This window comes from Manis pentadactyla, chromosome 1 (assembly GCF_030020395.1).
Source record: "Manis pentadactyla isolate mManPen7 chromosome 1, mManPen7.hap1, whole genome shotgun sequence".
NCBI lineage: Eukaryota > Metazoa > Chordata > Mammalia > Pholidota > Manidae > Manis > Manis pentadactyla.
Window position 1 is genome coordinate 182,088,478 of NC_080019.1, and position 470,301 is coordinate 182,558,778.

A 470,301-nucleotide genomic window follows, 5' to 3' on the forward strand; every position below is an offset into this window, starting at 1 on the left:
GAATAAATGAGCCTATTCACTGCGAGCCCTGTAGGGGGCAACAGAGAGCAGACAGCAGGCAGCTCCCCACCCTTGCCTTCCCCATCCCTGCTCCCCACGGAGGGAGTGCGGACACCCTCCAAAGAAGACAATGGAGGACAGAGCAGGAAAGTTTGGATAGACAGAGAATCTGTGGTCCCTCTGTCTTTATAGCTGCCTCTGCTGCTTTCTGGAGGCTCTGAAAAGTCCCATCTCCAAAAGACATTATTATCACGGAATCGATATATAGGGTATTTCTTCCCGCTGTCTGTGAGCTGTCCAAGGACAAGGACTTATTCCTTATCTTTGTGTCTCCAGCCCCAGACGCAATTCCAAGCACAGAAAACTTGCTCAATAAAGTTTTGTGGAATGAAAAGAAGGATGAACACATTGGTAACCCATTTGTGTTTGCACAGTATTTCTCCATTATTCATGATTAAAAACTCTTTCAAATATCTGAGGTATATCGTAGTTATATTGGATAGAAGGAATAAAAATGACCAACTCTGGATATCCTAAAAACATGTGAGTTAGACCTGAGCATTTCAGGGCCCTGCTGCCTCTAGGCAATTAGTATAGTACTCTGTAATACTATTGAGCGGAAGAGGCTTCAGTGTGGAAAATGGGATGAAGTTATAATACTACTAGCTCATAACTTTGCTAGCCTATGTTCTTATGATATTGGTGATAATTGGTCTGCACATTTAAAACACCGGGCATCTGATATATCCATGTTATAAGGGTTGTCTGTAAAGCCACCCCTCCCACTGTTCCTTACGGAGAGGAGCAGAAGGAACAAATGGGATGATTACTGACCCAATGCAGAATTTCACATATGAGGATGTATCACTGGCAAATATGGCAAAGTATTCTGTTGCAAAGAAGGCTTGAAAATGCATATAGCGGAAGCTTTTGTGGGGACAGACAGTAAGAAAACCATCAACTACATCTCGAGGTAAACTTCACATGCCTTCCGACCACCACAAATCTTCTATTGTTTTCTCTCTGTGGAAGAAACACTGCATTTTGAGGGGAGAGTGGGAACAGGTTGTTTGAAGTATTCTGTGTGTCCAGGATAACATTAACCAGTATCCTATCTTTTGCACACTACCCAATTTTAATTTTCATTAAATTATCAGCATTTCTTCTATGACAATAAATTCTTTGGTTCTTCATTGTGCATAAAAATATGTGGCTCTCGGTTTTAAACTTTTCTTGTTTTCCTCTTGTTTTCTTTTCCTGAGAACATCTATTGGCCAGAAATATCTTCCTTTGCACCTGTCATTTCCGATCATCTTCCTGCACCCATTTACCTCATTAACTCTGCATTTCATTTGAGAACTTAGATTCAGATTATATTTCCCTTTCTTATCTCACACCAGGTCATTTTTCTCTGACCCCTATTATTTATTTAACCTAGTGTCCTATTTTTAGATGCATTTTGGAGGCAAGGTGCTATACTAGACAAAAACATATACTATTACATTTAAAAAATCACAGACAAGTAACTGTAGGTGATGGGTGGAACCCGAGCACCCAGAAGTGGGAAGGATTTTGTTTTGGACTCAATGTTTGGTGATGCTAGAACCTTCTATGATCCTTTTGACTTGATGTACTCAAAGCAGAAAATAGTGGATATGTTATACAATGCAGTCATTTTTATTAAGTGATGGTGAAAGCAAAATTAAAGATTATATTCTTAATGCCTTCCAACGATGCTGGAGACTTGGGCATTTCCCAAGCTGTTACCATATCTTGCCTTTACGCTTTCTTCATTAGTCATTTACAGTGTCTATTTATATAGATCTTTTATTTTCTTTCTGCTTTGTAATTCAACAACTGGAACTGCCAAAGATTCTGTTCTTAAGAACACCAGCTGGGTTTCTTTTCTACTTTTCTACTAAAGGGGCATAGTGTTCTGGGAGATAAGGCTTCTAGCATGGAAATGTGCCTCTTTCTTTGTAGAAACTGTCCACACTTGAAAAGAACTGTTTCCAAGTAATAATTTGTCATTGCAGGCATAGAGGTTCTCTATTGCTTTTTGGGGATTAGAACTGGGGAAAAGTGTGGGGTGTTACTTTCTCAAGAGATGGAAAGATGGTAAACGTTCTTGAAGATTTGCCATGCTCTTCGTCTCTTTCGTTTTCAAAGGAGGAAGGCGGTTTTGTTTGGTGAATGAGGGACCACAATGGTGTCACTCTTGAAACTTGGGTGTATCTCACACTTTCCAGCAATCGCTTCTGATTTTCTCCTCCTCAATGAGGAAATTGAGAAGTGAAAAGACCGAGAGCGACTTTAATTGGTAGGGTTGTAAAACATGTCCTTTTCAGTGGGCAATCCATGCTGACAATATTCTGCATGTGACCAGAGGATAGTATATTTTATACAGCTTGAAGGTCGAAGAACCCTTCAACCATCCCAGACAACTGCACCTTATATTTCAAGATTAAGACCAAGTAAATGTCACAGTGGGTTGCCCAGGGAGGAAAGAATGTTATTTTAAGATTTTAGGCAGAGAACTGCCTTTTTAAGGTGGAGGTTGCTAGCATTTCCAGATTTCTTCAGGAAAAAACCTTCGATCCCTCAGAGTTGAAAATCTCTTTTGGGGGAACATCCTAGGATGGGCTACTTAGTTCTGCAAATGGGACACTAGTAACCATCTACGATTCTTGGTGAAAGTGTGGAAGTTTACACTTATTTCTATCCAAACTTTGCTGTGTGCTTATGTGAATTGGGTATTTTTATCTTGTTTATGTTGTAGGGGAGACTTTTAATAGTTTTCTCACAAAGCAAATTAACTTATTTTTTTATTGCCTCCCATGTGGAATGTGGGTGTTAGAACAACCATGTATTTTTTGTGGGGTTCACAGAATGAAATTTTGGTATAGGAAATAAAGTGTATTTCATGAATGGTTGAATGTAGGCACTGAGATTGAGCTATTTAAGGGAGGTAATACACTGGGAATTCCTTAGGTTGCATCTCTGAGCCTTGTCTCACTCTTCTAGAGAGTTAGGAGAGAGAACAGTGTGTAAACTTGGAAAAAAAAGAGTGGGAAGGATTTGGTTTTGGACTCAAAGTTTGCTGATGCTAGAACCTTCTATGACCCAGCACCATTGACTATGAAATGTACTGAATCTGGGTGACACTGTGTGTGTATGTGTGTTTCTTGCGGGTGTCCGTGTGTGTTTGGAGAGAGCATTTATAGGTTGTAATCAGCAGGATATAATGGGGATTTGGGAAACTGCTGACTCTTTCTAGTAATATTAGCCCAAACGGCCCCACTGGATTAGGTCAGCCAATGTGAGTGTTCCTCAGAAACATCTGGGGAGGAGCAGCTTCCTGACATTCACCAAATGGTGATTCAGGATCAAAACTGTCTGGGGTCATGGCTATAATTATGCCACAGGACTGTGCACACAGCAGCAGTAGGAATTTAAAAAATTGGCTTTTGGCTGCTTTTGGCTACAGAAATAAACTGTAATGAGATTTAGACTGACAGGCTCAAAATCTACAGCCCTAAATCCCTGGCAGATAGAGTACACTCAGCAAAATAGAACAAGTTTCCTTTCTTTGCTTGTTTTTCCTCCAGGTATTTCATCTTTTACTTTCCATTCCTTGTAAGCCAATCGGATAGTTGACTGAAACTATTGCCTGAGGGTAGAGAAGGAAAAGTAAATGTTGCGAAAGTCTAATACCTTAGAGAAATTTTCAGAGATTTGAAGCAAAATATTATGGAAAACCCTCAGTTAGCCTTTGCTGCATGACAAACTGCTCCAAAATTTAGTGACTAACACAAAATCCTTTTGTTGTTCTGCTGATCTGAGCCAGGCTTGGCTGCCTGTGGCTCGGCTCACTCATGGGCCTGTGGTCAGCAGGCAGTGGGTGGCTGTCGTTGGCTGGGGGTTGGGAGAACTTGGCTCTTGGTCTCCCATCATCCAGCAGGCTAGTCTCGGCTGCTTCATGTGAAGGAAGTAGGGTACTGAGAGAGGACAGGTGTGTGCAAGGCCTGCTTAGGTCTGAGGCCGAGCTAGCACAACAACACCTCTGCTACGTTCTTGGCCAAAGCAAGCCACAGGGGTGTCCCAGACTCGAGGAGTGGAGACCGAGCCTTCGCTGTTGATGGGAGGAACCGCAAAGAAATGGAGAGGGGTGCAAATGGAAGCCATATTTGCAATTTGCCAGACATACAATGATGGATTGGGGAACACTTCACTATGCCACTCATATGACAAAATACTGGCTTTACTTTTCCCATTCTGGGAAAGATGGTAGTATTTAGAACAGTGTTTCTGGGGCAGAGTCCTAGGAATTTGCATGACCCCAGCTGGGTTTGTGGGACCAGAGAGAGAAAGGTGCCCTGGAGAAAGAGAAGGTCCTAGAGGGGACAACTAAAATGTGAAGCTGGGCTGAGGGGTCACAGATACCTAACAGAGATTCCTAGCTCCTGGCCAGCCACACAAAGCAATGGAGTGAGGCCAGTACCTGCAGGTGTGCCAGGGAGTCGCTGCTGAGTCACTGAGCCTGAATGAGGCCACGTGGACAGGAATGGAAACCATCTCGGCAGCTCCTGGATGGCCTCGCTACTGAGGCCAGAGACTTCTTGTCCATTCCCGACACTTTAGCACTAAGTAATCCATCCCCCTCAACATGAACATCCACAGGCAAAAGAGAAGAGATGTCCTGAGATTACATTTCTGCCATTCCCAATAAAATAGGGGCTCCAAAAAATTAAGATGAAGTATAGAAAAAATAACTTTTAAGCACACATAATTTTTTCAACAGTTGAATTTGGAGAATGAGATTCAGCTCATTTCTTGTACAGGAGATGAGAGAATGCACATGCAATTTCCTAAGAGTTTTTAATGACTCTCTTATTCCCCTTAAGATATTAGGAAAGGGCAGTACGTATAAAGTCCCCCATCTGGAGCTCTGGAGAATAGGAGCAGAAGTTCTGATATGAGCAGATTCCTCCGCCATAAGAAAAGCCTCATGGCCCCAAGTCTGATCATTCTTCGATAAGTTAACATACTGTGGCCAGCTGTGTCGACAGCTTTCCATCTTATAGTGGAAATAATGAGGGGTGTCAATGGTAAATTTTACATGACTTGACTAGACGAAGGGATGCCTAGATAGTTTGTAACACATTCTTTCTGGGTGTGCCTGTGAAGGTGCTTCCAGAAGAGACTGGCATTTGAATTGGTAACTGTGCAGAGAAAATCTACTCTCACCAGTGTAGGTGGGCATCATCCACTCTGTTTGGGCTCCAAATGCAACAAAATTGGAAGGAAGGGTAAATTCTCTTCTCTCTTCTTAAGCTGGGATGTCCATCTTCTGCCCTCTGACATGATAACTCCTGGTTCTTGGATCTCCAGACACTGGGATTTGTATCACCAGCACCTCTGGTTCTCCAGCTTTCAGATGGCATAGACTGGCATATTTCAGCCTCCGTAACTGCATGAGCCAAGTCCGTAAGAAATCCCCCCTTGGTTCTTTATTCTCTGGAAGCCCTGATTAACATTGTGTACAACAATGAACTTGTGCACAGTTACAGTTCTAGGATTATTATTCCAGCTTTAAAAAGAGGTCTTTGAATCATGGCTGAGGCCAGCTGTCACTATGGGGCAGGAATGGCAAGTTCCAAATGGAAACGGAGAAGGTTGTGATGAAGTCTCAGAGGTACCATGTTTGAAGTGATTTGTACTCTCCAGGCGGACAATGCTTCCGAAACTGAGCTGGCCAAGGATTTGTAGAATGTGAAACCACCACTGGGAATGTCAAGAATTTCTTGCATTTTTCACTGACTGGGAGCCATACAGGGCACTCATGTTATTTGATTACTCAGTTTTCGATGCCTCTTATGGTTGATGCCTGAGGAGAGTGCCTCACTTTCCTCTCCCTCCTCCTGTCTGTGTTTGGGTCAGGGCTAGAGACAGCGTCTGAATATGGGAGAATATGCAGCAGGAGATCAAGGAACATGATCACACTCCTTACAGCAAGCGAAAGGTGGGGACATGCTAAGAGATATGCTTTTGTTAAGGAAATACTTTTCCTAGATCCTTCCAGTTACTGAGTCTAATAAAGGGAGGTGGTGGCTTGAATTAATGAGAAGGGGTTCCTGAGTTGAAAGCAAGGGCTTTGGGCACAGTAGAAATTAAGAGTTTGGTGAAAAATGGAATGCCTTAACAGGGCCCTGCAGGAATTGATGAGAAAGCCAGACCCCCTGACAAGGAGGATGAGTGGGAAAAAGGCCAAAATAAGCATTCTTAGAGATGTGGGGCAAGTGGGCACATGGGAGGAGGGTGCAGACACAGAGCAAAATTGGCATGAGCATTTCATTGTCTAGCTGTGAATTTTTCAAATTCTTTAGGTTTCATTTTCATTATCTGTATAATGGGGATAATGATAGTACCAACCTCTCAGAGTTTTGGATTAATGTATAGCATCTAACATTGTGCATGGTGTTCAGTGAATGTTACTGCTCATCACTAGTACTTGTCACACTGAAGAATATCGGAAAATTGCGAACGAGATGGCAATTCAGGTTATCTTTCCTCTTTCCTTATGGTCTCAGTTGAAAAGCATATAATGAGTTTAAGGATCTAGTCCCTAGGATGGATAGTATAGGGCAGAGGAAGAGAACAGAGGGGATCTGGTGCTCAGTGGTGCTAGACAGAGAATTAAAGTCCCCATTATAAAAATGGGCTCATTTCATTAGAGAAGTCTGTTCTTATCTCTGTTAGGTGACGATAGGTGAGATTTCTTGAACAGACTGGTAGAGGTCTCAGAAGAAGTAGGTAATAATAAGAGCTAAAATTGGTTGCAGTATTTGGTAGGTGCCAGGCACTGTTTCTAAGTACTTAGTGTGGGTTTGGGTGAATTAATACTAAAATTAATACAAAAAGTCCATGAAGAACAACAGAACAAAATTTTAATAACGACAGGATCACAGCACTGAAAGTGCTGTGCTGAGCCATGTTGGAGCCTGAGGCAAAAGGGAAAATCACTAATATGGGTCCTGTCTTTATTTAACCTTTTGCTATTTTGTTTACCAAGGATTTTTTTTTTCATTAACTGTGATTTTTTTAACATACAGGGCACTCATGTTATTTGATTACTCAGTTTTCGATGCCTCTTATGGTTGATGCCTGAGGAGAGTGCCTCACTTTCCTCTCCCTCCTCCTGCTGTCCCTGTGTTCAAGGATTTATTTAACCCATCTCAAACCTGGTGTGGCGGGTCCGGTTTTTAGCCACACTTTTACATATGCAGAAACCCTGAATCATAGGGATGGTATGTATTGGTTTCCTGCAGCTGCTCTGACATATCATCACGTACTTGGTGGCTTAAGACAGCACACGTCTATTCCCTTACACTGCTGGAGGCCCGAGGTCCCACATTGATGTCACAGAGCTCACATCCAGGGGGTGGCAGGGGCCTCTGGAGCCTTGAAGGGAGAGGCCCTTTCCTTGCTGTCTGGCTTCTAGAGCTGCACTCTTCGTGTTCCTTGGCTCAGTGCTCCTTCTTTGAGCTTCAAAGCCAAGGGCATAGCATCTTGCCTCAGCTGACACATGGTCTTCTTCTGTAGTCAAATCTCTCTGACTGTCTCTGATGAGGACATCTGTGGTTACATTTAGGACCCGCCCAGATAATCCAGGATACTCTCCACTGTCTCAAGGTCTGTTCCCTTAACCACATCTGCAAAACTCCTTTTGCCATGTAATATGACATTCGCAGTTTCCAGTGATTAGGACATGGACCTCTTTGAGGGCCATTAATCAGCTTCCCTGATTAATGGAGGGCAAGTGGCAGTGTTCAGATCAGAGGGCGGCAGGCTAGCTTCTGTGCACCTTTGCTGGAAGGCCCGGGGGGTAGGCAAGGAGGAGGCAGCATGATGAGCAGCCGTTTCCATCTCTCTAGGAGCCTGCGCTGTCCTGGAGTCGCCATCCGGGGCAGGAGAGTGGGAGCCCTCTTCCTCCTTGTCCTACACACAGGATCCAACTTGGAAGACAGACAGGGTTTGGAGTCATATTTATTTAACTCTTCTGGTTAATGAGATCTCATTTGACTCCTTGAGCTGGAAAGGCAGACGGTTTAGTAACAGAGAGAAAAATGGATGCCCAGCCTTATGTCATCCCAATGTTTAACTTTTTTCCTACCTGTTAGGAAATTCTTCTCTTGATGTGTCCTAAATCTTGACTGACATGAGTTTTGTTTTCTTTGGTTCTCTTGTTGGGAAGATGGAAAACAATTATCCCCTACGATCTGGATGACAGCATTATGATTTCAGTAACTGGTGAAATTTTTCCCACTTTTATCTTACTGTTCACAAAGTAAAAAGTAGTGGATGTGTGGGGAAGACACTGTAATTTACTTGCTGATGGATCTCAACATACATGGTGAAGATTATCTTATTTTCTTTCTGCAACTCTAAGTTGGGCATGGATACCCGAGGACTCAGCCATTTAGGGCAGGGCTGGGTAAACTTCTTCCATAAAGGGTGAGGTGGTAAATATTTTAGGCTTTGCTGGCCTGAACAGTCTCAGTTACAACTGCTCAGCTCTCCTGTTGTGTCACATGGCAGCTATAAACAAAATGTAAAGAAAGCCGTGTGGCTGTATTCCAATAAAACTTTATTTATGGACACTGAACTTGGGAATTTCATATAGTTTCTGTGTCATGAAATACTGTTTTGCTGTTTCTCACCATTTACAAACCATTCTCAGCACCTGTGCCATACAAAGACTGGTGGTGGACTGTAGTTAGCTGGTCCTAGATCTGGCGAGCCTCAAATTTTCTAGCTATTTTTGGATGATATCTCGATGATAAAGTATAGTAGGCTAGCATGAGGTTATCCTACTTGGAGGGCCAGGTACATATAGTGTCTCACTCTCAATCTTTTCTAATCTTCTATTCCTAAAATCTGTCCTTGACTCTAACAGAAGCTGCTGAGATGAGATTTTAAAATAGCATTTCTTCCATCTAGTTTGTCCTTCGGCCTCCAGATCCTGGTTAGGCTCTGACATCCCCTGTGCTCCTGGGCTCTTCCCTTTCTTCTCTCCTTATTTTCATGGACCTCTATTATCTATGTGTAGCTCTGTCTCTTCCATCTTCCCCACCAGAAAGTAAACTCCCTGAAAGGTGAGAGATTAATCATCTTTGCATCTCAAGTGCGCTTATCACAGTGGTAGCTGGAGATGCATAAATGCTCCTTACTTATCCTCTCAACTCCAGAATGACATGTTGAAGTTGAGAGCCATTGGAAAACAAAGAGAGGTAACATGTTCTCTGTTGTGTTTGCATGCATCACACACACTTCTGATCCAATAATGATAAAAGGCAACAGTGGGAATGTCTGAATTTGAAGACACTCCTTTTGGGAAATGAGTCTTCCTTCTCTCAGCCCTGAATCATCCATCATGCTGGCTCTACAATCTGCTAATCTGAACATAAAGAAAAAATGGAACAGCTGGTCTGGAGACAAACCAGAGTATGAAAGAACACACAATCAGATGGTAAAGGAAAGGTTAGCCGCACTCAAGCTGATTCATGCAGTGGTAAATTAATGGTGCCATTGCATTCTGATTGCAAAGATCTACTTCCAAAGTAATTTTTCTGGATGATAAAAGATCGCCAGTTCACTGAAAGGAAAAAGAAGTCTCTGAATACTTAAAATGACTTCCTTATTATTTGGAAAACATTTTCCTGCAATGTTGAGTCCTGGCATCAGCAAAGAAAGGATTTATTCAGAAGTGTAAAAAGGATTTACAATTTAACCCTTGCTCCTTTCATTCTGTTTAAGATGTAGGCCATGCCTTTAAAGAATTGTTGTCTATAGGTTGTCGTGGGGTGGCTAACACAATGTAAGGGCAGTTGCTACAGTACTGCGGGATCCAGATGTCATCAGATTTTGGTTTGGATGGATGTAGTAATAGGACATGTACACAAAATATTGTGTTGATGTTCGGCCACTGATATCAATGACCAATTTTAAAATTCGGCTGCTGTGCTCAGGGCAGTCACCCTGCTGTGTGAGCAGCAGCGCATGAGGGCCAGGAAATTAAAAGGCTTAACCACATGCCCCAAACCATCCAAGCCACTTTATTGTTCAAGTGAAGTGAAATACAAACACAAATAGCCAGGAGGGTGATATTTAAATTAAACTTCAAAATCATTTTGTGTTTTAACAATTTATGATGTTTTCAGCACTGCAAATAAGTCTGCTTTCTTTGGTAGCCTAGAAAAATAATCCAACACCAAAACCTCCCCTGGCTCTATCTTCTTTTACATGCTCTGCACACGTTCCCTTTGAAACACAAGTTTGACCTTGATCCAAAGGAACCCGAGGTCACTACCTAGGAGGAGTTTCTAAGCTACAAGGACCTTTGCTGATGGCCTTTTCCAAAATGAGATCTGGTTAGTAGCAGGTTTTCAGGCCGAGACTGCTGTGCCTGCCCATGTTGGGTGGCTGCGTTGGGAACTACCTTGGAAAATTGACATGGGCAAGGGAATCTTTAGGAATCCTCCTCACTGCTTTCTGACTTTGTGTGTTGGATAAACATTTCTGTAGACTGTCTTTTCCTTGGCACTGCTGAGCTACTGATTTCCAGTCTGGAGATGGGTGTGAATGGGCAGGATATTTCTCTGAACAGTCGAGCTTCTGTCCTTTGAACCAGAGCCCACCTGCAGAAATTTCTTTTTTTATGGAGGGAAGCTAGGACCTGAACTGGGGCCAGGGAAGAGGTTAACCAGATTGCTAATTCCATGCTTTCTGTGAGGTCAAGAATCTTTCCATCTTCTGAAAGGTTTGGGGTCATTTTCCAAGGGAAAATTCAATTGCTAAGAGTCTGAAATGAAGGTAGTGAGCTGAATGTAAAATGCTGAATGGAATAAGTTAAATCAATTTTTCATGGGGAGAAATAACCAGCTCATAAATGCCATGGGCTGTGAAGTAAAGGTCTCAAGTCTCTCTTCCCCAATAATCTGTGTAAAAACAAGTATTTTCTTGCAAAAACAAGTATCATATTTGATATAGAGATACTATTTCTATAAGAAAATTGATGGCATCTAAGAAAGGTACTCATACAAGATTTTATACACAGAGTTTGGAGTAGGAGGAAAAAAAACAGGAAAAAGGATAAAAGGCAATCTAGTCTGCAGGATTTACGAGCAGATGTGGTTCCTTCAGGCAAATCTGGTGAAAGGGGGTAGGGAGACTTCCTGGGGTCTCCGGGCTGCTTCACCCACACCAGGCAGCCATGCTAAGTCACCCAAATAAAGCTTTTCCTTAGGCCAAGAAAACTTTCTGTGTTTGAGCCTAGACTTTGAATTTTTGCCTTGAAAGAAGGATTCTTGGCATTTATTTCTTTTGACTTCAAAGTACTTCCTCCTTAGGCTGAGGCAAAAAGAAAATTCTTATTACTAGTCAGGAGAGACAGGAAAACTTACCCTGTGACTTTGCAGCTGAGTGGTTTAAAATCTATAAATGCTTTGATATTCCTTCCATCATGAGGTGGAGGCTATGTCCCAACTCCTTGAACATGGGCAGGCCTCCATAGTTGACTTGGTGAGGAGAATGATGCAGAGTTATGCTGTGTGACTTCCAAGCCTAGGTTAGATAATGCTGCGTGGTTTCTCTTTGGGACAGTTGCTGTGGGAATCTTCAGTTGCCATATTTAAACTCTGGCTATTCTGAGACAATGTGGAGAGACACTGTGCATTATAGGACTAACTCAGCAGATCCAGGTTGTCCAAACTCTGCACATTTGAAAGAAAGGTCTGGCCTTTGCTTAGCAACTGGGAGGTAACCTCTAAGTTCTTGGGAAGACCTACTTGTTAAGAGTGTCTGTTTACTTTGGGCATGCTCAATTGTTAATGTGAATAATGTGATTTTGTGTGGGAGCTTTGGTCTACAGCATCAGCCTGAACTCTGGAGAGCTAAGGTCAGCCATGTGGATGGCTAGTTGTGCCCACATGTGAGTAAAGTTGCAATATTTCCAGAATCTCACGCCTGGCCTTAGTGCATCTCCATATCAATAGGTGTTTCCAAGGGATGGAGAGTGGAAATCCATCTCCATATCAACAGGTAATTACAACGGTGAGGGAGGGTGTATCTGGACTGGAGAGGTTAGGTGGGGCTTCTTCTGTAGCAGGGTTGTGAGAGACACGGGAGAGCAGAAGCAGACGACTGTTTGTAACAAATAAATGGGTTTCTCCCACTTTATTTCTCCCTTTGATTGATTTCAATTTCAAAGGTATTTTGTCCCGGAATTTTCCCCCCAGAAATACAATATGTGTGTGTGTGTGTGTGTGTGTGTGTGTGTGTGTGTGTGTGTGTGTACACACTTTGTGTATATTGCCAAACATCGTTTCTGATACTGAATGCTGTCTATATGACTTTCCCAGGAGAGGACAACTTCCTCTCCTCCGAGAGGGGAAGCCTGTGTCTAGTGTCTCCTAGATTCTTTCATATATGCCTTTTTTCCTTGCTGATTTTCATCTGTATCCTTTTGCTGTAATATACCATAATTGTAGGAATAATAGCTTTGTTAAATTCTGTGAGTGGATCCTTGACCCCTACATGATATGAAGTTTGGCCATGACTTCTGAAATTAGTTGGTCCAAACACCTTCCAGGAAATTGGTTTAAGTCCAATAACACATTCAGTAGATGGGGAAACTGAGACTTGAAGAAATTAGGAGACACTTTCAAACTCATATAGCGACTGTCTCATCTTAGGACTGTATTTGAACCTCTCCAGAAAGTCCTATACAACCCTATTCTGATGGAACATTCATGGGCTTGTCACTTCATTTGACACCATGTTCAAGCGATTTTGCTAATAATGAAGCCAATTATGTTTTCAGATTTTCAGCATAGCTTTGAGGCCATATTCTGTGGCTTTGTGATGTCAGCAAGTGCAATAGTAATATGCTTTAACTTTTCATCCTGCCATGATGGTCAGGCATGCCATTCATTCATTTTATGCATGCATTTATTTACTCAATTGTGTTTTTGATAAAATACAATGCAAAAACTTTGTTTTGTTCTGTTTTTCTAAAGTACAAAGACTGTGTGTGTCCCATTCTGGACACTGAGGCCAGTCTTTTTGTCACTGTTTCTCTTTCTGCTGCTGACCCATCAAATTGTCTACCTCACAAGGGGATGACTCACAAATCTTGAAGGGCAGTTGTGGCTCTACAAAGGACAATTCATATATATTTTTAAGTAGTTAGAACTACTTTGGATAGTGTCTCCAGTTGTCAGAGAAGGGGGAAGTTTTGTTGTTGACTGGATAAATGCATAGGGAGGAATTTCAGAGGCTGGCAGTTTTCCCCAACTCCCCTTCTCCCTTTATATAAAGTATAAAGCCTCCCATATAAATTAGGAATCTAATCAGAATGGTGTGCTCCACTCAACTGGGACAGGCTTAATTGGGAAATCCGCTTAATCAGGACATCTCCCAGGGAACTGATTTAAGCCCGATGATACATAATGGCTATGATTGCTGCTTAAAGGGGGTGGTAATTCTCCTTAATTGAAACACTTTCAGGTAATTTAGTGCTGCTTGAGACTAGGTGTGTGTGAATGTGTATGTGCTTATGGCCTTTCTGAACTGGTTTGCTTTTTTCTACAGTAAGGTGTGCAGGATTGATTCAGTCAAGAACATACAACAGTTCAGCGCTGCCCCAGGTACTCATCCCTATTTACAAGGCAAAGAGAGTTAGACTTCTTAGGCAAAGAACTGCCATGCTTCTTTTCAGCAACTCAGAACTGGTAGTTCAATCCCTTTCAGGGAGCTCTTGTATGCTAATTATCATTTCCTTTGTAACTAGTTTCAGGGGAGTTTGTGCAGAGAGCAGAAGAGATTTCCTTTCCACTCTTTGTTTCTTGTTACTCCTTCACTCCTGAATGGCCTTCATGCTGGTATTCCTGGTATTCCAGGAATGTTATACAAATTCCCGTAGATTGATCTAACTTCTGTGGGGCTGAGCAACATTCTAGAATAATTAATTGCAGGATGCTACGGACTCAATATGTCACCCAAACATTATTCACTGAGGCCTTAATGTGACAGCATTTGGAGATGGGCCCTAGGAGGTGATGAGGTTTAGATAAGGACATGAGGTGGAGCCCACATGATAGAAGTAGTGCCCTGCATAAGAAGAGACACCAAGGGTGACATCAGCATTGTCACTCATATTTTGCCATCAGAAAGCATCACTCATTTTTGTCTCGTCTTTGAAAACAATAATTCAGTATCTGTCCACAGACAAAATCATCTTGGTGGGAGCTGTGGGATCACATGACCTGCCAAGGGACCTGGGAGGAGTCTCACCCTCTCATGTGGCTGGTAATAGGCATACAGACCTTGGTCCCTGCTGAAGACCCTGCTGTAGCCCATGAACTGGCTTCAGTACCTCTTGACTGTGGTCCAGGAACCCTGGGAAACACTGTTTTAGATAGTCATCCTCAGGTGAGAGAGTCCTTGTAGAATACCAGGTTTCAGTAAACTGTTGGAGCAAAAAAAAATGCAAGTTTGGGTTCACTGGAGTCTTTAGTAAAGACTGAAGGAGGTGACTGCTGCTTCAGATGTGAGCAGAGCAACACAAAACTTCAAGGGACATGAAAAATCAAGAATATATGATGCTACTAAATGATCACAATGATCTAGTAACTGATGCCAATGGCATGTATATCTTTGATTAAGCTAATAAAGACTGCAAGATAGCTGTTTTAAGGAAACTCAGCTACAACATAGGAAGACAATTCAACAAAATCAGGAAAATAGTACATAAACAAAATAAGAAATTTAATAAAGAGATATAAATGATAAAAAGGATCAAACAGAAATTCTGGAGCTGAAGAACACAATAAACAAAATGAAAAATGTAACAGAGAGTATCTACAGCAGAATGGATCAAGCAAATGAAGGAATTTGTGAGTTAGAAGAGAGAACATTTGTAATTGTCCATTAAGAAGAAAAAAGGAATAAAAAAGAGTAAAGAAAGCCTATGTAATCTATAGGATACTGTAAAAAGAACCAATTTACAAATTATTTGAGTTCCAGAAGAAGGAAAGAGGAGGAAGGGGGGAAGAAAGCTTATTTAAAGAAATAATGACTGAGAAATCACCAAATTTGGAGAAAAATTGGGATATCCAAGTTCATGAAGCTCAGAGGTCACCAAACAAAATCAACTTAAAGATCCTCTCTAAGACACACCGTAATAAAACTGTCAGAAATCAGAGACAAAGAGAAAATCTTAACAGCAAGGGAAAATTTCCCTTGTAACTTACAAGGGAATCCAGTAAGGCTATCAATGAATTTCTCAGCAGAAACGTTATAGGCCAGAATAGAATGAGATGATGTATCAAAGTGCTGAAAGAAAATACCTATCAACCGAGAATGTTCTACCTGGTAAAACTATCCTTCAGAAATGACTGAGATAAATACTTGCCCAGAAAAACAAACTCTGAGGGAATTCATCCCCACTAGACTTGCCTTACATGCTAAAAGGAGTTCTTCAAGTTGAAATGAAAATGCTAATTAGCAACATGAAAACATGAAAATATGCAACACAATGGTAAAGAGAAATACATAGTCAAATTCAGAATACTTTAATACTTTAATATGGTGGTGTGTCAACCACTTAACACTGTTATAAATGTTAAATGTCAAGAGTATTAAAAAATTATAGCTGCAATAATGTGTTAACTAATACACAGTATAAAAGAGATAAATTGTGACATCAAAAATATAAAAGGAATGAGTAAAAGAGTACAGTATTTTATGTGATTGAATTTGCTGTCCCTGTAAAATAGACTGTTATATCTATAAGATGTCTTCTGAAAGATTTATGGTAACCACAAAGAAAAAACCTATAGTAAATTCACAAAAACTAAAAAGAAAGGAATCAAAGCAGACCACTATGGAAAATCATCACAAAGACAGTAAGAGAGGAAAAAAGGAGCAAAGAAACAAAATAACCAGAAAAGAATAATGACATTAATAAGTCCTTAACTATCAATAATTACTCTAAATGATAAAAAAACAAAATCTAACTATATGCTGCCTACCAGAGACTCATTTCAGCTTTAAGGACACATATAGGCTCAAAGTGAAGGCTGGAAAAAGATATTCCCCATAAGTGGAAACCAAAAGAAAGCAAGAATAGCTCTCTTTATATCAGACAAAATAGACTTTAAACCCAGTGGTAACAGGAGATAAAGAAGGCTGTAATGTAATGATAAAGGGAAAAATTTATCAAGAGGATATAATAATCATAACAACTCAATAGCAAAAAAACAAATACTCCAATTAAAAAATGGGCAAGAGAACTGAACAGACATTTTTTCAAAGAAGGCATACAAATGATCTAAAAGTACATGAAAAAGTGTTCAACATCATTAATAATCAGGAAAATGCAAATCAAAACCACAATGAGATATCATCCCATACCTGTTAGAATGGCTGTTATCAAAATGACAAGAGATTACAAATGTTGGAGAGGCTGTGGAGAAAAGGAACCTTTGTGCCCTTTTATGGAAAACTCGGTTGGTGTAGCCACTATGGAAAACTGTATGGAGGTTCTTCAAAAAATTAAAAATAGAAATACCATAATGATTGGTTATGGATCATTTGGATATATACTTCTGGGTAATATATCCAAAGGAAATAAAATGACTATCTTGAAGAGGGTAGCGGCACTCCCATGTTCATTGAGGCATTATCCTCAACAGCCAAGATATGAAAACAACCTAAGTGTTAATATTGGATGAATAAAGAAACATGTGGTATATATGTATTATGGAATATTATTCAGCCTAGAGAAAAAAGAAAATCCTGCCATTTGCAACAATACAAATGGGCCTTGAAGGCATTATGCTAAGTGAAGCAAGTTGGACAAAAACAAATGCTGCATGATCTCACTTATACGTGGAATATTATAAGGTCAAATTCAAGAAACAGAGCATAGACTGGTGGTTACCAGGGGCTTGGAAGTGGGGGAAATGGGGAGATGTTGGTCAAAGGTATAAACTTTCAGTAACGTACAGCAAGGTGATTAGTTAACAATATTGTATTATGTATCTGAAAGTTGCTGGAAGAATACATCCTAAACGTTCTTACCACAAAAAAGAAATGAGAACTATGTGAGGTGGTGTAAGTATATGTAAGTGTATCAAATAAGCAGGCTGTACACCTTACACAATCATATTCAATTACAGCTCAATAAAGCTGGGGATTAAAAAAAAAGAGATAGCAGAAAGCTAGCTTTCTCTCTGTGTCCCCACGATGTAAGGAAACAGGAAAAAAACAGCCATCTGCAAGCCAGAAACAGATCCCCTACCAGAAATCAACCATGCCAGGCCCCTAATCTTGACTTCCCGACTCCAGAATTGTGAGAAATAAATACTGTTGTTTAAGCCCTTGGCCTATGGTATTTTGTTACTGCAGCTTGGTCTGACTAAGACAAGGGCAGTGGCAAAGACATCGCCTTCTTCCGTTGAGACGCCTGAACAAGAGATGGAGATGGCGGTAAGGAAGCTGAGAATGGCTGTGGTTATCAACATTGATCAGACTCTTCTTTAGTTCTTTTTATTCTCTTAGGAACTGGGTATTGATCATAGTCCTCACTTCATGTTTGTGGGGAAAATGGAAGTTCTTGTGGCCAGGATCCTCACCTGACTTGATGATGCAATTGGCCTAGTGCTAGGCTGATGCTTCCACACCCATAGGCAATGAGCTGTATTGACTGAGTCACACTATAAAGAGCTCCACCCAGTGCTCTGGGCTCAGGCAGAGACAGAGGTGGATTCCTGACCTTCAGACTGCTGGATGCAGACATTATTCTAGTGCCTGACCTACTGCCATGAGAATAAAACTGGGCATAAACCCTTTTACCCCAACAACATTCCGTTGTCATTTCTCGGTCTCATAGTGAGTCCATAGTGAAACCCTCAGGCAAGACAATGTTACACCATTACTAGCATCTCTGCATGACCCTCCCTAAATGTATTCATTTACTTATTCAGTCACACATCTATTTACTCCCTTTTGTCCCATACACATGCTCATTCTTCTGCTCTTTTTCCTTCTACAGGACTACATTATAACATGTTTAATGTGTAATGTTCCTGGTTCATAGAGAGCCCTCTTCTCACTATGTCCTCAGATGGCAGAAGGGGTGTGGGAGTTCTCTGGGATCTCTTTTATAAGGGCATTAATCCCATTCAGGAGGGGTGTGCCCTCATGACCTAGTCACCTGCCAAAGCTCCCACCTACAAATACCACCACGTTGGGGATTAGGTTTCAACACATGAATTTTGGGTGACACACACATTAAGTTTATTGCTTACTCAATGGTGTGTATCTACCACATTTTATCTATTACATTAGTTATGGTAACACTACAATATCACTGGTAAACACTTCCAATTTCAGGGGATTAAAAAAGCATCACATTAGTTAATCAAGTTGAAACTAACATCTTATAGTTGGTGCTCCTAGTTAGGTGGTTTTCCTTCAAGGAGTGATTCAGGGACCCAGGCTCCTTCCATCCTGTGGCTCCATAATCACCAACACATGGATTCCATCCTGCTCTAGGGATTATCTGCACCCACACCAGCTGGAAGGAGAAGGAGCAGAGAGATTTGCCCTGGGGATGTATTCATGGCCAGGTCTGCAAATGATCTGTTGAACTCAGGCCAAACATTGCTTTTTCTGGAATGTAGCCACATCTAATTTCAAAGGGATGCTAAGAAATGTGCTTCCTCCTGGAAGATGAGAAAAAAGACTTGGTGATAAGCCAGCGGTTTCCTGTAAATGCATAGCCTTTCTCAGGGATGGACCGCTGAATTGCATCTAGTTCCCTGGCACCAAAAACAATGCTGCTGTTAACATTCTCTTTCTTATGTGCTGTGGACCTGTGTAAAAATGTCTTTAGTTCATAAATTCAGGTATGGATTTCTTGGTCATAGGACATACACATGTCCATTTTGGCCAAGCAGTGTCAGTGTTACTCTGGATCGGCAACACCAGTGTGGTCCTACCAGCTGTGCGTAGGGATATCTCTATCTCCACGCCTCCATTTATGCTTTTTGCTTCAGCTTTCCTGTTTTGGTAGATTAATACATATACAGAATTATATTATTGTAGTTTTAATTTCCATTTTTCCAATGGCTAATGATTTTGGACATCTCTTCAGAAATTCATTAAGCCTTGGGTTTCCACCTCTATAAATTGCCTAGTTGTATTCTTTGCTCATTTCTTTTATTGTGGTTCTTGTCCTTTACTTGATTTGGAGAATATCTTAGAAATTGAATTTATGTATTTATTCCTTTTTTGTAAATACTTACTAAAGAGTCTTTCCTGACCCCAAGGGTACACCTTTCGTGTTTAGAGCCTGCCCTTGAAGTGTTGCTGGGTGGGGATTCACTTTTATTTTCTCCATATAATGAATCATTTTTGACTACATCATCTATTGAACAATCTGTCTTTTATTTACCCATTAACTTATGGTTCCAGCTTTATCATATATTAACCTCCCACATATATGTGCATCTATCTCTGAGTTCTATTCTGCTCTATTGGTCATTTGTCTCTTTGTGTGCAAATAAAATTCCAGTTTTTCTTACTGTTACTCTGAGGTATGTCAATATCAGATACATTAAGTTCCCTCTTTCCTCCTCTTTTCAAAGACTGACTTAGCTACATGTGGGTTTTTATTCTTATATATAAATATTAGAACATATTTATTGAATTCTTCAAAGAAATTTAATTTGTAATGTTATTATATTTGTAGATTAACATAGGGACCATAAGCATCTTTATAATATTAAGTTTTCCCACTAAGGAGCTTGGACTGTCTCTCCATCTATTTAACTCATCATTTATGTTCTTTGTCAGCATTTACAAATTTTTTAATTGTGTTCATGTGAATTGTTGGTTAACTCATTTCAATATATTTTATAGTTTTTATTGTTATTAAGAAAAAAGATCTCACTTGTAGTACATGTTCTAAGTAGTTATTGCTGGTATAGAACGATGGTATTGATTTTTGTAGTTTGGCCACATATCTGGAAGCCGTGATGAATTCACTCTATTAATAGTTTGTTGAGACTTATGTCTTTTCTAGGTAGAAGGTTGCAACCTTTACAAATAACATTTTACCTCTCTGCATAATACTTATACAACCTCTCTCTCCCTCTTTCTATAATTTCTGCTGTCTAGTAGTAGCTTGAAGGGCAATTCTACTAGTGAATATCCTTGTTTTATTCTCATTGTTATGGGAAATAACACCTAAAGTTTCTTATTAAGCATAATGTTTGATGTGTTTAGTTTTGGTGCTTATTAAAAAGAGAGTTTCCTTCTATTTCTCTCATGTAAGAGGCTTTTAAAAAATACCATGCCAGAAATAGAATCTTATTCAATGATTTTATTTTGCATTACTTGAGATGATAATATATCATTTTTTCATTAGGCTACTAATGTGGTAAGGTGTATTGATTTATTTTGTGTTTGAAAACTCCTTGCATTCCTGAGATAAATCCAACTTGTTATGATATACCATGAACTTCAAAGATAAAACTGGTGTTAGTGCTGCTGGGCGTAGGACTACTGAAAATCAGGGGACCAAAAGAAGGCCCCAGTTCATCCCAATCTTTTGTTTTATCCTTCATCCCTCTTTCTCCACAAAGTTGAGTTTTTTCTTTCTAGGCACTCACATGAACAGTTTTGACGTTTAGGAACTTTTAAAAACATGAGGGCTCAGTTTAAAAGGCATAATTTTACTTTTTCATTCCTATTAGCAATTTTGGAAGATATTAGAGAAGGGGGAGGAGACACAGTCATTCACACCACTGTCATCCAGAGATAACCTCTCCTAATGTCTGAACTCAGGGAGCTGCTGCATGAGAGCTTTGCCAGAACTGCATTCAGACAGGAGGTTGAATAAACAGGGCAAAACAGACAGACCCTAATGCTCGCTGCATCGAGGGCCACTGAGGGGAGAGGCTGCTTGCTGAAATCTTGCAGAGACTCTGGAAATTAGTTTTCTTTTTAAAAATCAGTTTTTTTAAAATTGTACTTATGAGTATTGCCTGTGCTATCCAATATTTATAAAACTCAAAGAATTATAAGTGACCAAGAAAGGCACTGACTAATAATGACTTTTTATACCTTTGTAGTAGTCTATACTTTCATGTGTATTTTCTTATTCAGTCCTAAACAGCCTGAAAATAAGACAGAAATAATTTTCTCCATTTTACAGAATAACTTGATCATCAGGTTAATAAATGATCTGTCCAACATATACATGTTGGAGTAGGTTTTGAAGTTAGGACCTGAATCCAGATTTTCTGTCTCTAAATTCTTTTTTTTTGTTGAGGTATGATTGACATGTAACATTATATTACTTTCAGGGGTACAACTTAATATATTTGTATATACTGTGAAATGAACATCCCATAGTCTAGTTACCATCCATCATCAAATAAAGTTATGATATTTTTTTTTCTTACGATGAGAAGTTTTAAAATTTACTCTCTTGGCAACTTTCAAATATGCACTACAATACTATCGACTATGGTCACCATCATGTCCATTACATCCTGTGAGCATTACTTTTGTGTCTACTACCTGATGTAAGCAGCAAACTGTCCTAGTTATGGTGCCAAATGGCTAGAGAGGGCTTGGGTTCAATTTTAAGTCATGTATCTCTCAAGTACTTTAGCAGGGAATAAAAAAGACATGGACCAGCTGGTGAGGCTCTGGAATGGGCATTGAAGCCAGGCCCAGAATATTTTGAAATATCTGTTAAAGAAGCAGAATATTATAAAGTCCTTTCTGGTGCTTGGCCATGTACTTCAACCAGCTCTGTTAGGACATGTTGGGTACTTTGATTTCTTTGTGTTCTCAGAAGAACGGGAAATAATGTCTGTGTTTGAATGTGGCTTCCATCTGTTCTTATGGCTGGTTTTGCACCTGGTCTTAGTTTTAATTCGCTTTCACAGAATCTGTGCTGGCTACTCTCCATCAGCCTGAGAGATCTATCCTGCACACTTTTGTTCCTTGCTCTGTGTGCTGGAAGGAGGCTGACCTCTCAACTGCACCACTCACTCCGGCTCCCTAGTTATGTGGCTTCTAGGTGGGTCTGTCCAAAGGAGACCCTGTTGCATAAGATTTCATAAAACCCCACTGCCCCACTCACAGTGACCTATGGTGTCAACACAGGCTGTGCACTTTTTCCTACAGCCTCAGCTCCTTTTAGGTGGTTTCTGTCCTATGGTGAAAGCCTTCACTGGGCTCTGGCAGCCTCATTCATCCCTGCTGCCCCTTCTGACTGAAGGATGAAAATGCCAACCCCTTATTGGTTTTCCTCATCTTGATTTCAGCTCTATAAACAGTCCCTTCGATAAAACCTCTTTCATTAATTCCTTAAGTGTGCCATCTGTTTCATGCCGGGCCGCTGACTGAGACATTTGTTGAAAGGCCCAGCCATGTCCCACATTTTGGAGTTCTGGGCCACTCTAGGTTTAGGAAAACGCCTTCCTGTTCTTCGGAGCCAGGTTACAGCTTATCTGGCTATGATGTGCCCCAGAAATGAATGCTGCACTTTAAAGATGACAGTGGGCCTGAGGCGTCCCCAGGTGGGCTGTGTGGCACCACTTTATGATTCTGGAGGCTTGCGGGTCTTTTAGTCCCTGAGCTCCGCAGTTTGACTGTGAGCCTCATGTGGAACGTCTGGTGCCCTATGTATTTCTCTGTAATTTTGTTTTGAAACCAGGAAGAGACTCTCTGTAGAGTTTTACTCTCTCCACATTAACTTCAGATTTAATTGTAACAACAAGAATACTAATAATGTAATCATAATACTCTATGTCAGGCATGCTGTACATGCTCTTAATGTGCACAGTCTCATTGTTGATGTGAGGAAACTGAGGTCTGGAGAGAAGAGGAGTAACTTACTCAAGTTCTTACATACAGTAAGCAGCCGAGAAGACACTTGGCTCAGCTTTACTGAAGTCCGCATCCTGAGCCCTGAACGTAGGTGTTCCCTTCCACTCCTACAATTCCTTATATTTATCTTACTCCATTCTTTTTTTGTCTCCCAAAGCAACTTATCACACCAGGTCTCCACATGAGTGAGAGTGATTTTAGGAGACATATTGGATTTCACTTTGAAATGCCTAATGATAATACTTTGGCTTTGAGCAATACTTATTGATCCACATAAATCCTAATATAAAGAAAAATATTGTGCTGGGTAGTCTTGGTTTGCACCTCCACATCCATTTTCCAATTCGTTCTCTAGTCTAGGGGAGTTACCTTTAGAGTCAGAATCACCAGACCCTCTTGACCAGTGGGTCACATTTTGATCACGGGCTGGTTCCTCCTTCCCCCTGTTCTCACTAAAACTCTCCCGTGTGTTAATTATACTGTCAGTAAAAGAAAGGGTTCATTTAATTTAAAAAGATCACCACCTTTTCATGATTCACAGCTACATAAATAATTCTTAACTATAAAAGCTACGTGATTTGGAATGAAATTTTAGAAGAGTTCAGAAGTGGCAACCCCATTGTCTTAGGGCCACACTCTAGCCCTAGAACAAATGTGAGGTAGAAAAAAAACCACTGGAGTCTATTGATGCTGTGATTAAAGGTAAGAAAATGTCCTTTGAAAGAGCTGAAGTGAAGAAAAATATTGTAAAAATGAGACTTTTCAGAGCATACACTCATGATGAGCTCCAACTAGGTGTGACTAAGCTGTTCATCCTGTGTGTGTTGCGAAATGGTCTGCCATGTCCCGGTGTGGAAGAGTGGCAAGTTCAAAGTTCATCCCCTCTGTAATCTCCTTCACCTGCTTAGATGGACACGGGGTCATCTCAGCTAGTCACCTGCAGAAGTTCTGGCAGAGAAGTGAAATGCCTGTCTCTCCTGCTCGAAGGCTTTCCAGCCTCTCCCATGGGTTTGCTGGGAGCCCCATTCATGGGATTGGTGACGGCAGGGAACACATCTCTCCCTCAAAGACAGAAAGGCACTATTTTCCAAGGTGGATAATCTGAAGAGTCCTGCATGCTTTGTCCTTTTTAACCTCTTTCATGGGTTGGGGAGTAGGAAAGAGCAGGGAGAGCGTGACTGGAGTCATGGTTAAGAAGACCTGAAAGATGCAGCCAGCTGCTGCTTTTGTGGCACTGGTTAGCAAGTGGGCTGCTTGGTGCTTCTCTGTTCTGTTCGCAGTCCTACTTGGTAATTCAAGGGTAAATGGAACAATTATATTTGATAAATTTTAAATGGCTTTCAATGGCATTTATATTTGATTATATTGTCAGTTAAAGAGCAACAAAACTGGCTGGGTGTTTGGTATATTTGATAGCCCATCTTTCAACTTCAAAGAAGCATGTCTCAACCATTTGAGACGAACTGGAACCCCTGTAACCACTTTCAAGGGCCAGCATTCATATACTTTGATAAATGATGTTAGCATTTTATCACAACTATTAGAGGTATCCAATGTACCTATGTTAGGTTACAGCATAAGCTTCTCTCTTTTCCTCAGTGGAGGAATAGAACCATCCATTTCCATATCCTAGCTTCATAAATGTGAACGTAGTTGCTCTTTAATTGAACCTAGGGACTCTCTCCTCTCCCTCCCTCCCTACTTTCCTCCCTCCCTCCCTCCCTCCCTCCCTTCCTTCCTTCCTTCCTTCTTTCCTTCCTTCCTTCCTTCCTTCCTCTTAGTCTATTAATTTTACTTTAATCCTACTAAAGTTTTAAGTAAATACAGTTTGTGGGTGTACTGTCATCTTTGCTAACATGTTACATAATTTTAGAGTCTGGGTTATATTTGTGTCTTTTTATTGAACAAATAATTTCAGAGATTGCCAAGGTAAATGAAACTATTTTCACCCAGGAAAAATTGCCTCAACATGTCTGATATGCTTTCTGAGTTTCTGGGGACTTGGAATATTTGTTATGTCTTTGTAGAGAAAAATAAGATCTGGGAAACATAAAGAGAGAAGCAAGGAGGGAAAATATAAATCCAAGTTCTTAGTAGGAGAGTTTTAGAATGGAGGAAAGCAATAAAGTTTTACATTTTGAGAGGTAATTTAATGGCCTTGGTTAGTTCTTTCGTACATTTAATAGGTGCACCTCCTGCATTGTGTGAGCCAGCCCTCGGGAGTACTGGCAGAGGCTGATTATAAAGTGTGAAAAAAAAATGCTACACAAGTTACCAACATGGACCAAATAACTTTAAGCTAAAACTGCTTAAATGAAGATAAAAGTCACTGTAGAAAGATGGGAAGGAATCATGGAAAATTCATGTATCAGTGGCATTTGAACTGAGTCTTTAAGTCAAGTTCATACAGGCAGAGATGGAAGAGGGGAGAAAGAAGAGCAAAGGAAAATGTTCCACATGAATGGGAAAACGTGAGCCAGGTCCAAGTTGTGGATGTTGCGTGTTTCTGGTTCAATGAAATTAACCTGGTGTGACGCTTCTAATAGCATCCTTTTCTGGAGGAAGTCAGAAGGAAATCAGCTAGGAAATCTGTGATGAGATCATTAAACATTTCAGTGAAAGATACCCCTGCAATTAATTTCATTTGCAACATGCATGCTTATGACTCATTATATTTGTTGAGATGTTATGAAAAGGTCAAAACTAATTGTATATTTGTTATGATGAGCTTAAAATTCTAGCTGTCATTTGTTATCTTGGTTCCCTTGAGACAATGTAGACTCAATTCCATCCCTACATTGGAGTTTTGAGTGTCATTTTTTGAAGCTTTAATGAAAATGTTTCTTTCATCACTATAATTTGGTTTATTATGCTTAATGCCACCAGATTACTTTTAAATCTTCACATGGCTTTATTAAAAATGGTCTCAATCTAATTTGCTGCTCTAGGCACAGAATTCATCATGAAGACAAGGAAAAGCAGCCTGACTCTTTAGAGATGCTTTGGAAGCAGCTTAATGATAGGTCTATACATACTGAAGACATTATCAATGTGTTTAAAATTCTTTCTGATGTTGGCTACTTGAAAATCTTTATCCTGTATTTGTATGTATTTCCTCAAATTGATTTATATCTCGGTCTCTTACTGAAGAATTTGCCAGCCTATGTTCCTTGTGGGTGGGTGGGAATGCAAATCCTAGAAAACTCAATGGCATTTGTAGTTGTAGTCTCTAAAAATCAAATGTCCCCACAAAATTTCACCTTTGGAATCGACCTGTTCAAATATAATATTCTCAAAGGTAAAGATTGTATCTTCAAAATTTGTGGCAGATGTCTACAAGGCATATGCTCAAATGCTTGTCATTCATTATTCAGGAGGTCTTTGTTTATTATCCAGTACATGCAAGAAGCTAAACAACTCTTATAGAGTGATTGATATTCAAAAGAAATATTCTGATTCACCCTCCTAGAAGGTTATAATCGGCTAGGAGTTTACAATCTAATAGTCTCCTGTGAGACTGCTGGAAACATGAGGAGACTTGAGACGTTTACAGGAACTATCACATCTTGCCATTCATGTGTTTAATTATGCTTTGAATGACTTGACTCAGAATGAGAAATATTCAAAGAGTAATATCAAGTCAATAATATAACTAGTCTGCTGACTTGGTAGAAGGTTCATTTTATTAAATATTAAGGGTTAGAAATGACATTTTAGTATTTAAGGGCCTTGCCAAGGCATTGGTATGCTTAAATAATGCTTCTAGGAAACATCGATAACTCTCTATTCTATTAAATGATGGTGGGAGATGAGTAATTGCCGTACGGCTATTACTTTAAAAATTGAGTCACAATTTGCCTTAAAGGAATAATAAGATAAGAGTGTATTAGTGTCATGGTTAAGAGCCTCTGGTCTCCAACAGATTGAAGTTCAGAATCTTGATTCTTTAACCACAGGCAGTCTGACTTAAGGGAGCTACTTAACTTTTTTTCTTGCAGATTCCTTTTCTGTAATGCAAACGGTAATACAGAAGACCAACTTTGCAAGGCTGCTGAGAGGATAAATGAGCTCATATATGCTTGGAGCAAAGCCTGAGTTGGGCCATCAGTACTTAGTCTCTAAGAGTTAGGAGGAACCTGGGTGTAGTTGTGATGGTGTGCAGCAGGGGTGAGGGGGTTGTGTTGTATCATTTGCCAGTTTATAGTTAAGTGACATTGGGCAATCTATTTAACCGATCCAAACCATAATTTTTAACTCTGTAAAAAATAATATTTACTTTAGAGTTGCTGTGACTATTACATGAGCAAATGTTGTGAAGTACATATAATGCACCTGAATTTAGTACATCCTTGTTAAATGATAGGTGGTATTACAATTATTGACATCTAATGACATGACCTTGATATTTATTGAGAACACAGCCCAGGTCAGACTAAGAAAATGAGATCCACTTCTCTCTCTCTCTCTATCTATAACTATATCTATATCTGTATAATCTTTCTTATAATGTCCAAATGAAATGTCAAAGTCAGTTTGGCTCCTTCTGGGTTTTCCTGGATTGTATCGATACTGCGTGGGGGGCTCTTGCCTTCCATTGATTCCTTTGGATGAGGTTCCTCTTTTATCATCAGCACAAGTTTGAACTTTATTAGAGGAACTACATGTCTGTCAAGAAGAGGAAGTTTGAAGACCAATGAGCAAAACATCCTATGACTTATTGTCCAAGTCACTATACTTTTGTGAGCAGGAGTGGGTACTTAACTTATAGAACTTTGCAACTTCAGGCTTAAAGCTGAATCGCTCAGGATAAGGTAGGACACCTGGGTACTCTACAGTGAAGAAAAGGTAGGGAGAAAGGAAGAAGGATATACAAACCAGACAAAACATGCTCACATAGCCATTTTGGAGTATCAGATAACTGTCTAGGCTGTGTAAAAATGAAGTAACTTCTCAACGGGTGAAGCTGAAAAGCAGGTCTGTCTGGTGTGCCCATGACATACCACGAGGACACTCATCTGCAAAGCCAGCCGACGTGTTTCTGAATTTCAAAACATCAACATGTCAGAATGGTTCAACATTGGCCATTTCATGGCCAAGGCTTCTGGGACTTTGAATTTCTACTTGTAAATATAGTATATATGTCTCCACTCTGATGGATTTACTGTTCCTATTTTGTCTTGCTTCTTTCCTCCACATGGCCATTTTTAAAGAAATGTAACTGGAAAGTTTCCCTTCCTATATGGGCCTGGACTTGAACAAAACTGAGAACTGGGTGTGCCTTTGAAGTCCCTGCTTCACTTTTTATTACCTCTTCCTCACTCCAGTAGGCTCCCTCTCCAATCACTCATTGCCTTAGGTGGAACGCTTGCTTGTCCCGGCCCTGTACACTTGTGACTCTCCTTTGGACATCCTTGATCAGCTGATGTCTGCCCTCCTCTTCTTACTCTAAGCTGGAGGAGTCAACTAATAATGCTTTGAGCAAGTCCATTGTAACCTGGGCCTCTTTTAGACGGTGCTCCAGTTTGTTACCCAAGGCACTGGCCTCTCTGATGTTGGAAAGAATCTGGTGGGCCATGCATTTGGGCACTGGCAGATTTTATGTTGCTTTAAAAATCACACTACAAAAATAGTCCCTAGAAATGCCTTTCCCAGAGCAGATACTCTTACATTATTCCTCTGCGAAACAACAATCACAGTAGCTTCAGAGGTCATGCAAAGTGTTAAATTAAAGTAGTAGCTACTGAGATAGAGGAAAAACAATGTTGGCCAATTATATTTTCACCTAGTTTTCTTTACCTCACTTCCTCCTTATTTGTCTTTCTCCAGCTTCTTCTAGGCTAACAATTGAAAACTCTGAGCCTCTAGATATGTCAGGAACTCCATGAGGTCAATGCAAGAAGGGAATTGTATGTCTTCCCTTTTCTCTACACTAAAGGCAAGAAAGACTCAGGTTTGAAACTTCAAAGGAAAATAAATTTTAACTGTGAACATTGTCTTTCAATCAACACTGACCTCCCACTCTCTTCCTGAATATTTCACCTGAGCTTTTCCTATGAACATCAAGAAATTGCTGAAGGAAGAAATGTTGGATCTAGTTTTTAATTAACTTTGCCATTGATTTCTACATAACTGTGTATGAGTCACTGCTTTTTAGTGAAAGGGATGAAAATCTCAAAGACTAATGCTTGTTCTCAGGAATTTTTCTGGACGGGCTTCTAGATAGTCTGCTATTCCCTCTTTTTCTTTCCCCTGAACTCATTAGCTTACTCTGTTCTTCACCTTAATACACCAAGAAACACACAGAAACATAACGCACATGTGTACACACCAGGCCTGCTTTTCAGAATGAAAATATTGGGGAGAAAGGCAGGTTATTTGCGTTATATTTAGCATTTAACATGAAAAAGTCCTCTTATGCAATTTTTCTTGTGGCAGTATAATTTTTAGCAAAGTACCTCCTAGCAAGTGCTATATGCCTTAAATGAAAATTCAGTTATCAAGTGAAAAGGAAAGGGATTAGTGGTCATAAAATATCTATAAACCAGAGTGACACACAATATATTTTAGACATTAGAAGCTGATATATTTTTTACTACAATTTGCTATAACAATATGTGAAAAGATACAATATTTTCTGAAATGAGAGAAAAATATCATACTGTTATATCAGAAAATGCAAAATGGAATGCCTTTGGTATAATTTTTCATGACCTGAATAAATTGCATATTCCACCTCTAGTATGTTTTCATTCTAGTCCATCTTCAGTTAGTTGGATTCATATTTCAATATTTTAAATGTAAGTATCTTAATGTGTTTAATGTAAGCATCTGACTGCCCTTTTATAAACTACATTGTCTTTGTTGTTAATGAAAATCTGATCGATCCAAAATGTGAGTGGTGATTATAAAAATAGAAAAATATCTGTTCCATGTTTGTTATGGCTGTTTTAAAGGTGATTTTTTTTTCACGTCTGGAAATATTTTGCACTTAAAACCTAAAGGGACTAGATTTTAAAAGTTTCTTGTAGTCATAGAATAATTCTACAGGAACCAATGGGGCTTAATGATACAAACTATTGGTCCAATGCTTGCTCTGGATCAGTATTTGCCAACACAATGAATGCTGCCTGAACTCCCAGGCTAGGCCTCCCGCCCCCTTCTCGTCACCAACCCTGGCGTTTTCCTTGGCCCTGCCAGGTACCTCTGTCAGCCAGTGCTCTGTCTGCGCCTCCTCTGGCCCAGGCTACACTATCCTTCCTCTGGGTTACAGGAGGCTCCAAACTTCCTTTTTCTCTACCAGTCTGGCCCCATTCTCTCTTATTTCAGTGCCTTTGATTATGCTGCTTCCTCAGGTTGTAATGTTGCCTCCTTCTTATTCTTCCCTCCCTGCACCTCACCTCCCATCCCTTGGGGCTTAGCTTAGTTGTATCTTCCTCCTAGAAGACTTCCATGCTTCATTTCCTGGTCAAATACTTCCCCCTCATGTTCTTCCCGCTTCTGACTTCCACTGAGGACATGCTCATCCTGCTTCGAATACTAGAAGGTTTGTCTTTTTAGTTTTGCTGTAACTACATGAGGACTGGGCCCCTACCTGTCCTCACCATGATATCCCCAGAAGCCAGAAGGATGCCCAGAGTGTGGTGGACTCTTACATTTTTCAAATGAATTTTCCATATTTAGTATTGTTTTATCTTATACTCACTGATGTTCCAAGTACCATTTAAACTATTTATAAAATAAGATTTTAAAACATGAAAATGAATGGTTTCACTGCATTGTAATAACTGGGTATTTAGTATTTTTTTTTAACTGAGCCCAAATTGATGCTGTCTGTCTGAACAGGTGAGAAGAGTCAGCAAACTAGCAAACGCCACAGCTGATGACACTCAGTGACCACACACTGTGACCGGCGCGAGTGAGGTGGACAGACCCACACTCCAACTTGTTCTGGAAAAAAAAATACCTGTGGTTTTATTATTATTTAGAAAGCACACACAGCAATTTATTGGGATGAAAGAGAAAAGGCAAAACAGAGTAGGCATACAAATTCATTTCAAGAGGACCTGTGCCACTTCCCAAGGCATGTCTGTTTATGGGAACTTTTTAAACTTGTGTAGGTCTTATATCTATATAGATAACCAGAGTTATGTATATAGATATATGGAAACACATCACACACTTTTCAGAAATCCCTTCTCCCTAAACCTGCAATGAGTATATCCTGACTCTTCCAGAAAGCTTCCTGCAGCTGTTTTCTCGGATCATGCCACCGTCTCTTTTCTCTGAGTTCGTCTCTGATGACAAGTAAGGATACTTGTAAAGGAAGATTTCCCCTTAGTTCTTGACTTTTTCTTTAACTTTTTCTGATTTTTGAGTGAGATTCCCAGTTCTTCCATGATGGCATTGAAAGAGAGACACTAGAGAACATGAAATAATAGAGCATCAGTTGAATCAAACTCTCTCCATCCTCCATTGGTTTGTCTCTTGCCTAGATTTTTATGAATACAAGATATTGGTCTAAGGCCACTCTGCCACAGAGTAAATTCCGGGCCAGTTCCCATACCTCCTCCTCCACCCATTGGCCACCCGCCTTTTCTACTTGGGGATACTGAGGCAGCGAGTTATTTGGGCAAACTTTGGGGTTTCATTCACAAATGCAGTAGTTTAATACTACCCAGTTAGACTCTCAAAATAGACAACTTACCTTTGCCGAGACACCAAAATAGTTAAATTAAGTCATTTCCCCCACTGAGAAGATCCAAACACAGGTTTATCAAGGCATACGGACACTTCAGTAATGCTATAGAAAGTGAACAAACCTTCTCTACACCAAGGCTTTGTTTTTTTCTCCCATGAAACCTTACTTTGTTCCTAAAATAAAATCTAATTCTTGATGACTTTCCTTTCTGATAAAAAAAAAGAAAAAAAAAACAATTTTAAATTGTATATTTTCTCCAAAAAAAACCAGAGATCTGGCAGCAGCAATGATGCAGCTGGGGTTGAAATGAAAATAATATGGTACTGAACTGCACAGCAAAGATGATGGCATAAAACAAAAAGAAAATGGAATTATGATTATAAAATCTTATACATATGCAGACGGCATATATATGTCTATATGTCTATTACAATTACACTATATTCACATGCACAATATATAAATGCCATCATAAAACATAATTTGCTGTCATTTCTTCCTGCCAAGAAAAGATCTTTGAGTGATAAATTCCTGCTTCTAAGGATTTCTATAAAGTAATGTTTTGGATGCTATTACTCATAAAATAGCCTATAAAACCCAGAGCCTTTGGTAGTGTATGGAAGTGCAAGCATTATTCCTTTGCCATTAACTCACAAAGTGGATATAGTTGAAAGTCAAATGACAACATACCACTAGATGATTTCTCTAGTTTGTGAGTGCCTGATAGGAAGAAATTGGTGTCCTTTTGCATGCAAAGTATAGAATGTCTTATGCGGTCCTTGCATATCAATGTGCAACAGTAGTTTGAAAATTTACACTCCATTTTGTTCCAGAAAAGCGATGTATTTTAACTAACTAGTATTTAAAATTTTTCTACATGACTTGAAAACCAGACATATGAATTTAGATCCTAGATGTAAATTATTGACTTATCAGACATACCCCGGTAAAAAATCTAGTTGTTTACATATTACTTCTTGTCTCTTTTATGTGTGTTTAGAGGGTTTGAATTTCATTTTCATTTTCCTAGGGTACTAAAAATTGAAAATTCAGGTCATGCATGTTAATTTTCTTTCAAATGGTAAGTGTAGCTTCAGTGAATTGAAAGGGGTGTCATGCCACACAAAGAAAAAAATTCAGAAATGTTTTCTATGAATGATACCTCAAAATATGTTACAGCAAGTATGTTATAAACAAAATATAATTATTTTTGTAACATTATGTAATATGAAGTTTATGTGTTGCTATTAAAAGGAAATGAATGTGTTATAGTGTCACTGTGGTAGATAGTGTAGTTTGCAATCTTTGCTCATAAATTTATTTCAATGGAAGGTTTCTTTGCACAGGACATTTCCGGTTTTAGAAAAATCATTAAAATGGAAGGGAGAGAAAGAAAGGAGTGCCAAGGATTTTTATCTTCACTCTTACACATCAACCTTACAACAGCCTTCGGAGGGAGGGGTTATTATGCCCATTATATTGATGGGGAAATTTATTAATGGAGACATTGAATAATTTGTCTAAGAAATGTGGTTTAGTCCATCTGACTCCTCAAATTCAGTTGCTTTCACTTGAAGTCTACTCCTTGATTAATTTTTAAATTAAATCACTACAAAGCACTTTTTGTGGGTTTGTTTCTCATAAAGTGTACGTTAAAAAATTCTGATCTTTCTGTTTTATTTGAATTCTCAACATTTGATTTTAGACATTTCACTTTATTTTCTATTGAAAAAACCAAAGAGAGTCTACAAGCATGGCTCACACAGAACATACCACCAGGAAGGGACTTGATAAAATTCTCCCTTTCCTTTTTTGGGTAGAAGGCCAGTCCTAGATCTTATCTTGACAATATATTTCAATTAACTTTTTTTTTAAAAACGAAATCCTCCTCCAAATCTTATATTGCCTTAAATACAATGAACATATTTAGTCTTTTGATTAACCACAAGCATTTATTTCTTTCTGCCAGTGTGAGAGTGAGCATAAATATAGCTTTACCAGGGGTCTGGTTTCTCTGTCTTTGGTCACAAGCAATGATTTCTTTTTGATTCTCACTTTGTCTCCAACTGTCAAAAAGAAAATGGCAAGATATTGTGGCTGACCTTTCTGTTTCCAAGTTTTTGCTGTCGTCACAAGAAAAAATGACCTTTAAGGCTCCTACCAACCCTGAGCTCAAGTAAACCACATACTCTTCGTATCCACAGGAAATGAAACTGTGAAGGTCATGTCAGCAGAGTAGCATGGAAGGGTCTCATATTTATTAATCAATTTGCCTTTTATGATCTCAGAATTAAAGATACATTTAGCATATAAAAATTGAGCTTCTGAATTAGGATCAAAATTTTAGTAGCTTTCCAAAGCTTCTATTTCTGAGCTTGGTTTTCACAAACTCCCTCACGCTTCATAGAGCCATAGACAAATTATGTTTAAGGATGAACATTTAAATTCCTAAAGTAATGTCATCAGAAAGTAGCAGACATTTATGATGTCACCTAGTTATGTTGCCCTAAAAGCAGGAAAATTAGAGTAGGTTACCCCAGCAGTATCCTCCCATGCATTGCAGACTGGAAATTTCCCTGGTAGCATGGATCCTACTGCCTCCATTTTTCTTTGGTGGATAGAGTTCCCTTTTTTAATGGACCTACATACATGACCAGGAATTACAGTCAGCTGGTCCTGGTGTCAGAATGCTGGAGTTTAAATTTCAGCTATGCTACTTAGTGGCTGGGTTACCCTGGGCAGGGTGTTTATTTTCTTTTTCACTCAGTTTTCCCCTCTGTAAAATGGAAGTAATAGTAGAATCCTTTTCTTAGTGCTATTATGAGAATCATTGAGCTGATATATATAAAGCACTTAGCACAATGCCTGACATGATTAAGCACTCTATTTCTTTAAAATACAATTTTATATATCACTGAAAATATTTAAGTCTACAGCACATATCTATATCTATATCTATATCTATATCTATATCTATATCTATATCTATATCTATATCTATATCTATATCTATATCTATATATCTATAATCTATATCTATCTATCTATCTATCTATCTATCTATCTATCTATCTATCTATCTATCTATCTACCTATATCTATCTCTATCTATCTATCTATCTATCTATCTATCTATCTATCTATCTATCTATCTATCTATCATCTATCTATCTTTCTGTCTATTGATGGAAGGCAGGGCAGTGAAAACCTTGATGCTGCTTTAATCTTAGCCATTATCTGCCCTTCTAGTACCAGTTCTTTTGGATTGTTTATACCAGTATTTTAGTTAAAGTAGGTCTGTACATGTCTAATGCACAGGATTTTCAGTGCCCGCTGTTACCTGTTTTATCCAGTCCACAAGTGTTTATGTAGTACTAGGCTTTAGGACAGCTTGTGTCTTGCCCATGAGGGACAGCTGTTCAAACATAAGGAAACAAAAACTAACCATGGTTCCATGCCATTTAAAAAATTATCATCTCCATGCTTATGAACACATTTAAAACGAAACCCTATGAAGATGAGTTTGATGAGAAAATTCACTTATAAATGGATTATAGTAATAAACTATGCTTAGTGTCATTTGATACTATCCAAAGATAAAGTGTGTGTGTGTGTGTGTGTGCGTGTGTGTGTGTGTGTGTGTGTGTGTGTGACTTCTCTTAAGAGGGAAGGAAATCGAGGCACAAGTGCTCTGGTTTCTCTGTCTTTGGTCACTTTGATTAGAAAAGAAATTCATTAGAACCATCTATTAGAAAGTCAGCCCAACCTTCACCTAGAACTGTAGCTCTCCTGGTTTTAAAAGGAGAAGGATTTGCTTTGTTTATTTTGCAGAAAGCATTCTCTTCTCCACTTCTTTGGTTCCTGGGTATGTCCCTTGCCAGCCACCTTCTCCTTCCCTTCCCTTCCTCCTTGGTGTGTTTCTCCTGCTAACTGCCGGCTGCAGGGCACCTCTGGGGGGTCAACACCAAGTATTGAGTTTCTTGGTACTGGTGTGAACTTGAACATATGTTATTCTCTCCTGACATCTTTATCCTAATATTGCAGCTATATACCTTTGAGGGGTAGGAGGCGCTAATCAAGTTCTTGGTTTGTATATAAAATAAATTATCTCAGAAAAAATAGTCTAGGGGTGGATTGTGATTTCTTTTTTAAGTTGTAGGAAAAGCATTGTGCTAGAATTTGATTTGAGTTCATAATATTGAAAGAACGGAGGTGAGGCTGTCTGGGATTAGCCTTCATACTGGTTGCCAATTTGGCATCAGACTGTGAGTATTGAAATGACTTCTCCTTGTACATTTAATATTTACGTATTCAACGCCCTCATTCATTGGTACATCTAGGAGAACTGCGTTGGATACATACCTTTAAGTGTTTTTTTCTGACAAAGTATTTTTTAGAAACTCTGGCCTAGCCAAGAATATAATACAAATCTTTAATTTTGTATAGGTTTTTTCTTCCTTTGCTTTATTTGGCTCCTTATTTGAACTGTTCTGTTACATTTTCTAATAACTGTTCATGCTATGGGTGGAAGAAGGATACAGACAATACCATTGTCATTTTATAGATGTAAAATCTTTCATTTTTGTCATAGACCTGTTATAACCTGAAGGTAAGCTATGATTTGAAGTCTTTCTGTAAACACCATTTTCAGTAAAATATAGACTATCAAGAGATTGGTTACTGAGAAATAATGGGATTATTATTACTATTATTATTTTCTTTTTTTGGTCAAATTTCTACCATAGTTCTGTGGTGACAACATCTCAATGAACATTTTTTTTTAATTTATTTTTTTAACAAGAAGGTCTAAGCATTCACATCCTTAACATTTTAAAATTTAATATTCTTAACTTCGGGAGCAAATATAGAATGTTCAAAATAGTTTTGGGGCCTAGAGTCAGTAAACTTTTTAAGGAATAAGGACAGAAGAATCTTATTCGTGCATTTGCTGCCTTAAGACTCTGGGACGTCTGGTCATCTATCTGCAAGTGTGGTTTATGTTTTCACAGGATAATTGATGATCTAAGACAGAGATCAGGCTTCAGTGAGCTCCTGTGATCATGTGAGGGAAGGGGAAGGGAGATTCTTGGAGTAGCTTTGTGTATGCCATCTTTCTGTGAAGTTTTGCATTTCAAAACTCAGGATTTGGGTACCATTTACTCTGGTTTCTATCAGGTTTCTGGGCTCATGCAGAACCCCTGGGTCATCTTTCATGTAACCATCCTTGGAACTAAAAAAAAATGCACCTGAGAGGTTGAGAGTCAGCTATCACAGTAGCTTCCAGAATGGTGGTTATGATGAACTGTGCCTGGAAGCTAACAAGGAGCTGATCCTTATCTGCTGAGTCTGTGCCAAATATCTCAGGGTGGACGAAACTAGACACTGCACTGAAACTTCAAAGTGTGGGCTCCTCCCTCATGTGACCCAGAAGCAACTCGTTGTCCAGCCCATTCACTGACCTTCGATGCTCTAAACTGGCTCTGACTCTCTACAGCCTGTCTTCCACTTGAGCATAGCTTGGGAGTACAGCCCTGAGCAGCCATACCAGGTAAAAAATTTCTTTAATAATTCTTTAAAAAAGTAAATATATGTTTATATATATATGTACATACACACATGCGTGTACTCCACTAATTCTTTTCTCTCCTTTTCCAGTCATGTTTTCCCCATGTCTATGGCCTTTCACCTCTCTTCTCTATTGCCTTTTTGCTCCCACCCTGGGGCCTCATGCCGACAGCTCTGCCTCTCATATCCTAGATTTAAGTTTCTAATTCTTTGCATGACTGCATGCCCTAGAATTCCCTGTTGTCTATCTGAGCTCCTTCAAACCATAGAAAGACACCTATGAAGGCATAGGGTCAGTCCGTGACACTTGGATACACAAACATCATCTTTCTTGGGTTCATCTTTTTTTTTTTTTCACAAAGTATGATTTTTATTGTAAGTCATATTATAAACAATTATTCAGAAGATATACCTATTATGCCTATAATATATTAAACACTTAATGATGACTTATAGCAATGTATGCAATCAAAGTGATGCAGTTTCTTCTCCATTTCCCACTTTCATGCATTCACTTCAAGGCCCACTTCAGAACTTCTTATCCAATGTATTGATTAGTACAAGTGCAATGATCTAGGCTACAACTGACCTAGTGTTTCTTTTGTATTTCCTGTGTGGGACTACTTCTAGACTAATCCACTTCATTCTCCATTGTAATTGATCACTCAGAAATGTTTATTTAAAAAACATGTCAATCAATAAAAACTGAAACAATAAGGCTATGGGAAATAATTCATATATGACAAATAAATGATGCTCTGATAAATAAATGATGATGACAAATAAATGAAGTCTGATGGTAAAGAGACTTCTGTATTTGAAGAATTCAGATCTTTTCTGACACTCCTTCTTGGTCTTATTCTCAGGAGATCCAAAGACCATTTCAAAGCGAATCTCTCCAGAGCCACATGGGCAGGTCCCATGTGTATTATGTGCAACTGTGCTTCCATGTCCAAAAAGAGGACAGGGGAGCCAAAATGAAATCCAACAGTGTTTTTCCATTTTTGACTTTAGTATGCATTATTCTAATGGAAATCATCCAGATTGTTAGCTCAGTTACATGAGTCATTCCAAAATCTCATGTTTATTACAATCTAGCAGGATGATTGAGGCATAAGAGGAACTTGAGTGTCTCCAAGTAAAAGGTGACTTCTCCTCCTACACTGCAAATGCTTAAAGCAGAATTCATGATCCCAATCTCCCCTACAAATGTTCCTGAGAATGTATTACAAAAAAATCTTCAGTGTGGCATCAGATCATGAATAACACTTGTACCATAAGTGGGTTTTTAGCAGGGAAGTTTTTCTGAGCTAAGGTCCCCCAACAGTCATCTAACAAGTGAAAGGCCACCTGATCTCGACAAAATATTTCCTTTATTAGTTAAGAGTTGTTTCTGACTGTTGGGTTCATCTTTATTTAAGTATTTCATTTAGAAAACTTTTTCTTCCATTAAAATAATTGTAAATATATTGTGGAATTGCATAATACATATATTTTATATATGTATATATAAAATATATGAATATATTATATATAGTATCATGTAACACATACACACATCTATTTATCTATCTATCTCTCTCTATATAAATATATATATAAATGTTAATTAATTTTTTTAAAGAATTCTTAAAGAAATTTTTTACCTGGTATGACCGCTCAGGGCTATACCCCCAAACTCTATACACTCTTGGGGTATAGGTATATGTAAGTTCATTCTCCTCTAACAGTAGGGATAATTTCATGGAAAACTTTGCCAAGTGAAGTTAACATTGAAGCAAGGTAACATTTTGATATTAATCCATGTGCTTTTTCCAATTCTTCTGAATCTCAACCCTTTTCCCCCACTTCTAAAGTTATACTAAGAGTCTTTATATGCATTGCCCTCAGGGTAGGGATGACACAGAAAGAAAAAAAAGAGTCAAATTTGCAGCTTTGAGTACTTAAATAGACTTTTGTGGATCTTTAGAAGCCACTGCAATCTTTGAAGCTATTAATTACAACAGCCTGGTGTTTGAAAGAAGAAAAAAGAAAGCACTTTGAATTGTAGAAGTTTGCCTTCAAGGACCTCATCTATAGGCTCAGGGATGCCGAGCGAAGATAGGATGCTCTGTATCTGCTTTCAAGCAGAAATACCCGTCTGGCCAGGTGGGTAGGAGAGCTGGCACCTAAGTGATACCTGAGACAGCGCCCCTCCCTTGCCTCCTCTGGGCTTAAATTCCCAATGGGGTGGGATAAGGCTAAGAGGCGTGGAGACAGCCTAATAGTGGTGGGGACCTGAGAACACAGGGAAAGTGTGCTCACTCTGCCCCAGACTCTCAGAGGCAGCAGTCACTAGAGGGGAGAAATGTCATCAAAGCCTATCATCAGACCATCTGTCTGGACACTGTCCTCTGCATCTTCAGTGGCCTATCAAAAGCAGCTGAAACTTTTCCCTGTCCAGTAAAGGGCACAACACGGCTGATGGATATGACAAAGGGGCTGCAAAGTGGCTCACCCAAGCCTTGTGACCAGAGGGTGGAGAGCAGTTTCAGCAGCATGGATAAGCTTCAGGTGGGCCTCACATACGCAGAGGCAGTAGAAGAGGCAGAAGGTGGCTTTGCATGCCAATTCAAATACCCATTGTTCTTTGTCTTCTCTGGAGTCACCACAGTCAGAGGCCAATGTGACTTTCTTCTCTGGCCTTCCGAGTTCTCTTTGGTTTCCCTATATTTCTTGAGCCTGCATCAGTCCCACTTGTAAGATCAGGCCCACACACTTTGTCAGGATATTGTTTTCATATGTGTGTGACCTGGCCTCCATGCTGAAGGTCTAAGATGATGCTATGAGAACTGGTTTTCCGTGACCTTATGGAGAAAAATGGTCGGTTTAGCAACTCAGAGGCTGAGTTACGGCCATAAAAAACAACTTTGGAGAGACTCTTTGCATTTCTATTCTTAAGGCTATTCCCCTGGCCTTGAGGTTCAGTGACCTTGATGTAGGGTCCTAGCTAACCACAGTGCATGTGTGCACTACATGTAGAGACCTTGGGGTACCCGCTTACAACCACATGTAGTAGGTATACATTTCTCAAGCTACAGATTTGGGTGTGCAATAAGTCTATGTGATGCTGTTAAAAAAAAATAACAGATCTCACCCTAGCTTAGAGGTCCTGGTCTGCTAGTGGTTCTTGTCAGCTCAAGGTAATTCACTTTGGGTTTGAAACTAAGTTCTCTTTTGGTTAATGGCTGTTTATTGTGGGCCTGTCCCTGACTCCCTTCTTCCCTTCTTTCTCAGGGGCATCTGGCCTTAGGAGAGGTTTATGGAGGGCCTTGATATTGGTGATAAGGGGAGCAGCTGCTCCTTTGGCTTCCACTGGGACGTGGCATCCTACTAAGCCTACTAAGGCATGGCCACTGCTCTTTCTGTCTGCTGTGTCCTCTGAGATGCCTGTGGTCCCACATGCAGACAACGTGTGTGGACAGCGCCTGCATGTCCACACACTGAATCTTTTCTACTCCAACCTTAAGTCTTCCAGCCCACTGGTTCTTTCAGCCCTTCCACAAGGCGCTTTGTTGGGAAGAGCTGTGAATTTTTGGATGCCCTCCCTGGGTGCTCTGGGACTGAACATCTGTGAAGCTGGTCAAAGGCTCAGTGCCTAGACATTGTCATTCTACCATTCAGGAGACCATTGGATGTAAGATTTACTACAAGTTTTGCCATCTCCTGTACTACCTCCCGTGAACCAAACAACAGCATTTTCTGTTCAGGAACGCTCCCCATTCCCTGAACTTGTCTTGAGTTTCTGTTTTCCTGTCCCTTTAAAGTTGGGACTCAGGGTTTCTCATGGGGCTTCCTCTCAGGGATTCCGGCAGACTCTAAGCCTTAGTGATTTCCCTCTAATTCTTTTCTTCTTTCCTAGTGTTCAAAAGCTGGTCAGGAATAAGAAAATGAGGTAGGAAAACATCCTTATATGTATTTCCCCAAACTTGGTGCTCTGTGTTTTGACTCTTGCTAATCAGAGATAAACTTTAAAAATAAAAACAACTAAGTTATTCAACAAAATACTTGAATCTTGAGATTGAAAGCCATGGTTTTCAAGATTTTTGTCTGTTATAAATCTGTAAAGTCTGCTTGAGGCTCAAAACCTAGGAGTCTGACTTACCTCTAGCTTAGAAGCAGTACATGTAAAAACCTTGAGGTTTGATAGTGGAGGAAAAGCAATGAAAAATAAAAGCACATCATCCTTTTCCTTTATTTCTCTTTGTCCCTTTTTAGCAGAATTGCTCAAGTTCTATAGCTTCGAATAGCAGCCTAGGTACATGTCTTGTTTTTTGTTTTTGTTTTTTTTACCTAGTCTGTAGGCTCACCAAAGTCAAGAATGACTCTATTTCTGTAACTTCCTATGTGTCTGTAATGATTTGCTTATGATTAGTTGGATGGAACCCTTTGACTCTGATGCCATGATGGCTGGTTATCTCAATATCCGGAGCAGGCCATTCTGCCCAGAACTTCTGCATAATACAAATGCAAGCAATCCTGCTAATTGCAATAAGAATTTAATGTGTTCAAGATAACCACACAACCTTATTTTCTGAAGTCTGAGCATTTGGGTTGAAAATTGGGCAGAAAGAAAATTCAAGCTAAATTAAGCATTTTTAATTGATAGGGGAACTACAGTAACTTCATTACATCACTCAAGTCTTATTAACTTTAAAGGAGAATCCCATTTTCTGTGCTATCAGTCTCTATGGAGAGGATTTTGAAAGCAAAAATGATTGTAATATGCTTGTGCATCTGGACATAAAATTCCTTAACTGGGGGAAGCATAATGAGATGGTTCCTAAAGGCAAGTTAAAACTGCAGCATTGAGCAGAAATTTCTCATTATCTATAAGAGCTAATTAATGTCATTTGGCACAGTTAGATGTGCAAAAATAGTACAAGAAGTAAGAATGTGTTGCTTTCCTTTTGGTTTTCAAGGCAGTTGAGGATACCTTTAAATTGCTTACTTGGAATAGACCTTATAGTAGAAGAATCATGGGCTTGGAAATTAATTGGGTTTCATTGTTTTGCTGCTTTGCCCACAGATGGCTCATATAGAACATAATATATTATTAGTCAAATGCAGTGAGGTATTTGGAAATAATCTTCCTTGGATAGGTTTATAATCATATGATCCGGCTGATTTTCCTAAGGGCATAATCTCTATCCACCATGTATTCCTTAGGTAGTTTTAATTTTGCTGGTGAAACTCTAAAATAAGTCAGCTTATAATTTTAAGTCTGAAACAAAATAAGCTCTATTATTTTTTCCTTATTGTATTAGGTTGTAGACAAGAGTGTTAGGGAACAAAGTACACAACACTATGTGTTCTGTAGTTGCTAATATACTTGCTCAATCTTTTCATAACTTTCTGCTCTCTTCTTAACTTTAAACAATAATTCTCAAAGTACAATACACAGATAACCTGCCAGTGTTAATAAAAACTCACACCTACTACCTAATTTGAAGTCAAATTGCTGTATTCAATCTAATTTTAAAGAAAACTCATGCTTACCTGCTACTTTTAAGTAAAACAACTGTATTTAGGATGATTGGGAAAAAACTCATGTAAGAAAAGCTATGTAAAAAATTTTTATTGTGTTCAAATACTCTTGTATTGAAGATTGTTTTAGTGAAAACTCATGTGCATGACCTAATTTTGGAGAAAACTGCTATATTTAAACTAATTTTTGTGAAGGCTGATGTACACAACTAGTTTTAAGCATTCATCTGCGGGTTTTGTTAAAAATGCCAATTCCTGGACTCTACTCACTGAAGGGGACTCTCTGGAGCTAGAGCCAATAATCTGTAATTTTAAGTAATTTTCCCAGGTTATTCTGACGCACACTGCAGTCTGAGAACTAATGACATTAAAATAGAGTCTGAAGATTTTTCTTTCATCTTGAAGCCATTTTTTTCTAAATATTTCACTTAAAATGCCATGGCCCTTGGTCGGGTCACTATGGTCTTAGAGGTCATTTGCCTGGTGGCAGTAGTGGTTGTCTGAGAGCATGTACCTAAGCAGGAAGACAAAAGTGTAAGGAACCTAGGTGTCTGAAATGAGTGGTGGTCCCTCAAGGGAGGAAGGGGACACAGGAGCAGTGAACTGCCCACTTGACGATTCTGAGCGGGCCTGTCACTTATAACTAAACATGAAGAGTATCAACTGCATGTGATGAGATTTCTGTCTCAAAGATGTGCAGTTTCTTCTTGAATTCTCCCTAGAAGGGAGTCTATTGAATATTGAAGGCCAATATGTGCTGTGTATCTTGCTTGGAATTAGTGGTCCTATTTCTAGAATCAATCAACAAATAGTAACAACATATTGAGTGTCAATTATACATGCACGATTATGCTTTAGGTCACTATTGCACACTAGAATCAAAACTACTATTATCCTCCCCCAACTCCAGGCTAATTAAATTAGATTTTCTAGAGATGAAGTTCATAACTTCTACTATAGACCTTCATGTATTGCCAGTTGGGGTCCTTCTCTCTTGGGTGCCTCTGCCATTGAGTTTCAATGCCTGTGTGAGTGGTCTTACAGATGTTTTGAACCTCTAAATTAGAAAACCTGTTTTCCAAACCCACTGTTTTAAGATGCATGATAAATCATATTTACTTTCCATGAGACCAAAGAGCAATATTTAATTTCTTTGTAAGGAGCGAACATCTTTTAACTAATATTTATTAGAAGACTCCTATAAATGATTTAATTCTCTGTGCTATTGTATTATTTCATTAATTTTCATAGCAACTATAAGTCAATATATTATCTTCATTTTACAATGAGGAAACTGGGGCTCAGAGAAGTTAAAAAATTTCCCCCAACAATAAATACCATTGTTTATTGAATGGCCACTATGTTCCAGGCATGTTATCAAATGTTTTGCATATTATCACTGGATGAGATATACATTATACCAGTGTTCCCTGGGGTATGATCTTTAGAACAGTGGTCTTTCAAGATGCTTTGGGGAGAAAAAGATGCTGTGGTGTAAGTTTGGGAAGTGCTGGGTACTTTTTCATCTTGTTAAAATTCTCAAAGCATCATAACATATTAAACACACTGACACATCATGCAGTAAAGGGATGTTTGGAGTGGGGTGCCCTGGGTTACCTGACCATTCTTACTGGAGTAACACTTGCCAATAGAACCCATTTTGAAAACTACTCCTTCAATATAACCTTAAGAGCCTAGAAATTATATCTTAGTATCACGTAGTATGAAACCAAGGTTCTGAGAAATTCAGTCACGTGTCTACAGTCATTTAGCACATGGCTGTACTAGAACTTGAGCCTGAATTTGGCTGATGTAGAAACATTCTATTTTGATTCTAAAGTCTAGGACTTCAGGTTTCTGACTCTGGCATCTATTTCTCTGTTAGTAGAGCTGAGATAAAATTGTTGAAATGATTAAATGTAATGCTGTATGTGAAAACATTTTGAAAATCATAATATATAGACATCAGAATTAAATGGTATACAGTTTAAAGCAGTACACAGACATTAATCTTATCCAAACTTTTAATTATACTTTTAAAAGATAGTCTCTATAGAAAGGCAAGTTTTGTTATTGTTAACCCTGATCATCTATACTCATCAATCACCTTTGAACATTTTTTTTGTAGCATTTTGGTTTAATAAATCTTCCATGGGAATATAAACTTGTGGTATCTGTGGTTTCTATATACAGAATCAATGGATTATAAATAATATAATATGTATCCCAATATTTGTCCTGTGTATTGATGATAAAGATGTGAACTCTGACTAGGGCAAACAGCATGTTTCTTTCACTTCAATTATAGTAAATAAATGTTAGTGTAATTTACAGATTATCTTCTTAAAAGTACATTTATTTAAAGAAGAATGCAAGAATGAGAAGCAAATCCAGGGCAAGAGTCCACTTTCCCAAACATGCTTTACTGGAGAAATATAGAGTTGATTTGGAGAGACTTGTATTAAAAAATTGGAACTCATTTAAAGCTAAGCAAAGAGAGGCAAATGATACATGATTGCAGAGATGGCATATCTCTACTTCTGGGAAATACAGTTTAGGGGATCACTTCAAAAGGTGATCCCATTAAGGAGAACAAAGACCAACTGATCCCATATTGAGGGAAGATGAAAGGCATCTTCAATTCCCTTCTCACTGTGAAGAGGTAACAAACTTAGAGAGAGAGCAGCCATCCACCATCACAAAAAATTAGGTCTGTAGCTGGCTTTTTTTTTCACCAAGCTGAGCTAGAGTGAGAATTATTTACCGCATTTTGAATGCAGGTGGAAAATAAATCTACAGAGATCTGTTGCTAATGTGTATGGAAATACTTCCCTCTGTTTATTTTCTCCTCCTTCCCCATCTCCAGAATATACTTGGAATGAACTGATAATGGCAAAGGATCCAGGGGAATGAGTGTGAAAGTGGCGATACTCAGAAAAGATTGCTACAGGAAAAACCACTCTATCCTGGGTGAGTGGGAAGGGAATAAAATAACATCTTGTGAAAACACGTTCGTCAATGCAGAGGAAGGATGGGTGAGTGGAAAATAGAAGATGCTATTCATTAGTTCCTAGCTTAGGACTTTGCTTGGAGCTTACAAGAAATAATATATAGCTTGAAAAAGAAAACCAGGTTTTAAGAGACTCTGAGCCTACAGTCTATCTGAACCCATAGAAGATTGTTAAGCTCTACAAGGAGATACTACTTGAGAACGTGATGTTAATGAATTTCTAACCAGGGATCTTCTTGACTACATTGTGCCTTCCTGAGTGATGTTCACCTTAGCAAATGCTCATCTGTGACACTAGAGATTTTGAATTTAGTTTTCATTTTCTAGTTCACATTTCTGAATTTTTAAAATTGAAGACATCTTTGAGACTTCATGTACATAATACATGTTAAATAGTGGAATCAATGTGAATTAAAAATTAACACTGTTATGGAGTTATTACAAAAAGACAAGGCTTCAGGTAATTTGAAAGTGTGGCTCTTTAGAACGAATGGGACAGGAAGAAGGAAGATGAAAAGAATTCCAGAAAATTACCTTTTCGTTTTCATGCTTTGCACTATTGAAAGTCTGAATCTACTTTTCCATGAGGAAAGAGCTGTTTATTTTTAATGCATGAAGACAGGACTAAGATCATTCTCATGATGGTAGCAAATTCCTATATCTACACTTAACTTGCAGTGTGTATACCCTGAATATACCTCTTTTTTAACACATGATGCACATCTGCTCCCAGGGCATTGAATTCAATGTTTAGAATACATGAGTTTATCTTAAAGGGATAGGGAGTTATGGCTATGTATGCTTAGTAGATACAGATATCATCAACAACACTGATTAGCAGAAAACAATTTCTACTGGGTACACTTTAAAAAAAAAAACTGATTATACAGTATGAACTGAGGACTGTGTCCAAATCTCTCTTTCCTCTTGAATTAATTTGACACATTCTAAATCCATAGATAAAGTGATTCCAGAAGTGGAGTTGGTTGGATGGGTTTGCTTACACTGCAGTCCATAAAGGAAACAAAAAGCCTTGCGTGCAAAAGAAATGAGAAAAAAAATATAGAAAAATGAGTAAACCAGAAGTGAAAATGAATGTTTAAATGAAAAAAATGAAAATCTAAATCAAATGAAGCTGGCAATTATGAGAAGCACATTAAAGCATAACATATACAAGCTTTTATTTTTCAAATTAGTTGCATCAAACAAGATACCTCAAGAGCAAATTGAAAGTTAAAACAAAACAGATCAGTCCATTCTCCCTTTTAATTAAAGATAGTTTTTTTCTAACGAAGTCTAGGAAAGGGGTGCTTAATATTCTCACAATTGCCTTATAATCCTGGGGACATGTTCATGATGAAATCAGGTTATAACCAATCATCCCTAGCTTTGGGAGCTTAAGGAGAGTTCCCACTGAAAGGAAGAGCTACTAGCAAGATATTATTAATCAGATCTGGCTACATAATTTGCAAGGCCTAGTGCAAAATGAAAATGTGGAACCCCGTGTTCAAAATTTATTAAGAATTTGAAGACTCTGACAGCTGAGCTTTAAACTAGACCTGTTATTAATAGTTCATAGTTTCAAAATTCTAACAATATCTTTAAATTGAGTGGGTGGTCTAATGCACTAGAATGGGTATGAGTTTTGTATTTTGTTTATTTCAGTATGCTTATGAAGGAATTATCTTCAATCCCAGTCATTTTATTCAAAATAGTGAAAGTTCCTGGTGGGATTTCCATCAAAAATCACAGGCAAAAATGGTTGATTGTTGAAATCAACCATAATCCTAAATACAGTTTGGAAAAATAAAGTCCCTAACACATTTTATTGTCATTCTGTATTGTTTATCATATTCAGGCCAAAAAAAAATTTGGTGAGTTATCCTTCTACAAACTGTATTTTGATAGAGGCAAATGCTCAGTTTCAAAATACTAGTTATATCTTTGCATAAATTGTTTTGCATTAGTACGTGGGCTTGGCATCTACCCTTAAGGGATGGGAGCATTTCTCTCAAAGATCTTTTTATATCTTATCCAATTTTGGATTTATTTTTTTCCTTGCCCTGTGGAGGGTTTCTATCTTAAGAGCAAATAAGTGTTCAAGAAATCAGCTGAGTTTGGAATTTCTGCACTGTCATTCCAAATAGCACTAATTGGATTTAGTGTGTAAGGCTTTTCTTTCTTCTTATTAAATAAATGATAGGGCTGCAGTGCCAGCCGTACCTGGCAGGGAGTCCATAGCTCTTTGCTCTGACTCAAAAAGGGCTTTTCTGGGCATCTAATTCAATAGACTGTTGCAAAAAAAAGGCAAGCATCCTTAAAAACCCCAAACTTAAGACAGATAACACAAATCCAAACTACCCATTCCTAAAAAGAGATGACTCACCTGTTCAAGATCATTGCTCTTCCGTGATTTGTATATAAATTCTCCAATGGCTACAAATACAGAAAGGACCAGTCCAGCAGCCAGAACAATGAAGATGCCCCCGATATTTTCTACCCCCAGAGCGCTGGCCTCTTTGCTGTCTTCCTCAGGGCAGCCGTTTCCCCGCCACCACTTCTCTTTCATCATATGCAGCTTCCCCTCTTCTTGTAGCTGAAGAATTGCAATAGTGATTTTATCCCGGTAAGGAGAGCCTGTAAGTAAGGTCATTTGGTTATTGGTTACCAAAAAGTCCAAGAAGATGTCAGAAGGGATTATGGACTTCAAGGTAACTACTTTATGGCTGCTGGGAAACCCCAATCCACAGATTGACTGGCAAAGGGCAAGAAAGTTGAGTCCTGTATTTTGAAGGCTCTAAATAATTGGAAAAGGGATAACTGACATGTTGAGATGAACTCTTGCCCCAAATGTCTGTTCTTTTTAAATAAGGAAAGTTGATCTGGGAATTCTGTGACATATCTCTGCTTCTGGTGAGTTTCTTGTGAATCTTTTCCCATGTTAGGGGATTTGGTTGTTTATATTTTACTTGAAGAAGGTGGGGTCCCAGAATGACTGCATGGAGCACAGTCTTTCTTTTAATCCATACGGGACCATGACAAGGTCAAGAAATAAACATTTACTGTGTAAGCCATTGGAAATAGGCAGATGCTGGTTATAGTAATTAGTCCATACTGACTAATACATCTATTAATATACAACTAAGAGTAGGTTTTGAATAACTCAAAGGTCCTACAAAATTCAGTTAGATTTGGAAACTTTAAAAGGATTTTATTGATATTATTTATACTCTATCTTCTAGTAATACCATTGAACTTTTAATTCTGTTAGGCTAATAGATATCTGCAGGTAGCCACAGCTTGCCCAGTACTGGACTCCTGTGTTAATTAAAGCAAAGGAAGGGACACAAAGGTGTGGTAACATTCTTTTACTCAATTTCTCCTCAGATGCTAAGAACGCTTGTTAGTATTTCTTTTACTCAATGGGAAAGTACTGCATCCTGGCTCTTTCTGTTTGCAGACTTTAAAATTCTTGGTAGAAATAGAAAAATGCAAAAAAAAAAATACAGTAAACAGAAAGACATGGCATCTTAGAACCAGAAAAGATCTTAGGACTCAAATAAACCTGTCCACTTATTTTGGAATTGAAAGAATTCTGGATGTGAAAGTAATAGCTACTGGCAGAGAAGAATTTAACTCAATTATTTTTACTTCTTGCCTGGTGTTATTTCCATAAAAGCTGACTCCTCCACCCCCTACACAGCTCCGCATAACCAGCCTCCACTTAGGTCTTATGTTAAATTGGAAAAGCAGAGGGCTAACACTGTGGCACTTGTCATTGTTGTGTTTTGTTTTTTCTTTTCTTCCAAGGCTTCCCAAAGTCATTGTCAATACTCACGATCAACTAAAAGAAGAGTAAAATGTTTTGAAATTAGATTGTGGCTTCTCAGTGAAGAGTATAGATTTTTGGTGAGAAAATTGGCTCTTCAAAGTCAAATTAAAAGATACTGGCTGCTTGCTTAAACACCCCCAGAGTAACACTTAGTGTCAAAATTAGCCCCATTGACATACTCATAGCATGTGAGCCATTAAATGAAGCAGGAGAGCTTTGCTTTAATGTACAATGAAGTGTTTTGAAGAGTATAAGAATGATTCTTTGGTAGGGGTTGCAGCAGTAATCATAGCAGTATACACAGTGGGCACTCAATAAGTGTTGGCTGACTCTCTCCTTCTGCCTTTAGGCTGAACGATACCTAAAACACTTCAGACAGATGGGGAATGGGTCTCTATTTAAACTTGTTCTCTAAGGAAGGTAATTTCCAGCCTTCTGGTAACCTGCCTAAGCCTTAACTGTTCTCATTCTCTTAAGTTTTATTTTAAGTCCCTCTGGAAATACATTTCCAGAACTTCTATCCTGAGAATCTCTAAGAAACAATATTGTGTTGTGCCTCCACTGACTTTGCCAATCTTTGACCACGGGAATTGGAGCCCTAAATGAATCAGTCAGGGCAAGACAAGAAGGGTACAGAGACATTTCTTATATCTGAATATATTTTAGCTTCAATGTTAGTTGTTGTTACTTAAATGGACTGAATGACATCAGAAGTGACTTATTACAAGTCACTTGAAAAAATATATATGCATACACACAGATCTTCTTGAATAGCAACTGATCTTTCTTAAAGAGTCAATTCATCATAGAAGAAACTTCTCACAAATTTATCCAACAGCTGTATTCCTATCAATGTATTCTCTCTGAGGTCTGCCATCTGTTCCAATTATTCCTTCATTGTTTTTGGTTTAAAAGTATGACAGGTTTATAAACAGTATGAAAAATTCCTGGAGTGTATTTCTTTTCATCTAGGGAGGGGGAAAGATTCTTCAGCTTGGAATTTGTATGTCAGAGTATGGTTGAGGTTGGCAAAAAGTAGAGTGAACTGGAACATTCTAACCTCTATCATATTGTATAAAATAGAGTGATACTCTTTAGAGGGTCAGCCACACTCACAGGAAGGCAGAGTAATTTTCAAAGTGCTGCATTAATCTGGGAGTGTTGCAGAAAGGAACCCCCTTTTCTTCGCCTATCCCACCCCCCGTCTAAAACTACAGTTTTAGAGTTATATTCCATTCAGTAGAAGAAATGCCCATTAAAAGTCTCATATTAAGGTAGAAATACTTGGTCAAAGTGGGATTATGAGGTGGAAGATGGAATGATAAAAGTGCATTTTAAACTTTATAATTTAGTTGAAAGATAGTTCCATTATGAAACTACAGTTGCTCTTCTGAGATGATGCAAGATATAATCATTCTTAAGGTCTTGATTCTGAAGAGATTCAGGCAAAAATACTGGTGTTCTTGTCTGACTTGTGGCCCATTTAACTAATATCAGCATTTATGGGATATTAAAAAATAGCATTGGTCTATAGCTCCCTGAGCACTACAATCTAAAATGAGATGACAAAGCTTGATTTGAGAGAGGACATTGTTTTTCAAATAAAAAAGAGACAGTATCCTTTTAGTTAGTGTTAAACAATCCCACAGAGCCCACTGCAAAACACACTGACTTAATTATAGGAGAGATTACCATTTGGGAAAAAAAAAAATATTTTACTAGCAATATTGGTATTTTTATCAGGAAAAGTTATTGGAAATAAAAGGACAAGAAAGTAGTTGTAGTTTCCCCAGTTCAATGATTCTTCAGAAGAATTATTTAGAGGACATGCATGATAACAATAATAATAATGGACTTAATTTATCTGTAACTTGTATTTCTAATACCAGATAGACAGCTGGAACTCAAATTAGTTTTGTATTCATGGTAAAAGGTTAAGAGAGTTGACTTTTACCTGGTTAATCATATTAGTACTGATCAAAAGTTGTATATGGGATACATAGCTTTTTTTAAAAAATTAATTCACTGACAAATTAAAACATCAACGACAGTCCACCTAAAATATGAATTTTTTTCATGAAAAATGGAGTATCTAACGACCTTGTGCCCAAATTCCCACATGTATAATTGACTGGCCTGAAAGATAGCTGCCTGTTTTAGATGAGTCATGTGCTCTAATTCTCCATACTTGACTATAACTAAGATTTCTGCTTATTGGACTAGCCCAGTGGTCTAAGATGGGCCCTGATTCCTCTCTTTGTAATGCTTATAAGAAAATTATCAATGATTCACATATATGAGAAGAGCAGATTGCCAACATACCAGGACATCACATGATGTAGTTTTCTATGTAGAGGGAAATAAAGAATTTTCTATAGAGAGGAAGTCAGTGTTGTCCCTTGAATATAGACCTTACTGTATTGGTCTGTATCCTTGCAAGGCAATAATATCCCTAGGGAAAGCATTAGTACAAAATCAAGGAATAAGAATATTTGAGGTTTTAGATAGTTATCATTCATTGAATCTGGCATATTGCCTGAACAAATTATTATGTAATTTTTATCCTTTTTCTGTTACAGATATAGTTTTGCTTTTATATCTGATGATATGAAATCATAGACCTCTTACTTTTATTATCTATATGTGTAATTAATTTTGTTATGTTCCAGTATAATTTAAGGTAGAAAACTATATGGGCATCGAAGAAAATAATGTCGAGAGGATTAATTAGGAAGATATTCTTTTTAAAATATATGTTCAGGTTAAAATACAAAACCTATGCACTCAAATGGATATCTAGTGGTAGAACCCGAAAGAAATAGTAGGTTGAATATTTATTAGGTTAAGAATCTGGGAAATTGCCAATTCATGGCATGTCTGTGATCTGTATGGGCATTTCCCTTATATAATAGTCCATGAAAGGCATGTAGACCTCAGAATGTGGAGTTGACATCTCTGAGTCTATTCCTTTCCTTCTTTCCTTCATAGTTGACAGTGCACATCAGTCTTGGCTAATTAGCCTTGCCTCTCTTACCGATAGGCGTTCCCACTCCATAACCTTTGGAGTCAATGAGGCCCCCGATCTGCGTGAGGTTGCAGTTTCTCTGTGTCACATATTCAATGCTGGTGGACTCCATCAGCAGGGCATAGTCCGTGGTGAGCGCTCGTCGGATCCCTTCGTCCCCGTTCTGCACGAAGGCCGTCTGCTGCCTGCTGCTCATGAAAGCCCACATCTTCTCGTAGGTGGATATCTTTGATTTCTACAGGGAAAGGAAGCATACCCACCAGCAGAAGAGTGCTGAAAAAATACGTCCTAAAGTTATTCAGATTCTCAGTGGTTCAAATAGTACAGGGGAAGATTCTTTCTTCCTTTCAGACAGAAAAACAACACCGATGCTCCTGGGCTTTCAGGCCAGTGGCCAGAGGGAGCCCAGGCCACTACAGTACAGGGAGACATCTGGAGGCCTTTGGGCAGCTACTGAGAAACAGGAGATCCTGCCGGATTGATGTAAGACATTGACTCAAGGTCCTTTTGTTGATTTCACTTAGGGACAGCATTTGCCTAATGAACTGTGGCCGCTTATGAACAAGTCTTCAAGGCCCACTGGGCCACGGAGTCTGGCTCACTCCAGGACTCTGCTCGTTTACTCCATCTCCCTTCCATGACTTAACTTCAGCAGGCACTGCTTTACTCTTTACTGGGTATGCAGGTGTCAACACCTGATCCAGCATTCCTTTGCTGGGGACAGCCCTGGGATAAATCATGTGCTTTCTCTGATTTGTTTATGATGGAATTATCTTTCACTCTTATTTTTTCTAGAAAACTTAGAATACAAATGCTCTTTTCAAATTAAAATTACATCAGAAAATGCTTTGTTTTTATATGTTTTTTATGTAGATATTCAATTTTTAATTGCAATTATATTTTAGATAATGAGGACTGAATATTCAGTGTCCTATGATTTTGTCTTTTGCCTTATGCTTCAACTTTTTGATAGATTCAATAGTAAACCATATTTATGATAAATATTATATATGTACCTGTACCATACATTAGCTCATCTTTCTTTGTTAAAATATATTGCCTAAGTTTTCATATTGCTTAGATATGAATTTTCTATTCTTTTGAAGAATGATCTGTGATTACACATTTTACATTTTACCCTGTAATATCCATATTGTTCCCTTTTTTTTCCGTGAATTTGTCTTAATTTAAATCAACATTCCTTTTAATTTATTTGGAAGATGAAAGACATTATGGGAATTGCTGATAATTCTGAGCTAATTATTATTACTGATGATTCCAGCTCTCACACATGTATATAGTGTCCACACACACAAGCCAGTTTCCTTGGCAGGCACAGGGTGTTTCATCTCAGGAGGGTAGAGAAGCTTAAAATATGATTTAGGTCCATAAGCAATAAATGGAATACCTGTGGAATAAACTCTAGCATGGTTATTTATGCTCAAGGGTTCCTGAGGACTCACTCAATTCCTAAATCTATTTAAGACCTGGGTTAATGCTGTAGGCTTTATGAGTTAGGAGAGGACAGATGGCTTTATTTTGGATTGTTAGGCATTTGAAGAGCCCCTTGAGAAAGGCCTTGTGAGACAAACAACAATTCAATAAATAGTACCTTATAGGCACTGGTATTTTATGGAAGCTGTTCTGTCATGATTAGACCACTATGAATTATCCTTACACCCAGTGATATCTGCAAATTGGAACTCATGTCTCCCTGACAAAGGCGTATTTGGGGGGTCAGGGTCAATGCCTAATTTGTTGTGTGATTTTAGCCTCAAAGAGTCTGATAATGCTAAATTTATAATAAAGAGCTGCTCATACAAGTGCAGGGGGTAAGTCTGTGGCAGTGAATGGAGAGCTGGAGAAATTATTCCTCCATCAGGAAACTACCTTAAGGAAAATTAATTTTCTTGGAAGTATGAAATTTTAAAGTTGTCAGAGACTTTGGAAGTAGGCTCATTCAAACTGCTGTTTTCATGGAGGAGGAAATTTTGGTGAAGAAGGTTTGGAGACTTCATGAAAGTCACAAAACCAGTTAATATAAGAGCTAACACTAGACCCCAGGACTGCTCACATCTAATTCAATGCTCTTTCCACTGTACCATGGTGATAATGGGTAAGTGGATGTCCATATTGCCACAATCTAAGAGTTATTTTAATTTTATTTGATCTACCTGTGACAACATAGCTTATATTCATGGAACTCATTTTATTCCCTGAGGCAGTTTGCTATTGAAATCATGTTAATACAAACTAGGAGTCAGCCTCCATATAAAAAAATTCCATTGAACATCTACTTTTTGTCAGCATATTTAAATTTTATTAAAAATGAATGTCATAAATTATTAGAAAACTGGATTTTTAGTCTTTGGAAGTCAAAGACAAAACAAAGTGAATAATCAGTTCATTGATTGTAAATGGAAAAAGTGTGGGGATCTGTTAGGGCATCCAAGAACTGAAGGAGATGGAAAGATTCAATTCAAAACCTACACACCTGTTACTGAGCCCTATCAGATGTGGTTCTCAAATTATCTGCAATGAAGGACTGTCAATTTTTCAATTCATGGCAGACCTATCTATAGTATTAATACATATGACTAGTTCGTAGCATGTCCCACACTTGAGCACTGAACAGTATTCAAATTCATCTACACTCAAGAAGAAGTATCCACTGATCAGGTACATGGTGCCACCACAATATTAAAAAGCTGAAAACCTTCTAAACTCTTACTCTCAATTTCTTTATCTGATCCCAATAAGTAACACAGTGTTTCCTTGTCACTATGTTCCTCACATCCCAATTTGAGTAGCATTGCTTTTTGGAGATGGAAGTAATGGATTTAATTCAACCACGTCTATGTCTTTCTTGGAGTAAAAGTTTGTTGGCCTGAATTCCCTGAGGTGCTGGAGGGAAAAATCTAACTGGCATGGAATCCTTTGGAGCATGAAAGGCAGATCTTTTCTCATTAAGAATAGTATCACTTGTGGAGGACTTGGTCAAAGATAAGAAACATTCTAAATTCTCTTGACTCGCTCCTGCTTTATGTATTCCAGCCTAGTGATGGTAAACATAGTGGGACAGAGAATAACATCCTTCTGCTTTCATTGAAAGATCTCTTTCATCATTTAGAAAGTTTGCTGTTGTGGGGCTCCCACATAATCCACACTTAGAATTATAGACTATTTGAGAGGCTGGGGAGCTTAGAAATACAGAAAGACACAAAATGTGGCTAAGGAATCAACTTTTTAACAGAAATATCTGTAGATAGCTCAGAGACCTTATGATATAGTCACTTTACACCACTGGAAACCTACAAGGGGAACCTCATGACTGAAAGGGATTTGCTTGAGAGATGGGAAAAAGATGGCAGGGTGAGAAGTGAGGTAAAAACTTCCTTCCAAAACCACATATAACATGGAAAATACAACAAATACAACTAATCCTGAAAGAGCGACCTGAAGACTGCAGAATAAACTGCCTATACCTGAGGGAAAGAGAATACCTCACAGAAAAGGGTAAAGTAGCAAAGCTGTGATCTGGCAGGACCCAAGCCCTCCCTCAACCCCAGCTCACAAGTGGGAGGAAGGAAAATGGAGCTGGGATGGAGAAGAAGCCCAGGACTGCTAAACACCCAGCCTGGAGATCTGCTCCAGGAGCATGAACCCACATTATATGGTGCTCTGGAGATTAGTGGGGTTGGAAAGCACAGACAAGCAGACTACTTGGAGAGACTGAGATTCCAGTTGCTTGAGGAGACCAGGTAAGCACAAATGGTCCCCAAGGACAAAGAAGGCAGGCACTTTGAAAGATTTCCTAAAAGCCAGAGGGGTACTAAAGGGGTAAAGATTACACAGAGCTCATTGCTCAAGAGAAAGGGCAGGTGGACAAAATCATCCTGGCACACTTAGCCCAGCATGTTGGGAACTCTCATGATCTCCAGGCGCTCCAACCCCCTGGCTGGCAATGCAGCCCCAAGGCCCTCCACTGCAATACACAGCCTGTCATTCCTTTGTCCCTGTTCACAGGATTCACTAATAAAATGAAACTGAAAAAAAAATTTGTACAAAAATACAGAAGAAGATGCCAGAAAGAGGGCTAAGTGAAGCTGAAATCACCAATCTTCTTGATAAAGATTTCAAAATAAAAATTATAAATATGCTCATGGAGCTACAGAAAAATATTCAAAATGTTAGGGAGGACTTAAAGAAAGAGATAGAAATTCTGAAAAATACATCTGAGAAGAAACATACAATGGAGGGATTTAAAAGTAGATTAGATGAGATAGAGGGGACCATAAATGAAATAGAAATTAGAGAACAGGAAAACAAACATGCTGAGGCACAGAGAGATAAAAGGATCTCTAAGAATGAAAGAATAATAACAGAACTGTGCAACTAATACAGAAGAAGAAGAGAGAGAAAAAGGGACACAAAGTGTCTTTGAAGAAATAATTGCTGAAAACTTCCCCAATCAGGGGAAGGAAATAGTCTCTCAGGTCATGGGAGTGCAGAGATCGCCCAACAAAAGGGACCCTAGGAAGACAACGCCAAGACAGATAATAATTAAAATGGCCAAGATCAAGCAAAAGGAGAGAGCATTAAAAGCAGCCGGAGAGAGAAAAAAGATCACATATAAAGGAAAGCCCATCAGGCTATCATCAGACTTTTCAGCAGAAACGTTACAAGCCAGAAGGCAGTGCCATGATAATATTTAATGCAATGAAATGGAAGGGCCTCCAACCAAGAATACTCTTAGTGGCAAGATTATCACTTAAGTTTGAATCAGGGATTAAACAGTTCCCAGATAAGCAAAAGTTGAGGGAATTTACCTCCCACAAACCATCTCTACAGTGTATTTTAAAGGGACTGTTATAGATGAAAGTGCTCCTAAGGCTAAATAACTGTTACCAGAGAAAATAAAATCACAGTAAAGGAAGTAGACCAATGAATTACTGAGTAAATGCAAAATTAAATCAACTACCCACAAAGTCAGTCAAGGGATACACAAACAGTACAGAATATGACACCTAATATATAAAGAGTGGATGAGGAAGAACAAGAAGGGAGAAAAAAGAAAAGAACCTTTAGATTGTGTTTGAAATAGCATAATAAGTGAGTTAACTTAGTTAGTAAGGAAGCTGTCCTTGAACCTTTGGTAACCATAAATCCAAAGCCTGCAATGTCAATAAGTACATATTGATAATCACCCTAAATGTAAATGGACTGAAAGCACCAATCAGAAGACATAGAGTTACAGAATGGATAAAAAAGTGAGACCCATCTATATGCTGCCTACAAGAGACTCATTTCAAACCCAAAGACATACACAGATGAAAAGTGAAGGGATGGAAAAAGATATTTCATATAAATAACAGGGAGGAAAAAGCACCACAGAAATACAAAGAATTATTAGAGAATACTATGAAAAATTATGTGCTAACAAATTGGATAACCTAGAAAAAATAGACAGCTTTCTAGAAAAATACAACCTTCCCAAACTGATCCAGGAAGAAACAGAAAATCTAAACAGATCAAGTACCAGCAATGAAATTGAACTGGTAATCAAAAAACTATGTAAAGACAAAAGGCCTAGTCCAGATGGCTTCATGGCTGAATTTTATCAAACATTTAGAGAAGACCTAATACCCATACTCCTTAAAGTTTTCAAAAAAGTAGAAGAGGAGGGAATACTTCCAAACCATTCGATGAGGCCAGCATCACTCTAATACCAAAACCATGCAAAGACACCACATAAAAAGAAAATTACAGACCAATATCCCTGATGAAAATATTCAACAAAATATTAGCAAACTGAATTCAAAAATACATCAAAAAGATCATCCATCATGATCAAGTGAAATTTATTCCAGGGATACAAGGATGATACAATATTTGAAAATCCATCAACATCATGCACCATATCAACAAAAAGAAAGACAAAAATCACATGATCATCTCCAAAGATGCTGAGAAAGCATTTGACAACATTCAACATCCATTCATGATAAAAACTCTCAACAAAATGGGTATAGAGAGCAAGTACCTCAACATAATAAATGCCAAATATGACAAACCCACAGCCAACATCATACTTAACAGTAAAAGCTGACAGCTTTTCCTTTAAGATTGGGAACAAGACAAGGATGCCCACTCTCCCCAATTTTATTCAACATAGTACTGGAGGTCCTTGCCAAGGCAATCAGACAACACAAAGAAATAAAAGGCATCCAGATTGGTAAGGAAGAAGTTAAACTGTCACTGCAGATGATATGATATTGTACATAAAAAAACAGAGAAGAGGATTAATGACTCTATAGCATCTTACTATGCTGATGGACATTGACTACAATGGGGTTGGGGGGAGGACTGGTGAATGTTGAAACCACAATGTTGCTCATATGAAACCCTCATTAAGATTGCTTATTAATGATACATTAATAAATAAATAGTTTTTTTAAAAAAGAGATATTTTCCTATTCAAAGACCACAAAAAAAAAAAAAGGAAGAAAGAAAGGGATTTACTTAAGGACCTTTCGACTCCCAGGTTCTGCTCTCTAGACCAACCCCTTCATATTACTTATGCAGGTCCTGACTTTAGGCACAATTAAGTGACACACAAAAGGTCACATTTGGTCAGTAAAAAGCCAGTACAGAATTAAGGTCTTTTTCCTCCTTATTCTTGAGTTCTGTCTACTGTTGTGCCCTGTGCTGTAATGTTTACTTTTCTTAGGTCAAAAAGTACTATTTGGGGGGTAAATTAGATTTATTCCTCTTTAAAAGACTTTCCATTTTTAAGACACAAATCTTAATAATTCTTAAAAATAAGAGCATACTTCATGAAAAATTACCATAAATATTAAAAGTCCAAGCAGACTGTTTGAATAATAGCCTGGATGTTTTTGCACTTCTAAGTCTTCAATAGTCATAGCCTGCCAAATTGCTCTAAATAATATATATTTAAAGAGCAGTGATTGCCTCTTGTTCCACTGAATATGGCAAAGGTTAATTAGAATATTTGTAAAGTACTCCAAGCTTCTTAGCGAAAGTCACTAAAACTAAAAAGGCCTCATTTATTAAATCTGAAATCATCCAGTTTTTCTTAAGTCCTGGAAGAGTATCGGGTTTAGATAAATTCATTTTGTCTGGTTAAAGCTGATTATGTGGCTATTCTGATGCTGATGAAACATTGTTCACAAAGAATAAGCATTTTTTCATCTAATATCTGCTTTAAGGGACTGTTATTATATCACCATTTGATGACCATCATTTATTTCTCTTTTTTCCCCTATAATGTGTGAAAGGTGAAGCCAAGATTTGGTTTTAGAAATCTGGCCCCAGGATCTGTGCACTCAACCAATGGGGAGTCAACTATGTGTTTTAATACACAGAACATTAAAGTAACGTTACAGAAGCATTAACAAATTTTCTAAAGAAATAATTGCTCTAAGTAGTTTTGGCATCTTCCTATTATAAACAGAGCTGTTGTAATTCTTATAGTGAACGTACAATGTATGGGAATTATTTGCATGAATTTAGACAGCTCATATTTCTTTAGGAAAACATTAGATGGTGTTTTAGGAAGTACAACAGTTGCAACCTAAAAGACAATGTGTGTATTGTTTCTATTTTTTCCTTTAATTTTAAGGATTTGTATTCCCTGTAGTTCCATTGTCTTCAGTTGCCGCATTTCTGCTGTGACGTGTAAAATATGTCAATTTTGTAGTATATTACAATCTTAAGACTGATAGAACCTCCACTTTACAGACATATCCCTACAATATTTCATTTTGTACTGAGATAACATTATTTATCCCATTTTTTATTCCAACCAGGTTATAGGGCTTCTACATGGAATACGTATAATTCTATTATTCAGTAGAATAAATAACTGTGCAATTCTACTTCAGACCAATATGTCTGAAGATTTTAAAGGTAGAGATCCATGTTTATATATGTCTATTTTTACATATATCCATAACCCTACACACATTACATACATGTTGGGATAAATCAGTAATATTTGATCTTTATCAAAAGTGATCATATAAATGTGGTGAATGTATGCATATTGAACACATGAAAAAGCAAAAACAATTTGCACTTTAAAATCCCCAATTTACTTTACTTTAGATAAATCCTGATTTCTGAAAAAAACTTAAAAATCAATCAAAGACAAAGAAATCAGCTATGTAGAAATATCAACTATGAAGCAGATATATCACAGGTGAATTGTTGCCTTAAAAACAACCGTTTCCTAGAACCCATCAAATAATAAATTCCCACGGTGTTTCAAAAATATGACTCAATTAAAAAAATTCCTTTGAAGGAAGGCTCTCAAAAGAAAGCATCTGTACTTATATAGCAAGGAACTTCTGTATTTCAAATGTATGTAAGGTGATCATTGGGGCTCATTATGCTCTTAATTTGAATGGATAAAAAGTTATGACATTTGCAGAATCTCCAAGGTTTTAAAAATTTATGTGTTCCCTTTTGAAAATTTCTTCAGTGGGATTTGAACACCTTTGCTTTAAACCGTTTTTCAGGTTTTTCTCCTGTCTAAAAATTGGTCCATTACAGACAATATATCAGAATTTGAGAAAAAATTTAACTTTAATTGAACTCAAGGATTTCTTCCCAAACAAATACATTTTGAACCTACGAGGACTTAACATTTTGGAAACTGATGGTAAAATTAGCTGGCTCTTTCAAACACGAGCTAAGAGCTCTAATGTGAAGAGTATTTTCCTATGCAGAGAAGTTTGAGAAATGTATTTCATTTTGCGCTACCTGACTATTTCTGTCTGACACCTGTCTCCATAATGGCTCATCGCCTCAATTCTCCTGGTGCGGTGTTCAGGAACTTTCTTGAAATGGCTTTTGGGTTGACGACAGTACCTACTGCTCCTTGGAAAGAGATTATAAAGGTTAGAGAGTCCCTTAGTCCCTCAGCTGGCCCGAAGTCCCTAGACCATGAAATCCAGAAATGACAAGTCTGTTATGATTTTTTTAAACCTATTTTATCCAAGTCATTTTAGACTGAATGATGATCTAATCTGTATAATCCTCTGGCTTGAGTCAGAGAGGATGGTGATTTGTTACAAGGTGAGTTTCTAGTGAGAAGCAGTTCTTACATCAGTATTTTCTATCATTCTGGTTTGCAAGGACTTTTTCTGATGGACACATGACTTTCTGTCTGCACAAGCCCTGGCTCTTAATCACTTGTTGCATTGTATTTAGCAGATCTGTGTGTGTCTTGTCTCTCTATCACTACTCAGGTCTTCAAGCCCCACACACAATGTTAACACCTTTCTCCCTTCTGTCTCTTACAGTGCCAACCTCAAGTGCTGGTCATAGTGGAAATCCTGGGGAAAGTATAAATTGAGCTGAATTAAGTTGAACCGCCTCACTGCTTCTCAGCTGTATTCTAATGTCAATGTCTCCATCTGTTGCTTACCTACCACCTGGGAGGGGTTCTTCGGCAAATGTCATTTATGTCCTCAGGAAGGCTTCCAAGGACTAAGATCTTCATCTGGTCTGGCCTCTGAAATTGGGCATTGACACTCCCTCTGGACTTTTCTGTCCACCATAAGAAGGCGTACCTTCCAGAGATCACAGATACTAAGGATGCTGAACAAAGACCTAACTGCAGTGTATTAAACCTAGAGGGATCAAAAAAGTAGGACTAATAGCTAGGAGTAAGGGCTGGATGCTAACAGTGATGATGTTGGTGGTGATAGTTATAGTAGTATCTAAATTTTTTATTGTTTACAATCTGCTAGGCACTATCATAAGCACATATTTTCCTTAAAATAATTTTATGAGCTAGATATCTTCAATTTACAGAGAAAAATTAAGGCACAGAGCATTTAAAAAACTTGCTAAGGTCTACATAACAAATGAGCAGTGAAGTCAGAATTTGAACTGAGCCAGGCAGTCTGGCTCCAGACATGCAATCTGAATCACTTCACGACTAGTTTTTATTTATAACCCAGCATTTGATGCTAGTAACATCTCATGAGAAGACTGGTTGGTATCCTGTATCTCTGAATAATGGACTAGACTGTATTCCACTTGGATGATGGTTTGCAAGGGGCACTGAGAAACCCTTTCTTTCAGGCCTTACCTAGTTCTTAGACTTTTTCAATGCAATCTTTTCATCATCTAAAAAAAATATGACTTGCTAAACTGTCACTGAGAGATCAAAGTTTGGTCTATTCCATTCATCCCAAAAGGTAATGAATAGAATGACAACAAGAGAAAGAATGGAATACGTGTATATTCCCTACCTTTGATAAGAGATGGAGAAACCTCATATCTTTGTGCTCCATTAGGAGAGGAAAAGTGTAGCTAGATGTCATTGCTGTCAATTTTCTTGGGTATAAAACAGGAACTGGGTGGGCTTTAGGGAAGCTGTATCCAAATTGTGTCCACTGAGCTTGGCCATGAAATGTATGCTCTTTGTATCTCCCAAGATGTTTGTAGTGGTGTCATGGAGTTAGAAGGGCAGGGAAAGCCTTTATTTTTCAGGCTTTTGAAAGGACCAAGCAATTCAGCAGCAGAGAGCTGTGCAACCAATATAGTTAATATAATATTGTTAATTAGTATTATCCTGAGTAGAGAATAAAAGGAGGTTGAAAAATTCTCTTAAATGAAGTCTCTTGAAGTTCTCCATTACTAATGCACTGCTTTATAAAAGGGGTTATTTATTAATTGATGGCCTGTCAAAGTAGAAATGAATAGTCCCCCAATATTTGGAGAATTTCCTAAAATGTCTTTAATAGTCCCTGAACAGTTGATAAAATATTGGGCCTCTCCTAACCTTGTCCTGGTAATCACCTAGTGGTGACTAACACCCTTTTGCCAAATAGGTGTTATATCATCCACAGCAGTTAATACTTGAAGACTCAGAGCACTGATGATCTTGAGAAGATGTAGTGTTTAATAAGCATCATAACTGGGTGACCTTTGCCAGAAAACTTAGAGTTGTTCTTTACTTTATAGACAACATCAGCTAGAATCTCAAGGTGTCCATCTAAAGCTTTGTGAATGTATGTGGAATTGAATTTACAATTTAATCTTAGTTGTCCGTGTAAATACAGTCCCTGATGATGAATGTGGTTGTTCAACATCCAAATAACTCAGTGATGGAAAACTGCCTCAGCCTCCTCTGTCTCAGTCATGCAGTACCTTGACCAGCACTTGCTTAATAAATGTCCATTCACTCCCTCAGTGTTACCTGAATTCAGATGGTGGGTAGTGGAATCTCACTTGAGTTATTTAAAAAAGCGTAATTTTGGTTTTGCTCATGTTGAAAATCAAATATCCCAATTATGAAATATAAGGTCATACCGTCTGCAAGAATAGAAAAGTCTAGGAAAAGCCAATGGATTTTGAGTGAAATATGAGCAAGCAACCTCTGGCCACATGTTGCAAAAAGAAACTCTACGGAAAACATCCCTTGCTTGTGGCCCAAAGACCAATGGTGAAGGATAAGTCTGTTTTGTTCATGGATTTTGGTAATTTCTACAGTCCTTTCCATTTTGCAACTGCCTATTCTTTAGCTGTAAAACAATTTAAAATCAACTTGAAAGCAAAGACAGATTTCTACCATTTGGATGCTGCCAAAGGGATATATATATATATATATATATATATATATATATATATATATATATTTTTTTTTTTTTTTTCTGGGAACAAAAACACTCTATGTTACACTGTATGTGATGAGAAAATGCTTTGTATTAGAAGTTTCTTTGTAATTGAGATGAAATTGGGTCTATTTGAACAAATGACTTATGATCCAACAACTGATCAGGATGTGCTCGGTTAGGCTAGGCACAGGGGGCCCTCCTCATTCATTCAAGAGTGCCAAAGAAGATACCATCTTTGATTAAGAGAGAAAGGAGGAAGGGACAGAGGCCCTGATAGCAGCAGAGGTAAAACATTAATGCAAAGCCAGGTTAGGTGTGGTTGTTTGTGACCATAACTTCCTTCACTCAAGACTTAAGGTGGAATTGCTCTGAGAACTAAAAGCCTGGAATGTTTCTCTCCCTTGTGGAATAACGCAGTTTAAGAACTCTGAGTGTGTATCCTTTCTGAGGCTTACCAACAGCTTGCCACCCTCAAGGGGAAAACTAAAGCGGATTTAGTTCTTGTTCTCTTTTAGCAAATAAATTCCTTCTTGATAAATAGGGTTGCTGGGTTATAAGCTAACTTGTAAATTGAGGAACACGGCAACTGCATCTCTCCCTGTGTGGGTCTCTATGTATCCCTTCTGCTGTGGTCTGAATGTATCCCTCCAAAATTCACGTGTTGAAATCCTAACTCTCAAAGATGGTGGTATTAGGAGGCAAGGCCTTGGGGAGGTGTAAGTCCTGACATGGTAGTGGGGGCACCTTATGAATGGGACTAGTGCCTTATGAAAGAGGCTCCAGACAGCCCCCTAGCCCCTTCCATCATGTGAGGACAGAATGACGTCCGTGACCTGGAAGAGGGCCCTCATCTGTCCATTCTGGGACCCTGATCTTGGACCTGCCAGCTTACAGAACTGTAAGAAATGCATTCCTGTTGTTTGTAAGGCATCCGGCTCGTGGTAGTTTGTGACATTCCCTGGACGGACTGTGACACTCCTCCCCCTCGGTCCCCCACCCTCCCTTCTCTGGTAGAATCCCATTTTTCTTAGAATTCATTAGGGCATATGTTCATTTATCAAAAATGTATTTTCTGCATGCCTGCTATGTGCCAAGCAGAGAGTTAGGTTTGGGGGATATAATGGCAAACAAAACAGACCAATTCTCTACCCTCCAGGAACACACCTTCTTGAACTCTCTGAAGTGTGACTGAGCCCTGGCTCTTCCACTGATACTTTGTAAATTTGGGCAAGTTATTTAACCAAGGTGTGCCTCATTATCCTTATCACGTAACAGGGTGATAGTAGCTATCTCAACTGGCTTTTTATAAGGAAAAATGAGATAACATGTGTAAGGCATTTGTAATCAGAGTGTGAGGCTGTGAGTTAGTGTGAAATGCATGCTATTCTCCTTGTCATTGTCGGTACTAACATCACTTCTTCCTCCCTGAGATGCTTATTGCCTCCTGTTTGCCTGATGACCTGAGAGACCGCTTCCCTTTTGTGCTTCATTTTCAGGACCAGGGAGCAAGTAGGAACCCTCTCCAAAAATGCCCAGGGAACAGCAGGTATGAGAGCAGTGCATGATTGCTGTGGGGAAACACACTATCCAAGCACTATGTGGTCACCCCAGGGTCCTGCCAGAAAAATGGGAACCAGCATCCTTTATATTCAAAGAGATATGTGAGCAGAAAGAAATCAAATGAGGTTAAGGGATGTTTCGTGAATACATCGTGGCCAAGTCCGCTATTGCATTGTCAAAGGGCAGCCTCTCCCTTTTCTGTATTTGTGGTGTACAGTCAGAAGGTAGTAGAATCTTCTTTGCCTCTACTCATCCATCTCCTGATGCTTTAAAACTCTGATATTGGAGAAAGAGGTGAATCATTTTCAGGTATTTTCTGACATACTCAGTTCTACTTTGGCCATGTCCCTCCTTCCTAAATACCTTGTGGGTGACTTTCCTGGTTTCTGACAAATATCATGATGAGTCACTAGCTTGGGATAAATTATGTCCCTTCATACTATTGATTTTAGGATAATCCAAGCTTTCAGAAGCTTGGGAAGCCATATATTTAATGTCGGTCATCCTTAAAACAACACTTGTCCGGGGAAGAAATAATCACCACACTTAACGTATTCACTAAATCAATGACATATTTCTTAAAATGAAAAGTTTGTTTAAAAGTCATCTTTTTTTGACATAGAGGGAAAGAAAATCCTAACTTTTTACATTGATCTATTTTTTGGTAAACCTCTGGGTATAGTTTACTCTGAAAATGATTTTTTTTTTTTTTTTGCTAATTGTTAAACTAAATTTGATGCATAGTAATACCTACTTTGGTGAACCAATATTGTTATATAAACAAGTGTCCACTTTTTCTTGTCCTTAGTTTCTTGTTTCTAAATTAATATTCTTCACATGTCATTGCCGACTCAATCCTGGGGTGAGAACTTCATTTTTGGTAACCCGGGTGTGAAACCTTGATGAAGGTGTTTTAGAGTTCATTTTGGTTATGCTGTTTTCCCTTTATTCACATGTACAATTACCTTTTGAAAGAAGGTTCTAGCTCATCTCTGTCATAGACCAAGTATATGACTGAACACATAATTTCACTTCTTGAGGTTTTGTCCTCTTTTCAAGTAAATTGAAGGCTGAGCTCCATGATCTCCAAGACGTTTTTGCTATTTCTAAGCCTCCCTGTATCTGTTAAAATCCTTTTTTTTTTCTTTCCCTGTGGGAGGTGTAGTATCTGAAATTTGATATGCACTAAAGTTTAATCCATAAGCAAGGCAGAATGCGGTTTCATTACTCTGGGTAAGTAATTAAAAAGACTTGAACAATGACATGTGCTTGACATTAAAGCTCTGTCTACTCTAATTTAATTGTCCTTTGGTGCACGGAAGGCACTCCAGGCCATCTGAAAGCTACAGGCCACCCTGGGAGCACCTAGTTGGTGCAGATGTAGTATTAGGTCGATGTCTTCTGAGATTTTTTTTTGGTTTTAATTCTCCAAAGAAATTCCAGCATCAACACATTTACTTGTCATCTGCTTTTATCGCATCAAGTACAGAACAAAAAGAGCAAAACAATGATATTAAAGTATTCTGGTGGTCAGAATTTCAGATTAAGGAATCCTTATTTTGTGGGTTCCATACATGAGTGATTAATTAATGGGTGGTTAGATGGTATTCAGAAAAGAGCAGTTTTTTTTTTCTGATATAAAGGCAGGAGAGGATTTGATGATACAGATTTGTGGATTCGAGTGTAGTAAATTGGACCAAAGAAATTGCTTTATGGTGGTTGCTGAGGGCACACAGTTCCTTCTAATAAGATTATGTCATTATAAATTTTCTTTTATAAAAAATATTGCCCACCTGTATTTATTTTTATTTCTTTTTTGAGAGACTCTTTTATTCCACATTCCCCTCCTCTCAGCAGGAGGCAAGCATTGGGAATATACACTGTCAGTTTCTTACCTTGAAGAAGGTCATTGTTGATCCATCTCTGACAGCCCCATATTCTATCTTGGTTTGCTTTGCCAGATCATCTGCTGAATCTATGGGGGATTCCATTCTCTCTACTGTTAAGAAGGCAGCCAGATTGGCAGTGTAGGATGAAATGATGATTAGGGTGAAAAACCACCATATTCCTCCAACTATTCTGGTCGATAGAGCTTTGGGCATCAGCTCTGATCCTGCGATGATATATCATCAGAGTCAGAGTGTTAGACACAGTCAGAAGAGGGAAGACTTAGGATTCAACACTAGTCAAGGGAAGTAATGCATTTGTGTGATACAAACATTATAAATCCATCAAGGATTTACTCTCTTGTGTGTAGGTGAAATAGATGCATTTTTAAGAAAAGAGAGCAAGCTCTAAACGATTTTGTGTCATTAATCATTGCTGCTGCTTAAAATGTAATTTATTAACATTTGAATGGTATTAAATGGTTTTGACCCTAAGATAGTCTATGTCTACAATTTATAGAGCTAGTTTAGTTGCTTAGATTTGCGTTTGTTTTTGTTGAGCGTCAATCTCCAGACTTCTGTTTTTTTTTTACTATTGTCTAATATGATGCATCTTTTTGTGTGAAATAAAGTGTTCTAGGTCTTTGTACAACTATGAAAGCTTTGAAACGGTAACCTACTCTTATTTAAACTTAAAGAATGGGAGAAGTTTCCAAAAGATTAACATCTGCCATTTATCACATGTATGTTAGTAAAACATTGGGATTTTACAAATCAAATGAAATAGGATACAGCTATACTTGACAAGTAGATCAATCATTTTTTATTTTTTTTTCTTTTGAAGTCAGAATGACTTTTTTCTAAAGAAGATTCTTATTTGATTGAAAAGATTATATTCACCGAAAAGCATTTTTGTTCTTAAATAAAACAAAAGTGAAAGGCAATTTTCTTCTTAAATAAAATACTCTTTCTTAATTACAGTTCAAAGACTGGATGCTTCTCCGATGAAAAGGAGTAAAAATATACATTTTAGATATCATCAGATGATTCCTGATTGTTAAAGAAAACATGGAAGCACTTAATGTGTTTACCAAGAAAACATTCTTCTCTAAAAGAAAGGGTATACGGAGCAAGTTTACTTCACACAGGACAATTATCTGTGAATACTTTCTAGCTCAAAACTTTTGGTCAAAAAGCCTGTAAATCCACCAATAGAATCAAAAGGGGTAGAAGGGTTTATGCAAGCTCACTCCAATTGTACTAATTCATGAATAGGTTTTGGCTAATCTGCTTGCTTCAAATTCAGCGCTGGTTCTGTACTTAGCATCTCCTCCATAAAATTGGAGGCATGACAAAGTTCATTGGACTAGTTACAAAGTGGAAGGAAAACACCCTAAGTTTAAAAATTCAAAGGGTGAAGTACAGCAGGTGCAATATCTAGTTTAAAGGATTCTTTCACGAATTCTGATGGGGTGTTTTGAAATTTTGTATTTAATGGCTTAAGATGGAAGGGAAATTGGAGTTTACTGATCTATAAATAAATGAGTTTATGCTTAAGTTTAATCTATAAACAGACACATATTGCTGATAAAGTCAAAGCCAGCTCAAAGCTCATGATAAGCAGACCAAGGTTGGCAGAGTTTCTGGGCTTTGAATTAACAGACACATTCTCCTAATGCTATCTTTGAACTTCATTTTCTTTTAATGAGGTCAGTTGTTTAATTGTGGTTTGTATTTCTTTCTTCTTTTTGTTTGAATTTTGGTGTGTAATATTACACAGATTTATAATGATTTCCTCTAAATTGCCTCCAAGGATTTAGTGGTATAATTTGTTGTTTTAATCTTGTGGTTTGATGGGATTGATATGCCTCTGGGTGTGTCTGTGTGTTTAATGCCCAAGGTAGTTTCATACCTTTATATTTAATTGTTCTAGCAGCCTTGTGCCTGTATGATATTATGTTAGCTTTTTAGTTGGTTATTAAAATACCATTCACTTAATAAAATAGCTAGGGGGAATAAGTAATACAATTAATAGGTTTATTTTTATAGTTTATAGGTATAGATTTTCTGCTATAGGTTTATCCTTATGTTATTTGGTTGTATTTATGAAAAGATAAAGTTTTAATTTGTTATTTGTGCATTTTCATAATTACGTATTACATGGCAGTGAAACTGGACAGACAGATGGATAACCAACTATTGACATGTAATAAATAATATAGACTCATATCTATCACACTTTACATATTTATACTTTTGGTGAAGTTATCTTGGAAATTAAAAAATAATTAGTAGAAAGCTAGTCAGAGTACATTTTAAACCTTGGTAGATGGTATGAATTATATTTTATGACATTTCATTGTGGTTTTTATTTTCACTCAATCTTGTAACTTTTCATGACTCTCAGTGTTGATTGATATACTTTGAAATGGCTTCCCTCAAGTAGAGATGGTTTATCTAAGTTCCAGCTCTAGAGGATGAAGTTATGGAAGCAATGAAAGTAGAGTTAAACATTATTAGAAAATATTTGGGATGAGAGACAATACTTGCTGAAGTCTCTTTAGTGCCTTTTACGGCAGACATGACAGCCAATCCTGATCCAGACTTTGCTCACGCTCTGTAGAAAAGAGAAAGTCTGATCATCACATTAAAAAAGAAATTAAACACAATGGTTTCCAATTGAGTACAGTGACAAGCTTCTGCTAACAAGAGAGCACAACAGTCAATACAGATGTTAGCTACCTGGTCCAATGTCACATGCTAAGGACAGATGCACAGTCACCAGTATCACAAATTTACATATGGCCACATTTATTTCACCTGACAAATATTTTTAAGCCTGTTGAAAAACAAGCAGAGTCTGGTTGGGGCTGACTGTCATGTACCCAAGGTAGTGGTAACTAGCACACACTGCACCCCACGATTTGCTGTGGATGATGGTAAACTCCAAACAGGTAGAATATGAAAGAGAAGTTTGGGGGCAGGTGCATTCACATGACAGAAGGCAGACACAGTCATGTGTACCTGCCCAGACAGTCTGCATGCTCTGTGACATCCAAGTCTGTATTTTTCTATTCTAATGGTATGGGAAGACAAGCTTTAGGGAAGGAAGGGGGTCTCCTTTACTCCTTGAAAGTAATTGCTCATAAGATAAATGTCCTAAAAATTAAATGCACCAGTAAAGCAGTGTATGGCTTTTAATGGGTTTTCATGAAAGATTTATCTGTGCTATGCTCTAAACACATGCATGTGATTTCTAGTAAATCAGGGGCTGTGTCTAAATCTATTTAACAGTGCCTGCATAAACTATGCTTAATTGCATGATGAGAGGATTTACCCACCCTCCTCAATTGTTTGGTGTTTTCACAGTAGAGACACTTGTTCCCTTCTTTTAGTTCATAGACACAAAATACAACCATTTCAAGTAGTATGATATCCACTTCCTCATGAGAAGTCTTAGGGGTTCACCCCCAAGTAATAAACAGGTTTAATATATGTCTCAATTGAATTTTCTTTTGCCAATTTATTTTTGCAGCTTATTGCCAAATGAGCAGATACTCCAAACACAACAGCATCTGTGACTTATGATTTTCTTAAATTAATGCATTCAATCTTAAGGAATATTTTCTAGACCCTACACCTGGAATCAAAGCTGAGGAAAAACTACAAAAGAGCTGTATTTCTTCCAGAAGTTAAGACAACTCACTCTTCCCTTCCCAGCAAAATCAAAATCCCCCTAATTATAGAAAAATGTATGAAGTATGCTATTCTTCTATGGTTTGAATTTTATTTCCCCAATCCCTAGAGTTTATCATTGCTATGGTTGCCAATTAAGGGAGATTGTAAAAGTTACTGGGAAGCTACGATGAATCCCAGTAGGGTCTCAGAGTGGTATTTAGGTGACAGTTTTAGGTACTGCCAGCTATTGGAAGAACGTTCAGTCAACTTAATTTTCAAAGGATTCAAATTTCACTCCTTGAGAACCTCTGACTTGCAGAGAAGGAAGAATAAAAGACTGATCCCTCCATCTATGCAAATTTGTAAAAAAAATTTAAGGTACTTTATCCTTTACTCCCCTCCAGGAAAATTGGTATTCACTGCTTGTTACAGGTCTTATTTTAGATACATAGCAAAGGACTTCCATTTAGGTCATATTTTTGTCTCTGTTATTTTTAGAACTGGCTGGGAAGTCAGGTTCTAGGTTTTTAACTCCTGAGATGGTTTTTGAGCCTACCCTCCAGTTCCTTGGTGGAGTTTACCAGCACAAAAGCCTGTCAGCAGACTGTGGGGTGCCTGTGACAAAGACGGGCAACCGGTGTACCTTGCTGCATGAGAGCTCCAACTCCAAACCAGAAACTGTTTAGTAAAGTGAAATTGTTTTCCACCACGTCTGAGTCGGGGTTGCATGGGTGGGGGTTATACCACTCGTAGGGTGTAAACCTGTGGCAGTTAACAGAAACAGTCTGTGAACATCAGATGAACCCAAGCAGCACCATAAAACCTGCTGAGCAATGCAGAAAACCCAACAATCAACGGTGAGAAAAGCATCAAACCAAAACTGTACAGGCTGGTTTCACAAACTTACAGCTGTGGGGGGCAGAGTGCACAGGAGCCTTGAGACATTCTATTTACCAGACTTACTTCTAAGCCAAAGACGTTGGTCAGCTGGAGTTGTACTCCTTGGATCTAAATGTACTGAGTTGTGAATTTTCCATTCATTTCCCTTTTACTGAGCAAGTAGATGAACTGTAAAGCATGGTTCACTCATCCCAAGGAGTTATCCCACCAAGTTAGTGATGACCGCTACGCACACTTGCTATGTACCAGCTACAATGTCAAGATACTGGTTTGCTTACTGCTGTGGGAGATGCCGAGATGAGGCCTGGTGGGCCTCCTAGGGGCTCTGTGGTCAGATGCTTACAAGAAGTTTGTGATTTAGTGATTTCATAATGCATTAAAGGGGCTGCAAAACTTAAAAAAAAGTAGTGAACAAAAAGGTCTGGATTTGGGTGTATCTGTTTTTTTTTTTTTCTTTAGGATAGTACATATATGGAAACAAAAATCACAATTCTTAAATGAAGAGATGAAGTTAAAACTTAGAAGTGTTCTGTCCTAGGCATAGGGGGTTCATTAGTGTTAACTCTAAAGCATGTCCACTGCAGTTTTGGATTCATAATTCCCTTTTTATTTGTTTTTCATGGTTTCCAGAATTACGGGCTATAGTCACTTGATCTCCAGCCCTAGTTAGTCTGGAAGTTGACCTTGAACCAGTCATTCACTTCACCTCTCTTGCCTTAGTTTCCTTATTTGTAAAGAAGAGGGAATGCAGACATTTTCAGGGTGTATTAAAATAAAAATTCAGGGAACAGAACAGAATTTTGGTTCCTTCTCTGTTTTCTAAACATCTGTCTGACCTTTACAGACCAAGGAGGCCCCGGCTCTGTGGTTATTTTTTAGGGCTGTCTTGCCAAGGGACACATTTTTCCAGAGAGACATTAGCAGATGCTCTGCAAAGTGATCAGGAAATGATTTAAAACGCAGTAGTTCTTAGCACCGGAAGCTTTGCCATTTGCCACTGGTTCTTTCAATGCAAGCAGGAGTGTTAGAGTAATGTTAAAATGCCATAAAACCGATGAGAACATATGGAATGCTCTGCAGCCATAAGGTTTCAGCAGTAAACAATAGCAGGTTGCTGACACATTGGGGAGAGCCGGGATTAAGGTGCATACATTATGTATAGCAAAAAGCAAGGCACACTGTGAATCATGCACAGGGAACTGGGCAGACAGCTCCTTTTAATGAAATACCATTCCCTAAATCCCCTGTATGCCTTCTGGAAAGCATACAGTGTCCCCTCATCAGGTCTTAGGGGGACTGGGATAACAGCCTTGGGGTTCATCCCACAGTAATGGTATACAATTCATTACAGTGCCTTCTCCACAGCTCCAGGGCACACAGTGTGGGCTCCTGTGAAGGTTATGAATATAGCTTTAATTGACAATGCCATGCCAATATGTTTTATTTAACTGTTTCAACAATATAATTAAGCTTTGAATTTCTATACTCTTCTAACCGTCGTAGGTTGCCTAGCTAAAGAAATGAATGGCAATATTAATGAACTTGCTAATTGAAACCGTGTGCAGAGTAAAGATTCTGTTACTTAAGCAATATCATTGTCACTTGTACAATAATTTAAAAATACTGATTGTAATAAATCAGCAGGCTTATGCATTGCTAAGTTTTTCTAAACAGACCATAAAACTTGCAATGCCTAAGCACCACTGATATTCAGGTACTTCTCCCCCATATATGTGCTGATCAATGAGCTCACCACTTCCTTTGGAATGCTGCTTTGAACTTGGTCTTGTTTCAGGGTTTCATACTTGCAGTTATAAGTGAACAAGTAATCTAATTTCCTATGGTAAAAAGGAAAACTGTCTAAATAGTAATGTGATTCTGCCCCTCTGAAGAGATATTTTAGACTCTCTCCAGAATTCTGAGTGACTTGTTGCACGTGTGGACTGAAGAAGACTGTCATGCTGCTGAGCTTCAAGACACTGGCTTTCAGAGTGACCCAGACCTACCTGTGGCCTGCACGTAGTGATTTCAATTTGAAATTCCTATGCCTGCTTAAAGAAAGCCAGGGTGACAGCAGTGTCAGCAGCAGGAAGTCTGTGGGAAAATCAATATGTGACCTGCACCAGTGGTACTCTGAAGCTGCTGTCCCCAGTTGATGCTGATCTTTAGTAGAACGACAGAGAAAGGGACAAATGTGCTTAGAATCTGTGTCAAAATTTGCATATGAAAGAGTAGCATTATGTGGAAATGTAGAGGTTCATTTGGGGGTTATGTTCATATATGCCAGGCTTTTTCTTGAATGGAAGATATGGAAGATATAAAATGATCTTCATATTGAAGATCACTAATTAAAGTACTCTTTTTATGGCTGAGAATGGATATTGGGCTGCACTGAGGAGAGGGAGATCATAAAGGAGAAAGCTCTATTTGAACTTGAACTTGTAGAAACTGCTGGGCTTGTGTCACAATCTTAGAGTTCCAGTCAAATGTTTCCTTGATTTTTTTTTTTTGCTAATTGCGAACTTAAGAAAACAAACATAAATCATAAAATGTAAGCCGACATTGTATTTTGGATATTTGGTCTATCTAAATTGTGTGTTCATGATGAACATAAAATACTTGAGGTTATTTAAAAAAAAAAGCCAACCATGAAACAAAAACACTGATGTGCACTTTTGTAACAAGTCACATTAACTAAAATTTTTAAATCCTTTTCCTTCGTTTTTCTCACTATATAAATTCAATTCAGGTCAGCAAATGATTTCGAAGAATCTGTCTAGTGAGAGCATTAGCCTAAATGCAGTGATGGGCTTTATTTTTCCCTTTTAATTGAACATAAAAGGATATACTTCAAAATGTAAATTCAAAATCCTCTCTAGAGCTAAAGATGATTATGAGATTAACTTTTTCTTTTCTACTTCACTGACTTTGAATGCAAACTACTAAGGTAGTAACAGAAAGATTTTACATCTTAGCTTTTTGGTATGGGGTGACCAAGTTCACGGTCTCAAGCTACGGTGGTGGGGAGTAAAAGGGATCCGGCAAGCCTCTTCAACAAGGATTTTGTCTTTGGGAATCACCTCCACAATATGGTTAGCAGTTTTATGAAGTAGAGGCAGGAATGGATTGAAAGTGTGGAGAGGATGAGCATGGTTGAGAGTACGACCCTCATGACAGGGCACCTTCGGACGGCAGGGAGATATTTTCCACGCTTCACCACCAAGCCGTTCTCAAGTCTGCGTTTGATACCTGGTGACTCCACTTCCCCAAGACCCAGGGCAAGAGGAAAGACAGCATGAAGGGGACAGTAAGGAGGACAAGCTAAATAAAGGGCTGGCTTATAAATGGTATTATCAGTGAGTGGGAATGTTGAATAGATAGTATTGATTGAGGGGGGGATATTTTCTTAATAGAATAGAATGAAGTCAGAAAGTATAGGGCTCTGGGTCAACAAGAGCTTATAGAGGAACAGACAGAATAAGGAAGGGGAAAACCTGTACCGAATGTTCCACTACTCAGACATATTCTGATGACAAAAATAAGGGAATTTAAAGGCACTTTGCGGTCAAGTGTAAAAGGGTACTTTGAACCTGCATGCTTGTGAGAACTTCTGGATGCTTCTGTGGTTTTTCTCTCACTGCCTTTGATCAAGTCAGTTGTGTCAAACAGTGTGGTTGCTCATCAGCACGGCCTTGCCACTTCTGCTCATAGAGCAGCAGACTTGGGGCATGGAAACTCACTTCTCTGCTGTCCTCTGCTGCTGGGATTGCTCTTGTGTTCCTAATATCACCCAACAGATGTGGGCCCCAGAGCAGAGGAATGAAGCAACGAGCCAACACAAGATATTTTACACATTGTTGGAGGGTATATTACCTTACTGTAGTCATTTTATTAAGTGGCCTGCTAGGGCAGTATTAATTTCACTTGGGAGCAGTAATGAGAAATACACCTCCAAAGGCAAATGACTTATCTTTTAAAATGTGACATCCAAAGCAATGTCTTTAATTATTTAGAGCATGGTCATTCAAACTTGGTGCTATTGACATTTGGGGGTGATTCTTTGTTGTGGGGGACTGTCCTTCAAACTGTAGGATGTGTAGCAGAATTTCTGGACTCTACCCATTTAATACCAGTAGCATCCTCCACCTTTAACTGACAACCAAAAAATATTACAGAACATTGCTAAATGTCCTCTGGGGTACAACATCTCTTCTACTTCAGAACCACTGATTTAGGACATAAAGGATAATATCACTATACATAATGTCAATATATTATACTCTGTTGTAAGACATATGGAGAAAGATCTTTGGTCATTAATTAAAAGTAGTCTATTTGGCCAAAACTTGAAAAATGATTTAGGATTTGGTAATGGTACATTTTATAAGGTATGGAGAAAACATTTATTTCATAGTGAATGTATAAATACCCATATGTGAGATCATATATTAATTTAATTTGACTATGTCTGCTTTATGGATCTTTAAAATCTTTCCAACCTGGGTTATTTTCCCAAGTTTTCTTTATAATTTTGCCAGGGAAAGAGTTACCTGGTATTAATCAAAACCAGGCAGTGGACAATGACAAGAGCTAGCATGAAGAAATATTTCTCTTAGAAATTCCTGGAGGGAAAACAAAAATTGATTAGGGAAAAAGTTGACTGAGTTTGGTTTAAAGATGAAAAATTTTAAAATGAGTATGGGATATAGAAAAGTAGTTACATTGTTGCATCATCTTTCTAGGGATATCAAATGCATAAGCCAATAGAGAGATAAATAGCTGTGTTTCAAATTCAGCATCAAAGGTGTTTAGAAAATAAAATCTAGTGAAAGGTATAAAAATCCTTTGAAGAACTGTGTAGAGTGATATGGTTAAACATAGAGCTATCTTGGAAAATAAAACCTAACCTGAATAATTTCATGCCTCCAACTCTATGTGTAAATTATCTTTGCTTTCACAGTTATTTCTAGAATTTTCTTGTTAACTCTAATATTTTTAAATAAAAATTTCAAAGTATTTTTCTGAAGGTTTCACAGTCTTGTGTTCCAGTATGTATTTGTTACAACAATTTCTAGCTAACTTTTTTCTGTTTTGCTTAACCAAGTATTTCAGAGGTCTGGTATCTGGACACCATTTTACTTTTCCTTTTGAAATATTTCAGATTTATTAGCAGAGCCACTGCTTTTGTTATAAGATGATTCAGGGGAAATGGGTAAATAACCATTTTGTGTTGCATGAAATACTGATACAATTAAATGATAAAAAATTTATCTTCTTGCTGCATTTTAAAAGTACCTTGTTAATAATTAGAAGGTATTCATTTATAGAGTGGCTTTTAGGAGGGAGAACTTGACAGAATACAACAGGAGGCAAAACTAAAAGAACATTTTAAAGTTCTTAACTGATGTGTACCTCTTGAGCATACAGGTCAAACAGAAGTTGACCTAGATCTGTTTTAAGTTCAGTAGTTCTCGAGCTTACCTTGCAATCACGAAGAGTACACAACTGACGCCCAAGCAGGCTAAAAGCACATACATCCAAATGTCAGGAGACAGGGGATTGAGGAAGGAGAAGACTCCTGGATTGGTGCCGTTGGGCTTCCGGTAGAGAATGCTGATGCCCAGGGTCATGAAGGGCTTAGAGAAGTCGATGGCTTTCTCTCGCACGTAAGTGATGGTGAGAGGGGCCACTGCCAGATCAGCCCTCTGCAAAAGCAAGTTTGAAACCATCAGCTTACTTGTCCAGCTTCCCAGAGAATGTCTGGACTTTACCTGGGTACTCCTGATCCCTGGTCTCAACTCCAAACGTTTCTGACTCAAGAAGCTTCTTTGGTGATTGGCTTGGGTAGTTGATTTACCCAGTTATGCTTATTAAATTGTATTTATTAGCAGAGAAACCAGAAGGTACGAAATGCACACAGACAGGCATATATGCATTCTGGAACTAAATGGAGGAAAAAATTGCAGGGGGATGTCTTTCGAAAGGGCATGTGAGAAAAGCAAGGAATGAGCAACTTGATCATAAAATTAGCTGACAAGCTGAGATTTTGCTCTGAAATGCAAACTGTAGAATTCTTTATCTAATTTAAGAATCACTGTGGTTTATTCTTTAGAATGAAGGATAGACCTGTACATTTTTATCCTAAATTTTTATCCCTACTTGCCCCTCCAAGGAAGCAAACTCCATTTCTAGGTTGTTTTCTCTTACTTTTTAAACCACTGGATTCAAAAAGTGAAACATTTCTTCTGATCTGGACATAACCATTTTTTCTCTTTTCTTTTACTTCTTTTCAGTCTGAATTTTTCTAGACACTTAAAACCCACATATAGGAGACGTATGTTTGCTTACGTGATCTATAAGTTCTCTGATCATTCCATTCCACTCTCCTTTGTCATTTTGGGCTCCATATTTACCATCAGGGACGAGCTGAACATCATAAATGAAACCCAAGATGTTTGACAATTCCTTCAACAGATCCAGACAATATCCTTCAAATCTGTCATTTCCATATAGGGGCTTATCAGATTTCCTGTACATCACGTAGGGTTCTTCCTACAGGAAACCCACCAAATGTGAAAACCGTGTTATGACAGAAGGCAGAAATTACTCACACAAGCTCCATCAACAGTGAGAAGCTTTAAAATATTTGAAAGATTTTCAAGATATGAATAGATTTTAAGGACTTGAAGATTTAAAAAAGTTTACAATTTGAGAGTCCTGAAATGAGTCCCTCCCCTTCCTGCCTTTGCTAATCTCATCCTTCCTGTTTCCTCTACAAATAAGGAACACTTCCTGGATTACTTTTGCCCCCTTTCTGAATGAGCGTGGTTTCCTCCACTGCTGAGGGCAAGGCTGTGAGTGGATGTGTGATAGAGATACAGGCACCTTTAAGCTTTGGGTCTAAGTGGAAAGGGCAGTAGAGGACCAGATGGCTGGATTTCTGGCTTCCAGGTGTGCCCACACCCACACTGTCTTTGCATGAGCTGCCTCCCTTCTGGCTTTTATCAAAGGACTTCACCAACTAACAAAATGGACACCCAAATCAGCAAATATATCCTCTTGTTCTTCAAACTCTCTATGTACTGAATATTCTCATTTCCTCATCTCTCAGCTACATTTCATCTCAGTTTCACTATTCATTTATTCTCCACATATTTTGGTTGGTTTTCTTCAGGGTATCTATTCAAAGACTATTTCTATATCTTCTTTTATCATCAGTTTCATTTTCTTACTTGAACTCACCTCAAATCTTACATTTGGTAATTCTTTCCATACATGATAAATCCCCTATTCTATGAATATGGACATTTCTTTACTACCATTTATCTATAACCGTATTAATTTTTATTTGACTAAATGAAAATTAATTTTATTTTATGAAAGCATAATAGTTGCTATAAGACTGATATACTTTTACTTCTTCTCATTATGCATTTTTTTCCCAGACATTTAAGTCCTGTTTAGGCTTATCTTAAAAGAAACTGATAGAAATAGAAAACTGCATTTCCAAGAGATAGTTGCAGAGAAAATAATCACCAGAAAAACAAAACAGTTTTTATTTTGGGTGAACAAATCTCAGAAGTTAATGGTTTCAGAAAGCAATTGGTCTGACATTATGGATGGAATCAAATAACGCAAGAATGTCTGACAGTGAGGATTTTAGAGGTAGCCAGTCCTGCCCTTTATCCCTTGGGTTAGGGTGGGGAAGGGGGAGAATGAACAACCTGTGGATGTGCAGTGGCTGGAAGGGGGCATGATGATTGTTCCCATAGGAAGTAGGGAGTACCTATGCCCGGGTCTTTGAAGAGTAGCTAATAAAGAGGCTTTTTACAGAGGAGTGAGCAGGGCAAAAGGATCCAAGGATGGAAGTGAGAGCAAGGGCAGTGTAGACACCCAGGGACCAACATAATCAGGATGCTGGTGCCAGTCAGGACTGAGACGGGCAGGAGGAAACGGTGCTCCTGGAGTCCAGTACAGCCAGAGTGCGGAAGCAGGATCATTGATGGGACAGGAGTGGTGGTTGTGAAGGACAGAAGTTCTAAAAAAATCACTGGGGGGCAGGGGAAGAAATGACCTTACTTTCTTTGCGCACTCCCTGGTCTCTAGCCAGAGTCTCCTGGGGGTTGAAACCTCCCCGCAGCCAGAGAGCAATGAGACCAGCTGGCTGGGGCCGGACAGTGGGGCAGAGCAGAGCTGAGGATGGCTTGAAGGAGGCAGATCTTTAGAACACTGGTGGAAGCTTAAAATTCAATCCAAATACAGGTATATATTAACATATGCTTTTAATGTGCCAATTAAAAATAGACATTTGCAGACAAGAGTGGTCAGCATGATAAAGAGAGATGAAGAATCCTTCAATGCTTAGGACAAGAGTCTGGGTATGGCAGTCTGAATTCTAGAATCAACTTACCAGAATGGTGGTGACGATGAGGGTTCGATTGGCCAGTGAATCGGTGATATTGTTGGACCTGTCTTTGTTGCCATCTGTCATGTTAAGCCCACTGTTGGAGTTCCAAATCCCAATCTACACAGAGCACAGTACATCAGAGGCTGCTGGCTGTCAGTGATGGCATTTATACTAGAGAGAGGCCCCTTCTACACCAGGAATGGACCCAAAAGCTCATTGTCTGGGAAGAGGATGCTGGGACATCACAGTGGTAACTACTAATTGTGGGAAAACAAAACAATGGAGCAATGAGTATGTTGGTGGAACAGGGGAAATTTGTGCTATTTGGGGTGGATGGGGGGAAGTCCTTTTGTTTTTAATTTGTTGAGTTCATTGCTCTTTTTTAAATAAAGAATTCTTAAAGGGGGATCAGATATATCTTCTAATATGTACTTGTTGAGCACCTACTTATATGCCAGGCACTGTTCTAGGCATTAGAGAACATAGCAATGAACAAAACACACAGAACATCTCCCTTGCAGAGGTTACATTCTTTTGATACAAACCCTACATTGCCAAAGTGGTACCATTGGTGCTCTAAACATTTATAAGGAATGGGATGGAGGGAGCAGGGTGTATGATGGAACCTCCTAATGAAAACTTGACTTAGGCACTTGGGAGAATGGGCATCTAAAAGGAAAAGATAAATGGGAGAAAAGGTGTGGATGAGCAGTAGACTAAGTTCTGGCCTGTCTTCCTTGAGGGGCCAGTATTGGGTAGGGGTGCCTCCTGTGTACCCCTGTAGGATTCTGCCTGTACCTCTGTTCTGGGCTTATCTCTGTTATTCATTCGTTTGCCTGTCTTGTCCATCCATTTGACTATGAACTCTTCAATGAGGGTTTTCACTTGTATTGCTCACTGAGCTTTATATCACAGACCTACAGTGATTGACAGTCAGCAAAACCCATTGCTTTTTTAAAAAGTAACGGCCCACAATTTTCTCCAGTGGCCAAGTCACTCCTGGGTTATTAGGCTCTATAGAAATATATTGATTGGTTTAGTCTTTGTAGGCACTCAGGAGAAGCACTTCAGGGACTTGTGCTATTTATCTGAAATGTTCTCTAGGCATTTACTTCCAGGCTGGTGAGACTGAAGGCAGATGTGATTCAGAGCGGGGCAAACCTAACTGATGTGTGACCTTGGACAGGATGCTAACCCTTCTGAGCTTTGGTTCTCTAATTGCAAAGTATGTTATAGGGACAGTGAGAAGATCAAATGAGAAGATGCATATGAAATGTTGGTATATATTCAGAACTACACAAATGTTAATAATAAAAGGACAGCTAAATGAATGCTCTGGTAATTTCTTTAAGCTTGTCCTGTTGTGGATTAACTTGGAATTATTAGTGAAATTCTTTTATTTATTTATAATATAGGAGCAGATAAAATAAGGAGCTATGAAAAACAGGGGTAGTATAAGAACACTTAACACTTGGACAGACTCTGGGTTGGACAGGGTAGACCTATGCCTGATCCCTGAATATATTCCGCCAACGGGAGCACATTTGGCTAGCTGGACAGAAGACAAGCTTTACAGACAGATCCTAAGCTTTGCAATTTACCAACAGTGTGACCTGGGCAAGTTAATTAACCCTGTTGGGCCTCAGTTTCCTCACCAGCAAAATGGAGATAAGAGGGCTTTTCTGATGATTAAATAACATACCACCCATGGGAATCCTAGGCCTCTCCTTTCCTTTTCTATTTCTTTACTTTGATTTGCTACCTAAATACAGTAGCTGGGAATTCATTTAGATTGACAAATGTCCTTTTTAGACATGTAAAGTCTTTGAGGAAGTTTCAAAGAATATCACACATTCACACAATAGTGTGACATGTCTCAATTTTCCTGTTTTTCTTTCTTTCTCTATTTAATAGTTGATTGGTGAATAAGGAGACAGGTCTAGGTCAGTGGGGCTCAGGGACTCAGTTTTTGCATTTGAAAATATTTTGATCCTGTTTCTAGAAGCAGGGCCTGGGATGGAGGACAGCACCTTTAATAACCAGTTTTTCCAGGATCAAGTGTGACACTCTAGCTCAAAATGTGCAAAACATCGTGCCTGTTAGTTGAAGAATCTTCGGTTTTCTTGACTGGTTTTAAACCCAGGAAAGGGTGACAATTTTTCTTCTCTCTCTCTTCAACCTCCCCCTACCATTCTCCCACTTTTTTGAGGCAGGGACCCTTGCTTTTAGGAAACATAAGTCAGAGCTAAACACACCTGGAATCTACTGGGTGTCATGCAAAGCCATGCTTAGGTTGTGAATAACTGATTTCTAGCTCTATGAAGGCTGTGTATTAATTGGGCCCTGGCTGTCCTCCTAATGAAACCTTGACTTAGGCACTTGGGAGAATGGAACCTAGTTTTTAATTAAGTATTGAAAGGTGGAGAAACTAACTGTGTTTGGAGCTTATTTTTTAAGTAATGGAGTGTGTTTCTATTAATGTCAAGTGTGTGTTTAAAGGAGCTATACTAATAATTGAAAATGGCAGTGCTGAACGGCCTCACAACATCCTTCTCTTTTGAAATACAGACTTGAAACAGCTGATGAAAAGCACTCACAGCTTTAAGTCTGGCTTTTATTTCCTTTATGAGCCCCACAAAGAGTGGGGTCAGATATCTTTGCAGCTCATTTCCAATCAACTAAGACCCAGCATCCTATTCAGTGTGAACTTTCTTCCATAAAATGAGAAAAAGGAGAGGTATTTTTTTTTTACTGTGTTAAAAAAGTTCCTTCAAATCTAGACTAAAAGAGTATCAAAATGTAGTCAAGGTCAGGCTATTCCTGAGAAGTGGACAGTATATATGAGTTTGAATGACCTTAGCCTTTTGTTTTCAAATCTTTAAATGAGTAAAACAAGTGTGTGTGTATGTGTGTGTGTGTGTGTGTGTGTGTGTGTGTTTTATTTTTTATTTTATTTACTTATTTTTTAGATTTTGGTATCATTAATATACAATCACATGAGCAACATTGTGGTTACTAGATTCTCCCCATTATCAAGTCCCCACCATATACCCCATTACAGTCACTGTCCATAAGCTATAGAGTCACTACTTCTCTTCTCTGTGCTATACTGCCTTCCCCGTGAACCCCTCATATTAGGTGTGCTAATTGTATGCCCCTTATTCCCCTTCTCCCTCCCTTCCCCCCCATCCTCCTCAGTCCTTTTCCCTTTGGCAACTGTTAGTCCATTCTTGGGTTCTGTGAGTCTGCTGCTGTTTTGTTCCTTCAGTTTTTGCTTTGTTCTTATGCTCCACAGATGAGTGAAATCATTTGGTACTTGTCTTTCTCTGCCTGGCTTATTTTACCGAGCATAATACCCTCTAGCTCCATCCATGTTGTTGCAAATGGTAGGTTTTATTTTCTTTTTATAGCTGAATAATATTCCATTGTGTATATGTACCACATCTTCTTTATCCATTCATCTACTGGTGAACACTTAGGTTGCTTCCATATCTTGGCTATTGTAAATTGTGCTGAGATAAACATAGGGGTGCATATGTCTTTTTGAAACTGGGAAACTGCACTCTTAGGGTAAATTCCTAGGAGTGGAATTCCTGGGTCATATGGTATTTCTATTTTTAGGTTTTTGAGGAACCTCCATACTGCTTTCCATAATGGTTGAACTGGTTTACATTCCCACCAACAGTGTAGGAGGGTTCCCCTTTCTCCATACCCTCGCCAGCATTTGTTGTTCCTAGTCTTTTCTATGTTGGCCATCCTAACTGGTGTGAGGCGATATCTCACTGTGGTTTTAATTTGCATTTCCCTGATAATTAGGATGTGGAGCATCTTTTCATGTGCCTGTTGGCCATCTGAATTTCTTCTTTGGGGAATTATCTGTTCATATCCTCGGCCCATTTTTTAATAGGTTTATTTGTTTTTTGGGTATTGAGGCGTGTGAGTTCTTTATATATTTTGGATGTTAACCCTTTGTGTGTGTACTTTAAATCTAAGTAGTCAACTGGTTTTTCCTGTTAACTGAAGTAAATGGACACCTCAGCACATGAACATCTCTGTCCAGGAAGCACATCTCTGGAGGCATTTGTGCTGGGGAAGGATACAGTAACCAGATGCCTGGACATTTAGCATCAGTTCTCTTCTCTGACCTTGGAGGAGGGCCTCCAGGAAACAGAACTACAATTTTCAAACTGTATAGCAAAAGCATACAGCAGTAATCCACCAGTGAGAAGTAGTAGAGAGTGGATCCATTCTCTGTGGGGAGGATCACTCAGAAGCCTAATTGTCTGGTCTTGCTTTCTCTCACTCCATAAAGGGACATTGTGGCAGCAGCCAATCATTATCTAGGACAGCCAAGGGAAGCATTTGAAAATGAGTGAGCAAATGACACTAAGAACTTTTTTTTAAAAAAAGGGACACAACAAAAGGGTGCTCAGAGAGTGACTAGTATCTTTCTTCCAAACCTACAGAGTGACTTGCATAAGGTCAGAAATCCAATATTGCTGAGTGAAATATCAAGTATTTATGAAAAAATAAAAGGCATAGCTGTTTCTTGTATCATGGAATGCATGGACACATTATTTTAGTGGTGGGATTTGTAAAGATTGCTACATCCCTCTTTTGGGAAGAATTTCAGGTGGATTATTCTATTAAAAAAGGTTGGAGAGGAAAGAGCTTCTGGAATATGAGTGCATTGAGGGTGCATTCTTCTCTTTTATGTGGAGTCTTGTTGGGAAAGGACGATGTGTTGGGTTTGAATATCAGGAGTGTGCTAGCACTCAGAGCACTGTAAATTTTTTGTGAGTAGTCATTACACAAAACAGCACACCACAGTATGTACAACTTACACAACACAAAGGGCAGCAGGAAGGGAGAAGCACAAAGGCATGCAGGGAGTGCAAAGCCAAGATATTGCATCCCTGGGAAGTGGGGTGATGATTGCAGTTTAGTAACAAATAAAGGACAGTCCACTTCCCGGTGTATAATTTCAGAGCTTAGATTCCATTCCCTAGGGTATCTGGTTGAATTAATTCAGTATTGCATGGAGTGCCCGGAGCCTCAAGCTGATCGAATAATAAGCTTCGTTCTGGGTGCCACGGAGGTTCATTTATTTATCAGCAGCGAGGAATTGGGATTGACTCCTACATGCCTTTGGTAGCCTAATACATTGAAGATTAATCAAGGCTATAAAACCTGTGTTTTTTTAAACTTAAAAGGAGGACATTTTTGAGCTATCTACTGAGCACTATTAAGAAGGAGACAAGATTTTGACCACAGGAAGTAACTGTTTACTCCTTCCATGACTTAACTCATGATTCAAAAGATGAACTTGAACATGACAAAATGTTTCAAGTTGAACCAGAAGTCATTTAAAGGCCATCCATCAATCAAAAGATGTTTCAGCAAGTAGTTTTACAGAGAATGAAAGGCAATGTTGGCATGTCACTGGGACATTTTCCTGATCCAAATGTTTTTAGCATCTAACATTTGCTAATATAATAAATCTGTGCACATTCATTGACAACATGATACTGTACAATAAATGATGAAATAGTGGTTGTTATAATATACAAGATAATCTCATTTGCCTTCCAATGTCTCTAACGCTTTTGTCCTCTGGCAACTGGTTCTAAAACAAATTGTGAGATAATATGCACTGATAAAAATGCCATGTGAAACAAACATAGCTCATAAGAAAAGGGAATTTCTGGAAATGGCTTATATTTTGTGGTGGTGACATTGAAGGAGATGTCCTGGTCTTCTGAGCGTTAGCCTATCTGACTAGTCTGATGGATCAAATCTATTGTTTCCATGTCCCTTAGGGAAAATAATTGGTGAATTGAGAAGGAATATAAACGGACCAGCATCTGCTTCTGCCGCAGTTACCTGCTCTCCATCCTAACAGGGACTGATCCTGCCCAGGAGAAACAAAAATAATCTAGGGGGACATTTTTAATCTATTATTACTTAATCCATCTGAAGCCTGTTTCTGATTCACAGTAATGCTGTTCAGAGGCACCATATTCGTCAGCCCCATTCTGCCTTTACATAGAATATCACCTCTAAACTACAATTGAAGATCTACTGGTCTGGCAAAACTGTCAGGATGCAGTCTTTTCCTTCGACATTCCCCACCCCACCCCCACATTTCCTCCAGTTTCTGTCCGAGTACAAACCTTCTTCCACACTTTATATAAGTGTTTAGATACTTCGCCAGCATCCTTGGTTTCCAGAGGGAAAAATAAAAATAGCACTTAATTAAAATGGAGCATGGAACCCAAAAAGTATCATGGTGTGTGACTGCTCGGTGTCACACCCCCCACCCAGTGTTTGGAAGCTTGCATCTTAATTCAATATGAAGCTTGCAAATAGGTACAGCAGAGAGATGAACCAAGTCCTCGGGTTCCACAGAGTTTACTTCTGTTTGGTGTTACAACCTGAATTCCACTTTCTTTCATACACCAAAAAAAAAGATGACTTAACATTCTTTTGGATATGCACAGATCTCCTGCAGGCTTAATGGGACTTCACCATTCCTTAAGAGGACATGTTCAAGGCATTTGTAACCAAAATCAGTCAGTCAACACACAGACACTCCCCCCACAACCCCAACACACACACACATGAATCCTAACTGAGAAGAAAGCATGCTTAATGACTTATTCCTTGATTGTGGGCTTTCAGGCAACAGAGACTTGAGTGAAAGTGAAAAAAAATGTGTTTTTTTTAATGGTTTTCGAACAGTTTTCCCTGTGGACCTGTAAGAGGCTGACACGAACAGATGGGCATTTCCTCCCTGGGATCCTGAGGGATGGGTTAGCTTCCCCCCATTGCCTGGAGACCCAACCCAGAGACTGAGCCCAAGTCACCTGAAGAAAGAATTATGCAAACGATGAAGAGATAAGAAACAAATAGAGAAAACACTATCACCTAATTTGATTTTTGCCTTTGATGGAAAAACCCCGATAAAGTGTGCGCCACCTTGCAGTGTATAAAAATAGCTGTGAGAGCATTACCATAGCTCCATCTACCTCATCACACATCTCAGCCAAAAAGACGTTTCCTTAACAGCTTTTCTTCCCCTTTCGATTCTGTGCATTGAGAGGAGCGGAGATGGAGAGAAAGGCATGTATAGAGAAATAGACATTTTCTTTAAAAAAATCATGATAGGCTTTTAGCCAGTAACAAGTATTTTTTCTCTTCTTTGTTCCCACATCCCACCACGGAGGCAAGGTGCACGCATGTGCTCTGTCAGAACTTGTTAAACTACACACAAGCAGACCAGAGTGACGATGCTCTGGAGGCCGAGAGGCAGGGAGAGGAAGAGAGAGGGCATTTTCACTTAGGGAAACCTGCAACTCTCATGCGCAGTCTCAAAGCTGCAAACATTATTTTCTGCAAACATTTCAATACCAGTGCTCACCATCTATGACATGCAGCCTAATTAATCTTTGTTTTAATTAAGCTATTTGGAGATGGGGCAGAAAATAAATGCGTCTCAGTTAATAAAAGCAGCAACACAGAAATGGCAACCTTAACTCCTTTTAAAAATCAACCCAAATATTTCAATTAAGTCAGTAACTGATTATTCTCAAAGTCACTCTTGCACCTTCTTGTCCACGACAGTGAAAAAATGTTGGATTATAGAGTTCTGATGTTCAAACCATTGTTTGTGGGTTTTGAAATCTTTTTTTCCTTAAGGTCCTAAAAGGCAAATCTTCACACTGTGTTGACTAATTCCAATGTATAGCTGTGACTACTTACATTGCTATAATGAAATACACTGAGGAGCCACATTCTTTTATCATTATTATTCATTGAACTAAAATGGAACTTGAAATTCTAAGAGCTTGAGAATTACAACTAAAATAATCCTGAAATCAGAACCCAACACTGAAATATAGTTTTTGGCATATTTTCTTCTAAAATTAAGGATGTAAAGTCAGTTTGCTCCACGAAGCCTTTTCTATTCTACTTTATTCTGTCCCTCCATCACCGATCTTAAAATGGAGTGAAATGAAAATTTATTTCTGAGTAACTCTTGGGGGTAATTACAAAGATAAACCATTGACAGCTTCTGATATTCTGAGTATAAACTCAAGTTCTTAAAGCCTTTGAAAAATGGGACTACTGACACCCATACAGTTATATATATGAAATAATAGAATCATGCTTGCTACATAAGCCAAGCACTGTATAAACATTTGCCTTGCTATTAATAACACATACAATTTAAGAATCTAGCCCATCAACCTCTACCTGAAGATCAGCAAGACAGAGAGAGATCTAGAAAACTGGATGTAAATTAACATGCTGGGAGAATCATCTTACTATGTCCCTACTTGTATGTGTAATTAAAATGCTTGAGCAGTGTCCTTTATTTTATTTTTTAATTTATTACTGAGAAGCTTACCTTTTCAGTTCCTTCTTCTTTGAGACTAATAATGTCCAGATCAAAATCTTTCCTCAAGCCATCGGTTTTATTGAAGGTGATACGCCCAGTCAAGCCATCCCATCGAGCCTGTGGACAAAGGGAACATGGTCTCACCGCCTAACACTTCTCATAATCTTAACACCATCAAAACTGGGATTCCTGAAATTCATCACAGTATCCAATTATTCGGTTTCATCACGGTCTTATAAAAACCACTTCACTGGTTCAGTAACTCAACAGCAGAACACTTCACTGTTTTATTAGCACTCATTTATTTTGTCAGTTCTAACGTCTTAACATCAGTCAAGTCTGCAGTAGTGGCAGTCTACATGGGCAGTCGGGGAGGGATGGCTGTAAAAGAGTCTGCATGTGGAGTAAACAAAGTCTGGGAAGTCATGATATTCTTGTCTTCCAAGGTCAACCCAAATCACCCATAAAACACTGCCAGGAAGAAGAATTCCCCACCCTCTGCAACAGTTTTCTTTGTGAAAAGGGTATAATCCAGTGATGTGTTATTGAGATTTTAGGGTGTTTGTGATTTTAGGCCTTCCAATGTCTTTTGGCCATTATACTAGTTGCCTGTGGCTGCTACAGCAAATTATCCCAAACTTGGTGGTTTGAAACAACAGAAATGTATTCTCTCACAGTTCTGCAGGCCAGAAGCAGAAGTCCAAAGTCAGTATCACTGGACAAAATCCAAGTGTCAGCAGGGCCACACTCCCTCGGGAGGCCCGAGGCAGGCTGGCTGTATCTGGTGGCTGCCAGCAGTCCTTGTGCTGGGTAGGCATCTCTCTGTGGTCTCATTGCCTTCTCTTCTGGGCAGCCTCCCTCTGCTCTCCTCTAAGGATGCTGGAGATTGCCTGTAGGGCCCACGTAGGTCATCCAGGATAATATCCCCATCTCAAATCTTTAATTTAATCACACATGCAAAGTCTTTTTGTTTTTGGCCATTTACAGGTTCCAGGGATTAGGACATGCGTATCTTTTGGGGAACGCACTATTCAGACTACCCCATTTATCAGCATCATTTTAGGAACTCAAAGTCATAGTAGTTTGCCCTTCACAGAACTCACGCTGAACATCTTTGGTGGTTTCATTAAATTAAAAATAGTGGCTCTTGAGTTTCAATTTTTAGGTGATATTTGGTAACCTTGTCTAATTTAGGTTGATTTACAAATGAGGATAAAGGAGATAGCAGTCCTTTGCATACACCTCATTGTTTTTCTTTCTCCTGACTTAACCAAATTCATCAAACATTTGTAAGATGTGAAGAAGGCCCTGAGAGTCATACTATATCCACAGGATTTTACACCAGGTGTGTTTGTTGAATGTATTTACCCACTTGGCCAAGAGGTAGAGCAGTGCAGTGGAAGGAGTAAGGGTTTATCACAGAGAATGGCACTGAATCTCTGAAGCATGACTTCAGGCAAGTTGCTAAACCTGAACTGGAATTACCCCAGACTTCAGTGTTTGCTCTATTCAGTTTGTGTGAGATTTAAATGGTACTTAACAATTTTTGACCCAGTGAAAGCATTGAAAACTTTAACAACTATTTTTATAGCTACCTCTTACTTTCCTTCCCCCCATTCATAACTCTAGAGTTTGGCCCTTTATGACCTCACGTGTCAGGCCTTACATGTGTAGTCTTTTCTGGTTTCTTCTGTGTTTCCTTTTACAATTTGATATCAGATTCATTGTCCTCAAATAAAATTTTCATATTCAGGCAATTTCCCCTAGCACACAAAGTGCCTTGGAATCATACCACTTACAAATTAGTCTAAACCTTGACTTAACATTTGAGGTTGTGATGATTTGTTTTATGTGTCAACTTGACTGGGCCATGGATTCTTAGTTATTAGGTTAAACATTATCTCTGGATGTGTCTGAGAGAGTGTTTCCATTTGAATAAATTCAAATGGATACTTTTGAATTTGAATTTTATTCAGCAGACTGAATAAAGAAAATTGCCCTCCCCAGTGTGAGTGGGCATTATCTAATCCACTGAAAACCTGAATAGAACAAAGAGACAGAGGAAGGAAAATATGCTTTCTCTGCCTGACTGGTTGAGCTGAGACATTGGTCTTTTCCTGTCCTTGGACAGAGACACCACCGTCCTGCTGGTTCACTGCCAGAAACTAAGAATGTAGCCCCTAGAAGTTTACAGTTTAGTAGGAACAAACACACTGACCTATTTCAATGAAGCACCATAAATGTGATGATAAGAATTTGCACACAATAATTGAAGAAAGGAGTATGGAGAAGAAGTACTTATACCATCTGCAGTCGAAAAGAATTAGCGAAAGAGTCCATGAAGAAAGAATGAGCTCTTAAAGGATGAGAAGTTAACCAAGCAAAGATTCACAGCCTGAGTAAATGCATGAAACACAGAATAAACTATGTCTGCTGTGGATCCATAATACAAGGTAAGGAAAAATGAGAAATGAGTCTAGGAAGGCAAGGAGACACCTGTCCATAAAGGTGTTATGAGTTACGTTAGTCTGCTTGGACTTTGCTCTGTAGACATTTGGGAATCCCTGGAGTGTTTTAGGTCTAGGAGTGTCATGGGGAGATGTGCACTTTATTGAGGTCATTTTGGCAGAATTGAGGGCATGACTCAGAGAAGATCAAGAATGTAAACATGGGGTTGGTTAGCAGGTAGTTCTCATAGAAAAAAATGAAACATATTCACATGCTCCCTTATGAATATAGGGACAGCATAATTCCTTCATCTCCCAGTCCCACCATCTTGCACACCATTAAATATTAATATAAATAGTTCTGCAACAGTGTGGATAGTTTCTTGAGGAAAGCATTGCCATTGAAATTCTTACAGAAGGAGTATGCTATGGAATCAACAATTGTCAGGAACCAACACAATTAACCAAAACACATTTGCTGGCTGCCATTCAGATGGAATGGATATCATGACAGAAGTACATTTTATCACTTGATAAAGCTAGAAGTTAAATCAAATTCATGTCAGGAAGTGACATGTGGACTAGAAAAGCCTATACCTCACATTTAAGCTGTCTATATGGCCAGGCTAGATGAGAATTACTTAAATGCTATATATAACACATAAATGCGTCTTCAAATTCTAGAACTTCACCTTCAGAGTTTATTGCCAAGAGAGACCATAATGTCAAACACCAGCAAAAGCTTTAAAAAAAGATGACTTATTTTTACTGTCAACAGTAACACCTGTTGTTACACTTGCTGAGTACAAGAAATCACATTCTCTGCACTGGGACAAAAAAAAAAATCAACATTGAATGCAAGTATGGAGCACTCTCCTGAATATATTTAGGTACACCTTCTGGCACTGTGATCTCCTTTCCTCCCCATTGCATCCCTGTCCTACTTTTGGTACTCTGGTGATTCCGTATTTTGCAAGTGAAAGGTTGACTTCATGGATTGATGGGTTAAACGAGACACTAAATAAGTGACTGCATTACAGTTATAGAATCTGCCTGAGAACAGTTTGTCTAAGACTTCAGCAGAGATCTCTATTGTGTTAGGGGTTTGGACTAAATTAGTTTTCAGGCCCTTTGTCATTCTTCTAAGAATGTGCAGTTCTAACCTCCTGATCTGTTTGGAAAGAATTAGTTTCATTTGGAAAGAGCTTATCTTCATTAAGTTCTATAGGTTTTCAGAAAGGCTTTTCCTAAAAGCAACTTTTCCCTCATGGAGGTCATGCTGTGAGTCAATTCAATACATTGTCCAGAGTTTATGGAGCTCTGAAAAGGTACAGGATTGGAAGCACTTATCTCTTGATGTATCATATAGCTCATAGCAGGGTCTTAAAACCCGGTTCAGAAACCCAATTCCTTTCTCCTAAGTGTGTCCATTGTATCCTTTTGCTTGGATTCTGTTGTGTTTGTTTTATTCTTGAATTTAGTGTTCTAGTTGCTGGCGCAGAGTAATTCCCACTTCTTGCTTCTCCTCCCTGCCCATCCAAGGGCAAAAAAGTTCCCTTTTCATGCCCTGACAATGTTTCCTTCCCTGTTTCAAATATCCACAAAGACTCCCTGCCTTGTTCTGTTATGGAACTGAAATATCTTTGGACCTTCAAAGTCAAGTTTCTTTTACTGACTCAATTGCCTGTGTTTCCCTGCTTCCCATCCTCAGATGAGCATTTCTATATATGTTCTTCTTTTTTTTTCACTCCTGCAAACTAATTGTTGATAAGCATTTCTTAATCACCAATGTATTATTGATTAGGGTGAATGCCTAATTCCTGGATGTGATGAATAAGGAATCCATTTTCTGGGCCTAGGCTGAAGTATATACAATTTAGATAATGATATATAATTATATTAGTCATAATTACAATTTGCTTGCCTTATGTAGAAGCATTTTCACAGGGAACAATTATAGCATACTTAACTGAAAACAATACTTAAACTATTGTCCCTATTTTAGGAAATAGCTTTAATTTCTACCCTGCTTTAAGATCGCTTGAAAACAACTGCCTAATAGCAAGTGAACCAATGGTGCGACTTTTTTCTTTGCTCTTACCAGACATATTATCTAATGGCCAAGAGGCAGAAATCAAGAAAGAAAATAAGAAAAGCAAGAGTTTTCATTAATGTCTCATTTGTATGCTCTTTCTCAAGATATTTTTTTGTCCAAATCAATTATGTATTTTAGAATTGAGGAAGTAAGTGACTAACACTTTATGCTCTAATAGTCAACTTTGAACTCATTTGGTTAAAATGATTGCTTTTATTCATTTTTTCCTAAATGGCTTAAATATGTAAAAGAACATAAAGCCTCCTTTCTTAGAATTTTCCCTGACACAGCCATTCTTGTTTGCCATAGGGAATTAATTCTTCCACAGTGAGAAAAATTTCCTTGAGAATAGGAAAGAATATTCTTTTTGTAGACAGGATATTTTATAATAATAGTTTCTAGCATTTTTAACTTATGTATTAGAAGTTATGCTTTCTTATAAGAATATTGTAAATAGAAGGTTCATGGCAAACCCAAAGGTTAGCTTTCTTGAGATCAGATCAAGATGAAGGAAAGAAATTTTTAACTGACAGTTTACATCTTATTAAAACCTAGCAAAACTTAATAAAGAAAAATAATTAAAAGACTGCATGGCTTTTCTTTGTCATGGTGAGCATTGTCTAATAGACTTGCCCAAGAATGATTTGACTCTCTAGTGAAATGTAGCATAATTTTTCACCTTGCTATTGTTTGGGACCCTTACTCTGTAAAATGTAAGTCTGTTAGATGCAAATGATTTCTGTCTAAGAGAAGAATCCCCAAATGAAAATTTTATTGCTCAGTGGTACATTAATGACTTAGCGGGCGACCTGTAGAACCACTGTTTCTCTAGATCTCTTAGAAAAGCTTAACCATCTTGTCATGTTCCTCAAAATTAAATACATCCTTGATATTTCCTCACTTCATATTTGTATTAGTCATGTTTATAACTATTTTAAAATTGTACTTTGAATATTTTAAAGATGGTCCTTCCAAGATACCCAAATAGATTTACTTTCCAGAGGTCACTTTATGGGCCAATTAAGCTCAGATACTTCTTTTTCTTATCCAGGCCTGGAGTAAATCCCAAGCAATCATGTAATTTACCTTTGCTGACTCACTGTTTTTGACTTCTTTTTTCCATTTCTTTTTTTTTAGATTCTATGTTCTGATTCTCCCCTAAGACTGTCAATTTGAAAGTATCTTGCCCAACTCATAGTTTTAGCTATTGCTCTTCCAAAACTGGGTGCAGGGACTAGTAAGTCCATGTCTGGGCTCAGACCACTGGCTCATCTCCACTTCATAGACAAGGAAGTACTTTGTGTTCAGAATCTCCTGGTTTTGGCCACAGGCAGGTCTCAGGACTGGAAATGATTAGTTTAGTGATGAAGGCATGTCAAAAGCTAAGATAGGCCCCAAACTAGGCATCTTGTGCCAAACACTTAACCAAGTTATGAATGCAAAGGAGAATTCTTGAAGGAAATTGCTATTTCCTAGCAATTAACTAAAAGCTAAAATAGCTAAATAGCTAAAAGTGCCTTGAATGATAAAAACATGTAACAGCCTTACTGCTGATATGGACAACACTTTAGTGGTCTGGGGAAATCAAACCTGCTACAACATTCCCTTAAACCAAAGCCTAATGCAAAGCAAGGCCCTAACTCTCTTTAATTCTCTGAAGATTGAGAGAGGTGAGGAAACTGCAGAAGAAAAGCAGAGGTTGGTTCATGAGGTTAAGGAAAGAAGCCATCTCTGTAACATAAAAGTGCCAGGTGAAGCAGCAAGTGCTGATGGAGAAGCTGCAGCAAGTTATTCAGAAGACCTAGCTAAGGTAATTTCTGAAAGTGGCCATGATAAACAACAGATTTTCAGTGTAGATGAAACAGCTTTCTCCTGGGAGAAGATGCCATCTGGGACTTTCATAGGTAGAGAGGAGAAGTCAATACTTGGCTTCAAAGTTTTGAAGGACAGGCTGACTCTTTTGTTAGGAGCTAATGCAGCTGCTGATTTTAAGTTGAAAAACCAGTCTTCACTGACTATTCTGAAAATCCATGGGCCCTTAAGAATTATGCTAAATTGTCTCTGCCTGTGTTCTCTAAGGGAATAACAAACCCTGGATGAAGGCACATGTGTTTAGAACATGGTTTACTAAATATTGTAAGCCCATGGTTGAGACCTACTGTTCAGAAAAGAAGAGTCCTTTCAAAATATTACTGCTCACTGATAATGCTCCTGGTCACCCAAGAGCTCTGGTGGAGATGTACTGCAAGATGCTTGTTGCTTACTAACACAACATCCTTTCTGCAGCCCATGGATCAAGAAGTAATTTTGACTTTCAAGTCTTATTTAAGAAATACATTTTATAAGGTTATATCTGCCATAGACAGTGATTTTTTTTAATGGATCTGGGCAAAGTAAATTGAAAACCTTCTGGAAAGGATTCACCATTCTAGATGCCATTAAGAACATTCATAATTCATGGGAAAAGGTCAAAATAGGAACATTAACAGGAGTTTGGAAGAAGTTGATTCCAATCTTCACAGGTGACTTTGAGGGGTTCAAGATTTCAGTGGAGGCAGTCACTACAAATGTGGTGGTGAATTACTGCAATTTCATGATAAAACTGGATAAAAGAATGGATGAAGAGTTGCTTCTGATGAATGAGCAAAGAAAATAGATTTTGGGATGGGGTCTACTCCTGATGAAGATGCTATAAGATTGTTGGAATGAAAACAAAGGATTTAGGATACTATATAAACTTAGTTGATAAAGCAATGGCAGAGTTTGAGAGGATTGATTCCAATTTTGAAAGAACTACTGTGGGTAAAATGTTATCAAACAGCATCTCATGCTACAGAGAAATTGTTCATGAAAGAGTCAATTGATACAGCAAACTTTATTGTCTTACTTTAAGAAATTGCCACAGCCACCCCAAACTTCAGCAACTACCATCCTGATCAATCAAAAGCCATCAATATTGAGGCAAGACCCTCCACAAGCAACAAGACTATGATTTTCTGGAAGCTCAGAGGATAGTTAGCACTTTTTAGCAATAACGGTTTTTAAATTAAGGCATGTACATTGTTTTTTTAGACATAATGTTATCACACACTTAATAAACTATAGTATACTTCAAGCATAACTTTTATATGCACTGGGAAACCAGAAATTTCATTTGATTCACTTTATTGCAATATGTAACATCTCTGAGGTATGCCTATACAGTATAGAAGGTTTAAGGGAACTGAATTTTATTTGCCTTGGGGATAATATCTGCATATGCTAAGTCTGAATAAAAGCAAAGAAATGTGTTACAATTTTGGCAAAGTTTTCTCGGTTTTGATAGGTTTATTAATAAGATATATATTTTAAGTTTTATGAATCTTTTTTATCCCAAGGGCTATATGACTGTAAAACCAGAGTCTTCCTCTCTCTCTTAAAATGACAATTGGTTTTGGAGTACTTAGTCTGCTCTTAAGGTGACTTAAAAGTTAGAATTTACTTTCCGTATAATATGATCAGATAACCTTTTGTCCCCAGCATCAACAAGTGGCTTCTGCTTTCTCTTCACATTTGTCTGAAGTCTTTGCTCCAAGCTATAGGCTCAGAGCTGGGCATAAGAATGCCAGTCTCAGAGTCTCATGGAAAGTTGGTGCCAGAGACTCCTATGAATTGGTGCTTTAAGAAATAGTCATTGGTATAGACTTTGGTGTTTAATGTGACATCACTTAGACCGCTGTGACTGTACCAGAGTACTGAGTCAGGACCCGTGCTGGTAGGTCTGGAGTAGAAGACCTCATGAAAGCAGAGTGCTTACCCCAACACCCAGGTGTACAAGACTTTAGGGTTAAGGAACAGTGGAGGGAAATCTAACTGTGGTTATTTGGTATTACTGCTGTGGTTTTAAAGTTCTATTAGGAAAGAAAAGGTGTTCTTTCTGTACATTTAACCCTCAATGTAGTAGCCTATAAATGGTACATTCTTTACATGGTAACTTATTTTCCCTAACCCCTCAGGATTTAATTATGTTTTTATGACAGTTTTTTTTAATGTTTTTATTTACATAACATCAACAAAAAAATCTGTCTTCTGCTTTTACCAGGATATAGTTGGACACGTTGGTTGTGTAAATAAGGACATCCTAGGATTGTCCGTATCTGAGAACAAATCTTGTTTAATCGGGAATAGCAAACCCATCATTATGGAATAAGGGTTGTCCTTCCTATGGAGAAGCAAGGTCCAGAAAGCTCTCTCACGAAACTGGTCTGTTATGTATGGTTGATAGAATCTCAGACTTACAGGTGATAAGGAAGGTCATTTCCCAGTAGGTCAAGAAATCTATCAGATGTTGGGTTCCTCAAAAAAAGAGAAATTCACCAGAATGTATAGGTACTGTAGGAATACTGTGCAGAAAAATTTCTTGGATTAAGTTTCTTAAACCTTTGTGTGGTAGGGTGAATAATACCACTCGACCCCCAAGAGTCCATGTCCTAATCCACAAAACCTAGGATGTGGCAAAAGGGACTTTGCAGATATGGTCAAGTTAGGGATCTTAAAATGGGGAGATCATTCTGAATTGTCTGGGTGAGCTCAACGTAATTAGAAGGGTCTTCATAAGGGGGACCCAGAAGAAGTCACACAGACAAAAGCAGAGGGACGGAGAGAAAGAGATTGGAAGGTCTAAAGCCATTGCTGGCTTTGAAAGTGGAGGAGAGGGTCCAGGCAGGGATTACAGGAGGCCCCGAGAAACTGGAAGGGGCAGAGAAGCTGATTTCCCTTTAAAGCCCTGGAGGGAAGCAGCCCTGCTGACACCTTGACTTTAGCCCACTGAGACCTGAGTTAGACCTCAGTATTAGAATTCCAAGATAATCTGTGTTGTTTTAAATCACCAAGATTGCAGTCATTCCTTTAAGCAGGAATAGGAATCTAAGAAACCTTGGGATAAAAGGGCCAATAAGTGCAACAAAAACATTTCTTGAACAAGAAAAGCTTTTGAAAATGCATTCAGAGATCCCTTTTGAAATTTCCACATAGTAGTTAATTATCTGGCCTTAGTAGCTGCTTACAACAGTAGCTCTAAATTTGCTGACCATACTCAAAGATGGTTGATTTACATTTCTTACTGTACTCATGTAAACCGATCAGGTCCAAATACAGTGACCCCAGACGTTTTGTAATATGAGTAATCTTCAGAGATTATTTATGATACAAGAGTGGACTGTTGAGCAAATTATTTGAAACTTGGGAAATAAAACAAAAGGATGACTATATATCCCTTTAAGGTCAAATGGGATCATTGTCTAAGAGGCCCACCCAAGGATGATTTAATTCTCTAGGTGGTTGCATTTTGTCAAGACTATGAAATTGTGCTTTCGTTTGTAGATTTGTGTCCAGTAGAGATGCAAACAAGTCATGTTTGGTAGAAAAGATAACCTCAAAGGTTATGGTTTTATCACTTTGCAGGACAATAATCGGGTATGTCTCTAACTGAGTGTACGTATTTCAGTTGGCCTCTCTCACTGGATGATGTAATCAGCATTCCTCTAATTTTTCTCTGCACTAGCTTTACCACCCTGATGGTTCCATTGTTCAGGACTTAACTGTATTTTTGGAACAGACTTACTTTCCATTTGCATGAGAGTCATATCAATAACTTTATAAAGTTATATTTTGACAAATGCTAAGTGGTATGCATGTGTTCTTTCATTTGACCCTTACAGCAGCCAGATAGGTAAAAAAGGATTGTCCCCATTTTACTGATGAGAAAAGAGATCCTACAGTTACTAAGTTGCACTAGCGGTGGTGGTGGTGGTGGGGGGTCAGAACGAGCTCTGCACATTTTTTCTCCTTCACCACACTGTATCCCCATGGATAAGGTCATGAGAAAGGGATGAGGAGGTATGGGCTAAATTCTCCCATGGTAGAGCCTCACACGGGGCTTGGCAAGAAAAGGGCATTCTCATGCCAAAGCAGTGAAAAATAAAAATGGAAAGGTAAATGAAATTAAAAAATCAGCACTAAAATGCTGACTTCCCACTAACTTAGTGGCCTGTTTGAAACCCGACTTGCCCAGACTGACCCAATTTGGATCTGCAGGGTTCGATTACAAAGACAGAAGCCTCTGCCTTAGCTTCCATGATCCTATTGTGCCATTTCTTCATCTCGCACAGAGCAGCCTCTCCTGAAAGCCAGGCTTCAGTGGCAGGAAGGTGCTGTCATCCAGAGTAAAAACAAAGAAAGCCGTCAGCCCTTTCCGTGCAGTTGCCTCCATCAGGGGTCCCGGGGCAACTGGAATTCACGCAGAGGGTTCCAGGGCACCCCCATCAGGGCCCAGAGCATGGTCACCGCCTGCAGCGTCAGGACTCTTGGCATTACGCTCGTTTGGCTGAAATACTTCAAATTTTCCCACGATTACTTTCCTTTCCAGCCCTTCAGCATCCCCTTCTGCTTGACCACCCATGCATTACATGGCTCCCCGATGGTCTGCCTTTCTAGAATTTCCGTTTGGATTCACCTGTGTGTGGCTGTTCACTGACTTTTTACCATAAACGTTGGTGACTGTTGCTGACATTGGTTTACCTGTGACTGTGGATCGTGTTTTAAAGTGCTTTATTTCCAGCCAAACAAATCTTCTCCTTTCAAGCCTTCTTGGATATCCCCAGATTCCCTTCTCTCCACGACATTTCTTCCTCATTCTTCAACAAGCTGAAAATCTCTCCCCTTCTGTTATTCTGAGATATCAATGATGCCTCAACTTTTACAAGGTGTATCACATGACATGTGACAGAACCAATATGTAATTAAATGACAAATTGATATGCTTTTATGAGCCTAACTAAAAAAAAGAAATCACTTTTTACATTTAAAACTTAAAGAAATACTACTAGTAGGCACTTCATTGGTTTTCACACTACTGTTCACAAACAAATTTTAGTCATAAGTCTGACATTGTAAACAAGATGACTTTCAACATAATGATAGTTAATTTTAATTGTCACTGAGTTTAACATCTGAGCATGGTGTATTAGGAAAAGCTTGGCTGGAGTCAAATGACATGGGTTTGAATGTTGGCTTATCTTTGATTACTATGTGACTCTGGACAAGTTACAAGTAACTTGTAACTTCCTCAGACTCCACAGGCAAAAGCTGATACTGTCTTCACTTGTAAAGATTAAAAGAGATAATGCTTCAAAGCATCTAGCAGAGTACAGTTAGATGAAAGCTCAATTAAAATTCAATTCCATTATTATCTTGACCTAGTTAAGAATTCCTTAACTCTCCTCACAGACATGTGATTATTCAGAAACCACTTGGCAATGAACCTTTCTCCATCTCAGAGCTTTCTTTATGCTGCTTGTCAGAGAAAAACCAACTGTCTTCCTACATTGTCAATTATATTAATGTGTTGACTATCAAATTTTAATGAGCACAAAATCACCGGATATTAGGGGGAAGCTAGGGATCTGCCTTTTTGTACATGCACTCCACTTGGTTTTGATGAAGATGGTCCTCACACTGTACTTTAGGAATCACTGAAATAGGGCTCAGAGCTTGTCAATTCCATAGATTCTGTATTACTTGTGTTTGCCCAACAACCCCACCAATCATCAGTCAGCTATCAAGCACCGAGTCTGTTCCAGTTCTGAAGGAGCTTGCATTATAATGTTTAAGGTATCTCTATTTATGTATCTATCTATCTATCATCTATCTATCTATCTATCTATCTATCTATCTATCTATCTATCCATCCATCTGTCTATCTATCATCTATCTATCTATCCATCCATCCATCATCTATCTGTCTGTCTGTCCATCTCTCTCTCTCTCTCTCTCTCTCATCTGTCTATCTATCTATCTATCTATCTATCTATCTATCTATCTATCTATCTATCTGTCTATCTATCCATCCTTCCATCTATATGTCTATCTGCTATCTATCTATCTATCATCTATTTATCTATCAACTCTAAATATTATCTATCATTAATCCATCTACAGGGAATATGTTAGTAAAAAGTAAATAAGTGACACTGATAAAACTTTTACAGAATTGAGAAAAGTGAGCTGTGGCTAGTATGGTCAAGTGGTTTTTATGAGAAGATGGAGATTGAAGTTATTGAAGATAAGCAGAATTTGAAAAGAACTGCACACTCTTCAGTATCTCAGTAAATTGGTCTAGCAAAACAGTGTCATGTGGCCAAGTATATACTGATTGGATCCCATGCCCTTCTATTCTAGGACATTTTTAGAAATAAGGTCTATCTATCTATCTATCTATCTATCTATCTATCTATCTATCTATCTATCTATCCATCCATCCATCCATCCATCTAATAATATAGACTGCTCTGGGAGGATGCTTTTTGATGTCTCATATATGAAGGAGATCTGTTGAGTCTTTTCAAAGCCTGTGCTTGCCCTGAAAAAACAGATTTGCCTCCAAAGATCCTGGTTGCTATAAGTATTCTTGGGGTCACACTGACCTCACAGATCCTCTTTTGGGATGCAGGCATCCATCCCTATCATAACCTCAAGCTAAGATTTTTATTTGTTTATTTTATGCTAGTATTGCCCTATCCAGTGCAGCACTACCCTGGTGATAGACTAGATTCCATGGCATGGCCATAGCAGTCCAAAGCTCACGCATTAGTGTAGATCTAAATGAAGCCTGAAACTGCCCGGGTCCAAGGAGCCCTGTGTGTCACCAGCCCTGGGCAGGCTACACCCATCCCCAGGCATTTTCCAGTGCTACTGTACAACAACAGTTATAACATAAGGTACACTGGTGTTTCAGATTCCTCATCAGAGTACTTCATGGAGCGATGTTTTCAGTTATTTAGAGAATAAAACCCCATCTCCTAACCTACTGTTTACAGCTGTTCCCTACTGCTCTGCTGTCCCCACCTATTGCCATTAAAGGGGAACAGAGGTTTGTCATCCCCAAATATGCCCCTTTGGCAGAAGGGTTATTTTAGGCTGACAACAGAGAAGCTATGGAAACCAAGTAGAAATTACCCTTTTATAAGAGCAATTTACTTTTATAAGGGAAGTCTCCATTTGTCATGGTGTCTCCCTCTCTGTACCAGCAAGAGGAGGATAACTATATCTGTAGAAACTATTATCAGTGGAGAAGGTATGGTTTAAATCTGCATAACAACCATACCCTTGTTTGTTGTGCTTTGCCTGAGAACCTGGCTCTCTCTGGCAACCAGAGTTACTCAGTTTTCTTGGGTATTTCCCATGAACACAGGAGTTATACATTATTAAGTTCTGTTTGTTTTTTCTCCTGTTAATTGGTTTTTTTTTTTATCACTTGCAGGTCTTAATCAAGAATTCAGAAGGGTGAAGGGAAAATGAACTCTCCTCCTTTATACCAGGCTTTACCCCAAAGGCTACACGCAAACCTTGTGTTCCAACAATGTGCATGTCTCTCCCTACTTTGTGCATATTTGTAATTCATAAATTCGTTCCTGCCACTCCCTTAACCTGGAATTATCTCCCCTGACATGTTCTTAGACAAACTAAGCTTCCCCAGGGCAGGGGTGGATGTCTATTCCATTCACTGTTGTATCCCAATCACCAGAGATAGTGCCTGACACCTAGAAAGGGCTCACTAAATACTCACTGATGAACAGAAGGTCCTGTAAAGGTCAGTTCAAATGTCACCTCCTCCCTGAAGCCATTCCCAACCCCTTCAGTTAGAATGTATAGCTTTTCCTCTGGGATTTAACAGTATTATATTTATACCCTACTGTAGCCCACATCACAGAGGTCATGTATTACAATGAGTTGTGTGTATTTCCCTCACATTTTGGCTCCCTTAAAGTCAGGGGCAATGCCATATTCATCATTCATTTTCACAGCCCATCACTCTGCTTGCACCTAATAATGCCACAGGCACAGGAGATACTCAGTACATGCCAGTTAAGTTGATTTCTGGGTAACATCTTCCATAAAAACTTACATTTAGTCCTACAACCTTAGAAGATGCAAAAAATGACACACTTTAATCAGAAATTATTTTGAAATAACATGGGCCATTCTCTGTTAGACTTTCCAGTGTCAGAATTTTGTGGTTCTCCCTGGATCACACTGGAACAGCCCTATGTTTCCCAACCACAGTCCCTTGTAAGTTTGGATTTCCTGCAGGGAGCAAGGCTTCTGACATTCTGGGAAAATCACTTCGTCTTTTCCCTTAAACCTATACCTTCTCCACTGATAATAGTTTCTACAGATATAGTCATCCTCCTTTTGCTGGTACAGAGAGGGAGACAACATGACAAATGGAGACTTCCCTTATAAAAGTAAATTGCTCTTATAAAAGGGCTTCCATGCCTTTTCTATGCATGAAGATGTTGAGCAGAGCAACGAACAGTCCACTGTTCTGTTCTTTCTTCCACCTGGTTTGGAAAGTTGCCCAGATTCTCAGCATGTATTGACACAGGGTCTGCTGCCTGAGCGCAGAGCCTGCTGTCTTAAGAACTCATCTTGGGCTTCTTTTGAAAACTAACACTGCACTTTTGAAAGTTAAACCAGATATGGCCAGTCTAAGGAGGCATGTCCCATTCTTTAATGACTCAATCAGAATGTGACGCTTGGAAATCCTAACGTGGAATCAAGTCCCCTCTTTCATCTCTGACCTCGCTCTCCTGCACTACTCGGCTCCAGGATACTTGCTGGACTCATTTTTTGAGAGACATATTATACTCTTGTCCATCAAGCAAAGAAACTTAGCTTTTTAAAATATTATTTTATTTTAGCTCTAGGGGTCTTTTTTATCCTTTGACAAGTTCTTAAGCTTTAAATTCCAAGTGTCATTCTACCTACAACTTCTTAACTAATCCTGCAGCTATGTCCATCAGAGCCCGAGGTGAATGGGACCCGCCTACAGCAATATCGCGATATTTTGGGAGAATTGCTGCATATGTTTTTTTTTTTTTTAACGTCACTATAAGTGATGCTTTTTCAGCCCAAGTACTTTGCCGCATTTATTTCCTCAGGATGAAGACTCGGGGGTTTAGATTCATTCAGCCTTATAAGAACTTTCAGTCAAGTGAAGAAATGAGTCAAATATATCCCGTGGCATTTTATGACATCTCCTCAAAACTACAAAAGGCTTAATTAGGCTATGGTTATTTGACTTTATGATGTTTTAAAACAATATTCACAAATTGTGGATGAAGAAAAAAGTCGCTTGGTGCCATATTTCAAAGATGTTGCTTTCAAAATTGCTCTAAGCAAGAAGCAACATGCATTACTCTGCCTATTGTAGAGTAATTAAGTTGGAATGGTAAAAGTCAATTGTTTTGATACTATTACAGTTCATTTGAATCATATTAATTAGAATAGGTTGGGCTTGTTCTCATTTGGATCAGCTTAGTTTCATTCTCTCTTAGTATGGAGCAAAATTTACTGTCATCCATCATCGAATAAAGACTTTTAAAAAAACAATTATAAAAGATGGGCTTTCCAGATCCTAAGTAGCAAACTACTTTGAAAGCATATAATTGAAGTAATGTCTGGTTTAATTTTTAGTTAATATTATCCCTGCTGCATTAAAAAGACATAAAACACCTTTCTGAGAAGGGAACTCAACAACATAGGAGCCGTGGAGGTGTGGCTGCCGCTTAGCACCAAGAATTAGCAAGTGAATTTCGTTCTTTTACAGTGTGAAGCCTCCTCCTTCAATAATACACCTGCCAGAAGTCAGTTTCTTTGTCTTGTCTGACATTGGGGCACCAATATCGGCTCTCTTTATGTTCTTGCTAGATCATACCCCTAGGCAGACTTGAGCATCTGATACTGAATCTGACTGATTTTGGAAGAGAAGTGACAGTCACACAATCAAATGGTTAATAAAAAGATGCTCTTAAAAGATGTGCGCCAGGTGCTGATGCTCTCACCTCCACCCCCCTTCTGCCCAATCTCTACCCACTGCACAGATGCCCTGGGGCAGCGGCTTTACAAGTGTTCCTGGACAGGCATGTTGCTGCAAGCTGTTTGCAAAGGGGTCACACTCCAGTATTACTAAGACAGGCTGCTTATTTCCATTTAATGTAAATTCACTTAGCATAGGGAATAGATCACTTTACGACTGCCATCAGTATTTTGCTTAGAGTTTAAAAAATTACTAATGGGCAAAGGCCTATAGGGCATCAGATTTGTGTATTTCCCCCTGTATCCTTAACGTGTTCAAGCCAAAGTGCCTTCAGAGGGCCTTTCAGAGTGGTATTGTGTAGCCTAGTGTTTGAGGATTTGTGGCAGCTTATTTGATTTAGAATATGTTTATTCAAGATCTTTTTCTTCTTTATTGCTTCATGATGATTAGCATTTGCATTTCCTTTTCATCGTATGAAGGTCTTTGGCTTGATTCCACATGTATTCATTAACCCTTTTGTTCCAGTTTACTACATTTACCCACTCTAGAAGGCTTGGGGTAACCTAGTACCCCAATGTCAACTTGACAATCAATAACTGCCCTTCAGATTTCATCTTTGATGTCCCTTCCTCCGAGAAGCCCTAGTCCTCAGAGACTGGGTTAAGCATTCTTTTGAAGGTTCCCACAGTACTCTGTTGTTTTCCCTCTGAAAGCATGCATTTTTCAGTATTGGATTGATTGCTTATCATCTGCCTCTTCCATTTAACTATTGGTTCACTGAGAGCAGGGTTTTTGTGCTTCATAAAACTGATAGGAAATGTTCTTCCTGTGCCACTTGTGAGTCTTCCAGTTAATATTGAAAAGAAATTTCTTTAATGGAGGCAGTTTTGTTCTAACAGCATGGATTTTGGCATCCCAGAATCCCAAAGTCCAGTCCTCTTAGGACCTTATCCGTTGGACAAGTTGATCAAACACATTAAGCTCCATTTTCCTCATTTGCCAAATGGGAATACAAAAATCTGCCTTGCAGAGATGTTGTGAGGAAGACAGATGAAACATCCTCCACCTCTCATCATCAAAGGATGACCAGAGATGGTCACAGTTCATTTTCTTTCTCAGATGTTTCCATTAAGAGCAGGGATTGAATTCAGTCTCTGTCGTTGGAGATGCCATGTTGTCTAGAGTAAATCTCCTTATAAAGACATGTGTGCATGAAGCAAGGCATATGATGTTAACAAGTTATTTGCCAATTAGTTTGGAATTAAATTGGATGGTGCCACTTGCAAGCATGCTAGTATGAATGTGAATAGGGACCCTGGCAACACAGAGCAGACCAGCAGGTAGCTCTGTAGTTTTCAAGTGTTAGATATTAACTGAGATGTGGCAGGTATTTCTGATTTTGCAGCAAATCACGAGGTGATCTCGTGCAAGGTTTACAGCAGCTTTAATGGGATGAGGGCATCAAATGTGAAAGTGTTACAAAGCAAGAATAAAACTGGAACTGGAACCCAATCAAGCAATTTGTTGAAAGAGATGGCTTCCTTTCACCATGGCCTTTCTTTAAGCTCCCTCGAAATAGAGGACACGCTCTAGCCTTTGAGAGCAAGAACTTTGTCAGATTTGCTCCAGAGAGATCATCACCTATTTCATTCTCTTGGGGCTAGTCTGGCCTTCCCTGAACTTAAATCTTACCTGTGCTTTACTTTTAGTCCAGAGGGTAGGGAGCTATTTGCTGTGGATTAGAAAAAGCTGTGAAACAGGAAGCTCACAGCAGGACCCAGGCCCTAGTTTGAGGCCAGAAATTGGCAATGTTCTGGGGAAAGACACTGATGGGACATAAAACCAGCTGTGTTTTTACCTTTTTTAGGCTAAGCATAAGTTATTTAAGTGGTATGAAACTTAGCACATCATTTAAAACTCTTAAGTATTTTCTCTTGGCACCACATGACTACAAGTTTTGTGTACACAGACTAAATCCAACTACAAATTGATTTAGTCAAAATGTGCCTTCCTAAAATTTAGAATAGCAGAAAGCCAGCTTTTAGATTGAGAGAGAACAAAATTTTAATCTCCTGATGGCCAAAACCAAGAAAATAACAGGAATAAATACAAAATCACTTCTGAATCAAGATAACGCTTTGTTCAGATACCTGCTGAGAGAAATTAGGGATGACCTATCGAAACTGGTAAGAATTTCCAGTTTCTTCCTAAGAACTATCAAGTAATTAGGAATGTTATATAAAAATAACTTTTCAAGGATTGGGCATGGGTTGGGGGTGGAGGACTGTGAGGAAAATCTTTTATTTTCAACTTAAAATGGGGAGAGGGTGAATTATGTTCTTATATAATCCACAACTAAAGAGCCAAATACACTGATTTCTTAATTCTTAGGCATAGGAACCTTCTTGCTATAAATTCCAGGTAGGGTGGCTAACCAGGCTTGATTTGCCCAGAATTGTCTGGGTTTTAAAATGGAAAGTCTCATGTCCAGGGATACTTAGTCGCAGGCAAATCAGGGACTAATTCACCTAATTCACCCTAATTCCTGCAAGATTCCAGTATTGAGTGATTCTTTTTTCCAATAATGGTGACTCATGGTATCAGTCAAGGAGTCCTAATTGTTTTTTGAAAATCACAAAATATTCTGTACTTACAAGTAAAAATAGTCTCTCTGGGGCATGTGTTTCAATGTATTTTGTTAATTTTTAGAGTTTTATTGAAATACAATGGCAATTAAAAATTGTATATATTTAAGTGTACAACTTGATGATTTGATATATGTATACATAAAGTGTCTTAATTTCTGAATCAGTAAAATATAGCTGCAACATTCCTTTTATACCTTCAATGGATTTACAGGATCAAAGCTCTAGGTAGGAGCTCAGTGATAATCTAATTCCTAAAATTCGTATGCAAATCAAATATATGTAAATCAAGTTCAATGTGAGATGTTCTGGGAATGCTGCCTGTTCAAAGAATCCTATAGTAAATCTTTCTTAAAAGTAAGTAATTATTCTCACATTTGGTTTTGAAAAGCTGAATTGTCATACTACTCATGTTTAAACTGGGAGCACTCTATGTTAGACTGCATAATTTAGGATGAAATCAGTCTTTCTCTTCTTACCCGTGACAGTTATGGTTGGTGCTCCACCCGATTCCCCTTTCCCAGCTCAGTACAGGTGGGGAGTGGTGGGTGCCCTTGGCCTATAGGACCCTGCTGGCTTGGAGATGGGTGCCTGGGAGGCTATGCCCGACTCCTAAGGGAGTGGTGTCCTGCAGGAAATGAATAATCCTAGGGTGTGTTAACCTTCTAGTAAAACACATCTTCCCAAACTCCCCTGGTGGATAAGGCTGAGGCTAGACTTCTCCTCCTCTTTTTCTCTGTTCTACACCATTTCCTTCACTCCATTACTGGTTCCTCTCACATTCTCAATAAATCACTTGAATGAGAGTCTTCTTTCATGGAAGTACTTTTATGGAAGCTGATCCTATACTACATCGTATGATTTATAAATACATAATTTACTAAAATTTTATTAAAAACCGGCAAGTTTGCTACTATTTATTTGGCCATTCATATGAATAATGAGCATATCTTCAAGACAATGTGGAAACTTCCCAAGAGGTCATGGAGGGGTAGGAAGATGGGAAACTAGCATATTTACTGCCAAGTATGTTATAGATGATCTCATTTAATCATGATAAAATCCCTTCTAGACAGGTATTTCTACCTCCTTTTTTAATCAGTAGAATGCTAAGCCTCATTTAGGACACATAGGACCACCAGTTAATGGGGAACCTAAGTTTAACTTAGGTTGTCTCATTCCAAAGACTTTGTTATTTTTGTTTTTGCTTTTACTCTTCTGTCTTCCTTTACTTCTTCTTCCTTATATCTTTAATTCTTCAATTCATAATCCCAATGTAAAAATGATTAAAATACCTTTATTTCACCGATAACTAATAATCTCATTAAAAGTCAAAGTGAAAATTGTTGGATTTGGACTTTTCAGAAGCTGGATTCATATTTAAAGTTTGAATCTGAAATAACAATAGAATGAATAAAAAGCGCTTGTAAAATTTAGTTGGTAAATTTGGCCTTTGGACTTATGTAACAGGTTAATATACACATCAAAATCTAAAATATGAATTGTATCAAGAATATGCAGAATAATTGTCTAATGCTCAGGTAACCGCTCACAGAGAAAATTTCACTTGTCTTTATTTTCAAAGTGTTTTGTTGACAAATCTTGTTGATAAAATGGGAAGGCTGTGAGAGTAATTGTGATTCTTGGCTAGATGTGTTGCATTGTGGAAAGATGCTCTGGTTCCATTTCTAATAATAGTAAAATGAAAAGAAAATGTGTAACTCACTGAATGGAGAAAATTTAGTTGAGATTTGAAGTTAGGTCAATGGCTTTACAAATCACATTTACAAATCTTTGTCATTTCTTTAAAACTAAATCCCTTGCAACTGTTGGAATTTCAATCCCTTGCAATTATTAAAGTGTTTGATGGTGAGACGCTATAGTAATTCAGAAAAATGTTTGTTTCTCAATCCCTTGCTCAGAAGAATTTTCATCATAAATATTATCACTCCCTGATTTAAAGATACCTTTTTTCTTGGTCATAAATCATGACTAGCTTGTTTGAGGAAGTCTAGATTATTTAGGTAATTAGATATTATTACCATCTTATTTGCCACTGGCCGCCTTACTTTACAAGGGTATAGGATATTTAGAAGGGGAAAAAAATGATGCTCCCTTAAAAGACATTGTCTTTATTCTATTTATCATGCTACATAAACTTTGAAGCTGTATTTATCATGGAATCAATTAAAGGAAGGAAAGAAGAGAAAATCTCTAACATTTATACCCAAAAGGTCAGCTCAAATTATTAGTGTCAAAACCTGACTTTCCAAGACAAACCTCAGGATCACTGATTTACATAAAAACCAACAGTGAACCATTTCATCCTTTTCTCTGAGTGTTCCTTCATAGGCTGCACAGAAAGGGAGTCAGTATTCAAATATTACTTTCAACTTATAATTGGCTTGATGTTCAAATCACAGGTTTATAATTTCAATAATTTCAGTAATGTAGACAATGAAGCCCTGGCAGGGGGCTGAACTTGCTGTTGGGCCCTTGTAGGACCAAGAAGGAAAGGCGGGAGGGTCTGTGGCGAGGCCTGCCCTCCTTCTCTGCAGTGCCCACTCCTTCTGCATATCCCCAACCCTCCTGCTATTCTGACAATTAGGGAAAGAGAAAGGTTTGATCTACGCCTTTCTTCTTCCCTTCTGACTACTTCCTATTCCTCTGCATGAGATCATTGCTGCTCTGTGTTGCTCAGCTAAATCTTTACTTAGATCTGACATCTTGAGGGCAAGAGGCCATGCTTATTTTAGCTCAAGTCGACTAATGTCTCTGTTGGAATATTGTGAACACTGATGAAAGCTTACTTATGAATAGCGGTGCAATATAACCCATGAATATACCTCACATCATTGCTTAGTGGTGAATTATACTATACACGGGGGATAGAGGATGGGCTACATAATTTAATTTCATCTTGAGACCTAAAAGGCAATCTTTCTCAAACTAGAGTAAGAATTATCTAAGTTTCCAGAGGTTGAATGTGTGAATTCTTTTTTTTTTCCTAGCATTGTCTTTAGGTAATAGGTGCATACTACAGTTTGAGACTCTGTGGCTACAGAATTGTTCCAAATCATTAGCACAACATAGAAGGTCCTTCACGAACTGGCCTCTGCTCATCTTCTACCATTTTACCTCCCACCACAGTTCATTCTCAGCCACCAAAGAGTCCCCAAGTTTGGAATGCCCTTCTGCAGCATGCTGTCTGCCATACTCTAAATCATTCTCTATAGCTGTGGCCAACCCTCATTTCCTCTGAGAAGGCTTTGAAAGCAACTCAGATGGAAGAACACTATTGCCCTGTGATCCACTGTGTGCCTTAAAGATACCTCTGGCCAACAACTTAGCCCAGAAGGAGGCATATATTTGCTTTAATGCCTGTCTTCATATTTAATCTGTTTTCAAGTCAGGGACCATGTCTCACCTGTCTTATGGGTACAGTTCTTGCCACAATCCCCAGCACCTAGTATACTGACCATAGAATAGATATTTCAGAGTAATCTTGATGAATGGTATGTATGAGTATTTGTTCCTTCAGTAAATGGTTCTACTCTGGAAGAATTATCAAATAAAGGTGATGTGGCTGACACCCACTTTTTTCCTCACTATAAGGAATCCTCGTTGCTCATCCTAACTTGCAGCTGATGATATTGTTTCCTATCTTACTGAGAAAACAGAAGCAAGTTTCCACCACTGAGTTTACTCACCTAATTATCAGCATCTCTGCTTGTATTTTCGTTTCCCTCATGTTATTAGAAATGAACTGACCATGCTCCTATCCATGGATGCACCCAACTCCCTCTCCTCTCTCCTTTCTCTCCTGTCTTGAGGTAGGAATCATTAGCCTTGTCTTTGAAATGAGGGAGTGAGGTGATAGAGCTAATAAGGAACAAGCCATGGCTCAGATTCCATTTTCTGACTCGAGAGGCAGCCTATTACAGTACAATCCACAGACAAACTCACTTCCAGTGCACGAGCACCCTCACCCGCTTTGATTCTCATGGACTGTTATGCCTATTCCTTGATCTCAGTTTCCCTGACTGTATTATGAGGGAATTGGGGAATTTTCCATGTTTCCATTAAATGTTAACATTCTACCCTTCCATGATGCCATTTAAGGAGTAAAATATCATTCTGTCAGTTAGGTAAAGCTGCTGAATAACTGAACCTCAGAGAAGTTATGGGTTACTATATTTTTAGTCTGAAGCTTTTTGATTCTTTTAGTGTTCTACAAGCACAAATGAGGGCAGTAGGAAGTATAGTGGACACAATCATATTTTGCATTCAGGAAGTTTGAATACTCACTGGCCAAAGAGAGCCAGATGCAGAAAAACCCCTGATCACTTAATACTGCAGGGCAGAACAAAACCTGGGGCCACTGACATCTGTGCCATTCCAGGACATCATGGAGTAGGAAGCACAGGTATACCACAGAGGACTCTGAGGAATTTTGTGAATGTTTTGCATTCTGCCAAGTTATTACACTTATTTTCAAAATAAATAAAAACACATACATAAAGAAGTATAATCAAGTGTTTTGGGGCATGCTAGTTGGATACAATTGCATAGAGATTAAAGCTCTGTCAAGCCATCTTAAAATTCTGGAATCTTTGATTAAAGAGGCCATGGAGTACAGTGATTGAGACTGTTGGCTTCATGGTGTAAGCTTTGCTCCAGGACCCAACTCTAGCTTGCGACTTGGGCCACTTATCCAACCATGCTAAGCCTCGGTTTCCTCATGTAAATGAAGATAAGACTCACAGGGTCGTTGTGAGGATCAAGGGAGCAAATTAATATAAAGCACCTAAAACATTGTTATGTTCCTAATTGTTCTTGTCCAATAATATTTCTCTGTTAAGCCCCAGAATTCTTTCTAACAACTTGTCTCCAGAGCCACTAAAAAAGGTCTGCACCTCCTCCCAGCGCTCAGCTTGGGGATAGTTTCCTTTGCCTGATCCGTCCATTAGCTCTTGTAGAAAAGTCAGCCTTTGGCACTGGAAGGATTAACCCTACATCCCACCTGCCCTTTAGATAAGCAGGTAAGTGAGGAGGATTCTCTGCCCATGGGCAATAAAAAGACCCCTGGCTCATGTCAGGACCCCTCCACTAGTTACCCCTCCCACGAAGACCCCTTCTTTCTTCTCCATATTTTCTTCCAATTTCATTTCTTTGATTTTTTTTTCTCCTGATCACGAATTTAACACAGTTTGGGTGGACAAGAAGCTCCCAATGTGATTGGCTTTCTATCCTCAAAGATGTCCTTGCCTCCACTTCTAGGCCCTCATGAAATATTCAAGGGGGTCCCCGGCTACATCCACCTCCCAGGCAGGAGTCGCAGGAATCTTTGCATCCTCTGCAAGACAAGCACATGAAGCTACTCAGTTAATAGAGAAGAGAAACTTTATATTCTAGTCCACACAACCGTGAGATAGGAGCAAAAAGGGCAATTCTTGCAATGGCATGGGTAATTACTCAGGGTAAATCTGACCACCAGCTTCTGTAGATTTGATCCCAGTGGGCTCCCTGCAGAGTGTGAGCCCATATCTCTGTATATTGTTCCTGGGTTGTGGGACCTGAGGTCCAGAGCAAGGCTCCCAGGTATGGTGAGATTATGACGATGGAAAATCAGTTGATCAGCCTCTCTTTCACTTTTTAGAACATTTACTACTAAGGACACAAACTCATAGAATTTTGAAGTCACTGAGACAAAGAATTGATGTGACTTGCCCAAAGTCACATGGCTCATAAATGATAGGGCCAAATGGGCTTTTCTTGAATTCCAAGACACGTGTGTGCGCATGCACACATACATGTATTAGAAGCACGGGACCTTAGCACATTATGAGAAACTGTTAGTGAAAGTTGTTACACACCAACGTTAGTACTATTAAACTTTCCTTCTTTAAACAGACTGGTTTGCCCCCAAGTCATGGAAAGCAATTGACTTGCTGAGCCAAGAACACAAACCTAACAAAGGAAAAGATGGTCCAGACTTCTGATTATCTGTGTTAAAAAATATCTGAATTTAAGTTTTATTGTCAGAACGTTCTAGCTTTCAACTGTGGCTCCTTTAGACTGATTGGTGAATTGTATGTGTCAATACTCAACAGGCCTGAACACAACTTGAAAACGTCATCTCTCTTTTTATTTGTATTTCAAACAGGATTTTTATTAGTAGGGCAGTGTTTGACAACTCTCTCTAGTTATTGTTAATTGATTTATGTACTCTGGTCATAACTTAATAGATTGATATCAATATTTAGCACCATTAATTTTTGTGTGCATTGGTAAGCACGCTATTTCTGCTCTGGAAACTCTGAAGAACAATCAATTATGCTAAATGAATCACCCAACATCTTTTCAATATGAATCTTTGGCCAGAAGTCTTCCTTGTCTCCCTGAGTGCCTGAAAAATGGGTTCCATTAACAGTGCAGTGCTTGAAAACAAATGCTGCATACTGAAATGGCTATGCAGTCACATTTCAGAAGTTTTGCAGCAAGAAGAGGGGTTATTCCAAAAATCCCTGCTCAATTTGAAAAGAGGAAAATTGGAGTTACTGGATGCAAACATTTTAAGGAGAAAATGTGGTCTCTGTGTTTTTGTAGGGGCCTATTTGTTAACTCTCTGGCATACTTCTTGAGGTCTTGTATTATGTTAACTATGTAAACTACTAGTTTAACTATTTGTGTTATGTCAACTACGTATTTGTACATAATAACTGTGTATTATGTTAACTATTTGAGTTAGATATTTCTTCTCCAATTGATTGTTAATTCCTTGATGGCAGGAAATGTATTACTTATTTTTGAATTCAGTCAACTGCATTTGATAGATGTCCAAAATATTTGTAGAAGGTACGGTTGAATAAAGTAGCACTTCCCAGTTACTCACTTTTAAGTAGTAGAAGAAAGGTAGAGGGAAGGTAATAAGACCTGGGAATTAGTATCTTCTTGCTGGCCACACCTAAAAAAAGGCTACAGGATTACAGTGAGGAGAAACAAATGTCTGCCCCACCCCATTCTCCTTTCCTCCCAGAAAATCTGGACAAGTAGATGGTACAACTTGCCAATCAAAGAGGTAATATCATTTGGCCTCCCCCAGGCCATGGTGCCTATGGTGGTGAGATTGGAAGGGCAGTCAGATTTAGCACATCTGCACCCCCAAAACCAGCTCTTATACTTCATTTCACCTCTAAGGAGGTTTTTCTTTGAATTTTTAAAGTTCTCTAAGTTAAAGAATTCCCTTTTGGCCTGTGAATGTGTGTGAAAGGAATGAAGCCTTTAAGCATTTGTTGACTCTTTAATTAATACAGTCATTTATTCATTTACCTAACTTTCAATTTACTAATACTGCATCATGAAATTATTAATAATAAGAATAAGAGATGAAGGTACCTTGAGGGGGATAGCAGAGAAAAGAGAAGAACGATTTTGCGCATTTCAAAAATTTGTCTATACTTGGTCAATCTCCTGAATAGAAGAGGTAACAAGTGCAATTCATCATGGTGTTATTTGATTTGTTTTTAATTAAGGGAGGTGTACTCTGTTCTCTATTGTATGAACATAGCCATGATGGACTAACTGTGCAATTACTGTCTTACTCAGGTCCTTAGAGTATGATACAATGACAAATATCTGAAATTCACCCTCCATCTAAGCAATGTTATCTCTGTCCAGTCACCCACAATTTTTAAGCCAGTTCTCAGAAAAGCTACTTAGAAACAAATCTGAAGTATACATAATAATGGTGATGAAAATAAACATTAAGCAAGGGAGAAATGATAAACATAACCTTTAGGCCACATAACTTCCTTGGATGTCAGCTATTTCAGGAACTGAAATGATGCATTTATCATATTCTCATCTGTTCAATATATAATTATTTTAACTATTATGTGTGGTGTTTATAACCCATTATCTTGCAATAACAGCTTTCATGGATCACTGCATAATTTAAAAATATAATGGCCTTTCTTGCCAATATTTGATTTCCAACTCTAAATCTGCTAACTTTAACTATATCTCTCCCATGCACTCTGGGGAAACTGGTTTTTATTGCCTAAGGATTTATCTTAGAACATGCACCTGGCTTTTCTGTTTTCATAGTCTAGTTTTTTGTGGCTCTGTTTCATGTGGAGACTTGTTTTCTGAAATGGAATAAACTGGCTTCTGTACATGTAAATCAACTAAATGGGAAGGAACACAAATCTGAAACCCAGTGGGCATGAGTGGGTGGAAATAGGGCACTTGACTAATTATCTAGATAATGTGATCAATAAAACCTGGAAATCAAATCATTCCATCTTGAATTACTCCAATTACGCTGGTCATATTAATCAGATTATTATCTTTGTTGGGTAGATAATTATTACTATAGCTAACCAATAAATACTTTGCCTATGAAGATAAAAAGGTGGGTCTCACATGAATTGACTTTGTATCATTCCCTAGTTGGCCTAGTTGGGTGGGATATTGTATTAAGAAAATACTTATTTAGTCCCCATGAGTTATCGAGCACTTAAAAGGTGGCTAGCCCAAACTGAGCATTGTGAGTTTAAATGCAAATTGGGTAGGGAAGACTTAATAATGTCTTAAAATCATGTTTATATGGATCACATGTTGAAGTGACAATATTTTGGCTATACTGGCTAAAATAAATATATTATTAAAATTAATTCCATCTGTTTTAGTTTTTTAATGTGGTTACTAGAAAATCTAGTATCTGTGTGACCCACACAGTACTGGACAGTGCGGCTCTGTAGAAAGTCTTACATTTGCACAGAAGAGACTTTTACCTAGATATTCATCACAGCATTGCTTAGATGTTCCAAAAAAGAAGAAAAGAAAAAAGAGGTCTCCAAAGTCTCCATTCACAGGGGCCTGGGTAAGTGGCCTGAAGAATATTCAATGCACAGGTTGTTCCTCTGCTTGGATTCTTTACTCTCTTAGTATTTGCATGTCCTGCTCTCTCTTCTCGTTCAGGTTTTTACTCAAGCTTCACATTATCTATGTGAGGTTTCTAGCTGCCCTGTATAATACATCTATTATATGTTTTTTTTATTTTGAGGCAATGAAGATGATAAATTTGAATATATCAGCAAGATATAGATATCTCTCTTCAAGGACATCTGCACACCCTATCCTCTTCTGAACTTAGCTTTTTTGATAATCCCTGTCATTAGCTGATGTACTTCCTTTTATATATGGCTAATTCCCCCACTGGAGTATCAGTTTCACAAGAGTGAGGACTCTGTTTTGCTCACTATTGCTTTCTTGGTGTCTGCCTCATACTAGGTAGGAAGTAGATATTTGTTGAAGGAATGAATGATGGAATACTAGATTGCAATGAAAATGAATGAACTGGGTAAGTAATAAATATGCATCTACATAGATATTGTTCAAAATGAAATAACTTTGAAAAGCAAATTGCTGAATGAAATTTATGTACATACAAAAGTATATAAATGCACAAATACATATGTACCCACATAAACATATATACACTGTACATTCCCATATACATATACATAAACATACATACATATACATTCATTTAAGTAAATTAAACACATGTTTGTGCACATGCACACATACACAGGCACACACATAAGAGACTGTGGTATTGAACGCAATACTTCAATCAGTATGGTGCAGGTGCAGAACCAGGATATCAGTAACTGAATGGGTGGAGGAGGAAAACTGACATGAATCTCTGAATGCTTTCTTATAAATACAAATGTTATTTGGATCATATAAACCAAGGGGAGTTTCGCAGAACCTCCCATGTGATGCCAACACCCACTTTCAGCATTTCTGACAGGTGATTGTTCCACTAGCCACGGACCAGTGATTTCAGAGACAGGTATGTTAGCACCTTAGTTATATGTAAGACAATGTGTAAAATTGGTACAAACCACAGACTATGAACATTTAGGAACTGATCTCATTTCTCTGTACAGAGTTGTACAGGGAATTTAGGGTAGGACCTGAGACAGCCACTCTTTCTTAGGTCTAAGGGTCCTAAGTGTGAGCCAGTGCAGGGAGGAATCATTTTCATTTACACAGTACATGAGGTGGTGATGCTAAAGAATGAGGAGTCAGAACACAGGCATTTTCAATAGGTGCTGAATGAGAGCTACAAATGGAAGCTTTTGCAACGAGAAAAAATTTGACCGAGTGTGCTGCCAGATCCAGTGCCATCTAATTAATCCAAGGGACCGCTTGTCCTGACAATCAAAATCCAATGGCATGCAATAATGGGAAGTGCTACTCAGTGGGGCCACTGGAGGATATAAACATGTCAGAGCTTAAGTTTCTCCAGGGACTTTAATTTTTGTCATCTTTGTACTTTTTTCATCTGGATCCCACATAAAACAAATAAAGCAACCACTCAATACTGACTTATTAAGTGAAAGTCTCAATAAATATCAAGGCAAATATAGGGACCTCAGTGGAGAATTTTATCTTTTACTCTTTTAACTTGAAAAGCGAGAATTTAAATATCTTGTGTATATATTCAAACTTACCCTCTTCATTCCATCAGAATAGAACAAATAAATTACAATTTCATAGCAAAACAGTGCAGAAATCTGTGCATATTTTATATAGCTCTCAGTGATATACCATACACATTGGCATTTGGAAATACTTTTTCACTCCTATATAGTACATTTATTTTAGACCAGATCAATTGGGAACTATTTATATAATTAAAAATTAAGTATTAGTTTGTTAAAATTTATTAAGAGTTTGCTAGGTTTTTACTTCCTGGGTTCAGTTCAGTAAACATGTTTTAAATGCCTGCCATGTCTAGGCACAGTACTCTGATCTCACAGATACTCTGACTTCGTCCTTGTCCAAGGGAAAAATCTTATAGTGACTGAATGGAGCATGTTAGGTGCCACCATAGAGATGTAAAGGAACTATAGGGTCCAGTCCCCAAACACGTCAGGAGAGATCACTAGAGAAAATGAATTCCAAGTAAGAGTTAGCCCAAGTGAAAATTGGGAGGCCGTGCTTTCCAGGTTGAAAGGAGCAGGAGATAGGGGGTATTGCAAGGTAGATTTTCATCAGGAAAAGGGAAACCTATGTTTCTCCACTGAATGAGAACAGCATGGTGGATGCAGGAAGCTACAAACAAGTTTTTAGAGAGGAGAATACCTACCGTGCGGTTAGGAACATCTCTCTGCTTGTATGTGGGCAATGGTTATAAAAGGGCTGAGCCTCAAGCTTTGGGGTCTGGTTATAGGCTATTCTAATGGACCAGGTGAGAAATGATGAGGGCAGTGGGCAAGGAAGTTTGCTAAAGAATATTTAGGATGGAGAGTTGACAGGACTTAATTAGATGGGTGTGCTGAGGTGGATGGCGAAGTTTAGATCATCTGTAGAGGTCTGGTTTGAGTGACAAGTACTACTTTACTGTAATATTTCAACCCAGATACTAATATGATAGATATCAATATGCTAGATATATTGATAGACACTCTATCAATATAGATACACACTCCCAAATTCCCTATGCATATGAGCAAAGGAAGTGCCCCTCAGAGACTGTTCTAGATCTCTTGGACCTGAACATGAGATCAAGGATTTAGGAAAGGGGTCACGTGTGTGGTAGAGGTAGTTGCTGAAGAGTTTTCTGTGGAGACAACTGTTGCCTTGATGTGAGTCCACTTCCCTCTGCCTCTGGGTACCATTCCTGGTGAGTGGAGCTTCCCAGGGGCCATTCAGAGATATCTCAAACAGTTTGGCTGCAGAGGACCAATGGCTAAGGATGGACTATGGACTGTGGCAGGAGTCCCAAGGGACAAAAGAGAACCACACAAAGCTGACCAACTCAGCGGGGGCCAACTGCTGCATCTCCATTAGAGGCACTCCTAGAGTTTCCAAGGAAGGAATGAGTGGGCATTTCCTGTGTACTGAATTTGGGTCCCGAGTGCCTGGGGTGGGATTGTCCTGGGTTGTAGTTCATAGGACCATCTAGAGGGATGAGTAGATCTCAAAAGAAAGAGCAGAGGGTGCACTGCTGGGTGTTCTGGGGCCAAAGAAGCACAATATGCTTCTGTCTGATGAGAGACCCTTTAGTTGGGTCAAAGAAATAGGAAAGACCACCCAATGGGAACTGATAAAGAGTAAAAGAAAGTGCTTCAGGAAGAAGGGTTAGCTTTAAAAATCTCCCGAGCCCACTGGGGACACCAGCTTCCCAGAGAGCACAGAGCAGCAGGGTCAAATAAGAAGTGTCCTAACTCTTTTTGAGCCTGGTAGAAGGCACAATAGCTAAGGATGTGGTGAGGAAGTAAGCAAGGAAAGGAGAAAGGGGAGAAGCCTAGCTTGCCCCTCAAGTTCCTAGAGTTTTCTAGCAGACAAGCTCAGAGATCAGAGAAATATGATGGTAAATCAAGCTGGACTTCTGATTAGTATCTTAGAATAGAAATTCTAATTACTAAGCTGAAGTTCAACTTAAAGGGTCGATACTTTAAGTAAACCGCAACTAAAAAAGTCATGGACTCTGCCCATATTTTAACTGAGTAATTATAAATGGGCAGTAGGAGCAAAAATAAATTGCTTTTTACTCTCCTACCAGTTGTATTTGTTTGACATCCCAGTTACATTGTTATTTATTGACATAGGGCTTAATGTAGCAGTAATAGATTTAATGGATAAGATGATGGATTCTATTTGGGAATTTGTTGATATGGGGGTGGCTGCAGGACATCCAAGTTGATTTTTCCAACAGGAAAGGAACTGGAGGAATTTAGGCCTAAGGGAGAAGTCAGGCTTGTACTCAAGAAAAATACTTGTATGTTTCTCTTAAACAAATTCCTTTCCCTTTGAGTTCTTTAGGAGACATGATCATTTCCAAACCAAGATGTCTACAATTCCTCAATAATCTTTGTGGGTTTGTCTGCTTTAATCAAACCTATACATAGCTACCAAGATGAGCTATCTGAAATATCATTTTGTGTCTGCCTCAAGAACAGTGATTTCCTTCCTGCCACTTAACAGTCAAATGTGAATTTCTCAACTCAGCAGGCAATTTCCACTAATTGTCTCTCCATATTTACTTAAACTCATTTCTCACCACCTCCACCTGGAACCACTCACTCCATCTGAGCCTATCGGGACTCCCTATGTTTCACGTTTACTTCATATTTTTGCCATTCGCCATAATGGAATGCCCTTTCAACCAAACTCTGATTTTCAATAACCAATTCAGACCCTCTTAATGAGTTTCAGGGAACCCAAGGTATTTGTAAAGTCACTGAGACTGCAGAAAAATTTGTATGCTTTTTGTGGTAACAATGGATCCATGGTTTAAATAAGTTTTAAATAGGGTCTCAGAAAATAGTTAAGATTCTCTGACATGACCTACAATCTCTGATTCACTTTGCTGCACCCATGGTTCACTGCCCTTCCCAGAAGCTATGGTTATAGACCCTCTTTTACTCAGATGCCTCAGTGTGCTCCATCTCTCAGAGCTGTGCCCACTGATGCCCCAGTGGCCAGCTGCAATGTACTCTACATCCAGAGGAACTCTGATCTTAAGTATTTCAGCCTCCTCACTCCGCATTCAGTTCTCATTTCCTAGACTGGCCTTAACGTGGTTTGCCAGATTTCCTGGTAGCTCAGCTTGGCTAATGATTACTTAACGTTCTGGGTCCCTCCAGTACCACCGTGTGTATGCTCTAGGATTAGAAGTTGCTTCAGGCCCTGGCATCATTATAGTTGGCCTCCTGTAGGCTAATGCCTGTTTCCACAGAACTCCTGATTTTTCACAGCGAGGTCCTGCCCTCCTTTTTGCCCATACTGCTATTTCATCTTTTGGCTCTAATAATAATAATCATGATGCCCGTAATAGCAATAGCAAGCATGCACCGCCTACATATGTTTGGCAATACACTTAACATTGTATATGCATTGCCTCAGTCTTTCCCAACATCCACTTTACAAAATTTTTTTAGCAGAACATTCCATTTAATGGCAGCTACTCTTTATTGAGCAGCCACTGTATGCCAGGCTGTACATATAACACATGTAATCACCACAAACATATGGAGTAGGTACTTTTATTCCCATTTTATAGAAAAGAGAACTGAGAAATGAAGAACCTAAATGAGTAAGTTCACACAGATAGCAAACAGATTAAATCTCAGGGTCTGTGCTCCCAGTGCCAAAGTTAAACAGGCTGGCCTATTCCTGAGACCCCTGCCTCACTCTCCCACCAGAACGTATGGCTCTGGTAAACAAGTCTAGTTCAGACACTGGTTTTTGCCTTATTGAGTGGTTTCTGGATATGATATTCATATACTAAGTATATTCTACAGTGCTTGATTCTAGGTGCTGTTATTCATTTGTTAGTTCATTCACTTGCTTGGTGTGTACTTTGTGGGTGCTCATTCTATGCCCAGTGTTGTGCAAGAACTAGGGAATCAAAACTGGAAAAGCACAGCTTAGAGATAGTCATGCAAATAAGTATGATGGTCTAACAACAATGGTAATGAAGGTAAGGAGCCAAAACTTGTGAGTCAGGGCCAGCAGAGAAGAGCCAGTGCTTGAGTTGAGACACAGGAGATGACCCAGAGGAGGTATTCTAATCCGAGGCAAGAGAATTTGGTAGGAGCCTATGGCAAGTTTGGGGAGCCACATTAGGTTCAGCAAGTGCCAGGACAGGGCAGGAGTTGAGAGAGAGGTGTATAGGGGAGCAGGCACTGGATCACTGGAGATTCCACGTATCCTGCTAATGAGTATAGATTTTATCCTGAGGCTTAGGAAAGCTTCAAATGAAGCCTATCATTCTCCCAATAGGTAAATTCATATTAATAGAAGAAACATTTCTTAATTTGGGGGGCGGTATTTCCCTATAGTGGCAAGTTCCTGTTGCTTATGCAATGGATGGAGTCCCAGTAATGGTTGTTAATTGGGAATTTACAATCTCCTAATATGCATTTGTTTAGCAAATGCCGAGAGACAACACTATAGCACATTCTATCATGTTTAAAATATTGTTTAATTCTTCTCCTCTGTCTAGTCAGCCTAAGACACTGGAATGTAGTTAACTGGAGAGACCTGTCCGAAAGGCTTATTGATTCTCAATGATGTGCGGAGTTATCAGGGATTCTTGCACAGGCAACTACCTCTCTGCTCGGGAAGTTTACCTCCTGTGACGAATGTGATCTTCGCCCCATAAATTCAATCTGCTGACTTGCTCCTTTATATTATTTCTGATAGTTTTGGAAATCCTCTGGAAAGTGACAGTTACTAAAAGAAAGGACTTGGGGAAGTTTTAGAACTAAGTGCCTTATCTCATGTTTCTTAATAAAACCCAATGCCTGCAAACTTTTGTTGAATTATGTCCTCCTTGAAAGAAACATCTGCATTTTCTCACTTTCACATATTTTAGTTTGTCTCAGAATTCCCTCAGTGCCAGTCCTTCACCAGGCTGGGGTATTGCTTCTGGTTACCCACCTTCCCATCTGCTCTTCATATACCTACCCCCTGCCAAAGGTAGCACATAGGGTCATGACTCAGGAGACAACAGGGAGAAGGGTGCAATGGTGATCAAGGTTTCTAATGCGCTCCCCCAACCCCATTTCTCTTCCACTCCCAGCTGTGGAGCCTGAGAATAGGGAATTTGCTCTTTGGAGTTACTGGATGTCAAATGCTTTCTTGCTTTCAATGTGGCCCCTCATCTTGGAGCTCATTATTTCTTTAAATATGTCTCACCATGGATGGTGTGGTAAATCCACTTTCTTATGCAACTTCAGGACAAGCAAAAAGGTGCTGGGGGTGCTTTTTGAGTGTTTGATCCCAAGCTTTCATGTGGCCACATGACTCTCCTTGCACTGGTATGAGATAAAAGGAAGCCAGCTGTTTCCTTGTTAAAGATCAAGGTGATCATGGCAACTTGGGACACAGCCATGATTGCTGCAGGGAGAGCAGAGGCTCTGTGATGTTTTTCTATTAGGCACAGTCCATCAGATTTATGTAGCTGTCAGAAGAGGGTATCTCATTTCATGCCTTTTTGTGATTTCTGTGTTGTCATTGCCAGGTTTAAATTCCTGGCATCACCCTCAGTAAACTGAATGAAGCTCTTATTAGTGGTCCATTCCAATGGCAAGAGAACAGCTAGTATTTCAGATTCTTACTCACTATGTTCTTCATAAGTACTAACCTTGCTCTTTATCCTCACAATAACTGTGAAACAGAAGGTGTTGACCTCCTTGTACAGATGAGAAAACTGAGACAAAAGGAGTTTAAGTAATTTTTTCCAGGTTATATTGCTCATAAATGTTAGTGGAGCTGGGATTTAAACCCAAGTAACCATGCTAGGACTAGGACAAGTTAAGAGAGGTGCTCAGGGCACAAAATTTAGGGAAGCACCCCCTTTTAGTTTCTTGTAAGTGCAGGGTTCAAACCTGAGAGTGAGTGGTTCCTTAAACCATGTGCCTTTGAATCAGCACCTTCTTGCTACTTGCCACACCGTAGTCCTAGCCTTTCACATAACCTTGCTTTGGGTCTGGGCTGTGGTTAACACCGTCACATGTCCTGCCTTTCTGGTTCTCACCCTATGGATCAAAGTCAGCTTTCAATGGGGAAGTAGATTGTACAGCCTGAGAAGGGGTTTGTAGGTGCTAAAGAGACCAGCAGAGATAGAACACACAGTAGGTATCTTTTTTTAGGAGTTGTCCCTCACTCTTGGCTGGGCATTCTTCTCTTGCACTCTGTTCTCTCCCTTTCTTCTTTTCTATGGCTTTGTCCCACTCCAGTAGAGAGAGGAATACATACACTCTTCATTTGAAGGTAAATGTCTGCGTCCCATAGAGAAAACATAGAGAAAAAGCCTTCTCAGCTTCACAGAGTAGGGTATATACTCAGGTCTGGCTGCTCCCAAGTGCCTTATTTCATCTTGTCAAGTCCAGACACACCCTGAGGTCCATGCTGAGGTTAAGGATTATCCAAGGAAAACATGTTTCAGAACAAGGTCTGGTGAAGGGAGGTCAAATTGTCTCAGAGAAAAATGAAAGGTTGGGCGAATAGTCCATGATCCCAGGGCAATAGTGAAGAACTCTCTTCCCCCAAATATCCTGTATTCTTGGAAATCCTTTAGTGCCCTGGGTAGGTTTTGAATGCCACTGGACCTTTCTGGTGTGCTCACAAATGGCAACATAATAAATATATCATTAGGACAAAGAGGCCCATTCAGTTCTGCACAACTTGAGATTTAGGAAACCACTGGGATGATGGGTTGACAATGTGGGAACTATCTATGGTACCACTCAATGATGGACCAACATACTCTGTGACTCAGTGGGCCATGGAATAAGCACCTATGAGCTCTTATGAACATGTGGGGCCAGCAGCAGCTGGGGCAGTGCTGAAGGCAAGTGTTTGTTATGACCTGGTAGCTTCTTTGAACATCTCAACATCGCACTGAAAAACTCCTGCATAGTTCTTTTAGACACACTTTTACCAGTGAGATCCCAGCTGACTGGCTAATGACATCTTCTTCTCCTTTACAGACATCATGCCCACAGAGCCATGTGGGTAGACCACACTAAATGAACAAGTCAGACAGTGCTAAGCCAAAGACAGAATTAGTCTGTGAAGGAATATCACTTGCCTCTTTGATCAGGTTCATAAATCTGGGTCCAAGGCGCCATGGCTTGTGTCGATGGCACTGTAGGGAGCTGACAGTCAGCTGGGAAGCCCGGTGGGAGGCAATGGCCACCATGTACACGGCATCATACATCAGAGCTGCCTCCGTCTGTAGAGGGAAACACACCGTATCTTCAGTTCCACCTTTGCTTACCTCCCTTTGCCTGCATAATCATTCTGCCTGCTTCCTTATCTCCTGTTTGTCTGATCTCAACAGCCACTTATTCTCCACCTGAACAGTTTTCATTTTCCAATAGCTATTTTTCTCCCAAATAATACCTCATACTCCAGAGTAAATTGGAGTCATAGCTCTGTTCTGTTTTGAGGTCTTTAAAAAAACAACCCAACAACTCAGATCAGGCACAGATGAAATATTTTTCAGGGAAGAAACATTTTTAGAGTGTTGAAGTATGGTGTTAAGGATTGACCACATTGAGTTCCAAGCCAGTAAGGCTCAATTATTTCAATACCAGATTTTGAAATGGATACTGAAGTTCCCCAATATTTGTATCTCTTTCTATATCTATTTACTTGTTTCTATTTGGTAGAAAGAAACTGCTGCAAGTAAAACTAAAGTAATTTCCAGATAAGGATACTTGTGCTCACTTCCATTTACCCAAGTCAACGAGACTATAGACATGGAATCGAATTCAACAGCAAGTTGAAAGAGATCCTTTGAAGAGTAGACCTGTGTAACTTGCTCAGAATATGCCTGCTCTTGTCAGCATTTGCTTTCCTGAGAGAGAGTGTAAAGTAGTCATTCCTTTCTGGGCCAGAGCATCTTATTTTTAACTTCCTCATGAAATTTTACTCATTTACAAAATTTCACATAAAACTTGCAGCACTTTATGAAGTATACTACTTTGAGGTTTTAAGGATAAAATGCTATAATACTTACACATTTTACTGGATGGTTTTCATTGCAGCTTCGTTTGAAATTCTCAACAACCTCCCCAAATTGGCAGAACAGATAGGTAAAACTATTACATAGGAAAACTGACCTCCAGATAGGATATTGGGTTTTGTGGGATCATGCATATCACTGATAATTGGTAGAGTTAAGTCTAGAATCTGGGTCATAGAATGACGCTTATCATGTGGTTTTCCAAAATCTGTTGATTTGCTATGCATTTGTCGAGCATGTCTTGAGGAAGGCAGAAGGAGGATAAAGGTTATTACATCTTGCATTATATCCATCTTTGAGTCCATAGAATGTCTCTACTTGGAATCTTTATTATCTTGTGCAATCTCTATTATTGCATTTTTCCATGTGTATATATAGTCACATCTGTTCTCATTAAGAATGTGGGGTTCTTGAAGGCAGAAACTGCTGGACTTCATTCTTTAGTGGTTAGCACAGTTATTGACATATAAAAGTTGTTCAATAAGTGCTTGCTGAAGAAATTAATGTTATTTCATCCCTTCAAATAAAATACATTTTTGCAAGAATTGCATAATACCAAGACTTTAAGAATATTTCTAAGATAAATTGTTTCACTCATATTTATATGATTGATATATAGATGTTAGGTTGGTGATGGTGGTAGTGGTGATTGCTAAAGCTTAAAGATGCTTTGATCATTTCAGATCAAAACCGATACAATCCATTTTATAGAAGAGCGGAGATTCAGGGAAATTAAGTGACCAGTCCAAGGTCACTCTGCTAATCAGCTACATGGACAGAGGTTTAAATCAGGACTGCCTGACTCTAAAACCCACATTCTTCATTGCTCTGCTGTATTAATTGGGCGTATTTGAAGGAGAGTAATCAATTGGCGTAATGAGATTTTTGAAACCCAATCAATGAAATTGGTGACTTTTTTGAACTCTTATCATGTGTCAGGTACTCTTCTAAATATTTTGTAAACCCTGGATCTCCACCATAACCTTTAACTCCTTTGTGGATAAAGAACAAGGTTAAATGGCATCTCAAGACTAATGGTGGGAAAGCCAATATTCAAAGATGGAAAGTTAGTGCTGGGATTCAGTCTCTCAACCACAAAGCTGAGCTGCCTCTGAAGCAAGTATTTGTCTGATGATGCCAATTAATTACAATCATACCTCAATAATGGTTAATATTCATTGACAGTTTATTACATCCCAGACACTATATACAGTTTACACATGCCATCTTCTTTAATCATTGAAATAAAGCCTTTAAAATAGATGTTGTCTACATTTTACAGACAGGGAAACTAAGGCTTGGAGTAATAACTAGGAAGTAACTTTAATAACTTGCTTAAAATTACGTAGCCACCAAGGAAAGAAGTGAGGATTTCAACTCAAGATCATAAACTAGGATTTCAGTTCTCATACACTTAGCCACCATGCTACTGGGACTTGGATTTTTTAGCAGTGGAATATACTCTTTTTACAAAATCTTGTGTATATTCACTAACTGATCTGATAGAGAAGTGTGAGGAGAGGAATTCCAATGATCAAACTTTTCCATAAAGTCAGGAAAGATTTTGGCTTTCTTTGACAAGCTGGGTAATAACAAGGTTCAAACTATTGGCCTGATCAGTGCATTTTAAATTCAAAGAAGAAAACCATTTATTCTAAAACTATGCCTCCTCTTGACATACAATGTTTTCTTAGATGGAGGAGACATTTATTCTGTTTTATAGCACTAATAAACTAGTGCTGAATTTCCTCCCCATTTCAGTTTTGTGCTGGAGGCCTGCTTACCTAACAACAACTCTCAAGTCATTTTAGATAAATGTAAAATAAATTGGCCTGTGTTTCAAATTTTATTCTTCTCAATGTGTTTATGTTCACATTTCATTTATATCTAAAGCCTGAGTGAAACCACATTACTCAAGGCCCCTAAGAGAATCTTTTTACCACACCATGGATCATGAAACAAGCATATAGAAAGCAGGCTTCTCTCCAGTACACAATGTTTTGGTCATTACAACAATGTGCCCTAAAGGGGTAACTCAGTGGGTCTGGGATGCTCCAACTCTGCATCTTTCCAAGAAAGGAGAGGTCTTTGGACCCTGGGAGATAACCTCTGAATCTTTGGAATGTCCACTTGGTCAGAGTGCTTTTTGAATCCCTTTGGTCTTGGGTAATGCTATACAGTTCATGTGTTTATCTGGAGTTCATTGTTTATCTGGAGTCATGAACCATGCTGCCTCAGTTTGACCGCTGGAATGGCTGGAGACTGAGTAATGAGATCAGCAATATGGGTGCTCCATGCCTATGTGACTGATTCCCAATAAAAATCTTGGACACCAAGGCTTGGGTGCGTTCTTTTTATTGGCAACACTTCACACCTGTTGCTGCAAGTCATTGCCGAGAGAAAGGAGTACTGTCAGTGCGACTCTTCTGGGAGATGACCTCCAGAAGCTTTCTCCTGATCAATTGTATCTCTGAATATAACAGCTCTTTGGACTTCTGTGAGTCCTTCTACCAAATCATCAAACCTGAATGTGGTCTTGGGGACCCCATGCAATCCAGTGAGAGGTTGTCCCACCTTAGGGAAGAGGACTAGCAACATGATACGGCCTTATAGCATTCCCACATTTTACTACAGTATGGAACTGTTGTGGGAAAAAGCTAGAAGATATTGGGGTGCTGAAGGGAGATGTAATCTTTGGGGAGCAAATGGGAAAAAAGCACAGATTTATCATCATCTCTGCAAATTCAGAAATGTTGACTAATCTGTTATGGACGCACCAGGCAGTTTTCTAGGAGGGAAGTACTTCCCAAATAACACCTCCTCCTCCTCTCCTCATTTCCTGAACTTCCTCTTTCAGTTGCTGCAAAGAGCTTCCTCTATGATGATCCAAATATCTCACCCACAGCATAGAGTTAAGAGGACTTTGCCTCTTGGTATGATGTAGCTAGTTTCTCCTGTGGGGGTGGGTGCTGCTGAGGGAGCCACAGTGGAAGGAGGGATGGTGAGTGTCTCCCCAGGATGCTGGGAAGAGCAGCCCACAGCGAACTGGGGTCTGGAAGTGCGCTGAGGAAGGTCCAAAGATATCACCACATACAATCTAGAAATTCAGTAATTAGGACAGCAGCTTCAGGAGGTTCAGTGAAGACTGGCACAGAGGTTGGCGTTTTGAGAATATCAATGAATTTTTTCCAGCTTTTGAGAGAGATGATGAGGAGTTGGGAAAAGAGGACCCTCTGTGGAGTTGGAGAGCATGTCTGGGGGATTGCACTGGTCACACAGAGTCACATGGGTCCCAGGTAAGGGGCCATTTTGGCAGCATGTGAAAGCCAAAGAATGTATCTCTTGTGAACAAATGGATTCTGGTTTGGTATTTCAGAATGTCTTTTGTTCTTCTTTTATTGACCACAAATTGGCAAAACATCAGGTACCATCAAGTTAATTCAATTCTATGTCCTAGAGGCTTTGTATTTGTTATCTCACCTCATCTGTAGAATAATACTGTAAAGTACTGTTCTACAGATGAGCAAGCAGGCTCAGAGAGACTAAATAACTTGGGTCCTTTAGCTATTCAGGGACATAGGTAGGACTTCAATCTTGGTTTTCCTCATCTGGAAAGATCTTGATTTTTCCACTGAGTCCAGCTGCCTAGTATCCTTAGTCACTGGAGAATCAGTGGACAGTCAAGGTGGGCACTCAAAGTTCTCTCTGTGGATCATGATTATAGGAAGTGCTTACATGTAAGATAAAACTACTGACTTCATATCATGAATGCATTTGAATAGCTGGGAAGGCAAATGACAGATCAATATTGTGTTGTTTCCATGACTCCTATGCAGTATTCAATCATATACAATTAATTTCAACTGTCAGAGGAGAATCTTAGAATGGGCCACCCTATTACTCCAGTCTATCTGAAAGCGAATAGATTGAATCAGCCCAAGTACTAAGGGAAAATAAAACGTAGTGAAAAGGAATGAAGTAGATTTTAGAAAATCACTCCAAACTTCTTTTGAGTTAATTAACACTTTGGTTGATAAAATTCTTACTTTTTATAAATTTCAAGATGTTTTTAAATAATGAGTTTCAATATTTTTGAACTCTACTGACCCAGTAAATTTTCTTAATTAACTCAGTTTTAACCCTATTTTTAAAGTCAATATTTTTTTCTTTAATTAAATCTATGGCTTTTAAGTCTGGAGTCAAATTTTTGGGCTTGGACATGACTTGCTTCTTTCCAGTTTTGGATGTGTTTTGAAATATATAATAATATTATATATTATATAATATATATGTATAATATGCATATATTATACATATATATTATACTACAGTAATGGCATTACCTAAATATTAGTAGTGGTTAGCCTGGCTAATTTTTGAAATTATATTATTACTTTAGAATAATCTCCATCTTTGCTAATCATGCCCATTTCTTGTTTACAGGAGTTCTCTTTGGATTTTTACAGAACTATTTCAGGGCTATATGAATATTTTTCATTTAACATCTTGAGTCTGAGTAGAAGCGCAATTCATATTTATTTAGCACACTGATTTCTTTATTGAGTGCGTATCTTTTGAAAGCCTGCTTTGCAGGAGGCCTTTTCTATTGCTGGGGATAAAGCAGATCACAAAAAGATAAGGTGTCTGCCCTCATGGAGTTTATGTTCTTATAGGAAAGCCACTGAACAAACAAATCAAAATGTAACATATTAAGTCATAGGGCTACCTTGGAGAAAAGCAAAGCAGCCTAGGAGAGAGAATAATGGGGAAGGGCCCTCTATATCAGATAGGGGTTCGCAGACAACCTCTCTGTGGTAAAGCGGCATCTGAACAAACTGCAATAAGGGAGGGTTCTAGGCAGTGGGTGCAAAATATGGTAACGAGGCATGGGGATCCAAGATAGGAGACCCAGTGGAATGGAAACCACAGGGCTCTCTATCCACAAGGTGGAGAAGAAAGAGTTTGAATACCAAGGCCACTTGAGAACAAAGATTTGTTAGCACTGGCCTGGGGCTAGGGACATGGGTGTGCTCTCTTGAATCAATAATTAGTCCACTGGATTCCCTTATACTTGCCCTTTAACATTCTTGTGACTCAGTTTCTACTTTCCCAAATTAGCCACCTTTACTAGAAACAAAAAGGAAATAGCTACAAAACAGAGTCTTTGGATAAATGAACACCAATTTTATGCTTCATGGGATCAATTTCAAAGCTCCATTTAAAATTATTTTTCTTTTTATTGTATCTAAATGAGATGAGGGATGCTAATTAGCCTTATTGTGGTAATCATTTTATAGTATGGTAAGCCAAACCATTATACTGTACACCTTAAATTTATGCAGTGAAGGATGTCAATGATATTCAATAAAACTGGAAAACAAACTATATCTGCATGTTTATGGACCCAGCTTCTGGTGGATGCTGCATTCTACCACTCTTTTGGACTAGCATTGACATTACCTGACATACTTACTCTGCCCACTTTTAGCACCCTGGTGAGCCACCCTCTTCTGTTCTGTTAGTAACAATACTAACAGAGCTTTAGAAACCCTTCTCATAGGCGAAATGACAAACTCTAGGCAGAACAGGACCTCGTCCATTCCTGAGCACTTGGCTCTGCAGTGCCCCCTGCCCGCGGGAGAGCCGCTTGCCCAGGCCAGCAGTCTGGAAGGGCCTTGGAGCCCCATGCCTGGCCTGGTGTGGTGGGGATGGCACGGCTCTGTCTCTCTTCAGTGGTTTTCCTCATCTCAGTCAATGTGCACAAACTGTTCTGTCAGCTCAGTATAACTGAACACAAGATGCTTATTTTGGTAAAGTGAGTGAGCCATACTTGTGACGAGTATTTAATATTGGGGGTGAATCCACAATGGGTGTTGGCATAGTTCCAAATTGTAACTTTTTTACTGGTACATACCAAGCAACAGGTAACAATTATTTGACATCTCATCCTGTGATAGAAACCTCGTGGGGAGGCAGGGTAGGTGGGCACAAGGTTTTGAATCATATTTGAGCTCACTGGAGTTATAAATCCAAGAGGAAAAAGAGGAAAACCAACATATTAGCACACCTCTCCTCCCTCTCTTTGCTTGCCTCCTGCCCTTCCAGAAATCTAGCATTTCCCTGGATAGTCTCTACTTGCTCTTATTCAAAGCAATGTTTCAAATCATCCCAAGGCTCATTTATACCAAAATGTTTTCCATTATTATCTCTTAGATGATTTTTGTATAGTCCAAGAGTTATTTCAGGTTTGAAAAACAGTCAGAGACCTCGAACAATGGAATCACCCAGAACCATGTCATTCATTCATTTCTCCTATTCATTTATTCCTCATAAAGAAAAGGTAGAAAAAGGAAAGAAATCCCAAGTTCATTTCTCTGAGAGATGGTACCTTTCAGTTATCGGTAAATTGCATCTTAACAGCAAGAGTGCTTCTCTCCATGAAGGAACAGAGAATGAAATACTCTGCCAATTTACGATGCTATTACCTGCCCACATTCCCAATATCTTTCCCCTTGGATGACACTGTTCTTACACAGAAAGCCTTTTTAAAAAAAATTTCCTGCTATTTTCTTCATCATACAGGGAGCTTCATTAGTGAAATAGAACAAGGGTAGGTGCATTTGACAACAAAAGACAAATGATGTTAGTGAGAGGCTCTTTGAGGAGGCACTTTGCAATTTATCTGTTCAGCAGAATACCTCTCGCTTGTCAGGAGGCAGGCTTGGCATCTGTTTCAAGAGCAACATGTGGCTGGGGTGAAGCACTGTCAATGTCTGCAAAGGTGCGCCGTACATAGCCGGGACAGAAAGAGCAGGAACGCACTGAGTGTATGTAAATCTGCCAGTTTTTCACATGTGCCTCTGCTTGCTGAGGTGTGGTAGAAGCAAGGAAGGCAGACTGGTTCTGCATGCATGTTATAAGCAGCTTTTCCTCCCTTCGTCCTGAGGCCACATTCCCAGGGGTAAAACTTTCCATTTGCCCTTGCCTTGGTTTTTGCTTTGTCTCCATTTAGCTGCCAGCCATGGCTACTCTTCTTCACTTTTTTACCTGGAGCAAGTCGGAAAACTGGATATAGAAGTTTTTGATAGTAGCCATGCACAGGCTTTCAAAATACCTAAAAGGTCTACTTCGTCTTCTCTCATATAAGACAAGACACAGCTAATAACACTTTTTCCTTGCACTATAGAAGGCATATGAGATTCTTCACCTAGCCTCTAAGGAATTCAAACATTATCCCAAATACTTTTATTTTAAAACTACTCACTGTCATCATGCCATCCAAAAGGCCAGTCTCGGGCCTGGGAGGGGCCTGCAATCTCTCCATGGACCACTTCTCAATGATGGATGATACATGAGGGTTGTCTATATTAAGCAGCCGAAACCCAGTCATATTTACGCCACTGTACCTATAGAGTTCCAGATCTAAAGCAAATAAGTCCTGTGCAGTTAAAAATGATAAAAATAGAAAGTGTTAACATTTTCCTTGCCCTTCATGCAAAAGAGAATTAATGATTGCAGAAGACTCAAATAGATTAAAACAAAAATGGCAACCATCATCACGCTTTTTACTTCTATAAGAGAACATTTCACATTGTTTCCATTTGCAACCTTCCCCAGAAACTCTATGGCAGTATGCAGTTTTCATTTTTATCCAGTTTTTGCAATACTGTTAAAGTTTGGATAAGCCCAGAAGAGGAATTTGGCTGCTAGTAATTAGTATGCCCTTGAGCATGGGATGTGATATACTGAGAAGCTAGAGAATTCTGTTTCTAGGATACTGTCTTTGGGGAGTTGGAAGGGATCTTTGTGTCCATTTGGCTCAATGCTTTTATTTTATAGATGAGGAAACTGAGGTTCTGAGTGGTGATGTGACCGGCCGTAGAATGACCCACTTCTCAGGGGCAGCACCACCCTTCCCCAGCACGTCGTGTTGTGCCAAGGCTTGCAGAGGAGGCAAAATTTGGAACTTGCACCTGAATTTGTCAGACAGATCACTCTCAGCAGGAAAAAATACAATTGTCTGGTTCAAAGATGTCCCACACAACAAGGGTGAGAAGAACACTCACTGGACACAAACTCAAAGCAAGAACGAAAGGGTTCTCTTCAGAGAATAAACTGGAGTACATGGTTGTCCGGACGTGAGTATCTTAACAGTAGAATTTGTTCCCTTTCAGACAATGTTTGAGGAAAAGCAGTTTAAGCCACTCCAGTATTTTCCATTATGGATGAAACTCAGCGTAAACCTGAAGTTTATATTGCTTCACATTTAAAAGTTGATCATTTTAACTTTTTTTCCTATAAAGAAAGGTGAGACTCCAAAATATGTCATGAAAAATACCCCACATTTAAGAATAAAGGAAACTTTCAAAATAACACTTAACAGGAATAAAAAAACTTTCATAAATTTCCTAACAATGTAAGTATTTTATAAAAGTACAATACAAGATTGCACATTGTCTGCTATGATAATGGTTACTCAAGAGAAGCAGTTTCAGAAACACTCCAGGATTTGTATTTGCAGAAGATGCATATAAATCTATCCTTTTGAATGACTCTTCTGTAACATTGCTATCCCTTCCCAGGATAATTTTGAATAAGACTGTAGAACTAACTGTAAGAGCATACTCAGTGTCCTTAGCTCAGCATCAGAAAAAGTGCACTGCTTTTTAAAATGTTATCTTTTTTTCCCTTTGCATTATGTAACTCATTTTTGTTCTTCTTTAAGTTTTATTAATACTCATGGGCAAGAATGGTAAGAATATAATAGCAAAGCATAGCAGAATGCAGGTAAAACCAAAGGAAAATGCTTAAAGAAGCAAATTGAAGAATAAGACCCAATAAAGAATGATTCTTTTAGCACAGCCAATGAATAGAAGGAAAGTGACTCAAGCTACAGAAGGTCAGACAGAAACTTCCAAGATGTATATTGAATCCCTCATGGATTCAACAGTGCAGAAATGCCATGTACTAAAAATGAATACATTAAACATGTGCAAAATTAGGTTGGCTTCCAAATTGAGGTTTTTATCTAACAACAAAACAACACGGAAAATCCAAGGTCTGATAGTCAACATGCCCTTGTTAGTGAAGGATGAGGAAAGCAAGGGAGTGAGGGCCACGAGGGCATCTCTCAAGGGTCTTCACTGAAGATCAGCCTTTTTCGTTTCCATTGTCCATATTCTTTCTGCACTTCAATAAAACCAGCCCTTAGTGCTGTGTATGGATGGGGAAGATAGGATGTTCTGAGGCTGATGGCCATCTCACCTTGAGTAAAATTCAGATGTTTTTGGTGATGGGGGAAGGATTGTATTTACTGCAAACAGAGTAAGACACTTTCCGGCTCCCAAGGTTTCCCTTGACTGCTCCAACAGAGGAACCAATCAAGATGTCAGCCAGGAAGGGAAGGCCATGGAAACTTTAGTTCTTGTACTTCTGCCCTGCTTCCCACTCCCTTGTCCCAAACTCAGGAGCAGGGAGGGTCTTGACAACTGCCCCAGAGCATTTGTCTCCCAGTGTCCTCTGTGCCCCTTCATGCTCTCAGAGACACTTGTGTCAGGAATGCGATTCACTACTTCTATCAGTAGTGTGTGTATGACGGCTGCCTGGGCCTTGTTCCAAATTCTTTGATTTCCCAGCCTACCTTGCTAGTTTTATCTGGTACTCTTACTGAATTTTCCAGAATCTAGGCAGACTGTAATAGGCATACTTTTAAAGATTAGAAGTGGAAGTTGGTTCTGTGTTTCCTTCTCATGTAAGAAAGTGGAATGTGTGTGTGTGTGTGTGTGTGTGTGTGTGGCAGGGAGGGGGGCGTTGCATTGTGTTGGGGTGTGTGGGGCTGATCATGAAACTGATTGAATGAGAGTCATCACATCATTTTGATGTATTAAGTGATCCAAATCGTTTTCCTTTGGTCTGATAATCTCTAAAAATGTAAAGCATTATAGTTTCTTTTGAATTTCTGAAGCTTTAAGCCATGACTTTTCTTATGGCAAAAAAAGTTCACTGTGCAAAGCATATCTCAAGCTCCTTTCCTTGATGGACTTCAAAACACCTGACAGGTGACCCCTGGCTAACCCTGCTATCTACTAGACACAGGCAGGTAAATCATATCAGATCAAAGAATGCCGAGATACACTTCGCTGTGCCTTCTAATGTATATAGGAAAGGTAGATGACTCTTCTTTATGAACAGTTTGCACTTTGACAGTTTCTATTTAATGAAAGTTTCATTTTAATCTCTTTCTGGATGCACATGCATTGATGCTATTTAAAAAAAAAAAGAAAGAAAACTGGTGTTCAGTATTTCTGGATTTAGAGGATTCTCAGGAAAGTAAGAAAAATCCCCATGACAATATCCTGCCTTTGGCACTGGTAGGGCTGATTCTGAAATAAGTGGAGATGGTTTCCTATTGAACTTTTACTGGGAAAATCCCTTTGGTTTTCCTGTTGGATTTTTTGCTTACCAGGGTTGTAAAAAAGTAGTGATAGTACTCTGTCATCATGCCCACAAACAGAATCTGCAAAAGAGAAATAAGGACAAAGAATCAAAAACAGAATTATAGCAGCAGATTTGTATGGTGACGTAGAGAACAGGAAAGGGCTTTGGAAATACACAGACTTAGCCCATCGGAAGCCTGAGAAGAATCAGCGGCGGATGTGGGGCTGGGACCCAGGCCACTCACCTCCATCCGACGCTCTTTCATTATATTTGTGTTTGACTTTCATCGAAGTAATTATTCTGATGATCAAATTTAAAAATAGCTTATGCTCCACAGATTTTATATGTGGGGCTGTCCATTAATGAGGTAGGGTTTTGCCTTCCCCACTGACTAGGCTTCTGAGTAATTCCATGCTTAGATGTATATTTTATGGGTTGCTTTAGCTTTAGAACTTATCGTTGTTCTTCAGAATAGAATTCATTAAGTGTTGAATTGGCAAAACTGATATGTAGACTTGTCTAGTAGTAGCATATTTTATAAATAAAAGTATTGAATTCACACTATGGTTTTCTCTCGGCATGTTGGTATTTCAACTAAAAGACATTAAGGGATTAAGAAAATGTCACATCAAGATAAATGTCAGTTTTTCAAATAAGAAGTATAATCATGATATGCGGAGTTTTCTAATGGTTCTTTGCAAAGCTGACTTTCCTAAGAAGCTCTACCTTCTTTGAATTTTGATACTGTACTTCTCTGCTGGCCTGGCCAGGGGGCGCTGACCTGGGCTGTTAGTCTAGGCAATGGTACTAGACATGTTAGCAAGGCAGTACTGCTAGGAACCGTTTCTGGTTCTATTTGAATCAATTTTAATGGCACAAACACATCACATCACACACACTAATAATTAAATGCGGCTGTTAATACAATGTGTATTGATGACACATACCTCTGAATTGCTTCCTCTAATATATTCTTTTAATAATGGTTGTTTCCTAGCAGAATTATTCTTATTAAACAGCCCTTTGACATCATATCATTGACTTAGGTCGATAGACAATAAAACAACATTGTATTGTATATAATTTCAATAACATTATATACCTATAATAGCGAATGTATTGAGTATCTACTACTTTTCTTGATTTTGGAACTCAGTGTGGATGTCATTGGTGCCATTGCTAATCTCCCAACTTAAAGTGCATGTAATGAAACTGCATTTCCTGGCCTCTTGTGCTTGGGTGGTGTGGTGTGCTGATTTTAGCCAAGGAGGTGGGAAAGATACTGCAGTATAGTGAGTCATAAGAAATATATATTTGGTCATACATATGACCAAATATATATTTCCAGGTATATTTAGTCTTCATCCACAGTTCCTGAAAACACGGCAGAGTCTTAAAGGTGAAATGGGTGTTTGTCATGTTAATGAGAGACTTTTGGACCCCACCCAAGGGCAAGGCTGGAGGCTGAATCAGCCAATGGCCAATAACTCAGTCAATCATGACTGTGCAATGAAGCCCCCAAGAAAACCCCTGAGAAGAGCTGATCACCCTCTGCTCTGCTCTGCTCGGTGGATCCTGCTCCTCAGTCGGAGAGAGCTTCTATGCCTGGGGAACCAGACTGCCTCCACATGCCACCAAGCCAGGTGTCAAGCTCCACGAGGACAGAAGCTCCTTTTTTTAGGAAATTTGCCCTATATCCCTCTTCATCTGGCTGTTAACTTGTATCCCTCATGGTGTCCTTTATTAAACTGGTAAACATGTTTTCCTGAGTTTTGTGAGCCGCTCTAGCAAATCAATCGAACCTAACTGGGGGTTTGTGGGAACCTTCAGTCTGTAGCTGGTAGGTCAGAAGCACAGGTAAAACTGCCTGGGGCTTGCAAACCAGTGTCAGGAGTTGAAGGTGGAGGGCAGTCTCGTAGGGCTGCGCCCTTAACCTGGGGTATCTGGTGCTGCCTCTGGGAGGATGGCTTCAGAATTGAGTTGAGCTCTTGGACACCCTGCTGGTGTTCAGGAATTGCTTTGTGTTAGTATGTGTGGGAAGACTCTCTCCCACATACACACGTGGGAATCAGATGGAGTTATACAGGAACCCAATGGAGTTACACTACTGTCACTGCTTTGTATAATATTATTGTTGTATATGTATAGGAAAAGATTATACCATTTCAGATACTGATATATGTCACCCCCCAGAGATCTCACTCACCCTGGCAGGTGACTAGCATGGTATCAGTGCCAGAACAAGCTGTTTTTCTTCTGAGTAAGTATGCTTTTCTGTTTCATGAATCTGGCAAAGTATTTAAATGCTCTTGTTAATGACTTTGTTTTGGTTGCTAGGGAGTTTTAAGGTTGAAATTGTGGGTCTTCCATTAGCAACTAAATAGGAACATAGAGTATATATTCTATATGTGTTAGCATCATTCAGCTTCATATTTTTCTTACCTCATTTCCACTTTTGTCCAACTCCTTTTCCTTTTAAAAAAATACTTATCACTGTTTCCAATGTATTTTTCTGTACTGCTTCAATTCTTTGTATAATAAAACTATATAACACATGATAAATAACATGGTTGCGAGAAGCTGAATGATTTTGTTCCATAAAGAGAGATGAACTATTCAGATCTGACATAGCTGGATTGGGTTGGAGAAACAAAAGAGGCCTCCAACAAAAATACCATTTGTAGTTAATCATACCCTATGGACCTGCAGAATCAATTATAAGAACTCAAAAGAGACTCTGATGGTTAGTTTTATTGTCATCTTGGTTGGGCCAAGTGGAACCCAGATTAAACATTATTACTGGGTGTATCTTTGAGAGTGTTTCTGATGAGATAAGCTTTTGAATTGGTGACTTAAAAGACAGATGACCCTCCCCAGTGTGTGGGCATCATTCAATCCACTGAGGGCCTGAACAGAAAAAAAGGCAGAGGATGGAGGAATTCTTCCCTTTTGCTTCTGGGCTGACTGCCTAAACCGGGACATTTGTTTTCTTCTGTCCATGGGCTGAGATCTTCACCACTGGCTCTTTTGTCTCAGGCCTTCAGACGTGGAATTACACCATAGCTTTCCTGGGGCTCCAGCTTACAGATGGCAGACTTGTGGGCCTTCTAAGCCTCCAGGGTCCTGTGAACCAATTCCTCATAATAAATCTCTTCATACATTTCTCCAGTTGTGTCTATGTCTTTGGAGAAACCTGACTAATACAGAGAACAGTACCCAAAGACTAAAAGTCCTGCATGCTCTGCATACTTATGACATCCCATTCTATCTATGTAGCATAATCATTGAACTAGTGAGGGGAAGGCTTTTTTCTGTATTTGAAGGCCTTTCTTGTATGATGTGATTATGGAAGTGTCACCTGATTATTCTGTTGTTTCAGTGGCTAGAAAAGAATTACTGTTTTCTTTTCTTTTTTTTTTTTGTAGTTAAAATGAATCTTCAGAAGGCAGGAGAAAACTCACTGGCAGGTAACCCTTGAAAAGACAATTCTAATGGTCTCACTGTTACCAGTATGCTCTGGAACATGATTATTGCTCATTACCAATGGTGGCCCCACCTTGGCCCAGCTGCATTCTGTAGTTATTCCAACAGGACTCCCATGACCTTGCTCACAGCAGCCTTGACTCTTCTTGGCCTAGCTCTGTTGTTCTTGGCAATGACTGTCTCTTGGATTTAGATGGGTGAAGTCACCACATACAGCCTGAGCAGCACAAAGACCATATTTCAGTGTCTTGAAAGCCCTCATTCAGGTCTAGATGAAGGTGACCAAGATCCCTGTGGTTGGTGGTAGAGCTGCCCTAAGATACCTGGAGAGCAAATGTCTTTCAAGAACATCTGCTGGTATTTAAGCAGCTCACACCATATTTCAACCTGATCACTTTCCAGAAGGCAATGCAGTACTAGAGAGACAGCAACAAAAGATTCTCCACAAATTCTCAGCATCCACAGCTAAGGGCAAACCATCTGTCACCAATAACTGGCATAATTCTATCATCACAGCAGAATCTTAAAGCAACACAGAGTGCTCCTAAGCAATTTTGATGTATTCTTGTAATATTTATAACAGTTTTTACTATTGCTTCTTTCCATTGAAAAATAGGCAACTTAGAAGTTTATGTTGACTCACCTGAAGTATACTGCGCTTTTTAAAGCATTCTCAAAATCAGGATACATTTTAAACCATCAGACATGGTTTCTAGTCAATAATTTCAAGTGAACAACTTCAAGCATGTGACATGCAATGTGGCTAAAATAATGGTTTTACTTCAAGATTGAAATAAGTTATTTTAGCGTAGGAATCATCTCCAGGAAACCAGATGAATGATATCTAGTCTCAGAGCAGCAATGTTAAGAAGGTTTGAGCTCCTTCTCCCCTGCCAACTGCTATACTTTAGGCTGCCTCCACTTACCCTCTGAGCAGGATGCTCCTTTGACAACACAAGGTTTAGTGTTGGTCACCAGTAGAACAAGCTAGGTATGAGCAGGTTTTTAGATCATTCTTTATTGTCATAAGAAAAAACACATGTGTCGCTGAATGACTATAACTTATATCTACAAAAGTAACAGTGGAATGTATGGAAGATAGCACTGGATCCCAGAAAACCCTCACATGTAAGAAAATACTCATCTTCTTATGGAGTTGGCTCAATAATGGCCTCCTACAAACATCCACATCCTAATCTCCAGACTCTATTAATATGTTACTTTACATGGAAAAAGGAACTTTGCAGGTGTAGCTAAGCTAATGATCTTAATTTATGGGGAGATTACTCTGGGTTATCCAGGTGGGCCACAAGATTCCTTAAAAGATGAAAGCAGAAGGGGCAGAAAGCAGAGAAGGTGATGTGGAAATGGAAGCAGAAAGAAAAAAGGCAATGTGATGGGCCACAAGCCAAGGAATGTGGACAGCCTGTAGAAGCTGGAAAAGGCAAGGGATGGGATTCCCTCATGAAGCCTTCAGAAGGAATGCAGCCCTGTCAATACCTGACTTCATTGAGACTTCTGACCTCCAGAAGTGTCCGAGAATACATTTGTACTGTTTTAAGCCACCGCATTTCTGATAATCTGCTACAGTTGCAATCGTAAACCAAAACATTTCATTTGCTCATCCGTCCCTGACTATGGCATGTGTATTAATATTAAGTGCATGTATCAAAAGGAAAAATGACTTGTTTGAAGTTGAAAACATTCTCAATTTCTCTGTGCCTCTCCATTCACAAACACACAGTAACCAAGTGCATGTACACGGACACAAGCTCCCCACAGAGTCTAGGGCTTTTCCTTCCACAGGAAGATGGTGCTATGCCATTTACAAACCCAGGCCTCTTTCCTCCTGCCTCCAGGTGAAATCAAACAAAGGCAAAAGATATTCCACAAAGCCCTGAAGAATAGAATAGCTGTACCATTTGGGAGTATCTTTCTGCCTTATTTTCTTCATGAGCTTCTCTCTCCAGCGGTGTGGTCAGAGTAGGCAAGCTGATACTAATAGATATTAATAAACAGAGTGGAAGCTAAGGGGGTTTAGTTTAGCTTCAGAAGGTAATCCTACTAGAAGAGCCAGATTGTATCACCCAGGTGCACAACAGAAGAGATTATGCTATTTAAGGAGCACAGGCTGCTGAAAACAGAGCAGGGGAAAATAAGACTTCCCCTGGCAGGATGAACTAGACAACCTGGCAGATAGGAGAGAGCAGAGCTTTTAAAGGATTACATGAGACTAAAGAATAAACTCTCTGTAACCTCCAGGGAAAATTGGTGGAAAGATGATGTGTAAGAAAGAATACAGTGGAAGGAAAGTTTAACAGCAAAGTATTGAACAGATTTGGAAGCTGGAAAGTTAGCAGAGAATATATTGAGTACCTTGTGATCTTGTTTGCAATAAGCTTCTTTCATAATGTTGGTAATAAAAACTATACCTCAGATTTGCCTGAGGGTAACTTTTGAGGGAGAGATGGGCAAGCAGGCATTAAATGGTGGTCCTGCTGGTCTCCATAGCCTAGCAAAGTCATCATGAGTCTGGGCTGTGGATGACTTTACATTGTCAATTAATCTGATAACTATCAGGCTCAGAAAATAATTATTTATATCAGTGTTTGTCAGTGCATTATAATCTCCAAAGAATTTAAATTAAGAAATACCAAGGCCTATACCTTATCCCTAAATATTCTAATTTTTTGGTCTGGGGTATGTTATAGGCATTGGTATCTGTTGAAAGCTCTCCAGCTGATACTTCTATATAGCCAGAACTGAGAACCACTGATACATATTAACCAAACTCATATTTTTAGACTGTAATAACAGCAACCATAGTTATTGTTTGCTGAGTGCCACATATCCACTGATGTACTTAGGTTCTTTACATGCCACTGGGGAGAAAGGATTACCCTTAATTTATGGATTTGAAGGTTAGAACATAGTTATCATATTTGAACCCTGGTATGTTCAATCCTGGCGTCTTTGTGCTATATTAACTTATTAATTGATAGTAAGAGGTATGCATAGCAGGAAAGTCAGTAATTTGCCCAAAGTCCTCTGGACTTTGGGAATCCAGATAAAAGCATACGATTATTTGGTGAGATCAAAAGAGCCACAGGAGTTGAAGCTTTACCTTAATTAACAAACCCATCAACCCAAGAGAGCTTGCAAGGTTGTCCATCTAGTTTTGAGGGAGCCTCCTGCCCTGTGAGAGGACTCAGCTGTCAAATGTTGTGTCTTGGATGATGGTGCAGGTACTGTGAGGACCCTCACTCACTCTTCCTCCTTCTGTCAGGAAGTCGAATCTACATGGTTCTTCTATTATGACATCTCTTTGGATATTAAAATTAGTTAGATCCTAATTTTAAATCCTTTCAGTGACATTTGGGAAGACTGTTAATCTCCTTGATGGAGTCACCTTTCATCAAGAAAGGACAGTTGGTTAAAAAAAAACTACATTTTTTTTTTGCTAAAATTGTGTAATAGCTATTTTGGTGGCCAGATGTTATAATGGCAGTGGGCACAAGGTGGGGAGGGTTTGGCATGGCCTGGTAGAAGTGTCCTGTATACTTAAGGCAATGTGGGGGCCACAGGGAAGGCACTCCGGAATTCCAAATATGGGAAGGATAAGGTCAGATATTTTATTTAGAATGAACAGTTTTTGAGGTTACCTAGAGGCTGGGTGGAGAAAAAGGGGTGTGGGGGCTTGTGGCAGAGAGGTCAATTGTCCTATAGGAGGAAGATGATAAGAGAGATGGCAAAAAGGAGGTTGAACACAAAAACATATTCAGGAGGCAGAATCTACAATATTTGGCAACTATCGAATAGGAAAGGTGAGAGAGAGTCAAGTGCATTCCTAGGTTTCTGGCTTGAGCAATTGGATGGTATTTTTAGCCAACAAGACAGGGACAGGAAAAGAAACTGGCTGGAGGAAGGAAAAGGAGGACAACGTGATGCATGAAGTCTGACATGGAGACTGAATGACACCAGGCAGTGTCTTCATAAAATAGGGAGACTTGGTCAGGCAGGTTGAGAGGAGCTTGGGGAATCCCTGCTGCAGTATAACGCAGGAGGTGGTGCAGTGATGGAGGTGGAACTGCGAAGGCTGCACCACTCTTCTAGTTTTGCCTTGACACAATACCAATAATATTGAGGACGATAATCCAACATGTGGATTATTTCATGCCCTTGTAGTGGGCTTAAGTCACATTTAACTTCTCAAAACAATGTGAGGTATACACTATGATATTCCTATGTTACAGATGCAGCAAAGAACAAATCACTAGGTCTTCTATTATATGACTTCATCCAGTACCTCAAGAGTTTTTCCCACTATTCTATTCTCTTTTAATCTTGCACAGTTTTTAGCACATAGAAAACATTCAATACATATTAGCTGAATAAATGATGAAATGTACATCTTACAGGATCACCCTTATGACAGAAAGGATTTGGCTGACAGCCATGGGGAAAGAAGGATGGAGAGACCCTTTTGGTAAAATCTTGCATTGATGAAGGATTGAAGAAGCAGGTGTGGTTAACATAGCAAAGTGATTTTTAACCTACTTCAGTCTTCAGGCTTCTTTAGGGAGTCTGATAGAAGCTATGGATCTTTCCTCTGGAAAAAGACATATTGAGGGGCATAAACAGTCCCTAAATTTTGAATAAAGCTGAAGTTCACTGATCCTGCTAGAGGCTTAAGACATGCTTTGATATACACGTCTTCAAATTCTTTACATGATTCCTTCTAAATTACCTCCACTTCTATTGCAAGGATAATTTCTCTTATTGCTTATTACAAAGTTTTGAGGTAGCTGGAATTAAGCATTATAGAATTTATGAAGCATATATGTGATTTTTATTACCTCCCTATTAACATTGAAACAATTCTAAGTCCTTTTACAAATCTATAGTTGGGGGTTTTCGAAAATCCTCAAGTGGGCATCCTGTACACTAAGAAGATGGACAAATTGCAGACCCCTTCAGTAAATCATTGGTCTTCCATAGAGGTCAATTAATTTTTATGTATATTCAATAACATACTCATGTGTCTATGAATCGCTCCTTATAACCAAAACTAACTCTGTGCTCTCAGGAAATATAAATAGATTTTAATATCAGCCTGTGAGAAACATAATTAGGATGAGGATGTTCTGCCAAAATAATTATATAATATATTGCAAATGATTATCTAGTTAGTATAAATTGAGATTCATCATCATTACATTGTCAGGATTTATCCAAAGTAATGAACTTATCATCAGTTAACTATCTTGAAGACTACCAAAGGACTTAGGAACTTTTTAAGAGAATGAACTGCTTAGTTATTTCCCCATTTCTTGGAAAGCCTACTATGTATAAGGCAATGTGCAAGTTCTTTATGTCTAGACATTAGGAAGAGGACGCTTTATTATTTGTATGCATAGAAACTCAGAGCTGAGGGAACCTTGGCAAGGTTAGAATCCAACAATCGAATTTTAAAGATGAGGTGACTGGGCTGAAGAAGAATCAGTGGACTTCCTCGAAGGAGCATATTTACAGGGGCCAAGAAACTCAGGGCATAGACACATCAGACTTGGTTTGAAATGCCAGCCTTGCTATTGAGTGTGTGACCTGGAACCTCACTTTTCTTACCTTTAATGTGGGGTATTTTGAAAGGATAAGAAGGTACCATTCCAGGCTGTATAGTATATTCTGGCCCATAGTGAGGACCCAATAAGTGGTAATTATTTTATTTATTAGGTAAAGAGCAGAATTTGCAAATGGATCTTCCAACTCCTAAAGATTCTAGTCACAGTCTTTTACTGCTTTAGAAACTAGCTTCATGATCACCCGCCAGTTTGTAGACACTGGACAGCGATACTCTTGTGACATTCATTTTCAAGGTCTCTTTTTGCCTTCAGGGGCAGATCTGGGTTTTTGTTGTTTAAATGGTTGTGTCTTTAATTACCTTCAATTAGTGCTCAAACAAATATGTGTTGAATGAAAGAGTGAATTTACCAGTTTTCTGTGCCCCTGCCTCACGGTCTCATTGCATTCAAGACATGCAAAGCTTAACTCAAATGTGTTCCAGGTTCCGTTACTGGGAGAATCAGCTGACATCTTGGGATACATAACAGTGGCAAAATAGGGTATTTTATTTTCCTTTTAATCCTCAGATAAGGTCCAAATCCCAGCCTAGCACTTGCAGGGTCTGTGACCTTGGGCAAGTTACAAAATATTTCTGAGCCCTGTCAGTTTTTTGCCCTCAGAATTTTCTCATAAAAATTAAGTGAGTGATGCATTTCACCTACTTATCACAGTGCCTGGCACACAGTGAGCATTCCTTAAAAGGTAGCTTCTGAGGTCTTTGGCCTATTCTATGTGTGCATGATTTTTTTGTTGTTGTTGTTTTTTTTTCTTTCTTTCTTTTTTTTTTATTTTTTATCTTCATTATTTTTTCATCTGGTCCTCCTGTAGGGAAGGTTGACTCAGAGAGGGAAAGATAGTATTTTTGTGAGAGACTAGCAACACCACTTAACTTAGACCCCTGAAAATTTATTCCTTGGGATACAGTTCTGTCATCTGCACTCTTGGGTGAAATTACATAAATGTGAAGAGTTTAGAAAGGAACGAAGAAGCTGGAGGTGAATTAAGTTTTAACAAGGAAACATTTTTTTTTCAGGTCTGATTTTTTTTTAAATTTTTATTTTGGTAATCTATAATTACATGAAGGACATTATGTTTACTAGGCTCCCACTTCACCAAGCCCCCCCCACATCCCTGTTCCCAGTCACTGTCCATCAACATAGTAAGATGCTGTAAAATCACTACTTGTCTTCTCTGTGTTGCTATGTGTTCATGATTAGAAATGATGGACTTGAGTGTCTGACTTAGTGAGTGTAGGTCTCAAACAAAGGCCTGCAACCTCTTAGCATATCGAAGCTGTACTGCCTGGCTTGGTATTTCGTGTCCTGAGAGATGAAAACTGATGGTGCTTCTGTCCTGGGAACCTCTGTTTGTTCTGGTCATAGCCACTAGGCACAACTTACGTGAGGAAAGAATCAATACACAAAATTATGTGATTGATCAGCATTGCCACTGCACTTCCTAGCAGAGGGATGCCAGGCATTAAAAAATACATTTTCTCTCTGACCTTGTTCTTACATTAATTGAAAGATGAGAAAAAAATAAAAACAAGAGCACACAAATGTTGACAGGAGTAAATGCCATATAATTCTACAAAATATTTTGGTACTAAAATGTTTTATGGAGACTAATGGCTCAATTATAGCTTAATACTCATTTCCACAAGTATTGTGAAGGGAAAAGCATCTGTCCTCTGATGCTCTTGTTCATGTAGACAAGGGAGCAGCCTGCCTGGGCTGGAAACAGAGTGTTCACGATTGCCCACTGGCTGCTCCCCCACTCAGGGAATTGGCGCGGCCCTGACGCTGCTTCCCTGATGGATGGAGCACCACAGCGGCCCCCCCTGCCCTTCGGAGAGCCATTAGGATGCAGACTCCTGTGCTTGAAATTGAACCTTCTTTCTCAGTCCTATTACTGGATTGGAAAGGGACTCTGCAGTTCTCCAAACAGGCAAATTTATTTTCTGGAAGTGGAATCATAGACTGAAATGCATGGACTTTCTTAATAATATGGGACTTCAGGGATTGAATGAGACTTTCCTTTTGAGGAAACTGAGGCACAGAGGAGCAATTTGCTCAAATGTACTTGGCAGAGTTGAGTCCAGAGCACACCGCATGGGGTGATTTTGGAGAGAACTACTTATTAAGAGCTCTTCGCACAGTTCTTTGGTCATTCATTCATTCATTTCATTTATTCAGTCAACACAACTCTGTTGAGCTCAGTATGTGCCAAATAATGTAGAAGGTGCTGGGGAGCTATCTCTGAGTTTCCATTTCCACTTGCAAAGGAAGGATAATACCACTTATGTAAAGGGTTAGATTAAAGGAGATCATCAAGCATGGCAGTAGAAACATTTTAGTTCAAATTCCTCTCCCATCAGCTACTCCCTTGGTAGAGTCACACTCGGTGTAAGTGAGCAAGGGTGCAAGTTGGGTGTGGCCAGGGAAGGTGCCAGCAGGAGGACAGCAGGGCTTGGAGAAAGTGGTGGTGAGGAGGAGTTGAGGATCTGGGGTTCCTAGTTAGGAGACAGGTGGTGGCGGGCAGGGAGAGAAGAGGACACCCTGCTACCTGATGGGTCCCATGTGCGTGCTGCTGGCTGTTGGGGGCACTCTCAGATGGCAGAAATCCATGGAGACAGGTTATTCATATGAAAACCCTGATCCTCTGTAGCCTAATCAAGTCTTGACATTTGAATTTCTTACTAATTTTTGGGAAATAACTTTTCAGATTCTCATCATGTAGTACTTGTTCAATATGAATAGAAATAATTACTTCGCTGGAGCGATTAGCATGCCCAAGAATAACTATAGACTTTTCCCCCATTTTTACTTTTAGATAAATGTCAAATATCTTCTTTAAAGAAAAAAGATCTCTTTTTTTCTTAAGAACCATTAAAAAGTGGTAAAGCATGATGAAGGTGCAGGCAAATGCAGGGAAATAATGGGAAATATGCATGAGAGGAAAGCCAAGTTGACCTGGCAGAGAAAATTTTCTCAGCAGTGATTTTAGGTACTAGAAAGCAAAAGCTGTTAATACTAATTCCATCCAAAAGAGACAGCAGCAAGTGGGTTTTGTTTTTTCCAGATGTTTCTGGAAGCCTCCTTCAGAATGAAATAGTTTATCCACCTGAAAGGGGACCCTTCATGGAACGTGGGTGCACAGGGTCTGAGATCAAATGGTCTGGAGACCGTGTGGCAGCCTGGCTATTCAGAGAGTAACCTTGTAAGGGGCACTGAACCTGTCTGAGCTTCACTTTCCTCAGCTGGGAAGTGTGAATACCAAAGGTATCTCAGGGGCTGTTTGAGGTTGCGTGACACGTGCATAGGATGCCAGGCACCGTCAGGGGCACCTTATGAAGAGAGCTAGATCTGCTTCCTTCCTTTGCTTTCGAGTAGATAGATACTGCTTCAGTGGGGCTGGAATCAGGACCCAGAACTCCTGAAGCCTCCACCTCTGAGAGCCATACTCAGCAGACAGCTGCTGGGAAGAAGGTCTCCCTCTGTCTGTCTTTCTACAGGTTGTTGCCCAGAACTGATGGGGCAAGTGAAACAGGATCACACAGAGTACTTGGGCCTCATTTTACCCAGAATAGAAAAGTCCTGAGGTTTTCCATACCACTTTTCAAATTATACCAGCTTCTTGGAGGTCCAAATTAAACCCAGGTAAGCCAATCTGGGTCCTCTGCTGTGACTTCCAAAGAGCAATTGTATATGTACACATGGGAAGGTGGGTGCTTCAAGCTGGCACCTTTAAACAAAGTTCTCCTCCCTCCCTCAGATTTGCAGGTCTTTAGTCTACAACAAGAAGTGGGTGAGCAGAGTCTTGTCGTTGCTTTCCCCAAGTCTCATGGCCAATCTTCCTAATCACAGGATTAGGACAAAGAAACACAAGTTGAAACATGGTGACACAGAAGGTGGAGGAAAAAGGGTTTGGGTCAATGGCTGTTTCAAAGCTCCACTAACCACACTGTCCCTTATCCCTAGCAGGCATTTCTTGGGAAGGCTTCTCTTAGAGGGTTTTTCTGGTTTGTTTTTTAAGAAAATTATCCTTGAATGATGTAATCTCTATGCTACCAGGAAAGAAACAGAGGAACACCATTTCACTGAAATAGAGGAGAAACTGGAGCAGCCCTTCCCCATGCCCAGTGTGAGCTTCAGTTGCCGGTTCCATGCCTGCCATTTGGGAGAGATGTGGCCAGTTATGTGAGCCCACTGGGCATCTAACCAAGAGAAGCCTCATCCCCAAATCATTCTCTCACGTGTAACAGAAATCCCCAGTCTCTGTTACAGCAGGCTCCTGGGAAGGGATGCGTCTTTGTGTTTTGAGGGCTACCCATAAAACCCCGGGTGCTTTTCTCAGTTGCGCTCCACACCCCATTACACACTTTAATGAACTGTATTAAAATTCTCAAATGAAACCTTAGGATAAAGGGCTGCTCATTGTATTTACTTAGCTTAAACGTTCTTTAGCTATGGATGGTCACAGTGCCACGCTGGCTTTCTTTACTGAGAGATAATTGTGGTGATAATATCAAGATTTGTTAACGCAACTGCAGTCTAGAAGTAAGTAACATGCTCTTCGCATAACTGGAGAAGCAACATTTCAGAGTGGAGAAAGCACAGGGGGAATAAACAGGTCGAGAGCCAGTTTTTGACTGTGTGACTCTGGGAAAGTCCTTTTACCCTCTATCACGTGAGAAGATGAACCCTGATGATGTCTGTGATTGTTTCAACTGCAATTTTAAATGTGTTCTGTGACTCTAAATAGATTTTTAGCATAATCACCCAGAAGATAATAGAAACATCTAGTCAACTTTCCTGAGCGTCTATGTTCAGTGAAATTAAAAACTTAAGTCTGAACTCAGTGGCTGCAGAGAGATGGCCTGCATGCATAAGATACCCACTGGAGAGTAAGGCCAGCTCTTCCAGCTGATTCAGAAATCCACACTCTGCGTTTTGAGTGGAAGGGTTGGTCTACTTATGAAATTAGTGCCCATGACCAGTCAACCACATAGCAAACCCCAAGCCATTTAAACTAGGGAGTGCGGTAACAGCTTGGGTCATTTTGGTTAAGAGCATGGCCTTGTGCCACAATAACCACTTAAATTAAATGCCAAGAGACTCCCATTAAGGCTATGGAAATATAATCTGGCTGATTTTTCTGACTCTACCCTAAATTCAATCCCCTCATCTTTTATTAATGCTTCTATTTTAAACACGTGGCCAGCCTTTCTCATTGCTTCCATCTATGCCAGAGTTTCTCAACACCAGCACTCTTGGCAGCTTAGGCTACATGGTTCTTTGCTTTGGGGACTGTCCTGTATGTTATAGGGTGTCCAGCAGCATCCCTGACCTCGAAGTACCGCTTCCCAGTAGAGCACCACCATCCCCAATATCACCATGAAAAATGTTTCCAGACATTGCCAAAAGTCCCTGGGCAGGGGCTAAACCACTCTGGGTTGAGAACCACTAATCTATGCTTTACCTTTTTTCAATTCTGAATTTATGTTCTTGGGCGTAAGACCAGTGCTATGTCCTAAAGTGCTCAGAAATTATCACTCCATTTCTATTATTCTTAACATTACTAACATCTTTCATTGATAGAGGATCTCACAATTTATCAAGGGTTTCCACCCATGTTATCCGTGGAGATTCACGCATGGAGCTCATGGTCTATAACAAATTAGGAGAGAAGCATCTTTTCTGTGAATCTCCCTGTGCTCCCTTTTCACTATGCTTGGAGTCCTGCGTGTTTGACAAAAGAGGTCTTTTGAGGTCGTCCATGAGGAAAATGTATTTAGGACAAGTCAGGCATTGAAGTCTGGCTCAGGCTTTTCAAGAGAATAAAACGAGAGATGCTCGATCGCCTTGAGATGATGCCTTTCTCTTCTCAGTCCCTGCTGGGGGGACCTTTATACCCCCCAGTAAGAACGTAGGACTGACATCTACATCTTCATACTCTGAGCCCTGTGGCTATTTTTCAAAGAGTTCTGGGGAAAACTGCTGTCTTCCACCTAAGCTGAACTGTTGTAGTCATACCGTGTTGCACTAAGTGAAGGCGAGAGCATTTTTGAACAAGAGAAATGAACGGATTCCCCCACACTTCCAGCCCATCCCTGTCCCTCTTACCTGCTTAAGGATTTCAGCAGCTGTTGCATGGGAACAATCAAATATCACATAGAACTCCTTGCCCTTCTTCATCTCCTTGAGCAAAGGCTTGGCATCTTTATTCCCAGAGGGCAGCTGGCGGATTTTGATTTTAATGTTATATCTGGAGGGAGCTTTGATGAGCTCTTGCAGACGTATTAGACCTAGAAAAAGACATCCCATCATGTTAACGACTTGTTCTGTCAAAAGAGCATATATCACCAGTGACAGTCAAGCCCGTATCATTCCCAAAATGTATCGAGGCCACCTATGTAAATGTTACACTATTGACTTCTCCTCCGTCATCCCCCTTTCTGTGGTGGATTATACTGTATGTTCCCTTCGTTGGTATGTGTGGCTTGGATATGCAGTTTTCCCAAATGCATTTTGAATTTATTTAGAATGCAGTTGTCCTCCCCGCCTTTCAGCCAACACTTCATATCTTTAAGAAATCAAGTCTATAACTGTAAAACTTTGGTAAACAAAAAATTGTTTGTTTTTCAAAGGTGCTCAATGAAATGGATAACACCTGTTCACTTAAAAAAACTAACACTAGAATTTCTTGGGTCCATAAATCTTGATAAGCCTTTCATCAAATATTTATATATGGCATTGTTAGTCCGCTAATTAGTTGGGCTGCTTTAAGAAATCTTCCACTTCCTACTGTAGGGGAGCAAATTTTGCCACCTCAAAATGTATTTCTTTGTAATGTGGATTATTTTAGGCAGATTATTTTTAAGAAACAGAGGCTCAGAAAGAACCCTGATCTTCCCTCTAACTGCCTAAGAGAATCTAAACAGAGGGCTTGCTCCAGGAAGGGAGCTCTCGCCATAGATAGAGGAATATGATCTAGGTGTGCTAGAAAGGGAGAAACTTAGCAAAGTCCATTAAAATTCTTCTTTGTCCCATTGTTTCTGTGTGGCCCAGTGAACATTCGTTTACCAAATGTTTACTCTTTTTCATCTTCTGTGAATTGTCTTCCTTTCTTTTGAAATCCCAGACCCTGTTCCCTTCTCCTACGCTTCCATCCCCTCACTGTCCCTCAAACCTGCTTAAGGAGTTCAGCAGCTGTTTCTTGGGAGCAATCAGATATCCCACAGAACTCCTTGCCCTTCTTCATCTCCTTGAGTAAAAGTTTGACATCTTTATTCCCACTTATTCACATTCTGTGGCTCAGGTGGCATATAAACCTCATTTCCTAACTACCTGTGGGCTTCATATTCTTATGGAGCCTCTGTACAGATGTAATTAAACTTGATTTTCTCCTATTAGACACTCTTATGTCAATATAATTCTGAGATCAGCCAAGGGAACATTGAAGGGTAGAGGAAAACTTTTCTCCTTCAACAGCATCATATAAACGATTTTGCAAATGGCTCATTGTATTCTCTTTCTAAGATGACTGCATTCTGGACTGGAAAACCCTTTCTTGATTTAAAGAAAAAGAGACCATAGAATTCTTAGAGATTATAATAGTAAAAGCAGAAACAAAATTCTTAATAAAAAAATCACCATTAGTAATTGTAGGAAGGCGTATCCAGCCAACCAACATGTCAGAGAATGTTTGATTCACTGCAAGTATCCACTGAGCTGTACCAGTTTCAACAGCAGTGCTTTACAAGCCCCCATCCTATTTCCCCGAACATTAACTGGAGCTTGCCACACTGCATGACGTCGGCTGTCACTCAAGGGCTCCCATCACTTTGGAAAATTGACTTGTATGTTTTTTTATTAAACAGTTCTGTGCTTCCAGAATTTGTCAGCGTCAAGTAATCAATAGGAAATGTTAAGTGTTATCAGTACTCAGATCGAAACTGTGATAGGCACTGTGCAAGTTATAGCATGGATGCCAGCTATCTCTGGACTTGATGCATTTCTACCATTTTCTTGTTTTATTTAGTTATTTTTTTCCCCCTAGAAGCCATATTTTGTGGCTCAGATGTTAAAAAGTTCCTCTAACATCTTGGATGGGTCTGGTTCTGATGTACTCCTCACCGTTAGAGGGACAGAGGCAATTGCAGGAGGGGTTCTGGAGAGCATCACGATTTAGAGCTCATTATCCTTTAAATTTTTTTTGCATAACAATTGAAATTATTAGAATGACAGTCTTCCTGGACTCTGGTTTCCTTTCAACTCGATCAACATGGTTCAATGCTCTCAAGTAGCTGTAATGAGCCACTGTCCTCTTACTTCCAGAATCTCTTGTCCTGAGCTGCTGATGGGTACCAAAAATGGAAGAAAACTGAGGACATGGACTTGTCAATCCTTACAGCAATCTTATGAAGCAAGTATTATTAGCTTTTTAATTCCAATAAGGAAAGGGAGTCTAAGAGCAACTAAGTAACTCACTCAGGGTTACAAAGACAGTTTGGAGGAGCCCTGGATTCATTTGCCGTGTGGGAGTCCAGCACTCAATCCTTCCACTTTACCGTCCGGCCTTACAAACTGGTGTTGCTGAAGGAACAGATGTAACTGGATTATTTGATGAGATGGGGAAAAAATAGAAACTGGGACCCATCTCCTTTCATTTTTCTCCAGGCTACCTGCATCTTTCGTCTGTTTTTACCTCCCATCCTCCTGCTTTGCAGTCACATGCATTCTTTTCCCCTTGAGCATGAGCCCAAGGGAGATCAGTGTGACCTCTAAGGAAAATGGGAAAAACATTTCCAAAGTGCATTCCATATGCTGCAATGTACTGCTGGCCTATTCTTTGTTGAATGGAATGTCATTCTTGAAGGGCAGCTTCCTGTCGTAATGACATGCACATGTCAACGGCCATTAAAGTGGAATATGTTTTCTCACTTCACTCATTCATTTATATGGGAAAGCATTTCCTGGGTGCTCATTAGAGGCCAAACCTCATTCTAAGTGCTGGGAGTGTAACAGGAACACATCTCACCTTAAGGTCCTCGTGGCCTATGAAAGGATTTCCTCCTATCAACTCTCGCGATGTGGATGAGTAATGATTACCACTTTATAAATCATGAGCCGAGGCTGTTGGAGGCTGGCAGCTTGTGCCAGGCTGTGTTAATGCTGTTCAATGGCAGATCCAGGGCTTAAAGCCAGGTCCTTCTGACTCTCACCAATCTAGGGTCTTTACACCAAATCACTTGTCCCCTCCTGACTTTTAGATTTCAGATCAATGAACTAATTCACTGACAACTAGCTAACTAAATATCTGCATAAATAAACAGAGAAAGAAAACTTTGGACTGGCCAAAAGCATTCAACCTTAATTTGGCAAATGAAGCTGTTAATAAACATGACCTCTACTCTCAAAAAAAAAGTGACCATGTCCTTATACAATTGTTAAAGAAAATAAACTTATTTTGCTATCAATAGATGGGAACAGAGAACCCCTCAGTACAAAAGACCAGTACAAAAGTTTTTCATTGGACTCAATTTATGGTTTGGAAAAACTCACCACTAAGCCCTTAATTTTCTCAGTTTGTCTGCATAACAGGTGAACTGACCTGAGGAAGGGAGAGATTCAGCAGATTTAAAGATTACAGACCCAAGTTGTGAGAGGAACAAGGAACAAGGAGCTGAGAGGTTTACATTTCTCTTCCCAGGGAAATTGTTGGCTGAAAAAGTCCTTCTGCCTTCATTAGCAAATGCATGATTTACAATTCAAAAGGATTTTTTAGTTCACTGGAGAAAAAGTCGAGAGAAAGCTTTCCCTTTAATATGCATTGCATAGCAATCCATCTATCATTTATACTTTAAAGCAGAGATTAGTTAAAAATGATTTGCTAAACAGGTAATTGTTTGAGGGAAAGGAAATTGATTTAGGCACAACTCTAACTTTGTGGTCCTCCCAGGTCGGGAGGCTAGTGCTGATGGTGGCCCAGGGCTTTTAGGATGGGACTCCTGTTGCAGAGAACAGAAGCGGACACGCAAACTTGGTAATGGCGATAGGCTTTGTGGCTCATTGCAGTGGAGGGACTTAAAAATAAAATGCAGAGGAGACAACCAAATCCAACTGAGGGACATTTTGCAGTAAAACTGACCTGAACACTCTAAAAAATGTCATGAAAGACAAAGGAAAGCTGAACTGTTTTAGACAGAAGGTGGTAAAAGAACATGGCAACTGAAGGTGACTGGTGATCCTAGACTCAAGGGCAGATGCTCTAAGGACAATTACTGGGACAGTTAGAGAGACTGAAATATGGTTTTATGTATTATCTATATATAAATGCATATGTAGTGTTCTGTTTATTTTAGAAGCATAAGCAGCCAAGCTGGGAAGGAGTGATAAGAAAGAGTCCCCGTGACAGGGTGAGACCCAGCACAGGCTCTGCTGAAGTGTGCCATCAAGGCTGAGCCAGCAGCCTTTTCCTGTGAGGAGAGGACGAGGCTAATTTGGGCACAGGTGGCTCTTCCAAGAGAGTGGGGCTGGAGTGAGTTGGCTCTGGGTCCCACTGGACCAGATGAAAAAGCCAGAGGGCTCGCAACATCCTTGGCCAGAAGCACCCCAAGCTGGCTGTCGGTGCAGGGGGCAAAACCACATTCTGGAGGGGAAACCGTGGCACCATCTAGCCACCAGGAAGGCCTCAGATGTTTGAGAACAGAGTGCAACGACTCCCTCTAGCCAGCAACCACTCTAGCTTTAGTCATCTCTGCAAAATCTTCTATTATTATTATTATCATTACTTTTTTACTATTTTTTATTCACATACACATTTATGCATGATAACAGTATTGTATTAATGTCAAGTTTCCTGCATTTATTAGTTGTAGCATGGTTATAACAAGGAAGGTCCTAGCTCTTAGGAAATACACACTCATGTATTTGGGACAAAAATGTCACTGATATCTGCCACTTACTTTCAAATGGTTCAACAACACTCTATTTTCTACTGCTGCTATTGTTGCTGTGTTTAGATTGAGAGAATCACAGAGCATTAGAGCAAATGTGGCCCAGAGGTAACAACTGCTGGATCTAGATGAAGTGGACACAGGAGTTCATTGCACATTCCCTGCAACTTTTCTGTAAGTTCAAATCTTTCTATATAAAAAGACTAAACTGAGAGATATAACTTAATACTGTAAGAGCCTCCTTCCTCCACTCCTACTCCCAGGACTGCAATTGGAAAACCTACCTCTGGTTTGAAAAGCACTTTAAAGAGCCCATTTATTTCACATGCGTTTGAGCTGGGCTTTGGATATGCAGATATGCACTCAAAACTGCCCAAATGGCCAAACCTAAACACTTTCTTTGGCCACCTCCTACTCTGTGCCCTCAGATATGACACAGAAAAATGCTGATTTGCATGCACATCGAGCAACTCTGGGAACAGGTGGAACATATGGAAGAGAAAAAAGAAATGGCTATTTCCAGGGAGTGTTTAAAATTTCCCATGCCTTCTCCTTAAATAATAACAAACTTTGCATTTACATTGCCCCTTTTTATGAAGTATGCTACATGTCTTTTAAATATCTCAATAAACCTCAGAATATACCTCCGAGGTGGATAGGTGTCAGCGCTATTTCACAGTAAGGAAAGTGAGGCACAGTGAGGTTAATTGTTTGAATCGGCCCTGAAAATAAGCCACAGATGTCTGGAATTGGAAGGGACCTTAAAGGTCAGACCCTTCTTGATGCATGAATCCCTCTGCACAGCTGCTGCTGAACACCTCTCTGTGTGAGGAATTATCTGCCTCACATTGCAACCCATCCATTTTGACAGCTTTAGTTATATTTAATGAGTATCAGTTCAAAAGAAAAGTACCTAGTTTTTCTTGAGTCTTAATCCAATTCCCTGTTGGTCAAACAACATCAGTGGTGTGGATGCCATAAAAATGAATGTAATACGCCATTGGGACCCAAAGATAAGATAGCACATTTAAAATTTTAAATGTTAATTTCTTTTTCATTTGAACTCCAAACATGCAAAATGGCATTTCACAAACTTGTTGGTGTATTAATATACCCCTAATAAGAAAAAAGAAGGGGCTCTTTGTACTCTCCAGAGGGGAGCACAAATCAGAACTGAGAAGTGTGAAAAGGGCAAGTGAATGATTTACTTGGGGAAAGACAGCACTTGGAAGTACAAATCTTCATTATGTGTGATTTTTCTGAAGTGCATACAAAAAAGTGTTAAAGATGCCCCAGAAGAAAAATTGTGTCCTTTGACCTCAAAGAACCTCATAGAAGAATCTAGTCAAAATATTTGAGATGAACTGTGTTGCAGTTAGCTCAACCAGTATATTTCAGTCTTGAATTCTAGGCAATATCAACAGTAGTTAAAAATAATGTACTTCCATGCACTATCTAAATATTATTTCCCTGAGCAGAATTCTGAAATTTGAATAGGTTCTGGTTGGGGGTGCTGGAGTCAGTGGATGTGAATGGTAGAGAAGAGAGAGGAAAAAGAAACAAAGAACTATAATTTGTCATGTGGGCAGTACTGAGTGCCAACGGCTTCCATCCCCCAGCTAAGTCAGGTGGAATTTTGGGAGGGCATGGAGCAGAAGTGTTTTAACTAATATGGGTGATCAAAATAACATAGTGGGGTGAGTTTTGATTGCTGAAGGTGAAAAGATTTACTTATTCTTTTATTTGGCACTGATTGGGTACAGCATATCTTTCATTTTGGCTTGGTCATCTGTGCCAAAGTGTTAATTTTCTTCAAGTCCAAATTTTAAGTCTCTGTCAAGATTCTTGTTTCTGAACAATACATTCTTTGTTTTCTTTGGGAAAATGGAGGAAAATAAAACAAATATAACAAATCATTGCTTTGATACAACCATAAAAGCAGCTATTTCACTTATTCATAGAGTGGTTGAGCGTATTAAATGAGTTAATTATATAAAGTATTTAGCACATATAATCAGCACTCAAGAATTTAGTTATTGTAGTTTTGGTGGTCGTCATTTCTCTTGCACTTTTCTCTTTGGATTAACTGTTCCTTTCAGTCACTATTATTTTTATGTATATTAATCTTATTTTGAATTTATCCTCATTGTAAAGCTTTGAGACATTTCCAGTGATAGTTAATAGCTCTTCTTGTAAGGTGAATTTAGAAAACTTCATGGCTTTGAAATGTTGAGAAAAATGACTTAAGACACCCATGGATGAAAACAAAAAATCTTAAGGGCTCTGTGTGATAAACTCAGGGCTAGAGGCCTCTGGCTGGGTCTCATTTCCTTGATGGCCTCATCTAGTCCCATCTATAGGCTGGGACTCTCAAATTTGTATCTTCAGCCTACACCTCATTCCTGAACTCCAGATTCATATAAGACTACTCTTCACCTCCATCTGGAAGTCTTGCAGGCATTGCAAACTCAAACTTACCATGTTCATGACTAAAGGAACTCCTTATATCGTCCTTAATCCTCCAAACCAGCACCACCTATAACCTTCCCCATCTCAGATGATGGTTTAGGCTAAACTTAGAGATATCTTGGACTTCTCTATTTCTCTCTTACTTAGCCTCCATTCCCTCAGGGCATTATGCCAGATCAACATTCAAAATATTTCTAACCATTTCTTATTTCTCTGTTCCTTATCTCCTTCTTCTTTTGCCTTGATTTCTCTAGGAGTCATCTGTTTTCACCCTTACCCTCAGATGTACTATCAATCTGAAAGCCAGAGTGACCTTTTCATGATATAAATCTGATTATGTCCCTCTTCTGCTGAAAATTCTCCCATGGCTCCCCATTTCACGAGGAGAGAAAGATCTACCGTCGTCTACAAAGCCCTCCATGACCTACAATGCCCTCCTCTCTGAACTGTCTCCTACCACTCTTCACCTCTCACTCTGATCCAACCACACTGGCCTCCTTCATTGTAAATAAAGGTTTATTGGGACATACAACATTCATTCATTTACATATTATCTATATGTAAGTATCTACATTGTCTATGGCTGTTTTCTTGCTACCTCATCAGAGTGGAATAAAGTTAAGACCAAGACCCTGTGGCCCACGAAGCTGATACCATATACCATCTGTCCCTTTAGAGAAAAAAGTTTGCAGGCCCTTGTTCCACAGAGACAGCTGCGGCTGCACTTCACCGAGGTCGGCCTTGAGAAAGAAGGAACTGCTGACTACCCTCCACACTGTACTTCTCAGCCGCTCAGCTGCTCAGCCTTTCTGATGCGTGTGTGTGAAGGGATAGGAGCCAGGCTTCCACCAGGGGTCTAATGAAGCAGAGGGGAGGACCAATGAGCATCAATTTCTCATTGCCTAGGGTCACCTTTGACTGTGGGAATCAGAGGGAAGGAGGTGACTGATGGGAAAGACATCCAGGCAACGGCGAGAGAGAGATGAAGCGAGACACTTGACTTCCTCCAATGTTCTCTAAGGTCTTTCCACATTTTCTCTTCTAGAGGATAGAATTCTGCCAGCTAGTATTTAGTGAATTGAATTTTGTCCTTAGAGACTTGCACAGTGCTCTCCTTGACTTCAATGGGAGTCATGAGCCATTTGGTCTCCCAGACATCTGTGCTGGCTTCAGGCTATTTAACAAACGTCTAAACAAATCCCAATAAAGTGCTCTTTAATGGGTACTTAATTCGGGTGTGAGGGCGGGTGCTTAGCACACCTAAGTCCTTTCTTTTCCTTCAGGTTTAGTAAGTTTTCTCCTTTTTATGGCTTGATGATTATTGCAACCAAAATCCTGAGTCAAGCAGTATTAAACCCACTCAAAGTCAAAAGATGTCTGCTTTTATTGATCTCAGTTGGCTTGTTTACTCTCTGGGTTCCGAATTAATGGCTCAATTGATTATCATTTACATTTTTAATTTCTTTGTGGGGAAAATCATTTTAACATGAATCACCTGTAACTGAATGGGCAACATACAAACTCATTTTGGATTTTTAATTTCAGCAAGTATTTATTTAGTAACTGAGCTCAGGTGAATTTAACAGATGAAAAAGAGATTTCAGTTTCTTGGGAAAGAACAGAAATCACAGTTGGAATTTTTTTCCTGTGCAAATTGGCCATCAGTTATGGGTGCTCACACAAAATCAGAAAGGTGGTTAAGACATCAACTCCTGGGTCATTCTTTCATCAATTATATTTTGTCTAAAAACAATTGAAATCTACAACAATTATGCTCACACCTTTAGTTGAACCTTTTCTTAAATCCAGAAGCTTCAATATCATTCATTGATGTGTTTTCCTTTTAGATAGTCCTGCTTTGCAGGTGGCAGAAATGGTGAGAGAAAATTATAGTATAGTGTGTGTTACATAATGGGAAATAGTATATGATTTTATTTGTTCACATGATTCTCTGTTTACAAAGGTAGGCAGCTTGGAAGGTCTGACTACACTTACATTTACAATGGAAGGGGAGCAGAATTTGCCACCCCAAAATGTATCTCTCTGGCATGGGGAATATTTTACACTGGTCATTTTAAGAAATAGCAGACACAGGTGAAGCTCTGAAAATTGAGAAGCTCTTACCCTTTTGTAAGAGACATTTACATTTATAAGGGAACTCTCCATTTGTAAGGGTGTCTCCCTCTGTACAAGAAGAGGGGATGACAATCTCAGAAACTTATCAATGGAGGAGGCGATGCCTTAAATCTGAACCTTACTCTTCTTTACTGTGCTTTTCCTGGTACCCTTGCATCACTGATTCCACACCCCACCAACCTTTTTGGTCTTTAGCTGAAGATGGAATTTAAAGGTGATGGCTTCTGTCATTTCAGGAGAATTAGTTTTCCTGGGTCTCTCCCATGTGTATCGGTGGCATACATGCTATTAGATCTTTAAACATTTTTTTTGTTTCTTTTCTTTTCTTTTCTGTTTTTATTTTTTTCCTGTTAATCTGTCTTATGTCAGTTTAATTGGAAGAAGAGAAGATGCTTCTGCTGCTACACAATACAATATTCTATCTCAAGACTCTTTAAATATGCTTATGGAGTGAATTCATGTGATAGTTTATTTTCTTTCTTGACAGCAAACAAAGAAAGCTCTGAAAATATGACTTCTTGAGGCTTATCCTTCCCTGCAAGACTGTCTTGAATATAATATTTCAAAATTATATAGCCAATCACCTACCTTTGCTTCTTTCTAAAATGAGATGATGTATAAGAAAATACATAAATGCCTATTTCCAAGCAGAATAGGTCACTTTTATATGACTGCTTAGAATGGAACCAGAGTTTAGTGCCAAATAGAGGAGGATTACTATTTTACTCTCTGGGAAGTGGAAAATGCTCATGGTTAGTGAAATAGCCAGTGAAAAACAAAATACTGTTAAAAAGTTAAGAAGTGCTTTGCTTTATTCATTTTCAATAATAGTGATGTTAGTCATATTACCAAATGTGTAGATCAAAGAAAGGAACTGATTTCAAGTCTTGGAGAAAAGCCATTCAGAACGTAATATTCCTTCCATGTATAATTACCAAACACTTTGCTATATGCCATGGCTGTTTAGGTAGCAGGTTCTAAAAATAAATGAGATAAAATTCCAATGTTTAGGCATTCCTAGTCTCAGAGGCATGTGAACAAGTGATGTAATGATTATATTTACAACGTGGCATTGAACCAGATGGTGGACTCAGAGAGCTTTCAGCAAGAGGTGGTATTCGAGTGTGAACAGGGAGAATGAGGGACTCATTGCCCTGTGTGTGGAGTATCATCTGAAGAAGGCACCAGCTGAGAAGAAGAGTTGGGATGAATTGGGCGGCATTTAAGGAATGAGGGACTCTTCGTCATAGCTGATGAGAGCACACAGGTTGTGCAGATAGGCTGATGTCTGGGTTAATGCAGATGGAAAAGGCTGGATGGTGAACAGCTTTAAATGAGAAGGACTTGGACTTTATTACCTGGATGATGGAGAGACACCAGCAAAATTTAAACTGAATAAAAGGGAGCCTGAACTCAGACAAACCTCAAAATGTCCCTGGAAGGCAAAAGGGGAGGGTACCAGCAAGAGAAACTTTAAATGGGGGAGGTTCAGGGCAAACATCTAGTGAGAGGGAGGCTCTGAGCATATTTCTGTCCTGCCTCCTAAAATAAGCAGGTGGGACAAAGTGAGCTTTAGTAAGGGATTGTTCTGGGCTTCTTATCCCTTTCCCATGAAATGGTCAGCTTTACTGATACAGCTCCTAGATTCCTCTCTGTTAACCTACTTTAGAAACTTTTCTAGACATTTATGTAGTTACTTATCAAGTTGGAATCACACCTCGTAGTTATTTTTTCAAAGTTTCTCTGCCTGATTTAAGGAATGGAGTCATGGTCACAGTCTTAATAGAATTGGATAAGTGAAGTTAGATCTTTAATATTTTGATTGGATTACAACATAAATCAATGAGGTGATATTTCTTTTAAAAGAATCACCCTAAATAGGATGATGGAAGTATCATCAGAAAGGATCAACTCACCAAAAGGAACTGGAATTAGCTACACATGGCCTTCCCAAATTAGAATCATATTAAAGAGCATTTTTATGTACTCCACCTGATGAGTTAATGCCCATCGAACACTCTGGTTCCCTTTGTTCAGACCAGACATGGCCAGGTGAGATCTTGGGTGGGTCCATACCTGTGCTGTCTTCATACACCACGGTCACTGTTTTCCAGTTGTAGTACAGGACCAAATCCAGGACTGCCTTGCTGATAGCCGCATAATCTGGGTAGAGGTTGATGTAAAACAAATCTTTGTTGTCCACCGAGGGGTGTTTCCAGCGGGTTTGTATGTGTGGAACTTCGAGAGCATTGCAAATAGACTGCACAGCACTGACAGAGGAGCTATGGGAAGGGCCAAAGAGGGCAGCCACACCAAGGCCCAGCTGGTCACACGCTGAGTGCAGAGACAAGGAGGGGTGGTGGCGAGGGCGAGGAAGGAGAGAGAGAGAGAGAGAGAAAGAGAGAGAGAGACTTCTGTGAATTTCATTTTTCCTTCTGTGAGTCCCCTTTTTATTTTCACTATTGGAAATTTCCTTCCCCTCTCTGTATGTATGTTGAGGAAATATGCTTCACCTAACTTGCAATATCCCTGAGATACTAAAGTACAGACAGATGTGAATGCAGACCTGATTAACAACATATCACAGCCAGCTCCCTGCAAATAAAAATGAGTGGCTGGTCTCACTTCAGTACTTTCAATCAGATGAAATCTAAATCCCTTGCCTTGTGGTTGGAGTCACCCAGGAACACTGAGAACACCTCTGCAATCTATTTGCAGTGACTGCCATGTGAATGAAGTTCTGTCATTCGACGGCTGGCAGTAAAGATATTCATGTGGTCATAGAATTTGGAAGATGGGAGGCTGCAAAGCACTTTAGTTTCGAAGACTCGGAAAGAAGTTCCAGGCTATTGAAAAACCACTAAAGAATGTTAAGTGACACTGATGCCTGCTTAATAACAGAATAATAAAATAGTATAGCTTAAAGGGATCGTAGAATACATTTGGTCCAACACACTAATAATCATAGACAACAGAGTGAGTCCTGGTCACTGTGCCATGGCAGGGCTGTGTCAGAGCACAGAGACCCAGCTCGGAGGCAAGCCTTTCTCTACCTCAGTATCAGCCAACATGTACTCTAAGAAAATCAAGTCCATATGTATTGACAACTTAGTTTATAAGATTTATTTATGTTCCTCATTATAAGATGATATATACTCATGGAGAGAATTTGGAATATTTAGAAGTGTAAGGAAGAAAAAAAAAGGCTCTGTAATTCCATCATCTTGGGGTAACATCTATTCATATTTTAGTGATCCAATTGATTAAAAAATGCATCATTATGCAGGTACAGTTTGATACACTGCTTTCTTCATTTGACACTAAATTTAACACTAAAAGCAGGTCCTTTCCCCTGAGTCATGACAAAGTCTTCGAAAGTGTATTTTTGGTGTCTATAGAATAAATAGCACGTACCTTGGATATATGATCATTTAACTCTTTATGATGTTGGACTTTTAAGTTTCTCTTAGTTTTTGGTTATTATAAGTAATATTAGAGTACTTGTTTTAGTTCTTATGTTTTTCTCTGAATTTTAACTTACTTTCTTAAAGTAGATTCCTAGCTATAATTAGAGGGTATTGATACTTTAAATTACTTGATACATATTAACCAAATTCCCTCCCAGAGAGGTTGGGACAGATTATTCTCTATAACCATGTAAAATAGTGCCTATTAATTACATGCTGGTATAAACTTATGTTGGTATTAGGCATACATTTAAAAGCATTTCAAATTTATATTTTAATACTAGTTAGGAATTTGGAACTGCTGAGAGAAAATCACTGAATATTTGAATTACATAACAGTGAAATTTATAAATGAAGTTATGATAGTCTTTATAATTATGTCACCCTATGAATAAATAAGTAGGAAAATGATATGGCTTTGTCCAAATTGTCTGATGTGATTTAGAGAAAAAAATTAGTACAGTTTTGAAAGCCATATTCCAAATGTCTATTTAATATTTGGGGACAGCAAATGTTGACAGTCATTCTCGGGGCAAACTTGCTGATTCTGTGCTCATTGGTACCGAATTACTATGTGAACTATGAACACGTATTATTTTCTACACTAAGTGCTGTAAATGTAAGCTGTCATTGTCCTCTGATCATTTTCTGGATGTGTTTTCATTGGTTAGCAAGATAAAATGACAGCACGAGGATACATAATCTGTTGTTTTGTCTAGCATTGGCAATGAATCGAAATACCTGCTTATATTTAGCTCTGGGATTCTAATATGACTTGACAGAAAATCAATCCTTTTGAATTGTTTGCCAGCAAATTACCACTTTTAAGGAGCTCTGGGGGTGTTCAATTTATAGGTACGGCAGGTACTCCATGTCACAAAAAAGCTTTCAACTTTATGTGGGTTGAAGTATCATGGTTAAATGTGGTTTCCTTTCTAAGGTATTTGCTTAACAGTGTGTGAAAGAGAAGAGAAAGGCAGACAGAGAGAGAAAAGAGAGAGACACACACCCAGAGAAAGACACACACACACACACACACACACACACACACACACACACACACACACACACATGCACACAGAGCAAGAGATGAAGACATAGAGGTCCAACCCATGAAGATAATTCATGTGGAGATGACTTGCAAACTTTAAAGTCCTTTATGAAGTTTTATTATTTGTTCATAGACAACTCTGACCTATGTAGTATCTGCAACTCCACCCATCTTTATAAAGAAAATATTCTTATACTAAGATCATGCCATAAATAGAAGAAAAAAAAATCATTACATTATTCGCCTTTCCTCTGTGCCTCCATGAAAACGAGTTTTACATTTTGTTTGTGAAAAACAGTAAGAGTCCTGCAGGAGAGTGTAAGAAGTGAACGCATCCAATGATCATACCTGAGTTAATTTTATATGGAAGCAGCCAATATTTAGTTACTTGGAAATCAGCACAGGGTGTTCACTGTATTCCATTTGTTTGTGTGTTTTTAATGGGCAGAGTATTTCTGTATGAGGGAAAGAGCTTCTCCTATTCTGGGCTGATCAGCAGTCTTTGCTTCCATATAAATACCTGTATCAAGTCTCAGCAGCTCTGTTGTTAGAGCCAAGCTTCCAGCACACCGAATGTAACCTTGCTTCAAAGAGTCGTCCTGGAAGTATCCAGGGGATGTTTAAACAAGCCCCACAATTCCAGTGGCTCTTTCAGAGAGAAACCTTGCAGCCCACATATAAATTAGATTACTTTTTTAGGAACTTAATCTTCAGAAGAAAAATAGAATCAGAAAAAAGGAATACAGAGATTGTTCTCATGGGTATAATCATCATATTGTTATGATTGTGTGGAAAGGAGTTTTTAAAAAAAGTTGAGAAGATGCTGTGTAAACCCAGTAGTTAACAACCTGTTAAAATTCAGGGTGTAAGATATGTGTGTTGTGGGCATTTCTGCATGCTTGGTGGATATGACCTTCCACAGTTTTATTTGACTGCACTGAACAATTTCATGGTGGTCTCTCAACCTTCGGAAGGAAAAACAGACCAAGCTTGACATTTTCTATTCACAGCTGAACAAGTTAATCATACAGTAGAGGGCACTGAAGGGTGAGCTAATCAGAAGGGCCCAGAAAACAGGGCTGGGTAACATCCATTAGAATAGTTCAGATGGCACTGGACAGTGACATCGAGGACTGAGATTTCCTGCAACCCATCTGCACAAAGATGTCCACTCTGAAAAAGAGCAGGTAGCAAAAAAGTAGAGCAGACATATCACCCAAAGAAGCTTTTAAAAATGTGAAAATAGTTACCTCGCCGTGAGGCTTCAAAACTATCAAAAAGGTTAATTCTCTGGATGTCATAGGTTAATGTGGTGTTAGGCATCAGGGTTCGATTTCTGTTAATGCTGGTAACTGCGAACTTGAATGCTAATTCTTCAACATTAACAGGTTCATTTTCCACAGTTTCAAAAATCCCTCCTGCAGAAGCAAAAGAGATGCATGAGAAGCATTAGTCACATTATTCATGTGTATGTGTTTTAGAGGAAAATATAAACGATTCAAACAGAAGGCCAGAAGAATAAATGTAGGAATAGTCAGAACAGATCCCAAACCCAGTGTTAAAAGCTGTTTGTCAGCATGTCACATGCAGATAAATAGATCTAACTCCATATGTTTGTCAAAGACTTCAGACTCAACGCTGGACTGTACAACACCTCTCAGATGGCAGTGTATTCCAAATATTTAGCACCATGTAAAGTATAACTGAGAATATGGTGGAGAGAGGTTTTCTACAGCTTGGACATGAATCTCACTGTGGTTGACCTAATCATAATTAGAGCTGTATTCTGGTAGGACTATCCTTCCTTAGAATGAAGCTCTTTCTATTCAGAAACAGACATTCTAATAGACTCTAGAGGGATCATTTAGAATGTTCAGTGGGGTCAAAATGAGATACACATATGCTTTGATTTCTCAGCATGAAAACATCTCTTCTTTGTGGCTCAGAATTCTGGCATCATATTCTAGTACTTTCTAAAGGGCATGGGAAGATTCAAAGAACTTTTTTTGTTTTGTTTTGTTTGAGACATCAGTCTGGCTCAGAAGCAAACCTGCATCCTATGTCTGGAGAGACATGTTTTTCCACTGAGCAAGAACATGCAGTAAGCCTCTGATGTGTTAATCATGAGGATATTCCCACAAGCAGCAGTACAAAATACCAGTGCTGCAAGCCTCATCAGAGAATTCAGCACTGACTTTGCTTGACATGTTGTTGATGCTAGAAGCAATTTAGGTATTATTAAATGTAGATTTTTAATGTTCTTTAAGAGCTGTCCTGGAGCTATCAATAGACACAGGACATACGATAGAGGCTCTTTTAACTAACCTCCACTTAACTTCCTCCTTGACTGGCCAATTTCTTTTGGAAAAAAACCCCATATTAATTGGTGCCTGTGGAATGCTGAATAGTTGTACCTGGTAGACTGCTACTCATCTACTCTCACCATTGAGAGATTCCTTTCCAAAGGTCAGTTACAGGTTTTTCGCAAACTTGTCTGTGTTAGATTGATTTGTAAGTGCTGCAAGTTCTCTCTCTACCCCCACTAACAAAACAAAACGAAACAACAAAAAAATCCAGAAACTGAAGAATCTACATACAAATAAACTGAAACTTACAAATAAACATAACAGGCATAAGTATGATTTATGTATGCTCTTTCTTAGACAGAGAACTCCAATCGGCAGACTCTACTTCAAGGAAATGACTTTGATCCCATTTTGAAAAAAGAGTGAACAAAGAGACATCTATAACTTTTAAGTTAAAGTTAATATATATATTTTTTAAATTTCTTGCTCAACTGACTTTATCTATTACATAACTAATTACAGTGTCAGTTTAGAAAAGCTAAGAATATATTGATCTATTTTGGCTCTTTTTGGATATGTCTTTGGCTTTTATAGACCAATGATATGAGATAGTCATGTGGAGATCATGTCCCTGTTTCCTAAGAAAATAGAGGTGAACGCTATGTGGCCATAGTATGTGACCATGTTAACCCTTACCTACAGATTTATTTTGGGCATTATTTAAAAATTGACAGTAGGAAATATTTTGCTTCAAAGTGACTTTGTTTTCTCTCCTTTGTCAGACAATGGTAAGCAGGTCCCCTGGGGTAGACTTTCAGTTTCAGAACTATTATTGGATGCTCAACAGTGAGACTGTAAACTTGCGCAATAGACACTTGGTCACCAGAAGAAGACTGGTGTCATGTGGGCTTACTACCACGATCAAGCTGTCCCACAATTAGAAGAGCCCTCACTTAAGATCAGAAACTGGTGTTAGGGCTTCCACAGTAATTAACAGTAATTCTTTTTTTCACTTGTCTGCCTACCCAGGCACATGGTGAGACCTCTCATGAAGAGAGACAGTGTCTTATTCAAAACCACCATCCTTAGGGAGACTGAAGTATCTTGAGATGTTCAGCTTGCAACTGTTTAGGGGAAAAGTCAATCACTGGCTCAGATGTGAGCACCACTAATTTGTGTAAGGCAGGCTAGTAGGAGGGAGCAAACACCAGAATAGGAATCAGAAATTCTGAATTTTGGAACATGGGCTAACTGCCTTCCTCATTGAGAGGGATTTTTAAATGCTAGGAAGCTACTAATGTTTCATGTAAGCCTTATAATAGTCCACAGACGAGATAGCATTCTTGTTTTTCTAAACGAAAAAGTTAACTGAGAGATCACACATTTTGCCTAGCTTACTCCAAGTTCCAAAGCTTTTTCTGTGACAAACGCAGGTGGTTGATTCTCTGATATATATATGTCTCCAATGTATATGCATATATTTCTACTCATCAAGTGATTTCTTATGTCCATCTGTATTGTAGGCTAAAAATACTGCCTTCTTTACTACAGATGATGTCTCTGTAAAGGAAACCATATAATGCAGTGAAAGTGTCCTGAAAAGTCAGTCATGCCCCAGAAATAAGTTAGTATTATTACACATGTATAATGAGGCTAAACAAGGAGCTGGCATGTGCTGTTAGAAATACCTGCTCATCTCAGAACTGGTCCTTTGGTATACAGCTGTCTTTTATATAAAGCTGAATGTACCTGTTTTTAAGAGAATGACTGGTGTTTCATTATGTGCTTAGGTAGTGCGTAGGTGAATTCTGTTTTGTCATTTGGGGGGCAATTTTCTTTCATTCCTTCACCAAACAAGCACTATAAATGGCATCATTAACTCAACACCTCGCTACACTCTCTGTTATCCTTAGGAAAGGCAGCCAATGAATACCAAAAACCCACAGGGAAGTGAGGCATGCAGAGGGCTGCGGAAGTACCAGTGGTGCGAAATCTGAGAAACAGGAGAAAGTTGATGACAGGAGCCAGAGCAACACCTTGTAAGGGAGCAGTCCCTTTTAGTGTTAACCACCGCCTCTCTCCTCCAACTCAGAGCTTCAGATCTGACAAAACTCAAGAGTCTTTAATAGAAGGAGTAGATGGTTACATACCTAGGGACACATGCATGACTTTTGCTTTTTGGGTTTGTGGGTGTGGGCTTGTCAACGAGACGTCTAAAGTCTTTGGGGCTCTCTGTTGGTCAACTTCCGGCCTCAGTCATTTGGAAGCCTGAGTCCCATGGTTTTAAGAGGAACTCCTATTTTATTCTTTCCTCTGTTCCTCTTCTTTCTCTGCTCCTATCTCCCAGCCCTGTCCCCTTCCTAAGGCCAGTGCCTCTCTCTCTCTCTCATTGAAGCTGAGCTGAGCTGAACAAAACTTCTTTTAAAAACCCAACGTGCCATGGAATGGTTAGGAAAAGTGACACTAAGAAACTAGCCTAGGCTCAAGGGAGAGAGATCAACAGCCTCTCCCATGCTTGACCACCTTATTTTTTTCTAAACTGCCTAAGCCAAGTCACTGAATGGGGGAAGAAAGCAGGGATTTGAGAGTTCTTCCAATGAGAGTGAAGAACCAAATGAACAGCTTTATGCTGTGACTCCTGAGCAGTAGAGAGTGACAGCTGGAGTGCAGGGGGGTGAGAAACCTCATCCCACGTGCCCGGGTTTTCCATGTTCACTTTCATCACTTACTGTCACACCTGTATGCACCCGAAGTATAAGTAATGTGTCTGTGTTTTACATAGACTTTTTTTCCCCTACTTTCTATTATGTGAATTATGTGAAAATACTTTCTATTTTCTGATATGTGAATCAGACTGAGTGAGTACAGATCACACACCAGTCCTTATAGATTAGATATGTGTGATATTGTGATTTATAATAAGAATTATATATTTGGTCTGTGACCTCATTTCTGACCCTGAGCTCCTAAAACCCTTGGCATCTGAGTGATGAGAAAAACAAAGGTATCTTTTGCTATGTTAATAAAACTTGGGAGGAGAGGTTGTTTATAAAACTTGGGAGGAGAGGTTGAGGATTGAGTTCAATCAACAAGGGCTAATAATTTAATCAGTCATGCCTATGTAATGAAGCCACCATAAAAACTCAAATGAGAGCGTCCAGGTTGGCATGCATGTGGAGACTTGGGTGACGTCATGAAAGCTCCACGCCCTTTTCTCATCACTGGTCTCGTGCATCTCTTCCACCTGGCTGGCTGTTTCTGAGTTACATCCTTTTATAATAGCCAGTGATCTAGAAGTAAAATATTTCTCTGAGTTCTTTGAGGCGCTCTAGCAAATTAATCAAGCCCACCTCTGCTCTATAACTGGCCAGTCAGAAGCACAGGTAACCACCTGGATTTGCCACTGGCATCTGAAGTGGAGGGCAGTCCTGTAGGGCTGAGCCTTTCATCTGTGGAATCTGATGCCATCTCCAGGTAGACAGTATCAGGATGAATTGAATTGTAGGACACCCAGTTGGTGTCAGAAAATTGCTTGGGGGTATAAGGACACACCCCCTCTCCTCTTTTACTCCCCAGCCCCCACATTGGAATTGGAATCAGAACACTCTTAATATGGTTAGGCTACCAGCCTCTGTCTAATCACCGATAGGAAGCTTGGACATGGGTCATCATTATTATATAACCCTATCTATTTCCCATCTCACCCACCATTTGCAGCTTCATGTTATGGCAAACAATGACTTAGACACATTGTCCAAACAAAAAAATGGGGTTGACAGAAAGCAGAAGAGGTTGAGTGTCTCTGAGTCAGGCTCTGATTCCCTACATGAATATTTGTGAAATTTAAAATGATAAGGGTAAAACACACCCCATAAACATTGCAATAGTTATGAGTTCTGGAAAATGAACATTTTCTTTTCTTAGTCAATGTGTGCATTAAGGTTTTGTTTACAAGGGCCTATGGGTCCTTGTCTTAGTTTTTCCCATTGTTCTGTGCTGGGAAGGATAGATGTTGCTACAAATAAGGCTGGTGGGAAAGGCCCTGTCCCTTATACCCTGCATGCCTCACCTGAGAAAAAGTGCCACACGCAGTCATTAAACAAAGGGTATGAAACAAGGTGTGTGCCCAAATTCTGGAGTAGTCTTCAAACTCAAAAACAGCTGTTTGTGTTTTTGTTTTGTATAGGGCCATCCCAGAGATGTGGGGGCAGGGCTGCCAAGGGAAACCCTGGGGCTGTGACCTCCTAAGGCAGAACAGTGGTGTGGGTCCAGCTGCCATTGAGAGCCACCGCAGCACCCCACCTAGCTGTGGCGGGGACATTACCAACCCAGTGGGTCCAAAGAGCAGAGCATTGAGCCAAAGAGGGCTATGTCAAAGCATAAGGTCTGTGGGAGTTTGCCCTGCTAGGCTTTGGACTTGCTGGAACCTGTCACCTCTTTCTTCTTTCCAATTTCTCCCTTGTGGAATGGGAATGTCTCTCCTATGCCTGTCTTGACATTGTATTCTACCCATAATTTTTGGCCTCACAAGTTCACACATGGGGAAGAATTTTTGCCTCAGGATAAATTATGCCTTGAGTCTCACCCATATCTGCTTAGGTAAAATTTCAATAAGACTTCGGCTTTAGACTATAGAGTTAATGCTAGAACGTATTAAGAACTTTGGGGCACTTGAGATGGAATGAAAACATTTTGCATGTGAAAGGGATGTGAGTTTTGGAAAGGCCATGGGCAGAGTGCTTTGGACTGAATGTTTGTGTCCCCAACAAAATTCATATGTTGAAAGACCTAATGTGATAGTATTTGGAGGTGGGGACTTTAGGAAGTATTTAGATCATAAGGGTGGAGTCCTCATAATGGGATCAATGTCTTTAAAAGAAGAGGCAGAGAGCTAGCTCTCTCTCTCTCCCTCTGCCAGGTAAGGATAGGAGAGACGACAGCTGTCTACAAACCTACTATTGTTGGCTCAACAATATGATCACTGTAGACAAAAGGCAATACTTAGGGAAGGCTAAGACTGAATGCTGTGCTGTTTGCAAGGATACCTAAGGTAAAACCAAAGCAATGGTTTCCAAACTTTTCTTAGATCCCCATGTGATATGTACAAAATCATAACGTCTAGGGGTATGAATAGGACCCAGCCTATTTCTATGTCCTATTGATTGATTGTTTTTTATGTTCCAAGATACATAATTATCTGCTTCCAAACCTGTTTCAAATCACTACTTTCATCCGAAGACTTTTTCATCTAACTTCGTGGCTTGTAACAATTTAATTCAGTTGAACAAGCATTTATTAGACACTATTCTGGAGTATGTATATGCTTTTGCTGAAGAAAGCTGTGTTTAGCTCTGACAAAAGACTATCAGGTAGTCCATAGCTTTCCATGGAGCAGGGAGGTATCTCTGTCAAAGCCAGCGGAAGTGTGGTGGACCTGAGGCCCTGGGTACAGGTACTTCCCTTAAGGACAACACTACTTTTGCCCATTGTTTTCACCCAGCTCCCTCTAGATGGAGCCTGTGCTGAATGATGAATGGGAAGCATGAAATTTACACCCTTTTCCCCTAAGGAATTGAAGGAAAACAATGCTCCATTGTGCCAGGGAATCCATCTCATTTGATGATGAGAAAAAATAATACATTCAATCTTGTTCCTATAAAAAAATGTATTGTTCTGACTCAACTTACCTTGTCATGGTGAATACATTACAACAATAACCTCCTTGGAAATGTGATGAAATTACACTCCCACATATATTAGCTGCTTGTTTGTTTTACTTCAAGTAGTGGTTGCATATGTCATGTCTATGACCCTATTGAAGAATTCAGGCATTCATTCAGTAATTCATTCACTCGTTCATTCATCTATTACGAAAGTGCCTCGCTTGCTGTACGCGAGACCCTGCTTTAGGCACTGAGGATACAGCAGTAAACAAAACAAACAAAAACCTTGACTTTTGGAGCCTACATTCTGGAAGGGGACTGATCACGAAAAGGAAGACTGTCATTGAGGTGTCAGGATAAGAGGCCAGGAAAGATCTCAGCTAAGAGACAACTTCTGAGAAAAACCTGAAGGAATTGAGGAAACCACATTGAAGACATTGGGAGAACATTCTGACCACGGGGGAAAAAACGGTTCTAAGGTGGAGCCACTGTGAGTGTGGAGGTGGCCGAACCAGGATTAGACGGGTAAGAGATGAGCTCAGGGCAGTGATGGGGGGTTGGAGTAAGACACACAGGGCCTGACAGGCCATAAAACGACCCTGGGTTTTATTCTGGGTGAGATGGAAAGCCACTGGACCATTCTGAGCAGTGTAGTGAAATGATATGACATATTTCAAGAGGCTCACCCCGTGTGATACTGTGATTTATAATAAGAAATATGCATTTGTTCTTAATTCGCCCTTCCTGGAACTGAGCTCCTGAAGCCCTGGGAATTTCCTAAGCTTGCTATTGTCTTTGGTTATGTTAATGAGGTGGCTTTCCGGCTTAGGGCAGGTTTCCAGCAGAAGCAACCATCAGACTAGAGGGTTGGAACTTCCAGTTGCATACCATGACCTCCAGGAAACTGGGTTGAATCAATTGCCAGTGGTCGCTGGGATTAGGGAACTAACACAGTATCCCAGTTGTCTTGAGAAAGTTTCGATCACGCTTATGTGATGAAGCCTCCATAAAAGCCCCAAAAGAGAGCATTCAGAGAGCTTAAAGATCGGCGAACACATCCATGAACCAAGAGTGATGCGCCCCAACTCCTCGGGAATAGATGCTCCTGCACTAGGGTACCCCCAGGTCTCTGGTTATCTCTTCCCCTGGCTGTTCATCTTTATTATACCCTTTGATGAGCTGCTGTGGGTAAAATTGCAATATTTCCAGAACCTCTTGCTAGCCTTAGTGCATCTCCGTATTAGTAGGTGTTTACAAGGGGTGCGTGAAAAGGCAAGTGCGTACAGGACAGGAGAGGTTTTTGGCCTCCCAGCCAAAAAATGTGAGAGAGCAGAGGCTGGAGAAACAGGCAAGTGGGAGTGGATGAACAGAACCAGGATTCTTGTAAGAAATAAAAGGCCTGCTCCCCATCTAGTTTTTCCCTGGACTGATCTCAGTTCAGTGGTTTGTGGTTTATTTGCCCTGGGCTGGGAACACATTTTTCCCTTGGAGTTACAGCTGGTAAATATAAGTTAGTGTTTGCCTGAGTTCTGTGAGCTGCTCTAGCAAATAACTGAATCCAAGGGGACGAAGGTCATGGGAACCTCTGATTCGTGGCCCAGTCACACAGAAATGCTACCACTTGCATTTGGCATTGGACAAGGCAGCATAGTCTCATGGGACTGAGCCCTTGTCCTGTGAGACCTGACACTGTCTCCAGGTAAGACAGTTTCAGATCTGAGTTAAATTAGAGGACACCCAGCTGCCTCAGAGAATTGCTTGGTGTGAGAAAAAAACCCCACACACTGGGTGCCGGAAGTATGAAGTGTAGTGAGTGTGGTAATACTGAGAGTAACGGAAAAGACAAAGGGGGATTGGCTTTTCCCAACTCACCCTACTTTCTTTCTTAACGGATTGAAGGGAAGAGAGAGCCAAGGGCAAAGGCAGAGATCTGCTTCTGAAACACTTGCAGTAACAGGCTACTGTCGCAAGGGGCGCTCTGATAATCCAGGTGAGAGATGATCATGGTTCAGGCAGATTGGTGGGGGTGGGGGGGATGGCAAAAGTGGTTGAATGCTAAATAAAAATTGAAGGTTAAACTGGCAGGATTTTCTGATGAACTGGAAGTGAGAAGAAGAAAGTCAAGAATGACCTTAGTGTTTTGGCATGAAATTGCCATCCACCAAGATGGAGAAAAGTGCAGGTGCTTATTTGGGGCATGATTATTTTATGATGCCTATTACAGATCCAAGTGGAGATGTCCACTAGAAAGTCACACGTACGGATCCGGATGTTGTGGGGGAGGTCTGGCCTAGAGGTAGAAATTTGGACATCATCACCAAAGGTGATGTGCAGGTGGTATTTAGGGTAGTAAAACTGGTTCACATCGCCTAGGAGCAAGTATAGGTACAGAGGGGCAGAGATGGAGGCATGCAGTCACAAGCCACCAGAAGCTGGAGAAGGCAAAGAATCAAATCTTCTGCAGAGCTTTTGAGAATGAGGACAATGATGACAACTTGGTTTCAAGACTTCTGGCCTCAAGAACTGTGAGAGAATAAATTTCTGTTGTTTCAAGCCACCCAGTTCATGGTAAGTTGTTATAGCAGCCAGAGAGAACTAATACAGTATCCCAGGTGTCTCGAGAAAGTTTCAGTAGTGGCTGCTATAAAGTACCGTATTCTTTTTTCTCCTAGGAAAATGTTACTTTATTCAGTACTTCAAATAGCAGTCTCCAGCTCTCTTACTTGATTTGCAAATAAAGCAAGTAGCTGTATCATTGGGTTTTGTTGTTTATTACCTTTTCCTTTTTTATTCTGAATATGACAGAGCCAAGATATTACTGTACATATTCTCACAAGCCTTGCTTACTCCTTTAACTAGCTGCTTTGTGCCTATTGTGACAAATTGAGAGGTCACCCAGGAAATGGGCAACACTGTTAGCTGATAACCAAGAGATGGAAAGCTTCAGTGGGCTGACTCCTGTTTTGCATTCCTATGGAATAATAACCATTCTAGAAGCTATCAACAGAAACAAGATGGCAATTTGATCTATTCCTTTGCTGATAGCTGCTCCTTAAATATACAATATTATATTGCCTCTCTTTATTGCCACATCCATAATTCTAGTTTATTACATCATAAGCAATTTACTACAGGCCTATATTTACTGCACCTTTAATTTCAAGGCTTGTAATTTAAATTCTAAGATTCCCTTAGATAAATACTCTCTTCCCCACTCGGCTTACCTCTTTGTTTTACTTTTGGAGACCAACACAGTCTTGGTAAAGATTTCATGCTGGGTGACTTTAGAGGGGATCTTTGACCTAATGGAGAGTGAATGGACAAGGGACAGCTGGATTTTTACCTTTCATCAAGTCCTGGGTAAAGACAGCTGTGGGGAAGGGCAAGCACAGCCTCAATGGTCTGGCTATTGCCCAACCCTGCTGCAAGTGTCTTCAGATAATGGTATCTTTTAAAGAGAGATAATGAGGTTTGATGTCACCTCTGAGACACTAACCACATGCAAGCTCTCTCCTTGATTTCTCCAAGAGAGCTGCATGAATTCAGTAAAAATGGCCTTTGAGGAGGAAGACAATAGGTCTATGGAGTAAAATTCCAGTGGTGCTCCAGATGGCAGCAGTTATGGGAAAGGCAGGTTAAGGGAAAGATTATGGGTTATGGGCAATTTAGCAGATGCTGCCAATAATTTTTCTTAATAAATTTGAGTTGTACATTAAAAAAGAAAAAAGAAATTATCCAAAGCCAAAGTTACTCTATTCCAGTGATATTCAATATTCAGTTTAACTCAGTTCATCAAACACTGTGGCCATTTCTTAATATCTAAGACTATGCTGGCAGCAGGGGGAGATACAAAGATGTAAAGCACGTGGGTCTTGCCCCTCAGCAGGATTTCCAGTTGTGGTGGAAGATGCAGAAAAGGAAGCTGTGCACAGTATTCAATTTCTCCATCAGTAAAACTGGAAGTCCAGCCTTTGTGCCCTCCAAAGTGGTTTCTTTCCTGATCCTTCCAGCCAGAGGTGAATTCTTCCTTCTCTTTGGATCACACATAACCTAGCACATATTTGGGAAATTCATTTTGGTGTAAAATCATAAGCTGGGGAGTCTAGCTGATCCTTGAGGGCAGGGGCAGTGCTTAGTGATACTTGTCCTCTCTGCCAGGACTGAAGGCAATGGTTTGGACATAGCACATTGTCCCCAACGAACGACTGCTCAGTTGGAATGAGTCTGTTCTTTGTGCCTCACACCCTGCCTGATAAAGTAGTAGTAATTCTGCCAAGACAAAGAGGCTTATGAGAGAGGCAGGAAAGGAAGGTGGTTGGTGAGGCACACGGAGACTGCCTGGCTTTTCCCATTACTGCCTTTTTAGCAGCGATTGCTCATACTCTGCCCAGCATCACGGCTATTGTCCCCGGGCATGTCAAAGCTCTGATTCTCTCTACATGCTTGCTTTTCATCAGGCTGCCAGCACCTTATCATGGAGGAATAGCTCATGTCCTATTCAAAGGCATGGTTCAGGCCAGAACCAGGACTATTGCTAAAGGACTATGCCAAACTTTTATTCTTAGGCAAGTCCGCAACACTAGTGTTTCTTGAGAGTGGTTACATTTTAGCTTTTAACATCTCATTTAAATGACAGTTATTCATACCAAAGGGCTCAAATTTCATTTATCTACTTATTAACTCAATGAGTGGAATGTGCCGAGTTCACAGCCTGTGTTTTCAGAGAAGCTATATTATACAGTGCATCACAGTTTCCTAGTTTTCCTTCCTCCAATTTCTGCTGTTCCTCAAGCTGAAATTTCTTCTTGCTGAGAAGCAAATTTTGCTATTAGAGATGAGAACTGATGTCTGAAGTCAGAACAAAAGGAAGCTCACAGCTCTGATGGAGCAGTATTTACCTATGTGTATACAGAAGCCACCCATGAACTGTGTGTTCAGGAAACACTTTTTAGGAATTCACACAGCACAGTAACATATAAATAATGTCTCTCAGAAGTCCTACAGTAAAGAAAGCAATTTTTTAAACTATTAATCCACTGTTGCCCAACTTCATTTTTATAGGACAGTTTTCCTTTCAGTGGGTCATACAGTAGAATTGCTCTGCTGAGAAACACATTTGGATAACTTTGATCTAGTGGTCTCCTTCCTTTGGACTGACTCAAATAATTTGCAGTCTTAAGTACTGTTTTTGTGTGCATTATCGTGAAAAGTTAAACATTAATTCCTTGATCAGAAATAAAATCCCCCTACTTATAATGCTGTTTTTTTGAAAAATTAGTATTATATGTATACCATCAATTTTTGCCTTCTTTTTCCATTTACAATAATAACCTAAACACAAAGATGGTCTGTATTGCTGTGAAAGTCACCTTTTAATCAGTCACCTCAAAGATAGGTTGTGGGCAGGATACAAGTCCTTAACATTTAAGTAAATATTAAAAATGTAAAGTCCTTTGTTATGTTTCTTTTTATTTTTCTTTCTTAGAGTTTCCATTAGGTTTTTAAAGAACATCTCTGCATATGTGAAAATTAAAAAAATCCTTTTAATACAATTTTTCACTCACTGCTTTAAAAATAGTATAAGATAGTATGTTAAGCAATAATCATGTTTTAGAACATGTGAAAAGATTACAGAATCTCAGATTTAAGCACTCACACATTTACTACAACCCCTTTCTTTTAAAGAGTCTCAAATTGAAATTCTGTATTTGTTATTGTTCATGTGTCCCAGAGTCCAGAAGGTATTTAAAATAAACAGAGTTTGCACTGTGAATAACGAATAAGCTGTGTGGAAGTTATTTCTCAGAGAAAATTTCTTTGTGGAACATTTAGGTCCCAGATGAAGAGAGAGAAACTTGACTAATACACACATCCAGGAAAGCTACAAGGTGATCAAAAATAAAGCACATTTAAATGTCATGTCACAGAGGGATCTGTGCTTGGAATGCTACTAAAAGCAACTTTTGGAAGCATGTATCACTTACTCTAAAAGAGTTAAAATCTAGAAATTCTCTTTGCTGCTCATTTACATATATTTAAAAATATGCTGCCCTTGTGAACTCCCACACAGTGGACACCACTATCTGGTATGTATGCATTTTTTTTTCAAAATGATTTTATTTTAAAAACACAGACTTATCAATTGGGTAAAGTTGAAAGAAACGAAAAGATGATACAATCACACTGCTGTGGAACTATTATTGTTATTTTTCAATTGTGATATAGTTGATATACAATATTATATTGGTTTCAGGTGTACAACAGTGATTCCATAATTATGTACATTAAAAATGCTCACCACAAGTTTACTTACCATCTGTCACCATATAAAATTATTACAATATTATAAATTATATTCCCTATGCTGTACTTTCATCTCCCCAATTTACTTTATAATTGCATGTTTGTACCTCTTTATTTCCTTTACCTATTTTAGTCCTCCCCCACCCTCCTTCCCTATGGCAACCATCAGTCTGTTCTCTGTGTTCATGAGTCTATTTCTGTTTCGTTTGTGAAGCCATCATTATTAATATTTCAGTGAATTTCTTTCTATTTTATTCCTATACATCTCTGAATTTTCTTTGAAATAATTAAGGTGATACTATTCTATTATCTCCTGCCATTTTCACTCTACCATAGACATGTCCCCAAGGAAACAACCTTTATTCTTAACAGTTGTCTAATATTTCATTGTTTGGATACATCAGGGTTTACTTAAGGTGCCTCACTTTTTTTGGTTAATTTGTTGCTAATTCTTCACTACTATAAATCCTATTATGATTGATATTCGATGATTTTCATGATTTTGTGGGGAGAAAGCAAAACACCTTGAAATGAAGTTATCAGATCATACGTTATGAACAGTTTAAGTTTTTTTTTATATATAAAATGCTAAACTGACATGGAGCAGTGAAGGCTGGCCAATTTGTACGTGTATCCAGTGTGCAGAGATGCCCAGCTGAAGTGTATGCAGCTTTGGCAAGAATCTCTGTGGCTTTTAATTTAGTTTACAACAGAAAATATGTATTATTGCTTTAACTTGCATACCTTTGAATGCAGATGAGTTTAAGTTCTAAAATTTCTTTACTACCTATTTGTATGCTGTAATTTTAAGTTAGGTTTTCCTACCCTTTATCTTTTTCTATCTTCAAATGTCATTGTTTTTGGTATTGAGGTATGCTGCTGTCCTACTCATAAGGATTTAAAGCCTTTGACTTTTTTCTTGTAAATGTTTCCCAGCTTATTATCCAGCTCTTAATGGTGACTAGATTTTTTGACAAAGAAATGTTCACATTTCTATGTCAGATAGATTTTTTTTCCCCCTCGAAAACACAAAACATTTATAGTAGTTACTAGTATTTCTAACTCTCTTTCTCTGAATGTGTGAATGTCTTGCACCTAATTTGGCTTTGGACGGGGCTACGTGAGTTGTTCTGCCCAGTGGTTTTGAGCAGAAGTTGTGTGTGTGTCACTTCCTGGTCCGGGGACTTGATTGCCGGTGAAAGAACTTCCAGAGCCCTGTCCTGCCCTCTCCCTCGTGCCAGGGACGATACAGGTCACAGTTACTTCATCAGGCGATCCGGGGAGTACGTGTGGAGCAGAGCCCGCAACAGACTCTTTACAGCCATTTCAGCAGGCAAACATCTTCAGCTGTTTTAGCTCCTGTTTTCAGGGCAGGCATTTGTTACAGGAACCGAATCTAGGTTCTGAGACTGTCGGAATGTTTATGATTAAAAATTACTCCTCTAGCTACCAAATTGATAAATATTCATACACACAATTACTATTAGGGTTTTAAAAAGATGCTTATTTTTTATAATTTAGCTGTTTGATCCATTTGAAATTTATTCTGGTGTATGGTATTTGGGAAGAAGCTAGTGTAATTATATATGTTATATGTGCATATAATTACCTACTAATGTATTATACCACCTTCAACATATACTGAATTGTTATATTATATAATTGAAGTTCCAAACTATACCGTTTTGTTGCCCTTTCTGTATGTAAATGCTAGCCGTATGTTGTGTTCATACTAGTTCTAATACTTGCTGGGTAAATGACTCTTACCCCCCATATTCTTCTTATACAATATTTTCTTGAAAATTTTTGCCTATTTATTCATTGGAATTCTTTTGAGAATATCATTAAATGTGTAAATTATTTTTGGAAGTACTAAAAAATCCGATCTTCCTATCTACATACGTGGGCTTTTATATCAACATACTTACATTCATTAGTTTTATTTAATGGTTTTCAAAAAGAAGTCATACATTAATATTTTTTCCTAGAGATTTTGGGGGTTTTTGTGACAGTTGAGTTTAATCTTTCATAATATTTTGTTTTCTATTATTTATTTTATTTCCCAAATTTACTGAAGAATAATTAACAAATGTAATTGTTTTTGTTTTGTTCATGTGTATCTACATCTACTTGTCTTCCTGCACTATTATGAAATACTTTCATATTCTGCTTATTATGTTGTTTTCTCATAAAGTAATCATGTAATTATAATGTAATCCAAATATCCATCATTTCTGTTTTCTTATTGTATTGGCTATATTTGAATTAAATGCTTAGACTATTTTGCAATAATTAAGTGTTCTTTTGAGCTCAAAAGTTTAAGATGAGATAAAATATCAAACATATTAATTTTCATACTATTTTGTCAAGTAAAACATGACAAATGTCTAGTATAAGGGAGCTATAACTCCTTTCCTTACAATAAATACCAAGGATTCAGTTTGTTTGCCTTTTAGAGAGATCAAAAAATGGCATCAGGGTGACAGGTGATCTCCCCTTTTCACCTCAACTGTGCTTTTTGTTATGTTAGTTATTGAAAAAATTATAAATGTATCTATTCTTATTTTCATTTATTACAGCATTCAGGTCTGCATATTTACTTCTCCATATAGCCCTGGGTGTGTTTCACACATTATAACATGTGGTACTGTATTTTTGTTATTTTATAGATATTTTTAAAAAACACACCTTATTTCCTTAATGACTCAAGAGTTAGAGTGAAGTTTTAAATTTCAGAGTTTTAAGTTTCTTTAAGTATTTCTTTTTCCTAATTTAAAAGAAAGCAGTTTAAGTACATTATTGAAAGTTTAAAAAATATGGAAAAGAAAAAGAGAAACAATAATTTAAGATTCTACCACTCAGAAAGTTAACAGTATTAAGAGTTAGGTGTATTTTCTTCCAATCTTGTTTTGCAATATGCAGATCTATGCTGCAATTATATTGCTTATGAAATGTTATATTTTTGTGCTTTTTCTCTTAATGGTATTTTATACACTATATTTACTAAAATATATTAGGGATATATTAACATTCCCTCTAAAAAAACAAGTTTGCTTAAAGATATAGCTCTATTGTCAGATATATCTTTATTTGTAATTCTTTGCTATCAAAAATAATGCTCCAGCAAATATATCCTTATGAAAAAACTAATATTTTCCCAACTCTCTATTTCCTCAATTCTTTTTTATGAAATCAAGACTTAATAAGATGTACATTTTTAAAGATCTGGATGCATATTTCCAACTCTTCCTCAAGAAAGATTGCATCAATTTACATGCCTACCCTAAGTGTATGAAAGTGCACATTTCTTTGACTTTTGAAGCATTGCAAATAAAAAGAAGTAAATTACCTAGGCAAAACCTTTGCAAACGGTGGTTATTTAAATTTACATTTCATTGACTATTAATGAAGCTGAACATTTTCCCAAAATGTCCTGTTGTATTTCATTGTATTTGTTCCTCTGCCAGTTCTTTTTTAAAAATTTTTTTTTATTTTGGTATCATTAATCTACAATTACAGAAAGAGCATTATGTTTACTAGGTTCCCCCCTTCACCAAGTCCCCCCCACATACCCCTTCACAGTCACTGTCCATCTGCATAGTAAGATGCTGTAAAATCACTACTTGTCTTCTCTGTGTTGCGCAGCCCTCCCCGTGCCCCCCCAACACTATACCTGCTAATCATAATGCCCTCTTTCTTTTTCCCCTCCCTTATCCCTCCCTTCCCACCCATCCTCCCCAGTCCCTTTCCCTTTGGCAGCTGTTACTCCACTCTTGGGTTCTGTGAGTCTGCTGCTGTTTTGTTCTTCAGTTTTCCTTTGTTCTTATACTCCACATATGAGTGAAATCATTTGGTACTTGTCCTTCTCCGCTTGGCTTATTTCACTGAGCATAATACCCTCTAGCTCCATCCATGTTGTTGCAAATGGTGGGATCTGTTTTTTTCTTATGGCTGAGTAATATTCCATCATGTATATGTACCACATCTTCTTTATCCATTCATCTACTGATGGACATTTAGATTGCTTCCATATCTCGGCTATTGTAAACAGTGCAGTGATAAGCATAGGGGTGCATCTGTCTATTTCAAACTGGAGTGCTGCATTCTTAGGGTAACTTCCTAGAAGTGGAATTCCTGGGTCAAATGGTATTTCTATTTTGAGCATTCTGAGGAACCTCCATACTGCTTTCCACAATGGTTGAACTAGTTTACATTCTCACCAGCAGTGTAGGAGGGTTCCCCTTTCTCCACAACCTCGCCAACATTTGTTGTTGTTTGTCTTTTCGATGATGGCGATCCTTACTGGTGCGAGGTGATATCTCATTGTGGTTTTAATTTGCATTTCTCTGATGATTAGCGATGTGGAGCATCTTTTCATGTGTCTGTTGGTCATCTGGATTTCTTCTTTAGAGAACTGTCTATTCAGCTCCTCTGCCCATTTTTTAATTGGATTATTTGCTTTTTGTTTGTTGAGAAATGTGAGCTCTTTATATATCTTGGATGTCAATCCTTTATCGGATCTGTCATTTATGAATATGTTCTCCCATACTGTAGGATACCTTTTTGTTCTATTGATGGTGTCCTTTGCTGTAAAGAAGCTTTGTAGCTTGATATAGTCCCACTTGTTCATTTTTGCGTTTGTTTCCCTTGCCCGGGGAGATATGTTCATGAAGAAGTCACTCATGTTTATGTCCATGAGATTTTCGCGTATGTTTTTTTCTAAGAGTTTTATGGTTTCATGACTTACATTCAGGTCTTTGATCCATTTAGAGTTTATTTTTGTGTATGGGGTTAGACAGTGATCCAGTTTCATTCTCTTACATGTAGCTGTCCAGTTTTGCCAGCACCATCTATTGAAGAGACTGTCATTTCCCCATTGTATGTCCATGGCTCCTTTATCAAATATTAATTGACCATATATGTTTGGGTTAATGTCTGGAGTCTCTATTCTATTCCACTGGTCTGTGGCTCTGTTCTTGTGCCAGTACAAAATTGTCTTGATTACTGTGGCTTTGTAGTAGAGCTTTAAGTTGGGGAGCGAGATCCCCCCTACTTTATTCTTCCTTCTCAGAATTGCGTTGGCTATTCGGGGTCTTTGACGGTTCCATATGAATTTTTGAACTATTTGTTCCAGTTCATTGAAGAATGCTGTTGGTAATTTGATAGGGATTGCATCGAATTTGTGTATTGCTTTGGGCAGGATGGCCATTTTGACGATATTAATTCTTCCCAGCCAGGAGCATGGGATGAGTTTCCATTTGTTAGTGACCTCATTAATTTCTCTTAAGAGTGTCTTGTAGTTTTCAGGGTATAGGTCTTTCACTTCCTTGGTTAGGTTTATTCCTAGGTATTTCATTCTTTTTGATGCAATTGTGAATGGAATTGTTTTCCTGATTTCTCTATTAGTTCATTGTTAGTGTATAGGAAAGCTACAGATTTCTGTCTGTTAATTTTGTATCCTGCAACTTTGCTGAATTCCGATATTAGTTCTAGTAGTTTTGCAGTGGAGTCCTTAGGGTTTTTTATGTACAATATCATGTCATCTGCAAATAGTGACAGTTTGACTTCTTCTTTACCAATCTGCATTCCTTGTATTTCTTTGTTTTCTCTGATTGCCATGACTAGGACCTCCAGTACTATGTTGAATAACAGTGGGGAGAGTGGGCATCCCTGTCTTGTTCCCGATCTCAGAGGAAAAGCTTTCAGCCTCTCACTGTTCAGTATGATGTTAGCTGTGGGTTTATCATATATGGCTTTTATTATGTTGAGGTACTTGCCCTCTATGCCCATTTTGTTGAGAGTTTTTATCATGAATGGATGTTGAATTTTGTAAAATGCTTTTTCAGCATCTATGGAGATGATCATGTGGTTTTTGTATTTCTTTTTGTTGATGTGGTGGATGATGTTGATGGATTTTCGAATGTTGTACCATTCTTGCATCCCTGGGATGAATCCCACTTGGTCATGGTGTATGATCCTTTTGATGTATTTTTGAATTCGGTTTGCTAATATTTTGTTGAGTATTTTTGCATTTATGTTCATCAGGGATATTGGTCTGTAGTTTTCTTTTTTGGTGGGGTCTTTGCCTTGTTTTGGTATTAGGGTGATGTTGGCTTCATAGAATGAGTTTGGGAGTATTCCCTCCTCTTTTATTTTTTGGAAAACTTTAAGGAGAATGGGTGTTATATCTTCTCTGTATGTCTGATAAAATTCCGAGGTAAATCCATCTGGCATGGGGGTTTTGTTCTTGGGTAGTTTCTTGATTACCACTTCAATTTCATTGCTGGTAATTGTTCTATTTAGATTTTCTGTTTCTTTCTGGGTCAGTCTTGGAGGTTGCATTTTTCTAAGAAGTTGTCCATTTCTCCTAGGTTTTCTCGCTTGTTAGCATATAGGTTTTCATAGTATTCTCCAATAATTCTTTTTATTTCTGTGGGGTCCGTCGTGATTTTTCCTTTCTCATTTCTGATTCTGTTGATGTGTGTTGACTCTCTTTTTCTATTAATAAGTCTGGCTAGAGGCTTATCTATTTGGTTTATTTTCTCGAAGAACCACCTCTTGGTTTCATTGATTTTTTTCTATTGTTTTATTTTTCTCAATTTTATTTATTTATTCTCTGATATTTATTATGTTCCTCCGTCTGCTGACCTTAGGCCTCATTTGTTCTTCTTTTTCCAATTTTGATAATTGTGACATTAGACTATTCATTTGGGATTGTTCTTCCTTCTTTAAATATGCCTGGATTGCTATATACTTTCCTCTTAAGACTGCTTTTGCTGCATCCCACAGAAGTTGGGACTTTGTGTTATTGTTGTCATTTGTTTCCATATATTGCTGGATCTCCATTTAATTTGGTCATTGATCCATTGATTATTTAGGAGCATGTTGTTAAGCCTCCATGTGTTTGTGAGCCTCTTTGCTTTCTTTGTACAATTTATTTCTCGTTTTATACCTTTGTGGTCTGAAAAGTTGGGTGGTAGGATTTCAATCTTTTTGAATTTACTGAGGCTCTTTTTGTGGCCTAGTATGTGGTCTATTCTGGAGAATGTTCCATGTGCACTTGAGAAGAATGTGTATCCTGTTGCTTTTGGATGTAGAGTTCTATAGATGTCTATTAGGTCCATCTGTTCTAGTGTGTTGTTCAGTGCCTCTGTGTCCTTACTTATTTTCTGTCTGGTGGATCTGTCCTTTGGGGTGAGTGGTGTGTTAAAGTCTCCCAAAATGAATGCATTGCATTCTATTTCCTCCTTTAATTCTGTTAGTATTTGTTTCACATATATTGGTGCTCCTGTATTGGGTGCATATATGTTTATAATTGTTATATCCTCTTGTTGGACTGAGCACTTTATCATTATGTAATGTCCTCCTTTATCTCTTGTTACTTTCTTTATTTTGAGGTCTATTTTGTCTGATACTAGTATTGCAACACCTGCTTTTTTCTCTCTGTTGTTTGCATGAAATATCTTTCTCCAACCCTTGACTTTTAATCTGTGTATGTCTTTGGGTTTGAGGTGAGTCTCTTATAAGCAGCATATAGATGGGTCGTGCTTTTTTATCCATTCTATTACTCTGTGTCTTTTGATTGGTGCATTCAGTTCATTTACATTTAGGGTGATTATTGAAAGATATGTACTTATTGCCATTGCAGGCTTTAGATTTGTGGTTACCAAAGGTTCAAGGTTAGCTTGTTTACTACCTTACTGTCTGACCTCACTCGCTTATTGAGCTGTTATAAACACAGTCTGATGATTATTTCTTTCCCTTCTTTTTCCTCCTCCTCCATTCTTCATATGTTGGGTGTTTTGTTCTGTGCTCTTTTTAGGAGTGCTCCCATCTAGAGCAGTTCCTCTAAGATACCCTGTAGAGGTGGTTTGTGGGAAGCAAATTCCCTCAACTTTTGCTTGTCTGGGAATTGTTTAATCCCTCCTTCATATTTAAATGATAATTGTGCTGGATACAGTATCCTTGGTTCAAGGCCCTTCTGTTTCATTGCATTAAATATATCATGCCATTCTCTTCTGGCCTGTAAAGTTTCTGTTGAGAAGTCTGATGATAGCCTGATGGGTTTTCCTTTGTAGGTGACCTTTTTACTCTCTCTAGCTGCCTTTAATACTCTGTCCCTGTCCTTGATCTTTGCCAGTTTAATTATTATGTGCCTTAGTGTTGCCCTCCTTGGATCCCTTGTCATGGGAGTTCTGTGTGCTTCTGTGGTCTGAGAGGCCATTTCCTCCCCTAGTTTGGGGAAATTTTCAGCAATTATTTCTTCAAAGACACTTTCTATCCCTTTTTCTTTCTCTTCTTCCTCTGGTACCCCTATAATGCGGATATTGTTCCTTTTGGATTGGTCACACAGTTCTCTTAATATTGTTTCATTCCTGGAGATCCTTTTATCTCTCTCTGCATCAGCTTCTATGCTTTCCTGTTCTCTGGTTTTTATTCCATCAATGGCCTCTTGCATCTTATCCATTCTGCTTATAAATCCTTCCAGAGTTTGTTTCACTTCTGTAATCTCCCTCCGGACATCTGTGATCTCACTCCGGACGTCTGTGATCTCCCTCCGGACTTCATCCCCTAGCTCTTGCATATTTCTCTGCAGCTCTGTAAGCATGCTTATGATTTTTATTTTGAATTCTTTTTCAGGGAGACTGGTTAGGTCTGCCTCTGCAGATCCTTTCTCAGGTGTAACTATCTTGGTCTGGACCAGAATTTTTTGCCTTTTCATAGTGATTGCAGTGGCTGTAGGCAGTTTGAGGGTGTGTCAGCTGGGAGAAGAAAGTGCTTTCCTGCTTGCTGGATGCCTTGCCCTTCTCCGCTGCCTGTGATGGCTACCTGCACTCCTGGAGCAGCCACCGGGTTAATCTCCTAAGCTGCTGTGGGCGGGGTGTCTGTCAGAGCAGCGTGGAGCCCTGCGGGGAGTGGCAGGCATGCCAGGTGCGCTCCTCCATGCTAGCGGCAACCCTGCCGGGCAGCTGTGTGACAGCAGCAGCCTTTGGGTCTGGCCCGGGCGGCTGTGCGTTGGGCTGGGATTCCGGTCAGCTCCTGGGAGCGCGCTTCTCCCTCTGGCTCTGCTGCCGGTGTGTGCAGGCTTCTACCAGGCTCTGGCTTCACTGCCACCGGTGGGTGCGAGCCACGCCCAGGCTGTTTGGTCGTGCTGCTGCCGGCTAGCCCTGTGGCGCATGGATCTGCTCTCGGTTCCTCTAGCGCTTCCGCCCCCGACCCACGCTCCCACTCTCCTGCTACTGGGCCCATGTGTCAGGGTCCGTGCCAGTTGGAGGAAGGACTGGCAGGCTGCCTCGTCCTGTGAGGGGCTTCAGAGCTGCACTGCCTCCATTTAAGGTGCATAAGTTTCCCCGGTATTCCTAGCTGCCAGGACAACTTCGTCCAGTTATGGAGTAGCTGTCTCTTTAAGACTTGCAGAAAGCACTCACTTTTCTTTTGTCTCAGGGCGCTGGTTGCGGGAACCTGCCCACAGGTTTTGCTTTTCCGTTTCTCTAATATCCAGCACCCCGTGCACCTTGTGTCTGCGTTCCGGGTGCGGATTTCTAGAGCTGGTTGTTTAGCAGTCCTGGGCTTTCACTTCCTCCCCGTTCTGACTCCTTTCTTCCCGCTGGGTTTTGGGGTGGGGGACTGTTCAGGTCCCGCCTGGCCGCAGCTTGTATCTTAACCCCTTCGTGTGATGCTGAGTTCTCGCAGATGTAGATGTATCCTGGCTGTTGTACTGCATCCACTGGTGTCTCTTTTAGGAATAGTTGTATTTATTGTATTTTCATAAACATATATGTTTTGGGGAGGAGATTTCCTCTGAACTACTCACGCCGCCATCTTCCCATGATTCGCTCTGCCAGTTCTTAAGTCCTAGTCCTAGAGCATTTTGAGTGGGGTAACCTCACTTACCTTATGCATTTGTGCATCAAGGACAGAAATTATCTTTCCGTAATAGTTTCAGATATTTTATTTAGTTTGCCATGTCTTATAATTTTTTTAATGAAAGCTTTATAGTTTTATGTAATTCCATCTACTTTTTTATAGTGAAGATATTTATTTCTTCCTTTCTTTTGGAAACTGCCTCCCTTCCATACTTCTGTATCACTTTTCTGGCAAGGCTGGAGTGGCTGTTTTATGCTATGGTGACAGCTGAGTGTTTCAACATATGCTAATGTTCTTGCTAGACTTTTGTACCAGGAACAGGAGAGAGCAAGTCCATCTCTGTTCAGGTGCCCAAGCCATAGATTGCAAGCTCAGCCTGCTGTCTGCACACTGCCTTTCACCATATTGAATAGAGAATTGGGTTGGGTGGGGGTGGGGGACATGTGCAGAGATGAGAATGAGGGAGGTGTACAGAGAAAAGCAGAAAAGCAGGCAAAAAAAATCATAATGGTGTTCAGGTCTCTGCCTCTAATTACTTCTGGGTCTAGCCACATCCTTGCCTTTGCATCTCAATATACACGTAATAAAGTCCCTTTCCTAGCTTAAACAAATTTCATGTGGCTTCTGTAAACACAACAACTTTAACTGATACTTAGTTTTTATGATGTAATGCTTAGAAAAGTCTTTCCATTCTAAGATTGGGAAAAATATTTCCTAATACTTCTTTTCTGTTGATTTTTAGATATTTAGTGCTCTAATGCATTTAGAATTAATTTTGTGTCTGGGGCTAGGTAATCATTTTTTGAAATATATAACCAGCTATGAACACATTGATATACTAAAATATTACTAAAACACATGTTATACTAAAATAAATTCTAATAGTTTAGAATTTTAGACAAACAAATAGTAATCTTGTTTGGGGGTTAGAATATGCTTCCTGAGCTCTGCAGTTTGGCTATGAAGGATGTGTGTAATTTTGAGGTGCGCAGAAACAGAGGGAGTGTATCATGGGCAGAGTCTTAGAAAAGACTGAAATTTGGAAAATATTGGCCAATTTGGGGCAGATGTTCCTGGAAATAAGTTAAACTTTTCTCCTGCCTATTTGTTTTCTCTAGCTCAATATTTAAAAAATTTAAAATTAATGTTCAAAAAAATCGATGTTGAACAAACTATCTAGACTGTGACTAGTCAGGTTCCTATGCTGCACTTGTACCACCCAGTCCACTCACCTATAATCCTGACCCTGCCAGGTCTGCACTGAGGGAGCTGTGGCCGCAGTCATGTCATGGAGTAGCCTTCTCACCAATGTGTTGGCGATGGTTGTAGATTCAACAACCTGTGGTGTAGTGTGTCTGCTTCATGGGGAAGTAGAAAAATGAGCACTACTTTCCAATGTGCCTCCTTTGTAGTAGGGAGTAGGTGCTAAACATAGATTTTTTAAAAAGTAGAAATTGAGCACTGTCCAAGTGCCAGGCACTATACTAAGTGATTTATATACAATATCATCTTATAATCCCTCCACTTAATTCCTTTATGATGGAGATGCTATCATCCCTATTTTCTAGAAGAGCAAACTGACGCTTAGAGATGTCAAACAAATTTTTCACTCTCACAAAGCTGGTAAAAATTAGTGTTTGGGGATTGGAGCAATATGGTTACAAAACCCTTACTTTCATTTATTACTCATCCATTGATTCCCCCTGGAAAGCGCTGAATTAAGAGAAGTAGCTGAAAGCTTACAAGCAAGTGCCCATGTGTGTTGTGTCTAAATCATAATGTCTGAATAAGAAGAGAAACACACACACACACGTGGTTCTCTGGTAAATGTACTCTGAGAATTTGTTGAAAGGCAAGAACCAGAACTGCGGTTAGTGTCACTGTTAACAAGGTGATGGCAAAAGGCAGAGTTATCAATAAAGTGATGGTGAGAGGGGGCCACTCAGGGTCTTAGCTTCATTGCCAGGTTTCTGACTCAAGAGTGTCTCAGAGGGACGTCATGAACTTTGCATCTTGTCACAAATTTGCTTACACGATACGTTTAGTTATGCATAGAACAGAGCTTAGAAAGTGGCAAGTGTGAGCAGCATCTAACAACAGCAAGGCAGGATCTTGTTGTGTGTTGATCGCTGACCGCATCGACCTAACATGGGTGAGCTGTCACAGTTTATTTTGAAAATAAGTAACATAGTTCACGTACCCGTTCAGAGATTGTTTGTACCTCTGTTACTGGGCATTCTAGTTGACTGAGTCTTTAGTACTCTTTATCTCGGCTCTGATCACGCAAAGACACCCTTTACATTTCCATAGGGAAAAGTTGGGAAAGAGAAATTATGAATCAGCCTGTTGATTCAAAATAAATTTGACTTTGGAAATATAGAAGAGGATACAAAATACATGCCTCTGGGTCAGTATTTGTAGTTGAAGGGTATACAAATCTCTCACTTTATCCAGATGGAACTTTTTTTCCCTAAGGATAGTGTATTTTATTATATCTTTCCACCTCATTCACTCAAGACTTGAGGAATCAGTCCGTGAGTCTATTTTAAGAGTCAGCTAACAAGGCAAGATCCTGAAACTTCTGGTATTTTCCATCAACAAAGTCAGTTTTTGGCCTTAGAAAACAGAGTTTATACCTTCAGCTTCACCAGTTTTATATGTATTTTTCTTGTCAGAATACAACTTTTGTAGAATTAGGACTGTATTCTTTAAGAAGAATTTAAAATGTATAGGTTTCAAATAATCAACTAAGTCTCAAGAAGAAAGACAAGAATCTGGGTTCAGAGATTTTTTTTATGGCCAGCATGGTGTTCATTTCCTGTCAGAAATCTTAGCTTTAATAGCTCTGAAGCATGTCCGTATTCCCTTTGACAACAGCTTCTGTATGCTATAAAAATCCCATTATGCTTATTAAGCAATAAGATTCACTGTTGCCCAAAGGGATTAGTTTGAACTAAAGGAGCTGTTTCCCAAAGCCCCAACCAGCATAATTCATATTTCAAGACTTCTAAGCAATTAGTGCCTTCCCCCTTGCTTTTTTTTAAAGTAAAAGGATTATTTATCTTGATTCACTTACATAATATATTCCATGGACCATAACTGATTTCAGAAATACAGATTAAAAGCTAAATGTAACAGAAAGTCATCTCTAACTTTTCTTCTCTTTCATTTTAAAAATACTTTTAAGTAGGAAAGAAGCCTGAACTTCTCAAGTCTTCCTTAAAATTTGGATCCTCTTGATTTCTAATTAGATTTCTTCTGACCGTATTTCTACATTTTAATAGAAGTAGAAAAGAACATTGCTCATCCAGTTAATAAATAGGGCTCCTACAATGGTTCCCCATCCCCAAGCTACGTTAATCATGATTGTTGTATCAATAAATGCAAATAGAGTTTGTGTTCTTTTGAAAGAGTGTACATATTTCTCAGATAATTATTCTACTTTGTTGTTTTATTTCCTGTGTAAATACAGCTTCTTTTACTTTGAACAAGTCAGATTCTATGGGCCTATGTCCTTATTTACAAACTAATGTCAGTTATGGCATATCAACCTATCTCTGAGTCATACAAATCCTCTTATCCCTTAGCCTGGGCTAGTTTACATCTTTTGGGGGGTGTAGTCCCTTCCTATCAGGCACTGCATTTGGCTTGTTCATTTGAAGTTGATAGAACAACTGGACGCATGTAAGCAGAAGTTGTGAATGGAGCTCATCCTACTAGAATGACCTGAAACTTTCAAGCAGTCTTTGGAACAGCTGGTGGGCTCATGGAACCTTGGGGAGGGCTTGGAAGGATGAGACTTTAGTACCCACCTGCACAATGGATCTCCAGACAGTTGCCCTCTCTACTCTCCCTGCTGGAACATTCTTATTTGGCTCAAGAACACCTCCATGAGAGATTACTGCTTTCTAAATTAAACACAAGTATCCCGGAATTACTGTTAAAATTCACATCCCAATGATATTACAAGGATTTCACCATTCTGATTAAGTTACACTACACATTTATGTAAAGTTACAGACATTTACCAACAACACTTGATAAAATTCAAGGCTTTGGGGAATACTGTTGCTGAAAAGGACGGAGAAAGATGGGAAAGACCTGCCATTTTTCTCCTAAAATGTTTATAGCATGCTGTACTGCACTGTCCAAAGTGGTAGGGGAGATCTCTAAGTCTTCCTTCTGCCACAAGGGTATTACAAAACTGCATTGACAATGGGCGAGAGATGCAAGTGACTGAAAAGAAATACATTAATGAAGAAGAATCAAAAAGAGTAGCAGGAAAATACATATGATAAAATGATGCAAGAAGAGCTAGTAAAGACTCACATACAATGTTCCCTGAGTGAAAAATACACAAGCAAGCAAATAACCAAAAATATCCTTGGAAGCACAGTGTCCCAGGCTCAACAACCTGTAAAATTTCTGATTGGAAAAAGAAAGAAACACTACTTATTCAGGACTAATGGAATTGTGAAGTGTTTAAATCACATCTGCCCTTGAACTGTCCCATGGGTTCTGACTCCTGCTCTACTGCAAGGAAGGCAGCAGATGCCCTCAGGACTGCATGATGAGGTAGGAGGCGTGAAGAGACCATCCCATGACCCAGCAATCCCACTCCTGGGCATGGACTTGAAGAAACTGAGATCAGTATCTTGAAGAGATATCTGCACTCCCAAGTTCGTTACAGCTTTATTCACCATAGTCAAGATACCGGGCAACCTAGATGTCCTTTGACAGATGAATGGATAAAGAAGTCATGAAATATTATTTAAAAAAGAAGGAAATCCTACCATTTGCAACAATATGGATGAATCTGCAGGATGTTATGCTTAGTGAAACATGCCAGAGAAAGGCAAATACTGTATGGTGGCATTTACATGTGCAGTCTAGAAAGCAAAACACAACTGATTTAATAGAAACAGATAATAGAATGTTCATTACGGGAGCCTGGGAGAAAGGGGAATGATGGGGTAATATAGTCCAAAAGGTACACATTTTCAGTTAGAAGAATAAATTCAGAAGATCGAATGCTGGAAGGTTGCTGAGAGTGGATCTTAATCATTCTCAACACACACACACACATACACACGCACATACACACACACAGAGTTAACTATGTGAGATGATGGATGGGTAAATTATCTTGATTTTGGAAATCATACCACCATGTATATATATATATCAAAATATCACTTTGTACACCTCAAATTTATAATTATATTTGTCAATTATTCCTCAGTAAAGTTAGAAAAAGAGGATTTCTGTGGTAAAATTAGTAAAGATAGTTAGCTTTGCTCATAGAAAAGGTGAAAAATGTTTTTTCCTAAACAATTTGGGCTTCTCATAAGCCCCATTGATAGTTAGGTTTTATTACAATGAATCTCTGGCCTTAGAAGAGCTGGGGTGTGCTCACCCCTCAGACAGTGGTGGGCTCTGGGGTATCCGCTGTCCCTGTGGTCTTCATCAATGACGACTGCCCTAATTAGAAGTAACACATTGATCAAGGCAGAGATAACCAGTGGCAATTTCGTGCCTGCTTCATTCCAGATACTAGCCTGGTTGGAAGGTATTATCGGGAAGATAAATAAAAAAACCAAGAATGACCCTCATATTCCTTTTTTAGCCTTTGTAAAGATAAACTGAGATTAGCTGGTAGTTGAAACAAAGATTTAAAGAATGAAAAATACATGTCCTCACATTGTATGAAAATTATTTGAGGGAGAGCTAGACAACAAAAATCATATTAATTCCTTCTCTTTCTCCCTGCAACTTGTTCTGCTACTTGCCAACATGCCCTTTTCTGCTTCTCAACTATATGAGAAGAATAAAAAATGGTTGGATTGAAATTTTTGAGAAACTAATTATAATCAAGATTCTATGACTAAAAAATATCTAGAAATATATTTAATGAAATATTAATAGCAATTAATTTTAGGAAATCGAATTATAGATGACTTTTAATTTATTCTTTGTCTCAATTTTAAATTCAAGGAACATCAATCACTTGGTAAGAAAATATCTTTAAACATTTACTTGTTAAAATGCATACATTGGATATTGTCTCCTTTGAATCAAAAAGTAAATTCTATTTGTTCCTTTAATTTTAAAATTTGAGAATGCTAATATTCTTCAGCAAATACATTGAAATATTAGCTAATGGAGTTTTATCTTCATTATAGAGGTGTCTAGTATAGAATCATAACCATTAAATTTATTACAACTATTCATTTTTTAAGAAAAATAAAATTTTTACAGATTTTTACAGATTTGGTAAGCTATTGACCTTCATTTTCCTTGTCAGCAGTTTTAGAGTCATATTTCTCAAATTTCTCAGATGATGAGAATCATGAGGCATGGGGAAGGGAGGAGAGCTTGCTAAACCACAGTAACAGATAAAGATTCCCAGAATCTCCAAGTAAGTGACCCAGAATTTGATTTTTGTTTGTTTATTTGTTTTAATAAGCTCCTCAGTTGATTCTTATTAGAGAAGTTGGGAAATGCTATTTTAGAGTGTAAGTTTCCTTACACTCTATATATAATTCTGTAAGCCTATTCACAACTAATGCATATGGAAATGGACTAGCCTTTATAAATATTCCTGATGATGGACAGTGGAATGATTACACTCCTGACATTTTTACCCTTTTCTTTTTTCTAAGTATATTATTATTTTTCTTCTGTCTACATTTTTTCTAAAGTTTACACAAACAACTCTAAGCAAAGAAACTATCCTTTCTTCCTCAGCATTAGCCTCCTGCTTTCACTGGTGTGTAAATTCAAGTAGGTGTTAGAATAACAGTGTTTGGTTTGCTAGTCTTATTTTTCACTTTTCACACAAGAACCGACAAAGTCAGCAAGAATAACTGCCCAGAAATATTATGTCTAATTGGCTTGAAGCACTGTGTCCTCTCTTAGAGATGTACATAAGTAGTTTCTTGATATTCACTTGGGCTGCATATACAGCCGAAGATAGCTTTAACATGAATATAATCTCAATCACCAATTCAAAGCTTATGGCCAAGCAGTTACCCAGATAATTCCTCTAGCATTTCAATGTCCAAAATTTTGCAACTGATTTATTTTTATGATGTGGATAATTATAATGCAATAATTCCCTGGTAAAAAAGCCAAATCACTGGTACTTTCTATGTTGTAAGAGAGTTAGATCAGGTGTCTGAGATTTGAGTCTTGCTGGGCAATTATCAATCTGGCAGGATTCATTTCTTTATCCACTGAGGGCTGTTTATATATTTGGAATTCCTTGTTCTTGACTTTACTAGCAAATTCTAAAGCATTAAGTGAAAACAGACTTCAGGTCCCCCCACCCCCCAACCACATTTACAGCTTTATGGAAGTGTTAAAACTGGGAGTCCTTTAGATGGAAGCCAAATGGATTGTACAACCAAATATGGGTGAGATGTTTTTACGGTACCATTGACTTCTTTTTAAAGAATACGTTATATTTTTTTTAGAAGACTGCATTTTCTCAGTCATGATTTAAAAATACTTAGCTCACTTTGATAAAATAAATACTTTCCCAGTGGTGTGGAACAATTTGATGGAAGACCATATGGGCTCTGATTCTTATGCATAGTAAGGCCTGAATTTAGGAGCTACAAGAGCCCTAATAAGAGCTTCTTCTCACATTCTTGCCTTATAGGAGCACATAATATCTTCTTTGTGCATTTTCCCTCAATTAGATTTTCTTCATTTTTTTTCTGGAAGGTCATTTAAAGTGGAAATTTGGCATTCGGTAGTTAGTTCCATTTTCACATTGTAAGTGATTCTTCTTCCTAGGCTTCAGTGGAATTCCTTTCCAGAGCTGCTGAGACCTTGGCCACATTGTCACCTATAATAAAACCTTACTGCCACATATGATGTCTAAATGTATTAATTTCACCTTATCCAAGAGTGTAGTCAGTCCACACCTCAGCTGATAAAAAGTGCCCTCATGGACTGCTCACAGCTGGAGATGGTGAATAAGGTGACTACCTCCAACAGCCTTTAAATAAGAAATAAGAAACCAGAAAGTACGGTAAATATCAAAAATGCTGTGAAAAATGGCCCTGGCACTGTTAACAGATGATCTCTAATAAGTAAACGTTGTGAAGTAAGCGACAACTTCCCAGTGCTCCTTCACGTCAAGGGAAAGGCTGAGCGACTCACCGGGTTTTATGTTTTCAAACTTTCAGGTGTCTTCCTTGGCACAAGGCCCTGGAAATCACCAGGATGATTTTTTTCTCTTTGATGGTTTTGTGGTTCCACGAGGCAAAAAAGCATATGTTATTTAAATACAAATGGATTGATAAACCTACATGTGCTGCTGGAGCACAGGGTGAGGTAAGCAGCTTAGGTTTTAAATCCCACCCCTCTTCGCCAAGTGGTTTATAATAGAAAAACAGGGAGACGGCAATACCACCAGGTGTAGCCATAATGTAGTACCATTAGAGCCTTAGCATCATTGTCAGAAACTTCATTTAAATGCCCATAAAACCATCTTGATACAAAGAATGAACTGTAATAGCTTATAATTATGACAGTGCATAAAGTATGCCTCACAACCCATTACAAAGCCATAATTTTAGCATAAAAACCATAAAGCAGGAGAACAAAACTTGAGAACTTCAAAATAAAATTACACCTTTTGTAACAGCCCAATAGAGCATACCTTTTTTTCTCCACAATAAACGATTGTCTCGTCTGCTTCCCACATGCAAAACAGGGTTGGATTTCTGATTTTTCAGACTTTACACTGTAGCACTTTCCCTAAGGTATCTTAGAACTGGAGCATTAATACATTCCAAAAGAGATTTTAATACCCACTGGAATGAGATCTAGTTCGGGGAAGAAGGATGGTTATTATTCACTCATGTCAAAATGGGGAAATTAGGAGGAAAGCCTTTGTGCTTGATTTACTTAAAAAGCCCCTTCCTGTCATGAGGAAGGGGAAATGACTGTTTCCATCATCAAACCATTGCAGTTAGGACTGGATGAGATTTATCAGTGTTTACGTGAACAGAGGAAAGTGAACATTTAAGAATTGCATTTTATGAAAGTAAGCAGACTCTCAATGCCAGAACATTTAACTCCTTGCTACCTTTCTTGATCCATTTTCTTCAACGCACTCTGATTTTTCCCTATAGTTATAGGTGATACACAATTTGCCTAACATTAACAAGACAAAGTGCTCTTTGTACCTAGTGATATGCATATTTTTTATATGTATATACATATATATACACTCACACATATTTATCACATATATATATATATATCTCTTCTAAAGTGGAAAATCAATATATGCATGCTTAAAAATGCATTTTAAAAATATACCACCCATTATAATTATTGTTGAAATAATATTGTACATAGGAATAAAATTAAAATCCCCTGTAATTCCATCACCAAGAGATAACCTTGTTTAATATTTTAGAATATTTCTTTTGGCTATATATTTTCAAAACATTGATAAATTCTATATATGTTCATATAATTTATATTTCAAAAAAATAAAATTGTGATCATTTCATGTCATTAAAAATCTTCTAAAATACCATTTACTGGTGTGTAAAAACTTTAAAAAATTTATTATAATTTACTTAATCCATTTTATGGAAAAACACTCAGGTGGTTTACAATTTTCTGACATTATTTATATGTGTGTTGCATATTATCTGAATCTATCCACTGATTATTATTTTGGGATTAATTTTTCGAAGGGAAGCAAAGGATCAGAACATATTTTTAGGTCTTGGTACAATTTGCTAAATTAAAATGACAGATTTGGAGGTTATTGTTTATCACATTGGTTTTTTTTGAAGATGATTCAGACAGAGGGAATATTGAAAATTTTCTCTAATTGTAAAACATGACATAATGGCGCTATATGTTGACAATGGCTACTTCTTGCTGACCCTGTGCAGTCTGGAGTAGAAACTATTGTCTTTGCTTTTAGTCCCATCATGGGTCTCATGGGGCTAAAATGACCTTGATATGGGTCATTTGTCCAGTGTCCGAGGTGGGAACCAGGCCACCCAAAGTGGGAACACAAAGACCTAAGTTTGTGAGTGAGGGTAGGTGAAAGTTAAAGGAATTCACACCTGATTGCTACAATTTTTTCTTTGAATTATGAAGTCAGGCCTTTCCTTGAAGAAGAGTGAAGAGGGCCAGGGAAAAGTGGGAGGCTTGGAGTGTAAATGTCTATAATTGTCCTTGTGGAAGAGCAGAGGACAGGACAGAGGACACGTGATGACAAACGCTGTTCAGTGGCATTGAGGCCTCAACTCAAGTTCAAAGCCACATGGTTGAAAAAACATCCACACAGTCATATCACTCCCATGGTGAACAGTTACTCAGGGATCTAGGAGAGATTTAATGACATTGATCTGGGAAACTACGTGACATGTGTGATGGGAGGTCAAGATGAACAGATTTAGTGAACCAGGGAGCAGAAATCTGACATGAAGGAGACTAGGGTCTAGTTTGAATAAGGAAGAAAATAAGACTATAATGGACTGTTAGCTGGGAGATGAGGGAAAGGCCAAGGGATGTGAATTGTTGCACAAGATCCATGAGCAAGTGTGTGAAAGTGAGGAAGTGAGAGTTAGTTCTGCCAATCATATTCCGATGCTTTAAATCGAAACATCACAGTACGGATGAAAGGGTGTATCATAATGGCTCATAAATGGAGAATGCAATGTGTCAGTTACATTATTTGCTCCTTTAGCCATCAAATAATTACTGAACATTCACCATGTGTCAGGCACTATTCTAGGTCCTGGGGTAACAAAATAGACAAAGCCCTTAGCTTATGGAGCCAGTATTCTAGTGGAATAGGGGAGATAAACAATAAACAGAATAAATGAATAAAATGTGCATCTGACTTAAAATATCTCTAATGGTGTTAAAGAAGCAGGAGAGGAAATAAGAGTATCGAAGTAAGAGGTGGTACACAATTTTAAGTAGCATGAACTAGCAAGAAGTGTAGGAAAATGTGATTAGAATGATGTGAAAGAAGAGACAATGCCCTATAAGCAGAATGCAAGTTATAAATGGGTTGAATATGTGGCTTTCCAAACTGTCATCTGTATTTTGACTGTTGGATCTCAAAATTCCTTCTGTCAAAGAAATGAAAAGATTGTAGCCCTGAGCTTCAAATTCTTTCAAGATTTTCTGGCCCTCAAGTCCAGTTGCTTTTTTACCTGTTGAGATAAAAAGGGAATTTGGTGAGTGATGGAGTCTGGGAATTTCTCATACATTAGATCTGGAGAAGCAGAGAAGTCAGAAGAGGGGAGGGGCTATGTGACTCCAGTGGGTCCCTGGTTGAGTTGCTCTGCGGGTGTGAACAAAGGCTACAGAGAAGCTCTTAGGCTCTGACAACAACTCCCTGAGGACACCTTGCAAAGAATTGCCTGACACAGGGAGGAGGCTGGTGAAGGCCTTGGCCACAATGCTCCCCTTGGAGGCCTGGTGTTTCGATAGTAGGATGCCAACCCTGTTGGTTTCCCCAAAACCCACTGCTCATGCCTTTCAGGTAGGAGAGATACAAGCCAGAACACCAGTCATGCTGCTCTGTTCATTTATCTGTTTTATTTAGTCTCATTTGCATAATACTTATTAAATACCTCGAGGCACTTCTTGGGATAATCAGTGACCAACATACAAGATCCCTGCCATGTGAGCTTACATTCTAGCAGGATAACTAGGGCAAATAGAATAAACATGCAATCAATAGAATAAATACATAAGTTATGTAGGCTATGTGAGAGCTGTGGGTTAGGGCAGTGATGGCCTATGAATCTCATCTATGAAATGAAGTGGCTGGGCTTCTTCAGCTTTCATCATTTAGAGGTATTTTTCATGTTTAGAACTAGTAGAGAGAGAGATGAGGTTTCTGGAAGTGGTATGAATGTATAAGGGGTGGTTCTCTATATTTTAGACTGTGTTTCCATTACAAGCTTTAACAACTCTGAGGGTCTAAGAATTTTGGAGATCAGTTTTGGCTGTTTGTAAATGCTTGAGGATGTCTACAGAAAAAAAAATTAAGATATTTTAAGAATCCATTTGCAGCTTTTAATCACTCCCTGCAATGAGAGAAAAAAGTAAATGCATGGCTTTGAAGTTATTATAATGAGTATGTATGGTAGTAACTACATTTTTCTCAATGGTTTCTTTATTACATCACTTTAACTATAGTTTCCTTTTCCAGGAAAGCAGAATTTTTAAGAGTTATGGTAATACATCCAGTAATTTGTAAACATTATCTTAAGTCCCAGTTAATCTATATATAAAGGAGCTGTTCAATTTTGCAAAGTACATAATTGGTGTTTAAATTTACGTTTCCACCTTCCACAGCCCAAATTAACCACTTATGATAACTTGTATTTCTTCCACCACCACTCTGAAGGAATTTTTATCATGTAGAGTTTCTTTCAGAGTAGTAGGTGTTTTAAGACACATAGGTAGAAGAGGGCAAGCAGAGAGAACATAATCTCAGCACTACCTGAAAACATCTCAGGAATGATAAATACATTTTTTTAAACAAGAGTATTTGTACCAATATTCAAAAATATTTTTCAATGTAAATGAGTTTTTCAAGTGAACATTTCTTAGAAATTGCATCTAAAATTTCAAATAGCTGATTACATCAACCAAAGACAGACCTCACATACACCTTTTAGTGGCTGTTTGCAAGATAGAACTTAGCTAAAATCTGGCATGTCTATTGCCTGGCTTTCTTTTTAATCTCTCTAACTTCCTCTATTTCATTTTATTAGCTTCTCTCCTTCAGTATTCTGCATAATATTTAAAAAAATTATTTAATTTAATTTAATTTATTTCTTTTTTATCATTCTCTCTTTCCCAAATCTTGGGTGATCTCATTTACTGTCTGACTTCACAGGCACTCTTTCCTAACCTCCCCTTTTATCCTGATCTGTACTTCAACTTCATTTTGAATCTTTACCCACAGTAGGATGACCAACCATCCCAGTGTACCAGGGACACCTACCAGGGACTGACCCAGGTTTAACACTGGAAGTCTGGCATCCTGGGTAAGTCCCTTCCTTTGATGTGAAGATTCCAGGTTTTGGAAGATGATGGGTAACAAAACCCATATGGCACTGTCAAAATAGGGGCTGAAGAACCCTATTTTTAGTGTCAAGTGGATATAGGATAGATTATCTGCTTTTCATTACTGCTGTAACTCTTTTTTTCCCAACCACTAAAATTGGTGACCATGATTTGTAGTTCATGATAATGGATCATTACTTGTTGCTTCTCTTCAAATAAGTGGGCAACTTAAGTGGATTGTAAACATGAGTATTAATAATCTGTCTTTGACTTTGCCAATGGATTAACTGTTGTGTTTTGTATCAAGTTAGAGAAGCTTTAGTTTGTTAAATGTCAAATATCTAAGATATCATTGCAGGGAAACACCACTGACTTTATGCCATGAATATCAAGAGTATATTTAAATAAGAAAAAAGTTCTCAGTAGATTGGGAAAGAATTGCTTTTCATCCATTGGAAAATTCTGGGTGGATGTGCTAGAAGAGAATAGGGAAGTGGAAAAGTGAGCCAGTACACTTGTATCATGCAGGATTGGATAAAAACAATGTGGTCTGAGTTACCATGAGATTAATGTATTCCTTTAAACATGTTCTAGTCCTGTGTGACTCAGGTCACAAGATCAAAATGATGATTTAATAGGCACTATCCGTGGCTGATTTTCTTGGTGAACCAGGCATGTGTAAAAAATTGTCATGTGTTATGCCACGATATGAAATTGTTTAAAAGTTTAGATTGAGAAGTATTTCCACTGAAGAAGAATATGGCATTAAATTTATGTGGAATAGATGAATGTAACTTATGTTCTACTTTTACAGCAGTTTACGTTTGGCTATGGAGGATCTTCTTAGTGCCATTCCTTGAGTGCTTAATACTTAATACTAAGTGACCATTTGTCCCACATTTTGAAAATTTTATGAATTTTGATTTATCATTTTCAAACTTTATGTGCCAACCTAGGGGGCCCTTATCCAGCGGTTGGTTGGCAAACCAGCTCTCAAAAAATATGTAAGTATATGTACACAAGTATATTATAAATTTTTACTGTTATGAGAATACATAGCAAAAAAAATTTATAAATAATAATAATATATATGATGCTATTTATTAAATATATACTACTATAAATTCCATATAGTTAATTGATTCTTACAGGACATTTTTACTGATTTTGCCAAACTCTTGCACCTGTAGTCAACCTAGAATTGAAATTTAAGCATCGTTTTACAATCATAGTCGTACCCAATCGGTTAATTTTTTCAAATATTGTAATTAAATTTGTGATTTACTGTTAAACTCACTGTTTCTTATCCTTGCACAAACTACATTCATTAAAATGAAAATTCCTTGAACTTAAGCACTTGACATGGAGCAGTTTTAAGTTAATTGTGCATTGTTAGCATTTCTCCATTTTTTTCTTAATTCTAGGCAATCAGCAAAACAATACATCAAATTCTGATATTTAGTGCTTATAGATATAGATTTATGTGGCATATACATTCCACCATGGCCAATTTTTAAAAGCACTTTACTGACATACAAAAAGCTGTTATATTTAATATTTGTAACTTAATAAGTTTGGAGATAAGTATACACCATGAAATTATTACCACATTCAAATGTCGCTGTGGTAAGAGTTACAAGACAGCTCAGCGCCTGCGGCACCACACAATCAACTTCCACCCCCACCCCCCCCCCCCCGGTGTTGGCTGAGATTATCAAGAAGATGCAGCAATAACACACTGGTCGTAACTGTGCCAAGAAATCCTCACCAGCAGTTGCTGATTTTGAATACAGCCACCTTTTCGCAGGGGAAGCATTCAGCAACCCTTTAAATAATTAAATGCATGCTTTAAATTTTTTCTGTAATTTTGGAATGGTGTATCTTTGTAGAGTTAATGATTTTGTACATTTGTACATGTAATCATCATACCCATTTTCATTACTTCAATATAAGGTGCTAAACAAAAAAGCTCTAGGTTCTTCACATTTCCCCCAAAACAAAATAGAGTTGAGGGCATGTTACATGTTGTTTAGTTGTATTGCAGTGATATTAACTGGGGGGAGGAGTGGCTGGTACTGAGATTTTTTTTCCAAGATTGTAATGTGATTGAAGTTTTTCAACACATAAACTCACTATATTCAAAACCAAAATAATACCTTCATTATCAAGCTGGTTACCATGCCTTACATAATGGAGTTAGTATTTGTGAGTAGAAAGACATTAGGTAATGGAAATATAAATAAAAATGTTTAACATAAAAAAAAAAAGCCATCTCTGGTGGCTTCGTCTCGCACTCAGAATTATAGTCTACACTATAAACATATCCATCACCTTTAAAAATGTTCTCCTGTCCTCTTTATTATTGTTATTATTATTATTATTCTGTGTAATGAGAACACAACATCAGATCAACCCTCTTATCAAATGTTTAAGTATACAATATTGTTAACTATAGCTCCATGCTGTACAGTAGATCTCTAGGATTTATTTGCTCTGTATAACTGAAACCTTGTACCCTTTGACTAATACTTCCCTATTTCTCCCTCCCCCAAGCCCCTGGCAATCACTATTTCACTCTCTGCTTCTGTGAATATGACTATTTTAGATTCCTCATATAAATAATATGTAGTATTTGTCCTTCTGTGGCTGGCTTTAGTTCACTTTGCATAATGTCCTCATGTTCATTCATATTGTCACAAATGGCAGAACGTTCTTCTTTGTTAAGGCTGAGTAACATTCCATTGATTGTAAATACCACATTTTCTTTATCACCATGGCAAATTTTAATCTACCTACATGATGTCACTGTACAACAGAGTTGGGAAGAGATGCGAGGAGTCCACAATTTTATGGCATTTTTAATATATGGATACGATAGATATAAAAAAACCCTGAAGACATAGGTAATACTAAATACAGTAAAATAATTAGGATATGATGCCTTTAACATATTTATTACCTTTGGTTTTGATACAGTATTTTTAATTGTAAGTTTATACAATTTAATTTTTCATAATGGCTGTGGTTACAATAGGCTTGTAACATTCCTGAAAATTTAACAATTGGTTTTTCTGAACCATTACACACCAGCTCCTGTACGTGATTGGCTTAATTCGAAAATGCTTCGCTGATGAGAGAAAGCGATGTGCTCCACTTCCCGGCACCCGCCGCTGCCACTCCCTCCAAGCTCCTGACAGTCCTCCCAGAATCACTGCGTGGTCTTTCCTCTGTCCTCCCTGATGTCTTCATGCCCCATCAGTCCACTTCCCAGACTGCAGCAAGATCTTGTTTATGGCCATGTTAGGTCATAGAGCTCCTCTTTTCAAAGTTCTCCGGTGGCTTCCCCTCGCACTCAGAATTTTATTCTAGTCTTCTAGGCACCACCACCTCTTTGACTTAGCTCCAGTGACCTCCCTGTCTTGGTTACAACCTATTCTGCCACTTTCCTCCCGCCTCATTGGCCTCCTTGAAGTTCTTCCCACATACACAGAGATCCCAGCTCTAAAGGTGCCCCATGCTTTGCTTCCTTGGTCTGGCATGCAGAGACCCCAACCTGCTCATTCCCTAAATTGCCTGTTCTCTAGTCCAATGTTGACTTCTTGAAGAGGCTTCCCTGTTCACCTTGTAATAAATAGCATGACTCAAACCCCTAGACAGTTTTTTTCTCTTCCCTTGTCCTACATCTCATTATTCTTCAGAGCATGGATCAGAAGTTTTCATATTACATATTCATTTGTTTATCTTCCATATCCCAAATAAGACATGTATTTCATGAAAGAAGGGACTTTACTTTATTCATTGTTGCACTGCAAGCCTAGAGAACTGTCACATAATAATCAGTGACAAATATTTGTTGAAAGTATACATGGATCCTAATTTTTGTTTACTTTGAAATTTGTTCATTTTGGGTGAAGTCCTTTATCACTACTCCCAAGATAAATTGTTCAGTGGGTCCAAGGGGCAGGAAACAGCCAAGTCCCACCAGTTATGTGACGCTGTTTCCCCTCAGAGAGGGTATCTGTTTCAAATTGTCGTAAATGTGCCATGTGGGCTGGTGGTGGCTCTGATTTCATTCCACTGACAAATTACACTTTTCTGTCTTCAATATATTTAAGAAATTATTTCATAATGGAAAACGTTTTCTTTCCTCACTGTATCCAAACATTTCTAATGACTTAGGACAACTTGCATTTGTTATCCATCTCTCTGGGAGGGAAGAAGATACATGGATAGGACAAAGCAACCAGAATATCACACTTTTATTGAGGGTGGGTCTGTGGATAATTGAAAATTGGAAGCATTTTGAAGAGATTGATACATTGCTAGTTCCACAGAAAAGGTGATGAGGAGAAAGGTCGTAATTGTTTATCACATTGCAGGAAGGTTAAGAGAAACAAGTCAAGCCAATTTTTTCCCCTTAGCTATGGCCCAGAAGCAAAATGAAGTCTTAGGACTTAGAACACATTTAAAACTCATTGTGATGACTGCACTCAGAGGATGTCTGTAAACAGCCAGTTCAGAAATGTACAGTTCATGCCCCATTTTTTAAAAAACATGGCTCACTTTATCTATGGCCAGGAAATCATAGCAGGATGAAAAGAGAGCAAGAAAATAGCAGCCCCATTCCTGATTCTTGTATATAATAGCAACATGGCCCCAATGTCAAGGTGACTATTACAGTTTTATCCAAATTTCTATTGCTGACTGTAGCAATTTCCTTTAAGATTTTGGTTTCTTTATCTGTGTAGTGGGCATGGTAGTATTTATCTCCTCAGAAAAAGTTATAAAAAATCAGATAATATGTGGAAACTGGTATTATTAGTGTTAATAATATGTTTCATAAATTAGTCTAAATATTTATTAAATAGGCATTTTCATGAAAGGGGAAGTTTTCTTAAGATTTTAATGATATTTGCCCAAAATACTTATTAGTGTCCCTGTAAGGAAACATGAGTTCTTTCAAAGAATACGTATGTTCAGACCTTCAGATGGACTCTCCACTTGTGGTTTATCCAATACTACTTAAAAGTCACGGATGCTTAGCAATTTCAAAAGGCAGTTTCATCTTTCCAAGAAGTCCCCTTGTAAATGTGGCCTGCCAGACCTCGCCAGGTGGCTTATCTGACGGTCTTGGCAAGACTCCGGCCTGGGCGATAATTCTGGCTCCAACATTTCTGCCTGAAGCACAAAGAAACTGAAGGCTCATTTCCCAGAGGACAGGGGAAGTTGTAGCTCTAACTGTTTAAGATTGGATTTTATTGGGTAATGCTTCAAAGCACTCACTTTGCATTTCTGCTAACAAAGCTGAACATTCAGCCAAAATATTGGAAAGGAAATACTCAGGCAGAATGAAATGACAGAGGAGGCTTGGGAAGTGGGGAGCTAAGCCAAGAATTAAAGAATAAAGGGGGTGCATTCCAGAAGGAGAAATGAAAGAGAAAACTGTCTTTAGCAAATCACTTAGTCTCCTTGTCCCACAGCCATACCCAAATCTTGGAAATAGCTAATTCTTTAGTGGCTTTTAGCTTTTTCCCTCCTATGCTCACGTAACATCCCATGCTATAGTGTTAAAGATGTTACTAGCCCTTCTGGGCAATCCAAGATTTTAATACACATTGGTGTTTACCATTTAGTGCCAGGTGCTAAGTATGGAGAAATGTTTTCTACCCTAACTCTGAAAATAAAATGACCTTAGCATACATGTCATGAACAAAGTAGGTGTTCTGAACAAATATTTCTGTCAGAAGTAATCATCACCTGAAACACAGATCTAGGAATTATTGTAAGTGCCATAACCTGCCTCTGAGGGTGAGCATTTCTATTTGTTTATCTCCTACTAGGAGAAGTTGATTCATATCATATTCATTTTGCTGTAAACTCTTCTGCTCCTTGAAAAACTCAGTTTATTTGATCATTGGAAATCCATCCCACCCAAACTGCCAGAGTGGATTATTTTGAAACGGCTCAGGACAGTCACAGAGACAGCCCAGGACACCAGTAGAAAAAGGCAAATCAGATGAGGGACAGAACTGAGCACAAGCTGTTTATGTTGGACAGAAACAAAGAGCTGGAGGGACCCATTTCAGGAAGCTTCCCACACTGATACTTTTGTCAAGGATGATTCACTCACATTCCTAACCCCTCACTCACTGCGTATGTGCTCCTATTTCTCTTATAAAGCCATCTTGACTAATTATAACATGCACCACCTTTCAGAAAACTCCAAATTGTACATTCCGAATAGCAAACACATTTCTAGGTGTCGACTGTATCACACCTGATAGGAGAGCAGTCGCATCTTCCTGCAGCCCCTTGGAGACAGTTAACTTCTTTTACAAGTCTTTTGCTTTGTTAAGTGACTCATAGAGATGAAACCTGAGTTGCTAAATAGCAAAAAGCTGTATGTTGTGCCTTAGAGCTTTCTAAAAATAAGTTGTGTGGAAACATTTAATGATGAATTTGAAAAAAAAAATTGCAATGGCTTTTTTCTTTTCTTTTAGATCTGACATCTCACGTGGTTTCTATGGAGAAGCTATATTTGAGAAAGCAGGAATTCATGAATTGTACAAGGTGGTTATTTTTAAAGCGGGTGTCTGCCTTAAACTATCATGAAGCAAAAAATTTAAAGGGAATTTGATCACCTAAAGTTTTTACTCATAGATAGAAATATAACCACCCATCATTTGCTAAAATATCTTCAGATGAAGAGACTAGAACATGCTCTTGTAAACAATAACACAGCATTTTATAATGTGTTCAAGTTGATATACATTTATTGTAAAATTAAAGTGTGCTGAGGATGCAGAGTCAAATATGACACTTTCTCATTCGTGTATGCATCATTCATTTAAAACACTTATTGTGTGTGTAGAATGTACCAGGACGACTTTGTGGCAATGGGCATACAAGAGCGAGAAAGTAAGTTGCTTTCTTCAAGGAAACGATAGCCTAGTGGAAGAAAAAGACATTTTAAAAGATATTTACTGTAAATACATGCAGTATAAAGTGTTGTGATTAAAAATAAATAAAAATAAAAATAAATATGAGGAATCAAGGGTGACAGACACAAGGGGGGCTATTTTATATAGGATGGTCCAGGAAGAGCCCTCTGGCAAGGTGACGTTTAGTCAAGGACTTGAATGGGATGAGGATGAGATGGAAGGCTTTCTAGGGGAAGGGATCCTAATGGCAAAGGAGGACCATAGTGAGAGATGAGGGCATGTACCCATGGCCAGTGCTTCTATGTATGGAGTCTGCAGAAACTGCAGAAGGAGAAGCAGGAAAAGGATGTGGGGGCAGTATTTGAAGTGATTATACACTCTGCTGCAGAGTTTGAATTTTTCTTAAGGTATTAGGAAATTGAAGAAGTTTTAGAGGAAGAAGAAACGAGAGCTGTTTTTCTGCCAATTACTGTAGTAGTGTTGGAGAGATAGGGAGGATGGAGGAAAACCATGCATTCCTTTATATGTAACATAAACCAGAGGACATCAAATATGTTTGTTCATGCATATTTGATCAAATATGTTTGATGGTTAATTTCGCATGTTAACTTGACCAGGCCACGAAGTGCCCAGATTAGACATTTCTTGGTGTGTCTTAGAGTGCTTCCAGATGAGATTAACATTTGAATCTCTGCTATCAGTAAAGTACATTGCCCTCCCCAGTGTGGGTGGGCATCAAGGAGTCTGCTGAAGGCCTGGATGGAACAGGAAGGGTGGTTGGTTAGACAATCCTCTCCTTTTCCTCCTTGCCTGACTGCTCAAGCTGGGACATTGGTTTCCTCCTGTCCTGGGTGCTCCCGGTCCTAGGCCTTCAGACCTGAAGCAAATCTTTACTGCAGGTTAATGTGGTTCTCAGTCCTTTGGACTTGGACTGAATTATACCACAAGCATTCCTGGGTCTCCAAATTGCATATGGACAACAGACTGTGGGACTTCTCATTCTCCATAATTATGTGAGCCAGTTCCTAATAATAAATCTCTTCTGATATATATATATATATCCTGGGGCTTCTGTTTATCTAGAAAACATGTCTTCTCCTCAGTTGCTGGCATGTAATTGGTGGGGCGCCTGCCAGTCACCATAGAGACCCGCCCACAGAGCTCCTCTGGTGCTAGGGGCCGAGAAGGAGAGGGTGGGGAGAGTGGGGCGAGAGCGGTGTGAGGGTGGGAGCAGAAGCCTGGAGCGCAGAGGAGGGAAGCCTAGAAGGAGAACTTGGAGAGAATGGCGGCTGGAGGAGGGAAGCAGAGGAGCCTGGTGCTAGGAGAGGATAAAGCCCACGCTGGGGAGCGGGAGGGGGCAGTGCTGGAGCCAGGAGGGACTGAGACCTCGGTCAGAATAAATGTGGTATGAACCCCTTTTAAGACCCCCAACTTCTTGCCCTTTTCTTTGTTCAGTGTCACTGAATTTATAGGAACTTGTACTAGGCGGGGAATCTCCTCCTCCCGAGTGACGGCTGTACTCACTCTTCTTGCAAAGATGTGAGATGATAAAATGCCTACCTGATGAGAGGAAGTGAGGTGAATGACACAGGCACTGTAATGCAGCATTAGGCTACTCCTGACCTGATGTGATAGGTCAGAACAAGGATCGCCTGTCTCTGGGCTGTGGTTGAACTTGGGTAACTGAAACCTTGGAAAGTGAAACCAAGTAAGGGTTTGCTAGTGTACAATCTTAGCTAATTCAATTAGACCCTCCTTTCATATTTTAGAAGCAGAATATTTAAAAGCATCCAGACTGGGAAAGGATTTGTTACTCCCTCCTAGGACTATGATTCCCAGTGATGAGAAGCCAGTACCTCCTTAAGGCACTGCCCAGAGACAAGATGTGGGTAGGTGAGAGGTTGGCTTTTCTTCTGTTAAGGCAGAAGAAGTCAATTCATTGAGACTCCTTGATCCTGCTACATTCTCAGACCAATTTTAGGAAAGATTACTAATGCAAGCTGAGGATCTAGAAACCAACCTCTTAAAAATCTTGTCTTGTTTCTCTTGGAAAGTCTATCTGCACTATCAGGGTTACAGATGTGCCAATCTGCAGCCCACTGGTCGATCCTGATCCTACCCCTTGCCACTTTGACAGGATCTTCTTGCACAGCACATTCAATGTTCCTCTAAATTATTCTTTTTTTATGTGTATGTCTTTAAGAAGCTTTCTAAACTTTTCTAAAGTTGCTTTTCACGATTTAGGAAATAGCCCCCAAGGTATTAATGGCCTTCTCTGGCCATGATTTGAAATTAGAGACCAGACTTTTACTGTGTTAACCAGATGTCTTTAAGATGTTCAGTGCTTGAAAGGTTAATATGTTTTATTAGAGTAATGACCCATTTTTTTGACCCTGTTAAACAGCAAAGTAACTTTTAAAAGTGGTGCAGACTGTGAGTAGAAATTGGTGGTGAAGGAAGTACTGAAGATTGTGAATGCAGCTGCTAAGTATAATTTCACCCAAGAAATATACTTCCAAAAATTGCTAAAGGAAAAAAATCTTTCTTATTTCTATCCTTGGAATTCTAGAACAGTTTTAAAGTGATATTGATGAAAAAGAAAATTTAAACAGGCTACAGGCATCCTAAAAGACACATCTTTCTTAAAGGATTTAGAAGCCATTTTGATATATTAGTTTTATACCAGAAGTTTTCAGAGCTTGCTGGATGAATGATCTGTTGGAACATGACCATTTTATTAAGCTGTCATATTTTAACTTGCCCAACAAGTACTTTTTTAGTGCAAAATCTCATTAGGGATTTTACATGTTTCCACAGGTAGAGTGGTGCAAAATTGATTGCTGCTGTTTCATTTGATAAATTCTTGGACCCTAATGTTTTCTTGCTCATTCAAGCTGAGTCCTTTGGAAGCACTGGGTGATGTTTGTGAATATTTAATCATGGAGGTGGTAGAATGGCTTCATTTATAGCAATATGCCAAAATTAATTTTATGGTATCCGTCAAATGAAGAATCTTACCATAGCCTTCAAATACAAATAAATGAGTTGGGAAAACTCTGACAAGGAGTTTACTTAATTGTGTAAAAATTCTTTGTATGCAAATCTTCCTTAAAAGAAAATAGAATCATTCATGTAAACATGATTGAGTTTAACTTATTTCTGTTGTTAAAAAGGTTTCCATCTTCTTATGCCTCCAAATTCACACTGAATATATTTAGTATACAGTCCCAGATTTTTATTAGAAATGCATTAAATGCAAAATTAAGTATGAAAAGAAGAAGAGTGAGAAGCTGACAGACATATTCAGAAGGATGTTAAATACTTGGATTGGAGATACAGTGAGTAGATTCTCCAAGTTCAACATCCATTCCATGGGACCAGGACAACGTTGCACATCAGTGAGTAGCCCAATACATGTTTAATGACAAGCCCAGAGAAAAGAATCCAGCTCTGCCTGAACACATGGGACTTAATTTGCCACTGAATAATAAGCCCTACTGCTTGGTTCAATAAATATGTATAATGCAAGTGGGTTTGTGGATGAATTTCTTAAACAAAACTTCACTTTTGCTATGCAGTGTTTAAAAATTTTTTGATACAGACATATTTATCAGTTTTTGTAATTGTACCTGTATGTTCTTACACTTAGGTTATAAAGAAATCCACTTGTTTTCTTTTAGTATTGTACATCTGATTTTTTGCATGTAGCTATCTAATTCATCAGGAGTTTATTTTTTATGTGTAGAGTGAATCTACATTCACATTTTTCCAAATAGCTGTTCACTTTTCCTGACACCATTAAAAAAGACATCTTTTGAATGTCCTTTTTAACATCTCATTGTTTTGAGATGTCACTTACCTTGCTTTTAAATTTCCATATGCACTTGAGTCTGTCTAGGTATTCTGCTCTGGTTCACTAGGATATCCGTCTGCTCATGTTCTAGTTCATGTTGCTTTAGTTACAGAGGTTATTGTATGGTTTAATACTGGGCAAGTTTAGGCCCATCTGGCCTTCCTCACTGCTCTCTTCATTTTTTTAGAAATTGTTTCTAACTATTTCTTCATGTTTCTTTAGGAGGACTTAAGGGTAAAGTATTTTAATTTCTGTAGCTCTCAAATGAATATGTGCATATGTACATACAGAGAGGAAAAGGATAAAGCAGATGAGGCAAAATGTTTTCAACTGGTGAATCTTGATGAAGGGCATTTGAGGGTCTTTATAGGATTATTGCAACTTTTCTTGTGGTCTGAACATTTTCAAAGTAAAAGGTTGGGAGGAAACCAAAGAAATACATTCAGAGAAATTCAAAGTGGTTTCCTATTAACCTTTGGAGGAGGGTCTAAATCTAAAAATCAAAATACATTAGCCATTCAAACTAAGATATAAGTAAAATCTAACTGAACTTGAAATAATTCTGTCTGAATATGGCAGCTGTGAAATAGATTTCAAACTTTATGAGTGTTTAGCATTGGAAAATTTAAACAGTGTCTTAAGATTCTTGAGAGTGGACCAGCCAAAGAAACTTCTGATGGTCTGGTTTGTGTTGTTATAAGACTGCTGTTTGAAAGGGCCAGGAGGAGGGTCCCCAGAAACTCAGTTCCTTCTGACCTAGCAATGACAATCCTAACTTCTCTTCTTGCTGTTCTACTTCTTTCTCTCTAGGTTTCTATATTTCTTACAGTTCAAGGAGGGTCACTGTGTTGGAGCTTCATGGTACATGTTCACACACATCTGCATATTTCTGACATCAATTTTTCCTTCTCTCTGTGTCTCCCCTTTCTGGCAGGAATGTCAAAGAGGAGAGGGGACAATAAATTCTGTGCAGTTCTCAATATAGTTGGCACCACTGCCCTCTCTTGCCTCTGGGGCTTTCATTCTAGAATGTTATTCTCTTCTTACCCTTCATCTGCCTACTGCTGTCTTTAATGGGAGCCTCAGGATAGACTTCACATGTTCTTAAAAGTTTGTCTATACTTTTTATGATGGGGTGAGGTGATCCTCCCACATAGCCCTTTGAATAACCTGAAGCCAGGATGTTTTATGGTGTGTTGTTATTACCTAATGATAACTCAGTATACTTACTGAGTACTCACTATATGCTCAGGGCTTAAATATATTATTTTATTGTCACATCGATCCTGTGAGGTAGGAGATATTTTGACCTCTATCTTAGCGAAGAAAAAAGTAGGCTTAGAGAAATTTAGTCATTTTCTGAAATAGGAAGATGTTAAGATGGTCCCAATGATTCCTACCTCCTGGTATCCACAGTCTTGTGTAATTTCCTCCCCTTGAATATGGACTAGACATAGTAAGTTGCTTCTGAAAAGTAATATAGAAAAAGTGGTGAGATGCTACCACTGTGATTTGGTTATGAAAGACTGTGTTGTCTATCTTACTAGTATATTCTCTTTATTGTGTTCTTGGATTGTACTCTTTGATGAATCCCAAGAGCATGCTGGAGAGGCCCATATAGCAAAGAACTAAGGCTGTCCTCCAGCTAACTTCAACTGAGGTCCTCAGTCCAACAACCCTCAAGGAATTGAATCCTGTCAACAACCGCAGGAGTAAACTTGGTAGCAGATGCCTCCACAGTTGAAACTGCAGATGAGATCATAGTTATGGATGTGCAACCTTGTGGAAGACCCCAACACAGAGGGCCCAGCAAAGCTGTGGCCAGATTCCTAACTCACAGAAACTGTGAGATAATGAATTTGTGTTGGATTAAGCTGCTAAGTTTTGGAGAAAAGATAGATAGCAATAGATTGTTATCAATAAGCAATTAATACACTTGGCTTAAGTCTCAAAGGTAGAAATAGTGAGTATAGGGTTAAAATCAAGGGTTTCTGACTCTTACGAGTCCTTGTGTCATGCTGCCTGGTTATTTACCATTTCTTCTCCATTTATATATATATTCTGACTTTTATGCCTACCATTTAGTCCTGAGTCTGGTATTTTGTGTGTGCTCAATAATTATGGAATGAGAAGTGGAACTCTGATAAACAAAATCTTGTATGGTGAATTAAACAGTTAAAGCAAATATTTTTTAACTTTGTGTTTCTTAAAATTGGGTGAAAAAAGAGATGCACATAATATGCAACTTTGGAACTATTACACACTTCTGCATGTTCATTGTAACACCAATAATATGAATTTTAATGTCTTTTTACCCTAGTATATGGATCATAAAGCCTACATGGTCCCTAATTTGAGGTTAATTACTTTATCAAATATTTTTTTAACACCTTCTGAATTTCTGCCTCTGTGTCAAGCTCTTAGAATCGAAAGCTGGCTGGAGCAATGTAGGGGGCAAGACCAATGCAAATAGTGACATTATTGTATGACCCAATAAATGATTTAGCTGAGGTTTGAAGAACTGTGGGAATAGAAGGTAAACCAATGATCAAGTGGGGTGACCTTTGGTGGTCTTTCTCTTTTACTACCTTTGCTCTCTATGTCAACACACACACACACACACACATTTATAGGTACAGGCATATCTTGATTTATTGTGCTTTGCTATTGTGCTTCACAATTATTGTGTGTTTTGTATTTTGTTTTGTTTTTTACAAATTGAAGGACTGTGGTAATCTTGCACCAAGCAAGTCTATTGTCATTTTCCCAACAGCATTTGCTTTTAAAACTTTTTCACAATTATGGTATTTGTTATGGTGATCTGTGATCAGTGTTCTCTGATGCTACTGTTGCACGTTTTGGACACCCTGAACCACACCTATATATCATGGTCAACTTAATTGATAAATGTATGTGTTCTGACTGCCCCACTGACCAGCCATTCCTCTATTTCTCTCCCTATCCTCATACCTCCCTATTTTCTGAGATACCTCAATATTGAAATTAGATCAATTAAAAACCCTGTAATGACTTCTAAGTGTTTAAGTGAAAGGCAAAGTTGCATGTCTTTCACTCTAAATCAAAAGATAGATATGATTAAGCTTGGTGAAGAAGGCATGTGGAAAGCAATGATAGGCTGAAAACTAGGTCTCCAGTGCCAGTTATTTAAGTTAAGAATGCAAAGGAAAAGTTCTGGAACAAAATTTAAAGTGCTACTCCAGGGAACACATGAATAATAAGGAAGAAAATCAGCCTTATTGCTTATATGGAGAAAGTCTCAGCGGTCTGGATAGAAGATCAAAGCAGCCACAACATTCTCTTAAACCAAAGCCTAATCCAGAGCAAAGCCCTAACTTTCTTCAGTTCTATAAAGGCCAATAAAGGCGAGGAAACTGCAGAAGAAACACTTGAAGCTAGTCAAGGTTGGTACATGAAGGTTAAGGAAAGAAGTCATTTCCATAACATAAAGGCCCAGGTGAAGCAGCAAGTGCCAATGTAGAAACTGCAGAAGTTATCCAGAAGATCTCACTAAGATAATTCATGAAGGTGGCTATGCTAAACAACGGATCTTTCAATGTAGGTGAAACAGCCTTCTATTGGAAGAAGATGCCATTTAGGACTTTCACAGCTAGGTGGGAAAAGTCAGTGCCTGGCTTCAAAGCTTCAGAGGACAGGCTGATTCTCTTATTAGGAGCAAATGCAGCTGGTGACTCTAAGTTGAAGCCAATGCTTGCTTACCATTCCAAAAATTTTAAGACCCTTAAAAATTATGATAAAGCTCTTCTGCCTATGCTCTAAAAATAGAACAACAAAGCTTGGATGACAGCACATCTCTTTACAACACAGTTTACTGAATTTTTAAGCCCATTGTTGAGACCTGCTGTTTAGAAAAACGATCCCTTTCAAAACATTACTGTTCACTGACAATGCATCTGGTCACCCAGAGCTCTGATGGAGATGAACAAAGAGATTAACGCTGTGTTCATGCCTCCTAACACAATATCCATCCTGTAGCACACGGATCAAGGAGTCATTTTGGCTTTCAAGTCTTAAGAAAATATATTTTGTAAGGATATAGCTGCCATAGATAGTGATTCCTCTGATGGATCTGGGCAAAATTGAAGACCTTTCGGGAAAGATTCACCGTCTAGATGCCATTAAGGACATTTGCGATTCATGGGCAGAGGTTAAAAAATCCCAACATTAACAGGAGTTTGGAAGAAGTTGGTTCTAACCCTCATGGATGACTTTGAGGGCTTGACGACTTCAGTGGAGGCAGTAACTGCAGAAGAGGAAATAGCAAAAGAACCAGAATTAGAAGCACAGTGTGAAGATGTGGCTGAATGGCTGTATCTCATGATAAAACTTGAACAGATGAGGAGTTGCTTCTTATGGATGAGTAAACAAAGTGGTTTCTTGAGATGGAATCTACTCCTGGTGGAGATGCTGTGAAGATTGTTGACATGACAACAAAGTATTTAGAATATTACATACGTTTAGATGATAAGGCAGTGGCAGGGGTTGAGGGATTGGTTTTGACAGAAGTTCTGTGGGTGAAATGCTATCAAAGAGCACCTCATGCTACAGAGAAATTATTCACAAAAGGAACAGTCCCCTTCATTGTTGTCTTATTTCAAGAAATTGCCACAGCTACACCCACCTCCAGCAACCACCTCCTGCATCAGTCAGCAGCCAGCAACACTGAGGCAAGATCCTCCACCAGGAAACATTATGCGCTATGAGTTGATGAAAGCTTAGATGATGGTTAGCACTTTTTATCATCAAGTATTTTAAAATTACAGTATGTATATTTTTTAGACATAATTCTATTGCATACTTAATAGGCTATAGTATAAGAATAACCCTTGTGTGCAAAAAATAATAATCTGATTTACTTTATTGCCCTTTTTGCTGTGCTTCAGTGGTCTGGAGCTGAAGCTGCAATATCTCTGATGTACGTCTATGGAATTTTTGCTAATCCAGAAAACCATAAATGTTCATTCAGAAGAGGTAAAATTTTAGTCAATGATTTTAATAGTGATATGACTATGAGAAAATAAGTTCAAGTGAGACAAACTACTTGGCTGACCTGAAGTAGGGTATTATTGATTAGAGTGAACCACTGAGCAACAGAGGTTAGAGACGTGACATTGAGAAGATGACTCACAAGCAAAAACCAGAGAATTGTCAACTGAGGACAAACTACTAGAGAAGCAATTTAAACTGTTGTTTTTTGATGTTCAAAGTAACTTCCAGTGATTTTTATACACACACACACAGATCTTTTTTTTTTTTTCTGTATCAAGATACTGCCAAAACAAACCAATCAAAAAGAAAGAATATCATTTGCAGTCATCCATTTTCTACACCCCATTCCAGCTGAAAATCTATTTTTTCGTAGGTTTACTTGTAGGGGATTTGCATCGCTGCATCTCACAAAGCTATTTTATCATGCTACTTCTTGTTAGCCTAGTGGGATACCATAATGTGTCTCCCAACAACTTAGAAATAATGGAAAGAAAATTGCCCCCTGAGAGTTAAACTGTGAGTCAAACAAATAATAAATAAAAGTAGAAAATCACAGTTCCCTTAAACAGACAAGAGTTCCCAAGAACGACTGCAAGACCTGACTGTTACCTGCCTGGATGTATTAGTGTACTAGGGAAGAATATATCCTCAACAGATGCCTCTACAGCCATGAGAGGGTAAAGGAACAAAGAGCCCCAGAAGCACTGTTGGCTATGCTATCGAAGCAGTGTCCTAGTCAATGAGCAAGTCTATCCTTTTGGGTTGGTTGTGTCCAGCTCTTAGACGTGGATTAATCACCCAAATTCTTGCTGTGTTCTCTTTTCATGTTCAGCAAGGAAATTTCCAATTGTTATCTGACTTCCTGTATGGGTCAGTGTTAGTGAGACAGACCCTGAGCCGTGGGGAAGGAAGAACCACATTGTCAGTTAGTTGGGGAAAGAGTAGAAAGTATGAACATTGATAGTAGATAACAATCTACAATTTCAGTAACTCTCGGAAGAAAATTTTTTGACTTATTGCTAGTCTTTGTCACTCTCTGTACATTGAACCCTTTTCGTCATTAGAATGTAAGCATACTTAATCCTCTTTTATCTCAAGCATAAAATGAAATACATAGCTACCACTTTTCCAATAATACTGCCTCCTTGAATCCCAGATGATACTGTGGAAGCAAGCTATAAGTTTATTAACTCTATTCGTTTAACTTGGGTTTATTTGCTTGTTGTTTCTCCCTCGCACTGAGAAAAGTCTTGTTTGAATTTCCCACTAGCATTTCACTTTTGTTGTGCAGAGGCAAAAGAAGGGTTGTGTGTCCAAGCTTGTCTGAGTCAGTTTAAAGAGTTCATCAAGGAGGAAACTAAAGTCATTAGTGAACCTTGTAGGGGGGAGAGTCACAGGGGTAGGCCTGTCATCAGGAAAGTCTCCTCTCTCTGCCCCCTTTGTCAGTTTGCACCAATCCTTTCAGATTTTTAAGTCTAGAACCTTCCTGAGCAGCTTAAGAACACATAAAAATCTAAAGCTCATAAACTGTAGGAATAACAGATAATTCCTTTTATTTTCATAAATTTGGCCAGAAACATGATAACTTGGGCAACTCTGTGTGATATTATACATTTAATGATAATCACTCAAACTCTGCTAGGTAGAGTGCTGTAAGCACTTGTTGAAAAGATGGCTCTTTTCCTTGCTGTGAGCATGAAAGTGAGAAACAGCAAAGAACAATCAAGAAGTGGACACCCTTTTTGTATTTCTTGTGACAGCTATCTGGAATGGGTAGGGAAGAAAAATGCAGGTAAGAAAATTAAAACCACTGGCTCCCAGGGACCAGCGACAGCTTTCAGATCTTAATTTGATCTGGAGTTAGGGATGCAGGGAAGTTCTGTAACAGTTCCTTCTGCATGGCAGAGAGCTCCGATTTATTCAGCAACAGCCTCTCCCTGGAAGCTACACAGAGTCCCCTTTGATTGCCTGTGATCAAAGCCGCAAAGGCACTCCTGTAGTGTCTCAACTTCAGAAAGCCGGAAAAATCAGAATGCCAAGAGTGTGTTAATTCCTAAGCACATTTTTAAGGTGAGCGGTACTTCTGAGAGAACTTCATCATTACTAAAAATGATTTGTTTCTGCCCCCCATGCTGTACACCTGAGGCAAAAGTCAGCCATACTTTGATTAGTTGGTGGCATGTCGTGGTGGATATTGACTGTTCTCAGAATTCATGCAGCTGATCATAGAGCCAGATAGGACTCGGTGATGGAAGGCTGTCTAGATCAGAGTCAGGAGACTCCCCTTTGTCATCAGCTGGATATAGCATAGTGGCCATGCCAAGTAGCCTAGGCCTAAGTGCCCCCATCTGTAAAATGGGGTGAAGGGCTGGAGCTCGGTGCTCTGTCCCTCCTTTGGGGTGTCCTCATTAAGGGACTGGTTCCGTACACACTCGTTTATAGCCATGGCTGACCCTTGGTGACACTGCCATGTCCGGGGCTTTTTCTTTAGTTTTCTAACCTCCTCTTTCTGGGCCCTTTTTGCTGTTGGGAGTCTCTGTCAGCAGGAGAGGTACAGACACCTTAATATACATTAGGATGAAGCACCTGACCAAGAAGGATTTGTCTTTTTAAAAACGTAGCAAGCAAACAAGTAAATGAAAACAAAACCCCCCAAACACAAAACAACCCCCTCCCCCTGCCAGAAACCTCTATATGTGGGGAGGGGGGGTCTTAAAGTCAGAAAAGTTGCTTATATATTTCAGCTGCACAATTTGTTATTTGTGTGAATTTCGTTGAATTATTTACCTTTTTCTGAGTCTCAGTTCCTTATCTGTATAACAAAGCCTAGTCTGTAAGGTTACAATAAAGTTAAAAAGGTGAGGTGTTTATGAAAAGTGTAAACCTCTACTTACTATGTAAAGTACATAATCTGAATTGTGAAGTCTTTATTATATTTACTGTTTATTTTTATTTATTTACATTTTTCATGAAAATTAGTAACAGCGGCAGTAGAGGAGTATTAGTAGGGATGGTTGTAGTGATAAGAGCTGACAAATTATTTTTTAATGATGATATTTCATATCCAGTGAGGAATCAGTGTAGAAGAATAAACTGGGGAGAAGATAGGGCCTTTCTGGTACAATTACAATATGACAATTTCTAGTATAGTGTGTGAACTAGTCACTAGGCACAACTTTCTGTTCTTCCCTTCCTCTCTCCCTCCCCCGCCCCCTCCCTCCCTCCCTCTCTTTCTTGCCTCTTCTTCCCTCTCTCATAGGCACCCGTTCTGCATGGACAGTCTCCGCCGACCCTTGACGCACCCTAAAGAAAAGGCAAGCGCACCACAAGGTAGAGACATCACCTTGGACGAGAGCTCGGTGTGCAGTGACTACAGCAGGCATCTGCCAAGGACGAAGGAAATTTTATCTATTTCATCTGGAATTATGAAGCCTCAAGGCTCAGAACCAGAGCTCAAGCAGGGGTGTAAAGACAAAACGTGTTGCCAAGCTCCTCCTGAGCCACTGCTTGCTGAGATAATTTTTCCCTAAACATAAGACCCTGGACAATCCAAACGGTCTCTGTTTTATGGGCCACAGTCAGCAGTGGGAAAGCGGGGAGTGAGGAGAATGGCAGAAGCAAAACTTGGAGACTGTTGGGCAATCAAGTTCTTATAGATTCTCGGAAAGAAAAGGAAAACCTTGTGCTAATGACACAGATTCCAAATAAGATCAGTGCCAAGGAAGTGTGCTCCCCCCACCCTGCCCTAACCTCAACCTTGACACGTCACTAGTCCGTATGTCACCTTTCCTCAACCGGCACTCAGAGCCAAGATGGTGGGACTGGACCTGTCTTCCTGCTTACCTCCCGCAAGCTGCCTCTCGGTGCCTCCTTTCCCATCAAGGTTGCTCTTAAGGCTGAAGGTTTATCATGACTGTCTCTGTCAGCTGCAGTAGGGAGTGAGCATACATTTTCATGCAGTCATTTCTTAGTGATGGTCCTGGGACCCCCAAGAACTCTGTTACATGCTCCTGAAGCCCTTCTTAATTCCTTCCAGCCCTACAGCAGCTTTGCTATTGCCTCCACCTAACAATCTGTCTGTCAATCTGTTATGTGCATGAGGGTTTTTACTACAATGGGAAGGAATCTTTGCGTATAACTTTGTGAGCACTGGCAAATCCTATTTTTTACATAGGTTGCATGCAATCTGATCAGTTTATTTAATGAACTTTTGATGAGCATTTGCCTTATGGTTGTTCCCACTACTTCCCACTCCCAATTCACCCAAGGGGGTTTTCACTACAGGGACTACCTGCCTTCCTTACTGCTGGTAACATGCTCACCAAGTTACTGCACACGGCAGTGGATGTCACCATTTTATTGGTTCCCAAGTACGGCTGGCATTCATTGTCTCAGTTATAGAAAATCTGAATTAAAACAGTAAGCCTTTATAGTATTGGCAAGAAATAATAGCCACCACAGCTAGAGCTCTTCTGAGAAATCCAGAATGTCTCCGTTAGTCTCTTTAGGGTTCAAGACGACGATTTTTCTCTGCTACAGCATCTTGTTATGTGGCCCTCATTTGCTCCAACCCAAATTAGGTTCTTTGGTATATTTCTATTCAAACCCTGATTCTCATTGCTTTTAAAACCCCTATTCTGGCTTTATTCTCAGAAAGAATTTTTAAAATGTTTCTTCCCATGCACCGATGTTGTCATTGGATTTCAATGACCAGGGATCCTGGCCCAGAAATGGTCAGTTCTTCCCTCGTAAATTGGATAATGTCATTGTAGCAGAACTTTTCTTGCAGGGACATTTGGCTTTATTATCCCCATGTGCTCCTTGGGCTTTTAATTTTTCACTAAACTGTGACCTGATGTCTTCCATGAGATGGGAGTGGGGCTGAGGTGGGCCCTTTCCCTGCTTTCGCCATTAGCATGTGCCTACACACTTGACCCTTGAATCCGATCCTTTCCACTAGCTTTCCTTATGTAGCCATTCCCCCCCCCAATTTAACTCTTTATAAGAATAATGAATTTAATTTTGTTGAAGTAAATAATCAGGAAATTCTCCTTATTCTTTAACTAGACATTGTAAACATGAAAGATGTGTGAACATTTTATAAAAGAGGAAGTCTGTCCCTCGTCTTTGAGGAGCTTACCATTTCTTGGAAGACATCAAATATCTGGGAAAAAAAGTGGGCTTAAAAGTATTTAAAAAGTAAATTCACAGAAGAAAATGCATGTGTGTAATGCACCTGTTGCTGAGCAATCACAGGGAAGGAGGGTATTATCATGATTGGAGAAGGTGTGAACAAAGGACTCTGTACAGGATGGCCAGACAAATTCAGATTTGATATGCAGGCTGCCCTAGTTCCCATCTGGAGAAACTGAAAAATAATGTGTCTAACATGCATTGTTCTTGTTAGAGGGTAACACATCAGAGGTAAGAGCTCTTTCTGTGCTGAGTACATGCACGTGTGTATGTATGTGTGTGTGCATGTGTTTTATGCATTTGCAAATTGTCTTCTTTCATCCACTCTTAGTGGAAAAGAACATTAGCTCAGTGCATGAACTAGTAACAATTTCATAATATAAATTGTATAGTGCAATGTAAAAAATGGATACTTTTGTCCATTAACAATAAAATATATTTTGATTAAAACTAACAAAGAAACAAGCAAATCCTTCATCTGCATTACACAAATAGGTAAGAGGCACTTAAGGGGAAGATTTTTTTTCCCTCCTGGGAAAATCAGTTGTGTTGTTGGCTAGCTCAGCTTCCTGTCAAGAAAGCATCTTAACTCTCTATGCATGAAATGTCTTAGAGGCAAACGGTATGCTCATGAAATGAAGACAACATTAAAATCAACATTGGACCCTCCCTGGATAGTGGGCCAGCTTAGCAAAGGCCTCTGTTACAGACGGACTTCTTATTACTGTAAATTACCATAAAATTGTCTCTCCAAACCACAGAATATTTTACCAAGTCTCAAATAGCTTCAGTGCAAGAAAGAGAAGTGGGAATAAAAAATAGAAAACAAATCACTTACTCTATTCTGGAGTATAAGAACATATGTTGGCAGGTTGTTTTTTAAACAAGTACCTTCAAAAATAACTCCTTTTCTTCAAACTAAAGGAATTTTTGATTTTGTGTACAGTTGGGAAGAATTTTTTAGGTGAATGGTATGAAAAGCTGGGGGAAAATTCTATGTGCCTCAGAAGGGATAATGGTGTGCATGACTGGACAATTAGATAATCTGTGCACTGTTGATAGATTCATAAATACAGTATTTTATGTACATCGAGTAAAACCCTCCTGAATCTGGACATAAAGAAATCTAGGCGAACCAAAAAGAAGTGTTGGGATGTTTCTTCTCAAGGGGGAAAGCCCATCAAAGTCAAGTACACTTTGCTGGGTTCCGCAGACAAGTCTTAGGTGCTCAGACACTGACCCTGATAGGGTGACATCTCCACATGAAAATTTATCTGCATGGTAAATGATCCTGAATTAACTATCTCTCCTGAATACTAAGATGCTAGCCAGATACACAGAGTAAAGCTCAAACAAAAGGAATTTGTTCACATGGATACTCTATATTAATGTATTTAAACAGAGCAATATATAGCACAAAACAATGGAGAAATCCAAAACAACTGATGTGTGGCTTTGTAATGTGCCTGGCCAGAGATAATCAGACATGTGAATCATGCCTACTGGAAGAGACTGAGGCCCCCCCTTAGGAGACCAAGAATGTGGAAGGAAAAGCTAAGCTTCCTACAGAAAATATATGTAAAGTAGATTTCAGAGCCAAATTAGGCAAGTGTTCAAATCCTGGCTCCTGCCATGTAGTTCAGTTACACAGTCTTTCAGATTATAAAACCCCAGATCTCTCACTTGTGAAATGGGGATAATCCCTATCCTGTGGGATTTCTATGAGGAGTAGACATTAAAGCACATATCTGACTGAGGGTAGTGTGATGGTCATTTTTTTTATGTCAACTCAGCTAAGTTATAGTACTCAGTAACTAACTCAATCAACTACTAGCCTAGGTATTGCTATGAAGGTATTTTATAGATGTGAATTGCAACTATACTCATTTACTTTGAGTAAAGGCTATTATCCTCCATAATCTGGATGGCCCTGACTCAACCAGTTGAACAGATTTAAGAGCATGACTGAATTTTCCCTGACAAAGGAGACATTCTGCCGTGGACTGTAGTGTCAACGCCTGCCTGAGAATTTCCTTCCTAAATCGATCAATCAATCTATTATCTAATGTCAATTGATCATTTACATGAATTTTTTTCTTTCATGGAACCCAGACTGAAACAAGGAGAAATGCCAATGTATTACTTCTCTTACAACTCAAATACGAAGGTATGTACTTGCATATATAAAGTCCATATTTCTATGAAACTGCAATGGTTGATAAAAATAATTGTTTTCTGCTCACCTTACCAGATTAAACTGTCCTCTGAGGTTCTTCTCAAGTCTTTTTCAGTTAGTGCATTATTAGCATGGATTCACTGGCTTAAAGCATTGTCATCAGACAGTCAGATAGCCTGGTCTTGAGGGTATCAGGAGCAAGGGGATTTGATTCCCCTGACTGAGAAGGGGAAGGGAGAATTTGAATGGCAAGAATATCAGCATCAATGCCAATGTGGAAGACCACTGACCATATGCCAGGCATTATTCTTAGTAGTTAGCTAATAGACATTCACTTAATCAGTTTTCATAGGAGGTAGTATGACTATCATTTCTGTGCTTTTGGTGGGCTTCATGGGCACAGAGTTTAAATTACTTGTCCTGGAATGTGGTAGAGCCACAACAGCTATGGCAAGAACATGGCTCTGCGGAGCAATGATGCTGTTATTGAGGGAACAGTGTCTCATATGGGGAGAGGGAGACAGACAGGCCACTTAGGCAGAAGACTCCATGCCCATGAACCTGGAGCACCCACAGCAGGCTTCTGTGGTGGAAGGAGAGCTAAGGGGCAGAAAGCAAGAAGAATAGAGCTAAGGGCAAGAATCATGAAAATAGTGCTAGGTAATGCATCAATATAAGGAGCATGTCCGGGTCATTTCTGGGTCTCTAGAATTTAGCTCAGGGTCTAGAAAGTAATATATTCTCAAAATACCTGTTATGAACTGAGTAGAAAGGTCAGGACAGCATTTCATCAAGAGCCTAGATATTATCATTGAAAGAGAAATGCAAAACATTTCTTCACCAACTGTCTATGTGATTGGTACCATGGTTATCTAAGATTGTCAGATTTATAAAACCTCTTAAAGATAACATTTTTGAGTTCTTTAAGTAAATGTCTCAAAAGATATTGAAAGAGAATCTATTATGGAGATGAGGTATTTGAAATAAATGAGAAGATTTCATCATATTTGATCTTCAGTTTGTCACTTGAAACCCACTGACTCAAATGTATACAATCCAAGGACAGTTTTCACATCATATTTGAGAGGGATTGGTAGTCTCAGTCTAATTTCTGTCACAGAAATTGCTTTAATGGAGAAATCTCTGCAGAGAGCAGAAACTCAAAAGTCAGGGTGGAAGCTTCCCTTTAATTTCCCAGGTTAACTCTTTGGTACCAGAATTAACTCTTCCAACACAGAGCTAATATTATGATGGCTAAACTCAGGATGTAAGTGCTTCAATTAACCATACTGGCCAACTTCTGTGAATAAAAGATGTTTGTTTTTCTAAATCTGCCAATTTGATTAACTAGCACAATTTCTTAAATTAAATTTGAAATGTTAGCAGTGTCTACTTCTAGGATACTGATTTTTTTTTCCCCTAATGGATTCTTGTTTAAAAAGTTGTTAGTATGAGGGGAGAGGAAAAAAGATGGTGACATGAGAAGTGAGGCAGAAATCTCCTCCCCAAACCACATATAATATGAAAATACCTCAAATACAACTATTCCTAAAAGAGTGACCAGAAATAAGATTGCACCAGCCAGTCTACATCTGGGAAAAGAATGGAAAATCTACATCACAGAAAATCTACATCATGGAAAAGGGTAAAGTAACAAAGCCATGACCCAACAGGACCTGAACTCTCACCCCACCCCAGCTTGCCAGCAGGAGGAAAAGAAACAGAGCAAGGAGGGAGCAGAAGCTCAGGACTGCTAAATACCCTGCCCTAGAAATCTACTCTGGGAGCACAAACCTACATTGCATAGTGCTCTGAAAATTAGAGGGGTTGAAAAGCAAAGTCAGAGACTGAGATTAAAGCTGCTTGTGGAGAACAGGTTCCCACAACTGGCTGCTCTGGGACAAAAGAAAGGTGGGCACTTTGAAAGACTTCTCAACAATGAGAAGGCTGCTAAAGGGGCAAGGATTGCACAGAGCTTGCTGCTCAGGAGAAGGAACAGGTGGACAAAAATTGTCCTGGCACACTTAGCCCAGCAGGTTGGGAACTTTCAGAATTTCAGGCACTCCATCCCCCTGGCTGGCAATGCAGCCCCAAGGTCCCCCATTGCTATAAGCAGCCTGCTGCTCCTTCCTCCCTGCTGATATCTGCGCACAAACCTGCTGTCCCCACCATCGCACCAGGCCAGCCAGAGGGCAGCCCCGCCTATGGCAACTACAGAGGATTATCTCAGAGACTGTTCCCTGTGTCTGTGGCTAACTGGCCCTGACAGCAGAGACAGGCACTACTGAGGGAAAGAATGAAAGAGCTCTGTCCTCCCAACAGGTTCCGGCACGGTTCACTCAACCCCTGCCATAGTGCCAGGCCAGCCAGAGGGCAGCCCCTCCATGGCAACTACACAAGCTTAACACAGAGGCTGCTCCCTACACCTGGCTCACTGGCTCTGACAGCAAAGGCAGGCACTGTGGCTGGGATGCAGGAAAGAGCTCTCTCTTTAGGGTAGGCATGAGTACTGCTTGCCTGCAACCACTACCATCACTCCAGGGGCTGAGCAGCTTGAAAAGCAGAGCTTCTGGGTACTAGAGAGGGCTGCCTACACAAAACTAATATTTCTCATTAGTCAATAGGATTCTGAGAAGGCAGAAGAACCTTGTTTAATCCAAAATTCCTCAAACACCAGAAAGAGGGCTCAGTGAAACTGAAACCACCAATCTTTCTGAAAAAGAATTCAAAATAAAAGTCATAAGCATGCTATTGGAGCTACAGAAAAATATTCAAGAGCTAAGGGATGAATTCAGGAGGGAGATACTGTACTTAAAAAGTACAGTAGCTGAGATGAAACATACAATGGAGGGATTTAAAAGCAGATTGGGTGAGATAGAGGAGAGAGTAAATGAAATAGAAATGAGAGAACAGGAATACAAAGAAGTTGAGGCAGACAGAGAAAAAAAGGATCTCTAGGAATGAGAGAATATTAAGAGAACTGTGTGACCAATCCAACAGAACAGTATTAACATTATAGGGGTACCAGAAGAAGAGAGAGAAAAAGGGATAGAAAGTGTCTTTGATGAAATAATTGCTGAAAACCTCCCCAGTCTGGGGAAGGAAATAATCTCTCAGGCCATGGAAGTGCACAGATCTCCCAACACAAGGAACCCAAGTAAGACAACACCAAGACATATAATATTTAGAAAGGCAAATATCAAGGACAAGGACAGAGTATTAAAAGCAGCCAGAGAGAGAAATAAGATCATATACAAAGGAAAACCCATCAGGCTCTCATCAGACTTCTCAGCAGAAACCTTAAAGGCCAGAAGGGAGTGGCATGATGTATTCAATGCAATGAAACAGAAGGGCCTCCAGCCAAGAATACTCTATCCAGCAAGATTATCATTTAAATTTGAAGGAGAGATTAAACAATTCCCAGATAAGTAAAAATGGAGGAATTTACCGTCCACAAACCATTTCTACAGTGTATTTTAAAAGGACTGTTCTAGATGGAAGTTCTCCTAAGGCTAAATAGCTGTCACCAGAGAAAATAAAACCAAAGTAAAGGAAGTAGACCAATTAATAACTAATCAAATGCAAAATTAAATCAGCTACCCACAAAGTCTGATGAGGGATACACAAAGAGTACAGAATACAACACCAAACATAAAAAGAATGGAGGAGGAAGAAAAAGAAGGGAAAAAAAAAAGAATCTTCAGATTGTGTTTATAATAGCATAATAAGTGAGTTAAGGTAGACTGTTAGATAGTAAAGAAGTTGCCCTTCAACCTTTGGTAACCATGAATCCAAAGCCTGCAATGGCAATAAGTACACATCAATAATCATCCTAAATGTAAATGGAATAAGTGCACCAATCAAAAGACATAGATTTACAGAATGGATAAAAAAGCAAGACCCATCCATATGCTGCCAACAAGAGACTCACTTCAAACCCAAAGACATAAAAAGACTAAAAGTGAAGGGATGGAAAAAAGATACTTTATATTTCAAACAATAGGGACAAAAATCAGGAGTTGCAATACTTGTATCAGATAAAATAGATTTCAAAACAAAGAAAGTAACAAGAGACAAAGAAGGATATTACATAATGAGAAATGGGTCAGTTCAGCAAGAGGATAAAACCATTATAAATAACTATGCACCCAACACAGGAGCACCTACATATTTGCAACAAATACTAACAGAATTAAAATGGGAAATAGAATGCAATGCATTCATTTTAGGAGACTTCAACACACCACTCACTTCAAAGGACAGATCAACAAGACAGAAAATAAGTAAGGAGTCAGATGCACTGAATGACACATTAGAACAGATGGACCCAACAGACATCTACAGAACACTCCACCCAAAAGCAACAGGATACGTATTCTTCTCAAGTGGACATGGAACATTGTCCAGACTAAATCACATACTAGTCCACAAAAAGAGCCTCAGCAAATATAAAAAGATTGAAATTGTACTAACCAACTTCTTGGATCACAAAGGTATGAAACTAGAAATAAATTGTGCAGAGAAAACAAAAAGGCCCACAAACACATGAAGGCTTAACAACATGCTCCTAAATAATCAATGGATCAATTACCCAATTAAAACAGAGATCAAGCAACATATGGAGACAAATGAAAACAACAGCTCATAACTGCAAAATCTGTGGAACATAGTGAAGGCTTAAATAAGGAAGAAAAATCCTAAATTAATAGCCTAAATTCACACTTAATGAAACTTAAAAAAGAAGAATCAATGAGGCCCTAAGTCAGCAGAAGGAGGGACATAATAAAGATCAGAGAAGAAATAAATAAATTGAGAAGAATAAAACAATAGAAAGAATTCATGAAATCAAGAGCAGATTCTTTGAGAAAATAAACAAAATAGATAAAGCCATAGCCAGACTTATCAAGAAAAAAGAGTCTACACACATAAACAGAATCAGAAGTGAGAAAGGAAAAATCACTACAGACAGCACAGAAATATAAAGAATTATTAGAAAATACTATGAAAAACTACATGCTGACAAATTGGATAAACTAGAAGAAATGCATAACTTTCTAGAAAAATACAACCTCTCAAGACTGACCCAGGAAGAAACAGAAAATCTGAACAGACCAATTACCAGCAAGGCAATTAAATTGGTAATCAAAAATTACCCAAGAACAAAACTCCTGGACAAGATGACTTCACCACTGAATTGTATCAGACATTTAGAGAAGACCTAATACCCATCCCCCTTACAGTTTTCCATAAAGTGGAAGAGGAGGGAATACTTCCAAACTCATTCAATGAAGCCAGCATTACTCTAATACTAAAACCAGGCAAAGACACCACAAAAAAGAAAATTATAGACTAATATCCCTGATGAACATAGATGTAAAAATATTCAACATAATATTATCAAACTGAATTAAAAAATACATCAAAAGATCATAGATCATGATCAAGTAGGATTTATCCCTGGGATGCAAGGATGGTGCAATATTTGAAAAATCCATCATCATCCACCACATTAACAAAAAGAAGGAGAAAAATCACATGATCATATCCATAGATGCTGAAAAAGCATTTGACAAAATTCAATATCCATTCATGATTAAAACTCTCAACAAAATGGGTATAAAGGGCAAGTACCTCAACATAATAAAGGCCATATATGACAAATCCACAGCCAACATCATGCTTAACAGTGAGAAGCTGAAAACTTTTCCTCCTACAAGGGGAACAAGACAAGGATGCCTACTCTCCCCACTTTTATTCAACATAGTACTGGAGGTCCTAGCCATGGCAATCAGATAACACAAAGAAATAAAAGGCATCCAGATTGGCAAGGAAGAAGCTAAACTGTCATTGCAGATGACATAATATTGTACAGAAAAAACCCTAAAGAATCCATTCTAAAACTACTAGAGCTAATACCTGAATTCAGCAAAACTGCAGGATACAAAATTAATACACAGAAATCTGTTGCATGTACTAATGAACTAGCAGAAAGAGAAATCAGGAAAATAATTCCATTCACAATTGAATCAAAAATAATAAAATATCTAGGAATAAACCTAACCAAGGAAGTGAAAGACCTATACCCTGAACACTGCAAGACACTCTTGAGAGACATCAAAGAATACACCAATAAATGGAAATACATCCCATTGTCATGGGTAGAAAGAATTAATATTGTCAAAATGGCCATCCTGCCTAAAGCAATCTACAGATTCAATGCAATACCTATCAAAATAACAGCAGCATTCTTCAATGAACTAGAACAAATAGTTCCAAAATTCATATGGAACCAAAAAAGACCCCAAAATAGCCTAAACAATCCTTAGAAGGAAGAATAAAGCAGGGGGGGATTATGCTCCCCAACTTCAAGCTCTACTACAAAGCCACAGTAATCAAGACAATTTGGTACTGCAAAGGAACAGACCCATAGATCAATGGAATAGAATAGAGAGCCCAGATATAAACCCACACATATATGGCCAATTAATATATGATAAAGGGGCCATGGATATACAATGGAGAAATGACAGCCTCTTCCACAGCTGATGCTGGCAAAACTGGACAGCTACATGTAAGAGAATGAAACTGGATACCCAAAACTAAACTTGTAATGGATCAAAGACCTGAATGTAAGTCATGAAACCATAAGACTCTGAGAAGAAAACACAGGCAAAACTCTCTTAAATATAAACATGAGCAACATTTTCATGAACATATCTCCTTGGGCAAGGGAAACAAAAGCAAAAATGAGCACATGGGGCTGCATAAAATGAAAATGCTTCTGTACAGCAAAGGACATCATCAGTAGAACAAAAAGGCATCCTACAGTATGGGAGAATATATTCATAAATGACATATCCAATAAGGGGTTGACATCCAAAATACATAAAGAGCTAACATGCCTCACCACCCAAAAAGCAAATAACCCAATTAAAAAATGGGCAGAAAATCTGAACAGACACTTATCCAAAGAAGAAATTCAAATGGCTAACAAGCACATGAAAAGATGCTCCACATTGCTAATCATCAGGGAAATGCAAATTAAAACCACAGTGAGATATCACCTCACACCAGTTAGGATGGCCAACATCCAACAGGCAAGCAACAACAAATGCTGGCGAAGTTGTGGAGAAAGGGAACCCTCCTTCACCGCTGGTGGGAATGTAAATTAGTTAACCATTGTGGAAAGCAATATGGAGGTCCCTCAAAAAACTAAAAATAGAAATACCATTTGAGCCAGGAATCCCACTCCTAGGCATTCACTGTAAGAAAACAGATTCAAAAGACATATGCACAGATATATGCACCCCTATGTTTATTGCACCACTATTTATAATAGTCAAGAAATGGAAGCAACCTAAGTGTGCATCAGTAGATGAATGGATAAAGAAGATGTGGTACATATACACAATGGAATATTATTCAGCCATTTGAATAATACAAATCCTACCATTTGCAACAACATGGATGGAGCTAGAGGGTATTATGCTCAGTGAAATAAGCCAGGTGGAGATAGACGGGTACCAAATGATTTCACTCATATGTGGAGTATAAGAACAAAGAAAAAAACTGACGGAACAAAACAGCAGCAGACTCACAGAACCCAAGAATGGACTAGTGGCTACCAAAGGGAAAGGGGCTGGGGAGGATGAATGGGAAGGCATGGATCAGGGGATTAAGGGGTTATGATTAGCACACATAATATGGGGGATCACAGGGAAGGCAGTATAGCACAGAGAAGACAAGTAATGAGTCTAAAGCATCTTACTACGCTGATGAACAGTGACTGTAATAGGGTATATGGTGGGGACTTGATAATAGAGGGGAATATAGTAACTACAATGTTTCTCATGTGAAACCACAGCATAAGATTGCATATTAATGATACCTCAATAATAATAAAAAAAGTTGTTGGTATGAGGATAGCATCATTTTTTTCTTAATGTTATTGCTAAGTGGAGTCAGACAATCAGTGAGAATATATTTAGTATCTGGTGGATAATCACTCTTTCTTTCGGAGGACTTAACTTAAACCAGAGTTTCTAAACCTCAGCTCTAGTGATATTTTGGGCTGGAAAATTATTTGTTGTGGGGTGGTCCTGCATTTTTAGATTTTGAGCAGCATTCCTGATCTCTACTCATTAATGCAAGAACCACCCTTCTCCCAGTTGTGACCATCAAAATTGTCTCCAGAACTTGCTATCTGTCCCTAAGTGGCAAAAATCACTCCCAGTGAGAAACATTGTTTTGAATTCATGAAATAGATTGTATTGGACAGTGTAGGCTATCTGAGACAAACATTCCCAAAATCTCAGTAGCTTGAGACAACAAAGATTTATTTATTTTTGTTCTTGTCTGAGTACAGTGAGGGTCATGATGTCGGGAAGGGGAGGGGCATATTCCATACTAGGGACTCTTTCATCTTTCTGTTGGTGGGCCCCCATTCCACTGGCCAGAATTTAGTTCTGTGGACCCACCGAAGTGCAATGAGGGCTGGAAACACAGTCTAGCTGTGTGCCAAGGCAGAAAAGACAAAAGGATAGGTGAATAAAAGCAAGTCTCTGCCATCTGGATTATAATAAAATAGGGCCAAATCATGACAAACAGATCAATGTGATGGCTTTGGAAGGGATTCTCAAAAAGCCCCATCAGAATGATTTACTTCCAATCATGTTGCTTATATGGCTCTCAGACACCAAGTGAACATAGGAGTGGGCGATCCCAGACAGGTCACTAGGGGGCATTTACTGGGATACTGGACTCTCTTCTAGTCTTACACTCTTCTTTGGATCTTTCAAGCCCATCTCAGATCTATCAGCATTATAGCAAAGGATGGTGCCTCTGATCTTCTGTCTCCAAATTCACAGGAAACTCAGAAAAGCAATCAGGAAACAGAACAAAATAAACATGTGACTCTAATTTAGGGATGTTTGCTTGGATGGCCGTTCCACACCTGCATTGGGAAGGTGATAGATGAACCCAGTTTCAGATTCTGGTTTCAGAAGCACCTCTCTATGAGATCTGCAGGAATCTTCTTAAGTTAAAACTGGCTTCAGTTTCCTTATAATTTTCCTTCAAGAAAAGGAGAATGCTATGCTTCCAGAATCGCTGTTAAGATTAGTTGAACTAACTAATCACCTAGTGAATATAGGACCTGGCACACTGGTACGCATTTTTTAAATTTACTTCTTGCTTCCATGGAACTATAGATTATACTACTTGCAGACTGACCAACAGACACACAGACATGATCAGAAGGAGAACAGAAAGAAGAAACATAGGGATACCAGAAGTCAGACATCAGAAGAGAAGAAATGAACAGAATCGGACCTGGAGAGTCAACACAGCTTTAGTAGATTTATGGAATACTGTGCTTAATTGTAAGTAGGATGCATTCTTAAAAGCACAAGAAAGAATAATTTCATTAGCTCTCTCTCATATGTCTTTTTGTTTATCCCTCTACTCGCTAGAAGAAGAAAGGCAGTGACAGGTGCTAAGACTGATTTGTCCTGAACAATCTAAATAAGCACATTTCCTCTAAAGAATTTTCTAATTCTGAGTAGCCCCAAACCAAAACTTTTAGCAATTGTTCAATCTTTTTCATAATGATGGTAATAAAGAGTCCTACCAGTTATTGGGTGTTTATAACAATCTTTATTATGGATCTATTCCTGTTCTTAGAGCTCTCTGCATGAGAGGGATTCATCAGTTCATAAGTGGAAACTAAGACCCAAAGAGAGTAAGTGCTTGGTTCAAGACCAAGTTCCTGCAATCTGAATACAGGTTTTCTGATTTCAAAACCTGTTTTGTTTTCTCTCTAACATATTTCCTGCCCTTTCTGGGTAAATGCAGTGTTACTAAGATCTGATCTTGTTCTAGTATAGCTTCTTTTAACCTCCAACACGCTCATGTTCATAGCCTAGTTGTCAGATTATAGGCCCCGGAAAACCCTCACTGATGGAGACTAGGTAGCAGGTGAGTAAATGACAATTCCCTGGGAGGCTTTATCATGACTCAGGCATGCCCACTGAAATTTAAGCCATGAGACTGCCAGACCTGTAAATAAGACACTGGGTGTTTTCTGCAACTTAAACACAAGTGAGCTTGGAGGACAGGGAAGGACGTTATTTTGCGTCTGACAGTGCTTTGAAACTTTCCCATTTCACCATTAATGGTGGCACATAATGAAATTAGCCTTTAAGAGCCATCAGCACTCCATGGGGTGGCACCATGGTGTGCTGAGGTGCTTCAGAGATTTTAATTCTAACAGCTTCCTACAATAAAACGGTTACTGAATTTGAAAGTCATTGGGAGTAATTCCAGCAGGTCTTGTTTATACCGCATCTTGTAGAGACTTCTCAAAAACCAGTGGCTATAGATTAAGTCATTTTCTGCATTTAAAGTTGTGGCTAGAAGCACAGAGAGAAAACAGTACATCTGTCTGTGGCTCACACTTCATACAATGTCAGGATTCAAATTTCTCCTGAAAGAGCTTTTAGTAATTCAGATGGAGAAGCATCCCAGATTTCAAGTGATTATGTTTGGAAATTGCAAAGGAGGAGATTCCATAATTTCATGGACTTAATTTTTAATTTAATGAACTCTGCCTTCCCATATAGCTCTTATATGATGTCTGGTGGTTGCAAGGGCAGCATCAGGCCCTGGGGAAATATACTGCACCCCAGTCCAGGTGATGATCAGGGCCATAGTGAGGCCTGTGACTTGCCCCAGTTGTCAGAAACTCCCCATTTCTCCAAAAGCACATTGTCAGGACGATACATACCCCTGGGAGCCATGCCCTTTGTGGACTACACCTGGGTAGCCCTTTTCACAAGCGCTTTATCTGCTGTGTTTATACTTAACTCATGCTCAGATGTGGACTTCCAGCCCAGGACCCAGGTTTATAGACTTGTCAGCGCGTTCAGCGTTCCTTGCTGTCACAACCAGCTCGATAGAAAGACTGAGGCCCAGTGGGGGAGAGTTCTGGAAAGAGGAGAGTGAATGCAGAAAATACCCTTTTACCTCTTTGAGGGACTAAAATGATGCCTGCAATTTAGCCTTCGTAAAGATGTGATTAATATGTTGAGAAAACATTTCAAATATTATTGTATTGTATAAATTTAAGCAAGCAAACCAATGAAATGAAATAAATAAGCCAAATTATACTATACATTAGGGTAAATATTCCTTTCCAAAAATTCCTCACTTTTCAAGAGGACTGACTGCATGACATCTTCAATTAAGCCTTTCAAGTTGGGTTTCATTTATGCCTCTACAGTTACAGTTAGATTTTTAGAAAAGTTTCTGTTAGATGAAATAAAGTAAAACTATGCAATTCAACATTTTTCCACATGGAGATTTTTTTTTTTTTACAGCTTTCTCTTATGCCACTATGCATAGCATTCTGAGATTACCTAAAAGACTAACTTAAAAGAAAAATCAGACATGTACTAGAGTTGATTTTAAAAGCCATAGCTTATCTTTCATTTTTTAAATCATTAATTGATCATAAAAGAAACAATGGGTCTACTATTTCATTCTTCAAATTCCAGGAATTACTTTTAAAGTTAAATAAGTTGCTTAAAAGTTATCCATTCTCATCTTCAATTATTACAGGTATTGAAGTAATATTTGCTATTCTACTTCCATTAGTACTTCAGCTCTGCTAGGAAATGAAATGCATAACTTTTCAGGAGCACATACTCATATTTCTCTGATTGCATAAGAGGCAAGAGACAATCTGTGAGTCTGTCTTTACTTATTTTCAGTGACTTCTGTCTGTACAGTAAGAATCCTGTTGTACTGGTATCAGGGACGTCTGGAGGACAGGACCACCTGCATTCAAATGTGGACCAAGGAAGACTTACATTTAGACTACATAGTCACGCTTTTATCACAGAACCAACTAGCTCCAGTCTTCTTGAAAGAAAGTATCATCTTATTTCATTTCAAGATAGCTAAAGCCCCACCAGTGTGTTCAGCATACTGCTTGATATGTACTGGGACTATCACACAGACAGCTAAGATTTTCGTGTGAAATTCTAAGATTCTGATTAACAGGAAAAGGTGTAAGGCCAGCAGATTCTTCTCCACTTCTCCCAGGTTCCTAACTTGTGCTTTCATTCTGAAGATAAGCTGACTTTCCTCCCCCAAATAAGTGCCAGGTTCCCATCTACCAAGGTGCTTGAATGGCATCTGAACAAAAATCTTCAGGCTATTGGAGCTCTCTGTCCAGTGATGGTCAAATTACTTTGGGGGGCTTGAAGTAGGCTCAAGGTATTGAGCTCACTCAGGCCCTGTATTTGTGCTTTTGTCCTGTGTTTTCTCCTGACCTAGAAATGTCAGAGCTAGTAGAGTAAACTGAGTGGTGGAACAAGAACCAAATATATCCCTGCTTCTTCTGAAAAGGGTGACCTTTACATGATTGGGATTCCAAGCCCCCAAACAAGGTAAGGTAAGGAGATCAGAACAGCAAGCATGCTGGGCTCAAGCCTCCCAAGACAGTTAAAACATTGCCTTTGAATGGCTATTGTTAATATAAATGAGCAAATAGAACTTAAAGTCTGCACAATTTGAGTTAAATTTAATTTCTGGCAGTTGCTCGGCTTCAGTTTGGAATAGTCCCTCATTGTGGAAGCTGCCAACTCAGGGAGGGATGTTCCAGAACTTATCTATTTGCTGAACACATTGTAGGTGCCAAATAAAATGCTGGCTAAATGAATAAATGAGTTCGTTTTCCAAGAAAGACACCAGTTAGTTTTAGATTTTTCTCCTCATTTAAGCAGATGTGTACACATTAAAGAGAAGAACTGGGAGAAAGAATTGGGGGGAAATATGGACCTGCTGGGGTGAGTCAGGGATTTCTCAGTGTGGGTATAATTGTAATATTTCCAGAATCTCTCTCCTGGCTGTAGTGCATCTGCATATCAATAGGTGTTTCCAAGGGGTGGAGAGAAGCAGCCATCTACATATCAATAGGTAATTACTAGGGCATGAAAGGGTTTGTCTGGACCCGAGAGGCTAGGTGGGAGTTTTCTCTTGGGCTGCAGCCCTGTCAAGAGAGAGATGGGGATGACTGCTTGTAAAAATAAAAGGGTTTCTTAACTTTATATTCTCCCTTTGATGGATTTTGGTTTTAGAGGTATTTTGCCCTGGCATTTTCCTCCCAGAGTTACACTCAGAATCCTGAGAAGATGCAGGAACTTGATTGAGAGGACCCTGTTGGATATTTGGGAACTGGGAGAGAGAGAGGCATCAAGGCTTCCTCTTTTCACAAATGGGCAGAATGAGGAAAGAAACTGGGTGATGAAAACATTGTCTAGGATTAAGGACCACTGGCTAGTTTCATTGCACCAGAGAAAAGACTATTTTTCCACTGAAGGTCAGAATTTCATTTATTTATTTATTGCCTCCCTTCTGGACTAGTGTGGTAAGAGTGTAGGGGCTTTTAGTATAGCATCATGCTAATTTCATACAGCTTCTGGGACATTCTGTAGGCAGAGTCAATTAATATTAGTTAACAGCATTAGTGTACCCACATCCATAAAAAAGTAATTTCCCTATTGCAAAGTCATCTAAAATTTTGTGTCAGCTCAGACTCTCCTATTTCCCCTGCATGTCATTCAAAGGGAGCACCACCACAAAGAGCTAATTAATTTCCATAGAAATGATTTCTAAATCCAAAACTTGATGCCTAAATTCCCTAGGCAAGATCAATATTGAAAGCCCCCAAACAAGGCTGATAGCTTATACCCTTGTGAGCAAGTGACATTATTGTAAAGGTCCTAAGGCTTTATTGGTTTCTAGATTTTCACAGTAGCTCAAATCAGGAAAATATCTGCCCTCCAGGAAAGCATCAGAATTAAGACATTGTGAACTCGCTTTTTGAGCATTAGGACACAAAAATTAGATTCACTGTAAAACTGAATTAACTTAATTTTATCTATCTTCAATGGATTAAATAATGGAACCTATAAAGACAAAGGATTTCAGTCTTCAATTCCCAGACTAGAAAATGCATTCCAAGCCCTTTTAGGCATTTTATGCTTGATTATTAGCTTTAAAATAGGAAACTAACAGGTTGAAACAAAACATCATTTTCAAATGGGAAAAGAAGTACTGAAATATATTCCTTTTTGAAGACCACTTTTCTCCCTCCTAATGAACTTGACCTTTGGCAAAGGCCCACACTCTTAGAAGAACAGAGCAGTATGCTGATGTAGGACCAAGAAGTCAAAGACTTCTATTAATTTTTAAGTTATTTGAACACCTTGAATGTACTGTACTAGAGCCTATAGCATTTTCCCCCCTCTACCTTTATTTCATAATAAAATCTAATATGCATCTTGCTCTTTCTCTCTTTTTTCCTTTTGCTTTTGGGAGTAGAGTTTCCACTTTCAGGGAAGGAGGAGATCGCACTTCTTCACTGCGCAAGTTCCTTCCGATCTTTCTTATTTTCCCACCTGGAGAGGTCTACTTGCTATCTCATCCTATAATAGATTACTCAGGGCTGCACAGACATGGCCATAGATTTATTTAAGCTATCACATTCCTTCTCTCTTCTATCATTCAACTCCAAACTCAAATTCCTCTTTCTCCAGCCCAAAATTGGCTGTTTAATATCACTTTTCCCTGTAGTCACTGAGAGGACCTTCAGAGAAAAGAATATGCTGTTCAGCTGTACCCCCAACCACCATTTGTGGGGGGCCAGTAACTCATGCCTTGACCAGGAACTAAGGGACAGCAGGAGCAGCAGGGTAAGGAATCCTGTTGGCATATATTTGTTCTTCCTCCCCATTTCCTAACAGAGCTTCTGAAACCCTTGTACTTTCCTGAGTGTTAGGGTGGTTATACTACTTGGTCTCAATCCCTGATTCCTGTAAGAGTTTCTAAGTCAATGGCTGGAGTGAAAAGAATGGCTTTTAGTATGTTAACAAGATGATTGGTGCCTGGGGCCCCTAAGTAGCTTCAGGATGGTGGCCAGAAAGACCAATCATTTGATTAGAAGGTTGGAACTTTCAGCCCCGCCTTGGGACCTGGGAGGGGGCAAGAGGTGAAGGCTGACTCAGTCACTGGTGGCCAACGATTTAATCAGTAATGCCTTGTGTTGAACCTTCACTAAAAAGCCCTGAATGCAGGGATTCAGGGAGCTTCTGGATTGGTAAACGCATTGATGTGGTGGGAAGGTGGTGCCCCTGGAGAGGGTATGGAAGCTGCATGCCCCTTCAGGTATGCCTGGCCCTGTGTGCTTCTTCCATATGGCTGCACCTGAGGTGTATCCTTTATAATAAGCTGGTAATAGTAAGCAAAGCACTCCCCTTAGTTCTGTGAGCTGTTCTAGCAAATTATCCAACCTGAAGAGTGGGAATCCCCAATGTGCAGGTGATGGGTCAGAAGCAGGAGTTAGGGCATATGAGCCCTGAATCTGTGAGGTCTGTGCTAACTCCAAGTAGTTAGTGTCAGAATAGAACTGAATTGTAGGATACCTGGTTGGTGTCCAGGGAGTTAGAGAATAGGTTGCTGTGGGAACCCCTGGCCACAAACCTCCGTGTCAGAAGTGTTGTGAGTAAACCCCCCCAGGCTTGTATAGGGTGTGAGCCAGGGGTGGTGCTTGCCTCCCTTCAATATCCCTTTACTGCCTCCTTGTTGGCTCTAAATTTTGTCTAAGAAAGTCGTTCTTTAGAGAACTCAGGATGTTCATGGCATATCCTATACTCTGACACGGGCCTTAAAACAAAATCCTTCCAAGAAGGGTGCTACTAACATAAAGTGGTGGGTTCTCAATCAGGGGTCAATTTGTCCCCTAGGGGATATTTGGCAAAGTCTGGAGATCATTTTGATTGGGTAGTGCTCCTGGCATCCAGTGGGCAGGAGCCCTGGAGGCTGTTCAACATCTGGCAACGTACAGGACAGACTCCTTTACCCCAGGGGGTGACCTGGCCTCATATGTCCGTGGTGCTGAGGTTGAGAAACCATGCCATAGAGGTCTGACTCTCTCCTGAAGCCAGAAATTCCCTAAGACCTGATTGGGAGGCATGCAAAGCTTTTGCAAACACCAAGTTTTAGATTATATTTTACTGGCAAAATCAAAACTAGCAGCTCATCAAGGACTTGAGAGCACACGCTAGCACTGCTACAGTAATAGCTCTTCATTTCTAAATATTCCTCCTCATACACACAGACAGCTGTCCAAGAGTGTGGCATGATGTGCTTTATCATAGGGACTCCTCCGAAAATGTGTCTGTGTGAGAGATAAGAGTGAAACGAAGTTTATTTTATCGTCAAGGGAAGCATGTGCTTTGAAAATAGGCTCTTTGAAAATGGCTTTTCCCCCCTCTCCTAAATCTTCCTGAGGCTACAGCACAGACTATTTTCTTCGAAGTTGCCTCCATCTGTTTTTCTCTTTAGGATACAAACTCCCCGAATGTGTGAAAGGCTGTGGTACTGCATGGGTCTCCAAAAACTGAGGATCCCGAGGTCTGAGCTGGTGCAACAGAAAAACAGGAGTACACTTTGCAGGGTTAACCTCATAGCACTGTCTTCTATCCACTTAATTATAGAAATCTCTAGGGTAGCTGGTACACCTTTCTCAGTGGGGTTGTGGTACTCTCATATACTCAATTTGTGGGAGGCCTGCAGAAAAAGGGAGGAAGAAAATTAGAACTATAAAATGTATTAAAGCCACAAAACCATTGAGCATTAACCAATCATAAAATTAGGGGAAATGGTCAAATAAAAGAGAGGGATGGTGTGTTTTTAAAAATGTCCTACAATTTTAAGTCTTGCTCTAGATATTTCCAAGATGTTTATGCATGTCAACTGTGGCAAAACAAAATTATTACCTAAACGTTACAGCATCTTAATGGAGTATGCAATGATAATGGAATTCTTTTGAAATGTCTTCTTTTATAATTAATCTAGATGGCAATTTATTCACATGTATGGAGCTGTCAGTGCCAGTAAGCGAATGCAGGCTTCTTGCATTATGCAACTTGGGTGACCATCAAAGAGAGAGAGTTTGTTCACAAAAAGGTGCAAAAGCAGAATTCTGAGACAAAAACCTTCTATAAATTATAATCTTTTAAAATACAGGGATATGGACATTGTGGGAGGAAGCACCTCAGTAATATATTTATTCCTCTAACATGGAAAATCTCCAGCAATAATCGGAGAACAATTTTAGAGGTCCGTCTCAAAAGTTTCCCATGCTTCAACTTTTAATTGGGTGGTGACGGAAGCAATTCAAGCAGGCTTGCCTTTGAGTCAGTTTCTCCTCGTCCTCTCTTTCTTTTTGGTTCTAGATAATTTATCCTCCATTGAAATTCTTGTTTTTTTGTATAATAGGAAGACCCTAAGAGACAGAGCATTTGCATTTTACTTCCACGACTTGCTTTTTCAGTTTCACTTCAGATAAAATTATTCTTACGCTGCTCTTAGAGAAATTGTTCTGTGGTGCTGGCAGCTGGGACCGGCTGTGCCAGAGGTGATGGTATAGAAAGGATTGGAAATGCTTCCCTGCATGCCAGGTACTTTAAGGTACTTATACCTGAGAAGTGGGGAATGAAAGTTTTTAGATTGGGTGACCTCTTTTAGGGGAAGATCTTCTTCATGAAATGAAGAGCCTTTGGTGCTAATTCTACATGTGCCTAAAGATGCATGGCTTTGGAAAAGTTGTTTATAAATCAGTTGCATCCAGTTGAACAGGAATAATAAAATCTGATACCCATTGTCTTAGACTGGGTTTCTTGAAAGTAGGACCTGAAGACAAGGCTGTGTGTAGGTTGTGTAGTTAGGTTGTGATTTGGGGGAGCAGTAGTGTAGGATGACAGAGTGAAATAGGGAAGGAGGGAAGACATTAGGATGCATTACTGAATTGGCCAACACTGCAATTAAGTGGTGCTTGACTCCTGGGGGGCTTCTGAGAGCCTTATGGATGGTGTCTAAGAACTGGCCACTTGGGATGAAAGCCTGTTTTATTGGTTTTTACCCCCATAAGGTAAGAATGGCAGTGGATGTTGAGGTCCCCCTGCTCCTGGATTGCATGGCCACGAGTGCCGGGCAGTTGCCTCCTGAATTCCTTGGTGCAGCTTAGAGAAGCTCAGGCAGGGAGTGAGAGGCATCGGCACAGGACAAGTGAGAACGTTTCTGATCGCCCATCTCGGATCCCTAAAACCGGAGCAGCAATCTCTCTTCCCAATGCACACTTTCTGCCTTCACCTCTGGGACTTTCCTTGTGCAGTTTTCTCAGTGTGCCTTCTCCTCTGACTGAGGAATCCCTAATCTACTGTTCCAGCTCCAGTCAAATATAGCCTCTCGAGGAAGGTGTTCCTAAATGTAAAAACAAAACCAAAACCAAATAAAAAACCCCAAACCATGCTTACTCTTGTGACAATTCAATGAGAAATGCTTATATAGCATTTTTATCAGTTTCAGGCTTAAAGATAGCAATCAATCACTTATTGTTGCTCTTTTAAAATTATTTTTATCTCAATGATTATTACTGCTAGATTATTAAGCTAAATGAGGGCAGGAACTGTGTTTTAACCATTTCTAAAGGCCTGAGATAGTACCTGGTGGCTAGTAGGTGTTTGTTATGGGTTGAATTGCATCACCCACAATAAGACGTGTTGAAGTTCTGACCTCCAGTAGGTGAAAATGTGACTTTATTGGGAAATAGGGTCTTTACAGAGGTACTCGAGTTGGAATGAGGTCATCAGGGTGGGCCCTAATCCAATACGACTGGTGTCCCTGGAGAAAGCGGGAATTTGGGCGCAGAGACAGATAGGTGTAAACAGAGGAAAGACGATGTGAAGACACAAGGAGAAAGGCACCCATAAGCCAAGGACTGCCAGAGGCCACCAGGAGTTGGGGGAGGCCTGGGATGATTCCCCCTCACGACCCTTGGAAGGACCCAACCCTGCCAATATCTTGGTTTCAGACTTCTAGCTTCCAAAGTGTGAGCCATTACCTGTCTGCTATTCTGAGCCACCCAGGGCGGCATTTTGTTATAGCAGCCCTAGGAAAGAACACAGTGCTCAGTGAATATTTGAATGAATTTGTATGGATGAGTCAATGGCTAAGATCTGAGTATCACTGCTTCTCTAATGGTTCAACCTACACATCTTTTAACATCCAGATATATTCCCACAAGTTCTCCAGTCCTTCTCTGACCTTTTCGATGCAGGGAAAGCTCTTCTCTCAGTTAATACATAGCCTGTCTTCCTTCATTTGATTCAAACACTGCTTTGAGACTTTTCTTGAGGGCTAGATAACTCCGTATAGGAATTGGAAACATGCTGGGTCACCTACTGTGCTCAGCTTCAATCTAGGGTACCTACTGAGTATTAACAGATGTCTAAATCTCTCCTCGGGTCACGTCTATGGCTGAGTCTGAGGCTCTGCTCTCTTCCCTGGCTAGCCTCTCCAACATCAGTGTAACAAAACGAGAGGGCTCTGGGGAGCTGCTGCCTCCAGCAATGACCCCTGTCAGCACTTGTGGGATTGGGATGATATTTACACATACTTGCACAAAACATACACAGGTAGCCGTCACTAAGTCCAGGCAGGCAGCTGGCCAGCAGAGAGACACACCCACTTCTCCCATTGGCATAACAGCATTTTTTTAAAGCATGTGATTCAAATCGGTCTAGTGCTTTGCTGTTGTCCAGATTAGTATCTGCATTACTACCTCTGGTCCCAGCTTGCCTCATTAAGAACAACTTATAGAAAGGTCTTATTTCAGTATCTGTTCATGGCTTATGCAGACATTGTCTTTGGAACAATGAGCATTGTCTCAAAACGCTTTCATGAGAAATTCATGAAGGCAAAATACTTACATGTCTAAGTTCTAGGTTGATGCAAAATTGAACAAGTAGTACCACTTTATTCCAGCATGAAACAGAAAAGAGTTATTTCCTTTTTAATAAGCCTTCTAAATTAGTAACTGGGATGGGTCATGAGGGAATTACTGACACCAAAGGCTAAAAATGATTTAATGAATATGGATGTATTAGGAAAATTTAATTAAATGTGGTTTCATATTATAATTTGTTCTGATATTTTATTAACATGTTTCCATGTGTAACTATTAAAATATGCAATTGTGACAATATTTTAATCACTTGAGGTTTATCCCAGCAGTGTTTAAATTAAAAACAATGCCAGCATTTTCTTTTATTTGAATTAGTACAGCTCCTGTAATGTTTAAAAAAACCTTAAAACTCATGTCATTCCCTCAAAAGAGTTATTCATTCAGTTTTCTCCCACAGAATTTCAGGCAAATATTTGGTAGAGCAGGGATTTTCATTCATAAATACAAGGACCCTGCTGTCTAGCAGAGTGACAGATATGAAATACAAGTTTTGTGGGGAAAAATGAATCTACCAAGGGTCTAATTGTATTACTTTTTAATTGACTCTTGTTGCATGATCAGTAGGGTGAGTGGTCCCCGCACTCGTGTGTTTTAGACCAGCCAAGTCTTGGTTGAAGCAGATGGCATGGTGGCCAGTGAATGTCATTAGTGGGCTTTGATTTTTTCCTTCTAAAATGAATGGACTGTAGTAATGGTTGGGACCTGGCTCTGGGAAAGGTGTTCATACACCTGAAGCCACTCTGATGTGCGGAGCCTGATCTGCCCAGCCACACAAACCCAGGGCAGGGCAGGCTGAACCTCACTGAGGAGTGAAACAGCGTCCACCAACTGATACCAAGAAGGAAGCAGTTTTTAGCCCTTCTAGTAAGTTAAAATATCAAAATACTTCCATACTAGCTGGTAAATAGTTGCTGCCTTAAAGCCTCCTGAACTTCCCTGTACCACCTTCCATTACTACCCTAGTGTCCCAGGGCCTCCTCCACCCAGTACCTCCTTGAGTTCTAGCAAGTTCCAAGATTAACACTTGGCAAACAGGTAACTTAGTGCCTCAGCTCTGAGACAGACAGATCCATTCATATTAGTTGGTGCCAAGCTTCCCAGTGGTTACTTTGAGTAATACCCCTGGAGTCATAACATCAGCCTGATGGTTTGTTAGTTGAAGCTCACTTTCTCTCAAAGGGGCAGTACATCATGTGGTTTAAAAAAATTAATTCATTTTGAAAGACCTGTTTCTTTTTCACTGGCATATTTCTTTCACTCCATTGAATCTTTCTAATGGGAATGTTTAAACACTCTGGATTTTTTTTTTTAAATTGAAATGTATGTCTTGGTCCATAAAGTAAGAAAATCAATCTAGTACAGTTTTGTTCATTACTGAAAAAGGCCTTAAGTCATAATAAAAGTGTTTGCTGCCCTTTTGCATTTACATTATGAAAAAAAAAGATTTTAGTTAAAATTAGTTTTTGAAAGTATATTAGCCTGTAACAGTATTAACACTCGTGGGAACAAACCATTTATAAACTTATCTATAATTTTCTAATAAGCTGGTGTGCATAACTTCTTTTTTTATGATCTCAACAGAAACAAAATCAATGGTGAAATGTTTCAAGCTACAAGGACATGGTTTTTCACCTTGTTGGAGAGGAACACAATTAACCACTTGCCATTCCTCTTTCTTTTCTTTCTTTCTTTCTTTTTTTTTTTGAGTAAAAACTAATTGCAGGCAAAAAATGTTCCCCATTAAAAGAAGGGCGCTGGTTAAACCAGGTTGTAAATTTGCATATTTGAAACCCAAGGAAGAGATCCTTAAAAGGTTCAAGTACTAAAAGTGTGTGAAGAGCCACAAACAAATTAAGCAGAAGAAGCTAGCACAGTAGGTGGGCCCATTTGCTTCACCATGTAGGGTGATGTTGGCACTATGAATTAGACATATTGAAAATATTATGTTCGAGAATTTGTTTTTGTTTACCTGGGATTTGCCACTATATATTTCATACAGTCTTCTGTCAAAGTTTATGTCTTAGGTTTAAATTTCCTAGAAGCCAGTGACTGCATTCCTTGGTCTTTGGGGTAAACCTGTATTTCTCCATGTAGATGTATAGGAGCAATTGTCTGACATTCTTCATGATGACAATGGTAAATAATGATGTTGAGGACATACAGGCAGATAAAGATCTAGTGCATACAGATGGATGTGAGCAAATAGTTAAATTTCTCATTAGGAAGTGTGGGGCACCAATGCTCTATAACTGGTTACAAAAATGCCTTTTTGCATTAGTTATATTAAAACAAAGCAGTAAGGAACTGAATTTTTGCTGATCTGCATGAGTAAAAATTCTGCTTTTGAACATTCTGCATGCAGAAAGAACAGGGAAAAGAAATTCATAGGACACAGAGGGCCCTGTTTCTTTCTAGGTTTCAAGTCATTGTGACCTGTGGCAGTATATCCTGGAAATATTTCCGGTGACCACTGGCAAATGTTCATGAGACAGGGATGGCCTTTTTTCACCTGTGTGAGGTAATTAGGATTGCCTCTCATATTCCCAAGTTCTCCCCCTTGTCTGCTGGAGCTGTGAAGGCAATTCTTTTTGACATATGGGTACCTGTCTTTTGCCAAGGTAGAGGTATGAAATGTTTCCTTCCACCTCCTTTATCACAGCCTACAAAGAGCACACTCTACTTCATCAAAGATAGGCAGTAACTAGATAATCCCCTTGGGTCCCTATATATCTCTACAAGTCATAGCCAGCACTTTCCAACCTCGACACACCACAGCTCAGCAAGAAAATGATAAAAATGTGTATAGCACACACAGGGGCAAAGGGATGAGGGCAGAGGGGTCATCATCTCAGCATATTTATATCATCTGCAGGGGGCATGCATGCACCTCATGGGGAATTCTTTTATAGATCAGGGCACTTTGGACCGCCTTCCTTCAGCTTGTAGTAATAGCAAAGCAACATGCTTTCTCAAGTCTTGTCCATCCTCTTTTCCATCTGAAAAATCATTCATGCGTTCAATCTAACTTTGTTGTTAGGCTGTATATAGCCAGGCTGTATGCCTCTATACTAGATTAGGCACAAGAAAATAAGGATTCCACATTTTCTGTTACTTAGGGGATTTACCCATTTCTGAATACAAGCTCTACCAGCAGGATATTCATTTTTCTCCCCTACTTACCCCTCTAACTCTGTTTTCTGTAGCAAATTGGAGTGTCCTTATACCCACTGGTTTCTTGGTTTATCAATAGAAAGCATTTTTGTCCTCTTGGCTTACTAAGCAGGCTGCCTGCTTCTCTTTTCCTAAATATATCAATACAGCTTTAAATTATTATCTGGCATCTTAACTCAAATTTTGTTAGTAAAATTCAGTTTTATAAATTCTAGATACAGATATATAGTAGGATATCACAAATGGAGCAGAAGTTATGGAACCAGACATCTATTGGCTGTCAATATTGGATGTAGAGAATCATGTGCTATTTCTTGACCTCTTTTATTTTCAAAGGTAGAACCCCCTGATCAGGGCCACATTCATGGATGTGAGACCTGTGCAGTTACACAGGACCCTGTGCTCAGAAGGACCCCATGCTTGATTTCATGCTCTGCTATTGCCATTTGAATATCTTAATAATTCTTGAACAATGGGTCCACATCTTCTCTTTGAGCTGGGCCTGTAAATTATGGAGCAGGTCCTGCTCCTGATATATTGCTTTGGGATTAGTTCATTCCTAGCCTTTGATACTAAACAGTAGTTGCTTTGACAACAGACAGCCTGAAACTATGGAGGAACTAGGGGGTTTGGAATCCTCATCCTGTTGCTCTGAGGATTTGCTGCAGCCCCACTGAGAGGCACCGTTGCCTGCCCGCTCTCCCCAGCTATCACCTAGTTCAGTCAGCTGAGGGGCTGAGTACAGCAGCCAGACACTGCTTCTGTTACACCTGGCAAGGTCAGGGACACTCTAGCCTTTCAGTGGTATTCCTCTGCCAGCCCTCATCCCTTGAGCTTTCCGCCTTCCAAATCAGAACAGAGAAAAAAGATAAAGTAATGAAGACAGAGAAGGCCAGGTCTCCTACCTCTCTGCTCTGCAGCGGGCCCTGTCCAGCTGTATGGTATTTAACTGAAATACGTCCCAAGTTTACTTCTGTTACCATAGTGATCAGTCGCTCCCTACAAAGTCATTCTTTACCTTTCCCTTTCTTCAACAGGAAACTTGCATTTTATAACTTATTTTTGAAGCCTCTTCTTAGCATCCCAAATTCACTCCTCTCACTGGATACACAGACCTCTTTTTTAGATTTAAAGGCATTAAACCTCCTTTTAATAGTTTTACTCTTATTTATATATGATTTAACTTTTTTTCTTTACACTCTCACAGACCTTCATAAGAAACTGTGCCTTAAATCTCAACACAATGTGATCAAATATTTGGACTGAGTAAGGTGAGTGTTAGCATAGTTTGCATCAACAAGACACTGTCCATGTTTCTTGGCATATAATTTGACTTGCAGTAAAGCTAAGATATGCAATGAAAAGATTACTAGGGAATAATGTCTGAGAGAGAGGGTAGTTCTCAAAGTATGTTTATGGAGTTGAATTTAAACCTACACAGCTATGTATCACCCCAATTAAAAGAAGAGAAAAAATTGGGGAGATAGGAACTGCATTTATTTCCAGGCATGGAAAAAGTGGGTGGCATTTTATAAATAGTGTCAAAGAGGAGGCAATTTTTTTTACTAAGGTATCATTGAAATACAATCTTATGCTCAGGTTTCACATGAGCAACATTGTGGGTACTACATTTCCCCCTATTATCAAGTCCCCACCACATACCCCATTACAGTCACTGTCTATCAGCATAGTAAGATGCTATAGCATCACTACTTGTCTTCTCTGTGCTATACTGCCTTCCCCGTGTGCCCCCCCCCATATTATGTGTGTTAATCATAATGTCCCTAAATTACCTTATCCCTCCCTTCCCACCCACCCTCCTCAGACCCTTTCCCTTTGGTAACCGTTATTCCCTTCTTGGATTTTGGGAGTCTACTGCTGTAGTCTACTGCACTCCACAGATGAGTGAAATCATTTGGTACTTGTCTTTCTCTGCCTGGCTTATTTCACTGAACGTAATACCCTCTAGCTCCATCCATGTTGTTGCAAATAGTGGGATTTGTTTTCTTCTTATGGCTGAATAATATTTCATTGTGTTTATGTACCACATCTTTATCCATTCATTTACTGATGAACACTTAGGTTGCTTCCATTTCTTGGCTATTATAAATAGTGCTGCAATAAACATAGGGGTGCATATGTCTTTTTCAAACTGGCCTCCTGTTTTCTTAGGGTAAATTCCTAGGAGTGGAATTCCTGGTCAAATGGTATTTCTATTTTTAGTTTTTTGAGGGACCTCCATATTGCTTTCCACAATGGTTGAACTAGTTTACATTCCCACCAGCAGTGTAGAAGGGTTCCCCTTTCTCCACATCCTCGCCAGCTTTTGTTGTTCCTTGTCTGTTGGGTGTCGGCCATCCTAACTGGTGTGAGGTGATATCTCATTGTGGTGTTTAATTTTATATTTCTCTGATGATTAGCAATGTGGAGCATCTTTTCATGTGCCTATTGGCCATTTGAATTTCTTCTTTGGAGAAGTGTCTCTTCATATCCTCTGCCCATTTTTTAGTTGGGTTATTTGCTTTTTGGGTGTTGAGGCATGTGAGTTCTTTATATATTTTTGATGTCAACCCCTTATTGGATATGTCATTTATGAATATATTCTCCCATACTGTGGGATGCCTTTTTGTTCTACTCATGGTGTGTTTGCTGTACAGAAGCTTGTTAGTGTAATGTAGTCCCACTTGTTCATTTTTGCTTTTGTTTCCCTTGCTTGAGGAGATATGTTCATGAAAAAGTTGCTCATGTTTATATTCAAAAGAGGTTTGCCTATGTTTTCTTCTAAGAGTTTTATGGTTTCATGACTCACATTCAGGTCTTTGATCCATTTCAAGTTTACTTTTGTGTATGGGGATAGACAATAATCCAGTTTCATTCTCTTGCATGTAGCTGTCCAGTTTTGCCAATACTGGTTGTTGAAGAAGCTATCATTTCCCAATTGTATGTCCATGGCTCCTTTATCATATATTAATTGGCCATATATGTGTGGGTTTATATATGGACTCTCTATTCTATTACATTGATCTATGAGTCTGTTCCTGTGCCAGTACCAAATTGTCTTGATTACTGTGCCTTTGTAGTAGAGCTTGAAGTTGGAGAGTAGTCCCCCCTGCTTTATTCTTCCTTCTAAGGATTGTTTGGCTATTTGGGGTCTTGTGTGGTTCCATTTGAATTTTAGAACTGTTTGTTCTAGCTTGTTGAAGAATGCTGTTGTTATTTTGTTAGGGATTGCATTGAATCTGTAGATTGCTTTAGTCAGGATGGCCATTCTGACAATATTAATTCTTTCTAGCCAGAAGCATGGGATGTATTTCCATTTATTAGTGTCCTCTTTAATTTTTAAAAAGGAGTCAATGTTTAAACTTTGAATTCCTGTTGATAAAAACAGATGAAGCTGAAGTTTAGAAGAGGTTGTCACAGAAGGTTCCAACAAAAGACAACTTGGCTTTTTCAATGAAATAGACTTTTTTCTGGAGTAGTTGACATCACTTGAGCCAGTAGTCATTAACAAGGAAACTTAGGTGAATATCTATCTATTCAGCATTCATTTTTCCAATTCATTTTAACTGAGTAAGTACTATTAAGTTTGAGTCATTGTGCTGGGATTCTGCTCGAACTGGTCAGATCCAGTCCCTACTCTCTAAAGGTTGTCTACCAAGGATGTCAGACAATAAAAGAAGAAAATAAAGAGGTTAAGTGACATGTTGAGAAAGCATGAGTGTAAAGTGTAAAGAAAGCACTTTAATTCTCAGACCCGGTCCTAGACCAAGTAAATTAAAATCTCTGGAGGTCAGCTGGAGGCATCCGTGCTTTTACAAGCTCAGCAGGTGATACATGAGTTAGAGCAGTAGTCTCAAACATCAACCGTCATCAGGAGCACCAGGAGTGCTTGTTAAACCATGCTATTGAGCCCCAGCCCCAGAGATTCTGATTCAGTACATCTTGGGTAGGGCCCTAGAATTTACATCATTAAAAAATTCTCACGTGTTGCTGAGGCTGTTACTCAAGGGTCATGTTTTCAGAACCAGTGCTCTCTGAGTACCACGAAGTCCTCCCAAGGATGAGATATTCTACCTGGGACCAGAGGACATGTGGACAAAGAGAGAGCAGGTAACTGGGGAAGGCTATGGGCATGGAGAATGGCTTGTCAGAAGGCTCAGGTCAAGAAAGAGGACTTGAGAAATTAAAAAAGGTCTATAATGTTGGATTATGGTGGGTGGTGTTAGATTGCTTAGAGACATAGTTTAAATGGCAAACAGGGAACAGATCTTGAGTGACATTGTAAACTGTATCAAGGAGTTTGTACCTCATCCTACAGCCAATGGTAACACATTGAAGGACTTAAGTAGGGGGATGACACACTGTGGTCCTCATTCTGGAGAGCTAACAAAGGTGAGAGTCAGACCAGAGGCTGGTGCAGTAATGCTGATGGCAGAGTGTATGGAAACAAGTAAACAGATTCAAGAGGGAATCCATGGAATTCTAGGACTGATTGAGTGGTGGTGGTGGGGAAGTAAGAGAGGAGTCAAGGATAGCTCCTACACTTTGGTCTTGGGAAGCTAGGTTGGGGTGGGGAGTGCCATTTGCCATTATGTGGAACAAAGAGATCATGTCAGTGATATACAAGCCATGAAAATTTCAGAGGATCTAAATACCTTGAACTTCAAGTTCCTCATGTGTAAAAAAAGGAATAAACATCTAAATCATAGGGTCCTTCTGAGGATTAAATGAGGCCATGGGTAAAATACTTAACATAGAACGTAATGAGTGAATTGTACCTCCTGCCTTCTCAATTTATTATCCATTTCGTGACCCAGCTGAGAAAAAGCACAAATCTCCAAGCACATAACTTTGCATTTTTAATAATTGTCTACAGTAATGTTCCACCCCCAAATACATATGCTCTTTATCCTAATATGACAGAAGACCAATATACTACTACTAACATGCTGATATTAAAACATAAGGTAAGGCCAATTCTTTATTTTCTCATTTTTCCCATTTTTGTAAAATAAAATTCAAATTTCAAAAGTGATTTTCAGAAACTATTTGAAGCAACACTCAAGTCCAGTTCCTTATGGTGACTCACGGCTTCCTAACAGCAGTTTGTCTTGTGTGGATACTAGGATGTCTTTATGAAAGATATTTGATGGACAAGGCTAATGTCTGCTTCATATGCTCACTCTTTTCAGGACTTTTCTTTGTCTACTTAAGCTTCAGAGGAAATTATCTGACCTGGGATAGAACAAATCCATCCAATAATCAACAGTGTTTTAGTAGGGTTTTCCTCTACACCTGCCCTGTCACAAATGTAATCTGTTGTCCGTTGCTCTGTTTCCTTTTGTCCCCTCACTTAGTCTGACAAAAATCGAAATCTGGGTTTTCAGGTTGGTTGTTGGGTGAAAGAGTTGTTTAGAAACAGACATGGCCTCACAGGTGGAAATCCTTGATTTAGAGTCGCCATTTCAAGGGAACACCTGCTGGCTTGATCATTTCTGGAGAATCGGCCTCACACTTCATGATGTGCTCCTTTATCACCTTTGCTTCTTCTATTATTAGGGCTTTTCAGAGAAAAGGGAATTATAATAATTGAAAATTATTTGGGAAAACAATTTAAGGTCCTGTTCCCTGACATATCACATTTTGAATTATGAGATAATATCCCCAAGAAAATAAGTCTTTGCTTTTGTTCTGAGCACTTGGAGATCTCACTGATCTGACTGAAAACAGGGCAAAGTTGGCTTAGGATAAGTCCTTGAAAAGAAGTAGGAATGTTCAGTTTTTCTAACTCACTGGAATTACTTTTACAAAGGTGACATATTTGCTTTCAACCCCCAAAACAACAACCATTTTTATACTTTATTTAACCTCAGAAAAATACGTCAAATATCTTTGACTCGCATGACATGCATGTGATAAATCAGACAAGAACTATTTCCTCCTTTGCCATGAATAAATACTGTTGAGGCCAGACTGAGAGAGTGTGTTGGGCTTACATGTGTTAGGGGGCTTATGATTTTTCAGTGATACTGTTTATTTCTATTATAATTAGACCTCATAGTTCTTTATTTTGCCCTTTCATGCTATGTATGTGTGTGCACATGACCCCAACTGAGTGTTTCCCTTTTGCCATCTTTACCATCCATAAAAAGTGAATGTTAAGCTGATTCAAAAGGTATTCAAGAAACTACAAGGGAAGACTCAATGGCCATAGTAAAACTTACAACATGAATCCAAATGAGTATTCTCTACTCAGTATCTTTTCTCTTAAACAATTTAGGGGCTCAGTGGCTGACCCTTAAAGTTCTACTGATTTGCTATGATAATATCTTTTTAAAGATGTGACCTCACAGAAAACCACATGTGGATAAAATGAAGGTTCCTGTGGCCAGGATTCTCACCTGGCCCTGGTTGGCTAGCTCGCTACACACGTGTGGGCAATGCGTCGTTATTAACTCTATGTAGAGAGCCCTGCCCAGTGCTCTGGGTGATGCAGGAGTGCAGCTGCAAGGCTGCAGAAGAGCAGAGCAGAGTCTGGAGTGGTGGCAGCACTGAGCCCAGAGGCCCAGAGGACGGCTGTGCTGCGGGCAGAGAAGCCCAGAGGCAGAGACCGGCTTGCTGTGTGCAGACCTGCTCTGAGTGGATGGGATTTTAGTGATTGACTTGCCACTGTGGAAATAAAGTTGGGTATACACCCTTTCACCCCAAGAACATTCTATCATTTCTTTCATCACATTGAATCTATAGTGAACTTGCCCAGGGCTGAAACCTATTGGTAAGACAGCAAGACACCACATGTGCACAGATAACTTTTGCTGGAGGCATCTTGCTGACAAATATAAGGACTCCAACTGGTGAATGTTTATTATGTGGCTCTGGCCTGAGCAATGAAAGCACAAAGAGGAAGAAAAGTCCATGCCTGGATTTTCTCCTTGGAATGCTGTGAAATAATTGAATTTGAACTTCAGCTTCAGTACTCATTAGCTTCGCCTTCTTGGTCAAGTTACCTGACTTCTAAGACTGCAGGTTTACTGGTCTGTGAAACTGGGCTAATTATACCTGCCTCATAAGTAGGTATTAACCTTTAATTAGGAGACTCAGTGAGATAGAATATGCAAATATTTATTCGGTGCTGGCTGGTATTTGAATCACTAAATGTCAGTGGGAATTTCCTAAAACTTGTGGGGAATACTGTTTTTAGCAACATCGTTCTTCACAACCATGTCCGTGGGATCATGAGGGACCTTCAAGATTTAAGCTAAAATTGCCCACTTCATACATACTAATCCATTATTTTATAATAACATTATTGGCATATTTACAAACATGGTGACATAGAAAAATTTAGGGCATAGACAACTGGGGAAAACACATGCATTCTGGAAAGAAAGTGTGTGCTGTAACCTGACCTGTTCGCGCTGCCAAACGCCCTAGAGGTTGCTAAGGCTTCGTTTCCCTCTGCTATGGCACACAGGCCTGAAATAGTGGAGACTCTGCTGGGGTGCCCTGCCTGCAACAGCAGAAACGGAAGCAGCTCCGAGCAGACAGAAGGAGCGGTTTCCGGGAACTTGGGCCAGCATCCCTTGTGGGCTCAGCACTGTTCTGTTGCTTGGTTTCAAGCCAGGACACTTGTTTCTGATGGGTAGATATTGTTTTTAATTATAGAAGAAGCGTTTATGGATTTCCTATCCATCTGAATAGTCTATTTCAATATTTTGTAACGAAATCACTATTGCTTCTGCCACATCTGCCTTCAATTTGACATCGTGGAGGGTGAGGGAAAGTGATTACAGACAATGTTTACAGGCAAGTGGTGTCGGGAGAAGGGACCTGCTATGCCTGGATGCACTCACTGTTTCTTCCTATACCTGAATTTATGCCACCCCCTCATCTCGGGTCACATCCTCATTTGGAATAGCCAAGCAATACCAAAGTATTTAAAAAACATGTCAAATCTGTTTCCTAGGGCTGGCATTGATGAACATTTTTGATGAGTATTCTTTCAGATATCTCTTTATGTAAACACACTTGTGCACACATGTATATATGCAAAATTACATGTAAATTGGATCAGACTATATTTGCTCCATTGCAACAAGTTTCTTTCTTCTATCCATTCTCTCCCGCTTCCTTCGCCCATTTCACCTTCTGGGCATTCCTTCCTCTTCTGTTCTACCTCCACTCTTTTTTTTTTTTTTATTCCGTTCAGGAACAGAATTGAGTTAATCACACAACTCATTTGTCGCATGTTATCATTTCCCCACCCCAAGCTGGTGACCGTTTAATAGAATTAATGCACATTTTTGTATTTGTGGAAAATATCTTTAATTGTTTTGTATGCATTTTAAACTTGCAGGAATATTTTTGTTTTGCAGATACCCTTCTTCACTCTTCCTGCTCTAATGTGTGCACCTAATCTGTTGTTTCTAACAGCTGCCTGTTGGGTCACGGGCTGCACCTTCTGCCCATTTCTCTGTGCTGTGCATTTGGTCACTGCCAGCTGACTGCCTCTGATGCAGCTGCTCTGCAGCAAATAGCATCTCAGATGCTTCCAACTGGGTTTGAGAACATTTCTTGGGGGTGTGAATCAGGAGTAAAACTGCTGGTCATGGAGAGAGTTTATACTTAAGTTAACTAAATGTGCCAAATTATTCTTGGTCAACATTATTGATTCTGAATGTGATGGAGACTCTTCTACACAGAATCCTGTTTCCTCAGAAGGACAAGAGGAGGTCAGCCACCTGAGGTGCAGCGCCCGCCCTCTGCCATAGCCGTGGGTCTGCAGGCAAGTTATGCTCACTGGCTCCCAGATGCCCGTCCTAGACTGGGAGACAGAAGCCCAGCTTACTCAAACCCGAGTGTGTTGAAGACTTGAAGCAGTTATTTCTAACAAAATAGTCAAAGAATTCCCCATGGGTAAGATCATAGATTTGAAATTTGCCTTTCCTCATGGTGACATGAATATCTTTCTCAGATAGTGAATATAACTAACTTGTTATTCTTTTTAATGACTCCAGAGAATCCCCTTGAATTTCCTTTTCCTTTGCCTTATTTTACCAACTCCTTCGTGGTACAGATTAAGGATTAGTTTTATTTTTTTACTCTTATAAACAATGCTGCAGTGACTTACCTCACTCATATAAATTCTTCTGCATTTGATCATTTTTCTCCTTAGTAGAAAATCCTACATGTGAAATTGCTCCAGCAAGTCATACACATCTTGCTTTTTGGTTTGTATTGTCAGATTTCTCTATAAAAAGGCTATATATTTTTATACGGCCTCCCACACTTGGTATGAAAGTATCAATTTTCTTCATTCTGGATAATGCTGAATTTCTCAATCTCTAGTAATCTGATATTAGATAGTTTTTATAGTTACTGTTTGATTTCAGTGAAGATGAATAATTTAGATATATTTATTGACCTTCCTATAAATTTTGTGTCCTTTGCCAGTGTTTTTATTAGGATATTTGTATTGTTTGTAAGATCTCCACGAGGGCAAAGGTTTCTGGCACTGAGTAGCTGCTTGATAAATGTTGAATAAGCATTTTTTGTCATATATTTTTCAGTCTTTAAAATTTTATTTTTGCGATATGTATATTACAACAATATGCATAGTATATATAACTAGTATATATTACTACATATATACTATACATATACACACATACATATATAGAGATGTAATCAATTCTATTGATTTTTAATTTTTCCTATGACTTTTGGCTGCCATGTATTCTTAGTCCTCTTTATTTCCAAGATTACAAGCATATTTGATACCTATTTTATTATAGGACTTTTATGGATTTATTTTTTTAACATTAATTTTAACATTAATTTTCTCTAATCCCTGTGGAATGCGCTTGGTGAGATTAATGAAATAGGGGTTGCTGTGTACCTTTTACCAGCCACTTTTATTGACTAGTCTGTCTTTTATATATAATGCATATTTATCTTAAACTAAATAGGCATACTTGGGTCCAATTAAGGTTATTCACTTCCGTGAATTTGTTACTTAGGCTATCTTACAATTTTACTTACTTTGAATATACGATCACATGGTTAAAAATTCAGGAGATATGGAAGGGTATATAGGAAAACATTTCTTCTACCCCACTATCCCACCAATCAAGCACTATGAGCAAACAACTGGGTTGCAGATCTTTTTTTTTTAAATAGAATAGGGGTTCTTATGCATCTTAACTTTTTTAAAGCTTAACAATAATCACACTATGTTAGTACAAAAGGAGCTCCTTGAATTGTTTCATTGCATGAATGGAACATAATATATTCAGTCTTATGTTGATAGATGTTTCAGTTTCCCCAAACTTTTGTTATAAAAAAATACTGGAATCAATAACCTTGTACAAACTTTTTTTTTGCCTGTGTCGGTGTATGTGAGGCATATTTCCTAGAAATGCAATTACAAGGTCAAAGGGTAGTACATTTGTATTTCTGACAGATATTGACAAATTGCTCTCCATAAAGGTTATACTAACTTTTATTTCTACCAATAATGGATGAGAATGTCTATCCTCCATCCCCCTGTATGCATGTAGTGTGATTTGGTAATACTGAATCTTTAAGCTATTTTTTAATCCTTTTAAATAGTAGCTTTTTTAAAATTCAGAGATTTATGGACTTCAAGATATTTCTATTTAATTAAACATGCCAGACAGGAAATCACCTGGTTTTTCATTTTAAATATATATTCATTTTAGTTTATTCTGTCTACTTTCATAGAAGATTTATAGATATAAAGATTAAATATAGGATCTCCATTGCTTATTTCTATCCTACACATCTAATACATTATCTCTGACAATATCTTAAATGTTTGAAATTTTGTGAATTTCAACTCTTAAGACCATATAGCTTTAGATATGTTTTAGAAAATTAGTGTGTAATGCAAAAAAAGTTATGAATCAAGGATCTTCTCAAGTTGTCTGATTTTTATCTTGAAGGGTATTTTGTGGCTGGCTCACAAGCAGAATGAGAAGTTTCATGTAGGAAAAAGGAAAAAGATGAGTCCTCAGACAAATCCTACTCAGGAGAGAGAATCTGGGTTATGGTTTTAATAATTATTAAAGTTGCATCAAAATAAACATGGAGTGATTAGTCAAGCCACAAACGATTCAGAAATGATTCTCTTCCACACAGTTTTTCTAGTGAGTTTTGAGATGTGTGATTGTATTTTAAAATATTCTTCCTGAAAAAATATCAGTAGCATGATTATTTTCTAAATCTAGGCTTGCCTAAATACTCACTGCTATCAGTAAATACTAGTTATAAAGTGAGAATGAACTTGGAGGATTGTTTTTGCTTTTTAAAAGTTGCTTCATTTAATGTTATTTTACTTTGGTAGCAAGGGGTATCACACACCCGGCAAAGTGCATCAAGTTCACTTGAGTGTTGGCTTCATGTATCCTGTGTAGCCACTTCCCAGTCAGACTAGAACATTCCCTCCACCGCTTAATGTCCTCCTGCACACCTTTCCAGCTGACACCTCCCCATCCCAGAGGAAACTGCTTGCATTAGTTTCTCGTGGTTTCTGCAACAACTCCAAATTTGGTAGCTTCAAGTCACAGAAATTCTTGTACAGCTTTGGAGGCCAGAAGTCCAAAATTAAAGGCATTGTCAGGACTTCACTCCCTCAGAAGTTTCTGGGGAGAATCCTTTCTGGCCATTTCTGGTTTCTGGGGACTCCAGCTGTTCCTTGGCTTGTGGCTGCATCCCTCCAATTTCTACCTTAGTCTTTGTATGGCCTCCTCCTCCTTCTGTCTCTTCTATAGATGCTTGTCCTTGGATTTAGAGCCCATTTGGATGATCTAGGATGAATATCATCTAGAAATCTCTAACTTAATTACATCTATAAATACTCTTTCCAAAGAAGGTCATATTCACAAGTTTGGGAAGTTAGGGTGTAGACATATTTGGGGAGGTCATCTTCAACCCTACTACACCCTATACTGAATTCTATCACTGTAGTTAAGCTTTGCCTTTTCTTGAACTTCATATAAGTGGGATCATAACTATGTCCTCAGTATCTGCATTCTTTCACTGTATTGCTTTTCACAGAGAAATCTGTACAGAAAATGCTCTTGGAATGTCTCTACAGTCAATCTACTTGCTTATGAAACCTAAAGGGCCTGAGCAGAACAGCGATGACTCTGTCCATGGCTGATAAAATCTGGCAGCTTCCATGAAGCACGTGTCAGCTCAGCCTTCCTGTGCAGTGCATCCTGCAGCAAAATCCTATGTTTGATTTGGGCATTTTAACCTGAGACTGCTCAGTTCCAAGAGATTCCATGCATAGGAATTGAACCCACTCCTATTAAACCCTCAGATAAAAGTGTCTCCAAGGAATGAATCAATGAAAGTATGGCCTTGCTTTGAGCAATGATATCCTCAGTTCTGTAAAAGACTCATCTGTAGCTTTAGATTCAGCCCTTTTCATCTACCTGCGATTTATGGTAATGCATTTGTTTCCTCTTCTTTAATGAACGGATATTACTTCCTTAAAATTTAAATTTTGTTTTAAATACATATTTATGATATTATTTGTGATCAAGCAGGCAATTTTAAGATGATCTATAAGTACAGCCAGGCAAACTCACTGCTCCTTTGAATTCTGCCAAGATATTTCTCATTAATTATTGGAATATTGCAGGTGTGTTTATTAATATAGAGGACTTCGTGTTAGAATACTATGATCCTTTCTGACATATTAAGCCATTTTAAATTTGTTCTGATCATTGAAAGCCTCTCTCTCTTTCAAAGATACTAGATAACCCCAGAGTGTTAAACAACACAGAGTGATTTGGGGGTACAAAGGAAAGGGGGAGGAGTTATTAATCAAATGCCTATCTAATTTTCAAAGGATCCAGGTACTACCGCAAACAGGAAGATCCATGGAGTCTCTGGGGGGAAAGGAGGAGATGATTTCCTTTTATTTAATTGATCCTCTGTAATATTTCTCTTGGCAGGTACAGCTCACTAATGGAATCTGCAGAGTCCAATCATTATTAGAAATGTCAGTGTGATATTTGATTAATCGAGTCTATTTAGCTTGGGAACACAAATCATATATTCTAATAACATGATTACTAGTCTCCCTTTTGTTTTTTGATATATTTAGAGATTCCCTTAACACTGCCATCTTTAGCACATATCTCTTTGTAGTCTGGGCCCATTCCAATGTGATAAGATAGACTGATTGGTAGAGCACCAGGAGTTTGTATCAATCTTGTTATTGGTGCTGTTTAAATTTTAATAAATCATGCATTTCTCTGGTGATTTCTAGTGTTAGGAATTGAGTGCAGGGTTTTATGGCCCTTTTCATTTTAGGGTTCCTCATGTGGGTCCTCATTTTCCTTAGGGTCCTAAGAGAAATCACTTCTTCAACACTATTGAATTTTTTTTTCCTGCAAAGTTTCCTAGTCTGAGACAATGTAATTTTGTTTAGCCATTCATTTGTTGATTCATTTAATCCTTTGTCAGCTCATTTTGTCATCTAACAAGTAATTGTAGGTACTACTGATACAGCATTGAGTAAAGGAGTCCAAGTCTCTGCCCTCTTGAACTTACCTTTACTAAGGTAGACAGACAAAAAAAAAAAAGCCCAAACATATACAATTGTGGTAAATGCCATGGAGTGAATTGTGGATGAGAATATATTATTTACGCACACACACACATATACACATATGATGGACTGGATTACATATTTCAAAATCATATACCTAGGTATTTTGGATCATTTATGGGATATTTTTTCAATCAAGTATATATACTTTTTGCTTTATGCTCTGATTTAAGCATGTAAACCTCTTCAGTTGGAACTGTTATTTATAGCATTGATAAGAAAAAGTAGGTTTCAGGTTTTAATAAAATGATTTAGATATAAATGCATTTTTTGACCCACTTGTAAACTGGAAATCAGAAATCGACTTACATATATGTTATATACAATATATACGTATTATAAACTCTGAAACTTACATGTAAGTATTTTTCTCTTGGGTTTCAGTTTATTGGAATAAGAGGCATTTTCCCTTTGTTCCGTCTATAAAAGAAGTAAAGGATCTCTGTGGTTACTGTGATTATAAGAAACATGGTGGAATTATGAGGTCAGTGTTAGGTAAGTGCTTGTGACCACCATTATTTGAAATAATTCTTGTGGGTGAGGTGAGAAAATCACTTCCTGAAAGTCCATGCACTTTTTAAGGGTATTGGTTTGCCATTCCCCATCATTAAGAAGCAAATTCCTGAGGGACAAAGCTGTCTCAACATGTGACATCTTACAGCATCACTAAAAGCAGGTTTTGTCCAAAGTATGCAGTAGGTACTCCATAAATGTATGCTGAATGGATACGATCTGAGCAGCTGGTGGTGATGAGTATGATTTTAACTATAACAAAAATGTCCATTTTGGTTAATTTAATACATCTGTTCTGAAATAGTGCCTTCATGCTGCTCAAGGCAGCAAGATGCATGGACTTCTCAAGGCATTGCGCAGACTCGCAGCTCAGGTTGTATTGCATATTGCAAAGGCGTATTTATTCCTATCCCTGATGTATCTTGATATGAAGGACAGTACAAATGTAAAGAACCTCATTAGCAGAAGTTACTAAATTTAAATTTATAGCAGAAGGAGTAATTGTTTTACTGGAGAAAGAGACAAAAAGTGTTTTTTATTTTTGTTATGTTTCCTCGGGATATGGGCAGAATAATTTCCACTTTTGTCTCAGTAGCACTTAGTGCAGTCAAGCTTATTTAATGTCACTCTTTCTTATTTTATATCAATTAATGCACCTCCATTGCATGTAACACATCCAATTCTCCCCTCACACTCAGGCTGTACATGAAAGCTGGTCTATGTTAATGGCCCAGAAGCAGGGCTGAGGACAGTTTTCCTTCATATACACAGATACCACATCATTATACTTGGAACTAACATGCCATACAGCATAGGGCATCCATGAAATTTAGCCAGATGACATGAACATGAGGCTATTGCTTATGGATATCCCCGAGAGGCATAGTTTTGCATGTATGTAATGTTACAATTATATCACTCTTTAGGGCTGCAGCCCTGGACGACTGCAGGGGGCAACCACTCACAGGACAGTCCGTATGAATAATGGCCCCTCAGGTTCTACAGGGGTTCTAGAGCCACTGCTCTTGGGGATCTTCAGTGGGGATCTCTCCTCTCTCTCTCTCTCCCTTTTAATTCTTCTAATTCTCCTCCTAGTCTTCCTCTGTATTAGATAAAGAAGATGTCAGAGGAAGACAAATTGAAAAAGGAAAGCAGCCTTCGCCTACTGGAAGGGAAATATCCTAATAATGTAGTCATTAATTGGGTGGATGAATAGTTCAGGTTAACTATAAAGGGTTAAGGGAACACGAGGAAATTAGCTCAATTAAAAAATTTTAAAAATATAACAAATAGAGGCCTAGGAAATTTTTCCTCCAGCTGTTCTCAGCTGACTTTCATGATATATATGTATAACTCATGTGTAATGGTTTGTCTGTTAATGGGTACATTCTTAGGGAAATGAAACATTCCATACACTTTATTAATCTTCACAATTTAATTGAAGTACTGTTGATATACAATATTCATTTTAGTTGTACAACATAGTCATTCAACAATTATATGCATTACAAAATGCTCACAAGAATAAGTGTAGTTATTACTGTCCAAGTTATTATTTACCAAGTCATTATAATATTTTTGACTATGCTGTACTTTCATCCCTGTGACTGATTTATTTTATAACTGGGAGTTTGTACCTCTTTATTCCCTTCACCTATTTTGCCCATCCCCATCCCTATGGTAACCACCAGTTTTTTCTCTGTGTTTATGAGTGTACTTCTGTTTGTTCATTTGTTTCTTTTAGGTTCCACATGTAAATGAAATCATGTGACTTATTTCACTCAACATAATGCCCTTCAGGTCCATGTTGTTGCAAATGGCAAGATTTCATTCTTTATTTATGACTAATATTCTCTGGTGTATATACGTACCACATCTTCTTTATCCATTCATCCATTGATGGGCGCTTAGGTTTCTTCCATATCTGGACTATTGTGAATAATGCTGCAGTAAACATAGGGATGCATATGTCTTTTCAAATTGGTGGTTTTATTTTCTTTGGGTGAATTCCCAAAAATGGAGTTACTGAGTCATATGGTATTTCTAATTTTAATTTTATTAGAAACCTCCAGCCACTTTCCATACTGGCTGTAGCAATTTACATTCCCACCAAGAGTGTTTGTGGCTTTCTTTTTCTTCACATCCTTTCCAACACTTGTTACTTCTTGGTTTTTGTTTTTTTTTTGATACTAGCCATTTTGACTGGTGTGCAGTGATATCTCACTGTGGTTTTGATTTCCATTTCCTTGATTGTTAGTGATGTTGAGCATCTTTTCATGTGTCTATCAGTCATTTTTTTATCTTTGGAAAAGGTCTATTCAGGTCCTCTGCCAATTTTTTAATTGGATTATTATTATTCTTTTTTTTGGTATTGAGTTGTATGAGTTCATTATGTATTTTGGATAGCAGCCCCTTATTGGATATACCCTCTGCAAATATATTCTCCCATTTAGTAGGTTGCTGTTTTGTTTTGTTAATAGTTTCCTTTGCTGTGAAGAAGTTTTTAGTTTGATGTAGTCCCACATGCTTATTTTTGCCTTTGCTTCCCTTGCATGAGGAGTTGAATCCAGAAAAAAATTTCTAGTGCTGATATTCAAAAGATTCCTGCCTATGTTTTCATTTAGCAGTTTTATGGTTTCAGGTCTTATATTCAGGTCTTTAATCCATTTTGAGTTTACCTTTGGGTATGGTGTAAAATGGTGATCCAGTTTCATTCTTCTGTATGTAGCTGTCCAGTTTTCCCAGCACCATTTATTGAAAAGACTACTTTTCCCCATTGTATATTCTCACCTCCTTTGACCATTATATATGTGGGTTTATTTCTGGGCTCTCTATTCTGTTCCATTGATACAAGTGTCTATTTTTTGGGCCAGTAACAGACTGTTTTGATTACCCTAGCTCTTTAGTATAGTTTGAAATCAGGGAGCATGATGACTCCAACTTTGTTCTTATCAAGATTGCTTTGACTATTTGGGATATTTTGTGGTTCTGTACAAAGTTTAGGATTATTTACTTTATTTCTGTGAAAAATGGCATTGTTTCTGTTAGAGACTGCATTGAATCTGTAGATCACTTTGGGCAGTATGGCATTTTAACAATAATTTTCCAATCCATGATCATGGAGTATCTTTCCATTTATTTGTGCTATCTTCAAGTTCTTTTATCAAAGTCTTACAGTTTTCAGAATACAGGTTTTTCACCTCCCTGTTTAAATTTATTCTTAGGTATTTTCTCTTTGATGCAATATAAATGGGATTGTTTTCTTTATTTCTCTTTCTACTAGGTTGTTATTAGTATATAGAAATGAAACAGATTTTCTGATTGTTTCTGTATCCTGTAACTCAATTCACTTATTCTAATAGTTTTTGGTGGAGTCTTTAGGGTTTTCTATATACAGTATTATGTCTTCAGCAAATGGTGACAGTTTTACTTTTTTCTTACCAACTGGGATTCTTTTTATTTCTTTTTCATTCCATATACTTTGTTAATCTTCATAAATTTTGTCCTCATTAAAGATACAAAGGCCCATGTTAGTGTGGTTCTATTCAAATTATGACAAATATTAAAATGCAAGTTTATGCAGAATACATTAAAAAAGACCTAATGAGAAATAGAAGAGTTGTTTGTGCTGTTTTTACTTCCAAAGTGACCCTGTGTAATCATTTACTGTTTATAAGCATTAGGCTTTTGTTTGGGAAAATAGATAAAATTATACCTGCTTTTATTTTTTAACATTCCAAAGATATCATAAGACTCCAGTGAAATGGTATGTATGAAATAATTTCTTTAAAAAAAGCCTGTAAATTAGAATTTCATGTGTAGAAATCATAATTATTATTAAATTAATGGAATAATACTTCAGTATTTTTAAAGATCAATTTTGAAAGCCTGACTCAACAACATATTACATTAAAATTCACATCTGTGGATGTTACTACATTAGAGAAGCATTATCTAATGTTATAAATGTTTTCACACACTTGAAATACTGTCTGAGGAAGTCATTTTGGGTTCAGTCACACTGTTATTGTTCCATAATTTTTGAGCTGTGAAACATCATCATCACTTTTAAAAGTAAATGGAAGTAAAATGTACCTCGTTCTTTGTGGATCTGTGAATTAACCTGTGAGGGATCATTTTTCCGGGCAGTTGGATAAAATGTACTTTTTATTAGGAACTAGTTCCTTTTGATGTCACAGTTCTTCTAGACACAGGAGAATTTGTTGGATTCACTGAGTTTTTATGTTATATACTGTTTTCCAAGACAAGTAAAAAAGAAATGTATGTCCAATGTAACTAATTAATTTGGTCATTGTTAATAATTCCATTCAAGGATTCTGCCCAGACAAAAAAATGAATGAAAGAAGGTTTCTTCTACATTCCCTTTCTTAGAATGGTGACCATATAATTTATCATCCAAAACAGAGCATTTTTGAATTCTGATTAAACAGACATAAATTGGGGCTGTCTTGGGCAAACAGGAGGTAAGGTGAGAATGTTGCTTGGAAGGTCTTGAGTTTCTTGATGCTTTGCTCTTCTGAACCTGGGTGTTTGCCTTTGATTTCTGTTTTCCCACGATCTGTTATCACTAACACACACCACTGTGGAAGGACTTCTCCACTGAGCCATCCTCACTGTCCACTTCCCTAATACTGCAGCTGATGCCACTACTGGCCCAGGCCTCCAGGTCTCAAATCTCTTGGTAATCTTTGTAACCTTTGATGCATTTGTCAAGTTTTCTCATCTTTTATACACATTGGACCAATCTTATTCTCTTCTTATCATACTACCTTAAACCTGAATTAATGAAAACCTGCTTTCTAATAGTTTCCCAGATGCAATAATTTCAACAAAGTCTTCAAAATGACAGCTAGAACATTTCTCCAACTCTCACTAGCCATGCTACTTTGCCACTTTCCACACAGTAGTAATTTTAGATCGCTCTGGGAAGATAGAGATTTCGTTACCTATAAAATCTTCCAAACACTTCCTTTATTTCCTCCTATCTCCAAGTGTTTTTCTTTGCATATCATAATCTCTTCTGATGACGAGGGTGTTTCTTTTTCTCTTCCTTCTAAAGGTTTGCTTAAATTTCCTTGTATTTGGAGAATAAGCTCCTAATTATGCCCAGGATTTCCAAAATCATTCTTCCTTCAGCTAATCTACTCATTCCCTGCTGATTGGAAATAGCCAAGTCTGTACACTGAGTCACCCTTACGATGAATGCAATTTGTTCATATGTGTACATTTCCTGTTCTTAGATATGTCTCTTGAAATAAAGGACAGTGCTCAGTTTTTACTACTCTAAACTTTGTGTGCATTTTGTAATTGTAGTCCTATTTATTAAGGAATTTTATGCAAACACATATACATCTACAACATTGAAAAGTTTGGTAGTGAGTATTTGATTCTCAGTGGGCTGAATAGTCTAGAATTTAAAAACCCTGAGGGTGATCACCACATCCTAGTCTTTATTGCATTATATATATATATATATATATATATATAACCTTTATTGCATTATATATATATAACCTCATGTGGTTCTCAGATCATTGCAGGCCTCATTTAAATGTTTAGCAGATAGTCTTTCTCCAGATTTTACTTGGTTCTCTATCTCCCCAGTCCATCTAATAACAATGGATACAGATCAACTTCATTCTAACATTTTAAGTCATTAATTTTTATCCGTGAGAGGATTAAAATATTATGTAAAACATTCTATTATATAATATAAAATAAAAGCCATTTGATGATTTCAGGCACTCAGTTAATTTGATTTCTATTATGAGTGCAGTTTATCTGTGTGGTTTTTTCTCTTTTTGGTTTATTTCATATGGTAAACAAAACCACATGTAAACCAGTATTAAAACAGAATTATAAAGGGAGGCGGAGCCAAGATGGTGCCGTGAGTAGGACAGTGGGAATCTCCTCCCAAAAACATGTATTTTTGAAAATACAACAAATACAACTATCCCTAAAAGAGAGACCAGAAGATACAGGACAACAGCCAGACTACATCCACACCTGCGAGAACCCAGTGCCTCGCGAAGAGAGTAAGATACAAGACGTGGCCCTGCGGGACCCAAGAGCCCCTCACCCCAGCTCCCGGTGGGAGGAGAGGAGTTGGAGCGGGGAGGGAGAGGGAGCCCAGGACTGCTGAACACCCAGCCCTAGCCATCCACACCAGAGCGCAGACACAGTGCATGCATGGGGTGGTGGAAACTAGGGAAACAGGACAGTAAGACCTGTGAGTGGGTCCCCACAGTTGGCACCCTGGAGACAAAGAAAAGAGAGTGCTTTTTGAAAGTCTTAAAGGGACAGGGACCCCAAAGCTGGATGGAAGCATCCTGGCACACTTAGCCCAGCAGCTCGGAATCCCAGGGAACTCTGGGCACACTAACCCCCTGGGCAGCAGCTCTGAGACCCCTCATGGTGGTAAACAGCCCCTCATCCATTCCCTCTTCAGCGCGCCCCGCCATAGCAGAGCAGCAGCCTGAGGCTGGCCAGGCCCACAGCAAGGGTGCTTCCTCCATAGCGGCCGGGCAAGATACAGAGACCCAGTCTATGCGCAATTGCCCAACACAAGCCGCTAGGGGTCGCCGTTGTCCCAGTAAAGAAAGGCCAGGAGCAAGTGGAAAAGGTCTTGGCTCTCCCAGCTGACAGACGAGTCAATAGCATACCACTGCATCTATCAATATGCAAAGGGAAAAAAATCTGATCCAGACCAGACTAACTCAGACATCTTCCACATCTTCCCTTGAGAAGGAATCTGGGGAGATAGATTTAACCAATCTTCCTGAAAAAGAATTCAAAACAAAAGTCATAACCATGCTGAAGGACTTGCAGAGAAATATGCAAGAACTAAGGAGGGAGAAAACAGAAATAAAACAATCTCAGGAAGGACTTCAAAGCAGAATGGATGAGATGCAAGAGACCATTAATGGACTAGAAATCAGAGAACAGGACTGCAGAGAAGCTGATGCAGAGAGAGATAAAAGGATCTCCAGGAATGAAAGAATATTAAGAGAACTATGTGACCAATTCAAAAGGAACAATATCTGCATCATAGGAGTACCAGAAGAATAAGAGAGAGAAAAGGGGATAGACAGTGTCTTTGAAGAAATAATTGCTGAAAACTTCTCCAAACTAGGGGATAAAATGACCTCTCAGACCACAGAAGCACACAGAACTTCCATGACAAGGGACCCAAGGAGGGCAACACCAAGACACATAATAATTGAAATGGCAAAGATCAAAGACAAGGACAGAGTATTAAAGGCAGCCAGAGAGAGTAAAAAGGTCACCTACAAAGGAAAACACATCAGGCTATCATCAGACTTCTCAACAGAAACCTTACAGGTCAGAAGACAATGGCATGATATATTTAATGCAATGAGACAGAAGGGCCTTGGACCAAGAATACTGTATCCAGCACGATTATCATTTAAATATGAAGGAGGGATTAAACAATTCCCGGACAAGCAAAAGTTGAGGGAATTTGCCTCCCACAAACCACCTCTACAGGGTATCTTAGAGGGACTGCTCTAGATGGAAACACTCCTAAAAAGACCACAGAACAAAACACCCAACATATGAAGAATGGAGGAGGAGGAATAAGAAGGGAGAGAAATAAAAAATCATCAGACAGTGTTTATAAAAGCTCAATAAGCAGGTTAAGTTAGACAGTAAGATAGTAAAGAAGCTAACCTTGAACCTTTGGTAACCAAAAACTTAGAGCCTGCAATGGCAATAAGTACATATCTTTCAATAATCACCCTAAATGTAAATGGACTGAATGCACCAACAAAAGACACAGAGTAATAGAATGGATAAAAAAGCAAGACCCATCTATATGCTGCTTACAAGAGACTCACCTCAAACCCAAAGACATGCACAGATTAAAAGTCAAGGGATGGAAAAAGATATTTCTTGTAAACAACAGGGAGACAAAAGCAGGTGTTGCAATACTAGTATCAGACAAAATAGACTTCAAAAGAAAGAAAGTAACAAGAGATAAAGAAGGACATTACATAATGATAAAGGGCTCAGTCCAACAAGAGGATATAACCATTATAAATATATATGCACCCAATACAGGAGCACCAACATATGTGAAACAAATACCAACAGAATTAAAGGAGGAAATAGAATGCAATGCATTCATTTTGGGAGACTTCAAAACACCATTCACTCCAAGGGACAGATCCACCAGACAGAAAATAAGCAAGGACACAGAGGCACTGAACAAAACACTAGAACAGATGGACCTAATAGACATCTATAGAACTCTACATCCAAAAGCAACAGGATACACATTCTTCTCAAGTGCACAAGGAACATTCTCCAGAATAGACCACATACTAGGCCACAAAAAGAGCCTCAGTAAATTCAAAAATATTGAACTCCTACCAACCAACTTTTCAGACCACAAAGGTATAAAACTAGAAATAAATTGTACCAAGAAAGCAAAAAGGCTCACAAACACATGAAGGCTTAACAACATGCTCCTAAATAATCAATTGATCAATGACCAAATTAAAATGGAGATCCAGCAATATATGGAAACAAATGACAACAATAACACAAAGCCCCAACTTCTGTGGGACGCAGCAAAAGCAGTCTTAAGAGGAAAGTATATAGCAATCCAGGCATACTTAAAGAAGGAAGAACAATCCCAAATGAATAGTCTAATGTCAGAATTATTGAAATTGGAAAAAGAAGAACAAATGAAGCCTAAGGTCAGCAGAAGGAGGGACATAATAAAGATCAGAGAATAAATAAATAAAATTGAGAAGACTAAAACAATAGAAAAAAATCAATGAAACCAAGAGCTGGTTCTTCGAGAGAATAAACAAAATAGATATGCCTCCAGCCAGACTTATTAAGAGAAAAAGAGAATCAACACACATCAACAGAATCAGAAATGAGAAAGGAAAAATCATGATGGGCCCCACAGAAATACAAAGAATTATTAGAGAGTACTATGAAAACCTATATGCTAACAAGTGGGAAAACCTAGGAGAAATGGACAACTTCTTAGAAAAATACAACCTTCCAAGACTGACCCAGAAAGAAACAGAAAATCTAAATAGAACAATTACCAGCAATGAAATTGAAGCGGTTATCAAAAAACTACCCAAGAACAAAACCCCCATGCCAGATGGATTTACCTCAGAATTTTATCAGACATACAGAGAAGATATAACACCCATTCTCCTTAAAGTTTTCCAAAAAATAGAAGAGGAGGGAATACTCCCAAACTCATTCTATGAAGCCAAAATCACCCTAATACCAAAACCAGGCAAAGACCCCACCAAAAAAGAAAACTGCAGACCAATATCCCTGATGAATGTAGATGCAAAAATACTCAACAAAATATTAGCAAACCGAATTCAAAAATACATCAAAAGGATCATACACCATGACCAAGTGGGATTCATCCCAGGGACGCAAGGATGGTACAACATTCGAAAATCCATCAACATCATCCACCACATCAACAAAAAGAAGGACAAAAACCACATGATCATCTCCATAGATGCTGAAAAAGCATTCGACAAAATTCAACATCCATTCATGATAAAAACTCTCAGCAAAATGGGCACAGAGGGCAAGTACCTTAACATAATAAAGGCCATATATGATAAACCCACAGCCAACATCATACTGAACAGCGAGAAGCTGAAAGCATTTCCTCTGAAATCGGGAACTAGACAGGGATGCCCACTCTCCCCACTGTTATTCAGCATAGTACTGGAGGTCCTAGCCACGGGAATTAGACAAAACAAAGAAATACAAGGAATCCAGATTGGTAAAGAAGAAGTTAAACTGTCACTATTTGCAGATGACATGATATTGTACATAAAAAACCCTAAAGACTCCACTCCAAAACTATTAGAACTGATATTGGAATTCAGCAAAGTTGCAGGATACAAAATTAACACACAGAAATCTGTGGCTTTCCTATACTCTAACAATGAACTAATAGAAAGAGAAATCAGGAAAACAGTTCCATTCACAATTGCATCAAAAAGAGTAAAATACCTAGGAATAAACCTAACCAAGGAAGTGAAAGACCTATACCCCGAAAACGATAAGACACTCTTAAGAGAAATTAAAGAGGCCACTAACAAATGGAAACTCATCCCATGCTCCTGGCTAGGAAGAATTAATATTGTTAAAATGGCCATCCTGCCCAAAACAATATACAGTTTTGATGCAATCCCTATCAAATTACCAACAGCATTCTTCAATGAACTGGAGCAAATAGTTGAAAAATTCATGTGGAAACACCAAAGACCCTGAATAGTTAAAGCAATCCTGAGAAGGAAGAATAAAGTAGGGGGGATCTCAGTCCCCAACTTCAAGGTCTACTACAAAGCCACAGTAATCAAGACAATTTGGTACTGGCACAAGAACAGAGCCACAGACCAATGGAACAGAATAGAGACTCCAAACATTAACCCAAACATATATGGTCAACTAATATTCAATAAAGGAGCCATGGACATACAATGGGGAAATGACAGTCTCTTCAACAGCTGGTGTTGGCAAAACTGGACAGCTACATGTAAGAGAATGAAACTGGATCACTGTCTAACCCCATACACAAAAGTAAATTCTAAATGGATCAAAGACTTGAATGTAAGTCATGAAACCATAAAACTCTTAGAAAAAAACATAGGCAAAAATCTCTTAGACATAAACATGAGTGACCTGTTCTTGAACACATCTCCCTGGGTAAGGGAAACAAAAGCAAAAATGAACAATGGGACTATATCAAGCTGAAATGCTTCTGTATAGCAAAGGACACCATGAATAGAACAAAAAGTTATCCTACAGTATGGGAGAATATATTCATAAATGACAGATCCAATAAAGGGTTGACATCCAAAATATGTAAAGAGATCACACACCTCAACAAACAAAAAGCAAATAATCTAATTAAAAAATGGGCAGAGGAGCTGAATAGACAGTTCTCTAAAGAAGAAATTCAGATGGCCAACAGACACATGAAAAGATGCTCCACATCACTTGTCATCAGAGAAATGCAAATTAAAACCACAATGAGATATTACCTCACACCAGTAAGGATGGCTACCATCCAAAAGACAAACAACAACAAATGTTGGCGAGGTTGTGGAGAAAGGGGAACCCTCCTACACTGCTGGTGGGAATGTAAATTAGTTCAAGCACTGTGGAAAGCAGTATGGAGGTTCCTCAAAATAGAAATACCGTTTGACCAAGGAATTCCACTCCTAGGAATTTACCCTAAGAATGCAGCACTCCAGTTTGAAAAAGACTGATGCATCCCTGTGTTTATTGCTGCACTATTTACAATAGCCAAGATATGGAAGCAACCTAAATGTCCATTAGTAGATGAATGGATAAAGAAGATATGGTACATATACACAATGGAATATTACTCAGCCATAACAAAAAAACAGATCCTACCATTCGCAACAACATGGATGGAGCTAGAGGGTATTATGCTCAGTGAAATAAGCCAGGCGGAGAAAGACAAGTACCAAATGATTTCACTCATATGTGGAGTATAAGAACAAAGGAAAACTGAAGGAACAAAACAGCAGCAGAATCACAGAACCCAAGAATGGACTAACAGTTACCAAAGGGAAAGGGACTGGGGAGGATGGGTGGGAAGGGAGGGATAAGGACGGGGAAAAAGAAAGGGGGCATTACGATTAGTAGGTATAGTTTGGGGGGGCACGGGGAGGGCTGTGCAACACAGAGAAGACAAGTAGTGATTTTACAGCATCTTACTATGCTGATGGACAGTGACTGTGAAGAGGTATGTGGGGGTTACTTTGTATGATGGGGGGAGCCTAGTAAACATAATGTCCTTCATGTAATTGTAGATTAATGATACCAAAATAAACAAAACGAAACAAAACAGAATTGTAGTTAGTTCCAGATGTACTAGTGTAAAAAAAGTAAACATCTCCAATAGTCAGGGTCGAACATGAAATTCTTCTATCATCAGGAAGTCAATAGCCTACCATCAAACTGCCAGCAAGACAGTGTTTTACGCAGGAAGAAAGAAGATGGAATGGATCCCAGAAATAACTTTTTGTGCTGTGTTGGGAAAGGCAGCAATCATTTTCTTAAGCTTGTGTAAAAAATGTTTCTGGTATACTTTGTCTTTGTGGAAGGGAGGAGGGCTGGAGGAAGCCACACAGAGGGCACCCATTGCCACAGAATAATTGCTGCCAGTCAAGCCTTTCCCACCAAGAGTCCTGAGATGGAGGACTTGTCACATATATAAATGAATTTCTGACGTGACAGACTGCCACGAGCAGTGATATTTGGCTTCTGTCTCCTGTTGATTATATTACAAATCTATTCCTGGAGTGTAGAGATGGAGTGACATTGGAATCTGTACACAAGGGAGCTGTTAATTATATATGTATACACCTTCATTTTTTACTCATTGATACATTTCTGCCTGGGCAAAGTAATGCCTTCATGTAATCACAGAATTCTTTTAAGTTAATCTATGACATCCATGCAATTAGTTACATAGGTCAATATAATTAAGTAGATGGTTGAATTTGCAAAGCTAGTTGGCTAAATTAATCACTGTTTTGGTCAGTTTGAAAAGGGCAGCTCCATTTAAAAGCTGAGGAATTCTAAGTGAAGGGCACACTCTATCTGAACTTGTTCTTTTTTTCTTTAACAGTGTCCTGCCTCAATCTCTTTTAGCCAAGGTACAAGGTTTTCTCCCACAGGATGAAGCTTCCTCTTTCAAAATTCAACCATCCCTTCAATATTGTATCTTTTGAGTAGATATGGTTTCCTGTAATCTGCATGAAATCCAGGTCTGTCTGTAGTGTGATTCAGTTTTCCAGTTTGTTGTTTAGTCCCAGTGACTGAAATGTTGTCTTCTCTTACTCTGTGTTCATGAGTTCCCAAAGTATTCATAAAACAAATTATAGAGGGTAGATGGAATCTCTGTACCATGGTGAGTCCTGAATACAGACTGCAAGAAATTGACTTCATTTATTAAGTGTCCTTTCTATCCACTGTCTTTTGTAATATACTTGGCTCTTTGTCTTGTATTGATCCAACCTGATAATAAAGTTTATTAGGTATCCCCTTAGAACATCCAATGATACTTTTGCTAAAAGTTTTTCGAAGTAACAGAAAAAAATAACTAGATTCTCAGTTTAGGTTTTCCTAGTGATTGCATAGAAAAAACTTATAATAGCACTGATAAAATTTGATTCTAGTGTGTATCAAGGTTATCTTTCATTCCTTCAGTATAAATAACTAAGTGGTTTTGTGTAACTTACAATACTCTAGTTTTTTTTTTCTCACAGCAATACAGCTTAGAGCCATGAGATAATATGGACATTTGGGTTTTTTCTTCCTTAAAATTCTATAATTTGAGTAAGTATGAAAACTGCAAGTTGCCTGGGGCTTAGTGTTGTATCACATTAAATTGAAGAAAGAAAAACAGGACAATAACCACAATACATGTTAAAATTCTTTCACCCATTACTTGCATTTCTGGAAGAACCTTTTAGACTTCCATGAACAATTCACAGAAACATTTCTGAAGGTTTATGTCTCACTCAATTCCAATCCCTTAATATAACTTAGCATTTCCAAGTCTCTCTGGTGTTTGGAATGATATTAATTCTCTCCTAGGTTCTAGAGATTCTGCATATTCATTTGTTTCAAACATACATTGGCCAAAAGTGTCACCATCCAGTCTGCAGCCATTTTGTCCTTGATTTGCTTTATTTGGTGGTTGGTTTAGTTAGATGCTGTGTTTGGGTGGAGTCAGACTGAGATTTGGAGAAGGGCTAAGAAGAATCAGCTCTGTTTTTCCTTTTCTCACAGTCAACAAACGATTACCTCCAGAGAATACTATTGTCAAGAATATCCGAGTGTTGTGAACATTGTCTGGAGTTGCCCTATTTATTCTAAGATCAGCAATCCTGAGGAAAACCGTATCTAAGGTAAAAGTTATCAGCCCTTTCCCCACATCAGTTATATTACCTAGAAATATCCACACAATGTGCTATCGCACTTGGATTTAAAAATATGTCTTGGATGTTTTTGTAATTAGTAGAATGTGAAAATAAACTGCAACTGTCGTAAGATATTGAATCTGGAATGGACACTGACCACGTGTGTGCACTGTTTTGTGCTATACATACAATATCATTTAGGTAGAGACTAGGATATTTCTCATTTAATAGGTAAACTTAACAAATGTTTAGGTGATTAGTCCAGAGTTATATGGGTGGTTAAGGCTTTGCTGGGATTTGACCCCAGATGTATGTGATTCTAGGTTTCCTAATTCTTTGAAAACATAGTTTATATTTATATTTGGATAGAAATCCCTCTTATAAGATTAATAAACAGGTGTTTGTAAACAACTGTTCTATATTAAACTATGAAAGAATTTTGCTAAATGGAAAATGATAAAATTTATTTAATCCTAAGAGGCTCTCGGAACGTCTGCAGCTGAGGTCACTGTACCAGACGGTCCCCCAGGCCAGCTGCATGAGTGCCCTCTCTCTTACGCCATGGCATGAGAAGTTAGACACTTCCTTTTTATGTCAGTGTGTGAAAGCGAATCCCTTATAAGTTATCAAGTATAATGAAATACATAATCTGGCTTTCTTAAAGCCGACATAGCCAAAAGCACTGGCGCTTGTGCTGCTCCCTCTAGATGTGCAGTAATTCAGTACTAGCAGTTGTTTCCTTATGTGTCAGAGTTTATCTCCAAGAACAGCAGAAAGTGATTTTACAAGCAGAAGAAAAGCTTTCTCCAGCTTGTGTGTGTGTGTGCATCCACCCCACCCACCCACCCATTTCCCCATTCCAGCTTAAAAGATTTCAGAGAAGGCATCTTTATCATGCAGACATTACAAGTCAGGGCTGCTATATTCTCGTATGTATGACAGAATGCACTGTCTCAAGAGTATGTACTAAGGTCTTGCAACTTTAAAAAGGGAGGATGTTCTTACCAGTTCCCAGTCATAAACTGTTCATATATTGCATCTGAAAAATTGTTGAGATTTCTGTTGGCCTATTAGACCAGTTTTTTGAGTGAAAATAACATGTCTGTTAAACAAAGTAACCTGTCCACCAGCTTTTGCTGAAGACCTGCTGTATGCCTAACACTATGTCAGATAGTGTGAACACAAGAGAATACAAGACATGGTCTATACCACAAAGATCTTATAGTATATTGGGGGATAAAAGGCTATCAAAGTAGTGTATAGGAAAACACAGAAGGCAATATGTAGGTAGAGGAAGGTAGAGATGCTGGTGGAGTTCTGAGAAGGAGCTGTAATGGCTGGAGCATTGGGAAGAACAGGGTCCTTGCAGCGGGGAGGGAGGGAGGTGCCATTGTCTGTGCCAAGTGTGTGCTTAAGGGTCAGGCAGCTGATTGACAGGACAAAGTGTTGTAATAGGTAGATAGCCAGACTTGAGCATGGAAAAGGGACAGGGACTTTGGTATTTATAGTTGGCTAGATATATTCTACAAATTTCGTGTAATTGTTCTCATGGGATGTGGAGTGAAAATATAGATAATAGACCAGCCAAAACTGGCTGGCTCCGACATGGAAAAGTTGCTCCTGACCTCACCTGCAAATACGTTATCAGCTCACCAGCATATTAAAAAATCACACCTTCCCAGCCATGACAGTTCCCAGGAGAACCAAACATAGTAAAAGAATCTCGCCCACCCGTGAGGGTGGAGCAAGCCAGAGCTCCGGGAAGACGCCCCCTGTTTCCTCTGAAACCGACCCTCACTTAGTAAATATTCATCTCCCTTCATATACAAAAGTCTCCTATTTTTTCCCTCCTCCAAACCCCCTCTAGGTCTGCCTGAGCCCCAACCCTCAGGCATGTACTCTTTCCTTTCCTTTCAACTTTAAATCTCCAAATAAACTCTTCATGGCTTTTCTGCTTCTGCTCTTGAAACCTTTCTCAGAGGCAAGGACCTAGTCTCAGGTGACAAAAGGACAGTCCTTGCTTCAGCTTTCCCACACATCTCTCAGCAGCTGGCTTGCAGAAGGAGGGCCATGAGCTCACTAAAAACGAGTGTCATGAGCGGGCCAACTGTGGGGACCATCACTTTGAACCCTTCCATCTTCCAAGTGAGAACTGAGGAAGATTGGTGTGAAGTGCCTTATTTGTGATCACGTAGCTGGTTAGTTACAGAAATAGATGGGGAAACCAAGGAATAGTGACTCTCTTTTGCGTTTAAGGGCACTATTTCCTCCACACTGCACCCCAATCCAATATCTATTTATTTACTCTTCTAAGTTGTGTTTATCTCTTTAAATTTAGCTGACCTGGTCGGAAGAATGGGAAAAGTCAGTCAATTCTTTTGAGTCAGGCTATTGATCAGGGGCTTGAATCAAGTACTCAAATTGAATTCAGACTTCACTAATTTGCTGAAGCCTGAAATGGAATAAACTCGTACTTAGTGGTACTTGGAGCTGACTCTCATTTTGCTTGGCTACTGATAGGTACAAATTGGCAGTATTTTCAACAAAATAGTCTTTTTACAAGACTGCATGAAGATACAGGGGTGTGAAGTTCTGCAATTCTTTGGGTGTATTTTCCATTGATTTTCTTATATACATATCTACAGATCTTTACAACTATACATGTAGAGACAGAGACATAATCACTTTCAGGAACTGTGAACTCATACATTTTTGCTTAAAGGAAACAAATGTTGTTCCTCTGTTAGGCAGAAAGACAGAAATGAGCGGGATGAAAAGGAGAGAGGGCCCCCAAAGATGACTCAGGGAGTTGATCAAATAGAGCCAGAAAGCCAGAAATGACTCAAAGAGTTAATCAGATGAAGCCACAGGGTCCAAGAGTAACTCAGGAAATGCCCAGGGTCTCCCTAGATAAGAAACAGCAGAGGCACAGGCACAGCACAGCCCCTGTCTCCAATTCACCAATCAGAACAAGCCTAGAGAGCTGACGGCTGTCAATCAAGGACCTCTCTGCCCTGCCGAAAACCACATAACAGAAGCCTCAGAATGAGCCCCCATGCCTGCCTGTCTCACCTTAGGCAGGCCCGCTCTGCTACTCTGTGCAGAGTGCATTAAAACTTATTTTGCTTTCTTGACTTTGGTCTCTCGTCTCACTGTATCTGACTTCCCTGCGACTCCGAGCCTAGTCCTTTCCTTCCTAACACCTCCACTAGTGATAACCCAGCAATCATTATGATCTAGAAGTTCTTTTTGAAATAAAGTCTGGTTGGATCCTATCACCTGTCCTTTTTTTTCCCACTAGAGGTAAGCATTCCTTCAAGTCCTACTTCATCAGTCCTTGTGAGAGAACACAAACTGTAACGGGGCTGAGCACGGAAATGCAAAGGTGTGGGAACCCCTCACTTCCACCCTGTCTCTCATTTCTCTCTGGTGGAACAGTGGATGGAGCCATTGCAGAAGCTGACATTTTTTCCAATCCTGCTAAGAATGAGCAAAAACAGCTCCCGTCAACTGCTGGACACTTGGAGGAAACTTGGTGCTGCAATAGAAACAGCAAAATCTGCATTTTTAACTATCTCCCACTCCAATAACGAGTCAGAACTCTCCTCCTCTTATGCCCCAGTGTCATCAAGTTCTGTGTTCCCATTGTAGGAAACATCTATGACCTTCCTTACGTCTCTGACATCACCTCAAGGCTTTATTACTACAAACCTTCAATAAGCATCAGGCTTGTTACTTTTGCCTCTTGATAATTGACACCACCCATCCCCCCCCACTTCCCCACACCTACCTCTCTTTGTCTCACACACAGACACACACACAGGGTGGAATGTCTTATTTTTCAAAAAAAAAAAAATATTGCTTTTATTATTTTCCTGCTAGGCAAACTATTGTACCAAGGGTCCGGCTTTCATCACCCTCCCCTCCTCTCCCCTCCAGTGTGATTTACTGTGCCTCACGCGCTCTGCACTCCACAGGGGCTTCTAAGATCACCTTTGTGGTTTGGTTCAGGTTATTCACACTGCCTGAAATGCAATTTCCACTCTCCATGTCTGCACCAATCACGGAAAGAGAGACTCTAAAGAATCCCTGCTTGCCGATCCATCATCTGAGACCCATTTCAAGCCCTGTGTCTTTCAAGGAATGGACCTGGACCAATCTCACCCACATAAAGTATGTAGTGACTTACTTTCTCAATTACAACTTGCATTTGGTCCCTCATCTCCCTTTAATGTTTTTGTGACTCATAATAAGTTGCATGTTCCTTGTGGGGGTCTGTATCATTCATACTGTTCAGCACAGTCCTAGAGATATGAAGGCTGATTATTGATGAATCAACAAAGCCCTCAGGCAAACAGTAATTTCATTATACAATGCTGCAGTTTCATTCATACCCTCAGGCTGGATAAAGTATGGATGTTTGGGGTCTAGGTCAGATGAATGGCAACCACCCCTTTACAGACAGTGTTGCAGTTAGATGCAAGATAAGCCTAGTGTGGGAATCTAGGGTCCTTTGTAAAGAAATCACAACTCCACCCTCCAGCTTCAGGCTCCATGATCTTCTAGGGTGAGATTTAGCCCACAGCTCCAACTTTATTTTTAAAAATGATTTTATAAAATGCATAAAGGGCATTTTGACAAGTCAGAAAATGCCATAGTTATGGTTCCTGCAGGGCTAATGTATTCGTCTTTCACAAGCTAAATGTTAAGACATATATCTAAGTGCCAAACTAATCAGCAATTATATGCACCTCATAAGCAAATGAATCTCATGACTACAGTCTCTACATTCTTGGCTTCTGTCCTCAGGGCAGGATTCACAAGTGTCAAGCTGCAGGGGAATGCTGTGTGTAGAGCTGAGAGATTTTTCTGACCCTGAGCTGCTCTATCAGACCTGAAAGCAGGCTGGAGAGAGGGATCCTGGTGGCTCACCTTGGGGCAGGTCCTTTGGTAGGTATCCTCGGCTGAGCTGTGGCGGTGGGTTAATTACCTTCCCACCTCTAGGAGTCTGTTGTTCCTCTCTGTCCGAATCTACAATTGACTCACTGCTTCAGAGAATTGGTAGACTAGGGAGAAATCTCATTATCTGTACACTAACCAGTTCCAAGATATGATGACTATACTTTTCCTATACTCAGAATCCTTCCTCACCCCTTTATCCAAGCAACAGACTCCACTTCTGGCCATAAGGATGTGCATACAACCAAGGTGGATCCTACAGACCTCAGTCTTTAGAATTTTTCCGATCTGGACTTGGTAAGGAAGGAAGACATCTTTTCAATCACGGAATATGAGAACAGAGAAAAGAACTGATCACAGCTATGTGTCCGGAATCATGTGAATAAAGTTGGTCTAGGAGAGCAAAGCTGACACAAGAAGGTTTAGGACTGGAAGGCGGAAAAGAAGGCTATGATGGAATCAAGAGTCTGGTGTGTATCACTTCTGTCTTTGCAAAGCCTGGCAGCTCAGCTCTTCTTTTGAAAATGGGATCTCTTTTCTTACCTTGATAATAACTCCCAACACATCCATTTTTCTTCTAACCTATATTTTACATGTAATCAAAACTGTCTAAAATATCCGCCAAAGCCAGTAAGAAATTTTTTAAGCTAAATTTTCATCTGAGAAAATGAGATTTAAAAGATGTGCTACTTATCCTCAGCATGTCTAATTTCCACACCTTCCTTGAAAATGCACCAAAGTACTTCATGAGATAAAATTGTGGGCTTAAAGGAGATATTTTTAATTAGACAATAAAGCATGGTCCATTTTCAGCTCTGATTCAAAACAAAACAAAAATAACACAAGACTTCCCTCAGTAAGAGCAATATTAGTTGGATGGGATGAATATACAATCTGAATTTAATTATGAAGTCACCAAATGATAATAGGATACTGAGGTTAATGCGTTGAACACTATATGATAGTAAGGCCAATTAATTGTGAGTCTTAAAGAGATGACACATCCTACATTATCAATTGCTACTAGTAAGTTCTACGAATATGAATTGATAGTGCTTGGAGAACTTTTCAATACTAGCATCTTAGCATTCAAATCCCATTCTATGTATGTCAAATAAAGGCATCTGAGGGAAGTTAATTATACATCAAGACCTGCTGTTAGGAAGAGGAAGATGTTCAGATGCAGGGAGTCTTGCTCCAGAGCCTGTGCTCCTAACTGATTTTACCTCTCAAAGGCAGGCTCTTAGGTCATGGCGTAGGCACCGTTGGCTGCTTACCTAGATTCTACTTCTCACTTTTTCTTTCTAACAAGTTCCTAGGTCTTTGTGAGAATAGACAGTTCATGAACTTCATGGGAAGTGCAGCCTACTCCCATGCTACAGGACAGGAGCTGGATGGCAAGAGCCAGTGTGCACGAACCGTTCCGTGGTCTGGGACCTAAGAGAGCCACAAGGGAGCAAATCCCTGCCTTGTTGCAGAGTGCTAGAGCAGACCTTCACTCTCCCAATCACAAATGGTGTGGTATGTGGCTATGGAGTCTGGATGTGCTGCAGCCACTTTACCACCATGAGGGAACTGATCTAGCCTGAAGCCAACAGTATGGAAGGCAGGAAAAAGTTACAGAAGCTACCAGGTGCTTCATGACATCATTGAGCCCCTGATCAAACTGATCCTGAAGTCTGATCTGCAATGAACTTCCAGTGTTGTGAGCCAATAAATTCCCTTTAGGTGTTAAATCTAGTTTGAGCAGACCAAATACAGTCTAATTTGCCTGCCTTTTACATTTTGAGGATTAAGAAGAAATTAGTAGTGTTCTTTCAGTGTATAAACAAGTCCACTAGAATGAGTGGAGTGAGAATTACATACTTCAGAAAGTCATATTAATTCAGGTCAATAGAGTGGTCAGTGACATATGTTTTTGCTCTTTAAATGTTTGTTAGTGTAGGTCAGAGAGGGCAAATACACAGGGTGCCAACCCTCCCCATCTTGATACCCATAGCAGACTTCTCTAATCAGCCACAACAATGCTTGTGTTGAGCCAGCCTTACTTTTCATTGTTGCACTTGAAGTGATCACAATCAAGAGATCAGAGTTTACAAAGGCAATTTGTGATCACTGACATGGGCAGTCACTGATTTTTACTACAGTATAAAGCTGGCAGGTTTGTGAAAGTACCTTATTGTAAATCAGCGTTTCTCCTTCCGAAAAGGGAGTTGCACCAACACTTAAGGGAGCAAACATTCTATAAATCATGGAATAATGAAAAATATGACATGAGAATAAAACTATAAACATTTACAATAATTAAAATAATAAAATTGTGCTCTGAAGCCCTAACTTTACCGTATGCATTTATAAAGCATTCCAACATACTATCAATGATACGTACCACTTTTAAAATAATAATTCTGTTCCATTGTAAGTTTTACATAAAATGAGCCTTTAACAGGATATAACTTCTGATCGACATGGATATTTTAGTTTAGATAGGCTTTTGTGGTGTGACTGGGTGGCCCAGGTCCTTCAAAAACCAACGAGTCAGTCCCAATAACAAATTATATAATAAAATTTGAAAGCTTTTTTTCCTCAAGACTGTATAGAGAGCAGAAAAATCCAGAATCATCACTCTGATATTACAGTAATATTCAGGTTAGTATGTTTATATTAATGGACACGGCATTTTTTCCCATGATAAATACTTTTAAAACGTAATTTCCTTTTACCCCCTCCCATCCCATTAACTATAGACTTAGTTATTCCATATCATTCAGATATGTCAGTCCTATGGGGTATCATCTATTCTGGTAAATCACCATTTAGGAATCTTTTAAACAACTTATTTAGGGAATCAATCATCCCATGATCCTTCATTGAGTCATTATAGGAGTATAGCATTAATTCATATGTGAGTACATATGTGGGACTGAGTAGAATTTTAGGCTTGAGGACATGTAATAATAAATAAAACACACATACTCCCTGCTCACATGGATATTAGCCTTTTATTTGTTCAGTAGAAGAAAAGTTAACAACAAACATTTACAAGTGTGTTTATCCATATTTTTAAAAGGTTTTTTGCTTTTAAAAATTTTATAAAAAGATGTATATAATTTAATATTTTACAATATTTTAACTGTGTTACATTTTGTAAAATTCTAAAATATTATAAAAAATATTCTGTTACTATCAGCCACGACCAATGAAAACAAGCATATTTTACCATCCCAAACCATATGATAGGGAATCCTCCCTTTTCTCATTGAGCAGCTCCGTTGGCTGCTACTTGGCTACTTGGTTAAGATGTTCAGCATGACCTCGTGGAATTCCTGCTCATGGGGACATTTCAGAAGGGTTTTAATGCAGCAGAACAGCAGCATGTCTGCAGGGGGCATGGTGTCTTACCCCTGTCTCAGCAGTTCTCAAGAGATGAATCAAAGCTGCTTTTAAAAGCTCTTGATCACGACCTGGTAATTAACTTTATTTATGGGCATCCAGTGATTATGAAGTATCCTGGTAGCCTGCTGGTGCAGTGTCCCATCCTTGTGGCAGCTGTGGAATGTGGGAAAGTGATGTGTGACAATGTGTACAATCAGCCAGTGGGAGCACAAATTTGATATAATTCTGGTATCCTTCTGAGAAGCTGTACCTTTGGCTGCGACAGAACTGGGAAGGCAAGAGAGGGTGGTCATGCTGGAGGGAGCCTTGGAGCTTAAATGCTGCAGTCTTCCTCTTGCGAACGTTGCCTTATGGTCAAGTTGCTAGTATTTCTGTCTTGTCGAGGTAATGATAGTTCCTTTCTTCTTCACATTGCTAGTGAAACGGGCCTGTGTAGTTGATCTTGGTGGTGTTCTCATTCTAAGGTAGAGGACCTATTATCTAGGGACATTTTCTTAGCCTCAGTTTTGTTTGGACTAAAATCTTCATGCTCAAAAGGTTGAGAGAGATCATACTTTTGTTTAAGGACAGGAGAAAAATGCACAATATATGTAAAAGTGGAATTATTAACAGAGTGTGTGTACCAGACACTGTCTAGCTGTTCAATCTTTTTTGCCTTTTATAGCATATAGCTAGGCTGTATTTCTCAGCTGCTTTTCCGGGTAGGTGGGACCATATGACTGAGTTCTAGAAAAGTGCAGTGTGTTCAGAAGTGATGTTCATCACTTCCATCCCTGGCTATTAAAATCTTTCCATTCATGATTACAGACAAGCATGGCAATGGTGGGAGACACCCAATGGGAGAAACTTAGGTCTTAAAATCACCACTTGGAGAAGAGGTAGGTGTCATTAGAATCACCTGCTTGGAACCTCTGGGAGCTAGGAAAGAAAAGACTGTACTTGGCCATTAAACATTTTAAAATGTGTTTGTTACTCTGATCTTAACTAATACAGTTAGAGCCTACAATGGTCAAAATCTAAAGAATAAAAGTAGAGCCAACAGATTGACTTTCAAGTGGAGATGTTACTTTTTAAAAATAGGTTTCAAAATCTATAATTACAATAAAACATAACAATAAAGCAGAGAATTCAAGAACCAGTTCATCAATAGCTATTTATACACCAGCATCACGTGATCTTCACAGCAGCTTCCTAGGACCAGATCCAGCCATGATTTTTCTCTCAGTGACCAGAATAGGTGAGAGCACCAGCAATCTGTTTTCTCAAGGTGAGTCTGGAGAAGCAGCGCAGCAGGAGCGTCCAGGCTGACTTACGGATTCCTGATGGCCTTGTCAGTGGGAGGGCACTTCTTCCATCTGAGGGCTCACCAATCTCCGTGGTCACAAGCACTGGGCACACCTGGGGCTCCCCACTGAGGAACTTGGTGGGGTGCAGTGTGACTTTTCAAGGGGAATATGCTAAAGTCTTAGGATGACAAAAGGAAAGCTCCCTCAGAACTGGCTTCTTCCCTGCTGGATTTGATACTGTGCTATTCGGAAGATGGACGAAAAAGGGAAGGCAGAAGAGCGCAGATTTCCATTGCCACAGAAATTTCCAGAATAAAGGACGAGAGTTTTGTTTTCAAGTCAGAGCTGAAATGACTGACAAGAGTGTGTGAGGCTCTGGAGGAAGCCAGAGATGGATTCACTGTGCTCTCCAGCCCTTATGGTGTCGGCTCGCAGATGCAGGAGCAGAACCCATTTCTGCTCCCACTCTGACTAGCTGGAAATGAATCAAAAGCCGGCAAGAACTGAAAAGTGAGTGGGTATGCCTCCAGCTCGCGAGAGTAATGCACAGTTTCTGAATACATACATGACGGGCAGTGTCAAGAATGGAAATTCTCACTGCGGGCCAGCCTTTGCAGATGATTATTCTACCACTGACCTGATGTGTTCTTTCTATTAGAGTAATTGCTGAAACAAAGGAAGGACCTGTGAACAGAAGATGGGTTGTTCTTTTATCAGCAGATGAATACAAGTCACATAGAGCAAGGCTGATTTCTTTTTGAAGGTCTAGTAGCACTCAGTGCCAGGGGTCCTCACTCGTGCTTCGGCTCCTTCCAGAAGCACCAACGGGGACTGTGTGCTTGTAATCCGTGCTGCTGATCCATAATTCCTTTTGAAAATGTGGCTTTGTGATTTTCAGCTTTCAGTTAGCCAGCCCCTCCAATGCCCCTTGATGCTCAAGGGCAGCTTATAATTTTCCTATCCCCCACCCCTTTCTATTGCCCTTGTAATGTGTTGGGTGGGTAAAAACAAAAAATATGGGAAAGCAATATACTTGGAACACGCTGAGAAGGTCAAGGTTCCTTCAGGTTCAAGGAACTTAATGTGCCCTTTGAATTCCAAAGGATTAGCCAAAGACAGCATTCTCAGTTGTGTTCTCATTTAAATAATTAGCTTTTTTCTCCCTCTCAGATCATCCTTTTCTTCAAATGTTTCTTACTTATCCTCACTTATCAAACGTATTTTTTCCCATTAAGTATTTCAATTTCAATGCGTTTTAGAGAAGCACACATAATAGGAAATGGAAAGAAACATGAAAAGCATTGTAATTTTATCTAATATTTAAGAGCGGTGATCTTGTTATGGGTAAGGTAATATAATCAGACATAATTCGCTGAGAGAATTTCCATTATCCTTCTTGAAAGTCAGTTGATCTTGTTTTGCCAGGCATGTCAGTCTTTGGAAACACAAGCACATTATTCCTTTTAAACTCATGCATTCCTCTTCCATTGATAGAATCCAAGAGAGAGAAACACATGAAGTTAGTGATCCCAGGAACTTCACACAGTATCCGTGTGATAGCAGGGGGCTTAGAGAGCAAATGCAGGAGATAGACAAGCAGCCCCAGCTGACTCGAAATTCTGCCACGATGCCCAGTTCCAGCCCCACCAGCATCAAGTGTTCATCAAGCATCCTTATCAGTCCTGCTTGTGAGGACACCCCTTGCTGCCTGAGTTACAGGCTCAGGCACCAACAAAGGTTGATACGGCAGCTGGCTTAGTCGGGGACTGGGAACACAACACGCCCCCACCTCCCGAGTAATAACATTTCTTATTAAAAGGGAAGATATCTTTAACCAACCCTTTATTTCCCCCTTGAGACTGACAGGCAATTTCAACTGTTTATTTCTACTTAGCTCCAATGAATGACTCTATTTCATTCAGCTTCACAATAATTTGGTGGTGCATGCTGCTGCTGGCATGGAGGGATACTGAAGGGCATCATTAGAGGCATTCCAGAGCAATCTTGGCGAAATTAGGTTCTTTGGAAACTAAATCAAGCCTTAGTTTCAAGGAAGGGAAGTCAGACAAGAGGAGAGTAATGCGAAATTGTTTGAATTATCCCTAGCTTTCAAGGCATTAGACAAGGTCAGAAAGCCAAAGTTTAAATTATATTTTCACTCATGTGTACGCTCAGTCCATAATAAACTAGTTAATGAGCATATTGGTGTTAACCCCATGTCTGTTTACTTTCAGAGAACATATTTTCATTAAACTGTGCAATGTGGGTGCACAAATAGAGTGCTTGCTAGTTGGTGGACTGCTTTATTCTCTCTACTTGAACTATAAGTAGGTTTTAAGTAAAGCCTCACAAATACTAAAATGGTGCCAAAGAAAACATTTGTTTCTATCTGCCAGGTCCTCCTTTCTGTTTTGAACGTGGTTTCCTAAACGTCGAGCTTATTCCCACCTCTGAGCTTTTCTGTTTGCATTGCTCTACGTCTTTTCCCAGAACTTCAGATGGCTTGCTCTCCTCCTACATCAGATGTCTGTTGAAATGTCACCTTCCCAGAGACCTTTCCAAAGGGTACCATTTAAAATGGTTCATCAAGCTCAAGTCATTCTTTACCCAGCCTGATGTATTTTCTACATGTCAGTTACATGTTGTTGTATGTTGTAATTGAAATAATATATATATATATATATATATATATATTTCTGGAATAGCACCTGACACATAGTAGGGGTCTTCATTTGTTTGGCAGATCAGTGAATGAGAAAGGAAAAGAGAGGCATTTTGCTTTTTTTCTTTTTAACTCTCTTTAACTTCATAGGAAGTTAAAATGATAAATAATGCTTATCAAATTCCCAGCCAAGTGCCTCTAATTGTCTTTCACCCTCTTACAGAAGAAAGCAAAGCAGAACACAAATTAATAAAACTGATAGCAATGGAAGATATCCTTGAATCCTTTGCAATTTGTTAAAAACAAACAAATAACAACCTTGGCCTCAAATTTCATTCTTTAAGTTTCACTGTTAATGGTTTGCTTCCAAAAGTGATAACAGAGTGTTCCAACATCTGTCTTAAAAGCCTCATGGTGTGAATGCAATTGTGACTAGATCAGGGTGATGCATTTGTATTCTCTTCCTCTCTGACCACTTTAATTACCTTTGGATTCCTACAAATAAAAACCTAACATCTATGCTCCAGCTCCAGCTCATTTGTGAAGTCACTAGGAAATACACATGCTCCTCTGATTCTGAAACATGCCTGCTGGGCCACTCTGCTTGGAAGGGGTGCTGTCAGTTCTCCTGAGTGTCACCAAAGGGTCTTCCCAAATCAGTGGGGTAACATTCCAAAGGTAGAAATCCTCCAGCAATATTTTCATTGATGCATTTGACATCTCCTTTAAGCATTTCATTCTTTGTGACTGAGTATATGGACATAATGGATAGGATTTTTAAATTCTAAGAGAACTGCTCCTTTACATAGAGAGATAAGATCTTCTGGTAGAGGAGATGTCTCAGCCTTCTCTGTGTCTTTGTGTTAGTAGAGTGAATATAGCACTGCGTTCATCTGGCGCAGTCTGATCTGTGGTTTCTCCAGGAAGCTCTTTCAGAAGCATGCAGTATTAATACTCTTACTGCATGCATGGCACACACATGTAAAAGTTTGCATATTGAAAGATATGTTGCCAAGATTTGGTGGCATAAGTATCATGGAATTGCTGATACCATCCACCTGAAGCATGGTTAAGTACTGACCTAAGAATAATCTGGACTGAAGTGCTACTACATGTTTGAATAGAGCCCCTAAGAATTAATTCTTGCCATAAGGGCACCTTGCACTTTACTTAAACTAATATGTCAGTTCGATCATATCTTTGCACTTTCAGAATGTAAGTTAAAGTACTGCCTAAATCAGTGGGTCCTCTCAGCTGAGAAGCATAAGAATATGCAGAGATGTAGAAATCTCTGAGGAAATTCCATCATCATTACAGTGGGTGACAGTATTTTTGTTTTGTTGAGGACCTAAGTTTCATACATATTTTTGTATCAATATAAAAAATTAAACTTCTAAACCCAGTATTGCTGAGTCTAACAGACATTTGCTTAGAACAAGTGCATGGCATTCAACAATTATGGGATGTGTCTTAAGCAGCAGTGTTTAAAGAATGGGACAGTCGGTGTAGCCTCTATCTTAATATATCTAATATATTGTAAGATAATAATTCCTTCCTGGAGCACAAGGTTCATGATCTATGTACAGGTTTTCCTTGTATTTTCTGATTTGATCTCCTCATGCAATACTGTGGAGCAAACCAGATTCATGATCCATTCTGATTCTAGATGAAAAAAGCAAGACTCAGAGAAGTGTGGTGAGAGCCTCCTCATCACACAGTAAGAACTGAGGCTACAGGCTAGACCCCCAAGACCTGATAGATAAATGGGAGAGGCCTCAGGTAATGATGCTGACATGCTCCTACCTGTGCTTATGGTGTACTTTATTAATAAGCAGACCTACTATCAACAACCACCAAAAGGTGGTTAACCTATCTCATGGGGGAAATTCTTCCATCCATTGATTAATGTGAAAGAAAGTGCTCTATATAAATATGGGAAGCCTACTTTCAGTCCTCTGATTAAGGCACAAGAATTTCTAGGGCCAGAGTGCATTTACCAAGTGTTAGTTACCTCTTCTTTGTTTTCCAGACTGGGCAACAGAGTGATTTCTGATTTACTCATTTCCTTAAATAAGAAGGAGGCATTTGGAAGCATCCTATTTCCTGCATTTGCTCATAGCAGTGTGTAGTTCCTTTGTGACAAAGGAGAGATAGGCAGATGCATTTCTTGTTTTTTCCTTATTTACTCTATGCAGTTTTTTTCTGTAACTTAGATGCTCCTCTCTTTCTGATTCTGCAGTACTGGGTGTTGGGAGAGCACGCGCATGCATGGCAAGATGTCCTACTGGGCTCCCACGAGCTGGGAGGGCACAGAGGCAGCTGTGTCGTTTACAGCCTAATTGGCAGTGTCGTAGATCACAGGATGCCCAAAGTTCACCAGGAGGAGATAAAGATGTCAGAGAGGACCCCTGAAGAGATGCATCAAAAGTGTCTCCCTACTGACTCTCTCTTGATAATGATTCCAACGGTGTATTGCGGGTTATGGGTTGTTATGGTGACAGGAGGGGGAATAACTTGGTGACAGGCAAAGGCAGAGATTGCCGTGGACAGGAACTCATCTCTAAAATCTTGGCACGTGAGATAGGTTTGACGTATAGGGTAGCCTGCAGGATGTATAGTTGGGTTGTAGGATGTAGGACGAATGTGGGTATTTTGAAGTTAATAAAGCCTCCCCATTTTTTAATCAGTGCAATAGTGCATGGAGCCTTAGGGTGTATGCTCTGCCACCAGAATGCCATTTCAAAGTGAGCCTTCACTACTTAACCAGCTGTGCAATCTTGGCCTAGTTACTTTAGCTCTCTGGATCTTTAAAATGGGGAAAATGATAACACCCATTTTATACACATGCCTTGAGGATTAAATGAGTTAAGTGCATGGAAGCCGTGCCTTCCCCATAATAAGTGATCACTGTCTTTGGACTGTCATAACTATTCCGTAGGCACAGGGGGCGGGACAGCGCATGGGTAGCTCGAAGTCTCTGGTGTTGACTACCTGGGTTTCCCGTCTTGTTCAACCCTTCCCAGCTGTGTGACTTTGGGCAATACTTACCCTCAGTGTTCCTATCTGTAAAACGAAGATATTTGTCGGGGAATATCATAAGTACTTTTAGAATAACAGGTGAAGCCCTTTTAAAATGTACGTGCTCAGCTGATAGGAGCTGTTATTGTTATTTAAGGAAGTTATGACTAATGAGGTGACAGGACACCAGGGTTCAGCCATAACAATGGGGGAAAACAGAATCCTGGGTTGTGCAGGCAGGAGCCTTGGGCTTCTGTAATAAGAGAGTTCCCACTGACTCAAGAAATGCAATCCATGAATTTTCCCTTCTCCACCCTTAAGTACTTTTATGAAAAGAGCACATGTAAAAAGAATGCCCTTATCACTACTATAGGCAATGTTGGGTGATTATGATTATTATTGCTGTGAGTACAATTAAAAAATATACTTATTACTGGCTAATATTTATAGAATAGAAATTATAGTTATTAAAATTGATTAAAGTACAATGTCCCTTCACTTAATTGCTACCAAAATTGAAAAGAAATTGAAATTTGATGACTCTTCAGTTACCACCTAATAACAGTAAATTATTGTGCATATTTTGTATGATTGTTCTCAACTAGTCACTGCCTTCCGTGGCACAGCGCACTGTCCTATCTTGATGACTTTGGGTTTGGCCATATCTTTTTTTGATGAGTGGAAAATAGATGGAAGTGACAATATACAGGCATACCTATTTTACTGTACTTTGCTTTATTGCACTTCACAGATACTGAGTTATTTTACAAAGTAAAGGTTTATGGCAACCCTGTATCAAACAAGTCTATTGGCACAATTTTTCCAACATCATTTTCTCACTTTGGGTCCCCGTGTCACATTTTCTTAATTCTCACAATATTTCCAGTGTTTTCATTATTATATTTGTCATGGTGATCTGTGATTGGAGATTATGACTCACTGAAAGCTCAGGGGATGGTTCGCATTTTTTTAGCAATAAAGTATCTTTTCATTGTGGTCTGTACATTGTTTTTGTAGACATAATGCTATTGCACATTTAACAAGTGACAGTGTAGTGTCAATATAACTTTTATATGCACCAGGAAACCCAAAAATTCATTCGACTAGCTTTATTGTGATATTCATTTTATTGCAGTGGTCTGGAACCAAGCCTGAAATATCTCCGAGGGGTGCCTGTACTGGTTCTCAGGAGACACATTAAGAAGCATCTTGGGGTTCTTCTGCAGTTTCTGCTCTCCACTATGCCAGCAGCATGCCCTAGAGAATGGCTCTAACATGCGGCCCCGCTGAGCCAAGCAGGACCTGGAAAAATCACAGCAGACCTGCAGCCACCATGAAATGCAACAATAAATGAAACATTTGCTTTTGTAACTCACTGGGATTTAAGAATTGTGTGTTGCTGCAGCAAAGCTGAATAAAAAATGTAGAGCCATTTATAGAGGACTTGCTATATGCCCACTGCTTGAGTAAGCATTAAACTATCCTCTTGTTCTATCCTCTCCCCATTCCTGTGAGCTAGACAGTATTACTCCATTTTAGCAGATGAAAAACAGATTAAAAAATGTTGAGTGATTTGCTATATAACTTATTAGGGACCAAGTTGAGATTCAACTCAGGACCATCTCACCCCAGAGACTAGAGTCTTAGTCAAAACGTGTACTGCATTCTAATGATGGAAACTATTGGGAAAAGCTCTACAGAATAGTTGGTTTTAAGGGTGAAATATGGAAACATGTCCAAATTCCAGCCATTCCATATAGTTCAATCTAAGAAGTCTCTCTCTCTATATATGTATATACATATCTGAAATAGTGTGCACAGTATTTACTGACCATGTCCAAAAGTAAATAATCAAGACTTTCTAAGACCAAATCTTTTATGAAATTGGATTTACCTAAGTGACTCAGATATAACCCAAACCACTCTGCATCATTCTCAAATGATTTAAATTCTCATGGAGAAAAGAAGTTAAATTTTTAATCTAATTCCTCTAGATTCTTAGCACAGTCTCCCTGGCACTTTCTATGTAAACCCTGGCCTTAGGAAGGGCCTCTTGGTCTACTTGGCATTTCTCTCCCTAGCCCAGCTCTGAGGATTTCTCTCCATCCAAGGAATGAATAATTCAGGGTTAGAAATTCAGAGTTAGAAACTCTGCAAGGTGAGGGCCACCACGCCTCAGCCTCCCAGGTCGGTCAGACGCTCATTATGGGAAAAAACATTCCAAAAGGCAAACAGCTTTTCATAATTGTCATTTAATGGATACTCCTGCTCCTGGAATTTCTTTCTTAGTATCTATTTGTAATTCAAAGGTCAGCATAATGCCACTGGCATACACAAGGATTCCGAGATTTGTTCCTCCTGATTGAAATTCAGATCCAGTGGCACAGTGGATTAGTCTAGGAGCCGCCGTGTGGTGTAGGTCACAGTTAGGATGAATCTGGCCTCGGCTTGATTCTGGGTCTTCACAAGTCACTCAGAAAACTGACCTGTGAATGTGGAATAGGACCGGAGCACTTGCTCACTAGCCTGGCAGAGGGGGCAGTCTCCAAGTGTGAAGTCTTTGTGCACTGCATGGTCATTAGCCCTCTCTTAACTGGCCCTAATATCACCTAAATGGGTTTCTCCTTAAGGTAATTTAAGCAGGAAAAGGTGGCCCTAGAGCATATTTAGGCCTCATGTATGTACTTATTTGTAAGATTTATATGGCAAGCTGCACTTAAATTAGTAATGGCAGTCTCATTTCAAGATATTATATATTGAAATATTATTCAACCAGACAGCTATTTTCCAAGTAGGCACGGATGATGATTATTTATTAGTTTAAAATGCATCCCTTCTTCCCATCTCATCAGCACCACTTCCATTTCGAATAAGCTTGAAACTCTCACACACTGCAGTTCATGCATTAAGACTGGCTGCTGAGAAGCACTTGTGGCTTGAGCTACCGGGGAGAAAAATATTCCCATAAAGCTCACAGTCATTATGGTAGATACTTGTTTACTTCAAAAACAGAACCAAATTAGAAGTCAGAAAGGACAAATACTAGGGCTGCCAGCCTAGTTTGTGTGTGTGTATATATATATATATGTGTGAGTGTGTGTGTGTGTGAGAGTTTTCTTTTTCTTCTTTTTGTTTTTAGTTTATAACATGATATTTGGAGTTCACTGTTGAGGTTATTTCCAATCAAATTGAATTCAACCCTGGAACGATGTCTAGGTCATCAACAAGGACACTGACAGGTTATGGGCCACACATCCTCTAGGTTTAAATGGAGGATATAAAACTAATGTCTGTAAAGTCAACATGTTTCCTCCTCCCCCAGAGAAAAATCTGACAGTAATTTTGAGAAACATAAAGGAACAGCCAATAGTACTTGAAATAAAATCTAAGAGAAGAATGAAAACTTTCAAATAGAACAAATAAGGTCAAGGGATCAAGTTTGTGGACTGACACCAGTGGCAAGGGCCACCCTCCAGCGCCCTCCCACCCCACTGCCCTTCCACGCCTTCACATACCCAACAGCTGGCGTTGTTCACGCAGTAGCTAATGTGCGGTGGCTAGGATGAGTCTGAAGCAGAGGCCGGACTTTTTTTTTTTTCCTTTTTAACATTGAAGACACAAGACTTGGGGACATGATGTGACCAAAGAAAGTTGCCTTTTTCCAGAGCTTTCCTTCAAGTGAAAAACAACTGCAAGCTTCTGTACAGAGTGCCCACCCTATGACAGATGCTGTATCTTGGGCTTTAAGCACATCATGTAGATATAGAGAACACGGGCTATATGGTAATCAATGGCACACTTATGCAGGTCACCATGGGACACAGTGTGTATTATTTAGTTAATTCTTGAAACAGTTGCCTAAACTCACAGCTTCCAATTTGGTTCCTCCTGTTCCCACTTCTAATGCAATGAGATTTTCAATCCCATCATTTCACTCTCCCTGCTTTGATGAAGACTGCCATGGCATCTGTCACAGTAAATACAACTGGCATCTCTCAGTCTGTGTCTTTCTTGACCTCTCAGCAGGATTTAATGTACTATTTTTTTGTAGTGATAATGAAGAACAGATTGGGAACAAGAGAAGAGTTTCCTGAGAAACTCTAGATTTCCTTTTCTCAGGAAAATAGAAAAGATATGCTGGCAAAAATCGATGGCAGGATGGGGAGAAAAGAAGACGTGACACAGAAGCCACGGGTCTGAGCTCTCTGGTGGCCGAGGAGGGCTGCAGGAAAATCGCAGCAGGACAGCAACAAGCACGGTGGCTATATTAGTGTATCCTGTTCACTTGTTGGAAAAATATGGACTCAGTGGGCTATATACAGTTCTCCCTCTAATGCCAGTTAAATGAAAGTTATAAACATTTTTCAGTAGGGGAGAATAATAGGTAAAAATATTGCATGTTTATTATGTGCCAAGCACATATTTTAAGGGAATTGCATGCATTAATTCATTCCTAGGCAATCAGCAATCTTATCCCAGTTTTACAGATGACAAACAGAGGTGCAGAGAGGTCAAAACACCTACCCAGAGTCACTGTAGTAAGTGACTGTGCCAGGATTGGAACACTGTGATGATCATCATCTCTAAAACCACAGTGTTTAGAACCCCAACCCAGCCCTTTACCTAAGAGGGTCTGATGAACATCCTGTACAGGTGTGGCCACGACCATGTTCAAGAACATGGCTCCATCGCTGTGTATCAGCCAGTGTGCTGTTCGGGAAACATGCCAGGCGCTTTTTCAAGTGCTTCAGATGTCATAACCTCCTCCTCACAATCACCCTGTCGTGTACCTATACCATTGTATTTCACATTTTACAAACCAGGAAACTGAGATGTAAGTCATTTGCCCCAGTTCTCCGGGCTGGTTAGTACAGAAGTGGATGGAGCCCAGGTGCATCTTATTTTATTACTTCCACACATGTATATAGTTAATGTATTTGAAAAATACACGCACTTGGGCTCTTTTTTTGGGGGGGTTCTTTTTATATTAACATGTTTGGGTAAGTAAAAGAAATGAGTCTATCTTAAGAACATGAAGTTACTGATCTAGAGCAGGAATCAGAGAACACTTTCTATAAATGTTTTATAGTAAATGTTGTAGGGTTTGTGGGCCATACAGTCTCTCTTCTAACTACTCAGCTTCTATGCAGAGAAAGCTACCTGATCTTACCATACCCATTCTTATTTTCTGTTTTGAAAATAGAATCTATGTATTTTTTAGCTGTACAGACGGTTGTCTAGAACTAGAAGTCACCCATCCCCAACCTGGGACAATGTGACGAGTTTTGGCCAATGGGCAGTGAGCAAATGTGATCGGTACATCTTCTAGGAAATATATGCAAAAGGAAAGGATCTCCTCTTTCTTGTGTGCTGCTATTTGGATGAAATATCTGGAGTTCCAGCAGCTATTTTGGACCGGGAAATCACCTTTAGGATGAAACTATATATGATGGAGCAGAAAGAAGAAAGTTAAATTCTTCAAACCTTGGAGCTCCAAGGTATCCTATATCTAGATTGTTTATACATGAAAGAGAATAACCTCTATTTTGATTGAATTTGCTACTGTTTGGGTTTTCAATCACACTCAGCCTAATCTATCCTACCTGATGCAATGGTCATGTATCTTTCTTAACTGTATCAAGAAGATGTACTTTTTCCACAATACTAGAGAAATGGTGGGGTAGGCAGGTGACACAACATAAGAAAGAGAAGTTAACTTGAACTCACAAAACCTGGCCTGACATTTCTCGTATGACTCCAGGAAGGTTAACATCATTGCCAGTTTTCTCATTTGTAAAATAGATTTGGTTACAACTAATTCATAGGGTTGTTGTGAGATCGAAGTCAAATAATATATTAGAAATTGGCAAGGTAATAGTTACCCAATATTTGTAGGTCTTACATATGCTAAAATATACATGTATTGTACACATATGACTCACTATTTGCTAATTGTGATAGGTATGTTTTAGCATTCTGGACATTGAATTATGCTGTTCCTTCTAACATGTATGTCCTTCCCTGACCAATAACATTTTACTCATCTTTAAATTTAAATGTCTTTTTTTTTCTAAAGCCTTTCCCACCTCTTCCAAGCAGAATATACCTCTTTTAAAATCTCCCTACATTATAAACATGTTTGATACAACATTTCATAAACATTTACTCATATACTTTTATTCCAAAGTAGAATGGAGCCTCTGAGACACCTTCCACTTCTCATTTGCTCACTCAAAACATTATTTTGAGTGTCTCCCATGTATCAGTCACTGTTTACTTTGAAGGGTTACTGTAGTATACAAATAGATAAATACCCTTTCCTCGGGAGGCTTACATTTCCTTGGGGGAGACAAATTGCCCAAAAGTTAAATATATAACAGGTCAGGTGGTAGTAAGACCAAAAAGGATGGTTATTGGAGGGGAAGTGAGCTGGGAGGTGTTTTTCAATTAGAATATTTAAAAAAGGCAACTCTGGGATGTTACTTGCATAGAGAACTCAATAAAGCAGGAGGTGAGCTTTATGGGTGAGCAAAGGCCCTGGGGCAGGAGTTTGCTGAAAAGAACAGCAAGTAAGCTGGAAGGACTGGAGCAAAGTGAATGTGGGGAGAGGTAATTGTACATCCATTCAGAAGAAGAGGAGCAAGATCATGAAGAACCTCATAGGTCCTGGTAAAGGATTTGGCCTTCCTTTAAAGTTTAATGGGAAGACTGGGAACGATTATGATTAAGCAAGTGACAGCCAATCTGCATATCAGGATCCTGCTGACTTCTCTGTGGAGGATAGATCAAATGGGGGCAAGGTCAGAAGCACTGGACCAGGGAGGAGGTTGCAATCAGTCAGGTGAGAGTTGATGGTAGCCTGCGTGGTAATGGTGGAGATGGTGAGAAGTGGGTTGATACTGGATGTATCTTGAAATCAACTGGAAATTAGTATCCCCAATCACAGAAGAAATATTTAACCTGTGTTTGTGGGAAGAATGCATTATTGAAAGAAATGATTCAAGAATAGAGCTAGAGAGTCATACATTTAAATGATTATTAAGAAATAACTCAGTTTCAGTTCCTAAATGGAGAGTCATCAAAGAAGCAAATATTTTTTTCAGTATTTCTTGGATCCTTGTTAAAAAGTTACAAATCTTTTGGAAAACTCCTAAGTGGGTAGTTTCAAAAGCAGAGGCTTTAAAAATAAGAGAAGGAAGACTTCATGCTATAAGACATTTCTAAATTTTAAAACAACAGTGAATTATGATACTGAGAATATAACTAGGGTGATGAAAAAGTAAGTGATGTTAAGAAAACAAAAACATTTTTACCTCACAGAACCCAAACATAGCTTAGATTAGCAAGAAACAACAAAAAAATGCTCATAAAATCTGTGATACCTGTGATTTGGAGAGGAAAATATTCTGGATATTTGCATTCTTTTGTAGATGATATAGTGTATCACTGAATATCATATGGCTGTGTTAATATGCAAAATGATGACAAATGATATTTTACTCTTCTTTTGGTTAAAAGGATAATGCAATTAAGTTTCATTGTGATGGGCTATTTTGTTAGTAAAACTTAAATTTCTGTGAATCATTTTGAGTCAGCACATAAAAGAAAAATAGGAAAGCTGTAAGAATGATCAAAATCTCATATTATTTTTAGAGAAAAGGAGTTTTGGCCTAAAGAGAAAAAATCTTTAAGACATTTGTTTGAGTTTTCTAAATTATGTCCAATATCATCCTTCGCATAATTTTTAAGTTTATAATGCACACGTAGTCATATCCTGGATTATATTTGTTTAGACTTGAAATTAGAATTGTTCTGAAACATCTTATTTGAATGCTATTTTAGGGAAGGATCCTCTCACTTTCCACTCAATACTAAGTGATCTTTTTTTTTCCTAGGAATTCCCACTCCTTCGGAATAATTTCAACCAGTAACTTTCAGCCTCCTCTCTGCCTTCACAATCATTCTTCTCCAAGGGCTGGTTGTGGTACCAGGTAGTGAGGCTGAGAAAAGTGTGACACACAAGCTTGAAATTCCTTCTCACACTCAGTCTTCCCCCTTCCTTATAGAGACACAGCAGGGTAAAGGTCTGTACATTAAACACTAATGTGTGGAGGTTTGGATGTGTGGGTAGTAGAAAGCCCATTTGGCCTTTTGTCTAAGCCATGACCTCTCTTCAAACCACCACCACTGTTCATGTCCATCTGTTTGATGCCCAAGACTCTCTCAATTAGCTCAAATTACAATGTGAGTGTACTGGTTAATTTTATGTGTAAATTTAGTTGGACCTAGAGTCCAGATATGTGGTCAATCATTATACAGATGTTTCGGTGAGAGTGTTTTTGGATGTGATTCACACTTAAATTGGTGGACTTAGAGTAAAGCAGATTGCTCTCCCTGATGTGGGTAGCCTCATCCAATCAGGTGGAGGCCTAAATAAAAGAAAAGACTGATTTCTGCAAACAAGAGAGAATTCTGTATAAGTTTTTCAAACTTGGTCTGAAATACTGGTGCTTCTCTGGATCTCTAGCCTGATGGTCTTTGGACTTGAACTCTAGCATCAACCTGCTGTAAATATAATTGTATATGTATGTGTATATACATACATTCACACACACACACACACACACACACACACACACACACTATTAGTTTGTCTCTCTGGAGAACCTTGAATAATACAGTGGGAAGAGGCACTTGAATAATTGTCACTCCTTAAATCACAAAAATAGTATTTTCAAAATATCAGTAGAAGAATCAATTACTTATAAACCTAGTTAATAATTTCTTAAATCTCAAACATAGTACCAGTAGATTTGTAATTAGAGATATTCTCATGGGAATTCATGTCGCCATTTCAAGGGCAAATTGGCCTTTACCCAAAGTCTTGTTGTTGAGCTAAAGTGATTCAGTTAGGTCATTGGGCTAAACAATTATGCTTTTTGATAAACTTCCGGATTGTTCAAACTCATCCTCAACAAAATTTGGCAATACATTCAGATTACTTAACAGATTAAGTAAAATCAGAAAATACAAACTTAATAAAGAGTTGAAGTAAGAATTAAGTTGAGAAGATGTACTAAAATTCAACATTTGAAATCCTTATATTCAGGGCTTGAAGTCACTATTCTAATTCTGAAAACAGCTCACATTTTAAAGTGGTTTGTATTTTAGACTCAGTCTCTACGTGAAAAGTATCTTTTTGCAACCTTAAAGAATATCAGAACCCAAGAGAAAAAGAGATGAGTACACAGTGGGGGTTTTATGAATACAAATATAGATCATAATATTTTACAGTGCCCAAATCATGATGAGTCAACAAATTATAGCAAGTTGCAAAAGCATCAAAAGATTTAGATGACTAAATGTTCATAAAGCTGATCTTAACAGAATCTCATAAACCCATATTTGATAAAATGTTCAGCCACTGCAATAAAGTGGGTTAGACTTCCAGGTTTCCCTGAATCCTATTATCTTCTAATTAACGTGTGTCATTAAACATGTAAATGACTCAAGAGTGATATTTTGGATCATCTTACAGGGGGCTTTTATGGATTTACCATCTGGTGATCAGTGCCAGGGGGACATATGGGACAAAATCTAAAAAGTATGTGTGGTAGGGGAATGGGGTGAAGGGAAGGGAAATAGCCCTATTTCGGTTATCTATTACTGTTCAAATAAACTCTCCAAAACTTAGTGTTTTAAAACAAAGACTACCTCATTTGCTCAGTATTCCTAACTTGGGCTGGGCTCAGCTAGGCGGTTCTTCTGTTCTTGCCAGAGGTTACTAGTATGATTGTGTTAAGCTGGTGGGTCAGTTTGGGGCTTGAATCAACTGGGACCTTAAGACGATTGAGGCTATGTCTTTCTATGATATAGTCTCAGGACCTCTATTTATCTGCATTATGTCCCCAGCAAGAAAACAGGGTTTTTAATATGGTGGCATGGGGCTTTCAAAAGAGCATAAGCAGAAGCTACCAGGCTTTCTTAAAGCTTAGCTCTGGGAGTGACGGTGTCTTTTATGACCCTTTTATTGTTTAAAGAGTCAGAGAGCTCGCTCAGATTTACTATACAAGAGTTGATGATTAGGAGGTGTGGTTCATCAGAAGTCACCAATAACAGACTGACACAAGAACAAAGCCATTTATGCCTGAAAATCTTATTAAGTCATTTGTATTAGGTGAGCCTGTGCTTTAAGTGGATTTAAGTATAACTAAGTTAAATTTCATATTATAAAGAAATATATACTATCTTATAAACTCTGATGTTATTTGACATTTTATAAAAGGCAGGGAAAGTGCAAAGTACTTTATATAATTTATTTCATTTCTTGTACCACCTAGTCAGATAGTTTTTCATTATTAGCCCTATTTTACAGATAGTAATGGGCTTACTGATATTGTTAAAAACTTATCTGAAGCCAGTATTAAACCTAACCAGTCTTACTCAAAGCAAACCATTTAAACCAGCTCCCCTTGCTGTTATCTAGTTTTAGTAGTCCAGTTTCCAAAATTCTAGGTGTTCATCATCACGCAATTGATTGATTCTCTTTTCTAGGCTTAAACTGAACTGATTTCCAATGTGGCTTAATACAAGAAAGAGGGCTAGCCTATATTAAGCTCCATAGTGGTGTCTCATTTTCACAGAAAGTTGATTGATTCCTAGGTAAAAATAAAGACACAAGTTAGTAAGTTAAGACGGTCCTGACTTAGGATGGTTAATCTATAATTTTTTAACTTTATCATGGTGCAAAAGTAATACACATCTGGTAGAAGCCACACTTTGAATTCTGCATGCTTACCCTTTCCTAGTTTAGTGGTACTTGGTATATACTCTCTCATGAGGCTGAGAAGGGTGGCGAGCTGCAGCTCCCAGTCAGCTGCACGATCACGAGGGTAAACAACCGACATGCTCACGACCATTCTGTACCCATATAGCCATTATGTTTTTCACTTTCAGTACAGTATTCAATAAATTACATGAGATATTCAACACTTTATTATAAAGTAGGCTTTATGTTAGATGACTTTGCCCAACAATAGGCTAAAGTAAATGTTCTGAGCACGTTTAAGGTTAGGCTAAGCTATGATGTTTGGTAGATTAGGTGTATTAAATGCATTTTGAATTTTTGATATTTTTAGTTTACAATAGGTTTACATGATGTACTCCTTTGTAAGTTGAGGAAGAATGTCATCCCATGTTTCAATGAACTCACTGAAACTGTTAAGAGATAAGCCTGGTTATTCTATTCACCAATTTCAAGAAGAACCTATTTCTGAACTATTATATGATGGTATATTCTTCATGTGTTATCCTACTCAAATTCTCTTGAAGTATAGGCAAAGAATTGTGGCCAGCTTGTGGCTTCTTTATACCATGGATCGTAGTGAGATATAATTATTTTACTTTATATATTTCTATTAATGGTGGTAAGCTTTAAGGAGTCAGAGGCTGTGTTAAAACTCCTTTTTTTTTCGATGCCCACATTGAACACCCTGCGGGAACCAAGTGTAAACTCAATCAACATTTGTTGAATGAATGTTTGGTAGTGACAAATACCTACGTATTTTTCTATCTGTGTTAGCAAGCAGTGCCACTGAATGTCATTTCACTCATTCTAAATGATCGATTCTGCCACCCAAGCAGAAACACAATGAGCTGATGCAGATGAATTTAAGAAGTCTTTGAGGACCTCTCTGCCATGGAATGTTGCCTGATAGAACTCAATACCTCACGCTGTCAGATATGAATTATTCATTGACACTTCACTCCTACATCATTATACCTTTCATTCTGCTGTGTCTGTGCAGATAGGATTGATTCACACATCATACCCTGTAACATTTTTAATCAGAAAGACTGGAAACATTTTCACAGAGAAGTAAAACATGGAAGAATACACTTAGGATAAACACACTGGTAATTGGTTCTACAGTTTCCGACTAAGCAAGAGAAGTGGTGGGGAAAAAAAAAAAAAGTGTTGCTTTTGTCAAAATATTCATTGTTTAAGAAGTAATTCCAAAAGAGAAACACCTATTTTCAAAAAGCCTAAGAAATACAAATCAGTTTGTGAAATCTTGCACCATATGTTCCAAAATATTTTGCAGGCAATGACTGGAAAGCACTGGCTTGGAAAATCTATGCATAGAGTCATTCCAGCCATGGAAATGTATGAATTAGGAACACTGTTATGAAATAATTATCATTGTATGTGCTTGTGTTACATAATTCTGTGTGTGTAGTCTTTCCCATGGGAAATAAACCATGATGGTTGTATTAGACCCACCCACACACAGGAGTACACAAAGCAAAGGAAAGCAAATCAAATCAGAAATGGGCCCTGGATTTAAAGAAAATGTAGACTTATTTTACTTCTTTCAATTTCTTTTCTGTTTTTATTTGTACAAATTTTATTTATACTTATAAATAACTGTTTATTGAAGAACTACTATATGCCATACATATTATAAGGTACTGGGAATAGAGTGGTGAGCAAGGTAGATATAGTGCTTGGTCCATGAAGCTCCAAGTTTCCCTAATGACAGTCTATACTTAGTATATCTCCTTACAGTGAATTTTTATAGAGTTCTATCTAGAAAGTGCTACAGTCTTTCACATAATAATTACAAAGTAAATATACCTTGAAAGAATAAAAGAAAATCCAGAAAACTTAATGCTAGAGAAATAACTTCACACGTTTAGATGTCATACATTTGCAAATGCTGATAGGAACATGGTTACTTATGCTCTCCTGTGATGTGTCCAAGGATCATAGAGATTTCAGTAGGAATAAAAATGTAAGAACTCAAGGTGTTGAAATAAAACAGAAGTGAAAAGGTATTTATGATGTTAATTTGAAGATAAGTCACAAAATCATATATGTATCTGTATACATTTGGTTGAGAGGGAATATATATGGCACAAGAAGAAAAACCAGCTCTGTTTATATGGACATTTTTAAAAAAAATGCATAAATGCTTATTGTAAAAATCTCCTTTAAAGCATATACTATAATAGCCTATTAGCACAATTTATTGCAAAGGGTAAATATATTAAATGTTGAAGTGGTTATAGATTTCACTGAAAGACCCAGTATTTGGTGGAGGCAAATATTTTGTGCTAAGCCTATGCAAATGAGGAATGAGATGAAGGCAGAAACGCTTGAATGATGTGCCTGGGGCCGTCTGCTCTGGCGACTCTGCCTCTCCAGCTTTATCCCCCACTGATCCTAGCCCTTGAGCCCACTGGCCTCCTTCCAGTCCCCTGGATGCTTCATGCTCCTGGCCACCAAAGTGTGCTTGCAAATGTTCTGCCTCCTTGCAGAAATGTTCTTTCTTCCCTTGCATTCTCCTTCAACCAGGTAACTCCCAGCTATCCTTCAGACCTTATGTCTTACAACTGCTGCTGCAAGTCATTCCTTGACTGCCATGGTGATGGAGAATCTCCATCATGCACTCTCAAAGCACCTGGAACTTCTCCAGGGCATTTATGGCAGCCCTAATTTTATATGCATAAATAAATGTTATTGGGAAATTAATTTTATGCAGAATGTTATATAACATAGAATATATAATTTTATCTACATACTAATATAGGTATCTCCCACTGTTCAGGGCTTACTACAGATCTGTGACATAGTAGATTCTTAATATATGTTCATTGAATACATAAATGAATGGGATGGGGGAAGCAGTAGGAAAATCAGGGAATGTGACCATAAATTATGAGGACCAAATATTCTTGCAGTTTGAATAATTTTTTAGAACAACAATTTGATGATTTTTGTTACCTTATTTTTGGGTAACTGTATTAATTTCTACCACAGGCTAATCAGGTATTTGGAAGGAAATCTGAATTTTTTGAAACTATTTAGCAGAAGTGACAATATTCTAATATATATACATATATATATATATATAGTGATGGTCATTGGGATATTGAGAAAGATTACTCTTATATAACACAATTTGTTGCCACTACTAATGATCAATTAAAATGACGATGGGAGAAATTGTGGTGGACCTGCTTTCTTCCCCCCATTCCCTGCTGCCCCAGGCTTTGTTCTTCACTCCTTGATTAATTCCTGAATTTCTTGGTCCTTCACCTTCTCTACTTGACCATATAAGAGTGGTTAAGAACTTGGACTTGAGGTTGTGACAGACCTGGGTTTGAATGGTGGCTCTACTAGTACGTTCTACCCTGTAACTTCTCTACCTGTCAGCATCTTAATATCTAAAATAGGGATATAAATTCAGCTTCATGGTTCTTGTGAATTTTTAATGAGGTAATGAAAGTAGTAAATTGTTAAGTGTGTTTCTGGCACTACTTAGGATTCAAGAAATAGTAGTGAGCTGGGTATTTTGTTATTTTTGTTTTCCTCTTACATTTGTCTTAATTTCTGTTCTTCTGCTCTTGGTTACAGGCTTAGCTTTTCTCATTTGTTCACTCAACCTTCCTGTGGGCACAGTGTTTCCATGTGCTTTCCAGTCACAGATGCGCCAGGTAACATGCCGTGCATGCTGGCACATTCTGGTCAGACTTAACTCAGTGTCGTCCTCCTTTGCCTCACTTTAGCCCACTCTACCGTTGCTCTATGTAGTGTATCTTTGTAAGCTGCCTACAAACCTTTTTGGTATAGGGTGGGTACTTGCCAGCCTATTAGCCTACAGCACCTAGAAGCTTCCACTGGTGTTGATCTGCTGGTTGCTGTGGTCCATTCTTCAAGACAAGTGAGAGAAGTGGGAAATCTCAGAAGTTTTTTCAGAGGGGTAACCCTGGAGGGCTGGCTGTGGGGTAAAATCATGAAATACAGGTCTCGTTGCTGTGTCTTTTGTCTTTTCTCTTTGTTTCCCACATACTTTCAGACTGCTCTGAGACTATCCATCCAATCCAAGTATCTAATGCATCAAACCTTGTTGAGAACACAATTATGTTTCAAGAGTTCTCTAGAGCTTCTGAATCCCATAATTAGAAAACTCAGTGAGGATAATGCACATCTCCAAATAACTGATCAGTTGATAAGGACATTTTGGGGGCACAAAAACATCCCATGCAGAGATGAATTCTGGGATTCAGGGCTTCTCAGGATCTTTGAAACTACATTTTATATTTCAAATATAATTTGATCCTGGGCCATCAAGACAGGTCATATTTCTTTGTTGTAGGAATAACATGAGCCCTTAATAGTCACATGTAGGAATGCCTTGGGATGGAAGAATGATTATTTCCTCTTTCTTTTTACTTCTTAAGTTATTTTGTTTTCATTTATAAAAAAAAACTCAATCCAGTGCTAGCAATTATCTGGTGATTTGGGTTCCATTTGGTTACATAATTGTGACTCAATAACCTGTTCCTCAGCAGTAGATGTGTTTTCCCCAAACAGTGTGTATGTTTATTCCAGCCCCATTTCACACAGCAGGTGCACTTGGGGAAGGAGAGCTGTGGAGAGATGTTCCTGTTGGAAGCAATAGTGTGTGGCCCTTGCACGACCCCACCGGGCTGCTGCCCACCGTTTAGTTACTGTGCACATTCATGTCAGGTAGTCAACACACTACCCTTTGGGGAGTAGAGAATATTATTTCTTAGAAATAAAACTATGAAGCAGAAATCAGCGAGTAGGAAATGGAACTGAAGCACTGGAAATTTAAGAGAAAAATTGTATTATTTCTTCATTTTTAATACAATGAAGGAACCAATCATGAGAAATAACATTCTCTGGGGGCCAAGTAGGAACAGGTTAGCTGTGTAAAGGTACTAAGTCAGATTATCAGTCTCTATAAATGATTGTGACACATGGAGACAGACATGTGTCCACGGATTTATTTACAGATGTTACTTTGAGGTTGTTTATATGCAGTAGCTTTTTTCCTAGCCAATTTAATTTGCTTTATGAAAAGTCCATCTGTATAGTGGAACAATTATTATGATAATTATAGTAAGACATACACTTTAAATAATAAAGTCTCTGCTAGATTCAGATTAAATGTAAGATCTGCTCTGATTTTCCATGGTTGCATGTGAATCACAAGTTTTAAACATGAACATTTGTAAGTATATATAAATAGCTAAATAATGCATATACATCTCTATATAAATATCTTTACACAGATACAGTATCACTCACAAATCTCACTGGATGAGCAGTCAGGCCAATGATATGCCAAACCCCTTGTTATGGGTCCACACATTTTTCCTATGCTAAAAAAGAGCAGTAATTTTGTGGTTAATGCAGAGCCATGAAGCTTAATTATCTTTCGAAGTTCAACTGGGTGAGATGATCACTGGGAGTGTGTGAAAGGTGAGAAGATAGAAGAGAAAATGACCTTCATACATTGTTGTCTCAAGGAGCTCAGAAAATTTTATCTTCAAAATCGCCCATAGGTACAGAGATGAGGTCCAAACTCTTAACTTAGACATAAGATTCTTCACGCTCCAGCACTTGTTTCCTGTCTAGGCACTTTGGCAAATGGGGACCTTCTGCTACAAGCACACCCAAAAACCTTCAATCTCACAACCTGAAATGTAATTTCATACTCTTTCCACGTGTTTTTATGCATGGGACGCTATTCCCCCCTCCGCCCCCGCCCTTTTTTTGATAGCTAAGCTGGGACTGTAATTCAAAATTAATATATATTTATACCTCATTATAAATAAGGCAATGCTTAATTATATTTAGTGGGAGTCGTAGGAGGCAGAGTTACAGGAGGACTGAGAACCTGAGGAACAGTGAGGCCCGACCCCTGCTGGGGCGGGGAGGGTGGGCAGCATGGGGGAGTCTGGGGACAGAGACAACTTTCCTCAGTATTGCTACTTTTTTTCTGAGTCAGCTTTACTCCTAGATATATGTTTCATATTTAAATGCGGATAGTTCAGAATCAACTTGTATATAATTAACTCAAACTGAAAAGCAGATCCACTTCAAAGCAGATATCTAGAATATCAAAATCTGGTTTAGTAAACAATACAACTATTCCACATCTGTGGTAATTGGGAGAAAAATACAATGGCCCCATATAATATGCCTCTATGTCTTGAGTGTGGATAAGCACCCACATTCTTTACTTTGCCCCAAGGAACCTCATATTTCTGGGCAAACCAAAATCTACACTTTCAGTATTGTAGCTAGCAAGAGAAATTTTAAAATTTCAGAAAGGGAATAAGATTTTACTATATACTATTAGATCTTGGGAAAAAAAGTGGTTCAAAAAGTTACAAAGTGAAATTTTGTCTGTATATTCCTAAATGATCCCAATAAAGAAAAGGGGGGAACTACTTAAAGTAACAAGCATGTTTGCAAAAGATCCATTCAAAGAACTCAGACATTAAGAGCTTATCCTATGTATCATAGGGAAAGAGGAACCACACAATCCCTAGGTGAGTGTAGACTTACAAAGAATCGGGGGAGGGGTCCCAGCAAATCAAAGTTCCACTGGAGACTGTGGAAACTGAGTCAGATAACCAAGAGGACAGTTTTTTTGTTTCACAGCATGAGGAGTACCAAAGCTCTCTGAAGAACTTGTTGGTGGTGTAATGTAGAAGGATGTCACAGGGGAAAAAGAGAGTCCTCCATAGTCACTTAACTTTTGTTTGCATTGAAAAACAAAAGCAAAGGTATAACAGTTATTAGTAAGTGGGAGCTGAAATCCAAGAGGGGCTTGGAAGTTAGAAGTGGACCCTTGCTCCCAACACACACATATAATACCCTCCACTGCTTTCAGGGAGTTCAGTCCCCTAGCCTAACTTAGTTAAATTCCAGAGTGAAAGCCCTCAGAACCTGCAGAGCTGCAGGGTCTTAGATAAATCACAGCACATAAGAGAGATATCAGAAGGCTGGTCAAAGGTAATTCGCATCTAGTTTTCAACAAAATAAGGTGTATTTCACAAACTGAAGCACTGAGTTTGATGCTGATGACAGTAAAGATTCTAAAACTGATTATTACAGAAATGCCCTGTGATCTCTTAAGGTGAAATCTTTATTTCAAAGATCTAGTATGGTATGCCTAAGAAAAGAAACTATGAAAATAAGTTTCCTTTTTGTCAGAAGCATAAGGCCCATAAATCATAGAAATTTAGTTGACAATACTGAGATTGTATAAAGGAACCTGACATAATTTTTCACTATGATGTGAACAAGATGGAGAAAAATGTGTTTAGGCAAATCATTAAACAAGTTAAGCCACTGTACTTGAAGAGTACAAATTAATCGATCAATATCATACCATAGAGAATTTCCTGGTTGTGGTTTGATTCAAGACTCAGTCCATGAAGTTGCTTGAAATACCTGTAAAACTTCAAGATAATGTGGGTTGAAAGAACCTGGATCCAGAAAAACATTCAGTAGACTGTATCAATGGTCTGTGTCTAAACGGAATTTCAGTGATAATTGTGATATCCTGTTCTTGAATTTAAAAAGGTAGACAATTACAGAAGGGAAAAGATGAAGCTTGTTGGCAACACCATAAGCCTTAGGGCTTTACTTTCATAAATTTAGTAGGAATCACCAGTGAGATGTTATAGAGAGAAATGCAAAGATCCCAGTCCAGTACATGTGAAAATATGGTCCCACTCAACTTGATTTGCCAAGACCATATCTGGAATAAGGTAATATAGTGCAAGGGGCTTGCATTTTGAGAAGAATGTTGAGTAAATCTGTAGGAAAGGCAGCCAGTATAGAACTAAACACTATGTCTTAGGAGGAACGGTTGATGAAACTGGGAATATCTGGTATGAAGAAAACTAGTCTCTCTGGTCCAGGGCACGTTGTATTTCATGTGGAAGAGAAGTGAGACTATTCTTTGTGGTCCCAAAGGCTAAAATTAAAACAAACTGGTGAAAACTTAAAGAAAGCAGATTCTGACATTGACAAGAAATTCTTAAATGATGGGACTTCCTTTCCTTGGAAGTGAAGGGTAGACTTCCAGATGATTCTGGGATTTAGGGAAAAATGTTTTGATCCCTGTCCTATCTCTTAGTCTAACCCACAGTGTAAAGGAAGAAAAGAAAAAGAAGAGATTAGAAGATGTACCTCACCAGCAATGCAAACATGACTTTTAGGAAAGGGGATTTGAAGTCTCAATGTGTTCAGGAATTTTAATATTTTAGTTAGCCAGATCTTCTAAAAGAAATCACCCCTTGCCATTTCACCTTTCAGAAAGACATCAGAAGGGACAGTTTGTCCTTAGGAAATCAATATGTCTTTATTGAATTCAGCAAAAATAAACCATGTTAACCAATGAACTACTTCCAAACTTATAAAGTATGCCTCATAATTATACAAGCTTGTCCATTGCTTCTTTATGTTTCTGATGACACTGTGGCAGACAGAGATATTTGAACACTTCATAATTATTTTAATTTCCATCTAGGATGGAGTGAGTTTCATGTTTATAAATAGACTTCTCTTTCATTTATGACTTTTTTCATATATTATCTCTGAGAATATTTGAAGTAAAGGGAGAATAAGGCACAACCATAGCTATTTAACCAACTGGAATTCCTGAAATTCACTAAGGAGATCCTCACAGTTGACTTGAGGAAATCACTACCTAACCCATAGAAACTATCATCTCAAAACAGTCACTCAGAGGACAGATCAAATTTGACAAAGGGCTAAGAGTGGTGAGACAATAATTTTGTGCAAAATAAATACAGTGAGTGTTTCAGCTCAAAATAATTTGTTTTACACTCGGTCTGAACGTGTAATGACATTTCTGTAGTATTCGCTTACTGAAATATTAAGATGACTCCCAGTGTAGAACAAGAAATCTTAAGGCTCAGTCCAGAAGTAATGCACTATAGAAAACAGCTCCCAAACACAGCCACCCTGATAGCCACAACTGTATAAACTACACACACCAGTCTGGAAATAACATAGGAGATTTGGCTTGGCAAACAAATGAGAAGAGGCTGTGGCTTGGCAAGTGGCTGATTATGATGGTTGAGTGAACTGCACTTTACATGTGGATGGTTTGGCATTGTTTAGCTATCTAGCAAAAGCATATACAAAATTTGGCTTCTCTTATTCTTTGTTTATATAAGCAAATAAGAAAGTTCTATCAACTATATTATAATTCTTATGAAACTGTAATATGCATATAATCACAAATTGGACAGTGAGTTTTATTTAACTTGATGATAGGTATAATAACTTTCCACTGTCAATTGAAAATCAATATGCCTTTATTGAATTCAGCAAAAATAAACCATGTTAACCAATGAACTACTTCCAAACTTATAAAGTATGCCTCATAATTATATAAGCTTGTCCATTGCTTCTTTATGTTTTTGATGACACTGTGGCAGAGATATTTGAACACTTCATAATTATTTTAATGTCCATCTAGGATGGCATGCTGCTTCTGATTTTGTGCACAATATTTCTGACACCTTCTAAGGAGTGAAGGTGATATGGATTCTTCCAATAATAAACAAGAGCTGCCCTAGTCACTCTTTTCCCTGTCTACTTTGAAATGGAATAATGAGTCCATCTAAGTCCATAAGAGAGTTGACAGGTCCACAAGTGGCCAGGAGCCACAAAGGGATATACATCATTCACAAATTAAGCCAAGATATATTGTATATATATATATCTTAGCTCTGACAAATCAAGTCTTTCTTCATGCCATTCTCTGCACCAGGATCATGCCATCATTAATGCAAAAAGATGGGCAAGATATACACTGACTTCTACATACAGTTTAAACAAACTTCTTGTTTCTTCTACAGTTACTTTCTTTTACAGCCCTTTTCTCTTGGAAGCTTTCCCTGGAGATGGTCAATGGTTTCTTGGACTGGTTGCCTCATCCCAAATGCCCACCTTTATTCCTGTTACAAAATGATCAACACTCAACTCTATATATATACATTTGATTGATTCTCAGGCTCAACTCTTCCTACTCATTGTTGACTCTGTCTCATATGATTAAATTTTTGTTTTTTCTGGATCAATTATTATAGCGTATTTTAAACCCTGAGTTGATCCCCTTTTCTCTATGTGCTTTGTCTTGGCATACAGAGAAATATTATCTGCCAAAAATGTGTATTGCATTACAAAACCAATTACAAATAATTTGATAAGTTCACTGTTTTGAATCACCCAGGCTATTATTTGCTTCAAGAAGTGAGTATTTACAAGATTATATATATTTTCAGTTTGATGGACCAGTAAGGACATAATCAGAAGGAAATATGTTTTACCTACATATTGCTGTTTATTTGTTTATTTTTGTGGTGATTTGAAAGTGTATCAAGAATGAAAAATGGGATATTTGTTGCAAAGGGTGCTTATGTTCCTTTTTCTTAGGAACACTGAAGTTAAAAATGGTAAAGTAAAGCAAAGGGAAGAAAGGATTGCTTTATTAGATATGGGTCAGTATATGTCAATTTCTGATAACTTGCTAGAGATTTTCCAGAGTTCTTGTCCACATTTGGGGGAATCAATTTAACACTGTTAATTTCAGAAGAAAACTATTATATTCAGTATTTAGCAGAGTAGTACTTACATGTATGTTTGGTCATGATAGGAGCGTCACTTTCAATGGTGAAAGTTCATTACTTCCCATCATTAGAATCAAGAGGAGAAGGGCAAAGATTAGGCAAGGATATCTCAAAACTGTCTGATGGACAAGTCAACAGTAACTTTTTATATCATTATTATATTAAAAACTGTATATTTGCAATGTACTTTACTTTCCCAGTTTCATTCATAATTTAAGACCTACCTAGACTTCTAGGGTGACCCTTTCGATAGAGATCATATGTTTCATTTAATGTTGATTTCAGAACACTAGTGCAGGGATAAGGTATAGCAATAACCTTACATTACAATTATTTATTTACTTCCTTCTCTTATCCATATTCCAGGTTCTTGAGCTCCCTGGCTTCATGAGTGGCATATGCATAGTAGGGTTAAAAAAAATATCCACACAATATAAGAATGAATCCTTAAACAGTTTCTTCTGAGTACACTTCTGAGTATATTGTCAAAGTACCATATTTAAAGGACTGGTGGATCGGTTCATGAGAAGAGACACTGAAGCCCACTAGGGAGCTAAGGTAATTATCACTGAAGCTTAAAATAGTGGCATCCACTCAGAATCTGAAGCAGGACCCCTGAGTTCAATCCAATTCTGCTCTCATTATAATTTGACATTTGGAAGACTTAGCTGTTTCTTGTTTTGCTTTGCTTTTGTTTTTAATTTATTTTTCTCAAAAAGATCGATCTATTAGTACCTAATCTCTAGTGAGGATCAAATGGGCATTTTGAAAAATAAGAAACATCATACAGATGTGATACTAATGTGTGATGTATACATAACTCGAATTGTGATGATATTTTGAAATTTGTTGAAAGTAAGCCTTTTTAAAGTGAAAAGCATTAGATCTTATGAGTAAGAGATGTGGACCTAGTGTTTTAAAGAACAAAAATAAATGTGTAAAAAAAATCTGATTTTGGAATTCGGGTTCCTGCCGAAAGCTTTGGTGGACAGCTGGGAAAGAGAAACCTCAATTTCTACTTGAGGAGAGAAGCCCAAGAGAAGATAGGTAGATTTTAATTTAGCAGGAATAGACCTACAAATTAATTCATTTGTCAGGGTTGGGGAGGGTGACTAACTAAGGGAGATAATTTGGAGCCAGCTCTCCTTCCTTCATTAATAGAACTCTGCTTTGCTGCTGTTTTAAATTTATATGTTCACTCCTTCTGCAGTGATGATTCTTCTGTTTGACTGGTTCAGTCCCCACAGACTCCTAGTTGTAGGGCAGCAAGTTGGGCCTGTCACGTCCAGGTTCTCACTGTGTGATAGCCGGTGCCCTGGGAGTGGGGCTGATACAGGTAACTGTCATCTTCTGACAGCAGAGCGACGGTGGGATCTGTTCTCACGCTCTCATTATGCCACTTTCAAAGGCACAGCGTCCCAGGCGTAAACACTTAGTGGTCTATTGGTCTTAATTTGATGTTTGCTCTAATAGATGTCTCTGTCATTCCATTTTTTCTTTAGCTTAATTTCATTTTATTTCCTATAAATATAGATTTTTTTTTTAATTTGGAAGATTTAGAGCTTTAATTTGTTACACCTGTGAATGTAATTCATTCTTGCAGTACTCAGGCTGGTTACTGAGATCTAGCCAATGCTACCAAAAATCTAACATCAGTGAAGACCAAGTAGCTAAAAACCTGGAGGTCAAAATTAAACCCTTAGCTGGAGCCCACATCCAGTAGGGAGGAAATACCTCTGGCCTCAACTTTTGACTAGGGATTTGGCACATTCTCCTCATTTTTTTCTTTAAAAATCTCTGAAATTTAAATTTAGAACCATTTAAGGAAAAAGATGCTTAAGCAAAATAAAAGTATTGTTTTCAAAACCAGCTAACTATTGAACATCCCTCTACATTTAAGGAAAATATAATAAAAACTGATTGTTGGGATCACTATGGGTTTTTAACTACACATTTCAACCTCAGACAGCCCCTCTTGATGCTCGACATAAGACTCATTCACAACAACATCTCTGGTTACTACACAGAAGCAGTGTTAGCAGGACGTACAGGTATTCTCGCCTCCTTCATTTGCTACCTGTGCATTCTGGTGAATTTCATCACCCTTTTGAAAAGGAATTTGAGGAAATGGCACTTAAGCATTATAAACTTCAACGTGACCTGCCTTACAGACTGGAGCTCTCCTCCAAGCATCGGAGCAGGACTTCCCAGTACTGGGACACGTACTCTTTTAGAGGGAAGTCTGTGTCCTGTTTAGAGACTGAGGAGGCAGGTTTCTTTTGTTATCCTCCTTTAATTTGGTTCAGATTTGATGGTATTTGACAAATATTCTTTACAGTTTCTGGATTGTGGTTGTAACTATTTCCTTGTACGCTCTTGTGTCCTTCATAATGTTTTCCCCATCCCATTTCCGTGTACATAGGTACGTGTGTGTGTGTATATAAATATTTTTTTAAAACATTTTAAATGAATGTGTGAGTTTAACTGAAGTCCCATCTTCTCAACGCTTTCCCTTTTTGGTTTTAGTGCTTTTATTCATTCGGCCTTTGGAACTTTTATCTTCTCCTTCACTCTCCTTCAGTGAATCCTCTTCCTCTTCATAATTTCTGGGATTTTCAAAGGCATAATTCTTAGTCTTCTGCTCTTCCTCTCACTCTCATTGTCCTTTTCACTATTCCATCATTTCTCTCCTCTTCCCTTTCTTTTCTCCTCTCATCTTCGACTTCTTCTGTACATTCTTTCTCAGCACTTCAACTACTGCTGCTTCTATATGCAGAATTGCCTATATGTATATTTCTGGGCTCCATTCCTCTGGAGCTCTATGTCTACATTGCAATGGCTGTCAGTCTTTTCTTTTCCTCAAATCAAACACCTACAAAACAACTTATCATTTATCCCCTGTATTTCCTCTTTAACTGGACTTCCACATTTCAATTAGTTCCATCTGGACATTGCATAATGACTTCTACAGTGTCCATGACCATCCCTGACAATATTACTGTAATCCTTCCCAATTGTTTGTTTTTTTATTCAGTCCTCAATTCTCTATCACCCTCTTTTCCTCACACGCACACACACAACTCACCATCATCCTGCTTAGCCAAATTAACTAATAGTTACATTAATATCCTCTCAGTCACCTAGGGATACACTTGAGTTTTCTTTGACTTTCCTTCTTAATTCTCACAACCAATTGGATTCCAATATTTATAGACGTTGCCTTAGCAATGCCCATCATATCCATTCCTGCTTCTCATTCCATTGTTACCACCTGAAGACCATCATGTCCTGTTCAACTAACTGTCATTCTAGATTTCCAGGGATTCACTCGAAACTCCCTTTCTGTGTCTTCCAGCGTATAACACATACTGCAGTCAGGTTAGATAGGTTAGATTCCTGAACTGGAACGACAACTGTATCATTCCTTGGCAGTAACGTTGTCTGTGATGGCCCCTCATTCCCTAATGAACCACTACTTCCTCTGCCTTCTCCATACTATTTACTGCTAGAGCTCAATCCTCCACTTGTTAGGGACCAAACCAGACATCTGCCGTTTCTGTGTCTAAGCTCACTGGGTTGCTTTTATTCACAAGTCTTGCTTTCCACTATCATGTGTATCAAAATCCTGTCCATCTTTCTCAAATGGAAACCTTTATGCAGTTGTTTGCTCCTCTGTGGCTAGATGTGCTCTTTCTTTCAGTCCCTACCACCATCTGCTGGGATCTATGTGACCCGGTCCTCTCAACATCATCGATTTTCCTCCTTCCTGAAGGCCTTCTTTGGGTCCCCATAATATGCTGGCTCTCCTCTCTTTTAGGATCTTCACATTAATTGTTTAGTAGACCTAGAATGCTGTTTCCCTTCTCCTTTGAATGAAATGTATGACTCCTTCTTAAATGTCAGCTTCTATCAAATCCTTTTTTTCTTTACATGTCAAAGGATTCTTCATCATTCTACTCTGCTGTCTTTTCCCCAACTCACTGACCACTTTGTGAAGATAGATCGGGAACCCAGATCTGTTTTGTTAGCCATCGTTTAGACAACACATAATAACGATGCAGCATTGATTAAGTGTGAATGAATCCATGATTAAACACTTTGTTAAAAAATTTCCTTATCATGCTCTGTATTATACTGGTAATATATCTGTCTTACTATTTTATAAGGTTTTAAGCCCTTTGAAGTAAAAAAATCTTTGTAGTTGTCCATCTTGGTATCTTCCAGCCCCTAGCATGGTGCCAAACATTCATGAGATTAATAAATGTTTGGTGAATTAAATTGATTTGAATTAAGCCTTCAGTACAATGTTAAGTTATTGCCAGGACATCACAGATGGTAAATGGCAATCTGTTTTGCTAATAGCTTCCAAGGTTGATGATGAGATAAAATCAGTCAAGCATCTATCAATATGGGAAAAGCGCCTAAATATGAAATCCTCTGTTTTAAAGTCATTGTACTATTTCTTTGTCACATGAGAATTCTTTGTTTTGTGTGCCCATCCTTCCTTAGAACATCAAGCACAATTCTTTTGCATCACTGTGAAGAATATAGGTATGGGGTGATGGAAGGAAAGAGAAAAAAATCATTAAAAATAGCAGTTTTTGGCAATGTTCTCCTTGACCAAAGACAATGTGTCTATATGGTTTTTGCTCCCTTCTACTTATTTTGCTTCCTGATTTAGACTTCTCAGCCTACCTATAATGAGAGAACGTACATTAAACTTAAGTTGAGTACCAGTGAGGGCTCATAAAAGCTTGTGCGTTTGCAGTTCATATTGTGAGAGCCACCCCAGAGTTCTGCAGGTGTTAAGTATCATAGAAGCTGACACACAGGAGGGAAGAGTGGAGGGGCTGGCTTGCCAGGTCTCCGTGCCTTCTAGTGCCCTCTAGCGCCTTTAAGGGAGAACTACTGACCCTAACAGCAGGTTGCCCCGGCCATTGGAGATGCTCTACTAACCATATACTTGGGTAGAAAGAGAACAGCTGACCTCAACAAAAACATGTTTTAGTGTGCAAAAATCTGCGTAAATTCTGAAACAGCATATGACCATGAAGTTTAGATTGCTCTTTTTGGTTCTCTTTCAGTCACTGATCTTCAGAAGGATCACAGTATTTTCCTCACTTCATAAACTTTTGCCTGTAGAAAATGCTCAAAAAATATTTCAAATATTTAAATAGTCTCTATTTCATAATCAAAATAAACTTCTATTTGTCATATGGCTGAATATCTATGTGGACCTTGAGTAAGGTTTCTTAATTCCTACATTCAACAGATGTAAAATTTTTCTTTAGGGATACAAATTAAGCAGTTTGTATGTTTTTAAACCTCTATTTTTTCAATATGTGTCTCTGTTTGTGTTACTCATTTTAAGGTGTTCAAGGTTAGAGATAATGCTGCTACATGTTTCACACTCTAATCACACATACAGACCTGGGTCCAATCCCTGGCATCCTCTTTTCCTGAACACTTCTGTTCAAAGCAACAGTAACGACCACAACAATAACAACCACAATACATACAAACAAACCAAACCCAGGAAGGGATAAAGTGCTCACAGGCACCAGGAGGTTATCAATGAAAAGACATTTTTAAGTCCCTACTGGTGCTTGTAACATCTTATGTTCTTGCCTTCCATCTGGGCTCTGACTGTTCTTTGATCTTACAATGCACCAGGCACATAAATCCTCTCATTAAGAATTGGAACCACTGTTCTCATTTTGTGTAAACTAATCAGTCATATCATCAGCTCATTCCAAGGTGGAAATCACCAGCAGAAGAGGGGAAATGGAATTTTTACATGGTAATGAACAAGTATCGATAGTTGTGCAACAGCCAGAGAGTATCCCCAAATGAAATTTATTACTTTAATGGAGCATACCCTGAAAGCAAACTCTGACTTATACCAAGGCAAGCTAATTTAGAAGATGCCAAGAATACAGTTGCTACTTTTTATATCTGTCAGTTTTTACAAGTCCTAAACTTATTTTAGGATCGATAAAAAGAGGAGTCTATCATAATGACCCAACTACAAATGACTTTTTGATACATGAGATTAGCTTCCGTTGTGCCAGGCTGCTTGGATACAAACATCATAAGAGACAAAAGGGAAACAAATTAATACATGTGAATAGTACCCCCTTCCCATAAATTGGCATCCTCTAGGATCCCACCTTTAGCCTGCTTTTGCCTTTCCTTCCTCCCTCAACCACATAACACAGTGGAAAAATGAGAGTCAGACAGACCTTAGCTTGAGTCCTCGTTCTGCCTCTTAACCAGTGGTGTGATCCTGCATTTTGGACCAAGCACATCCATCAATGTCCCTGGAACACATTTCCTCTTCTGCAAAACGAGGATCTAATAACTAACTGAACTAAGAACTTAACTAGGGAAGTCACTGTGCTAAAAATCAAACATATTCTTTTTCCCCAAATCTGTACTGATTCCTAATATCCTTTTTTCCCTTAAAGGCACCACTGTCCCCTCCCTCACTTAGATGTGGTATTCTGACACCTCTCCCTAACTCCCTACCTGTGTGGAAGGGTTGTCAATCTTACTGTTTCTCCTTCTTCAAAGTTCCTTCCATCTATTCCCATGCCTCCAATTCTATTGTCACTGTCCCATTTCAGACCTTGGGAAACTCTTTTCTGAACATTTCTGATAGGTTCCCAACTGCTCTTGCTGACTTCAGCCTCTCCTCACGTCATCTCATTATACATTTCTTCTTGAAGGATTTTCCTTAACATCTCTTATTATGACAACATTTTTTTCCACTTCTATCTTGATCTGCATGCAACAGTTTAACATCCAAATCTTCAAGAATCTGTCCTTAATTAATTAAAAAAATCAATTAACTCCCCCAGAGCATGTTCTAATTCATGCTGCACTCAAAACAAATACAGATACCCAGTTAACTGAGCCATTCCCAAACCTGTGGCTCTTCCATCCAATGAGGCTTTGATCACTCTGTTCCTCCTGTTAAGAAGGTCTTCTACCTATGGAAATTCTCCTCATTCCACAAAGCTTATATTAAAAACCACAATAGCCAAGAAATGGAATCAACCGAAGTATACATCAGTAGATGAATGGATAAAGAAGATGGATACATATATTGCATAATGGAATATTACTCAGCCATAAAAAAGAATGAAATCTGGCCATTTGCAACAACATGGATGGATCTAGAGGGTATTGTGGTAAGTGAAATAAGTCAGAGAAAGACAAATACTATATGACTTCATTTATATGTGGAATCTAAAATACAAAATGAGCAAACAAAACAGAAATAGACTCATCTATCTATCTATCTATCTATCTATCTATCTATCTATCTATCTATCTATACACAGAGAAAGACTGATGGCTGCCACTGGGGAGGCACATGGGGAGATGAGTGAAACAGGTGAAGGGGAAAAACTCAGTGAGAATGTTTGATATGTTTATGAGGTGATGGTTATGTGAGTGTATATACATGTCATAATGCACTGAGCTAAACATAAGGATTTGTGCATTGTACGTACCTCAATAAAAAAAGTAAAAATACCCACCTTCTCTATAGAGACTTCCTTCAACCTGCCAATGCTTGCTAAACTTCTTTTGTCCCTTATCTCTTCCATTTTGTATTTAAGTTCTCCATACAGCTCACCTCTTTTATTAGACTGTGGGATATTTGAGTGCACAGCTCATATCTTCTTCATAGTAGGCACATAGTAGGCACTAAATAAACATGGTCTGGGAGTTCGAGTGGGAGTTAAAGAAATGCCACATAAATATGCCAGTCATTTAGGAAATGTCAACATGTTTCTCAGCTGATGAATGATTTATACAAAGTAAAGTGTTATGTCATTTCATTATGATATAGGAGAATATTTTTTATGCCAACTTGAGAACTATTTTTTTAAAATCTTAACACTTGTGTCAAATTACTGTATTTCAATTGTAGATTTGGGGTTGCAGTAGGAATATATTTTTGTTTTAGTGCTTCTTAATTTATGAAGCTTCTTTGATAAATATACTAGATTTGTCAATAAACTATGTAGAGTGTCTAGATAAAAGCCTTTTGGTGACATAATTCATGCTGATCATATATCTTAAAGGCTCAAGGCTTGCATAAAATCAACACATCTTCTCACTTATAAAGTACTATTCTGTGCCATTCTAAAAGTAGGAAAAAATATATGTTTTAATATACAAGGAATTTTAGCCTCATTAAACAATTTAAGTAAACCACTTTTCCTCATCCTTCCACTGGAAATATATTTTATATTATCTTTAAAAACCCTAACAATTCAAAGGAAATGACTATGAAATTTGTGCCATAATGAATCTTCCTTTCCAGTAAGTAAAACCTCAATATTTGGAACAAGGGAAGACTTAACATTTATATACTAGTGAAGGGTTTCTCAACCTCAGTGTGATTGACATTTTAGTCTGGAAAAGTGTTTTGTCCTGGGGGTTCCTGCATATTGTATGGCCTTTAGCAGCATCCCTGGCCTCTACCCACTGGAGGCCGGCAGCACCTCCTACTGTGACCACCAAAAATGTCTCCAGACTTCACCAAATATCCCTTATTGTGTTTTTATTAATTAATCCATCCAACTCAGGTGTTGGGAGGAAGAAAACATAACCTCACTATGCTTTTCCTTTAGTCAACTGTATACAGTAGATGGAAATGTCTCATTCTCCACATCTGTTAGAGTGCCAACAGTCAGTATTCAGGAATGTTCACTGGGGGAATGTGTATTGAGTATCTATCATGTGCTATGCACTTTTCTAGGCACTGAAAAAGTCGATGTAATAACATCAGGCAAAAGTCCCTGAAACTTATGTTCTAGGGGAAGAAGCAAGACAATAAACAAGTAAATCATATAACATATCAGGTGGAGATGTTGGTAAGGCAAAAGTCTGAGGAGCAATAAACAGGCAGTGACAGGAGCAGTAGGTACAGGGTATGGGCAGGGTTATCATTTGAATAGGGTGGTTGGGGCCGCCTCACTCTAAGAATGACTTGGAGGAGGTGAGGAATGAGCTTTAGGACACTTGGAAGACAGCTTTCCAGGCAGAGGGAACAAATGCAGAGGCCCAGAAGAGACAGCACACCAGAAATAATGAGGGATAACAGGAAGTCTTGGGCTCTTGGGGTGGACTGAGTGGCAGGGGGAGAAGTAGGAAGTATTCCCGAGAATAAAGGCATGCATGGAGAGCACATAAGACCTTGTTGGTCCCTGTCAAGTGTGGAGGAATGATTGTCAGGGAATATCATATATAAAATAGTGAGAAAAAAAGTTTTCTATTTCTCTAATTGCACTCAGAATCCTGTTCAATGGTTCAAGGACCCCAGGAGTGATGTCACTCTAGTCAGCCTTGCCCGGCAATGCCCACACTCCCAGACATTCCCTTCTCCCTGCTTTGAACAAATTTAAACAGACTGAGGGGGTCAATCTTTTAAGATTTTGCTAAGAAACTGGCTTACTTAGCTAATGTATAAATGCATATAAAGGTGTTAATGGTTTAAAAATGCTTCACCCAGGGATATTTGCATCTCAGAGAAAAGCTTCCTGGAGAATTGACTTTTTGAATTGGTTTTTGATTTCCAAAAGTAAACCATTAACTTGAGAACTGAAGGCCATTTAATGGGCCAGCCAGTGAGCTGTTTAAGGCTCCATGGACTTTTGCAAGACTCGGAATTGGTTAAGGCACAGACAGTCATGATGTGCCACTCACTGACTTCAGGGCTGGAGAGGTGATGGTGAGAGACATAAATTCTGACTTTTACCATTTCACATAGAGTGAAAGAGACACAAAATAAAGTAATAAAATTAAAAAGGAGTAATATCAGTTACTGATAAGCATTATTGAGACAATGAAAATACAGGATATACTAGACAGTCTGCCTGCCATTTCAGATGGGAAGCTCAGAAAAGCTTCTGTAAAGAAGTGACATTTAACTTGAGATCAGAATGATGAGAAGGATCAAGATGAAGAGCTTTTCAGCCGAAGAAATAACTGGACCAAAGGTAACAACAGCCATGATTCGAGAAAGAAGGCTGGTGTCTCAGGCCAGGTAAATTATATAGTCAGTAGGAAGATGTAGGCAGAGGCCTGGTAGGTCATGATAAGGTGTTTGGGTTTTCCTTCTCTCTAACGGGTACCCAAATAAAGGTTTTAAGAAGGGAAATGAGATACTTTAATTTGTGTTCTTGAAAGATCATGGTTAGGGGTTGAGAATAGATTACCTGGAGGAACAGGCATAGGAAAGACTTGAAACACTGAGATCGGTAAGAGATGATAGTGGTAGTGATGGTAAAGAGGTAGACAGATTGGAGACAATTTTTGGAGGCTACATCAGTAGGATTTCCTGCTAGAGAAAAAGTTAGGGATGCAGAATAGGAAGCAATCAATAGCAACTACTGAAGTTTTGGCTTGAACAACTGGGTGGTTTGGGCACATGCAGTGGAGTGCTGAAGACTGGGGTGGGGAAACACATTTGGGGAGAAAAGCAAGATTTCAGTCTTGGAATGTTAAATTTCTCATGTGTGGACATAGAGTAGAGATGTCAAGTTGGCCATTGGATATACAAGTCTGGATTTCTTGGGAGAGTTCGTGTCTTAGTGGTGGATGAAAAGTCAGCAGAGACTCCACAGAGGAAGATGAGGGAGCACAGCAGACTGAGAAAAGCAGGTAGTGAATTAAGAGGAAAATTATTAGCATGCCGTGTCACAGAATCCAAGAGCATGGAGCAGCCAGTTATGTTGAAAACTTTGAGAAGTTGAGGGATCTAAGGCAGAGAACTGGCATTTGATATGACCACATGACAGTTACGTAGCTTCTCCAAGGTACACAATGCCCCTTGTGGTCTGTAGATGAACAATGAATGCTTGTGAAATGAATTAAAAAATCACACACAAAGTATGGGCGGATCATAGTAATGCATTTCTGCTGGGTTGAAAATCATTCATTTTGAAAATCATTCTATTCTGAAATGTTTACAGGTCCCATCCTAAGAGGCAGACACTGCTTAAGTGTTGGTGATACAGAACAAGGAAATACAGACATAATGTCTGCTCCCCTGGTGCTTACATTCTAGTGAAGAAAGACAATAATCAAGTAACTAATACATAATTGATATTTTTATATAATGATAAATGCGATGATGAAAATAAAGTAGGGTAATGGAATGCAGAGCTGCCAGAGAAAGGGGAGGAGCTTAGAGAAATCCAGAACAGAGGCCTGAAGGATGAGGAGGCAGCAGGTGTAAAACATCCCAGAGGAGTATCTTAGACAGAATGAAGACAAGGTTTGACAACTGAGGTTGGAATGAATTTGTTGTGTTTTGAGGAATTGCCAGGTGCTCAGTGTTGGTGGGATGCAGAAAAAGAGGAGAGTGATTATTTCCAGAAGACTTCCATCCAGACAAAAATTATTTTTTGTTATTAAAAGGGTTTATTTTACATCGAAAATGTAGAGAACTAATGTTCATGGTAAAACTATAATAAATCAGCTATTTCAATGATAAATTAACAGAAAATAATAATCCTGCAATTGTATCTTACAACATATTTCTTTGCTTTGGCTCTCATGTGGCCAAATCTAAGATTTGAATTATTGTATCAAGACACTAACCACAACCCCAAATTGCTAAATGTCCATGATCCTCTAGTGTCCTATAAAGACAATAGTTTTTCCATCTTCAGAGAAAATGAAGGCATCAGAATAACCATCCCTCTGCTCTCCCCAAGAGGCAGACAATGGAGAATGCCCCCTCCCAACCCAGAAAAGGCACACAATCCTCTGCAGATGTTCCCCCTCTGCCACTTCTCTTTTGCAGCAGCATCTCCCAAATCAGAGGCTCCCAGCATTTCCTGGAGCCTCTTAATTGTAGCACTTAGCAATTTTTCTTGTCAGCTCTTGTTTGAGTAGGAAATGACTTCCCAGGGGCTGCTCCTATGGGATCCCAGGTATTTCTTATTTCTATTCACTGCTAAAAAAATACCCAGGTCTCCCAGTGGTATAGTTGGACTATTCAGTTCTGAACTATCAGGGCAGTTTACAGTATTGCCCTTCATAACAGCTTCTTTTGAGGAACTTGTTTAAGGGGCCCTGGAGCTGCATGAGAGAGTCGTACATCACACCAAGTCATGCCTGCAGCTCTGCTCAGTAGAGTCTGGCCCTTGGTTGGTGCAAAATCTCATTCTCCTTAATGGAGATTTGCTTCTAAGGAAAGCCCTTCATTCTATCATGGCTATATAAAAAGTCATGTAATCAAGAGAACAAACCCAAAACATCTTCTTCAAGTACCTCCCCATGAGATCAAGGGACCCGAGCCACAGCGTTGGCAATTCCAAACTTGCTTAAGGGAGTGAAACAAACTAAGTCTTAAAAGAGTTCAGGAATCATATGACTTGGAGGAAAATGTTTCAAATCACTGGCAGTCCCTTTTTCAGCCTCAAGAGATAATAATACAAAGACAGGAGGCTTCCATGGAAGTGCATATATGTATGAGGCACTCCTGTCCCCTCATGCTGTGAAGGTGGATTGGAAGGCTTCCTCCCAGTCTGACACTGATGCTCTTTGCTAGATGACATCACAGACAGGGCCTGAGATGGCAAAGGAGGGTTTTGACTCGTCTGCACTGTTCCCACACTATCATCCAAGATCCCAATTCTCTGACGACTCTACATGGTTATTTCATGAGGCCTTAGAGTGCTCTTTCATGATGTTTTGGAATTTGTTGTCATTCAGATCAGTTTGAATTCCACCTCTCTTCTCTTCTAACTGGGAGAGCTCAGACAGGTACTGTAACCTCTGAATATCTCAGTTCTATTTAATGTAGAGTGAAAATAATGATACTTAACCCATGGAGTTGTGAGAAGTTAATGAGACAGTGTTTACAAAGCAGCTGTTGCTCATCCTGGTACACAGTCGGCATTCGATAGATAGTAGTGATTACTATGTTTTTTTTCCTTCACAAAGGGAGAAAGTGTGGTACATAAAGGAAAGTCACTTGATGTCTCATAAAGGCATGTTGTGAATCAAAGAGTAAGTACCTAGGACTTGTAATATGTACTCTGGTTTAGAGTTTGTTAAGAGACCAATAGCATAAAAATACCTAGAAAAAAACCTAACCAAGGAGGTGAAAGACCCTGAAAACTATAAGACACTCATGAGAGAAATTAAAGACGATACCAATAAATGGAAATACATCCAGTGCTCATGGATAAGAAGAATTAATATTGTCAAAATGGCCATCCTGCCTAAAGCAATCTACAGATTCAATGCAATCCCTAACAAAATAACAACAGCATTCTTCAATGAGCTAGAACAAACAGTTCTAAAATTCATATGGAACCACAAAAGACCCCCAAGTAGCCAAAGCTATCCTGTGAAGGAAGAATAAAGCTTGGGGGATTAAGCTCCCCAACTTCAAGTTCTACTACAAAGCCACAGCAATCAAAACGATTTGGTACTAATACAAGAATAGACCCATAGATCAATGGAACAGAATAGAGAGCCCTGATATAAACACACACATATATGGCCAATTAATATATGATAAACGAGCTATGGATATACAATGGGGAAATGACAGCCTCTTCAACAACTGGTGTTGGCAAAACTGGACAGCTACATGTAAGATAATGAAACTGGATTATTGTTAAAGTAAACTTGAAAAGGATCAAACAGTTGAATGTAAGTTATGAAACCATGGACAGTGACTGTAATGGGGTATGTGGTGGGGACTTGGTAATGGGGGAAATCTAGTAGCCACAATGTTGCTCATGTAACTGTATATTAATGATATAAAAAAAAACACATAGAAGAAAATATAGGCAAAAATCTCTTGAATATAAACATGAGCAACTTTTTCCTGAAAACATATCTTCAGGCAAGGGAAACAAAAGCAAAAATGAACAAATAAGGCTACATCAAACCAAAAAGCTTCTGTACAGCAAAGGACACCATCAGTAGAACAAAAAGGCATCCTACAGTATGGAGAATATATTCATTAACAACATATCCAACAAGGGGTTAACATCCAAAATATATGAAGAGCTCACATGCCTCAACACCCAGAAAGCAAATAATCTGAGTAAAAAATGGGTGGAGGATATTAACAGACACTTCTCCAAAAAAGAAATTCAGATGGCCAACAGGCACATGAAAAGATGCTCCATACTGCTAATTATCAGGGAATTGCCAATTAAAACCACAATGAGGTATCACCTCACACCAGTTAGGATGGCCACCATTCAAAAGACAGACAACAACAAATGTTGGTGAGGATGCAGAGAAAGGGGAACCCTCCTACACTGCTGGTGGGAATGTAAACTAGTTCAACCACTGTGGAAAGCAATATAGAGGTTTCTCAAAAAACTCAAAATAGAAATACCATTTGACCCAGGAATTCCACTCCTACGAATTATCTGAAGAAAAGAAGATCCCTGATTCAAAAAGACATCTGTACCCCTATGTTTATCGCAGCACAATAGATGAATGGACAAAGAAGTGGTACATATATACAATGGAATATTATTCAGCCATGAAAAGAAATCTGATCCTACCATTTGCAACAACATGGATAGAGCTAGAGGTTATTATGCTCATTGAAATAAGCCAGGCAGGGAAACACAAGTACCAAATGATTACACTCATTTGTGGAGTATAACAACAAAGCAAAACTGAAGGCACAAAACAGCAGCAGACTCACAGACTCCAAGAAGGGACTAGGGGTTATCAAAAGGAAGGGGCTAGGGAGGGTGGATAGGTAGGGAGGGAGAAGGGGATTAAGGGGCATTATGATTAGTACACATAATATAGGGCGGTCACGTGGAAGGCAGTATAGCATGAAGACAACTAATGACTTTATAGCATCTTGCTATGCTGAGTGATAGTGATTGCAATGGGGTGTTGGGGGGGACTTGATAATATGGGTGAATCTTGAAACCACAATGTTGCTCATGAGAAATATTTATAAGATTGTATATCAATGATACCTTAATTAAAAAAAAAGAGAGACCAACAGCATACAAGTGAGATGTGCTGGTGTTTAAATGAGCCTTCCGTTCAGCGCAGGGACTCCAGAGAAAGTAAGAGGTTGTTTACTCAAGTTCTTTGACTGCTGGAAACCTCCCAGCTGCAGCTCGAGAGCCGTGGGCACAGTCACAGGCTGCTGCTGTCACTGCCAACCTGGGGAAGCAACAGTACAATTGGATCCCTCTGTTGCTGTCTTTTGGCTCAAGACATGAGAGATGGAGAGTGCCCACCTGCAGGGAGGACGCAGAGTCAAGGGGACAGGGCGTCTGGCTCCCAGGAAACGCATATGCTCCTCTCACCAGCGCTGCCCCCATCTTTGACCATCTCTCTTGCCGGAGATCCTCTCTGGAATGACTCAAACCACAAGGGACAAATTTTGTCAACAAATATATCAAAGATATTGTCCAACACCAGATGGTACCTGTGATCTTTGGTATTGAAATGACTCCTTCACAAAATCTTTGGTGTTTTTGATTGCTTTAAATGTAAAGCTTGTACCTGAGACATGAGTGTGATCTGGAGGAGAGGAGGTAGGTAATTATTACACCTTAGATACTTAAATATTTATGTATATTAGAATTTAAAAAACAGTGAGAAAGAGGGTCTTGGAGATCATCTAGACCTGCACTGTCCAATTGGGTAACCACTAGTCTCAGGTGGCTCTTGAGCATTTGAAATGCAGCTAGTCCGGAAGGAGTGTGGTGTGAGTGGAAGATATGCGTTGTGAAGATGGTGCAAAAAGTAGGAAAATGTTTATTTTGAAGATGGTTACATATTGAAAATGACAGTATTTTTGATATAATGGGTCAATAAAAGACTACAAAATTCATTTTACTTGTTTCTTTTTACTTCTTTCAAGGTTGCTACTAGAAAATTTACAATGACATAAGTGACATTGTGCTCCCACTCTATTGAACAATGCTGCTGTAGACCCAAGCCCTCATTTCAGAGATGAGGAAACTGAGGCTCAGAAACATCTCTGGAATGATATACAGTGTTTTACAAGTGTTCTTCCAGGCTAGATGACCACTCCATCTGTGTTATAAACTAGTTATTACATCAGGTATTTTAATAATTATTCTTAGTTTGTATCTATGTAGCCATTCTGTTGTGCTTAAAATTGTCATGCTCTTGTTGAGAAGCTTATACAATGTCATTCACTCCCATCTGATAGCAAGTTTCAAGTTCAGAAACTTCCATTAAAATTTATGCTCATGCTTTATCTTTTACCCATAATTTTGAACCCTTAGTGATTTTTAATCGACAAATTTATTGAGTTAGTTGTAGTTTCACATTCAATTGTAAGAAATAATAGAGAGATCTCTGTACATTTTGTGCAATTCCTCCACAGTGGGAATTCTGCAAAACTATAATATCTTATCACAACCAGGATACTGACATTGATATGTTATACCAATCTTATTCAGGTTTCCTCAGCTTGGCTTGCATTCCTTTGCATGTGTATGTTAAGTTCTTTACAATTTTTTCACCTGTGGAGATTGTGTATCCACTGTGATAAGCAAGTTACTAACAGTTCCAATACCCCCAAATCCCTGCTATTTCCTTTTCTAAACACATCCACCTCTCTCTTACCCTTCCGCTCTCTACCCTAACATTCATCAGAATCATTCCTCCCACTCTGTTCTTTGTGCAATTATTTTAGCTACTCTAGGGTTTGTCCCTTCCCATATACATTATAGAATAAACTTGTCTATATCTAAAAATAAAAATCCTGCTGAAATTTTCATAGGGTTTGCATTAAACCTATAGATCAATTTAGAATAATAGACAAATTTAATATTATCTTGAGTCTTCCACCGCACAAACCCAGTTTTCCTCCATTTGTTAGGTCTCCTTTGATTTCTTTCAACAACATTTTATAATTGTCAGCATATAGATCCTGTACATATTTTGCTAAAGTGTGTACCTAAGCATTTAATTTCTTTGAAGCAATTGTGAATAGCAGTCGTGAATAGTAACGGAATTCAGTTCTGCACGGTCATTGCTAGTACACTGAAATGTGACACGTTTGCTCACGTTTTCTCCCTTGACCTGGCTGAACTCACTTATTTCCAGGAAGGCTTCTTTTTGGGGGGCTTGGAGTAGGCTCTCTTTTGGAATTTTCTACAGAGACATGAGTTTTATTTCTTACTTTCCAGTCTGGATGGTTTTTCTTTCTTTTCTTTGCCATTTTGCAGTGCCAGGAACTTTGAGCCATATGTCAAACAGTAATGGTAAGGATGGACATTCTTCCCTTGTTTCCAGTCTTAGAGGGAGGGGTGCAGTCTTTCATCATTAAATAAGATGTCAGCTATAGGGGTTCTGCACTTGTTCTCCATCAAGTTAATGTTATTCTCCTCTTCCCTAATTTGCTAAGAGTTTTTATAATGAATATTGGATTTCGTCAGATGCTTTTTCTGTATCAATTGATATGATTATATGCTTTTTCTTTTTTAGCCTGTTGATATGGTGGCTCACATTGATTTCTTTGTGATTATTGAACCAGCTCTGTATAGGTGGAATAAATCCCACTTGGCTGTACTGAATAATTTGTTTTTTGCACGTTGTGGATTTAGTTTGTTAATATTGTGTTGGAATTTTTGTGTCAAAGTCTTTGAGAGATATTGTTCTGTATTTTTGTTGTTTTTCATTTAAAATTTTGTACTGTCTTTGGTTTTGTTGTTTAAGTAATACGAGCCTCATAATATTAAAGGAAAATATTTAACTTTTTCTCTCTAAAATACTGTTTTTTAGCTATTTTGCACCCCACATTTTATAATAAAACCTTTCTTTGTAATTTCAGGCTTTTTACAGAAATTAAATACTGTTCAATTGATTGTCTAATTTATTGTTCATCATTGAACAGTAAAATAGAATTCATTAGCTCTCCATGACCTAAGCAAGTTTGTAGGTCAAAATCCAGGGCATCTAGGAACTGTCCCAGCTCCCCAAAATCATCATTCAGGGAATGTGGGTAGTAAGGCTCATTCTTCTACAACCTTCCTTATTTACCATGACATCAGCTGGGCTCCAAATCACCTGCTTTGTACAAGTGCTTAGGTTCCTTTATTTATAAGAAAGAACTGACTGCTGAGAGGAAGAAAGAAGCAAACATCCAGGGGATGAAAGCCTTATACTTTTAATGAACCCCTTGTTGGTAAAAACAGATCAGTCAAAGGGCCCCTAGGCAGAGTATTTATATTTATGATACAACTATCCATGGTCTGGAGTAGAAGATTTATGTGCTATACTAAGCACAGAGTAAAACTGAGTACCCAGCAGGTGAATTTTTTATAACATACACTTGAACATTTGGTCTTCCAGCACTATTCCAGTGATGATGGATAGATATATAAAGATACATTTTTCAATGATGATGGACAACTATATATATGTATATATTTCAAATATATAAAATATTTCACAAACATTGGACCATAAAATTATTTTGATATTGCTTTTATAAATCATATTCTGAAACTTTAATACCTGAACATCATATATAATGATTTTCACACAGTAATATGTGTACACATCAATTGGGGAGTTTTTATAAAAATGCTGGGCTCACTTGTTACAAATTCTGTTCAGCAAGTCTACATCAGTGGTCCAGAATCATACATCCTGTTTCACTAGCACCCCAAAGACTTTTGGTGTGTTTTGCCCAGGATAGGTCAGAATTTTGCAAAATGAATCTATGCTTTATGAGTTAAACAAATAAATACTATAAGCTTATTTTACAAAAGAGAAGTTTCCTATCTACTCTCCAGGCTCCTTAGATTCTGATCAGATCATTTGCTTTTAACTCAGCTATTTTATTTTATTTTACCAGCAGTCACACATATTTCTAAATATTAAGTTCATGCTACAATGTCTTGATTTCTTCTCTGCCATTGTCTATTATGAAAAAGGAGGATATAATTGTCAGAAACCACAGGCAGTTTTTTTCTTATACCTTGTCATTCTTCTAATGTTATCACAATTGTTTAAAAAATCAGGAGTCCATGTTTTCACTATCACACTTGTTTAAATATTGCTCATATGCTGAGGCATGTAATGAATGGTTTCATTTCTCGCAGAGCCCTTTGTTTTTTCCTGCAGGTGATAATTTGTTTCATTAGTTTTGTACAGATAGCGATCACATGCTTCCCTGTCTCTCTCTCACAGAATTGTGAGATCTTTTGCAACAAGCTCAAGCCCATGACATCATCTATTAGTTCTGTTTCCCCCTCCGGAGATCTCATGCCTGTTCCCTTTCACCCTCCTGTGCCAGCATGAATGAGCTGTTCTGTAGGTGTTCAGTCTCATGGAGGCGCCGCCCTTCAACAATTTTTTGAAGCTTCTCTTCACCCTCCTTTATTGGGTTCTTCCCTCATTTTAGGGAAGTTTATTCAACAGAAATTTTCTAAGACAGGGTGCATTTAAGACACATTTTTGAGACTGTGTATTTGTGATAATACGTTTATTTTGCCGTCATACTTGATTGATAGCTAGGCTTATTAGAAATGTCCAGTTAAATATCACTTTCTGTCAAAATTTAATGACAGGATTCCATTATTTTCTTTCTTTGCCATGAAAAGTCTGATGTTATTCTGATTCCCAAGCATTGCGCAGAGGACATTTCTCTTATATATATCTATTTTTTGATAGTTACCTCTACTCTATTTTCTATGAATTTTAACCTCCTAAATTGATTCCCAAATCTTACCCTTTTTACTCCATTTGCTATTTGTTTGACTTTCCAAAAGAATTCTTAACTTTTGGAATTCTTCCCATCTATTAAGTTTTATTTCAAACATCCACATTTTAATAACCAAGAGGTGGTTCTTGTACTTTTAAATAAGAGCCTAAGTGCATTTGATGGACAATATCTAACCCAATATCTCTGAACATGTTGAAACTAGTACAGTTAGAACTATCCTCCTGCTGCTTCTAGTCCTTTGTTCTCTGTTTTTCCATCTTGTTTGTTCATTTTGCTCTTTGTCTTTAGTGCAGACTTCTCCGTGAGCGTCTGCTGATCTTCTGTTTAAGCTCTGTGAGCCCGGGTGAGGCTTGGTGACTTACAGCAGGGCCATGCGTCTCACCCCAAGGGGATTTTTCACACAGGGGACATCTTGCAGTATCTGAAGACATTTTTTATTGTCCTGGCTGGACCACGGGTGCTGCTGGCATCTGGTGTGAGAGGCCGGGAATGCTGCAAACAGGACAGTGGAAAATGACCCATCTCTGTGTCCATAGTGCCCTTGCTGGTAAACCCTGATGTGGAGTGATGAGGAGACATGATCCCAACTACTCTGCTGAGTTTACATATTCATGTACATAGGATTTTCTTGTCCTGATGCCAGTCAGTTTTTACAAAGACAAATTCCTCAAATTCCTGCCTACCTTAGATGAGTTGAATGATACTTTAGAAATGCTCTATGGTAGTATAAATTTCAAAAAGCATACTTATATTCCATTAAAAATTTTATGTACTGTAACTCATTTCAAATATAACTGATTGTATACTTTAGATTTTTCTTCTCCACTCCTTCCCCTCAAATAAAACAACCATACTCTGAGTCTCTATTCATCTGCCATTCTACATTTCCTGAAAATACCCATGAGTTCATCATTAAATTTGACCTTTTTGATGAAGACACTTTCCTGTTAATTTCCAAGGTAAATATGTAAAATTCCAGCTTCAGTTGATAATTAGCCCTCATAGTTCTATCACGGTAAATACAGTGAGATGTGTAAAAGCAATTAAGAGTGGCAGATTTCCAGGACACTTACTTTGCAAACATTGAGAACCTCAAAGATCACACAGATGAGGATACTGTGCATAGGTTATGGGGCAAATGTGTGAGCAAATGTTATTCAGCCATTAACAATGGGAGTTTTTCATTAGTGATAGGAAACACATGTCATAACATTAAGTGAGAAATGCAAACTAATTTTGAAACATATTTTAGCAAACATTTTCAAAATAAAATTTGCTTATATTTCTTGATCCAGCCCTTCCACTTTTACAAAAGTGCGGTATGGCATGCCCTCTCCAATATGCAAATATGTGTGTATAAATGTTCACAATCATTTGTGGTGAATAGCAAAAGCTGGAAACACCCAAAATGTGCATTAGTAGGCGACTGGTACATAAAGCACACAAATCATGGTCCTTGCAATATGTGCTGATACAGGAGTACATTCCATGTTTATCATAAAGCCAGAAGAATTTTTTGCAATTTTAATTGGTTTTAATTGCATAGAAATTTTTGTTTGAAAGGAAGCTCATGAAACTGTACCTACATTTATCTCTGAGTTGTGAGAATGGGAGATAGGAGGAGACAAAATTTCTGCTTTTCAACTTAGCCCCTTAGATACTATTTGAAAATTTGGCAATGAACATTCCTTTTTATTATTAGCAGAGAAATTCACAGCCTGGAAACCTGGCTATGGTGGTAGTGCAGGGAAGCATGAGGCACTTGATCTAAAATTCCATTGGGAATGGAAATAAAATCAGTGGGGGAGGTACTTTAGATAGACATAATATGTGCAAAGGATTGAAGACAGGAAAGATTATGACATGTCATTAAAAAGAATATTAAAATAGAATGGCATACATAATGGAATTGATGTTTCAAAGTATTATTCTTGAAAAAGAAAACAAGGTTGAGCTCAGAATTTGAAATCAGTTCTGACGTTTCTTATCACAAAAAGTCAAGGGTATCTAGAACAGAGAAAAATACATTTCTTCAAAGTACACTTGAATATTTACATGTCCTTTCAAATCCTGAGCTCCCTTTAGCTCTTTCAGATGCTCAATTAATTCACTCCATGAGTCTTAGGTAGCTGTTCAAACCCAGCAAATAGTCAGTAGATTTGCATCTTGCTTTTATGTCATTAATAAATTACAAAGTATTTGAAAGCAAAAAGTTCAATGGCATTTTTAGCAGGCACTCAATAACATTTTATAAAATACTCCCAGTCAGTCTCTTGTTTCTGGTGCAAGGAGTGACTTTGAAATCTGTTAAAGTTTAGAAGTTTTGAGGGCCACTTGCTTGCTTCTTAGCGTGGAGCTGCCTTAGTGACTTAGAACAAAGATCACCGGAGGCAAAAGCTGTCAAGCAGTTTCTCTCATGAAAGAAAAAGAGGCAGTGAACTCAAGATGAAGTGAAACATAGACTAAGACAGTGGACAAAGTGGTGAAAACTAAAGAAAGGAGAGGGAAGATGAGATGGAGCAGGTAGGAGACAAATGGAATGGGAGAGGAGAGGAGCGGACAGAAACGACTGGTGTGTGATTTACCCTTTGAAATTTACCCCTTATTCAAGTATCAGGACTTCAAAAAAAAGCTGGAGAGGAAACAATAAAAGGGAGAGGGAGAGAGGCTACAGGTGTATAACGCACCCTATCTCAGTTCTCCTCCACCACCACCATTAATCACCAATGCCTCCCATTATTCCAGAGCAAACAGTTCCCCTTCCTCCACACACTTGGCAAATCCTGGGGCAGGTGTAACGGAATGGAATGCCGTGGAGACCCCTCACATTCCACCTGCTTTTCCACAGACTTGTAACAGAGTCTTACTCAAAATCAGACCTGAAAAGACGTGGTTTGTTTGTTTGCTCTTTGTTGGTGTAACTCTTATTTTTATGATAAATACATAAAAAAGATTGGAAATACAGTGGAATGAAAAGTAAATCTGATTTAAGCAAGGCCATCTGGCATATAGCCATCATTATCTGTGTGGGTGGTAAGACCCCACAGGAACTGCCTTTAGAGGGAAAACATTCCTGTCCACTTTGGAAAGAAATCTGGAAGCTAGAAGCTGCTTTGGAATCTTTCCTTCCAGTTTTGTTGTTTTCAAAATTCTCCCAGACTCCTGAGTATACTAAAGTTTTGCTACAAACATATCATATTTTTACTGATCTTTATTTTTCTTTATGTCCATTTTTTATGGAGTGTCTATTTCTACTCTGGCATTTGCCAAAGCAATCCTGGGAAGCCATTACGTTTTGCAACTGGGACCTACATATACACCAGGTTAAGGCTAATGAGAAATGCCATCCAGTATTCCTGATCTTATTTCTCTCTTTCATTCATTCACTCTAATTTTCAGTAGAAACATACTGAAGCCCCACTAAGTGTGTGGAGGAAGGGGAACAGTTTGCTCTGGAGTAATGGGAGGCATTGGTGATTAATGGTGGTGGTGGAGGAGAACTGAGATAGGGTGGGTGGGGAAGAATTGACTAGAGGGCCGATACTTTAACTGAGAACTGAATCCTAGTTCTGATTTTATTCCATAGGGGCTGAGGGCTACCTGGGAAGGCTTTGTGTCTGACAGTAATTGGACAACCACGGTGTACCTAACTTACATCACTAAGAAATGTGGGACACTGCCAGAGTCAGAAGTGGAACAGAATTATACATGGACATATAAAGACACATATACACATTTTGTGCTTATAAAAATAACTCATGCTCATTGTAGAAAACATAAAGATGAAAAGTATACTAAAAACTCCAAAAATAATCTGTAATCAAACCCCACCACAGCTAATGACTGTTGCTTTCATTTTGGTGTATATACTAATAGTCGCTTTTCAAGCCATACCTTTACCTTCCTCATAACTGAATACACTAAATATATTTTTTATCTTTTCTAAATAGTGTAAATGGTACTTTTGCAGTTAAAACTAGGGTTGCCAGATTCAGCAAATAAAAATACAAAATACCCAGATCCATTTGAATGTCAGATAAACAACGGGTAACTTTTTGGTTTAAATATACCCCATATGATATTTAGCACCTACTTCTACTGAAAAAAATAACTTTTTTGTCTGTCTGATATCCAAATGCAACTGAATATCCTATGTTTTATCTGGTAATGTTATTTAAAACATAGTGGTCATAATTTTAAATGATCAGATTCCATCCTTCAAAATATTAGATTCCATTGATATATTATAATTAAGTACTTAGCCATTTCCAATTTTTTATTCTGGTAAGTGTTGCTGCATTTTACATTATTTCCTAATAGAGATGCCTCAAAATGAAATTATTAAGCCCACAGGCAAAAAATGTTCTTCAGTCCATGACAGCAACTGCCCAATTATACCTGCTTTCATCTTTCCTTTGCCAACATTATAATTACTTATACAATTCTAGCCAGTTTAGAAGGTGAACAATCACCCACTTATTTTACACTAAATGTGATAGATTTAATGTGATAATTTTATGTTAAAATATACTGTTTCATTATTTACATTTTAAGAACAATCAGTAAATTTCTATTTAGTCACTCAGACTTGTGCTTCCCCAGTCTATAGCTTTGCACTTAACAGACTTGCCATACTCCTGTTCAGGGCCTCTTCATTTTTCACTTATCTCTCCACGAAGTCAAGTCTTGCCTTCTACCAGTCTCTATAACATAACCAGAATTATATTTATAATATAAATCTGATAATTCTCTCTGCTTTCATGCTTCATTGATCTACTCCCCTCTTGCCCATTATCAACAGGATTATCAGCTGTTGAGACAGTTAAGATTTTCTGTATATTGCCATCTAGTTTTTCGACTCCACTCTTACACATCACATGCCAGTTTTCAGGTACAAGGATTAACTGGCAGTCCCCCCAGGGCCTCCAGCCATGTGACATATCCAGGCCGCTGTAAATGTTCCCTTCTGCCTGTAATGCCCTGCCTCCAATCTGCCCCTCAGGGCTTGGCTGAATCTCTACCACCCTTCTCTTGCTGTCCTTGGATGGAGAAGACCTCACTCATCCACCTGCTTGAACTCTTTCACTTCTGTAAATAGACCTCACCAGACATAAGCTTCCTGTGCTAATTCAGTTAGTTTCATGATCTAGTAAAATGCCTGGTATGTGGTAGATAACCACTTTACAATAACCACCACAATAATAAATCCAACATTTTTAAAGCAGTTACAAATTGTGAAGCATTCTGAAAAGCCCCCTTTACCTGTGTTAACTCATTGCATTTTTACATAAATCCAGTGTATTAGGTAATATTATTATCCCCACTCACTTTACAGATGATGAAACTGAATCCTAGAGACAGTAACCAACTTGATTAAGAATGTGGCTTATATATGGCAGAGCCAGCATCCAACTGAGTTTGGAAGGAGTTTTCATTATGTAACTGGATCAGGGACAAACTAAAGCAAAACAAAATTCTGGTCTCTATCACGAAGGCACTTTCAGTGCAGATTAGGAAAGAAACATACACATAGTGACATTGCTGGTGGTCCAAGGCAATGTAGATTGTTGAGGGGAAGAACCAGAGGACCATGGGTGCAGAAGTTTGACTGTGGCTCTTGGTGTTTGTTTACTCAAGATCTGTACAGAGGAAGAAACGAGGGGATGTGAATACTAGCAAACACCAATTCTTAACATTTCACGTGTACAGCATCTCTTCTGTATATATGTACATCTCTCAGCCCAGAAGCACAGAAAAACTGAGGAAGACTAAACCCAGCGTCTTTGTGGGCAGTCAGGAAAAGGCTTCAGAGAGCAGATGGGATTTAAGGGGTGTTGAGGGTGCCACTGAGATTCAGGTACGAGTGAAATGGAGGGAGATTGTAGGGACAAGGAAGGAGATGGGATCTAAAGCATTTTTAGGGACTTGTAGCTAAACTGTTTCAGTGAACTGAAAGTCATCGAGTAGAGAATTGGAAGGTGAGTCCTGGACAAAAGGAATGTTTGAGGGAGAGAATTAGAAATCACTTAGTTCAACACCTCCTAAAAAGGACAATTGGGAACCTAGTTTTATTGAGATGTTAAGAGGCATTTCATGAAATGCATTTCCTATAGTCAAATAAATTTGACTAGTTTAAAACGCAAAGAGTTTTGCATGTTGGGACTTGTCAGGGATTTTAATATGCTGATATCCTCTGGCACCCTACAGGAAAGGGGTGGAGGATCCCTATGTTTAAGAGCCCAGGGCCCAGAGTCTGACATACCAAGGTCTCCAACCCCTGCTTTGATACTTACCAGCTATATTCCTTACCTTTTTAAGCCTTGGTTTTCTCATTTATTAATCAACTATGCAGAGATGTGAGGATTAAATAATATAAAGCACACAGTGCTCTTAGAGTTTGGCACAAAGGAAATCCCTAATAAATGTTAGCTATCTGATGATCATATTTGTCTTGCCAATGGGTTTCAGCCCCAGGCAAGTTCACTATGCATTCAGTGTGACCAAAGAAAATGACAGCAAAACGTTCTTCGGGTGAAAGGGTTATACCCAAGTTTATTTCCAGGTGGCAGGTCAGTCTCTAAAATCCCATTCACTCAGAGCGAGTCTGTATGCAGCAAGCCAGTCTCTGCTTCTGTGCCCCTCTGTCTGCACAGCCATCCTCTGGGCCTCTCTGCACAGTCATCCCACACAGCCATCCTTTGGGCCTCTGTCCTCGGCACTGCCACCACTCCAGCCTCTGCTCTCCTGCAGCCTTGCAGCTCTGCCACTGTGTTGCATGCAGAGCACTGGGTGGAGCTCTTTTTATAGAGTCAACAGCCATGTATTGCCCACAGGTGTTCAGTGAGCTAGTCAACCATGGCCAGGTGAGAATCCTGGCCACAGGAACTCTCATTTTATCCACAATATTATACAATATTTTCTACTTGGTTGATCACGAAGTCCTTTTTAACTGTGAAGCACATCATTGGAAAATAATGCTCTAGTTCAACATTGCCCGTGAGGAATTCTGTGACCAGTTTTGATGAACCCCAAAAGTTAAGTCAAGGACTTTAGATTTTATTGTATTTTAAAAAAATGGAAAGTTTTCAACTGTCCAGGGGAATGACGTATTGAAGTTGTGTTTGAGGAAAGTGGATGGGGGGGAAAAATTGGAGTTTGGGTGACCAGTTAGCAGGTAAATGCAATAGTCTTTATGTGGAGATAAGTGGAAGAGCTGGAGTGGTAAAAACTAGTGATAAGGTTGAATGTGACAGACACCATAGAGCCACAAATTGAACCTGGCAATTGATTATCTGTTAGGTGTCTGACTTTCATATTTTGTAAACCACAAAAGATATGTTGATTCATGATTACATTGTAAAAGCCTGTTATTTCCAAGTTTCAAATAAGATTTCTAAAACTACTTATGAAGGACAGTCATGGCACTGATTTTGGTATTTTATCTATCAGAGTTCTTGTATAATAGCTCTGGTTTTTAAAAGAAAAGTCTGTGAGTGTGTGTGTGTGTGTGTGTGTGTGTGTGTGTTGGATGTAAACATAGTGCCATTTTTAGCATTATGTTTTACATAATAAACATAATAGTAGTACATAACACATAGCTCAAATTATACTTTATATGTGTATATATGCATACATGTACACACACATATGGAGATTTATTATAGGGATTGGTTATGGAGGATGAGAAACCTCACAATCTGCCTTCTGCAAACTGGAGAACTGGGGAAACTGGTGGTATGATTCAGTCTGAGGTCTAAAGCCTAAGAACCTGGGAGCTGCTGGTATAAGTCCCTGAGTCCAGAGGCTGGAGAACCGGGAGTTCCAATGTCCAAGGGCAGGAAAACACTCATATTGCCCCTGCCTTTTCATTCTATCCAGGCCCCAGTGATTGGTGCTGCTCACTCACATTGGTGAGGCCGCATCTTTACTCAGTCTACCGAATGCCATGACAATCTCTTCCACAAACACCCGCACAGACACACCCAGAAGTCATATTTTACAAGCCATCTGGGCATCACTTAGCTGAGTCAGTTGACATAAAAAAGTAACCACACACACACGTGTATATGCTATACATAAGATTATATAAAGGATGTATATGATTTCATGTATATGATTTCATAATTATGGCAGCTGTTAACCATTAGGCACAGGGGTGCTGTATACAGATATTCAGACTTAGTTTTTATTAATATGTAAAAATATTGCTACTAATACTTACCCTGATAGGACTATTGAGCTGTATCATAAAATAGCTTATTGAAAGTGCTTAGTATGATTTCTGGCATGCACTGAGTAATTAGTAGCTGGTAATAATCTCTCTCTCCTTTCTTTTTTCCTTTACATCAAATACATTATTTCCCAAAAACTATAGAAATATATTTGTGTCTCATTGTCCCAAGTTCTGAATGCTGTAATTATCTTGATTCCACAGATGCTTTGACGATATTGGGATCTACCCCCTACCAGTGTGCATTTTTCATCAACTGATTCTTTTTTTGCAAATTATATTCAGAGTGCATTCTCTCCATGCTGCTTTTTCTATGGACTTTTCACTTCATGTGTTGCTTGCATTGCCTGGGGATGGCTTATCTGTTGGAATTACACCAATGTTATCCCAGTTTTATCAAATCGTAGAGTTCTGCTTTTCTGCAGTTTCAGCTAATTTCTTCTTCAAAGTTCATTTGGAATCAGAGTTAGAAACTCATGTAACCATGCTTTATTTTTTAAAGAATTACAACATTTTGGAAAATTCCTCACTGTTACTACATACATGAGTTGAATGGCTCAAGTTTAATCATTCCTTTTAGCTTTTGGAAAATAATTATGGTTCATCAGCTATGCTTCCCAGAAGAATCACTGAAGCAAGAATATGCTCTACATGATAAATCACTATCTATTTAATAACCTACAAATTAAGAGTTAGCTCAAAGGAATGTAAATAAACAGGCTTTGAAAATAAAGTTTAGTTTAACACATAATGAGACCTTCTCAAAATATATGGCAGAAGGTACACTTTCAATAATATTTAGAATAAAATCTTGCTAAAATAGTCCTAAAGTGTATCTTTTAGAAATCTATATCTCCATTTGCCATGACAAAGATCAATATTTATTTATGCATTTACAATAAAAGCAGTACTGTCTTTCTCCTCTGAAGCCTATAGAAATGCTTTATAGTTCCTTTAAATTTTGTAACTTTAAAATTTCATTGAAACTAGCTGAGGAATAAATAGTTCAGAGATGTAGTCTTCTTTCTGAAAGAATTTTTATCCTTAATCATTTCTGTACATTATTGCAAAGGGGACTTTGAAGATTAATGAGAAAATATTTTAAAGGACTTTTCTCATTAATTCTCAGAAACTTGGAAAGCAGACATTAGATTAAATGAAGATTATATTATTATTCACAACAAAAAAGTTGGAGTATCAAGTAATTCCTTAACTAAATTTTACAGGATGAAATGTATAAATCACAGAGTTGGATTATTAAGACTACATGGCACCCAGTTCACAAAATGATGTCTCAGTTTGTGAATCAGATCTTCTCACAGCTTCACAATGAATAAATTGTATCAGAAATGTCTGGTGGCAGATGTATATTACTATTTTATGTTAGGTTAGTGTTGTTTTGTATGTTAAGATTTTACCTTTAACATTATTATTGGAATAAATAGGATTCAATCTAACCTAAAACTTACTATTTTATGTTTGTGTCTAAGTTAGTTGAGAATCATTACATAAAATTTAAGAGCAGTTTAGTCGAATACAAAGCAGTTTGTATTTAATAAGTATATTTAATAAATATATGATGAAAAAGTCACCTTTGATACCTTCCATAATGAGGTAAGAAAATCAAGCTTGGCAAAAGATCTTGAACAAAAGAATAATTAAAGATATAATAAAAGAAGTAGGAGATGTGCTTTTGAATACAGGTGGGATGTAGTAGGATAAATTCTGTCTAGGAAGTGCTCTGGGTAGGCTTTTTGGAGAAAACATTTGAAGAAGATTCTTAGGCATAGAAGGCACTTTCATGAGTTGTGGACAAAGGGTGTTTATCCTTACAATAAGTGAAAGCAGAGAGGTAGGAAGTACAAATTAAGGAATAGAGTTGGTGTGAGAATGAGGAAAGTAGTCCAACTGATGGTTAAATATCCACATTTGCTTGGATGTAAGAACAGGCAACAAAGGCCATCAATAACCTCAACTGGAGCTAGAAAGGCAGTGACTGGGAAGGTTTGCTCAATAAGCACTTATTGGGCACCTCTTGTATGCTGGGAGATGGGGACAGGAAGGTAGAGGAGCCTACACTGCAATGTGACTGGGATGTGACAGGGTATGATAGAGTAACATAGAAGCATCAGGAGGAGTAGCCCTCAGAAGGGGATGGAAGGGGCAGGAAGTGAAATGGAGGCTCTCAGAGAAAGGAGTGGAGTTAAAACACTTCCAAGGTGAAGCAACAGAATTTAGCCCCTGATTGGTTGAAAGAAGAGTAGAAAAGAGAAGAGTTAAAGATGAATCTGAAGTTCCTGATCTGAAACAAGAGGATCTAAGGCTGAAAATGCCATGAACAGAATTAAGAAACAGAAGAGGCAACTATGAATGAGTAGAAGACAGTGGGCTCAGCTGTAGACATGCTGGGTTTGAAGCAACTGGGGAAAACCTATCTGGAAATTCTCAAAGTGCCGTAGAAATTGGTGGTCTGGTGTTCACAAGAGAACTCAGATATAGAGACATCTCTATGGGCGTCCTCAGCATAGGGAAAGGACTGAAACTATGGTATCCGGAAGCTGAAGAGGACAGCAAGCTGCTGAGGAGGAAGAGCACTCAGGAAAGCAGTCAAGGCTACCAGCCACGTAGTTCCACAAGTCACATCGTGGAAGAGGGCCCGGTAGCCCCCTGGTGTTTGGCTGGACATAAGCACATCTGACAACTTTAAGAGAAACTATTTTCTTCTCTATTTTTCTTTTAATTAGGTATTTAGAGTTGGCTCCAGAGTTTTATTCATTTCTTAAAAACATGATTGTAATGTTGATTCATGTTTCCTCAGCTGGTGTTGATTTTTTTCCCCTAAAGTTAAAACTTGTAGAAAAATGAGCAGTCCCAGGCTCCCAACTAGAGACATTTTAGGAAAAACAGTAGCTCATTAAAGAGCTATTTTATTCAAAAGAAACAGGATAATAAGGCCAAGCAATTTTTAAACTGTCTTCAACTTATTTCCCTTAAATACAAGGTAATAACAAGCACTCCTCACAACCTTTGTGATTCTGAATTTGTTATTTAAATAAATGTTTAAAATCAAACAGGGGATGACAGAGACCCCAGGTAAACAATCTCAAAGGCCTATGAGCATTTAACTTCTTAGTATTTTGTGATGAAGAGTTTACATGTGCAATTTTTTCCTGAAGACCTCAGGGGCCTTTATATGGCAGTGGGGCTATGGAATTTCAAAGTACATTTTTAAAATAATCCACTTGGAAACAAAATTACTCATGCTTCACTGTATTTTGAACATAGCACTGATTCACCTCTAATGTAATCAAATATTAAGGTGTTAAATAGAAACTTTAAGTCTACATTATTGAATGTACCATTTATATCCCCTGAAGCATTGACAAGAAGGGAATATTTATCTTCCATTTGTCAGCAAAATAAAATGCACATACACATTATTAGAACAATCTTTATCAAGTCATTTCATGTTTCTTTGAATCAGAATGGTATTATTTCTCTGCTAAGGAAATGTGGCCAACTTCAGCTGCATTAAGAATAATGGTCTAGTGAGATAGCAAATTCCAATTTCCTAAGATCAGAGAATCTTATTACCTTTATCCTCTCCTTCCTTCCTGCTCACATAGAAAGTTAAAAGATGTTTTTCAGTTTGAATTTGCTTAGCTTTACATTCTCCTAATTGGAAGGTGATGTTCTGGGTGCTGCTGGCCAAGCACCAACTGCATCTAACAAATGCAATTGCAAAGCCCAAGTTTATTTCTGGTTGCTGGTGAATTTCCCCATTTGTTTTCAAATGCGCAGATTGCAAAGTAGCATATTGTTTATGACAACTTTGCACAATGGTGGAGTCCTGCAGATGTCGTGTCTTTTCAAATATGATAAATGCCTGATTTAATGCTGATCTGTGGCAACCAGGACAATGCTCAGGCACTTCGTGCTCAGGGATGTCTTGTTCATAGACTCAGGGGCAGCCAGGGCAAGGGCTCCAGCCCACACATGAGCTTGTGAAACAACACAGCAAATGTCATCTGCTGCAACTCCAAAAGTCCTCAAGCTGGAGAGACCATCATTCTTATAAAAGGGCAGGTGGAGGTCCAGGAAGGTTAGGTGATAAGGTCTGGTAGAGCCCGGAGGTGGGGGCCACTGGACAATACCAGTAAAATGTGTTTTGAGAAGCACCCAGGTGGCAACAAGTTCAAAGACTGAATTTCTGTATTAAAGTGTATGCCTGATTTGATCCCAGCATAGATCCTGAGATACTGTAAATATCAATAAGCATTTGTGGAATAAAAATGAATGAAAATGACAAAGTACTATGAGCTATCTGTACTTTAAGCCAATATACTCCCCTTACAATTGCTTTTATTCCTCATCTAATCAATGCACTGACTAGTGGTTGTTTCAGGAAAGAAAGTCATAACTAATAAACAGGGGTTCTTAACACTGGCCTCCAAGGTTGCAGAGTTGATACAAAGGCAAGCAGTGCCCATCTTCCTTCAAATAGAAAAACAAAAATAAAACATGAACACTCCTTTGACCATCTAAATCTGGAACTTGGTTCAATACACACCAGACACCCCAGGAGGTGTTAGCATTAGTAAGTATCAGTTTATTAAAAAATTAGGGTATAATCCTATGAGATACTGAATGGAACTAGATAAGTTGGTTCACAGTAACTTAAATATTTTTAAAACATTTTTTGTATTTCTTCCCAAAGCACAAATCTACTGCCTCCCCAGTACAAGAAAATTAAAGCAGGCACATTTCAAAGACTCGACTGAGGATATCTGTATTCCACAGCGAATATCACAGAAACCACAGGATAATGACAAAGAAATTACGTAAGCCAAAGCCAATCAAAACAGATCCTACAGGCTTCATCCTTCAGGCCTGACTCTTCCTAAAAGGAAGAATGCCTTATGCAATCTATTGAAAAGAAATTAGACAAAAATCTTATTGACTCCCACATGCTGTTCCATTTTAGGCAGAGAAGCACATTGTCTACTATTAAACAGGAATTTTTCTTTGTTATATGGTTCAGTTATCTGTCCATATCACTGCTCCATAAGCTGCTAGGAATAAAACACATTATTTATAATGAAATTTGGAAGAGCAGACAGAGGAGCTTTTCAGACAAGTACACTTGCAAAGACAGTCTAACACATGATGTCATCTTCTAAATATGTGAATTTGTCCATTATAAGCCCTTCTTTCCAGGACACCTTTTAACACAAATCTCACTTTACTATCCTATTGTAAAATGTTTTTGAATTAAGCAGGGTCTGCTTATGCCATTTAGCATTTCTGTCAGTGTGGTAAGAGGTGGATTAGCTTTGGTGTAGCTGGCACAGTTAGGTAGGGGAAGGAAGGTAGTAATTACCCCCATTTTAAAGACAAGACAATTGAGATTTAGAGATTAAGTAACTAGATTGGTTAAAACTGACACAAAACCACTTGCTTCTAACTGCTACATCCATAACGTCATGAATACTGATTGCCAGAAGGGAACCTTAACTGAATACCACGTGTCAACTACAGTGTTACCCAGAAAAAGCCACAATCACAGGAATATCATGGTTCTCTTGGCATCAATATTCCTCAAAATCTTTCCAAAAAAGATGGCAATCTTGGCTGAAGAGTTTCATTATCTTTTACATTACTGGAAAAGTCTCCATATTCTGGGTTACACTGACTGAGAATGAGCTGTTTTTTGACCATGGAATTGCTTTAATGGAACCCCATGTGTGTGTTTAAAAAATCTATCCCAGGGAAATGGGCATTGTGTGGTTCAACAGGGACTTCACCTTCTTGTTCTAAGCCTCTGCTAGAGGCATTCCAACTAAATACAGACATATTGCATGCTCTTTTCTCATATCACAACCCTGATCAAAATACATGTAGTCTTGTGTGGGACTCAGATAGATGGGATTGTTTTTCACTAACATAAGGAAAACAAATCCCTTCCAAGAAATCTGAAAAATCTTGTGATGTAGAAATCAGGTGTGGAGAGAGAGAAGTTAGTCCTGGATTAAATGTGATACCTATTTTCCACTTGGAATTTTAGTGAACAAATACTTTGTCTTATGAAACTTACTTCAAATAAGATGCTAATGAAAAAGTAGGATGAAGGACAAATGTTGCCACATTTCTATCTTGACATCAGTGAATATGTGAACTAATATACTGACAGGGGCTTGCTGGAAATGACCTATCATTGTCAACAACCTCTTTTTGACAGGAAGAACCATTGTGCTATCCCCTATTAAGCGCTAAAATTTAGGAGGTGAACAAACTGCCATAATCCATCAAGAGCATTCAAGCTGTCATCAGTTTGAATACCTCCAATTATCTAAATTTATAAGTGATATAAACAGGAAAAACTTGAATTAAACCTTTAAGCTGTTGCCTCTCCACTATTTGATCTTCTTTATCTTTCCCATTAGAACCATTGTTAGTCTAGCAGTCTTAACTAATTCAGAGGAAACGTCAGTAGAAGATCAATGTATGAATCCCCCACAGCCTATTTGATGTTAAAATGTTCATTTTATGAAGCACTCTCTCTATGGATTCAGAATCTGTTATTGTCACAATTTTAGACTGACCTGCAAAATGCTCAGTAAACAATGCCTTCTCTTCCCTAATGACATGAGTCAAATGCATGCCAGATGCATTAAAAAAATTTTTTTAATTACAACATAAGACTAGCTGAACAGAATTTGAATTCAAACAGCAAGTGCTTGCAAGTTCCAAGGGGCCATAATGAATACGAATGTATTTTGCTTTAGCCAGGGATAAAAAACATAAGGTCCATTCTCTCTTTAACCCCATCCCCTTCACCTCTTTCTCAGGCTGACTTTGTTCTCCGTGTTTGCATATATTTGCCATGGAAACCAGTGCTGGAACAGTTTGGGGGCATGGAATCAACCCCAGTATGTTCAGTGCATAGCCGAACAGCGGGAGTCCAATGAAGAGAAGAAGCATTCCAAATGTACTGACTGTCAAGATGCAGGAGTGAAGCAGGGAATTCTTTTTTTTTCAGTTGAATGCCTACTATGTACAAGACACAGTAGGGAACTACAACTTACTATTAAAAATATATCCTTTTTTGTGTAGAACAACTTCAAGGGTAAATTCAAAAGACCTAAAATATCTACTTTTTTGCTTCCCTTTTCCTGCTTACAGTGTGTCCTTTCAACCCTTTTTCCAGGCTCATCACGTCCTTTCTTATCACCAGGTTAACAGAAGTCTAGGCAAAGTTGATAGTCAGACATAGGAGTGCATGCAGAAACACAAATCTCCATATGTGCCCATATACCCAGAAACAAAGAGAAAGAACTGTGAGTTATGAGATAAATAATAACAAAGCCTAGTTCAAAGATAAGTGTGTGTACCTGAACACAGAGGTAGCAGGAGCAGTCAGGGGAAGGAAAAACACCAAATGAAAGTTAAAGAGAAATACTTTATTAGATTTATTTCAAGAGATGATTAAGGCAGAGCTCATTAAAATTCCTTTAGTCTTTCTTCTCATTTATTTTTTTTCACCATAGGCATATGAACTCATGCTAATTGCGTGGTGGTTTTATAAATATTGAGCAAGATTTTCTGGTTAGTCAAAATTACTTTGATTCTAAACTGGACAACTTGGAGAGTTATATTAACTCTTTCACAACACTGGAAGAGCCAGAAGATTATGAGGTTTCAGATCATGGAGTCATTGCTTCCACTATACTTTCATTCTGTTGCTTCCAAAAAACTTCAGACATTTTCAATTTGCTTCCCAAGAGGTGAATTTCACAAATTTACTTTTTGGGAAGAGTTGGGCACTTGGAAATTATAACTCAATAATTCAGGTCATTTACATAACTATGACTCCCATATTCCATTTTACTCTTAATTATTCAGAATGGACATTGAGCTTTTCAGAGGGGCCTTATCCAAGTCTTCAGTCTCATGAAGTAGTTATCTGGGGACTTAAGATATTGATAGGTCAACATATGAAACAATCACACTAGCACAGCTCTATCTACTGCATGGGAGTATCAGGACTGTGCTAGGCTATCAATAGCAGAATGCATCACCAGCAGTGGCTGGTTATACACATGGGGGTAATTTTTCTTGTATGACGAGAAGGCAGAAGTAAGGGGGTGCTTGCATGGGCTCAATTGCTCAATAATGCCAATCTGGGCAAGGTAACAGAAAATGGACATGCTGATACAATGAGAGTGATTTTTTTCTTTGATATATTTTTCTTTAAGATGTGTTTATATGCATTTTCCAACCTAAAAAAATTTACTCTTTTTTTTGTTATCATCATCTTCTTCCTTCCTCAGTGTGTTTATGTTTTACCTTATATTCCACATCTTGTATTATCAGATAGTTTCAGCAGCTGCAGACATTACACTCATTTTCATGGCAGGAGGAAAGGGACGTGGGAGAAATTCCCAGAGGTCTGCTTACATCCTATTTCATATATAATATGGTCTATCCAAGGAAGGCTGGGGAAATGAGTATCACTCTAGGGCTAGGTACAGTGCTTTCCTGAGCAAAATCAGGGCTCTGTCTGCAGGGAAGAAGAAGAGAATGGGATTGGGTTGGTAACTTGGAGTGTCAGGTGAGCTATGGTAAAACCCAACTCCTAAAGAGTAGAAGGGAAGTACCCCAGAGGACTAGGGGGCACGTGGCAGGAGAGCCTTCCCTCCTTGTTTCTATTTCATAGCCTCCCCTTTCTTGAGGTTCTATTACAGACTCTCCTATATTTCTGAGAAAGAGTGGTCTGACAGCTAAGAAATCCCAAAAATATTCCTAAATTCACTAACAGAACTATTTAATAATTGACAATGTGTGTGCAGTGTTGAACAGCCTGGAGTCTTTTGACATATACTTACAAGCACAATGAAGCAGGTCACAAAGGCTGGAAATCTGTACTCACCAAAGACATTCACCATCTGGTCACCACTGTGGTGGCATTTTAGATTAAAGGAGTTTGTTTTGCAGGATCCTTTGAAAAACAGGTGGTTGTCCTGACCTTCCATCACAGACAGGTTTCCCTTTTTATACATGGCAACTCAAATTGCCCCATCTCACTTTTTGTAGAAACCTCCTGAAGTCTTCACAAAAATGCCCCAAATCTGTTAAAGTTTCTGCTTCCCAAAATAGCTATGAGGAAGGTAACTTCTCAAGGATAGAATTCTTTGCAAAGACTGCTTAGAATGAGGCAACCGGACTCCTAAAATCTCATCTGAATTAAAAGTAGACCAGCTCTTTAAAAATATATTAGTTGTATTAGAATTTTATGACTACAGAACAAAAATAGGCTTTATATAGTGACTTAATTGAATAAATATGTGTGGACAAGGGAACAAAAAATGGAAATGTTATGATAGAATGAAATGATTTCTTCTCTTTGACATGTTTTTCTTTAAGGATTTCTTTAAGAAAATATGCATTTCCAACTTAAAAAAGGTGGAAGAAATAGTTACTCTTTCTTTTTCCATTTAAAAAATTCTCTTAAATGATAAAGGAGAAAAAAAACCTTTATTTCTAAATCAAGAGTGCTTATACTTACTGGGGCACACTCTGATTAGGGTAAATCCAGATTCATCAGCAAAGCCTGCACCTTTCCATAGAAATTACCTGATTCATGAAGCTATTGCTTTTCTTTTTCCTTCCTCTTTTCTCTTCCCCCTTTCCCCCTCCCTTTTCCCTTCCTATTCTTCTCTCCCACCCCTCTTTCTCTTTTCTCCTATTCCAGTAAATGTCCTGCTATACATTAGGCATTTCAAAGTGGCCTATCAGATGACATTACATTCTATAAATCTTTCATTTATTCAACAAAGATTGTGTAACATACATGATCTAAATTACTACTAAGTAAGGGAAATCATCACTATTTTAGAAACCTTCCCCAATTTTCCATGGCTTGTACTATGTCCCCTTCACCAGTACAAGATAAGGTGTTTCACCAAAGAGTAAATAAGAGTTAAATATTTTATATTTACTTTATATTATGATATCTGGTATTTTAGGTAATTTATAAATGTACTTGAATGGAATTATCACCATTTCAATATAAGTCCATAATATATGTAAGTCAAATGATAAAAATTGGTAGTCTATATTTTAAATAACTATGTCCTTTTTTAGGTTTGTTTCTCTTTTTTTAAACACCAGCACAAGTCCTGTTTAACTGGTGAAAATTATTAGAACTTTTGGTCCAGAATAATTGTGTCCACCTCTAAACTTAATATTTCTCTTTCATTTGACAATAAATTCAGACATCTCTTGTCTGAATTACAGTTTAATTTCAAATATCATAAATATTTTCACATATTCCTTATTGTTCCAAAGAGACTGTAAAATTCACAAAATATTCTGATTTTCTTCAGTACCCTATACAGCATGGTTTTCCTAAAATTAAATGGTAGACCTCTCCTTTAAAAATGACAGTCCACAGAATTCTTCAATGAAATAGAATAAATAGTTCTGAAATTCGTATGAAACCACAAAAGACCCTGAATAGTCAAACTAATCCTTAGAAGAGAGAATAAAGCTGGCGGGATTACACTCCCCAATTTCAAGCACTACTACAAAGCCACAGCAATCAAGACAATTTGGTACTGGCACAAAAACAGAAACATAGACCAATGGAACAGACTAGAGAGCCCAGATATAAATCCAAGCATATGTGGTCAATTAATATATGATAAAGGAGCCATGAATATACAATAGGGAAATGACAGCCTCTTCAACAACTGGTGTTGGCAAAACTGGACAGCTACATGTAAGAGAACTAAACTGGATTATTGTTTAACCCCATACACAAAAGTAAACTCAAAATGGATCAGAGACCAGAATGTAAGTAATGAAATCAAAAAACTCTTAAAAGAAAATATAGGTGAACATCTCTTGAGTATAAACATGGGCAACTTTTTCCTGAACACATCTCCTCATGCAAGGGAAACAAAAGCAAAAATGAACAAATGGAAGTGAATCAAACTGAAAAGCTTCTGTAAGGCAAAGGGCACCATCAGTAGAACAAAAAGGCATCCTACAGTATGGGAGAATATATTCATAAACAGCTCATCTGATAAGGGGTTAACATCCAAAATATGTAAAGAGTTCACATGCCTCAACACCCAGAAAACAAATAACCCAGTTAAAAAATGGGCAGAGGATCTGAACAGACACTTCTCCAAAGAAATTAAGATGGCCAACAGGCACATGAAAAGGTGTTCCACATCGCTAATTATCAGGGAAATGCAAATTAAAACCACAAGGAGGTATCACCTCAAACCAATTAGGATGGCCAACATCCAAAAGACAAGAAACAACAAATGCTGGTAAGGATGTGGAGAAAAGGGAACCCTCCTACACTGTTGGTGGGATTGTAAATTAGTTCAACAATTGTGGAAAGCAATACAGAGGTTCCTCAAAAAACTAAAAGTAGAAATACCATTTGACCCAGGAATTCCACTTCTAGGAATTTACTTGAAGAAAACAAGATCCCTGATTCAAAAAGACATATGCACCCCTATGTTTATAGCAGCTGTTTACAATAGCCAAGATTTGCAAGCAACCTAAATGTCCATCAGTATATGGATGGATAAAGAAGATGTGGTACATATACACAGTGGAATATTATTCAGCCATAACAAGAAAACAAATCCTATCATTTGCAGCAGCATGGATGGAGCTAGAGGGTATTATGCTCAGTGAAATAAGCCAGGTGGAGAAAGACAAGTACCAAATGACTTCACTCATCTGTGGAGTATAACAACAAAGCAAAAACAGATGGAATGAAACAGTAGTAGACTCACAGAACCCAAGATGGGACTATCAGTTACCAAAGGGAAAAGGACTGGGGAGGGTGGGTGTGAAGGGAGGGATAAGGGGATTTAGGGACATTATGATTAGCACACATAATATAGGTGGCAGCACGGGGAAGGCAATATAGCATGGAGAAGACAAGTAATGACTCTATGGCGTCTTACTATGCTGATGGACAGTGATTGTAATGAGTTGGCGGGGAGACTTGGTGATGTGGGTGAATGTTGAGACCACAATGTTGCTCATGTAAAACCTTCATAAGATTATATATCAATGATACCTTAATCTAAAAAAATGACAATCCTGTTCAGTGTATTTGGAAATTACCTACTACAGCAAATCAGTACGTAAAGTAAATTAATCTTTGACTCATTTACTAAAGGATTTCTACCCTAAACTTCCTTTCAGGCCCTTGAGTTTCTGCTGAGATTTTAAAGTTTTGAGTTTTCTGCCCAGAGCTCATTGTGCATTCTCTTCATCAATATGCAGTCTCAAGAAATCAAGGAGCCAACCAATAATTACTACCCCAACCAGAGGAAATCAGGCACACATGTCTTGATGTCTGTGTAATTGTAAGTACAGCTGTAGATCTGCGTTTCATCCAGAAAATATGATAATACATATTGTGTGATACCAGTATTGAGATATAAGATGAATATTTCTGAAATGCTTCAGACTTTAGATGTCAGTATTCTATTTTAACAGGAAGTAGCCCTGATTTTCCCAACCTGGTCTTAGTTATCAGGTTCTCTGGAAATCTGTAGCCAAGACTATAATTGGCAGTCAACAATATAAATGTTAAACACACCCACAAAAACATAAAGCTATAAGAAGATGTCTTTGCAATACAAAATGGCAGGAAAAAATTGGGGATAAAGAGAGCTCACTTTGTATAATCAACTGTTGGAAAAAAATAGCATAAAAGGAATTAGTTGGTCTCTGCCTTTTGTCTAGGATGTTGCTCATATATCGCCATTACCTATAAGGTGCCTGTCCATATCAAGAAGCTATTCAGTAATTTAAAGTTACTAGAATATCATAAACTGATCCATACTAAGTTTCTGATATAGTATCTCTTTCCACATTTAATTCTAAAATTAAAAGTTCATGCCTCAGTGGACTCTGTGATACATTAATAATTTCTGTCAGAATGAAACGAATAATTTTTAGATCATTTTGACAAGACTGGTCCTTGTCTCATTCTCTTCGATCATCCCTTTTGTGAAAAGAAAATGCTGAGCACTTAAATCAGTCGCAAAAAAATGAAATATCTCTAGTACGACTCAAAGCATTCAGTATCACTGAGAGTCTCATACAAACACCATACATAAAATATTTTCATTGTATAAATCAAACGTGGAGAAGGGAATGAATCTATGTTTACTCTGTAGGAAGGCAGCCAAGCACTTTACCAACATCCTTTCAAATTTAGATTTCATTCTGTTATAATCACGATGATAGCCTGCGTGCTGTGTACATGCATTCTACATCGAGAAAATGGTTATGTCTAAAAATTCTATCCCCTCCCCTTTCTGTGATAAAGATTTGTTTTCAACATCATCAATAGCTGAAGTGATGCTCATCTGTGAGCACCTGTTCTTATTATAAAACAGTAGAATCTGGCAGAATTTTCAAGCATTAAGCTTGTCCAAACGTTAGAACACCTGTGTGATCTTTACCAAATCTGACCCTTCAGATGGGTGCGTGTGGGTGGGAAGGTGTGTATAGGGAAGGAAGGGTTTCACAACTTCTTCTGAATTGAGAAATATCAAATAAATGAGTGAATTTTTTTCAGTTGGTGATTATTCATCCTCTACTGTTAGAGCAAGTTACTTTACTAGGTGTTGAAAACTATGATTAATATTGAAACATATAGTTGAATGGGGAAAATACACAAATATGTTTTTCATTGCTAATACAGGATAATATTGTTATCTAAAGAGTAAATGTCTTATCCTAGAGCAGTGTCAGCACACAGTGGATACTCAGTATGTATGTGCTTAATAAGTAAAAATGTGTTTCATCATCCTAAGGCAGTAGGATTTGTATTAATATTTCCATTTTACAGGTGAGTCAGACTGAGGCTAAAATAATTTGCAGAGCTGCAACTCAGAGCAATTCCTTCTGACTCTTATGCATGTGGTTTTCCATTAGACAATATTACTTGGTGTCAACTGTGATTCCTCTATGAGTACCTTCTCAATAGATACTAGAAAGACTAGAAATACTAAAGCCAGTGGGTGTTGACTTGGAAAAGCTAGCCAGAGGAAGTGACTTTTGCATAGTTTCAAAAGCAAAAGCAACACATTTAAGAAATGAGGCATAAGCAAAGGAACATGAATTCTTGGAACAGGGATGTTCACTATAGCAGTTCCACAAGCAGGTAGTAAGAAGAGATGTTTCTATTTATACGGAGGGAGGAATAACTGGTAGAGAGATTGGAAACCTATAATTAGGAGCTTGGATTTGATACAAAGCCGAATTGGGAAAGTGATTGATGTGATTAAAACCAGAGTGGGGGATGAGTATTGCTGCTGGGTGGAGGATGAACTGGCAGACCTGGGGCGCCTGGCTGCTTGGAAGGCTGGCACAGCCGTGCCCAGCCCAGATCAGCTGCTGATGGCTCCAGAGTGAGCCAAGACTGATAAATGCTACTGAGACAGAATCTACCAGTTTGAGTCATGGTCTCGAGGCTCCTCTGTGCCCTTCAGAAAGCCCAGGTGAGTGATGAAGCTCCCAACTTTGTCCTTTTCCTTAAAACATAATCATTTTAGTGTCATTCTTAGTGAATCAAATTTGTACAGGAGCTAAAACAAAAGATTTTGTTTCTGTTGTGTCAATGAAGCACCTCCAAAGCAATCACAAAAAGGGTCCAGGGTGATTTAAAAAGTAAAAATGAAATAATATTTTTGGAATTGAGTGGAAATTTAAAGATGATCTTCTCTAGCTGTTTCTTTCTTTTTTTTAAACAGGCAAGCAGGCACTCAAAGTGATTTCCTTCACTCATTTAGCACAAGCTCCGGAATCAGATTCATCATAAATTTGAATTCTGGCTTTCCATTTGTTATCTAGATAGCTTTAGAAAAGCCACTTGATTTTCTCACTTTCTTCATGTACAAATAAAGAGAGTGTAATAATCATTATAATCAGAATAAAACATTATTTTTCAAGGCACTATAGTGTGGTAGTTAAGGATATATACTCTGGAGTCAGACTGCTGAATTTAATCCCCAGCTCCACCACACACATGCAGTGGAAATTTGGACTAGCTGCCTAATCTCCCTGTGCCTCAATTCCCTCCTCTGAAATGGGATATGTATGTTTATATTTACATAGCTTTAAATGAGAAAATATATATGTATGTATTATCACTAGGCTTTACTTCAGGCCAGCAGCACTGGATAAATGCTTGCTATAGCTATGACTGTTATTGTCATCATTTTCACTGTTCTTGGTTAACAGCCACTGTGTCCCTGGGCACTGTATGAGATGTGTAGTACACAGAGAGGAAAGTCAGGACTCCTTTTCTCCAGGAGCTCAGAGGCTAGGCGGGGGACATAAAGTAACTACAATCACAATCCCATGTGATAAGTGCTACCCTGGAGGTTTCCCTTCTGTCTTTCCTAGAGATCAAAGAGGTCTGGGTAAATCAGGAACGAGTCGCTGTAGGTGAGTCATTTGGGTTGAGCCTTGAAAGATGATGCTGTCAGCAGAGCCAGCAGTGAGGTGAAGGAAGAATGTGTGTGTTGTGGGAGCTAAGAATAGGTCAGCTAGATGGAAAGCATATGCTTAGAGCTGGAGAAAATCCAAGGGTGTGTGATTATATTGTTGGGTTGCAAGTAGGTGGCACATGAGGAGTAGTTCACTTCCGGCCAGGTCTAACGTAAGGACCCTGGGGATCAAATGATGGGATCTCAGGGAGGCAAGTGCATGGAGAGAACTTCATGCCTTTTAACTCAGAGCCCACCTACTTTCCCCATTGTATTGTTTAGAAAGTCATCCAAAAAACAAGCTGCTATTTGAATGTTAAAACAATTTGTACAAAATAATTTTTTGGTGATTATAAAATCAAAAAGGATATTTTTCTTCACTGTTTGTCTGGAATGCTCTTAAACCCATCTTTATTTCTGGAAATGATACCCACCATTGATACACACCCATGAGTGCCGAAGTTGAACAAGAAGCCTTGTCCTTCAAATGAGACAAAATTTTAAAATCTCTTAATTCACCATTCCCAGGCTTTCCAATGATCTATTCTTGGGTGAAGATTATAAATATCCCAGTAGGATTTTCCCCTGTTTTCTTTCCCCAAGCTGTAATATACACTTAATGACCTATTTAATCAGCAGGTATTTTAGAAGTGTGTTAGCAGTTTGCACCCCCACCTTTCTTTTTAAGGCCCAGGGCACATATGATGCTGTATTTCCCAAGCAGTTTCTTGGTGGTCTTGAGCATCTGGGATTTCTTCTGGGGAGGGTAGAGGCAGTGGTGGGCTTCTTCTTGTGGTTCAGCACCATGAACCACGAGAAGATTTTTTTCTCAGATGTGAAATCCAGAGGGCAACACCCACTGTGAATGTGAAACTGGCCTTTTCATCACACCCAGCGTGTATGTTCATCTCATCTCCTTCTCTCTGCTCCAGCCACACTGACCTCCTCCCTGTCTCTGGAATAACTCATGAATGCTCTTTCTCCTTAGCATGCTCTTCCTCCAACTGGCTGCATGGCTAGCTCCCTTACATTTTTTAAGCATTTTCACAGAAGTCATCTTCTATTGTATGGCTATAATAAAGAAGAAAACACTGCCAAATCTAATATGGAACACATGCATGCATGTTGACAAAGGCTGGAAGGAAACTCTCTCCAAAGGAAATTGTAACAGAGAGGAGAATTATGTGGAAAATATTCCTGTTATACATTAGCACCTTTGATGGAAATGGAATTAAAAGTTCAATTTCTCCACGAGATCTTCCTCAGGTGACCTAAGTAAAATTTCAGTTCCATACCACAATAATTTGTATTGCTCTTCTCTGCTTTATTATGTTCTCTTTAGCATTTATTACAATCTAATATGCTATGTATTTTACTTGTTTATATTTTTATACCAAACAGAAAAGTAAATTTCTTGAAGATGGAGATTTTTGTCTGTCTTTTTCATCGCTGTATTCCCATTGCCTAGGATAGTGTTTGGCACAGAGTAAGCACTTGAAAAATATACTTGGAATGAATGAATCATATATCTAATTTGCTTAGCATAGTATCTGGGATGTACCAAATACTCATGAAATGGTAGTATTATTGTCGTGAATTTTGCTAGTATTTTACAAGGTCGTTAGAAGTCATGAAATGCACAATATTCATTACCTATTACTTCTCTAGTAGATACTTGATTGATGGAGGGATGAATGAACCACTCAATCAAATATAAAGGTTAGCTACCTGAGTTATGACTGGTCATGTGGTGTTGCTTCCAAATCAATACTCTAGAGCTGGAGAGATGCTGGGAAGCAGAGTGGACTGAGCAGAATGCTCTGTAAACCTGAGGATCTCCTTGTCGTATCCTACCCTCAACTCCCTTCACTTCTAATGAGTGGGTTATTATCAAGGGCCTTTCACAGTTCTCACAGCCTCTAAGTTGTAGATCCCAAAAGCTGAGATGAAAGGTAAAACCTTTTACCTCTTTAACTTTCTTTTAAAATCAAATTTCCTTCATGATAAATTAGAAATAGATATAAAGCAATCAGATTGTACAACACTTCTTTCTTCGACATGCATTCACACACACATCTGATCTTGACCTGACAATTTTTCATCTTTTTTCATGCCTTTGTCTCAGTGATTTGTGGCAAGTGTGAAGATATTTCCAAAGTGTTATTAATGACTTAGACAGTGGAAAGTGTGTCTGTCAAAACCAAGCTTAGCTAGTCTGGTGGCAGGCAGTACCAAGAGGCAGAGTGAACTCGGAGTTTAAATTACAAAGAACTATTGATCCTGACAGTACAGCATGCCTGAAAATGAAATTGACATGGAATGAATCCGACACTGAAATAATATCTTAAAATCTTGAAGAGCATGATAGAGAATTCAGTTATACAACCAAAGGGAATTGGAGAAAATAAATAAATTGATAGTGGCCTTTCCTTCAAGCATATAGATTCCTGTATAGGCCAAGCTCACTTTACACACAATTAGTTACCCTGTTCTCACTTCTTCACTTAATCAATTTCAATAATGATTTAACTTTGTAATTACAAAGTTTTAAGTTTATGTTAAAGCTAGAACAAACCAAAAAGGCTGCAGAAGCAATTGGACTCCAGGTTGCAAAAAGAAGTTGGAGTGAATTAATGTGACACCTTAAAAGCTCTGGTGAGAATCCAGGCTTTGCAACAGAGAGCCGTGAACCATGGACAAGTTATTGAATCTGCCTTTTAGGTTCTTCAGCTGTAAAACATGAGCATGATAATTCCTACTCCACTTCAGTTGTTCTGAGGCATAAAAAAGGTAGGTGGTTGGGTCAGACACATATAAAATGATTGATGAAATTCATTTTGAAATACGTTTGAAAAAAACTGTCATGTATCTTATGGGATTGAACAATTGTATAAATAATAAATCCAGGAGGAGAAATATTTATAGTTATATTTTATAGATGAGGAAAAGGCTCTGATGAGTTAAGTAACTGGCTCTAGATGCCAAGCAGAGGTTTAAATTCATATCTTCTAATTCTTGGTCTACTGTTCCTCTTAATTCACCACTCCCAGGTTTTCCAATGATCTATTCTTGGGTGAAGATTATAAATATCCCAGTAGGATTTTCCCATGTTTTCTTTCCCCAAGGTGTAACTATCCACCTAATGAACTATTTAATCAGCAGGTATTTTAGAAGTGTGCTAGCACTATTCTGCCAGCAGCAAACAGTAGGACAAAAGTCCCTACCCCGTGTAGCTTACATTGTGGTGGAATTGATTAATTACTTCAGTTAACATTCCTGAGTGCTATTACACCCTAGACACAGTCCAGGAACTAAAGCTAAAACAAGACCTTGTCCTGACTTGTGGGTGAGGAAATATACCAGGAAAGGCTGAATGAAGACATGGCAGGTTAAGAACTCTGCAGGCACAGGCATGGTGAAGGGTGAGGGGGTTAGTTCAGCTCTAATACATCCAGAAAGTCTTTCCAGGGATGCTGACCAATGAGCTTGGTCTCAAAGTATGAGAAGATAATGTGGTTAACTGAAACCATTGTGGAAGATTCCACCTGGAGTAAGATATTCCTCTTGTTTTGAAAATTAGTATGTTTGGTTTAATGCCTGGAAAACAGCATACCTGTTGGGTTTTTAAACCAGATGAGTTTTCTGAAATAACTGGGCTTTTTAACAAAAGGAAATTAATTGTAGTTTTACATAGTGTACCTAGCAATCATGCTGGTAGATTTATGCAAGACTCTTATGGGCTGAATGTGTCCCCTCACCTCCCCAAATGTCGATATGGAAGCCTAAGCTCCCAGTGTGGTGGTATTTGGAAGTGGGGCCTTTGGGAGGTGATTAGTTTTAGATTAGGGTGGGGCCCTCATGATGGGATTAGTGCCTTTAAAAGAAAAGGAAGACAGAGAGATGCCTCTTTTTCCAAAAGCATGCACCACAGAAAGGTTACATGAGCACATAGCAGGAAGGCATTTGTCTACAAGCCAGTAAGCAGGAGCTCGCCAGAAACCCCAAGCTGCCAGTACCTTCCTCTTAAATTTCCCAGCCTCCAAAACTGTGAGAAATAAATGTCTGCTGTTTGAGTCACCCCATCTATAGGATTTTACTATAATAGCCTGAGCAGCCTAAATGAAAGACAGTTTTCTTAAGGCATTCTGTGAGAAACAGAGCCTGTGAGATTGCACACTAGCAGGCAAAGGTGATGGGGACACACAGAGGTATTCAAAAGTAGATTTTATATAGTTGAATTAATGTAATAGTTGGCAATGAGAAAAATCATTTTCACAAATAGTGAAACCATTCATTCATAAATCTAATGGTATCTGCATGTTCTTGCTGAAATGTAACAACATATTTGGTCCGTTTCTAAGGCAATCTCTAGCTGGTCTTCTTTATAATGACTTACCAAATTGACATTAAAATGAAATTCTGAAAATCAGCTGAATATATGCACTATTGCTTAAAGTATCCTGAAATTACTCTGAAGGACTAAGCAGTAATAATACCTTAATTTGTTATTTAAGTCTGGAGTCAATCATGGCTTTGTGTTACTTTTTGATTTTTTTTTTAAGACCTACTAAAGTTTAGTTTTGATTAATATATTTTAAGGATAATGTCCTAGAATACCTAGGATTTCCTGATACATTTTGTATAAGAATCCTTTCTAAGCCTGGCTATTGCAGCAACTTTCTATTCTTTGGCAGGTTTGTTTGACCATTCTAATTAATTTTTTAAATCTAGTCCTCAAAGTTTTTCATGCATCTTTTCATTCTTGCTCTGCCATCCTGATACACAGAGGCGTGTAGCAGTCATTTGAAAAAGTGTAGTATCTATTAGAGCACAGAGGCACATTGCTTAATTTCTTTTTGTACTCTTTGCTTTTGTTTATTCAGTGTATTTATATGCCATCCTGTGAGCAGGTAAGCCTAGTCCAGTTTTCAGTATCTTCCAAGACAAAATTTGGGGTACAACCTCAGGGGATGATTACAGCTGTATCATAATCAGGCATAATTAAGGGGGGTATTTAGAGACATCTGGGTGGCATATACTACACACTTCTTGTGCCAGAGCTGCCCAGTCTGAAGTAGAAAGAAATAACAAGGCAGCTCTTTGGACCGAGGCTGGAAAGATCTTGGCAGGGCATGATAAGGAAGAACTGCCTCCCCTCGTGTGCAAATCACATGCCTAATTAAATTCATATCATGTGCTCAGTACAAGAATGTATGAAATTTACTGGATTCATTTACTTAGAAAATATTCTTTAACTACCACTATATATTCAGCATTCTGCTGGGTGCTGGGGAGGCAAAGATTAAATGCAACACAATCCCTATCTAAGACAGCTCAAGGCAGTGTGGACACTCCTTTTGTTAAATAAGAAATGGAGCCAAGAAAAATCTTTTTAACTGAAATTGGAACTACTTTGAGCATACAGTAGACAAATGAGTACTGCCTGCAGATCAGCAAGAGCAGGTACTGGGTATGTCTTGCTCACTTTTCTGTCCCTAATTTAAATAGTCCATCACAAAGTACTGAGCAGCTGTTTATGGAATGAATTGATTGACTGATCCACGCTCTCTTGAACTACCACAATCTGCTTACAAGGTACTGCCATTATTTTATGTGTACTATTATTCTCCTTTCATTGATTGGATTCGCTGATTGAATCATGCACTTGTGCATGACCCTGGAAGGGCCCTTCTGAGCTCTTCAAAGAATGGCACAGCCTGAGAGGTAGTCTATCGAGTGCCCAGACCAGGAAAAGTTGAGCTGAGCCAAGACACTGTGATGTCCCCAGCTGTGTTCTAAGAGACTGACCCTTCTCACTTTAGTCCTCGGTGTTAGGGCTCCTACTCCCTGAGGCAACTCTCTGGGGAGAGTGTCTATAACATTCCTGCTGCTGCCTAGGGCATGCAGTTGGCCACCCCGGGGTTAACTGACAGGCAATGATTCCTGAGTTCCAAAGGGTCGCACTGGAGCATCTGTCGTTACAATTATCAGGCTGCTGGAGGACCTCTCCCCGCACTCAGCAGTCTCATGGTCTCAGGCAGGATCAGACATATTGGAAACTCAAAACCGCAGGGTCAGAGTGCCATGTTTTAAACCAACTCATTTGAAACCTGGAGTAACGCCAATGGCCCAGGCAATTTAGAATTATTATTTGCTTACTGAGTGGGACTAAATTGTTGCTCCTTCCATACTTGACCAGGAAAAAGTACTTGGGAGCTCAAACCTGAAATCATATGTTATCACATATAGGCATTTCCATGCATGAACTCAAGAGCAAGTTAGATTACACTGTCCCCTGCCAGATTCACTAAGTATGAGGACTGGTCCTCAAAGGTCTATAAAATGGGCAAATGGCGAGATGGCTTAAGCAAAGGGATTTTCAAAATTAATTTTTAAGAAATACAGCTTTTCTTATGTGGTAATGTGTGTGTGTTTATGCATTTCTTTGGAACTTCTTTTAAGATATTCTCCAAGAAAGTAGTTTAGAAGACAATCAACTGAAAAATATACTAGATAGGAAATAAAGCAAATTATTTTTCATCAGTGTTATAGAATATCACTGGGAAGATCTAAAAAAAGGAAAATGATTTTGTCCATCCTATATATTTTAGGTTTTTTGTATGCTTCAATTTATTGCTGACTGCTACAATACCAGGCTTTGCTTAATGAAATATAATCCTCACATGGCTATGAGAAATAGCTGAGAGAGTTATATATTTTATATTGAATACATGTACAAATCCAATTAAATACTAGGAAACAACTTCGCAGATTATTTTTAAGGTAAATTCTATGTAACTTAATGTTCCAGAAAAAAATGTAACTTAAGTAATAACATACTTTATTTCAAATTTTTTGTAAGTTGTTTTGTTTTCCATTATGGACACTATTTAATTGATTTTTAGGCATATTGACACTTGTTATTTTCTCTGTTGACTGTTACATGCAATTCTTTATTTACCTTTATTTCATTTTGCTTTAAAACTTTATGTTTATTCATATAAGCTCCAGGATGTAGGCTTAAGGGTTAAAAAATGGTTATACGTAGTAGACAAAGATGAAAACAAAGATGATTTAAGAGGGTAAATACAAAGACAAAGTCATTAAAATGGGTAAGACAGAAGGGTTAAAATAATATTTAGAGGAAATTATCCTTTGCTGATTAATTTGTCTCTGGATGTCTTGTTTGATGGGCTTCTTTCTGTTCTGGAATAATTTAGAGGACATACTATCTGTTTTTTCCCCAGGTACTCCATTTGAGTAGATGTTATTTTTGATGAAAAAATTGTTTTGGACTGGCTAACCACATAAAGTTTAACACTTTATAAAAAAAAGCTTGATTATAAGATATACAGTATTATATGGTGCTTGCTGCAGTAAAAATTGAGGCAACAATAAGTTTTGGTGCATTCATAAAAAGTAACTTACTACAAACCTGGAAATTATTTGCTTCTCTTAAAAAAGAATCGAGTGAAAAAATAAATAAATAAAACCAAACCAAATAAATAGTATCTTGAATTTCTGCAAAACATAGCATGAATGTCCCAACAATCTACTTACTGTTAAGTTTGCATAAATGAAATGTGGTAATCGATGGGATATATTTTTTACTACTTTTACATAAAAAAGATTCAATATCATTCTCCTCAATGGAGGAAGGAGAGTCAAAAATAAATTCAGAGTTCTGTAAGAGTTTCATTGCCCTTTCATGCAGTGAAACCAAAGTATTTCTTCTTTGGTTAATTACATAAATTTTGAAAATTCAAGTGTGTGACACCCTTGAAAGTGCCAACTAAAATTTCTAGATTTTTATAACAGAATCTGTGTTTTGGATTATACAATAATATTCAATTCATTACATGATAATTGGATGCTTATCATATTAAAAGATGCAACAGATATGTGCCATAAGTCATAATCCAAGGCAGACTCTCTCAATGTATTTTATTATCATTATTTTTAGTAGCTCAAAATATATATCAATTATTTTTCCAAGAGAAACAATTGAAGAGCATTTAAATTCAGCTAATTCTTTTAAATCAATTAAACAATTATCATGAATTTAAAAAAATTAAATTCATTACATATAAAAAGAAATAATCAAAATGAATTTTGTCCAGAAGAAAATGAGAACTAGCCCTGAGAAAGACCGGAAGCTGAAGAAGGGAACCCATCCCCCTGGGTGCCGTAAGATGCCAAAGACTCCACTCTGTCCATAACCTGCCATTTGATTCAAGAGCAGTTTCCAAAGAGAATAGACATTCAATGCATGATAGTGGTAATTTAAAAATTCTTATTTTAGCATTAGTAGTAAGTAATGCTAGTAAATTATTACTAACATTAGTCCATTCTGTGTCAAAAACCAATAAATTACAGTTGTAACTAACATGGATGTACAATCATATTTAGGTTTTGTTATTGGTAAAAACTGACTTCCTTTCATTGTTAAAAATGCCTCTTGTGATGTAGAATCTTTACCTATAAATTAAACAAGTTCAGGCAAATGATCCCTTTGGCCTTGTTAAATATAATAGTAGTTACCATTTATTGGGCACTCTCCATACACCAGACGCTGCTCTAAGGATTTTAAATATATTACAAAAGCATTAACATTTGTGAATCAAGTTTCTATAGACACAGCCCAAAAAGAGAGAAAAACCGAACTGCTTGTTTCATACATTTATGCAGATTGTACTCATTTATAATTTTATTTACATAGAAACATATAAGAAAAGTAATCATTTTTATGAATTCCCTAAGTCTCAAATAACTGCATTTCTTAGACACCAACGTACCTCTCCACCCTTCCATTTTCTTTTGTGACCTATGTCTTTTCTCATTCCTCCTCCTCAATCACCATTTTTCTCTGTCTTGTCCTGTGTCAAGTTGGCTGAACCTACCTTACTCCAATTTCCTGCTGGTGTTCTTCTCAGGGTTGGCCAAATCTGCTATATAGGTATACCTTGTTTTATTGTGCTTCACTTTATTGTACTTCATGGACATTGCATGTTTTTTTTACAAATTAAAGGGTTGTGGCAGCCCTGTGCTGAGCAAGTTTTCCGGTGCCATTTTCCCAATAGTGTTTCCTCACTTCATGCCTCTGCGTCACATTTTGGTAATTTTTACAGTATTTCAAACTTTTCCATTTTTACTGTGTTGGTTGTGGTGATCAGTGATTATAACTCACTGAAAGCTCAGATGATGGGTAGCAGTTTTAGCAGTAAAGTATTTTTTAATTAAGATATGTACATTGTTTTCTTAGACATAAAGTTATATACTGAAAGAGATTACAGGGTAGTATAAACATAGATTTGATATGTACTGAGAAAACAAAAAAACTCATTTGACTTGCCTTATTGTGACATTTACCTTATTGTGGTACTCTGAAATCAAACCTGTAATATCTCTGAGGTGTGCCTGTATTGTGGGAAGGAAGCTGAACCGCAAAGGGTAGTTTCAGGAACTTTCTATGCACGCTTTCTGCATAAGGCAAACTGGAAACCAAAATATATTTTTCAAAATAAGACTCCAAAGTGTGTTTTTAAAATCACCTTAAAGAGGTACAAACTGCACATTGTAAAATAAGTTAGACATAGGAACGAAGTGCAACATAGAGATTTTAACCAGTAATACTGTAATATCTTGGTATGAAAATAGGGTAACTACGCCTGTTGTGGCAAGCATCTAGAAATGTAAACATTGATTTGCATTGTACAAAGTTGCATTGTAGGCATCTGTATTTTGCGATGTGTATTCAGTGTGATTTGTTATAAAACAAAATTAAATTACATATTTCTACGTTGTGACAAGCAAGAAGCTAGTATTATTTAACCATTTATTCAATTGGGATAAACAATTGCAATTTGATATTTACTTTACTAAGTTAATATAGAATCTTAAGCAATAAATAAGATTTCTCTGTTAACATTGAGACTTTATTTCATTTGACTAATGCAGATGTGCCCTCTGTCATAAATTATTCAGTGAAGTGCTAAAAGCTTCTCAAGATTTTCTTCTATAAAATGTCTTTGGTAGATGGCTTTTTTTTCTAGATGCACAAATGACATGAACTTTCAATTTAGGTACAGAAAAATCTTTACATGAATACTTTAAAAAATACTTTAAAATACATAACATTTTAAAAATAAAATAAAATTTCATTTAAAAACCCTCATTTGAGTTTGTTTCAAATTGTGCCCCCATTTTTAGAGAAATGCTTCAGTTAACAAGCAATCTGATTTAAAAAGGAATTGTTTTTAACCTAAAAAACTCGTCACCAATTTTTGGAATAAAATTTTTTTTAATGGCAAGTATAATATTTAATAGTGCTCTTTAAGGGTTCCAAAGATATTTAAGATGAAAGAGAATAATAAAGAAAATATATAGGATATTTTCTTTATTACTATATAAAATATTTAATCAAATTATTGGCTTTTCTGTGAAATTTTTATAATGGTTAATGCTACAGAAACATATGTGAATTTTCTGAGCAATCTCTGTAGTCATTAATACATGATCGTGCTATTAAAATATCACTGTGAATAATGTAAAACTATATTCATAAGATTGACATTTTTATGTAGTTACCAAAGTCAACATATTCTAACACATTCAAACTAGTTTTCATTCAGTTTGTTGAGATCTGAGCTAAGCAATAATAATTAGAAAAAACTAACAGTTACTATGTTAAATTAGATGTCACCTAGTTCTTTAGGCCTGAAAATCCTAAACATCGGCAAGGTAGTCAAGACATTGCTTCCTGATAAAACCACATAGGCGTTCATTATTCTATTAAGGGATCTGTAGGAAAGTGGCAAGACCCCAAGTGATTGGGAAATAGCAAGCTGCCTTTTAAACATCTTCATTGAAATACCGGGGGATTATAGACTTCCTAGCATAACTAGGATTCAGCTATGAATCATTTTAAAAAGGCATTTAATTTGCAGGTGCTAGGAGGAAATAAGACTGTAAGGTACCAGGTTGAACACCTGTCCAAAAATATCCCAAAGAAACATAATGGCCTTGAACAGTCCTTTTCAATAAAAGATGACTTTCAAACCCACTGCTTAAAAAGATTTAAAGACAGATTATAAAAAATTATAATAAACTTTCAGACATATTAAAATACTTGTTTTTTCCCTTTCAACTTACCTAAACACACGGGCATCCTTTCTATCTAGACTTGTTTTCACTTACATCTAGGGAAGCCAATCTCCCTAAAAATAATTGTCAATTGACTTCTGTCATTTGGGAGTTCCAAAGAGGGCAGAAATCACCAATGGGCAAATTTCCCTAAACTGAGAGAGAGTTATGGCTGATAATCTTCCCTTATCAGAAAGAGTCCTGGTAGATTTCTTTTTGACTTTGTGATACTGCCTAATACAGGATATTGAACTGGGATTACAGGAAATTTATGTCTAAACAGCTAGAGGAAACAAAGATTTAATACTGCAAAATACTCAATGGGAATTAACCTTTTTCTTGAGGGGGGAGATGTATAAAGAGTATGCATAATTGCATATAGCAGGCCCTTTGCAACAAATTATTACAAGACATGCTATTATATGTTATACCTGTTTTTATGTAAAGCTTTATTTTTATGTGTAATGATTTTATGTAGCCCTTTTTATCCTGACAGTCTGCATCTGTAATCTGATATACAATACTGTTTTTCTCTTGCCTACTGAGAAAACACGAGTAAAGATGCCTGCTAATCTTCTTTTTTATAAAAATGATTTCATTGGTTGGAAGTAACCTTTATCAAAAGTCTGTGTTGGCAGAACACTGGACACCCTCATATCCCAAATATGGAGGGCTTTTACATTATTTCAATTATCACTTAGAAATTCTATATCCAGTGAACAGCAAGCATCAATAATAATAATAAATACACATAGGACTTTCTATGTGTCAAGTAATGTTCTAAATGCTTGGCCTATCCTAACTCACTGAACCCTTCTGATAATTCTATGTGCTAGATCTATAACTATTACTGCTATTTTATGCATGAAGAAAACCTAAAGCATTTGAGTAACTTGTCCAAGTTCACAAAACTAAGAAGTGGCAAATTCAGGATTCAAACAAGGCAATAGGGTTTTAGAATCTATGTCATTAACCACTACTTATTTGTAAATATAGACCCTAAGTGTTTTTATATCTAAATAGAAGAATATTCTACTAAATAGCTGATATGTAGTCTTCAAAACTATTACTGCAATGACTGATAAAAAAGGCTGAGAAACAGGGTGACCCTTTGCAGTGAGAGGTCCTCAGTGAGATTGTGGACCAGGGAAACATCACTATAAATGATATTATTTGGGGTAACTGGGGAAATTTAAAAAAGTCTGTAAATTTCACATTATCATATCATTGTTAAATTACCTGATATTTTCATTATTGTAATATTATTTGAGTGAATAGCCTTGCTCTTTAATAACTAACAAAATTTTTTAGGATTAAAAAGGGGCATGAAATGCTCAGCTACAATACACACATACAACACACTCAGGAAGGGAAGGTAAATGATAAAGTGAATGTGGCACACTGTTAACTATTGATGAACCTGAGTAAAAGGCACATGGAAATGTGTAGCTCTATTCTTGCAAATTTCTCCTATCAATAAAGTTATTCAGTATTCCAAAGCGCTCTGGGTATGGAGATGGTGATAAAAATTATTTATCCAGGATTTGAATACCTTCCAACACATTTTTACATAGTAGACTATCAGGGTGAAGTCATAGGTTGAGATCTGGCTGAAAAAAACATTAGACAAAAGGGGACATGCTGATGACATATTGTGCTTAATAGCTTGTGCTTGCTCTTTAATAGAAGATGTGCAAATAAGTCCTCCCCAAAATTTCATTTCAGGCAAAATCAAGTATTTAGCCATTAGCCTATGCTAAGGAAATCTTATTACGTATCCTAAACATAATTCTTAGAGAATTTAAAACAGATTTACTTGTTTAGGATAATTTCACTTAGCCCCTGGCTCAAGTGTCAAGAAATAACATTCTTTATTTTCATATAATTATAGACATATGTGTTTAATAAAACATTTTGCACCAGAAAGCCACCTAATATGGAGATTGCTTTGTGAAAGTGATTTTTCCTATTCTTGCCACTTTGAATTCCAGTCCAAAATACCTGTATTTGGCAAGAGCATCAATGAGAGAAGGCCTGGGGTCAAGCCCTTAGCTCTGCCAGCAACTTGCGGAAACCAACTTCAGCATATGAGTTTCCATGACCTCATCTAAGAATTTGGCCTTTCTGTGCTAGGAAAAATCAAAATGGATAACTCTTGTAAAGCACTTGGCACATATTAAAAGAATAATATATTTCAGTTTTTAAAATTTTACATATAGATATATTTATTTAATGGCAGTTAGAAGAAGGAAGAGTTTTGACACAGAGGATGTAAGGTAGACAAAATATCCACTCTTCATGGTTTTATTAGACTAAGCCCCTGTGTTTAATAACCCTTAATAATATTTAATGAAGTACATCTTTCACACTTAAGCATGCTACAAGGCTGTTGTTTGAACGATCTGGAATAAGAGTGTCCTTATGACAACTTTGGAAAAGTGAAAAAAAGTAGAATACAAACTGTCATATGAAAATAGTGGATTTAAATTAATGAGACACTGAAATACTTTTCTTTGGGCATTTATAGGCATAATTGCCCTGGCTTCCAACCAAGACATCATTGAATACAGTTAAATCTTTCCATAGTCTGAATCTCAGGTAAGATTTTTCTCATTATTTTATTCTTTATTTTTGTTTTCTTTTTCAAGTTATACATATACATAGGACTTACAGGTCATAACTCTCATTCAAATGAAATACATATAAGTATTGATGGACACTACTGATTGTACCTAATGCCATTTCTACTTTCTCTTTGGATAAAAACTCAAATTTTCTTTTGGCACAGTGTGTCAAGGCTCAAGGGATGAATATTCCTTGATTTAAGGATCTCTCAACCCTGGATACTGACATTTTAGATGAGATAATTCTTTATTGTGGGGGATTGTGCTATGTGTTATAGGACATTTAGCAGCATTCCCGGCCTCCACTCACTAGATGCCAATAGCACACAGCTCTCCATTGTGTGGCACCCAAACATGTCTCCGTTGGGGAGGAATGAGGGGTGCAGAATCTCCCCAGTGGAGAACCATTGTTTAAGCCAATCGTGGTAGCTCCATTCCCACATGAGAGCAATGAGAGCATTTTTCTTAAGGGACGCTCTGTGATCAGTGCTGACTGATAACATACAAAGAAATATCTGCTGGTGCTTCTGGGAAAGCTTCTCAAGCAAGATACCTAAAGAGAAATTTCCTCTTCCTCCCTCTCCATTTCTTCCTGCTTGTGACATTGTCATATGAGACCTTACGCTCTGTGTACTGGCAGTCACCTTAAAGATCTGAAGGAAAGGCCAAGATAATCTTAGCAATGCCAACTTTAAGCCCAGACTTCACAGACCTGCTGTTTCAACTCTGGACTATCAACTACGGTATTTGTTGGCCTGTTTCACAAATATTCTAGGTATCTTCCTCTGGGAACAAGACAGTGTTGCATTTCCCTGCCCCCAGCTCCAGGGCAGTTAGGTGTGCTCATGTGGCTTGCCTTTTCCACTGTGATATGTGTCACTTTAGGGCCAAAGCCTTTGAGAACCTTTTCCTGGCATGTTGAGACAGTGTGTACATCTGCTGGGGCCCTTAAACACCTGTCTCCCTGCCTTCATGATAAGCGGCCCTGCCAATCTTCATGGAGTATGTTGCCTATGCAGAGATAAACCTTTGTGGCTTTAAGCCACTGGGATCTGGGGGTTGTTTGTTATAGCAGCATTGCTAAATGTTATCAGACTGATACATCCACCTCTACATTACTTGCCCAATAAATAAATGCCTACATTTTTAAGCCACTTTTATTTGACCATTTACAGAATGTTAGGTTTCTAGGAGAACCCTAAACAATGCAGTATGTTTGCTATTTTTTTCTTAATTTTCTAAAGAAATGTAGGTGGTCTACCTAAAATGGTATCAAAAGTTGACTGTCAATTAAATAGTGAAGATTTTAGAGTAATACAAACTTCTGCATGCATATGTGCTCATTTTCAATCCATCTGTTCTGTAAACAGAACAGTGCTATATGCATACATTCAGAAAAGCACTGTCCCCCTGCTGGAAAGGTAGGATAGTAATGTGCAACTGTTCAAGGAGAGTCTGTTTCTCCAGTGCACAGACAGTTGACAGAATACACTGGGACTGAATTTTTTCATATCTAACCAGAGCTCTCATGTCTGTTTGAATATTTTAGCATAAGTCATTTGCTTGTAAATAAGATTCACAGTTATTGTAAATGTATGTGCACAAACTATTGGTGGTTAAATTTAAAATTGATACAACTAAATCATGTATCCATCCAATTATTCAACAATTATTTATTGAATGCTTACTATGTAATAGGCATTGTGCTATAGTATGTTTTCATATGTACTGTCCGGTTAGTCCAGTTTTAAACATTATAAATCCTCCTTGCACAGAAAGTTAACTTATTCTCTGAAGATTAAGATGGCTGGTTCATTGTCTCAGTACTGCTATCTTATGACAGTGTTTGCTGTCAGAACACCAACACTACGTGCTGTACAACACCAGGAAAAACAAAGGCTATTGCAATAGGCTTTGGAGCTAGATCTGCTGAAATGACAGTTCTGTCCCTTATAAGCAAGTTACTCAACCTTTCTGAACTGTAATATCTTCATCTCTAGAGGGTCTGTGATGATTGAATATGCATCTAAACTGTGTAGTTCAAAAACTTAGCACAAAATGGAGGCTTGATTGCAATCCCTTCCCTCTTTTTTCTATGGATCCTGAATATTATCTGTCAACTTTCTAGCAAGTTTTACTCTTTTCTTGGAGAAAGAAAACACTCACTGAAAGCTCAGGATATACTCCATATCCACAGATTTACAATCTAAGACTGAAAACTAATTTTGATAAAATGAAAAGCTACTGTTACATCTGTAAAAGGCCCAGGTGAACTACAAATTGATTTCATGTAGGTTTTCTCATATACCATGTTTATAATTGCAATTTTTTTATCGAGTTTCCTCTTTGGAACATTAAGATGAAAGCAGTGCATAGGAAATTATACAAAAGTGGAAAAGCTTGAAACTGACATTTACACCGAAAAGTCATATTCAGGATAGAAAAAATATGTTTCAAGGTATTTGTATGCATATTATAGCATTGTAAGAGTTAAATGAGATTATAGACACAGTGTAGTACAGTTTGTGGCACAGAAGAGACATTAAGTAAATGGTAGAGTATTCTTTTTGCCACTAACACCACAAAGTAAGAGCCAGAGAAAAAGCATGTTTCTGTAAAACAAAAACAAGCAAAAAATACAGAAATGGGAAAAAAAAATTAGTGCATCAGGTAACACTTGTAATGTCTGTTAATATCCTCATATATATTCAAAAAGTAGAGACTAACACCCCCCTAAACTTCTATTCATAAACATTGAGAGAAGAGAAAGGGAGGGGAGAAAGAATCTGAGACCATTTAATAAAAGCAATAGAACAGCAATAGCTACTGTGTGGAGACAAAGGAACAAACAGTTCTCTTGATAGTAATTCATCTTTTTGTGACTAAATCACTGGTTAAGAACCCTGTTTGCACTTTACAACAAGAAAGCCAAAGTTGATTAAGATTTTAAGCCTTAAATATCACTGGGTTTAAGGTATGTTTGCAGCCTTGTAAAATAAATAGACAAAATTTCAGGCAGAGGCATAATAAAAGGAGGGTAACACTTCTGTAGTCCCAGGGATTGGATTACTGATAAAGTAAAATGCATTACATATGTATGCATGTGTATGTGGGCATGGATGATACAAAATATGCTGGCAATACACATCACAATCTCAATTCTTCACAGAAGAAGTAAATGGTGTTTGTTTGTTTCCCTCCAAACCAACATGCATCTGACATTTTCTCATTATATTCAACCTAATTAAGATTTTAGACATTGTGTTTTCGTGATATTATTTGGCATTTTTTTGTTTCATACTTAAATACTACCAAGCGAAGGTTGAATTTTAACATAGGATTGGAAAAGATGTTCTGTGGGATGCTTCTGCCATTTATTTCCCACAATAAACAGATCACCCAAAAGCAGACCAACATTAAAACATGTTTTCATCCCAATTTGATGAGGTACTAAGTCTTGTGACTGCAACTGAGAAAAATGAATGATTAAGCATGTCTAACTTTTGGGTCAGGTTTACACATTGGTATTTCCTTTACTCCTGCCATTTTACTATGGCATTCAGGAGAATGAGATGCTAATCTTTGCTCCACTGACATTTAAAAAATAATGGTGATTTATGTTGAGCTTGCATTTTTACTCAGGTGTTAGAAGAAAAAGCATAGGAAATAATACAAGCAATGCCACAGCAATTGGCTGTGATCCTACTATGTGCAAAGCATCTACATTGCAACATTCTCTTTTTCCACCTAAAACTCTTCAACTTTTTTCTATTGAACCCATCTCATTGCATGACCAAGGACAATGGTTTTCCAGCATTTTTCCAGACTCACCCACAAAATAAAAGACAATCTAAGCCTTATCCCCACATATTTTTAAGTCAGTATTTATATATTTTAATGACAGAGAAAATGGTCTCAAAACATGGAATTTCTGATGTATTATATCTTGCATATGCACTTCATATATTTTTGTCAAATCATTGGAACTGAAGACATTTTTTCACTTTCGGGAACATATCTGAGATACTGCTAATTTTTAATGCTTGTCAAACCAATCAGAGACCAAAAGAGAATTAATTTCTGTTAAAAGAAAGCTATGATTTATTTAACACACACACACCTTAATAAGTTTCCCCAACTAAGAGATGACTTCTGAATTCTAACTCTGAAATAGATAACAAAGGAATAATGAATAGATGGGTGAGTAGAGAGAAGATACGTAGATAGGTAGATGGGTAGATGATTGATAGATGAGAGAGAGAAAGAGACCCTGTCATAAATAGTCACTGGATAAAAGAAAGCAAAACAGCCTTTGGTCTGTGTTGCTTTGCTCTCCCAGGGCTATTCCTCAGGAGCCCTGTGCTGACTTACCCCTGGGACAGTGCACCAAGGTACAATTCAAGATGGCGGCAAGTGGGCTTTCTTATCCTGAGTGAGAAAAGAACAGTTATGGAAGAGGCGGGAAAGAACTTGCAGAGCATGGGGCTACAAGGGTAAATGGAGAAAGGGGGAATCTGGAAAGAGATTCCCTTATATTTACTGTCAGACCTGGAAAGTCTTTATGGCCCTCAGGAGGCACACACCGAAGACCGGTGGCCCAGGAGGTCTAGCCTGAGCTCGTCCTTGCTGACCTGAGGCCTCTCCCTTGTCACAGTGGCCTTTCTTCAGGTATTCAGACAAGACATGAGCTTGCCTCTGCTTTGGGGCCTGTGCATATGCCTTTTGCTTAGCCAGGGTGTTCTTTTCTTTGACATTCACATCTGGCTGACTGCCTCCACAGGATGGCAGCTCAAGTTGCACCTCTTGGCCGTGCAATGTTTATATGAGTACCTCTTCCCCAGTAACTCACATGTCCAGTTTCCAAGGGCTTCATTTGTTTCTCTCATAACCTTTCACTCTGCATAGCTTTTTGATTGTTTCTGTGTGGTCCTTACAAGCAGGAATTGTGCCTGCCCTTCTCCCAGGGTAGCCCTAGAGCCTCGCTCAGTGTCTGGATAGTGTAAGCTCAGTAGATCAATGAAAAGCCTCCAGAGCATGAGAAAGGGTAAAGACAGCAGAAATTAATTATTTATTGATTGAGAATATAAAGCTACTCTGGTCCCACCATATTTTCATTGCATTAGACAATTAAATTTTTACTGTATATTGGGTTTGGAATAAAACCCAGAATTCTCTCAGGTAAATTTAAATATATAACAATCCTCTATAGGGTTATATACAAAATCAGTTTTTGGCTGCTATAGAAGGTTTACTATGCATTAATATTCAAAATACTGAGAATGGTGTAGTATTGAGAGGGTGAGTATTTGATTGTTAGATAATAAAACAAGTAAAAGCTGAAAAGGCTGAGCTGATGAGATAAAAGAAAACAAGAACAAAAACAAGCAATAAGAGCTTGGCTGCAGGCAACTAAAAATCAGCACAAGATGTTTAAAATCTACATAGAGAAATATTAAAAATATTCTAGTCTTTGTAATATTTTAACTGGAATCCTGAATAGTACACAACCCAACTACAATAATTATCAGAAATGGACCATATGGGGACAAAAGGAGGAAGACACGAGCCACGAATAATGAATCTGCTGATAGGGTGTTAAAGGGACTCTCACCATATGATGGAAGAAATTACTGTAGCTTACAGTTACAAGAAGTTATTGAAATTAGAAACTACATGATAATGGGAAAAAAACTTTATATGATGTATCTTATATCGCTATGTCTTATGATATAGATATTTTTATTGTTTCTTATAAATATGGAAAGTAGACAAAGTATTTAATGATTTAAACTCTGACCTTTTATCTATTTCAGATTTCTCATATTGATCCAAAGGAAAATTTTTAAAATTCCGTTAAAAATGTATTGTCTTATTCTGCTGACATAGTTCTATGGGGTGGTTAATGTCTTCCAGAACTTTTTCTGGCTGAGTTAAATCAATAGCCCTCTCTGAGAATCTATAGCAGCCTGTGCCTGCCACAGAGCAGAGGAACAGTGTTTCCTGAATGTGTGAGCAATGCAGTGGGTGAAGTAAGAAAATAACTCACAACTCAAAAGCTGCTTGACTGACTAAATAAGCAGCATCCATCCCTTGGATGATATTCACTGTCCTAAGGTACCATGTCAGTAGAACTTGAATTCTACATGTCAGTAGCTAGGATTAAACCTTCTTATTCAAAGTTCTTTTTTTTCCAAATGGCTTCACAATTTCACGCCCCCCTCCCCCACAAATTAACTTTTTTGAAAATGAAACACCTTCTAAAATGGAATTCACATTTCTGAGCTGTAGAGAACTTCTTTAGCTTATGGAAACCAAAAATAATGAATTTATAATAAATAACAATCTATCTGACATAAATTTAATATCTACTTCAAATAAACCCTGTCTTTCTTGATGTACATTCACCATTTTAGGTATGATTTCTATTGACTATAGCAAATATTTTCCATAGATTTATTACCACAAGGTTGATTTAATGGAGTCAACTCAATGTGTGTGTGTGTGTGTATATATATATATTTTTTTTCTGGGCAGCAGAAATTCAGAGACTTCAGCCCTTTAAGTGAATAACTTCCTGAGAATTTGCAACATCTATAACATGTATTGTGTGTCTTTTTTTGAGGAATAATAGCCTATTATAGTATAGAAATCTCCAAAAGTTCAGAGATTTTCCTTATTACTAACTATGTGAACCTGGGTATATCATTTATTTTCTCTCATAGTTTTCTCATCTCAAAAATGAGTATAATATTGACCAGAGCTGCCACTTAGAGTTGCTAAGTGTTATGGATTAAATGGTTGTAACCTTCCAATTTCATGTGTTGAAACCCTAAATTAGGTTTAGATGAGGTCATGCAGGTAGACACCCGATGGTGGCATTAGTGTCCTTATTAGAAGAGGAAGAGACTAGAGCCCTCTCTCTCCCTCACGTGAGGATGCAATAAGAAGGCAGCCAGGAAGCAGCCTCTCTCCAGTCACTATAAGCACCTTGATCTTGGACCTCCCAGCCTCCAGAACTATGAGAAATAAATGCTTGTTGTTGAAGCCACCAAGTCTATTGTATTTTGTTATAGCCACAGAAACCGACTAAGACGTTAAGAAGATAAAATGAGTCAAATTTCTTTATGAACCACAAGTAATCATGTGTGAATAAAGTTATGGTAACAATAATGGCAGTTGACTTTTTAAAACATTCACCATATTCCTGACACTGTGCTAATCACTTGCATATGTGAGCTCAGCTAATCTCAGAGCTTAGTGAAGTAGACATAATCTATCCATTTTATAGACGAGAAAATCGAACCAAAGAGACGCCATGCAATTTGCCCAACTTCCCACACATAGTGAGATGTGGAGCTGAGAGGTAATAATCAGCCTCTTCTGTCACCTCATATTCACCAATATTTGTTACATGTCTTCTATTTAAGTTGAAAGCCTTTGAAAGCAAAAACTAAGACTCATTTTTCTGGCATTTTTCATAGCATATAATCATGTGGGGGAGAGGTGTCAATATTTATCAAACACATTCATTAAGGTTCAGCTGTCCTGGTAATGGAATAAAAAATAAGCAAATAAATAAATGTCACAAAGCAACACATATATCATATTATTAACATGACATTTAGGGAAAACCTAGCTGGAATGATTGTGTGTAAATGAATACAGTCTGAACTACATATTAAATGGCACACTTATTTTATCTTTCTGGTTTCATTGTCCTATCAAGGGACGTTTCAGACCAGTGCATTAAACTGTCTAGGTCAGTGTCCTGGAGGAAAGCAGATGGCACACTCATGGGATGTGACAGAAGAGTGTTTAATGAAGGTGCTCTTTATAAACATGTGGCAGTTTAAGACACAGCTAAGGGATAGTAAGGTAACTCCTAGGTTTAGCAAGAGCTGTAGGTCCCCCCCTAGGGCTGAAAGGGCAAGGGGAGGGAACACCGTGACACTGAACTTTAGGAGAGAGAAATGCACTGAGACCTGCGGAGGCAAAGATCAAGCATGGACAACTCAGAGAGAGTCAGCAGGGTGGGAGGCAAGGCGACAAATAACCCACGTCCTGTGCTTGTCTTTCCGTGCGATGGTGTTCTCCATTGGCCAAAAGCAACACAAAGCCAGGAGGCGAGAGAACCTTTTGACGTAGCTCCTAAAGGTCAAAGGGGATACATCAGAGATGGTGGAGTGGACCTGGAAGGGCAAACAGAGAATACCTGTCATAGTCATAGGAGGAGGGGGTCTCTTAATGTAGAACGTGGCTCCAGTGATTTTGGAAGGGCAGTGCATGTGTGCACAGAGGATATATTCCAGGCTCTCTACAAGAAGTAGTATAGCAAGCTTTTGTTGTGAGCAATTCTTCCTGGTGTTCCCATAGAATACATCTCGGCAACATGCTTCGGGATGTTCTGTGCCTTTGTGATCTTGGCAATATGGTAAATATATCCTGAACCCTCTTTGTCTTAATTTTTCACTGAGCAAAGGCAGAGCTCTTGAGCAACTTACAAGAAAATCAAGAGTTTGCTGGAACAGGGTGCTTGCTCTCTACCTAATTTTACTGAGAAGATTAGATTTAAGAAATTTTTACTTGACTGATTCTTAAACCATATTCTTGAATGGCTTCTGTACTCTCATAAAGCATAAGGTTATGTAAACCTACAAAATGCTTTGAAAAGGTTCAGTGTGCTAAAAACAGTCAACTTTCAGCTGGTCCAACATGTTTCAGACAGTATTCATTTTGACAATAGATATTAAATTGTGAGGATCTCTGCCCCATTTTGCTTAATTTGTAAAAAACAAAAGTGTGACTACTTCTTGGATTTGACATTCTTTGATTCTCTGTGTTCTCTGACCAAAGATGGAAGTGGAAAGTGAGAGAAAAATATTCCAGAGATGAGAGGACTCTCCCAGAAGCAAAACAGGATGAGAGTCCACAAAGATTTAGGCAAAGAGAAATACTTAATTTGTGGGGGTGGTGGGGTGGTGGAGGGCAGGAATTCCTCCACTCCTTTGTTCCTAGTCTCTCTGGGAATAATCACAGCATTCTATTCAGCATTCTATTTAATTTCTTTATGACATAAAAGAGAAGGTTTAAATTTTATCTTTTGGGGAGATAGCTGTTGATGATTATATAATGAGTTATGCATTGCAATTTTAACCTAAGAAATAGCTTTATTTTTCCCATTACTTAGAAAAGGTTACTAGAAAAGATTATTGTGCACAAATGCACACACACACAGGCAAACAAAAAGTATTAATGAAAGAACTAAATTGTCAATGAAGACATCTCTTTTCAATTGTGGACTTCCACATATGGTCTTCTCCTACTTGGAATCCTTTCCTTCTTCCTGGTCAGTTCATACTTCTCTTACAGATCTAAATTCAATGATTTTTTTAGTCTGGGAAAGTTACCTGAAACTTTTTTAAACCTTGTATATTTCTCCTATAAAACAAACTATTAACTGGTGACCTCTCATTTATAGTATTTTCACAGTTCACAATTAAATGTTTTTTTGTGTGATCATTTCACTCATGTCCATATGCCTTTCTTACCCTGTAAGCTCCATGAAGACAGACTGTCTACTGTGGTCATTAATGTATATGCCTGTGGGCCGGCATTCAAGATCATCGAGCGATGTGCATCCTTACGCACAATCTGGAAGCTTACTGCAGTGTCTGCTTGTGTTTCAGATGGACATGTTGTCCAAAGAGGTACCATAGATGCTGGCAAAGGAAGCATTCTCAAAAGCTACATCCCTGATTCAGGGCAAAACATTATCATGGTATGCTGCCACTGTCCCTACCATCTGAGAATTTGTGATGGACTTCGACTTGATTTAATTTTTTTCTGGAGAAAGATTCCTGAAGCATCTGCACTAAGCCCATACTAGATTTGTTCATAATCCCCATTTTAGAATGATTCAATCTCAGTACTGTTGACATTCCGGGCTGGTTAGCTTTTGTTGTGAGGAGCCCTCCCATGCATTATAGAATTTGAGCAATGCTCTTGGCCTTTACCCACTAGATGCCCAGCAGCAGGCCCCCAACCCCCATTTTAAACAGAAATGTCTCTAGACATTGCCATATGTCCCCTGGGGGACAACTGTTCCCAGTTGAATATCACCGCTTTAGAGGAAAAATCTGTCGGGTTCAAATAAATATATGTGTGGAATGGAAAAATGCTGTTGAAATGCTAGCACAACATTTTTTCTAATATACCTCACAATAAAAAAGACTGGTTTGGCATGTTAGTGCTCATTGCATGGGCCTCTAAGAGCATTATAAATTTGAATTGCTGCTGTTCTTAATGGTTTTATTTTACAGTTTCAAAATATCTTAATCTGTAATCATTCCATAGGGGTTTTCAAGTAAAAGTTGGGTCTTTATAAATCAAATAAATCAAGAAATAATAGACTAGCAAAAGTCAGATTTCTAATATCTCAAATTTCACTCAGGTTCCCTACGCTTTCAATAAAGATTTCTGAGTTGTAATTTGTTTCTCAGCACATAAGCTCATTTTAATATAGCTATGCAAATTCATGTGCCCCGAAAGCCTGAAAAATAGAATTAGACCAAGTTCTAAAATAAATTTAATCATAGTAAATTAAGAATTTTAATTTAAAAACTACTACTCACAACATGGTTCTTGTATTCCTTCAGGGAGCAGATGCTTATTACCCTAAGGTAAGCTAAGCATTGCTTTTCAAGGTAAGTGGGTTTTCTTTTTCTTTTGATGACACTCTGACACAGTCCTGCTGTCTGATACTATTATCTGTACATAAAAGCAAATGCAGGAAGGGGTGGCAATTGTACAAATATAAACTATGCCAGCAATTAAATTGGACAATGTATTCAGAAAACATATTTCCCCTTGTCAAGTCACATACAAGACCTTTTGCCATTGATTTGATTTTGTACATGAAAATTTGGCCTCAATTTCCACATCAACAAAATTGTTATATTGGGAATAACTATCTTCTGTTTTAGAGCAACAATAAGATATACATAAACATGTATGTCATATGACCTATGTCCAACAAATAATGCTTGAATTTTAAGGTGAACTGAAGAAACCGCTAATGTGTTTTAATTTTGAAATAAGATTCCTATGTATTTATTTCTTCAGCAAATGTGATACGTTGTGGAAAAGATAATTTCAGTGGATCTAATAAAACTGATTTCACAATTATTTTGCAAATGCACAACCTTCTATTCTTCATATCCTTGAATAATTTAATATACACTTAGGTTTTCATTATACAGAAATGGTTATATTTCTAACAATGTTACACAGATATTATAAATCTTAAGAAAAGAAATACTAGAGAAAAATCCACAATATTAGGACCTACCCAAATACGCTTGTTTTCATTTCCTTTACCTTTTAACTAATTTTCTTCACACCTATATGTTAAAATTTACATCTACTAAATTATCCTTAAAAAAAATGGAAACAGTTCTTTGTTTAAAAACAACTAAGGTATAAACCCATAATCTGCTGCTGTATTCCTCACTGTTTACTTAATCTTAATTATTGGGTTCTATATTTGCATGCCCCTGAACAAATCACTTTCTTGATCAGTTTTATGGGCTAATAATTAGAAAGGATTGTGGATTTTGGGGGGGGGGTAAAAAGAATCTTAAGTATTAGTATTTGGTATATAAGATTAGACTTCAGGACATAAAAATTGGCTTTCCCAAATATTTTTCCACTAGCCAGAAGGTGATCACTTTTTGATGCCCTAAACTGATGTCTGTGTTCCTGACTTACATGATCCTATGCCATTTGGTTGTGTTTATGTGTGTGTATAAATGTGTCTTCCACAAGGAATTTTATAACAATTCCTTTTGACTAAGACTTATGTCTGTAGATTTATGAAATGCAATGCTGATTAGGATGGTCATGAATTGATATACAATGTGACATTTTCCCTCTTCCCAAAGGCCCTGAATAAGTTTTTTTTTTCTCAATCTTAAGTATTACTTTCAGTAGAAATGCCACTTTCAAGCATTTCTCAGGCAGCTATATTTGGGAAGTTCTAATTCTGCATAATTTCTTACGTGCTGTGTTCATACTAATGTTTGATAGAGAGGAAACTTGATAATGATTATAAAAAACTTGAATGATAAAGAAGTGAAATAGAAGGAAGCTATCATTAACTTAATTTGTACCTCACCTTGTGATTTTACAGATGTGATAGGAATCTTCAGCTTTATCAAATTATCTTTTCAGCTCAAAGTATATGGGTGTAGGTTTGGAAATGAAATAAAGCATGAAGTTTTAATGAGCATTTCCTTTCCCTCAGAAAAAGGCAAGAAATTCTACAAATTTAGGTTGTTCTTCAGAATCCATAGAGAAAGATGAAAATCTGAAACCAAAATATTCCATGTTTCAAGTTTTGTTTGCTTGTTTTTAAATCTGAAAACCATTGTAGTATTCCAAAATATGGGCTCTAAAAGAAATTTGGACAAACTTGACTTTCAGAACACAGACTGAAAAATCAAATTTAAAGTTGTTTCCCCTTCACGCTTATAAAACCAAGGTCCTTTTCAATAAAATAGGCTTTTTCTAGGAAAAGATGAGGAGGATTTCAGAGGAGTGTTGGAAAGGTTTGGAGGGAGGAAGGAAAATGTAAGCTTTATTACTGACCAGGAAATGCAAAGCAAATTCAAATTAAAAACAAAAACAAAAAACAGTCCAGTTAAGCAAAAAGAAAATGCAAAACACAAGAAAACAATATAATACAAAAATAGAAAATAATTTTCTGAACAGCAGACATATCTACAGTCATGAAGCACTGACCTCATGAGATGAGTTTTATTCTGTTTGCTGTAAGAAAAAGGGCTTAAGATCAAAGCTCTGAAACCCAAATTGTCATAGTGGGCAGACTTTACTGAATGTTACCGATGTATAGATGACACTATAGGAGATCAATGTGTGTACCCTTCCTAATTTATCTCTTATAATTCACCTGAAGGTCATAATATTTAAATTGGCATCTCAAAGAGCTTCATTTTTTCCCCTTCATTCTATTTTTTTTAAAATGGGTCTGGTCACTATGTATGGATATTTGCAACCTTGTCCTCCAGTGCAGACAAGTGCAATTTTGTGCATTGGTGCATTTGCTGTGGTGAACTCAGACAAATGTGTTCATTTGTGCATTTACTGTGGTAAATACAGAAGGATTTTCTAAGCAAAACTTTGACTCTGCTTCTGCTTCATTCACACAGAAGTGAGGTGGTCTTCTAATATAAGGAGATAACTAGATTTGATTTCTTCATTACATATAGGACCTCCTCCCTATCTTCTGATGTTTATGATTCGCCTTTAACCAGAAATGCATACTTTGTCACAATCCCCACCCTTTAGGTTTCTGCTGCTTGCCTTCCAATAAAGCTCAAGGAGCAAAAATGATGAATGGTTGTGAAGTGATATGCAGTACATCCATTACCCTAGATGTTACAGTTTTTGAATCAAACCAAAGAACCTGAGAGTTCCATATCAGGATGAAATACAGACTTGTTTTTATTATTTGTTGGTGTTTTGTCATAGAGTTGTATTGAGCACTTCATAAGAAACAAATGTACAGAACATACTACTTATCATATGAATATATGATCATATTATTTCTCTTTAACAAGATTACAGGATGAATTTCTTTTTTTTTTAACCTAAATACCTGTAATGTGCTGAGCAACTACACTCTCTGGACTGTGTGATCTGCCCTATTTCCCTTCTCACTTTAGCAGCTATGAAGTTCAGATAAAATCTTCTGGTCCAGTTTCGGCATCTTTTCAAGGACATCATCCCTACCTTTATCTTTCACCTTTACCTCCGATTTCATTATTATATTTGTATCAGAGTATAATATATGTGTTTCTGTAAGCCTTTGGAATATTTTTATAGTAAGACAAGCTATAAATATAAGAATGAATAAATGAATAAGCAAATAATAGAGTGGAAACACATATTAACACTTCATCCTTTGAAGGGAGAAAGAAAGATCAAATATTACTCTCAGAAGCCAGAAGACAATTTGAAAGATTACTTCCTATGAAACGAAAGGCAGCATAAACTCCAGGAATTGTACCACAAACTTATTTTAGTGTGCTCTCCAGGAATTGTTTACCGATTTCTTTTTTATAAGCACCATGTTAACCATCCCACCTCACCCTCCTCATCTGATGCAGAAGTGGGCAGATGAGTCTCCAAGTTCCCCACTACCGATTGCCTTTATTATGTTTTGTGACATCCTCAAAATGAGTGATAGATGTTACTCTTTAGCATTTTTTCTCTCATATGCATATACTTTTAGCCTAACTGGAGGCTCACACACCCACTTGAATTAAATTAAGGTAATACAAAATATAATGTTACACACACTGATTATTCTAAATTGTTATGCTACATTCCACTCATTTGTAATTGCTATTTAAAATTTTTTTCTGAGTCCTTTCTGATCTGAAGACATTTCTGAACACTCAAACTGTAAGGCAAGTTGACAAGCCACGCTTAGCTAGGTAACACAAAGTTAAAAATAAACAAAAGATACGTACAGTTTAACACATTTTCATTAAGGTTTAACTACTGGTATTTTCCCTACACGTCAGAAATCCCCTGGATGGTGACCTTTCAATACTTATCACCATCTGGACTCAACGTCACCTGCATTTCCCACGTCAACTCTTTCCTTTAAGACTCTCCTCAAGACTTCTCTACAAAGGATGTCCAGATTTAAAGAGACCACACTGATTAGCTCCGTGATCCTTATATTGTATTACTTTTATGTATTTTATTGGTTGATTACAATTTCTCATTCATTCAAATATGGACTTTTAACAATTCTTAAATGAGTCATGTGAGAAAAAGTTGCAAGAAAATAGCATTGACATGCAAGTTAAGAATTGTGGCTCGGCTATTGAGTATTTACACCGATTTAATTTCTGGGACCTCAGTTTTCTCTTCTAGCAAATGAGAAAGTTGGATGTTAAGATCTTTGAAGGCCCTGACTGGTCTTAAGCACTATTACTTTTAATTTATTTATGTATTTACTTACATACTTTTTATTTTTATATCCTGTTATATGAAAAGTATTTTTATATTTTGTATTTATAGGATTGTATTGCTTGTTTAAAGGGACTTGTGGGTCTGATTTCCCTCTCTTTCCTATTTAGTTATAATTCCTTAGTTTTCCTTAAGGCATTTGTTTTGTAGGTTAATATTGGCTATTTTTTGACAAAAGCTTCACAGATGTAGTAAAAATAGTATCAACCCTTTCATGTTAATCAGGTGTGCATACCCTGTTGTTCAGTCTGACCAACGTAGATATTCTCATTGTCCACAGATGCTGCAAATGCACTTGTAGCCTGAGAATATTTTGAGGGCATAACACACTGTCATGGTCTATGTGGTCTTCGTGTCTCTCTTCTCTACCTTTCCCTCTGCCTCCCACCAATGCCAGTCACAGACAGGGTATTTATCCCCAATGCCCTTTCCTAGTTATTCAAAAAGCAATGATGGCTTTATATATGATCTACCTCCATCCTCCCAAGTAGATTAAATAAAGCACAGAGAAAAACATAAATTGGAATTTTAATATATATGTATATATGTATATTATATTTATCATATATTATAATGTACATATTTGTAATATGTGTGTCATACAATGATATATGCTAACTATATAATTATAATATATATAATAATTACATCCACATATATATATATGTGTGTGTAGATACATACACATGTACATGTACAGAGAGAGATACTAGTCTTAAAAACCTAGGCTTTCTGTTGCAAAATCCAGATAACTGAAATTTTCAAAGTTTATTTTTACTTTTGCTTCTGTTGTTGTCACCTTAATTTTAGAAGCTTTGCATTAAATGCCACCATAGTGTTTATAGCCTGAACCTGAGCTCAGATAAATGTCTGATCCTCTAAGAATCCAGCTCGCATTCCCCCTTCTTGCAGTTGGGAAACCCAGAGTTGAGTAGGAGGCCCACAGAACCCCTCAGATGCCGGTGGGTTGTGTGCTTGGGGAAGGGACAGTGCAGCCCAGAGGGCACACTTTTCTGCTCAAGGTGCCTGAAGGAGAATGGAGACGAGGTATCCTGTGCTTGAACAGAAAGGACTGAGATAACAACCAGGCTTGAAGGTAACTCGATGCTGACTGTTGCAGTGTGAATCACGGATTCCTCCTTGATGAGGTGCTGAGTAAACAGCCCACAAGAGGGATCAGACAGAGAGTGGGCTGAGTCCCAATGGGTTAGCAGCTGCAGAATGAGCTAAGGTGGACTCCCCACCAGGGATGTGGGCAGAGGATGTCATGGAGTTAGAGGCCAATGCCCAGGATCAGACAGGACATGTGGATGTCCTGGAGAATGACAGCAGATGTCTCTCTCCAAAAGGTGGGGGTGTTTGATCACTGTGGGAAAAAGGAAGAAAAGAGATTCCTAAAAATTTACATTTTAACTTGTAAGTGACCCTGGTACAGTCCCAGTGGAAAAAGAACTTGTGTATCTAGTTAAGTTTAGCTTCAGGGAAATGAGCCAAGTTCCTTTTCCACACACATGTGCTCTGCCTATAAATGCTAAGTCCTGTGCAGTTGTACATCTTCATGAAACCAGTAACAGTAAGGCGGAGCCAACACTGTAGAGCGAATTGTGGGTCCAGAAGGGATTAGCTGGTTACCCACATACCTGTTCACCACCAGCGCCCCTCTGACAGACAAGGAAACAGATTGACTACAAGGTTATGTGATATGGCCAAGCTAAGAATCATCAGAGCTGGAAATATTCTCATTTCAGTGTACTTTTCACTATGCCAAACTGCATGAAAATGACTGGTAGAATAATCTAGACACTACATAATGGTACCTTTCGCCAATGACTTTTAAATTGAGCAAAGAACATTAGTAGGAATTGAAATAAAAGATTCACCTACAATTCCACTATCTTAAAAAACAAATGGGCTTCCTCTTTCACATTCACTCTCTTTTACTTCTTATCTTAAGCAAAGATGAATTGTATACATTCCCAAAGTACTTAAAATCATACACTATGGTCTACACTATTTTTGAAGCATTTTCCATTTTAATACATAAATCTTGTCATAAGGACGGTATTTAATAGATCCTTCTTTCTTGAGTCTATACTATTCTTTTCTTAACCATTCCCTCCTATTGAACATTTAGATGATTCACAATCACATATAATGGCTTTTGCCAATTCAGTGGACATGTATAGCAACAGCCTTAGGGTTCAAATATATCCTGAGAACAAAAGAAACACACACTGACCAGAATTCAAAAGGCAAATATTGCCTTTAGACTTGAAAGATGGCTCAATCTGACTAATACATTTTTAAGAGATGAAGAACAATAACATCTTATACAACATAAACATAGGTAGGTCATCAGAATGCAACTTCTGTTTATGGATTGCCAAAGTAGGTAATTTAACATTTTAGAAGTTTAAAATTAAAAGAAGAAAAGAAAGTGCTTTCAAGCTGTAATTGAGTCCTCAAAATCAAAAGCAAAAAACAAAACACTTGATTTTCACCATCCTCTCCCCAGTTTGAATTGTGAAGTACTTTATTGGCTCTGGGAATTAAGTATTGATTTTTTAAAGGCATATTTAGGCAATTTTTCTAAGAAAAGGATCCATGCAAATTGTTTGCTATGAGTATTCACTCAAGGACATTAGCACTTAAATGCCTCTAACAGAGTATGTTACAATGCTTGAATCAATATTCAAAGTTAAATTATGTTTAATTAAGTACAAACTGCACATAACAATTGAAAACTTACATGCTAGTGGTAGAAACAACTAATGTCTAATTTTCTACAAACTCAGTGCAGAATTCTAAAGAAGACATACAACATCACATTTTATTGATAGTAATTCTTACATAAAGTTTATTTCTTTAATGGTTTTTCCCAACTTTATATGTTGTTGTCTTTATTTTAATGACATAATAGAAAATGCTTTATAAAGCATATTGTATGGAATTGACAACAGTTTTTGTTTCCTTTGATACAATTAGTTACAGATCTGTATGTACTGTAGAATAGGTAGGAATAGTAATAGCAGAAGAAACCCCTTGATATGGGTTGAGTTTTTTTTAATAGACTTTATTTCTTTATTTTTTAGAACAGTTTTAGATTTACATGAGAGTTGAGAAGGTAGTATAGAGAGTTCTCATGTACTCCACATCCAGTTTCCCCTGTTATTAACAGTATGGTACATCTGTTAAAATTAATAAACAATATTGGTATGCTGTTATTAAGTAATATCCATCTTTATTCAGATGTCCTTAGTTTTTACCTAATGTTCTTTTTTCTGTTCCAGGATCCCATTCAGAACACATTTGTCTGCTCCTTCAGCCCATCTTGGCTGTGATAGCTTCTCACTCTTTGTTTTTATGACCTTGACATTGTTGGTGACTACTGTCCAAGTACTTTGTAGAATGGCCTTTTATTAGTATTTGTCTGTTTCTTCTTGTGATTAGAGTGGGGATCTGCATGTTGGGGTGGAAAACCAGGTAGGTAAAGAGCCATTTGCATCACATCACATCAAAGGTAAATGCCATCGACATGATTTGTCACTGATGACGCTGACCTTGATCACCTGGTTCTTCTGCTTGGGAGATTTGTCTCTTCTCCATTTATTTATTTGTTTAATCATTTACCTATATTAGTATGGACTTACGGGTATTTATTTTATAGTTTGGTTTATAATCCAGTACTTCTTTATTAATTTTTTTTCGATCAAATTATTTTAGCTTTGGCCACTGTATCTCACAGCCTGTATCCCATCAACAAATTCCTATCAGTAGAATTCGGGAGCACTTCCTTACTTTTCTGGCACTACAAGAAGCTCCAGGATCATCTTGTATATTTCCTCCTCAGTCCCCAAACTGTCCACATCTCCAAGGGTGCCTGGGTGCCAAGTGTGCTCCCTGGTAAGTGTCACTGTTTAGGCGCTGGCAGCTGGCAGAGCCAGGAAATACATTCGTGTGTATACCGACCCATTTATGGGTTGAGTTTCAATCAAATAAAATAGATGTTTTGTCTTAACACAGTCTGTCATCTTGCATTTGCTCAGTGTAATAAAGAATGCATTTTAATGCATTCCTTTTTGCAATTTTTAAGGAAAATAGTAATGAACTATGAATCTCCAAAATGATAACTTATGACAATAATAATAATCATTTGATTTCTAGTAAATAAAAGCAAACATATACAATTCTAGTTTAAACATCTGCATTGGTAAGCTCCTTTTGAAACTTTATTCAGTAGAAATTTGAAGGAGTGCTGGTAGATTTTCATATGTCGTCTTATTTTGTGTTTTACTTTCCCCAGTCAAGGTTGCAATCAACTAGTAATTTATCAAAAGATATAAGATGGGCTAATATTTCAAATGTATTTAGTCAACTAATGCACCAAATAGTATATTTAAAAATTTAGAGAGTTAAAAGAAAGTGTTTACAGTATTGTATGGTGTTTCTGTGATACCGGTTTATGGTCAATAGGCATTTACTCTTCATTTACTCAATGTCATGGTTCTTAATTCCATTTTGTAACTAATCTTACCTTGTGCTTAATAAATACATTAACTTAGTGTTATACAATACTACATACTTTTAAAAAAACCTCACATTTTCAATAAGAACAAAAACAAGAGTGAAAAATTGTCCATATGACTTGGGAAAGTTATTCTAAAGATTTTCAGTTTCAGTGGTTCACAAACAATATAAAAACAAAATCAAATACTTTTACTTCTTTCCTTTCTTCTTGCTTTCCCCTCCACAATGAACCATTTTTCCCATTGATTTATTACTAACAGTGTAGTATTGATGTGATAAGATTGTAGGTTTTTCCAATTTGATACGACAACTCTCAGTAGTAAATCAAGAGAAGAAATTCATGAAGTTCATGTAACTGGTATACATTCCTTTTAACTTAAATGTTTAATGTTTCTTTATGAAAACGTATCATTAAAGAAATCAGATATGCATTTAAAAATAAATAAGTAGACCTTTAATTTACTACAAATTATATTCCTGGAAAATATATTATAAATCTAATATAACTTTTCTACATAAAATGATTTCAGAAAGTTAAGTCTAGTGAACAAAAATCGGGAAAATGGCTCCATATCATATTTTAGGCTAATGAAAATGATATACCTTCAGAATAGGTAATGCAGTTTAAAAAATGTTTTATTTATAATGGGGAACAATAAGTATCTAAACACCTAGATTTACTCTTAAAGCTTGGTAAAGAACTTCTGAAGTAGGAAGTGGGCAGAACTTGAGTTAGACTGAAGAGGCTGTAGGATGTATGGCCACGTGAGCTTTAATGTGTGTACTGAAATTCCAGTGGTTTTATTGGTCAGTGTTTCCTCAAATATGTTGAGAAGCATGAGTTCAGTGGGACATTAAAAGCTGTGATTCAAATAAGACTCACCTGATAATTAAAATGCAGGAGATACTGGATTAAAGAAAAGAAACAAATTTATTTGTGAAGAATTACAAAGAGCCTTTAATACACAACCCTACCTCATGAATCCCTAAGGGAGAACATTTCCCCATACTTATTTGACCAGACAAATAAATTATTCTAAAGCACAAAACTCCCACCCTGTTGTTAACAGGGAGAAAGAGAGGGAGGGGCCTGCATCAACTCTACCATAGGCCATGCATTTTACAAATGATGTCACACTTCATCTTTGCAACAAGCCCTTGGGTTTGCTGTTCTTATTTCTTCTTCTATAGCTAACCACACATACAACCACAGTTAGTAATCTTCTCGAAGTTAGGCAGTTAGAAACAGGCAGTTAGAAATGTGAATCCCCTTCTACCTATAGTTCCCCATCACACTTTCTTTTAGTCAAAATATTTCTGGAAAATTTTAGGACATAGATGATATTTTCTAAATTACATGGAAAATTATCAGTGAAACAACAAAAAAGTATTGACAGGCTGTGGGAACTCATCACTGCCACTGTCATCTTCACCTATCTTCCCTCAAAAGCATTCTACTGAAAACACAATCTAGTTAGAAACAGTGGGTTTGCTAAGCATTCCGTAGCAAGACTGCTCCCAAGACTGGACTGCTTTCCTCAACTCCCTTTTAGAGAGAAATTCTGGAAAGTTCCACAACAATACCAACTTTCCTCTCTGCTAATTGCCTAAAATATATTCCAATATAAATTAGATTAGCTTTAATTTAGGTGGTTATCCCTGAATGACTAAGATCAACAGGTCATTTCTTATATTTGATTTCAGATTAAACAGTTATATAAGTGCATACACAAGTCCATACACAATTCAGGAGAATTTAACACGAGGAGCTTGAGACTTTTAGCTTCAAGCTCCCACATTTCTACCACCTAGCACTTGAACTGAGGCAAAGCCACCCAAAGTCATGGTCTTCTCAATGAAAACTGGAGATTAAAAACTATATAGAAAAAGTAGTCACGGTTCAGGTCTAAATAGTATAAACATTAGGCCTGTAAAATCAATATCAAAGTAAAAGGTGAATTATGCAGATAAAATAGCAAGGCAAAAGATCATCTCATTTGCAGAAATACATTAACATTAGCCAGGCCTTTCCTTTTCATCATGCTATCAGATACCATCTCTCCCAGATTTTTCAGGGCCCAATGCAATTCTCAAGTTAATGTTAGGATCAACATGCTCTCTCTGGGTGAAATCTACATGAGGTCCAACAGATCTTCCTGAATAAAGGCAGGAGTTTCTGTCCAGGTTTGGCAGCATAAGCCACTCTGTCCGTCCTCTATGCATGTGGGAGCTGAACCTATTCTATGGGGACTATGCCACTAATAAAATAAATTAGTGGCAGAACATTAACTGAAAACTCTCCCAGAATAAAATTTGGAATTAAAAAATAAAATGCATCTGCATTAAAGTTCTGATAAAAACTTCAGTGGTAACATGGACTATAAACTACCAGAACGTCATTTTCAAAGGAGCAAATACATTGGTCTGTTTTGTTCACTGAAATATGTCCTGCATCTAGAAGGGTATCAAGCTCATGGTTGGGGAGTAAGCGCTTAATAAATATTTGTCAAGTGAAGAATGACTATTAATATAATGAAAGAATTCAGTGATTAAAGAATAGAATCGTGAGCTTTGCACACTTAAGTAACCATATAAACAAACATGTAGTGAACATTACTTGGAACTTTGGGGGCTTTTAGGGTTAAATATTTTAAACCTATACTTTCATAGTTAACGTAAAATACATTTGGATCTCTCTTAAAGTAAAAATATTTGGACAATTATACTGTCATTTAACTTTCCATGGTATTCATATAAACTTGCCAGAAACTGCATATACACATGGATTTGTTTTTGCTTTTTTCCACCTATGGTCATTGGCCACAGCCTACTCAGGCTACCTACTAGACCCTGTTGTTACTATTAGTTATAGAGTGGCTGGCCATGTGAGGAAGATGTGCATGATTGTGAAGCCCTGGTGTGTGTGTGTGTGTGTGTGTGTGTGTGTGTGTGTGTGATATTAACTTCCTGTTAACATACACTGGTGATATAGAGAGGCAGAAATGATCCCAGAGTCCTCTAAAGAATGCCCAGCAGCCTTCTAGTAAACTTCTGGAGTGTAATCGTAATATTTAGGGAAACTCCATCCTATAGAACCCCCTTGATGTCTCTAAACTGTGGTGTAAGATTGTAAACTTTTCAACAGAAGACTTCCACAATATATGCAAGAACCATGAATATGTGCATACTCAATGACCTCTCTAATATTTAATGTGCATGTATTTTATCTTAAATTGTAAACCTTTCATTCATTTTCCTCAGTAGCTGAAGTTTAAGCAGACACTCTTGCAAGAAGAGTAGACCAGTAATTAATTCATTCAAGCATTCAAGTGCCCTTTCTATATAAGCATGGTGAAAAGTGCCAACATTAAGGCTGTATTTTACTTCAGGATATTTTAAGTTACTGGAAAAATATGCAAGTCAATAAATAATCAAGGCCCTTTTTATTGGCCTGTTGGGTAGCTCGTAATTTGTTGGAAAGACAAAGGAACTATAAGAGATGAAAAGGAATACATTTTAATTCTTCTCTTTCCTTTCTTAGGTGTGCACGCGCACACACACACACACACACACACACACACACAGTCCCTAAATCCTGATATTTTGTATTCAGTGTTGGACTTGACTGACATAAGAAACTCACTATGGAGAGATAGGTTTCCTCTGCCCTAAAGCTGGTTTCCATGGTGCTGAAATGTCCATTTAAAAGTAAGCTTGTCCTTAGGTACATACAAGGTGGTGCTCATGCCGACTACAGGTCACTCAGAGCCAGAGGAGTAAGACGTTTGTGCTGCACATAAACAGTGTCAGGTCATGCAATTTGTCTTTATGCATTTTGGCTTCCATTTAGAAAGAGGAAATCTCATTATCTTGCAGCATATATTTTAAGGTCAATGAATTATGTGGGGTTGTTTTCACTTTGAAAACTACTTTTAAGGAGATGACTGTGATTGTTGGGAGCTTGGATAGGTACTCAGATCTGTCTTAAAACATTCTTTCCCACCCCCCTACTAGAATTCCTTCAGATTTGGGGGATACAGGGGAGGAAAATGCTATCTAAAGTTTGTTATACAGGAAGGAGAGCTATTGGCTGGCATAGCCTGTTCTACTATACCTAGATTTGTCTCTTTTAACATGTGTAAAACATAAGCAAAACACCAATTAAGTTGATAAGCACTGGAACTTGTAACATGCATTTATCACTTATTTTGTATTGTCAAAGGCGTTTTGTTACTGGAGGGTGTTGGGCTGAGTGCATCCAAAAAAATTAAGATATTAAGGCTAGAACATATCTAAGGTAAAGGATATTTTAGTTATCAGTGTTTTTTTTCATAAGAGGAATACTTTGGAGCTCTTTTTTAATAGACACTCTAAATGATCCAGTAAAGTACATATTAATTATCAATTATTCATAGTCTAGAAGAAGGTCTGTAGTAAAAGTTAAATTTGGACTCTTTTCTTCCCTTGAAATGTAGATTCCCCCATGCCTAGAGAAAATGCATATCAAAGTAGTAAACTTCTATTTTTTTAAAAAATGAGCATGCTCAGTGAGAAAAACTAGGTTCTGAGTCTTTGGGAGCAGGTTCACGAGTTGCAGATGAGAACTGGTAAAGTTATTGAGAAATTTCCGCTGCTCGGGGGTGTCACTATGCCAGTGCTCTGTAATTCTGTCAGTTCCTGGAAAAGGTGTGAGTGAGGAGCCCTCCAAGCTCAGGACTTCACTCTTGCTGCCTATTAATGGGAGACTGGAGAAGCTGGGAGACTCGAGTGGCCACTGGACTTCACTTGTGGCTCTCTGTGGCTCTAGGAAGCACAGCTAGTTGGGGAAAGAAATCAAGCTGAGCTAAGGGACTAGAAATTGGGTTTAGTTTGGAAGGGAGAACATTACAGAAGGCAAAGAGCTTTTTCAAGTGAAAAAAAAAAAAACAGCCCAGAAAAGGCTCAGTGCCTCCATAGACCATACTTTGGTGGGGCTGTGCATTTAGGTACATGAATCCAAACAGTAGCAACCCTCCAATCCCCTTCTTCTCTTCCTTGCCTTTTGCTCTCTTTGGGCTGCCCCAGGAGTCCTACATTTAGCCTTCCAGTCTCTTCTCACGCCCCTTGAGATGAAAGTCCCCAGCCTTCCAGAAGTTACCTTGACCAGGGACTGGATCATCCTCAGTGGCTGGCCCGCGGGGCAGACTGGGGAGCCAGTGGGGAACTTAGGTGCCTGCTCACGGTGCTGACCGACCATTCTCCCCACCCGGTGAACCCTCAGACAGAGTCAGATGTGGACTCTGCCCCACTCCAGCGGAACCCTCCGGACTGTGGAGACTCCGTGTGACAGAACACAACTCAGGATGAAAACTTGGAGGTTCGGTGCTGGCAGGCTCTGGGAAAGCCCCGTGGTCCCTTACTCTTGAGATCTGGACATTCCTGTGAGTACCCAAAGCCCCGTCGCCGGGGACTTGTGCTGCGCATTGGACAAACCCACCGGCTGCAGCCGCGCGCGACCCCGCGCCCAGCGCAGGTGCCAGCCCGGGCACTCTGACCCGCGTTCCTGAAGCCCGATTGAAAACCCCGCCAACCGCAGTACCTGGCGGGGCAGCCCAGCACTCGCCAGGAGGGAAGCAGTGACGCGGCTTCCCCTCTCGCGGAGCCTCGGGCTCTCGGCGACCTCCGCCACCCCCGGGGCTGCCTCTGCGCCGACGCGCGCTGCCTTGGCGGACCCGCTGCGCCCGCGCCGGCCGCGGGAAGCGAGCGAGTGCCGCGAGCCGGCAGCTGGGAGCGCTCCCGCGGCTCACTCACCGATCCGGAGTACTTGCGGGGCGGTCTGCGGGAGGACGCAGCAGAGGAAATAGACGAGGGCCCAGCTGGGGTCCCTGGTCCAGCGCCTGGGCTGCACGAGGAGTGCTCGGCGCTCCATCTTCCCGGCCGCCTAATTCATGCCGTGACCTGCCGCGGCCGCACGCCCGCGAGATGCAGCCGGCTCCGGCCGGGGCCCCGCCTCATCGCCCCTGGAAGGCTCGGCGAGTGCCCCCCGCGCGCTCCCCACGGAGAGAGATCGAGGGCGTGGGAACGCGAGCGGGCGACGCGGGGCTCCCCGGGGCTCCTGGCTTCCGTCGCTAGCCCATCACCGCCCCACCTCCTTTGCCTCCGTGCGCCGCAGGACGCTGGGCACCGGCGCGCTCCTGCTCCCAGCGCTGAGAGACCCGCCGAGGAAAGTTGCTGCCCCAATTTGCGGGAACGTCTCCCTCATCCGTCCTCTGGTCAGATGCGAAAGTTGGGGGTCGGTGGAGGGTGCAGCGAGAGCAGGTGGTGTGAGACGGACGAAGGCGCAGGGGAAGGGGTGAGGTATCGGGTGAGCCGGTGCAGGAGCTCTGAGCAGGCGGGAGGAGCTCCGGCAGGTTCACTTGGATGCAGCCACGCTCTCGCTTCTCTCAAGCCCGGCTTTCCTCCTCCCCTCGCTGGCCCCACCCTTTATTTACTGCCCGCCCCAACACAGCTGATACAGACACACACGCACACGCGCACGCACATTCTCCTTTCCCTCAACTTTGCTTCGTGCTGCTTGGAAAGTCGATTGGGTGTTGCACACTGAAGACCGAGAAATGCTGCCGGCTGGTCAGAGCAGAGGCAGCCTCTGCTGAGGGCTGTGAGAGGCAGAGGGCCTCGTCGGTAATGGCCGTGTGCGCCTGTCCGGGGGTCTCAGAGATGGCCGGCTAAGTCTCTTCCCGTCACTTGATGGAAAATCGCCTTCTCGGACGCCAGTATTTCGGAGAAGAGCAGAACTCCTGTTTTTCTTTTTGTTGTTGTTGTTGTTGTTTGTTTGTTTTTTAACTCTGACAAGGATGAAGAAGAGACGGAGGAGGAGAAAGGAATGAGAGGTGTTCGGTATTCTAACATTAGAGTGGCTTCTTGCCTGATGAGATCTAGAGATGATCCTTGTAAATTGCTTCCATTCACACGTGCAGAACTGGGAAAGGGGCAGCTTCCAGCGCCGCTCTTTTTCTTGATTTCTTTTGATTGTCACGTTTGAACGCTGCAAGATAGGCTATTTTAGCAATGTAGGTTTGGAGACTTTTTCTCTGTAGAAAGACGAGGACACTTCCCTGGGGAAATCATCCGCATTTGATCATTTTGGCTTAATTTCCTTTGAGCCTCATGAGGAATGTTCTATATAAATGTTTGCTAGTTCTGTATTAACATTCATAAAGATTTCTTTTTCTCTAAGTATAGATTTTGGAGACTGACCTAAACTGAGTTAGTCTGTCTGAAAAACTTGTCCACAGACGTACACACTTAAATAAGGAAAGACTTACAGGTGAAATCTAATGTATCTTAAGATTCATTAAACAAACACCTAATGGAGTATCTTGTATGTGGTGCCAGACACCATACTTTTTCCTAAAGACTCTATAGCGGGGAAAATGTACCACTCATCGTCCAAGGGAGGTTAAACCACACTGCTGGAAGCTAATCATTTCAGACCTCAAATAGTGGGTCTAGTTCTGGATGGAACTTGGCAAATAGGAACATGTCCACAGATAAGAAGATCTATATTTAGGAATGCATATTATGCATGGATTGATGAATATAAGAAGCATTAGGGATACATGCTGGCTATCTTCAGGAATCCGAAGAGTGCTTGTGTTAAAAGAAAGTAGTCATAGTATCATTTGGTGAGAAGAAATAAGGAAAATAGAATATCAGATGGAAGTTGTAGAAGAGTAAATTTTACAGCATTTTGAGGGTGGGAGGGTATTGCTAAGTCTGGAAAGTTCAAACAGTGGTATGGCCTACTTCAGAAAATAGTGAGACGCTCCACTTGTTCCTTCATTGGTTTATTCAATGCATATGTGAGTGCCTACTTCGTGGAAGGCATTGTGCCAAGCCCTGGAGATACAGCAGGAATATGATTGCTGCCATCATGAAACTCACAGATACTAAAGAATTGTGATGAGTTAACAAAAAAAAGGATATTTTGGGCATGAATAAAAGAATTAATTTCATTTCATTAGGAGTTCAGGAAGGCTTTGATGAGGGAGTGATGCTTCAAAACTCAAAGAATGGATAGTTTATAAGTGATTAAAAACTATTTCTTAAAGTGAAAATAAACATAAACCTTGTTGGAGGATTTATTTTTAAACCTAAAGATTTGTGTTAAACATATTCAGTTGTCAATTTTTTCTTGGTGCAGCCAGATCCAATATGTAGTAAATATTGCATGGCTAGATCTTGAGAATCCAAAGTCTAGAATCAGCTTATGAACAAAGTTTGAATGCTGGCTCTACCTAATTCTGGATTTGTAGTCATGGCTGTTACTTCATCTCCCTTTAGTAGAGATTGCTGTTGCATACCTATATCCATTTTTCTTCTTCCAGCCATGTTAAAGCCTGTTAACTTTCAGTTGCATGTAATCAGGTGAACTGCTTTTAGCCAATGAATTTGAGTGGAAGTGGTATGCTCATTTTGGGGTGAAAAGGCAGACAGTGAAAGATCTCACATGGCCCTTCAGGACTTTCTTCCCCTATCAGAGTAACTCTGAAAACCATAGTTCTAGAGTTCATGACAGAATCAGCCTGGGTCCCTGAGTCATCTTTTGGAAAGGAGTTGCTCTGAAAAGTTTTCAAGTTAGCAATAAACTGGTGACAAATCAGTGACAAATTAATTCAATCCATTACGATTTTGAGATCTGTTATTGCAACGAAACCTACTCTATAATGACTGACACACTCTCTAAGACTTGATATCCTCATCTGTACAATGAGAACAACAATAACCAAGAGAGCCATTGGAGGGTTCATGAACTACTGCATATAATGTATTTTCCAAGGCTCTTGTTACTCAGTATATATATATTAGTTCATTTTGGTAATTACTTTTTGGGTTAAATGAATCCATATGCACATTTTTAGTTTAACTATGTTTCATTTGTCAGAGACTAAAATATGTTGTCCGGTGGGAAGTGGATCAACAATATCATTCAGTTAACAGTATAGTAATAGTAATTGATCCAATACTAGTTAATGGAATTTTATCACTTTTTACCTGCATTACCTTTGACCTATGAGTACATAATTCTTTTAGGTTAGTAGAGATGTTAGAAAGATTGCATTTCCTAAAATAATTTCTTAAAGAATACATGACACACTGAAGTTACTTTTCTGTAGCATCTATAAAATTCTATGAAGCTTAAAACTGAAATTTATTTCCTTGTTAAAATGCTTCCTTCCACTGCTCATGTACCCAGGCTCATGGTATTGAGTTACTCATGAGTGATCAGCTGCTGTTAATTTGTTCTGTGTTTTTTAGAAGGATTGTATATTGTATATATAAGCACCTGGTTGTTTTTTGCCCAAAATGACTATGCCAATTATTCTTGATTCACATTTTTCATAGCACTCTTTCAAAGACTATAAATGACCAATTGAATGCATGCTCTCTTTATCCCATTCCCAAAATCTTAAGCTTAAATTGATATTACTGTGGTTAATTATAAAGCCTACAGTGGCATGCAGCATTATGCTTCCTATGAGAGCTGGTGACATTAATTAGATACTAATCCATTTAAAATTACCTAATTTTTAGATGATAACTAGATGCAAAGAAAAATGGCTTAGAATAAACTAAGGAGCCCAAAGTTTATAACTGTTTTTTCAAAATGGGGTGAGTGTACTTGTGTATACTTATAACGTCACCCCAGGCGCTGAAAGCAGAAGGTTAAGTGGCTTTTAGAACCTCCAAGGAATGTGTAGTGATTTAGGATCAAAATGCTCATTTTGGAGCTACTTCTTTATACTTTCTTCTTAGGTGACATCATATGTTTCCAAGATGTTAAGAACCTTTAAGCCGAGGATATCAAAATTTTATCTTTTACTAAGAGCTTGCCTCTGGTCTCCAGATTCATGTTGCCAATATTAATTCCTATTTCTACCAGGCTCAACATGTCAAACTCTTGATTCTGTGCTATATCCTTGCCCCCACCCCAAGTCCTCTAACAAATTTTCTCATTTCCGTGTGGATACTGCCTTCCATCCAGCTCAGGATATCCCTGATTTCTCCCTGACTTTTTCTCCTGATCCAATCTATTTTCATACAAATTTTCTTTTACCTCCAACATGTTTCTTGGTTCTATTTCACTGCAGTTCCGCTGCTATGATTCTAGCCTGGGCTTCTCAACCTCAAAACTTCTGACATTTTGGGCCAGAAAAGAATTTGTTGTGAAGGACATTTAGCAACTTCCTGGACTCTGTCCACTAGATGTCACTAGTACCTTCCTCCCCAGTTGTAATGACCAAAACATGTCTGTAGACATTGTCAAGCGTCCTCTGAAGTATAAAATCTCCCCCAGTTGAGAATCGCTACACTTGTTCCAGTCTCCTGATCTTCCATCTGCTCTATTACAGTAGATTCCTAAGTGTCCCTCTCTCAGCATTCGCCTCTTTCTAGCCCTGCCGCCCATCTATCTAAAAGAGCTGCTTCCATTCATTTCCCTCACAATGCCCTGCTTTGTGCCCTCAGGGTCATGGTCAACTTCCTAAATTGACCTGAGCTGGATGGAAGGCATTTATTTAGTTTATTATAAACTCAGTAATGGCCGCCTACTCTGCTTGTCCGAAACCTCAGCATATGGCACTGTGCTGGGCACTTACAAGGAACCTGATACATGTTGATTGATTAATTAATGAATGAGTGAATGAATGATGTGTCATAAGCCACAGAACCCATAATGCATGAGTGCATATTTGTAAAACTGAACTGATTTAAGAACTGTATTTTTTTCAATTTCATTCAAATCTTCTACATGGATCAATTATATTTAGTGTTATACTCAGGACATTAATATAGTGCATTGTGTATAGCAAAACTGGAGTACAATCTTGCATGTGTTTCTTTAAATTCGGCAAAATGCGGTCTGAATAGGGGTTTCACTTAACATTTCATTTTTCAACACCATGGCTATCATTGCACATACCTTAACAATCATACTGTATTTTTTGTGCTAACACTGGTCCATTTGCTAAAGCACCATGGAAAGCAAGTATAGTGAAATCTTTGAAAGAAAAAAAAAGTGTCTTATTTATTCATGTCTTCATATCCTATTATAACAATCTGAGAGCATTCGGTTTTGTGGAAGAAACCAAACTGGTATTCAGTTACCTCCATACATGAGTGAGCTCCTCCAAGAGCAAAGAAAAATCGAGGCTGGGCACTCAGGCTGTCAGGAGACCTGGGTCCCGAACCTGGCCTGGTGGCTAACCGCAGCTCACTGCTCTTAGTTAAGTCTCGTAATCTCTTTAGGCCCACACGTAACAGGAAATGGTGGGGCCAGTGTCTGCAAGTTAATGGGGACTAATGTTCTCCATTTCTCCTTTGGGTTCTAAAAGCCATTTTTATAAAGGAGGGTCTCACAACTCATCTGTGTTCTTTTGCTTACAAATAAGATAAGCTTTTCCTTAAAATAACAAGCATTTATTTTGTGCTCATTATATATGCCATGCACCATTCTAGTGCTGTAGTGTGCATTCATGTGCTTAATACTGACAGCAACCTTGGGAGGTGAGTACTACTTGTATGCAAATATTACTGATGAGGAAACTGAGGCACACAGAGATGAAGCGACATGTCAGAAATTACATGGCTACGTGACAGAGCCAGGGTTTGAACTTAGTCTGGTTCCGGAGCATCCACTTTTAAAGAAAATTTGAGGTGAAATTCACATAACATAGAACTAGTCATTCTGAAGTGAATACTTCAGTGACATTTAGTACATGCATAATGTTGTACAACCACCAACTTTATCTATTTCTAACATACCTTGAAAGTCATGAGTGACATAGAGGTAGTAGGGTTGAACTAGGAGAAACAGGGGGTACATGGATCAACTAAGGACTTGTGGGCTGTTGTATGGACTTAGATGTTCACTGTAGATGAAATAGGAAGTCACTGAAGGTTTTGAATAGAAGAACATGGTCAGATTATGTTACTCTGTGTCTCTAGGTATTAAAGACACAGTGAATAGATTCAGGTCTTGCTGAATGACATGGAGCCTGTCATCAAGTAAAGAGTAATGCAAATAAATATAGAACTACAGATTATATTGATGATAATAATAGCTGACTTTTAAAACTTTTTAAAGTGCACAAGTCCTAAGTGCAGAACTTCAGGATGAATTATCACAAAGTGGGCACCCTCATGGAATCAACAACCCAGACAGGAAACCGAACAGCATCAGAACCCTTTGTGGCACCTCCTGGTCACAACCTACCTCCTCCCCAAATGTCTTGACTTGCGATGGCAGAGATTAGCTTTGCCTATTTTGAGACTTTGTGTAAATGCAATAGATACTCTTTGGTGCCTAGCTTCTTTCCAATGATAGCTAACGTTTACTGAGCTCTTCCTACAAGCAGGCACTATTTTTAGTGTTTTACATTTAAGAGTGGCCATGACTCTTTTAGGTGGTTGGTAGTATTGTTACCCCATTTTACAGAAGAGGATGCTGAGGGACAGGGATAGAAGGCAGCTTCCATGAAGGAAAGCTAAAGGCTGTGCTGGATTTGAAAATCTACTGAGAGCTTGCTGTGGAGTAGGAACTTAAGAAAGACTGCTGGGAAGAAGTAGTCTTTATACCTTGCCTTGAAGGGTAGCTGGATGAAGAACATTCCAGGCAGAGAGGACTCTTATTTGGGAAGCTCTATACCACATAAATGTTTGAAATATGGCCTGAGCGAGTGACTGACATGAGCTGGAATGAGGCTGGCACTAAATGAGGTAGAAAACGTGAGCAGAGCTCAGATTCTCTGGGATCCTTACCGGCCTTCCTGAAGATCTGAGAATTTATGCTAAGGTGATAGGAAATCTTTGAACCAGGCTCTGTCATTCCTACTCATTTGTCGTTATTCACCTACCCAGTTATGTGCCTCATAAGGCAGAGCCCTTGCCATCCAGGCCACAGCAATACTGGCTTCTCCTGCGTTTGCTTCTGGTGGCCCTCCCCACTCAGCCTTCCCAGCCACACTGAGTGGAACCACCTTCTCACTTGGATCCCGACACACTGGTCCTCAGTCACGCCCAGCTCTTCCCTTCATGGGACGTTTCCCCCACCTGCTGTAGGCACTTTAAATATTCTCTTCTTCCCACTTTTCCTAGTGAAGGGTTGTTCATGCCTCATATCTCACTACCCACAGAAACTTTCCTTGGGTCCACAGTGAGAAATATGGTCACTGATTTAACTCTTCCACAGCACCCTGTACTTTCCCTTCTCAATGTTTATCACCAATGTGAACTATTAATTCTTATGTTTAGCATTTCATCTTCTAGACTGCAAGCACCAGGAAGGTAGCATCCATGCACACAGTGTTGAGGACCTGGGAATATTCAGAGCCTTTCCCAACTCCTAATAGTTGGGTCTCAATTCATATTTGTAGGCTCATTGGATTTGAATGCTTGGGATATCAAGGGTTTATAAGACATGGCCGAGAACTCTCAGTTCAGAAAGGGAGGTGTGAAATGGCCTATCCTGTGCACATAACTAACATATGCACAGTTAGCTTAAAGTTTGCTTTGCATAGTGTTTTCATAATCATTATTGTCAGCAGTCTTATAAACTCCAATAATTAAAAAAGTACATAGAAACCTTGAAGAAAATATGTTAGCCTATTAATTGCCTTTAAAAGCTAAAACTGAAGCTCACCGCTATTACATTTTCATTTTTATTCAGCCCACCTTTCCTTATGGATTGCCAATTTATGTCTCCTAACAAAACACACTAAGCTTCTTCATATTTAAATTACATAAATTAAGCTGTTTCTAATTACTATACCTTGGTGTAATTTCATTCCTCATAATCTCTTCCTAGGGGTCATGCATTTCTTAAACTCTTATTGTCATTTATCAAAGAAATACATGACTATAATTTTTAAAGTGAGATAGTACTAAATAAACATACGACAGCACCTGCAAGGTTTCCCATCCAACTGTCATGGATTTATCCAGCAATCACACATCCCATATGTCTCCACACTATGCACGCATAAATTGTTTAGGCCAGCCCAAATCTTCACTAATACATGTAGTCCTTGGTTTACAAACTTGTTTGGATAAACAGATGCTCAAGAAGCTCTTTTATGTTAAACACAGAAAATAGATATAAGTCATGCTGTAGTGGCCACTGTCTACATGGCCATCCCTTGAGTCAAGGCTGCTTTAGTCAGGCCTGTGGCCACCAGCTCACAGACCTTGGGTTCCCTGCTGGAATTCTGCCTGCACTGTCCTCTCGGGCCTTCTCTTTTCCTTTGTCCTATATTTTATCCCATTTTTTTTGTTTCGGCTTTGAATCCTATTCCTTTTCCTCCTTCTCTTCCTCTTCTCTTTTTTCCTGTCCCTATGTCTCTGTCTCTATCTCTCCTTCTCTTCATTTCTCTCAACAGAGACTTGAGTAACTTTCTAAGCAAAAGGGCTTAAAAGACCTTTTTTTCCGAACTTCAGTTTATACAGGTATCGTACCTGTTGCATTAGTGCTTCTGTTTGTCAATTTGTATAACCTTCCGGGACATTTTCTCAACTTTATTTTCAATATTATTTTATTTTCAATATTCCAAATGACTTTTTTTCCTGACTCTTTTAAAAAAAATTTCTGCTGTTACGTTTTTATTTTATGAGTTGTTTTTTCTTCTGGCTTAAAAAAAATCTTTGTTTCATAGATGTAATATCATTTTTTAACCTTCTGATGACATTGTCAGCGGGTTTCCCCCAATAACTAGTCTCTTGCTTTCAAGATGCTTTTTCTCTACTCTTGAGTCTCCAACTTTCATGGGGACAACTTCCTCAAAGATGCCAGAGGCCTTTGTTGTCTGTTCATGTTTGGCAAAGAAGGACTAGAATGCTGATTCCAGGCTCTGGGTAAAAATGGGCAGGGCTTGTAGGTTCTGAGCTTTGCTAAAGAGTACCATGGAAAGTCCTCAGGGTACCTCTGATGTCACTATATTTAAGTTTTTCTTCGGGTTGATTACATTCCCAAGAGAAGACTCTTCCGGTGCCCTTTCTGAGTGTCAGGTTCTGACTGCCTGTGGACTGGGCAGTAATGAAAGAAGAGAGCTGGTGGCTTCAACTCCTGTTTGCGTCTGTGTTAACCCACCAGTTCAGACCGTATTTGTGCCTTTAGTTCAGTCTGGCACCTCTGTCCAGACAGCCTCTATTTTACTCTCTCTAGAGAATATGCCCCCAGTTCTATGTGAGGGTCATGGGGAAAGGAAGTTATCCAGTGGTATTAAATCAGCTGCTTCTTGAAGAGCCCTCCAGAAACTCTTTTTGCATGAGCTCCACATTTCCCCAGGTCCCTGAAGTGTTGTTAGCTTTGAGCCATGTGACTGCTCTACCCTGAGGCAGCACCAGTTTAAGACTTAGCGTTCCTTGACTGGCCAGGTGAATTTCCACTCCTCCAGGATTGTATTTTGTCCCAGTCCCTGCATGGTATTTTCAGTGGGGTCTCTGGAAGAAATGTGTTCAGTCCTCCACCTTGATCTGGAAGCACTTGTTTTATGGCTTAGAGAATAAAGTGCAGTAGCAGATGCTTTCAGGACCCGACCCACATGCTCTCAGCAACTACCTCTGCATGTGAGCACGGTTTCCTGCAAGGAGCTGGGACTCTTCCCGAGGGCTTTTTTTCCCCTTTCTTGACTATGGAAGTTTGGCCTGTGTTCAGTACAAAAGAGGCAATGCCCTTGGAGCAGCCCTTCGGTCGGGAGAGCTCTGAGGTGTGGTCTGCATTTTCTTCCTAAGTTCCCCAAAGGGATTTGGTTCCGTTACCTACAGTATAGCTTGCTGGTAATGCATCTTTTATTGGCTTCTTCTCCCTCTTTGTCTCATACTCTCATTCCTTTACTGGTCTTTCCTGGAATCCCTTCCCAAATTGACTAATAACAGTTAAAAAATTGTCTCTGTTTGCATCTGAGAGCACACAGAAGTATATTTCTATAGCTATTTCTCAACCTTTTCATGTGTTTTGCCTACCCTTTTATTTTTTATCTAGTCCATAATTATTAGATAAAGAGTTGGAATATTAATCATATCCTGAATGTGGTCACAGCAGTGTAGGCAAGTCATAAGAATCATATTTGATAGTCTGTCTCTTGATGGTGATTTCCTCCTTCAGGAAGGTAATGTATCTACTTATTTAGGAAGCCTTACATGTTGTGAGACAATACTTGACACCCTGAGTTTGTCCAGGGCCAGTCAATTTTAGAAGCATCTCCAAGTCTGTGTACTAATTGCCTTTGAATCATCTGTAGCATAAGAACAAGGTGATAACAGGCTGACCTCAGTTATAAAAAGCCAACTGAATCACAAATGAGTGAAACAGAAATGCATGACTTCTGTGTAACTCAGATATTTACAACAGATGAAGTGGTCTCTAAAAGTTTGCTACATTGTAACATTATAAGGAAAGAACATGTAAGGACCCAGTTAGATAGATATTCATCCCAGGGCGAGGTAAACAGATTGTCTCACAACACAATACAGATTATTGAGCTGAAAATTCACACAGGAAGCCATACCAGTTTATCAACCGATTCTCTGTTTATCTTTTAAAATCCTCAAGTAAAAATCCCTTTGTAAAGTACTATTACAAAGTACCTGTATTCTATAAAATTATTTAGACAAGCATCTGAAAATCTTAGAGTAACATTGATTTTTTTCATTGAATAGTTCTACAATAATCAATGAGAATATTTTATTTCCTCACAGCAGTAGACATTATCAATGTTTTAATTTTCTCTGTTTTTCTTCTTTAATGACCATAATAGACAAGTTGACATGCTGATGTTCTCTGCGTGCCAGTGGCCAATTCATTGGATACCATATTCCCTTTTTTAATACTCTCAACATAAAACAACTCTTTCCATTGTGTCCTCTACACAACATTTAGAACCATATGTTCCTGTCTGGTGCACACCATGAAAAAGCAGAGAATGTCAAAATATGGCTCACAGAGTCTCCTGCAACAGCCACAGAAAATCCTCAATGACATGCCGTTACACCTAGACAACAGTAAAGATGGAAATCTACTGAGGATGTTGGGGAGGAAGCATACTGAGTATACCCTGTGGCTTCATGTTTCTCTTTGGGGTCACCTTGATGATGCTACTTATATCCTGCCTGGTCCTACTAACTCGGGGAAGTTCCTCTCTGTATCCTTACATAGCTACTTCAGTTGTAAGAATGAAATGATCAAAATGAGCTGTAAAACCGGGTACTTGTGGCTCACAATTCTGCACATCCCTACACAAGGGATATAAAGTCTGCACTGTACGCTGTACCACCTCAACCCTAAACCATCATCTAAAACAGTCTTTAAAATGGATTATGTTGCTGGCTGGAATAAGAAGAAACTGCGTTAAGGTTTTTGTATTTTTGTTCTAGGTCACAAAGCAAATTTACTCCACCTGTGCTTTACCTCACCAAAAACTACATTGTGCTGCTTCTCAACTCACTTATGTCTTATAACAACTAACTATATGTCAATCTGTTAATTTACCAATGTATGTTCTATTCTCCTCTGTGGAACTGAGAAAATGTATACGATTCAAACATGAATCCAAAGTTTAAGGTCATTAACTACCTAGTTAAATCAGATACATATATTATTTCAAAGTACGATCAAAAATAACAATTAAGTTAGTCTTTATAGTTGTCCATGACAGTACAATCTTGGCTTCCCTTTGCTCTCTCTCTCTCATTCCTGAAACCACAACCTTCCCCACAATTCAGATATTCCTGCTTATTTATGTTTGATTTCTAAGTCATACTCTTTCTATTCACATAAATGATCTTAGTTGGCTTTAGGAAGATAACAGCATGAAAATCCGTAAAAATAAATTGTTGTTATTTTCTTTTTCAATTATTTTCCATTGGTCTTCAACAAAAGAAAGGAGAGAGAGGTCCAAACATTCAGTACAAGACAAATATTATATATAACAATGTGTGAATTTAGACCATGAAAATATAAAACGGAGGTTTCTTATTTAATAGCAGCAATTTGTGGAGCCTGGAGTTGGCAATGATAAAACTGTCCAAAGTCACAAATATGGTATCTAGTTAGTCATGGGTGGTGTTATTTGGCTCAAAATAGACATTTATTTTGTGTTCCTTTCCCTTAACTGCATTCAGAATTAGAGAGAAGAGTGACAAGAACCAGCAGGAAGACAGAACAAAGAGCTCACAGAATCATGGAGCCCAATTCACTGCACATCTCTACTGCAGAAATGTTTCAGGTGACTCTGTTTTTGACAAAACGTGGGAACCACAGGATCTACAACACTTACAAGCAAAATTCAACAACTCTAATAATAGTTTCAGAAGTGAAAGCCAGTGTGGATAAAATAAGACATTGACTCAAGTCCTCTGAGAGAAGGTTTTTGAAAACAAAGTTTACAAAAATCTCATTTTGCCTTTTGAGAAATGACATCCCTCTTTGCACCTCAGCTTCATTTCTGCTGTTCTTTATGCCTGAAAGAATTGTCCTGGAGCATTGCTTCTCCATCTGACATCAAGAAGTGTGATCATTTGTTTTTCTTTTTTAGTACTAAAGTGATAAAGACTATTTCATGCTCTGGCCATTGACTGAGTCCATACTTTGTGGCCTATGTTCTCTGTGAAAGATGTGGGAAACATTAGTGCTGGGGCACAAGTGAGTTCTGGGTTTTGTGGGGTTTACTGTCTCAATGCCTGTAACTTTTTAAATAACATACCCAAAAGGTAGCAGATAAAAATACAATCTTCGTGTGTATCAGCCCATTCCAGGAAAGGAAAAGCTGGTGTGTCCGCATGTAACCAGAATCTTAGTTGGTGGTTGTGTGCTGACACTGTTTTCAGAAAGTGTAAGGTGCTTCTCTTCCCTGGGTATCAAGAGCCCATTTCTTAGACTTAACATTTGAATCATGTTTATGCCTATTTGTTTTCTCAAGCCAATTTAATATGCCCTTTGTTAATTTGAAAAAAATAATGAAACAGGTAAACAATTTTTTTCCAACGGTCAAGTAAGAAGAATGACAGCACAGTTCTAGACGCCAAAGAGAAGAATGCTGAGTATGGAATGTGAAACCTTTGCTCTGTGCCTCGGTATCCATTGGGTGAATCACTTATGTTGATCTGCTGGACCTCGATCTCCTCCTTAATGAAAAGAAGGAGCTGGGATCAATGGTTTTTAAATCCTTCTGTTTCTAATCCTCTACCCATAGTCTCCAGGTTCTTCTGTGTTGCCAGTTCTCATTCTCATCAGCTACTCAAAATCTGACATGATCACATTTGGGTTTTAGAAAGGTCACTATGGTTGCAGCGTGGAGAACAGCCTGGAAGGAAGTATGGGCTTAGGCAATACACATACGAGGTGAATGAATGTGGTAACATTGGAGTAAATTGATGGGGGTATGATTTCATAATGTGGGGTAGATATTGGCGAATGGAATTAGAAGGTTCCTCTGGTGCTAACTGACTGGAAGTAGCTTTACTGGTTTGATTTGGTGAGTGATGAGAACGGTGATGTCAAGAGTAGTACTGCTTAGGCTCCTAGTTAGGTGGTCTGTTCAGCACCAGAACCCTTCAATCACCAAGATGGGGACACAGCAGGAGCATCAGCTTTGGGGAACAGACAGAAAAGTTTGATCGGACAGAAAATCTCTTCGAGACATTGTCTCCTGACTATTCCTGTACACGTGAAGGTTATGACTTTCACCCAGCACATATCTGCAGCCTATCTCATGATGTGTCATGGTATCCGGAAAAAAACTGATTCAAAAAATTATTCTGAAAAGCAAAAATGTAGATTTCTGTGGAAGTTTCATTGGTAAGATAGGGGAATGGAGTTACATTGCATATCATACTTTAAAATGTCTTAAAAATCATCCTTACATGCAGCTCTTTCTCTGAATCACAGCTCCCTGTAACAATTTCTAATCATTTTGTTTCCCTAGCAGAAAACCTCTCTTCTAGTTTCTCCAAAATCCCAAAACTTTGCATTCTTCATTCACTTAGATATGAAGCTGGGGAACTAGTCTCGGTCTTTGGTGAGTTTCAATGCGTGTGTCACATTTAATATCTCAATTTTATTATTAAGGACATTGTATTCTTATTAGTTACATATTAGTCTCCTTTATTCCTCTATTTGATGTTGAGCTCCTCAGGGATGTTTTCTTTTTAATGTAATGCCAGAACCAAGGTTAGACTTCTACTAGGAAGGACATAAATATTTACTTAGTGAAAAAAGAAGGAATTATATTTAGACACTAGTTAATTATTTTCAAGCCATATATTTCCATGAAACTTTCCTAGACTTCCCAGGTTGACATAATCTCTCCTATAGAAGCTTCCGAAACAAATTCTCTGGTTTCCAACTTCCATCTTATCACATGCTACATCATACTAAGGTCATGCCATACCTATTGCATCTCTACTATGCTAATCAGAGTTTACTAGTCCTTGTCGTCCTTGTGTTACCAACACCCGTCCTATGGTTTGTCGCTGTCAGGTGTCAAAAAGTATTTTTACATACACTTGAGAAGGTATAAATGAATGAATTCATGGCCTAGTGTTCAGGTTTATGTCCGTGTAGTGCCAATTATCTATTTTCTCTTCCCATATAAAACACTTCTAATTCTGATGGTTCATCACGGGCCGTGTCCAGCTAGTTTTATTTTCTTGAGAACATGGACCATTTCTTTTTCTATGTTGTATCCCTTCATTCTATTTTCTGCTCATGTATTTTGCTAATGCTAATGACTTAAAATATATTTGTTGAATGAAGCCATGCAATCTCAGTGCTATGGGGTAGGTATCCCATCTGCCATCTGCAGAATGTCATTCTCAAATTTAAAAATAGTCATCCACAAGTAATTGGACAAACTTATGCTTAGTGGGGAAGAATGAGTAAAACCGATTGGAAAGACCACTGATAGTGTCTAACCCCAAAGGATATTGAATATTCTCAAGAACATGTTTAAGATTCTGTATCTGTTCACAAAGAATTTTTAAAATATCAATACTTGGTTGCACTGGCCTGTATGTTTATTTTTTAAGCAATATGTACATCTAGGGTTTTCTTCATTGAACTAAATGCTGTAGCAAGTATATGTCTTATATACCACCTGCAAGACATTTCTAACATTTTACTAATTTCTTAGTAAAGAAAAACTTCACTGACTCTAAAGTGTAAAACATCCCTATGGAAGATTATATGGAAATGGTTTAACTGTACCAAAACAGGCCTTCTGTGCAGAAAATGAGAAATTTCCTTTTAATTAGAATGACAGCAGGAATTGAGGAAGGCAGAATTTAATGTAATTAAAATTGGAAAATCATTATTTAATGAGAGTCATGCTACATTTTCTTGAAGAAAACACAATGAGGATCTTTTAATTTCAGATGAGTCAATAATTTTATTTTTATATCTCTCCTGAGCCTGTTCTAATTAAAAGGGTATGGAAGATAAATTTGAGGATGCTTTATTTACTTTCATAGTCTCAATTGCAGTCTTTTGCTTGGAAAGTATGTTCACAACATTAACTTGAATTTCATAAAATGATACTTTAAAAACTAACATGAATGTGGGAACCAAGAATACTGACTAAGCAGTGGAGAATCCAGGAATGAAAATGAAAGACAGATCTGTACCAGTTCATTCTATACTCATTGCTGCTTGTCGGCTTATTGTCAAATTTTAATTAAGGAAAAAAAATCTTTCTGTGAGTATATCCTTCATGGTGTATTTGCATTGTAACTTGCTCACTGCTGTTGCATGTCAGGCTTTGCAACTTTGATTCTCCTAATTAAGCATAAATTTAAGATTAAGGTGCTCAGTTTATTAAGGAGAAAAAAAGCACATAAAGCAATTGTTCTTCTCTGTGTCTGACGGGAAAAAATGCTGTAAGATAAGCTATATTGTATCACCTATTAAGTGAGAAAAAACACTTGAGGAGAACTAATTTAGTGTGCCAGTGGAAAGAAGGGAGGTTTTAATTTGTTGTAGTAATTACACCCGAGGTATAGATTTAAGTATCTGTTTCCACCACTACTGATGGTGTGTAATGCAGGACAGGGAATTTTGGACCTGGAGTTTATTCCACCACCACCACTTAGCCAACAATCACAATGGAAATTAATGTGTATTAAGTTTAGTATGTACCGGTTACATTAAATGAATTAATCTCTTGAATCTTCACAACCACCTACTGAGCTCGGTCCTATTATCATCGTTCCATTTCTCAGATGAGGACTTGGAAACACACAGAGGTGATGCAAATTGCCCAAATCAGTTAGCCCATAAGCTGTGGGGCCAGGATTCAAATCAAATAGTCTAACTCAGGAACCAGTGCTCTGCAGAATTCTAGTGTCTGGGTTGATGTTTGTGTACTACTATTGATGATCTCTGTATTTTCTTTCTCTATATACAACACTTCTCTTTCTATGATTGTCCAACTTGTGCTAATCCAGTTTTATTTTACTTGAGATCAAGATCATGTCTCTTCTTACTCTGTATCTTCTAATTACATTTCCCACTTCCACATCTGCCCGATGGTAATAGACATGCTGCTAAATGCTAGTAAGTAGTGGAGCCATGATTTAAACAGAGGAATCTAACTCCCTTGATCCTCTGTTCTTCACCACTGAGCTGCACTGTCAAGAGAAACACATTACCTCTCTGCTTCAGTTTCCTCATCTATAAAGTGGAGTGCAGGGGCAGTCAGATGCTCTTGAAGGATTTTGTCATCTCAATAGTTTAGTCGTTGTATTTGGTAGGTCTTCTAGGCCAACACAGACCTAAAGAACATAGATCTTTTTATGCCATGGAGCAACAAACACTGATTTATCACAATACTCCATGATTGAGGCCTGTCTTGGTTTCCATTCCTACAGAACCCTACCCTGCGTCAAGAATTAGAATGTAAGTGATCTTACTTTGGGAAGTGATCCTAGGATGTTCCAACAGGAAAGCAGACTGGTAGGAAGGGGAGTGGACTGATGATATGGTGTGTTATCAATTAAGTTGCTTAACTTCTCAGGGGAACTGTGAAGTAAGCATAGATCACAACTAAGGAGCTCTATTACCTGAGAGGGAGGCTCCTGAGACACTCAAGGGTGAGTGCTGCCCCAGGGCCTTCTTCTGGCTGCAGATGGAATGGGCTCAGGAGACCAGAGGAAGCACTGAGGCAAGAAACACAGGCGCTGGCCATCCTAAGTCAGACCTGCCACACTGAAGGGGTAAGTGGATTTGCCTGCAACGTTTTCCACAGGGCGATGCTGACAAACTTGACTTTTAGATGAAGAGTTACCCTGAAACATTTCTTTGCTTCTTTATTTTTCCTGGAACGGTTAATTTTATTTTCTGAAACAACACAGTCCTCTTCCTTGCCCCAGTAAATAGACTGTAAAGAGCACAATGGAATCTCTTTGATGATGAAGTCTCCTGCCATCACTCAGTGCTATTATTATGACCAAAGTTTGGGTGTTCCCATCTTACCTGAAAAAATGGCTTCACATAGCATGAAGGATGCTATCAGAGAAATAATTTTTGAGATCTCTACAAATGCAGTGGGATAATTTAGAAGCCCCAGTAATGGCTGTTATCTTTCTCTGCCTGGACATAGAGGAATGCACTGATAACTACAATTTTAATCCTTTTAGAGCAACATTTCCAACCCTGTTTTTGTGACATCCCAGAGCACCTTTAGGAATCTCATAAATTACTTGGGTGAAAGAAAAAAAACACCTAGAAACAACAACTAGCAAAATCCTGAATTGATACAAATTTAATTGATTTTCAAAATGTAGATAGAGCATCAAGCCTTTTTTTTAGAAAGTAGTTCATTTAATGAAATAAAACCAAAATCATACATCCTATAATTTGCAAAGCTTGCTAGTCACTGCTTTATTGAGCCGAGAGAGAATGAAGAGCATGGACACTAGAAGCATCATTAAGGGAATATATATACTGACTGGAAGTGGTGATTTCTAGAACATAAAAGGGAATTCACTGAGTGAAGGGAGAGAATCAAGAAATCACCCACAAGAATTGGACTTTTCTATGACCTCCACAATACTTTCTCTAGCAAACCAGATTAGTTGCTGCTCTTCTATCTCTTTACTTCTTGTTTTTTTAAAGTGTATTTTTTTAATTGAAATATTGTTTATACACAGTATTATATTGGTTTCAAGTATATAGCCCAGTGATTCAACAGTTACGCACATTATGAAATCCTCACCCCCTCCTGGTGCAGTTACTATCAACATAGGAAGATGTTACAGAACCAGTTTAATATATTTATGTGAGGTTCTCTTTTCCTCTCACTCTCTCTCCCTTCTCTTCCCTCCCTTCCTCTCTCTCTGTCTCTCAACCTCTTCTCTCTTCCTTCCTGACTCCCCATCCCTCTTCTCCAGCCCCCTTTCTATCTCTTAACCAGTGTGGGGTAAGAAGACAGCTCTTATTACAGAAGATTCTCTCTCCTGCAATCCTAAACATTCTCTACTGATTTCAGAAGAGACATTCTGGGAAAATCCACAGACATTGCTTTGTATTTCCTATTTTGATTCTTTCAACAGATGTATGAAATGATACCCAAATTCTTTGCCATACTGTTTCTTTGGTATTCTTTCAACTGGAAGCAGATTGAATCTTAAAGTTAGATATAAAATTTTGTTTCAAAAGTGATTAAAGCATTCCCAGAATACCAATAAGGGCTAGCATGACATCATTAATGTCAATATTCTTGGAACTAGAGGTTGTTTAAATGGCTTTGTAGACTCTACATATACATTTAAGTCATTTAAGTTCATGATAATAAACAAATACTCCAATTTATGTTGATAACATCTCTTCAAAAGAGACTGCTACTACCCACTGAAATTCTTTCTAACTTTCCTCTGCAATAAGAATTGTAACTAGAAATATGCCTGCCCAGGGAAAGAATATATTTCTTAGTCCCTCTTGAAGCTAATTAGTTATATGGGTCTTAAGGGTCATACAACTAAATTTTTGCCAGGGAAATGTGACTAGAAGAGATGAGTTCTAATTCTTGTTCTGAATGTTAGAAAACTGGACATATGTTCCTCTACACCCTTTTCCCTGCTGCATAGCTTTGAGCATTCAGATGAGGATAATGCACTTGAAAGAAGAAAATCAAAGATATGAGAAGATGGGCCCTAAATGACTTCATGATCAGAATCTTCTGCCAACGTACACTGTTGATCGTAGATGTGTGAATGAGAAATAAACTGCATTTTTAAACCCTCTATTTCAGAGCTTCTGTTATGGCAGCTTAGTCTTCACATTAACTAATGCATTCCTCAAAGGTCCAGGATGTTTTATCCTCTGGAATTGCACCAATTATCACAAAGAAACTGTATTCTCTTCATCAGGCAAAGGAGGTTAGCAAACACAGAGATGATCAATGAAAATTCCAGTCTAGGGACATTGGAGCAGTTCATTAAATATATTAAACTTTTGGTAGCAGACACTTAGGAAAACAGTATACAGTTTTTTTTCTCTACCAAGTGGAAAATTTTATTGTTTCAAAAGTAACTTCAGATGTGCTTTAAATCTCAAAGGTGAAATGATTGTGCTTCCATCATTTGCATGCTTACGGATTCACCTACAACTATTCTGGTGGTAGAGGTAGGAAGTTAATATCTATCAGCTATAAATCTAGCTTCATATCATCATGATCATATGATTTTTGAGTTACCAGTCTAGCTTGGGTTGGCAAAGATAAGACACAAGCCTTGTGATGATGAAGATGATCATAAAACAGATAAGGAAGAGACTCATAGAGAGGTAAAAGAAGGAAAAAATAGGAAAAAATGTGTATGGTTACTTCAGCAAAAGGAAAATAAAGAGGGTAAAGACAAACAACTGCTTATTTGATAAATGAGGCCCTCAGCCACATAACTGATTGAGGATGGTAAAGGAGAAAACATCTGGTGGCTGTGTATTCCTGGGCCGGGATGTCAGATCTCCAAGGAGTATCTCCTCAAAGAGCCATAAGAATAAAGTTTGAAAGTTTGTCATACTTGTATTAGTTTCCAAGGTCACTGTAACAAATGACCTCAAACTGAGTGGCTTAAAACAATAGAGATTCATTGTCTCCCAGCGCTGGAGGCCAGAAGTCCAAACAAGGTGTTTGCAGGGCATACTCGGTGCAAAGCCTCCAGGGCAGAATCCTTCCTTGCCCCTTACAGCTTCTGAGGTCCCAGGCATTCCTGGCTTATGGCAGGGTAACTCGGATCACTGCTTCTATCTTCTCTCAGTACTTGTGTGTCTCTGTGCCTTCCGCGTGTTTCTTTTCTCCTCTTATGAGGCCAGTCCTCTCCTCATAAGGATACCAGTCAGCGTGGGTTAAGGGCCCATGCTTCCAGTATGACCTCATCTTCAGTTAACTAATTCCATCTTCAATGACCCTATTTCCCAATAAGGTCACCTTTAGAGGTACTTGGGGTGATAACATCAGCATATCTTTTTATTAGAGACAGAATTCACCCCATAGCACTTACAGGAACTTAATTTTCCAAAATAAAAATAATACTCTAGTAAGGCTGGGCTATTTTTAGTTTAATCTTTTTAGTATATTGAAGAACATTTAATGTGCTTTATAGCATATTGGAAATAATTGTTAAATATGTAACAGAGATAACTAGTCTTGTTTTTATTTTAAGATAAAGCAAAAATACATCAAAATTCTAAAAGACTGTTTTTACTGTCTGTTCAGTGAACACTGTATCTGCAAGCTTTCTCTTTTCTAGAAATGGCATTGAAGACTGAATGGACCGAAAAAAAAGACTTGGACCCTGTACAACCAAATTGTACTTGGCAAATAAAGGAACTTCAGTGGGCCTTTTGAAAAGATTGTGTGTGAGGAATCATATCCATAATATATAGAGATTAAAACTGCCAAGGCCACAAATAAAAATCCAATTGTAATAGGTTAAAGAGCTTATATTTCTTAATGACTTCTTAAATTGATTTCTAAAAAAAGCAATACAAAATATCTCACAAAAATCTGCCAACATTTATAAATATTAAAGTCTAATAGTGGCAGATTAAACTTTTTGGTCTGTATGTGTTCTCTTTGGCCATTTTTTTTTAAATAGTACTTTGTTTCTTTGCAGGTGTTTTGAAATAAAAAGATCTCCTGTCTATTTTTCTCTGTTTCCTAAAACAGCTTTCTGTGGGAACCAGTGAAGATTTGGGCAAACCTTCCTTTTCATGAAGCTGATGAGAATTTTGACAATCTGGCTGCTAGCCTGCATTTTGTGGCACATCTGTAGTTACAAATATAGCATTTAAATTATGTAAATCACCTTGGTAATGTGTTTCAAAGCTAAAAAGTACACTGTAGTTTATCCCTTGTACATTTCAGTAATATTTTTATGAATTGGATCTATGCCATAAAATCAAATTATAAGCTAAATTACATGTCATTTTTTTTAAAGGGGGGCTTTATTACATATTTGAGTTTCTTCAAATGAAAGAAAAGTCTACCTAATTACTTGTGGTAAAGGTTTAGAAAACAAAGAAAAAAATCCTTGTGTCTTATCTTGCTCTTCATTTATGTTATAATCTAAAACCAGAGCAGTAACACAAGTAGTAAGATCAACACTAGAATCACAATTTCATTATAAGCAGGCTTATTCGTTTTTTCTCATTTTTCCCTTTACTTCTTATGTCAGCAGTTACCAATGCATTATATTCTTGAGAACAGTAATATGACTTCATTTCCTACCAATTGTCTTTGAAATTTCCTATGGGGAGCGATGTCTTTCAAGTCGGAATCCACAGCATACATCTTGGCATATATTAGACACTCGAAAATGTTTGCTGTGTAAATGAGAAGCCAAGGAGAATAACAGGGGAAGAAAAACACCAGCCAATGAAGGAGTTTTCATTGTAGTGAGCAAAGCAGAGGCTGGTGTGTGCACTGGTCAGGTGTCCTGGTGTTGCCTTAAGGCTGTGTACTGACAAGCTGTGTCTGTTTCAGAGAAGATCTCTCCTTGCAGTAACATAGATTCTTTCCAAGTATTGAAAGCTATCCCAAAGAACGTTCTTCTCATTTTCAAAACCCATTTAGAAAAAAAACATCAGGTCCTCTCTAAGGAAAGCAAATTAAGGTATTGCGCCCTCCGCTGGCAGGAGACCTTTATAGCTCTGTACTTTGGCTGGTTCTGAATAACAGTAATCTTTTCTAACATGGGCCAGGCACAAACGGCTCTCAGCCTTCCGTTTTGTGAATTGTTGCTTTTATTTTCTCTTTGTAATCCTCGACTTCTGCCTAATTCACATTCTGTCCACTCTGTTATGTTGCTGCATGAATGCCTTGCCTTCCGCTAGCTGATGACTTTTCTGTTGCTTGACCCTGCAGAAAGCCTTTACTGCCTTTTTGCTACAAGGCAGGACGAGATAATACATCTCAGTCAAAATATCCTATCTCTCTCTGCTGAATGTGTCTAAAAATTCATGTTTTCATCAACAGCTGCTGAGACACCCACTTGGAGAAATACTGAAAATGTCCTCACGGAGAAGACACAAGTAGCTCTAATGGATTCTTCCCATCACATGTCACTGTGGAGTGCTTCAAGGCTAGAGGAATTCAGGTTTCCCAAATTCCTAATGAGGTTATCCTTGACATATCATCTAAAAAACTCCTTGGATTGCCTCTGAACTTGTTGAAATGAATGTAAATCAATCATTTGCTACCGAGCACCTTTCAGAATTGCAATTTGGACTCATAATGTGGTGCATTTACTGCATAAAGTGCCTTTAAAGTTGTGAAGTTAGATAATCGGCATAGGTATAAGTCATCTTTTGCACACATAGCACATAGTTTTCCCCCTGATCTCTGATATCAAGAATCTTTAATTCATGCCATGAAACATAATCAGAACAAAAAGGGAAAGTACCATTTTATCACTTTTAGTGAGTACATCATTTCCTTTAATTGTGCTTGATGGTTTTCTGTTTTGAAGTAAAAAATGCCCTTTTGATTGTATTTTATCAAGGAATATGTTTGTTTTGACATTTTCAAGTATTCAGCTGATTTTGCTAATTATTCTTCTTTTTGTTCCTTAGATTATAGAATTATTTAAAATTGATTAATTGTTCCTTCTTAGTTGAAGGGAAAAATTGTGATGCTCAGAACATTCTCAGAAAGTTTGAAATGAATTCCTCGATCACAATACGAAATTGTGTTTTCATAAATTCCCGTGAGGATTGCTTATTTAAAAAAATAACTTTTGATCAGAATTCAATTATCTCTGTTTTTAAAGTTGCTTTTCATGAAATAGAGCTACTGTTTAATCCTTTAATGGCAAGCATCATAAAAGAAATAATACTATGAAATATTTTGAAAGATTATAATTATTTATATCCTACATATGAGAATAATGGAATCTTAGTGGTAGACCGAAACAGCTCAATCTCCAGTATATGATGACTTTTAATAGGTACTAGATTTCTTTCTAAGGTCTGTCAATGCCTAAACATCTCAGCTTCAAATGAACCTATAAAGGTATAGTTCTGTGTCAAATTATTTTGGTGGACAGTGTTTACATTGTGATCTTTAGTTATAGCCCTTTTCAACTTTCATAAAGATCAATAATTGGAAAATGAAATATTTATAATGTACAGGTTCACCCCTTACATTGGTCTTTCCATGTATCATAAAGGTCTTTGCTAAAATCATTCTAGGCTCCTTAACTGAGAGTGCAGTTCACAGAATGTTAGAGATGGCCAGGTTCTTTGCACCTGGAACTCCCCAGTACTGCCCAACATGGCACAAGAAGTTGGCTTCAGGCCTGCTTCAGCCCTTGAGGCTGACTATGGCCTGAAAGAGAATTAATAACCGTGTGTGTGACACATCAGGCAACAAGCTCTGGGCTATGTCCATCGAATAGATTATCTTTAATTTTCCTAACAATCTGATAAAGTAGATGTCACTCTATTTTAGGAATGAGGAAACTAAGGTTTGGAAAACTAAAGTAAATGACTCAAAATTATCCCAGTTAATTGTATCAGCCATTGCTTGATTTTTAAACCATATTTCTTCCTGAAACATCTCTTGTTAGTCCAGCTCAACTTTGGGGGAATTGGCTTCAATGGGTTTGCAACTTAATGGGAAGTACTTAGTTATCTCAGCTCTGAGAAATGTGATCCTGTCTTGTTCCTTCATCTTCCTCTAAGAACTTGTCTTGTGTTGTCCTTGTCAGGACCTTCTCCACAGGGCCAAGTGGCATACAGAGAGACATCCTTGGTGCTTCCTCACTGACTACTTCTCAGGACATGTCAATGTCACTCACTTAATGCCGTGGGTGTTCTCCTTTTGCTCATTACTTTATATCAGAACTGCATAGAAGCACATACTTTATGGTACTACAATTTATTTTCTGAACCCATATCACTTAAAAATTGTTTCCTTATTGCCTAAATGGACTTATTTCTAAATCCCACAATTCAGTCTTTCCCACCCCAATCATCCTAATTGGTCAAACTTTAAAGTTAAATATTATAATAACTTATAAACACAAATCTAACTGAATGTTACAATGAATTTTCATGCACAATCATATGAATGAGTACTGAAAAAAGTAATAGAAATGTAGCAGTGATTATAGAAAAGGAAAATAATGATTACTGCCCTTGTTCAGGTCCTCTTTATACATTGACTCTAAGATGAAACTCACCTTCTCTATTATCTCCCTCATAACCATCATTTATCCATTTCACAATTCAACAAATAGTAATTGAGACCTTGTTTCTTATCAGGTACTGTTTTAGGTGCCAGAAATATATAAATGAACAACAGTACAAGATCTTATCTTCAAGTATTTAACATTTCATTTGAGTCTAGGGTAGGGACTAAGGACTGGTGACTATACTTAAGTAACTTAAATAAAAAAACAAGAAAAATATTAATGACAAGTTCCATGCAGAAGGTCACAAGGATGAGATGTTATAGAGGATGACAACTTTAGTTTGGTAGTTTGAAAAAGCTCTCTTTGGAGATGTCAGATTTAAGCTAATTTCTAAATGACCAAAGGAAGCCAGTTGTACAAGTATCATAGCATCCTAATGCCATATGTGTAACTGGGTTTTTATCAAGAATATTAGTGAGTCAGCAAAGATGTCTGAGTAAGTATCTTAACCATTATGTAAAATATCTGTAAAAATGAAATTTCTTGTGGGAATTCCACTGAAGACATCACCAAACCTACCTCCTTCTTGACTATGATGAGACTGTTGTTCCACCAGACAAGGGGATATAAACTACAGATTATTTGTATAGGGTGCTGAATATAGCTGAAATAATGTGATAAATAAATGCATCAAAAAAGAAAATGGGTGCCTGTTTGTGATATTTTTAAACCATATGCTTATGACTGTATTTGTAGAAATGACCCTTATGTTTTATTTGGTAGCAATTCTTACTTCCAGACTAAGATAAACCCCTCCTAGTCTTCTTAGTCCTGCATTTAGGCCATACCTGCCTTATTCAGTGACATGATAAAGGTCATGAGTATGCAGGCACAGAAAAAATAATTGTTTTACAAATGCAAATTCTAATTACCCTACTCTCATGTAATTAAAATGTTGTATGTGGATTTAATTTGACAAGTTGGTTCTTCTCATTAAGTTTAGTAATAATAATAATATTTTACCATTTCTGTGACAATAAAATCACAAAGAAAGTTCAAAATTCATTGACTACAACTAAAGAATCTCAAAACTGGAAAATGCTCCCCTTTTTTAGGTTAATGATCACCTAAAACATTTGCTGTCTTCTTCCTTCTGAGGAGCTCCAAAGGGAGTCAACTTCAAAGTTTCCATGGAAGAGACATTTATATTTTCTCATCTGAAAAGTAAAAAATTGCCTTTTTATCAAACTTAAATCTTTTGTGTCCATCTGTTGAGGTCTTTAGGGAATTAAAAGTAGTCACCAAATAGTTTACCAAAGTCCAAGAATAATTTAAAAGTCTGGTTAGCTTTAATGTCTATGGGTCAAAAATATGTTTTTCCATGTCTTCAGAATATCTTTTATGGGTTTATACAGACTATATACACTTATACTCCAAAAGTATATGACATGATTTGCATTATTAAAAATAGTATAATTAAAGAAATTAAAACAATAAAACAGACCTCTGACTTCCATTTCTGCCAAGACAATGATTGGTAGTTAACTTGCCCTCCTACTAAAAAAAGAGCTAGAAAACTAAACAAAATATATAGAACTACAGTTTTCAGAACTTATCAATAGGCACAGGACTGTGGTCCCTGAGAAGAGAGTAACAAAATTGGTGAGCCATACAAGCATCCTGGCTTTCTGCCTGGAAGCATATTTTGGTTCACAGAGCAAGGGAAAGACCCAAACAAAACAGGTTTCCGACTGAGACAAGAAGACAGAAATTAGTGTGTTGTGGATTTGTCAGGCAGAGTAGCAGAGGGAGCTACACAGAAATAATACTTCAGAAATCTGTATAGGGATCTCTGAATCTTTTGCTAAATATTGAATCATATATGTGTAGATAAATTCCTTTAGACCAAAGAACTACCAGGAACTGCAAGAAGAAAAAATCCCAGAGTATATAGAACTGGGTGATGTGTGAGTTATGACAGGCCACAGTGCAGTGACTTTGAGGAACACCAAAGTTATTCAGTAAAAGTCCCAGAAATGTAACACTATAGTAGTAATACCTAGCTCTAGAGTAAAGAATATTGAAACTCCACCTTAAAAAGCTTAAAACTAATTTTTAAAGTGATTAGGAGAACAACAAATGCTGGCAAGGATGCAGAGAAAGGGGAACCCTCCTATACTGCTGTGGGGAATGTAAGCTAGTTCAACCATTGTATGGAGGTTCCTCAAAAAACTAAAAATAGAAATACCATTTGTCCTGGGAATCCCACTCCTTGGAATTAACCCAAAGAATACAACCTCTCAAATTCAAGAAGTCACATGCACCCCTATGTTTATTGCAGCACTATTTACAATAGCCAAGATATGGAAGCAACCTAAGTTTCCATCAGTAGATGAATGGATAAAGAAGAAGTGGTACATATACACAATGGAATACTATTCAGCTATAAGAAAGAAAAAAATCCTACCATTTTCAACAACATGGATAGAGCTGAAGGATATTATGCTCAGTGAAATAAGCCAGGCAGAGAAAGACAAGTGCCAAATGATGATTTCCCTCATAACAATGAAGCAAAACTGAAGGAACAAAATATCAGCAAACTCACAGACTCCAAGAAGGGACTAGTGGTTACCAAAGGGGAGGGGTAAGGGAGGGTGGGTGGCAAGGGACGGAGAAGGGAATGGAAGGGTATTATTTTAGTACACATGGTGTGGGGGGGTCATGGGGAAAACAGTGTAGCACAGAGAATGCAAACAGTGAATCTGTGGCATCTTACTACACTGATGGACAGTGACTGCATTGGGGTATGGGTGGGGATTTGATAATATGGGTAAAATGTAGTAACCACATTGTTTTTTCATGTGAAACCTTCATAAGAGTGTATATCAATAATACCTTAATAAAAAATTAGAAAGAAATAAAGTGATCATGATGACCTGCAAGTAATTTAACTGAGCGAAAATGAAATTCAATATTCTTTGAAGGAAGAAAACAAAATCCAGACACTCAACAACTTAACATGTGCAGTGTTTAGAGTTGAATAAAAATTGCCAGATATATCAAGAAACAGAAAAATGTAACTCATAACCAGGAGAAAGATTAGTCCATTGAAACACTCCTAGAAATGAAAGAGATGATGATACTACTTGGTAAGAACACAGCAAACTGTCAAGAATTTAAAGGAAGATATGAACACAATAAAGAGTAAACTAGAATTGTTTTAAAAGGGGAGAGGAGGATCAAATGAAATTTCTAAAGGAGAAAGTTACAATATCTGCAATAAAAATTTTTCTAGATGTGATTAGCAGCAGATTAGAGAGTGCAGAACAAAAGATTGGTGAATTAACAACTGCAGCAATAAAAAGTAGCAAAACTGAAGCACAAAGAGGAAAAAAGACAAAGAAATTTATAGAGCTTTAGTAATGTGACCTGTGGGATAATAACATACAGAAAATTGAAGTGCTATAGTGCAAAGTAAAAAAATAAGTGAATAAAAATAAAAATAAAATATGGCCAAAAGTTTCTTCTTTTAAAAAGCTATGAACTCACAGAACCAGGATCAATGAACCCAAGAAGGATAAAAACAGAGAAAACCACACCAGGGCATAGCATATCAAGTTTCTGAAGACCAGTAATAAATAAAAAAAAAATCATAAAACCAGCCAAAGAAAAAAGACTCATTTCCTACAAAGACTCATTACGTATAGGGGATTACATTTAAGAAGAACCACAGACATTTCATTTGGAAATAAATGAATAAAATTAAAAAAATATGATTCTAAGCAAAATAACCTAGACATGAATAAACCTAGTATGTATTTCCACATATGTGGAGTTCTACAATGGATAAAAGTCAATTTCAGTGATGGAAAAGAGATTAACGTTTGTCCCTGGGGTAGGACATTTAAAAAGAAAAACTCATAAAACAAAATTTAGAGGTAGTGTTGATGTTCTATATCGTTACTGTGATTGTATGGTTGTATATATTTGTCAGAATATATCAATGTGTACACTTAAAATGAGTACATATTAATATATTTAAATTATTCCTTAGCAAAGGATTCCAAAAACAAAAGCAAAACAGAGGTCACATGCAAAGGAACAAGGATAGATGTAAACATGGGCTTGGCATTAGTAGATTGCCTTGGCTGGACACTAAACTTGCTTATAATTTGTGATGGGATAGGTGGTTTTTACCTTGGTCAGAGTTGTTCTGATGATGGGCTCCATAGCCAGCAAGGCGTGGTACACAGCAGCCAGTTGCTTCTCTGTCAAGGTGTACTGGACCTCTGCTCCTTTCCATAGTTGTGACCAGAATCCAAAAGGTTGTCCATTCAAGCCGCTGCCAAAGACCCCATCCACAACCATCCTCAGTTACATGAACATCTAGCTCACAGGGCCTTGATGAGTCCATTACACTCAAGGCCTGTATGGCCTTGACTGCTTACTTAGCAGCAGTAAAAGCAGCTGCACATGTCTCATCCCAGTCCCACCTGATGCCCTTTCATATCAACAAGTATAAGGGCTTCAGAATTTGTGACAAGTACGGGATAAACACTCTCCAGTAGCCCAAAAGACCCCAAAACTCTTGTAAGACTGGCACAGTGGTAGGGGTGGGGAAAGCCTGGACTTTGTCTATGACTGCTTCAGGAATAACTTTAGTTTTACCCGACCAGACAACCCTCAAGAATTTTTTAGACAAACCAGGTCCCTGAACCTTGGTGCTGTTCACAGCCCATCCTTTCTCCTGTAGATATCGCAGCAGTCTGGGTTCTGCACCTTCTAGATCTGATAGAGAATCAGACATGAGCATAATACCATCAATGTAGTGATACAGGAATACCATTTGCAGTTTCTCCATGTGGCCAAGTCCTGGGCTACAAGTCTGTGACAAATGGTGGGACTGTGGAGGTATCCCTATGGGAGGACAGTGAATATCCACTGCCAGTCTTCCCACGTGAAGGCAAACTGTTCCTGACTTTCCTGTGCTATGTCAATAGAGAAGAAAGCATTAGCAAGGTCCACAACATAATGATACGTCCCTAGTTCATGACTGAGGGTGTGCATAAGCGCTGCTATAGAGGGGTCAGCAGCATGCAAAGAGGGGTGTGACTTTATTCAGTTCTCTGTAGTCCACGGTCATATGCCAGGAGACATCTGGAATTTTCACTGGCCACACTGGGAAATTAAAAGGACTATGAGTGGGCTTTATGATGCCCACCTTCTCCAACTCCTGTAGAGTTTCTCCAATTTCCTTGTGCCCCCAGGCAATTTATACTGCTTAGTATTTGTCACTTGTTAAAGTATAGGCAGAGGCAAAGCTACAGGTGGGTACTTAGCATGTCCCCTCAGAACTGCTTTTATCAACATGTACTCTCAATCTGATCTCATGCTGCAGTGGTCTGTAACCACAGGCCCTGCAAGATATCTACTCCCAAAGTATATTCCAGGTTGGGAGAAAAAGACACAGTATACTCCTTTGGCCTTTATTAAATCAACACACATCTGGGTCCTGGAGACCTTCCCGGGGCCTTTTTCAGCTCTCCTTTCAGTCATAGCCCATACTTCCTTCCATGCTCTTATTGTTTCAACCTCCCCCAGATCTGCTAAAGTACGAGTGGCCTCACTTATGGGTTGCCCTATATAAGGGGCAAGAATAGTCACTAGGGACCCAAAGAGAGATGGGGGAGCTGTATGGAGCACCACATTTCTCATTCCTGTGGTGAACAACTCCTCATCAGGGCCTTGGGGATCCATATTATACACATATCTTAATAATGGGTCTTTCAACAGTGTTTACAGAAAAGAGTTCAGAACAGCCAAGTTTGTTAATTTTATTTTCTGTCAGTCTTCCTTCTGAACCAGCAGCTTGGTCCATTGCATCCCATTGACACTCATGATTTTAGCCTTCCTCCTATGTTGGATTAGTATGCAGAGCATATACTCCAAAAATGCTAAATAAATTGATTTTAAAATTAGCACATTAAACATTTAAAACAACTTGAAAGGCACTTTGCTGAAAAATAATTATTTAATGTATTTCATACCTAAATATTAACTACTTTTTTATATTTTGCAATGTTGGCTTTGTTAAACTCTGTCAGTCTCCAGGAGAGCATCAAGCTAACTCCTACTCCTTTACGACTTTTTTTTTAAGAAAATCATTCCTTTGTCTCTTGAGTAGCTTATCAAAAGAAGAGTTTTGAATTGACTCAGGACAGTTCTTTGATCACTAGAGAAAAATACCCAGAACTCATTTAATCACCTACACAATGCCTTAGTATTTATTCCTGAGGTTAATATTATTTTTGACATGACCCTATAATTAATCAAGTGTTATCTAGAAGTAGAACACATTGCTTTGAGTTCCATTAGCCTCATGTTGATGTGTCCTAATATAGAATACTAAAGATTATGTAGTTGGTCTCTGTAGGAGGACCAAATACTGACATAACTCTCTAGCCCATTTTGTCAGATTATACCAAGGAAGTTCCAAGGAGAATCTGCCATCTCCCACTCTTCTTAAATTAATTCCTTTTGGCTCCAAAGGCCAGGGAATGTGTCAGATTCCATCTTGAGAAGCTCATCAAAGGAATTAGTGATATTGTACTACATAAGCTTCAAAACACCAACCAAAAACAAAGAGTTCATAAAAAGCCAAATGTTAGCTAAGCTTTGCATATGGCTCTACCATTCTTTGCTTTTAATGTAAGTCATGTGTGTTAGAGTGACTGTCTTTGTAGGGCCATGAAGGCTCTTCTCCCAGGAAAATAAATTGTTCCCAGGCAAACAGTTACTTATTCTTAAAGCTACCGAAGGAGCAAAGGAGAATGAAGAGTAGTAACTTCAGTTTCTTCCACTGGAAGGGGTAACCTGTTTACTTGATGAGAATCGGAGGTGAGTGGAGACTTCTATTTTGTCAGCTGACATTACTTCATAATGCAAGGGGAAGGGATTTGGATGGTATTTGGAATTGCTTTAAACAAATACAGGGAGGCTCTAGTGCTTATGAGGAATTTTTGTCAGGGAGCAGTTGGCAATTTTATACTGATTCCTCCCTCTATTCTTCTTTCCCTTAATCTTCTAGAAATTGCACATATTGGCTTGGCAAGACTGTGTGGCTGAAATAATATTCATTCTCCTTGTGTGTACTTGCTGGGGAGGTGGAGAAGGAGAACGGAGGAGAGAGGAGGCATGCAATACACAGGATTATGATACTGTAATCCTGCACAATAAAAATAGTTTAATCAAATGAATAAAACTCTCTTTCTTTAAATATACAGGGACATAACTATTTAATAAGGCTCTTCAAATGCAGAGGCTGAGGTAATTTAAGCAAAGTAGCACTGGTTGCATAATTAAGGTGACTATTCTGGCCTCGAAAACAGTATTTTTTATTATAAAGCTCCTTTTCTTTCCCCTGTTTTGGGGATTTTTCCCACATGTACAGTGTTTCACATTGACCTTGGGGTGAATGGTTTCATCAGGATTGGAATAATTTTATCTGTAAGGCTGTTTATATTGTTAGGCAACCCATAGGAATACCTAACAAGCAGCATAATACATATTAAGGTAAAGCATATGTGTCCCAGTTTAGCCCCTTATTTTTATTGGGGTCTGTAACCATATGGGCCATCAACTGAAGAATGAACACTCTTGTAGCAAACAGATTGCTGTATATATTGGATACAATGTAATTCTAAATAATAGTCATAAAACCTTGTCCTTCAGCCAAGTAAGAAGGAAAATGATTCGTTCTCTCACTGTGAATTTCAGTAATTTTTTGACCTCAGTAAGTAACAAAATCATTTTCCCTTCAAAAAGGCAGTTATGTTAACTCTGTAATGAACTTGACTTCTCTCTTACTGTTCTTGCTGGGATGGAGTAGGCTAGGATGGAGGGATGACAAGGATCAAGCTGCCTTAAGTCCTCACTGAAAAAGGTAATGAAGTGGAAGGCAAGGTTAGAGTACAGCTGGAGAATTTATATATCTTCCCTTTTTTCTCCAACACAGGCATGGAGGTGATGTATGTCATTCCACTATCCTCAGCAGAACTGACACGGACTCTTCAGGGGCTCGAAACAGCTTGACCAGCCAGCCATTCTGCAAAGAACACAGAATACCACACAACTACTCTATATCCTTTTGATGACATAAAATAATTGTGTTGCTAGAGGATCAGTGGAGGTTCTAGAATGTCTATGTAAGGGAAGGTTAGAATAACAATCTGGTTTGAGAAGTGACTAATGAAAACCTTATTCTGCAGTTGCATACAATTTTTGCTTGGAGTTTATGTTAATTTGGGGCTCTCTTCGGTGGCAGGAGTAGTGCATGTTAGAAGTTGTACCTGGAAGCCAAATATACAGATCAAGCACAATTATTTTTTAGAATGTGTTTTAGCTGGGCAGGTTGTACTGAACTGCTGCTTCCATGTTGCTACCTAGGCTGGCCCCTGACAATGCCACCAAAGTGAATGCCTGTTTTCTCTGCATCTTACAGACAGGAATTTATGTTAGTTCAGGGCTCACACAATTTTAATTTCCTTCTTTATTTCTGTATCACTAAGTAATAAGCTAAATGACAATCTGTGTGGTTAAATCCCTTGAAAATGTTTTAGTGCTCTTGGAAATATCCCTGAGAGGTAGTCGACTGCCATTATTTTTATTTAAGCAGTGAGGAAGCAGAGACATGGTGATACTAAATGTTTTGCCCAAGGAACTAATATTTAAAAGCTTGCAAGTGAGTCTGTTATGTTGCATTAATGCATTCCTGAGAGAAAAATATATATTTCTCCCAAAGAGATTTTAAAGGAAGTAAAGGATTATTATTTATTTATAGATATAAAAAACTTAAAAATTATTTTATAGAAATGATACATCTTTATTACTCTCCCTAATAAGAACAGCAGCTCTTACTAATGGGAATGGCTAGGGAGGGAACTTTACAAAGTCTAAAATATTTAAATGTTACTCAACAAAGCAATGAAATCTTGAATGTACGGGAAGATTTATTTTTATTATGAATACATATATGTTAGTAACAGATGTTATCATTAGGAAATTCTCATGAGGACTTCTTCAGGGTAAGGTTTCTTTTTCTTTTTTGGCATTTCTTGAAGTCTGAAATTTAACAATTTCTTGAAGTCTGAAGGATTCGTATTACATTTAAGGGAAAGCATCAGAGTACTTCTGTCTGCTTTGCATACCTCAATTACTTTAATTTAAAGTTAGGAGGTAGAGGTGCCTAATGCTATCATTACAGAGATGTTAGCAGAAAGCTGCTTAACCAGTGCTATACATTAAAAGCAAACTTCAATGAACTCACATCCATTAAAATAGGTTTTATCTGCCTGTCATATTTTCTTACTTTCATTTCAGTAATAATAACCTCCTTTACCTAATAAAATAACATGTGTGGCCTGAGGGGGACTTGTGAATTTTGATTACTCCCCAAATGGCCCTTGTAAAATGCCTTGAAGAAGGATTTATTTCTTAAATTCTGACTGGGAATGGTATCACATATCTGGTCTATATAATCATACCTCATATAAGAGGTTCACAATCGTAACCTTTGACAATTAGTAGTATATTACAGGAGTCACGAAGAAGTTTATTGATGTCATGTGATCATTTCACACAGTTTTAAAGCAGTTTCTCAATGTCAACACTCTTGAAATTTTGGACTAGATGACTTTTTGTTGAGGAGCGGGGGCTGTCCTGTGCCTCATGGGATGTTTAAGAGCATCCCTGGTATTATGTGGTGGAAACTAGTAACACTTGTCCACTTTGACAACCAGAAATATCTCTAGATATTGCCAGATGTTCCCTGGGGCTCAAAATGAATCCTAGAATTAAGAGTACTAAATGATTGACAGATTCCTGAGGGGTGTTGGTCTTGATCTACCTCCTATAAGGCAGAACCTGGCAAGCATGTAGAACCTTCAGAAAAGGTTGAGGGCCTAAGGACAGAAAATACCCTGACTTTCTTCTAGTGGAGGAACCTGGGAAGACAGCAAACTTCATAAGGAACCCTGACCTGATGTGGTTCTGGCCAATAGAACAGAAATTCCTTGACTCTCTGAGTCAAGGAGTTCACAACAGCCCCAGGATCCCTGAGCACTTCACGTAGCATTGAAAAGAAAAGGGCATGCTCTGGGGTCCCAGGGCATGAAAACAGAGCCGAGAATAGTCAGCCTTGTTTCCAGGGGAGATGGCATAGTGGGGATCTGTGAGAACCTAGACCATCAACAGCAATAGATAACGATTTGGGACTAGTTTCCATTCATTCTGCCACTTACAGAGCTGATATACTATATACGATTCCTAAACATAGATTAAATCCATATCCTGCCATGAGTGGGTATTAATTATCCTGAATTTGATGAAGTTACATTTTAGCCAACCCACTGGGATGCGAACTTGAGATAAAATTAAACTGAGTTATACCAAGAAGTCACACCTTTGCATATATTTATGCCCTGAGGTTCATATCTGCTGTTTGTGTTATGGCACAGGAAGGTGTGGAGACACCTTTCAGGGCCACCAGCCCATGTAACTATCGTCTTTCCCTGCAACTCTGTTCTCCAGCCACTCAAATTAGGCAACATTTTTTTGTGTGTATGTGTATGTGTGTGTATCTGTACTCTTTCAAAAGAATTGTTTAATACTTGAGAGCATCAGGGTCTCAGAAGATGACATTTTGACTACTTTGATCTGCTGTATCTTCTTTACAACCTGAGATAATCTATTTTAAATGAAGGTAAAGACAAAGAAGTAGGAAGAAGATTTGCAGAGGGAACAAAAAAATGTAAGACTGTAGAACCTATGTAATATTGTACCCCTCTGTGTCCCATGAGCCTTTTAGCAGGGCAAGAACTGGGGGGACAGGATCCAAGATATAAAATCACCTCCACACACAAAGCACTGAGGACTGGCCCTAGGTAAAGCAGTAACTCTGTAAGGAATCTTACAGAATAGGTGGCAAATTTAGCAAATAAATAATAAGATGCCCAGTTAGACTCAAATTTCAGGTAAACAACACATCATTTGTTTTGGTGTAACTGTGTCCCAAGAAATATTTGGGACCCACTTAAATTAAAAAAAAAAATTGCTCTTTACCTAAAATCCAATTTAACTGAATATTCTGTATTTTATCTGGGCAAACTTAGTCTCAGAGAGACTGAGGTGGGTTCAGAAGCATTGGGAAATTTGGCCCTTTGCTTGCATACATCAAAGACCTTTTTCAGTCTATATACTCTCTCTGTCTCTCTCCCCTTCACTTCCTCTGCCTTCCAAAGGCCTCCAGTGTCAGAGCCAATGACCCATCAATCCCTTCCTTGCTTGGCTTATGGTATAGACAGTCTCATAGATTTTTCTGCATTCTAGACCCTGAAGCAAGTGCAATAGGTCACCTGAAGATTTATAAGGTATCTAACTACTACTTTCACTACCGCTATGAAAAGATAAATAGAAAAAGAAAGATTTTCTCTCTCTCTTCTCTTGTTTATCTGTCTCTTTCTGCCCGTTCTCCCACCTCACAGAGCCTTTAGACAAGACAGGCAGAGCAGGCAATGACTGAAAAATTATTTGGTAGAATAACAAGTCTGGGTGTCTTCTCTGCGTGTTTGGTGATATTAAATAAGAATTCCAGAGGGCTGAAGGAAGGTTGGTGGGATACAGAAATCCAGGCAGGCTAAGCAGAGCTGGCGGCTAAGCGGAGAGAGGTCCCTTAGGAAGGCGGGAGAGGCCCCGCCCACGGCCCCGCCCCGCCCTCTCCGTCTCCTAGAGCTGAGCCGCCAGGCTAGGGTCCCGCCTTTCCTCCAGGCTGGGAACAGGTATTGTGTCAACTTTCTATGAGTTGTGTCAACTTTCTATGAAAGATGGCAACTTTTAAGCAGTGAGAGCAGGGAGAGGGGAGGCATTTCAGTCTCTCCACAATCACAGGTCCTCAATAGCCCAACAGCACTGCGAAAAAGGAAGGCAAGTCACTAAAGCATAAGTAAGTTTGAAGCTCTCAAAATGTGCTTAAACGCTAATTCTTGGCACAGTTGGGAAGTGACATGGGAATTAAAACAAGAAATAAAAGATCAATATCTGCTTATCTGGGGTTTAGTGAGTACACATTTCTCCAGTTAGCGCTCAGGGTATGATATCATACAGAGAAGCAAACGACATGACGGCATTCTGTTACCCCCCTGTATTCTAACTCTTCCTCTGTGGGTCAGGACCTGCCCTTTCCTATATACCATTTGTATCTGTTTTTACTGGTTGGATATAATCACATCTTTAAACTGTTTTACTTTTCACTACGTTCAAATGTATGGAAACTATTTCAAGGAAAAATCTCCTTTTAATTACTGCAATTTAAAAAAAAGCACTATTACTAAAAGCCAACTTTCCTGGTTCTGTGTAAGGTACTGTCCTTACACAGGACAGTGTGCTTAAGGGGACTTAGAAAGATTTTTCTAAAAAGAAGTAGAGGTGCAAAGAAAGAATATAGTCAGAAAGACGTACGTTTCCTCTCTTCCTACCTTGTTGTTTCACTTTGCTCCTAAATTACAACCTCACCTAAACTGTGTAATTCCATCGTCACCATTAATGGTAATGTTCAATTCTCCTTTACAAACTTTAAGTGAAAAAAAAGCTTCACATGGGTGAAAGATAATGGAAGAAATTAAAAAAAAAAATTAGAAGCCGTTTTCTCAAGTGACATGGAAACAGCAGATTTGCGGAAAGCATTGATGTTTTAGCCCCCATGAACTCTTGTCTGAGCCAATGCCAAAATAAAGACAGCACTTGGAGGGCGTCAAGTTGTGTCAACTTTCTATGAAAAATGGAAAATTGCTTGCTATGCACTTACATCAAGAATGGAGATACAATTTTTTAAAATGCATTAAGGGAAGCAGTTGAGTTCTGAATACAAAAGTTCAAGTTTAATTGGAAATTCAAGAGAAGGAAAGGAATAAGCTCAAAATGCACACTTGCTGAGCTGCAGTGACTGTCTCACAGACATCATGAGCTCATCCAAGGCTCTCCTTGAGGTAACATAACACATATTGATTAAAATGAGGAAGATTGAACAGTTAAGCCAAACTTTGATGAAAGACCAAAGCATAAGAAATATACAAAGCTGAAGTTCTTGTAGCACAGATGTAAATTTTTTTCCAGTACCCTCAAAGGAGTATATGTAATGAGGTGTCAGAAGAACCAGTTGAAGGAAATAGAAATTCAATTAGGGAAGAAAAGAATCAAAGATTCTTAGAGAAGCATAAAAACAAGAATTCATATAGTAGTGCTCAGTGAAGACTCCCTTCTCATTCAAGGCAATTGGTTTACTGTCCTCACAGTGCTTTATACACATGCCCTTCTTAAGATACCTTGTTCACACCACAAATCACTCCACATCAGATCTTGTCCATTACTGCTTTACATCCATGGACTCTTTTCCTTTAAAATGACTAGTGATAACTGGCATATTCTATCCCAACTTATTCTGAGACAGCCATGAAGAGTTTTCTTAGCTTGCCAAACAACAACACAAACTAAGATTATGAATTATCACATTGCCTGAACTTTGGAGGAATTTCAAATAACTTAAGGATGATGGATTACTTATTAATTAAGGGTAATGGAAGTGAATATAAAACCAAGAGTGGCCCTATCCATTCTAATCTTCCCCCTGGTCTCTCCTTTGGATTAAAAAATTGGACAGTATCCCATGACTATATAGCTGCTGAGCTGTAATTAAATCAGAGTATTTCTCCTGCCCTCTCACCAGAGCACCTGTCTGCATGCGTAGAGAGAGCATGTTCCAGTGATCACCTGTGCTAGAAGTCAGGAGTAGATGTTAGGAGGGGAAGGGTGACTGCATCAGAACAACAGATACCATTTTGAGAATCAAGGCTTGTTGGTGAGAGTGATATAGAAAAATTGATATCAATCATATGTTCTGAAGATTGTAGCTTTATAAATACTTATGTTACAGACCATTTCAGCCAAATGGATTCACATTAAATAAAAGCTTAGTAGACAATGGGATAAGAATACAGATTCATATTCAGCTCGAGTAGTATCAAGGGAAACCAGTCATTTTGCTTATTGACAAACAGTGGTATAGATAAATCTCCCCATTGCTTGTTAATTAGTAGGCATGTAGAAAAATTAAATTAAAATATTTTTAAGTCAATGTAGAAGAATAAATGAAAACACTGAATATTTAGAGGAAAGATATATTTTGACATCTTCAATAATATTCAGAGAAATAGGAGCTGGAATGAATCTACAGGACTTGTGTGCTCCAAGATCAGAAACAGGTAATAGTGCTTTGTACCAAAGTTCCTGTAGTTCCTTACAAGAATTCTGTGCAAGTCAAGGACCAGAGACAAGGCCACTGTCTAAAGTCAGGTTCTAGAAAATGCTCTGTTACCTCTAAGATGAGGCTAAAAGAAAACGGAGGCAGGTTTTTGTTTGGACACAGCTTACGGAGATGCATTGGGCTTAGGGAAATGGGAGGACAAAGAAAGAACCTTCCAACAATGAACTGACTTGATTTGCCATTTGCTAATGACATGCTTTTTTAATAAAAAGCATGGAGACAAAACAGGAAGTCAGGGACAACCTAAAGCAAAGGGAAACAAACCCCAGAACCTCTGGCTCAAAATGATCTTGAAAGCCAAAGAAAGAAAATCTATCACTAAGAATGGCATCCAACAAAATGAAGAATCAAAACATAAATTCATTGGAAAGGAAATTGATTTTCTGGGAACAGTTTGACGTAGACTTTACAGTCAATGCATTTAAGATATTCAGTGAAGGAAAATGGGTGTTATAAGTGAAGAAGAAAAAAATAGGCATGAATGAAACAAATACATATGATATAAAATAATCAGTTTTAAACCATTGATGAAATAAAAGAGACTTACTGAACAATTGAAAAAGCATGGAGAATAAATGTAGAGTTTCTGAGATGTTTGGAGAGAAATTCCAGAAAAAGAGAATGGAGGAAAACAGCCAGGAAGCTAGACTTGAAAATAAAAATGCAGTGTTGCTCCTTATTTTTGAAATGAAGAAACACTTGAATCTTCAGGTATAATTACCTCCTTAAGTACTGAGCAGGACAAAGAAAGTATGTTACCATGTTCATGGATAGGAACACTTAAAGTAATAAAGACAGTAATTGTCCTCAAGCACGTCTTATGTGTATGTTGCATCATACCATTAACTTGTGTATGTTGGGAGCTGTGTTTCCCAGGACCGCCTTCCCACTGTGGTTCGCGTCAGAGTTGGCCAAAGAGAAACTAGTACAAAATTTGAGAGGCAGAAGTAAAGCAGCAGCATTACTCTCTGAAGGTGGCCCTGTTTAGATGTGGTGGCAGACAGACACAAAAGAGCTTGTCCTTATTCTTTTATGTTAGAATCCAACTGCTTTTTTTGTATTGTTAGCATTGGTACCCAGATGTGATACCAAACATTTCACCGGATACTTAATGTGACCCAAAGAGGTAACAGGTTCTCACAGCTTTCCCTTTACATTCGTTCTAGTTTTGGAAGCTAGATGTGCCTGGCTTCTAGATAGATGGCCTCTATCGTTCTTCTATTTCATTATCTACTGCAGCTTGACTAGCTATTCCAAAAGAACAGTTTTTATTTTGCGACAGTTGTGTGGGTAAGGAATTCAAGAAGGGTCCTGCTTGATAGTTCTATCATTTTCGTGGTATTGACTGAAGTGTCTGTGACTAGAGGACCCACCTGAGTTTGTTTCACTTGCTGTCAGTCTGGTGCCCTGGGCTGCTTGACTTCTCTTCATCCACATGGCATCTCATCTTCCAAGGACCCTCTGAATGGCTTGGCTTCTTACAGAATGACGTTTCATGATGTTCACTTTTTACTTGGCAGCTGAGATCTATGAAGCTGGAAGCAACAGCCACCAAATTTTCTCAGTTCCTTCCACATTTTCCATCATGAGAATTTCTCCTACTATTGTCTTGCATGTTTCATCTTGTCTTAGTATGTTTCAAGAAGATTCAGGACTGATACAGATTTCAAGCCTGTAATTTCAACAACTTAGATAAAATGGACCTATTTTTTGAAATAGACAAGAAAGCGCATGTGAAACATAGATATGGCCTCGAAGGAATTAAAGAAATTAAATTCATAGTTTAAAACTTTCAAAGAAAAGTACAGACATAGATGGATTCACAGGTGACTTCTACTGAGCATCTCAGTCATAAATGATACTGGTTCCATATGTAAGAGGAGGGGACAATTCCCTACTCATTTTTATATGGCCAGCATTATCCTGTTACCAAAAACCGACAAAACCAAATCAATTAATAATGAAAAGATGCATAAATGTTCTTAACAAAACTTCAGCAAATTGAATCTAGCAAAATATAAAAAAAGATAATAACTGTGATGGTTAATTGTGCATGTCAACTTAACTGGGTCATGAGGTGTCCAGATATTTGGTCAAATACTATTTTGGGGTGTTTCTGTGAGGGTGTTTTTGGGTGATATTAACCGTTAGGCTAGTCAACTGTTTGTTGGTTGGTTCATTTCTGTTCATTTTAATTAAGGATAAACTTTCAATTAATTGTTCATTTCTGCTTCTTTTAATTAAGAATAAACTTTCAATAATAGGGGACAGATTTAAGATACTAAGTTTCAAACACTTGTGCTTTTCAGTAGAGCTAAATAATGTGAAAGATGAAATATCCTCCCTCATGATAATTTGAATATTGTTGAAATCAGAACTCATTTTCTCAGTCAAGATATTTAATCTGATAAAATGAATGAATAGCTTTTTGAGATATTGTTTCTTTGTTTTCCAGAATGTGGTGCCCTGGACATTTGTGCATTTAATTACATGGTTCTACCAACCATTCAATTTAATTTTTGAGTTTGGACAACTTGCATTTAAAACAATTTTTAGAGCATTACCAAATTTTTTTTTTTTTTGTAGATAATTATTTTTTATTGAAGGATAGTTGACACACAGTACTACATTAGTTTCAGGTATACAACACAGTGATTCAACGTTTATTTACATGATAATTCTAGGTACCAGCTATCACCATACAAAGTTGTTACAATATTTTGACTATGTTCCTTATGCTATACATTACATCCCGGTTACTTATTTATTTTACCATTGGAAGTCTGTACTTTTTTTTTTTTTTGAGAGGGCATCTCTCATATTTATTGATCAAATGGTTGTTAACAACAATAAAATTCTGTATAGGGGAGTCAATGCTCAATGCACAATCCTTGATCCACCCCAAGCCTAATTTTCATCAGTCTCCAATCTTCTGAAGCATAACAAGTTCTTACATGGAGAACAAATTCTTACATAGTGAATAAGTTACATGGTGAACAGTACAAGGGCAGTCATCACAGAAACTTTTGGTTTTGCTCATGCATTATGAACTATAAACAATCAGTTCAAATATGAATATTCATTTGATTTTTATACTTGATTTATATGTGGATACCACATTTCTCTCTTTATTATTATTATTTTTAATAAAATGCTGAAGTGGTAGGTAGATGCAAGATAAAGGTAGAAAACATAGTTTAGTGTTGTAAGAGAGCAAATGTAGATGATCAGGTGTGTGCCTGTAGACTATGTGTTAATCCGAGCTAGACAAGGGCAATAAAACATCCACAGATGCAGAAGATTTCTCTCAGAACGGGGGGGGTGAGGTTCTAAGCCCCACCTCTGTCGATCCCCAATTTCTCACCTGATGGCCCCCTTGCGACTGTGCCTGTCTTAGGTTGTTCCTCCCTTAAGGAATCTTACCTGTCTCTGGCTAACCAGTCATCTTCCGGGGCCATACAGGGAAATGTAAAGTTGGTAAGTGAGAGAGAAGCCTTATTGTTTGAAAAGGTTAGCTTTTTACTTCTTTGCATATTTATGCCTTGTGGCTTCTATGCCCAGCATTTGTCTTGAGGTATCATTACCACTTGGAAGAATTATGATACTCAGTAAATTCGATATGAGGCAAAAATTCTATTTAAGGGTTGTAATTAGGAAGGAAGGAGAAAAGCTATAGAAGTAGCAGGTGGAAGAAAACATGGGAAGATTGATTATTTCTTTGACATATCTTCTTGTAGAGTAACTTCAGCATGTATAGGTTTTAAACTACTAATTAAATTGTGCACACACATTAACATAATAGGAATACAGTTACATAACCAAAGCAGACCTATAATTACCAGCCATCTCCAGTGAAACCAAGAAAACCAGTTAGGCACCTTAGGCATTTGTGAAAACTTATCTATGATATGGTGGATATTGTCCAACTGAACTTGAACAGTCTGAGAGAAGTCAGACAAATTAAAACAACCCATTCCTGGGGACTGTTCACATCCCATATGTTCTTTTAACAGTAAATAGTCTGTATTGTAAGATTTTGAAGTGCTACAATTTGCACTTCTCCTAATTCTTGATTGAGTTCCAACAGTATAGATCCAGTCAAATTTGTTGTTTTACTGTATGCACAGGCCAGCTTAGATATCTCCTTCTTCATTCCCATGGCAAGTCCAGGAACCAGTGGGATGAGTGCATCTACAGCTGTAGCAGCACATAGATCTTTGTTAGGATTTTTTGATGATCATCTTCTGGTATGAGTCTTCCAGAGAGTGCTGATGTTGGAAGTTCTTTTTCATATCGTATCTTAGTTCATTTTCGGGGTAGCCCAATTAGGCTTTGATCCTCTGTATAAACACAAACAGACCCTTTGCCTACACTTTTATATGCCCTTTATACCATTGTGCAGTACTCATTGGAGGTCACCACACAGGAACTGCTTTTTTGTTTTGTTTTGTTTTGGTATCATTAATCTACACTTACATGACAAATATTATGCTTACAAGGCTCTCCCCTATACCAGGTCCCCCCTATAAACCCCTTTACAGTCACTGTCCATCAGTGTAGCAAAATGTTGTAGAATCACTACTTGTCTTCTCTGTGTTGTACAGCCCTCCCCTTTCTCCCACCCCCCCATGCATGCTAATCTTAATACCCCCGTTCTTCTTCCCGCACCTTATCCCTCCCTACCCACCCATCCTCCCCAGTCCCTTTCCCTTTGGTACCTGTTAGTCCATTCTTGAGTTCTGTGATTCTGCTGCTGTTTTGTTCCTTCAGTTTTCCTTTGTTCTTATACTCCACAGATGAGTGAAATCATTTGGTATTTCTCTTTCTCCGCTTGGCTTGTTTCACTGAGCATAATACCCTCCAGCTCCATCCATGTTGCTGCAAATGGTAGGATTTGCCCTTTTCTTATGGCTGAGTAGTATTCCATTGTGTATATGTACCACATCTTCTTTATCCATTCATCTATCGATGGACATTTAGGTTGCTTCCAATTCTTGGCTATTGTAAATAGTGCTGCGATAAACATAGGGGTGCATCTGTCTTTCTCAAACTTGATTGCTGCGTTCTTAGGGTAAATTCCTAGGAGTGGAATTCCTAGGTCAAATGGTAAGTCTGTTTTGAGCATTTTGATGTACCTCCATACTGCTTTCCACAATGGTTGAACTAATTTACATTCCCACCAGCAGTGTAGGAGGGTTCCCCTTTCTCCACAGCCTCACCAACATTTGTTGTTGTTTGTCTTTTGGATGGCAGCCATCCTTACCGGTGTGAGGTGATACCTCATTGTAGTTTTAATTTGCATTTCTCTGATAATTAGCGATGTGGAGCATCTTTTCATGTGTCTGTTGGCCATCTGTATTTCTTTTTTGGAGAACTGTCTGTTCAGTTCCTCTGCCCATTTTTTAACTGGGTTATTTGTTTTTTGTTTGTTGAGGTATGTGAGCTCTTTATATATTCTGAATGTCAAGCCTTTAACGGATCTGTCATTTTCAAATATATTCTCCCATACTGTAGGGTTCCTTTTTGTTCTATTGATGGTGTCTTTTGCTGTACAGAAGCTTTTCAGCTTAATATAGTCCCACTTATTCATTTTTGCTGTTGTTTTCCTTGCCCGGGGAGATATGTTCAAGAAGAGGTCACTCGTGTTTATGTCTAAGAGGTTTTTGCCTATGTTTTTTTCCAAGAGTTTAATGGTTTCATGAATTACATTCAGGTCTTTGATCCATTTTGAGTTTACTTGTGTATATGGGGTTAGACAATGGTCCAGTTTCATTCTCCTACATGTAGCTGTCCAGTTTTCCCAGCACCATCTGTTGAAGAGACTGTCATTTCGCCATTGTATGTCCATGGCTCCTTTATCAAATATTAATTGACCATATATGTCTGTGTTAATGTCTGGAGTCTCTAGTCTGTTCCATTTGTCTGTGGCTCTGTTCTTGTGCCAGTACCAAATTGTCTTGATTACTATGGCTTTATAGTAGAGCTTGAATTTGGGGAGTGAGATTCCCCCTACTTTACTCTTCTTTCTCAGGATTGCTTTGGCTATTCGGGGTCTTTGATGTTTCCATATGAATTTTTGAATTATTTGTTCCATTTCATTGAAGAATGTTGCTGGTAGTTTCATAGGGATTGCATCAAATCTGTATATTGCTTTGGGCAGGACGGGCATTTTGACGATATTAGTTTTTCCTAACCACGAGCATGGGACGAGTTTCCATCTGTTAGTGTCCCCTTTAATTTCTCTTAAGAGTGACTTGAAGTTTTCAGAGTGTAAGTCTTTCACTTCTTTGGTTAGGTTTATTCCTAGGTATTTTATATTTTTTGATGCAATTGTGAATGGAGTTGTTTTCCTGATTTCTCTTTCTGTTGGTTCATTGTTGGTATATAGGAAAGCCACAGATTTCTGTGTGTTGATTTTGTATCCTGCAACTTTGCTGTATTCCGATATTAGTTCTAGAAGTTTTGGGGTGGAGTCTTTAGGGTTTTTTATGTACAATATCATGTCATCTGCAAATAGTGACAGTTTAACTTCTTCTTTACCAATCTGGACTCCTTGTATTTTTTTGTTTTGTCTGATTGCCGTGGCTAGGACCTCCAGTACTATGTTAAATAACAGTGGGGAGAGTGGGCATCCCTGTCTAGTTCCCGATTTCAGAGGAAAAGCTTTCAGCTTCTCGCTGTTCAATATAATGTTGGCTGTGGGTTTATAATAGATGGCCTTTATTATGTTGAGGTACTTGCCCTCTATACCCATTTTGCTGAGAGTTTTTATCATGAATGGATGCTGAACTTTGTCAAATGCTTTTTCAGCATCTATGGAGATGATCATGTGGTTTTTGTCTTTTTTTTTGTTGATGTGGTGGATGATGTTGATGGACTTTCGAATATTGTACCATCCTTGCATCCCTGAGATGAATCCCACTTGGTCATGGTGTACGATCCTTTTGATGTATTTTTGAATTCGGTTTGCTAATATTTTTTTGAGTATTTTTGCATCTACATTCATCAGGGATATTGGTCTGCAGTTTTCTTTTTTGGTGGGGTCTTTGCCTGGTTTTGGTATTAGGGTGATGTTAGCTTCATAGAATGAGTTTGGGAGTATCCCCTCCTCTTCTATTTTTTGGAAAATTTTAAGGAGAATGGTTATTATGTCTTCCCTGTATGTCTGATAAAATTCCGAGGTGAATCCATCTGGCCCGGGGGTTTTGTTCTTTGGTAGTTTTTTGATTACCGCTTTAATTTCGTTGCTGGTAATTGGTCTGTTTAGATTTTCTGTTTCTTTCTGGTTCAGTCTTGGAAGGTTGTATTTTTCTAGGAAGTTGTCCATTTTTCCTAGGTTTCCCAGCTTGTTAGCATATAGGTTTTCATAGTACTCACTAATAATTCTTTGTATTTCTGCGGGGTCCGTCATGATTTTTCCTTTCTCGTTTCTGATACTGTTGATTTGTGTTGACTCTCTTTTCCTCTTAATAAGTGTGGCTAGAGGGTTATCTATTTTGTTTATTTTCTTGAAGAACCAGCTCTTGGTTTCATTGATTTTTGCTATTGTTTTATTCTTCTCAATTTTATTTATTTCTTCTCTGATCTTTATTGTGTCCTTCCTTCTGCTGACCCTAGGCCTCATTTGTTCTTCTTTTTCCAATTTCGATAATTGTGACATTAGACCATTCATTTGGGATTGTTCTTCCTTTTTTAAATATGCCTGGATTGCTATATACTTTCCTCTTAAGACTGCTTTTCTGTCTCCCACAGTAGTTGGGACTAAGTGTTGTTGTTGTCGTTTGTTTCCATATATTGCTGAATCTCCATTTTGATTTGGTCATTGATCCATTGATTATTTAGGAGCGTGTTGTTAAGCCTCCATGTGTTTGTGAGCCTTTTTGCTTTCTTTGTACAGTTTATTTCTAGTTTTATGCCTTTGTGGTCTGAAAAGTTGGTTGGTAGGATTTCAATCTTTTGGAATTTACTGAGGCTCTTTTTGTGGCCTAGTATGTGGTCTATTCTGGAGAATGTTCCATGTGCACTTGAGAAGAATGTGTATCCTGTATGTAGAGTTGGGTGTAGAGTTCTGTAGATGTCTATTAGGTCCATCTGTTCTAGTGTGTTGTTCAGTGCCTCTGTGTCCTTACTTATTTTCTGTCTGGTGGATCTGTCCTTTGGAGTGAGTGATGTGTTGAAGTCTCCTAGAATGAATGCATTGCAGTCGATTTCCTCCTTTAGTTCTGTTAGTATTTGTTTCAGGTATGTTGGTGCTCCTGTATTGGGTGCATATATATTTATAATGGTTATATCATCTTGTTGGACTGAGCCCTTTATCATTATGTAATGTCCTTCTTTGCTTTGGTTACTTTCTTTATTTTGAAGTCTGTTTTGTCTGATACCAGAATTGCAACACCTGCTTTCTTCTCTCTGTTGTTTGCATGAAATATCTTTTTCCATCCCTTGACTTTAAGTCTGTGCATGTCTTTGGGTTTGAGGTGAGGCTCTTGTAAGCAGCATATGGATGGATCTTGCTTTTTCATCCATTCTATTACTCTGTGTCTTTTGATTGGTGCATTCAGTCCATTTACATTTAGGGTGATTATTGAAAGGTATGTACTTATTGCCATTGCAGGCTTTAAGTTTGTCTTTACCAAAGGTTCAGGGTTAGCTTCTTTACTATCTTACTGTCTAACTTAACTCCCTTGTTGTGCTATTATAAACGCGATCTGATGATTCTTTATTTCTCTCCCTTCTTATTCCTCCTCCTCCCTTCTTCATATGTTGGGTGTTTTGTGCTGTGCTCTTTCTAGGAGTGCTCCCATCTAGAGCAGTCCCTGTAGGATGCCCTGTAGAGGTGGTTTGTGGGAGGCAAATTCCCTCAACTTTTGCTTGTCTGGGAATTGTTTAATCCCTCCATGCATATTTAAATGATATTCGTTCTGGATACAGTAGTCTTGGTTCGAGGCCCTACTGTTTCATTGCATTAAGTATATCATGCCATTCTCTTCTGGCCTGTAGGGTTTCTGCTGAGAAATCTGATGATAGCCTGATGGGTTTTCCTTTGTAGGTAAACTTTTTTTTCTTTCTGGCTGCCTTTAATACTTTGTCATTGTCTTTGATCTTTGCCATTTTAATTATTATGTGTCTTGGTGTTGCCCTCCTTGGATCCCTTGTCATGGGAGTTCTGTGTACCTCTGTGGTCTGAGAGGCCACTTCTTCCCCTAGTTTGGGGTAGTTTTCGGCAATTATTTCTTCAAAGACCCTTTCTATCCCTTTTTCTCTCTCTTCTTCTTCTGGTACCCCTATAATGCGGATATTGTTTCGTTTCTATTGGTCACTCAGCTCTCTTAGAATTCTTTCATTCCTGGAGATCCTTTTATCTCTCTCTGCATCATCTTCTCTGTGTTCCTGTTCTCTGTTTTCTAGTCCAGTAATGGTCTCTTGCATCTCTTCCATTCTGTTTTGAAGTCCTTCCAGAGCTTGTTTTATTTCTGTATTCTCCTTCCTTAGTTCTTGAATATTTCTCTGCAAGTCCATCAGCATGGTTATGACTTTTGTTTTGAATTATTTTTCAGGAATACTGGTTAAATCTATCTCCCCAGGTTACTTCTCAGGGGAAGATGTAGCAGATGCCGAAGCTGTCTGGGTTAGTCTTGTCTGGATCATATTTTTCTGCCTTTTCATGTTGACAGGTGCTATTGACTGTCAGTGGGAGGGCCAAACTTTTCACTTGCTAGTGGCCTTTCTTTACTGGGACAACTGCGACCCCTAGTGGTTCGTGTTGGGTAATTGCGTGTAGACTGGGTCTTTGTGTCTTGCCCGGCCGATATGGAGGAATCTCCCTTTCTGTGGGCGTCGTCTGCCTTAGGCTGCTTCTCTGCTTTCGCAGTGCCTGGAGGGGTAATGTACAGGGGGCTGTTTGGCTGTTTACCTCCGTCAGGGGTCTCAGAGCTGTTGCCCAGGGGGTTAGTTTTCCCTGTAATTTCCAGCCACTGGGCTGTGACCTGTGTTGTTTCTGTCCAGCTGTTACGTCCCTGTCCCTTTAAGACTTTCAAAAAGCACTCGCTTTTCTTTGTCACAGGGGCATCAGCTTCGGAACCCGCTCAGAGGTCTTGCTGCCCTGTTTCCCTAGTTTCCAGCCCTCCACGCATGCACTTTGTCTGCGCTCTGGTGCGGGTGGCTGGGGCTGGGTGTTTAGCAGTCCTGGGCTCCCTCTCCCTCCTGCTGGGAGCTGGGGGGAGGGGCGCTCGTGTCCGCCGGGCCAGGGGTTGTATCTTACCCCTTTCACCAGGCGCTGGGCTCTCGCACATGTGGATGTAGTCTGGCTGTTGTCCTGTGTCTTCTGGTCTCTCTTTTAAGATTAGTTGTATTTGTTGTATTTTCAAAAATATATATGTTTTTGGGAGGAGATTCCCAGTGTCCTACTCACTCCGCCATGTTTGCTCTGCCTCTGAGCATTACCAAATTTGATAATTGTAATTTATCTGTTAATTTGACTCCTTGGAGAGACCATGGCTTTTGAGAAGCATAGTGATGAATAGAGACAATCAATGTTACAGAAATCAGCATTAGGACCAGCATATTAATCAGTGGTAATTCTGCAGTGGTGGACATCACTGCAAATATTTGCATTATAGAAAGAACTTACAAATGAAGTATAAAATCGTTTGGTCTAATTATTCTGTACTTCCTCAGGTACTCCCCATGGATAATCCAACTTAGTTTTTCATTGAGTCTGAGAATCTGTCAAACCTGACATGTTTAGTAGCTCAGGTAATCTCCATAAGTTTCCTCTCTCCTGAAAACATAATAGTTGTGACCACAGGATGGCAGTGAACACTGGATCCATGCAGCAAACAACTGCCCAATTTGTATTATTTCTTGGTATTCTTGGATTACACTCCTGAGTGGTAGACCTGATGTTTGAATATAAGCACTATACAGAGTTTTCTTTGTACTCTTGTTCTATATAACTGTATTAGTCCTTTGTCAAATACATTTTTCATCACTGGACATAAACTATATCTTTAGTTTCTACCACTTGTAAAAGTTTATGTGTACAAAAATATAAAATTGATAAAAGATTTCACATTTTCTAAGATAATTTGAAATCCCTATTATACACGTGTTACTCAATGCTTCAGTTGTTTTTACTTATGACTTACTTAAATATAGAAATATCATGATATTACATGCTTTCTGCACAAGAGAGCTGATGTATTCAAAACTCAAAGAGTAGTCTTCTCAGCTACCAAGAGTAAGGACTTATTCATTTTTTTCTCTTATGATTTTGATTTCCAATAAGTTACCTGACATGTATATCAATACCTTTGTTACTCTTATTTTTTTGTTGTTGTTGTTCTTATTTGAACAATTTAACAACAGGCAATTAAAACTGTTCAAATTTCAGTGACATAGTCTTCTGTAAAATATTGCCTGTAATCTCTTTTTTTATTTTAAGAAAATGTAACAAATTCACTGCAACCTTTGTCACTCTGGAGTAGATCCCTTGCTATGTGACATTGAGTCTAAGTATTGTGAAGTATTAAATTTAATATTGAATATTTTAAAAACACACAAATCCATATTTATGATGAGTATGTCCATTCATATCAAAGAGAATGTTTATAAGAACTGATAACAAAGTGCAATGATCACATTTGTCTGTGATCAGTGGTGAGGTTACTATTTGTGTCTGAAGTTCAACTCTCCATCTAGTATCTTGTAAAACTAAATTTTCTTTTGGGAACAATTACACATTTTAACCCAATTTATCCTTATAATGTAGTTAGCCTCAAGCCTGTATCATGTATCATATTGCTGCAAATAGACTCTATAAGATCTACTCTGTTCCTCCCAAAACAAGAACACACTGCTACTTCTCGTTGCTGGATCAGATTTTTAAAATAAGTGCTTAAACCAGTTCTGTGCTGGACTGGTTCTTATTTTTCACGAGAGTGAAAATATTCTCTCAAGTCCCTGCTCAGTGTTACCCTGTCAGCAGCTTGAAATTGGTCATGGTGGGAACACTGACCTCAGAAAGATTACAAATCAAGACTTTTAAAAATGTAAGCATGCTACAGCTCTAATCCAAATTTCTTAGGCTAGTTTTCAAAGTTGGACCATCCATGACAAATATAGAGAATTTGCAAGTAATTGATTATATCCAGCAAGTACACCCAACTTTATGAAGAGAATTGATATGTGATGTCAGAAAATTAGCTCTCTGCCTTTAGAGGTTGAATCACACAGTTGTCCATGTTGGTATTTGAGAAGTTGATTTTATATGTAGATGTGTATACATCAGAATAGTTACATGTCCTATATTGCATGGTTAGTCTTCGGTGATTTTCCAGTAGAATATACTACATAATAGATTTCTGTAGTTAAAACTGAAAAGCTAAAGGAAGAAATACTAGCCAAAGAATCTCCTTACTATTTAATGCCCAGGGAATTATGGAGGAGGGGAGGTGGTAATGTAATTAGGACTTACTGAAGCTGTAAAAATATTCAGATCCATGAGTTTGCATGTTTCTCTAGTGGAACTGTTGAGCACAGTCTCATTCACAAGCAAAAACTGCTTTCTACTTAATTATAGCATATGTTAGCCATTTTCTATAGCTTTTTGAAAGGACAAAACTGAGCCTGTGTAATGCTCCCCAACAAGAAAGACAAAAAATTGCAAACCAACCTGGAATCATTATCTGAGTACTTAGAAACTGCAATGATGTCATGAAAACCTTACTTTATTTCTCTCCCAGTTTCAATGCCATTTCCTCCATCTGCTAGTTCAGATTGACATTTTCTATAAAGAGTCAGATAGTAAATAGTAAATATGTTTATATATGTGCATATATATATATTTTTTGACAAATTATATATTGCTTACTTCTCTCTTTTCCTCTTACTATTTATTTAGTTGGTGTGTTTCTTTTTGAATCTCTGCCACCCACTTTTTAATTAGCAGACATTTTAGATACTAGATTTTAGATACTAGAAAGTAGTCATTGACTCATTCTCTTTTGTTGTCAGTAGACTGTACTGTTTTTTTTTCTTTCTCTTTTTTTTATCCATTGTCTTTCTTAACTTCCTCTTTATCTTCCTCTCTTCTTGTAAAAGTCTATCTTGTTCTCTCCTCCTTTATACTGTTCTTTATTTTTATTTACCCTTCCACACCCCATATAATGTATATTTGCTGACAGCAGTTCTTTCAAAAGTAAGGTAAGAGAGAAGGTCCCAGTGAAAACTTCATTTACTCTCAATTTTTCATATCTGATAGCTCTTATCTTTTATAACTTTCCATTTGTACAAAGTAAGCATATGAACCCTATCTAATACTTTTCCCTTTGCTGTAAATGGTGTTATTTTGTCCCTATGAGTATTCATAAGATATTTGATAAATCTTAGTAAATTGTGTATATATACAAAAAACATAATATATATATATATAAAGCAAGTGATGGAAATCTGATGTTCAAACCTCAGATTTTTCTTTTGGACATATTTTCCTGGAAGGTCTTCGGCATTTATGTTAAGGGGACATTACGATAAAAAAAAAATAAAGGCCTAACAAAAAAATAGAAAATAGAAATAATTATTTTTTTACATTATTTTAAAAGAGCAAAAAGAAGCAACTATAATTTTGAAAACCTGAATAGTCAGTATACTTTTTAAGGCCTCCACATTATTCTAGATATATTGCTATAGATTGAAACAATATTATATAATCTCATAATTGTTCAAAAAGTTTGGAAGGTCAGAAACATTTTACTGATTTATATGTTAATTTTTCCCATTTCCAACTTATTTGTTTTAATACATACCTTTAAGATGCTCTTTTGCAAATGCTTCCCTCCAATTTGAATGGGATTTTACTGAAGAAATCAAATTTGTTTTGCTTCATAGACATTCCTTTAAGCTAATTCCAGAAAATGTAAGACCACTTTTCATAAAATACTTTCAAATAGGAATCCGGTATGCTATCGTAATGCCCTTTGACCTTATTTTAAAGTTTGTGAAAAGTAATCATTTTACCATTTTTTGTCTTTTCAAGTCTTTGAGGAAGCATTTAATCTGATACATTTTAAGAAATAATCAGAACATGAAGAAGACTGAAGAATTGCCTGCTTTTTAACATAGCAGTTTATCGGTCTAGATAAAAATCAGATTTTAAGTTTTATGCAATTTTAAACTTAGATGATTAATACATAACTCTTCTAATGGATGTCTGTTATTCTATCAGAGTGGTTGATATGAAGTGTTTGTCGAACATCTTTATATGATGAATGAATCTCCAAGTGGCACATATCTTCTCAAATAAATTCTGGAACAGGAAATATAAAATTCTCTTTTCTCTAGATACAAAATAAAAGTACATATTTCAAGTTTCTCAGTTAATTTATGAAAGGGGACTTTTCTGAGTATTATTAAGGCCATATGTTACAAAATGACTACTTCAAAGTAGATTAATAGACTAGGCAATGCATAGGTCTAAATCACATTGGTTTTAATTATTTTAACCTGATAAATATTTCCTATTTTAATAGTCCCTACTAAAATGAGATATTGGTTAATTTATATTCACTTGCCTTCTCTTACAGTTAAGGCACTTTAAAATGAGCAGTATGAAATAATTTTCTTAATTTGCTTCATTCCTTTTAAGTAACTTTATCCAAAGTAATTTCCTAAGTCTCTTCTGAATAAAATTGTCTACTTAGGCTTATTTTGGTATTATAGAAAATTGCATATGGAAGCAAATTTTAAAAAAAAGATTAAAAGATTAAACTGGGGAAAGACTGGAAGGAGGGGAGGATGAAGATATGATAATGATCTTCATACTGTGTGATATTAACATGATGATGAAGGATATGAGTAGAGAAGCTTTAGCACAGGGCACTGTGTTCAGACCTCAACAGAAAGGTAGAAAACATTGATCATTATAATATGCCATTAAATGAAATGTACAAGAGTGGTTTGCTATAAAGGTATGTCTGAGATACCAATGCTCTTCTGAGTGTCTTCCCCCCAGAAGTTTTAGTTTTACTGAAGCACAACTTCACCATTACTTAAGATTGACCTCTCCCTGGAAAAAGAGTGGACTTGGAGATATTACTCCAAGGTAAACTGCCCTTAGTGTTTTCTGACCACATACTTTTTTAACTCAGCATAATCCCAAATACAAGCAATGGGATGTAATATTAAATCATTGATACCTAGCACTTAAAGAAGAGTGCCATCAAAATGAGAGACATCTTTTTTTTTTAATGTAGGAAATCAGATGGTAGAAAGAGACAAATGCAGCAACCATTTTATCCTACACAGACACGAAAGTACTCACATTAATGCCGTGTTAGGTTAGTCCCATACTCCCCAAAGTATGGGTGGAGAAGAAATCTCTATGTTGGTGCCAACTCAGGAGATTTTAAATAATGCTTAATGTTGAAAACATATATTTAGGAAAATTACTTTCTGACATTTATTTTTACTTTTTTGTTGCTGTTGCTATTCATACTAGAAATTTGTAACATTGCTCTCGGGCCACATTATTAGGACTTCAATATTTCTCCACTTAGAAGAAGAATGCAGAAATATCTACCATGTTAATTGTTAATTAACGATAAGAACAAAATTATGATGCAAATGTATAACCTAAGTTTTTGGGTGTCCATGATATTCCTCTCCTTTGTCATTCTCAAACTTCTGTAAGAGGAATTTTTACCTAAATCTGCATTTTTTAACCATCAGTTTATTTTAAAAATATTTCTTTTTCAATGAGTTTTCCTTTCCCTAAACTTTTACACACTTCATCCAATACTTAAGTGTTAAATTCCTATTCCTAAAATGGACAGTTAGGGTCTTCCCAGTCTGACTGAAGGCAAGTGCTCTTCCTTTTCTTCTGTGACATCTTCAGTTGAACATACATCCCCAGTCACATGTTTAATGAATAATCTTTGTCCAAATTCTTTGCCTTTACTCAGGTCATTTCCCATCCCTGGAAATGCCTCCATGAATAATTCTGTTTCAAACCAACCCAGCATAAAAGGCTGGCCTGTCACACTTAACTCATCAAAGTCTTTCCCTGTCTCCTCTTTTGTCTGTAATGTCTGAAATTTAATTCATACTATCAAATCACCTAGTAAATAGCTTAGCCTACCTTGCTTTGCATAGTTAGTTAACTACTACCTTGTCATATATCTTTTAGTGCATCTGTACAAGGGGTTGCAAATCCAGCTGCCTACAGTGGTAAGGGTGGTTAGTGATTGATTCAGCCCAGTGTGAGCACAGCATGGTTACAATGCTGTGACCTGCAGAATGTGCCATTGCATTCAACGGAACAGCTATTCCATATGCTCACAGAGATGAGGGACTCCATGATGCCAGAACTTCTTATCATAAACAAATAAATGGAAATAGTATTTAATAAATAAATTGGAAAGTTGAATTTTTTAATGTATAGTCTCCTGAGTTTTAGAAGTTGGTTCAAAATTTTAAAAACATAAGATGAACTTCATTTAGCCAAAGGTCACAAGTGTGTGTGCAAATTCTTCTTTATATTCCTACTGAATTCATTTTTCCACATATTGAACAAATACATATTGAATACTTTCTATCAGGCACTAATCACTAGAACTAGTGGTGAATAAGATAAAGCCTTAATCTCAAAGGGTTACAGTCAAAAGAGTACATATGCTATAGCATTTTCAAACAGACATATCCTAACACATGTTTAGTATTTTTATACTCATTTATATATGTAGTATAATAATTATTATATATAATGTATAATAATTATTATATATAATATAGTATATAGGAATATATACTATATATTATTACTTACAGTGTTTGAACAAAAGAACCTATGGCTAACAGTGAATATTTGCCATGCTACAATAAAAATAAAACAAAATAGCAAGAGAAAAATTCCATATAAATCAACAAAGATAACTAAAATGACATATAGCTGTCCTCTTCACACATGTACATGTACACACACATGTGGACATGGACAAAATAGATCACACAGTACTATATTCTGACATCTTGGAGTCTTCTTTGATGCTTAACTGCAAGTGAGAAATATATTGAGATATGAATATTGGGTTCCAAAACAATATTTTGTAGGAACATTGTGGTATTCTCTCAGTTGAGCGCTGATTTCAACAATCAGTATCTCTATGATGTTCATGAATAGTCTCTATTGTTTAGTCTCAAATAAGCTTTGAGACACTGAGTAGCTTTGCTGAACAGATAAAAAATGTTTAAGAAAAAAACAGTAATTCTAAATTCATTTGAAAAAAAAATAGAAGCAGAACCAGTCACCTATAGAGTATAGAAGTGACCAAATTCTCCAGAGAGTTTTAAGTCTATATTTGGGTTATTGTTTTCTGAAAATAAGGGACATATTTGTGAGGTATTGAAAATCTTTGTTTCCTCAAATCTCTGTAATTTATTCTAAAATTGCTTTTTCTGTTTATTTATTATTTGTTCTCATTTCAAAATGTCCCACATTTCTACCATGTTAAGTAGCCAAGAGAAATGAACAATAAAGAGAATAAAAAAGGATGAGAACAGGGAACAAAAAGAGACATTTAGTGTATACAGGAGAAAGCCTCTCTTCTTCCCTTCTCCCTTCTCGTCATCTTCTGTGACAAATACAAGTTAATAAAGAAAGGGTTATATGGAAAACTATAATTTATCTCTCACATTAAGTACCAGAAGCACAATCATTTATAAGTTTGATTGATGCAGACTATTGAAGAAAATAATCAATAGGTAAGCAGGTTTTTAAAATATAGACTGTTATAACATCAAACATAAGATGCAAAAAATGGCAAGAACTGTTTTTATTACAACAAATCCTGAGAAGGGAAAAACACTTTCCTTTTCTTTAGAGCAGCTACGTGCAATTGGATTAGAGCTAGAAGGTCAACATCGCCTCCCCAATGGATACAAATCAGTTCTGTTATGAAGCACTGGAAACAGACAAGATTAAACTCTGATTACTTGTTTAAAGATGAGATGTTTTTAAATCAGAGTTGGCAAATCCTGCCAAAAGTACATCTATCAGGGATCAAACTCCACTGACATTTGAGGTTCATTCTAAAATGTAAAAGGTACTTCATTAAGTATTTCTCTTTAAAACAAGTATGTACACTTCCATTCATAGTGAGTACATAAAGTTTGAAGGACTTTAATAATCACTATTTTTTTAAAGTTCTTTCATGTCTAGTAATTTATTGAAATAAAATCACTTAAAATAGTTGAAAGTGAAATTTACTAAAGGCATATGTTGACACAAATCAGTTAGTTCAGATTTGGTCCAAAACGCCAAATTCACAATTTCTAAATGGAGTTTAAGCTTTGGAAATTAGTTCTCTTTCCTTTTGTGGAATGAATAACTTGGAACAGGAATATAAATATATGAGGACATAATTAGACTTAGATTTCTGGATAGTTACATATACTGGGTGTTCTTATTTACTGAATTCTTCTCCAACATGTGACTTACAAATGCTCCTCAAGAGTGAAATTGGTATGCAGACACAAGACTTTCAAAATCTTGAAAGAAAAAAGTCATATAAACAAATAGAAGCTGAAAATGATGGAGACTAAGAAGAGGATGTGGTGGAGAATTGATCGGGAAGCATTGATAAGGCCTGCAGTTGCTCTGCAGCTGAGATTGTTGGAATCCATGGAAAGATTCAGGGATTAGATTATTTACACTGGAGAGAAGAAACAGAAAAAGTGGAAGATAATAATCATAGTTTTTTAAAAGAAGAAAATGCCAATACTGTTGATTTTGCCAGAATTTGCTTTTCTATCTCTAAGATCTGACCTAGGGAGTACAGGGGTTGGTGGTATGGTAAGGATAGTGTATTGGAGTAATTTTTAAGTTTCAAGACCAAGTTGAATTTGGTAAATTGGGGGAAATTGAGTTGCAAAAAGAACCACATAGAAGATAAGTAGGCAATTTAAAGTTGCTTCTGAACAGTATACTTTTTTGGCCAAAGATTGCATGAAGATTGTAAAAATTCCTTTTCCCTTTCTGCTCATCAGAGCAGTGATGAGAGAAACTTTACCAAGAAACATGGCATTATTCAGTTTGTCCCAGCTATACAGTTCTTTGTCCCCAGAGATAAGCTTCTTTGATACTGGCCATCTTGCAGTTCTCTGCATGTAGCCACTGAAGAATGAAGTTTTCCTTATCCTTTTGGTTTCCTGCCTGTCAAGATCAATATGTTAATTAAAACAAATATTGAAAATCACATAGACTTCATGTATCTGCTCAGGTAGATACAAATAATTCAAAGCAAAGAATGTCTCTTATTAGTTTGCTTCTTCAGTTGATAATAAAATATGGTCTCTGAAATTTTCTCATTCATCAATCCAGGAGTGAAATTAAAACTAGAACTTTACGCCTACATGGAGAACCCATAATATTTATCCAGTTCTTACCAGAAACACCATAATAGTTAGTCAAAGGTTTTGTTTGTTCCAGATTTCTGACTAAACTAAATATAAAAGTTCCATTTTCCAGGGGAGAAAGAAATTTTAAAACTTAACAAAAATACAAACAATAGAACATCTTTATAATGTACTTTGTTTTTTCCAGGATTTAAATGCACTAAATAAAAATAAAAATAATAATTAACATGTGATACTTACTATGTTCCAAGTACTCTTGCAAATGCTTTGTATATATTAACTTAGTTAATTGTCAAAATAACTCTGTGAGGTTATTATTATTATAATGTCCACTTTGTAGATGAAAATACTGAATTTTATAGATAGGTAAAGTAATATGCCCAAGATCACACAGTTATTAAATAATGGAGCCTGGATTTGAAACCAGGCAATCTGATTCTTGAGTCTAGGTCTTTGACCATACTTTATTACTGTATCCTTCTGTATTTTTACTATTTATCAGTACATGTCCCTTCACCTAAAATGACCTGATAGACTCCAGACTGGACATCATTATCTAAAGGACTTCTCCTACAATCAACCCTTTTCAGTATTATAATCCATTTTATAAAGTGGGTATTTGTTGGGTCACTATTAGCAAGGCATTGTGTAAATGTTTAATATTATTTTACTATATTAACAAATAGTTTATCAATTATGATAGGTCTTGAAAAAGCTATCTATAAAAATATCCATTTACTTATTTTGTTGATGATTTCAAACAAAGCAATGATTGGCAGTCTGGTTTGAACCATGGCAAATATGTCTATGATCAGAAGCTTCAGGTCAGATTTGGGCCTCTTAACTGAGCTAACACAGAATCCATCTTTGTGCAAAATTCAAGCTTTGTGACTCCTCTTCATATCTTAAAGTTCCTTCTGTAAACCTTAATGATCCATACCAGTTTCAACATGTTAGTTATTTGTATTTTTCTCTCATTTAACTGAATTCTAGAAGAGTGTTCATTATCAAAATAATGTATAATATGTTCATGTGTTTCTACCCTATTGAATCAGTATTTTCTGGTGAGATTTTTTTTTATGAGATTGATTTTGAATGTACTAGATTGTTTTATTTGTGATTGTCTTGATTCATTTTATTTAAATTTCTCACCTTGCTCTTTCCCTAAGATTATTTTTATTTGGTATATCCGGTTGTCATTTCCATCATGACTGGACATAATGAGTTTTCTGGCAATTTTAAGAATGATCTATATTCTTCTGTGTGTTTTTGGAATTTTACTTCCTGTAAAGGTGAAACTATAATGAAAAGGCAAATTTTATAAAAAATACATGTTTTCAAAGGAAGCCTCAAATATAAAAGTATTTAGAAAACAAAAATAATCTGGGATTTAGAAGGTCTGACTCCACATTTAGAAATAGAGTTGTATGTAAAGGAAAACAAACACACAAACACAAAATTACCAAAGTTACTGGGTTTACAGTTAGTCTGTTCAAATTGAAAAAACAATATTTTTCCTTCTGTTTCAGAGTAGGATGTAAAAAAACATAAAATATCTTTGTTTACATGGAACCAACAAGATAAATAAATGAATGAAAGAAAAATTATAATTTTCTATGGGATGATAGAAGAACAGTGGATGCAAAAACAAGTTGAGAGACTGAATTCCGGAGGAGAAACTTTTGATAGATGCACATAGAGCACATAGTGCCATGGAAGTTTCTGTGCCTGGAAACAGTCTTCAGGAGAACCAGTGTGTCTTAGATCGGGGCACTTTAAAGGGATGAGGAAAAATTGGTGAAGCCCTTGATGATAGAGTAGGCTAGGAGGATTTATTTGGCTCTAGAAGAGCTCGAAATAAATCTCTCAGTCCTTGAATTCTCTGTCTTCCACATAACTCCAGAATTTTTTCAGGAAACAATAGAGGAGGAGAGACTGAAAGTGGAGAATTCACAGCCTCATATATTCCTAGAATGCATGGATTTCAGCTCCCTAGAAGAGTTGATTAAAAAAATTTAATCAGAACTACTAATGGTCACTGAAGCTTCTCTCAGACAAAAAAAACACACACAAAATAAAAACGGTCAGCCCATCAGTGGCAGCAATGAGAACTTATTTCAAATAAAACTGGCAGAGAGGTGAAGTTAAGGTACTTAAAACTGCAGCCAAGCACCATTTCTACTCATACATAGGAAAAGTCTGAATGACTGTTGCCTTATCCTACCCAGTGTGCTGAGAGAAAGGCTTGAATTCTTTGGAAAAACATTAAAACCAAACCAAACAAATTATATTTTATTCTCCACTGTTCTTTTATTCACAATGTCTGGGATATAATAAAACCTGGACATGTGAAGAGCAGAAAAATGTCATCCATAATCAAGAGTTAAAAGACTCAACAGAAGCAAACCTATGTATGACCCATATATGTGACATATTAGACAAGAAATTTTAAACAACCACCACAAATATGATAAAGATTTAATAGGAAAACATGCATATAACATGGGAAAAGATGAATGTTTCAAAAAAGAAATGCAACTGTAAAAATAGTCAGGTGGCAATTCTGGAATTGAAAAGTATAATAAAATAAAAATATTAATTGAATGGCTTGACAGAATATTAAACAAAGAATTAGTGAATTTGAAGACAAATCAATATAAATACTCCAAAGAATAGATGTTCAGAAAAATAGAGAGACAAATAAGACTGAAAAAGAAAATGATCAGCATATCACTGACCTGTGATACTAGGTTAAGTGGGTGAGTATATGTGTAATTGGAGTCACAGAGAAAGAGGTGCAAGGACAGAAAAAAATATATATAAATAAATTAGGGCCACAACTTTCTAAATTTGTTTTAAAAATAGTCAACCCATTAATCCAAGAAAGATATCAACCACCAAATTAGAGAAAATACAAATAAAACTATACCCTGGGAACACTGTAGTCAAACTGATGAAATTAGAGAGACTATCTTAAAAATAGCCTGGAAGAAGAAAAATAAAAGATCAAAACACAGTAAAACAACTACAGGAAATATCAGAAATTATGGAAACTGGAAGACAATGGAATAACATTTTTGAAGTAGCAGAAAGGAGAAAAAATCAGATAGGAAAGTTTTTAATCACAGAAATTTTTCTATATCAAGAAAAACATCCTACAGCATATCTGCAACCCAAAAAATGCTAAATGAAATTCTTCTAAACAATTGAAAATTATACCTGATTTGAACTTCAATATACAGGATAGAATTAAGATCACTGGAAATGTTAATTATGTGGGTAAATATAACTGCGTTACTTCTCTTCATTTCTTTTAAAGGCAAGTGGCATTTAAAAATGTCATACTCTGGGGATATATCATTACAAGTAAAACGTGTGAACAAAATCAGAAAGAAAGAATGGGAGGATGAAATGATGCAATTCTAAAGTTCTAACATTATATATGAATGGGGCATAATACCAATTTAAGGTAAACTAGGATAAAGTGCGAAATCTGTAGAACAATTATTTTCTTAAAAAATATAAACCAAAGTCCAAGGAATGAAGAACCAATGGCATAAACAGAAAACAAACAGAAATTTAGTAGACTTTAACCAACTGCATGAATAATTATATTAAATGCAAATGAACTAAATTAAACGGCAGATATCATTGAGCTGAATAAAAAACTAAGACTCATATTTGGATTCTAGTCTGTGCTTTGTAATAAGTTGCCTAGTGATGCCTTTTGATTCTCAGTTGCTTTATCTGTGATAAGGGGGAAAGCAAACTTGTCTCACAGAAAATGGAAAAGTACTTGGCACCTAATGGGTATTCAATAAATTTGTTGAGTGAGTAAAGTGAATGTAAAAATGCAAGTACATTTATTATGCATAAAAATTAGGCTCAGTCTTGGTAAGCCTCTTGTTTTTTGCTTTCAAACAGACAGTTTTTAACATCAAGAGATGTAACCAGGGAGATTTTAATAGTGACAGATGGAAAATAACCAAAAGAGAAATGGCTTTTCTAAAATGACAGCAAGTCTTGATGCTGGATTTAGTGGAGAGGAGATTATTTTCCCACTAGAAGCTGGAAAGGACAATAAAAATCTCCTGTTCATAGACACAGGCATACGTAGAGTCAGCCTCTCTTCAGGGGAAGCGGCACTTCCAGAGTGCACGTATTTGTGATGCAGGAGGAAATCATGCTGTCCTCAGCAGCAGGGGTGTTGACACAATGGACTTGACATATAACTTTCAGTATTTATTATTGCAGATAACTCTGCTTACTTAGTCATCACTTGCTACTTGGATAATCAAATTCCACAGCCAGGAGACAAAGAGGTAATTTGAAATGCTCAAAAATTTTGAACGGGCTCATTGCACAGTAACGTACATTTTTAAAAAGAATATTATACCTATAATTATTAGCTTAGGAACATGTGAAAAAGTAGTCTTCATGTTCAATTACTGAAATTGTTGGCAGTTGATAGCAAAAATTTTGGCAAGCTTTTGGTTTAAACATTTGGCCTCCATAGACTCTAGACTATAAGGATTTCCTTTCTGAACCATTCTTACACAATCTGGTAAGTACCAGAAGTTGGATCAGTGAGAATAAAATGTCTTTCAATACCTCATTTTTTTCCTCCTACTTTCTTCTTTTCTTTAAACTTTTAGTATTTTTGGTGACATTTACATAAAAATGATTTATCATGGATTTTGTTTATTACTCTGGAGTGTTTTTCTTCTTGGAAAACTTTTAGATAACAAAGTTGATGTTCTGCTTTAACTATCTTCATGTGAAAAATTTTCCTGTAGGGTTTTTAAGATTCATGATTTAAATAACATAAGACACAGCTCATAAGTTTAAAAATAAAAAATCCTTAAAGTCTACTTTGCCTAACATTATAAATGCTAGTGTAACAAACAAATTTATAAGACTAGAAAATGTTTATGTCTAAATTCTGTTATTCTGTCTTGTATTATCATTTTGATTTTATGTACATTTGTTAGCTCAAAAATATTATTCTTAAAGTTATTTAGCTAATGTATTTTTTATTTTTGTAATAACGATTTATATTCAAGTACATGAATGTTCTTCACTTAGTGTTATTCATTAAACAGCAGAATTCACATAATCATTTTTTTCTCATGCAATAATAATCATTATACTTTATGACCAGGAGACTTTCATTATAAAAAACAAATGAGATTTTTAAAAATCCAGGTTATATCTAGAACGTTTACTAAACTTGTATGGGAATAGCCAGATGTTCCTACTAAATCTAAATAAAATACTTTGTTCGTGTTACTGATGTTTTTTTCTCATGAAGATTTTATTATCACATGTGCTATCATGGATCATTACTCATGCAAAGGTCAGTTCAGGTAACCCAGAAATAGCATTGAAATACATCTCCAGATCTTCAAACTTCTGAGTGTTGAGACTAAAATTGAAGCTAAAGAGCAGATTTTGGCCGAATTTCTGACCAAGGTCAAGCTTCTGTGTATCCCTAATATTATAAATATTGATAAAATAGATATTGCTGAAGAATGTACTTTGAATTGTGGTTAGAAACTTCTAATTAAACCTATTAACTAATATATGTGCTCTGACAGGAGACTCATTGCAAAACTAGTAACTCCTGGGTCAAGACTAATCTGAATTTAGTTACCTTTAGTATCCGCAAATCTAGGTCTATGTACCAACCTGTACCTCAGGTCCATCTACCAGTAGGTTTTTCTTTGCATTATTGAAGGTAGTTTGAATTAGGTTTTCTGCTACTTGTATAATGAAACAAATCATAATTCAAGGGAAGATTTTGCAAATGAAAGCATCATAGTGATAAAAATAAGATAGGATACAGAGCCTATCCATAAAGACAAATGGGAATTTGTTCCTTAAGATAATTCATAAAATCTAGGGACATATTCACCTACAGAGAAAGTAAAGTTAAATGGACATACTTGCCTGTAAGGAAAAGTAGCAACCTTTTCTTAGGAGTTTGGGGATAAAGCCTACATTATTGATTGATTAGTTGATAAAGTAATTTTACTTTTTATTTTATTTTTAAAAAGAATTTGACCTAGGTAATGTTGTTCTAAGGTATAAGTAGGGTTTAGGCAAACTATCAAGGAATGGTGAGACATCCCATGGCTATCAAGAAGGAGAAGCTACCATCATTACCAGATCTGAAGAGGTAGTAATAGTTAATGAAACTCAGTGAAACTCCTAGGCTAAAAGAGGGTTGCCTGACAAGAGCTAAGGTTTTATAAGAGGAAGGTAGCCATGGCCAAACCAAAAAGGGACGTCTAGGCAAATAGGTATGCCAAGCTGTCCAGTGAAATTGTCACTTCTTGTTCATCAGCACCAATCAGTATGGCCAGTGATGGTCTAGAATGATGTTCAGTGGAAGAGAAAAACAATTAAATTCCCTGCACACTTGACAACAGTAGAAGGCTAGATAGTTGATATAGCCTTGAGGCAGGATCATAAAGTTATATTGCTCGCTGCTAAAGAAAGCAAAGTGGTTCCAATGATTTTTTTTTTAATATGGAATGTTTCACAAATTTGCATATCATCCTTGCACAGGGACCATGCTAATCTTCTCTGTATCACTCCAATTTTAGTATAGGGCTGCCAAAGCCAGCACCCAGTGATCTTTTAATAACAGAAAAATCATTCAACAGACCAATAGGTTTCTATCAAGAACTAAGAGACACTTAGCAATGACACTTGCTGTATGAACAAAACCACATCTGGGCAGCAGCTGCCTTGAAATCACTACCTGACAAAATTTACACTAATTCATTTTATTCTACAAGATCCATCTTCTGCCTAGGCCAAGAAGGCAAGTTCAATAAAGTGGGACAGTAGTTGGGACAAATACAGAAACTGAAAATGGAGCAGAGGAAAAAGAGGCAAAAATTGGAAAATGTAATTCCCAGATTATCCCAGTTGACTTTAATACCATCTAGCACATTAATGTGATGTGTTATCCATAGCGCTGTCCAGAGGAATGAGGTAGGCGGGTAAAGAAGAGAGAAACAGAAAAAACAGACTTCTTGGTTTTACTTTCACCATTCACACTAGGCCAGCTGTTCAAAATGTAGGACCTCTGTAGTCATGGGTTCCTCTGAGACTTGAAAACTTGTTACTATTTTCGGTTTCCTCATATCTGTCCTAGATGAGATCTAGAACATAAGAGTTTTTTCACATGTAGTTGTTGGCTGTATGAATGAATTTATGTGTGAATAAATGAGGATTTGTTCTTCAAAGTCACCTAAATGCTTTCTAATATTGTGCCCAGTGCTCTTTTTGCCTCCTGCACTGATAACAGCTAGTAGCTGAAAGGAACTCAGAGACCCTGTGGCTGATACACAATGATGAAGGGAATAGAGTCAAGCATTTCATGAATGAGGTAGAGATTCAGCAGACCATTTAGATTAAAGACACTTTCATCCAGTGAGAACACCACAAGCTTCCTATCAGAGGGAACCATGTCCTCTCCTGACCCATTGTGGAGAAAGGTAAGGAGTGGGTGACCTGTAAATGAATTGCTCTCCTTTTCCTTTGTAAAGCACCTTTGGGGAAAATGTTCTGCCCTGAAAACTATTTTCTTGTAGTCTGAGGCTAAAGTGGGGTAGTAGTCTGAAATGCCCAAATATGGACTAAGACTACCAAAACTCAGAATCATTATAGGATCCAAATTTTTTAAAACTTAATACTCAAACAATATGTGTTTAAGAAAAATAGTACAAGATTGTGAGTTACTGCTTAGAATAATAAAATCAACAAATTACAAATTTAAAAAGCTAGTAGCTATCAAAAATACAGCAGATAACCCCCCCCAACAAAACACAGTATGTTTTATTAATAAACTTTCTCACTCATCTGTTTAATATTTTTTCCCAAATAATTTGGCTGCTCTATTTTTTGTTCCCTCTTCATATGACAATGATCTTGTCAAACAATATTTTCGATGGAGAGAATAGAAACATAATTTTGTATGTAGCATGATTGATTGAAATTTGTTTTTATTTCCTCATGAAAGGTATTTTTCATATGCATTCAAATCAGAAAATGTTATTTCATTTTCATTATTTGTTACTGGTTACATCATTTAACTTTTTTTGGATTTTTGCCACATTTGCAAAAAGCTGTCAGATTTTCTTCTTATGTGAACTGTGTGATTTCAGGGCATTTCATGTGTTCTTACACACTGACTTGTATTTTGAATCAATGACACACGTGAAACAGTTTTCATCAATGTTCTCATTGCAGTGCTGTTGACAATGTCAATATTTCATGTCTTCATTTCACCAGTCTCCGTTGCCTTATCGAACAACTCAAGAGCTGCTAATTACCTCTGTTTAAAACTTTACCTCCATTACTTTGGTATGATCTGAACATTCTTTGCTCAGCTTTTTCATTACATCAACAAAATTTATATTAATTATATCACTCATCTTTGCTCTTTTATTTCATGGCTAATTCATTTTATATGAGTTTTTGGCAATGGTTTAATAAACAAATTTAAAGAAGACAAAAGTAGGTCTTTTTCATATGCATTCAAATTGGGGGTCTGTAATTTCTCAGTGCTTTCATCAAAATATTCCAAAGGTAAATTTCTAAATGCAAATAATGTATTTGAGCTTTATCGACTTTTTGAATAAGATTCGCATTTCGATTTGTTCAGTCTTCTTTCAAGTACTCAAAACATATTTTAGAGTCCTTTAAATTTTATAATACCTTCATAAAGGGTAGGCCACCTTATTACAATTAGACTCTTTTAAAAAGCCCAAATTCCAAAAAGCCAGCAAGGATTTTAAAATACTCAACTGACAAAACATATTGTAGGGAAACATGAAGGTTGCAAAATAGTGAAGTAGTAAACAGCTTCAGGCACTGTAGGGGCAGGTCTTTCTCCAAAGACTATAGCTTTAAAATGTTGTTCAATGGCTGGTTATAATTGACCAAAACTAGTTCCATTTTGTTGAATAACAATACAGATACACGATCTTAAATTGATAGAAAAGTTAAAATCACTTTTAGGGTTTTCTAATATAAGGGAAATATCCAATAATTATGAATATTCTGTGTTTATAACATCTACTATACAATCTATCACAATGCAGTGATATTTGATGTCTGGTGTATTCATTTTCTTTGCTATTTCATTTTGTAGGGATTTCCAATTATTTTGATCACTTCCTTTGGACAAGTAAGTTGCCTTTTGCCCATTTCATACACTGGCACAAGAAAGTGTTTGTGCAAAAATGAATCAGTTCAGCAATTAATTTGAAGTTATCCATGAAGCTTTTATTATTTTAAGGTTATAATTTTTCACAGTAATCTCTGAAGGACAAATCTCTTTCACTTAAAAAACTTAGTAACTGTAACTACTCAATTAAAGAGATACCATTCTTTCTTGTTCTGGTACATTTTAATTTATTTACATGAAATCCAAGTAAACAACCTGCTTAATCTTTGTGGAGTAATCTTCAGGGCTTTCATACCTTCATCCAGAAAATTTTAAGTCCTTAAGTAGCATTGGTCTTGCTAAGAGTAGTTTACAAATTAAATAATATATACAATCTCTAGTTTTGAATGAGAGTAGCCAGGATTGTATACAAGTTTGCCTCCTTTTAGTTTTCTTGATTCTTTGAGGAGCTTCTCTTTTGAATTTTATAAATTTTCTTTGATTTACTTTCAATATTATTGGGACCAGATATTTTGAAAAATATCTGATTTCCTCTAAGCAGTATTGAATGAAATTATTTCTCAGTGTAACAAGGTCTAATAAAAGATTATGGTGCTTATTTCAGTCAATGAATTCATCATAATGAGGTAGTTCTTGGCTTCCTGGATGTTATGATGTCTGATGTTCATACAAACTGACTTATTCTATAACAATTTCAGTTATCTTCTGTAGTGTGTTTCCTGTTGGTAGTATCCTGATACTCCTAATCTTCCTTATTTCTTCTTGTCATTTTCATTATATTTCTTAGACTATGGTAATTCTATTCCGTATCCTTGTAATTTTTACTAGAGTTTTTACTTTTGGTGCTTATGTATAAAGGGTCTTCGATATGTAGAATTTTCAGTCTTCTTATTTTCAAGTTATGCTTCTGGCTTCTGCTAGGATATTTTATTCCTTACATAGTTGAATGTGGATTAAAAAATAATAATTCTGGGAAAATATAAGATTAATCTGAAATGAAACATACACCAGATCAGTGTAAATTTTTTCTCAGATTGGGAGATACAGTTGTGTACTCAGATTACTCTTACACAATTTACGCTGCTTATTATTTACATAGGTAGAAGTTTTGTCACACTAACATTTGTTTCTTTAGCCACTTTTATTGTGTCACTGGAAATTTGCAAGCTCTTCCACCAGGAACCATCAGATTATTTCCGGACCAGATGAATCAGAGATCCTAAAACAATTAAAAACTTTTAGGATGCATAAAACATGCTTTTACTTACAGGCATGTTTGTTTTTTAATATTCCATAGGTTTGTGACTGACAGAGATTCTGAAAACTTTTGGTTTTGCACTTCTGTTCAAAAAAGAAAAACAAAGCACAGTGCATTTGCAATGTACAAGCTACCTTATTTGTTGAGGATATTTCTGATAAGACAGAGCTTCTGTTTTGCCTAGATATCAGTGAGAACAAATCCTGCATTTTAGAGTTTTTCATGTATGGTGTAGAAGAACTGTCCACAAACTCCCTTCCGGCTCTGTACATTTCAAAGTCTTGTTTCCCCTCCCATGTCCACATATTAGCAGGGGTGTGTGCCACAGGACATGTCAGTATCCCGAAATAGTGTTGGCTCTGATCTTCATGAAGGGGAGCTAGCAGGATCGACAGAGTGGGTGGTAGGGATATTTGCAGAAATCATTCCTGCTCTGGGTTCAGTAGTAGTAGCTTAACTCTACATGTATGTGACTGCAAATCACAAAAATATACCCTATTAATCCAAACTAAATGTATTCCCAAATAAGTGTCCCTCTGTACGCTAACTATGAACACACTGATTGCTATTCTAACACCACCAAACACAAGGGGAAGCCTGATAGCACAGAATTGGAATGGAAAAATTTAGCAGATTCAAAGAATTGTATTTAATATATCTTACTTTTTCTAATTATGCAAAGACTGACCAGGAGAGCACATTGCTGGGGCTTCTCCAGGCCATGGCTACTATCAGTGTCAGCAAAGGGCCCTACGACCGAAGTCTCACTGGTTTTGTGGCATATCCACCTCTGCTCAAAATTCTTTCATCTTCCAGTTTTCAGTGTCTATCTGCATAATAACATTAAATGATGCCTTATGAACCAGTGAGGACAGACTGTAACCACAGATCAGAGGACACTGTAGTGACAACAGTTGTCAGGAACACCGAAGATGCTCTCATCACAGAAGCTTCCAAGATATAAAGCAAAGCAGCGTTTCTTTCAAGATGTCATCTCCTGCTGCCCTCTCTACTTCCTGTTCACCACACTAAGGTCAAGTGTGGGTCCTGGGTCCCTTTTGCTCTTAGCAAGAGCATTTTTTAAATGAACATATTTTACAATTCTTCACATTCAATGCAAGGAGTGGGGCAGATGATTTAAAAAATGCAGGATTCCGGGAAAAGGACAAATGTTCCTATTCTTTTTCATTATAAAAAATTTAACCTATTATGCTTGTTTACTTAACTCTATTAAGTATGTTTTCCTTTGTCTATTTCCTTTTTTTTTGGAAATGACCTTTTTGGGCTAAGGCATGATTCCAAAAATCAGCTCACAGAGGCAGAACGACTATTGCATAGACCAGGTAGTGAATCAAAACCATTTACTACAACTGTAGAGGGTGGCATGGCCTCACTGACCCAAATGGAAATTTCTACCAGTAATGTCATTACTTTGCATGAAAATTTAGTTCTAGAACATTCTAAGTGAAGAGCTTCTAAAAGCAGAGGAAAGGAATTGTGTAACAAAGCCCTCTGTGCATACCCTATGCTCTCCAGCAGTATGGACTGGGACCTTTGTGTAAAGTAGATCCATTTCAAATAAGATTCTTTCACCTAGTGTAAAATAATTTTTATTTAAAAGTGTTTCCTTGCACATCTGTGTTTAGTATTATTATGTCTTCACCCCCAACTACATGTGAGCTCCACAAGGTAAGGGTATTTACCAATATTTAACCGATGCACTCCCAAGTATCTAAACCAGTGCCTGGGTCAAAGCAAGCCCTTTTGTTGAGGGAATGCAATATTTAAGGAAGGTTCATGCTCTGCAGAGTTGTATTATGCTTACTCTGTGGATTGTCAGACCTATGGTTCTAACCTGCTGTATCTGTGCAAGCACAGGGCAGCCAAGTCATGTCTCTGGGAAGCATCAATTAAAATATTTTTCTACTACTAGTGAGGTAAGATTTTAATACAGATTTACCTAAACTAGCTGTCAACTAACATGACCTTGAAGGCACATGACACAGAGAAGCTATTAATATGGAGGTCAGGAATGAGGAAAGAGAATGTCTGGGTTAGGAGCGCCCAAAGTAGGGACTGAGATGTTAAAATAAATTACAGTGACTGCAGATTGTCTGTTTGTTTAAACATGGCAGGCCATGTTCTGCTTTGGTATGATTACAACATTTCATCAATTCATAATTTCATTTTGGAAGCTTGGAAGCTGACCTTCTTGAGTCCATCTATATCTTTGAAGCTGAAATTGGAAATTCTGACTGTGGTCTGAGCAAAATTCCCCTATTGATTCATCTTTTTTTTCTGAAGCAAAGCCAGTGGAGAAATCCCGTGCTGCAGACCTTGTCTTTTCTCTGAGGTTTATTAACTATTTTGACACCACCTGCAACAGTTTACTCTCTGGTTTGTCCCTGAGTAACTTGGGGAGGGAGGTGGGAGTATGTTCCCAGCCTGGCGCAAATTACTTTTGAAACTGAAATCAGTCAAAGGAAGAAATAAAGTGGGAGAGAAATCCATTTATTGCTTACAAGCAGTTGTCCACTTCTGCTCAACCTTGTCTTTCCTTACCTGGCTGCAAAAAGGGACCTCACCCAACCTCTCTGGTCCAGATATACCTTTGCTCCCCCCACCCTTGTAATCACCTATAGATATGGACATGAACTACTTCTCTCCAACCCTTTGAAGCACCTATTGATATGGAAATGATCTAAGGCCAGGGGAGAGATTCTGGAAATACTGCAATTTTACCCACACTCTACTATTTCATGACTCAAGGGCTTATGAGTCAACTAAAATCTTAAGTACATTTCTTGAAGTAAAGCCATGTCTCTGAATTTGGAGCTTTTTAAACTTTGATTAAATGAAAACTCAATAAATGAAACTCTAATTCTGACTAAAACTAATCTCTTCATTCAGGAATGAAGGACACAAAAGATCTTGTCCCTTAACTGAAGACCAAATAATGGCGTTGTATTCTAATCTCAGTATGTATAAGAATTTCTACTGTTTGCCCTAATGGTAAATAGGACTGGTGCCTGGATTATTCCATACTAATAGTTTAATCTTACCCACACACAAGCATTAAATTTCAAGTATCATGTGTTTCTGGTGCATGCCTATTATGTTTCCTTATATTCCAAATTGATTATCAGTGTGCTGATTTTAAGATTAAACATATCATTAATTAGAGAGAGGGCTAATTGGTCCAATTTGGAGAAAAGCTGATAGTCAAATTGTTGTACCTTCTTGTATTACAAATGACATTTTGAAATAGTTTCCAGCCTATAATTATGGTGAGCCTGCATTTCAAAAAACTAATTAAGGTTCCTTATTGCTTCTTTTGTAACCAAAAATTTTGCCCCAAGGCTACCTAAGAAGAAAAGACAAAGGCAGATATCAGCAGATTTTTTAAAACAGTTTTATTACTCTTTTTTTCTCTATTTGCCATAAAGGATATGTGTGCATTTCTTAATATAATTGTTCCATTGCTATGTTATACACCTGAAACCATATAATATTGTATATTGACTATACTCTAATAAAAAAAGAACAAAAAACAAAGATTATAGAAGTCACAGGTAGATAGAAATCACAGGGAGATATATTTAGATTTGAAATAACAATATCAAAATTTTTTCAATAATTCTGTTACATAGTCCCTTCCATTGTACTTCCCAGATCTTCGCTCACATGGCTGTTGTTCCATTGATCACATTGTATTCAGTTAGTTTTTTATGGATTTATTTCCCCTGATATTTGGCTAAATCTCCAAGGACTGGAAACAAATGTACTAATTCA

The 470,301-nt window shown here is 38.3% G+C and overlaps 1 protein-coding gene and 1 non-coding gene across 9 annotated transcripts; both read right to left on the bottom strand.

The window, feature by feature from the left end:
- Nucleotides 1-30,926: 30,926 nt before the first annotated feature.
- On the bottom strand, nt 30,927-397,517 carry GRIK1 (glutamate ionotropic receptor kainate type subunit 1). 8 transcript variants are annotated; one of them, XM_036926327.2, is made up of 18 exons: nt 397,399-397,517; nt 167,595-167,762; nt 163,903-164,160; nt 152,387-152,568; nt 137,182-137,235; nt 133,984-134,157; nt 125,781-125,924; nt 89,123-89,230; nt 86,886-86,930; nt 80,716-80,829; nt 78,654-78,857; nt 77,787-78,010; nt 72,049-72,167; nt 67,737-67,954; nt 52,637-52,862; nt 48,157-48,407; nt 31,791-31,877; nt 30,927-31,388 (listed from the first exon to the last, which is right to left on the bottom strand). In XM_036926327.2, exons 1-18 carry the CDS (start codon nt 397,514-397,516, stop codon nt 31,233-31,235), a joined length of 2,850 nt encoding a protein of 949 aa, XP_036782222.2. In that variant the 5' UTR covers nt 397,517; the 3' UTR covers nt 30,927-31,232. The 8 variants fall into 8 exon arrangements, with proteins under 8 accessions (XP_036782222.2, XP_036782223.2, XP_036782214.2 ...); XM_036926328.2 differs by lacking the exon at nt 86,886-86,930; XM_036926319.2 differs by lacking the exon at nt 31,791-31,877.
- A 65,057-nt stretch (nt 397,518-462,574) lies between these two features.
- Nucleotides 462,575-462,679, bottom strand: LOC118932674 (U6 spliceosomal RNA). Its single transcript, XR_005032839.1, has one exon. It is a non-coding gene; the product is annotated as a U6 spliceosomal RNA (small nuclear RNA).
- Nucleotides 462,680-470,301: the final 7,622 nt, after the last annotated feature.

What these genes read in the sequence shown, in the direction of transcription:
- GRIK1 (XM_036926327.2), bottom strand. Translation starts at nt 397,516, where the DNA reads ATGGAGCGCCGAGCACTCCTCGTGCAGCCCAGGCGCTGGACCAGGGAC. An exon ending in TGGAGTGGGAACGCCTATCG is followed by an intron (nt 48,408 to 52,636) that starts GTAAGAGAGGCA and finishes CCTTACTTACAG; the next exon opens with GCTCTCCTTACCGGGATAAA. An exon ending in AGAGCAATGATCTTGAACAG is followed by an intron (nt 31,878 to 48,156) that starts GTGAGTCATCTC and finishes TTTTTTTATCAG; the next exon opens with AAAGGAAAGTCATCAAGAAT.